Consider the following 576,716-nt stretch of genomic DNA (forward strand, 5'->3'; position numbering starts at 1 on the left):
AGAGAGGCGGAGCAGAGACATGTGACACTGACCCCCAGGCTTGCCCTCTCTCCTCCATTCCACTGTCGCTGTGTCTCATCTGCCCTCCCAGGGGGCTCTGTGACAGTATCCTGCCTGCTCCAAGGGTGACACTTCTACGGGGGGGTGTCTGTGGAAGGCCTGTAGCTGACGCGCCGGTCTTACCCCCGCTTGGGAGATTCAGACTCTAGTTCCATGAAGCCCAATTCTTTCCCCCTAAATGAGAAAAAATGTCTTGGATACGCCTTGTGCCGCAACCACTCCTAATGTGCAAACCCTGTAATTCTCCAAAAGAGAGAAGGGGAAAAAATGCCTACGCAGTCTGGCCGACTCCTGGGCCAAGATTTAGTGGCAGGAGCTGTAGCGAGGTCTCGCATTACTGAGCCTTCATTACTTTTACAAAATATGTTCCGGTGGGTTCACCCGCAGCTATAAAGTGCCGTCGTAAATAATTAAACTCTACTTGTCAAGGGGACTGAGAGGGGTTTGGTGAAAGCACAACACTGCAAGGAGCCCTGGGGGGTGATGGGGGTTCTGGGACCCGTTGGGGCTGTCTGATCCCTGTGACCTTGGGCCAGCAACTGCTCCTTGCCACGCCCCAGGTTCCCCATGTGCAAAAGAGGACGTTGGAGCCGGCGGTCTCCAAAGTCCCCACCAGGGCTGACAGCCCCCCATACTCCTCTCCAACGAGCGTGCATGTGGGGAGGACGGTTCCAGGCCTCCTGATTGTCCTTCCTTCTCTGTATTCTTCCATTTACCGAAGGTCCGAGCATTCTCTCAGACCCTTGGAACGTAGAAGGTCACAGCACAGGCGGCCTCAGCTCTAGAATCTCGCAGTCCAGTAGAGAAAACCATCCAGGAACCTGATCATGACACTAGAAAAGCCCAGAGCCCTGTGGAAGTACAGCAGAGGGCTAGGAAGGCTTCCTGGAGGAGGTGCTATTGGGCCCAGCCTGGGAGAAAGGGTCAGAGTTAGACAAATCACGGCATTAAGGCAGAGGTAGCGGCCTGTGCAAAGGTGCAGAGGAGAGGCCAGGAGTTAGAAGGCGGGCTGGTACTTCTGTCAGGAGAGAACATGACCCAGGAGGGTTGATGGGTGATAGGAGAGGACCTGGGCCTTGAGCGCCCGGCTGAGGATTGTGCCTTTATCTTGAAGTGGCAGAGCTTTCATCGTCCTATGCCTCAGGCGGGGTGTACAACCTCGGCAAAGCCGGCTTGGAGTTGAGGCCTTTGCACCCCCCGCCCTTCTTCTTTCCTCGGATTTGGCAGACTTGGTAGAGTGTCCAGGTCACCTCAGGCTTCCGTGACAAAACACACAGGCTGGGGGGCGTGGACAACAGACATTTAGTCCCTCACAGGTCTGGAGGCTGGAAGTCCAGGATCAAGGTGTCAGCGGTTGGTTTCTTCTGGGGCCTCTGCTTGGCTGGCAGGTGGCATCTTCTCTTGGTGTCCTCCTAAGGTCTTTCCTCTGCATAGGCCCGCTGGTGTCTCTCTTTGCGTCCCAGCTCCTCGTCTTATAAGGACACCTGTCTGATTAGAGTAGGGTCCCCGCCATGACATCATGTTTGTTTCATCACCCCCGCCTGCAGCTCCCTGACTGCCTCTTGGGGTTCTGCACCGGTCCTCCACTTGGGTGATGTCTCTACCTGCTTCATGCTGAGGTCTGGTGTCATTGTACCCCACTGCCCAAGCACCCAGGGGCACATATCTAGCTCTCCAAGCGGTCTTGTAGAAGACCCCCGCTCCCTGTGCTTGAGGCAAGGGCAGGCACCCCACCCTTCTCTCTTGGCAGGGGGAGCTCCCAGAACTCCAGTTTTCCCTAAAACTCCCCTCTTCATCTGCAGGCTCTTCTTGGCCTTTCTAACCGCTTCTTTTTTCTTTTTAAGATTTTTATGAAAAATATAGGTAATACATGATATTATATTAGTTTCAGGGGTACACCATAGTTATTCCACATTTATATACCTAAAGAAGTGATCACCATAAGTCCAGCAACCATCTGACAGCGTACCACGCTATCACAATATTATTGGCAATATTCCCCATGCTGTACATTACATCCCCAGGACTTATTTGCTTATTACCTGGAAATTTGGACCCCCTATTCCCCTTCCCCTTTCCTCCACTTTTTAAATTTATCAGTTACAGTTGACATTCAGTATTGTTTTATATTAATTTCAGATGTACAGCATAGTGGTTAGACATTTATATAATTCAAGAAGTGGTCCTCCTGACTAGTCTAGTACCCACCTGGCACTATACAGAGTTATTACCATATTATTGACTATATTCTCTGTACTTTACATCCCCATGACCATTTTGTAACTACCAGTTTTGTACTTTTTAATCCCCTCACCTTTTTCACCCTGCCCCAAACCTCCTCCCCTCTGGCAACACTCAAAATGTTTTCTGTATCTATGAGTTTGTCTCTGTTTTGCTTGCTAATTTTGTTCTTAGATTCCACATATAAGCGAAATTACATTGCATCTGTCTTTCTCTGTCTGACGCTGCACTTAGCACACTACCCGCCAGGTCCGTCCATGCCATTGAAGATGCCAAGAGCCCGTTCCCTTCCATGGCCGAGCAACATTTCATTGTATGTGTGAGTACCACCGCCTCTTTGTCCATTCTTCCATCGACAGACAACTGGGCTGCCTCTACATTTTGGCCGTTGTAAACAATGCTGCAATGAACATATGGATGCACACGTCCCCTTGAAGTAGCATTTTAGTTTACTTCGGATAAATACCTTGAGGTGGGATTATTGGGTCCTTCATTGTCTCTTCTCATAACCTTTGTTTTAAAGTCTATTTTATCTGGTATAAGTATTGCTACTCCAAATTTTTTGTTTGTTTGTTCTATTTTCATGAAATATATTTTTCCATCCCTTTACTTTCCACCTGTGTGTGTCTTTCAATCTGAAGTGAGTATCTTGTAGGCAGCATATATAAAGGTTGTTTTCTTATCCATTCATCTCTCCTATGTCTTTTGATTAGAGTATTTAATCCATTTACATAGAAAGTAATTATGGATAAATATGTACCTATTGCCATTTTATTATTTATAATTTTGATTTTTTTCCACTCTCCATCTTAAAGAAGTCCCTCTAAGATTCCTTGTAATACTGATTTGGTGGTGATGAACTCCTTTAGCTTTTTCTTGTCTGAGAAGCTTTTTAGCTGTCCTTCAATTTTAAATGATAGCCTTGCTGAGTAGAGTAGTCTTGTTTGAGGTCCTTGCTTTTCATCACGTTGAATATTTTGTGCCAGTCCCTTCTGGCCTGCAAAGTTTCTGTTGAGAAATCAGCTGACAGTCTTATGGGAGCTCCTTTATAAGTTACAACCCTGTTTCCCCGAAAATAAGACCTAGCCGGACAATCAGCTCTAATGCATCTTTTGGAGCAAAAATTAATATAAGACCCGATCTTATTTTACTATAAGACCTGGTCTTATATAATATAATATATTATATATATATATAATATAATATACTATAATATAAGACCAGGTCTCATATTAATTTTTGCTCCAAAAGACGCATTAGAGCTGATTGTCCGTCCAGCTAGGTCTTATTTTCGGGGAAACAGGGTTGTTGCCTTTCTCTTGCTGCCTTTAAGATTCTCTCTTTGTCTTTAACTTTTGCCATTTTAATTATAATGTGTCTAGGTATGGGCCTGTTTGTGTTCATACTGTTTGGGACTATCTGTGCTTCCTGGACTTGTACATCTATTTCCTTTGCCAGGTTAGGAAAGTTTTCTATCATTAATTCTTCAAATAATTTCTCAATCTCATGCTTCCTCTCTTCTCCTTCAGGTCCCCCTATGATGTGCATGTTGTTACACTTCATATTGTCTGAAAGGTCTCTTAAACCTCATTTTTTTGGATTCATTTTTCTTTTTGCTGATTTGTTTGGGTGTTTTATGCTACCTTGTCTTCCAAATTGCTGATTCCATCCTCTGCTTCATCTAGTCTGCTGGTGATTCCTTCTAGTGCATTCTTCATTTCAGTTATTGTATTCTTTACTTCTGACTGTTTTTTTAAATTTATGTTTCTATGTACTTTTTTATTCTTTCAGTCTCTTGTTGAACTTCACACTAAGTTCCTTGAGCATCCTTATAACCATTGTTCTGAACTCTGGTAAGTTGCTTGCTTCCATTTCATTTAGTTCTTTTTCTGGTAACTTTCTCAGCTCCCTGTATGTTTCTAAGGTCCCCGAGTCACTGTCCCTCTGCTGGAGCCCAAAATAAGTCATTGTCCCTCTGCTGGAGCCTGAGGTGAGTGCCTACGAATGAGTGAGTCTGTGTGTGTGCCGTGTAAGAGGATGTCTGGGTTTTCCGCAGCCTTCCATCCCACCTGAATGTTTGGAATCCCCACTGTTTTTTCACAGCAAGATGTGGTGGGAGCTCCTCTTCCTGGTACCAGTACTCTGGGCTGGGGAAGCCAATGTGGGGCTGGGGTCCCTTGCTCCTCTTGGGGGAACCTCCACAGTCGAGGTATCTCTCCTCATTCTCAACCACCACAGGGAGGTTTGGGGCCCATTCTGCGTCTCCGTCCCTCCTACCAGTCTCCATGTGGCTTCTTTTTTATATTTTTAGTTATAGGACTTCTGTTTGGCTAGACTTCAGATGGTTCTCCAGGTTGATTGTTTTATCATTTAGTTGTAATTTTAATGTGTTCACGGAAGGGCACAGGCACCATGTTTATCTACTCCACCATCCTGGATCTCTGCTTTGTAACCTCTTTTAAGCAGGAGGTGGGTGATAAGCTAAGAGCTGCGAGGCCAGTTCTTACCACCTTCTTTGCAAATCCTGCTTGGGTGGTCTCACACCTCATCTCAGAATACAGGTGTGGCATCTGTTGTCTTTGAGCTTTATCCGAATTTGAGACCAATGGTTCCATTTTAACATCCGATGACCCTCAAGCATTCCCACCTCAGGACCTTTGCACATGCTGCTCCATCTTCCTCTGCCTAAATACCCCAAGATCCCTGCCTGGCTGAGGCCTCATATAATGACCTCAGATATTTCACCTTGTCCTATACTTCCCCCTCCCTAGCTAGTCACAGTATCAAATCATCCTTCTCTTTTTTCCTCAAGAGAGTACTTGCCAAGACCTGAAGTGATTTGTTTGTTGGCTTGTTTATTGTCTGTCTCCACTCCCACATCCCCTTCTCCCGCTGACCTTAGCACATCAGCTCTGTGACACTTGGTCTGTTTTGTCCATTGGAATCCCAGGGTTGACAGTGGTGCCTGGTACGAAGCTGATACTCAGTGAGAATGCACTGGGTGATCTTCCCAGTCGCTCTGATCGATCAGTATAAGGGGTCCACAGTCTAGCCTGTTGCATGTGATCAAGACAGTGGGACATCTCAAAGGGCTGAGGTAATAGGGACTGCAGAGTTCTGTCCATCTGTTTGATGCGGGTGGCAAAGGTGTGTCACTGGTCAGAAAGGCGTAGCCAGCTTGTCCAGCTCCCCCTGGGTCCTCTCCTACATCGATGAATTGAGAGCTGGAACGCAGATGCTCAGACCTTTGAGGGCCAGGGGAAGTGGGTGTGAAGCCTGAAATAGGAAGAAGCAGGGAGGTGCCTCGGGCAGGGGCCAAGGAGATGCTGAGCACCTCCCTGACCAAGTGATGGCCACGCAGGGTCCCTGAGATTGCCCGGGAGTGAGAGGAGGCCCAGCTGTGAGCTGACCCGGCTGGGGGAGGGAGAAGAGGAGCTCTCGCCAGAGAAGAACCAGCAGCCACAGTAGGCTGAACTGTGAGAGAGACTGGTCAGACCAGGGCTGGTGTAGCAGGGAGGAAGGTGGTGCAGGCAGACCCCTGGGGCAGGTGGGCGATCCAGCAGAGGGAGCCAGTGTCGCCACAGGGAAGGAGTCGGAGACAGTTCTTCAGGGCCTGGTCTCTGCTTCCCTTGGCTGGCTTGGCTTCAACCCAGGTGGAGGGTTGTGACCTGGGGCACACAGTGCCCAACCTGCAGCTCACAGACATGTCCCTTTGTCCTAATCTTAATGAGATCAAGACTTGAAGTGAGACCATTTCTCCAGTGGGAAATGCGGCAGCTGTGCAGTTGTTCACGGGGCACCTACCAGGTACCCGGTGCTGCACTAGCCACCACCGTGCAGAGGTGAGGCAGGTATGGGCTCAGGTGCCTGCAGACACTCCCAGGCTTACTGTGGCCCTGCCTGAGCACAGGCCCAGCCCTTGTCAGGGATGAACTTGATGAGCCTGGGGGTCAGTGCTCCAGGAGCGACACTTAGCCAGTAAGGGTGGGGGCTAGTGGACATGCTCAGCATCTTGCCGCCCGTCTCTTGGGGGACACAGTTCTGAGCCATGTTCCACGGTCCCTCAGAGGGTCCCGATGGGGTTGGGCCCTGGTTGCTACAGTCCTAACTGCTTATTGTTCACCCTTTGCGGCCTCTCTTCCCTCCTTCTCTCACCACCCTACTCCTTGGTGTGTACGTGGTATCCTGGGATCACCTCCATCATAATTGACACAGACCCGAATCCTTGTCTTTGGGGGGAACTCAAACTAAGAAAAGTGGTCGGGAGAACAGAATATATGGGGTGTGTTGGTTTTCTCATGGAGAAACACAGGTTCAGAGGGGGTAAGCAGCTTCTCCCATGTCACCCAGTCAGGAGGGGAGGAGCCTGGCTCAGAACCCAGCTCTGATTTGGTCCACCAGGCCCAGACGGTAACGTGGGCAGAGGAAAGAGGAAAGATGGGTCTCTGGAGTAGAAGCCTTACTGGGGTCTTGTGTATAGGGCAGCAAAAGGTCTTGGCTTCCAGAAGATTCTGCAAGGAGCAGACTTTAGAAGCCCCTTTGCCAACCCCAAATCTGGGGTTGGGGACCCCACAGGGCAGAGGCCAAGGGGTTGACACCATGAATATTAACGTGAGGAGAGTCAAGGAATGAGGTGTCTAGCCACTTCGGAGGGCAGTGGGCCCAGCAGCTGTGGGGTCAGAGTAGGAGGGCCACCCAGCCAGAGCCCTGTGGGTGGGGATGTGGAATTAAAACCCCAGTTGGCGGGGAAGAGACAGTGAGCCCAGCCCAGCCCTCCCAGCACAGATGGAGCAATTAGAGGATCGGACAGAGTCTCTACAGAAGATGATGCCACTCAAGGAAAGGAAACGGTTCTGTGGGGGGTCTTTTTTCTATTTTTAAAGCAGCTGGCAGTGTATAATTCCTTCAAGTAAATTGTATATTTAAGTGCTGAGGGTGGGGATGCAGCCGCAGAACTTGCTCCTACGTGGGAATTAGGGAGATGCTCGGCCTTTCTATCCGGAGTGCCTGCTGGGGGCAGGAGGGGGGCTCATGGAAGGCAGGGCACATGGCACCCCTGTATGGTCTTCTGAGGCAGGACGGCGTCTGCCCCTTGCCCTCCCCTGAGATGGCAGTGACGGCTGCCATCCCAGCCACCCCCCACCCCCAGCAGGGGACAGTCTTCACAGGTCTCCTCAGGGCTCAGAGCTCCTCTCACTATCCCTGTGTCCCCAGGGGACAGCAGGATTGCCAAGCATTTGTGGAACCCCAAGAGGGCAGGGACCCCATCTGGCTTATTTACTATGTCTATTCTATTAATAAAGATGCTCAGTAAATATGAATTGACTGAATACAAGAGGAGAAGGGGGGTAGGAAGGCTGTGATTCGAGCTCCATCCCCTTTTTGGGGCATGCTATTTAAATGTTTGGATGCCTGGTTTGCTTCCTTCGTATGTGGAACGGAGAGTAGCACTTCCCTAGCGGATTTTTAGGCAGACTCATGGAGGCGGTACCTGCACACTGCTGAGCCCGTCCTCAGCACACAGTAGGTGTTCAGGAGATGGTAGGTCCTGTGCCCCTGAGTTTTCTCGGCCCTGGTTCGACTATGTGGCCCTGGTCAGGGCCACATTCTACACCTCCAGGACCACGACGTGGGCTCATGAGTTCTCCCTCTACGAGCCAGGTCCCTTCCCTGCACTCACATGCCGGGACCAGACTCCACCTGCAGGCGGAGGAGGCAGGAGCTCACCTGCAGAGGAGGGAGGCCTCATCCCACCTTCCCAGACCTGCTGCCTGCTTTGAAAAGGGCAGAGATGGGGGCAAGCAGCTTCCAGATTTCCCAGCCCTGGTCCCTTTCACCGGTGAAAACATGTCATTCTCTTCCAGAGCCCGGGATAGACGGGGGAGAGGATGAGTCCAGGAAGACTAGTTGTCTGGCTGCTGCCCCGAGCGCTGGGGGGGGGGGGGGAGGGGTGTGTGTGTGTGTGTGTGTGTGTGTGTCTGTCTGTCTGTCTGACGGTGCCCTTCTCTGGAGCTGTGTCTGACTCCATGTCTCTCGCTGGGTGTCTAAGGACATTTGTCCCTCTCTGCCTGGGTACCCCCTGCCCCGGTACCTGAATGTATGTTGTGCACACAGAAGGACATTTGGCTGCCTCAGGAACAAGCTCGCACCCCAGCCCCTGTCATCTTTCCTCCTCCAAGCTCCAGGCAGACCAGTCCCCGAGACAATGGCTCTGTTAGCCCTGAGTTGAGTGGGCCCCTCACCGAAATGCTCCCTCAGCCCTCTCCTGACCCCGAATGTAGGGCCTGCCCCACAGCCACCCTGGGCAGGCTGGGAGGGGCAGTGGGGTGGGGGTGGTCTACCAGGGAGATGGGGCCACCATGTGGGAGCTCTTCTACCCACTGTGGTCTCCAATGCCCAATATGGAGCAGCTCCTACCCCAGCCAGGGCACTGGCACATGTGATAAATACCCAGGGATAGACAGTGAGCTGCTCCTGACAGCTGAGGCAGCCGTCCTGGGTTGGGGGGCAGGCTTGGCGCAGGGTGCTACTCGGCCTTCTTATGGAATGTTCCAGGCTCACAGACCTCCCTCTCCCAGGGAGACTTGCAGTCTCAGATGAAATGCTGGAGGCTCCAGACTGAGGAGGTGTGGGGACATTTATGGCACTGGGAGGCCCACGTTCAAGTTCTGTCTTTGCCCCTGTGACCCTGATAAAGTCCCTTATTGGATCTGGGCCTCAGTTTCTCAATCTGTATAGTGGGTATGTTGGACCTTGTCTTCTAAGGGCTCTTCATCTCAGGTGAAGATGGATGATAGGGCTGTGTATTAATCAGGGTTCTCCAGAGAAACAGAACTAATAGGATATACAAGGTGTGATCAAAATATACGGTGAATGCTGCTGCCGAGTGCCATCCAATGGAAAGGCAGGGATCTTCAATACAGGAAGCGGCGTGTCAAACCTTAGTTAGAGTTTGCGACAAGTTTCAACTTGTTTGGTGCAGTCAGTCGGATATGAGCTATGGTAGAGAGAAGGTGTGTTTTAAAGTGTGCTGTAAATTATCCTCCATCATGACAACGCTCCATGTCACACATCACTTCTGGTATATGGCAATTTCTGTCAACTAAAAACATTACAGTGTGTCCTCATCCACCTCAGTCAACGGATCTGGCACTGTGCGACTTCTGGCTCTTTCCCAAAGTCAAAATGATTCAGGATATCGAGGCAGCCATGACAGTACAACTAAAGACAGTCGCCAAAGAAGGCTTCCAGAACTGCTTCAGAAAGTGGCAGGAATGATGGGATAACAGTGTTTGAAGCAAGGGGGAGTATTTTGAGGGGGATTAATGGCAGTATGTCTTTTTAAAATTTAAACATTCACAGTATTGTTTGATCACTCTCTCTATATATATAAAGCACTCGGTATATACTGATCACAAAAGATGAGTACACGTCACGTTTGACTTCTGCAATTACAAGAGGTGCTCACAGTGGTTCCCATCAGTGTCCAGACATTTCTGATTATGGCGAACTATGGCTTGAGCAATGTGGACCAAAGTGTCCACCTGTATACAGTTTTTTTGGCACCCCCAGTATTGTGGTGTATATATAAATTGGCTCATGATTAAGGGGACTGGCAAATCTGGAGGGTTGACAGTGCAGTCTTGAGTCCAAAGTCCACAGAGCAGGCCAAAACCTCAGGCGGGGTTTCTATTCTACATTGCATTCTTGAGGCAGAATTGCTTTTTCTTCAGTCTTTGCAATTAAGGCCTTCAACTGATGAGGTGAGCCCCACCTACATTATGGAGGGCGGTCTGCTTTACAGAGTCTACTGACTTAAATGTTAATCTCATCTCAAAAAATACCTTCACAGCAATACCTGGGCTTGTGTCGACCAAACAGCTGGACGCCATAGCCTAGCCAAGTTGACACATACAATTAACTGTCACAGACCTGTGGTCCCCAGGGGATGTGACCAGGTTGGGAGCACCTGCTGTGGGCCCCCACGGCCCCTTGGACTCACCATGCGCTACTTCTCAGGCATTACGTGGGTCATTACGATCACGGGCGATAGTTGCCCCAGGAGCACGGAAGCTGCATGAGACGGGGTGTATTGCATTCACTGCAACACAGTAGGTGCTCGATAGACTTTTGTGGCGTATGGGTTTCCACAAGGGCAAAGGGTTTTGCTTTTCTCACTGCGCTATTCACATTAGGTGCTCAACACATGTTTCTGGAATGAATGAATGACTGCTTCGGGGGTGTCTTTGGAGTTGAGATCCAGGTGGATTTCATCTGCCCTGTCTCCTCCTTTGTTTACTCCAAGAAACTGGGCTGAACCCCCGGCCTGGGTCTTCAGCATCTCTTCGGGTTGACATGAGGTGGCCTTTCCCTCCTCACCTCCTCTGCTAGCCAAGTCCAGCCAGTCCTGTGAGGTCAGCTCTTGCTCAGCTCCCTCAGGAAGCCCGCACTCCCAGGCAGCCCCACCCTCTCCCCTGGCTCCTGCCATGACTAAGGGTTGCAGTGACTGTTCCAGACTCGCCTTCCCAGGTAGGGCGACCCAGGAAGGCCAAGCTGGAAGGGACCTCGGTTATCACCTAGTCCCACCTCTTCATTTTCAGTGTAGGAGACAGGCACGGAGAGGGCTCACTTTGCATGTGAGTGAGTGTCAGAATGGGGCAGTGTCAGAATGGGGACTGGTCTTCTGACGTTCCAGCCCATCAGAAAGCCCCATCAATGGCACCTTCTGAAGACCTCTCCGTTTAGACTTCTCTCCTCCTTGGCCACCTTGCTCCTTGTTCAGGCTCCCATTGCCTTTTGCTGGAAGGCCGTGGGCGGTCCTCACTGGCCTCCTGCACCCCACCCTGGCTTCCACACAGCAATCGTATCCCCCCTCTACCTGAGTCTAAGATGCACAGCCTCTCCTAACCGTGCTCCCTGTCTGCCACCTTCCACTCTTCTCTCCACCCAGCTGCCAGAGTGATAGTTTAAAAATATAAATTAGATCATGACATTCCCCTACACAAAAGCCTTCAGGGCCTCCCACTGCAGTTAGAATAAAATCAATGCCCTGTAACAGGAGTTGGCAACCTTTTCTGTAAAGGACCAGAGAGGAAATATTTTCAGCTTTGTGGTCTCTGTTGCAACTATTCAAAGCTGCTGTTGTAGCACAAAAGTGGCCACGATTGGTAAATGAATGGACATGGCTGTGTTCCAATAAAACTTTATTTACAAGAACAGGAGGTACACTGAAGTTAGCCCCAGGGCTGTAGTTTGCTGCCACCTGACTTATAAAGTCTAGCCCCGCTCTCCCACCTCATCACCCACCATTCTCCTCCTTTCAGTCTTGCCCAGGCCAGCCAGTCATTCTGTAAGTCTCTCCGATTCTCCAGCCTTAGTCCCATCCCAGGGCCTTTGCACTTGCTGTTCCCTCTTCCTGGAATGCTCTCCCCTCAGCTCTTCATAAGACTGACTCCCTGTCATAACACAGATCTCAGGGCAAATACCACCTCCTGGAAAAGCCTTTTCTGACCAGTCTAGTTAAAAAGCAGCACCCTCACCATTCTTGCTTACCGTATCTTCTTTCATTTTCTTCAGAGCACTGGTACTTTTTGAATTTACTTATTCGATTGTTTGTCCCTCTGTCTATTCATCTGTTCATCCACTCATCTACCTGTCTGTCACTCCATCCGTCCATTATCCGTCCGTCCGTCCATCCATCCATCCACCCACCCCCCCCACCCCCCCCACCCACCCACCCATGGTGTAACTCTCCTTTCTAGAATTTAAGCTCCACCAAGGCATCATTTCGTTTGTCTTGATCGCTGACGTGGCCCCACCATCAAGAATCACGGCAGGCAACAGACGTGGCAAATGCTCAATAATGTGTGTGAACTGCCTGCCTAATTAACCTGCTTGTCCCAGGTCAGAGATGCTGTGTGGCCAGGTCAGGTTAGGCCTGCCCTGGCTTGGGGAAGTGCACAGGGTACTTCTCCAGGGATTTCTCCCACCTTTGATGCAGCAGTGCCCTGTCTTCTCGTCCCCAGTGTAAAAGCTCTTTGCCAACATTTGGGCCACCACGTTCTTTTCCATAGTAAAAGAGATTTAAAGAATGAAGAGCTTCCCCCTGAGCCCATTGCGGGTTGAGCTGAGGAAGCTTTGCTCCGAAGGCTGAAGTGACGTGGAAGCACTTGAAAGTGAAGTGTCTCCCGTACAAGTGTTTAATTATCCTATTATAGGACAGTAACTGGGCATTAGGATTTTCAATAATTATTAACAGAGTATTAAACAATGAATTGTCACGAGCAATTAAAATTAATTACATTTCTTGGAGTTAATTAAATTATTCCTTTACTAGGAAAAGTGGTGAAGCAGACTTAAAAATTAAGGACCGGTACTACAAAAGTCTGCAGGAATGAGGTGTAATGACGCGTGGTGCTTTTCCCTCTCCGGACAGGGGGAGGGGCTCAATGAACAGACGGGGGCCTTGGGAATCTCACAGTTTCCCCGAGAGGGAGAGGACGAGATGACCTGGGAGGGTCCAGACTGCCTGCTCAGAATCCTGCCTCAATTCTCGCCTATCAGGCCCAGCTCAAGGCCGATCTCTCTCCTGAATCTTCCTTTCCTTCCTTCCTCCTTCTTAGACCTTTCCTTCTCTTTTTGAGGTGGGCCACACATGTCCTAGGCACTGGTTGCACAGGGATAAAGCATTCAGAATTCTGTCTCCTCTGGAGTTCATGGTCAAGGAGAGAAACCCAGCACTGTATTAATAATGGCTAAGAGTCAGATAGCTGGGGTTCAACTTTGGACTCTACTGCTTACCAGCTGTGTGAGCTTGGGCAAATTATTTACTTTCTCTGAGCCTTGGTTCCCTAATCTGTAAAACGTACCTATCTCATGGAGCAGTTGGAGGCTCAAATGAGTTACTACATGTAAAGCTTTTAGTCCAGAGCCTAGAACATAGTAAGTGATCAATAGATGTTAATATTATTATTGCTGTTGGCCATTTAATTCCTATGACAGCGGTAAGGAAAGGAAAGATATCTGACCTGGCCTATTAAGGTCAGAGAAGCTCTTCTGGAAGTAAAATCATCTGAGTCTTCAAACATGGGTAGACCTTGGCTAGGTTGAGATGTGAGGGAAGAGCGTTCCAGGCAGAGGGAACAGCATGTGTAAAGGCACAGAGGCACTGCATGGGCACTGCCAGAGACTGTAGTAGTCCTGCATTCCAGGCGTGTTGCCTGAAAGTGTGGAATGGGGAAAGATACGGCTTGCAGGGGTGTGGGAGCCAGCCTCTAAAATGGTGTAACACCTTTACAGGGCTGGTCTGTGTGAGGGATGGAAAATGGCTGACGTGATGGCAGTCACTCCTGAGACTGGGTCCTAAAAGGCACTATGGCTTCTTCCTTGCTCTTGGATCAGTTGCTCTGGGGGAGCCAGCTGCATGTCCAGTAGCCCTATGGAGAGGCCCATGTGACGAGGACCTGGGGTGTCCTGACAACAGCCACTCGCATTGGAGGCCAGAGATGTTGCTAAACATCCTACAATGCACAGGACAGCCCTCATACCAAAGAATGCTCCATCCCTGAATTGAATAGTGCCGAGGCTGAGAAACCCTGGTGTGGAGGCCCGCAGCCTTGGGGGTGCGGAGCTGTGCTGCTCTGCATGTCCTGGAAACAACCCAGCGTCCTGAAGAGATGTGTGCTCGCCAAATCCTGCTCCTAGGACAGGCCCTGAGGACCTGTTCTGATCTGTTCTGATCTGTGGTGACAACTCAAACTTGGGAAAACACAGCCAGCCAGGAGCAGGGATGGGTGACCTGCAGCCACCCCATTTTCTCATGCCATCCCCCTTTGGCCTGGTGTTTCCAGAGCCCCCATGTGGGGCAAGAGGGAGGCTGAGTGAGTGGGGGTCTGGGGCCACTCCTCACCCAGAACCATCTTTTTAATTATTGTTTTCAAATCTGGGGGTTGTGTATAGAGTGAGCATGAATTTTCAAGCCACGTATGTACTCTGGTGTACCAAATACTAAAACTTGATTTTTCCCTCACTGAACTGAATTTCTGTCCCCAGCTCCCTTTCTGCCAGAGGGCAGAAAATGTAATCTCAGACAATTCCAGGTACACTCACTCGTTTCGGGTTTAATCTCAACTGATTTGGCCTCAGGGTGCCGGCCAAGTTCCAGGGCCATCGTAGAATCCTCCTGTCCAGTGCCTTGTTGTCAGCGTCTGTCCATATGGGTCTCCACTGCGGTGGACAGTGTCCAGCCTGCTGCTTGGCAGGGTCACTCCTCCTGGAAGCTGTCCCCTGGTGTCCACATTCTTACTGATCTCCAGGAATTGGGTTTGTGCCTAATCTCTGGTTCTCCAGGGAGAAGACGTGGAGAGGAGCTCTCCACCCCTTCCCCTCTTCCTCTTCCTCTCTTTTCTTTTCTCCCTTTCCCCACTTTCGCCTTCCTCCTTCCTTCTCCCCTTCCCTTTCTGCCTTCCCCTCCCTGGTGGAATCCAGCAAATTTCTGTGCTCCTCCATGCAGAAGCCCAGAATTTAACCCCAATTCCCCAAGGGCAGCAGTCTGCACGGTTGTGTTTGCAAAGCGCTTCGGGATTCTTCTGTCGATTTCAGACATCTCAGGTGAGCTTTGCGGGGGCAGAGCTCTGAGCTTCTGTGTAACAAGCCATGTTTACCCAAGAGCTCTGCCCTCCCTCTTGCTCATTCACCATCCAGAGGCTCCACCTAGAGCCTGCCCACGCCTCACGGGGAAGCCAGACAGCCTGGGCACCCAGCGGAGGCCAGCAGGAGGCATCTGCCGTTTCCCAGGTGGGGGGACTGGAGCTCAGAAAGCATTTGTCTACATCATTTGGCAGCCAAATGATGGAGTCTGGCTCAGCATTCCCACCGGCTGTGGAAGGCAGGAAGGGTGGGTGGCCTTTGTGGAGGGGGATGAAAGCAAAATCATCCCCCTGTCAGTCAAAGGGATCGCCTATGGAAACTGGACCACTGGCTGCAGGGACATGACTTCCTTTTCTCCCTTCCCCCTCCCACTCGAAGGAAATGAACTTACTCTGTGCTGTGATCTCATCAATCCACACAGCGATCCTACAAACAGACATTGTTATTTCCATTTTACAGATGAAGAGACTGAGGCCCATCAAAATGATATGCCCCGAAATGAGAGTTTAAAAAAATTAGTGTTGCTTTATTTTTCAAATATATGCTCATTCAGACAAGTGAAACAATACTAAAGCACATAAAATGTGATTAGACTTTCTCTCCTTTTTTTCATGTCCTGTCCCCCACATTGCCTCCCACCCGAAGTGAGCAGTACCTATAAATACATACAAATGTGTACACACATATATAGAGGCACTGGGGAAAATGCAGAGTGCTGCTATGCATGTTCCTCCCTAACTTTGTTTTTCTTTCATATGTTTTTTTCCTTAACAATGTATTTTTTTGCTTGACAATATATTCTGTACACCTCAGGTCAATAGGGCAGACACCAGTTATTGCTTTTATAGTTTTCTAGCAGCCAATAGCATGGACGGCCACAGCTCCTTCGACCAGTTCCCCTTTTGATGCATGTCCCAGCTGTTTGAAGGTTTCTGCTCCTACAGTATTACAAGGGCCACCCTGCAATGGACATCCATTGTAATGGTGCTTTTATGTCTGAGGATCGATTCTGGAAATGGGACTGCAGGTCAAGGGTTTTAAACATTTTGTTTTTATAGATACCAGAAGGAGGATTTGAATCTAAATATGTCTGCCTCCAAAGCGCAAGAGAGTCCCAGGATGAAAGATGGCAGCATGGCCCCTGGATACCATCCTGGCCTCCAAGACTCCTGCTCCAAGTGGCCCGGAGTATCCTGCCTGGGATGTAGGGATGCGGGCGTTCCAGCCTGGCAGGAGCCCCTGGCCGTGGACCACAGCCACAACCAACCCCGTCGTGGACATGGAGCCTCCGAAAGCACAGCCTGATCCATCCTCAGGAGCAGCCTGTGAGCGGCAGGGCGGGGAGGGTTGTCACCCCCATTTCACAGTAGGGGTACAGCCAAGGCTGGAACAGAGATTGTCCGGCTGAGAGCAGAGAGGAGACTTACTGAAGGCCACGCAGCTGGTGAGTTAGGTGCAGGGGGAGAGCTCCAAAGCACGGCTTTTGAAGCAGTATTTGTGGGTAGGGAGCATTTCTCTTTGTGCCTCCTTGGGTTGGGACTGCAGGCAGATGGATGCCCCTACCCTCTGCCCATGGCCTGGTCCAGGTGTGGGCTCCGCGCTGCCGTGGGAGGGAGAATGGGGCTGCACTGCTCCTCTGCCCCACCTCCCAGCCCACACACGCGTGCAGATTCCCTTCTGCTCCAGCTGTCGGAGCGACTGGGGCCGGCCATGCACGGCACCCATTAGTGAGATGATGGATGTGCTCTTAGCCGCGAAGAGAAGGAGGCACAGGAGGAGGACCCAGGGAAGGGAGAGCGCCAGGGCCCTATGCTGGGAGGGGGAGGTGGTGCCCCAGCTGCCTTCTTCAAAAAGTAACTGGCAGAGGGAGGGCAGAGGAGGGCCGGGCAGAGCAGGGGCCGGTGGGAAAGGAGAGCTGGAACCCCTAGTTTGGTGGAGGAGGCACAATTTCAGTCTCCAAGGAACTGCTGGTCTGATAGGAGAGGCACTGCTTCCACCCTCAAGGAGCTCCCAGTGGAGTGAGGCAAGTCACAGTACTGGCCCTTGGAGAAGATGATCGAAAAGTATTAGGAAGCATTGACATAGCTTCCAATCTCCGAGAACCCCGCTTAAAAACACTGAACGTGGTGCCTACGTCAAGGAGTGACATGACAGCCAGTGTGGCTCAGTGGGAAGAGCATGGGCTTTGGAGTCACATGGACTTGGTTGGAATCCCTTCCCAACAACCAACAAGCTATGTGACCTTGGGTATGTTCCTTTGCTTCTCTGAGCCTATTTTCTCGCTAAATACAGGGATGGTGTTTAAGTGAGTTAATACTCATGTAGCCCTCAATACAGTGCTGGTCTGTGAGCACCGAAATCATGGCACTCTGACTAATCTTATTTGGGCAGGTTTAAATCCTGGGGGGCTTCCTGTAGGAGGAGAGCCAGGAGGGCTGGACTTTGAGGAGTTGGCTTTCCTTCTGAGTTCCCCTGGAGGATCTCAGCCTCTGGACTATTCTCAGACATTGTCGGCCTCACTGCCGCCCCTCACAACTCTCCCGGCAGCTGAGCCAAGCAGCTCAGGAGTGATGATGCACGGAAAGCAAAAGGACGTGTTTAAAGGCTTTAATGGAAAGGTGTAACGAAGATAAAGGATGGAGACGATGGCTACTGGAGGGTGCAGCTTATAGTGTTAAAGCCATCTGGCTTTGGTACCCGCCGTGTTCCCCAGTCATGAATACTCCTCGTAATTGCCACCTCGGTCGCCCGGGTTCACCTGCCATGGCCACGTTCAGTGCGGACAAATGGGAAGCTGGAGTCAGGCCAGACTGGCAGAAGCCGGAGTGTTAAACACCACAGACAGGGGATGAGGCAACAAGCAGGAATTGGAGGCAGGCAAGGCTAGGAAGCTCCAAGGACCGGAAGGAAAGCCAGCTCCTGGGAGCTCCTTCCTTGTGGGTGGTCATCGGGCTTCAGGGCTGGGCACTGCCTCATTCACCTCCCTCAGGTGGCTTCTCTGGCCTTGACCTCCAGACCGCCTGACGGAGTGACTCAGCATTCCCTCCTGTTGATTTCAGCTCCCAGCCCCCACCCTGTGTGGCTTGGATCCCGAGGTGTTGGGTGTTGTTGATACTGGAACAGGTGGAGCCAAATGGAAACCCATGGAAGTCGGAGGGTCGGAGACCCTAAGTCTGGTGTGGCAGGAGCGAGGTTTTGAGGGTGGTTGGGGCTGGGAACCGGGAGCATCACCAAATGTACTGCTCCCTTCATTTTCACTTGCTGAGCAGTTGCTACGCCGTGACCTTTCTGTGCTAGTTATGAACATCATTGCATCCAAGCCTCCCGACCACCTGTGTGGGGGTGCGGTGGTTACCCCACTTCACAGGGGAGGAAACTGAGGTTCAAAGAGGTTAAGACTTCCCTGAGGTCACACAGCTACTCTGCGATGAAGCCAGGCTTCACATGCAAGCCTGGAAAATGCCAAAGGCGGTGAGTGTTCCAAGCAGGACAGTCCTAGAGGGAAAATCCATAGGCAGCCTGGGGCCAGACACTCCCAGGGACACCGACGACGTGTGGCAGCCAGAGCTGAGACGCCGAAAGCTGCAGTCCCCTCCTGGGACAGGGTTTGTCTGCACCTTCACCCCTTCCCTTCTGCAGACCCCAAGATACGCCTCTAGGATGGGGTTCATCGGGCTTAAAGGTGCAACTCTTCGGTCCCCAAAGTGCCCCTTCCCGGTCAGGTTCGTTCGAGTCCACCTGCCTTGGCCTTGTGACTTGCAGTCGCCAGGTAGGCCCAGCCCTGGCAGCTCACAAAGGGGAACTGAGGACACTTGGCCATAATCTCAACCACCCTCCAGCCCATCCGGGATCAGTCCTCATGAGGGTCCTCACCTTGAATTTCCTGGTTCTCGCCCTTGGACCTGACCTTGGCTTTTCCCGTAGGGTGCATAGCTCTCACCTTTGGCTGGAGACTCCCTCTCCCACCTCTACCCACTCCCGCCCCCTCAGAACGTGTATCCTGTCCAATGTGACACCAGTGTTCATACCCGGGCCCACTGGCTCCTCATGCATCCAGAGGTACCTGGTGCTTGGCGTGAAGGGGCCCTCTGCCCTGTTGGCTGACTCCATATCGATGGGAGCATTGGTGAGAAGAGTTAAGGCAAGCATGGTGCATGGGAGGAGAGAGGCAGAGAAACAACCCAGCAGGCTGCTTCATCCAAATCCCAGCTCCCCAGGACAGGGCTGCTCACAGATAAATGGGCGAAATAGCGCGGAGGTGCGTAATGACAGAGTTATTTCAAAGCGATTATCTGGGATAACAGTAATTATGTCCAAGAACAGAGAAGGTCAAAGCCGCTGGCCCCACTGCTCAACTCCAGCAAGCCTCTTGCCAAGAGAAGGCTGCTGTGTGTGGAAGGAGGCGGAGGGAGGGCGGGGAGGCTGGAAGTGGGAGGAGGAGAGGTGGAGAAAGGTAGATAGAGCCTGTCTCCTGACCAGGGAATCAGAGGGCGCTGCCAAGGGCTGAGCTCCTGCAGAAAGCTTAGCTGTCAGATCCTTGTGTCACTCAGGAAGCCTTGGCTCTGGTTAATTCTTGGATATAGTGTGAGGGTGGGTCTTTCCCCAGGGTCCTTAGGGCGTGCCTCTGCAGTGCACCTGTGCTAGGAGGAGCCCTTCCCTCTTGTCTTTCCTTCATGTCTTCTCTTTCTCTGTTCCTTCCTTCTCTCATGGTTTCCATCAGTATGCTGCCACATGGCCACACATCTGCTCATCCATCTAATAATCACTTTGCCATCTATCTACCCAAATGCTTTCCCACTCTTTCCCACCCCTACCCACCCAATCACCCACTTACCCTTTCACCCTCCGTCCACAGTCCCTTTTCTATCACCCACCTTCCTACATGTTCACTATTCCACTAGCCACATGTCCATCCATCACCCTTCCATATGCCCCTGTTAATACCCCTCCATGCAGCCAGTTCTACCTGCGCACGTTGTCGTTATCTACTTTTCTACCCATCTGCCCACCCACCCTTTACTGTCCACCCTTTCACTTATCCACCTACCTACCTACCTACCTACCAGTTCTCCCTTCACCCATCTCTCTCCTCTCTTCTGGTCTCCTCTCCTCTCCTCCCTTTCCCGCCCCTCCCCCATCCCTTCCCCTCCCCTTCTACCCATCTGTTCATCCACTCCTCCTCATATCTACCCACGACCACTCACTGTCTACCCATCCACTCATCCACCTTCACCGTTCACCCTTCCTCCCCTCTACCTATCCGTGCGTCACGTTCCTATCCACTCATCCATTCTTCCACCTATCCACCCTCCCTTCTTGCCACCTCTCTGTTTGTTCCCACATCCTTCTATCCACATTAATTCATTCCTTTCCTATATAAACCTTTAGTCTATCCAGTGTTCTCTGATGAGCCCCTTCATATCCTGCTTTCCTGAGATGGCTTATACTTTCCATCATGCCCCCCGTGTTCTCCTCCTTAACTGATTGCTGAAATCATACTCTTCAAGGTTTATTGTAGGGTATCTATTTCAGGCAAGTGTAGCATAGTAGAAAATATGTGAATCTTCCGCCAGAGAGGTTAAGTGATGTAATTCTGGCTGAGCCATTCACTAGCTGCTTGATCTTGGGAAGGGTTCTCAACTGCCCCAAGGCTTGATTTCCTCATGTGTGAAAGAGGTTGATGATACCTCCTTTGTAAAGTAGTGAAAGCGTTAAATAAGATTCTCCATAAGGTGGATAGTAACAAACATACCCAGGCGATACTCCACAGATGTTCCACTCCACTGAAGAGGAAATGCAAAACTAATGAAAGACCCTCCTAGACGCTCAAGCTGTATAAATGAGATGGCTGGCTGGGACAGACATGCTTCCTGAGGCCGACTTCTCCTGCTCTTTGTTCTCTGCTTTTCATGGTCTCCACCATATACCCATTGATATACCCACCAGAGGTGTTGAAAGCAGAGGCAAAGGGTGGGCCGTGTGGGCAGCAGGATATGGTTAAATCAACTTCTTATCCACAGGGGGCCCAGGATGAAACCGTGGGCATCATGCCAACTGCTCATTAGAGACGAGAGACTGGTTCTGACATGCATAGCAATGACTCCAGAGGGCTGGGGTTTGATATTTCCAAAGGGAGCTGGATGTCAGTGGGAAAGCCCTTTAATTGAATCCTGTGGTCATGGGGGCCGCCTGCTGAGATGATCAGGGTAGCTGGACCCCAAAGGGAATGTGGACTGAATTTTCCACCCCCCATAGGGACGCTTTCCCATAGAGGCTAAGAAGGTCCAAAGCTGGTGCTGGTGTTTTTGAAGTGAGATGTCCTTTTTGAGTGAAGATGGCTTTCTCTTCGTTATCCAGTGGTGTGTTGGAGAATCGTAAAACCCTTCTCTTTGATTTGTGACCCCATTCTAGGGTGTGACCCAGCCATGGTACACTGGCAAATGTTCTATAACAACCCCTCTGGGACATTAACAAAAACGGGCAGGTTTGCCGCATTTGCCAATTTCCGTAGTGTAAATACTCCCACCATGGCTGATTTCAAGCTCCCAATGTGACACTGAATGTAGAGTTAGGAAGAGCTGTGCAGTGGAGCATCATCGTAGAGTATTTTCATCATAGAGACACAACAGACATAAATAGCCTTACGAGCATAGATAATAGTACAATATAGTAAAATACTTATGAAGTGATGAATTTTGAGTACTTATTATCTTTGCCTTTAATGTCCTTTATGTAATGGTACGTTTATATACTTTAATTTTTTAATAACGGCTGTCTGTGTTAACAGCTGGCTCACAAAATTCCTGAAATTTTAACAATGGCTCTCATAAGCCACGGTGAGCTGGCTTCACTTATTTTAGTTCAGATGAATTTATTTTCCCCCAGCACTCTCAACTTTGAGGCGGTGGGGAGAACATCATACAAAAGTATGAGGCAGAGAAGTGAAGAAAACCACCTTGGCTTTGAACTTTTGCTGGGGTTGTCTCCAAGGTAAATAATCTACAGGGCTGACCTGGTGCCATGTTCATGAAGGAAAGAAGGGAACTGTGACTTTCAACATTATTTACTCTATAGGCAGGTGGTAGAACCAGCTTCGGCTTCCACTAGACCTGGGTTCAAATTCAGATTTTATCATATAATAGCAGTGTGACTTTGGTAAAGTTACTCAACCTCTCTGAGCCTCTTAAGTATATTACATTATTAATTCAACAAATACTTATTGAACACCTAATATATGCCAGGTACTAGAAATAAAGCAGTAAACAATCTGACAAAAATCTCTCTGTCTGTATAGTTTATATTCTTATTGGCAATTGGACAAAGTATCCAATTGTCTGCCATACAGTAGGTATGCTGACTTTATTTACTATTTATTGCTGATATTATTTAGATTTATTATTTAGATATTATTGTTTCCTCCACCCACAAATGTCGGATGAGGTGACAGTGGATGGGATTCTGGTCTTTTTCAAAACAAGGACATATTGCTACCAGAATCACAGTATTTTCTTTCATAGGGGTTTAATATTTGTAGCTTTTTAAAATAGAAATTGACTCCCTGCTCTGGTTTGCTGTCTTACCTGGATTTCACATCATCTGTTCATTAATCACCCATCCATCCATCCATCCATCCATCCAGGAGGAATGCATCTCCATCCAATTCCAATATTTCCTTCCATGTGAAGGTAGCTCAGGTAGTGTAACTCCTATCCTCTTCCCTATTCTGGTCCAGGGGAGGTAGAGTGACTTAACTGATTGGTGAATTTGGCTCATGTCTCCGAGTTCTTTCCCTCTTTTCCCTGGGGGGCAGGAATAACTCCCATATCATCAGAGACCTTCACTGTCCAATATGGCAGCCACTCACCACATGTGGCTATTAGCATTTGAAATGTGGCTAGTTTGAATTGAGGTGTTCTTACAATATAAAATACAGTTTGGAATTTAAAGTTAGTATGAAAAGAAAAGAATGTAAAATATCTCAAAAATTTTTATATTGAGAGTATGATCATATTTTGGAGATATTGAGTTGAATAAAATATATTATTAAAATTAATTTCACGTTTTATTTTTTAATATGGCAGCTAACATTTTAAAATGACATATATGGTTTGTGTGATTTTTATTGGACAGTGCTAGGCTAGACATGGGCTTTGCTCCTGTGAGGTAGGGCTGGGAGGTAGGTGGCCTGCCCTCACCCAGAGTTGTCTGTGGCAAGATGGGTTGGTCTGCTTAATTCTGGGGTTCATTGAGCAGTCCCATTTGGCTTTCACAGAGAGCTATATTCTGTTCTCCAAATTAGCCTTTATCCATACCAAAGGTGACATATTGGCCTCCATCTGCTACTCCTTTGTCTTATTTCCCAATGTGTTCAGAACTTGGGTGGAGAAGAGGAGAACTATTTTGGGTCTCGTTAAGGACCCCCTGCCATTCTTCCAAGCAGTTTGTACCAAGCATCGCTGTGTGTCATGCCCCTTGCTGGGTACTGAGCATAAACCAATCCAACAATTTAGCATCATGTGTGGCCTGAAAACTGGATTGAGACTTAAAATGATTGTCATGCTGGAAAAATTCACATGGACACATAGATTCCCAAATTTTGCTTCTGATTTCAGGGAGTTGCCTGGAGTTCTGGATAGACATCCAGGGGCCTTCTAAGTGTCCTTGAACCCTGATTAAGAACCATTGTTTAGAGCAGGATCTTTCGACCTCAGTACAATCAACATTTTGGGTTGGATAATTCTTTTTCTTTTTTTAAGATTTTTATTAAAATGTAACATACAATATTATATTACTTTCAGGTGTACACCATAGTTATTCAACATTTATATGAAAGGGCAGACAGTTAAGTTCGCAAACTTTCCACCGTGTCAGCGCCAAAAGAAGTGATCACCATGATAAGTTCAGCAACCATGTGACACCATAACACACTATTACAATATTATCGACTATATTACCTATGCTGTACATTATATCAGGTGTACAGCATGGTGGTTAGACATTTATATAATTTAAGAAGTGGTCCCCCTGACTAGTCTAGTACCCACCTGGCACTATACATAGTTATTACCATATCATTGACTATATTCCTTATTCTATACATCCACATAACTACTTTGTAACAACCTATTTGTACTTCTTAATCCCTTCCCCTACTTTCACCCACACCCCCAAACCCTTCCCATCTGGCAACACGCAAAATGTTTTCTGTATCTATGAGTTTGTCTCTGTTTTATTTGTTAATTTTGTTCTTAAATTCCACATGTAAGCGAAATCACATTGCATCCGTCTTTGTCTGTCAGACACACTCCGCTCAGCACAGCACCCTCCTGGTCCATCCAGGCTGCTGCAGACGGCGAGAACCCGTTCCCTTCCATGGCCGAGCAATATTGCATTATATCTATATATCTATTATCTATTTATCTGTCTATCTCACCTCCTTTTTATCCATTCTTCCATAGGCAGACACCCAGGCTGCCTCCACATCTTGGCCACTGTAAACAATGCTGCAATGAACATATGGATGCACACAGCCCCTCGAAGTAGTATTTTGGTTTCTTCAGACAAATACCCTGAAGTGAGATTACTGGGTCCTTCATTGTCTCTTCTTATAGTCTTGGTCTTAAAGTCTATTTTGTCTGGTATAAGTATTGCTACTGCAGCTTTTTTTGTTTTTCATTTTCATGAAATATCTTTTTCCATCACTTTACTTTCTGTCTGTGTGTGTCTTTCAACCTGAAGTGAGTCTGTTGTAGGCAGCATATGTAAAGGTTTTGTTTTCTTATCCATTCAGCCCTCATGTGTATTTTGATTGGAGCATTTAATCCATATATATTGAAAGTAATTGTGGATAGATATGTACCCATTGCCATTTTATTATTCATAATTTTGATCTTCCCCCCCTCCATCTTAAAGAAGTCCCTCTAAGATTCCTTGTAATACTGGTTTGGTGGTGATGAACTCCGTTAGCTTTTTCTTGTCTGGGAAGCTCTTTATCTGTCCTTCAATTTTAAATGATAGCCTTCTTGGATAAAGTAGTTTTAGTTGTAGGTCCTTGCTTTTCGTCATGTTGAACATTTTGTGTCAGTCCCTCTGGCCTGCAAAGTTTCTGTTGAGAAATCAGCTGACAGTCTTATGGGGGCTCCCTTATAAATTACTAGTTGCCTTTCTCTTGCTCCTTTTAGGGTTCTCTCTTTGTCTTTAACCTTTGCCATTTTAATTATAACATGTCTAGGTGTGGACCTGTTTGGGTTCACCTTGTTTGGGACTCTCTGCATTTCCTGGAATTGTATGTCTGTTTCCTTTGCCAGATTAGGAAAATTTTCAGTCATTATTTCTTCAAATAGGTTCTCAATCTTTTGCTTTCTCTCTTCTCCTTTTGGTACCCCTGTGCTGCGAATGTTGTTATGCTTGATGCTGTCCCAGAAGTCTTTTAAACTATCCTCATTTTTTTTCTTTTTTCTTTTTGCTGTTACATTCTGGTGTTTTCTGTTATTTTGTCTTCCTGTTTGCTCATGTTGGCTGCCTCTCTGTGTTTGTTTCTACGTATTAGGTAGATCTGCTATGTCTCCCAGTCTTGGGTGGACTTATGTAGTAGGTGCCCTGTGGGGCCCAGTGGCACAGTCTTCCTGGCCACCTGAGCCAGGTGCTCCAGGAATGTCCCTTGTGTGGATTGTGTGTGTCCTCCTGTTATAGTTGAGCCTTGATTGCTATCAGCACATCAATGGGTGGGATTGACCCTCAGGCTGACTGGCTGTGGGTTTGGCTACATCCATAGCTTATGGGCTGATGTGTGGGAGGCTTACCCCACTGACTGGGATTCACCCCAGTCGTTTCTGGTGCCTGTTGAGACCACCCTTTGTGTGTGTCACTTGTGGGGCTAATTGGGCGGTGCGCTGCTGTGGTCTGAAGCCAACTTCCAAGTATGTGGCTTCTGGGGCCTATTGGGAGGGATTCTGGTGCAGGCCCAGGCCAGCCACTGCCTGTGACTGGGGGCTACCTGGTAGGAACTACAAAGCAATCTGCAATTCGTTGCTGCCTGCGCTAAACCTAGTGGCATGTGGGAGAGGCGACGCTGTGAATTGAGGATGGCTGCCACCAGTATCAGGCCTGGGGTAACTCTGCAAAAAGCCAGGACACCTGGAGGTCTGCTGCCACCTGCCAGCTCCCTTAAGGTTTAGCCACTGATAGAGCTTTGAGCAACATTTAAATGAGGCAGGGTCTCAGGGAGTCACTCGAGTGGGAAGGGTTGTGGTCACCTGGTTCATGTAGACTCGGGTTTTGTGCCAGTGCTGAGCCTGGGGCGACTCAGCAAAAGTCTCAGAGCACACCGAGGCCAGTCGCCACCCACCTGGGGCCTGTGGACTCTGATAGTTTTCCAAGAAAGAGTGCAATGCGAGAAGGGCTGGCTACTCATGGAGAAAGTGCCTTCAGTGGTGCCTGACTTGGGTTGAGTGGGATACCAGGTGAGTCAGCAGGGCGGGGCAGAGCAACAGAGCTCACCAGGCCAATCAGATTCAGATTTGGCCTGGGGGGGTGGGCTTAACACAGGAAACATGGCGCCTGCCTGCTGGCTGCACAGGGAAAGGACACCTCCCCAGAAAAATGCTGACTGTCTTCCAGTCCTCCTGCTGAAGCTACATGCCTCAGTCTGCCTCCCGTATGTCTTTGAGTCCCCTCAAATCACCGTCCCTTCGCTGGAGCCCAAGGAGCCCAAGGTGAGTGCCTGCGCGCGAGTGAGTCTGTGTGCGGGCCGTTGAAGAGGACGTCTGGGTTTGCCACAGCTTCCATCCCACCTGAACGGTCGGAATCCCCACTGTTTCCCAGTCAGATGTTGTGAGGCTCCTCTTCCCAGCACCAGTACTCCGGGCTGGGGAGCCTGGTGTGGGGGGCTGGGGTCCCGCGCTCCTCCAGGGGGAACCTCCCTGGCCGAGATATCCCTCCCGGCTCTCAACCGCCACAGGAGGTTTGGGTCCTGTTCCGCGTCTCTGCCCCCCCCCCAGTCTCTACGTGGCTTCTTTGTATTTTTACTCATAGGACTTCTGTTCGGCTAGACTTCAGATGGTTGTTCAGATTCATTGTTCTGTAACTTAGTTGTAATTTTAATGTGTTCATGGAAGGACGTAGGCAAGGTGTTTATCTACTCCGCCATCTTGGATCTCTGTGTTAGGACTTTCCCTGTCTGAACCCCACTTTCTCACTTGGAAAGTGGGAATGTGGGTTGATGGTCTCTAAGTAACTTCCTGCCCTTACAGTTGAGGATTATTTGTAGTCCACATGGCTGGCATTGGCTTTTGCTTCACTTTGTCCTGGCAAATTGACTTTCTATTATGTAGGCATTGGGACAAAAATGATTCCAGCTCAGCCCTAATGTCTGTATTTCGAGGTTTTTCACTCCAGGGTTCTTCTGCCTCCTGCATCCTCTCAGTTTTAATTTCCAGGTTCAGCAAATTTCTCAGAGATGGTTGTTATTTTGTAATTGAGGATCTTCGTTCATCCTCCCGTCTCTCTATGCCTCAGTTTCCCCATCTACACAATGGATGTAATAGATAGCTCCTACCTCATAGCGTGGTAATAATCATTATTTCCTCTTTGTAGATGATGACACTGAAGCATAAAAAGGTCACATGCCTTGCCCAAGGCTACATAACAGTGAGTGGCAGTGATACCGTACTAAGTCTGGCTGCCTGCCACTTGAAAAAGCTAAAAATCGAGAGACAAGATTGGTGGAAACAAAAGCAGGTGTATTCAGAAGGTGGGCATTCTGTCCAAAGGCCATCTCCCCGTCCCTAGAACAGGCAGAAGGTTTTATATGTACATAAGAAGAACAAAGGAAAGGAGGAGTCGGTCAGGCAGGTCTGAGGGCTGACATCGCTTCCTCGGGTCTGTTTTAAGATAATGTTATCTCTGGACCAAGGCCCGTGTCACCAGTAAAAACTGCAAGCGAGTTGCAAATTGGATTCCGGTGTCCAGGCGCCTGAGGATTAAGAAATTGCTCTTTTCAGGTTAGGATTCTGCTGATTAAATGGGTTAATGAAGTATGGTAGCCTTGAGAAAGGGAACAAAACAGAGTTCTTCAGTTAATCAGTGAGGGGAGAAACAAAAAGGAAACAGCTGAATATTAGGGTGGATCAAACTGCACACTAGCTAAGTTTAACTCCAGGTGGCTAGATAGCGAGCTGTGTGGTGAGTCATACCGCACGCCAGCTAGGTGTAATCATGTACTGATTTACCGAATTTCACCCTTACAGTAGAGCTGGCATTATTCACAGGTGTGCTGGGGCCAGAGCCCAGGTTCTTAGCCATCTGGGGACATGGTCATCCAAGTCAGAACATTCTTTCCAAAGCCTCTGGGAGGAACTGATTGTGGGTTTGCACCGAGGGCACATCTGTGTACAAGCCTGCAGGTGGGTCCGCAGGTAGGTGTGTCAGTGTGCACCTGTCATGGAAGCCCGAGGGTCTGAATAGGCATGCCTGAGTTCACTCAACAATTGTCCCTTGAGCATCCAGGCCGTGTTAGGCACCATATGGGAATAAAAACACTGCCTTGTGGTGCTTACGATGTCGCAGCAGGAGACAGATTATAATCACAATAATGCACGCATTGTAAAGCGTGTGGAAAGGTGAGCGGTACGATGGTGGGGAGGTGCGAGACAGCAGAGCAAAGAATATCAGGAATGAGGGAAAGGGAAGAACAATTTTAAATAGAGAAGTCAGGGTAGGTCTAGCCAAGAGGGAAGTGTTCTAGCCAAGACTTGGAGGAGGTGGGGGAAGGAGTTGGCCATGTGGATATTTGGGAGAAGAGTGCTCTAGGCAAACGGAACAGTCAGTGCAAAGGCCCTGAGGCAGGCGTGTGCTTGGTGTGTTGAGAGAACAGCAAGGAGTTCCGGGGGGTTGGAGAGGAATAAGGGAGAAGAGCTTTAGAGGTCAGAGAAGGTCAGAGAGGTAATGGGGATGAGATTGTGGAGGGTTCTGTGGCTCAGAGTAAGAACCTGGGCCTTCGCTATGCATTGAGCTAGGAGCCACTGACGGTTCTGAGCAGAGCGAGCGTGGACGTGTGAGGCAGAGGAGCTCATCCAGGGGCCCTATCTTAGACAGAAGGAGCGCTGAGGCTTCTTCCCAATGGTCTCCTGTGGAGAGATCCAGTGCAGGGGTATGGGGGCCCCGTAGCCCCCTCTCCAGGAAGCCCCAGAAGCCTCTGGAATGCAGCACTGAAGCCCAAGGCTCTGCTAGCAGGGGTCCCGCTGCCCAGCTCCGGCTTCCTAGACACACCAGCTCCTGGAGACTGAGTTCCCCCTCCCCCTCCCCACCAGCCTGAAGCTTTTCATCTCATGCTTTGTCCCCTTGGGCAATTATTTATTATTTCCTTCTCCAAAGTGTTTCTGAGACACGGCTCTTATGAAAGATGCTACACTGAATAAAGTGGGACGGCATCATAATTCACCCTGACTCCAGCTGAAATATTTGAACGACAACACATTACTGTCCAATTTTGTTGCTCTGTGCTTGGAGGGAGAGGTAGGAACCTCCACTCAGGGCACACGGAGCTCCTTGCAGAATTAAATGAAATGGGTTTGGCAGCTGTGGTGCCTAATGGAGCACCGTCAGGACCCACAGGGTAAGGGGCAGTCACTGCACAGGGCTAAGGGGGCCTGCTCTGCTGCCCTGTCTCCCTCATCAGACTGGGAGGGAGCAAGGGTCTGCAGCGCAAGTGTCTTGACTCTTCTGCCGTCCTTCATGACACCTGGGGTGCCTGGTTCAGGATGATAAGCGAGGTGTTACGGAAGAATGCAGCTCTGGACTGAGGCTGACCTGGTTTAAATCCTTGCTCTGAGTCTTTCTAGCTGCATAATTGTGGACCAGACCCTGAGCCTCAGTGTTTGTACCTCTGTAATGGGGATACATTGCCTGTGAGGATCCCCATGAGATACTGTACGTTAGTTGTGTATGGCTGCATAACAAATGACCCCAAAATCAGTAGTTTAAAACAAAAAACATTTATTATTTCCCAGTTTCTGAGCGCAGGTGATCTGGGAGCAGCTTAGATTCTGGCTGAGGTCTCTCCTGAGGTTTCTTTCAGTCAAGACGTCAGCTGGGACTGGGGTCATCTGAAAGCTTGCCTGGGGCTGGACGACCTGCGTCTAGGGTGGCTCACTATGGTTTTCATTTGCATCCCCCAACTGATGAATTGTGGTGAATATCTTCTCACAGGCTTATTAGCCATTCATATATGTATCTTCTTTGATGAAATGTCTATTCCAATCCTTTGCCTATTGGGTTTTTTGCCTTATGGGAACTTGTAAAAGTTCTTTATATATTCTGAGTGTAGTCCATTATCAGACATATGATACGCAAAAGTTTTGTCCCAGTCTGTGGCTGGTGTTTTTATTTTCTCAGTGACGTCTTTTAAAGTGTGAAAGTTTTTAATTGTGATAAAGTCCAAATTATCAATTTGTTTCTTTGATTGGTCATGCTGTTACTATCACGTATAAGAACTCTTTGTTTAACCCGAAGTCATGAAGATTTTCTTCTGTATGTTTTTTCCTAAAAGTTTTATAGTTTCGGTTCTTGCATGTAGAGCTATGATCCATTCTGATTTAATTTTTGTGGATGGTGTAAGGTGAAAGTCCAAATTGACTTTTTAAAAATTTTGCATGTGGCTATCCAACCATCCTAACAACAATTGTTGAAAAGATTATTTTTCTCCACTGGCGTCTTAAGACTTCCGTTGAAAACCAGTCGACCTTAAATGTAAAGATTCATTTCTGGACTTAATTCTGTGCTGCTGCTTTACATGTCTCCCTGTGCCAAGGCCACACTGTCTTGTTCACTGTGGCTTTCGAGTAAGTTTTGAAATGGGTTAAGTCCTTCGATTCTCTTCTTCTTCTTCTTTTTCTTCAGAATTGCTTTGGCTCTTCTGGTTCCTTTGCATTTCCATAGAAATTTGGGGATCAGTTTGTCAATTTCTGCAACAAGGCCTGTTGGGGTCTAGGTAGGAATGACAATGTCTTTTATAGCCTACTCTTGAAAGTGTCATGCCATCCATTCTGCCATGTTCTTTGGTCACACAGACCAGCCCTGGCACAATGTGGGAGGGGACCACAGGGCGTGAATCCCTAGAGAGGAGATTATTGGGACCCATCCTGGAGCCTGACTGCCATCTAATGAATATGAAAATTCCCAGGAAATGGAAGGCGTGGGTACTCGGGAAAGACTTTACCACCGGTCCTCCAAACCACCCATCAACTTCCTCAGGTTCTTCTCTCACCTTTCCAATGCTGTGGACGTGGAAGTGGAGGTGCAGGGGGCAGTGGGGTGCACGAGAACTAGGAGATGACGGGAAGCCAGGCCATCATTTAAGTTCAGGTTTCTTGGTGGACGTGGATATTTAAAGGGGACTTTGTCCTCTCCCAGCAGACTGGGAACTCCCTGTGAGCAACTCTAAAGGGCGGTCAGGGGGAGCCTTGGTTTCAGCAGTAGTGGGGGACTCATTGGGTGTCCCAATCAGTTGGAGGTGCCATACGTAGCTTGCTACTGATAAATGCACTAGTCCCCCCTGTTCCACAGGGGATACGTTCCGAGATCCCCAGTGGATGCCTGAAACCACAGATAGTTCCAAACACTGTGTGTTCCAAACCCTATGTGTACTATGTTTTTTCCTACACACACATACCTATTATAAAGTTTAATTTATAAGTCAGGCACAATAAGAGACCAATGACAGTAGCTAATAAAATAGAATAATTATGACAATATAATGTAATAAAAGTGATGTGGGTGTGGTCTCTCTCCCTCTCCCTCCTTCTCCCTCCACCTCCGATAACTGATCTGATAACCTAGACCGCTACTAAGTGATTAATGGGTGGGTAGTGTATATAGCGTGGATACGCTGGACAAAGGGATGATCCATGTCCCTGGCCAGGATGGAGTGGGATGGCATGAGATTTCATTGCACTACTCAGAGCAGCGAGCAGTTTAAACCTTATGCATGGTTTATTTCTGGATTTTCCGTTTCGTATTTTCGGACTGCTGTTGCCTGCGTGGTAACATACCCTGATACCACTGAAAGTGCAACTGCAGATGGGGGCATGGGGGCTACTGTAATAAGGTACCAGCTATTGCTACAATGGGCTGTACAAGTCATGTAAAAAGTCGGTCAGATCACACCTACAAGTATTTCTTCTCAAGCTCGCAGGACTGCAGTTCAGCTGGTTAGAACGGGTTGGTCCAATGCCTCGGTTTCTACTTGCGGATCGGATGGGCGGGGCTCCAGTCTACAAGTTGGGCTCCGCTCTGCCCCACGTGTGTTCCTGCTGGAGCTCAGGCAAGGCCAGCAGCTGCCAGGCTGGATCACCAGAGGGCAAGGGAGCAAGTAGCAACACATGATGTGGCTGAGGCTTCATCCTGGGGCTGCCCCACTCTGGCTCCTGTCCACCACCCATCAGCCAAATCAAGTCACACGGCCACACCCAATAGCCGTGGGGGTGAAAATGCACGGGGCTCTTTCTAGTGGGTGTTTCTGCAAGAGCACATGGAGATGGCTGTGCTGGGGCAGTTTCAGGAGGGGAAGGGCATGAAGGGGTCTGAATGATGAGCAGTTCACCACAGGTACCAAGGTACGTGAATGATTGGCCTTAAAAGGTTAGAGCGGATGCCAGGTTGTCCCTGGATGGCCATGCACGGCAGTCACTCGCATTGATGGCTTTCCGGGGAGGACAGACGTGGCCCACTTATATCTAATGGACTCGGGCATCACCTGGAACCCCACGTCATCTTCCCTGAGTGCAGCTCAAAGCTGTGGAGTACACCTGTAAACATCACGTGCTCTGTGAGCCGGTATGGGATCAGGTGGAGAAGCACGATGTGATGGTCACTGCCGTAGGTGACCTAGGATGTGGCCGACACTGTGCTAAGTGACAAGCTTGATGAATCCTCACGACAACCCTAGGAAGTGGGCTGAATTATTATCCCCATTTCACAGACAAGGAAACCAAGACACAGAGGGATGAGGTTCCGTCAGCTCACCCGGCGGGGTTGGAGCACAGACCTGCAAGAACGCAAGCCTGTGCAAACCGCACACTAGACTCTCTGGGTCTCCCTTGGGAAGACAGTTCATGAAAGTTGATTTGAACTCAAGTCTAAGGATGGACTTTGTAACTAGTGGAGCCATCTGGCAATAGAATGGATGTCCTCGTGTTGATCAAGGGAAGTGAGTGCCCTACCTTTGGAGGTATTCACACAGAAATACCTCCTTTTAGGGATACTGGGGTCCCTAGGGATCCTTTTAGGAATACTGGGGAGGAGTTTAGAAGCTGACCTCTTTCATACCAAAAATTCCCTCTAGCACTGAGCTCAAGGTCACTTGGTCAGTTAGTTAATGCCAAGGTCACAATTCGAATCCAGATCTCCTGACTCCCAGATTTTATAACCATGGACGTCACCTCTAGAAGTCCCTCGGAGGTCATGTAGTCCAGCTTCCCCATGTTACAGAAATGAGGGGTAAGTGTGGGCCATTGAGGAGACTGCACAAGGACACTTCCAGACTTAGTGGCAAATCTGGACTTGAACTCTGCTCTTTGGGGCAGCCATCTGCCTCTCCTTCCAAGCCTAGGCTCTCGGTGCTCTGGGAGCCTGCTGCCCTCCCTGCCGGGGCAAGGAGGGAGTGAACAAGATAACCAGGTGGCAGCCTCATGCAGCAGCAGCGGTTCTTGTTTAGAAATGCAAATGCCTTGCGAGGCCATGCTCAGCGCTTCAGGTTTTTACGCCAGAGAAATTACTCTTTTATTCCCTCCCTCTAAGACTTGTCTGCAATTGTTTGTACTACAAAAACCGGAGGGAATTGAGCCATTTGCTGGAACAATCCTGCTAAAGCCAGCCTCTGGGACGAGGCCTGCCTCAGCAATGAGGGCCCTCACCCGTTCCCTCTTTCCTCCCACTGGCTGGGATGGAGGGCAGGCACAGGGACACAGCCTCCTGCGCTTTCTGTCTTCTTCCTCCAGAGGGCGAGAGAGGGGCTGGAGGGCAAGGCTGGCCCAACCAAGGCCCACGCAGGTGTCCTTTCCATTATACAGGTGGGAAGATGGAGGCAGGCACCTTCAGGTCCCAATTCTCTCTCGCTTTAGGAGACCAAGGGCAAATCTCAAGTTTCCAACAGGTGGCGACTTCTCCCTTTCATTCTCTAGGTCACACTGGCTTTATTTCTGTGCTGTTGCCAAGCTCCTCGATGGTCATGGACCATCGTGTATGCTCTGAGGCAGCCCTCTTGTGGTTCACAGCCATTTAGGTTATCAGCTTAATCCTCACAATGAAGGACATTACCTCTGTTTTACAGAAAAGGAAACTGAGGCTCAGAGAGCTGAAGGGTCAGGTTGAACCATATGAAGCTGTCATTTTTACATATTAAAAAGTGGTTGTATATTGGCTATTTTACGTGGTTCAACTTAATCATTCTGCCCTAGGTCAGATAATTTGCCCTTTGTCTAGTGACAAACCCATCTACCACGTTTTAGTTTGACCTTCTGACTGGTGATTTACTTTTAACTGAATCATCAGCTTCGGTTTTGATGAGGGCCGTGAATATTTATATGTCAGCCTGCATTCCCATAAGTCTTAACACGTCACAGCAGTTACCGAGGCTCCGCCCACATATGTCTGTGTGCTCTTGAATGTCCTCAAAGCAGAAAAACTTACTGTCCCCTTACTCAGCTGTATTCGTTCTCTGTTGCTGTGTAACAAGTGACCCCAAGTGACTGAGTGACGTCACTGAGTGTCCGTGGGTCAGGAATTCAGGAGCGGCTTGGCTGGGTGGTCCTGGCTCTCATGAAGTTGCAGTCAAGGTGTTGGATGGACAGGCTGTCATCGTCTCACGGCTTGGCTGAGGCTGGGGGACCTGCTTCTAAGAAGTTGCACTCAATGGCTGTTGGCAGGAGACCCCAGTTCCCCACCACATGGATCTCTTCATAGGGCTGCTTGAGTGTCCTCCTAACATGACATCTGGCTTCCCCCAGAGCAAATGATCCAGAGAGAGAAAGATGGAAACCACAATGCCTTTTAAAACCTGCCCTTGGAAAGTGCACACAGTCGTTTTTCTCCCCATTTTGTACATTAGAAGCAAGTCATTAAGTGCAGCCCCCACTCAAGAGAAGAATATTAGGCTCCACAGAAGGGAAACATTTTAAAGAATATGTGGACCTATTTTTATATCCGATCATATTTATTTGTTACTCTTAGGAATCTCATTTATTGAGTGGACTCACTTAGAGGTAGAAGCTCTCAGAAAGGACAGCCACCTTTCTTGGCCACCTGTCCCTGGCATTTTCTTTGGCCTCTTTATTCTCTTGGCCAAAAGGTTCGCATATTCTGCGGCCTCTTTGTTAGTTTTCTTAGTACGCTGTTTCTTCAGAGCACTATGGCGACGTTTGTGTTGCTGGACACTAGAGTAAGACGACGCTGAATCTTGGGTGCTTTGGTCCTCGGTTTCTGACTGTCTTTGTTTAGGGGCTTTCTCACAACATACTGGTGGACACCCTGCTTCATGGGGAAACGTTGTTTGTCGTTCCCACCACTGATTCGAACCACGTAACCCTTCCATTCTTCACCCAGAGCGTCAGCAGCAACTTCTGTGGCCACACGCTTCTCGTAAAGCGTACAAAGTTCACGTTCATCGTCCACTTCAGTGAGTTTCTGGCAGCCAGTAGCTGGGAAAGATGTTCAGCTTCATCCTGAAGCAGCCAGTCACCTCTGAGGTGCCACAGAAAAGTGCTGTGGACCTATTTTAATGCCGCCGTATTTAGCGCTGGCCTAGGTGCTGATCGCACATGATGTGGGAGAAACTTTCTGGTGTGTGTTTCTCTGGAGTGGGTCTTAAGCTGACCACCTTTTACAACTCTCCTTAGGCAACTGTTCCTTCACTGAAAACGGCTGGGGGATGAGGGCAGCGTTTGGCTCTGATCAACTGACCCTCCTGCTAGGTGTGTCCCCTACGTGGGGACACAGCAGAGAACGTGATGGACAGTGTCCGGTCTCTGCTCTCCAGGCACAACAGCCCTTTCTTCCTTGGCATGACTGTGTTGTTACCTGTGTTGTTACCTGTTCCGTGGGGCATGGGCTGGCCACGGAACCTGGGTGAGGGGAGGCTGTAAGGCATCACGGGACAGACACCGGAAGGGGAAAAGGAAGGACTGAGTTTCATTCTGAGTTACACAAATGGGCTGCAGGACTCTCTTAACTACTCAGAACTCTCTGGACCCTAATAGCAAAAAATCTAACCCAAGCTAGTTTATGCAGAAATGGGAAATTTCATAGCTTATATAAGTGAAAACCATCAGGGGCAGATCAGGCTTCAGGAGGCGCATGATAAGGAGGTGGATGTGGCTAGCTGGTCACCGAAGTTTAGCTCCTTCTTTCTTAGTGCCGACTTGTTGCTGAGAGGCTGCTCCTGGCCAGGAACTACATTTCCCAGGACACCTTGCATTCAGGTGTGGCCATGTGACCAGTTCCCACCAATAGAATAGGGTGAAAGTAGTAGTTGTTACTTCCTGACCCAGGAGTTTAAGAAACACACATACGTTTCTCTCCTCCAGCTTCTCCCAAGGTGTGAGTACAGAGAACTCTAAGACACTAGGGGAGAGTGTGGCACAAGGTAGAAAGATTCTGGATCCCGAATCACCAGAAAGATCCACATTAGACTGTCATATGAACAAGAAATAAATTTTTATTAGGCTAAGCCACTGAGATTTGGGGGTTTATTTGTTACAGCAGCTAGCATTACCCTAACTAATACAGATATCATCAGGACCTCCTCTCTCCTTTATTCTCCATTCGCTTCATTCTTAGGCTCCATGGGACAGCAGTAAGGTGCCAGTGACTCTAGACCTCTGTGTCCCAGGTTCAAGGCCAGCAGGAAAGGTTGTGTACTGTCCTCTTGATAGTCTGAACACGTCTCAGACCTTGTATCTTGTTACTTGAATTTGTGAGCTTATCCCAGAATGAATTACCATGTCCGGGGCGTTGCAGGGCTTGGATTGGTCAGCCCACTGCATGTCCATTCCTGGAGTGAACTGCATTTGGGCTGAAATTAGGGGAGGGGACTAGAGGCTAGACATTTGTCCATCACCATGAACTTGGGCAGTGCTCATAAATTCTCTGGGTTTCCGTGTCCTTTTCTATTCAGTGAGGTGAGGGTGCTGGACATGGGGGTGCGATGGAGGGATTCTCGGGATGGAAGGACCTTGGAGAACTGCCCAGTCTTGAGGTTTGTGACTTGGTGATGCTCAAGTTTCCTCTCAGTTGGAACATCATGGAATTGGCTCATTTGGGCTCTGGCTTGATTCTCCCAGCCGAGCATTTGCTATCTCCTCCATCCTTTTGTTCTTCCTCACATCCATGCGGTGCACTTTCTGGAAGGACATCAATGTCTGGGCCCAAAGCGTGTGGTTTTGAACATCACTCGCTTGGTCTCGCCCACTGCCAGCATTCCGGTTGGTTCCGCTGCCATGCCTGATCCTTTGATCAGAGCAAATTGATCAGAGCCCGTTTTTCCTCCTCAGAGGCAGCAGTTTTCAAACCTCGAGGCGGTGTTTTCATGTCCTCGCTTGCGTCGCTGGTCTAGGCTCGCCTAATGGGAACACGGGCCGTGAGGCAGATAATGAGGCGGATGGCTCTTTCAAACACCTCTTCCCAGAGGCCCTCCAGACTGCCCCAGTCCTCACAAAGCTCTCTCAAATCCTAGGCGACTTCTGCTTCACCACCCAATTGTAGTTTGTCCTTTAAGGGAACAATTTCCTCCTTTTTGGTCTTGTGTGTAAAGTCCTTCAGGACAAGAATGTATTTTCTCTGTCTGTGTTCCCCATGGGTCCTTGGGCAGAACTGAGCACGGACCCAAGGAAATGAAATTGGATTAAGATGACATTGATTTAACTTGGACTAGCTGTCAGACACCCCACTGGGCGCGTTTGCATAGGATCTCTCTCTCATTTGGTTTTCACCAACACCCTGTGAGTGGGATATTCGGATACAATTTTTACGCACAAAGAAACTCACACTTAAGACAGACTGTGTCACACATCCAAGGTCACATAAAGAGGAAGAGATGGAATGAGCGTTCCAATGCAGGGGCACTGTCATTCACTCAGCATTGGTGTCTTCTGTGTGCCATGCTGCGGGCCAGACTCCTGGGTGGGGTGGGAATAGCGAGCTAAACAGGATTTTCTGTAACTTAGTGGTGAGGGGTGGGGGTCTCTGTAGTTGGGCTTTGTGTCTTGACAACTTCTGAGCGGTGCCACCGTGGACAAGGCATGTCCTCTCTCCAGTCCCAGGTGTCTGTGTGGGAACATTGTAGGATGTCCAGGGCCTCTGATTATCCCTCTGCTCCGTATTGCTTTGTTTCCCAACCCCTTATGCAGCATTTATTTAGCACTTTCTGTATGCCTGAGACGAATTTAAGTGCTTTACAAGTATTAATGCATCTCATGCTCATACAGCCCTACTGGATAAGTACTATTATTATCATTGCTATTTTACAGATGAGGAAACCGAGGCTCAGAGCGGCTCAGTGACTGGCCCAAGCATTATAGCTGGGATTCAAACCCAGTCTGCCTGGCTTCAGTGTCCCTGCTCTTAGCTTCTGTGCTCAGTTGTCTGTTTATTTAATAAACAGTGGTGGAATTGGATTGAATTAAATCCAGTTGAGTCCAGTGTTTCCCTTGGACTCAGATTCAGGGAGTGAAGTCACGCTCCCACAAGGGAGGCCCTGACAGGGTTCCACGCAGACTGGACAGCCAGCATGGCCCCCGCAAGATGCCCTTGAGACCACCCTGGAGGCTGGGCTGCCCAGTGTGGTCCACGGGCTCTGAAGAGCAATACTCTGCTTAGGCCCAGGCTAGTGGTGCCAGGTGCTACCAAGCCTTCTGCAGTCTGGACCCCCAGAACCCCCAGCACCCCAGTCTCTCCACCTTCCCAGAATCAGCAAGGAAAATGCTCCCACCTCAAGACAGCACTCCAAGGTTTTCCCCACACACAGCGGTTTTCAGAGGAGCCTTGTTTGATCTTGTGGGTGTCTTTCCCTCTCTACTTGACTGGCAGTTATCAGATGTAGCCTCTGACAAATCTGAGGATTACTGTACAGTCCTGGTATGGCTGATGCTGGCAGCCGAGGCAGGAGGAACCCAGACTGGTTGGCTGGCAGTGTCAGGGGGACTCGGGACTCATGCAAACTTGTCTTCTTCCCTTGGGCCTGTCCTTTGTGGCTCTGGCTGTTTGCAGTTGAAATGCCCTTTGAAGATGACTCTGCTCCCAAAGGACGTTGGTGCCCGAGAGCGCAGATCCGTGCAGAACCTCACTGCCTGGCGCTTCTTTCATCACCACACCCTCTGTCTGTCTCTTTCGAGTTGAGTGTGAAATACTTCCACAGGCAGAAAGGCGCAAAGAATAATATTAACTGAGCCCTGTTTACGAATCACTGGGTTTGTATCTCCCATGTCAAAGGGGCAAGTACATGTGTGTATGCTTGGGCGTGCACATGCCTGCCCTCCCTCCACCCCAAGAAAAGCAGTGCTCATCCTGCAGCCAGACACCATTCCTACGTTTTTTCCCTACCCTCTACCAAATCGGAAGAAGGCAGGTTGGTATAAGTACCCCCATCTTACAGATGAAGAAACTGAGGCTCAGAGAGGTGGGCTGTGACCTGGCTTTAGTCACACAATCAGGAAGTGATGATACCAAGATGCAAACACGAGGCTTGTCCACGGCCTCTCCCCTCCTTGCTCCCGACCAGAAGCCAAAGCATCGGGACGGCTGTGTCACCATCGTCGTGTGTGAGTCCCTCGAGCGACAGGCTGTGTCTGCTCTGTGTCTTCAGTGCCCGGCACCCACGGGCTCTTGGTAAATACTCGTGTGACCCTAATTGTGGGAGAAGTTTCAGAAGAATCACTCTCAGATTCCATATTAGGTTCCTGGGGCTGTTACTGTGTTTCCTCGAAAATCAGACCTCACCGGACCATCAGTTCTGATGTGTCTTTTGGAGCAAAAGTTAATATAAGACCCAGTCTTATATTATATTTTTTACTATGTTATGTATTATATTTTATATTATATTATACCATACCAGTCTTATAGTAAAATAAGACTGGGTCTTATATTAAGTTTTGCTCCAAAAGATGCATTAGAGCTGATGGTTCGGCGAGGTCTTATTTTTGGGGAAACACGGTATCACAAAACACCACAAACTAGAGGGCTTAAAACAAAAGAAACTTATGAGTACTCTCTTGCAGTTCCAAAGTCTAGAAGTTCAAACTCAAGGTGCTGGCAGGGCCATGTTCCCTCTGAAGTCTCTGGGGCGGGGGATCGGGGGGGGGTGTCCTTCCTTGTCTCCCCCTAGATTCCTCCTAGGTTGCCGTCAGTCCTTGACATTCTTTGGCTTGTCAATGCATCACTCCCGTCTCTGCCTGTGTCATCCCAGGGCCGTGTTCCCCGGCAGCTCCTCTGACGCTCTGTGTCCTGCAAGTCTGCCTCTCCTCATACGGACTCGTATTGGACTTAGGGTCCCGCCCCATCCAGTATGTTCTGATCTTAACTGTACTAATTACATCTGCAAAGGTCCTATTAACAAATACGGCCTCATTCTGAGCATCTGCGTGGACGTGAGTTTGGGGAGGAGGACACCATTGAACCCTGTGAAGTTTCTAATGCATCACTTACCAGCTGTGTGTCTGTGGGAAAGCCACTTATCTTATTGGAGCCAAAGTTTCCTCATTTGCAAATCTGGGGCCAATACGGTCTACTCGTGTGGGAATTGTGAAATTAATTGCACTCCCACACCTGGCACACTGCAGACCAAACATAAGTAGCAGTGTTGTTTTTTTTTTCTCCTTAACGATTATTTCTATTATTAAATGAAATGTGAAACGAATGTAGAAGAATGGCAATGTTTAGATTTAGAAGAGGCTATATTTAGAAGGTGATGAATTCCAATAAGGGCGAACAAAATCTGCTTATTTATTTATGTGTTTATCATTACGGGCGTGTATGGGAGGACAGCAAATAATACTTTGCTCCGTGCCCAAATTTGGAACCAATTGAGAAACAGATGCCTGAGTCAGACAGAAGGTCAGATGTCATCCTGATTGCGGGTGGAACTCTCTGGAGGACATGGTTTGGGCTTCATCTGGTCTTCTGCTATGGCTCAGCCCACTGCCAGAGCAGCCCAGACTCTGGCAGTGCAAGCAGTGCTGGTCCCACGCCTTTACTTAGACCCAAAAGTACCCTCTGTTGGCAGGGTGGAGGAGACGTGTGGAGTGTATCACGCATGCTCAGTGACAGCTCTCAGGCTCACCAACAGAGGGGGCTGGCAGGGGGCAAACAGGAGGCGGGGACAGTAGAGAGGGAGGAATTAAGAGAAGACAGGAAAACAGGGAAGGACATTCCCCCAACAGGTACATGCAAGTAATCCTGGCACTGCCTCCTTCTAGCTGGGAGACCTGTAGCAAGTGACTTAGCAGCTCTGAGCCTCAGTTTTCTCACCTGTGAAATGGCGATAATGAGAGATTCTCATTCTTAGGCCTGTGTGTGAAGGAAATGACTTAATGCTTGTAGGGTACTTGGAAAGCAAGTGCCTCTCAAAGCAAGAGCTGAATTAATATCGGCTTCTACTTTTATTCTCCTCCTCATCACTACTGTGTAATGCTCAGGATCAGTGGAAGGGCAAGAGAATATAAACACTATCCCATGCTTCTGGGAAACTGTCTGATTCTGGGGGTGGGGGGCGGGTTGGGGCCTAGTGACCCTCATCCCACCCTCAAGATTCGTGAGTAAATGCACCTTGTGGAGGCTGATGGATTGCAGAGTGCCACCTGGAGTGAAGGGACTCCTGGTGTTATGTGAAGCATGAGGGCTGTTGGCAGAGCCCCGTCTCATGTTTCTGTGCTCACAGAATACCCGAGTAAAGGCTTTGGTCTGGCATTTGAGCTGGGCTGTGGGGAGGGTCATGGGAGGGCAGGCTTGTGGACATGGAGAAGACACCAGGTGATCCTGGGACACTGGGCAGGAGGATGACATCACCTGGAAAGGACTCTCCCCTTCTCTCTCCGGCTTAAAGGGTGAGGGAGAGGCAGAGAAGGAGAAAGTGCTAGCAGGCTGGCTGGGAGGTTTTCTTCTATGGGAATCCATCACACTGCCTGAGGAGCTGGCTCCTGCCTGGCCTTCCTCGGCTGAAAGCCTTGTGACACAACTGTGCAAAGCCAGCTGTGGGCCCCCTCTGAAATGGTTCTGCAGGCCAACTGGCCTGGTGCTGTCCCTGATCTTTGCGGTGAGGTGGGGTGGGAGGGGCAGATGGGAACCCAGAGCTCTGTCCCAAAAGTTTACATCCTAGGATGGGGTCTCCAGGGATATATTGGGGTCCATAGAAATTAATCACCCCCTGAGTGGTTGACCTCTCAAGACGTTCTCAAGTCAAACTCAGCTGATGTTGTATTATGAGGAATTTGGGGTTCTCCAGGCTGCAGGCTCTTTCCCTGGTCCAGAAGGGAGAAACAACTTTAAATTCAAACCCTTGGGCAAGTTACTGAATCTCTCTGAACCTCAATCTCTTCATCCATACAATGGAGAGAATGATGGAGTTTCCTCTTCTTCACTGGAGATGGTAGGATTCGCGGAGAAAATCATGTGATGACTTAGCACACTGCCTGGCACATAGTAAGTGCTTAATGAATGTTAGCTGTGACGACAGTGATGGCAGAGGTGGTGGTGGTGATGGTGGTGGCGGTAATGGTGATTATTTGCTGTATTTTTAAGGCAGTAAAAGGCAGTGCATGGAGGAGAAACTGCACGTGCTATAGCTTGGAAGCATGAAATGGCAGGGTGTTCCTGTTGCTGGAGCATGAAGCCTGGGCTGGGGCTGGCGAGGTCGGCAGGGCATTGAATACTGGGCCCAGGAGTCTGAGCTCGTTCTTGCAATGATGAGGGAGGGGGGTACAACACAGCACAGCCACATCAGCTGGGACTGGAGGTTTTCCAGAGGCACCTGATGATTTCAGCTCTTATGTGTAGTGGGGTGGGGTGGGGTTCATGGTGGTGGTGAGGGGAGCGTTCGACGGACCAGAGACCCACGAAGAATGGATGTTGTCCTGTGGTGGGTCCTTAAGGGCTGGTGGTATCAGTGCACTTGGGAGCTGGTGTAGAACCCGGGACTGGGGAAACCAAGATGGTGGCTCAGTCACCAAGTGGGTCTTCTGGTTTGTGTTCAGTCCCCTGGCCCTGATGCTTGCTACGGAAAGGCTCCCACACTCTCCCGAGACTGAGTTGTCCCTGGACACAGACAGACTGTCCCTGCACCAGGGCCCCAGCCATACAATGAACCTTGGTGAACATTCCTTCGTTGCCTGTTGACTCAGCACCAGGCACCGTTCTGTGCTCTAGGGATTATATGGTGAGCAGGACAGACAGTGTCTTGGCCATGGGGGCTTCTCATTTAGGGGGCATCTCCTGTTTGACTGTCCCCAATCCTGGCTACAGACTGACCGCCAGCCTTGGTCATAGATGAAGCTGGCAGCCTGATCCTCAGTAGAAGTCTGTCAAATGCAGATCGTTCCTGACTCTGCCTTCCACTCCATGGAAGGCAGTACTGTTACTGGCAGGTGGGCGGGAGCACATACAGGCCCTGCATGGGGGTGAGAAGGCCTGGATGCCCCAATCGAATCCGTGTGTACTGCTGAAGGACCCACCCTCCATGCATGTTTTAACAGCTTCGAGCAACAATTGAACATAATCACCTCTTAGTGATCACCTTACCCTCTGATCACCCCAGAGTGCTGAGGGGGAGGCCCTGGGTGTGTGTACATACGTGGGGTTGTCTGAATGGTGTGGGGGAGGGGAAACTCCCCAGAGACAGCAGGTCCTGAGCCAGGTTCTCTAGGCTTAGTGTCTTCCTCTCTAGAATGTACCTTCCTGGAGGGCAGGGGTTGAGTCTAACTTCTGTGTGCCCAGCGCAGGACATGGAATGTTCCAGGAGCTTTGCTGCAGTGTGTTGAATGAATGAAGGAAGGAAGGAAGGGATGAGCTAGATCAAGATTCAGGGCACACAGACTGCTTCTCCCAGTTCTTCCTCCTTGCTGGGAACCAGCATCTCGCTCTCCTGGCTGCTTACTGAAGGCCCAGGCAGCAAACCCTGTGGAAATGTAGTGTTATCTAAATGCTAAATAGCAGCCGTAACAGCCGGAATGGGCTCTATGAACAATGTGCGGGCTTATGGGCCATCTCGGGCCTCCCTCCCGCCTGCTCCCGAAGCTGTTCTGGAAGGCCTGTCGGCCTGCTTAGTGCTCACACTTTGTCAGGAGCAATGAGGCTCTCTCAGGGCCGAGGTTGCACAAATATGGGCTGTGCGGGCTGCAGTCTTTGGAGGGGCCTGGAGGCGGGCTGAGCTCACGGTGGTGTGGGGAATGAGGGGGTTCGGTTGCCAGTGTCCAGCCTCCCGATGGAGCTGCCACCAGCCCTTCTGTGACCTTGCAGAGGTCCTCGGGTTCCTCATTTGTCAATGAAAAGAATTCTGTGAATGTCACAGAAAGCCTGCTATGCAGTCGGCACCTTCCTTACTTTGTTTCAGATTCTCAGAAGAAGGCTGGAGAGTTCTCCATGTTAAGGACAGAGAAACTGGGGCTCAGAGTGGGGAGGAGACCCCCGGAGCTTGTGAGGGTTATAACTGGATGTAGCCCCAGGCCGCCTGACCGCAAACCTTTGCTGGCATCCAGAACACGAGGAGCCAGGCTGGATCAGAGGTTTGCAAAATGTTTGTAGTGGAGTGAAGCTTTGTTCAAACAAAATCTTACAGGGAGACTCTCTACGGAAAACAGATCAAAGTAGAGTGGATCTGCTTGAAGCTGGAGTGGGGGTGGGTGAGCAGGGGGTCGCAGGCCCTTCCCCAATCCCCCTGACTCCCCCTCCTTCCCACCCTGCGGCAGGCAGAGCTCCCTGGGGACTGAGCTGGGGTCAGGGCTCTCCCCTAGGATACAGTGAAGGCTACTTGGGGTCACTCAGCGTCGTGGTGACCTGAAAGTTCATGCGTCCATCCTCCCCAGCTGGAGGGGACCCAGGCCCTGAAGGTTTTCCCAGGCAGGACCTGGAGAAGGTCACACTTGAGTGTTCCCACCTGCCCCCTTCTAGTCACCTCCTCCAGAGGAGGGGGGCAGAGACAGCTTAGAGTCACTGCCTGCCCTTTGACCCGCTGGTGGTAGAAATGGGATTGTGGGAGGCTCTCCCCTCGCCCCTGGATCTCATCTGGGGGCTCACTGTGAGCTGGGAGGTGTTGGGGGCGTGGCCTGGAGGTGCAGAACTGGGTGGAAACAGGGCTGGGAAAAGTGTGTTGGAGGCAAGGCTGGGGATCTGGCCCAGGGGGAGTCAACAACGCCTAGGCCTGGGGGCTTTCAGGATGTGCATGAGGAGTCCCCCTGGGCTGTCACCGGAGTCCAGTCACTTGGTCCTGGAGATGGGGGACACATTCTAGAAAAGAGCCCAGGGGCTCAGTGAAGAGTGGTGGGGAGGGGGAATTGAATGAGGGGGTGGAGGATCAGAGGGGGGTGTTCAGTGAGCGGGTGGGGGATCAGAGAGGCCCCTCAGGTTGACAGTCCTGCAGGGGTTCAGATTGCTCTGGGAAAGGTCATCTTGGGAGATGATTGAAATCCCCCTGAAAGTGGGATTAGCATTTCTCCTTCTGGGGTTAGGTTGATGATGGGTCTCCACCCCAAATCCCCTCCTCTGATAGATGCTAGAGTCCTGAGTTTCTACTTCCCACTGTGATCTGACCCCTGTTTCTACTGCGTTTCCCTGCCCAGTGGTCTCTGGCTCATCAAAACGCCACCACCCACCCCAGACCCCACATCTGAGACCTGGGAATCCTGGATGTGAGTCCCAGAAATACCCTGCCTCAGTTTCCTCACCTGTACTTTGAGGGTATTGGAAGGGAAGGTCCCTGAGGCTGGGAAACCCCAGGAAGCTATGACACCTAGTCTGTGCCCCCCACCCCACCCCTGCCACTGCAGAGCCACCGGAATTTCTCGCTGCCTCTGCCATCAGTCACTCTGGGTGGACTCTGAAAAGTCCATTTGGTTTATTAACACAAACACTCTTGGCACGAGCCCAGGAACGGCAAATTGGATGGGAGTTCACGGAAGTCAGGGGATGTGTTTATCACCTCCTGCTCCATCACCTGTCTGTTCTGCTGGCAGCCCTGGGACTGGATGAGGCTGGCCTTGGGGTAGGGGCATGGAGGGGTGAATGAAATCACCTCCAGAAAACCACTCGTGCCTGGCTGAGGGTTGCCCTCTGCTCAGGAGACAAGGGCCTGTTCTCAGATCTCAGTTCTGCAGAAGGCTGACCATGGGTGACCGTCGGTGACCGTGGGCAAGGTCCTTCTCCCGTCTGGGCCTCGATGTGTCCATCCGTATAAATGGGGGCACAGGAACTGCAGAAACAGCCGGACTTTGGGGTTAGATCCTGATTTGCAATGACTTGTTGAGCGACCACGAACAAATCCTCCCTTCCCTGCCATAATACAGTCTCACACACTCACATGTAAAATGGGGAAATGATTCATCTCTTTTTTTCCAAAATTTTCAAAATTTTTCGATTACAGTTGACATACAATATTGTATTAGTTGCAGGTTACAACATAGTGATTAGACATTTATGTAACTTATGAAGTGATCACCCTGGTAAGTCTAGTACCCACCTGACACCATACATAGTTGTTACAATATTATTAACTATATTCCTTTTGTTGTACTTTATATCCCCAGGAATGTTTTTACAACTGGCAATTTGTACACCTTTATCCCTTCTCCTTTTACACCCATCCCCTCCACGCCCTTCCCATCTGGCAACCATCAAAATGTTCTCTGTATTGGTGAGTTTGTTTCTGTTTTGTTTGTTCATTTATATTGTTTTTTTAGACTCCACATATAAGTGAAGTCATATGGTGTTTGTCTCTCTCTGATTTATGTCACTTAGCATCATACCCTCTAGGTCCATCTGTGTTGTCACAAATGCCCAGATTTCTTTTTTGTGCCTGAGTAATATTCCATTGTATGAGGTTGCACAATTAAGTTCACGAACTTGTTGGAACAATGTTGCTAACCTTTTTTGATATCAGAGGTATTATTCATTATGAATTTGTACCAACTGGACAAACAGTGAACCAAGTTTACTATTTGGAAGTGCTGAAAAGGCTGCGTGAAAAAGTTAGACGACCTGAACTTTTCGCCAACAATTCATGGCTCTTGCATCACAACAATGCACCAGCTCACACGGCACTGTCTGTGGGGAGTTTTTAGCCAGTAAACAAATAACTGTATTGGAACATCCTCCCTACTCACCTGATCTGGCCCCTAATGCCTTCTTTATTTACCTGAAGATAAAGGAAATAGTGAAAGAAGACATTTTGATGACATTCAGGACATCAAGGGTAATACGATGACAGCTCTGATGGCCGTTCCAGAAAAAGAGTTCCAAAATTGCTTTGAAGGGTGGACTAGGCACTGGCATCGGTGCATGGCTTCCCAAGGGGAGAACTTCGAAGGTGACCGTAGTGCTATTCAGCAATGAGGGATGTAGCACTTTTTCTAGGAAAAGTTCGCGAACATACTTGTCCGACGTTGTATCTATGCACCACACCATCTGTACCCGGTCATCCATTGCTGGGCACTTGAGTTGCTTCCATATCTTGGCTATTGTAAATAATGCTGCAGTGAACACAGGGGAGCACATTATCTTTTCATGTATTTTTTGGATTTCTTTGAATAAATATCCAGAAGTAGAACTGCTGTATCATAAGGTAGTTCTATTTTTAACTTTTTGAGGAACCTCCATACTGTTTTCCATAGTGGCTGCACCATTTACAACCCCCCAACAGTGCACAAGGGTTCCCTTTTCTCCACATCCTCACCAACACTTGTTGTTTGTTGATTTACTGATGATAGTCATTCTGACAGGGGTAAGGTGATACCTCATTGTGGTTTTAATTTGCATTTCTCTGATGATTAGTGAGCATCTTTTCATGTGTTTATTGGCCATCAGTGTGTCCTCTTTGGAGAAATAATGTCTGTTCAGGTCCTCTGCCCAGCTTTTAATTGCATTGTTTGGGGTTTTTTTTTTGTTTCATTTTTTTAGTGTTAAGTTATTGAGTTCCTTATGTGTTTTAGATATTAACCTGTTATTGGATGTAGCCTTGATGAATATCTTCTCCCGTTCAGTAAGATGTCTTTTCATTTTGTTGTTGGTTTCATTTTGTTCATTTTGTTGATGGTTTCCTTCAACAGAGGTGGTTTCCTGTTGCAAAACCTTTTTAGTTTGATAGTCCCACTTGTTCTTGTTCATTGTTTTCTTCTTGCCTATGATTCATCTCGTTATTCATTAACCACGGGGATTCAAAGATAATAACAACAACAGCGATAATAATACAGTCGCTAAGTATGTGCCAGCACGTGGCATATTGTAAGCACTTTGCATATGAAGTAATTTAATTCTCACAACAACCCACTGAGATGGGTTCTGTCCATAACCCTACTTCCCAGGTGGGGAGATGGAGGTGCACTGAGGTTCCTGGGTTCACATGAGGACCATGGCACTGGTGCCATTAGACTTCGCCACTGCATGCATCTTGGACCAATAGCTGGTAGGGGCTGTGAGTTGCAAAGTGGAGAGAGGTCAGTTCCATCTGAAGGACCAGGAGAAGCTCAGGGAGAAGGCGATGGTTGTGTTTGCATCTGGAGGTAGGCGGTCCCCACTGGGACGGAGGGAGCAGGGAAAGGGCATCCCAGGCAGAGGGAACAGCGTATGCAAGCCCGTGGGGGGCTGACTAAGCCCAGCATGTCTGGGAGCGGCAGGTAGTCTGATAGGAAGGAATTTTGAGAGGAGACCTGAGCATATCTATGAACACACTAATGTCTGAGTCACAGAGCACCACGCGCTGGGGGCTTAGACACCAGGTATTCATTTCTCACAGTTGTGGAGGCTGAAATCTGACCTCAGTTCGTAGTGAGAACCCTCTGTTGCCTTGGAGACTGCCGTCTTCTCTCTGTGTGCTCGCGTGGCCTAGAGAGTGCAAGTGAGCTCTCTGGTGTCCCCAATCCCATCATGGGGGACCCACCTCATGACCTCACCTAACCCTAATCACCTCCCAAAGGCCCCATCTCCAGGTAACACACTGGGGGTTAGGGCCTCAACAAATGTATTTGGGGGGCACACAATTCAGTCCAGCTCCCACCAACTTTGGAGAATTCCTGAGAAGTTTCGGGGAGACGGTGCCGGAGTTGGAGCTCAGTGCCATTTCTTCTCTTGGCTCCCAGGACGGTGGGGCAGTCAAAAGGGTGCACACAGGATGTGGAAAAGGCACTGGAGCTCTTCGGCAGGGGTACATGGCAGGGGGGCTGTGCTCCCTGGGAGGGGCTGGGCCTTTCAGAGCCTCCTGGGCAGGTAGAGGCGTGAGCTCCGTCACCTGGGAGAGGAGGGTCTCCCATCTGGGACCCACTGCTTTAGCGAATGCCTCTTTTGGTGCATTCGTCTCTGCAGCCGTGTGTGCCGCTCCCACCCACTGGGCACCAGGAGAGGCAGTTCTCTGAGAGCCGGGTCTCGAGGGGAATTGAGGCTCGGCTGGAATGTTCTTAAAGTGCCTGGTCAGGGTCATGCAGGGGCAGTGCTGGAGCAGGGGCTGGCACCCGGGTCTCGGAGGCCTGTTCCCCTGCACCAGGAGTTCCTGTAAACCCAGCTGCTCATGAGCAGAGGCCGAGGCCGAGGGGCCTGGCCTGTGCTCGTCTCTCTTGCCGCTTCCTCTTCACCTTCTCCCCTCCCCCACTAGCACCTCTGTTTCTTTCCATGGCCTATCAACGCCTCTCGCCCAAAATCCTGGGCCAGAGGAAGGAGCAGCCCTGGCACTGAGGGCCTCGTCCCACTCAGCCTTTGTCTGCAAGAACAGGGGAGCTGAGAATGTAGGACAAGGAGATAAACTACACGGGCTGAGCTGGCCAATGAGGGGGGACTCGCCCCTGCCCATGCTGGACGTGGGTACTCTTCCAGAAGAGGCACGGGAGGGGTGCGTTTCGCTCTGAGCCTGCCTGCCGCCCCCTCGAGCACCTCCGGTATCTCTCTCCTCCTCCTCCATCTCAACAGCACTGCGTGGTTCTTGCCCACGGTGAGCCCACGACGTCCTCTTCAACGTGCTCCGCCATCCTTCTCAACGCAGTGACAGTGGTCTCTCCATCACACTATGCCTGTCCCCTGCTCCTACCTCATTGCCTCTCAGAGCTCAGGATGTGCTAGTGGCCCTGGTGATGCAGTCGCCGATGGCATTGGATGGTTTCTGGGAGGACAGCCTAGGTACTCGGTGTCTATGGCGTTCCTCCCAGCCCCTGAGGCCAGCCAGCTAAGCCCACCCAGGGAGGGGCTCTCACTGCCTCCCTCTTTCCCCTCTAAGCCTGTCCCAGCAAGTTGGCATCAGAGCCAGGTATGGGGGAAGTCGTAGGCTACAGATTGCTAGAGAAATAAGCCCGTCCTCTGGAGTCTGACAGGAAAATCACAGACCTAGAAGGTGTTTCGCCACCTGGAAACTGGACCAGAACAACCTTTCGCTGGGCTGGGAATCCCACGCTGGCTTTCTGAGAGGAGTGTCTTAGATCCCTGGCCACGTGAGTCAGCATCTCCTTTTCCCCTTCTTCGCAAGAGAAAGAAGGTCACAAAGGTCAACTCTCCTGCGGCCCTTATGTAATAAAGGGTATCATGGTCGTCCCCATTTTACAGATGGAGGAAGTGAGGCCCAGAGAGAGAAAGTGATTTGCCTGAGGTCTGTGAAGAAAATGAGCCGTAGCGTGATTTTAAAAAGTGGCAGCCAGAGCCCTCAGTTAGAGCCCTAGAGACTGGTGTGAACCCAGACTCTGTCCCTGGGCTCCGGGGCCAGTGGTTCCCCATTCTGAGTCTCAGCTTTCGCGATAGACAAGGACTGTACACACGCTGCTGTGCTTATGACTGGAACCCTGGCTGGGAACTGCAGTGGAACGACTACCCCGCGTTCATTGACCACCGACTACGTACCTTGCACCAGGCTAGATAAACAGCGTACATGCTTGCTCACCCCCACCACTCTATAAGGCTGGCAGGACTGAGCCCATTTTAGGAACGAAGAAACGGAGGCTCTGAGAGGTTAGAGGTTAGCTCATTCACTCAGAGACACAGGGCTGCTAAGGCATGGAAGCAAGGCTTGAACCCAGACCCCGCGTCTAGCCACACAGCATCCTAAGCAAAAACATGTAGTTTTCTTGCTGTCCCTGCTGTTGCTGATAAACATCACAGCTGCCATTCATGGGGCATCTATTACTTGTCAAGTATTATGGTCGGAGACTTTATATGCAGTCAAAGTGTCTGTACAGTGAAGCCCTTTTCATTTGCAAGTGAAGAAACCCAACTCAAACTGGCTTGAACAAAATGGTATTTATTGGCCTACATAGGTGGGAGGTCTGGGATGGATCCCTACACAGCCAGATTTGGGGCTAAATCCTATCCTCTGTTTCCTCCATTCCACTCCGCTCCACTCCATTCCCCTCCCTATGCAACTGCACTCTCTCCTCTAGAGTGGGGTGTTTTTTCCTGGTGGTTGTCTCTGGATTTCCATTCTTCCAGCTTAATCACCCCAGTGGACTAGAGACCATCTGTCACCCAATGCGTGTAGAGCCATTCCCGGGCAGGTCTCTGATGGGCTTTTCTCTAGAGCATAAGTCCATCCTAGGCTGGTCAGTATTTCCAGGGCAATGTGCGTGGCCAAGCACACATCCCAGGGCGTGGTAGGGACAGTCCCACTGTGCACACACAAGACTACATATACCCAGTCCAGTCCCAGGACCCCTCACACAACTCCATGAGAAAGGTACAATGACACTCGGCGTTTTATAGATGAGGACATGAAGGGTCAGAAATGATGAATAAACTGCCCATGTCACATAGCCTGGAAGTGACCATAGGCAGCTCATTTAGACTCACTCTAATGAGTAGTAAGAGAACGGAGACTCCGTTGAATTGACTTGGATAAAGTATTATTTGAGCACCTACTGTGTGCTGCAAAGAGAAGCAGGAGACCCAGCCCCTGCCACTGAGGCATCTACGTTACCTGAGGAAACCAGAGTTAAACAACAACAATGAACTTGAACAATAGGTGGAGGCAGCTGGAGAAAGGCTGTCAAGAGGCTGGAGCTGATTAATTGCTAACTGAATGGTACAGACAGTAATTGCTCGAGGAGTTCAGAGGAGAGAGCGGGAAATGTGGGCTGCAGTCAGGAAGCGTTTCTGAAAGAGAGCGAGAGACTCTGAATTTGGGCTTGAACCACAGGAGGATTTTCAGAGGCAGGAGGAAGGGCCGGGACCTCCAGCATGGATCCAAGGGCACTTCCCGGGCACTCGGGGCTCTGCAATTCTGTGGCTTAGAAAAGATCCTCAGGCCCTGTGTACAGCCTCACGAGTTCTCCCATAGTCTCCTTCAAATCCCAGCTCTGCCACTGATGAGCTGTGTGACCTTGGGCAAAGTGCTTCACCTCTCTGAACTCAGGGTTCTCACCCATAAATTGGGAGAGAGGATTCCTGCTCTGCTTATCGCACTAAATTGTTGTGAGGATGGAATGAAATGATGTGCGTGAAAGTGCCTTGGGAACCATAAAGTGCTTTGTAAATATGAGCGATTATTATAGATGGACAGCTCCATGCATTTATTCTTAGCCCGGGGGCTCCAGATAATGTGTCAAGGAAGGCTTGTGGTTTTCCCTCCCCTCTCTGGAGCCTCATGCGTTATTTTAGGATGGCATAGTATGTAAAAAGGTTTGAAGCTAACATCATCTGCTTCTAAACCCCGGCACTGCCACTTACTATTTGTCTTGCCTCAGGGGACTTACAGCGATAAACCCCGGTGTGAGGATTAAAAGAGAACATATGTGAAAAGTGCCCAGTGCAGTGCCTGGCTTGGAGTAGGTCCGTTTACCTCAGATGGTGTTTTCCTTTGAGGGGTGCCCTTCTCAAAGCACTTATTTGATGTTCAGAAGCGAACGAGGACAGGGAAAAGGGAACATGCTGATTGGCCAGACCTGGGTCACACGACCACCTGGCCCGGGAGGGAGGAGGGGGCCACGCTCAAGCCGTGAGCCCAGAGTGGGAGGGGGTGTATTACTTATCAGCCGTTGCGGGGTCGGCAGCTGCTGCTGCTCCTGAGCCATATCTGGCCCTCGGCTGGTTTCTGAGCTACCCACAAGCTAAGAATAATTTTTACATTTTAAAGGACTTAAAAAAAAAACAGAGACTGGGCTACAGAGATTTGTGTGGCCTACAAAACCTACAATATTCCTATCTGGCTTTTCACGGGAAAAGTTAGTTGACCCCTTATCCATTTTGGTGTAAATACGATGAACCAGCTTCTTCTGAAATCTAACATTTAATGAGTCTAATGAGAGGGTTCTTCATAGAGCGACGTAAGGTGGTTGCTGATTAAATAAAGGCTTTGGGAGGTGTGTCAGTCAGGTCTCAACCAGGAAAACAGAAACTGCTGCAAGTATTTAAAATGGGGCGAGGGAGTCTTCATATACGGAATTGGCGTCTACGGTGATGGAAGAGCTGAAGAAGCAGACAGGAAGGTGCCACCCCCTCCTAGCTGGAAGGAAGGGAAGGGACGAGGAGGAGGTGACACTGAAGCCCAGGGCCTAGGGTCCCAGGGCAAGTTGGAACCACAGCAGCCCTGTCCAGTAGGAGCTGGCGTCATGGAGGAGAGGCAGCCACTTCCCGGATTGCTGCCTGAGCAGGCAGTGAAGGGCGGAATTCCTTGGCTTCTCTCTCCCTCTATCTGTTTATTTTCCAACAGTGCCTCCTCTCGGCTAAACCCAGGCAGAAGCCAGTTCCCAGGGGAGGCTCTGAAACTCAGCCTGCTGTACTTGCCCCTTCTCTGCTTTCTGGACCTGAGCCTGGGCAGGCTGAGGAAATGAGGGAAGGGCAAACAGGTCAGGATGGCCCGGGAGGTATAAGCAGCTTCTGCCAAGTCAATCCCTCTGGATGACCATTGACTGACAAGGCTAAACCCCTGGGGCCATAAAAGGATGTCTATATCAGGGGATGAGAATTTGTGCAATGTCTAAGTTCACAGTCGTACCCACCTTAGTGGCCTACATCCTGTGAGAGGTGCGTTCACATTTATTGCCGCTTGTTTGTAATTTGCGTCCAGCTTCTATTTAATTAGTCCTATGTGGTAATTCAGTTCTCAATTCGATATTTCCTCTTCTTCGTGGTCACAGAGGTGGAGACAGTTTCCCAATTGCAGACATCCCCCGACCCCCTTCTCAACATTTCAAACACTCAGTGTTCCCTTCAAACCACCTTCCCGACTCTTGTCATGGCTGCATCCTGCTTGTACCACTGTTTTTCTTTTCTCCACTGTTTTTGAACACATTAATAAATCGAGTTATGAAGAAAACGTTATATCACTGCTGTAAATAGAAACTCTGGATCATATGCCATCAGTATAAATAAATACCATAAAACAAAATCAGTGTTAATTAAATTCTGGCTAGAGCTTACTGCCTTGGCAAAGGCCGGGATTATGAAGCTCTGTGTTAAAAAGGGAAAATGTTAAAAATGAAAAGGACAGGTGGAAGAGGGGCACCAAAGGGGGACTTTCTGCTTGATGCAATGAGAAGGGTTGAAATGGAATTGGAAAGGGGTTAGCTCTCACCCTGTGTGATTGGAGGCTGTCAGTGTCACTGATGTCATTTCTCTTTCCACCTGAACTCACACTAAATCTGTCACACCAGACAGCTACGCGTGACACCTTGGGGAACGCAACGCGAGGGCTTCCTTTTACGCGTGTGCTCTGTTAATCTCTCCTCTAAAGTTTTCTTAGCCATTCTCCCGTGTTTGTCTGTATTCTGATGCACAGGTCAGCCATTCTTAAACACTTCTTAAAGCTTTGAAATTGCTGATGCATAAATGAACGTACTCTACATTCCTTGATGAATGAATCCAATACCCCAGGAATGAGTGAAAGTCCTATAAATACTTCATTCATTCAATAAGGGCAGGGATAGCTTGTGTTCACTCTTCTACCTTGTGAAAGTTTGAAGTTTGTTTTTTTTTTTAAAACGTCATTTTAATGATTAAGTTATGAACAGTTACTTATAAATAGTTACATCTTACCTGTCACCTGTGTCAACGATTATGACTTAATGACATGGTTTTTATGATGGTGGCGTTGGTGGATGTTTGTCTACTTGATGGCATATTCAGCTGGGTTTTAGAGAAATATACCTAAGTCATAAATTGTATGTGTATGTGTGTGTGTGTGTGTGTGTGTGTGTGTGTAGTTATATATTGCATATTATATATATGTGATATTTCTTAACTATTTACTAAATGTTAGACTCTAAATAAAGTGCTTTACATGATCTTAATTCTCACAACAACTCCATAGACTAGTACTATCATAATGCTCAACTTTCCAGAAAGAAACTGAGGCTCAGAGAGGTCAAGTCACTTTCCCAAGGTCACAGGCTACTAAGCATCAAAACTGGGATTGTATTCAGGCTTGTCTGACCCCAAAGCCAATGACCAAAACTCCAGCACTTCATCGTTTCTCTCCTCTGGTTCCAACCCCTCTCTGGGGAGACTGAGGCCAGAGAAGGGACCAGCCTTGCTATGGTCTTATTGCCACTGCCTGAGTCTGTGGAGAAGCCAGCTCTCAGCTTCCCACTGCCTTTCCCCCGGCACTTCTGGCTACTGCAGTTCCCAAAACATGGGACCGTACCTCAGTTGTCTGCCTGGCCAACCACCCTGGCAGAACAGTCTCTGATCAATTGAAAACATTGCTGCGATTCCTTCTTATTCTCCTGCCTTTTCTTCTGAAGAGAACACAGAGCTTTTTTTCCCCCCTGCGGGTCCTAATGTGATTATTTGTGTAGCAGACAAACATACAAATGTACATGACTTTGAATTATGGGGAGTAAGTACCACTCTATTACTCACAGTTTGAGAAGACTGGACAAGCATTGTAAGCAGACTTTCTGCCGGCATTGGCTGTGGGAGTCCATTCACTGACGTTTCAGGTTGATTGTACCTTCATTCAGATTCGCCTAATAACTAGCATTTGGCCTACTAAGTGCAAGGCCCAATGCTGGGGGAGGGGGCACGAAGAGAAATAAAACTTCCAGTCTTGAGAGACCTCTTGCCTTCCTTTCATGCTCTTTCCTACTTTCCCTCCTGCCTTCCTTTCTTCCATTCTTCCTTTGTCTTCTTCCTTTCCTGCCCCCATTGCCTGCCTCCCTTATTCCAGCAGTTTTTGGGTCCCATTTTGTTCTGGGCACCCTGCTAAGGCATTCACACAAGATAAATCACGATCCTTTTCATAAAGGAGCTAACAATTTGCTAGAGTTGAAGGTGCCTAAGCTGGAAAGGTCCTTTACAATTATGCCAACATCCTGTTTTTTTATAGTTGGACGAGCAGTAACCAGAAAGGTGAGTTGACTTCCCCAGGATCACACAGCTAGAGAGCAGCCGCTCGGGGTTAGTACTCGGATTTCTATTGTTCTTTGTGTCACAGTGGGGGAAATGCCATTGGGATCTATACTGATATTGGGAATGAAAGGGATGTCATGTCCTTTGAAAAGCCCGCCATGGTGGATAGGAGACAAAAGAGGGCCACCGATGGGCCAGAAACAGAGAAACCATTGTATTCAGCCATCAGGCATCAAAATGGCATGGGAGGGGAGGATTCCAGCATTCTGTTGATAATTCTGGTGGATTCTGCTTCTTCACTTGGTCATAATGGCCACTCTGGTTTTCTGTAAAGCATCTAGCTGGACCCTCGGAGGCTCCCGCTGTGAAGTATGACACAGAACCAGGGAAGTGGCCCTGAGGGGCTCTCCACTTTGACCCTTCTGCTTGTCCCGCCGTCTCAGGTACAGGGCTCATGCGTGGCCTGTCTCCTAAGCGCAGAGCCATGGGGGTGAGCCTCGTAACGCCACGCGCATTCTAGCCTTGCTGTTGAGAACACGTGGGCTTCAACTCAGCAGTGGGGCCATGTGGCTCCTCAGCGGAGCCTCAGCACCCAGGCTGGCCCCCCTCAGAGAGGCCGCGGTCCATCTGGGCTGCATCCTAACCGGGACCGCCCGAGTGACCCACTAATCACTAACCCCCCACCTTGCTACTCCTACCAGCCCCCACCATGGTCCCCAGAGGGCTTCAGTAGTGCTCCTCCAATCCTTGACCCCTATCCCAGTGTCTCAGCCATGCACCAATGTCAGCAACAAAAGTCCAGGAAGAACTTCCATTTCATTGCAGTCGGGGAGCTGTGGGTCATGGCCGCAAGCCCAGAGAGTGCGGAAGAGGCGGCTCTGGGGCCAACCTGACCTTCAGCAAGGGACAGGTATCCTGTGCCTCAGGTGCCTTGCCTGTGAAATGGAACGATGAGAGGACTCCTCTCACAAAGCTGTCGGGAGGATGGGATGTCAGTTTGTGGGAAGTGCTGGAAGCCCTAGCATGTGGCGAGCACTAAATGCACGTGGCTGCTCTCAGTCCCTCCCTCTGGGCACGTAGGTCGCTTCTGTGCCCAAATCCAATGGCGTCTCACCATGTCCATCAGTGCATTTCTGATCCCTCAGATTCACGGAAGACACAGCCATTTATCACCCTCCCATGATGTTCAAAGCTCAGTGAGGCCCCAGGCAACATACTTAACCTCACTTTTCTCATCTGAAAACCAGGACTGTAAATATTACGTGCCTCCATGGCTGTTGGGAGGAATTCATCAACGAATGTAAAGGCACATCGTCCGTGTGCCATCATGAATGCAAAAGCTCTGAGGATTGTTGGAAGTTATTCAACTTCTCTGAGCCCCGTGTGTAACAGTGTCCTCATCTGCAACGTGAGGCCATAATATGAACGGCTCAGCAGAGTACAGCACACACAGGAAGCACTGAATGAGTGGTGGTTGCCACGATTATTGCTGCTGTTATTGCCACCGTCGCAGATGTGGATCTCTGTCTGTCGCATGGCGTTGTAGTTTGTGCCAGGACATAGGGGTCACTTGGCGTGTGTCCCCAGCCATAGAGGTTAATTTAAAGGTCAGCAACACCGACCTCACTTAAATCCTCCCTGCCCTGAGCTACCGTTACATTCTGGCCCATGAGTGTGAATGGAGTGTCTCAGGCCAAGTCAGCTGCAAGCAGGAGGCCAAAGTGGGAGGCTGGACTCCCTCCGTGTGAGACCACAGAGCTGCCAAGGCCTCCCTCTGTCCATGCTGTGAAAGGAAAGCCTGGAGGTTGGCGTAGGGTTAACGAGTCTTTCTCTCTCCTGTAATAATCTGATAAATGGCTCCTCCCTACCCTGTTCCTCTCTGAAACCTCTAGGTCCTTTCTTTGGCTGCTTCCTGCCTGGTGGAGACCTCTGAACAGGCCATTATTGCTTAATTACTGGCTAAACGGTCTCATTTGTTCTCCATTTGTCAGTGGTGAGTTGGGCCAGGGCAGCCAAGAGAACTTTGAAATCTCATCGAGCTCCGGCTTGGGGAAGTAAAAGCACCTGTGTCTCCTTTCCCTGTGTCTGGCAAGGCTGGACCCGGAGATGGAGCAGCTCCTGGAGCTGGCGTTGGCTGCCCTCCCCACCACTATCTGCACTGCTGCCTTCACTCTCCTCCTTGCTTTTCTTTCTTGTCTTTCCCTGCCTTTGTCTTGGCCTCAGCCTGGTGTGGTACAAGGCACTTGGCTCTGCAGCCATGACACCTGGATTTGAAGCCCAGTCCACCACTGGCCAACTGGGTGGCTGGATGTCCATCTCTTTACACGCAACATGGGTGTAATGGCAGCACGGCCCTCACAGTGGCACAGACAGTATGATGCAAGAGTGAATTTCCATTGTCAACTACAGTTGTGTATGTTGTACAATTACTAATTTTAATTATATTTTTGTCACATACATGATCCATCTCATACCTTTGTGTCACTTTCATAGGAACTTGCCACAAAGACAGGCGAGTTTGGCTCCAGTCACCCTCTCAAGCTGGCACTAAACTTGTGCATCTCGTCTCTCCACTCATTTCTTTTCCCCTCTGTAGAGTCTCACTTGGATGACATGGGTCCAGGAGGGAAAATCCTTGCCTGTTCAATAATGCTGTTGAAAAATCTTCTCTGTGCTCTTTTTCCTACATGAAAAATCAACTTGTTAATAAATAGCTGATCTAAAGGGCAAGTATATACATGACCAAGGGCTGGGCATCTCCATGAAGTGAAGTTGGGTGTTGAAGGCTGTGGCAGGTTGGGCTCCATGGGAAGCTGACTCCAAGACAGAGATTGATGTGCAGGATGTTTATTAGGAAGTGCTCTTGGGAACAGCACCCATGGAAAGGAGAGGAAGGAGGCAGAGCTGGGAAGAGGGAGAATTTGAGATGGAACACAGTCCCAAAATGGTCTTGGCCAGCCAGAGATGGAATGGGTCTTCAAAGTCTGCCAAGTTGAGGGCGAGGGCCTAGGCCTTTATACCCTTAAGACAGTCGCTGAGTGTGGGCTGCCTTGGAAAGGGGGCAAGACTTGGGAGAAGTGACTCTTCAGCTGAGGCCATCACTGAAGGGGTCTGACAGTCAAGATCTGTCAGGGGTTAGCCTTCCAGCCGCTGGGACCATGACCTTCATTCCTTCCTGAGGGACTGTTTGGGTGGCACATTACAGCGTTTACTACAGAAGCTCCCAGAATGTCTCCTCTAGTCTAGTCCTGATCATCCAGGCCCCACTTCCTGTTTGCTGTATCTTTTGTCCCTAGGGCCACGATTGCTCAACTTCAGAGCCAACCTGGCAAACAGATGTGGCTTCTAAGTGCTCAGGGATTTTCTGCCCTCGCGTCTGGGCTTCTCTCTGACCCCAGTGAATTCTTCTCTAAAGGAAGGATGTAAACCCCTTTCTTCATCAGCCAGCTCCTAGATTTTGCACTTATGGAAGGGAGCCATGTCACCACTCATGCAAAACAGCAGATAATACAAAATCATTTACATTTGTCCTTCAGTTGCATTATGTGATTACAAGGGGTGGGAAAGGTGCGATGGAATTAAGTGTGTGCACTCTTCAGTTTGGATTGCCGGAGTGAGTGTGCATCTCAGCTCCACCACTTACTAGCTGTATGACCTTGGGGAAGGTACTCAAACTTTCTGTGCCTCAGTTTCCTAATCTGTAAGAAGGAGGGCTTCATAATGGTACCTAGTTCGTAAAACTGTTGTCAGCATTGAATGAATCGTTACATGACAAGCCCTTAGAACAGTGCCTGGTAAATAGTAACGGCTCAATAAATGTTTGCCTCGATGGTGATGTTCGGTAAAGAGTTCTGTTAAAACCTGTTTGTTACCTAGTGTCATCCTTACTTAATTGGGGTTAACCCAGAAGAGCTGCAATGGCAGGAGAAGATGTCTTGGCATTAACGGATTGCCATGGATGTCCCACCAAGTAGACCAACTACAGGCAGTAATTACGAGACAGGGCATTGAAGAGGAGGAGTCAGCACCAGGGACAGCTCCCACCTCACCACGCGATCCTTTCCTTCCTCCAAAGGACAGGGAACCACACAAACTGGCAACTGCTCACCCCCAGACTCCCTGGCAAGCTAAGGGCCCCACGTGCTCATAGACCAGCGATTCTGGGGTTATCTGTCTTAATTCCCACGAATAGTAGAAAAAGGACGGAAGGTGGCTACTGAGAGGGAAATAAGAGTCTTGAGTCCATCTTCAATAGCTGTGCGTACTTGGGGGCGGGGACAGAGAGAGTAGGGTACTCTTCCCTGGTCTGGGACTCCCTTTTCTTACCTACAGGTAAGCAAGGGGTGACTTGCCAGGCTCTGGAAGACTTTGGGTCCTTGGTGGGCCTTTGGGAATAAAGGCCATGGATCCCAGGGGCCAGCAGATGGCAGCCTCTGTCCTGGGTCCACCCTCGAGGCAAAGGTTCCCACCCAGCACCACCATAGGACACCGCTGAGAATCTCTAAGCCCGCTGGAGCGAGTGGAGTCCTCGAACCCTGAGCATCTCTGCTCTCGCCGTCATCCCTATGTTACCCATCTCTCCAAGCCCCAGCCCCCTGGCTCCCATCATGACGGCTGGGGCTGAGGCTGTACCTTTGAGATAGAGGCTTGTGCTGCTTTTCTGTTTGAGCCCGAGTGACTGCTTGGTTCTGTGGCATTTCAGCACTCTCCTTGCGCCCCCTAGGGGTTTGGGGACTTGGGGGGCATTGGGGGGCTTGGGAGACAACCGCCCAGTCCCCTCCTCCTTTCTGCCACCCCTCCAGCCTCCCACTGTGGGATGCCCTGAGCTGGCATCCCACAGGAAACTAGGCTTGGGGTAGAAGGGGAAGTGATGCCACAGCCTGGTTTCCTGTCCTGTGGTGCTGGTTCTCTCCTGGAGGGGCTTGTGGTTGCTGGGAGCAGGGGGCGACGTTGTTTGAGTCACGAGAGATGAAGTGGAAAGAGGCCCTGAGACATGTGGGGAGGGGACAACTTCATAATTATGACTGAGCGCCTGCTCTGTGCCAAGCACGCATCTCACCTGCAGCCGGCGATGCAGGCGCCGTTGTCACAAGGAAGTCAGTGGCCAGAGAGGTGAAAGCATTTACTGAAGGTCATGTGACAAAGCAGTGGCGAAACCGGCCATCACGGTGTCTGACCTGGGAGGGGAATTAGACAGTGTGGTGTTGTGTGGAGCAGCCGGGGGCACGCATCAGCCAAAATCGGTCCTGACTTCAGCTCTGCCCTTGAACCGCAGTTATGTGACCTTGGGGAAGGAATTTCCTCTCTCCAGACCTCAGTTTCCCCATTTCAAAATGGAAAGATTTGGACTAGGATGCTCTCTAAGGATCCTCCAGCTTTAAGAGTCTCTGAACAGCCTCACCCTGGGACTAAGGCTTTTAAAAAACGGTTTGCAAGAACCCACATAGGCCCAAGCCGAGCCTTCTGTATAAATGGAGTAGGTGGCAGCCTGTATGTGTGAGCGCTGGCTGCCGGGAAGGGCCCCCGCCCAGAATATCTCAGTCGCTCATCCCGCTGCCAAAGGGCCTGGAGTTTCACCATTCTAGAGTTGTGCCTTTGTGGAATCCCTATTTCAGAATGCCAGTACCTGGGGGAGGCCAGAGATTATGTTCTTTCCTTCTGGGAGGAAGGGAGCTTTTGTTTTCATGGATATCGAAACTAGTTTGCATTTCCTAAATTCAAAATAATCCTCCTTAGGTGAGAGAAAACTTCCCAGGGCAGGCCGGGAGAGTGGGGAGGCTTCCTTCCAGTAAGTACTGGGGAGGGAACGCGAAGGGCAGTGGTGGTGGGGGGATGCTGACTGCTTTATGCAGCATCCATCCCAGGCTTTGGCTTCAGGTAGACCTGGCTGTGACCCTTTGGGATATGCTCTGCCTTCCTGCCTTCCTGAGTCAAACCTTTTACTTCTCTGGGACTCAGCATGCACAGGCTGTTGGGATGTCTTCTTCCAAGAGAGGGGGGGTCCAGCCCAGCACCAGCCCTGCCCAGTGGGTGTGTTCCCAGGAGAGGCCTGGAGGCTGGTGCCTGTGAAATGCCGCCCTTCTCTTCGGTTCTTCCTGGCAAGCCCAGGTCTGTACCCCTCCCCACCCTTTCAGCAGCCTGTCAGGGACTGATGAATGAAAAGCTGTCATCCTCTTCACCTACCCAACGTCGCCTCCATGCCCCCTACCCAGCTCCCTCTTGGCTCCAGGAAGCTGGGAAGCTATTCCTGATGAGAGGGTAAACCGAGGATTGCAAGAGCCCCTGCCCCACGTGATTCTGCTAGACATGTAGGATGCTGTGGGAGGAGCCTGGCACGTGATGGGTGCTTGACGCATGTTAGTGACACCTCAGCCCTTTCTGTCTTCATGGTCTCTGTGTTTATGAGCTAAAGAGGGACATGGGGGTTACAGCCATGATGAGCTGGTGCCATTCTCTCTTGTAACCTACCCATCCATTCAGCCCTGGAGACCTCAACACAGGGCCGCTGTCACAGAGTCACAAAATGACAAGACTAGAGACACCATATGTGACCGGCACATAGTAGGTGCTCAGCTGACTGTGCCACACTCAGAATAGCACCCAGAGGCCTTCCTGTGGCACCTCTGGTCTCGGGGGGATCTGTCTGGCCTCTGCCTCTTACTTTCCCTCTTGCTTATCCACCTTTGCTACATGGGCCTTCTTGCTCTTCTTGGCACGTAGCAGGCACGCTCCTGTTTTGGGCTTTAGCCTCTTTCTGGAACAGCTTTTCCAGATACCTGTGTGGCTCTCTCCCTTTAAATCTCTGTAAGTGTCACCTCAGCAGGGAAGCTTTCCCTGCCCACCCTGGTGAAAACAGCAGCCCGTGCCTCCATTCTTCAGTATTTACCTCTCCCTTCCACTACCTTATACATTTCTTTATCTGCTTATTGTGAGAGTCTAGTTGCTACAGTAACAGTTTTCACAACAGTCTTGTTTGCTGCTGTATCTTCTCCCCCAGTGCCTGGAACAGTGTCTGACACTCAGTAGGTGCTCAGTAAACATTTGTTGGCTGGATGACTGAATGGATTAATTAATGAATACACGTTGGGTGAGATCATTTGTTCAGATTCATTGTTTCCTAACACAAGGAAAAGTTCTCCCGATTTCTAGAGGGTGGGAAAGGCTGTCTGGAGAGTCTAGAGCTACCCTCAGCTGTTCAAAAAGACAACAGCGATCAACTGTTTACCTGGAATTAAAAGCACATTGGCTGTAACTTAATAAATAACATTCGTTCTATAATAATTCGTTGAACAAACATCTACGGAGCACTTAGGATATGCCGGGCATAGTGCCCGGCGTTGGGGTGGTGGTGCTGAGAGACACACATGTTCATGCTGTTTTGCAGCTCAGTGTCACTGGGGAGCTTACTGTCTTCACAGAGTGGGGTCCTGGGTGCCTGCACTGACCGGATCACTGAGTCATCTCTGGGTGGTCCCCTGCACTGAGCGCGAATCCGCCTCCGACAGATTTACCCCTCATCCTGTTCTGCCCCCGCTTGGGTCTTGCAAGTGAGACATCCATACAACGTCATGCTTAAGACCTTCTCCAGCTCCCTGTCCCGTGGTTTACTGCAGAGCTCAGGGAGACAGGGGTGTTGGGTGCTCTTGCTCTTGGGGGAGGTAGGACAGCTCAGCCCTGAGGCCAGATGAGGCTATTGTGAGTGCCAGGCTTGGGAGACGGGCCCTCCCTGTGGCGTAGGGACATGGTTCTTTTCCTCCATCAGCCTCCCAGCAAAGCATGCAAGGAGCTCCTTTCCCTAGAGTGGTGAAAGCCAGGCTGAGTGCCAAGTCCTTAGGAAGAGCTCCCCGGCTTCCTGGAGCCCGGAGGGAGCCGAGTGGGAGACGTGGTGATGATGTTGGGTGGGGGAGGAAGATGACAGCTGCCCTCCATCCGGGGCCGACAGGCTGCTGAAAGGGAAGGGAGGGGGCAGCGACGGGCTTGCCAGGCTGAGCTGGAGGACAGAGTGGCACTTCCCCGGCACCAGCTTCTGGGCCTCTCCTGGGAACATGCCCACACAGTGGGGCTGCTGCCGGGCTCTGGATCCCACCTCCCACATTCCACCGCCTGTGTGTGCTGAATCCAGACGTGGGGGAGAAAGCAGAGCAAAGCACAAAAGGAAGACTCTACGGGAAGGGTGCTATCTGTCTCTCTTGAGCTCCCCTCCTAAACACGCAGGAAGTGTTTCAGTCGGGTACCAAGAAGAATATCCTGACACGGTCAGGGGCCAAACAGGGAATTGCATTATCAGAGGGGTGTGGAGACCTGCGTGGAGTTGTCGTTTCTGGTTTATGAGTCATCTGTATAACATTCATTCATTCATTCATTCATTCATTCAACCTTACTTTCTCCGTGCCAGGGCTGAGACCCAGAAAGATGGAGTTGAATTAGACGAAGTCCCTGCCTTCAGGGAGTCTGGGAGTGACAAAAGACATGAAGCCAGCTACTCTAACACACTGAAGCTGGAGTTGTCATCACAGAGGGACCAATGGGAGTCACAGGAGCGAGAGATGACACTTGAGACCAGGAGTGTCCCAGAAGTGCTTCCTGTAGGAGGTGATATCTGAGCTGGGCCTTGTAGTGTCTCAAGAGACCCAGGAGGAGAGGATGGTGTGGAGAAACACCCACAGGTAGGGGAGTGAAGGTACGAGCAGAAGCAGAAGCCACCGTCTGGCTGCGGCGTGTGCTTTGGGCAGGGATGCAGAGACAGATGTGGCTGTCAGGGAAGGCTGGGTCACCTGACCCCCATCTGGCCCGGTCAGTCTCGTCCGTTCTCCTGGCTACGTGGTTGGTTCCAGAATGGCCTGTGATCCACGATGGCCTAATGAGAATCAGCTATGGGACTTTTACTGAAATCACCCCCACAGCTTCTGTTATTTATAGCCAGGGAAGTTTGTCTTACGTCAGGCTGCTCTATTAGAAGAGCATAGACTGCCCGGGTGGCTTAGACAACAGAAATGTATTTCTCACGGTTCTGGAGGCCGGGATTCCTAAATCAAGGCACCAGCATGGCTGGGTTCTGCTGACAACCCGCTCCCAGTTTGCACATGGCTGTCTTCTTTCCGTGTCCTCACACGGTGCAAAGCAAAGCAAACTGTTCCTCTATAAAGTTACACATCTCTTATGTCCATCTCTCAGGCCAACTGTTATTCTCTGCAATTTCTTGGGTCATTCTTGCCACACCTCTGTTTCCCCCCACGAATAAGACTGTCCTTATTCGTCTTATTCGTCTTATTATGTAGGGCCTTGCATCTTGAGTGGAGCCGAAACCCTCCCTGGCTCTCCCCCTCCCTGTTCCGTGGAGGCTCCGAGATGGTGGGAGGTCTGTCTGCTTGGTAGAGCCCAGCTGGAGCCCAGGACGGGAGGCTCGGGGGCTCTGTCTCCCTGGCATCCCCCCCATCTCTGTTCTCCACAAGACTGGGAAGTTCATTATTTTCCTGACTGGCTTTTCTGGTGAGACTCAAATTAATTTTCCATCTCTTCCCCTCTCCCAAGCCTCGCAATCGTTAAATGCCAGGGAAAGTTAAATAAACAGCTGATTTACAGAAGCATTTTCTTTCTTTCTTTCTTTAAAAGCAGGAACTTCTCTTAATCAGTTGTGCTGAGAGTGGTCTGATTAAGCAGTTGGCGCACCCTTCAGATGAGGGAGCGTGGGGTCAGAGGGCCTAGAGATCAGCAAGAGGTTTCTCATCAGATACTAAAAATACCCAGGCTCCTGCCCCCTCCCGCTTCTCCCCTCGGAGGTCAGGGCAGGCCTTTTCTGCATAGATGAAGCCAGGCACCTGGCCCCGACCCCCTGGGTCTCTCCACCCCTCTGAGCTGGAAGGCTGTTTACTAATAATTTCACTCAACGCTACTATTGTATAGAGACTCAGAGAGGGGAAGGGACCTTCCCGGGGTCACACAGCAAGGTCGTCACAGTGCTGGGATGAGAACCCTGAATTCCATAGTTTGGGGTGAAAGAATAAAGAGGTTTCCAGATTTGAGTGCCTTGAGTAATTTGACATAAAAGAACACATCACATCTCTGGGCACTGTCAGAGGGCCACGGACAGAATATGCGCGTATACGCTGTGGCACAGGTTCACACGCAGAGCCTCATCTGCACATGGAGCTGGCGCCTGGATTGTTTCTGTGTTTTGTCCCTGGAGGCAGAGTGATTTTTGCCGGTTCCCCGGACTGGTGGCCTTCCCACAACCTCTTCCTGGATTGTCCCGGCTGGAGGGGAGGCTTCTGCCCAGCCTCCTCGCTCCCCACTTCATCTGGTGCCCTTGAACCTTTCTGTAGCCTCGCTGTGATGCTGGCACAGCAGAGAGCTCAGTGGGCAGTGTTGACAACCCCGGGTTCCAGTCCTTCCTCTCCCCTGGATGGCTGGTGACTCTGGGCCCCTAGACTCACCAAGGGTGGCGAATCCCTCCTTCTGTAAAATGGGGACAGAAAAATCCCTCCTTCTGTAAAATGGGGACAGAAGTACCTACTTCCCAAGGTTGTGGTCGGGATTAAATGAGAGGGTTTATAAAGCACCTGCTGCTGGCGCAGGTCCCAAGGGACACTCCATCACGTGTCCTCCTGACTTAGCACATAGTAGATGCTTAGTAAATAGAACTGACTGTTACTGTCACCCTATTGAGCAATCGCCCTACGCCAGGTGCTATGCCCAGCTCAGAGGCAAATAGCTAGACGAACACGGCCTGGTGTCTCCACGGAGGAGCTCCCAGCATGGCAGGTGAGACAGACACATAAAGTTATTCCAAGTGATGGAATATAGCGTGTTCCAAAAAACGCTGTAACAGATGAAGCAATGTTACGGCAATACTTAGTGTTCACAGATCCAGGCACTGACTAGGCCCGGCGCCTGTGTTAAGTGCTTCGCCTCTTTCCTTAATAAATTCTCATCAACGCTGTGAAGTGACCACTGTTATTACTTTCATTTTATAGATGAGGAAACTGAAGCTCAGAGAGGGTTGGTAACTTGCCCAAGTTCACACAGCTGGCAGTGGAAGCACCGAGGAAGGGTTGGTACTAAAGGGGCAATCAGGGTGGGGACCATCTCTGAAAGGGAGTGCTGTGGGTGAACCTTGAATCCTTAGACCCCCATCCCTCATGTCGGAGAGACCAGGCCCACTACTTGACTCTGAAGGGGCAGTCGTGTGATCCATCTCCCCTAGCCATGGCTGATTGGACCAGGATGGGCACCTGACCAATGGGCAGGACCAATCAGACTCTTGCTCTGAGTTTCAGCATGCGTAACTGGAGAATGGGAACCAGAGGGTCTGAAGCCTAGTACCGAGGAAGGAAGGCGAACAGAGCAGATCCAGAAAGAAGCAGAGCTAAGACGCTATGGTAGTGGCTGGGGGTGGGTGGGAGAGAGTGGGCATGAACCAGACTTGGATCTGATTCTTTTCCGTTTCTGAGTTCTAGACATCTAGCTGTTCTTCCAACATCTGGGGTTCCTGGGGCACCCGTGGAGCCTCCTAATCAAATCTTCTTAAGTGATGCTAAGGTGGGCTCCAGTTTCTTGCCCCCAAACAGTGCCAGCCAAAGACAGGTGAGCAAGTGAGCCTGTGCTGGCCAGAGAAAACAGGAGTGGGACAGAGGCAAACAGGAGGGAGAGGCGCGCCTGCAAAGGCCTGGAAACCTGCCAGCTGGTAGGAAGGGGGGCCGGGGGCCGGGGTACTGAGGACAGACATCATGGAGCTTGTGGGCCTGTGGGCCTCTCTGTCTCGGAGTCTGTACCCAGATGTCGACAAGGCTGGTCCATTCGTGAGGCCGCTGGGCTCTCTGCCTTGTCATAGAGGCCCCGTAGCTCATTTTCCATCAGGCTCTGTCCCCAGCACACAAGCAGAGTTAATTAAACATAGCCTTCCCTTCAGCGAGGAATTGAAAAGCAACCTCCTCCCAGAACAATTAATATTTCCAGCCCCGCCCTCTCCCTTCCTTCCTCCCGCCTTCTCTTCATTCCTCACCTTCATCATCTCAGACTCTGCTTGCTGTCCATAAATTAGCATTAAGAAGCCAAGCAGAAAGGAGGAGGGAAGGGACAGATGGCCCGTATATTCTTCCCTGGGACAGGGGTACCCTCCACAGTGGTGGGGAGCGAGTGTGCTCAGGGGTGGAGAGCGAGGCCGCCGAGTTGCTGGGAACAGGTATCTTAACCTCTCTGTTTTGTCCATATCACGGGTCAGAGCGCCTGCTTCATGAGACTGTTGTCAGGATCAAATGAGATCTGTGCAAAGATGTGCCAAGCACACTGCCTGGCATGGAGGCATCCTACCGATGTCTCTCTTACTTCCAAGGAAGATGGGACGAGGAACCTCTAGTCTACAGTCAGTTGGGCCACAGCTTTGCTGTGTGACATCAGGCTGATTACTTGGTTTCTCTGGGCCTCTGTGGAAAGGAAGGCTATGGAGAGCTGGAGGGCAGGCAGTATGGCGCAGTGGTTTAGGTCCTGTGCTCTTGCGTCCCATCTTCCCTGGCTCTCCTGTTTCCTGGCTGTACCAACTCAAGCAAGTGGGTAGTAACTCTCTGTGCCTTGATTTCCTTGACTGTAAAATGGGGTGACACTTCCCCTCCTTGAGGGATCGGAGGCATTAACATGTCTGAAGCATTCAGAACAGTGCTTAGTGCATGACCAGCGCTTGAAAGGTGTCAGCTCTTCGTATTCTTATTGGTTTACCTGGGTCAGCTCCTGTCCTCAGACAAGACGGAAACCCAACAGGGAGCCCTGTGCTAGAGGATGAGTCTGGAGTGTCTGTCAAAAGCGACTCCAGAAAGAAGAGGCCATCGTCTTGGCCAGCTGTTCCCGTGTCTAAGGTTGTGAAGGGATGTGGGAGCTTTTGGAAGCCTCAGTTTCATCTTTCCTAAAACAGAGCTAATTAAGCTTCACAGGCAGGGCTGGCGGGAGGAATTCAGTGGGATTACAATGCCAGGTACTTGTGTGGCTCTCTCCTCCATCCGGTGCCACCCTCTCCTGACTCTCAAGCCATTGAAACCCTGATGGTCTCCAGAACTTGTTGAGCACCTGCTGCACGTGGGCATCGTGCCAGGTGCTGGGGAGGAAAACAGAAACAGACCTGGAGTTGCCTGCTCTCAGAACAGAGGTGCAAACCCAACATGCATTAAACTACATGGTGGCTTTGGGCTCTGGGATACGACGAGTCCTTCCCAGAGAGCAGTAAATCTAGAGCACAGTGGTCGGGTACAGACACAAGGGCCAGAGGGGTTGAAACACAAGAGAGGAGCTTCTGGGAGTGGGATGGCACAGCCTCTCTCACGGGTTGGCCCTGCCCCAGTCATTTTGACTGGGAAGTGCACCTTGGGGTCTAACCTGAATCCTTGCTGCTGCAAAAGCTTCTCTAATCCCATCATCCTAGTAACGGATCTTGTGAACTAGAGACCAGCTTGGCAAATGTCAGGCTAGACTGGCAGTGGATGAGATGGAGTTCCTGGGGACTCAGGCATAGCTTGGAAGGCAATTCCCCAAGCAGATACAGCTATGTTTGCAGCCCTGGCGGCCTCGAGACTTCCATGTGACTATTTGGAAGGGACAGCGTTGAGGACGGTGGGTTAGCACCACCTGGACTGGACAACTAACTTGGTGCTGAGATCAGTCTGCTCTGCACCTTGGCGATAGACTGTCATTTTAAAAAATGATTTTAAAAACGTTGAGTTTTTCTAGAGATAGGGTCTGGACATGCTATGAATGAACAGAATTGTCTTCAGTCTTAGATCTTATACCCTTTCCCCAAGCCACTAATTAGCACTAAGCTAATGAGCAATGAACTTGGCTGAGCTGTCCAAAGATGTAATGGTTGGGATAAGCTGCTCTTCAACCCAGGTTCAAAGTCAAGCCCAATTTGGGGAAAGGGTCCTTTTGGTCTTAAACAGGCTGACAAGCAGAACACCGCTTTGGGGTAGGCCACATTGAAATGCTTTTCTTGGCGTGCTCCCTTTTGGACTAAATAAGATCTTTTCTTCCTCCTCCCTTGGCCTGGCCCCAATGTCTTTGCTCCTGGATGGTAGGGAGGATTCTCCACTTCAAGGTCAGTCCTGGGACGTGCTACTCAGAAAGGTCCCCTCGTCCCGGCTCCCTGCTCCTGCCTCGAATTCTTGCCTTCACTTCTCAGCCTGCATGGCAGTTTGAGCTGCGCTTGCTGGTTGGGCATGGTGGCTAAGACGGTGAGCTCTGGAGCCCGACTCCCAGCTCTGCCTCTCACTGTCTGTGATTTTGCCTCCCCGGGCCTCAGTTTCCTCCCTGTAAAATGGGGGTAAGAAGGATGGTGCATTCAGTGAGAGATGCGTTCGAGGCATTTAGAACACGACCCAGACACACTGCACATGCTCATGAAATGGGAGCTGTTGTTTTTTCTGTCCCCATCTCAGCACTGGCTGGGAGTCCTCATCCCAGACCTAGGGGCTCTGCCAGACTCCCGCCCAGGGCTCCAGGAAGGGCCTGTTGGTGGAGTAGCTTCCCTGTGCTATGCGCCACACTAGGCCCTGTGGACAGAGAAGCCCACAAGACCCACACGGTCCAGCCCTCAGGAAGTTTATATTCTCGTAGGGAGAGGAGACACTCAGCTAGCACACAAGTTCTCCAGCCCCTGGCCCCCTGCTCTCCACCCCCAGCACGTACCATCGTTTGCCTCTGTGCAAAGCTGATTTATCTTGTGTGTTCACTGGACTGCCAGCTTCCTGCGGGCAGGGACTCCGTCTCGATCACTGCTGCATTCCCATTGCCCAGCATAGAGCCTGGCACAGAGCGGGTGCTCGATAAATGGTGGATGGGTGGACTTACGAATGAACGAAGGCAGGATGGCTTTGGCAAGTCTTTTCTGGAGGCATGGGATGGTGACATGGGGACCTGGGGCGCTCACTCTGTGGCCATCTCCAGCCTGGCACGCTGGAGACCTCCTGCCCTGGCTCGGGGATGCTCTGTCCCCCTCTCTGTAAAGTGCGAGGCTGAGCAGTCCTGGCTGCACCTGGCCTGGCTTTAACTGGGGCTGGGGGCTGGGCCTGAGCCCCCTCCCCTGGCAGGAAGTGCTTCCCCTGCCAGCCAGCCTGGCCAGGTTGATGGAGGAGAGCCAGTGGCTTCCCTGTACCCTTCCTGAGCCTGTGCAGCTCTCAGCCTCTGCCTCTGCCGTCCCATCCGGAAACCCGGAGCGGTGGACGCTGCCACTGCTTCCCAGTCTCAGTGACAAATCCTGGGCCTGATGGTCTGTCTGGAGTGTCAGTGTCTGAAGGTTTATTCTCAAAGGCAGACCTGGCTTCCGGCCGCCCACGTGGTCTTGGGCAAGTGCTTTCACCTCCCTGAGCCTGGTTGCCTTGTATGGATAGTGGGTAGTAGTCACTCCAATCCCAAAGGACTGGCATGAGATTTGACTCTGGGGACAATGTTCCATGGTGCTTCAGAGCCTCGTATGTCAGACGCGGTGTGGACACGTCCTCGCTGGGACTGGCCAAGTGACTCTATAGTAGGAAGCATCAATTTACCTGTCGATAGAATGGAAATAATGATGCAAATAATAATTGAATCTCATTACCTTGCTGCAGGGGTTCCCTGAGATAACGCATGTAAAGCACTTGGCACCGGGATGGTATATAAGCAGTTTATACCTATTGGCTCTTCTGACTATAATCCTGTGTTTTTATGAGCTGGGCACTTAGTAGGTGCCAACAAATCCATCAGTACGTATCCTCTTGCTCTCTTTAAAAGTCAAGACTTTTATTTGGTTGTTGTTGTGAGGGGGAGCACAGTGAGGATGTGAGTGCACCTGTTTCTGCTGACCCGGCAAATTTCCCCTCCTGGGTGCCGCTCTCCTTCCGGTAATTGTCAGAAGAGTGCTTCTTGCCAAATAAATATCGACTAGAGGAAAATCCTGTCAAACAGGTGCTCGGAGTCCTTCCACACCTCTTATCTCAGTGTGTCCTTCACTGTCTCCATTTGACAGGAGAGAACATCAATGCCCAGAGAGGTTCAGTGAGTTGGCTAAGATCACACAGCATGCTGATCCAACCAACGTCTTCATCCTCTGGTTAGGGGCTCAGAGTGCCAGGCCACTGTCAATCACCAACACCACCATTCTTGTCACCATCTTTACGTGAGCAGGGCTGTTGTTCTGTGATGGCTCAGCCCTGCTTCTGTGTGTCTCCCACCCCGCCACCTCTCAGTTGCCCTCCCAGCCCAACTTCGAGAGTCCTCAGCTGAGAGCGCTTGAGGGGGTGAACAGCTCTTGCAGGAGACCTCAGAAACAATTTTGTGGGCCTGAGACCCCTGAAGACCAACATGCAATGATTTTTCCTTCTCTTAAAGAGAAGAGATGAATAGCTTCCAACTATTGACTCTTGCTTTCAACCAAGTTGGACAAAAGTAACAGGCATCCCTTCCAGGAAGACAGATGATGTCTGCAACGGGACATGAGCGCCCCAAAGGCTTGCAGCTTCCCGGTAAAAGTTTCCCCTGGTTTAGAAATCACTTTGGGGGTTTTAAAAAATGGACCCATGGGAGAATGTGGCGAATCTCGTCACTGGGAGTTTCCAATGAATTAAAGGAGCTGGGATTTGGGGGGTCATGCTGGCCTCACCATTTCCCACCCCGAGGAGGGACTATATGTGATCAGACCAGCTCCTGGTACCTGGGAGGTACACTTGATCAAGTCCCCGAGGCGTGGCTACAAACCTGTGGGGAGCCCCACTTTGACGAATGGGAGCCCCGCCGGCTCTGGGGCCTGGAACCTACCAGACTCAGGAGGATTAAACGAGTGGATGCAGGTAAAGCTCTTGGAACAGTGCCCAGCACCTCGCCGACTCAAAGTAAATGTAAGCCGTTATTATTACTCTTCATAGTATTCAGATAAAGTCAGGCAGAGGGTAGGCGCCGTGTATTTATATAGCAATATTTCAGTTTGGTAGCGGGAATCAAAGAACAAAACTCTTTAGGTTTCTGTCTCTCAGTGTCTTGAAACTTGCACTTTATTGCATGAAAGTAACAACAACAACAACAACAACAGCAAAACAAAGCAGGGCCCTCCTGGCCGGAGAAGAGTCTAAGACAGCGATTCAAGGAGAAAGTGGCCCAGAAGTGGGGCCATGGCACCAACATTCATTTCACAAACCGGCTGGTGAAATGTCCTGGGCCCTCGGCACCAGGCCTGGAGCCCCCAGGGGGAGTTGCGGTGCTGGGAGCAGCATTGGGCTGTGTTTGAATATCACGGGATGTGACAGGCGTGTCACAGGGAGCGGAGGGGCTGGACTCGCTCAGGAACTGTCTCTGAGCCTGGGGCACTGGTCTGGTGTTGGCGCAGCCAGTGGTGCTGAGCCTTTCCTGTCAGCAACGTCAGTGTCTCCTCTGACTTTGAGGGGAAGTGGCTACACCATCCCTGCAGGGATCACAGCCACCTCCCTCTCTGTCCTGTTTGTGCCTTTGTCTGCTCTTGTCTCACTCAGATGGTCTGGAAGAGGCCCTGAGGAGGTGGGGGCTGCAGTGTCTACTCCAGGCTTTTGTCTTACATGGATCCCATCACTCAGCATCTGAAGGTGGGACATGCACCAGGCTGGGAGGACCTTGTTCAAAACCCCAGGGTCCTGGGCAGGAGGCTGGGCACAGAGCAGTGACAGCGTAGTCATTAGCACTATGTTCGTAAAGCATTTCTAGGTGCCAGGCACCAAAGTGCAGCATCTCCTTTAATTCTCCCAATAAGCCTATGAGGGAGGTGTGACAACTCCCATTTTACAGATGAGAATGTCAAGGCTCAGAGAGATTGTCCCCAATCATAGTCGGAAAGAAGCGAAATCAGGATCTGAACCTAGCTCTGTGGGATGCCATACTTAATTTTATAAAGCATGCATTGCCACATGCTTTATAAAATGGGAAATATTTACTTTCTTTAATAGACCCCCACTGTCCTTTTATAAAAAGAAAGGAAGGAAGGAAGGAAGGAAGGAAGGAAGGAAGGAAGGAAGGAAGGAAGGAAGAAAGGAAGGAAGAAAGAAAGAAAGTCGATTCCATAGTTTCCCCATCCACTCATTTATTTGATCCTGTGAAAAGGGCTGGGAAATTACCTTCCCATTTTAGTGATGAGGAAGCTGAGGTCCAGAGGGGTGAAGTGACTGGCCCTGAGCAGCAGCCAGGAGCCCTGGTCTCCTGCCTCCTCTCCCCAGAACACTGGCTTAGAGGGGCTGTGTGTCTGGGGTGTTCTGCCAACAGCAGGAATGATTATCATAAACTCATGTCCCAAAGTAGCAGTCCCCTCTTTTCGGAGATTGGATTCCGGTCATTAACAAGGACCACGCTTCTCATCCTTCCATCCCACCTCCAGCTTTTGAGCTCCCTCCCTTTGCTGCAATTTAACCAAGTTATTCGTTAACTGCTATCCGCCCAGAAGGTATTTATATCAACTGTGTATTTGGAAATTCAGCTGCATCTGAAGTGTGGGTAACAAGCTGACGACCTGCGTGGGGAGCAGCTAGGATCTGGGGAACCGGTTCCAGCGGGTTTCACCTTTCCATGACCTCAGATGTAAAAAACAGCAACTGGCTGACTTGAGAGTGGAAGCCTCGTGAGAGACAGGGTGTTGACAGATGCAGGTATTGTCGTTGCCTTACTCAAACCCTTTCAGTGGCCCCCACCTTCTAGCCAGCCTTCTCTTTCCTTCTGTCCTTCCTTCTATCCATTCATCTATTCCCATCATCCATCCATCCATCTGTCCGTCCGTCCGTCCATCCATCCATCCATCCATCCATCCATCCATCCATCCATCCATCCATGCATCCATCCATCTATCCATCCATGCATCCACCCATCCATGCATCCATCATCCATCCATCCATCCATCCATCCATCCATCCAGACATCCATCCATCCATCCATCCATCCATCCATCCATCCATCCATCCATCCAGACATCCATCCATCCATCCATCCATCCATCCATCCATCCATCCATCCAGACATCCATCCATCCATCCATCCATCCATCCATCCATCCATCCATCCAGACATCCATCCATCCATCCATCCATCCAGACATCCATCCATCCATCCATCCATCCATCCATCCAGACATCCATCCATCCATCCATCCATCCATCCATCCATCCAGACATCCATCCATCCATCCATCCATCATCCATCCAGACATCCATCCATCCATCCATCCATCCATCCATCCATCCATCCATCCAGACATCCATCCATCCATCCATCCATCCATCCATCCATCCAGACATCCATCCATCCATCCATCCATCATCCATCCAGACATCCATCCATCCATCCATCCATCCATCCATCCATCCATCCATCTATCCATCCATCCATTCATCCATCCATCCATCCATCCATCCATCCAGACATCCATCCATCCATCCATCCATCCATCCATCCATCCATCCATCCATCCATCTTCATTCATTCATTACTTCATTCATTGAATGACATCCTACCTTATCCTGCTCTAATTTTCCCGTTTTCCAAAGCATTTATCACCTTTTAAGATGCAAACAGTTATCTACCATCTGTCTATCTATCATCTATCATCATTATTGTTTATTGTCTTTCTCCACTACCATTGCCCCCTGCCCTGCTATAATAAAAGATCCACAAGGGCAAGAGTCCTGGTTGTATTTCCTGGTTTTCTAAGTTCCACCCAGTAGGCACTTAATAAGCATTTGTTAGGTGAGTGAATGAACATGGATTTATTATTGAACAAGATACAAATTTATAGAAATTAAGGTAAAACTGGAGACTTTAAATTACATAAAGAATTGCCATTGTCTAGGCCCCTACAGCCAGTGTTTCTTTCCGTCTGCCTGTAGTGCTTCCTTTGAGGGAAAATTTGAGGTCAGGCCGATAGAAGGAATTCAAGCCTCTTACCTAGCATTCTGAGCTCTCCATCGTCTGACCCCTGCCCTCCTCTCCTGCTTACTTTCAAGGAAGTTTTCCAGTTAGTTGGAATTACTTGCGTTTTCCAAACACACTTTGAATGATCTTTTCATACCTCAGGGCCTTTGCACATACTCTTTCCTCTGCAGGAGTCTCCTTTACCCTGTTGGCCACCTGGAAAACCTGCGTACTATCTGGGACGAGGCTCAGATGATATCTCTTTTGGGAGGTCTTTGTAGTCTTTTTGTTCTCCAATTTGGGGCAAAATTAGATTTACCTTCTGCTCCTTGTGACTCTCTCTGCTAAAGAATGTTTCAGATGTCAATCGGCTTATTTCTGTCTGTCTTCTCCATGACATGGGAGCTCTTTGGGCCAGGAACTATCGTTTCAGTACTTAGGAAAGAGTGAAACCATGTTTCCCCGAACATAAGACGGGTCTTATATTAAGTTTTGTTCCAAAAGACGCATGAGGGCTTATGTTCAGGGGATGTCATCCTGAAAAATCATGCTAGGCCTTATTTTCCGGTTAGGTCTTATTTTCGGGGAAACATGGTAGTTGGGGAATTACTATAATAACAACTATTTGTGGAATTATTATAATTACAGGGGCTACTGATTAGTGGGCACCTGCCAGTTACTACGCTAAGTGCTTTAATATTCAGTCCTCATAATGTCTCTGTAAGGCGGGAACTGCTATTTTCCCTGTTTATGTTGAGGAAACAGATGCAGAGAGATTATGGTAATTTACGCAAGATTACACCTTAATAACTGGTGGAGCCGAAAATAGAACCTGGGCACGCTGACTCTACAGCCCCTGAGCGGAGCAGCTCTCTGAGGTTGGAGAAGACTGGTGCACACCTGGGTCTCGGTTTTTCCATCTGTACGATGCATCGTTAGGGTCAGGTGATGTTTAGGACTCTTTCATTGAAGACTCTCATCGGCTCCTCTTCTATCCAGAGATGATGTCTCCATGGTCAGCAACCTCCTTGTACAGATGTGGTTGGGACACCATAGGGTTTGGGGAGACGGGTACCGGCAAGCTTTTTGTTTTAGGGCCGTGGGTCTGGAAGGATGGGTGATAGCTCGAACATATCAGAGATTCTTTCTGGGCTGTCTTAGATTGCACTGTTTTCCGTCAGTTCTGCTTTCCTTCAGTCTTGTCCTTGCCATGGCTTCCCTGTGGGAGAAACTTTCCCATTGACTTTAGACCTAGCCATGTGATTTGCTTTGACCAATAGAACATGGGTGAAAATAAGTGTGTGCTACTTTAGAGCCATGGCAAGTCGCTGCAAGAGCTTCTGTTATCCATGAGAGAGCCTCAGGCCTGAGGTCCTAGAATAAAGACACGTCGAATAGACCCGATCCCCACGAAAGCTGGAGTCCAGCTTGGCCCCACTCCACCCAGCCCAAATCAGCTGAACGATAGCTGACCAACAGACCTGTAGGTATGAAATACATATTTGGGATTGTGAGTCACTGAGAATTTGAGGATGTTTGTTATGCAGCATTAGCATAATGGAAATCTGATCAATATATAGACTAAACACCAGACCAGTGTAAGTGTAACATCCTTGTTGAATTATATTGTCCTTAATCGTACAGAGGTCCAACATTAAAGTCAAATTAGCAGGGACCCTTGAGCAAACAGAGAGCCTTCAGACTTCCTGAACCCCCCAGTCCTTGTGGGGAAACATCTTAGGGTGGACCAGAGCCACATGGTGGCTGTTCTTTGTCTTTGTTGTTACATAACTAACAAAGTTTCATTTCCTCTATTCATCAAAATGCCTCCAAATGAAGTGCCTGGTCACAGTTTCCAGGAAGAAAGGGTCTGAGTGGGCAAGGCGTGTCCCCTCTGTCATTTCTGGTATATTTAATCTAGAGCTAGGACTTTGATGGTTTGACCCAGGGTGTGGAGGAGTCTGATGTGGACTATTTGAAATATTGAGCAACGAGGGAAGATGTCTTAGAAGAAAGGTTGATGTCTCCTTTCCTTTCAACTCCCTGAATCTATCATAGGGGTGTGGGTGGTTTCAGTGGTGTGTTGAGAGGGAGATGGAAATGGTGGGAAGAAACTTTGCAAGTTTCTATAATTTTCAAGCCTACACAATCCTGTGAAAGTTTCTCTTTCTGATTCAGGCATGGTTTGGGCATTGCCACCTCCAGTGGTCTGGCATATGCCAATAAAATCTCTTAAGATCCTGCTTGTGTTCTTAGTTCTCATGACCCGACCCTAGGACCCCAGAGCCTTGGCTATAGTGATGAATGGATCCAGGTGGTCACAACACTCGGACACATTGTCTCTTTGGAACTTGCATTAGTTTCCGATTGCTGCTGTAATAAACACCCACAAACTTGGTGGCTAAAAATGACATACATTAATTCTCCTTCAGTTCTCGTGATCAGAGATCAGTCTCGCTGGGCTAAACGTAAGGTGTCAACAGAGCTGGTTCCTTCTGGAGGCTTTGAGGAGAATGAGGTTTTTTTGTTTGTGTGCTGGTTGGTTGGTTTCCTTGTTCAGCGTCTAGGAGCCGCCTGCCTTCCTTATCTCATGATCCCTTCCTGTCATCGCTCCAGCCTCTTGATTTTGTCATCACATCTCCTACTAGTGACTCCGATATTCTGCCTCCCTTGTGATTGCCTGGATAATCCAGGATAATCTTCCCATCTCAAGATCGACAAAGTCCCTTTTATCGTGTCAGGTGATATAGTCACAGGTTCCAGGGATTAGGATGTGGACGTCTTTGGGGAGAGAGCATTATTCTGCTTCCCCAAACCCTGACATTCCTTCGTGGTAGGGAACGAAAGTATTATTACCCTGTTATTCCCGTTTTGCCTTTGAGGAAACCGAGACCAGTGGGTTGCAGATCAAGGATGAGAACCCAGGCTTCGGACTCTTGCTCTTTAAGCCATTATTATTATTATAATATTTATGATTAAGTTTTATTAAAGTACAGTTGACATACAATATTATATGTTTCAGGGGTACAGCATAGTGACTTGATATTTATGTACCTTATAATGTGACCACATCAAGTCTATTAACCATCTGTCAATGTACAAAGTTATTACGATATTATTGCCTATATTCTCCATAGGGCACATTACATCCCTATGATTTATTTATTTTATAACTGGAAGTCTGTACCTCTTAATCCTTTTCCCCTTTTTTGCCCATCTTTCCACCCCCCTCCCCTCTGGCAGCCATCAGTTTGTTCTCTGTCTATGAGTCTCTTTCTATTTTTTGTTCTTTCATGTATTTTGCTTTTTAGATTCAATATTTAAATAATGGTAACGTGTACTCAGTAATGTGTACTGTGATCACTCCCATTTTATAGATGAGAAACTGAGGTGTCCGGAATTTGGGAAACTTGCCCAAGACCACAGAGCCATTGAGGAGTGGAGTTGGGATCTGAATCTGGTCCTCTAATAGGAAAACCCCTGTGCAGTAGAGACTGCTGGTGTCCCCAATACAATCCTGTACCAGACGAGCACACGCATCCCCAACCGCTGTGAGTGTTGACAGCTTACAGGTCACTGCTGTCCCCTTCCCCTGAGACTTGCCCTTGGCTTCCAGGAGCCATTTCATCAGGAAATGCGGGGAAGATTACACCCTGCCCCAGGGGTGCCCCTAAGAAATAACTGATTGATAAAGGGTACACAGTGCTCACCCCCGCCCCTCAAGGTGGGACAACTCTGCAGTGTCATTCGTGCTCCAGGGCTCCCTGTGGGGTGAGGCAGAAGCTAGACTTCAGCTGAACCCACATCTTTATTTAGCTTCTTCCCCTGTCCCCATCCTTCTTCATTTGCTCCTAAGTTTCTCCTGCGAACTCCTCTTCAATAAATCACTTTACATGGGGATTCCCATTGCAGGCTCTTCTGGTGGGGAGCCCAACCTGAGCCCGGGCTTGGTCTGGTCAAGGAAGCAGAATGAATAGGAGTGCTAGAGAACAAAGGATTTGTTGTAGGAGGAATGTGACCTTCTGCGACTGTGCAGACGGGCGAAACAGTCTGCAAAGGGTGCTGATCCAGCAGTCAGCGGGGCAGGCAGCTGGGGAAGAAAGATGGGTGTGCAGTGAGGAAAACAATGACTTCTGCAAGAACAAAACGGAACCTGCAGTGACGAACTGGAACTCAGGTGTGTCTCTCGCCATCCCCAAGCTTCCTAACTGCAGAAGCAGGTGGCACGCTTCACCTGGGATCTGCACAGCACCCAGCCTGGGACCTGGAGGTGCTGGAGGAGGGGATGGGGCAGGAACAGGGGTTGCTGCAGGCCCAGGTGCTTCCCCACCCCCAAATGGTGAGCCATGTGCAAGAGCTACAGCAGTCCCTGATCCGACACTGGCCTTCTGAATGCGAACGTGGCAGCTGCTTCACTTCATGGTCGCTTTCCAAATCCCAAGCAAATTTCTCTGTTGCCAACCAAACTCAGAGCCAGGAAGGGAAAGGGATTCTGGGAAATGCAGTCCCAGCTTAGCAGAGTTGACTCAGTACAAAACCACCATAGATAACCCATGTCATCTTGGCACACATATGCACTTCTTTTAACCGTATTGCACTTCCAAATAAAGATCATAGAAAAAGCGTGCTTCCTCCTAACGTATGCAGCTGTCCCTGGTACAAGTGAAGACACATGGGCCATCTTCCCCAAAGAGGATGGATATAAGTCCCTTTGTCCATCTATGGGTGATGTCAGACCTTTTTAGCTAACTCAAGCTCCTCCTTCGACATTCTATCACTGGATGATAAATTAGCTACTGTTAACAAATCTTATGTTGGATGGTAAGGGAATGAGAGAGGGGGGAACAAAACAATTGATTTACATATACACAAATATTTCCATACAAAATGAAGACGCAATACTCAAATCTATTATCCTCACTTCTTCAACTGGTCACGTATATGATTGTAGCTGGCATTTATATTTTCCTTTTTCTGCTACCCATTTCGTTTTCCGTTTGCGCGTAGCAAGAACCCCAGCCTGTCACAGTCCCTTGCTCCGTTCTCTAAGGGTCTGTCTAGGTCATTCGCCCTCTTACCTGTAATGGGTGGTCATGTTTTTGATTGATTGTTATCCCAGGACATGGGACCACTAAGAGATGCCTCAGGGCAGCTCGTGAATTCAGAGCTTCTTCCTGTTTACCCCATTGTATAGCAGTAACCCTCTGATATTTTTCCCTGTGAGAGTCAGGATTAATCACTCCAGCCGATATGGAGACGCATTTCTGTGCTCGTTGATTCATTGGCATGGGGGAGCCAGACAGCGATCTTAACTCAATCTTAAATGGTGTAATGGGACCATTGTTATGTCTCCGGGTGGAAGCATTCCTCCTTTGGGAGCTAAGATCTCTAGAGCAACAGAGTCTAAAGTCATGGGGACACCAAGCAAAATTTGGTTCCTAGAGGATTCCACAGGATAATAGTGAGAAGAGCCACCCCCGTTTCCATCCCTTGATACCCAGACCTAGGAATCTCAACTCTGGGAGGAATAGCATGGTACATTGGTTGCTGATTTGAGGGCCTGGACTACTTCCGAGGATATTACCCTAGCCCTGCAGGGTGTTGTCACAAGGCTGGTGCTATAACGGAGCCTTTAAAAGGCCATCGCACAATTTTTCTAGGCCAGCTGCTTTGAGATGGTAGAGATCATGATCAGACCGATGAATTCATTGAACGTGGGCCCATTGCCACACTCTACTTGCTGTCGACTATTTACGTGGTCAAAAGCAAGGCTGTGTGGAATGCTACGATGGCAAATGAGGCATCCTATAAGTCCACAGATGGTGGTTTTGGCAGAAGCAGGGTAAGGGTCTGGCTGAATGAATGAGAGCAAATCATGGTGCCAAGTTGGGGGTTCACTGCTGGACTCTGCGCTTGGTATTTGGACACTTAGCAGTGACTGTAGCCAGATCAGGCTTAATGAGCAAAAGTGCAATTTGCGGAATTCGTGCATAACCTCCATCCTTTCCACCATGGCCATTTTGTTCATGAGCCCGTTGGGTAATGATACGGAGGTCTTGGAAAAGAGTTTGACTGAAATCCACACAATGGATCATTTTGCCCATCCGATGACTAACAACTGAGGTCAGTGTTCGATGAGCATGGACACGTGGCACATATATTCACCCCATCTGTCAATTCAGAAAGTTCTAACCATTTACTTCTCCTCAAGACCTCACTTCACCAATTTTCCGATTATGTTCCAAGTGCCTGACTATCCAGCCAAACTGTTAGCCACAGCCCGTGAATCAATGTCCATTCATACCTGCGGCCATCTCTCCATCCAGGCTAAGTGACCGCCATGCCCACTGCTCAAAGTAGTGCCAGTGGGGAGATTTTCCTTCGTCACTGTCCCATAGAGAGGGGCTGTGGTGCTGAAGCTGCCCCCTTTTGGGTAGTGCCAGCGTACGGGACAGAACCATCTAGAAACCAGAACCACTTTTCTTCTTCCTCAGTTCACTTGGCGGGAACTCCATGTGAGGCCAGAGGTGTGGGCTGAGAGAGAGAAAGTAGTGGTAGCATGAGTAGGGGAGAGAGGCATTTGGAGCGTTGGCTCTGGTGAGTTGTGTTTTCCTGTGCTGCTTCAGGTGGTGGTGTATGTGTCACTTCCATTTTATGATCAAACTGCTACCGCGAATGCCCAGTTTTATGTTTCGGTTGCTCAGACGACACTCAGTTCATGATGGGCAGTTCAGAAGACATTGTAACTCGGTGGCCCATGATCAAACTTTCAGTTCCTAAAAGGTTCAATAGCAAGGTAGAAGCTATTTCTCCGAAGGAGAAAACTTATCTTTGGAGGGTGTAGCTTTTCGGCAAAATCGTAAGAGTCTGTGCTGTGATGCACCTGCGTGGTCTGCCCAAGTCTCCACACAGCATCTCTGTCTGTTGCAGACCGTCCAAGCCTCATTGGATCTTCTGGGTGGCACAGCCCAACGGACAGAGCAGCTGGCATGGCAGCCTGCACCTGCTGAGTGTGAATGAGCACGAGTAATCCACTTCAGCAATCCAGCATCCCTAAGCCTTTGGATACTTCCTCTGCAATCTACTAGGGAAGTGCTTGGCGTTAGAACTTCGTTCAGTGTAAGCCGTCTTTGTATCTAGGTTTTAGTCAATGGACCAAGCAAACTGGTAGAGCCAGTCCCAGCTGCTTGAGCTAATGCATTGAATCCAGAATCTGTTTAATGCACCCATGTCAGTGAATTTGGACTGGTCTGACACTATATTTTTTCCCACTCTGATCCATCTTCCTTAGGTTTCATTCCCAGAACTATAGCGAAAGGGATGCTGGGAAATGTAGTTCCAGTGTAACTAAGTTGACACAGTACAAAGCATTGCAAACATCATGCCTTACTGCACCACGTCGCCTCTGTCATTTTTCCAAACAAAATACTTCTTGATATCCCTGAAGGGGAATTTGTGTCTTTTTTGAACCACAAGGGTAAGTGCAATAACTTTCTGTCCCCAGTTTGAAACCCAAGGTCATTGCCACTTTCTTTTAAGCCTCAGAGTCACACTCATCGTCTCCTGAACCTCCCTGTCTCTCTGTAATAATAACAATGGCTACCCATCTCCTGCACTTGACACACATCATCTCGCATAATGCTGACAACCTTTGGGTGAAGGAATTGTTATTCCCAGTTTACAGATGTGAAAACAAGCGGAGGGGGCAAGGCTGTGCACATGGCAAGGGACGGAACTGGAATTCAAGTTCCGTTCCCTGCCTCTGAGGCCAGGGCATCCTGTAGGGAATTTTCTCCCTCTTTCTTTTTCCCGCTTGGGTTAAAATCTGTACCAGGTTATTGGTGATGGATTAGATATGGAATCCCAGAACCATCGACCTACATGGAGTCCTAAAGAACATTTTAGTATTGAGGAAATGGAAACCCCCAAAGATGAGGCAGTTTGTTCAAGGCAACCCAGTGGGTCATTCAAGGCAACCCAGTCTGGCCCCACGGGTTGGGCCAGAAGGCGATGGCCAGAGGTATCTCTAGGGGGATAAGAATGAAATGAACTTGCCGTTCTAAACATGCCGATGTTGCGATCCATGTCAGCCTTAGACCAATACGGTGCCTGTTCAGGGAATTACATACTGTTTCTTGTCATGCCCTCTGGTCCTGGTAGCCAGGTACAGCTGGCCAGCTTGGCTGTAACCAGGCTTCATCAGCTGCCCACCTCATTAATCCAGCATCCTCAGCGAGAGTCCCTTTTGGCTGATCTGAGATGCCACTTGGATTTTTTTGACCGCCTTTAGTGCAAAAGGAGTGGGCGTAGGGGTCTGTCTTCTCAGTTTGTTCCAGGATCAGGACAAGGGGACCCTTGGTGGTTGAGGACCTATTCCTTGAGGACTGGCCTGATTTGCATGCTCAAATAAAAAGACACAAACAACATGGACTTATTTGGGGCCCATCCACGTCCAACTCGTGTGAAAACTCCTGTTCAGGTGCTGTCATCTACAATTCAGTGGGGACGTTCTCTAGGGCATCCAGCAAAAGTGTGATTTCCTTGACATGCAGCCCCTTCAGCTCTCCATCTCCACTCAGAGCCTGAGGAAATAGGCACAAGACAAGGAAGGCTTAGGCTGGCTTCGTGCATCCGTTCAGCAAATATCACTGAGCACCCTCCACGGGCCGGCACTGATGAAGAGGCTGAGACACATCAGTGACAAAATAAACAACACCTTGCCCTGTGGAGTTATAGTCTCGTGAGGAAAGACAGGCAATTAAATAAACGCAATAAATAACTAGCTTATATTATGTGGTAAAGGTAATAGGCAATACGGGAAAAGGAAAAATCAGAGCAGAGTGCAAGAGAACAGAAGTGAGGGGCAAGAGGGCAAGTTACAGAAGTACAGGGGGTGGTGAGGGAGGGCCTCGTCAGGAAGGTGAGGGTTGAGCAAAGATTTGCTGGAGGTGAGCGAGTGGGTCTCGTGGATGTCTGGGGGGGAGCATGGCAGGCAGAGGGAGCGGCCAGTGCAAAGGCCCTGGGGCAGGGAGAGCTGGTGTGTTGCAGGAGTTGCGAGGAGGCCATAGTTGCTGGAGCAGAGGGAAAGGGGAGAGATGTGAAAGAGGAGGTCAGGGAGATGGGGGCGGGGTGGAGGCAGATTCTGTTGCCATTTCAGCCATGATAAGGACTTGGCTCTTATTCTCATTGCAAGGTGTTGAGCAGAAGAGGGACAGAATAACTAAATTATATCGCGCAGTAACTTGTTTGCAAGGGTGCCTGAGGCTGCTGCATGGAGAACCGACTGCAGGGGAGCAAGGAAGGGGGCTGTTGTAGGAACCAGGGGAGAGATGATGGAGGCTCAGGCAGGGACGGTTGTGGGTAGTGGGGAGTAGCCATCAGATTTGTGAAGACATTTTAAAGGTGGAGCCAACAGTTTGCTGATGGGTGAGATACGGGCTGTGACAGGAAGACAGGTCAAAGACGACACGTAGCATCTGGGCTACTGGATGGGTGGATATAAAGTAGAACTTCCTGACTGGCGTTGCCACCATGCTGGCTGGGATACCTTGGGCAAGTGAGTTACCTAACATTTCGGTGCCTCAGTTTCCTCAGCTATAAACATTAAGAGAATAATATTCTCAACTTCCTAAGGTTATTATGGATCAGACCTGGTGCATAGTGAGTACTCAATAAGTATTAGCTCTCATTATTATTTTGTTGTTGTTGTTACTGGTGTAGCATCTAGACTAGGTATAAGCTAACTACAGCCCAAGGGGCCTGTTTTGGTAAATAAAGAATGACTGGAAGGAACACAACCACGCCCATCTGTTACGTGTTGTCTGGGGCTACTTCGCTGCTACGGAGAGAAGTGGAACCATCGCCACTGATGCTGTGTGATTGCAAAACCAAACATGTTTACTCCCTGGCTCTTCACACAAAGTGTGCTGACCTCTGCTCTCGACCAAATTGGCCCTTTCTCGGCGCGTGCAACGGCAAAGCTGTCTCATGCTCTTTGTGAGGTGGAGCTTGGCACAATCCCGTGCAAGGACAGGGGTGGGAGGGCATGGATGACCTGTGTGTCCCTCCATCCCCACCACACCCACCACACCCACCACACCCACCACACCCACCACACCGAGACCGTCCTCCCCGGGCCGTGGCTCAGTCTGAGGCCAGCTGTGGGAGGGCTACCGGGGGCTGCACAGCCCTTCCTTCCCGAGCGTGGTATTTGTGGTAATCGGGTGCCCGTCACAGTGCTTGGGTGGCACGACGCTATAGAATGACACGGCTGATGGAGGGATTAGCAGCAGATGGAGTGCGTGGCCCTGAAAATCAGTCCCTGATCTCCCAGCAGCTGAGGCGCGCACCCCTCCCCCATCCCTGCCTCCCTGTCACCCTCCCAGGCTCTGCAGGGCCTTTCCAGTCATGCTGTCCATCAGCAATGGATTTGGAAAGAAGACCGACTGGCCTGAGAGGTACCTGGCTGGGGTCTGATGCAGCTGTGCCCTTCGCCGGCTGTGTGACCCCGGGCAAGGCGCCTAGCCTCTCAGAGCCTGGTTCTCTCATGTCTAAAAGACGGATGCTTTCTATGTTTGGCCCAGAGTGGAAACTCATTGTCTCAAGGACCTTGGCTGCTTTTGACCTAATCAGGCCCTAATCGCAGTGCTGGGCACATGCTAGATGCTCATGAAACATTTGATGGGTGAGTAAAGGGGTGCAAAGTGGGTGCCCAATCACCCCGGTTATTAATGGTCCTAATGATTTTGCTACGACGTGAGAGTGTAGGATTCTCTGAAGCCCAGCGTCTCTATCTTCCTTTGTACCTTCCTTTGACCCGCCTGCAGGGACCAGTACCAGTTCCAGGACACGGGCGGGGTTTTACCGGCTGTGGGAAGAAAGAAAGGCTACAGCCGTGTTTGGATTCCCACTGGAAGCGGGGAAGAGAGTGAAAGCCGTGGGCAGCTCTGACACACAAAGAAAGAGAGGTGGTAGATGAAAAGACAGAAAGATAGATTGACAGATAAGTAAATAGAAGACACAAGAAAAGGCAGACAGGCAGGTTGCCAGGCAGGCAGATAAATAGGTAGGTGAGTGATGGCTGGTGTCCCGTGAACCAGCCCCTTGTCCTCCCTCCACTGTCACCCCTAGTAAGACAACCAAGCCCAGCGTTGACTCAATGCCAGACGGGTGCTGGGGCCTAAGGGAAAATTCTGGGCGCGGCAGGGCCACCTCTGTCTGGCTTTATGGGCAGATGCTCCTCAAAGGGACTAGTCAGGACAAAGGAAGGCAGAGTGGCAGAGGCGCACATGGAGAGCCTGGTCTGCAGGAGGGAGTCTAGGGTTTGACCTCAGCTCTCCACTTTCTGACCGAGTGACCTTGAACAAGCCCCTGCGTCTCAGGTCGTCCGTCTCATTCTGCGCCCCGAGAGCCTTAGGTGCCGTGTGAGGACGTTTCTGAGATAGAGAGGTGCCCAGAAGCTGTGGCACAGCGATGATTATTCACGGGCACCCATCTGACACCCGGCTGGGGGACTGCATGACGGGATGCAAAGCTCTGAGGAAGTGAGGACTGTGAGCATATGCTCTCCCACGTGTGGGTCTGTCAGCTTGTGTCGGGTGGGAGTTTAACAATGAAACCGGGAGGGATGGGTGTCGCGGGTATGGGCTTGGCAGCCAGACTGCCAGCCTTGAGGGGGCGCGTGTGGGGACCCCGTTCCTTTGTTCCACAGCTGTGGCGGGCTGAGCCACGGGGTACACGGCCCATGCTGCTGTCCCCAAATCACAAATCGCCCCACGAGGTTGTCTTGACATCCGGAGGCAGAGTTGGCTGCATATTTTGCGGACTCCATTGCAAAATGGAAATGTAGGGTCCCGTGTTCAAAAATTATCGAATATTTCAAGACGGCAACAACAGCAGTAAACCAAGCCTCACGTGACGGCACAGGTTAGCACGCCTGCAAAGCCGGCCCTGTTTCTGGCACACGGTCCCTGACTAGTGCGGTGGGGGAGGGAATGATTAAGGACAGGTGCCGCTGGGCTGTGCCGTCCTCGGTTTGTGCCTTGGTTCACTAGGTCTGTGACTTTGGGCACTAAATCTCTCTGTGTCTCAGTTTTCTCATCCGTAAAATGGGAGTGATGCTAGCATCTATGCCTATGCTTGTTGTGTCAAGTAAATGAATGAATACACTAAAATGCTGGGCTGTGCCTGGCACAAGTACTCAACAAATACCAGCTATCGTTATCATCCTGCTGACCAGGTCACGGGCTGGTAGATAAGTAGCTCCTCCTGAGCTGGAACCAGGGCAGTCTAAACCAAAGCCTCCCCTGCACCCCTAGTCCAGAGTCAGATCGTGCAGTTGGCCTCTCCCAGGCCTTCAGGTATGAGCGAGAGTTTGCTGTGTTCCTCGAGGAGCTCGTGACACATGTGTTTAGGGGTCAGTGTGTCACCTACTGACACCGGCTGTCTGCACTCCTTGCGCCTCACTGAGCCTCTTCTGGTTTCCTCCTCCTCTTCTTTCCCCATTAAGATGCTCTTCACATTCACTCTGATGATCTCACCTGAGTCTGAAGCCTTGGGCTGAAGAGGGGAAGGCTCAGGGACAGGGGTGAGTGGAGGAGGGCTGCTCAGGATGGGGTGGGCCTGCAGCCCTCTGGGGGTTACCTAACTCTGAGACCCACCCTTGTGCTAGAGACTTTGATCCAACTTCATAGATGAGATTTAGGTATGTCAGATGACCATAGGTTTACATACCCCAGCCCCCAAATGACCAAAGGACAAACTCAAGCAGTTATTCCGTGTGTGGACATGGTGGGCAGACCAGCCTTAGGTGGGAGGTTAGCAAGGCCGTGTGGAGAGCTGGGAGAGATCAGGGAGGACTTCCTGGAGGAGCTGCTCCTTTGACAGACAGTTGGTGCCTGGCAGCTGTGTCTTCCCATACAGCCTCCCTTCATCCCGGGAGACTGTGTTGCCATGACAGCAGCAGGTACTGAATCTTGGGATCAGGCAGGTCTAGGTGCCTTCTGGTCCTTTGCATCTGGGAGCCCTAGGAGCTCGGCATGTCTGATGCGGTGGGTGGGGGACAGCTGGGTGGAGCCCGGTAGAGTGAGGTAGAGGTTGGCAGGCAGCTCGTCAGGGCCTGTCTTTGGCTTTTATTGTAAGTAATGGGAAGTCTTTGCAGAGTTTCAAGCAGGAAAAAATCACTTAATTTGATTTATGCTTTTTACTGGTTGTTGGGTGGGGAATAAAGGGTAGGGAGGCAGGGGTGGAGGCTGAGATCAGTGAGAAGATTGTCACCATTAACCAGGCGGGAGGTGGCGTGGACCAGGAGAGAAATGGAAACACTGGAGATTTATTTCAGAGAGAGATTTATCCCAAGACGTGCCCTTGGTTTTGGGGCAGGGGAAGAGGAAAGGGAAGAATCGAGTGTGATACCTGGGAGGACTGGGAACCAGTGGGGAGGAGGCTGTGGAAGGAACAGAAAGATTCCCGTTGGGGCTTGTGGAGTCTGAGATGCTGGGGAGACTTCTTGGGGGCACTAGCGGAAGAGCCGGGGCCCAGGAGTGAGGGCAGACCCCTTCTTTCGCTGCCCAGCTTCAAGTTCAAGTGTGGCCCAGGGGCTTCGTCCTTGCCAAAGGGTAAAGTCCTCAGGCGTTTGTTCTTCCCACACAACAATGTTCAGCCCCTTTTGGAGAGAGCCTACGGGTGGCATTTAGGCCGGAGTTGTGGGGCGCCGTCGGGGGTCTCTATGGAATGGGTGCTTTCTTCAGGCACCTGGGATCCTCACAGAAAGTTCCTCTGTGCGGCCTTGGAGAGCGGTAGATCCTATCTCTGCAATGAAGGACTTTATGTGGTCTGGGGAGAGGAAAGGAAGGAGGAAGAGAAGAGGGGACCAAGAGAATGAGACAGAAAGAATGAGACAGAAATTGGAGGGGATGGAATTGGAAAGACGGAGCTAGAATAATGAGGCAGAGAGATGGAGAAAGAAGGATGGAAATGGAGGTAGAGATGGGGGTCAGGAAGCAGATGCAGGTGGGAAAGAGACAGAGTCGGGAACGGAGAGAGTACCTTCAGGGCCCCAGGGGGAGACAGTGGGGACATTCAGCGCTTACTTGAAGAGAACTTAATGAAGGGACCATTTACAGAGATATGGGTGGGGTTGGAGGGAGCCAACAAAGGACAGCAGAGCATCCAGGGAGGGGCGGCAGGGAGGAGCACCCCCCTTTCCCCAGCAAGCGAAAAGCCAAGGTGAGAAGCTGGTACCAGAACCCAAAAGTGATGGAGGGACCGTGGATGGGAGCCGCAGTGGGAGGCAGAGGGAATCTGGGCCCAGCAGGAGGGAGAGGGGCTGGGGGCTGGGGATACAATCCCCCCTCCTCTGCCCTTGGATCTCCTGCCAGTGCCTCCTGGGTCAACAGAAGCCAGGGGCATGGGAGCCCTAGGGCTGCACCTAGAGGTCAGCCTCTGGGCACAGAGCCAGGCAGAGAAGGGCAGGGCAGGGGTCTGGAAGGGCAGGTGGAGAATAATACCCAGCACGGGAAAGATGGGACAGAGAGAGAAGAGCAGAACCTTGGAGAGATGGGGCTGGAAAGGGACACGAAGTTCAAAGGTAGAGACAGGAATGCAAAAGTGCTGGGCCAGGGAGAGGGAGGCGATTCAGCAAAGCAAGGGCCGTCAGCTGGTGCGGTTCCGTGTTCCTGGCCTTGCTTTCCTTACAGCCAGAGGCCTGGGGCCCTGGATAAAACCTTTTGGTTCTTGGAGACGTGGTCTAGTCACGAAATCAGAGCCTTGGGCTACTGTGGGCCCCGAGCTCTCCCCAGGTGCGTCGGTTCCCTTCCTCAAGTTGACCCATAGGGTAGTTCAAAGAAAATGGCCCTCGGTGTCCTGGCCCTGGTTTTTGGTTTTAACCTAATGAACCGTAGGCATCCTGCCTCATCTTGCCTTTCCTTCTGGAAGGCAGGGGTGCTCTGGGGATAAGCCTCCTGTCTTCTGAGCCTTCCAGGGCTCCTGGTCGCCAGCCCTCCTGCTACTCTACCTGGACTGAATTAAACCCAGAGGCCGGGCCTGCAAAGGATTCTGGGGGTCCAGAGCAGAGGCCGGTGATGTGCTTTAGGAGGGTCCAGGCTTTTGGAGGTGTTTGAAACACCCCCTACCCACCGGTGACATGATTGGAGTACAAAGCTTCTATATTCTGATGTGCTAAAAGAAACATTTCCCCCTCGGTGATGGAGCTTTGGATTCTCCGTTTGACGGCCTTGAAAAAAGACCTAGCAGATCAGTCCTGGGAAGACCTGGGCTCCTTGAGGAGACTTTGGGTTGCTGTTGGCATTTCTTTGGTACCATTGAAGCCCAGGAAGCTTCCTAGAAGCGTCTCTTCTCCTTCTGTCTCCTGCTGTAGGACTGACGACAGCCCCCGTCCCTGGACAGCTGTGCCCTAGCGTCAAGGAGGGGACTTCAGATTGGGCAAGCTCCTACAGAGCCTGTGCTGGAAACCTCACCCAAGAGGAGTGGGTACGGGTTGAATCTGAAGCCAGGTTGCTTAGGTTTCCACGCTGGCTCTGCTCTGACTAGCTGTGTTCCCCTGAGCAACTCACTTAACCTCCCTGTGGAGGTTAAGTCACTTAATTTCAAAGAGCTGTCGTAGGGATTAAATAAAGCAGAAATGTAAAGCGTTCAGAACTAGGCCTGGCGTCTTGTGAGTGCATGTATTAGCTGTTATTGTGTTCTCCGTTTTGGACTTTCCCCAAACCCCATAAGTTGGGTCCTATTAGGACCCCCGTTTGATAGGTGAAGAAAGCAAAGCTCCAAGAGGGATCTGGCTTGCCCAAAGCCATAGAGCAGAGGAAAAGGCACAGACCTGAGCCTGTCTCGTGCCCAACCGGTGCCTTTTCTGCTGCCAATACCTGCGGTTGGGTGTTGCCTCAGCAAGGCCAGTGAGAAGGAGGAGGAAGTGAAAGATATTCTGAGGCGCCCCATTAGGTTCCCTTGCTCCCCAAAGTCTGTCTTTTCTGAGGCCATCTAGTGGCATTTCCCAAACTCACATTGACAGGCGTGTCTCTTGATCTCATGTTGGGCCAGCTGGGAAGAGGAGCAGCTCTCCTCCTTTGCCAGACTGTCAAATTCACTCCCGCTCAGATGAAGGAAGCAGCTGGCACAGGGCTGCCCCGTCCATCACTTAGGGGAGTTGCTGCACTGCTTCTGTGACAGTTGCTGCACTGCTTCTGTGACAGGCTGCCCACCACCACCAGGCTCAAGGGCCAGGACGACTGGCACCCAGTTATGGTTGGCAGGACCTGAGGGCATGGCTCTGGCCAGGTAGTGGCCAGCCCAGAGACCCACAGGCAAGCTTTCTACCTTGATATCTGGATCAGCTCTGATGGCCCAACCTGACTGTCTTGGCTCTGCGATCCAATGGAATGGAATGGAACGAAACGGAACAGAACGGAATGGAATACTGTAAGAATGGAACTTACGAGTGCTGTTGTGTTAGAGTAAGGAAGGTAAAACAGGCCTGTTGAGCTAAATTCTCTTCCCTGTCCCAGGAATTACAACCACTGACTCCCTAAATCTTAGAGCTGGGAGTGCAAATTAGGGATTCCTTGGTACAATGGCTTCATTTTACAGATGGGGAAACTGAGGCTTGGAGATGGATGAGTTACTTACCCACGGTTACACAGCAAACTTTACATGACTGAACTGGACCTAGAGCCTAAATTTCTAGAGTCACAGACCAATGTGCCTTTAGAGAGCTTTCCAATCCTAGCCAGAGTTAGGTCTCTGCAGAGCCAGCTTACTCTGGCCTGCCCCCACCCAGCCCTGCCATGCTGATACCAGTAACTAACATTTATTGAGCACTTACTATATGCCAGGCACTCCTCCAAAATGCTTCACAGGTATTAACTGACGTTATCTCACCTCTTAGGAAACAGCCAATAGCATTATCCTCATTTCACACATGGGGCAATGGAGTCACAGAATAAGTTGCCCAAAGTCACCCTGCTGGGAAATGGCGGAGTCAGGATTTGAACCCAGATCATGGGCTCCAGAGTGCAAAGTGTCTCAAAGCTTAGAAAAACACAGCTTCAAGGGAGGTGGAGCCCATTGTTCTCACGTTGTCATTTACTCACAGGCCAAGTGCTTTTGTGTGCTACTGGATACCTTTCGGAGAACTTTTCTTTACTATGTCAGAAGTAGACTAGGTTTGAAGTGGTTTCATGAAATGTGATACAGGAAATTGATGTTCATCTGTCAGAAAATTCTACGGCTGAAGGGGAAAGATCAGAGCAAGGAGGCATGGCTAAGACAATTGCCTGGGACAGGAGGCAGGACAGGTGAGTTCTGTGACCCAGTGGGCTTCTCCTCCATGTGTCACCTCAGTCGCCTCCAGGATTCTGAGCTTCAGAATCCTCATCTGTAAAGGGGGAAGTTGATGCAAGGAGTGGTCTCTCTAAAGACCCTTTCAGCTCTGGTGTTTGAGGATTTGATGAGCAGCTCCTGGTAATCCCTCTGTTTCTCAGTTTCCCAACAGGTTTGCCTCAGAATGTCCCCTTTAGCGTCCCCTGTCCTTTCTACAGGTAACTGGTATCAGCTGCACCCATCCTGGAGCTGGACAATTCTTGTTGTTGGGAAGATTGTCCTTGAGTATAACTGAAGAGCCCCTTTCCCGTTCTGTCTTCCTTTTTCAAGGATCCTTTGTGTCTTTTCCTGAATGCCAGACTAACTCAGAGCATGCTCCCAGGGTCACATTTGCTATCACGCATTGGGCCTGTCCAGGCCTGGCCAAGGTGCCACTGGTGGCTTCATTATGCTTGTTGCTGAGCGAATGGAACCGTGGAGGGGAGAGAAGTGATGCTTCTGTCACCCCAGCCTGAGCCTGCAGGCATGGAGGCGGCTCTCCATTCCCTCCAGTCAGGCAGAGGCTTCACGGGGCAGGATGGGAAGGAGCAATGGCAGCCACGTGCTACAGTGCAAACCCCGCAACCCAACTCCCCCCGTGACCTGGCTGAGATGGTCAGCTCCCCCAGGGGGAATGGGGGACCAGGGTCATCCGACCTTCCTCTGAAGGCCAGTACCTGGGTGCAGCGTGAGCTGCATCTCCTCCAGGTTGTTTGCACATTCATCCGATCCGCTCACCATTCGTTCATTCATTCAGTAATTTAACATTTCCTGAGCCCTTTCGGAGTGTCCTACTCTAGGATGCTGTTTAGCCCCTCGGGATCTTATGGATTGGCAAAGAAAGGGCACCGAGTCTGGATCCAAATGGACCTGGGTTCACGCCCTGGCTCTCGCACTCACAAGCGGTAAGATCCGGGGGAATTGCTTTGCTCGTGTCCTCCCCTGTGTGCTTACCTGTAAGACAGGTATAATAACATCAAACGCCTGCAGTGCCTGTGAGGATTCTGTCCACCTGGTGCCTGGCATGGTGTTGAATAAATGTTAGTGCCCTTCTTACTACTCTCTCCAGCCCTGCCTTGACCCTCCACTGTCGTGACTTTTGCCAGTATGCCTCCCACGTACTGCCTCAGCTTGGAGACTGTTAGTGTGCTCTCCTCTCTTACACACCCCCATCTCCGCCAAAGCACGGTCTGAATTTACTTCTTCGACTGAGAGCTCCCCAAGAGAGGGCCACCTTCCCTGCCCGTCTGCTGACAGGCCTAGGCGGCTCAATCTGGCCCAGCCCACAGTCATGAAAGGAAGGGGACCTTGGGGCTGACTCGCTCTTCTCTTGCAGACCCTCTGGATCCTCCCCCTGCAAAACCGTTTCCAAGTGTGAAAAGCTCTATCAGACTCAGCTTGTAGGAGCAGGCCTAGTACACTCCACAGTGTTGACCAGATCAGGGTGACCAGTCAAACCACGGGTGCCAACTCCTCCTGCCCCCACCCGTCTGATGGTGGAGGCGGGTGGAGGATGACCTGAGTGGGAAGCTTCAAATGCATAAAAAAGACAACCTTACGACATGCTTCTGGATCCCTGATCTCTTCCAACCTGCCCTGTGTGCTGCAGCCAGACGCATCTTCTGGAGGAAGCGTTGCTATTATCTGAGAGAGAATCACAGAACAGTGAGAACGAGAACAAGCTGAACCTGGGCTAGCCTTCGTCACTTGCTTGACCAATAGAATGCTACGGAAGTGACATTCTGGGACTTCCAAAGCCAGGTCCTAAAAAGCTTTGCAACGTCTACTCAGGCTTCTTAGAGTGTTGAGCCAGGGGAAGCCATGTGAAAACTACTCTGAGCCCACCGTGCTGTGGCAGAGGACATCTGGGGGCGATAGAGGCCAGCCCCCAGCTGAGTCCCTATCCCAGGTGAGATGCCAGACATGCGCAAGAAGTAACATTGTGGACACACAGCCCCCGCGTGACTGCAGCTGTGGGAGAGACCCAAGGGAGTGCTGCTGAGCTGAACCCAGTGAACCCACAGAAATTTGGGAGATAACAAAACGCTTGTATTTTCATCCACTGAGTTGTAGGCGTGGGTTGAATAAAAGGTCATCCAGTTGAGGTCCCCTTCTGTGGGCACCCACGGGCCCTGAGCTTCTCTCATTAAGGATCCAACATGTGTTATTGTGACGACTTGTAATGGTGGAGAGGTGGGCTGTTCAGCCGAGTCTTCTGCCCTCCCAAATGCTGGTGTAGTTGTTAGGAAATGGTCACCAGTGGGCTACGTTTCTAGCTTCCAGTTCCTTTCTTTTCTTTGGCCTGATTTTAATGATTGATGTTTTTTAGGTCTCTTTCTCTCTCTCTCTCCCTCTCCCTCTCCCTCTTTTTTTCTTAGGTAGAGGAGGGTTAGGCGGGTGGCAGCTTCATTCTAGTCAGAAACTAAAAGGCTCGTTGATTTTTCTGATATCCTTTGAATGGGCCCCTTCTCCACAGATAGCTTCTCACAGCTGTTAGGACTTCAAATTCCTCACGCGTTGTGGGGAGCAGAGACAAGATATAAAAGGGTTTTTGGCTGACACAAAAGGGGGGGGAAGGCAGAATAAAAACGACAATGTGGTTAATACATAAAACGGTGAAATTTCTGGCGCTCTGTATCATTAATCTGTCTAAAGTGGCTTTGATCTCTTCTGCTTTAATTAACTTGTAATTATAACATGATGAGTTTTGCAGTGGGCAGAATCTGGGAGCTGGGCCCTGAACGCGTTCAGCCTCCGAGGGGCATCATAAGGCAGGGATTGCTGCAGCTGCCTTTCCGAGATGGGCCTCCCGCATCTGTGCTTGCACACGTGCGCATGCACACACACACATACCCCAGGCTTCCCCGTCACGTGTCGTCGTGGGATAGTAGCTATGTGTTCTTAGCACCTTCCCAGGTCCTATGTCTGAGTTGGGGGTTATCTGGGCAGGGTCTCCTCAGGGTGAAGTTGGTGCGGAAGCAGGCCTTATCATTTATGAACATCATTTCCATTCCCGTGACAACCCTGGCAGGTGGGTATAATTAGTCCCATTTTCTGGATGAGGACACTGAGGCTCAGAGAGTTTCATTCACTTGCCTGAGGCCCCCAGTTAGAAGATTGTTGTGGTAGATTGGCTTGTTGACCTTGACTCGTCACCCCACCTTCTCTGTGTACTTCTTCACTCTTGACTTTGGGTTTGGCCATGAAACTTATTTTGGTTGATGGCATGTGGGCAAAAGTGACAGAACATGCCCAGTCTCACGGTGGCCCCAGGACGAGGACTGGAGGCAGGTGGAGCGGTCACCCCAGTGGAAGTCAGCGAGATCAGCTGACGATAATAATTTTGCTGTAATGCCCTGTGTTTTCAGGCAGGAAGAGTTAACCAATATATTGGTAGGGTTGGGATCCAAAGCTGGACTCACAGGTCCCTGTGTCGTTTTCCTCAGTGCCATGTGGCACCAGAGCCGAGGGCCCTCTAGGCTGTCAGTCCAGCACTTTTCAGACTGGTGAGGGGAGGGGAGGAGAAGGAGCCGCTGGCCCCGTCACTCCTACATCAACCAGGGCTGTCCCACTTCCATCTGTCCCATATTGGCCTGCTCTGTACTAGTTCATTGAAAGAATGTGTTCTATTGCTTAAACAATGTTTTAAAACCACATATATCTATTCGAATCCCCTCATTTTACAAGTGAGAAAACAGCGGCTCTGAGAGGGGCAGTGGCTTGGCCAAGACCACAGCTGGTTAGGAGGTAGAGCCAAGGTTATAACCCAAGTTCTTCAGGCCCGTGAGTCAGAAAAGCACATGTGATGTCCACCCGTCCTGGACGTAGGAGATGGGTAAGGCAATCAAGTCCCATTAGCCTAGGCCAGTTTGAGCTGCATCTTCTATCTGGAGGTCTCTTGCTGCTTGGCTCCCTGGCAAACAAATATACATTTCTCCAGAAGAGGCCAAAATCAAATGAGAAGGCTCCAAATAACGATTTCCAGCAGCGTCTTTTGGGGGCATTTCTGGTCACATGTTTAAAATAAAGTGAATTCATGGCTGAGAGGATCCTCCTGGCCCTACCCTGCCCCCATGGCCAACTGGACATGCTCTGTTCCTACAGCTCTAAGTTGTGAATCAGATTCTGACCAAAGCTCTAGAGCTGAAATGCTGTGTGACCTTGAAGGATTCACTTACCCTCTCTGGAGTTCAGTCTTCTCACTCTAATGCTGGTTGCCTCAGAAGAGGTCTTCCAGCTCCCAGGTCCATGACTTCCAAGCCCACTGGGCTCTGTCTCACCTCCCAGGCTTTGCAGGTGGTGCTTTCTCAGCCTGGAACGCCTTTTCTTCCCAGCTGGCTCTAATCACCTTTCAAAATCCGACACAGCTCACTTCCCCTGGGAAGCCATTCTGCCCCGTCTGATTTGAATGTCCCACCTCTGGGCTCCCAGGGCTCTGTGGGTTGCTCTTGAGCTGGAGGGAGTTTTCCTCCAGGTGAAACTGGCTGGACCAGCCAGAGATGCACCTGGAGACCTTGGTCCCTTTGCCACATGCTGCTCCACCTGATGCCAGGAAAACGGGCTGCAGTTTAGAGAGGAACTTCCTCGAGTGTCCGAGTCTCGAGTGGGATGGCTCCCCACACAGGGCACACGTCACACGTGCCCCTTCTCCCAGCACCACCTCCCCTCCACTCCCTGTCTCTCCTTCTCGTACATTCCCACCTTCACTCCTTTGTTCTTGTTCTCTCTTCTGCCTGCCATCCTTTCCCTCTATCAACCCAAATAGCCTCCCAGACCCAGGACCAGGGCAAGCTCAGCTCCACGAAACCTCCCTGGGGAACCCAGCTCAGGAGGCCTGGCTCCCTGGTGGTACTGCTGTGGGACTCCAGCCGCTTTGCGCTTCTCTTTCTTTATTTCTCATGCCTTCATCATTCACCTACTCACTCAGTCTCTGTCTTATTAGTTCAATCGTTCATTCACTCTGTCATGCCTGCACTCATTCATTCAGGCTCTTCCTAAGCTCCTGGCATGCCTAGACCCCATGCTGGGCACTGAGCACAGCAGCTAAGAACTCAGCCAACATCAAGCCTAGAGGCCAAGGTAGGATTTCCAGAGGCACGATCCCAGTTGTACTGTGGGAGGAAGAGAGGGAGAGGGCCCATCCCACTAGGCCTGGACCAGCCAGGTGTTTCTCCAGGTGTGATCAGCCCAAGCATCGCTGAGCAGAAGGTGAGAGGACAGGGGCACAAAGAGCAATATTGGAAGCCTTGGAGAGTCAGGAACAAACTGTGAGCAAATGTCAGTATTTTTGGATGGACATAGTGCTATGCAAATGAGATGTAAGCCTATGCAAATCATGGACCCTCACTTTCCGTCCAAAGCTGCTGCTGAGACCAAGTCCACAGCAGGGCTGATGATGGAGGGGAGGGCGCAGCGGCAGGGCCAGCACTGCGTGTTCCTTACCTCTCAGCCCCAGTTTGGAGGGGAAGTACCGTTGTGCTGGAGCAGTTGTACTCTGCACAGTCTGGGATAGCTGTTAAAATGGGGGCTTATGGACTGGGCAGAGCGGGGTGCAAGAGGACGCAAGAGCAACCCTGACCAGGGTGAGGGGGAGAGGTTTCTGGATGGAGGTAAGATCTGAGAGGAAAACGCGAGTCTGAACATCATCCACTGGATTTGGAAGGGGCGCAGTGTGGGCCAAGACATAAGGGCGGGAGCAGAGCCAGTGGTCATGGGGGCCCAGGACTTAGGGTACATGGGTGTGAGGGCAGGGGGAGAGGACTGGAAAGGTTAAGTGGGGCCCGTCGGAAGGAGTGTGCTCTAGAGCCAAAGTGGAAAATCCGCTTGCCTCCAGGGGCCAGTATTAATGAGAGAAATGGGCTGTTGCTTGCATTTTAAATTCATGGAAATATCCATCGCTTCCACTAAGAAACAGACTCTTTTTGTTTTCCTTGAATCATGAGTTCCTCAAGGTCTATCGTTTGTTTGCTGACTTGTGACAGAGATGTGTACAGAGAAATTTCTCTAAAACGAGGAAATCAAGAGTAGGAGATAGGTGGTGACCGGCACTCGGGCTCAGCGTCGGGGAAAGAGTGAGTGGGGAGGCGTCTGTCAAAGCGGGGGGACTGCCCATGTCCCAGTCTAATGGGGCAGCTATTTCCAGGCCCAGATGGTCGGTACCAGACAGGAGGCAGGGCCCAGGATCTTCTGACTTCTCAAAAGAAGGATTTCAATGGAAGGGCTTCTGATATTTAAATGTTGGCTCACACTCTTTTTTTTTTTTTTTTAAACCCACTGTGTGAGCAAAAAGAAAAGAAAAAAAGAACAGTGGAAAAAAATACAGAAGGAAAGAAGAAAAATCTGGGGGCCATGAGCGACCTCCTGAGGTGTCTGTGGTGGAGGAGGGATTAAGGATGGAGAGAAAGCTGGAGAAGGGGAGGTCTGGTTCATGCCAACTGCAGTGTCCTAATGAGAGAGCCTTGGCAGGGCAGTGAGAATAACGAGGAGGGAACGAGTAGAAGATGTGTGTGTATTAGTTATCTACTGCCACAGCAACGCTGCGTAACAAGCAGCCACAAAACCTAGAGGGCATTCTGTGGGCGACATGTGTGGTTGCTCTGGGCGGGCTGGGTGCTTCTGCTGAAATGAGTGGGTCTGGGCAGGGCACCCTCATATGTCCGGTGAGCTGTGGGTCAGCGAGGTGGCCTTGCTGATCTTGGCTGGGCTCTCGCTCATGTCTGGAGCGTGGCTGGGACAACTGAGTTGATTGGGCTCTGCTCATTCCTCCAGCAGCTAGCCCAGGAATGTTCTTCTCAAAGATGGAAAAGCAAGGGACGGACCCCAAAACGCCTAAGACTCTGAGACATCGGCTTGAAACTGGCATATAAGCATTTCTGGTCAAACAAGTCACATGGCCAAGTCCAGCTTCAAGGGGGAAGGAAATAGGTTCTTTCTTGTGGTTCGAGCTGCACAGTCACCTCGCAAAGGGCATGGAAACAAGGATGGATGGTGAAGTGGGGCTGTTTTTGCAATTAATTTATAAGAGCGTGGCTTTGGGTAAGGCACCCACTCTGAACCCGCTTTGTCAGCTCTAAAAGGAAGAGGTTGTGGGAGGTGATCCTTCCAGGTCAGCCACCCTGAGGACCCACCTCCTCTCTGGCCTCCAGCGCCCAGCTGGATTCTAACTTGTAACCATGAGAAGAAGCGTTTTGTTTCTGTCCCTCCTCTGGGCCCAGGAGTTGCCTGCCCCAGGATCCCAGGCGTCTTTCATCAGGGATCAATAGCTCTTTGCCTTCCCTAATGGGCTCCCTGATGGTCGGTGGCTGTGCCAGAGCCATGGGGAGAGATGCATTAGCCCCCCTCATGCCCCAAGGGGCATCCATCCTAATGGAGGGAGGGGTGTGGCTGATCCAGTCTCTATTGTTTGAGATATTAATGAGGTTTTTATGGCTGGCACCTTGCTGGGAGGGTGACACAAAAGATAGGACTGTGTCACAGGCCCAGTTTCCCTGTGCTGAAACCTGCAGACACCTGCTTACAAGGAATTTATCCCATCCATCTCTCCATCCATCCATCCATCCATCCATCCATCCATCCATCCAACAGTCTTCGTAAGACCTCCTATGTGCCAGGGCAGACACAGACAGTGCAGAGATTATTAAAACACAAACTCAGCCCTCGAGGGGGGAAAGGCAAGACAAGTGAGCAGTCAGCGGACTATTCTGAGTGTGGAGTGTGGCCAAGCATGGAGGAATGACCGAAGAGGGCACTGTATCCAGGATGAACACTGAGGGAAAAAATGTGACTGGCTCTTTGCAGGCCCAAAGCACTGTCCTGATGGTGGGCCCCAAACTGCCTTCCAACCTTTGAAGGATGAAGGGTCATCCCCAGCCAGAGTGTGACGACCTGAGCCCTGCCCCTCGTGGGCCTATCTTTAAGAAGCTGACCCTCAGGAGTCTGCCTGAGAGAGCCGCATGCTGATGGGATGTGTACATCCGAGACCCATGGGGCTGAGGTCCTGACCCACTGAGGGAGGCGGGGCCAAAAAGGCCCAGATAAGGGGGAGACCCCTCTTCTTCAGGACAGAGCCCACTCAGACTCCCAGATAGATATTTAACCGCCTTCTGCAGCCACACAAGGATGTATAAGTGCTCAAAATTAGGCATATAATTTTAGGGAGACCCCCTAAAGTCCCAGGATAACAACTTCAGCTGTAGGACTTAGATTACTTTCAGCTGATTAGACTTCCAGCTCAGACCAATGAAACTTTCTAGTGTCATTAGAGAAAGCTGGTCCCCAGGCCCCGCCAAGTTGGGGAGGAGTTTTGAGACATTGCCTCAAAGTTACAACTGCGGCTCTCTGCCCTGAGATGTATCCCCGCCCAGGAAATGAAGGAGAGCGGCCATTTCCCCCGTCATCAGAACCAGGCGATTCCGGGCAAAATGCAAATTTCACATCCAGTGTGTGTCTCTTACCATGGAAAACCTCAGTATCGATTCATCACTTATTGCCTCTCCAGTTCCAAAGATGGATTGTGTAGATATGTAAAATAAGTGTAACAAATAAAGGAAATACATTTAAAATGTACAAGAATTGGCCAATTTTGCAATATTTCACCTCAATTTTATATGCTGTCAAATATACTTGAAATACATGTGCGCTAAGCATGACAAATATATAGAAACTAAAGCTCTATTATTTTGCTGTAATGGACCAGGGGAATAGCGCTGAAATAATATTCTTCTGTCTGCAATAAAGGCTTTTCTCTGAAGCTGTCTTAATGCTGTGAACAAAACCAAGCGCTTTCTCAAGGGCTTCTTCCTTTGAATGACTTCCTGTCTCTGAGGTCCTCCACCATGACGAGCTTGGCAGACACTTGGTGGGTGCAGGTGACTCAGCCTGCGATGCAGTAGGGTGAGGGGAGCGTGCGCCCCCTGCCCAGGCTGGTGAGCATGGCGAGGATGCGTGAACGTGAGAATGTACCCTGGCACCACGGTGTCTTTGTGGCAGGCGTGCCATGCCCAACGCCCGCCCGCTGGAGACATGGCACATCTCCACTCAGGCAGCAGAACTCAGGAAAATAGGAGGCACACTCCGCTTGAGCGGTTGGCTTTGAGTGACTGGCATGGCAGCACTCGGCTGGGAAGGAGTCTGAAGTCCTCGGGGGACCAGACTGCAGGCAAACAAGTTCAGAGCTGCGCTCCGCCATTTATTGGCTCTGTGCTTTGGGAAGGTGACATCACCTCTCTAAGACTCCCTTTTCTTGACTCAAAAAAGGGAGTAACAACTCTGACCTTAAAGGAGTGTTGTTGCTCCACCACACAATTCCAGGGGATGCCGCTCACGTTGTACTCTAGCTAGAGGATGCTCCCTGAAGTTGTACAGTGCACTACCTGTGCAGCTGTACATGACAGCTCTGCATGACGTAAAGATCCTGGCACATAATAGGTATGCAGCATGTAATAGCTATTACTGTCACTGTGATTCTTAGTCCTAGGCACAACTAGTTCTAGAATGTTGAACTCAGAAGGGGCCCAGCCTGGGCTGTTTTGCAGAGTGATGAAAAGAGAGGACATTGGAATCAGGCCTAGATGCAAATCCCTGCGCTCTGCCACTTCCTAGCTCAGTTATCTTGGGAAAGGTACATAGCACCTGCCTCAGTTTTGTAGTCCATAAAATGGGGATAATAATAGAGCTGACTGCAGAGGGTGCTGTGAGGTTTAAGTCTGAGCCTTTCTTGGTCAGTGTCTAGCAAGTGACAGATGTTCAAAATGCTATTAATAGTTTCCACAGGACAAGTGGAAAGACAGAGTGAGAGTATGGCCGCCATGAGGCTGACAGCAGTTAGAAGCAACACAGCAGATGTCCCCACAATAATATGGGTTGATTGCAAAAGCCAGTGCTGGATGGAAATTTCCACCTAAGTACGTTGAAAATGCACGCATGCAAAACAATATGCATTTCACAAAAAGACATACAATCAAGGATACACATAAAGTACACCCAAAGGGTTGCCTATGGGAGGGAAGAGATGGAGTGGGAATTGAGGATGAAAGGAATACACCGATAAATAAGAAGGGGTTGCGACAAAACCACCGTTCATTGTTACAAGTCTCTGGAGAGTGCTCCTTTTCAGATCCAACAAGTTAGGGATTGCCTGGGATTGAGCCCCAGGGAATTTCAGAGCTGGGAGGTGCCTCAGACACTGTCCAGCTCACCCACCTCCAAGACAAGGGGAGGCGAAAGGCGATAGAGTGGACACGTGGCTTGTGGAACACGTGGCCACCGAGAAAGGTGTCATCTTTTAATAAGAAGGGCGTCGAAAGTTCCACTTTAAGTGTGCATGGCGTGCATTAACTGTCTCTCCAACCCTGCAGAAACGGAGTCATGCCTGCTACACATAAGGCCTCGTCTAGTGGGTTTGGAGGAAATCAGAAAAATGGGACGGAGTCCCGAAGGAGGGCCAATGCAGAGATAGGAGACAAGGTGTGAGATGGAGAGTTCACCCAGGAGAGGAACTCTGAGCCAGGAGTGATCGTGAGACCCTACTCCGCGAGGAGTGCTCAGAAAACGTGGGGAGAGCGTCAGCCTTGCCACAGGATGTCGAATAAAGGGCTCGAACCAATTATATATCAGTATTAAAGGCCAGGGGTCCTTATCTTCCACCGGGTCACAAGCAGACACTAGAAGCAGAACCAACCAACGTGTCCCTGGTGGGACAGCATTTTGAGGGCACATCATCAACAGTGCAAAGGAAGCAGAACTGAAAATGCAGGACCGGGAGATTGGAGTGGCAGGGAGTGGCGGGGGTCAGACATAGAGACATTCAAGTATTCTGGCTGAAAAATCAATGACTGAACAACTGCAATACCTGCTACGTTATTTGGTAGAATTTTTCCACTAGTCAATTTGGGGATGTGTTGCTTTATTACTTTATTCAGTTGGTTACCTTGCTCTCTACCTCTTTCCCTTTCTTCTGTCTCTCGCCTCCATCTTCCCTCACCTGTGTCCCTGATCTCATTGCTCTGGCGCTTCTCTCCTTCCTCTTCTCTCCCTTCTTGGCACGGAGGTGCTGCTCTGTGGACCAGCCCCGACCCCCATGCTGGCAGAGGCTCCCCACATAGGAAAAGAAATCAAATTGCTCAAAGGGTTCCCGTGCCTCAGATGTCTACCCAGCCTCGTGCCTCCCCAGAAGGTCCAGGGCCCTTCAAGCCACCAACGAGACCAGCCAGTTTCCTGCACCGTAGGACCGGGCACTGGAGGTGTAGGTACACGTGTACGTTCTTGCATTCCTGCAGAATCAGAGGCATGAATGCGCACAGGAACACACATACATGGGCACACAAACACACCAAGGCATGCCTTAGCAGGACCATAGCACACACAAACCCAGACCCACACATGTGCCCCCAGATGCAGATGCACATGCAGATGTGTAGGCACACACAGACCCACGTGTAGAAAGGCACACATATGTGCACCTACACATAGACGCACCGATGGAGAGAAACAGACACCTGCCTGCAGCCGGGCGCACACATAGGAGAACCACCCCCCACCTTACACACAGGTATACAAGCCACGCACACACTCGGCAAGCATCACACAGGTGCCCAGGGAGGTACATAGCCAATAGCCCCCCTCCCCAGCACTCCTCCCCTCCTGGTATGTCTGCATGTCTGCAAGAGCTGCAGGAGGCTGAAGCAGAGAGACATCTTCCGGGATCCCCCAAGGAAGCGGGGCTAGATCATGTGATCTCTATTGCCTCTCCTGGGGTTGGGTCTGCAGCACCTCAAAATGAGGCAGCCGCATGCCTGCTAATTCCCCGCGCTTGTGTTGGTGGAGGAATTCCATTGAGACAGTCCCTCCCCAAGAGAGGTCTGGACGTGGGGAACACGGCTACCCGTCTCCCCTGCCCTATGCACACAGCCCAGCCCAGGTTCCCCTGGGGAGTCAGCCAGGGGCTGAGAGGCCCAAGCTTCAGAGAAAGCCTTGCAGGTTTCCAGGGCCTGAGCAGATGTGCCTCCTCTCAGTGCCTTTCTTTTCTCTGTGAGGCTTCGGGGGGGTCTGCTCAGGCGGCTGTGAGCCCGAATGGGGTGGAGGCAATGGCGGAGCATCAGCCAGGCCCTTTGCACACATGATGTCGTCTGATTGTCTCAGGGTTTCTCTCTGCTCTGGGCAGCGACAATAGCTTCCTACTTCCCTACTTGCCTCTTTGAGAGCACTCTCTGCGTGTTAGTCAGAAAGATTCTGTTAACATATAAGCCCAGTCAGGTCACTTCTCTGCTTGGACCCTTCCAGGGGCTTCTGTTTCATCAATAAGGCCAAGGCCAGCATAGCATCTGGGACACCCTTCGTCACCTGGCCCCTTGTTGCCTCCCCTCTCAGCCTCTTCTCCGCCCCACCCCCCACTCCAGCCACATCAGCTCTCTTGCTGCTGTGCCGACACACCAGGCCTGCTCCTGTCTCAGAACCAGGCTGATCCCTCCCCCAGAAATGCTTCTGCCCCGATTAGCTGCGTGGCTCACTTAACTATTAGGTTGGTGCAAAAGTAATTGTGGTTTAAAAGTTTAAAAAATTGTAAAAAACCGCAATTACTTTTGCACCAACCTAATATCACCTGCTCCGTGAAGCCTTCCTTGGATGCTTGGTCTACAATGGCATTCCACCACAGTTTCTAACGCCTTCTCCTGCCTCATCTCTGTAACACTTACTATTGACATAGTACACATTTTATTTTCTTACCTATTTTATGTCTCCCTGCTATCACGTAAGTGCCATGAGAGCAGGAATTTGACTTGCCCTGTTTAATGCCTAGGAGAATACTCAGTGTGCAGTGGGTGCTCAATATTTGCTGACTAGAAGAACAATTCTGTGAGGTAGGCATTCCCCCCCATTTTACAGATGAGAAAACTGAGGATACTAAAGGTAGAGTGATGTGTCCAAGGTCACAAGACCCTCAAGGGGCAGAGTTTGAGTCTGAACCCAGGGAGACCTGGTTCCCAAGTCAGAAGCTGTGTTTGCCCCACCTGCCACCACCTGGTCACCATGCCACTGTAGCCACGTGCCACATGCTTTCTGTGAACTCCAAACTCACAGTTGTCACAATTTGGTGCCCATCCAGATCAGTGAAGACCCTTGGGCTACACACAATCCTAATTAAGTCAAATGGGTGCTTTGTGGAATATGCTTTGAGAAACACAGCTATGTGCTATTTTCCCTAGGTACCCGAAAGACCTGTGAAGTCACTTGGCGACACCCTCCCAGCGACATGTTCCAGAAATCATTACCTTCGGCACTTTTCAAAACTTATCTGTTTAGGCGGTGGTAGGAGCAGCCCATTTTTAAGGACCTGGCTATCTAGGGTCAGTACGAAGGGAAAATAACATTGACAGCTCCTATTACATCTGAGCGCTGTTTTAGGAACGTTATCTGTGTTGAGGCAGACCAGTGTTGTAGCTGTATGCGTGGGGTCTGGACTCAGCCTGCCGGCTTTGAGGTCTGGGTCTATCACTTTTGCTAGCTGTACAGCCTTGGGCCACTTATTTAACTTCTCTGAGCTTGCATTCCCCTATGTATGGAAAGCTATGTTGCAGATGATTGTCTCCCACTTTTCTTTCTTTCTTTTTTTTTCTTTCTTTCCTCCCCTCCCCTCCCTTTCCTTTCCTTTCCTTCCTTTCTGATAGAATTTGTCAGTTTTAGCTGGGCACATGTCACCAGGTAAAAACTACATTTCCCATACTCCTATGTTGCTAGGTGTAGACATGTGATTATGCTCTAACGAATAAGAGTTAAGAGGCAGTTATGAAAACAACTTCCAGGTCATGCCTTTAAAAGAATAAGGAATATCCTTCTCTTTGCTTGCCCCACTCTGCCAGCTGGTGAGAAAGCTGGACCGCTGCACATGTGCACAACAGCAGAGTAATAAAGCTGAAGGAAGCCTTGACCCTGACATTGTGAAGCTGCCTTACAAGCCTTGGACCCACTGTCACCCAAGAGAGAAATTCCATGTTGTTTAAAGCCCTGCTCTTTTGGCTTTTGTTACAACATCTGAGTCTGTAGCTTGACGAAAACCAACTTTGGTGCCAAAGTGGGGCACTGTCATAACAAACCTTAAACAATGAAGCTTTGGCTTCGTGATCAAGCAGCCGGTGGTGAGGACGGCGGTATCTCAGAATAGAAAGGTGGCAGCCCTTGTTATGACATGGCAAACATCAGGCACTGCCGGTGAGATCTTGAGAGCGGACAATGTGCCAACAGTGTTTGTGACTCCAGCGAGTCTGTTGAAACTCTCAGAATGTAATATATGTTGGCTTCTTTCATGTTTAGCAGATCCTACGAGAGCGTTGCTCTCAGGCTAGTTATACAACAAGATTTGGAGGAGGACGTCTTAATGGGCAGGAGAGGAGACTGCAGCCCTCACCTTTTCTCAGGCCCCTCAAGCCGGACTGTAGGATGGGATGTGGCAGCAAAGGTCAGATCAGAGTGTTGCCTCCCCACCCAAGACTCCGGTCTCAGGTGGCGCCCATACGGCCTCCGGGTTGGCAGAGGCATATGGACACGACAAAGACACTGCGAAATGAAAGGCAAGAGTTCTCAAATAGAAAAAGTACACCTAGAAGAGGTCTTGGTTGTGATTACTTGTTCATGGAACTGACTGGAAGCAAATAGAAGGAAAGCCATCACAGTTCATTATATTGCCAAGTCTCTCTGGGACAAGTTGATCACCCCAGGCAAGAACCTGCTTCTGGCGCAGGGCTTAGCATACACCCGGGCACCTCTAGCCAAGCCCAGCTGTCCTTGAAATTGCAAATTTCTGCCCTGGCATGCTAGTGCTGAGCTCGGCTGGTTCACCTCCCCCGCATTTCGCAGGAGGGAAAACGGAAGACAAGAGAGGCATGGAGACCTAGCCAAAGACCACACAGATCCACAGCGGATGAATTAGGGAGCAAGCACAGGCATTACAGGATTCACCATAGGGTTTCCACTTGTTATCAGCTCCTTTCTGCTAACTTCTGGGACCAAGTATGATGAAAAGAAATGATGTTTGTGAGAATGTATATAAAAGTGAGGGATCATAAACAAAGCTGGTGGCACCTGTCACAGCTGCTGCCCCTTTCCCGACTCCCACTCACTCTGCCTCTTTCCAGGGGAAAGGTGGGGTGGGGAGGGATGCTGTGGCAAGAAACAGGAAAAATAGAACCCCGCCGTGAATACCACACTGCCTGAGTTTGAATCCTGATCATGTCACCTACTACCCATGTGACCTTGAGCAGGTCATTTACTCCTGTGGGCTCCAGTCTCTTCATCTGTAGTGGGCGTGCCTACCGCATGGGGTTGTGAGCTTTAGATAAGGAAAGAATACAAAATGCTTACAATGGGGACGGGCCCATAGTAAGTGCTCAATCAATGTCAGTTATCGTGTTGAGGGGATTAATAAGAACTGCTAACATCTTTAGCGGTTTTGTACAATTGTTTATTTCCTCCTCATTTTATTCTCTGATGGCACCTGGGTAGCCCTTCTCCATCTTCCAGCTGCATTGTCCAAAGTCTCCAAAGAAGGAAAGAAGGAGATGGAGGATGTTTCTAAGGGCCAGGCCTGGACGTAACAGACACCACCTCTGCCCCATCCCATTGGCAGACGTTGTCAATGGCACAGGCACACCGCAAGGGGGCTGCTGGGCAGTGTCATTCACCGTGTGCCCAGGGGAGGGAGTGGCATCTCAGCCACATTTGGGCTACAATACTGGTTTGGTCCCTGTGTATTGTGTGTATATTGTGTAGAGACACGTTGTTCAACCTCTCTGAGCCTCGGTTTCCTCATTGTAAAGGGAGCTAATGACACCATTTTATTATTATGAAGTTCACATAAGGAAAGGGAAGGTGCCCGATGCGTGGACGATGTTTGGACAATAGTATTTTCCTTTCTTTGCTCAACAGGCTTCCTCTTTCCCCGACTTCTATCTTCCCTCCCTTCCCACTTTTCTGTCCTCCTCTCACCTTCCTTGCTTTGCAGTGGGCAGGTGACAGCCAGCAGGCCCTTTTGTCCACAGTCACCGAGTCTTCCCATTTTCAACCAAAGAGACCAAGTTACCAAAGAAAATAGGGAGAGTGAAGGGGGTGGTGCCAAGTGGGTGGCTGAAACCTCATCCCCTGATCCCCAACGTAAATCTCTGGGAAAACCATTAGCAGGCCCCACAGCCCAGAGACAAATTACAAGGCAGGGGGATCAATGTTATTTTTTCCACAAGCTGAATTCATAACGGTTTATGGCAAAATCGATGCAAATCTTCATGAATAAAGTGATGGCAGGTGCACTTTAGAGAATAATAAGGGAGTGAGAGGGGAGGAGAAACCTTGGCCAATTGGCAGTGGAGGTGGGTCCCGGGAGGTTTGGTCTGGGGTTTGGTTCTATCTGCAGTACAGGACCCTTTCCAGACTGACCTAAGCCTGCCCGAACAACCCCGGGTAGGAAAGAGCCTGAGAGTGGGAGAGGTGAAGAAGAGATGGTGGTTTTTGAGAGGTATTCTGAGCTTCACGCTTTATGTTCTTACTAGATCCTTGAAACCACTCTCAGAGGTTGATGCCATCATAACTGCCATTTCACAGCTCAGGAAACTGAGGCTCAGAGAGGTGAAGCAACTTGCCTGGCATCACACAGTTACTAACTAGCAATGCCTGGATTTGAACCCAGGTCCTCCGTATTCCAGAGGCCCAGAGTTACTTTTTAAAATAAACGTGGCCTCTGTGTCCTGTACTTTCCTGCCTCTGAGCCTCTTCCATGCCTCTGTGCTCTCTGTCTGGAGTGCCTGGTTCCTCTTCCTCCACTTGAGAAAGAAACTCTTCCTCAGCCTTCACCACCTGGCTGCAGTTTTGCTGTGAAGTCTGGTGGCATCTGTGATGCCTTCAGCTGGCATTGTCATGCCCTCACAGTGGGACTTTGTAAGTGTGTCCATGTGGCCCCTGTGACATTGTCAAGGGAGCGTCTGTCCTCCTGGCTCCTTACCTATGCTATGAGCTACTCAGGGTTGGACTGTATCCTGTCTTACCATCTCTCTTTCAGTCTACACACCTGAATACCATCCTTCCATCTATGCAATCACTCACCCAACTATCCACCTGTCCGTCCGTCCGTCCGTCCATCCATCCATCCATCCATCCATCCACCCTTCTTTCCTTCCTTCCATCCATTTTCAGGTAGTTCCTAGGACTTGCAACACTATCAGATTTTATGGTGACAGATGCTACGACATAGATGAACCTTGAGGACATTATGCTAAGTGAAACAAGCCAGTCACAAAAGGATGGATATTGTGCAGTTACACTCAGATGACGTACTTAGAGCAGTCAAATTCATAGAGACGGAAAGCTGAATCGCGATTCCCAGGGGTTGCGGGGAGGGGAGAACAAACGTGGTGTTAGTGTTTAATGGTTACACGGTCTCGGTTTTGCAAGACGAAAAAGTTCTGGATGTGGATGGTGGTGATAGTCATACAATATTGTGAACGTACATAACGCCGTGCGACCGGTCCCTTAAAAATGGTCAAAATGGTAAATTTCATGTTGTGTATATTTTACCACAATGAAAAATAAATGAATTCATTTAGAAAATTACCAGATTTCCCAAGGAGGCTGCAGTAGCCCTCATACAGAATCCCACTCCTCCCCACCGGTTCCAATTCCAACTATGGGTCAAGCTCTCCCTTAAATCCTGCCTCCTCCCTGCAACACCGGGAGGTTTCTCCAGTCCTTTCCAGCTCTCCCATCTCCAAATTCTCCAGGTGATCACGGTTTTCACAGAATCGTGACAGTGATGTTTATCATCACAGCTGACACACGCTGAGGGTGTTCTCTCTGTGAGAGCCTCTTCCAAGTGCTTTGCGTGGCTCACTGCATACCACCCGCACCCCGGGAGTGGGGTACTATCACTAGTCCCATTCTAAAGATGGGGAAATGCAGGCCCATCTTCCCTTCCCCAAATGCAGGGAAGGGAAGTGGCTTGCCCATGCTCCCCCAGTTAGTAAGCCGCCAAGGCCAGACTCAGCACTGACGTGACAACCTGCCCCTATAGCCATTTGGTGCTGTGTCCCACAAACCACACTTGCTTATACGACAATTAAGTTCACGAACTTGTTGCAATGATGTTGCTAACCTTCTTTGATATCAGAGGGATTATTCATTATGAATTTGTACCAACTGGACAAACAGTGAACCAAGTTTACTATTTGGAAGTGCTGAAAAGGCTGCATGAAAAAGTTAGACGACCTGAACTTTCCACCAACAATTCATGGCTCTTGCGTCACGACAATGCACCAGCTCACACGGCACTGCCTGTGAGGGAGTTTTTAGCCAGTAAACAAATAACTGTATTGGAACACCCTCCCTACTCACCTGATCTGGCCCCCAATGACTCTTTCTTTACCTGAAGATATAGGAAGACATTTTGATGACATTTGGGACATGAAGGGTAATACGATGGAAAAAGAGTTCCAAAATTGCTCTGAAGGGTGGACTAGGCACTGGCGTTGGTGCATAGCTTCCCAAGGGGAGTACTTGGAAGGTGACTGTAGTGATATTCAGCAAGGAGTTATGTAGCACTTTTTCTAGGATGAGTTCACGAATTTAATTGTCCGACCTCATATACACACCCCCAGGCACCAAGTTTACGTAAGTCTTATCTCCCCAAGATCTTGTGAGCTCCCTAAAGGTGGGGGCTGGGCATTTATGCTCCGCATTCGTCACTTCTGACCCAGCGTGGACACAAAAGAAGGGCTGTGTAACTCAGGGCTGGGGCTTGAGTCAAGGGGGAGTATCCCTGGGAGCAAAATTGAAGGGGGTTCCAAAAATTGTAGGAATCAAGGTAAATCATATATGAATGCAGTATGTTACAGTATCAAATTTAATGCATAAAAATCCATGATGACAATTCTGTGATACATTATCTGTGTCTCGCACTGTGTGTTCACCACCCAGGGTCAGTTCTCGTTCCATCGCCATATGTTGGATCCCGTTTACCCTCTTCTAGAGCCCCCCCTCCCCCTTCCCCTCTGGTGGCCCCTGAACTGTTGTCTGTGTCTGTGGGTTTTGTTCTTTCAGTTGTTTGTCTTGTTCTTTTGTTGTTTTCAGTTTATATGACGCGTATCGGTGGGGTCATGTGGTTCTCTCCTTTTTCTGTCTGGCTTATTTCGCTTAGCATTGTGATCTCGGGATCCATCCATGTTGTCACAAATGTTCCTATATCATCTTTTCTTACTGCCGAATAGTAATCCATTGTGTATATATATCACAACTTCTTTATCCAATCATCTATCGAAGGACATTTTCGTTGTTTCCTTGTCTTGGCCACTGTGAATAAAGCTGCAATGAACACTGGCGGGGGGAAAAAATCCATGATGAACAAAATACCACATTTTTAACTAACGGCCAGATCTGATCCTGTAAGATCCTGCCTCACTTGTCTTACCTAATTCCTGGTCCTGCTATTATTATTATGTGTGGAGCTGTTGTTAAGATGGAGTCGTGCTCTGGCATGTTTTGGGGGGAATCACCGACCTCATGTGGTTGAATAAGTCGCCACCCCCTTTGCACTGACCCGTTTGGCAGGAACTGTGTGTTACGGGGTAGTACGACCCGAATTCTGAAGTCAGTCTTGGCTTGGCAGCCTGGGTCAGTCCTCCATCACGGTGTGACCTTGGGCAAGTTGCTTAATCTCTCTGTACCTCAATTTCCTCCCCTGGAAAGGGTGCATGTAATAATACAAACTTTATAGTGCAGCCTTGAGGATTAAATGAGATAAAGCGTGTAAAGAGCTTAGCACAGCTCCAGACCCTTGGCTAGCTCAAAAGGGCAAGCTCTGGTTAAAATCATTCAACTGATTCCTGCCTTCAGGAAAACAGAGTAACATGTGAATTTAGGTTGGCAGTCGTCAAAAAGCCATCAGCCTTTGCTTTTCCTTTTCTTGTTTCCCCATTGACATTTCTTGACCACACCTAGTACAGGGGAATTGGCAGTTGCAGAGGAAAGAGCAAAGAACAGGAAAGGGGTGGGAAGCGGGGGAGGTGGCAAAGTGGTTCACGGCTTATGGGAATCAGGCAGCGGACCGCTTCTGCTTTCCGCTCCCTGGGTCTTGCACATTTGTTCATTGACTTCAATAGGAGGTGTTCCTGGTTCTCCAGATGTGTGTTCTGTATACACTCATGCACATCTGGAGAGCAAAGTGCTGGGGAAACGAGCTGTGTTGTCCCTCCATACTGCCAGCAGTGTTCCGAGAGCCAGCGGTCCGGTGGCCACTAGTCATCACATCCGGAAGACAGGCTGGATCTTGCAACCAGGTGTGTCAAGTACTGTGTTGACTTGGGCATCTCGAGGCCTGTGGTCCTGGGGCACAGAAAAGAAATGGCCCAGCCGATCACCCGCTGCCGCTCCAAACCAAGTGAGCTGCTGTCTCCGTCTCCTTCCAGTGTTGACGTTGATGAGAGTCTCTGCTCAGCCCTGCCCCTGAGTCCCAGCCTCCTGAAGCTGAGAGCTCTAGCTGGAGTTTTCTGTCCATGAAGCCACTGGCAGGGCGTCTTTCTGAGTAGTCAAGGAAACAGAACTCAGGCCTTATAGTGGCAGCAGGAAGGAGGCAGACAGCCATGGATTGTCTCCAGGTTGGTTAGACAGGTGTTGGCCACTCAGCCATCCCATTTACGTGCCAACCCTCCAAAGAATCCTTGGAGGAAGAGAAGGGGCAGTGCATCTTCTCATATACAGATGGGGAAACTGAGGCTTGGAGAGGTTAAGGGATTGTATCGAGCCACCCAATAATATTGGGTAATGCTAGGATGTGCAGCACGGTTTGTTGAGGGTAATTTACTTCCAATATGCCAGGCTAACAGTCTAACCATGAGGGCACGACTCTGCCTTTCAGAGACCTTGACCCACTTCTCCCTTCTTCTGGATCAAAGGAAATTGGGAGAGGCGGAGGAAATGTCCACCACCCAACTATGGTGGATGGGAGAGAGAAGAGGTGAGGCTTGATTCTTCACGGCTGCCTCAAAATCGTCCTTCTGTGCAATAAATCTTAGTTAGCACCCAGAGTGTCAGGGCTGGCAGGGGCGCATTGCTTCAGTTCAGCCCCCATCCGTGTTTTCATCGGGAACACCAGGCCGGAGACAGGATGCAGCCTGCCAAGGAGAGGCAGTTGTTTCGTGGAAGAGCCAAGACTTACCACTCAGGGCTTCTTACCCCTGTGATCAGTCCCCTTAGCTCCACGTGACAGACTTCCTAGGGGAGGCCTGACTCTCCACTAGCTCAGTCTGTGACAACAGGCAGGTTCCATCTCCTCTTAGCTTTGGTTTCTCCACACGGATGAATGAGGGAATGGGTCCCAGCCCCATCTGACTCAAAGGGCATTTGGGAAGTTGGACGATAGGCATGAACATAAGGGTAAAGAGCAGGCACTTTCTGAGTTCCTACTGTGCGCCAGGCCCTGGGCCAGGCACTTCACATCTGAGGTCCCGATGACTGGAAACACAGTTCAGGGAGGTGAGGTGGCTTGCCTGCAGTCCCACCGTACATAAATGGTAGTATCAGGACAGAGTCCCAGGGCTGCCCGACTGCAAAACCTGATGCTACAGACCAGGTACCTCAGACTTCCGGGACGGGTTCAAGTGCCACTTGCTGCTGGAAGTTTCAGAGTCTGGAATGTATCTAGGATCTGGGATTAGCCAAGCAAGAGATACGCATCCAGTCTTGCTGGCTGGGCATTGGGATCCTAGAGAAAAAGGAACCTATCTGAGCGTTAGTTGTCTAATCTGCTTACCGAAAATGTTAATTCTGACTCGACTTGCTCTGTAAGGGGTGCTGTGAAAGGCAACCACAAAACCATAGGCTTTCCAAGACCTTGTGGGATATAGAGTCCAACTTCCATTCAATGCGACAGCAGGATTAGAAATCTAAAATGCTTCCGCCACCCCTTACCTTTCCTGTGTCCACCACAGACATCACTAATCAATGACAGAACTCTTTCCTGCTGAGCTCTATTTCATCTCCAAGTCCAATATGTTTTTAAATTTAACACTCAAGGTACCCACCACCAATGGATTGGCACATGAAATGAAGCCCTTTTGCGTCCAGTTCTTCGGCATTCTGGTCAGATGGCCATCTGGCCCTGCGTGCTCGCCTCATTTGACCAAGGCCTTACCACCTCCTAACCGTCTGTCATTATCATCCAGCTGCAATGCCTAAACTTTCCTGCAGGTGACAAACAAGTGCCCTGTGCGGTCAGTATTACCCTTACATACAGTTGTGTCCCCTGGCGACTCAGAGACCAAGCATCTCCTTCTAGAAAAACTTAAGTCTTTCAAACATAATGTGCCGCTAATAGGCATGGGTCTTCTTCACCTAGTGAAGCTTCTCCAGCCCCTGACATCGACACATGACTTTTTCCAGCACCGCTTTCCCTTATTTTCAGACACCTCTTGTGTGTCAGCACCTCCCTTAAAAATGTACATCTGAATTTGAAAAAAATACCCAACGTATGGCCTGATGAGAGCACAGACCGTACATACGGACCAGACAACTCATATCCGCTGGTCTCAACATCTTACTTTTATCAACATGGCCTAGAGTTTTATTAGCTCTCAAACGATCATCTTACACGTAGCTCGGTTTTTATGTGAACCGAGCGAGGTCAGATGTCCTCTTTCCTGGGGGCTTTGCAGTTGAATTTGTGAACCCAGAGCAGAGCCTGGCACTTTCTCCCTGGCTCGTTGCATCCGTCCAGCCAATGACTGCAAAGGGGCTGTATCTCCAGGCCAGCCCAGTACCTGGTGTATGCTTAGTACCTAATAGTAAAAATATTAGCCCAACACTGCTCTAAGCATATTACATGTTTTAACTGATTTAATGAGAGGTCAGTACTATTGTTTTCCCATTTTTTTGGATCAGGACATGGAACCAGAGAGGTTAAGTAAGGCTGTAAGTGCAAAGCTGGGATTTGAACCCAGCTCTGAGGCCTGTGTCTGTAGTTATTAGGTTGTATTCTTCTGTAGGGCCTGGACTATTATACACACCTGGTTTTGTCCGTAGTTTTCAGAGAAGGCTCCCTGGAAGGGGCAGGAGAGAGCTGAGAGGTGAAGGACACACGTGTTGGGCAGGCCTCGCCCCCTAACTCCAGGCCTGTTTCCACCTGTGCCAGCTGGACGAGGACCTTCCACTGGGCAAAGACAGGAAGAGATCACCAGCTGGTGACTCGCACGCTCTAATCTGTTGGTTTCTCTGCTGAAGTTCTGTGTATACTGCAGGCTGCAAGCAGGTGTGGGCAGATCAAAACTTAAAGGTAACTTTACACGTAGCCCAGCCTGTATCTGCTGGCACCTAGAGCCCCACAGCCATGCCTTTGGTTGATTCATAACTCAGAGCTCCACTCTGGAGGGGGCCCTGTGGGTTCCCTCTGAGAGAGGAACCATGCGATTGAGGATGCAAAAGGAAAGCCCAGGTTGGAGGTGAGGACTTGGGTTCACCATCAGCAAACTGCCCTCTCCCATCCTCAGGGGGTTGGGGAAGCCATCTCTTGTCCCTCTCAGGTCCTCAGGCCCTGCATTTGGGTGGGCGCATTTCAGGCACAGGACCCAGCCTGGGCCAAAGAGAGGCAGGCCGAGATCAGGATAGAACCTGTTCTTTTCTATGGACTTGAACCCAGGGGGAGATGAACCTTGAGTCTTCATAGGAAGAATCCGCCTGTCTGTCGAGAAAACAAGAGGGGAAAGCAGAGTTGAGAGGCTTTATTGAGCCCCGAAGCCAGCCACGCTGGACCACTCAGCTCTTCGAGCCTGTGAACCTCCTGGGCTCCTTAAGCTGGGGGGCTGGCTTCTCTGCCACAGACACTCCAACAAGCTCTGATAAGGAGCGGCTGTGACTCCAGCTCCAGCTGGGCCCTCTCTGGCTGCTCTGTGCCAGCCCAGAGCCAGGGACCATGAGGGGATTCGCCATCCCCATGAAATGTGAGCCCCAACATGTCAGACATGTTGGGGTACCTCGATGAATGAGACTTGGTCTTTGTCCCTGAGGAACTCATGGCCAGTTAACAATTAACTACCACATACATACAATACATTACCAATACGTTACCAATACGTTACCAATACATTACCAATACATTATCAATACATACAACTACCACATACATATACATCTAATGTCCATGGCAGGGTGTGTGTCATAGAAATGTACCCAAGATGCCCGGCCGGAAGCTCAGGGGAGGGAATGGCCACTCTTCCTGGAGGGTAGGGAGGGGACATGAAGCAGATCCCCAGAGAAAGCAATGTTTAAGCCAACTTTAGAAGGAGCACAGTGATTAATTGCTTGGGTCCTGTAACATTCCTGGGCTTAAATCATGTCCAATCCTTCGCTAGCTTTGTAACATTGGGCAAATTACTTCATGTCTGTGTATCTGTTTCCTCATCTGTAAAATGGGTTTGTTGAGAGGATGAAATGTGATAACATAGGCGTAGTGATTAGTACAGTGACTGGCCTAGAGTAAATTTTCATCTAATTATTATTATTATTAATATTATATTATTTCATTGAGGGCAGGTGCACTGCAGGTAGAGGGAAAAAAGGATTCTAAAAATTACACAGTCATAAAGGGGGTAGGTCACAGGATTCAGGTCTGTGGGGAAAAAGGGGTTTCAGTTGATGGGGCCAGTGCAGGCCCCAGTACAGCGGTGGGACAAAGCGAGGGGCAGACACACAGCACAACTCTCCGACAGCAAGGAGACTTCAGATAGGGAACAGGAAGACAGGAACTGAGCGTCTGGGCTGAGGTCAGATAGTAACGATCTAGCCCGTTACTATAAACAAAAAGCCGTGTCCTTTCTTCAGAGGGAGAATTTGCAGCCACATAACCCAGAAGTCACTAGTCGATTTGCTCAATTCATTTAAATTAATTCGGTAGAAAAAACCTGAGTTGTCCGACTGGCCGAAGCAGGCATGCACCTGGCCTGAGAAGATGCATGTTAGGAGGTGTCAACATCTGCCCGGGGCTCCCAGAGCCAGGCTCGGGGAGCAATGAGAGAAACCGCGTCAGACGCTGTCACATTTATTTTGACTCTTTATCACGTGCAAAAGAATCATGTTGACTCCTGTAAGCGACTGGAACAGTGGGACTCGGTAGTCCTGTGGGGCCAGCAGCCCCTCCCATCCTGTGCATGGCCCCTTCTCCATCATACCGTGTTTCCCCCAAAATAAGACCTACCCGGAAAATAAGCCCTAGCATGATGTTTCAGGAGGACATCCCCTGAACGTAAGCCCTCGTGCGTCTTTTGGAGCAAAAATTACTCTAAGACCCGGTCTCCTTTTCAGGGAAACACAGCACATCTAACTGTGAAGGAAAGGGCAGCTACCTGGAGGATTGGGGGTGAAGTCCAGGGCCCCGGTCAGCCCAGATTCCTGGGTGCCTTGAGGTTACATGGACTACTTTGTACGAGGGTGCCTCACACAACAGGAAAAAAAATACCCCTCTCTACTCACGTGCACAGCCACTTACCAACCCCCATTCATTCACTCATTCACTCACTGACATCCTCACTCAGTCATTTATTCACATCCTCGTTTCTATATTCACACTCTCTCATCACCTAGGCGCTGGGATGGTGACCAGGCGCGGGTGGCAGCAGTGGGGCGAGGTCACTGGGGCTCACTGTGTGGGCCACACAGGGCTTTACAACCATGGCAATGGCACAGCCGTCCCTGGGGCTGGCAGGAGGCCGAGTTGGGACCAGGCTGGGCTAGCACATGGTGGCGGGGGAGGGGCGGGGGTAAGTTTCTCAGCAATTGGGTCAGGGGCAGGGCACCCGTAAGCAATGCTGGGGGACATTGCGGGCTCCCAGCCCCTAAGCACCAGCGGTCTGGAGTTGTGGCTGCTCCAGACTCAACGGCATCGTACTCCTCTGCCCACCGTTTCTTGCTGTTTGCCCTCCGTGTCTTTGAATGCTTCTCCCATGTCCCTAGGGGTATGCGGGAGCTTATGGACATGGAGAAGCAAGACATGAAGGTGTATTTTCAGGGGATGTCTTATTTTTTCCTGTACAACAATCTACATTTATTCAAGTACAGTCATGTCATCTTCTGGAACATCGTCCTAACGTACTAAAGAGTCCGTCTGGCTGATGATCTTCACTGGGGCTTATTTTAGGGGAAACACGGTAGGAGTTAGGATGTTAACATACCTTTTTGGGGGACACATTGCAACCTATACCACCTGCTATGTGTCCCGCCAGATGATAGGCGCTGGAGGAAAATACCCGGTTGAACGGAAGACTTCACTTTTTCACCCCTCCCCCCCGGACACACTCCTATGGGGAAAGTGCCATGAAGTGCTGTCAGAGGGCTGAAAACCCAGCTTAGCTGAAAAATTCCCAGGCCCTAGGTCGGCTGGGAGCACCCACCCCACCTCTCCAGTTTCACCGGTCTGGTGGAAGCCCCCAGGGGGACATCAGCAGCTCATCTGTAACCGTACGGGGACGGTGGACAGAATAAATCTCACTCCAAAATTAATGTAGCTGAGGGAAACAAAGTACATTTACTCTTTTCAACTTCCTGTTGCAAGACTCATAAGTGAATAAATCCCAAATAAATGTAACTGGGACGAAGGGGGAAGCCACAATAAACGCAGTCCCATCGCCCTAAATGAAGACAGAGGCTCCGAGACAATATTAAATTCTATCCCCAAAGGCTCGTTTCATTTCAGACCCAGATTTCCACAAAATCGAGTTTCCCAGTGAGCCCAGCCCCCCTCCAGCTCTCATCCTCTTCTTCTCCCGCTTCTCCCCCAATGAGTCCTGCTTCCCCTTCCTTCCTGCCAGTCTCCTGGCTTTGTTCCTGTCTCTATAGGTTCCCCCGCTCTGCGTCCTCACACACCAGCTGGCCCCCCGAAATCCCAAGATGCAGCGACTTCCTCAGCTCTCAAATGGACAGCGTCTTTCACACTCTGGGGACCCGCAGCGTCTGCTTGGGCTTCCAGGGTTTGCACATCGCTACCTGCATCCTCCAGCAGGCCAGGGGCAGCGTGAGCAGGGCTGCACTCACCTGTGTGTCTCCACAGATGCTTTAGATCTGTGGGGTCCCGGGTCCAGGCTTGCGGGTGGGAGGCTGGATGGTCACTACTGAGAGGGGTCCGAGCAAACATGCTGAAGCCAGGTCTGCTGAGGCGGGAGGCAGGGCCGTGATCGGTCGTATTCCATTGCATGTCATCCAATGACGATGGATCTCACCCTTGCCCGACATTCCACAGACCTGGATACCAGGGGTGGGGCAGGTGGGGGTGGAGAATGCGGAGAAAGGAGCTGAAGGGGCTCTGTTCTCAGGAAGGTCCCCAGCTCGTGTGGGGGGACAGGCTTGCTGAACAGATTCAAACTGCCCTGGCTGACCAGTTCCCCACTCTCGATGAGCTCCCTAGTGAGGTGATCTCGGGTGGATGGTCGGGCCCGAACCCCCATCAGCTGCGCTGAGCACTTCGCTATCTTAATGTCTCGACTGGACTGACTGAGTAGGTGGTGAAAGGTTTTCAGGGAGTCCAGGGAGATCCCTGATGGGCTGATGGATGTCTGTCACTAGTGCCGACAGTTATGTCCGTGTGTCAGAATGCTGCCAACATCGAGAACTTTGGTACTGTGCCCAGCCCTTACCAGGTGGGCTGTGGGTGTTGCTCTGGCCGTTGGTGGTAGGGGCAGGTTTACTTTTAATGGTGGTAATAGCTGCCGTGATTTAGCACCTACTCTGCGCTAGCTCCTTTCCATAGGCTCATTCATTCATTCATTCATTCATTCATTCATTCAGTAAATCTCATTGGAATGCCTTGTTTGATAGCTTCTATTTAATGGTGCTAGGGATTGCTCTGGTTTCATGAAGTGTACCTTCTAGAAGGGGCAGTCTAGTCTATTTTATTCTGTTACATTCTAGTGGAAGGAGTTAATATATCATCATGTTACTATAAAATATATTTATACAGTTGACACTTGGACAACAGGGGGGTGGAGTGTTCGGGCCCCAAGCCTCCCGTGCAGTTGAAAATCCACGTAGAACTACCGTCGGCTCTCTGCGTCCTGAGTCCCAACCATGGGGTTGACCCTTGCACAGCTCGGGTTTGAACGATGGGGGTCATTTGAACTGCGGTCAATTGAATACAAAACTCCCCATGGAAGTGGACCCACACAGTTCAGACCTGCGGTGTTCAAGGGTCAACTGTATTTCATTATATAAAATTTAGATGACATTACATATATCATGTCACGTCATATCATAGATCATGATACACCATATCCCTCCCATTTAAGCCTCGTAACAGCCCTGTTAGGGCGACACTATTATCTTCGCTTCTAGCTGAAAAGACAAGCTCAGAGAGAGAAGGAAAGTGCTAAGTGCCATGGCTCGAGAGCAAGCAGGTGGTGCTGTGTGAGACCCCAGGGGAGGACGCTGGCTTTTGGGGAGGGACAGCCCTGGATCCGACTCCGAGAGGGAGACCTCATCCTTTGCAAGCCTCATTTTGTGGAGCTGGGGTAGTTGTCCTGCCAGGACGGCTGTACGACTCACCTGGGATAGTGTACGCACCGCCGCTGTCCGCTCTCAGCTCTCAGCTCACGTCTGGAGCCAGGTAGGAGCCGCCCTTCATTACAGCAGTGAGCTCTCTGAACCCGGAACCACAGAGCTGCTCCGTGCAGACCCACGCCTCTGCTCTCCTGTGCTGGAGCTGCCAAGGTTGCCTCGTGGTGCAGAGACTGAGCGAGGCTCAAACAAACCCCCGCTGCTTTCCTGCATCTGAGCCCTGGAGAGCAGGCAGCCTGTCCAGCTCATTGTCCCTCACTTGTTCCCTGAGGGGCACCAGGTGTCAGTGTTGAGAGGAGAGACTCGGGCCCAGGCTGCTAGGTTCCAATCCTGGCTGTGCCACTTCCTCGCCATGGGAACCTGGGCACCTGACTTATCTGCACCCCGAGGCTTTTACCTCCTAGGGTTGTAGGGAGCGTCAGGTATATGAAAGAGCTCAGGACGGGGCTGTCACGTGAATCGTTAGTGTGTAGGTACAAGCCAGGCCAGGCGAGATGCAGGAGGTCTCACCTGCTTGTGCCAAGCTGGGGTGGCACCTGACCTACACCAAAGGGGATCCCAAATGAGTCTTGAAAATGAAGCACAAGACAGATGGTGGCTTTCGTCATGGAAGTCAGAAGTGAGGCAAACACTTCTCCCAGCGTCTGAGGTCCTCTGCTCAGCCCTCTGGGGACAGAGAGTCCAGGAAGCCCACCCTGACCGCCCCTCACCTCCAAAGGGCCCCAGTGTCTCACACAGATGATGCAGGCGGCTACCTCTGGGGTACAGCGTCCAGGACCACCGCCCCAATCACCCATGCCAGTTCCCTGATTTAAGTAAACCTTAAATAAGGCTTACTTTTTATTTTTTAACAACTCAGTGAGTTTTAATATATTCACAAAGTTGTGAAACCATCACCGCAGTCAATTTTAGAACACTTCATCAGTCCAGAAAGAAACTGTACCATTTAGTAATCACCACCCCACCAACCCCCAGAGGCGGGCAATCATTAATCTGCTTTTTGTCTCTATAGATTTGCCTGTTCTGGACGTTGCAGCTAAATGGAATCGTACAATATGTGGTCTTTTGTGACTGGCTCCTTCGGATTTATTTATCCTAGTTGGATAGAGTGAGGAGGGAACTCCTAGATCATCTAACCCAAACCCTACCTATTTCAGATGGGAACATGAGGCCCAAAGAGGGCCGATCACTTAACTATGGTCACAGGCAGGATTCGAACTGGCGGCGCTTGATGACCTGTCTGACCCTCTCTTCCTCACCTGTCCTCCCCTCACCCCAAGAAGCCTGGGTGAGGAGCAGCTTAAAGCGATGATCCCTGAGAAAAGAATATGTTCTCTCTGTGAGGTAGTAGTTAAGCAGTTGCATCCATCCATCCATCCATCCATCCGTCCATCCATCCATCCATCCTTTCATCCATCCTTCCTTTCATCCATCCTTTCATCCATCCTTTCATTTGTCCATTCATTCACCAGCAAACATTGATTGGAGACCTATAATCGGTCAGGCTCTGGTCTAGGCAATGGAGAGATACAGGGGAAAAGACAGACAAGTCCAGCTCTTGAGGAGGCCACAGACAATTCGCCTGGGAACAGACATGCAAAAAAGGAGCGGTCAGGTTGCAACCAGTGCTGTGAATGCAGTAAAAGAAGGAAGTGGAGAGTGACTGGCCTGGGGAGAGGGGTTCCTTCAGCGTGGTGGTCAGAGAGGCTCTGGGAAGAGGGTATATTTGATGCAAAGGAGGCAGCTCCACAAAGATGTAGGGGAAGATCATTCTAAGAAGAAGGAACTGAGTTTTGGGACTGAGTCTGGAGTGGCAGGGGTGCAGAGACCAGTATGGGTGCAGCATCTTAGTACAGAGACGGTGACACAAGATAAGGTCTGCTGACCCCCTGACCTTCCCAGGGTCATGTGTTCATCATAATTCAGTTACTTGTTCATGGTGTTGTCTCCTTTGCTGCCCTGGAGAGCAGGGCCCAAATCCTAGGGACGTCTCTATGCCTGGAGCCCAGCCTGCAGCATGGTTCTCACTACGAGTTGGTTCAATGTTGTTAGAATTGATGTCGTAGCCGGAATTCCCATTATAGGCCTTTTGGAGAGCAACTGTACGTAAATGAGTGTGGAGAGGGAGGCAGGTACAGACCCCAGAGGTTGTCAAGAGGGGAGCCCCAGGGGAATGGGGCAGAACCGAGTCACCAAAGACACACTCTACCCATCAGTTCTTGCCTGCTTCCTGCCTCTTGGGTTTTTTGCTTGCCCTTGTCTCTTCTGTCATTTCTCCTTGAGAACCAAGTTGTTTGGGAAAGAGAAAACCAGTTACATAACTGTCCATTGGCAGGCGCGTTCTAATTTTAAAAAATGTGTCACTCTCCAAGCTGCACGTCCCTTAATCAGGCAATTACTTTATGATGTAGAGGGAAAGAAATTAAAAAAAAGAAAAAAAGAAAAAACCAGCCCACCAACCCTTGAAATCTTAAACAATTTTTTGCGGGGAATTAATTTGGTAAATGTTTGACTTGAGCTCAAGAATGTCTTTTGTTTCCATTGCTAAGTGACAAAAGGGACAGAAAAGAAAGGTAATAATTTGGTATTAATCTTCTTCACTACAATTAGCTCCCAAACCAAGGGCGTCATAGAAACAGCAAGTGTTGGGAGAAGGGCTTGGGGGCCTGTAAAGAGAGGGGCCTGAGGACGTCTGGGGGTGGGCAGGGTCATTGCCTGGGCATAACCCTGGAGAACACGGGATGGGACAAGGTGAATAGCGCTGGCACTGAAATTAGTAAGTGTCATGGAATGAGCACTTCCCATGTTCCAGCCCTTATTCCAAGCCTTTCAGATACCCTATCGTTTTCTACCCAGAGCAGCAAATGTAAGTATTGCTATGCCCATTTTACAGTTCAACACACTGAGCCTTGGGGAGGTTGGGAAAGAAGACCCAAAGATGCTATGGGCATATAATGAGGGGTAAATCCACACTGTGGAGTCAGTGACAGCTTCTCTGATGAAGGTGATTTCCAAGCTGAGATCTGAATGGTGCAAGTTGAGTGTTCCAGGTGACGTAAACAGCATGTGCAAAGGCCCTGAGACGGAGCACAGAGGGAAGGCATAGTATGTCTGTGACAGTTTAGATGATTGTTCAACCAATGTTCACTTCCCTCCCCCTTCCTTGTGGGTGGTATGCACTTCCCTGCCCCATTGATGTTGAACTTGGCCACGTGACTTGCTTTGGCCAGATATGATATCAACAGAGGCCTGATTTGGTTTGGTTTATTGTATTCTGGTGATCAACCAGGAGAAAACCTCCTTGGTCTCCAGAAGGAAAACAGGTGATGCAGAAATTAGCTCAACCTGCAGCCTAGAGACAAACCCTGACCACCCATAGCTTAAAATAGAATCATTAAGCTCAGCCCAGCCTATGTCAGCTAAACCCTAGCCAACCTGAAGACCCATGGATTTGAGAATAAATGCTTATTATCATAGGCCACTGAGCTTTCGGATGGTTTGTTATGCAGCACTAGTGTGGCTGTAGCTGACTGATACAAAATCTGAGCTATTGAAAGAAAACAATCCAGTGTAATTGGAATGGGGTAAATGGCGGGTAGCACGGTGCCAGATGGAGCTGCAGGGCTGACAGGGGCTCTGGAGGCCTGTTAAAGATATGGGAACTTCCCCCATTTTACACAGGGTCAGACCAAGGCCAAGACAGGTGAAATGCCAATGGCAGATGGTAGACTAGTGGCAGAGCTGGGCCCGGAGCCCAGCCCTCTTGGATCCCATCTACCCCTGCCCTCCTTTCCTCTTATCTTAATGACGACAATAGCACCATTCAATAATACCAATATGCAGTGTGATCCAGTCATACCTGCTTTATCCAGTGCTGCCTTATTTAACACAGTTAATATCTCTACTTGCACATAAGGAAACTGGGGATCAGAGAGGTTCCACATTCTCTCCAAGGTCACATTCTAGTTTGTTCAATATAGTGCCCAGGATCCTAACCACTGGGTGTCACTGCCCCTCAGCAGCCTGGTCTCTGTGCGCCCCGCTGGGCATTCCAGCTGTGCCACGCTGGACTGCTGGCTCCATGGGCAGTGGCTTCTGAGTCTGGGTCTCTTTGCAACCCTTGCTGTGACTCAGGTAGGCTGTTTACACCTCAGGTAGGACTGTTGGCTGTGGCAAAAGATAGGTTCAGATCCCATTGTGCATTCCTGGAAATTACAGGCTTCTTTGTTGTCAGGCAACCATGGGATGCCTGTGGGAAGATTTCCTTCCCAGAAGGTGGCTCATGAAGAGGGCTTAGCCTGTGTCTAATGGAAAGTGACAAGGGCAAGGGACTCTGAGGGGAGAACAGAAGGGAGGATACAGGCAACTGCTATTTTCAGGACATCCTCAGTAGAAGGAGGGAGGAAACTTCAGAAATCCAAACAGAGGTTGCCTCTTGCCCAGGCTGGGGCACTGGATAACTGGGATCGCCTTCCCAAATTGGGTTCTGCTGATCCACAGGGTCCCGTGGAATGTCGGCACATGATCTGTGGACCAGAGAACTCCTGGATGTGGGGCTCTCCCACATTTTCTAGCTCTGTGCTTCCTGGCACATGGCAGCAGTGCACTTCGTGCCCCCCTTGTCTTTGTGTGGGGCCATGTGACTCATTCCGTCCAATGAGCTGTGAGTGAAAGTGGCATGGTCACCTCTAGACTGGTGCAGATCCTCAGGGATTCTCAGCCCCAAGCTGGGGGGCACCTGTTGTGAGTGACTCCTGTGAGCAAACTAACCCTTGTCAACCTGCAGTGGACATATCCTGGGGGTGAGACATGTACCTTTGTTGTCACAAGCCAGGAACACTTCGGAGATGTTTGTTCCTGCAGGATAGCTGAATCTAGCTTCACAGATGGAAATGATCCAATGAAAAAGGGAAATACTGCAAACCAGATCCATTTTTTAGAGATTTGTAAGGCACGTTAGCAAAATGAAAGATATGAGAAATCCTGACCAAAAAAAGAAACTTGGTTGCTTTGGTTTAATACAAGGTTTTCCAAACGTATAGACTAGCAATCCTCCCCTCCATTTTAGTGGAGCCCATGAATATCCGATTGTACAAGACCCACAAGGCCAGGTGACTGCTTCAAGCTTAACATAGCTAGAGAGACAATATTCTACATTACCATAATATAATGCAATATTTTGTATTATCACAGTAAGATAAAAACACATATATAACAAAGGATGCAAAGAGCAACGTTACCTTCACTAAGCCAAGCACCTATTTCCTCATAAATCGGGAGGAAAGGCCAGTCTGGAATGTCTGGGACAGCAGGGTGGCAGCAAAAATCTTTCAGGGCACTCTCCCGGACTCAACAGTTGGCATCTGGAAGATATCTCAGAGACCTTCCTGGACAACGCTGAGGGCAGGAGCATTGGGGAGGGGTCTCAACACTCAAACAGGAAGCAGAAAATCTGCTGAGCTCTCCCACCAGCTCCCTGTCCGACGTGGAAAGGCTTCTTACTTTTCTAAACATCAGTGTCCTAGGTGTCCAGGCTGATGGGAGGATGATATGCCTCTGGAAAGTGCTTGGCACATCAGAGGTGCCTACTTGGCCCACTGCAGTTGTCCCAGATGTGCAGGCAGCTGTCTAAAGGGTGGACCACAGCCATGTAGGGAGCACAGAGCCAGGATATGTTGAACCTGCCAGAGAGAGATGGCAAGATTTGGAAAGCATGACTCTGGCAGTCTGTAGGGGGATCAGTCACAAAACAGACTCCACTAATTGCCCCTGGGACACCCCCTACCTCCCCTTTCAAGGTGTCTAGTTCCACATGAGCTTCCCGACTGAGCTTCCTGGACAAGTTTTGGAGCCAGCCCTCTCCTTGTGACCCAGGGATGTGGGGTTCTGCCTCAGGGATCCTTTGGCTGTCCCTTGCATTGGCCAGAACCCATGGAAATGTGCCCTGATCGTCCTGCCTCCATTCAGATGACTGGGAAGCCTTCAGGCTCAGCTTTCCTCGTCCCAGCCGCTGCTGTCTATCTGCGGGGTCCCACGGGGGCCCCATTTCCACATTCCCCCAAGGTCTTCCCCCTGCCTCAGCCCTAGTGAGGTTGCAAGCTCGGACACCTGCTCCTATGTCTTGTTGGGGACGAAACACATCCCGGCTGAAACTATGTGGCTCTTTCCTCTGTGTCTTAGTTCAGCGTCTGCAAAGAGGGAGTGTGGACTATGCCAGTGGTTTTCTTACGTTTTGCTTTAAGCCACGGACTCTTTCCTCTGAATGACATCTTAGATGGAAGCCCAATGTATAGAACAGGTGAAAGCACAGTGCCCCGGGCAAGGCGCAGGGGACCGCTGGCCCAGCTTCTCTCTTATCCCCCTTCTCGCCTCCACTGTCACCCACTGATGCCCCAGGCCTTCTTGGCTCAGTTTGAAAATCACTTGATTAAACTCACGTGGAGATCCTCCCGGCTCACACCATTCAGTGCATCAGACCCCTACGGCCTCGCCCCCCCAGGACACACACCCTCCCGTTCCTGATGCCCCCTCTCTGCCATGCATGGCTGCCCAGCTCAGCTTCAGTCAGACGCTGCCTCCGAGCTCTGCTCTGCAGGAATGCTAGGGAGCTCAAGACACGACTGCAGGGGCTGCTGGCCCCATCCCGGCCATGCCCGCCGACATGGCCCCCACCAACAGGGTCTGCTGTGGTTAGGTGCAGAAATCATGTCGTTTTCTTCTTGGCTACGGATCCCTGGCTTTTTACTATCTCACCTCGCCCGGACTGGGCCTGAGCTTCACCCATCCTGGAAGTGTCTGAGGGCAGGGGCTGGGCCCCCGTCTCTGCTCTGGGGACCAGTACCCCAGGCCTCTGGGCCTCCAGAAGCCCTCCTGGCACCAACCTCTTCCAACCTGATAGCTGAAGGGGAGCTCATTAGCTACAAATTAGCATTGCTATTCAACTCAAGTGCCCTGTCAGGGGCTTACACGAGGGAACCATCAGGCGCCTGGTCCGCGGGTCTGCTTATCCTTGCTTGAGATTTTAATAATTCTCCGAGGGTATTTTTTAACGCAGTAATGGTGATGATGGTGGTTTGTGGTCACAGCCGTATTCCATCCGGAGGGGCCTCAGCCACCTGACTCACGGTGCCCTGTCTGATGTCCTGAGGTGGGGACAGAGTGCAAAGATTCACACCCTAAAATAACCACAGGCCAGGGTGGTAACAGACCTGTGGATACATTTTAATGCTTTCTGCATCTAGAATCGTGCCAGCATGATTAAGGAACCCCCTGCCCAGTTTCAAATTTCTTCAGGAGCAAGAATGTATTCAAGAGCTCCATGCTAATTCCTTTTGGGGAGCTCCATGAGATACTAACTGATCCCCTCTTGTTCCTTTTGAAAGGGCTGCCTCCCATCCGGTCCTCTGAGATAGAGTAAGAGAGGGGACAACTATTCATTAAACTTAATAGAGGCCCCTGCATCAGAGAAAACTCTTTTGGGAACAAGTGACAGAAAAAAATGAATTGAAATGGGCTCAAATAACCGCCACCACAAATGATGTTTTAGGCCACAGAACATGAAAGCTTGAGGGGGAGCGTCAGGTCTCTCTGGATCCAGATGGCTCTAAAAATATTGTCGGGATACTATAAAAACTATAAACATGTTTATTTATATAAGATATAATAAGTTCCAATAAGAAAATGTTGGTTTTTGTCTCACCATTGCTTGGCCCTGTTTTCCTTTGTGTTGACTGTATTCTCAGTCATCCCGATGCCCAAGAAGCCTGCCCACAGCTCCAGGTTTCCATCCTACTCTCTTAGTACAAAGAGTCTACCAGTCCCTACTGAAGTTCAGCATTGACTCTCGTGGGCTCCCATTGGCCCAGCTTGGGTCACATACCCCTCCCTGAACCCATCATCGTGGCCAGGAGAAGGGGATGCTCTGATTGGATGGGCTTGGATCACATGCCTATCCCTGGAGCAGAAAGGACAACAACCCCACTCAAAGCCCCTAGACTGAGAGGGGAGGAGGGTTAAGTGCCCCCCGGGAAATCAGGACTCTGTCACTGGGAGTTAGGGGTCTGTACTCTGGACAGGCAAAACCTAGATGGCTATTTTTGTGTACTTACCCTTTAGATGGCACCGCTCTACCTCAGTCCCCACTACCATCAGCCTCAAGGCTTCCAAATCCAGCACTGGCCTATATTTCAGGCTCAACCCTGGGCCTGGGAAAGCTTTCATAATTAGCAAGACGGTTGCCTGTAGGGCCCGATCGTGGCAATGGTCAACTGACATGCAGGGAATCCCAGGTGTCAAGGTCACTCAGTCCAACCTTCCCCTGATGCTCCTTCTCACGACGGCCTCTGCAAAAGGTTTGTCCAGTCTGCATGGCCAGGGACTTGCCACCTCCAGGGCAGCCTGTGTCCATGAGAAGCGGAACTCCTTCAGGCTGAGGACTTTGTTTCGTTCCCTTATTTAATCCCAGGACTGAGGACAGTACCTAGCACATATTGTGGCATAAATGAATAAATTTCACATTTGGTTGGTTCTGACTTTTAAGAAAAATCTTATATATGTATATTTAACCAAAATTCCGGGTTTGTGTGTGTGTGTGTGTGTGTGTGTGTGTGTGTGTGTGTGTGTGTGATTTCTACTCTCTGGTTAGGACCACTCAGTTATCTTTTTTAAGGGACTACCTGTCAGGCATTTGAGACTGTCAACCAAGTATCTATTACCTCCACTTCATCTAGTCTCTCCTCAGGCTACATAATACTCGTTCCTTCAACTACCTTCCACATGGTAAGGTCCCAAGGCTCTCTCTAGACCTAATCCCCTTGGCCATTATATCTTGTTCAAAGTGTGCTGCCACTTTACCAGCGGTGGGAGTACGGGAGCGTAGTACTGCAAAATGGTCACGTCCCACATTCTATATACTCTACCTCTGTTAATATGGCCAATAACGTATTATTGTTTTGGTTCCTATCTTTACTGGAGACTCACAATATACTTACTATTTCCTAAAACCCTTGTGCTTTTCACATAGCTTTACCATGGCTTTCCTATCCCTTTCTTGTATGGTTGACTCTTTATTATGGTTCCTGATATCCAAGTAGGAGCTGAGGATGGGAGAAATTTACTTTTTTGGAGTACTTTCTATGTGCCAAAGACTTCATGTGCATTCAACTATTTACTTCTAGCAATGCTAGGAAGTAGGTATAATTGTCCCCAGTTTATAGATGTGGAAACTGAGGTTCAAACAAGTTCCTCATTTGCAAAAGTCACCCAACTGAAAAGGGGCAGAATCGGGATCGAACTCAGAGCAGCCTGGCCCCCAAGCCCATGCCCTTAGAGTGACACAATGAGTAATTTTCAATGGCAGGGCTCTGAACTGAAGGCAAGGCAGCCAGACCACCCCATAGAGGATTTCACTGTGCATGTCAGTTCCCCTTGTGCCCTCAGCCCTGCCCCAAACCTATCCCATTGTACCCCCTCGGACTCCCTTTTGGATACTGCTTTCAGCATATTGCAAGAACTTTCTGAACCTGGAAGTTCTCTGTGTCCATCTGCGTGCTTGGCACAGCTCCTTCTGCAGGGCATTATGAGCAGCAGATGGGGTGTGGGGGTCAGGGAGTCCGGGGCCAACAAGCCATCTTGGAAAAGGTACATGGGAGGAAAAGGGCCCATGCAGTCCGCTGCTTTCCTACCTTCTTCTATTCACTAGCCGTCGACGGGGTTCACCCATTCGGGGGCTGTTCAGGGCTTTCAAATCCCCTAATCAAACCTGCCAAAATCTTTAAAGAGGGCTTTTAAAACATTTTCTCTTCATTTATTTTATTTTTTTAAAGCATGTCAAAATGTTCAGAAAGATTCGCAAAGGATGGAGAAGCCCTTCTCCGGCTGCCCTCCTCCCTCAGTCAGTAATCAAGAACGCACCCCCTGCCCAAGATTAGCTTTCATGCCTCCCCTATTGGCAGCAGACACTGTGGACGGGAGTTCAGAAGCATCTTGTTAGCGCGTCTGCCTTGCAAGAAGCGCTTGTTAATGGGAGATGCTGGGAGGTGGTTATTTGGTAGAAAGGTGTTATTGGCAGCAGACGGCTTCTCCATCTCTCGCCTGGGCCCCGCCTGCCTCTCTTGAGTTAGTCTGGGAAACAGTCAAAGAAAAGATGGCCCTCTGGGAGTCCAGTCGGAGTGTGTGTTCTCTTAGGGAACTGTCTGGAATAAGTGGCATTTGGGAAGCTACAGTGTGACCCCCCCCCAGAGAGAACTGCCTTCCCACGATGGTGGGAGCCAGGGCCTCATGGGAAGAGGGTACAAGCCCTGGAGTCAGAAAGCCTGTCTCTGAGTTACCTGGGGCATGTGGTTTCGTCTACTGGCCTCAATTTTTACATCTGTATAGTGGAGATAATCTTGCAGGTTCGCCATGAGGGTTACCTGCCACAGTGGCAATTAGGAAGCTGACTGCCATGGATGGAGCATTTGCCAAGAGCAAGACGCTCTGCTAAGGTCCTCAAAACACCCACTTCATAGGCAAGAAAACTGAGGCTCGCAGAGGTGGAGTGATTTGACAGTAGTTACACAGGTAATAAGTGGCATGGCATTTGAAACCAGGTATGTCCGTCTCTGGAGTCCTGTATGTGCTGTTGCAGGTTCCTGTTTCAGTCAGATTCCAGATGCAACTGTGACTGTCACCACAGTTTGTGCAGAGAAGGTTCTGAACCTGCCCGACTTTGCAGAAGCGTCCATATTGGCATTCTGTGCGCTGTCAGGGTCCAGGAACAGGAGAAGCAGAAGGGACCATCACCAACTTTCGGGGTTGGGGAAACAGAGGGAAGAAGGGGAGAGGGGAAGGAGGGAGGAAGAGAGAGAGAGAAAGAGAGAGAGAGAGAGGGAGAGGGAGAGAGGCTGAAGGCCACACAGCACATCATCAGCTAATTCATGTTTGCCTTACTTAGAGGGACCATATTTCAGAGGCTGGAGGAATAGACAGGCCCAGTCGCTAGCTTGCATCAAAATGCACATTCTAATAGAATAGAAAAGCCGACACTGAATAAGTGGAAAGGTACAAATAACCAACAAAGCCTGTCCTCATTTATTCAGCAGATATTCTCTGAGTGCCTGCTATGAGCCTGCGGGTTAAATGGGGAGTTTTTTCAGACCTCTGCCTAAAGCCCTTCCGCGTTCTCCCACTGCTCAGTCCTTCCTGGGCATGATCTGACCCTGCCCCCTGACCCTGCCTCATCTCCCAGGACCCCTCCTCCCCCTCACACTTCACCATGGGCTCAGCTGCTACCCGAAATGAGCCCGCTCCTCCAGTTTCTATGATGGGCTTCTCATCCTTCAGGACTTAGATCAAATGTCCCTGCCTTCGGGTTGAGACACCCTCCCAGACTGTCTGTATCAGGAGGTTGCTTTCCTCCCTTCACAGGCTCTGTCCTCGTATCCTTTTTGTGCGCTTCCGAACTGCTAGCATCATTCGCAGTTATCTTATTACTCTTGTACTTCCTCTACCTCTTTCTCTCCAATTAGAACCGCCTTGAGCACACTAACCATGTCCGTCTTGTTCCTCATCACATCTCCAGGGTCTGACACTCAGTAGGGGCTCAGGAAGTATTGGGTGAAAGAACCATGCACAAGACATCTTACCTGCCCCTAGGAGCTTAGAAGGTGGTCATAGGTCGCCACATGGGCAAGTAGCAGAAACGAAGAGCTAATCCTGGTGGGCTTCCTGGTGGAATAATGTCTCCAACATAGGGAAAGGCCTGGGCACAGGTGGAGAGAAGGCTGAGAGCAGAGTTTGGGAGAATCGCTGTGAGGTGCAGGCATGATCCCAGAGCCCCAGAGGAGAGGGCCTGGCCCAGCTCTGGTGGCTCCAGTGACAGAACAGTAGAGGATAGTGGCCGTAAAAATTGGCCATATCATCAGCAGAGCAGGGTAAGCCCAGGGAAACCAGCCCTTCCATGGCCGGCCTGATCACAAACGCTGATCCCTGTTTCTAGCCTGCTGCTATAGCAGCTGCAACTACGCCTGTAAGCCAGGCAGAAAGAGAGGAGAAAGAAAAAAACCCCATGACTGTTCCCTGGGAACACATTTGAAAACAACATCTCATTGAACAAGGAACGCATGCAAGGCTCGGGTGGCGGGTGGCATAGGCAGGCTCGTAAGTGACCTCATTTCCGAGGCTGCCACAAGGCCCTCCTGCTGCCAGGCAAGGCAGAGCTGGCGGCCTCACGGGCCTCCCTGAGCAGGAGCTCTGCCGGGCAAGATGTTTCTCCTGGAAGGAAGCGCTGATGCCTTGCTGGACCTGCAGGGGTCTTATGAGCAAATGTTCTTTCCTGTTTCAACATCCCCCTGTCAATAGACGCTCCCTGATGACTGCTAGTTCCCCGGCTCTGAACTTCACGCTGGGAAGGCCGATGAAAAAGACACAGGCCTGCCCTTGAGAGGTTGGTCGTCTGGGAGGAGAGAGAAATATGGAAAACAGATCCTGGAAGCAGTGCGGAGGTGACGGGGGACAGAGAAGGGCCATGGGATTCTGACTGGCCCCAGCACCCCGCTCCTCCATCTGCTAATGGGGGTCTAAAGGTCAAGGGTCTGGCGATGGCATCCTAGAGGGAGGAGAAAACACCACCCCATGGTCATACTCAACTTGCCCAGTTCTTCTGACGGCCATGGTTGGGTCACTGTGTCCCACATATGAGGTCAGACAATTAAGTTTGCGAACTCATCCTAGAAAAAGTGCTACAGACCTCATTGGTGACTATCACTACGGTCACCTTCGAAGTACTCCCCTTGGGAAGCCATGCACCGATGCCAGCGCTTAATCCATCCTTCAGAGCAATTTTGGAACTCTTTTTCTGGAATGGCCATCAGAGCTGTCATCCTATTGCCCTTGATGTAATCAAAATGTCATCAAATTTGAATGTTATCAAAATGCCTTCCTTTCTATATTTCCTTTATCTTTGAGTAAAGAAAGAAGTCACTGGGGGCCAGATCAGGTGAGTAGGGAGGGTGTTCCAATACAGTTATTTGTTTACTGACTAAAAACCCCCTCACAGACAGTGCCATGTGAGCTGGTGCATTGTCGTGATCCAAGAGCCATGAATTGTTGGCCAAAAGTTCAGGTCGTCTAACTTTTTCACGCAGCCTTTTTAGCACTTCCAAATAGTAAACTTGGTTAGCTATTTGTTCAGTTGGTACAAATTCGTAATGAATAATCCCTCTGATATCAAAAAAAGATTAGCAACATTGTTGTAACAAGTTCACAAACTTACTTGTCAGAGCTTCATATGCCAGAGGATCAGCACAGATGCCATCCAGGGTTCCCTGTCTGCCCCGGCAAGGCAGAGAGATAAAATGAATAAACCTGGAGGTTTTGCGTGAGGTTGGCATGAATTATTAAATTCGGGGGTAAAAATGTGACGGGGTGATGGTTGTGAGTAGTGGATTTGGTGATGGGGATGATTTGTGACAATGGCAGTGGTCGTGACACCCAAGGAGATGATGCAGGTGTTGACAGAGATGTAGAACTGTAAGAAGAATGTGGTAATGGAATAAAGGTGGTGATGGAGCCGGTGATGGAGCCGGTGATGGAGCTGGTGATGCTGAGACAGTGTGATGACCGTGGTGACAGTGGTGGTGATGGTGCTGACTTGGGGTGATGCCCGAATCCCTCTCAAACAGGCCCATCGTCCAGACTGGAAATGCAGACAGCAGCAAACATCACTTGTCTCCATCCTCAGGCAGCCTTGTTAAAATCTCTGTGTAACAAGCTAACACTAGAGCTTTTCTTGGGAAAAACATGCTGCTAAACCAAGGTTCGGCTCTAATTGTCTCCACTGGTCTTTAGCCAACGTCTGTCACCCAGAGAGGAGAGAATTTCCAACGCCCCTAGACTTCACAGTGGTCCTCTGGCCTGGCCATCCAGGGAGGGTCCCACGAAGGGGTTCGTCCCTGGCAAGATTATCCACAGAGAGGAGAATACCTATCTGTGGAAGAGAAGGTCACTTTCCACATTGGGAGAGAGACGAGTTTGGTGGGGGAAGGCGGAGGTTGATATCAAAGGTTAGGAGAGGCTCCCAAACAACTCAACCATCAAGTTCCAGCTCCAAAGTCACCTCCTCTCAGAAGACCTCCCTGATTGCGCCCAGGCTGCGTAGGCCCGTGATGGCCTCCCCAACACTCCCATAGCACCTTCTTAGTCCCTGATTATGACACAATATTTCATAATACTTGACCATGTGTCTGTCTCCTGTATAGACCAGGCCGTCTTTAAGGGCGGGGACCAGAGCTTCTTGTTGGTAGAACCCATGGTCTGGCACACGCTCCAATACAGGGTGGAGGACAGTGAGTCAAGATTGAGGGTTATATAAAGGGAGGGATCCGGCTTGACCCATTTCCTCCCTGATTATCAGCTGGTGGCCGGCTCAGGCTGCTCTAGCAAAATTCCATAGACTGGTGGCTTAGACAACAGACATATGTTTCTCACAGTTCCGGAGACTGGAGTCTGAGATCAGGGTGCCAGCTGATTCAGCTACTGGTGAGGGCCCTCTTCACAGCTTGAAGATGGCCGGACTCCTTCTCTCTGTGTCGTCACATGGTGGGGAGGGGAAGGGGGGGAAGAGAGAGAGAGCGAGAGAGAGCCCTCTGGTTTCTCCTCCTCTTCTTATGAGGACACTAATCCCATCCTGGAGGCCCCACCCTCATGACCTCATCTAACCCTAATGATCTCCTAAAGGCCCCAACTCCAAATACCAGCACATTGGGGGTTAGGACTCCCACATATGAATTTGGGGGGGCACAAACATTCAGTCCAGACCACTGATCGTCTCTCCTCTGGGAAGCCGGACAGCAGTGGTTCAGAAAAGGCAGACAATAGGCCCAGTTTTGTGCATCCGCTGACAGAGCCGAGGCCAAAGCGGGGAGCAAAGAGATGGGCGAGAGCATCCTCTGGGCTTCTCTGCCCAGGGCTCTCTCCCTGCTCTGGGCTGCCTGTCAGCTGACCTCCTCATTAGCATGACCTTTCTGAGCCTTTAACAAGCTCCCAGCTTCTTAATTGATGGCCAGGGACAGTTCCGACTCTGGGGAAGGAGCGTCAGGTTCCAGGCAAACAGGAAGAAGGTGACCAAAGGGGACAGTCCCAAGTGATAGCCATCCTCTAGGATGCCTCACAGAATGGGCTCCCTAGAGGAATTTAGGGAAAAGCAGGGTTTGTCATCTGCTGCTGCATTGCTGGGCTCCACCTCCGGCATCTTGAGGTTGGGGGCTCCTTTCTTCCTCCCACCCTCCCTCCCTCCGTTCCTTCCACGTTCAGTTACTGCGCTTGCTGTCTGCCAGGCTCCATGGGGCACCATCATTCACTCACTCACTCACTCACCATTCATATTTCTCCAGCACCTACTATGTGCCAAGCACTGTTCTCAGGAAGAAGGACGCAGTGGTGAATAAGACAAAGACGCTGTCCTGCCTCACAGTGTAGTAGACATGCAGAGAAAATCAGACCCAGAAACTCCCTGAATGAGAGGGTGCCACAAGGCAGGAGGTGCCACAAGCATCTGAAGCACAAAGCGAAGAGAAAGGCAGGACACGTGGCACAGTGGAGAGAATGCTGGCTCTGAAGGGAGACAGATGTGGCTCCAAATCCGGCTACTTGTCCTACCTCTCTGCGTCTCAGCTTCCTCATCTGGAGAATGGAATGATGCCGGCTCATCCGGGTTTTTAGGAGAATTTTTAAAAGGCAGCTCCGAAAGCTGGAAGAGGAGTACAAAGGGAGGGGCAGAGTTCAAGCTGGAAGGCATGCCCTCCCCCAGGGGGATCATGGGAGTCTTTCTCGAGGAGGTGAGTTTCTGGTGAAACCGAGGTGATGGCTGGCAACACAAAGTGGGCTGGCTGGGAAGGGTCGGGCTTCGCAGAGTGCCTGGCAATGAACACAGGATCAATAAAGGTCCGTAAAATGGCAGCTATGTTCCATCGCACAAGACTATTGGTCTTCATGACCCGCATCTCCATTTGCAATTGTCACGTCCTCTTCTTAGCATCCGTCTCTCCTAGCTGGGTCGTCCGTCCAGCAGGGCCGCCCCTACGTTCCCCAGGCTCACAGCCGTCTGGCACAGAGTGGGCATTCGATTACTTTGTTGGACGAACGAATGAAGTTGTAAAGAATGCCATTCCGTGAAGGCCGGGGCAGCCTCAGGATGAGGTCATCGTCGACTGGCCCATTACTTTCCACACATTGAGTTGCTGGCTTTTTAGGGACATCTGACCCATTGATACTAATGTATGTTGCGCTCATGATTACAAAGGAGCAGCGCCCAAACCCCCTTCCTCTGAGGGTCTCAAAGCAGAGCTGCTTCGTGTTACTGTTTAAATTAGCTTCTCTATGATCTCATCTGTCTCAGCAAGCAGGGCCGGGGAGCGACCCCATTTCCCAGCCCAGGAAAGCCGCGGAGGCTTGGGAAGGTAAAGTACGTCTCCGGTTCCCAAGGACCGGGTAGGACAGTGTCAGTCCCCAGATCCAGGGCTCTGTCTCTGAGCCCCGCTCCCCTCCGAGATCCCGGACACTGATCAGGGGTGCCGGCCGCAGCGGGCACACATTGTTCCCACGCTCTGTCTTCCGCCGAGTGTGAATCGAGTGCTGTGGGCTGTTGTGTAAGTCATTCCTCCCCAAGCCTCAGTTTCCCCACCTGTGCGCTGTGCACGGAAGTGTCCACTTTACCTGCTTCGTGTGAGGCTAATTCCATGGGCATGTGACTGACGCAGTGTCGTGCAAACAGCAGGTGCTCATACATGCGCTGTCTCTCCCCCTTTCCTGTCTGGGCTGCGAACCTGCCAGGCCCAGGCAGCAGAGGTTGCCTGGGGGGAGCTGCTGTATAGCTGGGGGAGTGGAGGGCAGGCAGGAGACCAGGGTAGAGGGAGGAACTCAGGTCCTGGGACAGCAGGAGGGGACCCCGAGGGCAGAAGGTGAGCATGAAGGCAGTGGAAGCACTGGAGCCGAGCAAGGCCGGTCTTAAGCAGGAATGAGAACAGCACACACTTGCCGTGTCATATAAATGATAAACAATAATAATAACATTGGTTTGTGTGTAATGAGAAAGACTACAGAGACCGAATTACCTCGGTAATGGGCTGCGGATGTCAGGGAGTCATTTGTTTCATGAGGGAAGAGCTGAGGCTTGCATTCTCTCCCTCTCTCTCCCTCTCTCTGTCTCTCTCTCTCTCTCTCACACACACACACACACACACACACACACACACACACACAGATGTCACTCAAGATGGGAAAGAGGGTGATGGAGCCTTGGCAGCGAGGGAAGCAGCTGGGCTGGGGTAGGAGGTGTCTGGGGCTCAGAAAGGGATGTGATGGTCATGGTCGCTACTCGTCAAACATGTCTGTTCTCATCTTGTGGTTACAGGCAGGTGAGCATTTTCTGGCCCCCGTGTGGTAGCGGGAGCCATTGAGTTTTCAGGGGAAGGGATGTGTGTCACCTCTGGGTCGGAACCTTTAATGGCCAATGCAAGACCCTCCAGAACGGCTTTCCCTCTGCCGTAGTGATTGCCAAAGTGCACGCAGATAGGAACGTCCATCATCCTGGGTCCGGAATGAAGAGGAGGCAGCTTGAAGGTCATTGAAGGTCATTGAAGGTCATTGTTACTGCGGCATGACCCGTCCCTTCCTGGCCAACACAGGGCCCTGCTTTGGGGCCAAAGTCTAAGAACAGAAACCTCCGACCACACAGCTGTGCAGCTGTCCAGAACCACAGACCCTTAAACACAATGTCCCCGGTCAGATGGAAACTGTCCCCAAACCTCCAAGATGGAGAGATGGACCTCTCCACCTTGAATCACCTGACGGTCTGGTCCTCGCATTGCTTGGCCTGCTGGCTGTGACATTGATCCAGGAGTTACGAGCCCCTCTTCAGTTCAGGATCTAAAAATCAGATGTACTGTCCAGTATCATGGAGACAGAAGGCAATCTATTGACTGAATTTGGCTCTTTCAATTACTTTTTAGGTCGTCAGATGTCTAAGCGCTGAGGCTTTGCAGTCAGGGCCAGGCGTGTTGACTGAGTGTTCTATAGTGGCGACGGCGTGAGCTATGTTCTCATCCCAGGAGCTTCCTACGAGGTAGGAAACTGAGGCTCATGTTTTCAAGGTCACACAAGACAAATGGTGTTGTTTTAAACTTCCCTGGAGTGTCCCTAATGTTTCTTGCTGCGTTTCCCCCAGATGGGAGAACCTGATTACCTTCACGTCTTATTTAGGGAGGCATCAGGGATAAAGTGGACTTTGCAAGACAAAACATCTCACCCCTGGGTTTAAATCTTAGAGCCTAGATAATGGTGCACACCCTTCGGCCAGGTGGGTGAAAATTCAACCAGCTCTCCGCTTCCCATTTAATCATCTGGACACTCAGCAGGAGTCTCACCCCCAAAGTTTCTCACTGTACGGGGCGGGGAGTGGGTACCTGGGAATTCTCTGCAACCTCTCCACCTCGGCTCTAGTAAATAACCCACTCTCCCCGCTGCTTGCCGAGAGGTGCGAAGCTTCAGATCTTTAATCATGTCCGAACTTCATTCCTGGATCCTTTCCAGTTGCCACATCCCTCGGCATCTCGGCAAACATTGTGCTTTTACTGCTTCCCCCATCCCATATATTATACACTCACGTAGCCAACCTAATAGCCCTCACAGCCTGAAAGCATAAATCATGTTTTAAAAAGGAGCAAAGTGGTTTAGCATCTTAAGCTGGAATAATAATAACAGAAAGTAACACTGAGGGAGGCTGCCAGGGATTGTGTCTGGGATTGTCCCAGACGCTCCAGACACGTTACCTTGTTTTTCCCCTCGCAACAACCTGGAGAGGTGGTAGATTATTTTTCCCCTGAGGAAACTGAGGCACAGCATATTTCAGCAACTTGCCCCAGGTCATGCCATGGGAGGGGAAGGGATGAAGCATTGAAGACAGTATCTGAGCTTTGTAGGCTGAGTGCCGATGCTTTCCCACTCGAGCGCTGCACTACGTACTTCTCTGAAAGGAACTTTAGGGGTCCTCACATTCAGCCTTCTTTGGGGACAAGGCACAGAGGGGCAATGTGAACTTCTCTAACTCCCACAGAAAGTTAGTGCAAGATCCACTAACTGATGTGCTCCCCATCAATTATATCCCAGGCTTCCTAGGTCCTTTGGGGCAGGCTTTGATCCATGCAAAAATACGTGGCTCTCTCTTCTCTCTTCTCTGCTCCACCTACAGGCCAGGCTTCCTCCTTGTCCTCAGAGACCACCCCCCGCCCCGCCCCAGTGAGGAGAGCAGCCCACCCAACCTGTTCTGCTCCCAGGCGCGTCTAGAAGAGATTCAGAGAGGAGACAAAACGGCAAGAAAGACGCACCTGACCACTGTCCTAGGGGCAGTGGCAGCTGTGGCTGTGGAGGAAATGCTAGCAGAGGGCAGGGCTTCTCACTGGACCAGGGCCTGGCCGAGCTGGTTAAAATTCTTGGAAGGAGAACAGGACCATATTCTGCTTCGTTGCACCTGGCTTCTTGCCCTACCTAAGCCCAGACTCCAATGACTTCCTCTCTAAACACCTCTGCCTGACAAAGAGACAGAAACAGGTTCTTAAACAGAAATCTCAACTTGCCAACGAGTCCTAGAATGGAAAAAAAAGAAACGCAAAACCAATTTTCAGCCAGGAATAGGTGAACTTCAGGGGTCTTTTGGCCAACAGGTGAGAACCAGGATTAGAAAGAAAGCCCCCAGAGCTCCGAATTTACCTCCTCAATGACATATCATGGAGCATTAAAACTAATCAGCTATGTAATGATTTTATTATATAAGCCAATAAAACGGGAAAATTACATTTTTCTCTGTTCGCTGTTAGGCTGAAGTTTTTGAACCTTGTATTTTATAGCTTCATGGTTCTTGAAGAAGATTTTTTTTGTAAAAATACATTCTTTCTCATATTGAACAAAATCACTTTTAAATATTCCACATGCACACATGCAATAGATAGGATTATTGCTCCTAATTCATCACTGACCTGCGTTCCCCTTCGCCATGTCACTTTACAGTAAAGTGGCACTGGGCACATCCCTTCAGCATTGACTTTGGGCGTGGCCATGTGACTTGCTTGGGCCAATGAGGTGTGGGAGGGAGTGACGGTGAGGTCATTCTGAACTGACGTTTTAATAGGCCTTGTGTTAAGTGTCCTTTGCCAACTGTCTGCCCTCCTTCATGAACAGGGCATATCCCACTTTGCCTGGCCTTGGAATGTGGAACAGATCTGAACCCAACCTGCAGCTGGTGCCTGAAGCTTGGAAGCCAGCCCTGCTGAGCTGTCACCGGCCCATAGACCCATGAGCACAAAACAAATGCTTGTGTTTTGTTTTTTTTTTAAGCCATTGCAATTGGGGGTAGTCAGGCATCTGCATCACAACAAAAACCTGACTGATACAACACATATGTGTTTACGGACGCATAAAATCTCAGAACCTCAAATTTGGAAGAAACTCTTTTTATTATTAATCATAACGATCATCATTTATCAAGGGCTTGTTACGTGCCAGGCCCTGTGCTAGATAATTTATATGCAGCATCGTTTTAAATTGAGGAAATGGAAGCTCAGAGAAGTCAGGTAACTTGCCCAAGGTCACTTCGCTAATTAGCGGTAGGACGGGGATGTCAGTCTCAGGTCTTGCTGAGCACAAAAGCCTCCCTCGTTCACGCTGCCCTCCCCTCGTGGAGATGGTCAACCTCAACCTTCCCTGGCCCAGGCCTCCCTCACATTGACTCATTCTCCAAGATCTTTGCCAAGGTTTCCATCAGTGCGCCTTTGAGTCCTCTAATTAAATAAAAAGAAATGTATCTCCTCCCAACTGTGCACTCCATCTTTGAACATTTCTGGTTATTGGAAATTCTTCCTTAGCTTGAGCCAAAACCTTTTCCTCTCTGGTCCTGATGTTTTCCTCTTTTGGGGACTATATAGAAAGATGGAGCTCTCCCGTCCACATGCCAGTCTTTCAGTACTGTAGGAAAGATTTTATATTTACCCCACAGCTCTCCTCTCTGAACTAAACACCCCAACTTCCTTAGCTGTCCTTAAGAAAACATATATTTATTGTGAAGTATTGCATGCAAGAAAGCACATGAAATATAAATGCACAGTTGAATAAACAGTTCTAACGGATGTCCCTTACACGTCCTTCCAGTCCAAAAGCTGGACTTTTGTGATCTCCTGGAGACCCTGTCCTTCCTAACGATCCTTGACCCTCACCCAGCTGTCACCACCATCCTGACATTTATAGTAATAATTTCTTGGCTTTTCTTTGTTGTTTTATTACCTGTGTATCCATCCCTAAACAATATAGTTTAGTTTCGCCTGTCTGTGAACTTTATGGACATGAAGTCACAGAAGTACTCTTTTGTGCCTTGTTTCTTTTAATTCACGTTTTGTTTTTAAGATTCATCCATGTTGTTGCCTGTAGCTAGATTTTATTTATTTTCCGTGTTGTGTAGTATTCCACTATGTGAATACGTGATAATGTACTTATCCATTCCGTTGTCGGCGGACATTTGGGATGTGTCTAGGTTTTGGTTGTGAGACACAGTTCTGTAAATTCTCTGCTACATGGCTGATAGTTTCTCTCAAATCATTGGTATAGGTATCTTCCCTTTTATTAGATCATTCCTAGCTGCTCTCCAAAGTGATGGAAGCTAATTCATACACCCGCCAGTATTTTTGTGAATTTCGATTGCTTTTTTGTTCATTATAGTAGGTTGGGTTAGGGGTCTTCTCTTCGCTCCCTGGTCAGTCACAGGGTTACATCCACACTCTCAGGCACGTGTCTTGGCAATGCCCTCTCACTGTAGCTTGAGTGTGCTTCTTTATCTCTTCAGCTGGGGCTCAGCCCTGTGTCTTGTTTTGGCCCATGGAAAGGTTAACCGATGTGACACAAGCAGAGACTTGAAATGCGCTTGTGCATTTCCACTTGTGCTCTTTCTTTAGCTTCTACCTTTGCCACCGGCCCAGGAAGAAACGGGAGCCACGTGGAGCACGGCAGCCCCAGCTGCTCCCCACCTACATTAGCCAAAGAATTAATGAACTAATTAAATGCTGTTGTGTGCCACTGAGGTTGTGTGGTGGTTTGAAATGGAGCAATAGTTAACCAATATAACTATCATTGCCATCATTATCACCATTCGGTTAATAATAACTACCATTTGTGGCGCATTTATCACGTGCCAGGTACTGGGCTAAGAGCGTCGTGTACGGCACCGAGTGGAAATCCTCTGTTGTAGACACTCTCCATGGTGCAGTGGGAATCTGAGGCTCCGAGAGGTTAAGGGACTTGGCCAAGTGCCCAGCATTAATAAGACGAGGGAACAAACTTTATCCTTGGTTCTTGCTGGTTCATGAGTTTGTTACCAGCTTGCGAAGTGGTAGGAAGAGCCTTTTAAAACAAAATTGTAAATTAAATGACATTAGAAGACACAGTGTCACACCCACTCACATGGACCGACTGAGATAAGCAGAGGAACAGCTGAAAGGCCTGGCCTTCTTACAAGCTCACTCTCCATCCATCTGCTGAGGCTGGCTCTTGGGTTTTCTCCCTGATGTTAGAATCTAGCAACAACACCATTGCACTAAGTTCGTGGAGATGAGGTGGAACTAATCAGAGATTTGAAGCAGGGCAGAGCTGGGTGGGTGTTCTGCCTCAACTTCCCACTAGCGCTGTGACCTTGGGCAAGTCATGTAATCATCCGAAACTCCATTCCCTCATCTGTAAAGTGTGGGGATCGAAATGACCCCTCAATGCTTTGATCCAATTTGCTGGGAGGGACCATGAGACTAGAGACACGCGGAGTTTGTAAATGGCCAAACCCTCCACCGATGTCCAGGGTTGTCTTCTTTATAGTTATAATTAGTGTGGGTCCCCGTGTGACCAGGTCTCCATACCACAGGCACGGCTCTCGTGGATGACCCTAGGGAAAGAGGGAGCACAGGGAGAAGGACAAAGGTCATTCAGGCCTCAGGACTGGCCTTTCGGTTGGCTGACTCCATGAGGGGTCTCCAGAGACATCGCGTTGTTCTTGCCTTTCCGCCCCTGCTGGGAAGATTCCAATTTGGGAGGGGAACGTCCTCACTTGATTACTCAGAGAAAGGATGCTGAGCTGCAGAGACTACAGGGATGGCCAGGTGGATTTCTGAGGCTCAAAGGGGAGACAGCCCTCGCCCAGTCAATTTCCTCTCCTGGTGGCCCCAAGAACGGTAACGTTTGGTGCAGTGGCCATCTTGAATGCCCTGCATGCTGCAAAGCAGCCGGAAGGGAGGCTTCTGTCTTGACCTTCAGCTTTTATGTGCTTTAGCTTCTGCAAAAGCCTCTTTCATTTCTCCCCAGAACAGCATCTGACAGCTCTCCTCTCTCCTCTGTGTGCGATGGTTTCTTTGTTTGGTTGAATAAAGAAGCTTGTTACTAGAGAAAATGCCTTGGCAAGTGTCAGTAGAGATATCTGTTTCCTTGAAGAAATTCCCATAAAACCTTTCAAGCTGCTGCTTTTGAGTCCCAGAGCCCCTTGGATCCGAAGGCCTCTCCATTTTCCTTACTTTCTTCAGCCGTTGCTTGGTGATTTTCCAAGTCTCTCCTCTGCCACAGGAAAGATGAACCCCACTCTGGAATCTCTGGGGCACACGGCGAACTGGTCATTTTGCTTTCCTGGTGGTTGACCCCAGGCCAAGGGAGGGAATGTGAGAGAATTTGTCTCAAGAGGGGTCAGCAGGAGACAGTCACCTGTGGTCACTCCAGGGGTCGTCCCCCTCAGAAGTTTCCCAAGGCCCAAGTTTCTAGCATTAAGTTTCTAACATGTAGGCGTTGTCTGAGCTCAAGGGAAGGCAACACACAAGGTGTCTGTGCCTGTGGGCTGCGGTCCCAGCCTCTCCGTATAGAGGTTCTCAGACAACTTTGACTCTGTCTCTGGTTTCATTGTCCGCTAGTACTCCCCCAGGCCAGTGCTTCCTCCATCACACGCCTTCTGTGTAGTCCCTGGAACCCACCGCCCTCTCTCACCCTGGTGTGCCTCTCTCAAGATGCTCTTTTTCCTCTCACAGACCCAGTTCCAGCATCACCTTCCCGTGAATGCTTCTCTGACCACCCAAGGAGTCCTAGCTGCCTCTTCCTTCTGTCCCTGCTGTGTTTTTTTTTAAAAAAAAGTGTGTTTTTCCAGACCCATCAGCTCCAAGTCAAGTAGTTGTTTTAATCTAGTTGTGGAGGGCGCAGCTCACAGTGGCCCATGCAGGGATCGAACCGGCAACCTTGTTATGAAGAACACGGCGCTCTAAACAACTGAGCAAACTGGCCACCGCTGTACCCGCTTTTCTTTTAGCACTTCTCATGCACTGCTCTGTAGACATCTGTCTCCCACTGGGCAGGAGCTCCTTGGAGGTCAGGAGCTGGTCTCATGCACAGTGTGTGGTTCTCCCCAGGGGCTGTGTCATTTTTCTTTCCGAGGCTTCGAGGATGAGTCCCATCCACGTTGATGCTGACATGGGGTCAGGGGTTACTTCAAGGACAGAAAGGGCAGGGAGCCAGCCTGGCCAAGCCATCGCGCTGGATTTGAGAATTTGCTGGGCTCATGAAAAACAGAAACAAATACTCAGCAATAATCCAGAAACACGTAGGGTGATCCACCTTCTCTGGGACACCCAGCGTCTAGACCCCTACAAAAGAGAATCTGATTGTCCTGTTTGTTTCCACCTGCAATGAAGCATTGTTGTTGGGCAGGTTCCCCCAAAGTCTCCACAGAGGACATAGGCTTCTGTTACAAGTTCGGGCATTGAGCTTGGTCCCACCCGACAGGACTTGGGCTAGCAGGCTCTCCATGCTCAGAGTACAGGCCAAAGCCACTCTGCAGAAAGAATCTCTCAGTGAGTCTTTTCTCAAAGGGGACAGCAGGCAGGATGACTCTTGGGCCTCTCGCCAGTGCCACACGCCATTTATCAGGAGTGGAAGGAAGGCTCTCAGGAGGGGTCTTGCTTTGCGATGGGAAGACATCTGGCCGCACCAAGGGAAGCGAGGGAAATAAAAGTTGTGTCCCCGTGGCATTTGAAAACCTGCAGGTGGTCACTAGAACACTTCTCTTTATGTTTCAGCCCAGGGCTACCAAAGATGAGGTTTGAGTCTCCAGAGCACCCTGATCCCCCAGCAAAAAAATAACTACAAATGTACGAGGCATTTCATGTGTATTGGGTATGATTTGTTCCACTTAATCCTCCGTCTTAGCAACAGGAACCTCCACTCCATAGTTTCTTGCTGCCTAGCAGGCCTGGGACCACCCTGTTACTCACAGAGCCTTCAGGCCTCATGCAGTCCTGCTCCAGGCTCACCAGCCCTCGAGGGGCATTGGTTTCAACCCTCTTCTTTGGAGGTGTCTTTGTTCCTTCTCCAGGATCTGAACTCCGCTCACCCGACGGCCCAATGGGTTGGGTCTAATACATCCCTAGGTTCACCAGTTATCATCTGTGTAGAGTGAGTCTGGCCACCATCACCCCCAGACACTGGTGGAGGTGCTTCTTCCCTCCATGGTAGTTCTTGTTCTCTCCCTAGATAGCCCCCTAAACCCCCAAATAATGACTGCCACAAACTCCTGGGCTCTGCCCTTAGTCAAGTACTTCTGTGAGCAGAGATAATAATCCCAACCCAAGTTGCTCTTCACTGAACCAGGCAACCTGCCAGGTAAAGGCCTGATGCTTTCATGTTTCATTTCCTCCAGGCCTCACTGGGTTTCATAGACCCATTGTACAGATGAGGACACTGAGGCCCAGAGGGAGTGAATGACTCTCCTGAGGTGGCAGGGCGGACATTGCAGGCCATCCGAGAACCCAGGCTTGCTCCATCCTCTTCCAGGAGGTGAGCGGACCACCTCCTGGAAGACGGGTCAGTCGTCCCTGGCTTGGTATTCCAGGGTCGGACTAAACTGCTCTCCATTCTGGGATTTTCCCTCAGTACGTGTCCTACATCGACCAGGACCGAGAATAAAACCAGCAAGGAGTCCAGCAATAGAGTTAAGAGTGTAGGTCTGAACTGCTGCACTTTGGTGCGGCCCCAGCTCCTTGTATAGGGTAGACCAGCTGATGACAGTGTGCAGCGTAACGAAGGTGGTGGTGACAGGACAGGCCAACATGTACTGGGTACTCCTGGGTTCTTGCCGGTGTGAAGTCCTGCACACGCAGGAGGGCTACCGAGAGAGGCCTCATCCCCGAACGGTGGGGACACGTAGCCCAGCATGAAGGATCCAAGGGAGAAACCATGTCCCTGCTTTTCTCAGCAGCCTCCACATCCGATCTGTCACCAGGTCCACCTCCTGCCCAGTCCCTGCCTTCTGCCTTGCCTTTGCCAAGGGACAATTTTTGCTTTGTTACAGAAGAGGAGAAAAAGCCCACCCTCGACAACCAACAAGAAATAATTAGCATACATTGTGTCATTAAACACTAGACTTTAATTAAATCGCATAGAGATAAATACCTCTAATGACTGGAAATCTGGAGCCCGTAGACAGCAAAGCACTCAGCATAACGGAGTAATAGACTCAGCAAATCGCGTCAAGTCAGGGATTCCGACTTGATTAAGAATCTGACTAAATTGGGTTGTCACCTCGTACGCTGCACCTACTACCTGAAAATTGCTCATTATCTTCCCCATTTGATCTTCTGGGAGCTAACAAGCCTTTGCGGAAATTGGTCCAATGATCAAAGCACCCATTTATTTGGAATTCTTTCCCGCGTCGTCGGGGTCCTCATTGCTGGCGTCTCCCTCCTCCCTGTTTTTATTTGTCGTGAATCATCACCTGGCAGCAGCCAGTGGTGAGGCCAGGCTGGAGGTGACCTCTGCGATTTCTGAGATAATCGTTTCTTCTGTCACCCTGGCCACCGCTCCAGAGGCGGCATGGAGGTCGCTCCCTCTTGCCTTAGCCACCTCCCATCAGTCAGCCGCCAAGGCCAATCTTTCCTGATCGCACCTGACCGCCCCTCCTTATGTTTCCTGCTGAGGCAGCACATTCCATCTGGAGAGTGTAAGCAAGCACGTCCAGCCCCTTTCTCGTAGCCATTCCGCTCTGGCCAGAGTGACGTGTCTAACACACAGCTCTGATGAAACCTCAACAAGGGCACCCCGTTTCTGGGCTCGGCTTTCCAAGCCTTCGCCATTATGATCCCAACCTACCTCTCCAGTCCCCAAATGAGTACGTCCGTCACGTGCGTCTCCAGAAAGCCCTACAGTCCGGTCACACTGGGCTCCCCTCGTTCCCCACTCCATCTCTGCCTTTTCCTGCCTCTTAACCTCTGCCTATTCTGTTCACCCCCGTGCAATGCTATTCCTCATAGTCTCCGCCTGGCAATGCTGTATGCACTCTCCTAGGGCCTGCCTCCAATCTCCCTCAGCCGTCATGGCTCCTCTCACAGCTGAAACTCAGAGATATTGGCTTCTGGCCGACGGAGATCTGAATTCCAGCCTTGCGTTACAAGCTGGGAACCTCAGGGCACGATGCCATTCATTTAGCCATGCCTTAGAAAGGGCCTACTATGCGCTAGGCATTAGAGCAGGCTTTGCGGTTAGAACGGTGACCATCCATAGGATTGGCGCTTAGAGAGTGAGGGGTGTGTCGCCGCACGGGTTTGGGGGAATGTGGGAAATGAGGTGAACGTGGTGGGCAGGGCCTGAGCATGCAAAGCCGGGTGGGGGGCGGTGTTGAAGGGGTTTAGACTAAATGCTTTCTGCAGGGAGTCACTGAAAAGCCTCCGAGGCTCAATGTGTCCATCTGTAAAATGGAGAATGCTAGCACCAGGTGGCTGAGCCTCCGAAGACTCATCTTTGCCACAGTCACTAACTGGCCAGTTTCTTCCATGCTGGAACCTTCTGAGATGGGGCCACATTCATTTACAACCAAGGTGGCCACTGGGTCTGGGATTAACAGCAGAATTTCCCAAATTCTTAATGCAATGCTAAGGCACTCCAGGAACTGCTGGGGTACCCGCTCTGGGACAAGACATGTCACTTTCGGAGGCGCTGAGTTGTCCTCATTGAGTGTGACCAAATGTGATTCAGAGGTCACACTTCACTGGGGGCGCAGGGGAGCATATGTGGCTGTACGTGGCAGAACCGGCTCATATCAGATCAGGACTGTAAATTCTAGCAGGGCAGGACCCAAGTCTATCTATTTTACCACTGAATCCCCCAAACCAGGGACCTAACACAGGACTTGGTGCCTGGTAGGGGTTCCAATAAATAGGGGGTGCTGAATGACAGAAGTAGCTCACATTTACTGGGTCCTCCTTAGGTACCAGACAGTCTGCTCAGAACTTTACATCAGTGGTGTGCAAACTCAACAGCATACAGAACTACTTCGGGAGACTGAAAAGACACCCACATCCAAGCCCAGTTCCCCAGATATTCTGTTTTAATTGGTTTAGAGTACAACCTGGACGCTGGCTTTCTTCAAAAGCTCTCCAGATGACTCACATACAGCCGGGGGTAGAAGGGGGCGTGGCTTTCCACGCCCCATCTCATCTAACCCTTCCATGAGCTCTAGGAGGTGGTTACTAGCAGCAGGCCCACTTTGCAGATGCGAGAGCAGATTCTCAGAAAGGTTAACTAGTCTGTCCAAGGCCACATGGCGAGGAAGTGGTAGAGTCAGAATCTGAATGAAGGCGGCCTGACTCCAGCCCCTGGGCAGAGCCACAAGCCACTCAGAATGAAAGAGGGAAGAAGAGGCATCTTTAGAGTCATGGGAAAAGGAAGAGGTGCAGGCAGGGTAACGAAGCCCCTTGCAGGTGTATGGAGGCACCTGCCTTGATCACAAGCTCCTCTCAAGGGAAGTGGCTCCACCCACCGGTAGGCCCCACCCTGGACTCTTTCTAGAACAAGGATGACACCATTCTGTTCCTTGGGTCAGAAGTGCTTGGATTGGGGGCAGGTGTCCAACTGAAGGACAACCAGCTCGGAGACTACACAGCAGCACATCAGGGGCCTAAAATGAAAAACCTTCTCCTGGAGCATAATCCCAGTTTACACAAGTTAAATAAGCATTTACGAAATTAATTGCATTCATTAATTAATATTGCATTTTACAAACCAGTGATTAGATCGGTGTACTGTTCACATTTTCCTCTTTAATCCCAAATGTCCACTTTCCTTATTGCATCCCCTAATCAGCTTATGCTCAAGCCTCTGGCTGCAATGATCAGACACAAAGCAAGCCGCTCATTCATTCATTCGTTCATTCATTCATTCAGTATTTCCTCCGTGCCAGGCTGTCTTCTAGACGCGGGAGCATTTTCTTGTGGGTAACTGCGCGTCAAACAGCAATGAGAGAAGGAGAGGAATCCTGTTGATTTTCACTTGCCTTAATGTAAAACAGAATTGCCTGCATTTTAGATTTTGCTAGTTTATCTTGCATGGCCGAAGCCCCAGTTATCTCTGCTTCACTAGGTCTTGAGATTGGTTTGGAACTTGAACATATATTCTTCGAAATCATTAAAAGTGGTTTCATTGGCTGTTCAGGGATGTCCTCCACTCGACTCTCCACATGGATCATCCCTCTCCGTCTCTGCCAAGCACTGAGAGGCTGCAAGCCCTCGCCTCGGTGATCCACGCCCCTGGATTTATTTGTCTTGCTCGGGGCCCAGAAGCATCAGACTTCACACTGCAGATCCAGCCTATGTTTGAAGCCGTGCATCCTACTTCCGAGAGTCCCTGGAGCCCACATGATAAGCCATGGAGATGGAGTGATCCAAAGGAGGGTTCTAGGGAAAGATAGACGACTGCCTGGAATGACGTAAAATAACAGAAGCACAATGACCTTCGGAGTCAGATTGTCCTAATGTACTGGTCTGTCCTCAAGCTTTTATAGCGGACACAGGCTTTCCAGCTCTTAGCTGTAGGACCTTGAGCAAGTCACGTAACCTCCTTGAGCCTATCTCATTGTCTGCCTCACAGGCTTTCTGCAAAGTTAAGTGAGGCCAGAGATGTGCGTGCATGGGGCAAACTGCAAGTGGCTGGTGAGGGTTGATGTGACAGCTGCTTCAGAATACCGGTGCCTAGCCATTGGGAGCTGGGCACTCCGTCCTTATTTACTGGTATTTGTTGGAATATATCTTATCCCATCCATCCCTAAAGATCTACATGATGCATATGTATATATATTTGTATACATATACAAGTATACACACACACGATGTGTGTATAATTTACAAAGATAACGAGAGAGAGAAAGAGAGAGAGAGAGGACTCGACTGGAGAAATAGAGGTAGAGACAAACACGCATTGCTAGGTGCATTCTTGAGGTCACTTCTAGATCATGTCTAGTGCCTAGCAAAGCATTTGGTATATAATAGACCCCTAATGTGTGCTTGTTGAATGAGTTATGGCCGCTTACTCGTGGCAGAGGCTTTATCTCTGATCAGTCTCTTTATGAGCTCCTCCTAGACTAGGGAGAAGGTAATTGCATTTTCAGTGCCCTGAAAAGGTAAAGGAACAGGTTTGTTGGGCTTCCATCTGTTTAGGTTTGAGGTTTGATTCTGAGCAGGACGTTGGCCAGTGTCGCCCTGGTGCCAGGGGCTGCGTGCTGTTGGGGGAGCATTTTCCTCCCCTCCTGGGCTCGTTCAGCTCTTTCAGCCTCCCCTCATTGCCTAAGTGGACACCCCAGGTTGCCTCTGGAGGTTTAGACAGCACAAGGCTGAAAAGCCCTTGAAGGAACAGCAGGACTTGGAAAAGGCAGAGAAGGGGAGACTTATAGAAAAGATGGAGGAGCTGGGGTAGCTGGAGCACCCCCACATCCAGGGGACCCTCCCCTGAGCTTCACCTTGTCTGGAAAAGTGGGAGTCATGTCCTACCTCGCAGGGTGGGGGTGAAGATGCGTTGAGACGGTACGTGGGAAGCGTCTCCTGGCACGGTCTGTCTTTAAGCATCCTTTTGCTCACGCATCCTTTTGCTCACGCGCAGTCTCCAGGTACACATCGAGGCAGCCTCCTCCATGGCCGGCTCTTGCCACGATGGTGTTGAGGTGACACAAGGCTGAGCAGGTGCTCAGCGGCGTCTGGGACTCAGCTGATGCGAGCACGTAAGGCCCTGCCTCCAAGCCCCTTCACCTGTGACCCGTCTTGGAGACATTTCAGGGACATTTTCATATACACACCTCTGGCTGGCTGTCCATCCCTGCCCTGCAGAATCACAGGGAAGCCAGTCAGCCTAAGCTCGGCCTCCATTCTCCAAAAGTAAACTATTGCTCATCAAATGTTTTCCAGCCATCAGCCCACTGCATTCTCCAAAGAACCCTGAGTTTGGGCACCATTGTTACCTCATTTTACAGCTGAGGAAATCAAAGCTTAGAAATCTGAAAGTCACTAGCACATGCCAGGCTATTGGATTCCAGGACTGCGACTTCACTGCAAGGTCTGCAAAGAGGCTGGAGGTGGATTTCACCTCCGTTCCGTTCTTCCCTCTCTCTTTTATTCTGGGAATAGAGAGCTCCCTCCCCGCCCCCACCTCCCTGGCCCACGAATGCACCCAGGTTTGCTTTAAACCAGCTCACAGCCCCTATGGGCAGGAAGCTCCTTCTCCCTTTCCCCCCTCGCAGCCACAATCTTTTTCCTGAGTGGTTTTTTTCTTCTTTATTTCTCTCCGTGGCTCTGGCCCTCTCCCCCTGATAATACAGCTTTCTGATATTAAAAAGAAACACACAATAACTAAACACATTTTATATAGTCTTTGAAGTCTAATGGCCTCGGGCCCCAGGCTTGATAAGTATGCAGATGGAGTGGAGGCTGGAGCTGGGAAGACTGTGCTTCTGCAGGGACAGCCCCCTCCTTGGGCGACAGAGGGAGGCCGGAGGGAAGGAGACCTGGGCTGCTCCGAGGGGAGGGCGGGGTCCCCACAAGGAGAGGCGGTAGGATGGGCCCCAGGAGGAGGCGGTCCCCATGGAGGCTCTGAAAGGGGGTTGGATCTCTCAGAGGCTAGGTCTTTGGAGGTTCCCTCTCAAAACAGAGAGGGGAAAAGAGTGTTCTGTGCACCCCAAGGCTTCCGAGGACATCTGGGTACCCAGGGAAAAGGTCAGGACGGGGAGCCGTTGAGGTTTTGTGTTCACAGGTTCTCGTGGAATACAGGTACATGTATGCAGGTGGGGGTGGAGGGGGGAGCAGGAGTTGGCCTTCGTCACCCCCTTCCAATACGGCTGCTTGGAGGGGGACGTCACCCCAAGTGCAAACACTCAGCCAGCGCGCTGGGGCCACGAGGCCCTGCTGGTACAGTGCTGGATATCCGTGAGTCTGCAAGTCCAGGAGGGGCGTAGAACTCTGCCTGCAGGGAGCTCCCAGTCTGATGGAGGAGGTGAGGCCGCTGACCTCAGGGAGCTCCAGGCTGAGGAGGAAGTTCTAGTCCTCGTCCCCCGGAAGTCCCAGGTAACGCAGGACAGGAAGGACTCACATGAGCATGAAAACCACGGGCCCAGGAGACATCCTCCTCAGTCTTAACTCCCCACCTACCAAACCTGGCAATGATAACCCAGCCCGAAGCTTCCATGGAGGGGCCTCTTAGGCGAGAGAGGTGCCTGCTGTGCTTCCCGATCTCATTGCTGCCGCCTCTGAGGTGGCCTCCAGGCTTGGTCCCGCCCAATCCGTCCTCAATTCTCTGGATGCCCCGTCCTCCTGACCCCCTCTCACATCCACTGAACCCCCTACCTTCCTGTCCATCCCCATCTTTCCCTCCCTGTCTCCCCAATGGGTCCTCACCTTGCACACAGCTTCCAGGAACGGGAGGCCGTCTGTGTGCCCCTCACCTGTGTAGGGCAGGACTTCTGATTCCTCATCTTCTTCTGTCAGCACCTGCCCTAGAGCCCGGCCATGATGTTCATCTCACATTTCTTAAATGTGGGCTCCGTACCGGGCCCAGGTGTGCCGTCTCATCCATAGACGGGAGGTCAACGCTCTGAGAAGCCTGGGAACTCGCTCCCCTATTGCCTGGGTAATTCCTGCCATCTCTCGTCCCTTCCTGAGAAAGTTCTCTCTGGCTCCCTGTCCCCTGCCCCCGACATCACTTGTGAAGGCTCACGGTCTCCCCACACATCCATGGCACCACAGGGGAAGGGGACACATCTACATTGCTAACCACTCCATCCTGAATGCTCAGCATGGATGCTAGCTCAGAGAAGACCCCCAATAAATATTTACTTGAGGAGTGACAAGCGTACTGATGAGCTCTCTCTCTAAACTTCAACTGCCTCAGGTGCACATAGGTGGAAAACAGGTCCCACGGGCCAGCTCCCTGTTAAATAGATGACTTATTTTTAGGTCCTAGAAAATACTTTTCAAAAATTTCACTTTTCTTCCCCAAAGTGAAGCAATAATATCATATACCACCATACCACTCAGATTGGAAAACATGAGAAATTTGGGTAGTGATATGTGTTCACAGTAATGTGGGGAGTCCCATGTTCTGGAAGAAACCTGGCAGAATTTAGGCAAATGAAGTATCACGTGCCTCTGCCTCCACCGTCCCACTCTTGGAAGACCCCAGGAAAACCATCTCATAGGTGCCAGGGGGCAGTCTGGGTGTCCATGGTTAGGGGGACAGGTTTCTCCCTAGAAACTTCCGTAGCAGTCAGAAGCATCGAATGAGATTTACACACAGCAACGCAGGTAGATCTTAAAAACACAGCATTAAGTGAAAAACTTAAGCAACAGAATGAGATGTATAGCCCAATACCATTTATGTAAATTAAAACGCGTTTGCATGATCAACAACCCATGGATTTTACAGGAAGCATCCATATCTCAGGACATATATTAGAGGTGTTGGACTGGGCTGGTGGAGCGGCAGGTGGGAGGGGGCTGGGGCAGACTTGGGGGGATAAGAGAGAAAAATCAAAGGACGCAGAAAAAGAGGGAGGCGGTGTAAGAACATGATAACAGGCGGTGAGCTGACAGGTGTGGTGAACTCAACTCTCCTTTCACGGCAAAGGGAACAACCGACTAATCACCTGTCTTCCGCCTCCCCCTGTCCTCCTGATTCCCGTGATTCTCATGGGCTTAAAGGAGATTTGGACAAGACTCCTCAGCTGCAGTATTGTTGGCGTTTTGCTGTGGGGGCCATCCTGTGTATCACGGGAGGTTTAACAGCATCCGGCTAGATCCCCACCAGCTGCCAGGAGCTCCCACCGAGTTGTGACAACCAACATGTCTCCAGACATTGCCAGATGTCCCCTCGGGGACAAAATTGCCCCTGGTTGAGAACCACTGAGTGGGAATACAAGCCTGAAAAACGGCTGCAAATCTTCTAGGTAAGTGGCCCACACTTGCTTTACCAACACACAGACAGAGAGAGAAGGAGAGAGAGACAGAACGTCATGATCCTGAACTGGGCCGGTTGCTCCATCTTGCAAGCTGCCAGCGTCACTTGCACGTTTAAATCAAGGCTCTGTGGAGATTCCAGTTACAGCCTCGAAACCCACGTCTGCCTTGGGCTTCCTAATTTTAACTGGCAGTTGAATTTGCATAGGACATTTGCATCTGAGATTACCCATGGTTCCCTGGAACACACAGTCTATAGAAGACGATGGCAAAAAAAAAAAAAAAAACCTATATAATTCCATTCCAGCTTGGAAGGGAGGAGGGAGGAAGGAGGAGTACTTCAGGGAGGGAGGGTACTTGCAGGAAATTTCAGGGCCTTCTGCACTCGGTGAGGGGATGGGAAGGGGGTGTTTTACTGGTCACTGGGCAGAGAGGGTCGTCCATCCGGGCATGTGGTATGCGAATTAGTGAATCAAATAGTGACCAAGTTGGACCCGCTGAAGCTCCATCAGGAGGCGGCTCTGATTCTGGTGGAGGCAGGCAGAGGGGGATGGGAGAGGGGTGGGGCCATCTGCAGAGCAGCAGCAGAGGAGCCTCTGCCCCCAAGGGCCTAGCCCCCCACAGGCTCTGCCTGGGAGCCTTCTGCCTGTATTCCCCACAAGGCGCGTTTCATTGCGTGGTCCCGCCACTCTCTAGGGAGACATCACTCCCCTCATTTACAAGAGGAGGAACCAGGAGCTGCCGGGTCTCACCTTTAGTAAAGAGCAGAGCCTGAACTGGAATGAAAGTCTGCCAGACTCTCAAACCAGCCCTCTTGCCAAGCCTCTCAGGCTATCCCTGACTTGCAAAGTTAATGAACAAAGCAAGCGTATCTCAGACAGCCTCTCCCTTACACGTCGGCAACTCATGATCAGTTCAAGATTAAGCCAGGCCTGGATTCCAGAATGTGCAGACACACACCTACACGCCGTGACCTAAATGCCAGGTGAGGTGTGTGTGTCCCACGTGAGTTAAGGCCTAACTGGAAATTGCCCTGCTCTCCCGACACCCATCCCCAGGCATCCAGGATGGCCATACGCTCCATTTTGCTGCTCGCGGGCTCTGTGGTCCTCTATTACTGCATGTGATTTGTGTTTTCTATAGCTCTCTCCCGTCCCAGACCAGGAGCATCGTAGGGGCAGAGGTCATGACTGACTCATCTCTCCATCCCGTGCTCAAGAAAAATAGGTGCCATAAACTGAGCTAACTTCGGATTGGGAGCAGCAGAGCAATCAGTGCGCGTCGTTCCAGTAGAAGGCTTCCTCGTCCAGGAAGAGTTTCTTGATTTTCCCAGAAGGGAGATCTTAGATGAGATCTTCCCCTCAGCCACATAGAGCAGGAGGCATTGGGTGCCCCCAATCACATTCCGTCTTGTACACTTAGTCTCCATCAATATGCTGTCGAGTCCTCAAGGGAAGGGAACCTGTCCGATTTTTTTCTGCATTCTCAGTGCCTAGAACAGGCATATAAGAAATAGAATAAGGATGGATGGATGGATGGACGGACGGACGGATGGATGGTTAATGTACAGGTAAGAAGGTAGATGGATGTGTGGTAGGCATCTGGTTGGATGATGGTTTAATAGTTCAGTGAGTGGATAGATGGATGGCAGATTTATAGATGAGTTAGTACATGGACACGGATGGATGGATGGAACAATGACGCGTGGTTGGGTGTTTGGATGTGGGGAAGTGAAAGGATGAACGGATGGATGGGTACAAGGTTGGATGCGTGGAGTGATGGTTTGGAGGGTGAGTTTAGTGGATATGGATGGATGGTGAATAACTAGATGGATCTCCATGGGATGGAGGGTAGATGGCTGGTAGGGTACTGTTTGCATGGCTGAGTAAATTGCCTTTCCGTCTGCCAACAGCACGCGCAGCCTCCTTACGTACAATAGCCCTTTGTAGGCACTTCTCTGCCTCTCATGCTCTCTTCCATCCTCCAAGCAGTGGCTCTAAGGTGCCAGATGGAAGTCTTCCCAGGAAGTGTAGCTCTAGTCCCTGCCTCGGTGCTGAGCGTTCCATGCTATGCAGAGATTTAATACTTAACTCCAGCCTCAACCCGTGCCTTACCTGCCTGAGGAGGTAGAGGCAGCAATTTGCATATTTATTAAATATCTCTTAGCAGGATACACAGCCGCATTGCTGCATCCCGCTCCCAGGGCCGTCCTGCTGGCAGACAAGACTGTGCGCGATCAGCGCGGCATCACCACCCATTAAATAGCTGTTCCAGGGCCCAGGAGGCCAGGAGGGGAGAGAGGGCCCTGGGGTGGGTGGGTGGGAAGAGGAGGCCCTGGAGACTGGCACGCTGTCGTTTCACAGTTATTCCGCAGCAGGGGGTTTCTGTTCTCTGCCCAGGCAGAAAAGGCTGTGAGGGAATCTCTTCCAGACCCTCTGCCTCCACACACACCCCTTGGAAATCAGTCCTTCTCTTAGAAAATTCCCATGTAGGAGCATCGTTGCTTTATATTTCTCCTGCTGCCCACTTTATCTGGAAGTCCTTCCTTCTGCCTTTGCGTCATCCCATTGCTAGTGTGTTGTCTTTGGTCAAAACGAGACAAATGTCCACCGCGGTTCAGGGTACCCTCCTTCAAGCCGTCATCCCACGAGGCCCAGCGTCGATCTCAGTGTCCAGAGCCTTGGGCACCACTGCTCTCTGTTTCCTTAGGGTGGGGACTGGGTGTCCTGGGGACCAGGAGCTCCCTGCTAGAAACTGGGATGAAACTCCCCCCTCCAGACGGCGTGCCCAACTCTACTTCCTGTCTCCTGTCACAATTCCTAGATGGGGTTCAAATCTGAGAATGTGGTTTCTGGAGTCAGACTTCTCAGGTGCTGATCACTGCCTCACCTCTGACGGGCAGGGTGACCTTGGGTAAGGGGCAGAACCTCTCTGAACCTCAGTTTGCTCATCTGTCAATGGGTATGATGATAGTTCTCACCTCATGAGATTGGTGTGAGGAGCAAGTACAACCAAAGACATACAGGGCTCGGCAAAGTGTCTAGCTCTGGGTGAATATGCAGAAAACATTATCTGTTATCATTATGGAATCACAGAAAGTTATAAGTGTGAAGTGAGGCTGGACCTGTATTTCCGTATGTCTGAGGGAGAGGGAAAGAGCAGAGGGACTCAGATCTATTCTGTATTCTACCTGCCAGTCCTGTGCCAAGGAGGTCGCAACAATTTCCCAAATAGCTACTCCAAACACATCCACTTTACAAGTAAAGAAACTCCCAGAGGGAGGGAAGAAATGAATGAGACCGTGTGTGAGTGGGGGACCGACCTACATCTCTCTTGGTTTTCTCTTCCCAGACAAGTCATGAGGGATCCCTGCCCTGGGAACAGCCTTGGACCCAAGGAGGCGGATGGGGAAACCCACACACAAACAGCTCCATCTGCCCCCACCTCCCACTGCCCTGGACTGGCGGGATCCAGAAGGAACGGTCTGGGCCACAGCCTCATATACCTTCCTGAAAGCTCTCATAAACACCGGGCCTGGCTGCTGCCACAAAAAAACAAAATTTCTGATCGTAAAGTAATCCCCATAAAAAAACCCCACATAAATAAAGAGAAAAAAGAAGAAGAAACCTGTGCAGTAAAAACAACCTCTAGGAAACAAGGAAGCGGAGGCTAAACTCCTGTGACCCGTTGGGGGAAAGCAGGAGCCCCCAGCCCCAGCAGGCCCCCCCCTAAAGGCACTGCGCTGAGGGAGCCTTATGGACCCATGATGGTTCAAGCTGGTAGAGTGGGAGGGGTGGCTGGGGTGGAGATGGGAGGTTGAAGAGAGGTGATGGTTCCAATGATGATGAAGACAGCATGGACCACATCCACACCCACCCCCTTACTGGAGCCACCAGCTGTCTCAAGGTTTCCTGGGTTAGGATCCCCATTGTACAGATGCAGAAACTGAGGTCAAGGAGAGTAGGAACTCCTAGCCAGAACTCAGGCCTGCTGCCCCCTCCAGGACCCCAGACTGCTGCTCTTGTGAGCCCAAGTCCCCAGAAGAGATGGGGACCTGACTGCCCCCACACACACACACACACAAGAAGGAATGCCAAGGCTTGGGAGGTAGACACAGGTGGGGGATCCTAGGTCAGTGTCTACACATCCTCGAGTCTCTGTTTGTCATCTTTAATTGAGGGTACTTCTTATTTCACCTAGAGGATGGAATGAGACAAGAGACGTCCATGTGTAAGGGTCAGGTGCATGCTCAGGGATCTGGGAGCGACGGAAACCTGGGGTGAGGCACTCAGAATCCCTGTGAAGTGAGTTTCCCAGGCCAAGGGGGAGGATGACATTTTGGGGTGGGGGCAGATAAACTGTGTTTGCCCCTCTTCAGTGCCCACCCCACCCGCAGACAAAGCAGCTCTGCTCAGCTCCCAACCCTGGCACTCATTGTCTTTCCTTCCTTCCCCCAACCTTTTCATTCCCAGCTGTATCTCTTCCCTAAGCCTCTCTCCTTCCCTTTCCTCCCCTTCCTTCTGCTGTCATCTGCCAGCAGCTCCATCTTTCCATGGTGCTGACCATCTCCTTTGCTCTTTCTCTCCAGGTTTGGGGGACTGTTGTCCTCCTGCTATCAGAGCCAATTTTACCTTTCTCCAAGATGACACTGCACTGGCCTCTCCTAGAGCCTGTGGTGGGCCCATCTGGAACCCAGATTCTGTGCTAAGTCCTGTCTCAACCTCTTCACTTGGGGAAGCCTCACTTTGATCCCAGCTTACAGCCCTAAGGGAGGGTCAGTCATTTAGTGAGCAGGAGCTCCCCTCTCCTACACTCCTTGCCAAGTCCATCACCCCATCTCCAGGAAGCGAGGTCTGTAGGAACCCTCCCTGTCATGGCACACCCACCCAACTCATCCTCATCCGTCTTCCACTAAGACGGGGAAGGGACCATGCCCTGCTGATTTCCGTCTCCCACTCAGTGCCAGGAACTTAGGAAGAGCTCGTTCTGAGTAAATGAGCCTCCCCAGGGAACCTCCTAGGCAGAGATTGCTCCCCCTGCTCCTAAGTTCACCTCCTGCTCAGACACAAAACAAATGTAAGGAAGCCCAAAGCATTGTTCCCATAAACTCTGCTCAGAAACACTGTGGGGACAGGGAGGGTCCGAGCCCGTGTATGTGTGTGTGTGTGTGTGTGTGTGTGTGAGCTTCCAGCAGCTTTGGTCTCATCGCTTATGAAATAGGACAGTAGTCCCTACTACAGGGCTGTTGGGAGGTCTAAATAAGTGGACAAATGGGAATCGCTTTCATCATGCCTGGCAGACAGTAAGCAACAGGTGTAAGTACGTGTTTGCTGCTGCCCTTGTCCGTGGTGGTCGGACTGCCCAGGCCTTCCTTCTGCTCCAGCTTCACTACTGATCTTAGCTGCTGCCTTCCAACCCTGGCGAGGTAAAGGACTTCTAGCTTCTAGAAACGAGTCTTCGCGGGCAGGTGGCTGATTTCTTTTAAGAACAGAAATAGTCGTGCCAATATACGTTACAATAGAGACAACAGCTTCTGCGTCGTAACTGGTTCCTACATGCCTCCCCCAAATGGTCTCACATCACCATTGCCAGATCCAACGAGGCAGCCGCCGTTGTTTGCTCACGCTCCCAGACAGGCCCAAATGCGTGAAGTGACGCCCCGCAGCCGGCAGAGCGCTTTAGGGGCAGGGCACGGGTCTGATCCACAGCGGTAGCCTGAGTGCCCTAAGTTATGGGGGAGCACTGGGCAAGCCACCTCCCTGTTAAAACGGGGTGCTAATGCCTACAAGGCCTGGGGGTGATAAAGGCAGCGCTCCAGTTAAGATTTGCCAGGGAGACTGAGGGCTGCTGAGTGTGCGTTGCCTGGCGAGGGTTAAGGTGCCAGAGCCCCGAGGGCTGCCAGACTTGTCCAGGGGAGCAGGCCCTCTCCTTATAGGGTCCATTAGACACTTGGGGACCAGATATAATTGGCTCTGGCCGCTCCTCTTCGGACAGACCAAAGTTTGGCAATGCTGATGGAAGAGCACCTGGAGACCAGGTGGCATTGCTGCCATCTTGGTTCCTGGGCTGGGCCCTTGGGGCTCCTCAGGGGAGTGTGGGAGTCCGGGGACAGCAGGCCCAGGGGCTCTGAGCCCGGACTCTGCAGATAGAACGACTGAGGCCCAGAGAGAGGCAGCGCCCACTCCTGTCACCACCCCGCCCGCCCTCCTCAGTGGCTGTAGTGCCTCAAAGCCATAACGATCCTACGACTACTGATTGTTACAGGAAGTTTCCTGAGCCCCTTCTCTGTGCCGGACACTGGCTTGGAGGCTGACAGACCGCTCAGTCACCCTCACAACAGGTCATCATTCCACTTCTGGGAAGGGACCATTTTACCAGCTTCGTTGTACCAGAGGGAAAAAGGCAGACTGACATTTGCCCAGGCTCTCCCGGCTAATGGGCAGCAGGGCTGGGTTTGAAGTTGGGTCTGACTCCAAAGTCCATGCTCCTTTGAAGAAGCTAGACCACCTCGTGCTTTACCTCATATCTACCCGAGACACAGCATAAACTTGGACTCATCTCTCCAGGCCTGGGGGTTCCTTGCATTTAGCCAGGACCCATTTGCCTGTTGGGACCTTCTGCCATTCCTCTACCTGGTATCTCCTCTCTTTTCCCACCTGACTATTTTCTACTCATCCTTCCAGACGGTCCTTCAGGAAACCTTGTCTGATTCCCTAGGCTGAGTCAGACGTGCCCCCTCCCGTGTGGGGCCCCATAGTACCTTTAACATCTCTCTCTTCCTGGTAATTGCCACTCACACGTCGGTCTGGAGTACTGTGAGCTCCCCAGGGGCAGAGAGGGCGTCATAGTCGTCTTGCATCCTCAGCTCTGTGCAGCACTTGGAAGGTGCTCTGCCAAGGTGGCAAAGCGAATGAGCAAGTAAGCAGAGGAAGGACTAACTGACTGAATGACAGGCGAATCAGCAGGAGCAGCATTCCCTGGCCTGAAGTGTTTGGGGTCAGAAACAAGGATGACAGAACCCTTCTCCGTCCCCAGGTGTCCCCCAACCACACTCCTCTTCTCAGCATTGAAATTTGCCTGTTGTTCTTGCAGAGGTTGCTGCTTGGCCATGAGTCTAGAAGGTCACGACCGCAGTGACCTCTGGACTCTGCAGCCCCAGGCCAAGGGTGCAGTCTAGAGGTCACGGAGCCAGTGTGACATGACATGGGGGAGGGCGATCCCTGAGACACCCGAGACTTCCTGTGCATTTGCCTGCGTTTTCATACCACTTGGCTAGTCCCTGAGAGAAGGATACATATACCACAAGAACCTGAAATCTACATACTCAGTATCTGAGCATCTTCTCAAGATACTCTTGCCAGGCTAAGAACGGAGTTTATCGTGAATTGGCACGTACCCTTGGCCCCAGCCCAACCCCGTCCTCAGACAAGCAAAGTCTACTTCCTGGGCTTTGCCCACGAGCAAGGAGTCTTCTTGACTTCCGAATGCTGTCCTCCAGGAAGTTGGAGTTTGAACACGATCCCTTGGGGGAATGTGTCCAAAGGAGAAATTCTTGCTAAAATTCCCCACATCGTAAAATGTCAGGATGTCTGCGGTCTTTATTTATAGACAGATTGCTTTTCAACTTTTCTCACTCCAACATTTCGATGTGTTATTCCTGAAGATAAATGTACATTATGATTTCATAATAGAAATTGCATTTCTCCCTCGTGTCACCTCTAAGCATGTATATACATAAATATGGCACATTGCCTCCGACAGTAATTTAAAAGGCACTTTGGAGAACATATTGATCATGACCAGAGAGCAGGGCTGGTATGCTCTAGATTTTGTCCAAGTCCCACCTCCTCCCCACCCTGGCCCTCCCCGCTCTTCTTTGTTTGGATCCTGAAGCTTAGGAAATTCGGATTACCATTTTATCTTTGTATATTGAGATGTTTGTGTATAGGGCCACATGGGCTTAGGGGAGAAGGGAAGAAGCAAAAATTTTTAACTCCAAAGTGTAAACAAGGAATGAAAAATGCAGCCTTCCTACCAGAGGGAGTTCCCTGGAGACAGGATTCTCTTTCTCACTCCTGGAAGGAATTGAGACCGTGGGTGGTACATGCTGTCCGCAGCTGACTTGGGGCCACCTGGCTGTGCACGCTCCCTTCAGCTGGTCATCACATTCTCCTAGGGCTGAATTCTTCATCCAGCCAGACCATCCTCCTCTCTACGCGCTCGTCTGCCTCCTAGAGACCTCAGGCTCACCTCCGAACATTCACCTCCTCATGCTCCTTTGAGCCACTCTCCATCATTCCTGGAAGCTACTAGAAGCGCACCTCTTCTAGGGAGCTCCCATGACTACTCAGGCTGCACCCCGGCATCCACTCTCTCTTAAGCACCCTCCACACTCTGCCCATTTTAAAGATGATTTACCCTCATGCTTCTTTTAAGATCACATTGTCCTGGGCCAGATAGCTCAGTGTGTTGGATGAAACCAAACTGAAATGTGTTGAGTACAGCAGGCAAGCTCCTTCCGCCCATCTCATTCAGACCCCACAACTGTCTTGAAGGGTAGGGTTTTACAGAAGAGAAAGCTGAGGCTCTAAAATGGCACTCTGCGCATCCAAGGTCTGGAGCCACTAAATGGAAGAGCCTTGATTCAAACCTCCAAAGATGCCTTTCCCTCCAACATTGCATAAAACTGAAGGGCCTGGGATTCTCAAGATGCTGATGACTTTTCCGGTCAAGAAGAATAGCCCCCAGAACTGTCTGTCCACTGACAGCAGCCATGGCCTGACTAAGTGTCCTGCAGACACCCACCTCTGGCCATAGGGGGTCCAGGCCAGAGCAAGCCTCAGCTGTCCTGGCACCACAACCTCTTTACTTCTCTTACCCGCCTCCTCAGTCCCTTCCATTTTTCCTCTGCCAGCTCCTTAAACATCAAAATGACCTCCACTTTGGTCTTGGACCGCCTCTCTCCTTCGTCCTTTCGCTCTTCCTGGGCTCTCTCACCTCTCGCCCCCTCCCTGCTCGGCTCTAATGATCGTTTTCCTCTTGGCAACTTTACAGTCTCTATTCCAGCTCGGATCACTCCTGACTAGCCGTCCACTGGACGTCTCCATGGGTATATGTGTATTCTCTCCAATGTAATCTGGCAACGATTGAGCTAAACATCCCGCCGTCTCAGTGAGGGTCCCATCCCCCCCACAGGTGGCTAAAGCCAGAAACCTAGGCCATCATACTTGACTTTGTCGAAATTATCACAGCCACTCATTGCCAGTCCCCAAATCCTCCACTTCTTAACGCCCCTGGACAGTCTCCCTTCTGTCTCCTCTCTGTGTTAATTCAGGCCACCACTTGTTCAGACTTGAGGCCAGGCGGTGACACCTCCCTATGCTCACTCTTGTCCCTTCCAGTCATTTTGCATGTTCCAGCCAGAGTGAGCTTCCCGGAGGAAGAAGCTGATCACGTGATTCTCTTGTTTAAATTCCATCCTGGCGCCCGACTGATGTCCACTGGGGGCCAATCCCATTGCATCCTCTCCCCTCTGCCAGGTGCATAGTAGGCTCTCAATAAGCAGTTTCCAAAGGAATTAGCTCCCCCTTCTTCTTGGTCTGCTCCCTGAGCTCCGTGCCTGTTAGCTTTTCCTTCCGGAGCCTCCCAGGAATGATTCTGCTTCAGCATCGCCTCTCAGCTTTGCCCCGGAGCCAAGACCCTCCCGGCTGAGCTGGCCTCTGCCTCTGTCATTAGCTATCTTCCCCTCTCAGTTACATGGTAATCCCTGTTACAATTACAAATGTATTTATAGTTTTTTTCCTTTCCTTTTTTTTCCCCCCCCGGAAATTTTTACGGCTCATCAGCCGTAACAAATTCTACTTCATAAAGCAAAGGCGCGTGTTAATATTACCGTATGGAAATAGACAGTGGCAGCTGACTCCCGTCCCCAGCCTGCATGTTGTCTCCATGAATCCGTAATGGTTTCGATCAATACTCCTGTGGGATTTGTTCTACTCTTTGCCGACCACGAGAGCATCTGGACTTGGAGATGGCGTTTCTGTCTCCGCGCCAGCTGGCAGCAGGCTCTCTGCCCAGGGGCCCTGGATTTTGGTGGCTGCGCCATGAGAAGAACCACGCGGAGAAGTCCTGGTGGTCCCATTTTTGTCCAGGAATAAAGAAATCGCACTTGTATACAATATTTATTGAAAGCACCCAATAAATATTACGGTAACCATATGAATGAGGTACCGCGCTTGAACCCATCGACAGGTAAGGCAGGTGTGGCTCAGAGAGCAGACGTAGCTCTCCCAAGAGAGCAGAGAGGCTTAGGGTCTCTGAGGGGCATGCCCCTTGAGGCCCACAGAGGCGGGGAGGAGGCTCTGAGGGTGCTCTGAGCTCCCCGTCCTCCAGCAAATCTTCCTAGGTTCTCCTATGGGGACTATAAGTCATCCTCTCGTTTCATTCATTTATTCATTCAACGCAAATGTACTAGCGCTGATCGTGCGCCATGCACTGTACCAGATGCTTGCACCCTGTGAGAGTTTAGCCGTAGACGAAAGGGCTGGACATTCTCTTCTGCCCATCAGGTTACAGGGCATGTTTATTCATTGTAATGATGCTAATGATAAAAAGAAGGATGAGACTTCCGAGGTGTGAAAGATGAAGGCAAAGAGGGAGAGGAAGAAGGGCTAAGCCCAGACCTTCTGGGATGGATTCCAGCGTATGATCTCACGTTATCCTCGTAGACGCTGGGGTCAGAGGGCTTGGGAACACAGACTCCGAGTGCTTCCATCGGCCTCCCAGCCCCTCCACAAGCCGTGACCTTGGCCGGTGACTCACACTTACTGCTGCATTGATGAAATGGGGCTAACACTAATTCCTGCCTTTCGCTTAGCGCGAGGAACAAAGAAGTCATACTGTGCAGTCTTTATTAAAAGCGCCCAATAAATATTATTATTGATGGCCGCATGAAGTAAGTGCTATTTATTATCCCATTTTACAGGTGAGGAAAGTGTGGCTCAGAGCATTCGTAACTTGCCCAGGAGAACAGAGCCAGTGAGGAGCAGAGGGAGGCTTCTGGAGTCACCTCCCGGGTCTGTCCTCTCCCCCACCTTGCCAAACCTCATCAGTACCGTCATTCCACACATCTGGAATCACCTCCCCTGGACACTTCCTGACCTTTCCAGCTCAGACCATGCTGGGCACCCGTGCACGCCCCCAGGAATCTGCTCCCCTCTGCGGCTGCCCACCACCATTGTGGGTATCAAGCTTACCTGTGCCTTCAGGATGTAAAATTCCTCTTATCCTCTCTCAAGATCACTCAGTGTGTGTGGTCTTAGAGTGGCGTGAATAGAAGTGCCTGTAAAACAAAGCAACTCACATGTTAACGATTGGATTGTTTTCATAACAGAAGACATGATGTCTGGGGGAAGGTCTTCATCTGCTCCAAATAGGCACCAAACAGTGTGTCTGCCTTCCTGGAGCTTACAACGGAGGGTCAACGTGACATGATCAAGTGCTTCTCTGAAGGAGCCACAGGCCACCTTCTCCCGTCTGATTGGGTATTGGAGCCACAAGCGGTTAGAGTAGGGGCTACAAGTGAACATTGGAATTGTTACTCCATTGACTTCTCTCTGCCTCTGGCTCCAGATCTCATCATAGTTGGGAAGAAAATCTATCATCAGAGAATAAGGCATCCTACTGGTTGGGCACAGAGTTGGAAATGACTGGCAGGGTATACCTCTTTCAGCCTCACTTAAATGCCTCCAAAGACAGGGAGCTCACTACCTGAAGAGCAAGCCCATTCCTGAGAAACCTGACTCTCACATGGTTTTCCTTCGATGGAGACCAAATTGGCAAATCTGTGACTTCTACTCATAAGTTCCAGTCCACCTTTAGGAAGCCACCAGAGTGAGTCTAATCCTTTCTGTCCAATTCAGCTGCTTGGCTATTGCAGACGGAAGGTCAGAGGGGGAAGGGGCTTGTGGAGTTCACAGCACTCCTCATTGTACGATATGGCTGTGGTCACTGCAGCACCAGGCAAGTTGATTGTGCCTCACTTTCCTCGTCTGTGAGGAAGGATCCCAGCCTCCAGCCTCGCCGTTTGCTGCCTTCGGTCACCACCTCCAGCAGAAAGTAGAGGCGGCCAGGATGGGTCTCACTCCAGCCATACCCATTACCCAGTCACCGCCTGGCTTACCCTGGGACACCCTGCATAGCCCCAGCTTGACCTGTGGGAATTGTTGAGTGCTTTATTTAGACCACACTTTCTCCTCATCCGTCAAATTAACTTGGCTGGTGGAGGCAGTCCAGGGTGTTAGCTAGCTAGTAGGCTTGGGAGCCAAGGAAGTGTTGCTATTTAGTAAACATTTGTGTTTACTCCAATATGTGGGAGGGGCTTGCTGACTCCTGGGTCTCTATCAGCCCGAAGCAAGGCTGAAAGCTCTAGTGTTTTTTCCTTGGTCCTCAAAGCAAACCCTTACTGAGTCCCGGAGGTGGCCTGATGGATTGGAAATTTCGAAAAAGCAGGGACCCTGGAGACAGAACATACAAGTTCCAATTCTGGCTCATTTTCTCGCAAGCTGTGTGGCCTGATTCAAAGCTCTCCCCTTCTCCTGGTCTCAGTTTCCTCGTCTGTAAAAGAGAGATAAAAATATTCCATTCAAAAGGCTGTTGTGGGGTTTTAAACGAGAACTTCAGGAGAGCGCCTGGCATGGTGTCTGGCACACAGTTGGCTCTTGGGAGACGCTGTTCCTCCCTATCCCAGTGCTCGACACGTGCACCCACGTCCTCACCAAATCCCCCTCAGACCTCAGCACCTTTGGCTAGCACTTAGAAGATCATGGTTACCATGGCAACTCATGGGCAGCGCAGGTCCTGGTCCCTGTTTACCCCACTCAGCCACTCTCCTCTCCTGCACCCAGCCCAGCCCAGCCCAGCTCAGCTCCCGCAGCTGCCAAGGCGGTCGGATTGGCTCACGCTCAGCCGGCACTTCCTCTTGCAGCTGACCGCCTGCCATGGGGAGATTTTTAAGGGCTTTAGGACTCAGTGGGCATAATGGGCTTTTCTCAGCCAGCACAGGCTCTCCTTCTCCCCTGCCAGCAGAGACTCTGCCCTCCTGTGCCCTTACCCCCTGGAACCCACCTGGATCAGCTTTACTCTCTCATTAGAAAGCTGGACCAAGCCAGAACTGACATTTGGAGAGCGCTTCCCTGTAGCATTCACCTTCTTTCTATGCCCTGCCTCCGCTCAGCAAATCCTCTCTCCAGATCCTCTCACTTGGGCAGGCTGGATCTGGGTGAAAGGGATGTCTCATGCCTCGAGACGTGGCAGGCACTGAATTCAGAGGGATTCAGGTTCAAATCTTAGCTCTGCATTTTCAACTGTCTTAGTTTCCCAGGGCTGCCATAACAAAGGAGGCCACACTCGGGGGGCTTAGAGAGCAGACATTTGTTGTCTCACATTTCTGGAGGCTGGCAGATGAGGTTAAGGTCTTGGTTCCTCCTGAGGGACTATGGAAGACTCTGTTGCAGGCCTCTCTCCTCACTTTTGGTTGTTTGCTGGCCGTCTTTAGTGTTACGTGGCTCACAGAAGCGTCGCTCCAATCTTATCTTCATGGTGTCCTCTCTCTGTGTGTGTGCGCCTGTCTCTGTGTCCAAATTCCTCCTTTTCGTGAGGCCACATCATCATGGACTAGGGGTCCCACACTACTCCATATGACCTCATCTTAATTAATTGCATCTGCCATGGCCCTATTTCCAAGTAAAATCACATTCTGAGGTACTAGGGTTTAGAAGTTCAGCATGTGAATTTTTGAGAGACACAATCCACCCCGTAACACGAGCTGTGTAGCCTTGGACACGTCACGTCACCTCTCGGGGCCTCAGAAATGATCATCTTGAAAATGGGAGTAAACATAGCGAAGTCCTCATGCTATTGTTTTAAGGATTAAATAGGAAAATGTATTTAAGGCGGTTGGTCCTGGACTAGCAGGTACCAGACTCACTAACTGGAGCTGCTATGAGTTCCTCTTTGGGGGAGGGCCCTGACCTTCTGGGACGGCGCCCGTTGGTCCCTTTAATTCTTGATGGAGGGAGTGAAAAGATGGGCGGCAGTACTTCTCAGCTGTTGGGTCTTGTCACTACAATCCAATCTCCTAGCAACCCTGATTGGGCCACCCTTTTGACATTTCTTCATTGACTGTCAAGTTATTTGGCAAATTCTGGGTGCTTTATGCATGTTATTAATATTTCATTTCATCTTTATAAATGTATTAGTTACTTCCATTTAACAGATGAGGAACCTGAGGCTCAGAGAGGTGGTGTGGCTTGCCTAAAAGTCACACACTGAAGGAAATGGTGGGGGTTGGGCCCACCAGTTCAGGGGATGCATGTGTCTGGCTGTGGGGCATGTGCCTGAGGCCGCTTTGCCCTTCCTCTCCTGCGTGGGCCCCCAAAACCCTTCACTGACTCCCTGGAGGCACCCTCATGGGCTCCCGTGCCGTTGGCGCCCTGCACACAGCCCCCGGTTATAAGATTTTGTATTTATATATTTCCTTTGCTTGTCATCAGGCTGTTTATCAGTACACAGCGAAGCACTCCTCGTACGTGTTAAATATATATGCGTCTCCGTGTGGATGTGTGTGCCTTCCCAGTTATATTTATGCAGTTCCTCTGAGGATTAATTTAGCCAAATAACCGAAGCTATTTAGGTAGCTGACATTCACACTGTGAAGAAAATGTGGGTGCTAAGTCAGCGAGGTGCTGGCTTTGCTCCCAGGCCTCTCCAGGACTCAGTTTCCTTAACTTGGGGCCTGATGTGGCAGAAAGTGGAGAAGCTCAGCGAGTCCAGGGTTCAAATCCAAACCCGACAATGGGGAGCTGTGTGGCTTTGGAAAATAGTCCAGAGCTGAGTCTCAGTTTTCTCAGCTAACAAGAGGCCTTTTTCTCACAGAGCTGTTGCAAACTTTAATTGATGTAATGAATTTAAAGCTCTTTGTTCATAGTAGGTGCTTATTTGTTGGTAGTTACTATCATTCTCCTCTTTCTCCATTCCATACCTCCACGTGGCTCCAAAAGGTCTATAAGATAAAGTTAAAATTCCCTGGCTTGACACTTGAGATCCTCAGCTAGGTGGTCCTTGATCACCCTTCCTCCAGAAATTATCTTCTCACTGTGCCTGGAAATGTATAGTTTATTTGGGATGGCTGATGCTGTTGGTGCCCTTTCAATCTCCTTGGTGCTCACCTTTCTTGTGTGAGTCAACCCTACAGCTTACACCAGCCAGCATGTACTGGAGGGCTTTCTCTGGGTGCCAGAGCCCACTCACCTGCCACAGGGACAGGCTGGAGGTAGGAGCAGCCCTCAACAAAAAGTTGAAGGCAGGTGGTGCATAAATACCCCAGGTCCCTCATCCTTCAGGTGGAATAACTCAGAGGTCTGTCCTCTACTCTCCCTCACTCTGCCCGAGTGGGCTAGAGCCCTGATTATCCACAGCAGAAGTCTGCTTCATAACTCTCTTAGTTGGCTTCTTTCTCTTTCCTTCCCTGTCTCCCTCCCGCACGCTCCGACAAGTGTGTCCAGGATCCATTTCAAAAGTCTCTATGCACTGAAATTCCTGTCTCAGGGTCTTCTTTTTGGAAAACTCCACCTAAGACCAGATGGGGTGGTAGGCGGTAAGAGCCTGGACGTGGTGGCCTCCCGCCACCTGTTTTTGAATCCTTCTTTAAGAGGCAGTGAGCAGTTAATTATTTAAACTTTCTGGCCTCAATTTCCTCATCTGTAAAGTAAAGGTGGCAATCACAGTACCTGCCCCCTAGGGGACGAGACAACTGAGTGGATGACACCCTGTCTTTCTCTGGCCTGGCTTCAGCTTCTCCCACAGCTCTTTCCACCCTCTTCCTGGAGATTCTATTATTTATTGATTTGCGTATAGTCTTTCGTTACAGAGGCTGCTCTGCCCCATCTAGAAGATCAGCTCCATGAGGGGGGTGGTCTTCGTCACATGGCTGACTGCTGTTTTCAGCACCTTGGACAGCACCAAGCCTAGTCTACTCCCTGCGTGTTTTCACATCTGGCTTTGTTTTGCTCTCTCATTGCCTCTCACTCCCCAGAGCTTTGTTCATTCCTGCCTCTGATTTTGCTCTAGCTGTTACTGCTACCTTGGAATCCTGTTCTATCCAACTCTATGTATCCTTTACAGCCCAGAAAGCTTTCCAGGTCAATCCTGGACACTGCTTCCTCTGAGATTACCTCCTAAGGCCCATCTTTAGGGGCCCAGCCTGAGGTCTTGGGCCTTGGGCTAGCGCCTGCTCAACCCTTCGTGTCTGTCCTCTCTCATCCTCCTTCCCAGGTTCTGGTGGGACACACCCAACACAGCTGCAGCTCGCTCTTTCCTTGGCCAGCAGCAGCAGGCAGACAGTCCAGCTGAAGACCTTTTCAAGACGCTCCACTGTCACATTTGCAAGACCCCTCCACTGTGTCCTAACTTCCTGACCACTGGCAGAGTCAGGCCTGCTCCACCTCAGGCTTGTGTTCAGGCTGCCTGGTGCTGGGAGCGTCTCTGTGCAGGTTCAGCCTCAGATGTCAAGTGCAACATCATGGCCGTGCTTCTTTTTACCTCTCTCAAAATGACGGGGGCAGTTCTGGACATAGCAGGAGAGAAATCAAAGCTTGTTGAGTTGAGTGGAATTAGGAACAACATATTTGGATAAGGAGCAGTATGGTCAGAGGACTTGGGCCCAGCCAACTCGCTCCATGGCCTCAGGGAAATCCTTTCTCTCTATGAACCATGGTTTTCCCATTTGTATTCTGGGAAGTGTGGACAGGGTACCTTCACCAGAGCAGAGGGGGGTTTCTCACTGAGCATTTAGTATATGCCAGGTGTGTACGTCGACGTGATCCCATTTCATTTTGACACTGCAAAATGGATCAATTTCCGCATTTTGCAGCATAGCGTTTCTACAGCAAGAGGGGGGTGGAAGAGTTTGGAAGCCCTGGAGCTGTCTGCCCTCCAGCCTGGCCTCTGGGAGGGGCTGCCCTGCTTGGAAACAGAGGGCATGGCAGCTGAGCCTGAAGGAACTCCTTTGAGCCTTAGGAAAGAGCCCCTTCCCCACCTTATTCTGTTGTCCTCCTGGGAGCACTTGCTCTCCAAGCCTCGGCTTTCTTCTTTGCAAACAGTTATAATAATAATACCCATCCTTCTGCCTTGATATGAGGACTCAGTGAGCTAATACAAGCAAAGGACTTAGCATGGGTGCCTGGCACAGAATCAGGCTCAAGAAGAACCAGATATTATTACTAGTTAACTTACTTTTACCACCCTCTTCCTCCTCCCCGCCCCCTCAGTCAAGCGTGGGACCTCAAAGCTACAGCTTCCCCTTCTATACCTGCCCTTCAGAACCAGACACCTCCCTCACACGGATACCAGCTGCCCTCGGGGTGCCTGTCCTGCACCTGGCGCAAGTGGTTCCACGTACGTGGGGCTCTGAGCTTTGCCGCACATGGTCCCACACATGGTCATGGCTGACTTGGTCCAGGATCAAGGCCTGAAAAAGGTCCCCCACCAGCTGGTGGGAAGCCTATCAGGGGCCGGGGGTCAGGGCTCAGCCCCAAACTGGGAACACTAACAGGCTCATATTGAACAAGTCCTGCATGTCCGGCACTGTGCCGAGTACTCCCTCGTGTGACCTCTTTGACTCTCAGCCTCCTTGATCCTTTGAGGCTGGTACTGTTATTATCATGCCCGTTTCACAGATGTAGAAACAGTCGTGAAGTGTAAGCATCTTGCCCGGCATCAGGATTTGAACCAAATCTGTCAGACTCCAGAGCAGGCGCCGAGAATACCACGCTATCCTCTCCTTTGGGGTGGTGATTAGCTGAAGTACACAGACCCTCCTTTTGAACCATCTAGCTCTGAGTGCCCCTGCCTCCCACAAGTGTGTGTGTGTATGTGTGTGTGTGTGTGTGTGAGAGAGAGAGAGAGAGAGAGACAGACAGACAGACAGAGAGAGAGAGTGTGAGAGAGAGAAAGAGAGCGAGAGAAAGGTTCAGGGAATGGAGAGAAACAGACATGACCCAAAAATGTGGAGAGAAGGCTGAGATCTGAAGCCAGGAGATGACGGAAGCCTCAACTCGAGAGCAGGGATCAAGAGTGCTATGCCAGACAATGACTCCTGAACAAAGCTCCTGTGTTCCACGGCTCCTGGTCTGGCAGTAACTGGGATGGGTGCCCATCCCCTGAGGACGCCCAAGCATGTCTACACCCCTTGCAACCTGAATAAGCCAACTCAATATTACTGCCAACAACCCCACTGTCATACTCCGCCACCAACCCCACTGTCACACTCCGCCACCAACCCCACTGTCATGCTCTGCCACCAACCCCAGTGTTACGCTCCGCCACCAACCCCACTGTCACGCTCTGCCACCAACCCGTGTCACGCTCCGCCACCAACCCCACTATCACGCTCTGCCACCAACCCCAGTGTCACACTCCACCACCAACCCCACTGTCACGCTCCGCCACCAACCCCACTGTCACGCTCCGCCACCAACCCCACTGTCACGCTCCGCCACCAACCCCACTGTCACGCTCTACCACCAACCCCAGTGTCACGCTCTGCCACCAACCCCACTGTCACACTCTGCCACCAACCCCACTGTCACAGTCCGCCACCAACCCCACTGTCACACTCCACCACCAACCCCACTGTCACACTCCGCCATCAGCAGCCTCCCAGCGACTCTTCCATCCGTCCCCACCCTGGTTACATCATTTTCCCAGATGTCATTTCCGTGTCACTCACACCATGCCTGCCCTTACCACCCCACTTCCTACATCACCTCGTTCACTCGTTCACTCATTTATTCAGCAAATGTTTGCGGATCCCCTATGATGTGCTGGGTGCCCTTGTAGCTGCTGGGAATACAGCCGTGAACAAAACTCGTGTCAGCTCCCAGGGACCTCCTGTCCTCACTATTCCTCCTAGGATCTGGACGACCCCGCACTGTTGTCACAATATCCTCAGCCATCATTCAGTGAGCAGCTACCTCGTGTAGCACAGCAGGCGAGTGCTGACATGTAGAACGACACCTGTGCTTGCAGTGTAGTATTTCCTGCTTCCTACCCTATCACCTGCACGAAGGAAAACCCCTCCTTGCAGGGCCACACCTCCAGTTTTCCCCCAGATGTTACTCCCTCAAAACCTGCTTCTGGTACAAGGCTGCCTGACCTACTTGGAAATCCTTCAGTGCAAAAAGGAGCTGATGTTTCATCTCCGAGGCAGCTGCATTCTCCCAGCGCAGGGAAGGAAATAAGACAAAGACTATGGCCTTCCAAATAAAAAGAGAAAAATGCCATGAGATGCCAGATTGGGGCTGAGGAGAACAGTGGGGTTTGCAAAGGGCTCTGGCAGCCTCTGGTTACGGCAGCACCTCAGGAAGACCCTCTTAAGGAATAGCCAATAGGGCAATAAGGACACATGGTTTGGGAGCAGAGGAGCCTTAATTCTCTGGCTGCAATTGAGCGTGTCCATTCACCCCAGTGGTTCTCCCTGCCTAGAATCCCAGCTCCCTTCTAACCTGGCACTCTGTATTACAGAGGGCTCCACCAGCCCCCGGGGCTGGGATTTATTTAAATGGTGAGTAAGCCGTGTGGCTAACGTGCGCGTTTAAGCAATGTTTATTACAATCAATAAATCATGGTTCCGTATCTGATCCAGAGACAGAAATAGCTCCCCAGCCCACGCTACAGGGGAGAGTGAGGTGACTGTAGTTCCAGAGATAAGACAAAGGCCTCCCCATACTGGCTGCGAGGGGCTGGCCTGCACATTTCCACTCCTCCTCCTTGAAGGACTCCTGGGAGAGCACAGGAGGTCTGCCTTTCCTCCACAGGAGAGAAGGCTGTTCCGGGAGCAGAGGTGCTGCTTTGGGGCCAGGTGGGCACCTCACAACGAGCGGGGCACGGACGAGAAGGTGGTAGGGTCTCCCTTGGTGACTTCTTTGTGTGTTGTGGGTGGAAGTTTGGCTCCATTCCCTGCAAGTGTGGAAGGGAGGCAGGGTAGTAGATGAGGAGAGGGCTTGAAACGCCATACCTGGAAAATCTAGCGTTGAAGGAGCGGAGAGGAGCACAGAGAGGGGCATACAGTTTCAGAGTACAGCTTTGTTAGCACGAAGAGCTGGGTTCAAATTCTGGCTCCCTTGAATTTGTTTCCTAACCTCTTTGTGTATCCATTTTCTTCCGTGTAAAGTCGAGGAGATGCTATCCCCTGCCTCACAGGGGTGTTGGGGGAACGCAATGAGTTAATGTGTGTGAAAGGACTCAGCACAGGGCTACAGTGGTGAGTATTCAGCAAATGGTGCCTGTTGCGTGAAGCTGCATAATGACCCTGCGAATGTCCGTGCCCTAGTCCTCAGACCCTGCAAATGTCACTTCTATGGTAAAGGGGACTCTGCAGATGTGATGAAGTAAAGGTCGTGAGATGAGGGTATTATCCTGGATTGTCCAGGGGGCCTGAGGTAATCACGAGGGTCCCTACAAGACGGGGTTTGGGGAAGGGGAAGTGAGAAGAAGGCCATATGACGATGGAAGCTGTGGGAAACGGAGCCATAAGGGAAGATGCTACCCCACTGGCATGGAAAATGGAGGAAGGGGCCGAGAACCAAGGAATGCAAGTGGCTTCCAGAAGCTGGAAAAGGTCAAAGAAAAACAAAACAAAACAAAACAAAACAAAACAAAATGCAGATCCTCCCCTGGAGCCTCCAGAAGGAACCAGCTCGGCCAACATCTTGGTTTTAGCCCTGTAAGACTCATTTCAAACTTCTGATCTCCAGAACTGTACGGGAATAAATTTGTGTTGTCTCAAGGCACTGAATGTGCGGTCATTTGTTACAGGAGCAATAAGAAGACAAAGACGTCTCTGAACACAATGCCCTGGATGATGCTGACCAACTTCCAAGATGCCTCCCGGGGCCCCTTGGGTAGTGCAGGCAGCCACCATCAATCTTCTCGGAAGGTGAGACTCTACTTGTGCCCACTTGGCATGACCAGAACAGACCAGGAGGGAAGTTGGAGCACCACGTGGATTTCTGATGCCCACCAAGGTGACAGCCAAACCCTGGGTGGTCCCAGGCTTGTGGCTGGCATGTGGACCGTCCAACCAGCTAGCAGGGCTAATTCACAGGACATTAACCCGTCAATTAACACCTCTGTACCGGCCAGGATGGCTGCTGTTTGGAGGCTAGCGAGGGAAGGGATGGTAAGAGCAAGTTTTGGAGGAAGCCAGGTGGTATGTGGACCACTAAGAGTAAGAACTTGGCAGAACCAATTGTCAGTAAGGAAAACTGATTGGTGCCTCGGTTAGAGGGCCAAGGCAGGTGACTCCTTACTTGGTAAGAGGTCAGAGCAAACTTTCTTTGATGCAGAGACACCTGACAGTGGTCCAGGGCTCCTTCCACACCCCCTAGAATTAGGATCAGTCCCAGGCCTCAGGATCAGGGTATCCATGAGCTCCCATCACCCAGAAAGACTGAGGAACTGTTAGAAAGAGGAGCCTTGTTTTCTCATGAATCGTGTTCTCTTTGGACCAATGCATGGACCCGACTGCAGGATCTCCTCTGAGGGAGGGGTTCCTACTCCAGACTCAGACATATGAGCCAGCCTTAGAGAGTGACTCAGGCTGGTGGGAAGCCGTGGGACGCCGTTTCCTTTTCCGTAAATGGAGCTGCCAGCTCTCTGGAGGCCCCTTGCCTATCCTGTGAAGGACTATTGGGGGAGAGGAAGGTGGGTGACAGTGGAGGATAGGTGCTGGGAAGGCTCAGGATCCAGCGAGGGGTGACCTGTCACCAGCCTGGGTGAGCCCCGTCTCCATTGGTGGCTCCCAAACGCTCGTACCTGGATTAGCCATTTCAGCATCACCAGAGAGCATGTCCAAAACACAGACTGCAGGGTCTCACTCCCAGAGATTTCTACTCATGGTCTGGGGTAGGGCATTTGCATTTTTAGGGCCACCCTGTGTACAGCTGCACCCAGAGCCTGCTCACAGCGATCTCCTCTGCCCTCACCCACTCCCCCCTGCCATGTGCTCCAGACCAGCTCCTGCTCCAGTCCGGCCTCAGCTACATGTCTGGCCCTCTGAACTTGGCATTGGGAGTGGCTCTTCCCTGTATGCCTCTGCCCTGTCCCCAGGGACTTGCCTCCGACCCACCAAACTGGTTTGTTCTGCTTCAAATCATGTTCCCAAACGCGCTCATTCTTGCCCCCCTCCCCCCCCCAGCTCAGAACAGCATTGCGCATTGATCCCCAGAGTTTTTAATTTTTTGTCAGTAGTGCCTGCACTCAGGCCATTATGTGGGAACGCGGGAGCGGGGGAACTGTCTTGTCCTACTCGTTCTTATCTGGTGATCAAACTCATCTCCCACCTGGCTTCCCCAGAGTGTGGCAGGCGGGAATAGAGCCGGTGAGAAGAGGAGGAGGAAATCATGCCTTGCTTCTCTCTTTCCACCACCCCTTACGGATCACTGTCAGCACAGCGGCCAGAAACATGACTTTGAGGCGTAATTCTAAGGATTTCTCTCTATTGCAGGTTTCTCGTTGACATTTTGGACCAGGTACGTTTTTTTGCTGTTGGGATTGTCCTGTGCATTCTAGGATATTTGGCAGCATCGCTGGCCTCTACCCAATACAGTCCAGTAGCACCCACCCCAGTCCCGACGACCCCAAATATCTCCAGATATTGCCAAATGTCCTCTGGGGGGCAACCTTGCCCCCAGTTCAGAACCACTGCTGAATTACTTAAAACTTGCTTTGGCCAGTGGAACAACAGTGCAAGTGATCGTGTGTCAGTTTCAAGACCAGACTTTTAGAGATGTCACCTGTTTCTGCCTACCCTCCTGTACTTCTGCGATCGCCACAGAAGGGCGTGCCCCGAGCCGTGCATTACGGCCGGGAAGAGCATATGTACATTGGAGCAAACGTGGAACCCACCTCCGGGTGGTGGCAAGCCCAGGCTAGGCAAGGCTACCCGCAGCTGACCCGCAGACATGTGAGTGAGCACAATTGACTGTTACCTGAAGCCATTGGGTGGTTTGTTACGCAGCATTATGTGGCGATATCTGACTAATACCGCTTCCTGTTGAAACCAGGAGACACTGTAAACTCCTTATTTTAACCTACGAGGCCCTGCCTCCCTCTCTGGCCACTGCCTCACTCTCTCAAGGGTGAGCATACCAGGCAGAAGGAAGAGAAAGGAGAAAAAGACCCAGAGACAGGACCAAGTGGGGGTGTTCAAGGAGCAGAAATATGCCCAGTGTCAGGCAGGGACCAGACCATGACTGCAGGCTCCACCCTCAGAGAACCCAGGCTAAAACGTGTAGCCAGAATTAAAAACCAGCACATTCCAATTCTAGATTCTAGAGGTGCCTTTATCTCCCATACCATAGATAAAAATTATCATTATTATTATAGTTGTTGTTGTTAATTGTTATTTTTACTATTAAGCTCTTTTTCTGGACGAGGCACCAGGCTGAGTAGTTAACATATAGTATCTAATTCAGTTGTCTTACGCTATTGAAGTTTTATTGTTGTACCCATTTTGCAGATGGGGTAGTCAAGTCATGACTTGCTTGAGCTCACACAAGTAGTGGTGAATTCAAACTCAAGTCCATCTGACCCCAGAGTTCAAGCTCTCAAGCCACTGCCCTGTCCTTCCCTTGACCTGCTCTGCATACCCAGGCATTTCCAGAACAAACTTCCCTTCAGAGAGCAGGAGAGAGTTGCTTTTCTAGTGTGTGACACCTTCAGGATACAAGTGTCACTGCAGTGCCATCAAAGCCTTCAGTTACTTTCGGAGGCCTGCCACATGCTCTCCAGGTTCCCAGTGTCCCGGTCCCCTCCCTCTGCAGGGTGCAGGTGAGCAGTTTTTTATTTGGGGACAGGCCTCTGAGGACACGTTATGGGACGGACTCCAGGAGGATTTTTAAACTTTGGAGTCGGAGCTCATATCTAAAAGGCAGCACCAGCTGGAGAGGGGCAGATAGGCCAGGTGAGGTAAGAGGTTGCTTTAGTAAGAGACTGGCCAGGGTTTAGGGATCTTCAGGGGGCCCTGTGGGGTTAGGGGAGCTTTAAAGACATAAGACTGGGCTCCACCCCTACGTCTGATTTAGAGCTCAGGGCTGTAGTTTTTTAAGCTTTTTCCCCATTTCCGGTTAGTTCTGATTTGCACCCTTGTTAAAGAATTTCTGCCCTGGAGGCTGTGTTCAATGAAATGTTCTCTGCCTGTAACACCCTCCTTCCTTATAATGGCCAGGGACTTTGGACCTCCTCCTCTTCCATGATGCTTTCCTGGGTTTATCAGTCAAAGGCAGATGCCTTTCCTAGCCTCGATTTCTCCATACCTGAATATTTGACTCTTTTAGAGTGCCGCAAACTTAACATACACCAAAGGAAACTCAACTTTGTCCCTAAGTCTACTCCCCCTTTTTGGGTTTCTGTCTCAATAAATGGCATCTCCTTCCCTCCAGAAAAGGAAGGCACCACTGACTAAGAATTAAGGACCTGGGCTGTGTGGTCAGTCCCCTGAGTTTGCAGCTTGGCTCCACCACTCCTGGCTGTGTGACTATTAGCAAATTACTTAACCTCTCTGAGCCTCAGTTTCCTAACCTGTAAGGTGGGGCAACAGTACACCTGCATCGTTGGGGTGTGATTAGGAGTCTGTGAGATGATACATACAGAGTGCTTAGAAAACACTTGGCGCACAGTAGGTGCTCAACCAGTGTTCACTATTACCGTTGTCCGTGCCTCTCTCCCTCACTGCTTGTATCCAGTGCATCACTAAGCCTGTCAATTCTGTCTACTAAATATTAAATCCATCCTCTTTTAAAACCAACATCTCTATCCACGACAGCCACACCTGCCTCCTCACTGGCTGCCCTGCTTGCCCTCCTACCTGTCTCCAATCTATTCTCTATACGGCAGAAGCAGGGGTGATCGTTTATAAACACAAATGGGATCATGCCTTTTTGCTGGTTAAAACCTTGAGGCCCGCTATCACCCTCAGGGTAAAGTCTCAGGGCGCTCGTGTGCTTTTCCGTGCTGTGCCTGACCTGACTTGTCACAGTCCTGCTCCTTTCAGCTCTCTCTCTCTCTCTCTCTCTCTCTCCATCCCAACCCCAAGGCTGTCACTATGCACATCCTCTGCCTGATCCCCTCTTTTCACCCTCATCTGGTCTTTCTCTGACTCCTTCCTACTTACTCATCCTCAAAACCAAGCTGAGGTGTCACTGGTTCAAAGGAGCCTTGTTCCCAGGTCATGTCTCTGGTGCTGCGCCTCCGCACCCAACCTGTGTGTCCCTAGTACAGCTCTTTGCCTGTGCGTTATGATTATCTCCGGTCCCGTCTGCCTCCCAGGCATCATGTGCCACACGCGTCGTTGCGCGGCACAAAGTAAACGGGTGGTAGATGCTACAACTGTCTTCATCATCAACGCCACCGTCATTGTCACATTGTCACCATGTCTCTCTGGCCAACTTCCTGTCATTTTTGATAACGGATACAGAGTTTGCCAAAGGCAAGGGCAAGATAAGTCCTAGGGAAAGAAGTTCCAAGCCCTCAGGTCTTTTCAGAGTGATGGCTGCCCACTAGGAGTAAGCCAGCTTTGGCCTTCACCGTCTCTGCCACCCACTCTGCTAAACCCGGGGCCCGCTGAGTCCTGTCAGCACATGGGTACCCTGTCTCTCCTCCGTTCCCCCCAAACTGCTGAGATTGAACAGTATCTCTGAGACCCCCAGGGCAGAATCCTCTGCAGGAGTGGAGGGCTGCCCCTAAACAGCCAGGGCAACGGGATCAGGTGGAGCCCGAGTCATCACGCTGCTCCCCAAAACCCAGGGCCCAGCCGCGTCCCCAACACTTAATGCCTGCCTGCCCTGACTCAAGGCTCCCGGCACTCCCTGAAAAGACCCTCCCAAGTTTCCTAGTGAAGGCTTCTTATCTCTCACCCTGGCTTTGCCTCTCAGGACTATGCAATAAATGCTTCTCTTGCCTGTAGAGTGAACAGTGACCAGAAAACGCTCTTTCTGGCCTAACTGTGTCATCTCTTGGTTACCACCTCTGCCCCAGTCAGCATTAAGGTGGGTGCCCCTACTCATCCAAAATCCACGAGAAAACAGGAGAAGGCTTTTGAGAATTCAACACTTAACATCCTCATTCCTTTCCTTCTTTCAAAGAGAAAGATAGCAAACAAGCCACCTTTGCAAAGGATGAAATGTTGCACCTGTCTGAACCTGGTCTGGAAAATTCTGGCCAGCCGCAGCGTCAAGGTAAGAAAGAGGAAGCCACGGCTGCCGTGAAGCCACCAACATAGCTTCATTTTATTTACATCGAGTCGGCCAAGACACCAGACATCCCAAACGTTAGCCCAAAGCACATTCAAAAACCAAAGAGAACTATCTTTCCAATGTTCCTGCATATTTAAAAAAAAAAATTTCTCCTGAATATTTAAAAATTTACATTCTCAGGGAATGTGGTAAGAGCTGTCTGCTCCACGAGGGCCCCTGAGAAAAATCATTTCCCTCTCCAGGGCTGGACTGATGGCTGTTCTCCTCCAGGAAAAGGGGTAGTCTCCATCAGCCTCAGACAAGCCATAAGTCAGGCTTTCAAAAAGGTGTACGTTCCATATGACCCCTCAATTCTATTTCTAAATTTATATCCAAAAGAATTTAAAGATCTCCAAGAGATATTCGAACACCCATGTTCATAGGGCATTCTTTACGATAGCCGAAGGGGGGAAGCCACCAGTGTCCATCGACAAATGAAGAGATAAATAAAATGAGGTGTATCCATACAACGGAATAGTATTCAGCCTTAAAAAGGAAGGATATGGGGCCGGCCCGGTGGCTCAGGCGGTTGGAGCTCCATGCTCCTAACTCCGAGGGCTGCCGGTTCGATTCCCACATGGGCCAGTGGGCTCTCAACCACAGGGTTGCCAGTTTGATTCCTCAACTCCCGCAAGGGATGGTGGGCTCTGCCCCCTGCAACTAAAGATTGAACACAGCACCTTGAGCTGAGCTGCCACTGAGCTCCCAGATGGCTCAGTTGGTTGGAGTGTGTCCTCTCAACCACAAGGTTGCCGGTTTGATTCATCGAGTTCCGCAAGGGATGGTGGGCTGTGCCCCCTGCAGCTGGCAGCGGCAACTAGACCTGGAGCTGGGCTGCGCCCTCCACAACTAAGGCTGAAAGGACAACAACTTGAAGCTGAACGGCACCCTCCACCACTAAGATTGAAAGGACAGCAACTTGACTTGGAAAAAGGGCCTGGAAGTACACACTGTTCCCCAATAAAGTCCTGTTCCCCTTCCCCAATAAAATCTTAAAAAAAAAAAAAAAAAAAAAAAGGAAGGATCTGGTGCCGCATGGATGAAACTTGAGGACACTCAGCTAAGTGAACTAAGCCAGTCACCAAAAAACAAATACTGTATGATTCCAGCTATAGGGGATACTTAGAGTGGTCAAATTCATGGAGATAGAAAGTAGACGGTGATTTCCAGGGGTTAAGAGGAGAGGGAAATGGGAAGTTGTTTAATGGGTGTGGAGTTCAGTTTTGCAAGATAAAAAAGTGCTGAAGATGGGTGCACAACTAAGTGAATATACTGAACACTACTGAACTGTACACAGAAATGGTTCAAATGGTAAATTTCATTTTACGCGCTTTTTACCACAATGAAAAACAAAAAAGGATACACTATTCATGTGTTAGATTTTTTAACGCACAAAAATACAACAAGGAAAATAAAAGAGACCCTTAATTCCCATAGGTTGGACACCCATGTGTAAATATGTACAAAAATAAAAGTAATAGGCATAAATGGTTGGAATACTTAAACATTATAGAAAAGCATAATTTATACGTACTTTTAAAAATTGATACCCAAAGGATCTTTTTATACCATTCTGGCTCTTGCTTTGTTCACTAAGTAACCTTTGGAGGTCTTTCTAAACCTGCACAGCCAGGTACACCATCCTTTTCGACAGTTCCACAATCCGAGTAAGAGTGTCCATTTTTAGAGCCCTTTTTCTAGGTCAGGTATTATTCCAAATGATCATCCCGTGATAATACTTCATCTTCCCAAACCTTCTGAAGCAAGTCCAATTATCACCACCCCCGTTTTATACAGAAAGAAATGGGCCCAAAGGGGTAAAGTTACTTGCCCAGTTTCACCTAGCTGGTAAGTGATAGAGCAGGGATTGGAACCCAGAAAAGCGGGCCTGGGCACCGTGCCCTTAGTCAGTTTGCCACCCTGAACCAGGTGGCGTTTGCTTATGCAAATAAACTAGACTGTACTAACCAGCTCCCTACCAGTGGCCATTCTGATTGGCTTCACTTTTTTGCTGTTATAAATCTCTCTCTCTCTCTCTCTCCTATCTGGACTACAAATGCAAGAGGGACTCTATGGGTATTCAAATGTTGATATTATCGCCAAGTCAACCTCCAAAGAAGTGGCATTGATTTGTACTCTCGCCACTAATGGATGAGAGGACTGGCAAGCGTCTCTTTGGAAGTGCGTCCCTGAGCCGGTTATAGGATTACCTGGAGGTCTCACAGCTTTCCTCTTAAAAGCTGGCCTCTCACATTTCGGCAATAGTCTGGCCACCTTGGGTAAGCTCCTCAGGGAGATCGGGGACCTGGAACATGAATGGGGTGCCATCGCAAAACCAGGCTCTGTGCTGAGCTCAGGACATGCTGTTGCCCGGCTTTTCCGGGTGAAGACAGCAGCCGGCCTCAGGATAACCTCACCCCAAGAGTATCCTGGGGAGACACCTCCAAGGTTGCAATCAGGCTGGATGAGAGGATACCTGGGCTCAAGTCCCAGCTCTCCCCTAACTTGCTGTGGGACCTTGGTCACATGCCCCTTCCCCGAGGCCTCAGTCTACCCATCTGCAAAATGAGGTGGTACCCCAGGCTCTGCGACCCCTTTCGCCCCCACTCATTACATGATTCTGTGGTTCTCAACATAGGCAGGGATTTTCCATAAACCACTTTCAGTTTCAGTTATTTCTATGGTGAAATATGTGGGTCCTGAAGCTAAAATGCCTGGATGCAAAGCCCAGCTCAGGGTCATATTAGCTATGTATCCTCAAGCAAATTACCTAAACTCTCTGATCTCAGGTCTTTCATCTGCAGGTGGAAATAAAATAGACTTCCGGTGAGAAAAAGGATAACACCTGCAGTGTCCGGCACTTAGGAAGCACTCAACAAATCCTAGCTTTGACTACCCTACTATTTCTGCTATTATTGTTGTGTCATTTTCGTTCCATTGGCACCTGGAGCAAGGAGAATGCTGACAAGGCTCCTTCTTGGACTCCAGCTGCCTGACCGACCTTTCAACAAGGCACCCCCGTTTGCACCTCATGCCTTGAAATCCGTCTGCAAACAAAGCTTCCATGTTCCGTGACCCCGAGCGTCTCAGACAGGTGGAGGGACATGTTTGTAGTTGAAACTCAAACTACAAACCTGTTGGTAAAGGGTTTGGGGGTCCAGCGGGGAGAGGATGCCCCGAGATGTAAAGAGGCAGGCCCACCATTCTTTTCAACAATGTCTTCGGTCCACTGGGAGGCAGCTGCTGGACAAGCGGTGGAGAGGATGCTGTGAGGAGCTCTTTGCTCTGCTCTGGTGGGGAAAGCAGGATTTGGGAGACCGACAGATCTGGTGCCAAAGGCTGGGTCTGCTAGGTGTCCTTGGGCAAGTGGCCACGCTCTCTGAGTTTCAGTTTCTTCCTCTCTAAAATGGGGATGAAAGTTGCTTTTCCAGCTGTAGTAGTGACAATCCTATGAAAGGGCCTGGCACATAGTAGGTGCTCAGTAACCATTAGTGTTCCTTCCTCTTCTCAAAATTCAGGCAGCCCTGCGAGCAGAGCCTTGGCTTGGGCACCATGACGTGTCAATGGGGAACAGAAGGCGCAGCCCCTTGTTTGGGGGAGCTCCCAGTCTGAGGGGCACGCCCTTGGTGAGCTGAAAGCTTCGGCCATCAAGGTGCTATCCTTTTGTCCTTCCCGGAGAGGCACATGGGTCCCTGCTTCTCAGAGTGTGGTCCAGGGACCGGCAGCATCAGGTCCCTGCATCTCCTGGGACCTTGTTAGAGATGCAGAATCAAGCCCACCCCAGGCCTCCTGGACCAGCATCCACCCTGTAACAAGATCCCAGGGGATTTGCGTGCACATCCAAGCTTGGGAAACGCTGGTGTGGAGCACAGGTCCTTGTCGTCAGTCTCCTGACTCGGCAGTGCCGTGGGCGCTGCCCTCTCGTGGGTCAAGAAGGCAGTGATGGGAGGAGAGGGTGTGGTTGCTTTAGACCCACAGAAGAGGGAGGAGATGCTCCCAAAGGGGACCGTCATTCAGGAATGTGGGAACACCTTCTGGGATGGCAACATGCCTGCTACCTCCACCCCACCCGCCCCGGGGCCTAGGGGGCCTGCAGGGACAGGAAACTGTCACCACCCAGCAAGAATCCTCAGAGCTCAGGCCAGTGGGACAGAGCCTCTGTTCCCCCCGGCAGGTCTCCCATACGCTTCCTCCCACTTTCCTGTGTCCGAGGGTCAAGCTGTGGAGACCGAGGCAGCTGGGCCCGGCCAGCTGGTAATGAGGCTGATCCACCGAACAGCCGCCGCAGAAGGCGTATTAAAGACGCTTGATCCCACTTTAATAACTTGCCAGCCCGCGAGGCCAAACACAGCTCAGAAGTTGTGGAACAAGAGGGCCATTTCTTATTATTTTTAATAAAGAGCTTTTCATCACCAACTTCGTCGGTGCTAATAACATGCCGTGTGTTTAATAAGACTACACAGTAACGGGGGCTGTCTGGCTACTCACGTGCTGAAGAAGCGGTGGGCACATCCATGCACACACGCCAGCGTGCATACAGGTGGAGCCGTACACGCGCCTGCACGCAGCTCTCCCCAGGACACGAGCCCAGCACGCATGCAGCCTCCCCCGCAGAGGCAGGGGACGCTGGGCACACATGAGCACATAGTATTTAGGCAGGTGCGTGTTCTCACACATGCAGGCTTGTCACACACATGCCCTGAAAAGGGCACACGTGGACCTGGTCGCATGAGTTGTACAAACACGTGCACATGTGTTAAGAAAAGCGTGCATGTATGCACATGCAGAGTGTTCCAGTCCGTGGCCTTGAGGGGCACAGTTGACACGTTTCCCACAGACCCACAGGGGCTCTACAGAGCAGTGGGATTGGGGGTGGGGTGCCGGGACCCCCTCCTCCTCGGTGTATGTCAAGTAGGAGAAGGTACGTGGAGCAACCCCAAGGGGGATGTGATCAGAAAGGAGAGCAAGGCCAGCAAGGAAAGGGGAGGTCACCAGCCCCTGAAGTCTGCTGGCCAGGGGGTGGTTTTCAGAAAGTGCCAGTGGGTTAGCAAGTAACTCTGAGAGGAGAGGGTGAGGGAGATAGAGAGGAGGGGTGCGTGGGCCCCCTGGAAAGCATCATGATGGAGTCAGGAGGAGGTGAGGGGGCAGTCCTGCCTCCCTCTTTCAGAGATGCCTCTTCCACTCCCAAAGTTCAATTTGTGGATTCATCTTGAATCTGACACACACACACACACACATAAGATGAAAGCAACAGCAAGCATTTATGGTACCCCCAATGTGCCAGGCCCTTTTCTAAGTCCTGTGCAGGCTCATTCAAGCCTCTCCGTGATCTCTTCTGGGGGGGGGGGGGGTTGGAGGTTGGGGGAATCCTTGACTGTCTAGTTCTACAGTCAAGGAAAACGACAGCAGGGAAGCTGAGTAGGTGAGTAAGTGCCTTGCAGTAAGGGGTGGGGACTCTGGAACCTCAGTCGTGTGGTGTGTACCGTCCTTTCTAAAAGCAGCAGGGAAAGAGGAAGGGAGAGAGAAAGGCCGAGGACTCAGAACGGAAGGAAAGGAAACCAGGAAGAGGGAAAAGGTGCACGCATGGCATGGCGGTGGGGGTGACGTGGAGTGTGAGCTCCTGTGAATTGTACCCACTGTCACACTTGGTCATCGTGTCAACCCTGGGAGGAAGGGATCAGTGGCCTCATTCTCACAGCTGAGACCTGGGAGGTTGTGCCGTGTGCCTCTAAGTGACATTGCAGAGCCGTCGTCCCACCCAGGTCTGCGGGCTCCAGTGGACACCCACGCGGGGTCTCTACCTACTGTGTAACCACACACCTGCTGGATGCTGGCCGTTCCCCTCTCGCTCCTTTGCTGGCAGAACTGGAGAACAAAGGGTCAGCATCTCCGTACAAAGTCCCTGCGCTGGACGACAGGTAACCAGACACCTGTCAGCCTTCCCTTCCCCAGGCCTCTGTGCCAAACAGATGAGAGAAGGTCTTTGCAGAGTCGTGGTGCGCGGAAATAAAGAGGAGGAGAAGGGCAGGAAGACGGGCAGAGGTAGGACAATGAATAAAACCATCGACATTTGCAAAAGAACAGACGCAGCGTTTTTTTGCCTTCTGATCTGTAAGCCTCTGGAAATTGGGGGTCTGTGGGGGTCCCTCCTGCAGCCGTTTTAATTCTGGCCTCTCTGTTCCACGCGGCTTTCTGGAGCCATCATCGACCGAGCTCCCCAAAGGAGACATTGATGGGCCGAGAAAGACAAAACCGTGGATCCCCTGCCTTCTCTAGGGGCTGAGACGAGGCAGCAGGTGGATGGGGAGCGATCGACATTTTAATAGCTGCAGTCAGCGTGGCACTGGGCAGCTCGCTCCAAACAAAGGCCCCAGGTCCCTTGGCCCCCACCCCAGCCTCCTCCAGGCTCACTGCTTTCCTGGGCCCTGTTCAAACTTGGCCTGGACCCCGCTGGCCCTCCGAAAGGTCATAGGCTCCTGCCCAGCAGGCCGAACTTGGGCCTTGAACTTTAAAGAGACAGGGAAAGACTGTCAGGGGCTGCCTGGAGCTGATGCAGAGATGTGATTGGGTGGGGCCTGCCGTGCTGGGGGACAGTGGGAGGACCACAAGGACGGGTCCACGGAGGTGTTCTATGGCAGCACAGTACCTGGGTGTTCAACTCTGGCGTCAGGTGGCACTGTGTCAGCCCCGCAGCTTACACACTGACCTACTTTCTCAGCTCCTTGTCTCTGCACTGTTTCCCAGATGCACCCAGCAGCCCTCCTCCAGGTACTAAAGCCAGGAATGATAATGGATGTATGTTCAGTACAGCCCCAGGACCTCCCGTTATTGCCCCTGGCTCTGATAATCTGCATCTCTAACCAAGCCCAGCAGGTCTCAGACAAAGGAAAGGAATCCATGGTCAGGGACAGGTTTTGTAAACGGCAAAGGGCCCCACAAACGGGGGCTCTTTTAATGACAACCAGGTGGGAAGCCTCCGGATGCATAGTACCATCACTATGGAGACTATAACTAGTTTATGGAGTACACAGGCCAGGCCAGGCATGAGGTTCAGCAGGGTTGCATAAAAATTTGGTTTAGTCTACACAATACCCGAAAAGGTAGGCATTGTGATGTTCCTTTTACAAAAGGTTAGGTGACTGGCCCACGATCACACACAGTAAGTAGCTGAGTTTGGATTAGAGCCTCAGCTACCTGACTCTCAGTCATATACTTCTCTGTCTTCTTCAGTCATGGGGTAGGGGAGGGGGCCTAGAAAGCGTCATACGCCTCCTTACGGCCACCGCCCTCCCCGCATCCTCCCGTGCACACCCTCTCATCTGGTCAGCTTTCCCCAGACTTGCACTAGTCCTGTAAACTCCAAGTGTTCTTGGACTTATTGTCACTTGCTGTGGCACCACTTTCTCCAGAGGTTCCGAAAGGTCTCCCTGTGGAGCACTGAAAGGTGGACCACTGGCCCCAGAGAGAGTGACCTCCGGGTCTGTCTCCACAGAACATGCCAGGAGCACTGACCTTGGTTCTGTAAGCTCAGCTGGCTGCATACTGTAATGCTAGCCCAGGAGACTTCTGGGGTGAGAAAGGACAGGGCCATGCCCTGGGTGTCTGAGGCCAGCAGGAAGAAGGTCCGTCGCACAGGTACCATAAAGTGGGTGAACCCCTGCAAGCCCAGGGGCCTGATTTCTTGCTTTGCTGCCAGCCCACAGCTCGGGAGGTGGGGTGACCCTCCAGCCACCAGCCACACATAGAATCAACACCCCCCCTCATCGAAGGCTGGAGGTTGAGGGGCAACAGTGGGAGAACACCCGGAGCCCATACTCGGGACTCAGCCCCACAGGCGTCCAGCCCCTTCCTGTCACACACCAGTGGGGTGATTTTGGTGAGTCATTTTCCCGTACTGGGCCCTTTTGGGGCCTGAATTTTCCCATCTGTAAAATGGGGACGATAAGACTCGCTCCACAGATACTGCAAAGATCCAACATGCCTGGGACAGCACAGACATGAATGAAGTAAGTGGCATCACTGCTACGGGCAGAGAAATAGGCTCAAACGAGGCCCCTGCTATTGCCTCCTGGAATTTCCCATTACGTCTCTGGCAGACAGGACCAGGACCAAGGGATGGTCATTCGGAGCCATCAACCATGAGCAGTGGGCAGTCCACGGGCAGCCGCTGGCTGAGCACATGGTAGGGAGGTTCGTGGGGCTTCTTCATGGGCAGGGAAGTGAATGAGATGACTTCTGCAATCCCGCTCCATCTTCACAGCTCCGCCCTAACTGAATCGCCTCTGTTCTGCTCTCGTAGATAGACGGCAAAGCAGCCTTACAATGTCAGTGTCTGGTCAAGCTGAGAACAGGGACCACCCCGCTTAGGCTCCACGACAGTGTGTCCATAGCAGGGGCTCAGCAAAGACTGAATAGTGATGATTGATGGGGACAGATGCACCAAACAGACCGGAATGAGCTGTGAAGAACTGACAGTGCTAGGAGACAATTCTTCCAGGTCAGTGTAACAGGGATGTAGGGAGCCCCAGTGCTGGGGACCCCGAGCTGAGTACCCAGAGTCCTTGCCATGGGCCTGCAGGAGACACATTTTTGGCAGTTCAAGGTGGTAAGGCTGAGTCAAAGGTAGATAAGGGACACTATGAGAGCCAGAGGAGGGACCCGCCTGGAGGAGATGACCCCGAGATAGTCCCAATGGATAAAAAAGTTAGGGAGAATGATGGCGAGAAAAACAAGTAAGGTATTCCTTATAGAGGGAAGAAAAGTGAACGAAAATTAAAAGCATGGTCTACCACCTATGTCATTCACTGTAGTACTCTAGCATGTATCATTGTAATGCCTGGCCATTGTAGGTGCCCAACAGACATTTGCCAATTGAAAAATAAAGGTAATGCACACTGCTTGTTTTTTAATATATATATTTTTGAATGCATCACTTTTTTTTAAAGATTTTATTGGGGAAGGGGAACAGGACTTTATTGGGGAACAGTGTGTACTTCCAGGACTTTCTTCCAAGTCAAGTTGTTGTCCTTTCAGTCTTAGTTGTGGAGGGCACAGCTCAGCTCCAGGTCCAGTTGCCGTTGCTAGTTGCAGGGGGCGCTGCCCACCATCCCTTGCCTTGTGGGAGTCGAACCGGAACCCTGTGGTTGAGAGGACGTGCTCCAACCAACCAAGCCATCCAGGAGCTCAGCGGAAGCTCAGCAGCAGCTCAGCTCAAGCTCAGCTCAAGGTGCCGTGTTCAATTTTACTTGCAGGGGGCGGAGCCCACCATCCCTTGTGGGACTCGAGGAATTGAACCGGCAACCTTGTGGTTGAGAGCCCACTGGCCCATGTGGGAATCGAACCGGCAGCCTTCGGAGTTAGGAGCATGGAGCTCTAACTGCCTGAGCCACTGGGCCGGCCCCACACTGCTGGTTAATTTAACCCTTACAACAGTCCTATGAGGCAGACGTTTATATGGTCCTCATTTCACAGATGGGAAATAGAGGCACAGAGAGACTTAGTAACTTGCTCAAGGTCAAGTGACTTGAATAAGTTAGTGAGCGGCAGAGCTGGGATTCAAAGTGCAGGATCCTGGCAGTACGGCCCATACTTGGAATCACTCTGCTAGAGTGTGGTCCTACTACGCTCCCTTGCTGCTGAGCAGCATACTATGTGCAGGAATCACAAACAGGGCTATATTATAACAGTTTGCTCGAGCTACCATAAGAAATTACCACAGACTGAGTTGCTTTAACGACAGAAATTTATTGTCTCATAATCTTGTAGGCTAGAAGTTCGAGATCAAGGTGTCAGAGGGATTAGTTTCTGAGGCCTCTCTCCTTGGCTTGTATTAGGTTGGTGCAAACGTCATTGCAGTTTAAGAGGTTAAAAATAAAGGCAAAACCCGCCATTACGTTTGCACCAACCTAATAGATGGCGGTCTTCTCCCTGTGTCTTCACATGATCTTCCCGCTATGTGTGTGTGTGTGTGTCCATCTCCTCTTCCTGGAAGGACACCAGTTGTATTGGATTAGGACCCCCCAAGGATCTCATTTTAACATTATTATCTCTTTAAAGACCCTGTCTCCAAACATAGTCATATTCTGAGGCACTGGGGGTTAGGGTTTCAACCCAGAAATTTGGCAGGAGTGCAATTCTGCTCATAATAAGGGGATTGAGGGGACAGGTGGGAGACGAAGCCAGAGGGATGGGCGGGGCTCAAATCCTGCTGGGTCTTTGCATGGATGGGACACATCTGGCTTATACCTGGAGGCACAGGCGCGAACCTAAAAGGGGGACTAGGCTGTAACTGACACCCTAACACTCTTGTACATAGATGACATCAGTGGGTTAAAAGGCTCCTGTGGGTGCCCGCTTTGCAGTTGAAAAAAATGAAATTGGTGATAATATCCAAGCATCACCATCCAAGCAATTGTTTTTTTTTTTTTGCTTTGGCCAGGGCTGCATGGATGGTTCATTTTTAACTGTAACACACGCACATTGGAAAACCTAGTAGGGCTAACTGAACACTGTAAAATGAACCAAACCACCCCCAACAAACCAAATGGATAAATGGTGAAGCTAAACTGGAAGGCATTACCAACTGCAAAGCAAGGCGAGAAACCACGGAAAGCCACAGCTTACTCCAGACCGGTCTGCTGGTTCACTGATAAATAATAGGGCGCTGTTCCCACCCCGAAATGGGGGCATCGACACGCCCTGCATGGGCACATGCACGGTAGGAGCTGTGAGACGCTGTCAGGTGGGCCAGGCAGCCAGAGATCTTAAAAAGAAAGACATGTGCGCTCCGAGTTGACAGTCACTGTTAATAACTCACCGAGTAGGTTAGTAATAAATAAGACTTAGTCTGATGTCAAAACAAAAGCTCCTGGAAATCGGAGCCATTTGCCTGGAAGAATGGAAATGAAAAGACCTGCGTTCTGCATTCATTCATGGCCCATCAGGTGACCCGCATGACCTCCCAGTGAGCTACAAACAGGCCTTTGAAAATCTGTGTGGTAGAGAAATATCTCAAATCCACCACACCTGGCCGGCACCCCAGGATTAGCCAACATAATACAGGTCCTGACATAAACAGAACATATTTAACCACATGAAACACATTCTCAGCAAGAGATGTGTGCATTTTCTAAATCCATATTTAAAATCCCAAAGAAATTGAATGGCAACCTTCAATAATTCACGTGCCAGCCGAAAGGGTTCTGGACAGAAAGACAGAAGAGCCAAGTTCCATTTATCTGTCCGGATCCAGCTCAGCCACAAATCAGCTATAGCAGAGATTTATTTTACCTGTAAATGTGCTTGTTTATACAATGCCCGGCTAAGGTTCTCTAAGGTCTGTGCTCCTATGGAGTGTCCTCTGTTACGTGAATTACTCCTTTTCCTGTTGTTTCCTGTATTACTTATCTACTGCTATGAAACAAATGATCTCAAAACTTCGAGGCTTCAATCAGCACACGAGTTTCTACGAGTCAGGAATCCAGGTGCAGCTTAACTACGCCCTCTGGCTGAGGGTATCAGCTGGAGCTTTGATCTCATCTTAAGGCGCAGCTGGAAACGGATTTGTGTCTAAGCTCATGCTCATGGTCGCTGGCAGGTTTCCGTTTCTTGTGGGCTTTTGGACTGAGGGCCTTGGTTTCTCACGAGCCGTTGTCTGGGGACCTCCCTCCGTTCCTTGCCACACGGACCTCTCCATAAAGAAGCTCATCACAGGTTAGCGCCTTCAATCAGAGCAAGCAAAGGAGGAGCCAGAGAGAGTGCCTGAAAGACGGAAGTCAGTCTTTTGTAACCGAATCTCAGAAGTGACATCCTCTCATCACTTTTGCCTGTTGTACCGTTTAGAAGTGAGTCACCAGGTCCAGCTCACGCTCAAGGGGAGGTGATTGCGTGCGGGTGTGAAGGCAGGAAATGGGGATCATTGGGAACCACGTGAGAAGCAGCTTACCATCACTCACTCCTTCTCTACTTTCTCTTGGTCTCACTGGATCAGCCGAGACCACAGTTCTCCCTCCGGGACTTTTAGAAGCTGCCTCATTAAAATGGGTTTGAGAAGTGGAACATGGTGACTTGGAAGGACATGAGGCGAGGCAGCCAAGCAAACCCCGGTGGGGAGCTGCACCGGAAGAAGGATGAGAGGGGCAGTCGACAACAGATGTCGCCCCGTTACCATTAATGGGAGTTGCTTCAGCCAATTACCCTGTGGGTGCCGCTCCTTAATAAATGCAGAGAACTTGGGGGGAAAGGCAGTGTCTCAGGCACATTCGTTCGATTCCAGTCTTTCTCCTGCTCAGTGAGACCTCTGGGCCCGCGTCCTCCATTCAGCTCCACGGCTGAGGCGCGTGGAGGGCGGCATTGTATTTAAACCGTTCTCTTGAGCTGAGTGGGTATTAGCACCTTCGGGAAGAGAAAAAACAAAATGCCAAAGCCTCTTCAGGAAGGTTAATGGAGAACCGTCTCCATGACATAGGACTGTCTCTTTCTCGTTGTGGGGAGTTAAGGATAAGTTAAATGCTTTGTGAGATCTGGAAGGAAAAAAAAAAAAAGGTACACGTTGCCGTGGTCTTGCCTTGGCCAAGTGCGTGAAGGAGCTGGGAACTTGGAGAGCAGAAGACAACAGGCAGCGGAAGTACCTGAGAGACACTTGACAAATGTAAGTATTTAGGTACAAGTTGATCTCCGGCTGCACGGTTTGGCTTCATGAATGGGCTTTCACCACTGTGCAGCTCCCACTGCTGGGGCAGGGGTAGGCCAGGGCTGGGACTAGGCTGAGGCGTCTGGGGGGCACCACGTTAAGGAGACCCCCACTCTCAGGAGTGCCCGACAACCCCCGTCCCGGCCTGGGGGTAGACTAACTGGTCCTGTGGCTATTTGGTCAAATGTCAGCCTCTCCGTCTACACAGCTACCCCACGTCAGTTTTTGTTCACCACTATGTTTGCAGTGTTCCCGATGAGGTCTGGCAGTTGTTTGTGGGGTGAATAAATGAATAAGTCATTGAACCAATCAATAAACTCTCCACTGGGTGAGCTTCTGTTCATCTGTCAAGACCCAGCTCAAAGGCTGACTTGTGGAAACCTTGCCTATTGTCTGGGCCACCTCTTGGGTTCCCATCACACCCTGTCCTCACACCCACCCCAACCGCCATCACGGTGCACCTGTTGACATGCTATAGGGTGATGCTGAAGAGTTTGGGCTCCAGAGTTGCTCTGCCGGGGTTCACACCCTTGCTCCGTCTACTTAGCTGTGAGACCTTGGCCTATTTGCGTAACTTCACCATACCTCAGTTTCCTCATCTGTAAATTGGGGCCAATAACAGCTGTATTCTGAGGATTAAAGATGTTACTACATGTTAAGCACTTAGGATAATGCCGAGCACATAATAATTGCTCAATAAATGTTGGCTATTCCGTGCGTCAGCTCACTTATCACCCTGCACTGTAATTATCTACTTAACTAGATCGTGAACTGCACAAGGGCAAGGTCTTTGACTTGCTTATTTCAGCGTCCTGTCTTCTCCTGGCACACAGTAGGCTGTATATTTTGATTCGCTTAGTGGGCCATTGTGCCTAAGGGGACAGAGCAGAGCCTTGAACTCTGAGACTAGCCTTGTGGCCTTTTGTCTCCCCATTTCCATATCCCAGCGTCCCCACGTGGCATCGTCCCCTTCACCCTGGGAGACCCACAGAGGGCTCTGGGCCGCTGTACCTCCCTCCCCACCCCCTCATTCATCTTGATTAGGGAGTCCTTGCACTCGAGTTAATTTTCTTGTAGACGCCTATCAGTCATGTAGCAGGGACTCTCTCCCAAGCTAATGAGGAATCATAGTCCTGCCATGTTATTTCTTACCTAATTAGTACACAGACTTCTTTGCGGGGGTGGTGGGGGTGGCGGGAGAAGGTCAGGGTAGATAGCGAGAGAAAGTTGAGATCTCTGGGGCATTGGCGTGGGTGGATCTCACAGGAGGTGGGGTAACATTAGGTTCTGCCTTCTCCCTCCTGGGGACTGGCCCCCGGATGTCAGACTGGGGCTCAGAGGGTGTCCCTACCTTGCGAGGAACCCACACACAAACCCCACCCACCTTGTCCAGGTTGTGAGAGCCTGTGGCTTGTGGATCCAACATCCTGGTGAGAAAGGCAGAGGCCACCTGGGCAGTTCTGAGGGCCCAGGGTCACAGGAGGGCTATTGGCTGGAGGCAGGGAGGAGTGTCAAGGCCAGGCGGGGAGACCAGGCCAGGCGGGAGACCAGGAAGCCAGAGCAGAGGCAGGGCTGGTGCTGCAGCATCTGCCTACTCTAGGCTCTTTGTTCTTCTCAAGATTCAAATTCTAAAGAGGGAGCTGGGTTCCCTGCCTGCGCCTGGGCAAGTGGAAGGTGGGGCTGATGTGACAGTCCCATAGTGACATATTACAGAAGGATTGATTTCTCCAAAGGGAATGAGCCTTGCTAGGAAGCGGGGAGGTACGCTGGGCAGTCAGGGAATATGCTTTACCTACTTCATAAGCGAATTTCCTTCTTTCATTCAACAAGGATGAAGGTGTTAGGTGCACACTAGCTGCTGGCACCTCGGGCTGTACTTAAGGAATGAATGGCCTAGTGGGGAGACCGGAGAGACCCCCATGCATCTCCAGGCATGGCACACTCGGGAGGGCACACGCGTCACCAGATCCCACAAGAGCTGGAAAGAGACCTGCAGTTTGGGGCGTTGTGACATCAAGGACAATTTTAAATCACAGGACCAGGAAGGCCGCACAGCCCAGTGGGTCACCAGGTGTCGGTCACTGGCCACATGAGGAGGCAGTTCACGTCCCTGGGCCTCAGCTTCTTCATCTGTCAATGGATGGTTTAATGGTTAAACAGGACGATGTGCGTAGCGTATTACAAAGGCCAGGCCCAGAATGGCTGCCCAGGACTCGCCGGGTGGCAGGATCCAGAATTAGGCCCGAGGAGTAAATTCAAGGCTGTATTAGGAAACTGCAAAAGATCAGGTTTGAAGGAGGAAACACAACACAAGACTAGGAAGCCCCGCCCAAGACAAGATGAGGGAAGGCAGTCTGGAAAGTTCTTCAGGTTGGAAGACGGGGATGCGTTGGCTGACTTAAGGGTGGGTGCAAAGCTAGTTGGGAAAGTATCTTCCTGACTAGATGGCAGTGCCCTCCATGTGGAGAAAGTGCTTCCTCCATCAGACTAGGCCCTCTGCAGGGAACAGGTTATGCCTCACTCATCAGTGCGGTGTTTAACAGCACAGACCTGGAGCCAACTGCTTCTGTCTGAATCCTTTCTCTGCCACTTTGTAGCTGTGTGGCCTTGGGAAAGTTACTTAACCTCTCTGAGCCTCAGTTTCCATATCTGTGAAATGGGGATAATAGTGGCACCTATTCCATAAAATGTCTACATGTAAAGCTCACATGCAGTGTTTAATAAGTGTTCACTAGTGTATCAGTCGTCAATTGCTGCATAACTATTACCCCAAACATGGTAGATTGAGACAACATTTACTGTCTCAAAAGAATCAGGGATCAGGAATCTAGGCGTAGTTTAGCTGAGTCCTCTGCCTCAGGGTATCTCCCAGGTTGCAATTGGCCGAGGCTGCGGTCCTGTCAAGCTGACCGGAAGAGGAGCCTGGGACCTTGCTCCTGCAGTGGCTGGCAGGTTCCGCGCCTCAAGGGTTGTCGGGCTGCGACCTCAGCCCCTCACGAGCTACCATCCCACTGCTGTCCTCCCTCGTTCAGGTGCTCGCCACTTGGGTCTCTTCATGGAGCAGCTTGTAACATGGCTGCGGGTGTCATTGGAGTGAGCAAGGGAGGGGCCAGAGCGAGTGCCAGCGCTCCTGACGTCACAGGCTTTTGTAACCTACTCTCAGAAGTGACATCCCATCACTTTTGCCTGTTCTGTTCATTGGAAGCCAGTCACTAGGTACAGCCCACAGGGAGGGGAGATGACACAGGTGTGAACTTCCGGAGGAAGTCATCACTGGGGCTACCTGGGAAGGGGCCCACCGCCTGTAGACTGGGGGCTACGTATGGGAAAGGGCTGGAAAAGAGGGGCTTTGTCCTGTCCTTCACTACTGTACCCCCAGCACCCAGAACAATGCCTGCATGACACTTGTCCAGCATACCAGACAGGGGCCCCCGGGGGGCAGGAGCTGGGTAGGAAGGGGCCTCCTTTCCCTCTGTCCTTCTCTGAGCGTCCAGACAGGGTTTTACAGCCCAGAGCCCAGAATAATCCCCCCAGTGGAGGCTCTCCCCACCTCGAGAAGGCTCTGGTTGCATTGCAGTGTTTTGCTTTGACCTCCCACTCTGGGGGAAGGCAAATTTCATCCAGAAGAGATGTGTGGAAATTGGATTTGCTGCCAGGGTCAAACTTTGCAGTGCTTTATCCTGGCTGTCACCTGCCTTTGAAACAGAGAGTGTTTCTCCAAATGATACCTCTCATTCGTGGCCCCTCCCCTCTGGAATCAGCCTGTGAGCCTCAGCCAGTTCCCTCCTGTCCATTCTCTCACCACTGCCCTGGTCCAGGGCACCTTCGCCTCTTTCTCCGGCCCTTACTATCTTGGTATCGTCTCTCCACCAGCTCCCTCTCCTTCCCATTTTTCACACAGCAGCCAGAGAGGTCTTTCAAAAACGCAAATCAGATCACACCAGTGTCCTGCTTCGAGCCTTTCGATGGCTTCCCATCTCTCTGGAACAAAATCCCAACTCTTACCCCCGGCTGCTCTTGTAGCTCTTCTCCAACTTGCCCCAGGCACTGTCTGCCAGTTCCCGGGGCTCTGGAAGCTTCCTCCTCCTTCAGGACTTGTCTCCGTTCTTCCCTCTGCTCTCTGCAATGCCAGCTCCTTCTGATCCTTTTTATCCAGCTCAATCGCCCCCTCTTCAGAGGAGCCTTCCCTGATTGCAACATGCTGCCATTTTTACTGTCCACATCATCTTGTTTGTGCACGTCCTGGTACAGATTACAACCTATAGTCATTTTGCTTTCGTTGTTACCTTGTTTATTGTCTGTTTTGTCCATGACAGTCAGCTCCATGAGGGCTCCGTGAGGGTCTGACTGCTCACAGTGTTAGCCCCTGGTGCCAGCATGCAATGGGACAAACGAATTCCCCCTTTCCGGAGCATCCCAACCTCCCTTTCTGCCTGCAGGCTCACCTCCTCTGGTCCATGCTGTACAAGCTGCGGAGGGATCGAGGGAAAGCAGAGCTCTGAGTATGTCACTCCCATCTCATCGGCCCTAACAGTGTCAAGGACACCTGGGCTCAGGTTCAAGGCTCAGCCCAGCCCATCATTTCCTAACGTGACCTTACTTGTATTCCATCCTCTGTCCATCTGGAATATTTGCTGTTTTCGCGAGCATTCCTTGTCCTTTCCTATCTCTGCACTTAGGCTGGTGTTTCCCCCTCCACCTAGAAAACCTTTTCCTTTCCTGGCAGCGGATGTGGGGACTCAGCCAGGAGCTCGTCCCTGGCCACCACTGTTGGTAAAGAGGGACATACTTGGGGTTTGGAGTCAAGCCTGGATTCGTGTCCCTGTTCTGCCATTTGCCTGTGTGTGACCCTGGGAGAGTCCCCCTATGTGTCTGAACCTGTTCAGAGGGAGTGGTCCCAGCCGTCAGAGTTGCTGCGTGGGGTACATGATAAGAAAGGGCCTGGCCCAAACGAGATGCAAAATGGATGAGAGCGGTCTCAGCCCAGGACTCCTGGTGACTTGTGTGTCGCCCTCACACATAGTTCTCCTGCAATGCACCTGATGGTGGATGTGTTTTCCTGTCCCCACTGCTGTATGAGCCATGTCTGGGCAGGACCATACCTTCTTCCTCTCCATTCCCTTACCCTGCCGACCAAGGCACTTGTTTTGCACCAAATATCGTTCACGGAAAGAGTTTGTTAAATGTTCTTGACCTTTCTTCTTATCTGGATATTCTTCCTTTATAGAGTACAACAACATGATACAATGTTATGCTTATTGATTGATTGATTGGTTCATTCATTCATTCATTCATTCATTCATTCACTGAGCTCCCATCATGTGAGCAAGAGAGCCACGCTTCATGCCCCTGTAGAATGTGTTTTCTACAATTTTGGAACTACCACCATTCATTTGGTCAGCAAACATCTGCCTGCCACGTCGTGTGTGTACTAGTTACCCCAGTAAAGTACTTGTTAGCAGATGCCAAGGGTCCCTGGGTCCCTCTTTCCTGGAGCTCCAGGTGTTCTGGGTTTTGTTCCTCTCAGCTCTACTTCATGCCTACCATGAGGCCCAAGAGACCCAGGCCCCACGCAGGCAGAGGACGGAAATCCAACACGACCCTCTGCAGCCAGGGCGAGTGTCAGGAGTTCCCTGCCTCCCCGTCTCCTGTGTGCAACCAGGCCTCTTGGACCAGGATCAGCACCTTCAGAGGTAGCTGGGTGCCTCGCAGCTGGTCCCACAGGGCCTCCTTCCTTAAAGAGGACCTTGTGATCCAGCAATCCCACTTCTAGGTGAATAGCCAAGTGAATTGAAAGCAGAGTCTCCCAGAGATAGGTGTACACCCCTGTTCCTAGCAGCACTATTCACAATGGCCAAAAGGTGGAAGCCACCCAAGAGCCCATCAACATTGGATGGATAAACAAAATGTGGTATCTGCATACAATGGAGCACTATTCAGCCTAAGAAAGGAAGGAAATTGTGACACCTTCTACAAAACGGATGAGCCTTGAGGGTATTATGCTATGTGAAATAAGCCAGTCACCAGTAGACAAATGCTGTCTGATTCCGCTTATATGAGGTGCTTAGAGTCGTCAAATTCACCGAGAGAGAGTAGAACGGTGGTTGCCACAGGCTGTGGGAAGGGAGAAGGAGGCGTTCCTGTTCAACGGGTCTGGAGTTTCCGTTTTGCAAAGTGAAAAAAGTCTGGCGATCGATTGCACGATAATGTGAATACAGTTAATGCTACTGGAGCATACACTTAACAATTGTTAGATGGTAAATTTTATGTTATGTGTTCTTGAACATAATTTAGAGAGAGAAAGAGAGAGAAGCAGAGAAGCCCTCCTGGGAAATAACACCTGGGCAGGTAGGCATGGCCCTGTGGGATCTGACCGCGGCCTCTGAGCCCCACCTTCTCCCAAGAGTCCTCCAGCTTTCACTTACTCTCTCCAGACTCACCCGTTCTCTCTTCTTCCTCAGTGGCCACAGTGTGGACGCAAGTCCTTTCCCCTTGGCATTCCTTAACGGCTGACTGGGGCTGGTGTTTTCCAGCTTTCTCGAAAACAGAAATAAATTAGAAAGGAAATAAAGAGAGAAAAATCAAACTGGAGAGAACAGGTTTCTGATCCAATAACCACCAACCTGCTTCTCCAGATTCTGAGCTCTGCTCGATTCCACACGGGCCTCCCTCTGACAGCCTCACTTAATTCTTCGTTTACAAATCAGGATGCTTTTTCCTATCAGTAAAGCAGGCTTGGCTGTTACCAAGTTCCTTTCGTTCTCACTGCCAAGGCTCGCCTCGTTCCACAGACCACTGCCTGCCCCAGAGGCCTGCCTCTGCGTTCCCTGTTGTTCTGGGGGTTCACCCTCCTGGCACATTGGGGCTGGGGTGCTGGGTGACTTCCGTGCCCAATCCAGCCTGGTGTCTGGGCCCTGAAACTTGGCCTTTGCCCTTGTAGGTCGAGCCTTCACTGGGCCTTCAAGATACAGTTGAGGGCGGGGGCATTTCCTCATTAGCTGCTGAGCTCCCCTGCCCAGGGCCCTGGGACCAGGAGAGCCCTTTGGGGAGAGAAAGGCAGCAGGGGCCAGGCCCCTGGACCCTAGGCCTCAGGGATGACAGCCCCTGGGAAGAGCAGCCTGCTTCCATTCCTGCTCTTCATACGCTGGCTTGTGAGCTCAAGGGATGAGAGGCCAGAGCTCAGAGTCCTTTGGCCCCCCACCCTTGGCCATCAGAGAACTCTAATTGCTCTATAATCTATCTTCTACCTTCCACTAGCACATCCCCACCAAACAAAGCCTTTGGTTCCTGTCTGTCTGACTCCAGGGCCTGGGAGATGAAAGCCGTCCTCTCTCCTTCAGCCTGCACGTGAGAAAAGCTGGACCCCCATTTCAGAGGGAGGGACAGCCTCACAAGCTTCCTTTAGGACCGCTTACTCGCTCTTTAGCCAGCACCACACCTGAGCTGCTCTAGGGGACACACCACAGGACAACACCTGCCCTGGCCCACGTGCCCAGACCAGCCCTCGTGGCAGGCAGTCAACCCGAGATTGCATTCCCTACGGCCCCTCCCGCAGAAGAAGGTTTGTTAGCACTGACCTGGGCTCCGCTGCTCACTAGCCTTGGGGCGGTACCCACATTCCTTTGTCTTGCTGCGCTTCAGCTTCCTCCTCAATGAACAGCAATAACACTTCCCCACGGTGTTCCTCTCATGTTCAAATGCGATGACACATGTAAAGCACCCAGCCCTGTAGCAGGAGGTCAATGATGCTATTTCCCTTCCTCCACGCCATGACGGGCGAGGACGCCTGTAACACCTCTGGCATCCATTGCCGGTATGTCTTGTCCGTTCACTAAACTGCTCCAAATGAATGGCTGGGAGGAATAATGAAAAGCCTCTTACAGTTGTATATTACAGTTCTCAGAACCCATTTCAAATTCTTTGTCATATGTGTTCTTTAAAAAAAAAGACCTGGGAGGCTGACGGGGAAGGCATGATGAACCCCATTTTACAGAGGTAGGTGCCGAGACCAGAGAGGGAAAGGACCTTATCCAAGGTCACACAGCTGCTAAGTGGCAGAGTTAAGGTGGGAACCCAGATCTTTTTTTCAAATTTAGTTCTGGAAAGTTTGCCAAGGCACCACTCTGTTCTCAGAAGCCTAGGGAGGCAGATCCCATTCCAAGGAGACTGGGGCCCGCCATGCTGGAAGGGACAGCACCTTCGGACCCAGTAGAACCCATGCCCTGGTTGAACTATTAGGTTGGTGCACAAGTAATTGCGGTGTGTGCAATTGTTTTTAACCTTTTAAACTGCAATTACGTTTGTACCAAACTAATAATTGCCATGCTCCCTCTCACTCACAGTGACGCCTTCCAGAGAGACCCTAAAGTGCTTCTGAGCTCCTCGTACATATTTATATGCCTGCGTGTGCGATAAAAATAAAACCACTTCACCCACCGCTGAAATGCAGCCACTCGGGGTGTAGAATATGGGGCTTATCGAACAGCCGCAAGGAGCGGCTCTCAGGGAGAGGCTCCTGTCCCTGTGGCATTGCAAGGGGCAGCTGAAAGGAGGTGGAATTTAATTATCTTGATAAGTAAGTGTTGGACTTGGACACAGGAGCCAGGAAGACAGCTGGTCCCCAGGCACCCAGGATGCCCTGGAGCCTCCCTGGGGTGGAGAGCTGGTCCTGCCAGAGGAGACAGTACTGTAGAAAGGGGAGTGAGGGCCCCTCAACATACACCCCTTCACACGCACCTCTGAGCCTCACTGCCTGAGAGCCCGCCTGCAGGTATTACGGACTCCAGCCCTCTGTTCTCCTAAGCCCAGTGACCTACCGTGGACCACTTTTCCCTTTAAAGGGAGATGTCAGGAGGCTTCAGGGATCTCATATGTCTTAGAGTGAGGACGAGGATGAGCACCTTTGCTGGGGGGTCCATTCTTGGCAGCCCTAGTTCAGAAAGGTATCATTCTGGAGAAGCTGAACATCTTTTCTGGCCATTCAAACTTTCCAGTGGCATCCTGACTCTGGGTTGAGCCTTGCTATAGATTCAGACTTGTGGATCCCTCCTTCCGTCCGTCCCTCCTACCCTCCCTCCTTCCCTCTCCCTGTGCTTTGCCCAGCTTACCACCATACTCTTAACTCCCTGGGCCAGCACAAAAAAGGCATCTCACACAGACTTCCTGAACTAGTGACAGCTAAATCTGAGCCCTGGGGCATGAGTAGAAGCTAGCCAGCTTAAAGGGCATGCATAGGGAACGGGGGGCAGCGTAAGGGAGGTGGGAGTGAGGACAGTGGGAAGTTGGAGGGGGGCAGGGTGTTTCCGGCAGAGAGAACAGCATGTATAATGGCCTAGAGCCAAGGGAGCTTGATGAAGTGGGGTGTGGACAGGCAGGGCTTGTGCTTTATTTGCAAGATAAGGTTCGAGGAATTGTGCGGGTGTCAGTTCTGAGGGGACCCAACGGTCCTTCCTTTAGTGGAAGCCTGCGTGGGGTGAGGACTAGCGGCACACCAGGAGATGGGGAGCCCGGGGGGACATCTGGGAAGAAAGAACCAAGTGGAGCAGGCAGGTGGGTGTAGGACCCTGATGGCAAAGAGGCCTGGTGAACAGATGCAGGGTGAGCAGCTCTGAGGCTGCCTCTCAGGTGTCTCAACAGGCTACCAACCCCTGCCCACTGTGAGCTCCTCAAGGCACAGACTGTGTCTTTTTGTGCCTGTATCCCTAGCACCCAGCTCAGCACCTGGTGCCGAGAACAATGCACATGCTTAGGCTTACTGCCCTCCATGGAGGTGGAGACCCATTAGAACCATTTATTTACGGGCACTGGAGTAGCACCTTAGGGTGTGGGGCCCCTGTACCTGTGCCCCTTTGGGCTGTCCTGCCCGCAATGCCTGGTGGAATGCCCGGGAAGGAATCACACAAAGCCTGTGTGATTCCCATGGTCCATTAGCGTCCCTTTTGAGGGATGGATAACTTTGAGCGTTGAGGGCCTCCCCCTTTGTACCTCCCAATATCTTTCACTTCCAGGGAAATAATTCCGGCCTGATTCACTAGCTGCCTCTTTGCAGGGTCACCCTCGTGATACCCTCATCTTGAATGGAAAGGAGGACAGGAGGCAGGGCATGGGCAGCAGTGATGTGACACAGGAAGGCAGGGAGAAGGGATGGAGTCAGGTGGCTGACTAGGGGTGCAGGGTTAGCAGGATTGTTCCCACTGATCAATAGTTGGGGAGAGAAGGGGAGGAAAAGAGCAACTTCGCTGAGACGCAAAGGCTCCGATGATGATAAAGTTTCCTCTGGCGGCTAGGAAGAGACTGGTCAGTTCAGAGAAACCTAACATCCAGAGTCACAGAATCTCAAGATAGGCAGATGTGTTCAGGGCATTTTGTTCAAGGCAGGTTTGTAAAGCAGTTTTCCTTGCTGTGTCACTCTGTCTCAGCCTTCATTGCCTTCGGTGGCCTACAAAGACCCTGCCTAATCTTACAGCCACGCCTCCCTACACACCCCTGGTCCCAGACTCCCTACACCACCTGCTGCTGCCTGCATGACAACCTCTGCCGCATGTTTGTAGGGCTTTGCACATGCATGCTGCCCAAAAAACTCTTCTCTCACCCTTAGGCGTCCGTCAAAGCTTCAGGTCTCACCTCCTCCAGAAAGCCAGTCTCCCACGTCCTAGCTCAGTGTCAGGTACAGGGTATCTGCTTCATCGAGTGGCACAAGAAGGGAGAGATAAAGAGAAGGAAGGTGGAGGTAGATTCATGTCCAGGGAACACCACTTGTCAGGGTCCGTGGGGTCCTAGCCCGGCCTTTTGCCTCTTACAAATGGAAACTCTGAAGCCCAGAGGAATGAAACTGGCTCCCTATACTATAAATCAAATTGGAATTTTCTCAACTGTTTCAGGACCTAGAAACTCAAGACAGAAAACAGGCTGAGGGGGAGAGAAGGAAATTACCTATTTCTATCAGATGGCTTTTGTAATTAACTAGAGCCCTTTAGTTACAAATACCTGTATACTCCCAAATGGATGACTAGTCTAGCTAGCTGGACCTTCCTTTTTTGCTTCCAGGCCTCTCCAGAACCATGTGACCCAGGCCTGAGCAGGGTGGCATTGGAGGTGCCAAGGGGCAAAGTGAAATGGGCCCAGACCTTCCACAGCTCGCATTATGACCTGAAGAGACAAGACGCAAAAGTGAATAGACTGAAGAGGATATTACTTTGCTGTATAGTGCAGACAATATACATCTCAAACAGTGAGAACGCAGAGACAATCTTGCTTTGGGTATAACTTTCCTCATCTATAGTATTATGGACCCATCACAAAATTGTGACTAGGGAGCTTACGTATACATGTTTTATGACAGCATGCATAATTGTGAGTATACGAAAGCTTCACAAATTTCTGAAATAGGAAGCTGGTTCATTTTACGGGTTATAGGCCCTCAAACTTGAAAGGTTGTAAAAATGGGAACAAATCACATATTCGATGGCGCCACCTGTTGTCAATGGGTGGTGTTGCAGTTTAGCAAAGAATGGAGGAAAGGCGGAGGCTCCAAGGGTGACCTCAGAAGATTCCTGGTCTGACTTGACAGTCGTGGAGGCAGGAGTCCAAAGCTAGGAACAGACTGACTAACACTGTAAAATGCCACCGAGAAGAAGTGAATTACGGATCCCTTTTGGGGGAGTCTGTAACTGACCTTTTCTTTTGGTTCATGGTCACGGCAAATATGTGCCGAGTCCCTTAAGATCTTGACCCTGGAGTCTTCACCCACCGCTCTCCACTACAGAGTACAGGAAGTAAGGAAGAAAAGAAGGAACCTCAGCGTGGGGTAATTATGGCATTAGATGGCTGCCTAGTGGGTAATATTTGTTATCGCTAATATTGACTGAGTGCTGACATCATCTGAAGCATTGTCCTATTTAATCAGCACAACTCAGGGACGTCGGTGCTCTTGCCCCCATTCCCCTTTCACAGATGAGGAAATCAAAGCACAGGGAGGATAAGTAATTTTCTCAAGTTCTTAGAGCAAATCCTTCCTCCCTCCTTCCCTCCCATTCCTCCCTCCCTCCTTTCTTTCCTCCCTTCCTTCTTCCCTTTCTTTCCTTCCTCCTTCCCTTTCCTTCCTTCCTTCCTTCCTTCCTTCCTTCCTTCCTTCCTTCCTTCCTTCCATCCTTCCTTCCTTCCTTCCTTCCTTCCTTCCTTCCTTCCCTCCTACCAAATTCAGTAATACAGGAAAAAGTACAAATCTTGCTGATGCTTTCTAATCTGGATTCATCCACCCACTCTTTCATCCATGTGCTCATCCACCCATCAATACCTTCTCTAATCCATCTGTCTACACACCCACCCACATCACCCATTCACCAGCCTCCCACCCTTCTATCTTTCCATCTGTTCTTCCACCCACCCACCATCTACCCATCCATTCATCCATGTATCTTCCCAATATTTCTTACATCAGTGTATCCATTCATCCACCCATCCATCCAGTCGTTCTTTCACCTATTAATCTTTCTATTCATCAGTTTTCCTTCCTTCCAGCCATTCACTCAACACTTTGTTGAGCACCTACCACAGGGAATGAAGAGATGAATCAGCTTTGGTTCTTATCCTCGTGTGTCTTACAGTCTCAGAACTGCATAAGAGCAAAGTGACCTCTGGACCTCAGTTTTGTTGTTGTTGTTGTTGTTGTTGTTTTTGGTCTATTTGGGGGAATTAAAAACAGAACCTGCCTCATAGGATTATGGAGAGAATTCAATGAATTAGTACAAGCTAAGAACTCAGAACAGTACCCGGTACATGGTAAGCGCTCAATAAATGCCGTCCATTGACAGTGGTTGCTGTTTTTCTCATTATCCTTACTGCTACTACTGCTCTTACTATGGTAATTTAGGAAGAGATCAGACTTGTCCAGGGCTAGACCAGCATCTCCCATCCATCCTGTGATCTACAGAACTCTTGCTCATGAGATGTTATGCAAAGATAGTTCTGGGGCCAAACAAGTTTGGGTTTCAAGTAAATAAAACTGAGAAACTCTGCAGGATTTCTCATAGTCTTTGATATACTCATGCAAATAGTAAATCCCCAAGAAGTGGGGAATGGCCTAATATACGGCATTGCTCAAATATATTTAACTATGGAACCCTCTTTGCAGGAATGCTTATTACAAATTTGCAAAGCAAATGATTAGTGGGACCCAGTTTTGGAACGTTGATGTCCTATCTTGACCTTCTTCCCTCTGCCCTTGCTGGTCCCCGGGGTTTAACTTCCTGACACTGACTCCTTCACAGGGTCCAGTTCCTTTCTCTGGCCTGTAATGCTGAGGCCCATTCAGCCTCCGAGTCCCCATGGGAAACCTGCTGGGGTCCTCCTGTGGGAAGACATGCTAGAGCTGGAGCTTGGGAGTCCAGGTGGCGTTGAGGTCCATTAAGGACACAGTTTGGACTTAATTCCAAGTGACCGACTCCGTATCGATTTGGGTCACCAGTGTTATGGCGTCACTTTCAGTTGCGTTTAATTTAAGTAAACAGTGAAAGACTCGGTCCTGTCTGGGATGTGGTCTTGTGGATGTTTAATTTCCCGCACGGAGAGGCGGAGGCTGAGGTAGGAAGAAGCCTACCTCAGGACTGTGTGAGTGGGGGGGGAGGCAGGAGAGAAAGGTGGGGGGGGAGAGAGAGAGAGAGAGAGAGAGAGAGAGAGAGAGAGAGAGAGAGAGAGAGAGAAATGAAAAGAAAGAAAGAATACATGTGTGGATCTCTGGAATCCACATTCCAGCCTTCCTCTATCTTAGCCATTTTGGGCAATTCTTTTCACTTCTCCAAGACTTAGTTTACTTATCAGTAAATTGGGCATATGTAAAACTGCCACAGAGGGCTCTTAGGATTAAGTGGGATGAGAGAGGTGGATCACACTGAGCATATGAAAGATTTTTGTTGTTGTTGTCACCTCATTTCTTATGGAAATACTGGCTTCCAGGGAATGTGTACACTTGTGTGTGTGCCTGTGTGTGTGTGCCATGTCATGTGTGCATGCATGTATCTTGGCCTGGAAGAGTATTTAAGAGCGCTGGCCTCTTCCTGGGTTCAAATCTGGCTGTATCACTAACTGTGTTGTACTGGGCAAGTTGCTTAGTTTCTCTGTGCCTCAGTTTTCTCATCTGTAAAATAAGAATAACGAGAGCACCAACCTCATATGTTATTAGGAAAATTCAGTGAGTGCCTGGCATAGGAAAAGCACTTTCATAAATGCTTACGACTCAGCATCATTATCAAACTTCACGGGAGGTTCTTCCCCAGCCGAGAGAGTCCATCCTTTTGGAAGCCAGGCTGTGGGAGGTAATAATATACCTAATCCCCCCCTCCTGAAAACAAACAAACTAGAGGTCACAGAGGACCCCTTTGACCTTTGGGGGTGTTCCCTAGGGTCAGGGAGAAGAGAAATTTGCTTTGTGCTGTAGCGCCCTCTGTTGGGAGAGCCTAGCTCAGCACCATGGACAGAGGGAGGCTGGGGACGGACAGCCACACATTCGCCCCCAGGAGGTCCAAGACTCCTGCTCAGCTAGTGCCCAAAGAGGAGGCATGTCCCGCTGTGACTCATGGGTCTGAGTGCCAGGACTGCAAAGTGGAGGCCATGCTGCTGGCGGCCCATCCATTAGAAGACAGGAGCCAAGGGATGTTAAACAAATTAAAAGCGTGTGGCTGCCCTGGGTGACTTTTCCTTTGGCTAAGTCACCATGTGCCCTCTGCTGATTGTGCCTCTCAGTGCTTGGAATATGCCTTTCTTGGGGCAAAAGAAAGATTCTAGGTCTGTGTTTTATAAAACAGAACTCGAAGAGCGGGCTCCCCAAAAGGGTTCCGGAGATGGCAGAATTACTATGAATAATTACCATATGGCAATAAAGACGCACATCGCAGCCGAACCTCTTTTGGGAAACCAACTGTGCACCTGGGCAGGATGTCCTTTCCCTGAATGTGCAATCCAGGGGGGTGTTGGTTCTCTGAAGAAGTTCCTGCCACAGGATGCCTGCTAGCACCTGCCAAGTTTAGCCTCCTGCTAAGAGCTGAGGAATGGAGTGGATATAGCAAAGTGCCCTGCCCTCATTCCTCCATCCATCCATCCAACAATTACTTATTAATGGCCTACTATGAGCCAGGAACTGGCTAGGGAGACCAACAATTATAATACAGAGTGATCTTAAAAGAGAGTGAGAATGATTCGGAAGTCCTGGGGCTGAAGGAAGATTAACTGAGGTCGTCACCATCCCCCTTCTGGTCCAATTGTTGGCCCTAGGAGGCAACCTTTCCTTGGCTGGCTCTCAAACCTTTTTTCTTTCTTGCTAGATGTCATTCACAGCTGGCATGATGGAGGTGACTCTCTAGCCCCTTCCTGCTGCTCCCTGGGGATTTTTTTCCCCAGCTGGTATGGACCCATGGTGGGGGAGGGAGCTGGAATCCCACCTGACCCCTGGCTGTCCTCTATAATGCCTGGGCTGCAGTGAGTGCAGTCAGGAAGCCTCACCTATTCAGGCTTCACCTGGCAAACTGTTGCCTGTCCACCTGCCTGGCTGCACTCTGATTTGCAGTGGGGCCCACAGCAGAAATGCCCACACAGTGGTGTCTGGCATTGCCCTGAGGACTCAGACCAACCTGCCAAGATGAGGGTCTTTCAGCTTGACACTGGTCCCCAGTCAGGAAGGTCCTTCCACAGATAGCTTGGCACCTGGGATGGATTTGGGTTCTGTTGGCTTTTTCCTGGGCCAGAGGTGGTAGGAACAGGGAGGGACAGGGAGGAGGCAGTCAGGGACTGTGCCCCAGGGCATGGCCGGATCATCCCAAAAAGTGGTTGTGGGGGGAGAGGTGACCTCACGCTGACCCTCAGCAACTTGGAGAAGGGGACACCTGGGGGGCAGGAAGTGAGAGGGAGCAAAGAACAGCCAGCCAAAGGGAAAGAAAGGGCCTAAGACTCTGGCGTTCAAGGCTTCTCCAGCCCAATCAGCCTGGCAGCCAATTAGTCGGATTCAAAAAAAAACCATGTAGGGACAAACTGTAATCAAACACCTGTTTATAAGGGTTTATTATCATCATTATTATTATTTTACTGAGAAGATCCTTCTAAAGCCTGTCAGGTGAACGTTTGCTTTCAGATCTTCATAAATGCAAATCACTCCTTCTCTGGGGCTGGCGGGCCTGAGCTGCAGCGGAGCCGCCTTGGGAAGCCTGTAGTGAGGCTTGGAGAGGGCAGATGGAGGAAGCTGCTCCCTGCCATAGGGCATTTCTGCACAGGGCTCCCCAAAAGACAGCTTAGAACCACCCACTGCCGACCCTACTCCCTACATCCCCTCAAAGGGCTGCTGGAGACAGAACTGGCTATGTACCCATTGCCCATCTAGGTAAACAGAGCAACCTGACAGAGTGAGGGAACCTGGGAATTCTCCATGGAATGTTGTAGAAAGAACAGTGGGTCAAGAGCCAGAGACTGGCATTCTGATCGCAGTCCTGACCCTGGCTGGGGGGTCCTTTCTGGGCCTCAGTTTGCCAGTCTCCTGTGTTCTTGCCGTGGTGAAATTCCATGCTCTGAACTTCCCCATCTAACCTCACCCCCAGCCCACCTCAAGTGCTAGAGTGTCTCTCCCCACCTAGGTAACCTCAAGGCCCAGAGCCAAGCCTGAGGTTCAATGGTGTGTGTGTGTGTGTGTGTGTGTGTGTTGGTGGGAGGATAATGATATGATACAAGTCCCAAATCCCACTTCTCTGGCTTGGGATGGAAAAGGAATCAGGCTGGCCAAAAAGGTGAAAACATGATCTCTGCCAGGGGGAAACAACCAATTCCTTACCCATTCCGGGCTATTCTTGGAAAAAAGGACAAAACATATCCCATTTCCGTGGGTTCCTGGAGGAGGGCATCCATAATTCGGGAACTTTCAGAACACTGATGGCCCTAATCTTTCCCACTAAGGGCATTGATAGGTGGCAAGGCCAGTACTCCCGGGCCACACCCTGCCCACTTGCTCCGGGGGAGATGGCATCACTCACGGACGCTGCCTTCCTCCATCAGCCTAGGGGTGCGGGGTGGTCCCAGGGATGGGATTAGGCGAAAGGGGACCGATAGAGCGTGGCTTCTGGAGGGCGAGGGAGCTCGGTTAGCTAGCTGTTGGTTAGGAAGCTAAGGGCAGCTATCCAGTTGTGAGGTGGGGAACCTGGGGGGAGGAGAGGGGGTGGGAGACCGGTAGGAAGGGGAGGAGGACCGGGATGGGGACAGCTCTCCTTCTCCCTGCAATAAAGCGGCTTAGCAGAGGAGAACCGAACAGCCCAGAAAGGATTAAAGAAAAGTCTGTATAATACAGCGGAGAGCGCGCGAGGGAAGGGCGGGGAGGGCGGGGGGGCGGGGAGAGGGGACGGGAGGGAGGGAGGGCGCGGGGAGGGGGGCGCTCGCGCCGCCGGAGAGGCGAGCGCGAGGCAGAGAGAGCGCGATTCAGCTCCAAACTCCCGCGCTGCCGCGCATCCGACACCGGGCCGCGCTGGGTGCCGCTCGCACTCGGGGAGCCGGGGACCAGCAGCCGCGGCTCGCGGGGAGGACGCCCGGAGTGCGAGAGTCGCAGCGCCCCGCAGAGCCTGAGCCGAGTCGAGCCGGGTGCGCGGGCTGCCCGGCCGCGGCGGCATGGGGGCGCCCCCGCGGCGCCCCGCGCTGTTCTCTACGGTCTCGGCCGGTGGCCGGAGGCAGGAGCGCGCCTGAGCCCATGGCGAGGGGACCTGCAGCCGCCGCCTCCTTCACCTCCGCCGCCCCGCCACCGCCGCCAGCGCCCCGGCACCATGCGAGCCGCCCCGAGCCTCCGCCACTGCGTCTGCCTGCTGCTCGCCGCGATTCTGGACCTGGCGCGCGGTGAGTGCGCGGGCGCCGGGCTGGAGCCCGGGCGGGGGGCGGGGGACCTGCGGGGGGGGGGGCGGGCCGCCGGGGAGGGGCGCGGGCTGGGGTCGCGGCGGAGCGGGGAGGCTCCGGGTGCCAGCGTCGGTCTTGGCGTGGGGGTCTGTGGAGCTGCTCTGCTTGGCGAGGGAGGGAGGATTTCCCCTCTGGGTCTGCGATAGTGTGTGTGTGTGTGTGTGTGTGTGTGTGTGTGTATGTGTGTGTGTGTGTGTACAAGCGTGTGTCTTTGTTGCGTCTATGTGTGAGGGTGTCCGGGAAGGAGCTGGTGTGGAGAGGGTGCGGGAGTGTATTTAGAGGTGTGAGTGTGTGTGTGATGGTGTGAGTGAGCGTCTGGAGGGGTGCTTGAGTGTGTCCCTTACACGGAGGTGTGTGTGTGAGAAAGAGTGTGAGCGAGTGTTTGGGGGTGTGAGCGGGTGCCAGCTTCTCAGTGAGGGTGTGAAGTGTGTGAGCTTCAGTCATTGTGTGTGAGCGTGTTAAAGGGTGGGCATGTGAGGTGTGGCGTTTCACGCGTGTCCCAAGTGCGGGTCTCTTGAGGGGTGTGTGACAGCAGATGACTATTACTGTGGAGGCAAGCGAGCGTGCATAGGAGGTGAGAATGTGACACTTGGGCCGGAGTGTGTATCTGGGATGCGTGGAGGTGCAGGCGCACGGGGATTATGTTGCTTCGTGGGCTGAGAGTGTGTGTGCTTGCGATGGAGCGTGTGTTTCTAGTGTGGAGAGAGGTATGGATTCGTCGTGGGGGCACAGGAGGTGTGAGCAGCGGTGTGTGTGTGTGTCCCGCCTGGACTTGGTCCCGCTAGTCTGAATCGGCTGGAAGGAGGATAAGCCAAGCGGGGTCCTCAGAGCGAGCTATCCGTGGCTTCGCAGCTCCAGAGTCCCAGGTTGGCGGTCGCCTCCGTGGCTCCCGCCTGACGCCTCCGGCTGGTGGGTCTTAAATGCTGCGGGAGCCAAACCTGGCGACTCCGGCACCTTTTGGTCAGTGAACCCACATACTAGCTACGAGCCCAGCGGGAGGGAGGCAGGATCAGTGAAGAGCCTTGGGCAAGGAGACTAGAGGGTTCGCGCCCAAGATTCCGTCCCCCCCCCCAAGCCTAGTGCCAAACCTGAGTGCCTGGACTCCAGCGGGTCAGGAGTCACAGCCTGGTTCCGAGGCGTTGGAGGAAAGGGACGCGGGGTGCCAAAAAGTAGCCATTGTGACCAGTAATGTCTCAGGCCCAACCAACCCCAACTGGGTGATGGAAGTGTGTGTGGGAGGGTCAACTCTGTCCTCTGCGGTATGCCCTGCCCTAACTGGAGGTGCCTAACCAGACTCAGAAAGTGCCTGCCAGGAAGGGGTGCTCCTCCTCCCCCCGCAATAACCGCGCCCGCTTCTACCCGGAGGTCCTTGGAGAGTGCTGGGTCTGCGGATGCCAGAAGCTGCAGAATTTGATTGAGCCTGAATGGTGGTCCTGCTGGCAGAAAGCGGGGAGAGGTTGGGTAACCCAGAAGGAATGCAAGCTCTGTGCTTTGTCCCCCATCCTTGGAACAAGAGACTTTTCAAAGTGGATCAAAATCTGCCCCCAACTTTGGGGTGAGGGATCCCTCGCTCGGATGTCTCCGGAGGGTTATACGGGGAGTGGAGCTGGGGGGAGGTCCCGGGTCCAGTGCTAAGCAGAGGGCACTGGGCTTTGTTGAAAGGCATTGGAGCCCTCACCTGGACATCGCAGGGAGCGAGGGATGGGAATTAGAAGCAGGAGGGGAGCACCCCTTCCCCCCGGAATGCGTAGAACCAGGGACGCAGCAGGAGAGGGGATGGTGAAGAGGAGTGGGAAAGGCTTTGGTGGGAAACCTGCTCCGTCAGGACTCCACCCTGTGAGCTCCGGAACATGTGAGCAGTGGTCTTTGGGCTACAGAGCTGTGGAAAGCTGCTCCCTCATCCCGGCACCCCTGTTCCCCTCGCCCACCTCTGCAGGCTGTCGGAGGCGGGGTTGGGGGGGTTGGGTTCCAGGGGTGAGACTATATGGGCGGGGGTGCAGGCGTGGCCCTTGAGCTCCACTGCTTAGGATGAAGGATGAGCTCCGACGGGATCGCGGACCAGAAACTTTCTGAGCTGGGGGCGTGGGCGGGGGTCTGGTACCACCCGGGAGCAGTCTCTCCTTCGCAGAGGAGAGAAGAGTGCACGAGGGCAGGGTCCCTCCTTCCCCCTTCCAAGTCAGTGCCCACAAGGGGGCGGGGATACAAGAAGAGTTCGTGAGGGATGCAAGAGGCCAGCTTGCCGGAGGAGGGCGCCCTTCTGGGATGTGACCGAGAGCCGTGCACCTGGCAGTTGGCTCTGCCGGGACACCTGCCAGGAACTGCCTCGGAGAGCGGGGAGGGTAGAGTCTAGAGCAAGTATTCAGAAACAGGACTGCCTAGTAGGGGGTGATGGCGATTACTCCCAGGGAGGGGCCTGGCCAGTGCGCCCTGGCTTGCTCTGCCCGTTTGGGTTGCAGAGCAAAGAGACTCAACTTTGGAGAGGTGGGTCTGTGCCTTGGGAAGAAAAAAGAATTCCTTGCACACTTGACTGCCTGGGCAGGAAGGTCCTGCCCCTGTCTCTCTACTCCCCAGTATCTGACTCTACAGAAGAGAAACCCACACTTCTCTGGTCTCCCTGATAACGCAGGAGTGCCTAAATGGCGTTTTTAACGCCTCAGGCCCCAGCTTACCGGGCTTGGGCACTTCTGGGAAGGAAGTCCTACACTTGGGCCTGTACAGTGGCCCAGAAAAGAGGGAGCATCGGGGATTGGGAGTTTGGGGAGCAGGGAGAGAATGGTTCTTGGACCTGCCTCATTGGGCCCTAGTAAGTTATCTGTGAAGAGTATAGAGGGTGGGCAGGCCCAGTCAGGTGGAGCCAAAGTCCCCATCCAGAGGCCCTGCCAGTTCTCTCTTCGCAGACGCCTGTCCGCAGGTGGGTTGGATGGGGGTGGCTGGCTCGGCTGGGCTGCACATTGAGACGGCGGGAGCTGTGCTCCGGGAGCTGCTGTGACTACTTTATATATATATCCTCCCTCCCAACCCCACCCCGCTCGGGGCTGGAGAGGGCTCCAGCACCGCAGGGCTCCTTCTCAGCCCTAGACTGCTGTATTAAGGGGCCCGCTGTGTGCACGCTGCTCCGCCCCTGCTCCCCAGCCGCCCCACCCCCACCCCGACCCCACCCCAGCCACAAACTCCACCCCCTTCTCACCCCAGATGCAAGCCAGAGCCCCCCTCCTCCCCCAAAGGTTGAAGTGGGTTTTCATTTTTAAGCGCAGAGAACGTTAGAGCTGCAAGGGACTTCCAGGATCACTTACCTCAGTGGTTCTGAAACTTCTATTTTATTTTTTTAGGGATTATTATTTTATTTTTTAGGGATTACCTCCCGCCCCCAAATCCTAAGGCAAGAGGATAGGTACAAAAGGAGAGCTGCCCTAGTCCATGCAATGATGAGACCCCTGCAACAAACGATCCTGCCACACAAGTCTCTAACAAAGATTGCTCTTGTCCGATATCATAGCGGGATCTTTGTTTTTGCGATAGTCACAATTATGTGGATCAGCTGCAATGTGTCCAGCACGTGCTCCCTGCTTCACAGCCCTCATGCACGCTGCACGATGGGTTTAAGCTCCTTTCGTCACAGTTTAGGAAGTGAGGTTCAGGGTTTTAAGATTTGTTCATGACAGGACTACAGCTCCTTCCAGTCGTCACCAGGTCCAGCCCCAGGCTCCCTCTTTTCCTCCAGTGATCCCTCTGGGGAGGCAGAGAAGTCTGTGGACAGGACCTGTGGACAGGGGCGGGAAAGGTACCAGTGATGCCTTGTATTGGCCTAGCCACCCTGACTGTACAGAACATGTCTCACAGATGCTTGAACCCTACTGCAATTCAGGGGAGGGGTGGTAGGGGAAGGAGGTGGAGGAGTTGGAGTGACTTACTCAGGTTTCTGGATAAGCTGCAGTCTGTGACTTCAAAGGCAGAAGCCAAACAAAGAGCTGAACAAAGAGGAAGCTGGTTCTGTTAACTGGGTTTCCTGAGATCCATGTACATCTCTAACCTGGCTTACCACCCTGCCCACCTCTGCTACATCCCCAGGCCCCTTGAAATTCATTTATTCACACACACAACAAATGTTTCTGACTGTGTGCCAGAAACAGTGCTAAGCATGGGGAACTCAGCCCTGAACACAGCAGGGAGTCCCTGTCTTTAGGGTGGGTGTTCAAGCTTAGTGGAAAACTGATTCTTCACTTAGAGGGAGGAAGGGGCTGTATCTCTAACTCTAACTGAGCTCTCACTAGATGTCAAGCGCTGTGCCATGCGATTTGTGGTTCTTGTCTCCTTTAATCCTTACAACCACCCTGAGAGGTAAAATTAGCCTTATTTTGCAGATGAGGAAACTGAGGCGAGCAAAGATTTAGACACAAGACTGTCTGACTCCCTCTGTGTTCTACTGTCTCCTGGTGAGAACGACCGTCAGTCCCTTCCTTGGCTCCAACCACGTGGACAGCTGCAATGTATCGAATTCCCTGTCTGGATGTTTTACTCCTTCCCAAACCCTCATTGAAATAGAATTATCCAGTGTGTTCATCTGCACAGATGGGAGAGGGGGTGTGTCTGAAAGCCATCCTCATCATCAAGAGAGTGAATAGGCATCTGTTGTGGGCGCATCTGAAAAGAGAAAGACCTAAGACAGTGACCCTTATGGTGGGGGGGGGGGCGCGGTGAGAGGTTGGGCGTGGTCCTGAAGAGATGAATGACATCCAGGTGGAAATTGGCTGATACCTGCTAGATGCCAAGTGAATTGCTGTCCCCTCTAGGAAATTCCTGGGGGAAGAGTAATGACTTGGATGTTCAGGGGATGCTTCAGAGAGGAGGAAGAACTTTAGACCTTGAAGTAAAAAGAGGACATTAATAAGCCAAGGGCTGTGGGGGAAGATGTGCCAGGGAGGGAAACCCATGTGAACCTAGAGCCGGAGGCAGGACCGTGCAGGGTGGGACCAGCTGGGTGGGACCAGCTCCGCTCAAGGCTGTCTCCTTAGAGTCTAGTTGAGGCCTGGGGGAAAGAAGAGTGTGATATTACTGGAGGTACAATTTGTTGTGCACCTGTGGGATACTCTCGATGCATTAAATGCTCCCAGCTGTCCAAATGGGTGTTACATCTCCCGTGCCCACTGTCTCCCCGCCCCACGGACTCCGCCTGCCTCTGAGGTTTCTGGCCTTCCCTTTACCTCCTCCCCCATTTCTGCCCTTTCTTGGCTCAGAGAGCTGACATCTGCCCTCAGCCAGCACAGCCCCTGACTCCCCATAAACCTCCCTGCGGGTCTCAGCTCGCAGACTTCCTACCCTCCACAACTTACCCGGCCCCTGCTGACTCAGCTATCCCCCTAAGTGTTGGCAGTGGCACTTTGGGTAAGACTCTGTCAAAACAACCCTCCCCTGGGGCTGGAGAGGGTTGTGGGTTGGCCTCCTTATTGAACAGAGCTCTTGAGAGCAGAATCCCTATACCCCTGGCCCCGATGTGGGTTCTGGCTCTGAGCAGACCTTCAAGATGGGTTTATTGAATGAATGAATGAATGAATGAATGAATGAGGTCTCCCCTGAGCCGGAGGTTCAGTCCAGACACTAGGCCTGGGCCTGTTTCCTGGCCCTGCTTAGTCACCTCTGGAAGTCCCTTCTAGTGTGAGAATGTGTCGGATGTCCAGCTCTGCCACCATCATTCACAGTGGCATCCCGGCTGGCATTTGGGGGATGAGCCAACAGTAGATGGTGGTGGGTAGGCCAAAGGACTTCCTCTTCCCTCTGGGTTCTCCTTGGTGGGGGAGACGGGGGTGGTCCTCGATTAGTGACGGGTGGGGTTTGGGAAAGAAAAGAAGGTAGTCAGGAAGTTAGGAAGGAAGGGGAAGGGAAAAACATGCACTGAGCAGCTACTATGTGCCAAGCTGCGTGCCACACAGTGTCATGATAAATCCTCCCAGAAACTCCCGTTTGGGAGGCGATACTCTGCCTGCTTTACAGATGAGGAGTGAGGCTTAGGGTGATGCTGTGATTTGCCCCCACTGCTAGTGAGGGAGGGGCAGGGCTGTATTCACACCTAGGCATATTGGTTGGCATATCTCTTCCCAACTCTGAATCGATCTTCCGTGTGTCCCCGAAAATAAGACCTAGCTGGACCATCAGCTCTAATGAGTCTTTTGGAGCAAAAATTGATTTAAGACTCGGTATTATATTATATTAGACCCGGTATTACATTATATTATATTATATTATATTATACCCAGTCTTATTTTAATATAATTAATTTTATATTAATTTTTTTGCTCCAAAAGACGCATTAGAGCTGATGGTCCAGCTAGGTCTTAGTTTCGGGGAAACACGGTTGTTAGGTAGCTTGAAATCGACCAGGGCGGGAATATTTACACCCTGGATCCGCAAGGACTCCTCACCGGGACTCCTCCCACCCCAGGGCCGGTTGGTAAACATTTACCAGCACGCCACCGGGCACACCCATCCTTCCTCAATCACTGTCTCCGTGGAACAGCTGCCTGGTGTTAACGTACTTTGGTTTCCATCTGCACTGGGTTCGAATCCCGGCATGGCCTCTTCCCTGCAGGGTGTGGTCTCCTTGTCTTCTGAAAATGGAAGGGGTTGTGGGGTTAAATGAGATAATACATGAGAGCACCTGACAGGTAATTATTGAACCTGAGTCATCAGCCCTTCCCTTTGGGGTCAGCTGGCCTGGAGTGTCTCTGAGGAGGCAGGCAGTGGCCTCACACTTTCTTCTCCCTCCCCTGGAGGCCGACGTTGGAGCCAAGTCAGGGGCTCCATTCACTTTCATTACTTGAGCAGCTGTCCCAGCCTCGTTCTGGACTGGCAAAGACCTCCCTCAAGGACTTTCCAATTCTTGGCAACCCTATACAAACTCATTTGAGAACAATAAAAGGTCATGCGTAATAAATGGCCAATACAGGGATACCAAGCATAAATCCTTGGAGTTTAAAGGGAGTGGCCCAGGAAGACAGTGAGGGCATGAATCAATCATGACAGGTCCAGAGGGAGACCCTGGCTAGGGAAGGGGACAGGCAAAGGCCTGGAGGTGGCAATCAGAATGCTGTCTGGGTGGGTGTGTGAGGGTTGGGAGGCAGTGAGGTCGCTGACCTCACCTGGGCGTGAGGTATTAACGAGAAGCTGGGAAGGAGGCTGGTGTTAGTGGAGGCCGGCGTGCCAGGACCAGGGGTCTGAATTAGAGCCTGGGGTCTATGGGGAGCGGTTGAAGAGAGAGGAGTGACATTCCCACAGCAGTACTCTAGAAAGATTGATTTGCCTTTTCTGGGCCACCTGAAGCTGAAACCTCCATTGGGTTATAAATGATTGTCTGGGGTCCCCAAAGAGACAGCGGCCTCAAGGAAGAAATACCATCATTTTAAATACCTTGCCCACCTCTTCCAGGGTATCCAGACCTAGCAAAGAGGGAAAACCAGGCCCCTGCCTAAGATGGAACAACCTAGAATAGGGCTGCTCCAAGGGTGATGGGAGGAGGGGGACCACCTGGGGAGAAGCTCCCAGATGCCCAGGAGCCTGGACCCTCTGGGCTCTGGAGGCTGACCAGGGTTCAGATCCCGTCTTCACCACTTAGCCAGCATGTGAACTCAGGTAACCTCTTCATTGGTTTCAGCCTTGATTTGTCCCACTGAGTATGTGGCTGTCATGATGGTCTTGCAGGCGGGGCATGCTGGGACAGTGAGTCTCATGATACGAGGGGTTTGCATGCACCGTGTCTGACACATAGTGAGTGTATGAAAAGTGGCTGCTGCTGTTATAATGCTGGTTAGCTCCCCACCATGCGGTGGGAGCCCCCAACCATGAAGAGGAAGAAGTATTTACAAGCCCCAGTGGCCAGGAGGAGTGGGCGTGTTGTAGGTTTCCCACATGGATTCTTCAGGGTTGGGATTACAAAGCATCAGGGCCGGAGGGAGCTGAGAGATTATCTGCACTGTCGCCTTCCTCCCATTTTAAAGCTTAGAACACTGAGGCCAGAGAGAAGAATGACTGTGCATGATGTGGGGGGACATGCCTTCTCCCTTGAGGTCCTGGGCCCATCCCAGGGCTCAGTCAGGCAGACCCACCACCCTAAGAGCCTTGCATCGGGGAGCATCAGTGTCCCCCAGACTTGGGTGGCAATCTTGGCAGCACTGCAGTGGGGAGTGACCCCACCCCCAGCCTCATAAATCACAGGAGCCGCTTGGGAGTCGCCAGGGAGAGAAGCAGCTGAGCCATTGGGTTTTTTTGTTCCTTTGCCAAGCTGTTCCCTTTGCCCTTTTGTTTCTCTTTCTGCAGAGGCACTCCACGCTCCTCTGATGGGGTTGTTTGTCACCAATCGCTGGAGCCTCCATTATCTCCCCAGCACCATCTCTTCCTCTCCTCTCCCTAATGCTGCCCCAGAGGAAGGCGGCAGCCATCACCTGCAGCCCTGGCTTCGGGCTGGGCCAGGCGAAGGAGGGCGGGTGCAGGGGCTCGGATGCACTGGTAGAGTGAAGGCAGCCAGAGCGTGGGTGACATCCGCGTCTAGAGCTGGCGCTCACGGCCTGAGCTAGGTTTTGTCAAGTGGATATTCAGGTTTATACAATAATTGTCGGCGTGCATGGAATGTCCCAGACGGGCTAAGGGAGTGAGGTGGGGGTGGCAAAGGCAACCATATCACAAAGACTGCTTTGTTCCCTTGGGCAGCAGAGAAGTGGGCTGGAGCTCAGCCGGGAGGGGAAGAGGCAGCATTGGATGGCAAATTCCTAAAACCCCTCCTGACTGAGGGGCCTGGTGGGAGGAGGAAAGCAAGGCCCAGAGGGGAGGGGTACCAATTACCTAATGCGAAGGGTAGTGGTTCCCCCCGACAGTCTGAGTTGCAGAGAGAGCAATTTTTTGTTGCAGGAAGCAGTGTAATTCCTTCGTGCATTCGTGCGTTCATTCATTCATTCACTCATTTGTTCACTGACTTGTTCATTGGTGAAGCAAATATTAATTGAAAGCTTCCTGGGGGTCAGGCCCCGTGTCATTCTAGAGATCCAGAAGAGAATGAATAGGCAACCCTTGCCCTCAGGGGGCGTACAGTCTAGGCCTCTGTTGTGTAATGGTCACGTGGGAGGACTGACATTTACATTAAAACTAAACAAAGGTGGCTCAGCTTTTATTTAACGGAATTAACCCACATTTAGTTCTTCAGTCAAAGCAGCCACATTTCAAGAGCTCACTAGCCACCCGTGGCTGGGGGCTCCTGGGTTGATTGCCCAGATGTAGACGGGACATTGCTTCCATCATTGCAGAAAGTTCTGCTGCCCAGCATGGGCCTAGGGCAGTCCTCGGTTTTAGGTGGGGCCTGCCCACTGGCAATAAATAAGGAGGAATTCCAGAGAGGGAGGGCCTTTCCCTGTTTCTTGCTTCTCCCGTCCTTCTAGTTATGCCAAGGAGATAGCCCCAGGCTGGTGCTATGATGTCTTTAACACCCTCTATCACTTGTAAATCTCTTTCCCCCAAAACCCTATAGGTCTGGGGCACGTGGCTTCAGCAAGCCCGAGGGAGCAAGACTTTGAATGTCTTTTGTTTTCGTTGTAATTCTTTTTCAGTTGCCCTTTGTTTAAGGCCAGGGAGACTGGTTTGCCATTTGGGGCCGTGATTTAAATTCTCTTTTTTTAAAAATGGCTTCTGTAAGTAAAAGAAGTGGGTCGAGTTAAAAAGAAATGCTAAGTACACAGTGGGGCAGGAGCTGGAAGGAGAAATACCCCAACTTCACCCTTATTCTGCCACTGTGTCTCTTGCTGGCATCACCCATTGACCAAATCCAGTTGGAAGTCCATACAGGCTGGCATCCCAGGCACAGAGCCGGTGGAGCGGGGAGGAGAGTGAGCTGGGGAGCAGACAGCAGAGATCTCGCACCATCCTGCTCAGCCTCAGTTTCCCCATCTATAAAATGGGGATTGTGCTACGTAAGAGAGTTGTGGTAATGGTGACAGGAGGCAATGCGTGGGGCTAATAATTGGCCGCTGTTTATATTAATAACAATAGCAGTAATAAAATGCCTACCCTTGTGCCCAATCCTGTGCTAGATGCTAGATTCTCCTGAGCCAAAAAGTAAAATATGAGTATGGGGCTTTAGGAAGATGGGACTGACTTTCCAGGGGCCCCTGAATTTGGGAGAACAATGCCCTTCACAGAGAGGAAGCGCCTGCACCCTCCACTGCTGGTATGGACCCTGCCATGTGTCATCTCTGCTCTAGACCCTTCAATGTCCCTACAACTCCCCTGTCCCTTGGTCCATCTCACTGATGAGCCCACCCTAGGGAACACCTATTCGTCATTCCCCAGTCTATTTTCCACTCTATTTTCCTATGGAGAGGTTCCTTCTCCTGAGATCCAGTTAGGTCACCTTTCCTGCCATCCCCATTGGCTCTTACAGTGCACAGCTGGTCCATGTCAGCCAGTAATGGGCTGGGAACTCCCTCCTTCCACGTGGGGAGGCAGGTGCTCTCCACATCTCAGCTACTTAACCCGAGGAGGGTGCTTCCACTCTTGCAGGTGTGGGAGAAGGGGGACACCAGTGAGTAAGTTTGCCCTTTGCACCACCAGATCTTTAGCTTGCACCACGTGCAAGCTAAAACTGCACTGCCCCTTTTAGAGACACCTGGGGTCTTCTCCGTGGGGAGTATCTGGAGTTCAGGGAGTAGCTGCCTTCTACGTGGAAATAACTATTTCTTGGGAAACCTTCCACCAACAGCACCGTCAGCGCCCAGCTTCGCAGGTGGCCGAGGGGACTTTCCTTCTGCCCCTCTATTTTCCTTTGTCCGGCCCTTTTTCCCATCTACCTTGACTGTTCAAATTGACTTTCATGAGGGCTAATTTTGCCGGTTGCAATTCATGAGACACTTACACATTCTGTGCTTTGCTGAGATCGCTGTGACAAATACCAGTGGCAATTTCTTTCCTGGCTCATTCTCTAAAGTGCTCCGGGCAAGACAGAGTGCCCCTGCCCCTCGCCAGCAGGCCATCTGTCGGCAACACCACACCGTCTTCTTGCCCTGCCTGATGCAGGGAGGTCTCAGCCCTGCCCACTGGCTCAGTGGTAGTGTGACCCTTTGGGGGGTAGGGGACCGATTGCTCACTGGGGATAAATATTCCTTAGGAAAAATTCTACCAGCAGTCCCCTTGGGTCTCAGTTTCCAAGTTGGCCAAGGTGACATTCTTTTGTTCAGCCTCCTTTCCATCTACCCGACTGTTCAAATTACTTTGATGACGACTCATTTCCCAGATGAATTTGGGGCAATGCCCAAAAGGCTGGCCCTCCTAGTGTGTTGGCTTCGGGGCCTCCATCAGAGCACAGGGGTTTCACTTCTGGCTCCTTGGGCACGGCCCTGGGTCTCAGGGGTAGGTTTTGTCACTCATGACTCTCATCTGCCTGGGTGGGGGCAGGGCTGCCCTCTGGTTGGCCAGCTCTGAACCGCAGCCTGGTCTGAGCCTGGGCACACCGCACAGCGGGAACAATTTTTGTCATATCTACCTCCTATCCGAATGTTTATTGACATCATAATTTTCTTAAAATCAAGTTTAAATGGATTCCCTCTTTTTTTGTTGTTGGCTTTGTACAAGGGTATAATGTATAGGTTTTTATACTGCATGTATTTTTCTCTTAATTCATATTAAAATAAACATGTGACTATTTGAATTTTAAAAAATGCTTCTCCATCCTGTAACCTAGTGTCGTCCTGAGAGCCACAGTGGAAAACACTGGTTTGGTAGAAAGGCACCAGCCTCAGAGTTAGGAGCCCCAGGGTTGGATTTCAACTCCTCGTTAACTTACTGCCTGGTGCCTGGCTTCCTGCCCCCACCCCCCTTAGGACCATAAAACGAAGTGAGTCTGGATGGACCCATTTAAGATTCTTTGATGGATAATGGGATTGGGAAGGGGAGTCCCATCTATGTCCAAAATATTTGCTTTAAGACACATTTGATGCCCCCAGATCCCCTCCTTTGCGATGGAGCTCCAGTGGACCTTGCTAAAGAGCAGCTGTGTCAAGTGACAGGGGGACAGTCCAGGAGCCACTCATTTCCCTGGAGCACAGACATGGCCTCACTTCAGTTCCATCCGGCACCTGCTCTGGTTGGGCCCTGTGCTAGGGCTGTCCCTACAGGGATAAGTAAGACCCAGAGCCTGTCCTTAAGGAGTTCACCGTCTCCTAGGGCAGAGAGCAGGCAAACAAATAAGTTATGGTATAAAATTAGCAATTCTAAAATTGAAATAGCCACCAAGTCCTTTCAGGAAGGCAGAAGAGGAAATAACTAATCTGCCTGAGGTGTTGGGGGAAGTTATATATCACTAGAAGTGTGGACACATGACTGTGTCTTGAAAGATGCATAGCAGTGTGCCAGCTTAAGAAAGGAATAGAGGCCTTTTAGGAGCAGGTAACGGCAAAGACAAGACTCATAGGCTGGAAAGGGCCAGGGGTACCTGGGGGAGTCTGGGAGGCCGGAGTGGAGGGCGTGTGCTGCAGGAAAGAAGTGAGGCTGGAGGTGACACAGGGGCAGACCAAGTGCATTTGCTGGAGGTGAGTTAGTCTTGCAATTAGATAGATGTCCCAGGTCTGGACCCCCAGACCTACTGGCACTCACAGCAGCGGGTCCCAACCTGACAAACGAGTGGCCCTCCTTTCCCATTGTAAAGACCCCTGGAGCCGTTTGCCCCTTGCACACGGGGAAATGCTGTGGGGATGGGGGTAGGGACAGGACTTCAGGTCTGGAAGCAGAGATGAATTTTAATCCGGGTTGGTCTCTTTAAGAGATGACCCCTCCTATGAACTCAGGCCCTGTACCTGGGACAGCCACCTGGTTATAAAGTGGCTCTTCTCAGCTGCGTGGGTCCAGGGAAAGACTCCTGGACTTCAAGTCAAAGGTGTGTGACTAGGTCCAGGCTCTCTGCCTGGGCCCCGTGGGCCTCACCTACCAAGTGGTACCAACAGCAGATGTCTATTGAACACTTGTGTGTGCATAGTCACTGTGATCAGCTCCTGCTTGTATTAACTACTCATTATACCATCTTCGGGAGGTATGTGCTGCTAGTAGCCCCATTTTACAGAAGAAGAAACTGAAGCACAGAGATGTTAAGCCACTTGCTCAGGGTCACACAGTAAGTAGCTGTGCTGAGTTTTGAACCCAGGATGTCTAACATTTTAACTGCTTTTTATGGCAGAGATCCCTTCCAACTTGAGCTTTTGTGATTCTGGGGCTCTCCACACCTTCCATCTTGATCCTATGTGGCTCTCAGGGGCTCAGGGGTCCAGGAGCAGCTGGAGCCGGCCCTGCACCCCAGGGCTGAGCTGCTGCAGAAGGCCACAGGCTGAGCTTCTCCCTGCCTTGGCAGTCATTGGTGGTAACTCGGTTCTGCTTTGTTGTCTCTGGCCTTGCTATTATTATTATTTCTTTCCAGCATGCTGCTAAAAGCTTCCCGCAGAGAGCACACAACCCAGCTCTTTAAAATTTAAAGGGCTTTACTTAAACAATGTTATTTCCCTTGGAGACAGAAGAGGCATATGTGCCGGTTATATTTAGTGCAGTGTGTGGGTCTGAGCAGACGAGTGTGGGGTTCAGTGGGAGTGGAGGTGACCCGGTCTGCAGCTGGTCTCCCTCCCTCTCCTTCCCCAGAGAGTGTGGCCTCCGAGGAAACCGAATGTGCTGGGAGGAGAAAGAGGGATGCCACTGAGGGCAACCACTGGGGAGACATAAAGCGCGACGAAAAGCCCCATCCTCCTGCCAGCCGGGGCCTCACCCCCGAAGACAAGGTACTCCTAGCTGCCCCAGGCTCTTTGCACATGCTGTTCCGTCTGCTGGGACCCACCTCCTTCTTTGGACCAGGTCCTGTTCATCATTCAGGTCGCGTCTTAGACATCGCTTGATTCATTCATTCAACAAATATTTTGTTTGCATCTACTACGTTCATAGAACTAATGGGACACAGAGGCCATTTGTGACCCATCCTCATGTCCCTGTGTCTGGCACAGGTCCTGGTGCAGAGCAGGCACCCGTGTTTATGGAACTAATAAAAGCCTATGCGGGTGCTGTGGGATCTGGAAGAAGACTGAGGTTGCCATCCTTGGGGATTCATCCCAAAGACAGTGGGAACTCTGAAGTTGCTGATTTGGCGGCAGAGCCACTTCCATTCAGGGAAGGAAGGGAGAATTGCTTCCTTCCTTCTTCTGCCCGCCCATCCATCCATCATCCATCTGTCCATCCATCCATCCATCTGTTCATCCATTCATCTGACAATCTGGACACCTACTATGTTCTAGGTAGTGTGCTAGGCGCTGGAGACGCAGCAGTGAATAGAAAAAGAAAAAGATAAAGCCTGCCCTCCTGGAGCTTACCTTCTAGCATGTACGACTAGGCAGATAGTACACATGAACATATAATGGAGGACAGGAACTGCTGATAACTGCTATGAAGAATAAGGCCTGGTAAGAGTGATGGCAAAGTGTAGAGGTGCAGGCTTAGTGAGGAGCCCTATTTATTGAACATCTACTATGTCCCAGCCCCTGTGCAGGTCCTGAGCTGCAAACAAATCCAGAAGCGTAATCACTGACTACAATAAACATTAGGATAGATTAGCCAGGATATGTTTGGTAGTGACTAGGAGAGTTGCACCGTTAAGGCAGCCTCCAGTGAGGTCCTGAGACACGAGCTGGGCCTTAGAGAGAGAGTAGCTTTAGGCAGGAGCTGGCTGACTCATGGTTCTCAAACTGCGTTCCTTGGAACCCAGTTTCTTATGAAGGTACCCCCTGGCACCAGTTTGGGAGTCCAGCATGTGGGTCAAGGTGATGGCTGAGGGTGCCCTTGTCCCCAATCAAACCGAGAGCTCTGCTTTGCCTCTTTTACAGACAAGCCTTCTACTTAAGCTTTACTTTGAATGAAGGGTCTGACAGCCAAGAAAGGAATTTGGAAATTTGTGGATTGGATGATGGGGAAGATGTCAGGGCTGGAGGAGGTTCTGGAGCTTTTCTGTTTAGGTTCAACCCTCCTTTCACTCTGTGGGGAAACTGAGGTGCAGAGCGGCCAGTGTCTTGTCCCAAGTCACCCACTGGAGGGGGCCGTATCTGGGACAAGAGCCTCCGATTTCTGCCTCTTTCCAAACTGGGAGAGAACCCTGATCCTGGACAGAGGCTTGGGGGCTATGGCCCCCAACCTTGTGCCTGTCCCATCCCCAAATCAGCTGTAGGGCACCCCCTATAAACCTTTCTCCTTTGCCAGCCCCACTCCTCTGCCCCACCCTCATGGGAGCCACAAATTAGATGACATTTTATGATCCCATGCTTCGTTATGTTTTATTAAAAGCTTGCTGGCTTCACTGGCACATCTGTCAGGCCCATTCCGGGGGCTTCCTCTCCCTCTCCACCCCCACCTCCCACAGCCCGGGAGACAGACAGCGCCCCTTCACAGAGCTGGGCCCCAGCTGGGCTGTCAGGTGTAGATGAGATAAAGGGGAATCCTGCAGGTGAGGACAGATTGGGGACTTAGAATGATAATCTGATGTGTTCACACGTCCCTAACCCCGTCTGGGCCTGCAGCTACCCCTGGAGGGGCCTGGCTCAGAGAGGTGGACGGGCAGGTCCAAAGTTGCACAGCACCTTAGATGTCCTTAGTCCTGCGGTCTTGACCCTCCCCATGCGCCTGTGCAAATCCAAGCTCAGGCTGCTGTTCCTCCCCCAGCGGGTCACGTATCAGGAGTACCTGATTTTCTGTTCCACTCAGCGTAATCGCTGGGCTTCACCGGTGGCCACAGGGAATGCCTTGCTCTCAGCAGGCTGTTGGTCTCACTCTGGGAGCCAGGAGGAAAACCCCTGCCTCCAGATATTTCTGGTGGAGAAGCAGCAGCCCCTTTCCTTCTTGGTGGGAGGTGCTGTGCCATATCAGGGGGCCAGGTGGAAGGCTTAGAGTGTGACTCACTTAGGTCTGAATGGCAGCTGAGTCACCTGCTAGACGCTCTGAGCTTCAGCTTCTCATCTGTAAAATGAGAGTAACAATAGCTATCTTGGGAGCTCACATGAGGCATCTGACACCAAGTAGACATTTAATCACGGTGGTGATGGTTTTTAATGGGATCCCTTACTAACGGAGAGAGGGCATTTAATTAGATCTTCACTTGAGGGAAGAAGGAAGAGACAATCTTGCTTATTATTATTGTTATTATTATTAGCTAATACTAATGGAGAACTTGTTAGTCATCTATCAAATACTTAAGTGCCCGAGGAGATGGCGTCAAACAAGGTCGTCTAGAGCCTTGGCCTCATGGGGCTGACATTCTGGTGGATGAGACAGAATTAAACAAATGCATAAATAACCTAACTCTAAATGGTGCCATCCTGTGAGGAGAATGAAGCAATGCCAGGGGATAGTGAGGAGCTTGGGGATAGAGCAGTTTCTCTACATTGGGTGGTCAAGGAAGGCTTCTTGGAGGAGGTGACTTTGAGCTAAAAAAAGGAGAAGAAAAGAAGCAGGAAGTCAGCTTCAACTCCGACCCTGGCGTCTCCTGACCAGGCTGCGTGTTTATAGCTATCTCCTTCTCCTGATGGGGCCTCCTCTGGACCCTGCTCCTGTCACTGGGGATGGGTCACCTGCCATTCCCGACCCCAGTGCTGCAAACTCTCCTGGCCCCTGATGGCACCCTCCTCAGCCCTGAGGCAAAGGCTGGGGCAGCAGAAGGCCAGGGACTATGTTAGACATGCTCTTTCCTGTCCTCATTTAACTCCTGCAGACCTGGAGGAGCTGGGTCCTGTGGGTGTCTCCATTTTGCAGTCAAGGAGCCCGAGACTCAGAAATGAAAAATCTCACAGTTGGAGGAGGAGCTGGGATTTGAACCGACGTCTGTCTGGCTCTGTCCTTTGTGCATTAGCCACTGCCTCTTGTTCGTTCGCTGTGTGTAGCCATGTGTCTAGTGGGAGGACGAGGAGAGGGTAAAAACCCACCCTCACTCCCTCTTGTTCCACCTGGAAACCTCTGGGGGCTGGGGCTGGAACCTGGAGTGAGTGGGCTGGGTGGCAGGGTGCCCACAGAGTATTGATGGCCCTCAAAGCTGGCAGGCATCGGGAGGCAGAGAGGTATTAATTAGCAGTTAGTCCCCGGCAGTGAGGAGATGGATAGAGATTAAGGTGGCGGCCCGCGCATCCGTTTTGTAGCAGCCGAGCAGCAACAGTAAATCAGTGCTATGAATCGATGCTGTAAGAAGAGATATGTTTTAATCTTATTAGTGGTGTAGCATTACGGGAGCGAGGCGAGGCGGGAGGAGCCCTCACTTGAGGGGCCTGGGTCGGAAATGAGGGAGAGATGGGGTTTGGACCAGCTGGGAGGGCATGAGGGTGGAGAATTTTGACCCCTGTTGGGAAATGGCACAGGGATGGGAGGTGGGAGAGGAGCTGGAAGATGGGAAAAGGGTATCATGTCAGCAGAGGGGGACCCTCCAGTCTTCCCAAGGGTCTTCGCCCCACACTTCACCTACTTAGTCCTGTTGTGCACCCCTCCAGGCCCTCCCCATGAATGGGGGCTCTGGGTCGGAGTTTGGTTCAACTGCTGGGCCTGTATGGGGTTCTGGCTGAGTTCTCCGTCCCCACCCATGGGGAAGACTCAGGCTGAGAAACAGGGTGGTAGGTGGAAGGTGGGAGCCAGCACCCTGTTGGGTGTGAGGTGTGAGGAAGAGGAAGAGGACGGAGTGGGATGGTGATTGGGGAGCCATGTGGCAAGTGCCCCTCCCCCCACACATCAGGTGCTGTCACACCTCAAGCAACATGACCTTTAGTCCTAGCAGCCATCATGGGAGGTGCCTTATTGTCATGTTCGGAGGGGAACAGGTGCAGGAAGTGAAGGGACCTGCCCAGGTACAGCAGCACCAGGATTGGAGCCCATCTTTGAATTGCGAAAGCCTGCATCCTTTCCACTCTAGCACCAGACCACCTCCAGCAAAAGCCATGGGAAAACCCATGAGATCCAGCCTTTTTTTTTTTTTTAAAGATTTTATTCGGGAAGGGGAACAGGACTTTATTGGGGAACAGTGTGTACTTCCAGGCCTTTTTTCCAAATCAAGTTGTTTGTCCTTTCAATCTTAGTTGTGGAGGGTGCCCTTCAGCTTCAAGTTGTCGTCCTTTCAGTCTTAGTTGTGTTGAGTGCAGCTCAGCTCCAGGTCCAGTTGCTGTTACTAGTTGCAGGGGGCGCAGCCCACCATCCCTTGCGGGAGTCGAACCGGCAAGCTTGTGGTTGAGAGGACGCGCTCCAACCAACTGAGCCATCTGGGAGCTCAGCGGCAGCTCAGCTCAAGGTGCCGTGTTCAATCTTAGTTGCAGGGGGCAGAGCCCACCATCCCTTGTGGGACTCGAGGAGTTGAACCAGCAACCTTGTGGTTGAGAGCCCACTGGCCCAGGTGGGAATCGAACCGGCAGCCTTCGGAGTTAGGAGCATGGAGCTCCAACTGCCTGAGCCACCGGGCTGGCCCCGAGATCCAGCCTTTTGAGTGTGACACGGGGCTTAGGGATGGAACACCTCTTCTTCTACCTCTCCCCTTCCTCAGTTCCACTCTCCGCTCCATGGCGCGAAGTGCCCTGGGAAGGAGACTGGGAGGAAGAGGAAAAGGTGGAAAAAACAGCAGCTAGGATAGCTTAGGAGTACCTGATTTTCTGTTCCACTCAGCGTAAGCAGCTGACTCTCTCTGGGCTTCATTTTCCTTACCAGGTCCTTCTAGCTGGACATTCTCCAATTCTGTGTTTCTCCCTTATTAAATTATCTGTTGCCCACTGCGTCATTTAATCCTCTCCATAGCCCCGGTGATGCAAGTATTATCAACCCAATTTTACTGATAGGTAAACTGAGGGGCTCAGAGAGGGTTAGTTACTTGACCAAGGTTTCACAGCCAGTCAGCGTCAGAGCCCAGAATCAAACCTAGGTCAGTCTGCTCTCACAAGTTCAACACCTTTCATTACATAACACCACCATCTCCTTGTTTGACAGCCAGAAAATCATGGAGGAAAACATGTTCCCTGAGAAGGAACTTGACTCCAGGCCATCAGTGGAGAGCAGCAGCCTTTTTGTGGGCGTGCAGTGGGACTTCTTGCCATCTACCTGCTTCTAGGGTCTGTCCATTTCTGGCTGCCCCTTGTCAACCAACCTGCTCTGATGGCCGAGCCAGTCCTGTAAGTGGCTTTGACAGCCTGGACAGGGGACCCGGAGCACCCCTCAGCTCTGGCAACCTCAGGCCAACCAATGAAGATGTCTTGGAGGCCTGCCTGGGTTGTCAAGAACTGGGCCAGGCCTTTGAAGGGAGCTGGCTACTCCCAGGGGTGGAAACCCAGTGTCTTGACAATCTCGCTTCCTCTTGTCCTGGGAGGAGGGAAAGGGGGGTCCTATGTATAGAGAAAGCTGCTCCAGAAAGATAGAAATTGCCAGAGGAAGAGGGCCAACCTGGGGACATTCTAGTCCCTGCTTGGGGTGGATGAACTCCAGGGTCCAACTTTTTGTTTTTCTTCTCCATGTATCTTGGTAACAGAAACCACACTGGTGGCTCATGGATAAACACCCAGTCCCTGCAGCCAGAGGCAGACGAAGACATGACGCCTTCTTGTTCCATGCTGTGGTTCCCTATCTGTACCCCCAACTAAAAACCTATTGTCATATAAAGTGATTGGATGTGGGAGTCGGGTTCAAATCCTGGTCCTACCACCTACCAGTTGTGTTACCCGGGGCAAGGTACTTTACCTCTCTGAGCCTTGATTGTTTTCATCCCCAAAATGGGGGCAGCAATTAGCTGCTGCATGTAGTTGTTATAAGAATCAAATGACATGCTTTTATCCCTTCATTCACTTTATAATAGTGGAAAGAGAGTGGGTTTGCAGAATGGTGCTTTGTAAAATGTAATTACGTATATTAGGTGGGGTAGAACTTGCTGCAGTAACAAACCACTCTGAAATTTTACTGGTGCAAGCTCAATAAAAGTTTGTTTTTAGCTTACATTGCGGGTATCTTTGTAAGTGGGTGCCTTTCCTCCATGTGGAGACTGAGGGATCCAGGCTCCTTTCATCTTATGACTCTGCCATCTCTTGGGGCTTCAGAGTCCCCCTTCCCGGCCAGTGGAAGAGGAAAGAGAAAGCAGAGAAGCATCTGGGAAATGTCATCCATGGGGGAGAAGCATGGCAGTTGCCACTTAAAGACAACCGTATATTATATGGTGGGGCGGGAGTGGAGGGGTGTATGTTTTTGTGCGTGGATTTTTGGTATCCAGCTGATGCCTCTGCTTCAATAAATGTCCTATTTACTTGTTTGCCACACCTACTCTGAAAGCAATAAGGACAGTGTCCGTGTTTGTCTTATTTACCCTATCTTATTAATTTCTGTAATCTTAGCACCTAGCACTGCTCTGGGCACTGAATATATATGTATTAAATATTTGGATTGATGGATAATGGATGCATGGGTGGAGGATAGATAGTGAAGAATGGCTTTGTGGATGGATGATAGATGATGGATAGATGATGGATGGATGGATAGATGGACGGATGGATGTAGGGATGGAGGATAGATGGATGGATGGGTAAAAGATGGATGAATAATGAATAGATGATGAATGATGGATGGATGAATGGATGTTTGGAAGATGCATGGATAGATGATAGATGGATGAGTGGATGGATGGATGGATGGACAGATGGATGGATGTGTGGAAGATGGATGGATAGATGATAGATGGATAGGTGGATGGATGAAATGATAGTGAATCAAACCACTGTGACGTATGACTAGGGGAACTAATACATTTATGGTTAGCCCTGTGAACATTCCAGCCACAGGGACTGTTAGGTTTCCATCACTAGGCATGATACGTGGCAAATGGCAGGTGTTCAGTATTTGTTGAATGGAATTCTTAGAGATCCTTTGGAAAGGTCAGTATCTGAACCTGGGCTAAGCCTTGGCTGCTCCAGTCTTCAGGCAGAGGGATGGCCGAGATGACCTGGGTATGTACTAATTCCCAGAACTTAGAAATGCTGCAGACTCTTGCCTCATCAGTGGATTCTGGGCCCAGGCAACCTCTGAGGGCTGTAAGGGAAGGAGATTTCACAGATCTCTCCAGAGCATCCTTAAAAAGTCCCTTGCCCTCACTGGAGTGCCTGGTCAGGACCCCTGATGTTTCCTACTTTCTCCTCTGGCAGGGTCTGGGCCTGTGGGGCAGACATGCGGCAGACATGAGCGGGTGGAAGAGGGCAGTAGGGGGGTGCTGCTGAGACGAAGTTAAGTGCATCCCTCTTCTCTTGCCAGACCAGTGAGAATTTGGCTTTAATTTTTAACCTAAATAGAGTTATATTCATGCTCTCTCCCACTAGATGCAAAGTACTTTTTTGGAGCAATTAAGGAAAAGCATAAATCAGTCCGTTTTTAAAAGCTCAGGCTGACTTTGTGGCTGGCTAAAATTAGTGTCTTCATAAAGGAGGGGGAGGCGGTGGGGAGAGGAAACTGGATTTGGCCTCAAGATATCCATTCAGTGAGGCTGGGGGTGAAGCCAGGCCCCTTTCCAGATCTGCACCAGGTCAAGGGGAGCCAGGGACCCTCGCCCCATCTGGTCTCTGGTCAATAGAACACCCTTTCTGGTGCACCCCCATCTCAGGTCTTTCCCCATTCCCTGATACGATGGAGAGAGAGTGGGTTTGCAGAGTGACTGGGCTTGACCTCCAGCTTCACCACACAGCTACTGTGTGACCCTACGTAAGTCACTTCACCTCTCTGAGCCCCTAATTTCTATGTCAGACAAATACCACTCTCTCCTTCAGGCCTTGTCTCTACCACCTGACTACCCAGGTGCAGGCTTTGGACCCACACAGCTCAGGATACAAAATACAGCCCTTCTTCCCGTGACCCCTCCCTCGGCTCATAATTACACATCATCAGCACAGTCACTATTTGACCCCCGCTGACCCCTCCACTGGGCTGGAAGCCCCCGAGGGCCTTGTCTGCCTGCTTGTTCACTGCTGGCGCATCATACAGGCACAAACAATTTTTTTTCTTTTAAATTTATTTTAAGATCTTTATTAAAATATAGCTAACATACAATATTATATTAGTTTCAGGTGTACACCATAGTTATTCCACATGTGTATACTTAAAGGAGTGATCACCATGATAAATCCTGCAACCATCTGACACCGTACCCGCTAGCACAATATTATTGACTGTATTCCCATGCTGTACATGACATCCCCAGGACTTATTTGTGTTACGCCTGCAATTTTGGACCTCTTATTCCCCTTCACCTTTTCCCCCCTTTTAAAATTTTTCAATTATAGTTGACATTGAATATTATTTCATGTTAATTTCAGGAGTACAGCACAGTGATTAGACATTTATATAATTTAAGAAGTGATCCCCCTGACTAGTCTAGTACCCACCTGGCACTATACAGAGTTATTACCATGTTATTGACTATATTCCCTGTGCTTTACTTTACATCCCCAGGACTGTTTTGTAACTACCAGTTTGTGCTTCTTGATCCCTTCACCTTTTGCACCCTGCCCCCCAACCCCCTCCCATCTATCACCCCGACAAATCTGGTACCCATGTGACACCACACAGTTATTACAATATTATTGACTAGATTCCTTATGTTACACCCTCCATCCCCATGACTACTGTGTAACAACCACTTTGTACATCTTAATCCCTCCCCCTTTTCAAATCACCCCAAACCTCCTTCCATCTGGCAACCATCAGTATGTTCTCTGGTATCTATGAGTTTGTTTCTGTTCTGTTTGTTTATTTTGTTCCTTAGATTCCACATATAAGTGAAATCACACTGCATCTGTCTTTCTTTATCTTACACTCCGCTCAGCACAGTACCCTCCAGGTCCATCCATGCTGCTGCAGATGGCAAGAACCCTTCCGTGGCTGAGCAATATTCTATTGTATATATGTACCACCTCCTTTTTATTCATTCTTCCATTGACAGACACCCAGGCTGCCTCCACATCTTGGCCATTGTAAACAATGCTGCAATGAACATATGGATGCACATGTCCCCTCAAAGTAGCATTTGGGTTTCTTCAGATATACCCTGAAGTGGGATTATTTGGTCCTTCTTTTTCTCGTGTTTCAGCCTTTGTTTTAAAGTCCACTTTTTCTGATATAAGTATTGGTACCCCAGCTTTCTGTTGTTGTTGTTTCCATTTTCATGAAATATCTTTTTCTATCCTTTTACTTTCTGTCTCTGTGTGTCTTTCAATCTGAAGTGATTCTCTCGCATATTTAAGGGTTTTGTTTTCTTATTCATTCAGCCCTCCTAGTCTTTTGAGTGGAGGATGTAATCCATTTACATGGAAAGTTATTGTTGATAGATATGTAGCTATTGCCATTTTATTATTCATAATTTTGATCTTTTTTTTTTTTTCCTTCTTAAAGAATTCCCTCTAAGATTCCTGTAATACTGGTTTGGTGATGATGAACCCTTTAATTTTTTCTTGTCTGGCAAGCTCTTTATCTGTCTTTCCATTCTAAATGACAGTTTTTCTGGGTAGAGTAATCGTGGTTGTAGATCCTTGCTTTTCATCACGTTGAATATTTTGTGCCAATTCCTTCTGGCCTGCAAAGTTTCTGTTGAGAAATCAGCTGACAATCTTATGGGAGCTCCTTTATAAGTTACTAGTTGCCTTCCTCCTGCTGCTTTTAGGATTCTCTCCTTGTCTTTAATGTTTGTCATTCCAATTATAATGTGTCTTGGTGGGCCTGGTTGGGTTCATCTTGTTTGGGGCTCTCTGTACTTCCTGGACTTGTGCATCTATTTCCTTCAGCAGGTGGTGAAAGTTTTCAGTCACTATTTCTTCAAATAGGTTCTCAGTCCCTTGCTTTCTCTCTTCACTTTCTGGTACCCCTATGATGCGAATGCTGTTACACTTGATGTTGTCCCCGAGGTCTCTTAAACTATCCTCAATTTTGTTGGATTCTTTTTTCTTTTTGCTGCTCTGCATGGGTGTTTTCTGCTACCTTGTTTTCCAAATCACTGATTCAGCCCTCTGCTTCATCTAGTCTGCTGGTGATTCCTTCTAGTGTTCTTCATTTCAGTTATTGTATGCTTCACTTCTGACTGGTTCTTTTTTATGGTTTCTATGTCCTTTTTTATGCTTCCTATCTCTTTGTTGAAGTTCTCACGAAGTTCCTTGAGCATCCTTATAACCATTGTTTTGAACTCTGTCTGTGGTAGGTTGCTTGTCTCCAGTTAGTTTAATTCTGTTTCTGGAGTTTTCTCCTGTTCTTTCATTTGGGACGTGATTTCTTTGTTTCCTCATTTTTGGCTGCCCTTCCGTGTTTTTATGTATTGGGTAGATCTGCTGTGTCTCCCAGTCTTGGTCAGGTGACCTTAGGTAGTAACGTAGTAGGTGCCCTGTGGAGCCCTGGCACAGTCTCCCCGGTCACCTGCTTTGGTTGCTCCAGGAGTTTCCTTTGTGTGGGTTGTGCATGCCCTCCTGTTATAGTTGAGTCTTGATAGGTATTGGCACGTCAGTGTGTGGGATTAACCTTCAGGCTGATTGGCCATGTCCACAGCTTACGGACTGCTGCTCAGGGGGCTTACCCCACTTAATGGGATTCACCCCAGCGGGCTCTAGTACCTGTTGAGATCACCCTCTGTGTGTACCACTTGTGGGGATAATTGAGCGGTGCTCTGCTGTGGCCTGAAGATAACCTCCAAGTATGTTGTTTCTGGGGCCTTTTGCGAGGGGCTCCAGGTCACCCACTGCCTGTGACCAGCCAGGGACTACCAGGTAGGAGCTACAAAGTGCTCTGCAGTTGTTCGCTGCTTGTGCTAACCCAGGAGGTGTATGGGAGAGGCCACACTGCAAACTGAGAATGGCTGCCACCAATACCAGGCTTGGGGTAGCTCCACAAAAATCCAGGACACCTGAGGCCTGCTGCCACCTGCCTTAAGATTTAGCTCCTGGTAAAGCCTTGTGTGGTACACGAGTTGGGTGAAGCAAGATCTCAGGGAGTCACAGAAGGGGGAAGGATTGTGGTCAACAGGTTAATATAGACTCTGGTTTGGTGCCAGTGCTGAGCCTGAAGTGGCTCAGCAAACGTCTCAGCACACCCCAAGGCCAGTCACCACCTGCCTGGGACCCATGGACTCCAATAGTTTTCCTAGAAAGAGTGCAATGTGGGAAGGGCTGGCTGCTCGAGGAGAAATTGGCTTCAGCGGTGCCTGAGTTGGGTTGGGTGGGGTCCCAGCTGAGTGAGCAGGGCAGAGCAATGGAGCTCAATAGGCCAATCAGATTCAAATTTGGCCTGTGTGGGCAGACTCAACACAGGAAAGATGGCACCGACCTGCTGGCTGCACGGGAGAAAGACCCCATATAGGGAAAATGGCGATTGTCCTTCATGACTCATTGCAAAGCCACACCACTCAGTCTGACCCCCGTATGCCTCTGATGTCCCCCACCCCCGACTAACTGTCCCTGCGCTGGAGCCCAAGGTGAGTGCCTGGGAGTGAGAGAGTCTGTGCACGGGCCGTTTAAGAGGCCGTCTGGGTTTCCCGCAGCCTTCCATCCCACCTGGATGGTTGGAATCCCTACTGTTTTTTACAGCCAGATGTTGTGGGCACTCCTCTTCCTAGTACCAGTACTCTGGGGAAGCCACTGTGGGGCTGGGGTCTTTTAGGGGGGAACCTCAGTGGCTGAGATATCCCTCCTGGTTCTCAATCATTGCACGGAGGTTTGGGGCCAGCCTGTTTCACGTCTCCACCCCTCCTACCAGTCTCCAGGTGGCTTCTTTATACCCTTATATACGTTTGTTATAATACTTTTGTTTAGCCAGATTTCAGATGGTTCTCCAGGTTGATTGTTCTATAATTTAGTTGTAATTTTGATGTGTTCATGGAAGGAAGTAGTAAGTAGTGTTTATCTACTCTGCCATTTTGGATCTTTCTCCTATTTGTTTCTTGACTGAATATATTCCTGACAACATGCCCCAATCACTTTACTTCTCAGAGTCTCAGTTTTCTAACTGTAAAATGAGAATGAGAATGTTTCTTTTCAGGTGAGAATTAAGTGTGATAAACCCACTATTTGGGAGGTCTTTTCAAGGTCTTATGCCAGGCTCGGGGATATAGCAGGAAGCAGCATAGCAGTGGCCCATACCTTCAAGGAGCTACAAACTAGTGGGAGACAATGTATGTCTTAGCACCTTGGAGAGTGCCCTGTCAGTTACCTTAAATGCAATGATGAATGAGTGAGTGAGTGAGTGAATGAATGAATGAATGAATGAATGAAAGGAATATCACCTCCCATCTGTGAGTCCCCTTAACTCTCACCTGTAGCGTTTCCACTACATATTATCTGAAGAAGTTCACTTTTGTGCTGACAGGTTAGAGACTTGGTTCTGCTCTGATTGTGTTGCCTGGCTGGGTCCCTTGCCCTCTCTGGGCCTCAGTGTTCTCATCTGTAAGAGGGGGTGGGGCTATGATCTCACATCCCATTAGAGCAGGGAGGGACGTCCTGGTCCTTTGTAGACAGGGCCTCAGGAGCTTTGGGGATCAATATCTTGTCACCACTCATCTCCTCCCGGTCTGGTTCTTCTCTAGGTCTGGCGCTGACACCAGCTCAACTCCCAGGGAGAGGGTTAATTACTTACAGGTGTTATCGGCTCAGCTCCCCCCAGACCTCTTATCTGGGACATAAGCATTCACGCACACACATTAGGCCAAACAGGCCAGGCATGTGGGAACCAACCAGAGCCTTTTGACAAACGTCTCTGGGCTTCCCTTGGCCACGGAGGACGTTCACAGACGGAGGTTGCCCTGTGCTCCTTGATGACCCTTGCTACCCAGCCCACACCTCCAGGATGGCCGTGCAGGACCTGAAAATTCCAGGCTTCCAAATCCGGGTCCTCCACCCCAGGGACCATGTGCAGCAAGCTTGAGCTCCGGCCTGGCCGCCTCCCCCACCAGCCTGCTTAGTGAGCAGATGCACTCCGACCGGGGCCTCAGCCAATCACAGCGAGGCAGAGAAATCCTACATAGAGTTCCATGGCCATGCCTCGGAGATTAGAGGATTCTCTGTGATTTAGATTGATCAACAGATTTTTCTGGAGGAAGAGGGGGCTGTCACTGAGCATATGCTCTCTGCCAGGCCTGGACTTCAAGCGGTCACGTGCCTCAGCCTGTGCACACGCCCACCAGCCCACTGGACTGGTGTATCGGGCTCCTATTACAGGTGAGGGCCCCAAGCCCCAAAGAAGTGAAGTGACTGCCTTCCGGGAACTGGGGAGTGAAACTCATATTGACTTGGGAGTCTCGGCGGGCAGAGCCGGGGCCTAATGCTCACTTCTCTCTAAGGGATGGGCACCATTATTATCCCTGATGGGGAAACTGAGGCTCCGATGTGTGAAGTCACTTACTTGAGGTCCCATACTTCACACCTGGCTCTGGGAAACTTCAAAGTCCCTTGTCTGTGTACAGCACTGTGGCTTTACTCTGTAAAGCCATGGAGAAGCCACAGAGGGAAGCCACTTTTGGGAAATGGAGACATAAAGAGAATTCATAACTATAATATATTTGCATGGATTTCTGCCACATACAAAGGATTTTCAGATATTTATCATCCAGTAATTCCACCACAACCCTTTGAGGTAAGCAATATCGGTGTTTGCTTAACAAATATTTATGTAGTACTTACTGTGCATAGAGCATCTTCTAAGCACTTTATAAATATTAATGTGTTTAACCTGAATTAAAAACTCTATGAGGTAGGCTCTATTATTTTCCCCATTTTATAAATGAAGGAACAGAAGCACAGAGAGGTTAAGAACCCGACTCAAGGCCACACAGCTAGAGAGGAGTAACAGAGCTGGGATTCCATCTCTAGCAGTCTAGCTCCTGGCTCTTATCTCTTGCTTTGCTGCTGCCATGATCCTCCACGTCGTAGAGGAGAAAAGGTTAGGCTCAGAGCAGGGAGTGACCTTCTCCAGGATGGGCAGTGGGGAAGTGGCAGGGCTGAGCCTTGAATGGGGCCTGACTTGGGGACAGTAGATGAGGGAGCGGTTCTGGGCCCACCAAGTCCCTAGTGTGGATGGTTCTGTTGTCGCAAGGCCAAGGTTGATGAGGTTGGATCCATTTCAGAGAAGCGTTTATCTGCCCCAGGACTGGGGTTGAAGAGAACGAGGCCCTGAGTGACAAGCAGGACCGAGCGGGATTAATAGAGCTGGAGGAGACAGTCTGCGCCTGAGCCCCACACGCCGGCTACAGAATCAACGAGGTTTAAAGATCCTTATCTCACGGCGGACATATAATAATCCCTCGCAGGACATGTGGCCTCACTTTTCTTCTTCTCCTCAGCTTTGTTCAGCTGTTTATCTCCATCTGTCCTCACCTTACCACGGCCTGAGAAGCAGCAGGAACGAGGGTGGAATTGCACTGTCACTCACTTCTCAGCTATTTAGGGCTGGGGGGCGTATTTCTACTACTATTGCTCTTATTTGCTTTTGGGGTTCCCATCAAAATGAGCCTGAGACAAGGATTTGGGTGCAGAGAGTATATTTGGGAGTGACTCCAGGAAATACCAGCAGGGAGGGGTGCGGTGAGACAGGAGAAGGAAGGAACCTGGAACAAGGTAAAGCTGGGACTCCACCATCTGAGAAGTGTGGCATGTAGCTCAGAATCTCCCCCATGGGGGAGCAAGCTGGGGTATTTATCCACCAATCCGCATCCCTCATTGATGAACGTCTCTTTGCGGCGTTACTGCTCTGGCCTGCCATGTGTGGGCCAAGCATGCCATGGTGGCATCTCCTCTTAGGTGTAGAGGTGCAGACACCAGCTGGCATCTGTTCCCTCACTCCGTTACTGTGTTACTACTGCCACCACCACCGATAACCCAACACTTCCATGAGCCAGGCTCCGGTAATGGCCTTCCCTGAATTATCTCACCTAAATCCCCTTTCAATGGACATTATCGTCTTCTTCCTCCAGGTGAGGAAACTGAGACACAGAGAGGGTCGTGCCCAGAGTCTGTGGGAGAGCTGAGATTCAGACCCAGGCACTGAGTCACCAAGCACTTGATAAGCACTTGACCACGTGCTTGGTCCTGGCTAGGACTCTAAGACCCACATTCGTAACCACTGACCTCGCACTTCTCCGTGTATGAGTTCTCCTTCCTCCAGGGCGGGAGACTATATTTTCTAGATTCTCCAGGATGGTCTCATTTGCAAGTATTTTTATCCTTTTCAATAAAGACAATTTGTGACATATATAACCAAATGCACACTAACGTTTAAACCTTTGTAAGACTTTTCACATGAATAAATTTCACTCTTCCCTGCCCCCTGGGAAAGCTGTGTCTAACATGACATTCTAGATCGGGCTGGGAAAATGTGGTTACTAAACAGAGGGAAAGGCCTGATTCAGCCTCAGATCTCAGGGCTCCCTCACCGAGGTTTCCTGGGTCACATCCCAAAGAAGCTACCTGCACTTGAATTCTCTTCTGACTCTCCATCTAGGGAACCCAAACCAAGCCATTGTTGTACGTACATTTTGGGGCCGCTGTGGGGATTTCGTGAGTATGTGTGAAGCATAGAACAGAGCCTGCTTGTTCAACTGCCGTCTAAGTAACTTATTCCAGTTTATCAAACACGTCCCACTCCGTCTGGTCCCTATGCTTTTTCTCCTGCTGTTCCGTCTACCTGCTCTGCCTTTCTTTTCCTCTTCACCTGGCTCGTACCAAGATGTCCTTCTGGATTCGGCTCAGAAATCATTTCTTCTTGGAAGCCTTTCCTGACCACCTACTGTACTTGGCTAGGTCAGGTATCCCTCCTCTGTGCTTCTACAGGCTTTCTTCCTCAGTCGTGGCATGACAGAGAGATGAAAACTTCGAGCCCTGCTTTGTTTTGTTTCTGTGCATAATGCTAATGATGATTTAATAGGAGAATAGTGGGTCAAAGTTTTCCCCATCTGCCAATGATGAGAAAAGAGGATACAGGTTGCCTTTAAAGCAAGAGAAATTGTAGTCAGACACAAGAAAGAACTTCCCACTCTCTGGCTGAGCAAAGTTGGCTGTCATCAGGTTCTCAGCAGGCAGTCAGCAGAATGACAGACTCAGAGAAAAGAGAGCCTGGACCACAGAGATGCGGAGAGAGAATGAAGACCTGAGAAGTGATAGAGAGGAGAGAGGAGGGGACAGGCTGACATGCGGAGGTCAGTAGGTCTGTAGCAGCTGCTGCAGCCAGAAAGAGCACATGAGAGTGAGGGGCCTGGAGACGGAATTCCCTACTCTACTGCCAGCTTGCTGGATGACTGTAGGCAAGTTGCTTCACCTCTCTGGGCTTCAGTTTCTTTATCCATAAAATGGGGATACATCCTCAGCCAACTTCAGCAGCTATTTCCTAAGTTATTGGCAAGAAATGTGCTTTATACACAGTAAAGTTAAAACAATGAACAAAACAAGACCAACAGGGTGAGGAGAGGAGAAGCAGAAGAGAACCAAGTATATGCTTCTTATTTTTCTGCAAACCATGTCTGGTGTCAAGGGGATTCCATTGAATGAGCAGCTAATCTGTGCCTAGCCCTTCACCTGTGAGGATTCTTTTAATCCTCACAACAGCCTATGTGGGAGGAATCGTCTCCATTTTACAAAGGAGACTACTGAGGCCCAGAGAGGTCAATTAACTTATCTAGAGTCACACAGCAGCAAGGGGTAGAGTCTGGATTAGAAGTAAGGCTTCTCTAAGTCAAAGCCCTGGCTTGTTCCCCTTTGCCACCTTATCAGAGCTGGGATGGTCAGATCTCCCACACTCACAGAAGACCTGATGGCTCTTCTCCCCCAGCTCAAAATAAAAGATAAGAAAAGACATAGGGAATCTTCTCAGGTCTTTGGGCTCTCTCTGTCCCCCCCCCCCCCAGAAAGCCCTGCACAGGACCCCTGCCCTCTGGATGGGGGCACCTGGGCCAATCTGGGACTTCATCATTCACCCAACCAGGCTTCAGCTGGGAAGGAACTGGGCTCTGAGCCCAACAGATAAGATCTCAGGCATGGCAGCCAATCATGGTGGCTTGGCCAGGCAGCAGGCTATGCTAATTGCTCTGTGGACAGTGGACCTTATTTGCATATATGCAAATTGGGGGCTTATTAGCTCTTCTCCCAGATGGGTCAGTTCAGGCCTCAGCTTGACCCCTGCACTGTCTGGTTTAAAGGCTTCACTAGCTATTGGGACAAATGCCCATCCAGATGGAGGACTCAGCAGGCAGAGACGGCCTGTGGCCTTGGCAGCTGGAAGGTCCAACTGGGACCTGAGTGTGCCTATGGGGGAACTGGAGGCTGTGGTCTGATGATCCTCTGGCTCTCCCAATCTGGGGGACCACGGGATATCCCAGGGCTTGCCCTAGGCCTTCTCCTCTCAGGCTTAAGACTCATGAATTTGACCTTGACCCCACACGAGCCCAGTAACAGCAGATGCCCACTGTCCAGCTGCAAGAGCTCCCGCAGACCAACGGGCATCTGCAGAGGAGGGTCTGGGCCTGCATCCTTGAGCTCTGCCAGGCAGCTGCTCAGAGGACAGACGTCATTGAACCTCTTTGGCTCTTCTGTTAGGCCGGACTCAGAGTACTGAGCTTCAAGACTTCTGTGCAACGTCCTCCACTGCAGGGGCTGTCCCTTCGTCCCACAGCCAGGCCCTTAGGCTGATCTCCTCTTGCCTGGATGACACAACAGTCTCATCCGTGGTCTCCTGCCTCCATTTCTTCCCCCACTCTCTTCTCCCGTTGGCAGCCCAGCTGTTCTTTTCAAACTACAAATCTGATCACCCTCTCCTCTGCTTAAAACTTTCCATGGCTCTCCAATGTCCAGGCATAAAGTCCAAACTCCTAACCTGGCCTGTGTCCATTACATGGGCTTCCAGTCCCTGCTTTCCTTGTTAATGTCCGGCAACACCCCCCCCCACACACACACACACCATGAATTCCTTGAGGGCAGGGACCCAGTCTTGTTGGTTAATGTGTCCTCAGAACCTGGCAGAGCCGAGTGGGACTTTTAGAGGCCAGAGAAATCACCTTCCCAGGGACCTTCCTGGATGCTCTCCATAAGATTTTCTCTGTCCGGATTTCGAGTCCCTCAGGAACTCATCACCTACCAAGGTCTGGCAATTAAGTTTGTGAACTAGTTGCAACGATGTTGCTAACCTTTATTGATATCAGAGGGATTATTCATTATGAATTTGTACCAACTGGACAAACAGTTAACCAAGTTTACTATTTGGAAGTGCTGAAAAGGCTACGTGAAAAAGTTAGATGATCTGAACTTTTTGTCGACAATTCATGGCTCTTGCATCACGACAATGCACCAGCTCACATGGCACTGTCTGTGAGGGAGTTTTTAGCCAGTAAACAAATAACTGTATTGGAACACCCTCCCTACTCACCTGATCTGGCCCCCAGTGACTTCTTTCTTTACCCGAAGATAAAGGAAATATTCAAAGGAAGACATTTTGATGACATTCAGAACATCAAGGGTAATACAACAACAGCTCTGATGGCCATTCCATAAAGAGTTCCAAAACTGCTTTGAAGGGTGGACTAGGTGCTGGTGTCAGTGCATACCTTCCCAAGGGGAGTACTTTGAAGGTGACCGTAGTGATATTCAGCTATGAGGTATGTAGCACTTTTTCTAGGATGAGAACTTAATTGTCTGACCTCGTAATACTCATTTCTATATCTCTATTAAAGGTTCTAGGTCCCTTTTCTGGATAAGAGTCTTGTCTTCTCTGTTAGATTGGGAGTTCTCAAATTGTAGAGGGCTGTGTCTCCCCCATCAGACTTGAGAGCTCTCCTGGGGGCGGGGGTTTCCTCCATCAGACTATGGCTTCATGATGGCAGGGGCACGGTCTCCCCACATAAGATTGGGAGCCCCCTGAGGGTAGGGTCAGTGACCTCAGACACTATCACATTTCAGTCTAAGGGGAACATGAGTGCCCGTTCTGTCTCCATTTCGGTTCCATGATGTTGCTGCCGGGTCGTCTCCGGAAGACACAGGCCGAGGAAGGAGGCAGGATACAGGGAGCTCTCTGTCCCCCGTCCCCGGGCCTGGGCCACCAGCCCTCACTGGTGCAGGGCAGTCTCTCAGTAAGTGTGAATGGACTGCAAAGGACTGGGGTCCACAGGTGGCTCACAGACTCCTCCTCTGCTCCACGTGGGGAGCCCAGAGCCCGCACAGCCCCTGCACCCCGCCCAGCCAGGTACTGCCCAGAGGTGGGGCTGCTCGCCATTGGGACCCTGCCCATGTCGCTTGTGACAGAAGCAGATGATTCGGCTCCACTTCCCAACCCTGGGGGAACCTGGTCCACCTTTCGTTCCACACCCAGTTTTTGCCTCTGCTCATTCCTGACCTAGCCTAGCCTGGGTCTGGAACCTTCTGAAAGCATTTGGGTCCAGCCCCCACCCCCCACCACCCCTCCCAGTCCTGGGAAGACACCAACAGATGTTCTAAGTCTGACCAAAGAAGCCTCCAGTAAACACAACCCTCAGACCAACAAAAACAAGGACCAGGACCTTCCAAAGTGAGGGCCCCCTCACCCCATCCAAGGACAATCAGCCTTAACCTCCCAGTCCTGGGCCAGCAGGGAATCCGGATAGAGAAGGGTGAAGGCCAGGCTGGGAGCAGTGGCGTGCTGGTTCCTGTCGAGGCCCCTTTTCTGGGCGACCTTGAGTGAGACATTTAATTGCTTGGTGCCTCAGTTTCCCCATCTGTCAGGCTGGAGGATCATGGTGAGCACAAAACAAGATGGCAGCATAGAAGCTCCAGCAATGGGCTTATTATCATGGGTGAATCGCGGGTGCCTGGGAAAACATTCCTTCCTGCTGTTTTGAATTATCTGACTTTTAAAAAAATCACTTTTTTTCGATTACGAAAGTAATACCCGAGAGCCAGAGATAATTTGGAGCATTTAGAAAGGCGCAAAAAAGAAAATACCACTACTCAGAGATGACCGCTGTTAACTCTGCGGTGATTATCTGCCAGCCGTTTTTGTGCATGGAGACATAGAATTTGGGGCGGGGGGGGACAGAAAGGAATTTATGTGATTTTTTTTTTTAAAGTTATCATTGGAGGAGTTTTGTGTTGAGATGGCACCTCCTTGCTTTTGTTCCGTGACCCTTATGTGGGTGTCTGCAAGCTGCCCATTACCCTGTTTTTGCCACCAATTTCCTCAATTCATACTCTTTAGAAACCACCCTGGGGAACTTTATAGACCCACAAAAGCATTCAAAGTTAATGGCAAAACCAACCATGTGAAAACCCCGCTGTCGAATCTCCCTCCCTCCCTCCCCGGTGCCCAAGTGCCCCTGCCACTCCCGGGCCCTGTGAGGCAGCCCATTTCCTGCTGCTCCAGCTGGCACTGGGCCCTGGGACGGGGGACTGAGGGAGGGGGCCCGGGAGAGAGTCCTAGGGGTGACCTTCCCTCCGCCAGGACACAGAGCACACACACGCTCTTGCTGGCACAACACAGAAGCAATAAATATCGGGACTGTAATTTATGTAGATGTTTTGGAGTCCAAACCAAGGGGTGAGGAGAGACTAATGAGATGATATCCCTCATGTCGGCTTCTCAGGGCAGGGAACATAGCAGGTTCATAACACGTGGGACACTTGCTACCCAAGGATGGAGGTTAGATAAATCCAACCGCTGCCCTTGGGCTCCCCTACTGAGCTTCAGGCTCTGTTACAGGATGAGACCCAGGACTGGGAAGGACTTCAGCCACTCTTTTATTCATCCCTCCAATAAATATTTCCAGGCTCTGTTCCATCTCTTGCCCAAGCCCTCCCAGACAGAAAGGGACAGAAGCCCAGTTTGGTCTTTTAGGGAAGAAATGTGTGGCTTCTACTAGGGCAGTGAACAACTCATAGATTTGGCCCTGAACCTGGCTCTGCTGTGTGACCTTGGGCAAATCACTCATCCTCTCTGATCCCATTTAGATATCCATCTAGTGGAGAAAAACAAGAATATTATATGGATTGAGTGAGGAACCAGGCAGAGAGGGACACATCTTTGTGTCTTATCTTAATTGATCCTCATAGCAAACCCCATAAAAGACCAGATAACATTACCCCAGATTCATAAATGAGGGCAACAAGGCTCAGAGAAGTTAGGTGATGTATTCAAGGTCACACAGCTAGTTAATGGCAGGGTCAGAAATAAAATATATGTCTTCTAGCAGATGCCAAAAAAAAAAAAAGGAGTCATCCTTGATTCCTTTCTTTCCTTCGCTGTCTGCATCCGGTCTGAGAACAAGTTCTGGCAGCTCTTCCCCCAACACATTCCAAATCTGGCTGCTTCTCTCTGTTGCCACTGCCACCCCCAGTCCAGGCCACCGTCAGTCTGTGTCTGCCCAGCCTCCCAGCTGGTCTCAGTGACTGCCACCCTCACCCTCCCGCACTCAGCTCCTCACTGCATCCAGAGATGTTATTAAAATGTAAATCAGATCAGATTGCTTCCAGGCTTAAAACCCTGCAAGGTTTGCCTTTGTACTTGAAGTCAAATCCCACTCTTACCCTGTCTCCTCACTCTGATGGTGGCTGCCTTCTCTGACCTCACCTGGTCTGGCTATCTTCCCCGCTCACACTGCTCTAGCCACTCTGGCCTCCTTGCTTGCTTTCTTCCTTAGCATGTTAGGAGCTGTCCACCCTGCGGGCCTTGGAACTTGAAGTTTCCTCTGCTTGGATCACCCGTAGCAGGATCTTTCCATGGCTGCCACCTTCCCTTCCTCCAGGGCTCAATTTAAGTATCTAGGACTAGGAGATGTCTTCCCTGTACCCCATCAAAATGTTGTCTCCTCCCTCCATTCTGCCTCTCTAGTAACACATCTGAGCCATCCTTCAGGGCCTTCTATCATTAAGAATTTTGTTTGGTCATTTGCTTGTTCATCATGATTCCCCACTAGAATATACCGGGAGTGCCAAAAAAATGTGTACAAGTGTACGTTTTGGTCAACGATGCTCAAGCAGCAGTTTGCCTTGTAACTATTTTGAGCACCTCCTGTAATTGCAGAAGTCAAACGTGACTTGTATTCATCTTTTGTTATCAGTATGTATTGAGTATTACAATTCTAATATAATTTTCCTTTCTTAAAATGTGTATACAGTGTTTTGGTACCCTCTGTTTTATTACTATTATTATTATTATTATTATTATTATTATCATCATCATTATTACAGTTATTGAAAAATCTGTACCTCCTACATAACAGGACTATTCTAGATATATAGATATTGATATATATAGATGTATATATATAGGTATATATATGACTTATTTAAATTCACAACTCTGTGCGAGAGGTACTATTATTATATCCATTTACAGATGAGGACACTGAAGCCCAGAGAGGTTAAGTAACTTGTCCAAGGCCACACAGCTGAGTAGTGATCAAACTGGGATGTTAGCCCAGGCAACCTAGCTCCAGCATCCAGCTTCCCAACCGTAACACCAGACTATAAGCGGCACCAAGGCAGAGGCCAGATCTGTCTTATTCCCCACTGTAGCCCCAGGGCCTGGCACAAAGTCTGGCACGGAGAAGGTACTCAATAGATGTTTGTTGAGTGAAGGAGTGTGGACCACAATGAGCAAACGATCTCACGTTACAGCTTATTTCATTGCTCAGAAGACATGAGGAAATTAAGAAGTGGAAAAACCAAGCCTGTATAAAGAACGAATGTTTTATCCTTGAATGAGTGAGGTTGTTTCTATTCAAGAACAGCGGAGCCTTCCTGCCCCCATGCAAACAAATTAATGTTTTGTACGCATTAGAAAGCCAGAGCACAAACCCAACGCTTAAACTAAGTGTGCATGAGCTCTTACGGCAGCAGCAAGACATACTCAGCCGCGTTTGTCTGGCTCTGGCCCAGGGACTCGTGACGGGCTAAATGCACAGAGAGAGAGGGTGCAGGGGTCTGTGTTCTCTAAAGGATTCCTGCGGCCCCCCTCACTTGGACCAACAGCCAGGCCTGGTGTATGTCACCCACACGTGCTGGCATCTACGTGCCCGGCCCATGCCAGTCAGCACTGAGACAGGACCAGCAGCAGGGCTCAGGACCAGAGAGCCGGGAGCGGGGTGTGTGACCATAGTGGGAGTGGTGGGTGTTCAGGGGCGACTTCAGGGGCTGGGACAGTCCCCAAAGCTTCAGGGCAAGGGACAGACCTGAGCGGGCATGACAAGACAAGGATGATATGCACAGAGGGAGGGGGTAGGTATCCCGGCACGGTTCAGAGACTCAGACGCATTGCTGTGCTAATCATTAGTGTCAATACTACGAATCACGGAGCTAATGTCGCTAATAATAAGGGTGTTATATCCTGACTCCTCTGCCCTGGCTCTGTGCCCGGCCAGCCAGACCTGACTCCCCAGTGCCGCTCAGACCGTGGACTTTCCATGGCAGGCCAGCTACACAACTTTCCCCAGTTGGTCTTTGTAACATGGGCAGGTCATGGAAATCTTGGGTGTCTTTCTGAGAGTTCGGTTCCTCCAGGGAAGGACCCTGGCTTTTTACATCCATCTCTCCATCTTGGTTCCATCATTTTCCAGCTGTGTGACTTTGGGTGAGTCATTCCCGCCCCCTTCGGTTCCTCATCTATAAAATGGGTACTGCCATGCCTACCATCAAAGGTAGTTCTGAGGATTCTTGAGATAATATGAATGTATCACTGAGTAGAACACCTGGCACAGGTTGCACTATCTGCTAATTATTGTTATGGTAAGTCACGTGTTCATTTATGCAGTAGTAAGAATGTAGGCTTTGGAACCAACTTGATCTTGGGTGGAAACCCCCTGCTGTCACTCACTCTGACCCTCAGCCTCTCCGAGCCTCAGTCTCTTCATCTGGCGTAGGGGATAATAGCTACCTTATGGGAAGTCAGGAAGATTAGAGGTAGTGCGTATATAACACCTGGCACCCAATACTTCAGGTGGCTTAAAGTTAGGTTCCTACTGTGCACCAATCACTATGCCTGGCCCTCTGGGATGCTGTTTTAGCTCCCGTGTTTGAGGCTGGGCTGCCGGGGACAGGAACACTGGCCTGGAAGAATTGTTCATGGGGCTGGTGAGGAAAGGTACGTAAATACCCAGTTGGGAACGAGGATTCCAGAGGGTCTAAATCTCTTTCTCCGACCCCTCTGGGGGACTGAGATGTCTGGAGTCAGAGTGGTGTCCCCCAGGCATCCCTGTGGTCTAGCTACCCCAGCATGGCCACTGTCATCCTTTGGGGCAGCTGCCATCTTGCTGAGCTCTCACCAAGTGAGGTCACACATGCCAGTGCATTCTGGACTGTTCAAGGTGGAGGGTGTGTGGTCTGCTAGTGGGCAAAAGTGACCCTGAGCTGACAAAGCAACTCTGTGCCTAAGTCCCTCTCATGCCAATTACCACATCTGCCCCCCCCCCTTGGTGCCTTCAGGGAAAAAAGCAGGGACCGGGGCTGTCCCAGTCTGCACTAGAGAAAACAAAGTGTCAGGCAGGTTATGTGACCTGAGCAACGTGGCCAGGCAGTGAAGGACGCACCTCAGCCTCCATGAGTCACTGGGACTTCTGGCTCCCCAGGGCCTTTGCACGTGCCGTGCCCTCTGTGTATAGTTATATTCTCTCACTTCAGTTAGGTCTCTGTTCAGATGTTCCCTCCTCGGAGAGGCTGGCATTGACTGTTTGTAATAGTCAAGTAACTAGCACTAGCCGCTGTAATAAGCAACTCCAAACTCTTGGTGATAGCACAACGAAAGTGGAGTTCTTGCTCAGGCAAAGTCAAAAGCACTTATTGCTGCATTTATTCAGAAGCTCCCTTGGGTGACTCACCTCCAAGCAGTGGTTCAGGGACCCCAGCCTCTTCCGTTTTGTGTCTCTGTCGTCTCCTGGGGCCCCCTGGGACTTCCCACTGGATCCTCTGTATTCAGCCTGCTGAAGAGCAAAGAAAAAGAGTAAGAGGGTCTCGACTCAGCAGCCAAGTCCAGAGTGGCAAACATCACTTATACCCACATTCTGTTGGCCAAAGCAGGTCACCTGGGCAAGCCCAACCGCAGTGGGGAGAACAAGTGCAGTCCACGCGACAACAGATGCGGGAGAGGCGTGAGTGTTTGCTGACCAGAAATTCACACTGGCAGAGGGTTTCATGGGACGTCTGGGGCCAGGCCTGGAAGTAGCATACCACACTCACGATCTCCTTCCATAGACTATAACTCGTATCCTCCTTAACTGCAGGGTGGCTAGGAAATAGAGAGAAGTTTGTGGATGTCGGTGAAAACTAACAATTTCTGTCCTACCACCTAATCACAGACAACTTAGTAGAGTTTCCCATCACGAGGGGACGATTCTAAGGCAGCAGGAGTCACTATGATTACCCATGAACAAAAGTTTTAAACCAGGATTGCCCCAGGTCTTCCAGGGTGTGTGGTCACCCTACTCTCCGTCCCCTTGTCTCTGCATGATATTTACCACCGATGGGTGCGCTCACTCACTGCTCTATTGTCTGTCTTCTTCACTAGGATGCAGCGTCTGTGGGGCCAGGGACCTTTCTAAGTACACTGCTATCCCCTCCATGCCTAGAACTGGGGACACCTCCTGATGCTTGTTGTATGAATGAATGCATTTACTCAACCATCCCACACATATGTTTTGAGGACTAACTGTGTGTTAGCCCACAGTGGTCCTGCCCTCCCAGAGTTAAACTCGAGTGGGGACATCAGACACGAATGAGGAAGAGTCAATTTCAGGGGCTCCAAGTGGGATCAGAGCAGATCCCCTGTGGATGTGATGTTTGAGCTGAGGGTATTTAAGAAGCTGAGACCACAGACTCAGTTCTAAACAGTTGAGCTCACAGTCTTTTGGCCTTTGAGATGCTATGTAAGTCTGAGTGAGTTGCTTGACCTCTCTGAACTGTAGTTTCCATATCTGCAAAGTGAGACCAAGTGTCTGTGCCTTCTCAGGGTGGAGGTGATGTTTGAATGCCATCTTGCTGGTGAGAGCCTGGCATGTTGGTGGGGATTCAGCAAATGATATTGGTTGTCATCCTTGTTATTTCTCTTATATAGATTTTAGACTCGAGCTTCTATCACTATGCATTTTGGCCTCTGCCTGTGTAGGGAACATGGAGGTCCTGCCTTGCTCATATGCAGTCCCTTAACGGTCACCAAAGACAGCTCCCAAGTCCCTAGAACAGGAGCTCTTATCACCGGATGCTGCTTCCTGGTGTGGGGTTCCGTGCTTCAGTTTCACCTGGGTCAGTCAGTAGCTGTGTAAACTTGGACTGCTTACTCAGGCTCTCTGAACCTCAGTTTCCTGGGACTAGGGATATGCAAAGCTATCTTACAGGGCTAAGGTGAGGATTAAAAGAGCCTAGCACCGTTTCTGCCCCATAGCTATGATGTAATAGCACGGGGCTGACATTGATTGATTGCTCTCCGTGTACCAGCCAACAATGGTGACATTCCTACGTCCGGGGGGCTCCGCGTATGAGTCCCGAAGGGCACCCAGGTCCCGTCCAGCCGCAATCGCAGGGCTCTGTGGCACTGAAGGGAGAAGGGTGTCTGGAGGTTTGTTTCCAGTGTGCTCTGCTGACTTAGAACAGGTTGCCGACGGTGAGAAGGCCGCGAGCGTGATGGAGGCGGCCCCAGGCGTTGCCTCAGCTTCCGCATAAACCGTGTAACAGTTATGGATGGTTTTGTCCTCTCACGCTGTCTGTCCCATTACCGCCCGCAGACGGCCGTAATGGGCTTCGGAAAGCTTATGCCAACATCCTTGCCTTCCCTCGGCACAGGAGGACCTGCCAGAGGGGTGGCGTAGCGCTCCGAGCAGCTCAGGCAGCCACAGCCCTGCAAAAGCAAAAGGCCCCAGCCTGGGCCTGGACACACCACCCACGTGCAGCCAGCCCTGGTGCTGTGGCTAAGCAATAAGGAGGGAAGAACAAAGTACAGTGACTAACGAAACAGCAGCAGCCATGGAGCTCAGGGCGAGGGGTTGGGGGAGTAGGGTTTTCTCTGAGCCAGGTGCCAAATGGGCATCTCCTCCTGTAATCCTCACCGCCCTGTGGATTAAGTGTTACGATCCGCTGTTTACAGATGAGGTGACTGGGGGTCAGGGAAGTAAAGCAAGAATCTTGTAAGGTGGTGCGGCCGAGGATGGAGGGAGGGTGGTGGCTGGTGGAGGGGGCGAGACCCGGGACCAGTTGGTGTTGGTCTGGGGCCCAGCTTTTCCCCTTGCCCCCATGCAGCTTCTGTTGTCCATCACCATTTACCCAGGACGGTCAGTGCCTTAGCTCATTCACTGCTGGTGACAGCCCTCAGGTAGCCCACGTGGTCCACGTGGTCATTTAACAGGTAGAGGCAGCGAGGCCCAGGGCAGGGAAGGGCCTGCCGCTGTCACATAGGGAGTTAATTGTCGGTGCAGTCAGTCTCATGCCTTCCGGGTCGGCGTCTCACCACCTGTCTGTGTGTGTTACCTAATTCTCGTATCTCTGGGCGGCGCACAGTCCCCGTTTCACACCATCCCCGCCGCGCCCTGTTGCCTTCACCTGGACTGAGTCTCTTGTTCCTACCTGCTGTTTGACAGGGTCAGGTCAGCCTTTGCCTCCCTGCCTGAGCTCTCCTTAGAGGGGCTCGGCTCCACTCCGACCTCGGTGCTTATCCCCCTTCTGGTGAGCACACTGTTGTCCCTTTCAAGCCTCGCCAGCCCCAACTCCCATTTTACGCCTTTTTTCACACCTCTCTCCCACATGAAAACTGCCCCGTTCCAAGTCCCACTCCTGGAGTTTCCCCTGACTTTGGTCAGTAGTGAAGACGCTTAATGGCGAGAAGCAATCGGCCCACTCAGCCTTCTGGTCTCTGACCTTAAAGCCTGGCTCAGGAGGCTGGGGTCAGCTCTGTCACCTCCCTGCCCTGTGCTGGGTCCTACCCTGAGAGAATGCACATGTGTTCTGGCCATGATGCAACTGGTGCTGAGTGCTTAAGTCAGGGTGAGAGAGGGGTTCTGGCCCCGGGGAAGGTCAGCTGTGAGGGGCTGGGCTGGTGGAGGTCTCACTCATGTCTTTTGCAGGTTCCAGCTGAGGCTGACAGAGTCAAGAGGTTAGGACTCCTAGATTCACTCTTCCTCCAGGCAGCCTTCCAGGACTTCTCCAGATTCTAGCCAGTCTCAAGGGTCTCTAGGGAGTTCCTCCTCTAAGGAAGTGAGAGGAAAGGAGGGGACAGGAGCAGAGGGAAAGGGAGAGGAGGGGAGGACAGAGGGGGGTAAGGGGAGACAATGAAATTTCGCTACACAGGCAGCTTCGTTTTCTTTGATCTTAAATGACTTAGCTCATATTGTTCCTGCCTGGGGTATGCCGCACCCTCAACCTTCCTTATGTCCTTCAAGTTCGGGCCAAGAAGCCACTGCTCTGCCTCCCTGCTCCCCTCTGCTTCCTGAGTTCCATGGCACTTTGCATGCACCCGGATCTCATTCCTTACCTTTGTCCCTTGGAGGGCAGGGCCAGCGCAGGGTGTGGCACAAAGAGACCCTCACTTGTGCATGGAAGTTGACTGAGGAGTGATCTGCATTTCAGTCCAGCTCTGCCACTTTGAGTCCTTGTGACGTGGGACAGGCATTAGCCTCTCTGGGCCTCTGCTCCTTCATCTGTAAAATGGAGACAATAATACCCGCTTTGTGGGGTTGCTATGGAAATAGGAACCCGGCATCTGTACAGGATGAGATTTGCACTTCTTAAAGATTCATTGAACTGTAGCTACAGGGCAAAGGGGTCAGGTCGCGCATCCTCTCCAGGGCAGTTCTACTGAGCCCCCAGGGGAAGGGGTCAGGGCATACGGTGTCCAGGGTTTCCTAACAGAGCTGTGGTGCCTAACAGAGGGACCCCGTCCTCCTCCAAGTTACAGGGACAGAGAGGCCATGTTGGCAACCTGAACTCAAGAATGACTGACGGGGGGTTAGGGGCTGGGGAGGAGCCTGTGGTGCAGCGTTGAGTGGGGCAGGGAGAGGCCAGTGGGGAGCAAGCCAGTGCCCCTCTTTCAGCGCCAAAGGCCCAGACACATGGCTGAGCCTCCCCAGAGGCGGGTGGTGACCTTGGGTGATCCTTGCTCCCAGCCCCCTCCAGGGTGAAGAAAGAGAAGCTAATCATTTCAGTTGGTTGGGGAGGCTGGGAACTTCATTGATTAATGTTGATATGTGTTTTGACGGGCCCAGATGCAATGCTGCTAAAAGGTGAGGTATTAATACATAGAATATATAATTATGATGTACCACCGGCCTGGCAGCCTATGTAAATAGTTACCCAGCTGGGAACTAATCTGGGTAAGTGGGCCCCAGCAGCTTGTAGGCCCCTCTCAGACACAGCAGGCCAGCTTCCACCCTGTCGGGAGGGGCTGGGCTCCGGCTGTCCTCGTCTACCCCCAGGGGACCTGTCTGCTGGGTGGGAGGGGTCCTTCCAGGGCCTCTAGGAGCCACAGACCTTTAAGAAGCAGCAGTTAGGGAAGGAAGGAGACCAGGCTGGGCTGAGCATTGTACAGACATCATCCCACTTCATGCTCCTATTTGCATCTCGTCCTCTCCTCTTTGCAGCTGAGGAAACAAGTTCAGAGAGGTTAAGTAACTTGCCGATGTATGCACAGCAAATGGACAGCAGATCTTGGATTCAAATCCAGGGCTACCAGGCTTCAGGTCTGAGTGCTATTTCTTGGGGAAGGCAAGGTCAAGGCCACCACTCTCACCCTTTGATCCCCTATAAGAAGGGTCCTGAGTGAGGTCTGCAGCTTCCTGGGTCTTTCTCCCGAATGTAACTTAAAAGTTTAGAGGCGTGGTTTTATAAAGAGAGTTTGGGGAAGACCCCAGCAACTCTAGGTCCCCCTAACAGCCAGCTACACAGCTTTCGTTTCTGAGTGTGTGTCACCCAGGAAGTGCAGCGTGGCCCGGAGGCGACATGGATGGAAGGGGCGGAGGTTGGGAGGCTAGGAGTGGGGTGAGGTGGGAGTGAGACCTGGAGTCAAAAAAAAAATTCAGATTCAAAATAACTTCCAACCGCACTGGTTGCCCACGTACCTTCCCAGGCCCCACCCCCCAGCCCTCTGCCCTTCTCTGGCCCTCGAGGACTTTTGGGGGTACAGGGGCGGGTAGGTTCAAGCTCATTCCTGGGAGCTCTAATGCTGCTTCCCTGTCTGTCCCTGGGCCTGCGCTAGAGCAAGACCCGATCATGGTGATGCAGGTGATGTTAGATCTGCCCGCAGTTTCTGGGTGTGGGCCGAGATCGTGTCTTGTGAAGCCAAAGAATGGGAACACGACCAGGGGGAGGCAAAAAGTTTTAAAAAGAGGATATTTTATTAGAGGCAGAAGAGGTTGCAGCTCCCGAGCGGGAGGGCGTCCGGAATGGGGGTGCCCCCTGACTGAGGCAAAAGCTCTTACTTTTATACCTTCCCTTGCCTGCTTGGGGAAGGGGAGCTGTTTGAAGAAGGGAACTGGCGCCTTCTAATGAAATTCGTCTGCCAGGTTTGTTCTGCTTGTCCGTCCTGGAGGAATTAGCAAAGTAACCCACTCTTATCTATCAGATCTGCTCCCTTTGTCAGGCCAAAAGGAATTTTATGATTAACCTCAAGGCCTTGTTACATTATGACCTGGAGCGAAGGAGTGATTTCAAAACCTGAAGTTTTAGGATATGGCTGTCTTTGTTTATTCCACCAGGGACCTCCCTGTCCACCTAGGGACATGCTAACTCTCCTTTATCAATGGTGACTCACGGCATGGTGATTTCAGGCCCGTTCGTCCTTTCAGTAACCCCAGGCCCACCCCTGCAGCCTCCCCAGGCCGTGGACGCCATTGTCATGGTCCCAGCGTGTCCGCATTGGCTTGCTGCCTCCTGGCCTGGCCTGGTACACACATTAAGACTCAACTTCAGCAACCCTGCAAGGCGGCCCTTCTTCCTCTGGGCTGCAGCCCTAATGGGATGCTAAGTGCCTATTTTGCAGATGAGGAAATTGCAATTAAGAGAGGTTAAGTAATTTTCCCAGGGTCACGTATTTGGTTTGCCTATCTCCAAACACGATGATTTTTTCCACTTCATCACATTGCTTCTCTGATGGATGGATCTTCCAGAGCAGGGGCTGATTCCCCCATCAGACTCGGGGCTCCCTGAGGAAAGGGCTGGGTCTCCTCTATCAGAGTAGGCACTTGCTCAGAGTGGAAACTCTGTTTCTCCCACTTAACTGTGAACTTCCCAAGGGTGGAAGCTGTGCATCTGCCATCAGCCTGGGACCCTCCAAAGGGAGGATCTGTGTCTCCCGCAGCAGACTGGAAATACCCTGGGGTAGGGTTGCTTCTCCCTCGTCAGACTGGGATCTCCCTAAGGGCAAGCCGCGTGCCTCCCCCTTCAGTCTGGGAGCTCCCTGAGGACAGGGTGAGTCTGAAGTCCCTCAGTGTCTCTCACTTGCCTTGTACTTCACCCCACCCCAAGAGCCCCTGCCTGCAGCATCCCTGACCCTGGCAGTGTCCTGTGTGGGACTCGCCCTCGGCCAGAGCAGAAGATGCCAGCAGGCTGCAAAGCCACAGTACACCCCGGGCATTAATTAGCGTTGGCGCTGTTAAGTACTTCTTTCCATTTATGCAAATCAGCGAGGTAAGAGGCATATAATGAAGTGTTTGTGGTTTAATACTGTGCCGTAGGAAGGAAGATGAATTTTAATTACTGGCTCCTAATTGGATGGATGGCTTGTTAATGTCCTCCTGACAGGATGTCTGAGCCTGTGCTGCCCACCCACCCAGGCCCAGGTGTCCTGCTGACCCACCCACCCCAGGGCAGCCTAGGCTAACAGAGCTTCTGCACCTGTCCTTGCTCAGGGCACATGCTGAGGCTCCCTCTGCCTTTGCCTTGGAAATTCCTGGGGAGACTTCTAATCTCTCTCTCTCCTCTCTCTCTCTCTCTCTATATATATATCCCTTTTGCAGGGCCCTAGGACTCTTGTTCAAATCCCCACACTGCCACTTACTGTGTGACCCCAGGCACGTCACCTCCCCTCTCTGAGCCTCGTGTCCTTCAAGCTAAGGGCTAAAGGGTATGGGATGAGGGATGAGGGGCCATGGGAAATCGTCAGGTTTGTGCAGTTAGGAGAGGTTTTCCAGAATGGGGAGCTCCAGAGAGATACGTAGCATCAAGAGACGAAGAGAGAGTAGCCCAGGCGAAAAGCATGGAAGAGAGAGGAATGTGGGGTGTTCAGGAGAGATGGGATGGGTGCCCCTCCAGAGTTACGGGGTGCTGAGGATGATCCTCTCCCACTCATCCTTCAGGGCTCTGCTTGGGCTGCCCCTCCTCCCAGAACTTGCCCTGCCCCGGGGGTCCCTGGGTTGAGGGTCCCTGCCCGAGGTCTGATGGCCTCTCTGTGCATCCCTCTTCCTCACAGTGGCTGTCACTCGGTGCTGTCACTGTGCATTCAGCAGGCATTGTCTCCTCCCATCCTGTCCCATCAGACTGAGAGCGCCATTTGTTTGCCTGTATCCCGGCGTCCAGCGCAGCTCTGGGACCCTTTATTCATCTGAGACAAATTTGTCCAGTGCCAGCATGGTCAGTGTGTGGGGCCAGGTTCAGGCTGGATCCGTCTGCTGAAGATGCTCCAGAACAGAGTGCCGTCTAGATTCTAGCGCAGGTAGGCAATAGTGAGCCACGGAGGACGCTAGACCGGGAGTTGATGGAACGTGTGACCAATGGCATCTTTGTGAGGCCCCTCTACCCCCGTCCCACTCCCCTCACCTTTGAACATCCAAATCTCGACATGACCCCAGGTCTCCAGATGACAAATTCAGAACATGTATGGATCCTCTAGGAGGGGCACAATGGGGGCAAGAGTCAGGAAGGGCTGGGCTGCAGAGAGAGAAGAAAGTCCCCCCCCCACCCCCCGCCGCCCCCCTGACCCGCCCCCGCCCAGGAGCTTCACTGAACAGGTAGAAAAACTGCAGCCTGGGTTCCTTGTAATACAAACAGCAACTTCCTTGCAAAAACACACTGGAGTTTGAACCTAGCTTTGAGACTTAACCAGCTTTATAGTCTTTCTGTGCCTTAATAGACTGAGCTATAAAATGGGCTGACCCTACCTTACAGGTTATGTTGAGGGGAACAAATGACAAAGTATTTCAAATAGAGCACAGTGTCAAGCACACAGTAGGTGTTCAACAAATGGTAGATGTTATAGTTATTAGGTCTCCCACAATGAGAGAGAGAGAGAGAGAGAGAGAGAGAGAGAGAACAGAAACACTTAATTCGCAGGAGACTGGACTTGTTCTCCTGGGTGCAGCTTCCTGGTGAGAAGCACAGGTGGTTTTGACTTACAGCACCCCTGGCTCTGCCACGTTCTACCTGGGTGACCTTGCCTAGGTTTCCCCCTCTAAGACATAATTTCTTTATTGGAACGGGAATCGTATAGTACCTAATCACTGGGTCTAGGAGTTTTAAACGAGGAAATCCATGGGAAGGGCCTCATGGATTTCCGTGGGACAGGGAGGGGCATTCCAGAGGGAGGGGGATCCCCTTCCTCTTTCCCTCTTCCCTCCACTCCGCGCCCAGCCCCCAAGTCCCAGCTCCTGCTGCTGCATTGTAGGCACCGCCCTTGAGCCTGTCCTCGTGGTTGTAACCCACTTACGAGGGAAGTAGGCAAGTCGTTCTCCCCCTGGGAACTTCAGCTTCCGTGCTCTATGTGGGAGCACAGCCCCCGCACAGATGCCCTCCCAGAATCATGCATGGCACAACCAGCACAAGGGGTCGATGCGTCGTCTTCCGAAACGGTTAGGACTCAGCAAACGTGGGCTCTGAGGGTCCGGATAACAGAGGGCGTGGTGGGGTGGGTAAGGTTTGCAGGGCAGAGGCGGCCTTTTCTGTAAGCTGACTGAGCTGGGCCAGGTCTGAGGTGGCTGTGACCTCACGCCACCAGTGGTCACCAGGAAGGAATGGTGGGCACAGGAGACCCGCTGCAAACCCTGGGCCTGTGGTTCTCCTGGGGAATGGCCGGGGACTGGCTGGGGCGCCTCCGTGCCTGCAGCTGAGATCAGCAAACTCCTTGACCTAGGGATTGAGATAAGAAAAGGATTGTGTTCTCCCACCTCTCAGCCCTGCTGCCTTTCCCTAAAAGTCCCTACGGGGCCCTCCCAACCCCACTGGGATGAAGGGGGGAAGACAGCCTACTGGCCACCTGCTGTATCTATGGCAGGCAGTGTTAACATCCCCATGCCACAGATGAGGAAACTGAGGCCGCTTGTGGGGCTGTGGCACAGCGAGTGGACACCAGAGCTGGGATGCCAGCCCAGGCCCGTCTGAATCCAACGCCGTGCTCTGTCCTCTGGGCCTATGGACACCTGCTAGAATTCCAAAAGTGTACCCAAGCCACCGAAAGCCTTAGTTACCTTCCTCCCAGAATACTTTGTTAGGGCTTATCAGGCAGAGGCCAAGGCAGCTGTTCACATTGCAAGTGCTTGTTCCAAGTACCCTCCAGTGACAGGAGAACAAACGAGTCGGAGCCCTCAGGAATCCCCTGGCTGAAAGGCCTGCCAGAGTTTGAAAGGATAGAAAAGCTATGAAACAGGCGTTAAAACAAAAACAAAAAACAAAAACCATTTGTTTGAAAGGAAAGCAGATGCCAGACAGATGTGCTCCCAGTTCACACTGCTACCATGAAATGTGGTGGTGAAAAGAGGCTCTGTTCTTGTGTTCGGTAGCCAAATATTTATTAAGCATTTACTGCCAGAAGCAACACGGTGGGACCAAAGGCACAAGGGCTTTGGATTCAAGCATGAAGCAGGCCTGGGTTTGAATCCCAGCTCCCTCTCGGAGTGCTGTGTGACCTTGGGCATGTCACTTAACCTCTCTGAATCTCAGTTTTCTCAGCTGCGAAAGAAAATCATCATACCCACCTTTTAGGGCTTATTAATACATATGAGGAACGTAGCATAGGCCCTGGCCTATAGTGCCTACTCAACAAATGTTCATTCTCTTCCCCTAATTTATAGAGGCTTTGGCAAGCTAAGGATATAAAACTTACCAGTATTTGTCCTACAGCCCAGGCTGATGGGAGCAGGGCACTCTGTGAATAATGACAGAAAGCGAGGTCCTGAAGGCAGGAGGGCTACATCCCAGAGGAGCCTTTGGACTTGGGGAGCTCAGGGGCTTGGGGAGACTCATGCTGGTGTCCTACTGCAGGAAGAGCCTGTTACTGTGGTCACTGCGGCTGACTTGAAGTTGGCCATGCAGGATGTTGACAGGAGGAGGTTCAATTCGATCCCCGATCATTCTGGGGTGACTCTTCTGAGTTGAAGAGGTCTCCATGGGGCTTGGGGACCCTGTGGCAGAGGCTGGGTGTTGCATTCTGGGGTCAGAAGGCCTGAGCTCCAAGCTTGGTTCCTCTGGTTACTAACTGCTGACCTTGGACAAAACTGTTTCTCTTCTCTGAGGCTGTTTCCTAAACTGTAAAAGGAGGACCATAATACTTACTGTGTAGAGTCGTTGCAAAAAAAAAAAAGGAAAAGAAAAGAAAAGAAAGAAAGAAAGAAAGAAAGAAAGAAAGAAAGAAAGAAAGAAAGAAAGAAAGAAAGAAAGAAAGAAAGAAAGAAAGAAAAAAGTTAGTGTCAAGTGGGAAGTGCTCAGCAAATAGTGATTATTATTGTGTTGTTGGTGTTGCTGTCACAGGGAGACGTTAGAGGAATGGACGGGATGAGAGAGTGGAGGGAGGAGTTAGGTGTCAGGTGCATGATGGGAGATGAAGTTCCTGTGTATCTAAACCTTCATTTCCTGGGCACAGGGGAGGAGATTCTTCTATGTGGGTCATGCTCCACTTACCCAGGGCCGGGGCAGCTCTCCAAAGATCTGGATAAGCCCACACAGATACCTTTTATGCACATGGGCCTCAGTTTCCCCCATAGGAGACGAGGCTCCTGAGACAAGCCTATCCTGTCCATCCACTCGGGTTGGTGTTGAAGACCAGCACTTCACCAGCTTCCCTGAAACACCACCAGTACAGCCCGCTTTGGTGGGTAGGGAACCCCCCCTTCCACCCACTGCCCCTTTGGGGTGGGAGATGGGAAGGAACAGAAGTGCCCACCGGGGTCTTCTCTGACTTCAGAGCGTGAAGACAGCCTGGGGCACGTACTGGGTTAAGTATGGAGACTGTAACATCAACGCCCAGTATCGGGTCAGAATCTCACAAGGAGTGTCTTCCAACTCCTGAAAATGTATTTCTAGGAAAAGGGAAGTACAAAGATAGCCATGACTGATATCAAATCCAGTTTGGTTACTGATTGGGTGAATTACTTTCCTGAAAAGAAGGAAAGAACACGAACCGAAGTACAGAATCCACCAGTGTGAGACCACCCCGTGGCTGGCACAGTGAAGGATGATGACGGTAACACAATAATAGAACAATTCTAGCTCCATCTATGTAGCACTCGAGGTGGAATGTGCTATTGCTGTTCCCCTATACAGAGGAAACGGAGGCACAGAGTGGGGACGTGACTGTCCAAGATTGTACAGCTAAAAAGCGGCAGAGCTGCGATTGGAACCGAGATGTGACTGACTCCAGAGCACACATTTTTCCTTGCCTTTTCCCTTCCTCCCTCCCTCTCTCCATCCCTCCTGCCCTTCTTTTTTCCTTCCTTCTTTCTGGTGGCTATTGCCAAATCGCCCTCTACAGGGTTGCACAATTTATACTCCCAGCAGCACCGTAGGAGAGTCCTTCCCTAGTGCACCACAGTTCTTGCCAAACACGGTGTCGGCAAACCTTTGGAAATTGGTCTGTCCAATGAGTGAAAGATGCAGTTTTATCATGAAAGAAGTTGAACATCTTTCGTATGTTTATAAAGAGTCAGTTGTATTTCCTTTTTTCTGGTGAATACCTACCATATTCTTTGCCCATTTTTAATATAAGTTTTTGTTGGTCTTTTATTTATTGATTTCTAGGAACTTTTTATATATTAAGGGTATTATCTGTAATAGGAGACTGCATGAGTTTGCTCAGGCTGCCATGACAAAATACCACAGACGAGGTGGCCTTAACAATCGAAATTCATTTTCTCAAGGTGTCAGCAGGGTTGGTTTCTTCTGAAGCCTCTCTGCCTGGCTTGCAAATGGCTGTCTTCTTACTGTGTCCTGACATGGTCTTTTCCCTGTGCACACATGTCCCTGGTGTCTCTGTGCCCAAATCTCCTCTTCTTATAAGCACACTAGTCAGATTAGATTAGAGCCCACCCTAAAGGCCGAATTTTAATTTAATCACCTCTTTAAAGGTGCTGTATCCAAATAAAGCACATCTTGAGATAGCGGGGTTAGGACTTCAACATATGAATTTGGGGGGGGACACAAGTCAAGCCATAACAGAGTCCCACATATTTTTTCTCAGTTGGCCTTTTTTTTATTAACCTTACTTATATATTTTTTCTTACTGTGTCATAAAACCTCCTTCAATTCCTGAATTTGAATATGTGGAATCTGGTCTGATCCAGAAAACTGAGTGTTTCTCTTCGCTCTGTTCCCCTAACCTGTCTTCCGAGACAGCGTGGGCCAGAGGGAAGGGTGTGGCAGACTTGGGAGTCACTGCGACCTGGCCTGACGTCCTGGCACTTGCCATGGCAGCAGGGTGACCTTGGGTATGTCACGCCTCTGAGTCCCAGAGTCTTGCTTCTCTAAATAAGGACCATCATAGCTAGCTGGGAGGGTGCGCTGAGGACAAAATGAGCTGATGTCTATCAGATGTGGAGCTCCGTGTCTGGCCCATAACAGGGCCGCGGTATTTTGTAGCTATTGTGAATTTATGAATAACGGCCATGTATCAAGCATCCAGGACATACAGGGCACAAGGGGAGGGGATGCAGAGGTGAGTGTGGGCAGGTCTTTGCTTGTAGGGGCTGGCGGTCTGGGGGGATAGCGGGAACAGGTGGGCCTGGCCCTGCTGTCCTCCAAAGCGAAAATGGGAAGGGAGGCATTTGAGGATGCGCAGGCACATATCTGAGTCTCAAATGTGGAGGAGGATTTCTGCAGGTGGCAAGGAGGAGCTGCGGAGGGCATTGCTGGAGGAAGGGCCAGTCTGCTCCAGGGCAGGGAGCAGGAAAGTGGAGACCACCTTCGTGGGATGGTGTCTCCTTCCACTCGGGGAGGTATCTGGAAGGAATGGAAGTGATCGAAAGTGAGAGGCGATGTGGGAAATCTGTTGGGCAAATAGAACCCCCTTTCCTGGAAGCAGGCAGACCACACGAGTGTTTGATGGGGTTTGACCGTGACGCTGTACGTGCTCGCTGAGGGAATGGTCACGTGATCAAGCAAAAGTCCACATCAGTGTCCTCTGGGTCAACCGCAGGGTGTCCTGTCTGAGGCTGAGCTTGCAGGAAGAGAGGGCACAGCCTGGCACGGGTCGCTGGGGACCTGGGAAGGGTGTGTCCTGATCGGGCGTACGGCATGACCAAGGACGTCAGCAAGATGGTGGGGATTGGTTCCAGGGACCACACTGGGTGGAAGTGGTCCACCAAGACAATGGGAAGGAAAGAACCTCAGTGTCTGGTACTTGATCTCTTCGAAGTCTAGCTTCAGACCTGCAGTGTAGGTCTTATGGACGCCCTTACTCGAAGGAGGGAACAAGTTCAAAAAGGCAAAACAGTCACTTAAGGACGAGGTGGAGGAGCCCTGCTTAGAGTCCAAGGTGCCTACGTTGCCTCTGTGCCCCCTGTGCTGGGTGGAAGGGGTCTCTGTCCCACAGGGCTCGTGAGAGCAGGCCCCATGTCAGGGACTTTCTTAGGAAAACAGGACACCTTCCTTTTGAACTGTTGCTGGAATCTCACTTTGTACCTTCACCGTCGTGACCTGACTGGGGGAGGCGAGCATACACTGAGCCTCCCCTTTGACCCTACTCCTGCTGAAACAGAGGAGGGAGGGACTCCCCCCACCCCAGTGAACGCTCTCCCTGTTCCCCATAGCAAGAGAGGCTGGGTGGCCAGGGCACTTTCACTTTCTGTGGGGCTCTGAATTATCTCCTTTGGCTGCGGAGCCCAGGGCCAGTCTCCTCCCAGAAGGAAGTGGTCCTTCATTCTTCTCCCTGCTCCAGGTCATCCAAACACCTCATCATGTTAAAGGAACACCTGCTCTCCTTCCAAGCATCTCCTTCATGGGAGGAGACCAGCCAGCCAAGCATCATGGTCCAAACTATCTCCCAGGAGCTGGAGGACACCCTGAGGGTTCCGTGGGTGCACCCTGCTGCTTTTGGGTGGGGGTGGGGTCAAGAGACAGTGAACCCTCTGAGACTCCAGCGAGGGTCTCTGCTGCTGCTGTCAGAGTCCCCTCCACGTCCCTCTGCACGCCACGGAAGAGCATCTGGCCGGTAACTTATATATAATAATCCTTAAACACAGCCATTAAGTCACCTCTCATTCTTTTAAACTACCCAGGAAGGGACTTCAGGGTGATATATGGAGGCTTTTATGGCTGGTACTGGGCAGCTTAAGGACTTAGCAGCATGCTGAACACACACATTGGTGCATAAATAAGAATCGCTGTGATAGTGAAGCATCAGTCAGCTTGGTGTCCAGGCTTCTGCGCCACACAGAACCCCCTCCCCACATCATGAGTCACTGCCATTTGGTGAGGGGCGCCACGGACAGACGGACTGGCCCAGAGCTGGACCTCTGGATTCCCATGACGTCGCCACAGCTGGATATTCCAGGAGACCCTGTTACTCTATGTCCCCCACCCCGCCTTCCTTCTTTAGCTCAGCCTTTTCCTCCACGACCCTTCTATGTTGCGTGACGGACAGGGAATGGAACAGGAAAGGCTTTCCCACGGATCGCAATCAGCCTACGACGGGCCAGGCCCTGGACGCACATGATCGCATCAGATGCTCGATTTTACACAGTCCTAGAGGTGTTTCGCTCATTTGCGGTAATGCCCAAGGTCATGCAGCTCGTAAGTGGCGAAGCTGGGATGTGAACCTGCCCCTGCGCCTTGCATAAACGTCGTCTGTAAGCAACACAAAGCTCTGGGGTGGGAGCAGGGCCTGGCGCGAGTGGACAGGTGGACAGCTCTGAGGGAACTGAGGAGCCCCGTGGGGGGTCATAAAAACAGTGACGGGAGAGGAGGGAGGACAGGCCGTGCGTGGGAGCTTTTCTGTGTGGGTGCAGGCAAGGGTGCAGTGCTCACTCACGGGGTGCACTCACGTACAAGCAAATGGACAGTGTTCATATTTAATGAGTGATGATGGCTGTGGGGGAATTGCTGCTTACTCAGCGATTCTCTGGCTCGGCCCTCAGCAGAGGGCTCAGGACCCAGGTAGGGACCCGCTGGCACGGGCCCAGCCCCCGTCCCCGCCGAGTGAGCGCGCCATGGCAGGACTCACATTAAGGCAGGCACCCTTGGAGCAGCTTCAGGAGCCTGGGCCAGTGTTAGGTCCTGGGGCTGCGGGAAGAGCAGACAGCTGTGAAGTCACTGTGCTTGGGGAATTCCATTTGTGCCTGAGGGGCAGCTGAAGGTAAAGCCCAGATGATATTTCTCCCTTCTTCCTCTTCACTAATCCTCCTCCTCTCTTTCCAACACTGACTGAGATACCAGCTATTATGCTGGGGTCTCCAGCTCTTTCCGACTCACAAAGATAGCCTCAGGGCTCAAGAGCTGATTCGATTTTGTCCTAAGGCCTCAGGGAAATCACCTGCCTGCTTTGCCACCTCCACCAAACCTGAGGGCAGTGGCACAGGTGGTCAAGTTAGTGAGAGCCTTTGCTTGTGGCTGGAGACTGTCTCCCACCCCCACCCACCCCAAGCCCAGGGTAGGGAGTTCTCACGGGCACCTGATTAACAAAAATGAAGACCGGTTTATTGCCATGGATTATGTGCTACTTGTTTGGTGGGGAGAATGAGCTTTCAAATCTCAGAGTCCTGTGGAGGAGGAAAGGATTGTAAATGGGCTTCCTGGTGCAAAGCACTGGGGGTCCACAGTCTGGGTGCTTGGCGCTAGAGCTAAGCTGCCTCTCTCGTGGGGCGGCGGACAAGCCTGGAAATGCGTGAGCTCCGTAAGCCAGGAGTGGAGCAGGGTCTCTGCAAGTGTGGGTGGGTACGTTATTCTGCAGGACATGGGACCAGGAGGGTTTCACAGAACAGATGTGCCAGTGAGGCAGCGCAGCTAACGCTTACGGGCACAGGCCTCGAGATCGCGTAGTTCTGCATTCAAACCCAGGCTCTGTCACAACCCACAGCACACAGTAGGCCCCCAGGCACACAGTAGGCACCCAGTCAGTAGCCGTGGTGGTGTATGGTGGGAAAGGAAGGGAAGGGCATTCCAGTTAAAGGGAACAGCATGGGCAAAGGCATAACTGAACCTGGAAGCTGCATTTAGGGGGAGCTATACTGTGATTAAACTATGCAAAGGCAGGGAACAAGGATCAGAGGTGAGGTGAGAAAAGGAGGTTGGGATCTAAACGTCTAGTTGAGGAATGTGTTATGGGCCAAAGGGAGCTGATGACCATTTCTGAGCAGGGATTCTGGAATCCGGTGTGATGTAAGATCAGTACTCAAATGGCCACCCTAGAAACCTAGCACCCTGGTTGCCTGGCTACAAAAAGACCGCCCATTTGGGATGATAGACAGAGCCCAGGGCTTCACTTCTAGAGTCTGATTCAACAGGCAAAAATCCCTAATATGTATCGAGTGTATTCGACTTGATTTTATTCTATGTACTTTATTTTTTTATGACCTCATAGAGTCCTCATAACCATCCTATGTTTTTATCCCCATTTTTTCGCGTTGGGAAAGGGAAACACAGAGAGATTAAGTAACTTGCTTAAGGTTGCACAGCAGCAATTGTCAGAACGAGGATTTGAACTGAGGCTGCCTAACTCCAGAGCTCATGCTTTTAACCACACTGCTCTCCTGGCTCTTCTGCAAGCTGGGGAAATCTTACTTTACGGAACACTCCCCCTCCCCCATGATTCTCACAGGATGCAGATTTGGGACCTACTGGCATTGTTTACAAGTGCCCTTGCTCTCAGGGAAGGGACAGGTCAGAATAGGTGGCACCATCAGGAAGAGCCTCCTGGAGGAGATGGACTTGAGGGGGTCAGGTTGGGGTGGATGCAGGGAAACGGGGAGGAGGGCATTCTGGGTGAGAGGCACAGCAGGAACAAAAGCCAGGGGAGACAGACACGCAGGCCAATGGGAAAGGCTGGGTGCACAGTGTGGGCTTTGGAGGTGAGGCTGGGTGCACAGTGTGGGCTTTGGAGGTGAGGCTGGGTGCACAGTGTGGGCTTTGGAGGTGAGGCTGGGTGCACAGTGTGGACTTTGGAGGTGAGGCTGGGTGCACAGTGTGGACTTTGGAGGTGAGGCTGGGTGTACAGTGTGGGCTTTGGAGGTGAGGCTGGGTGCACAGTGTGGGCTTTGGAGGTGAGGCTGGGTGCACAGTGTGGGCTTTGGAGGTGAGGCTGGGTGCACGGTGTGGGCTTTGGAGGTGAGGCTGGGTGCACGGTGTGGGCTTTGGAGGTGAGGCTGGGTGCACGGTGTGGGCTTTGGAGGTGAGGCTGGGTGCACGGTGTGGGCTTTGGAGGTGAGGCTGGGTGCAGGGTGTGGGCTTTGGAGGTGAGGCTGGGTGCACGGTGTGGGCTTTGGAGGTGAGGCTGGGTGCACGGTGTGGGCTTTGGAGGTGAGGCTGGGTGCACGGTGTGGGCTTTGGAGGTGAGGCTGGGTGCACGGTGTGGGCTTTGGAGGTGAGGCTGGGTGCATAGTGTGGGCTTTGGAGGTGAGGCTGGGTGCACGGTGTGGGCTTTGGAGGTGAGGCTGGGTGTACAGAGTGGGCTTTGGAGGTGAGGCTGGGTGCATAGTGTGGGCTTTGGAGGTGAGGCTGGGTGCACGGTGTGGGCTTTGGAGGTGAGGCTGGGTGTACAGAGTGGGCTTTGGAGGTGAGGCTGGGTGCACAGTGTGGGCTTTGGAGATGAGGCTGGGTGCACGGTGTGGGCTTTGGAGGTGAGGCTGGGTGCACGGTGTGGGCTTTGGAGGTGAGGCTGGGTGCACGGTGTGGGCTTTGGAGGTGAGGCTGGGTGCACGGTGTGGGCTTTGGAGGTGAGGCTGGGTGCACGGTGTGGGCTTTGGAGGTGAGGCTGGGTGCACGGTGTGGGCTTTGGAGGTGAGGCTGGGTGCACGGTGTGGGCTTTGGAGGTGAGGCTGGGTATAGAGTGTGGGCTTTGGAGGTGAGGCTGGGTGTACAGAGTGGGCTTTGGAGGTGAGGCTGGGTGCATAGTGTGGGCTTTGGAGGTGAGGCTGGGTGCATGGTGTGGGCTTTGGAGGTGAGGCTGGGTGCACAGTGTGGGCTTTGGAGGTGAGGCTGGGTGCATAGTGTGGGCTTTGGAGGTGAGGCTGGGTGCACGGTGTGGGCTTTGGAGGTGAGGCTGGGTGCACAGTGTGGGCTTTGGAGGTGAGGCTGGGTATAGAGTGTGGGCTTTGGAGGTGAGGCTGGGTGTACAGAGTGGGCTTTGGAGGTGAGGCTGGGTGCATAGTGTGGGCTTTGGAGGTGAGGCTGGGTGCACGGTGTGGGCTTTGGAGGTGAGGCTGGGTGTACAGAGTGGGCTTTGGAGGTGAGGCTGGGTGTACAGAGTGGGCTTTGGAGGTGAGGCTGGGTGCATAGTGTGGGCTTTGGAGGTGAGGCTGGGTGCACGGTGTGGGCTTTGGAGGCGAGGCTGGGTGCACGGTGTGGGCTTTGGAGGTGAGGCTGGGTGCACAGTGTGGGCTTTGGAGGTGAGGCTGGGTGCATAGGGTGGGCTTTGGAGGCTCTGGAGAGATTTCTCTCACATGTAGCATAGGAAGACTCAGTGGATCGTACGCCCTGAGACCCCTTCTTTTCCAGAATTTCCCCAGGCTCAGTGAAAATCTGTCCATGGTGCAAAGACCAGCCTAGAAAGGAACCACTGGTCCCATCACTTAGAAATGACCCGATAGGACTCCCTGGGCTCCCTGGAGTCAGGGGGCTGTGTGCAGAATGTGGCCCTCAGGCTTCCATAGCAACCTGGAGGGGACATCGCTCTCCTCACTGCTCAGGACCAGGAGGCAACTGATGGGTTATGAACTCCCGGCAAGTGTAAAAATAATACTAGATGAAGGCATAGGCGTGCCAAGAAAGTGGCGGCATAGCACAGCAGTGAAGAAACCAGTCCTCAGAGATGGAAAGTTCTAGTTCTGGCTCTGCCAGTCACAAGCTGTGTGACGTGTTCAAATGACTTCCTCTCTGAGCCTCAGTTTCTTTTGCTGTAAAATGGGAATTCGTATCACCTGCTAGGGTGAGATGATGCACAGTGCTCCTCATAAGCACTCAATACACAAAAGCCATTATTATATCTTGTCACAAACTCTCTTGGTCACCTACTTGACAACCATTCTTGTTCATTTCTCCTTTCTAACAAGACTTTAGTTTTGTTTGGGAATTCACCTTCCTCCATGTGGACATAGGAGGTGGCACCACCTCCAGCCCCAAGGACTGAGTCACGATTGGTCTAAGGCTAAGCCAATCTTGGCTATCCTGTTCCCTCTGCTAGTCATTGCTGGAGTTACTGGCACCTAACACAGTTCTGGCCAATGGGAAGAAGTCTGCAAAGGGGCTTCTGGGAAAAGATCTCACTAACAAAAAGCAGCACATAGAAAGAAACGGTCCCTCTTCTTCCCAGGACAGAATTGGGTCTGCAGTGTGGCTGGAATTGCTGCAGCCTTCTCACAGCCAGGAGGGGAACTAAGCTAACAGGCTGAAGATGGCAGGAAAGGAAGATAAATGAGACGTGGGACCTCGATGAGGGCCTGGGCTACTGAATTAATCAGCCCTACAATTCCCCTCGCTCATGATTTCTTATGTGAAATAATACATTTTCAACATTGTTTCAGCCAAGTTGAAGTCTCCTATTACCTGAGCTGGAAAGTTCCTAAAACCCTGTATTAAATAATTAAAGTTTGCTAAGCACCTGTGTGTCCTGGCGCAAGGCATTTACGCACATGTCATCTCATATTATCCTCACAATAGATACAGTATATATAATAATACATGTAACGGACAACGATACAACAGAATTAGTATTCCCATCTGTCTTAGTCAGCTGGGGCTGCCATAACAAAATACCACAGACTGGGTGGCTTCCCGACAGACATTTATTTTCTCACAGTCTGGAGGCTGGAGAATCGGGGTGCCAGCCTGGTCAATTTCTGGTGAGGGCTCTCTTCCCGGCTTATAGACGGCCACCTTCTTGCTGAGTGCGCACCTGCCCTTTCCTTGTGCGTGTTCATGGAGAGAGAGACATCTCTCCTTCTTCTTATAAGGCCACCAATCCTATTGAGTTAGGACCCCAGTCTTATTACCTCATTTCACCTTAATTCCTTAATTGCCCGCTAAAAGCCCTCTCTCCAAATATAGTCACATTGGGGGACAGGGCTTCAACGTGTGATTTTGGGGGAACACAATTCAGTGAATAGCACTATGTACCTACAAGAATATTTAGGCTTGTAGAGGTAATATGACTTATCCAAGTTACATGGCTTGCAAGGGGACACAGCTGCGATTTGAATGTAAGATTTGCATGTGTTCTAAGATCTGTGCTCTCTCAACCAGCCAAGGACCTCTGGGGAGTGTGTGTGTGTGTGTGTGTGTGTGTGTGTTTCTTGATCCACAAGTCATCCCACTCTGAGATTTTACTTGATCCACAAGTCAGACCCATTCTGGGTTTATTTATGTTTCTTATTTTTTAAATCAGCTTCAGTCGAGGTGTAATTTACGTACAGAAAAGTTGCCAATTTTCACTGTCCAATTAGAGGAATTTTGGCAAATGTATGCAGTCATGCCAAGGCCACCACAATTAAGATCTAGAAGAAAACCATCACCCACCCCCCAAAGTCCCTTCATGCCCCTTTGTCCCCACCCCTGGGCCCAGGCAACCATCGATCTGCTTCCAGTCACTGTGGCTTGGCCTTTTGTAGAATTTCACATAAAGGGGACCATCGTTTGTGTCTTCTAGGTCTGTCTTCTTTAGCTCAGCATGATGCTTTTGAGATTGACCCTGTGGTTTTAGGTATCAGTACTTTGTCCTTTTTTATTGCTGAGTGGTATTCTGTTCTAAGGATATACCATTTCTGGGTTTATTCGAATATAAAAATAATCCCTGACACACCTGGGTGCTCCCGGAAGCTCAGCCCTGTTTGTCGGTGGCTTCGTGTTGCCCCCTCACCACCGCGTTTCTGCAGGACATGCCCACCGCAGGCCGCTGTGCTCAGGGCGGTGAGGGGGTCTGCGCTGCCGAGGGGCTGACTCTACACGGCTTCAGCTCCCTTGTGTTACCAGAGAGCTCCTCGGGGAAGGAATTCCACCTGTTCCTCAAGTCCCCGTAGCCCGTGTTTAAGCATCTTCACGGATGGGTGGTTCTTCTTTTATCTAGTCCCAAACCTTCAGGCTTCATTACTATCCTTCCTGCTGCTGATGAAATGGAAGTTTTGAAGTGAGGGAAATGCATGGGTCTGAAGGCACAAGGGGTACCGATAAGAGGACCCAGAAGTCCCTCTCCATGTCCCTGGTTACACAATAAGCTGTTGAATAGTGTGGCAGATGCTCTCAGGACCACTCATATATATCCCCTTGCTCTCCTCACTTCAGAGCGTGCCGCCTGACTTCCAGCTGCCAGCGCCAGCACCTCTTGGCCTAAGGGCCTGGTAGAGCCCACTTTGCCCCCCCTATGCCCCGTGGCCTTCTCCCTCGAGTGGGATGGCCCAGAAGCTCATGTGCAACACTGGTTCCCAGAGTTGTCCCAGGGGCCGAGCCTCCGTCGCCCTCAGTGGTAAGCTGCCCTGGTAACACACTCCGTCTGGCTTCTCCAGGGCGGACAGTGTTTCCTGAAATTTCCCCCCAAATAATGCAGTGGAATCCTTATCTCAGGTCTCCTTCTGGGGGACCCATCCTGAGCCAAATGGTACCATTTATTGAGCACTTATGGTCTGTGAGGCTCTGGGCTAAATGCTTTCTCCATTATTCTTATCACCACAGTCCCCTGGGGTGGGACCGATCCTATTACTGTCATTTTGCAAATGACATGACCAAGGATAGAGAGGATGAGTAACTTGTTGGAAGTCACACAGTAAATAGACAAGCCAGCTTTCAATCTTGCACTTACCCTGTCCCTGACACACACACACACACTCAAATATCTACGTGACCTTCATCTAGAGTTGGAGTAAAGCACTCTATCTTCAGAGTCCAAAATCAGAATTCGGTCCCAGCTGTGCCACATATGTACTGTGTGGCTTTAGGCCTGTCACTTGCTCTTTCTGGGCTCTGTTTCCCCATTACCGTCTGGAGGGATTGGATTGCTTGATATAAACAGGCCCGTCTATCTCTGACATTTGGTAAAATCTAAGGTTGAAGAAAGTGGTTTTAGGACAACTAATAGGCCCCTATTTCACCCAGTGGGGAATAAGTGTGTAGAGTTAACGCCAGTGAATAGTAGGGAGGGAAAAGAGAAAGAGCTATCGAGGATTCAGGGGAAGTTGACCACAGAGGAACAAGGCCACCCCTAGAGGGACATTGGGGGGTAGGGGGGGGGGTTTAGATGTCCAAGGTGAACGCCAGGGGCTCAGCCTGGTTCTGCTCCTCCAAATCCTTCTTTCTTGCCTGGAAGTGTTCTGGAGAGAACCTGGGAGAGGGCTCCCTCTGTTCTGTCCATTGCGTGGAGTCCCCAGAACAGAGGATGCTCCAGGTCCTCCTTCCCATAAGGGCTGGCTCATCGAGAGCCCGCTTCCCCCAGCGCAGAGGAGGGCGGATGAGGGAGGGAGAACTAATGAGCCAGTGTCATGTTCTGTCCACCTCTGCAAGCAAAGAGCAAGGCGGAGGGAGGGCCCGGTGAATTATGTATGCGCCTGTTAATCACGCCCTGATTAAAATGATTGTGCTAATATTAATTCTCCCAGCCCTTTTGGTGAAGAGGCACAGGGGCCCCTGGTGGAGGCCAGTGCCTGTTCCCTGCTCCTGGTGCTAGATCGTGTTCCACAGACAGGTGCAAGTGTAGGACGCTGGCTCTGCCAATCCCTGAGCACCCCGTGGGTGGGGCTCACTCCCCTGGCTGTGTGCCCCCACTCCCACTCCACCCCCGGTGGAGAAGGAAGGACTGGTGACTGGCTTGGACTTATGAACCCGCAGAATGAGGCTCAGAGACATCAAAGGTCTTAACTCTGGACACACAGCAATGAGCCTGGTTGGGAACCAGGTTTCCTGCTCCTCGGGCCATGGCTAAGTCTAGAGGGTGGAGGCAAGGAGGATTTGCCAGGCGGCATTATAGGAGTGAGCTACTTTAGAAAAGACACGACTTTGTTTTGATCAGATAACTGACAGAGGAGGCCTGGGAGGCATCCCCAGCTTACAAATATCTGTGCTGTGAACACCGGGACATCTGGGACCTTATGTTTTAGACACCTGGAGGCATCATGGCAAAGTTAAAAAAGGAGCATGGACTCTGGACCCAAACAGACTGAATTCCAGTCTGGGCTCCACCAGGCTCTGACAGCGATTTTGGGAGTAACCGACTCCACTTCTCTGAGCTTCAGAAGCCCCAGTGGGAAAAGGGGGCAGTGATGCTCCACCTCCTAGAACTGTTGTCCAGATTGAAGGATACACTGTAAGGAGGGTACCTCGTGGCACAGGATGGGTGCTCTGCAAGGGTACATTTCTGCAAGGCGAGAAGTCCTTTCTTGCTATTGCGTTGATGCGGACAGTTTACATGTCCTGGTGGTGAGGAGTATTCCCCCTCCCTGTCTTCCTCTCCTCCCCACTCTGAAGGGCTTGCCTCCTCTTCCTGGGTGACGTGGGAGGAGTTCCTGGGTCTCAAGAGAGAATTTAGAACCCAGAGCAATTCCCGAGGGAACAGTGTTTCCAATCATTGGTAGCCACAAATACAAAGAAAGCTTTTGTCAGCTACCCCTCACCCCCTCCCCCCCCACACACACACACTGAGGAGGCCTTGGGGGGCACCCTGGGGCTCTAACCATCATCAATAACGATAGCAGTGTCGCTACCTGAGCAATGCTGCCAATAGCCACACCCACGGTTTATTGAGCACTGACTGGGTTCTGGCCACTCGGCATGCGTTATGTCCTTTCATTTTTCAACCCATTTGAGGTTGGTGGATATTTTTATTACCCCCCTTTTAGAGATGAAGATGTGGAATGGTTCGATTTCTTCCTGAAGTTTGCCATTCTCAATGTCGGTGCTTTTCACCAGGACTCTATTTATTGCATCCACTGACACTGATTCTCTGGGAAGATATATTGCTTGATCCAAGAAGCTGACTTGCAAGTGAACTTTGGGGACAGATGCTTCCATAAACTAAGGGTTGCATACTCTCTGGTGGCCTGTAGGATCAAGAGCCAGTAGTTATCCAGTCAGTGGTCACTTTCTGATGGGCCCAGGTCACAGGACAGGTGTTCCGAGGCTCCAGGTTTGGCCTCTGCCCAGAAAAGTACAACAGAGCTCAGAGCACATACCCAGGTATGGCTGAGAAGAACTGTGGGCATGTGAGTGTGTGTGTAAGTGTGAGCGTGTGTGTGTATGTGTAGTGTGTGTACACACATCGGTGCACACGCTTGAATCTGCCTGTACTCTCTCCTCACGTGTGCATAAAACATAATCACGTCATTGCCCACTCACAAGCTTTCTCAGATGAAATTTGTTTCCAGCTGCATATTGCCTTGCCCCGTCCTCGTCTCTGTTCACAAACACACTTATGAATGTGGTCTGCACTTCGTTCTTTGCCTGGCTTTGCATACTGCCCGAGCGAGGACTGAATGTCTTGCTCTTCTCTGGTCATCAACACGCAAGTTGGGAATTCCCTCCCTTGAGAGCAATGATCCTGTGCAAGCCAGGACGCCTGTGTCCTAGAGATGGGACTGAGGGAGGGGGCACATGTGCTTTTAAAAGCAGTATTGAACATGCCCGTTGTCTTCCGTGTATGTTCTATAGCAAATCACGCTTCTAGGTGCGGGAAGCAGACAATGAAACTCTGAATTTGAACCTCCTTGTCGGGGGCGGGGGGCAGGATAGAGAGGCTCTGAGGTCATGAGTCTATCTAAAAGGGCAGGGGGTTATGGTGGAGAAGCCTCCCAGAGTCAGCGTGCCAGGAGCTGCAGGTTGGGATGTGAAGGCGGCAGCAGCAGCAGCGGGACAAGGCTCGTTTGTTTTGCAAGCTCTCCTTGGCCGGGGCTACAGCCATCACTTAGATTTCAATCAGCTGTAACAAACATAACCTTGAAGTGTGAGGTTGTTGAGAAAGAAGAAAGAACGTGGGGGGAGAGAGAGAGAGAGACAGAGAGAGAATGGGAGGGAGGGAGAGAGAGAAGCACACAGGCTGGAAGAAGAGCAGAGGGGAGGAGGTCACCTGAATGCCTACTATGTGTCAAGCCTCCATCCATTTCTTGATGCCCTGCTGCCGGCCAGTCCAGAGATGCACACAGTCAGGTCTTGCCCGGGTCTTCTTACCCTCTTTATTACCCTTTGCGATTAAACTGTGTTTCCTCCATTTTACACATGAGGAAGTGGACCCTTAGAGAGGTCTCTTGGCCACTAAGAGGGAGACTCAGGTTTCAGCCACGCGTCTGTCTTCCTGGGTTCACACCCCTGATCCACCTCTTACGATCATGTGATATCGGACAAGTTATTTAACTTTTTGTTGCCTCAATTTCCTCACCTGTGAAAGGGGGACAATACTACAGAACTCACTGGGGTTGTGAAAGTATTAAATGAGTTCATATATGTAAACTGCATGGAACAGTGCCGGGCGTATCTAAATTCTGTACAAGTGTTGACTATCATTCTGTTATTATTGTTTTGTGAGGGTGGTGTATTCAGCACCTCCTCGCAAATCCTTTTCTTTTCTTTCTCCCCAACACCCCTTCCTTCCAGATCCTCCTCCCTTTTAGAGTTAAGCCTGGTGTCAGCTTCTCCAGCCAACCAGCGATGTGGGTACCTCCCACCTCCCACCCTGGGGGTTTGCTCATGGAGGAGGTCTGTCCACGTTACCCAGACCCCTCGAAGCAGAGAGCAGTACACGTGGTGTGTACAGGGTTATGGATCCCCCCACCCCTTCTCTCTGAGAATCTGAGGGCATAAGTTAGATAACCGTGACACCTGTTTTAAATTAGCCTTCAGAAGCCTCCGACAGCTGAGAAATTATTTAACAGGGAAAGAATTGAGTACATGAATAAATATTAATATTAAATCACTGCTTCCCTAGATTTAAGGGGTGGAAGGGGGACTCACCAAGAAATGGAGGCAGCGGCTCTCCCAGAGACGCCACTGTGCGTGGTTCAAAAAAGTGAGACATGGGGGCGGGAATTAGGAGCAGCAGGCCATCAGTCACTCGTTCGTGTCCGAGCTGGACAGAGGCTCCATCCATCAGGGACCCGGGCAGGTGGCAGAGGTTCATGGCAGCTCAACAGGTAGCTCATTTGAGCTGCAGGCTTCTCTGGCAAGGTCTTGGAGGGCTAAGGGGCAGCCCGAGGGCAGCCAACGCAGGCCTCCCACCCCTCGGAGAGGAGCCCCACGTGACTTTCAGAGGCCTAGCACTGTTCTCCAGGGGCCCCTTCCTCCACATAAAAATATTACAATGTATGTTTTATGACCACACTGGTAGAAAAGCAAATGTAATCCAGGCTGGATTCATGGTTATGTATTCATTATTATTATATTCTTTTTTTCCCCCCTGATTGTAGAAGGAATCAAAATTAGAACATTTTCATGGGCCCTGGATACTGCGCCTGCTGGCCCAGATGGATGCGTTGGTGCCCCCTAACTGGGGTGGGGGTTGATGCTTGACCCCGGGAAGCAGGGTCTGGTGACGGGGGGGATCCCCTGTGGGTGAGGGTCCCCAGGGAAGGCAGAACCACCTACAGGTCGTGAGGATTTGGAAGCTCAGATCCCATCTTTCAGGCCTAGACGCCATTTTATATTGAGGAATAATAGCAGGTTATTATTAGTAACAAAAGTAATAGTAATAATAGTGACTCACTGTGTTGCCCTGACTTCAAGAGCCACCGAGCAGACTGTAGGCTGAGGGCCTTGGCATTTCTCTCCCTTCGCCTGGAAGCCTCATCCCCTGGAATCCTCTTGCCTTGCTCCCTCCCTCGCCTCTTGGGGGTTTCTAATGTCACTGCCTCAGTGGGGTCCTTCCTGACCTTTGTATCTAAATAGCCCCTCCCACCCCTTTCACTCTCTGTGCCCCCACCCTGCTTAATTTTCTCCATAGCATTTATCCCTTCCTGATTTCACATTATGTGACAAATATAGGCATATGGTATCATATATACCACATCGGGTAGATGTTGTAGAATTGTACCTGGTTGTGGTCCACTGGAGTATCCGCTCCATGAAGGTAGGAATGTGACTCACTCATTCCTGGACCCTTAGCATCTAGAACAGTGCCCGGCGTCCAGTGTGTGCTCAGTGAATATTTGCTGAATGAATAAATGGGGCATTCCTGGCACATGGGAGGTACAACAGTCAGGGTACCTGGCACGTTGGGTTGTGGAGTCCTCACCACTCCATAGGAAAGGGATAATATTAGCTCATTCCACCGTCGGGAATGCTGAGGTCTGGAAAGACGAACAAGCTTGCCCCCAAGTAACACGGTTAGTAGATCAGCAGTGTCCCAGGATAAAACAAAGTGTGAAAGGGTCCAAAGTGTGGGGCAAGAAGGGATCAGGAAGGTGCAGATAAGGAAGGGTGGGGCACAGGGGGCTGACTGGATTTCCCCTCCTACTCCAGGCTCCACATTTCAGTTTCTCGCTGCTCCGGAGCCTTCTAGGCTCTCTTTTGGAAGTTGGGGGTACAGAGGTGATCAGGAGTCTGGGCTGTGGTTGAAGTGTCTGCCCCGTGGAACCTGGGCGGGTCTCCTGCCCTTTGGGCCTCAGTGTCCCCGTCTGTGATTCCCACACTCCCCAGGACTCCCCTCTGCTGGCTCTTCCTCTCTTCTGCCCCCTTCTCCTGGTCCCTGCCTGATGCCTGCAGGAGCGGGTAGGCCCTCAGTCATTGGACAGATGTGTTCTGGCACCAGTCAGCCTCTGCCTGCCATTTCCCAAGGCCCATCCTTCGCGTAACAGTGAATGTGCTGTTCTGGCAACACCAAACACACGTGAGCCACAGCCCTGCTCAGCTTCTTATCTAATTATGGCTGTGACATCAATGTGACAGGGTACATGCTATCAGAGGACCACACACACTGACCCAAACACTACTTTGGCTCAGGATTTTCTGGCTTGAGCAACCCAGACTGTCTGTGATGATAACAATAATGACCTTTAGATGGTGGTGAGGATTCAATAAGATAGTGCATGGTTCTCTCAGAGACCCGCCCTCAAGTCCAAGCCACTTTCTGCTCCTGAGAGAGAGGCCCAACGACGCCATAGAAAGGTGACCCCCACCCTCTCACTCCATCCGGACAAAGTGTCAGCTTGTTGTCTCTTGAATTTGTCCTCCAGATGTCCACAGGGGTTGGTGGTGGGGAAGGCCTTCTGAAGATACTGACCTTTCCCTCCCTTCCAGGGGCATGTGTGGCCTGGCAGCATTTGGGGGGGGCACCCAAGGCAGGGTCCCTGGGTCCCGGCAGCATCCGGGACGGTGTGAGGGCCTTTAGTAAGTACACATTCCCATCTCGATGCCGCCGCTGTCCCCAAACAGACACTCAGTGGGACGGCGGCTTACATCCATCTGGGGGCTGGTGAGCTCAGCTATAAATGAGAAAAGTGCATTCAGAGAAGTTAAGAAACTTGTCCAAAGTTTCCCAGCTCGAAAGTTCCAGAGCTGGACTGTGATGCAGATCCGTGGAGGCCAGGCACTGCCATTCGCTGTCCTTGAAGCTGGGTCTGAAGCCTTCACGTACGCGGACAAGGCTCCGAGCATCTGTCTGGCAGGTCACGCTTCCTTAGCACCAGAGAGTGAAATGGCTCACTACAATTTCCAGAACGTGTCTCTGGAGAGTAACTTGTTCCTACCTTTCCGGAACCCATGCCTGGCTCCCATCTGCCTGCTGTATGCCGTCACAGAACCCCAATCTTCCCCGAGAGCAGCTGCCCAAGCTCTAATTGAGTAACTTGTGAGTCTCAGGAGAAAAAAGATGCTGTGTCTGTCTTGGTCATTATTGTTGAGTGAATGAATGCATGAATGATTGAATGAATGAAACATGAGACACATTCCTGAATTGCATCATCCCACCGAGCTGTGCCCTCGGTTACTGCCTGGGAGGGGGTGGTCCCCAAAGAGGTGGGAACCAGGCTAATGTGCTGAATGGAGTTGGAGGCTGCCCCGCCGGATGAACTTGCCTGTGGATTCCACGTCTGTGTCCATCCACTTGACCCACGCTGCGGGCCTCCATGCCCTCGCCTCTTATTCCTCTGATGAATCACACGCGTCCCGTCACTGTCCTTACCCAGCAGACACGACATCACCCTTCTTTACCCGACGCTAACAGGCGGCCCACGATTACAGGAAGCCACCCCCGCCCTCCCCAGCCTGGCTTCCCTCACCTCGGTAATATCCTTTTTCCAGTGGGGAGACCTGAATCCTATGTGCTGTTCTAGCAGCAGCCTCGCAGCTGGTAACGCTTGTGGCTGAGGCACGATCTTACCTTGCACTCCGTGTCTGAACCTGCTGGCTGGCTGAAGCGGTTTCCTCCTCGGGTGGTTTGAGGGGCGCTGTTGGGCCAGCAGACAGAGCACTAAGCTAGGAGTCAAGGTGCCCGGCTCTACCCCACACCCACTCTCTGCACTCAGTCTCCCCATTGGCAATAAAACAAAGGGGCTTCATTCTATGGCTTCATCCCACTCATTGAGGTGTTATCCGTCTCTGAGATCTGGGGGCTCTCCCTTTCCCAGGAAGTTGTAAACTCCATGAGGACAGGCCATATCTGTGAATCGGTGAATTTTATGTTATGTAAATTATACCTCTACAGAGCTGGCCGAAATGAATGCAATGGAAGAATATACGGGGCAGTCAAAAGAATATTCTAGAAACAATGAGAATCTTGTGCATCGGATACCAATGGGCATGAGGTCAGAGATGAGCTCAGAAAGCTGGCATCAGCCCTGGTCACGGGAGGCCTTGAGCAGCATCCTAATATCATGAGATATATAACAGCTATCACAGTGAAATAACCAGCGGCAGTCTCAGCGGCTGAAAGCATCCTCGTTTGTGCTCATCACCATGGAGGCGCGGTTGAGTGGGGGTCAGTGACCTGGGCTGGGCTTGTTGGGCTGTGTAATCTGTGGGTCCAGCTGGGCTTGACTCCAGGTTGCGAGGTGAGCTCAACTCTGCCCTACGTGTGTTCATTCTGGGGTCCCTGCTGAGGTACCACTGGCTCCTGAGGAAACTCTTCTCATAGAGAAGGCAGACGCACAAGAGGGTGAGTCCCTCTGTGCAAGCCCATTTCAAGCTTTTGCTGGCATCTAACGTCCCATTGGCAGGAACAAGTCACATGGCCATGCCCTAGCTTAATGGGTGGGGCCGTATGCAGGGAGAAGCGGGGGGAGTGAGTATTTGCTGTACAGCAGTTCAGGTGATCACAGGGTAACTCAGCGTTATGGGTAAGAGTCAGGCTAATATGAGTCCACGTTCTGATCCTCATCAGCCACGTGACTTCTGGCAAGGAGCATTCCCGCTCTGTGCCTCAGTTTCCCCACCGGAAAAGCAGATATCATCAGGCATAGACTATTAAATCACATAATGTCCATCAAGCTTCCTAGCCTCGGGCTTCACACAAAATGAGCCCCCATGTCAGCCATTGTTCCAAAGATGACAAGAGATATTCCAGTTTCAGCTTTGTCATCAATCGTGGTCTTCTTCCCCCTTATTTCCTTCTTCTGGGTCAAATCACCCTCCCCTCTCACTCTCCCCAGGGTCTCCACTGTCTTCAAATAATTTGGAACCATCCCTCAAAGTTCCCAATCTTGGTCATGGTTAAGCCAAGCGACACAGATTTAGTTCCTTTAATCTTTCCTTATAAATTAATCCCTCTGAACCTTTAATCATTTTCCTCGAACAAGATTCAGTGAAACACATATCTGGGCTCCCACCGTACACAGGCTGCAGTTCAGCGACAGGCTGTCATGCTGACAAGTTTCTTGTCCCGCAAGGAGGGCACCCCAGGCTGCTCCAGAGATAAGATTTGGGCGTCAGGAAGTCTAACCTCGACCAGAGGCCAGCTTGAATTGTTGTTGGTGTCCTGCCCACAAGTGGAAGGACTGCCTCTATCTGTGTTTTTTGCTGTGGGGACACATGCATGGTCCTTCACCCAGGCCCCCTGTGGCAGCTGGCCGCCATTTATCCCTTATATGGGATATGTGTCCTGTCTTGTACACAGTCTTCTATCTTAATCCTAAGACATTAGAACCTAGCTCTTTGGGCAGCTCCAAAGCCTGGGAGTGGTCCCCACTCCCTATCTCACTCTTGCAGAAAGGGAGCAAGGTGTCACCACACACTGGACAATGTGTAGGACCGACAGGCCCACCTGGGGGCTACACCCATGATCTGGGACTAGCAAAATGTCAGGTGCACGCCCAGTCCATCCTGCTGTCAATCTCTGGGATGCGGGATTAGAAGCTGGCTGCTTATTTCTATGACCTTCTAGGAAATCGTCCTCCGACCGAGCTTCAAAATGGTTTCCAAATATAAAAGTCGATGACCAAGGAGAAACACGAAACAAAGCATGTTCCAGCCCGAGTTCCTCCAGGCCACGGGATCCATGTTGATTTGGAATTCCTTATGGCATTTTGCAATCATTTAACTCGTGGGTTGTGTAGCCCACAGACAGCTGAACTATTGTTACCCGGACATTGGGCAGATCCAAGCAGAATTCCTCCTTCCTAACTGTAGGACATGTGACCCAGTGGCTGAAGATAGATTTTGGAGTGAGACTTCCTGGGTCGGGATGAAGCACTTTACTAGCTATGTGACCTTGGGCAAGCAACTTGGTGTCTCTGTGCCTCAGTTTCCCCCTCTGAAAAAATGGGGATAATAATAATAATACCTATCTCAAAGAGTTGCTGTAAGGGTGAATAAATAAACCAAAATGTCTAAAAGTATCTCTCGGAGGACCAGGCATAGCACTAAGGCTCGGTATGTGTTCGCTGCTGCTGTAGTTACCGTCACTTCACTGGGGCTGGGTAACTCATTTCCCGTCTCTGAGCCTCAGTTTCTCCATCTATAAAATAGGGATGCTGCTACTTGTCCCCCCAGGCGCTGTTGTGAGAATCAGGTGGAATAAAGTGAGTGAAAGTGCTTTGCATGTGGCAAAGCATCACGCATGTCAGAAGATTATTTGAGAGATGCCTGCATAAATGTGCTGGCAATGAGGTGAGTGATGAGCTGTGATATTTAAATGAGAATGCCTAAGCGCCCCAGAAGCCTTTATGCCACGTCCCCAAACACTTATTGTATGGGAACGCCTCGTAGCTGTCCATTCTCTACCTGGGAGTCCGGTTCACTCACAAGATTGGCTTGGGGAAGGCAAAGCTATTAAGAAGGGGCGAAGGGAGGGCGACTTGTACGTCTTCCCCCAACAGAGAGTTGCTAGATGAGTGGGGAATAGATTGTAGAATCAGTCTCCCGCCCTCCCTCTCTGTATTTTTCTCTCCCTCCCTCCCTCCCCTAGAACTGTTGAGGAATGAGATGGAGACCATCTGTCTCAGTGCCAAGTACCTGGAAGTCACTCTCCGCACTTTCCTCTCCCTCACGCTCCTGGGTCCATCACTACCATGGACTATAAAGATCCCTTTAGAAAATCACTCAGAGCTGTCCCCCTCCTCGACCACAGAGTCCAGCATTTTTATCCTGAACGCCTTCAGTAGCATCCCAGCTGGACCCCTTGCTTCCTTTCTTGTCCTCCAAGAATCCATTCTCCAAGGAGCCGTTGGCAGGGTCTTTAAAAAATGCTAATCTGATCCTTCCCCAAACGCTTTGGTAGCTTCCCTTGGTTTATAGAAAAAAGTTTCAAGTCCTCTGAAGTATGTCATGTTATGGTCCCATTTTACAGGTGAGGAAACCGAAGCCCAATCCAGTTAAGTAGGTCTGGCCCCAGAGGAGCCAGGATCTGTACCCCAGCAGCTGTGGTTTGTCCACCTCTCCAGCCTCCTCTCAAGCCACTGACTGAACAAGTTCCCTCTGACTGAACAAGTTGCATCTAACCTCAGAGGCTTTGCACATGCCTTTCCCAACACCTGGAATTCTCTTACCTCCTCTCGTTGTCACCCTAACGCCACCTAATGTTATCTGAGTGTCTCCTCCTCCTTCTTCAGGTCATCATGTCCACCACACTTGCCAAGGGAGGTCTCCCCAGCTGGGCCTGGGGTCTACACGCCCACAGCCCCTCACCCTTTCTTCAGTGCACTTTTCCTAATTGTTTCATCCTTCTGTGACGATTTGTTGCATATCTATCTCTCCTGGTAGCGCAATATCTAGATGGCGAGAGTGACGTCTCAGTCAGCTTGGGCTGCTATAACAAAATACCACAGACATTTATTTCTCACAGTTCTGGGAGCTTGGAGTTCAAGATCAAGGTGCCAGCAGATTTGGTTCCCAGTGAGAATGCTCTTCCTGGCTTGCATTCGGCCACCTTTTCACCATGTCTTCACATGGCAGGGTCTCTCTTTCTGGTCTTTCTCTTCTTATTAGGGCACGAATCCTACAATGGGGGCCCCACCCTCCTAACCCCATGTAACCCTAGTCACCTTCCTAAAGCCCCACCTCCAAATACTAGGTGGGTACAAAAGTAATTGCGGTTTTTGCAATTATTTTTAACCTTTTAAATCGCAATTACTTTTGCACCAATCTAATACAATCACATCGGGTTAGGCTTCCACAAATGAACTTTGGGGGACACAAACCTTCAGTCCATAACAGGTGGTCTGTATCTTGTTCCTCTCTGGATCACTGATTCCAAGCACAATTCTTGCCACTAAGACGGCACTCAGAACATTTGATGAATGAATGAACGAATGAATGAATGAATGAATGAACAAACGAACGAACGAATGAATGAATGAACAAATAAAGAATTGAACTACTGCTTGGACATTGAATCTGGAGGTCCCTCCTAGATTTGAGAGGAATCCTGCAAACCTACTTACGTCCCAAGAGGTTTTTGTGACACCAGAGAAGGCTGGAAGATTCAGTATTTAGGAAAGACTCTACTTTTCATTTTCAGTGACCTAACTGCTGGCAAGAGTTCTGGCTTGCCAGGATAACTTCGCTTTTCCTGAAACATAAATATAAATTAAAGAAAAAGGAAAGGAAAAAGTCATGTTGAACTGCTCTGATCTCCCAACCATGAAATATACCCCTGGGATTAGATCCCTGCTGTAAAATATTGTCCTGTGATTAGATCTCAAGCATTGAAATATAACCGTGAATTTAGATCCCCACCTTGGAAATATGGTTTGCTGATTAGATCGCCCCCATGAAATATGGCCTTTGGGTTAGTGCATGCCGGTAAAATATGGCCTTTGATTAGATCACTGCAGGGAAGGCCGAGTCGCTTGCTGGGAGTGGGGATTTTTACCACATCCTCACAAAATAGAATATAAATATATGGAGAGGAAGAGAAAGCAGAGAAGGTAAATTAATAACAGTGACATTTTGAAACTTGGACTTTCTTGGAAGTTGTCAGGGTAAGGGGAGGGGACAAGGACAGACGCAGGCATGGAGACTCATCCTGCCATGCTGGCACCCCTCTCAGCTGGGTGACACTGGTGGTGGTGATAGCTGGTATCTGGGGCCCTTTGCTGAAATCTTTATGAGGGTTGGTTCACGGTCCCTCGAGGGAAGTGACGTCATTACAGTTCTCAGTTACAGGGGGGAACTGAGGCACAGAAAAGTGAAGTCCCTTGCTCAAGGACGTAACTGGAATGTGTCAGAGCTGGGGTTTGAACCTGGGTCATCTGTCCCTAAGCACTGCCTTTGGTTGGTCAAGCTGCTGCTACCCCTGGCCGGGCCTGTGGTGTTAGGGACATATGGCCCCCACCGGCTCTCTGCTGTTGCAGGGGTGAGGGGTGGGGATCCCTGCAAGAGTCAGAGGTGGCAGGTGCTGCCCCCGGGCCTCTCTAGGTGGGATCAGCACAGAGAAGCCCAGAGTCAGAGCCCAGGAAGACACTGGCTGGGCGTGTCCCTGCATTTCACCAGAAGCAGTGGCAGAACCAGGCCTAGAAGCCAAGGTCGCCTCCCTTTGAGGCAAACATCTCCCACTTGCTCAGTAAATCTCTCTGAAAGGAGCAGAAAATGACATTTGGATCCTGAGTTTCTTTAGCAGCATGGTTTCTTGTACTAATTCAGAGGCTGGGCGGGGTCACTCAGACGTGGGTTGGACTCCCAGCTCCCCCTTGGAACGCTGTGGGCTGGCCCTGGCCTTGTGGGGGCCAAGGCCCTGCTTCCCCAGGTGCTGCTCACACCTGAGCCTCTCTTCGAGGATTGCCCCTGAAGGCCACCACCTAACCCCAGGTCGTGCCTGTGCAGAGGCAGCCCTGTCCCATAGGAACAGGAGTCCTAGCTCCTGCCTCAATTCAGGGCGGCTCTGAAGCGTCATCTCAGCTCCAGCGCCCCCAGTGGGACTGGCTGAGGCACTACAGCCCAGCTCGCCTCTGCCTGTCCCTCTTCCCACACTCCTTCGTAGGTTCTGGTCCCAAACACCCCAAAAAACCTCCTGGGCACAGCTCTCGGTCTCTGGGCCTGTTCCCCAGAGCTCAACCTACGGCAGACACTTACTTGTTCACCTCTCTATACCTTAGTTTCTTGTCTATGAAATGGGAATATGAGCACAGCTACCTCAGGGTCTGTTAGAGGCAAGCGTGATGGTGGGGGTGTGTGTGTGTGTGTGTGTGTGTGTGTGTGTGTGTGTGTGTGTGTGAGGTGCTTAGCCCGGATCCTGGAACACAGTAAGTATTCGGTAACATTGGCCAAAATCCCTACCAGGGGATCCCCAGCAATTCACTTTACGTCCTTTCATCTACAAAGTGGGGCCCATAAACGGGCCCCAGGGGTTGTTGTAGTGTCTGTCTGTGGAGGCATTGAGGAGGCCGTGGGGGTCAGAGCAGATAACAATCAGAGCTAGTTCTGGCCCCATCTGTCTCCGCCTGGCAGGGGTGCTTGGCCAGTAGGGAGAGGTGGGCGTTCCCTTACCTCACTGGAGCTGCCTACTGGCCAGGGCTTCTCAGGGATTTGTGAGATTGTAAAACAGGGCTGCTATCACGTCATCTCTCTGCGGGCAGGGTGCTCTCAGCTTAGCCTTCTCAGTGGGTGATCTTGGCCTGTGATTGAGGGGAAAGCCGGGTTATTTGGGACAGATGGCAGTCAAGATAGCTTCCAGAGAAGCTAGGGCTCATCGAGTCTGGCCTGCCAGGGGTTAAGGTGACATCAGAGTGGACAAAGCAGAATGCGTGTCCCCTTTTCCTCTTCTCTGCATAGGGATTTCAGACTTGGGGTAACCTTGAGAGGTTCTAGGAACCCTGAAGGAGAAAATTCTAGGGATAAAAAGAAGGATGGTAGCATCAACCTCAGTGCCTCCCTTTATTCATCCATTCCTTGTTAAGCACCTACTGTGTGCCAGACACCTCTCTTGGCTGCCCAGAGCGCTGGACTGACTTAAACTCAGGCTTCCAGCTCTGCCTCTCATGGTTTCTGGCTGTCTGACCTAGGCTAGTCACGTGCCCTGTCTGAGCCTCATGTGTCCAAGGGAATAATAGTACCCATCTCACCAGGTTACTAGTAGAGTCCCTTGTGGATGTGAAAGAGCTACCTTATAAACTGTGAAGTCCTGCGCCCCTAGGAAGGATGTGATCAAAGGATAACCTTGCACGTGGATTACACACCTTGAGGATTAGCAAAAAGAGGGCTGAGGAAGTCCCAGGAGCCAGAGCAGAATTCTGTGAGTGGGAACAGAGTGTGCTAAGGGTTTACTCCGGGGGTGGGGGAAGGGAGGGGGTAAAAGAAAGAGGAGAGGGCATTCCAGGCAAAGGGCATGACGTCCACAAAGACCGGCAGGGTAGGGGCACTCGGTGGAGCCCTCACAATGCTGGCTGGTGGCAGCCTTGCTGGTCAGGAAGGTCAGGCCCATCTGGCTCTGTTTTTCTCCTGTCGTTTGGATGCTTTTGTGCTGAATTCCCCGTTTGTCACTGTTTCCCTGTGATTCTCTTTTGAACTTGGCATCTGTTTGGGGCTCCATCCGGTCCCCGCCTCCTGCGTTCTGATGCTCAGATCTGTTTGCAACCTGGACACCTGGTCTTAGGCAGTAGGTGGTTCCGGCTTCCTCAGCAGGTTATGAAGATGGAACCAGGGATGGGTGGGGTGAAGGCAGAGGCCTTCGTTGGAGGGGTTGGTCCTGCTTGTCCCTGAGCATGTGGCACCTGCCTCTTCTGAGAGTTGAGCCAGCAGCTTTCCTTCCTCCCTTGCGTCCTGGGGGGCCACCATGGGCTTCCGCTTCTCCATCATGCATGTCTGTCTCTCCCTGACCAGGCTTCAGGCAGCAGAAAAGCCCGGCATTCCAAGGATTCGCTTTGGAGCCAAGCGAGCCTGGGTTTGCCCCTTGGCTCTGTCCCTCACCCGCTGTACATCCTTCATGTCTCCAGGAGCCTGTTTCCTACCTCTGTGCAACATGTCTGGCACTCTCACGAGGGTGCGATAGGACTGGGCTCCTGCAGTGCTCCTCTGCCCGAGGGCTGGCACAACTCTGGGCCAGGCCACTGGAGGCTGCATCCTGGTTCTGCCAGGGCACATTAGTGAACCTCTCTCTGCCTCAGTTTTCTCATCCACAAGATGGGAACAAGACCTGCCTCGCAGAGCTGATGGGAGCAGTCAATGAGCTTCTGTATCTGTAAAGTGCCTAGAACTGTGCCTGGTGCTTTATCGTCATCACCTCGAGCATCATTAGTGCCCTGGGCTGCCCTGGGGCTGTGGAGAGGACAGAGGTCATGGCCCCGTCAGCAGCAGGGCACACTGAGGACCAGCAAGGTTCAGCCTCTGAGCTGGGATCAAACCTCCAGTTAAGATTTGATTCTCTGTGTGTGTAGGTGTGTGCGTCGGGGGGGTGGGGGTGGAGGGGAAGGGAGGAGGTAGAATCAGAAGACCCAGGTTCAAGTCTCTCCCCTTGCTATTGTCTGGGTGGACGCTAGCTGGTTACTTCAACACCAAGACCTGTTATGAGTTCCGTTTTTGTTTTCTTTTGCCAGAAAACTGGGGTAATCTTCCTCCTGAAGCATGTGTGAGAATGAAGAAAATAAATGTAAACACTTAAAAAAGAAAAAAGCACAGTGCATTTGGACCAGTTCCATGCATTTATTCATCATGTATCTGCCGAGCTTCTGCTGAGTGGGAAGCACTGCCCTGACACTGGGGTCTGGGGTGAACAGGACAGACCGGCTCCCGCTCCCCACAGTGCCTGCACTCTAGAGGGGGTGGCAGGCAGCACAACCAGGCTGGGAATGAACTCTCCAAGTTCATGGTGCTGACAGAAGTGTTCAGCACGGGAGGGGCTGGGGGCCATGTCAGGGGGCCATCAGGGAGGGCGACGTGAGGAGGTGACATTTGCTATGATAGCTGAATGAAGTGGGGACAAGCCCACAGACATATGGGGTCAAGGAATAATGAGCAGAGGGAAGTGCAGCGTAAAGGTGGCGGCAGTGAGCCTGTTCAAGAGACAGTGGCAGTGGGTGGAGGAGTTTGCTGTGTGGCCCAGGGCCAGCTCCTGTAGGGCTTTGTGAGCCAGGCTCAGAGTCTGCAATCTATTCCAAGGGAGATGGGAGCCATGGGGGGGATTTGGACAGGGAGAGACATGGTCTGGTGGGATGTTTGTCTATTACACTCAAGTGATATACAAATATTAGTCAGCCTATGATGGGATGAGAAGAAGGAAAAGAAATTTTCCTCTGTGTGTGTGTGCGCGCGCGTGTGTGTGTGTGTGCGTGTGAGTGTGAGGTGACATGCCGTGGTTTAAAGGACATTTAGGAACCTGAAAAGGACTGGATGAATCAAGCCTCTGAGATTCCTTTTGACTCAGAGACTGTGATTTTATAAAGAAACGGTCATGTCGCTTGTTTTTCAAGTCCCCAGACCATGAGTGAATTTAGGATAATAAGAATTGAGGATGAAGCTGGGTGTGAAAGATGCTTAGTGAACAGGTCAGCAGGGGAGGCGGAGGTCTCTGCCTCTGGGGGAAGAAGGGAACGGAGACACGCATATTGAATTAATAAAAAGCAGCGAGGGCTAACGTGTTTGGAGCATTTAGTATGTGCAGGCTCCGTGCTCACCACTCTACACGAAATCCATCTTCTGGCTCTTACACCCACTGTATTAGTTTGGTAGGGCTGCCCTGACAAATTACCACAACCTGGGTGGCTAAAAACAACAGAAATTTATTCTCTTGTAGCTTGGAAGGCGAGAAGTCTGAAATCAACGTGTCGGCAGGGCCATGCTCTCTGCCAGCGCTTTAGGGAAGGATCCTTTCTTGCCTCTTACAGCTTCCGGGGGTTGTCAGCAATCCTTGGCATCCTTAGCTTGTAGACGCATCACTCCCATGTCCGCCTCTGTCATCACCATATGGTGCGCTCCCTGTGTGTCTGTCTCTGTGTCTGCTCTCCTTATAAGGACGCCAGTTGTATTGGGTTAAGGGCCCATCCAAAACCAATGACTTCATCTTAACTAATTACATCTGCAAAGACCTTACTTCCACATAAAATCACGTTCTGGTGTTCCAGGTGGATGTGAATGATGGGGGATACTGCTCAACCCGGTACACCTACTCTTTCGAAGCGGATAATAGTGTCACCCAATTTCACAGAACCTCCAGAAGGTTAAATAACCTACTCAAGCTCACGCAGCTATAAAGTGGCAAGGCTGGATTTGAACCCGAGTGTCTTTGATGAAGGTTCACTCTCGTGCCTTCCGTAGAGAGACTGACGTGTCGGTCAACAGAATGGTGCGAGGCAACTTGGGGTTCTCAGGGCTCAGAGATAGAGAGAGCAGAGTGGCTGGAGTGTGCCATGGTGGGAGACGGGCTGAAACAGAGTTGGAACGAGGATCAGAACAGGCATGGAGGGGCCCCTCCTTCTTCACCTTCGAGATCCTTCTGAACCTACCAGAGACGGCCTTCCCTCTAAAGCCTCCCAGATTCCCTTGCCCTGTCAGGCTGTGTCAGCCCTTGTTCTGAGCTGCCCCAGCCCTGGTGCTTGTTTCTCTCTAGAATGAATCCCATTCTCTCTGCACCTTAGATGCTCTGACTCAGACTCACCTTGGCGCTTTGTCTTGACCTCCTCCATGCAAGGATCTGTGCTTTATTCTTCCATGTTCCCTGTGACTAGTGCCGGCAACAACTCATAGTAAGTGTACTGTAAATTCATTCATTCATTCCACAAATAGTTATTAAGCGTGAATATGTGCTGGAAACTGAAACACAGACTGGAATGGTGGGGAGACAGACATGCAAACAGACAGGCCATGGGGGAAGTGCAGGGGATCATGGGAGCCCAGTCGGGAGCCCAGTCCAGATTAGGGAGTGAGAGAGAGGCAGAGAAGGCTTCCTGGAGGAGGTGACGTCCAGAGTGACAGGTGAGGCAGTGCAGAGATGGAGAAGGAGAGGAAAGGTCACGACAGCTGGAGTGAGCAGCAGGTGCAGAGCCCTTGCAGCAGGAGCGAGGGCTCAGAGCCTTCTGGAACTGCAGGCGGCTTGGTGAGGCCGGTGTGTGTGTCAGAGAGAAGGTGGGAAGGAGAAGGTTTGATGGAGAAGTCCCGATGAGAAGGTGAGGGCTTTCTCCCGGGATAGCTCTTCCCTTGAAATAGACATTGGGGTGAGAGGGGCCATTAGAGTTTTAAGCGGAGTATTGAATGTGGCAGAAAGCTCTTCCTGGTAATAGGGTGGAGTGAGGCTAGAGGCAGGGAGGCAGGAAGGAGTCCATCCTGTGATCCAGTAGAGAGGCCAGTGGGCTGAGTGGATTATTCAGTGGTGGACAGGGAGGGAGGGGAAAGAAGGGAGAGACTTAGATACCACTAAACACTCATTGAGCTGGATTCAATATTGACCTGCAGGACTCGATTTGACCTCAGCGCAGGGAGGAAGAGCCTTGTCTTAGACACCCCCTGAGTTCCTGCTGGGGGGTTCCTTCCTTCCGGTGGGGAGATGGAAGTTGGGTTAAGCCCGAGGAAGGCAGAAAAAGGGCCTCTGCCATACATTAGTGATGGGGCCTATCTGCCCATCCCCTATGTGGTCAGGCTCTCTGCCTTGCATGAAAGCCCCCAGAGGACAGTGGCCAGCGTGTACACTGCATGGCCCAGGACTTAACAACCAATATACTTAGATGTTAGCAAAACAGCCCAGGGTCTATCTTCCCAGACAATGCTTAGCACGGTCCCCCACGGGGTCCTGAAGGTGCCACCCTGAAAACAATCCCTGTCGGGGCTGACATTTATTGATGGCTCACTGTTCTCCAGTACCTGTTGCAAGGAAGTGCTCTATGTATTATCTCATCTGAGCCACATCACAGCCCCATGAGGTGGATACGCTTATTATACCCATTTGACAGATGAAGAAACTGAGGCTCTGAGAGGGGAAGTGACTTGCCCATCACACCCTTAGGAAGTGGCAGAGCTGGGACTTGAACACTCATCCTCATGATTTGCAAGCCCAGGCCTGCGCTCCCATCTTAGAAAGATGCCATTTTCCCAGGAGCCTACTTTCTCTGGAAGATCACCTTTACCCTGAGCCACAGAGCCCAGTGGGAAAGCCATCCCATGCCCCCTGTCCACATGAGTGACAAAAGACTGGCGGGCTGGTTTCCTCTCTTTTCCTGGCTTCCCGGTACCAAGTATATATTTTTTCTAATCGGCCCAGCTACTGATGGTTATCTGGCTTCACGAGAGAGCGAAAGAGACTTTGTGTCAAATGCTGAAAAATGACTTTTCAGGCAGCCTCTCTGTCTCCTGAAAGGAGGTGACGTGCTTGGAGCATACAAATCACTCAGCGCTCGGTGTCTCAACGCAAGGAAGGAGTGTGTTTAGATTGTTAAAACTACTCCAGTCCCTTCCCAAGGTCACTGGCAGGCATCCCAGCCTTGTCAGCACCTGGAGGACAGTGAGACCAGAGAGGAGATGTGATGTGGCCCCGGACAGCAAACCCAGGGGACTCTGGGCCCAGGAGGGGTCCTCTGGATGCAGAAGGTGTGAGAACCTAAGAGGAAGGCTGGTCTGGGATTCCAGGTCTCCGTCAGTCCACAGTAAGCTGTGTGACCTTTGACAAGATACTTAACATTTCTGGGCCTTGGGAATCTCCCTCCATATATATATATATATACATATACAGTGCTTCAAACTCTGACTTCAGCTATGCCTTTTATCTAACCAAGATATTCTAATAACTGAGTTTGTCTGACGCTGACCGACGCTCAAGGATGACCAGGCAGGGGAATTTACTGAGAGGCCACTGGCTGTAGAGGAAGAGGGTGGACTTGGAGCATCCCAGAGATGGACTTGAATCCAGTCTCTGGAATTGGGCAAACCTGGTTCTGCCACTCATGCTGTGCAACCTTAGGTTTGTGGCTTACCCACTCTGAGCCTCTGTTTCCTCATCTATTAACTAGGGACATGAGAAAACCTACATCACAGGGGGGCTGTGGTGAAAGCTAAGGGCTTAGAAGAATGCCTGGCACCTGCGTCTGTCTTCAGCAAATGTCGGTCTTGTCATGGTGACTACATCTTAGTTATGCTGACTGGGCAGGTCTCCTCATGTCATCAAGCCTTGGTTTCTTGATCTGGAAAAAGGGAATGAGGATTTAAAAAGTCAAAGTACTGAAATGCTTGGCACATAGTAGGCTCTCAATCACTCACAGACATTATTCTTGCTCTTTGCAGAAAGACATTTTTAAATAAGATTTCAGCATTTGTGTAGCTGATGTGTTACAATCATTTGCAAATTTATAGTGAAGACGTGTCTAATGGAATATATCTTCATATCAACATTGGATTGACTAGCATGTGCCATTTTTCCAGTGGCCATGATGAGGGTTTCCTGGGGGAGTCTCTTTAGCAGAGTAAGAGTCTTTTACGGTCAGGGCTCGGGGAGAATGCCCCGAGCGGGCTCCAGGAGGTAGCAGCAAATGCCCCAGTCTCAGTTGCCAGTACGTCCAGTGTCCCTGGGACAGGGGTCCTTCTTCCTGGAATGCTGGTGGACCCGGAGGGTGGCCCCCACCTGTGCAGAAAGGGGAGCAGTCTCCAGAGCAAGAACATTGAGAGAGTATGAGCCTGGCCCCCAGGCTGCCCGGGGGACGTTCATCATTTGTCTCCCCATTTTTATTTTCCTGACTATAAAACACAGACAAACAGCATAGCCAGGAATTTAAAAATACAGATGGCCTCCAGATGAGTTTGTGTGTCAGACAAGAACGGCCAGGAGCTTTCCTTGTGCTGTAGCAAAACGAATAGCCCTCCCTGGCCAGAAAAAAAATCTAAAATTAGGGAGCAGGCTGGCAGTGTAAAATGCACGGGATCAAGAGAGAGAGCAGAGAATGGAAGGAAGAGCCCCAGACTCGGCGCCAGGCAGCTCGCAGGCCTGGCTGTCACTTGACAGTGGATGGCGACCTCAGGTCCATCATCTCCCTCCTGGCCCCACTTAACTCCTGGGGTGTTGTGAGGATCTAATGAGATCGCGGAGGTAAAAGGCTTTGCTATTTACAAAGAATTAGCATAAAAAGACAGTGGGAAGACCGCTCCTTCCTCCTCTGCAGATGCCACCAAAAAAAGCAGGAGCATGTGACAGTGACACACTCCATGGGACAGAAAAGGGTGACTTGATGGGGCCCGCAGTTGGTCTGTTCTCCCCCTTCCTTCTGCCTGATCCCCTCCCCAGTGGGTCCTGGACTCAGGCTGGGACGTTGTACCCCAGGGGTGAGGCCACATGCAGGCCTGGGGGCCTGTGCAGAGGTAGCCAAGGAGGACACTCAGCCAGGAGCACTTTGGAGAGAGCAGTAGTGCCATTGCAGTGTGCGCCCCACAGGGCTGAGAAGAGAGGAGCGTTGGGCTTGAGGCAGTGGCACACAGCGCAGAGAGACTGAGACTGGCGGTCCTGGCATTGAGGAGAGGGGCCCCGCAGCAGCTTTCTCGGGGCACCTGTTGCCTCAGCTGTGAGGAGTAAGGAGACCCCAACAGAGAGTGGATGGCTGCTCCATGCCTCTCTGTGCCTGTAAATGAGGTGAATAAACAGGACCGATGTCCTTCTAAAGCAAACTTTTTTAATACACAGCTTTGTGAGGCACCCCAATTTGTCAGACAGATCAAAGGGGAGCTTCTTTGGTTAAAGAGTGCACTGGGACCCTGAGCCCCGCCTATGAGGTGCCCCCAAGTTCAAATCCTGCCCCTGCCCCTCACCAGCTGGATGATGTGTTTAAATGGTTTGACCTCTCTAAACCCATTTCATCATCTGTAAAATGGGGATAATGCTAGAATTTATCTCACACGGTGAAGATTAAACAAGACAAAAGATGTGCCTGACCCAGAGTAAAACTGCCACAAATGTCCCCATTCCAACAATGACTATTATTGGACTCCATCACGCCCCGCCACCCTCGGACTGCCCGGCTCTGCTGGGCACAGCTTGGGCACCACCCCTCGAAACGTCTCCAAGACGGCCTGTCACTTGGAGCCTCGTCTGCCTCTAAAGCTCTCAACATCCCAGCCCCCGTGACTCCACGGGTCGCTTCTTTGGCGATCCTGTCTTTGCGTGAGGGGATCTGTGCCTTGTGCCACTTTCCCTGTGGTTGTGGTAATACAGCCCAGAGGGAGCGGGCAGCAGCCCCCTTCCCCCGTCTTCTGCTCCCCAGGTCTCCCTCCTTCTCTATCTCTTACCTACAGCAGTCACAGCCTCACCGCTCCCAACCGTTATTTAATCGCCTCTATTGTCTGCTCCATGCAGGGTAATCTTGGCTTGGAACACATGTTAACAAATGGGCAAAGTTTTATCGGAGCCGGCTTCCCCTCCCTGCTTGGTCAGATAAGATGCTAACGCTTCCTGGGCTCCTGCTTGGGAATATGCTCTTTCGGGAATCCATTCCCGGGCAACGGCACTGTCTGCGGCAGGATAACAGGCAGTTGGCTAGGGGCCTATCCCAGGGGTTCTGAGCAGCCAGAGGAAGGCCCACTCATGGGTTCTGCCACTTCCCCTGCTGGCTAAGGAGGCTCTGAGACTCTGTTAGCTCTGGGGGAGGGGAAAGGGCTTGCACGGGTTCTAGGTTCAAATCCTGCCTCTGCCTCTTCCTAACTACAAGCTCCAGATAATTTCGTGTCCTAACTATGGACACGAAATTATCTGGAGCTTAGTGGGTAGACAGTTGTCCTTCTTCCCTTCCAACCTATATTAGTTTTCTCGAGCTGCCAATAACAAAGTGGCTTAAAACAGCAGACATTTATTCTCACACAGTTCTGGAGGCTAGAAGTCCAAAATCAAAGTGTTGCCAGGGCCATGCTCCCCATGAGGACTCCAGGAAGAATCCTTCCTTGCCTCTTGCAGCTTCGGGTGGTTGCCAGCCGTCCTTGGTGTTCCTTGGCTTATAGATACATCACTCCCATCTCTGCCTCCGTCCTCACATGGCGTCCTCCCTCGGCACATCTGTGTCTCTGTCTGTGTCCAGATTCCCCTCTTCTTATAAGGACACCAGTCATATTCGATTGGGCCCATCTTCATCTGAACTTGATCATGTCTGCAAAGACCCTATTTCCAAATAGGGTCACAGGTACCGGGGAGGAGAATTTTAGCATATCTTTTTTTGGGGGGGTGGGGGCAGGGGTACAATTTACCCATAATGCCACTCTTTGGCCACGCCCTCCTGACTCGGCTAGTGCCGATTTTTGTTGCCCTTGGAAGCAGCCTCTCTCGCTTAGCTCACCCTGCTCAGAGTATCACATTGTTTCATCTATCCCAGCACAGCCCCAGGGGTATGCTCTTACGGGTCCCCATTCTCTCCTCTGCCATCTCATCTTGTTCTAAGCCAGGAAGGGGTGTGTAAACACAGAATGGTGTTTACATGAAATGGGGGCCATGCCAGAGAGATGAGTATTTATGGGAGCAAAGATACAGTGTCTCTTTCATACTAAGGGGAAATGAAATTAGGAAAGCTCTTGAGGGATCCCTTGTTGCGCGCGGAAGGACGCAGAGATGAGAAGGACATTCCGGGCGGAAGAAGCAGATCAAGCAAAGGACTGGAGAAAGGTGCTCTTGACCTGTCCCGCGGTGGGTGGGCCGCCCTGGAGGTTGGGTTGAGTGTGTGCTGGGGGCAGATGGAGCTCCTTGGAGAGATGGCTCTAAGGGACAGCTGGCCCAATACCTGGAAGGACCAGGCTAAGGAGTACGGACTTGATCCTGAGGGCAGTGGGCAGCCAGTGAATGTTGTAGAGCAAGGAAATGGTGGGCTCGGAACGATGGCTCAGAGAGCTAATCCAGCAGCAAGGACTTCTTAAGGTTTTGCTGAAGGGAAGGGTTTCCCAGCTAGGGACATGATTGTCACTGGAATTTTAAAGAAGAAGTCTGGAGAAGTCTGTCAACTAGAAATTTCCCCGCGGGGTCTTCCGCCCAGCTGGGCTTACCGCTCCCACGCTGACTCAGCCTTCTGGCCCTGATTGCTTCTTCACGGTGATGATGGACACCAGATTTGGCCCAGGATATCCAGGGGCTGGCACCCAGCGGTTCTCCCTCCTCAGGGAAGTAGCAAAGGGGGCACATATCACTGGGGCCTGGCCTCCTTGGTCCCTGATAGGTCACGAATATCTGTCCTTCTTCACTGGCATCTCTCCCCCACTCCACTTCCAAGATTTTACCTTGTACATCCAAGGCTAAGCTTTCCTGGTAGAACCTCCCAGAAATCAGCAGTGATAGGGCCCCACAAGGCCCAGGCATAGATTTCTGTGCCTTGTAAGTAGAATCATTTATTCCTGCCCTCTAATCGTGATTAAACCCACCTGCAAATGAGCCAGATACGAAATCTATGACCTCACTTCTCCCTGACCCTCCATCCACTCTTTTCACCCCAAAAGTGGTCAGTTTCATCCAGGACAGCACTGAGCGATCGGAAAATGCCATCTGGGCCTGCTCAGCTCATTTCCCACCGCCGAGCACCCTGCTGCCTCCTGACAGTTTCACTTTTAACTCTATTTACATTCTGGAGAGTACATAAGATTTCTATCATGTACTTTCCTAATGTCAATTCTCCCACGATGAGAATAAGGCTGTAAACACCCATATTTTCATAAGCCTATTATAGTTCTGTATGTATTCAAAGTAGATCAGGGATACCGTCTCCCACTCCTGGGGCTGGAGGGGACAGGCTCGGAAAGTTGGCCCAGGACAAACACTAGTAGCCACCACTCGTAGGTGTTGTCTTTGTCGTGCATTGGGTGGCCACTTTCCCTATATTTTGGTGGCCCTCCTTCTTCCTTCCACGCCTAAGTCAGTGTCTCTGTTTCTGACTGGCGCCATCCAAACCTGCTAGACTACTGAGTCCAGGGAATGGACAAACAGCAAAAACTGCATGCGTAGAGCGTACGTCCCCCAAGCCCTCATCACCCCGGGAAGAGGAATCTTGGCCTGGCTTGGCCGCTGGGTTGGGCTCTGGGCGAGGGATACCACCCTGATGCTCTACAAAATTCTAGGGACCTCGGGAAGGAGCAGGATGCAGCGGGCAGCAGTGTGACGGTGGGATTTGAAGTCCCTGAGCTTCTGGGTGGGTAGGTGGGCTTTTGCCGAGGGGTGTCAGATGTCAGTTATCCAGAGAAGCTTTCTGATCAATCTAATTTTACCAGACACCTCAGGCTCCTCCCTGAAGAGTCCAGTTGTTACCAGGCTAACTGAGGGAGGCTCCAACATCCAGCAGGGAACTGCTCTGTGTCTCCCCGACTATAAACCTCATCAGTGCAGATATATGGCTGGTTCTGCCTCTGGCCCTCGATAGATAGTTGTTGAATGAATGAATGAATGAATGAGTGGTGTTTGAATACCCTCCAGCTTGGGCTAAAGGAGATACAGTCACTGGAAGGAAAGCAGCAGAGTCTATATGAAAGGGGACAAATCTGGAGTCAGAATCCTCTCTCTAGCCTTTAACCCTTTCTAAGCCTGGGGTAGGCAAACTTTTTCTATAGAGGGCCAAATGGCTTTGCAGGCCCAGAGGTAAAATCAAAGGTATTATGTGAGTACTTATATAACCATTTCAAATGTAATCATTTAAAAATATAAAAATTATTCTTAGCTGGCAGGCCTTATAGAAACAGATGGCGGGCAGGATTTGACCCCAGGGGCCATCGTTGGGTGAGCGCTGCTCTAAGCCTTGGTTCCTTCCTCTGTAAGTTGTGACCAACCCTTGTCTTATCCGTGGTTGTGGAGAATCCATACCTCAGATACAAGATGTCTGGCAGCGTTTAGTATATGATAACAACACAATCCTAAAAGCACCACAGTGTGGAGAGTTTCCCAGGTCCCAAGTGCTGCTCTGAGAATATGAATTCATGAACTCCTCCAACCCTATGAAGATCATACTATTATGAGCTCCATTTTACAGATGAGGAAACTGAGGCTCAGAGTGGTGCAGTCACTTGCCCGAGGCAGAGGTGGGATTTGAACCCAGGTAGCCGGGCTCCAGAGTCTGTGTTCTTAGCCACCATGTTCAACTGCTCTAGCAGTCTTTGTTGCTGCTGTTAATTCTCATTCTCAATGATCCAAAGGCATCTAAAGTCACCCAGGACACAGATTGTCGCCGAACAACAGGTGACACACAACTATGTGGGTATGGTGTGCATTTGTTAGTGTTGTTGGCCACCGATTTATCTCCTGAGTTACAAATGCCTGGGTCTGTTGGTTTGACATCTCTGAGCACAGGCTGGGGGATGGGAAGGAGAGGCAGGGGAGACCTTCCAGGGATGGTTCAGTTGAGTAGAAGAGTCATCCAGTTTACAAGCATGCAGACAAAACCGTCCAAGTCTGATTGACCTTGGATCAGGAAGGTTGGTTTCTCTCAATCCTGAAAAGAAGGACTCCGGCAGACCAAGAACAGGAAGTGGAGGGAAATTGTCAAAGAGTGCAATTTGCATCCAATTCATAGCCTGGCTTCAGCCTGGAGGCAGAGGAATGGACAAGTTGACCTCTCAGGGCTGCACCCCCTCCCTGCTACTTCACAGGTGCACGTGTCATCCTTACAGTTTGCTGCTCAACCCCCCGCTTTTAAATTTTGTTTATTAGCTTGATGCAAAAGTTATTGCAGTTTAAAAGGTGAAAAATAATTGCAAACACCACAATTACTTTTGCACCGACCTAATAAAATGGACTGAGGTTGGAGATCCGGGATCTGAGAGTATTTACAAATGCTCCCTATCTGTCCGCTGGTCTGGAAAAGTTTTAGGTGACTACGGTATTGGTGTTGTGGACCGAATACGTGTGGGTCCCAGCAAAATTCATATGTTGGAATCTTAACCCCCAGTGTGATGGTGTTAGGAGGTCGGGCCGTTGGGGTGTTAGGTCAGGAGGGTGGAGCCCGCATGAATGGGATCAGTGCCCTCCTACAGGAGGCTCGAGAGGGCTCCCTCACCCTTGTGAGAACACGGTGAGAAGACACCCATCCATGAGGCAGGAAGAGCGTCACCACCGCACACCAAATCTGTCAGCACCTTGATCTGGGACTTCCCAGGGAGGCAGGAAAAAAGGGAGGAATTCCTCCCTCCTCTGCCTTTTGTTCTGTGGATGGATTGGGTGGTACCCACCCACATTGGGGAGGGTGATCTCATTTACAGAGTGCACCATTTCAAAGGCTAACCGCATCCAGAAACACCCTCACAGACACACCCAGAAACTGGGCCCTCCGTGACCCACACAAGTTGACACAGAAGAGTAACCCACACAACTGGGCAGGAGAGGGTTTGTATTTGCGTATCAAGTGATACCAGTATCACAGAGTCCTGCTAAAGATTTGATGAAAAGAGAAGGGAAGGGAGGAAAAAGGAGGAGGGAGAGAGAGAGAGAGAGAGAGAGAATGGGAATTCCAAAATACTAACAATGGCTTTCTTTGTGTGGTGCTTTACAGGATGGGATTTATTTTTCTGTACAATTACTTGCATTATTTTTTTTTATTTTCTATAATAAACAAATATTAATCTTAAAATCCCCAAAGGGAAAAGTCATTACAGATAAAAATATTGATAGGAGCAGGGCTGCATCTCTTCTTCCAGAACCCAGTGTGATGTTACCTTCTCCGTGGAAAAACCATCCTTTTTGTACAGGGGATGTTTGTCATCCAGGTCTTTCCCTGACTTCCTCTTATCTTGCTGACAAAGAGAAGGATGGAGAAGGGGCCCTGAGCGAGTGAAGCCTACAGGAGCATGACTCAAGCAGCCCATCGTGACAGGAGGTAATCACAAGAAGCAGTTTGGGAAATAAAATACAATGCCAGGTCTTCTCGCCAGGGGATGCCAGCTGAGCATTTTGATTCCAAGCTCTGTGGAAACCCTAGAGTCCCATTGGAACCCAACTGACAACTGACTCAAGGTGACCTGTACGCAAGAGTCTAATCAAAATGTAGAACCAGAGTTAGGGGAAAAACTGTGAATGCCAGAGGTCAAGGATTAGTGTGAAAGCTGTTGGATCCTACCTGTGGCAGTTCTTGCTCTGTCAGATGATCTGTTTAAATGTTGAAGAATGGTCGTGTTGATTTGTCCTTTTCATTAAAGCAGTAGATGGCACTTAATGCAATGCCTAGCCCCTTGTGGGCACTATAAAATGTCAACAAGTCCCAGACGTCCTGCCTGGTGTTATAGACACTCCAGTGAACAAAACAAAGTCCATCCCCTCATGTGGCTGACATTCTAGTCAGGGCAGTAGGAGGGTATATAGAATTGATAATAAAAAAGGGGATACATTTAAAATGCAACGTCAGGCAGAGAAATGGCATTATGAAATATAAAGCACCTTTAAGGATAGAGAGAGAAGTTTGGTGGGAATTTTGGAGAATTTTACCCTGGGTGATTGGGGAAGGCTTCTGTGAGGATTTGACAGTGAACAGAGATTAAGATGAAATGAGAAGGCAAGCCATGTACGTAGCTGGGATGAGAGTGTTCCAAGGCGAAGAAAGTCAGTGCAAAGGCCCTGGGGTAGGAATGAGCGTGGGATGTTTAGGGAAGAGCAAAGAAGCCAAAGTGACTGGAATGGAGTGAGCCAGAGGGAGTGGGAAGTAGTGAGGTTGCAGTGAGAGCCGGGGCCAGACCGTGCCAGCCTTCTGGACCACGAGAAGGCTTTTCCTCTCACTGTGCAGTGAGATGGGATCTATTGAGTGCCTGGAGCAGGGGAATGGCATGAGCTGATGGATGCTTCAAAAGGGTCCCCTGGTGGCTGAGATCTCAGATAAATATGTTGTATTAGTCCACTATTGCTGTGCAACAAATTACCACAAACTCAGCAGCTCTAAAAAAACCACCCATTTTTCTAATCTCAGAGTTCTATAGGTCAGAAGTCTGAGTAGGCTAGGCTCTGTTCTCTGTTCCAGGTCTCACAAGGTCAAAACCAAGGTGTTGGCCAAGTGGGCTCTTATCTCAAGGCTCTGAGGGAGAAGCCCCTTCCAAAGTCATTCAGGTTGTGGCAGAATCCAGTTCCTTGCAGGTGTGAAGGGAAAAACAAATTTCCTCTACCCACAAGGTTCTTCTGGCTGGTCTACTAATCAAATAGACATGAGACAAATTAACCAGAGAAAGTAACCAAGTTGAACACATATGTATGTATGGGAACCCCACATACATGAGAGAGTCCAAGACCCCACAGGCAGGAGAGGTTCAGAGATAGAAAGGGTATATGAGACATCCTGAGCTAGGGCTGAGGTAAGGTGCCTTGGGGGCTGCCACGGGTCATTGTAGGACGATAAGATGAGATGCTTAGTAAATAGAAGCTTGTTCTACCCTATAGATGGGTCAAAAGAAGTTATCTCTGATAATCGCTTATAATGGTTAAAGCCCCTAATTCAAGTTCTTCCAGGTAGTCAAGGGAGGGGCAGAAGTTCCTCTCGAGCTTGAAGCTAAAATTGCCTTTAGCTCAAAATAATTTGGACACCACTGAGGCACATCTTGGGGTGGCTTGTCTGAACCCCCACATGGGAGTAGGGCTGAGGTGCGTGTTTGCTTGCTAGCTATTGATGGGGATTGCTCTCCGCTCCTGTAGGCTTCCCACATTCCTTCCTCAAAGCCAGCAAAGGGTATGTGGAGTCCTTGGACCTTGAATCTCTTTGACCTACACACGTGATGGATGGTTTAGCTCTACTTGCGGGAAAGCTATTTGGGTATGTGTGTGTCTCTCTAATGTGGACCTTGAAAATCTGGAGTGATACGGTCGACAACACCAGTCTCCGTTGCACTCTTTCAGAGCATTTATTAAGCACTTCTGTAGTCCTAAGAGTGTTGTGTATTGTGGCAGGGTTGGAAAAGAAAAACAAAACCTACAACAGAAGATTTCATCTCACTGGGAAGCTGAAACTAATGATGCAGAAAGCAGGCAGTGGATTTGGTAAAATACAAGCGCTCAGTGCTAAAGGATGCAAAGTGGGGAGGACCTGGCAGGGCCGTGCTTCTGTCTTCACATCTCCCACCAGACCCGTTCCTAGCTCTTTTCAGGTGCCTGGCCCAGCAGCTAGCAGGTGTTTCATACATATGTGTCCAGGAAGTAAATGAGGATGAGCCAGTGTGCTTCAGTTTTCCAACCTGAAAAAGGGATATTGGCCTGCCCACAGGCTTGTGGGAAGACCAGACACAGAAGAACGTGTACACTTGGCAAAAAGCAAAGCAGGTTCAAATGGCAGCATCATTTATTTTGGAGGTTGGCTTTCACATGCCCCTAGGAGAGAGATGTGGGAAGACCGTTCATATCAAAGGCTAACAAGTGGCCAGCATTCCTAAGGGATGTCCCAAGGGCCCCTAGGGGGAAGGGCAAGGGTCTCAGAGGGCAGGGTGGGCATGATGAAGGCAACCTTCACCTCCTACATACATAACCCAACACAGGGCCTCCCTGCCTGGAGCTGGCTAAGGACGAAGGTCAGTTCTGCCCTTGAAGAAAGGGGTTGACCAGTTGTCCCTTGGGTCTAGGACTAATAGTTTAACGACAACAGGCTTTATTCAGAATATCCCCAAACTACAAACCACCTAAATGTCTCTCCGTGGTAGACTGGATAAGTGAATTGTGGTATTTCATATAAGGGAATACTTCTCAGGAAACACTTTTTTTTTTAAAGCACAAACGACTGATAAATGCGGCACATGGATAAATGTCACAAACATCACATTGAGAAGAAGTGGCCAGACACCGAAAGGCACATCTTGCATGATTCTATTTATATGAGCATCAAGAGACAACAAAGATAACTTGTGATGGACAAGCCAGCAGAGGTTATCCTGGGCGCATGGGGCAGGTGGTGACTGGTGAAGAGCCCAAGGAAACTTCCTGGGATGCCAGCAACGTGTTATCTTTTGATCTCGGTGGTGGTTACAGGTGTGTGTAATCTGAAAATTCCTCAAGTTGTTCACTTGAGGTTTGTGCATTTTGCTACAAATCATACCTATAAAAAGGAGTAAAATCATTCCAGCAGTGGTACCATCAACCTTGTATTGAACGATACATTCGCACGGTAAATCTATTATCTTCAACCCTAGGAGGTAAGCTTCAGGAGTCCTCCTTCATATGTAAAAAGACTGAAGCTCCGTCTTCCAAGAGCCTAGAATGAGGTAGAAGCACGGCAAAATTTCAACCTGTTCTCATGGCCTGACCAGAAAGGCAGCCGGTCTCGGCTCAGCCTACCCAATGCTTGCCACAGAAGGCTCACCATTCTTTTCTAAGTTGAACCAGAATGATCCAATTGTGGGGAGTGTGCCTTCCTTCTTCCTGAATTTTTTGTCCCTGGGGACAACCTGGCTCTAGATGTGGTCCACGCAACGCTTGCATAGAGACACTAACACCTTTCTGTCTTCACTAGAAAGATGGAAGCCTTGGGCCCTGGAGGATGGGAATAAAATACCTCCCAGCCCACCTGCTCCCCACCTAAGCCCCCCACTCAGTAAGATGTCTACAGTGTATGCCTTGGTCTCCAGCAGGAAGAAGTGCGATGGTGAGCAAATCAGACCCGAATAGCCTTTGGGTGACAAGCAGGCATTCTGTAACAGAACAGCTGTGATGGGCTGATGTTTATCTGGCACGATGCGTGTGTTTAATAAAGTATTAATATGAAGACCAGATTGCTTCTTTTGCCAAGCAGTCTGAGTGAGATTGGCAAGGAGGGAGGCTCTGAGTGCTCTCTGGGGAGGACGGCGCCCCAAAGACTCTCCTTTATGAGCTAGGATTTCTTTGCTTTGCAGAATCAATGTATTTTGCCAGAGGTGACCATAAAAGGAGTTTCTCCTAGGATTTCAGCACGAAAGGAAAATAGGTCAGGGAGCGCGGGTACGATGCTTGGGTGGAATGCGTTGATCCATTTCAGCAGCACAGTAATCTGGGTGGAAGGCAGGTGTAGGCATAACTGGTGCTGGGGTCACGCTGAGCGAGAACTTTTCAGCGATGTGTAGTCCCAGCTTCACATGGCTGGTCCTGAGGTTTGGAGAGTCTCTCCATCTCCTGAGCCTGGGAACTCCGAGTACCCAACACACCTTCCAGAGGATTGCTTTTCTTCCTTCACTGCAGGGTTTCTCAACATCGGCACTACTGACATTTGGGGCCCAACAATTTTTGGTTGTGGGGGTCAGTCTATGCTTTGTAGGATGTTTAACAGCAAACCCTGGCCTGTACCCGAGAGTTGCCAGTAGCAGCCCCTCTCCTCCCACACCAGTTGTGACAACCAAAAATACCAAAAATACCTCCAGACATTGCCCAATGTCCCCTGGGAGGTAGGGACAAAAATCACCCGTGATTGGGACCACTCTGCTTTCTCAGACTATTTCTAACAGCTGCTAGAATGCAGATGTAGAATCTCGCTGGACCAGTGGGACGGCGACCCTGATAACTGAGCTGCCAAGCTTGACGGGTCTGAACTCAGGGGCTTCCATTCTGCGAAATGAGCCTGTTCCCTAATTCATCAGTGGGATGACTCTGTCACACGAGTTTATTTAGAACTGAGGCAGATCCAGCGCAAAGCCACACTTCCTTCTAACGGTCTCTTAAAACAATGGGTTGAAGGAAACAGAATTGTTGCTGAGAAAAGTCCCTTTGCAAATTTCCATGCCCTTTGCTACCAACCTGAGAAAACTCTAGTCTAATGGGGGTTGCCTTTTAGGGAGAGAAAAATAAAAGACCAAAAAAATTAAGGATTCCTTTATTGTGCCTTTAGCTTCTGAGCCCAGCAATTAATTCCAATATGCTAAAGGACATCTGTGTTTATAAGGCATTATTATTTCATGTAGGCCTATTTTAAATTGCAATTTTTTTCATTAAGTTGCCTCGTTTTACTGATTAAGAGCAGTTTGCAACCTAGCTTAGACTGTTCCTTGAGTAATAACGATTTTTCTTAAATATTCCTTAATAACCTATCATCCATATTTTACATTTTATTCCAAGTCAGAGAACTCTCCCTGTTGCTCATGAGTCTGTCCTCATGATTCTGAGTCATGTCAGAGGACGCAGGGCTGCCGGGCCCTCTGTGCGCTCTGCTTCAAAAATCTCCGCGAGGAAACAAAACAGCATCGAGGGCTGACTTCTCAGCCTCTGTGCTCCTGAGACTGATCTGAAACAACCAACAAAAAATGGGCCATCTGCTCCCACAGCTTTCTAGGAAACTCCTTGAAACAGCCTTGCGGGTAGAAGAGGATGGAGGGCACGGAGAAGTGGGGTGCTGAGGCAGGAGTGACGGCCAGACTCTCCAGATGGGCACTGTCACTGCGTGCCAGGCACTGCACTAAGCCCCTTGCCGGGGCCGTCTCCCTGCATCCACCCCCCACGTCCTGCCCAGCCCTAAGAAGGAAGGGCAATTATCCCCATTTGGCAGAGGTGGAAACTGAGGCTCAGAGCAGTGAAACGACTTCCTCGGGGCTGCTGTGATAAGAGTCAGAAGCTGTGCCCAGGTCTGTCTGGTTCCCAAGCCCAAGGTCATAGTTTCTTGGCACCAGTGGTCCCTGATAATGTCCCCATGCAAAGAAGGAGAGCAACTTTTCCAATCACTCGTCAGCTTTTCTGATCACTTTCCCCTCTGATCTCAGCATCACTATTGCCCTGAGAAATAAGCACCAGGAGCCCCTTCATTCAGATGAGTTGGCTGAGGCCCAGACAGGGGGAGGGACTTGCCTTCTGTGTCCTTGGTAGAACAAGGGCTACACCCAGGCCCTTGGCTTCAAGGTCTGGGCTGTGTCCTTTTCTTCCTGCTGCTATCTGTGGCTTCTCTATTGTTGGCTGCACCTGGTGGGCTTGGTCGCAGAGAGGGCACTGCAGAGACAGCCATAGCTGTCAGGGCATCTCACAGGCATCCTGCATCACTTCAGTCTCTCATCCTTTTTCCTGCCAGCAGTTCTGCCTATTCTGTGGATGCTGGACTGACCCAGGGATAAGGAAATTGTGATTCCCCCTCACCTACTCTCAAGGACACAGAGAAAGTTCCAGAGGGTCACAGCAGGCTGTCAGGTGAAAGACAGTCAAAGACAAAATGCTGGTGTGGTGGAAGGGTCACAGGACTGTGCTTCAGGGGGCTTGGGTCCTGGTATGAACATTGCCTGTTGATTGTCTCCGTGACCTTCCATTCTCTGGGCCTCAGCTTACCCATCTGTATAACAAACGGGTTTGAATTCAAGATCACGAAGGCCACTTCCCTGTGATATTCTGTGCCGGGGAGCCATGGTTTGGGGATCCAGCTCAATGGCAGTATAGCCCAACCCGTTGATTTATTTTGTTGCCTCTTCATTTATTTTTTCATTTACTTGTTTTTTCATCAAGAACCTACTGAGTACCTACTCTGTGCAATATATTAGTAGAATGTCTTAGTCAAATAACTGGTGTAACCAGGCAGTCCAGAATCTCAGTGGCGTAACACAATATTTTATTTTTCACTCATATCACTGACTGCTGGGGGCAATGGGAAGACATTGTTCCTGCCATCATCCAAGTGCCCAAGTTCTTTCCATCGTATGGCTCTGCCCTCCTCCAGGCCCGCAGAGCCCTATCTATCCAAGCAGCAGGTGGAGAAAGAGGACGTGGAGGATGGCACGGGAGGTTTCTAGGGGCCGGGCCTGGAAGCCATATGCCCCTGGCCAGGATTTAGTCACATGGTCCCACCGACTGCAAGGGGTGATGGGAAATGTAGTCGGGCTGAGTACCTGAGAGGCAAAGGTAATTGGGTTTGGGGAGCACCCAGCATTCTGTATGAGTTTGGGGAGCACCCACAGTGCAAAGCAGGCACTGGGACCAGCAGGAGAACATGAGGGTCCATCCAGATGGAGACGTGGTTGGCAGGTCGAGCGTCAGCCTCCTGCAGGAATCTATGCCATCAGCCCTGTTGTCAACCTGGGATGTGCTGCCTAATGAAGCTTTTCCCAAGTCCCGTCACCTTCCTTTGCAGACATCTCAGAGGCAAAAACACTGACTGAACAAGTCCTCCCCGCCCTGGCCTCAGTATCTCCCATCCATCAAATGGGATGAAACATGCCCCACTCTGGCTTTCCAGGGAATCGGAGGGGCAGCAGGTGTCCACAAAGGGCCATAGAACAGCCTTCTCAAGCCCTTCTTATTAACAGTATAACCACATCATTATCAATAATGAAACACAAATTAATAATAAATAAACAAACTAATGATAAATAATACATATGTCGTGAATAATACATTAACACTACAAGGCTTTTGAGGATCTATTGCCTTTGACAGGGGAATTGGATTCGCTGGCTGGAGATCACAGAGGGGGTATATTTCAGAGAGCCCGGGACGTCAGGGCCAGGGATGGACACCTGAAAGTCGCAGGCACGTCTCTCTACAAAGGCTGCCAAGTGTTTGAGGTCCCTGACGGGCCAGAGCTGAGCGGGCTGCTAGAGGTGAGAACCAGGAGTGAGCATGGGCCCTCCCCTCTAGATGTTCTTTCAGGGCCCAAATTTAAGGTGGGAAATTCATAGCACAATAAGACAAAAAACATTCAGCCCCAAGAGAATTGGATGGTATAACCAAGCGAGGCCAGCTGAAGATGTCTGTAGAATTTATTTGTTTATCCATGGGTTCGTTCGTTCATTCATTCATTCATTCATTCATTCTGCCCTGAATATGAGCCATGTGTCAGCAGGATGCTAAGCCCTGAGAATGCAGTTCCTGAGACACGCTTTGGGCCCTCCTGGAGCTCACAGTCCAGAACAGGATGTCGCCACGCAGTGTGTCAGGGCTGTGGTAGACGCTGTGAGAGGGGCACGTGGGGTGGTAGGTGACGTTGGAGTGTGTGTCAGGAGAGGCCCCTAAGGTAAATGACGTTACAGGTTTATCAGAGTGATGGGGGTCAAGTGATGGAAGCTGTCCCCAGCAGAGGATGGCAGGTGCATAGGCCCCGTAGCCAGACAAAGCCTGTCATTATCCGGGGAGCTCTAAGGAATTCAGGATGGCTGAGGCTCAGCACACAAGGCAGAGGGGCAAGAGATGAGCTGAGGAGGAGGCCGGCCCTGAGCGTGAGGGGAGGGGCTTTGGACTTCACCCAAAGGCAGCGGGAAGAAGGATGTGCGTCCGGGATGTGACATCAGGTCTCTGGGCTGTGGCATGATACACATTGTTGCAGGGCTACACGGCTCACGGAACCCTGCCACACGCAGTGTTCACGTCTGGTTCATGCACTACTTTATTCGTGCAGTACACATGCCAAGCACGATAGAGGGAAGTGGAGACGCACCCCCGGTCCCCGGCCATAAGACGCTCCCAGTCTGATGGAGGAGATACATCGAACATACCTTATACAGAGAACATACCTTATATTACAACGTAATGTGGACAGGCTATGGCTGATGTTTACTAGGGGCTGTGAGCTCGGGAGAGGGAGTATCCGACTCATATAAATCAGGCAGGAGGTGACCGTTGCACTGAACCTGGAAGGACGTGTACAGATGTCACCTGGTGCATTCAGCGGAGAAGGGCATTCCAGGAAGAGGAAAGAGCACAGGCAACAAGAAGGACCTGAGATCTGGAAGGGCTGGTGGCTGGGTGGCAAGGTAGCACAAACATGGCATGAGACTGATGGAGCTGGAGAGGCCCAGAGAGGCAAGATCATTAGGGGCCTGGCTGGCCACGCCAGAGTCTTGATCTTGACAGAACTTGATCTTGAATTGGAAGGCAATGGTGGGGCGGGGGGGGGGGGGTAAATTGAATGGCATTAACCAGAGACGTGGCAACCTCACATTTGTGTTTGAGAAATATCATTGAGACTCTAGTGTGGTGGGTGCATTGGTGGGACAAAGCTGGAGGCTAGAGACCCGCGAGCCAGCTGTGCAGCGTCCTGCGCAGGATTGTAAGGGTCCAAGGGAGGATTGGTGTGGGGCACGGATGGTTTTGAGATCGATTTGAGAGGAAGAATTGAGCATCTTCGAGACGAGCTGTTAGCTTCCCCTCTTGGCTCAGAGGCTTTCTTTTTTTGAAAGCCCCCCCTTCTCTGTGACCCACCTCTCGCCCCAGTTTCTGCTACTAAGGACATGATGGCTGGAGTACCTGCTAGGCCAGCATGGAAGGATGTATTTCACAGAACCCTCTGTATCTGCCTGCAGATATGGTTCCAGTAACTGGCTTGTTGTAATAATATTTATTATGATAGTAATTATGTGGCACAGGAAGCCCAGGGAGACTGTCATCAGGGCCATGCTATGGTATTTTTCTTCATGAGGCGGGGTGACCTTTTTCTTCATGAGTGGCAGTGCATGGGGCTCCTGTTATCCCATGGAGATCAATCCCAGACCCACAGGAGGGAAAAGGTAGCTTGAGGAATTAATGTGACTCTCACTCCCACAGTCCACCCTGGCAGGGCTTTATATCCAGCTGGTGCCATCTGTCTGCCCCAGGTCAAGTCTTGGTGTGGTCCACACTCGTTCTCCTGGGATTCCCTGCACCATCTTCTGGCACAGAAGTCCCTGCCTTCAGGGAGTCCATTCTAGTCTGACGGCAGACACAGTCCCTGCCCTCCGATAGGAAGGTGGTAGTTTGTTGCTGTTGATTCTTCTCTACTTACTTTGTATCAACAAGTGATGGCTTGGGTGACACAAGACAGACACTTCTGGGCCCAGGGCTGAGTTCACAGGACTGTATGTCAAGGATGCGATGGAAGAAATTCGCCCATCTAGCCTCAAGTCTCTCAAGGTCCTGGAAAATTCTCAGACACATCTTCCTGGCCTTCCTAGCACCCTCTACTGGCTTTGAACTTGAAAATGGATTCATCCATCAGTCATTCTACTGCCTCCTTGTGGAGGTGCTGTGTCCTGCTGGCCGAACCTGGTATCTGATCCCATTACACCCCAAGCAAGATTTCTTGTGTACTTCTGGTCACCGAAGCCCTCTGCCCACTCCTGTTTCCCGCTTCTCCATTTGAAAGCAAGGGGGCGGGGCCCCTGCAGCATGATGGAGGAGTACTGCATTCAGAATCAGTGGCCCTCCTTCCAAGCCTGACGGAGCCGCCTGCTCCAGGGCCCTGCTGCACGGTGGTTCAACAAGCTCCTACCTGGATTCTGCCGCCTCAATTCACGGCTTCTGCCGCCGATGGTCTTTGCCGTATGTTGTCTTATATCCTACCATCGCTAATGAGGCGACCACTCCCCACCCAGTGCCAATTTCCTCTGTTGAATAGTCCCCCTGACTGGCCTCCACAAGAGGCTATTGGATACTCTAAGGGGGCGCCAACACCAGTCCAAGAAGATATGGTCAGCGAGGAAGTTCAGAAGGCACCTAAGGACTGAGGGGGGGGTTGGACTGCCCAGGACAAGGCCCACAGGGACGAGGCGCTCTGAGAGGGCCTTCCCGGGAACACCGTCCACTCTAATGACGGAGCAGTCGAGGGGATGGGCAGGATTTATTTGTTCATTCAGTGCGTGCTCTGATCCAGGTCCGATTCTACGCACATGGGTGACATGGAAAGTAGAAACCATTGGTGGCATTGTGTAGCGGTGCATGTGTACTGCATGCATGCTTCCTGGAGGTTTGCGGTGCGCTAGTGCGAGGAAGGGGAGGGTGTTTGGGACAAGGATAGTCTGGGGAGTCAGGGAGAGTCTTCTTGAAGAAGTGATTTTCATTCATCCTTGAAGGATCATCAGGAATTACCCAAGCAAAGAGTGAGGGCTTGGGACGGAGGGGGCGGCCGGGACTGTGGCCCAGAGGTGAGAGAGAAGCTGCACGTGAGGAAGAGGAGAACACAGCAGGACTGGGTGGGGCGTGAGGATCTGGAGAGCTCGGCACAGCCAGAAAACCCCAGGGAGCATTTGCAACTTTTCCTACGGAGCAAAGGGAAGCGCCGAAGGCCCTAGAAGCCTAGGGGTGTGTACTGTAGAGAAATCATTGTGGCTGCTGGTGGAGGACGAGTGAAGGATGTGAATGGATAGAGGAAGAACAGACAAATCTCGATCTCACAAGTTGCTTCCTTAACCGGCACCCTCATCTATTGAACACCCAAGCACCGAAGAGGAGGTCAGCGTTTGCACTCACTTATCCTGACAGTTGGCTAAGGGAGGCATGGTTCTCCTTATTACTGAAATAGGTAAAGAGGTTTAAGTGAGTTACCCAGAGCCACCATGGCCCACGGTGTCCGGGCACAGAGCTACGGCTGCATCCTGACCAACTTGTTCTAGTTTGCCACCCTTGTCCCAGGAAACCCCTTGATCCTGGGCAGACTGAGACATCGGGTCACCCGCATATAATGTATGTCTCTTTTCACTGTACTCCTCCCACAGAAACCTTTGCCAATTCCGGTCTACCCCTGGAGCCAGACATGAGCTGGCCCTCTAGAAACATCCCCTCTGAGCTGGAAAAGGGGAGGGGAGCACTGCTGGGATATTGCAAGGCGAGTTTCCGGACAGAGGAGCTATTTGTCATCACCTCATTGGGAAGGCGCCTGGTTCCTAAATATTGCCTGCGATTTTGCTAAATGTATCTTAACGGGAGTAGTATAAATGCTGTCAGAGATAGAGAGGAGAGTGATGGTGGCATTCGGGGATAATGAACTGCTTAGTTAAGATGAATCCGTGCCACTCCTGATCCGGCGTCTTGATACCGCATGTGGGGGTGGGTGGGTTACGAACTGGGGCTGATTGGTGGCAAATTTAATGCTGAAAAAGACAGAGCTGTGTCTTTAGCTGTTGTCTGACTAATTGGCAGATTCACTTCTCAGAGAAATGGCGTTGAGTCGTACCAGGAGTGATGGCGGCAAGATTTGGGCTCAGTTAACATCTGACATAGGATTGATTGGAGCTGGAAGGCCCTAAAAATCCAGTTCACCCCTCATTTTACAGATGAGGAAATTGAGGCCCAGAGAAGGTGACAACCTGCCTGAGGTCCCAGAGCTGGTTGGCAGCATGGCTGAGCCCAGAATTCCTGTCTCTTGTGCTCTTTCGACTGTATCCACTTGCATCTCCCCCTACACCTGCCTGCTTAGCTGCACCTTCCCACTGGCCTGCAGGCTGGATGTGGGGTCCTGGCAGCCGAAGGCCATCTTGGATCACCTCTCTCTGGCATTCTGTCCTCTGTCTTGCGGGAGGGGGGATTCCACCTGGGTCTCCTGGCTCTGATCCCAGTCCAGATGGGACGTCTGGCTGAGCTGGCCATGTCTGAATCTTCCACTCCCTACCCAGTTTCCCGATGTCAGACGGCACGCTTCCCACCTCCACCCCAGACCATCTTTCCTCAACTGAACAGTGGGAAGTGGGAGAAAGTAGAGGTCTGGGGCCTGGGACGCATGGGACCGCCTCACCCTGCTCAGGGACACCCACCTGGGTGGCAGGGCTCATGATGAACACAACCCAAGGACATGCTTCACCACGTTGGACCCTGGAATTGTTCCCGTGTCCACACTTCACGTGGGGAAACTGAGTCCAGTGGGGGCCAAATCCCTTGCCCAGGACACGGCTGAGTGCTAGAGAGAAACTTGAACCAGTGAACTGACTTCAAATTTGCTGGAGGCAGGTGGGTGGGAGAAGCAAGGAAAGTGAGAGAGAGAATTTTCAGAGAAAGAAGCAATACAGAGTATTCGAAGGTGAAATAGGAGCTGGAAGAATGTCGGTTGGACCTAGAAAAGAACTTTCCTGTGTTTTCCTTTTGCCAAGAACTCCTTGGCCATGAATCCTTGCTGTCCCCTCGCCCATGTGTGTCTGTGTCTGGGAAGGTGATTTCTCACCTGTGATCCAGGTGTTGATCCACTCCTCGCCCGGTACGTCCCAGCCAGTAATCCTTCCTCCAGGCCTGAGGCTCAGAGCCCACGCGTCGTCTGAGGCTTGTCTGGCCTTGGATGGGAGAGGTGTGGGGAGCCCACAGGTCATTGTGAGGCAATGAGGTCAAGTCCTGAGGGAGTGGGGTCTCCCCTCTGCCCACCATCCCTCCCTGAGCCTGATGCCAGCCCCAGACCTCTGTGTTTGCCATCTGCCGCTCAGTGTGCAGTTCTGGGCTTGCGCTTGCGGTCTCTGCATGGGCCGTGTGCCCTATCTGAAAGCCAGACCCCTGGTGCAGATGCAGTCAGTGCAGTGGCAAATGTGGGGTGGGGGCTACCCCCAGAATTCCCTCATGACCTCAGCACATTACATAACTCAGCTTCGGGTGGTAGCAGAGGTGGTGGAAAGAAATTGGCTTCAGAGTCAAGCAGACCTGGGTTCAAATCTCGGCTTTGCCACGTACACCGCAGCAGTATTGAGGGAAGCACTTTCCGGCTCTGGACCACAGCCCTTCCTCGGTGACGGGAATCATCACAGGGTGGTGTGAGGCGCGAGACTGCGGGCACATAAGAAAGCTCAAAAAGCAGCACTTGTCCGATTCCGATGTTCCTACTCTACTGATATTAATGGAACTCGCATTCCAGAAGGAGAGACAGACGTGCAAATGGATAATGGCACTCCAGTGTGACATACGCAGTGATCGCAGCATCTTACAAAGCCTGCAGCGGTTGATGAGAACCTCGGAGCAAAAGTGCTAGGAAAACTGGAAAGTGGCATGTGCCAGGGCAGGAGGTCTCAGTCCTCATAGCAGAGGCCTTCTACCTGCCCTGGCACAGGGAGCCCGCTCCGTCAGCTCCCCCAGGGCTGAGATGACAGGGAGCTTAGCTAGGAGTGGTCCACCCTGCCCCCATCCTCTGTGGCTCCAAGTAGGGGACCTCAGGGAACAGGAAACACAGTCACTTCTGCCTGAGCCTAACGAGGTGTTTCCTAACGCTTGTTCCAGTGGACTCTCGCAGGGCCAGGGTGAGGGGGAAGCCGCGGGACTCAGGGTCCTGCAGTAGGAGTGGAGGCCTCCTTTCATTTTGCACCCTAGACACCTCGCTTGCCTCACCCTCATCCCAGCCCTGATTCTAGTCCTATAAGATGCCCAGCCAAAGATGAGCTCCAGAGGGCACAGTGTTACAAAACAATCTGCCATGGCCGAAATGTGGAGAGTCACGGTGTACTCTGAGCGCACTCCAGCTTCCGGGCCTGTGCGTGTGTGTGGTGTCCTCTGCCTGGAATGCTCCCCTCTACTTACCCACGTGGTTCACCCTCTCCTTTATTCGGGCCTCCTCAGAGAGGTCCCCTAGGCCACCCCATCCAGAGGAATCCCACCCCCATTATTCTCTGCTGCTTTACCCTGATTTGCACGTACCCTTCATTCCACTTGCACCACTTGACATGTTTCCCTTTGCTTGTTTATTTGTTTATCGTCTGCTCTGCTGGAGCATCAGCTCCGTGAGAGCAGGTTCCTGTTCTCCCCATGTGTCCCCAGGGCCTAGAACGCTGCCTGGTACTGAAAAGTTTCTCAATCAATAGTTTTTCACAAATGAAGGCAAGATAGGAAAAAGGAAGGAGGGAACGGTTTTGAGACGTCTTGAAGGAAAGGAACCTGTCTAATTTTGTTTAACCCCATGTTTTGCACACTCAGTTGCTACTAGAAATCTTTTTGCCTGAAATGTCTGTCAGAAGTTCCTTATTCTCTATTCACTCCGGGAAACGCTGTCCTAAGGCGTCAGAACCTCCGCCCTCATGCACCCACCTTCTCATTCTCTCTCCTCTCCTGGGGTCCCAAGGACTCCCTCTCTCCACTGTGCCGTGGGCTGGCTGTTCTCTGCTCTCAGCCTGGCATGCCCCTGTGAGTCCCATTGCCCCAGACATCTGCTACACCCATGGGTGCTCCTGGCACTACCACCGGTTACCAGATGTGCAACCATTCCTGAAACCCCGCCAGCCTCACACCATAACTCCCCCGTGGCTTGCCAACCGATGGTGACCCTGCAAGCTGACACCCCCATCCTGCTCCGGCTAGCCCCAAAGGCTCTTACCACTTGCCCCCACCTTGAACGGACTGGAAGATGTATGCCTCCGAGAATGTATCCTTTCAGCCTCCTGCCGGTCAGAGGGGGCCTTCTCTGGTCTTGAGCTCCTCAGCCACCTGGGCTGATGATGCTCAGCTCTTAGCTGTAGCTTCAAAGGTGAGACACCGCCCCCTCCCCAGACAAGGGCAGCACCACCGGAAAGGGGAGCCAAGAGGTCATCCTCAGGCTGGGAATGGTAGCAGATGGGATCAGGTCCTGGACTCCTGCCCTGGCCCCCCAAGTAGCCCTCCTCAGGGCTAACTATGAAATGTTTGCTGGCCCTTTTCTCACCTCTCCCATCACTAGAGAGACTGGATAGAGCGTGGTGCTCATAACAGAAGTTCTGGGTTCGAATGCCAGCTCTGCCACCCTTATAGCTGTGTGATCTTGGCAGGTTGCTTCACTTTTCCATTTCCCCATGGAAAGTGGGAATGATACCAGTTCCTCTCTCCCAGGATGGTCGTGACAATGAAATAGGTGTGTGTGTATTAAGCACTTAGCCCAGTGCCATGGAAATGTGAGCCGTTATTGCTATTTCACACTTGGGCTTAACTTGCCCCAGAGTCTTCTCTCTCACTGGAGTTCATCCTCCTGAGGGCAGCCTCCTTGTTTGTCATGCTTTGGGACCTGGCTGGACTTGAGGACTTCACTGATCGTCCAGGCTGTGCCATGTTTCCCCTCTCCCCTCCCATAAACCCCCATTTTCATCCTACCATTATACTCACCCCACTGAGTGTGAATGTGTGTCCCCACTGTGTGTTTCTGGAGGGCAGTGCAATGCTCAAGCATCCTGCTTCCTGGGTCCAGCCCTGGGCCTGCTCAGAGCAGGTGGGAGCAAACTTCGGGGCTGAATGTATGAGGCAAAGAGGAGGCAGAAGATCGGTCCTTCCAGTTGGCTCTGGTTTCTTAGACCAAACAGGCTCTGGGGCTTCCTGTGAGCCTGGCTTCCAGCCTATGTTAGAGGCTACCTGCGGGGAGCCCCACAACTTACCGCCTCACTCTGGGCATTGGGACCTGAAGTCTTGGACCATGGAGGTTGAGTCTGACTCCAGCTTCCATACCGATCATTTCCAGGTCGATTCTTGTTGTTGTTTTTTTCCTGGAGTGTTGTAACCATTAAGTTCTAAGCAGGGGTCAGGACCCTGGGCTTGATCCGCTCAGGTTGCCTGCACAATTGAAATCCCCGAGCCCATCCTGGTTAGTTTTCTCATTAAGACGATTGGACTGCATTGATCCATCAGATCAATGGCTGGACATCAGCTGGTGGGAAGCCAATCAGATGAGCCTGGATGATCAGCCCAAGAAGGAGCTTCCCCACCAAGCTGGAGTGGGCACCCAGCCATCTGGGACAGGGCTCTGGAAGGCAGGGGAGAGAGTGCGAGGTTTCACTAGGCTGGACTTGGCATGAAGGCAACGGTGTTCCCCAGGGCGTGGCAGCAGGGCAAGAGTCCCAGGGATTCCTGGGGACAGCTGGAGGCAACATTTGGTACTTGCAGAGGGTTAGAACGCCTTTCCAGGCAGTCAGCGCTTTATCACCCCCTACCACATCGCCTCTCCCATGGCGCACGGTTGGAACTGCCTCTCCCCTTGGGTGACAGGGTATATACTGGGAGATTTGGGGTTCAGGAAGTAAACAGCAGTTCCTCGGGACTCTCCTCCTTTTCACCAGGACTAATTTGGTTATGAGGCTGGGAATGGAGGGGTCTGGACACCTGGGACACTATATCCCAATTATGGGTTTCATAGAACTCTGGCTGCATAGGATGCTGATGGAGTTTTGGGGCTGGCTGACGGACCCCTGCTCAAAGCTTTGGAAACACTAGGTTAAATGCCTTTAGCATGTTCACTTCCTGTAGGGCTCAGCAGCCTACCTACCACATATCGCGACTCTCTAAAAGAGGGGATGCAGGTGTAGTGTTTGACCACACAATGGTTTCTCTGGGAAATCTTGTAGAAAGACATTGAGGCGCTTCTTTCCGTGCCAGCAGGGCCTCCTTTCGCAGGAAAATTCATCCCAAGAAGAGGTGTTTTTAGGTTTGAAGGGATCTACAGGAGCCCGGGAGGTTGCCGGAAAGAGAGAGATCCATGAGACAGGAAGAAGAGGGTGATGAGCTCCATTCTAGCCCAGGCACCGATCACGTAGACTACAATGCGAGCAGCGCCCCCTACAGTTGTGTCGGCTCTCTCCACCACCCCAAGCAGGTCAACCTAACTCTCCTGATCACCTGGTGCCCTCAACCCCCATTCTCCTTTTTTTTCCATAGGCTACTTGACTGTCAACATTGAGCCTCTCCCACCCGTGGTGGCTGGTGATGCCGTGACCTTGAAGTGTAACTTCAAGACCGATGGTCGCATGCGCGAAATCGTGTGGTACCGGGTAAGTCACCGCCACTGTCCTCTACTTGCCCACAGCCAGGGCTAAGGGTAGTGCCCCCAGACCTGCTCTGGAGACCCCCACAGTCTTAGCTATGTCCTCAGCCCCACCCCAATGCTGTGCCCTCCACCAGGTCCCGTCCTCTGCCGAAACCCTCCTACAGATCGTTTTGCCCCGTCTTCTCTTCTGCTCTTAGGCCCTGCCTGGTTCTGGTGCCGAGTGCCTAATAGGCCGCTATGCTCGGGGAACCCCGTTAGTACCCAGTATGAGTTGCTAAGAACACGGTGGGCCCTGGTTGCAGTGTAGCAGCAAAGAAATGTCAAAGGTGGAATTTCAGGCATGGGGTTTGGCGTAATGTTTTTGGCAGAGGAGAGGGAAGAAACAGGACGACTTCCTGCTTTCTCCCAAATCGAATTACAGAGCTAGTCAGTCTTCTAATCTGATGACATACCGGACTCGTCCTGGCATCTGGCACCCTCCGTTTAGGTCCGAGAAGGGATGTTGTTAGAGACGTACATTTGCCCAACTGCCCAGGGCTCAGGTGTTGGCAATGGAAGGACCAGCTCTGGGTCTTGGGCACAAGTGGTGGTGTTTTCAGGCACCGAGAGAAATGTCCCTGTGTCTGGACTGGGCATTCCAGACTGATCCCTTTGCCACCAGGATTGCCACCCCTGGCATTGATGACGTCTTGCAATGAAGGTCAGGTTTGCACAGAGCACCATCTTGAGAAGGGGTTCAGCAAACTCCCCCGTCTATGATCTAAAACAAGGGTTGGCAAAGTTTTTCAGTGAGACCCAGACAGTAAATATTTTCCTCTTTGGGGACCATATGGTCTCTGTCACAACTACTGAGCTCTGCTGATGTCGTGTGAAAACAACAGACACCGGTATCAGGGGAAGGGCATGGCTGGGTTCCAATAAAACTTTATTCATGGAGGCCAGGCTTGAATTTCATGTAATTTTCATGTGTCACAAAATGGTCTTTTTCTTTTTTATTTTTTTCAACCATGAAAAAAGGTTGAAAACCACTCTTGGCCCGAAAGCCAGACAAAAACAGGTTGTAGGCGGATATGGTCAAATTTGGGTCATAGTTTGCCAACCCCTGATCTAAAATGAACAGTTCTCTCACCTTTGTAAGCTGCATCACCCTTTTTTCAAGTGAAACCAATGAAGACACAGTCAAATGGAACTGCTCTGGATGGAGCGATGAAGCATGAAGGAGAAAGGGTTGGGGTTGGGGAGCGCAGGGGGGAGGCGCGGTGGGCACGGTTTGGTGATCAGGCATCTAAAATGGGTTCCTTCGCTCCTTCAAGCTACGTCCACATCCACTACGCAGTACGTGAAACCTGCTGGGTCACACCATTCACGGTGGTGACAAAGAATTGCTCCCGTCAATCTCCTTGCTTATGGTCCAGTCTTGCTTTGAACCATCCTGTCCTTGCTGTTCCTTTGTGCGTTTTTTGGTCTTTGATTCATCATTAGCTGGTGGTTGCTGATTTGTTGGCTGTGACCTGGGCTCCTTTTAACCAAAATCGTTGTTCTCCATCTTCACGTTGTAGCCCCTCCCACTTAGAATCTCCTCTAGGGCCCTCCACTCAAGCGTTCTCTGCAGCCTGGGCCCCACAGGTATAAACCTGACTTTTGATACCCTGCAAGACCCCCACTTTCGATGAGGCTTCCACCCTGGATAGATCAGTTAGCCTGGAGACAGTCAAGGCATATGTTAAATAGTGCCATGACCTGAATCACCAAGAGACGTGTTTACATGATATGGTTGCTGCTTGGCTGGTACACGCTGCAAGCATCTCGTGAATGCCTGGCAGAGGGACTGGGATAGGTTAACTCCAGCTCACTGCTAATGAAGGGCCCACAGCTCTCTCTCAACCATTCATAGATGGGCTTGGAGTGGGGCTATTGAAAGACCTGCCCCGCTGGCAGAGAGAAATGTGGACACCCAATGGGAACAGTAAATGGGGGTGAAGGGGGCAGGGAGCTTGGAGACAGGAAAACACTGGTGGGCACCTCACTGCTTTTCCAGCCCTTGGAGCAAGTATCCTCACCCTTGTTTGAAATTGAATGTCACTTTATCACTGTGGTAAAAATCTCTCTGCAGAGGTAGCTGCTAGGGTGGGGACAACACCAGTGCCAGGCCCAGGTGTAGGAGGCCAGGACAGACCTGCACGTGGCTCAACTCTGTGTTCTCTGAGGATGGGGGATGGGGCTAGGGCAGAAGGAAAATGTCCAACTTCCAGTTCAGACGGACGGTTTCCCTCTCCTTCTCCACTCCCCATGCTGAGAATCCTTATTTATCCCACCAACCCTGGCCCCATCTCTCTTCACCCTAGTCTGCGACCACATGGATTGCTTTAAGAATCAGTTATGTCTCTTATGGGTGTTAGGCCTGGCATACTGGGCTATGGTAGGCTGCACTAATTAATTTATTTCATTTCACATCCTTTGACTGAAGGCCTCAGGAGGGGGGTATGCAGATGTATGCAAATCACATGCAAATTGCCCACTGGAGCCAAATGCTTGGGCCCTTTTGATTCTGTAGCTGGACTGAGGTAGCGGCTCAGCTGACTTGGGACTCTCTTTGGAACCAGGAGTGCCCTGTCTGTGATGGTGAGGATGGGGGCAGAGGACAGGAGGAAATTCCAGGGAAGTGGCTCCATGCTGCCAGCTCCCTCTTTGCGCTGCCACTCTGGCCTTCCCTCGCTGATTGCTTTTTTTGCCAGAGACAGCTGAATGGAGAGAGATAAGAGCCTACCAAGATGGAGGCTTCAGGACTCAAGGCCGAGCAGGGCTGCTGGAGGAAGTGGGAGAAGCAGCAGTGGGAGCCCCAGTCTCCTTCCCCAGCCAGACCCCCATTACCACGCTTCATCCCCCATTCCCTGTCCCTGAAGCAACCCCCTCGGCCCCCCCACACACACACAACAGGGAGCTGCTGAGCCAGCGTTGTTTGTTTTCTGTACATGTGTTTGCCTCCCCAGCTTCCTTTCCTCATCCTCCATGAATGAGCTTACAGAGCCTGGCTTGGAAGGAAATGAATGGATCACACAGGCCCAATCCTTTTAGAAGGCAAAAGCAGGGACATTGTGATGAGGCCTCCACTGCTCGCTCAGCCCAGTGGGCACAAAACGGCCCAAAACATGTGTACAGCCCAGCAGCCTCCCCCCTGGTCCTAAAGACATTATCTTAGCAACGGGGTCATCCTCAGCTTTCAGAACCAGAGTGAATGGATTGGATTCTTTGGGTAAATTGGGAGAGCTGGATGAAATTGGCTGAAGCAAAAGGGATTGCCTCCTTGGGGTTAACGAGACCTCCGGCTGAACATTTGGGAAGGTCTTGCCTTGCAGACCCCTTGGGAGTGGGGTGGGCAGCCGGGAGAATAGAAGGAAGTAGCCAGTGGCTATACCTTAGACACTGCCCCAGGGGCTGTCCCGTTTGCAGAAGATGCCAAAGCTATAGAATAGACCCAAGAGAGTCCCTGGGTCTGTACACTGTGTCCAGTGTAGTAGCCACTAGTCACAGGTGGCTATTTAAATTTAAATTATACGAAATCAGATTAAATTGAAAATGTGTTTCCTCATTCAGACTTGCCACATTTCAAGAGCTCGCTAGCCACACCTCGGAGTTCTTGGTTACCATATTAGACAGAGCAGCAGGTATGGAACATTTCCATCACCACAGAAAGTTCTACTGGACAGCCTGCTGTTGGTATTTGAAAATTTTTATTCTGTGGCCTCTGGAATATACTATGTTTTCCCGTCAAAGGAATAACAGTGAATGTTCATTGAGCCAGCTTTCCAGGAAAACGCATGCTAACGTGAATTTCAGAAAAATGAATTGATTTGTTTTGTAACCTGCCATCATTAGATTGTGGGGTGTGGCAGGGTGGGATGATGGATCGTTATTCTCAGAAGACTTCTTTGAAAACAGAGATAACAAAAGAGTTGTCAGGCCCTTGAAGTTCTGGGTATTGCAGTTGCTATCAAAGCCCTGTTCAAATTAAGGATGTTTCACAGCCCTTCTCAGCATCTTCCCCATGCTTACTCCCATATTTGAGTCTCCATCTTCACAACTCACGCAAATAGTTCTCTTTTTTCCCTAGAAATATAGCGACTAATAGAGTGGAGGTGCAATTCCACAGTTGACCAGTAGGAGGCTCTCGCCTAACAACCAAACTACCCTAGCATGAACGCCAGGACTTGGTTCTAGAAAATGAATGATAAATAATATCCTTTACTTAATCATTTCTATCCATTTACACCCATAACCGGGGACTCATTTAGTAATGCTGCTGATACTAATCTGAGTAGCTAACATTACTGAGTCTTTACTGCGTGCCGGGCACTGAATCAAGTGCTTTACATACATGACTACATTTCATTTTCATGTGGGTATTGTGAGCTAGGTGCTGTGGTTAGGCCTATTTTTCAGGTGAAGAAACTGAGGCTATTCAAAGAGACTGTGTCTCAGCTCACGTTGCCATCCTTGACTTCTGCAGGAAGTTCTAGACACTGCCTCCCCCATGATTCCTCTTTGTGGTCTACACGGCAGCTCTTATCTCATCCTGTCAAAACACCTGCCTATCCACTGAGCCGAGAGCATGTCTTTTTCCCACTGTATCCCTAATGCCTAGGGGTCACCTCAGTACACATTTGTTAAGTGAACAAATGGTAGAGCTGGAAATACAAATGCACGTGTACATTTCACCGACCACGCCATGTACCCTCTTCCGTTTCAGATGGGTGTATGTGTGCAGCTGATAGTATCATCCTGTCTGGGGGTGAGTGCGAGTCTTTGAATTCTCAGGGGGCTTTGTGGAGTATCAGGAAAAACGGAACATTTCTTATTAGGAAATACTGTCTAAACTCATTTAGTTGGAAGTCACCTGCCCAGGAGGCAAAGCCAAAGGTCTGTTTATTTCATAGAAATCCATTAAACAAGCAGAGAGAATCCTGGGAATTTAACCTTTCACAGCAGTTTTTATTATCTCTGCATTGTTTTGTCTCTATCCTTCACAATTTGTTCCCAAAAGCTGCACTGGGCCCAGGTTACAAGGCCACACAGTCAAGATAGCCACAGAGCGAGATAGAGAGAAAGAGATCTACAAACAGCGATAACGCCCCCACTTTCAGGAGCCCCTTATCTTGCCTCTTTCACCTTGCAGGAAACATGTGCCTGGGTGTTTGTTTTGTGATGTAAATGTCTCTGCCATGATGCTAGCCAGCCACACAAGCTCCCGCTTTGGGGCTCTTCTGGATGCCCTTTGCAATGAGAGTGAAGGTGTATGGCTGTCCTAGACCATCAGAGAGCAGACTGAGACGGGATGCCGGGAAAGGTGAGGTAGAAAGAGAGAGGACTTAGGCATCAGAATACCTGTATCAGAGTTAGGGTGTGTGACTTTGGGCAGTGGCCTAACCTGTCTGCATTTTAGCAACCTCATCTGAAAGTAGACTCTAGAACACCTGCCTCATAGGCTTCAATGAGATAATGTCTGCAACCAAACATGCCCAGGGCTTGGCTCATTATGGCCCCTATTCATGATAGGGAGCCATTGTCCTATCACGTCTCTTCGTAGATTGAGGAACCCAGAGAGGGAAAGTATAAGAGTGGAAAGTGTTTGTGGAAGCTCGCCCAGATCAGATTCCTTGAATTCCATCCTACTACCTGTATTCCCAAGGCAGATGGACAGAGACATACTCTTTGTTCCTATGTGGTTATGCTGGTAAACCCCCTGGATTTCAATTCTTGGAAATACCATTACCTAGCGAAGACATTTCAACGGATCTTAGCTCCCTCTCTGAAACAAGGAGCTATTTCAAAATGGCTTTATTGGCATTGGCTCTCTCTTAACCTCAGTTCTTGACTCAGTCCTTTTGTTGTCTGAAACAAAATAGAAAACAATGATCAGAAGAGGACATTACAGTGCAATGATATCATTCATTAGAGCAAAAAGGCAGATACACTCTTGGTGATGAGTAGAGACCAGGACGCGAGTTCTGAAGAACCAAGCAGAGCCACCCCTTTGGCCCCCATGGCTTGGAGCCCAGCGTAGCGGCTACTCAGCCTGGCTGCTTCCTGCTACTCCCCTGGACCCATATCCTGATCCTGGACTCACAGAACTCCAAGATCTGGAGGAGGAAGGGAATAAGGAGGGCAAGAGGCCTTTTGAGAGCCAGAGCCAAGCTGGTCCAAGCTGCCTTGTCCATCCCTCCATTCCCTGCGTCTCGCCTTCCTAAGGGGCACACTCTCTCTGACGAGGCGTGTTCCGTGCCCCGTCTTACCCCACCAGTCACACAAAAGGACAGAACCCCAGAGAGTGCGCCTGCCAAAGGACAGCTGATTGTAAAAGAAATGTGAAAACACATACAGAGGAAATCAGAATAGGTTTCCAAGGCTAGTTCCATTGCCAATCTTTTATTCCACACTCACCCACGGGTCGTGTCTATCCCGGACCCGTATCACACAGCTCCTTCTGGGATGGAGTGATGAGAGAAACCTGAAGCTCCTCCTAGAGGTCAGAATGTGAATCGCAATTATTGCTGTCCCGATCCTTGGTCTTGAATGGAAGCGTGGGTGTAAAGGGGCAGGTTTTGCCCACTCTGACTGCTCCTTAGAATTTTCAGAGGGGCCTGTAAAAATATACTATTGCCTGAGCCCCATTCTGCAGGTCTTGGATCAGAAGCCCCAGGAATGGAGCCTCAGAGCATCGGTACTGTTAACCAGCTCCGTCAGGTGATTGTAAAGCACTGGGCTCAGCCGGGGACTTGTTTCTGGTGATTGGAAACTGCTCCAGGGAGCCACTCATGGATCCAGCATCAATTCAGCACATAGTTACTGAGCCAGATGGTTCTGGGCCTGGCGGGTGGGGCACCTCGAGAAATGAGACCCTGGAGTCGTGCCATTTACCTTGAGGGAGAAGTTCAAAAGCTACACAAACAAGAAAAATACCAGATAGCGATAAGGGCAGTGCGTCGAGTGAAAATAGGCTGATGGGATAGAAAGGGTTGGGTGGTCAGGGAAAGACTCTCATTTAAGCCGAGATCTCAAAGGTAACAAAGAACCTCGCGTGCCAAGGGGAGGAGATGGAGCATTCCGGTCAGCGGGAGGAGCGAATGCAAAGGCCCTGTGCTGGGAACAATCTTCGCGTGTTCACAGAACGGAAGGTGAGTCCACCAAGTGGCTGTGGCTGAGTGGCCGGAATGAAGCGAATCAGGGGGAGTTAAGAGATGAGGGGAGACAGATTGGGGGGACTGTTCCTGCCAGGCTCTGTGCTCCAGGCAACTTGGACCTGGAGTTATTCTAAGGGAAGCTTTGTGGGGCGGGGGAGAGGTTCAGCAGGAGAGTAACAGGATCTGGTTTACTTAATGAAAAAGCCCCTTCTGGGTTGTAGGGAAGGTAAGACTGGAAGCAGAGGGACCACATTACAGGTCACTGTCACAGTTCTGGCAAGAGGCTACAGTGGCTTGGGGGAGGGCAGGGATGGTGACAGTGGACATGACGGGAGGGGGAAAATCTGCTTTGATTTGCAGGTAGAGTCTGAAGGGGTTGCTAACGTGTGGAAGGGATGAGGGAAAAGGAGGGGTCAGGATGACTGCTGGCCTCCAGGTGCGAGCAGCTAGGTGTGGGGGGCTGGTACTATTCACTGAGAAACTTGGAGGAGAGGAAGGAGGGGACCGGTGGAAGGGGTTCTCTGTCAGCCATGTTAGGATGCGGCATGGAGCCGTCAGGGCAGTCGTTGAGGCTACCAACCTGGGATTCTGGGGAGAGGTCAAGATTGGAGATTTATACTTGGGGGTCGTCAGAGTAGGATGGATCTAAAGCCGTGAGCCTGGGTGAGATGACCCGGGGTAGGAGCAGGCAAGAGAGCGCACCCAGTCCTGGACCCTGGGTACGCAAGATTTAGAGACAGAAAAGTAGACCAGTGAAAAGACTGGGAGGGAGGAGTCCACAAGATATGAAGAAAGCTAGGAGAGTGGAGTGTCCCAAATCCCAAGGGGAATAGTCACCTGTGCCCAATGCTGCAGTGAAGGGACTTAAGACCAGAGAAATGACCCTGAACTTGGCAACATGGAGCTTTCTGGACCAGAGCAGCCTCCTTGGAGTTAGCAGGGCCAGAAGCTTGGCTGGAGGGGGTTGAGGGGTGCACTGAGACCAGCTGTGGCATGGCCTTGAGGTTTTGACTATTAAAAGGATTTGACCTTGAACTTCTGGACAAACCTTTGCAGGTAACATAAAGACACAATTGCTTCTGTTTGGTCTATCTCCATTTGCCTGTCGTTCATAAGCTACCTGGTACATTATCTGTTCCAAACTTCCCCAGCTTTGCAATCCGGAACTGGTGGCAGCCTCGCCCTCGTCCTCGAGAACACGAAAGTGGCTGCCCAGAGAGTTTAGGGGAATTCTAGAGTAATTAAGCAATGCATTTGGTATTCGGAAGAAAGATATCAGTTCAACCAGCCAATGAACTCTGGCCTTTGGATGCAGCCAGGCCCACAACCTTCCCGAGGCTCTGCTCTGTTCAGCAAGGTACTCGGGGCTGGAGGTACGAGGTCAGACAATTAAGTTCGCGAACTCATCTTAGAAAAAGTGCTCCATACCTCATTGCTGAATATCACTACGGTCACCTTCCAAGTACTCCCCTTGGGAAGCTATGCACCGATGCCAGTGCCTAGTCCACCCTTCAAAGCAATTTTGGAACTCTTTTTATAGAATGGCCATCAGAGCTGTCGTCGTATCACGTTTTATGTCCTGAATGTCATCAAAATGCCTTCCTTTCAATATTTCCTTTATCTTCGGGTAAAGAAAGAAGTCACTGGGGGCCAGATCAGGTGAGTAGGGAAGGTGTTCCAATTCTAACCTAGAATCAGGGTCATATTGTGACTTACAAGAAATAAATATTTGACTGGCGAAAAACTCCCTTACAGACAGTGTCGTGTGAGCTGGTGCATTGTCGTGATGCAAGAGCCATGAATTGTTGGCGAAAAGTTCAGGTCGTCTAACTTTTTCACGTAGCCTTTTCAGCACTTCCAAATAGTAAACTTGGTTAACGGTCCAGTTGGTACAAATTCATAATGAAGAATCCTTCTGATATCAAAAAAGGTTAGCGACATCCTTGCAACAAGTTCGCGAACCTAATTGGCAGACCTTGTATTAACAAGAACCAGTGGACCCACTTCCCCTGAGGGGAGAAGTTTCAGTCCAGCCGGTTGTGATTAAGTTGTAAAGATCTGTTTCCTCATCTGGCTGATGGGCTTGATCGACTTCCCCTAAGCATCTCACAGGGGTTTGTGTGAAACAAAGGAGACGCCCTGCAGACAAGGCATTTCCATCACCCAGGCACAGGGGGAATAGGCTTCGCTTACATTACTTCATCCTCTCTTTTCCACCTCGCCTCGTCTTACTAATTCTCTCCTCTGTGAAGCCTTCTGACCTTGCCCACCGAGAGGGAATTAAGAGATCCTTCTGCTATGTTCCCTCAGCATCCTGTACATGCTTTGATTAGAGACGTTACCTGGTGTTTTAGTTATCCATCTTGCCTTTGTGACTATGGCTGAGTTTTATTTATCTGCTTCTCCCATGTGTGCCTTGCTGCCAGCAGGCCCTGGGCCAGGGTCCTTATGGGAGGTCTCTGGGTCCCTAGGGGGTAGGTGGATAGGCTTCTGGGGGTGCTTGAAACCCCAGAAAGGATGCCCAATATATTATGTGCATTTGGGGGCTGGGAAAATGGGCTGAATATTCTCAAAGAGGTCTGTGACACCCCCTCCCCGAAAAGTACAAGAACGGCAGCAGCAGATGTCCAGTGTTTATGAGTATGAAATGTGTAGGGTGTTATTATCTCTACCTTTGGGTCATCACAGCCCATACTCAGGATGGATCTAGGAGACGAAGGGGCTGCAAGGCTGGATCAGAAAGCCAGCGGTCCATGAGCTTTCCGGGGACTTGGGGGGTGGTGGTGGAGGTGGTGCTGCCTCAGCCTTAGGTGGGAAGAGCACCAGGGGATTAGGCTCAGTCCAGATGCCACAGGCCAGATGCCACAGGGATGTGCCCTTGGCTGGGAAAAGAAGATGATGGCAGCACATCCCATTCTCCCTGGCACAAGGGGAGCTGTTTTCACCAGAGAAACCCATCCTCTTTGGGGAATTAAGACCAGGTTTCCGATAGCAATGAGACCATTTCTATGCCCAGGGGCTTTCATATGGGCCTGATAAGAGCTCTTGACTTCCAAACTGTTGAGAGCGTGTGACAACTGTTGGCATGGACACCCAAATAACAAGACGTTCTATTGGACTTCACCAGGAATAAAGCTCTCCCATTGGACAGTTGTGAAAGACACAGTAGATTGGCAGGTCCAAGGTGAACACATCCATGACTTAGCTCATTCTGGGGAGTTTATCTTCACTTACCAAGTGCACAGAAGAGAAAGAGCAAGGGCCTGGGGGTAAAATGTCCTGCTGTGTGACCTTGAGCAAATCACTTTCCCTCTCTGAGCCTCAGGATCTTCATCAGTAAAATACAAGAGTAAAGTGAGATGGTCTCTATAGAATGTGCTCTTCCACTTTGCAGCCAGCCTCCCTGCTTCCTTTCCGTTCCACCCTGGGCTGGGGGAAGAGGCTGGCGCTTCCCAGACAGGGCATTCCCCAGGGTGAGGTTTAGACAGATCTTCATCAGGGCTGAACATCCTGGCGTGAGTTGCTGCTGGGGCCTCTGAGCCAGTAGACTCCGGAGCTATATTAAGCCCAGAGTGTGATTTCCAGCAGACTGTGTGACTTAGCCCTGCTGGGTTTAAATGACAAGGGGGCTGACTTAACTTGTCAGGGAAGGATTTAAGGTGAATTTCCACTCCAACATGCCCATGAAATAAAATAACAAGACTGAAATGAGGGGTGTTTTGCAGAAAACCAGTTCAGGATCCTCCTCCCTCTCTCCCTACCTTTTCCGTGTTGGGTGTGTCATCCTCGTAGGAAGGGTGACTGTCCTCTCACCAGGAGACTCAGAGATGCCCATGGGTCAGTCACACGGTCTCCCCGTTGCAGACAAGGCACACCCACAGCCTGGCGTTTTTCTAAAAAATACACATCTGATTGTTCTATGACCGCACCACCCTTTATAATATCTCCCATCACCTTAGGACCAAGTTCAAGGTCACTGGCCCTGCACATACGGTCCTTCTTGAGGCAAGTTCCGTTGACTGATTTCTCCAGCCTTGCTTCCTTCCATATTCCCAAATGGGCCCCCCACTCAAAGGGCCTATTTGCAGTCCTTGGAATGTGCCAGCATCCTTTTCTGCCTCCATATTGATGCGCGTGCTGCTTCCTCTGCCTGCCATGCCCTTGCCTCTCCATCTGGGAAATGCCTACTTGCCCCCCAAGGTCAGCTACAGCGTCACCCCCAGAGACCTTTCCCGTCCCGTCCCCCTTTCATCTTCTTCCCCCTGCACCTGTCATGACCCAGACTGACGTAGATTCTCAGGGCACACGAAATACTCAGACCTCCACCCTGTGCCTTGGCACACTGGGCTCGCGTGTTCATTTACATAGCAGTTATTTCTTGAGCACGTACTATGTGCCAAGCTTTAGGAATAGAGCGCTGAATAAGAACAACGTGGCCTTGTTTTCATGGAGTTTGTAGGTAAGCAGGGGAACAGGGATTTACATGAAAAATGGTTAAATGTCGTTGTGAAATTGTGGTAACTTCGCCGGAATGTCAGGTGCCTGCTGAGCTGAGGGCTCCCAACAGGGTGACTGATTGTAATACTTGCGTGTGTCTCTCCCAGAACGAAGCCTCTCGTTGGTCCTTACCAGGTGTTCTGTTTGGTTTTGTATCTGAGCACGTAGCTTAGGGAATGAATGAGTGAGTGAATGAATGAATGAATGAATGAATGAATATCTTATGTGGTTCTCAGGGACAGAGAAGTAAACTCTTCGTTGATGACGTAAAGGAATTTCTCACAATTAGAGCTTCTGAACAATGGATGGGACGTCTTGGGGACGGCTGAGTTCCCCACCCTGGGAAGTATCTCACCCAATGTTAGCGTGACCGCCCATCAAAAATGCAATAGAAAAGATTTCTGGCTTCCTGGCCCCAGTGACCCCAGGACAGGGGTGACGCTATCCATTGCAGCTCTGGAGTTCTGTGCTCCCACAAGTCCAGCTGCCCAGCGATGACATGATAGCAGAGTACGGATGAAGCATCCAGCCAACTTGAGGCTCAGAGAAGTGAAGGAACCGGCTTCGAACCCCACAGTGAGGTGGAGGAGGATGTGTACATCAGCCTGTCTGACTTCCCCTGACACCCTGACCTTCTCAGTATCCAGGCTGGTCCATAGCACCGACGGGCCATCTGGTCCCCTTTTGGGAAGCTCTGTGGCCTCTGCCGTGGGAAGTGGAGAGGGCCAGGGGTCAGCCTGTCCTATCATCACACAACTTGTCTGCAGAGGCTGTGTTACAGATTCAGGTAGAGGCTGTCAATGTCTCAAGAAGTCCAGAGGGAAAACACAGCTTCCACCCCGCAGAGATGGCATAAGCAGCACGGTTCACCTACCCCGAGACAAACACGCACAGCAGACAGGTGGAAGGGACGGGACCCCCTCCCACGCTCCTCCCTGCACACTCTCTCACACAGGGCGGCTGCCCAAGTGCCTTTGGTGAATGATGCAAACCATTCAGGAGCTGGGTCTTCTTCCAGTCACGGCACACGGCCTTCAAGAATCTGTTCAACGAGGGAGATGGGTGGCCCGCATTAGTGGAAAGTCTGATTGGAGACTGTTCTTCAAGAAATGAAGTTTTATTATTGTTGTTGTTATTATTTTGCGAGGCGCTGGAGTAACTGAAATGAGTCTGAACAAGTGTTATCAAGTAGTGGTTCTTGGGGGACCTGCTTTAACAGTTATAATAATCATTTTAATTGGCACATTAATTATACATGAGCGGGTGCTTCCAAAATAATTGAGGGTGTTGGGAAACTGTTTATTTCCTTAAGTGGTTTAAACATTCCCCTTTAACCCTGTTTACTCGATGAATGTGAAATCACGCAGAGAAGGGAAGCCTGTCTGAATCCGTGAGCCCTGAATTAGTGAGGTCTCCAGTTCATGCCTTCATTCCTTCGCGTGCGAAGCTAACCCCTGCAGAAAACCTGTGCAGGGCTCTGGGGTACAGCACAGACATGACGCCCCTGGCTCACGCTCTGCTGGGAGAGACATGTCACAGAGGCATGTAGAAGGAGCCCCCACCCTAGTCTGGAGCTGTTCCGGGATAAGGAGGGAATGGAGGGGATAGCAAGCAGAGGCAAGAACAGGTGCAAAGGCCCAGAGGGGAGCCCATCTAAATCCCATCAGGTGAAGGAGGAGAAAAGGAGAGGGAGGAAGAGGAGGAAGGCAATTAGGGACCTAACAGAATGTGCCGCATCTGGGCTCCCATGCAAGGGAGCTTGGATTATATCCATGGGGAGAATTCGGGACTTTAAAGCAAAAGAGCGTCGTCCAATTTTACAACTCTCTAGACCCCTCCCCAGAGACGTCTGCTAAGCATGACCCCACCCAATTCCTGATGTGCAGGAGCATGTGTTTGGTGGTGTTTCAAAGAAGAGCTTCCTGCGCCCCCCAGAAGCGTGTGGATCAGTGGTGAAAAGGCTGCTTAGCAAAAGGGATGCTGGCAGCTGAAAGAGCTGAGTTCACTTCCAGGCTCCGCTTCTTCCTCCATCACCTCGCTCAGTGTCTGTAAAATGGTCTGTGCAATGCACTGACCTCATGGGAGTGCAGCGACAGTCGTGGTGCAACCCCGTTTGCCTGAACAGGCCTCACTCTGCTTGTTATCTGAGGGTCATTGTGCAAAGCGTCCCTCTTTCAGTCTCAGAAGTGTACGGGTGTGGATGACAAATCACGCCCTTGTCAATTCGGTTTTTCATATCTTAACTCTCATGATGGCGCTCTCATTCTCTGTGAACACAGGCCGTGGACAGATTCAAGGGCAGCGCTCCATCCATTGTCAACCGTCCTATGAAACTCTGAGCGATGGTGGGAAAGAGGTGGGGCTCGCCGGCTGGATTGAGAATGCGGAGTTGGACTTAACCTCCCTCTCGCTTTCCAGCGTGGACAATGTGCCATGGTCCCACCCAGCGGTCAGGCTGAGACGGCGTAGGGAAGGGATGGATCACTAGTTTGGAGGGGTTGTTGCAGGGATGCTGGGGGCCATTTCTCTGTAGCTCTGAACCCCGAACATGTGCTGAAGGGGGACCAGCTGGAGGGAAGTCCTTCAGTGGATCCCTCAAAGAAAGCCAGCTGCATTGCTGGACTGTCTGGGCCTTTCCAAATGATGCTGTGCTCTAGTGATTCATCTTCCCACAAATAGTTATCGGGCACCCACTTTGTCCCAGGCAGGGTGCTAGGCACTGCTGTAGAGGTTCTGCCCTCGTGGAATAAAAACTCGCCATGTTCACGTTTGTCGTTTATGCAGACATCTTACTGACACTTATCAGTTCTAATAGGCTTTTTTAAATTTCAATCTTTTAGGGGTTTTTGGTTATGCAATTATATTATCTGCAAATAATGTTCTCTTCTAACACCTGAGTCTCTCGTAATGTATAAAAGCACATCTCATGGGACCAGATCACTTAGATTCAAATCCTGGCTTTGCCATTTAGAAACTGTGTGACTTTGGGCCAGTTACTTAACCTCTCTGTGCCCCAGTTTTCTCATCTTACCTAAGAACTTAGGACAGTGCCTGGCACTATATATATATATATTGCTGTGATTATTCCTTATTGAACTTATGATAATTTCTTGCCTTATTCCATTGTCTAAGACCTCCAGAATCCTTGTAGTACAATGTTTCCTTGTCTTATTTCTGTTTTTCAAAGGATTGCATGTATTTCAACATTGCATATGATAGCTGCTGCTGGTTTCTGATAAATACAGGTTTTTTTTTTCATGCAAAAGAAGTTTATTTCTATTCCAATTTCACCTAGAGTTTTTATAAAGAAAAATTAATTAAATGCTTCTAAAGAATGTGTTGAAGTAATCATATGGTTTTTCTGCTTTAATTTACTAATGTAATGAATTATGTTCATGGTTATCCTCATATTGAGCCTCCATTGGGATTTTATAATTTCTTTAAACAAATACCTTGTGTCCCAAATTAAAAGAACTCTCAAGTACTTATTTTTCGTTGTTATAAATGGAATCTTTTTCATTGGCTTTTCTGTGGGTCTCTGGGATGTAAGAATGCAATGCAATTGATTTTGTGTGTGTGTGTGGCTTTATCTCGTATCCTACAAATTAGATGAATTCATTTTTTCTCTTTAATAAGCATGTGGTGGCTTTTCTTGTATTGTCTGGACATTCAGTCTCCTCAGCTGACGTTGTTATTTCTTTCTTTCCTATACCTTTTAGATAGAGCGCATTTACCAGTGAACAAGTGTATGTTGAGTGCCTACTAAATGCCAGGCACTGAGCTAGGCTCTACTCCCCGATTCCTCTTGTGGCTGTTTGGCCGGGTGAGGTGGCTGAGGTACCCTGTTCGGCTGATACACTGAGAACAGAGGCCTGTGGAATGGAAGGAATCCCTCCAGGTCTCAGAACCACTTAGATTCTGATCGGGATTCAAATACCATTAACCCTCAGGCCAGGCCACCTCCTGACTGATGAGTCTCCCCTTTCAGAAGTCATTAAGCTTGACCCCACGGGGAATCCAGAGCTCAGAAATGCACTGGTCATTTCTCGCGGTGAAAGTGAAGCTAGATGCCCTGACACTATAACTGGCCTTGAACTGTCTAGTTCTCTGTCCTCTGTTTGCTGTTGAATCTGAGACTTGGCTTGAACCGAAAAAGAGTAAATATCTCAGTCTGAGTTTTTTGTTTTTTGTTTTTTTTCAAGCAGCATCTCAGCTCTGAGGGGCTCGAGACAGAGTTGCAGTGAGCCATGGTCCCAGCTTTCTCCTCCATCCCGCCACCCCCAAGCCTGTGGATGATGCTTCCCTGCTCCCTAACTGTTGACATCTCGGTCCCCAGCAGGCTCCACTCATTGCCTGGCATGCCTCTTGCTGCCTCAGGCCCCATACTTTCCTGCCTGTCGTCTTGTTCTGGTTTTTGAGCTAATTACTCCATCTCATCATTGTTGCAGACAACCCCCTTCCCTCTTCCCAGCATCCCACAGGCCTAGGAGCCTGTATCTTGTAATCTCCCTTCACCTAACACCGGTCAGCTTAACTATCCTTGCGGAGCTTAGGATCCATCCTCCAGGCTCATTATCGCAATCACTGTCTGAGTCTCGTCCCCTCGGGCTTCCTCTGGTCTCCTGCAAAGATGGCAGCTGCAGTCTTACTGCGGCGGAGTCCCTGGAGTCATGCCCACCTGGGTGCCGACTGAGAAGGCAAAGGGGGAGTGACTCAGGCTGTGCTCTGATCACTGAGTCCCATGCTTGGGTCGCCTTCTATTAACTCAAACCAAACCGCCGTGTGGGTTTGTGGCAGCCTGTCTAGTATTTCTGGAGCTGCCGGGCCCATACAGCCAGAGGCAGCGCTGGACTCAGCCACACCCCACTTCCACCCCCACGGGCTCTCAGAGATTGTGGGAAATTCATCAGCTGCTGGGGACTCGAGGACAGAATGAATCCTTGATTGTTTATGCCCCACTAGGCATTAAGCTAAGAGGTATCCACGCACCGCCTGAAGCAGGAGCTGGGAGCAGCTCCATCGTATGGATAGGGAAACTGAGGCTCAGAGGTGAGACGTGATTTCCCAAAAGTTGCTTAGCTATAACTCCAACCCAGGTCCTTCTGATTCCAGAGCCCCACTCTAGCTCTCCTGAGACAGTCAATGGATGTGACTCTTCCATTTCACAGGGGCCACCTGCTGCCTTGATGAGCCGCGATGGAGCTAGCTCTCTCAGGCTTCCAGACATGAGACTGGTGCTCAGCCTGTGCCAGGGGTTAGAGCAGCAAGTGGTCCCCGTCTTCCCCTGGGCCATCAAAACCCTACCTGGGACATGCGATCAGCATCCTGCCCACTGCCTGTTTTTGTCATCCTGGGTGGTGGCAGGGAATGAGGGCATTGTCCTTTGAGTGTGAGCTTCCCGAGGCTTGGCAGAGAGTGGCATGGGGAGACGAGAGCAACAGGAAGTTCTCTGCAGTGGCTCCAATGCTCCAGCCAGCGAGGCCGTGGGATGTGGCAGGTCCTTGGCCTCTCAAAGCCTCCGTTCTCTCATCTGGAAAATGATGGAAATAGTGCCTCCCTATGGGGTATTGTGAGGATAAAATGAGATCATTCCAGCAAGTGCTGATGAGAGTGTCTGGCAAATAATGTCAATACAATAGTAACAGAAGCTAATGTTATCGAGCACTGACTATAGGCCAGACACTGTGTAAGCGCTTCATATACACTGGCTCATTGAATTCTCACGGCAACCCTATGGGTAGGTACTGCCATTGTTCCCATTGTATAGATGAGGAAACGGAGGCAGAGAGACAGTAACTTGCTCAATATCATACAGCTGGTGAGTTACAGAAGTGGGCTTTGAACGCTGATCATTTGGCTTCAGTGTCTACACTCCTATTTAATAAGTACTTTAGTAAGGCGTGGTAGCTCCTCCCCCATGCCTCTCCCCACCCCCACCCACCCCACCAAACACACGCACACACACACACACCAGTCTTCCCAGACAAATGGAGTCATGAGCTAAATAAAAGGAGTGAACACTCAAATGAAAAAGGCCCAGGAATAGAAGCAGCTACGCAGCATGGAGGATTGTTTCCTGGAAAGAGCGAACACCGCCAGGGGAGAGCCAACCAGCTTGTTGGGATTACAGATTTCCTGCAAGTGGAGTCTGGCTTTTTTCTCCCTCCCTCTGTCCCTTCCATGCTCCCCACATGGGACTGTGAACACAGTGGGAACCCGGACGATGCGGGCCGACTGGACTTTGAAGGGAGACATGGCGACTCATTTCAAGCTGCTGGAATTCACCCCTCTGTACATCTCAGAACTGCACAATGTGGAGGGGCTTCGGCAGACCGTTGGAGGCTGATTTCCATGATGCTGGTGAAGTTCTGCGGCGTGATTTATAGATCGCCTTTGTAGGAAAAGCAGTGCTGGGATTTTCCATTAGAATTGGGCAGCTTGCTGTTGTGACTTTCTGGGTCAGAGGGTAGGGGACTGGAAAATGCTACCAAAGCAGGCGAGGTAGCCTCCTTCTTGGGACCCTGAGAAATTCATTCAGTATGTTCGCTTTCGCCTGCCGTGGTCCTTAGGACACAGATACTGGTAAGACATGGTCCGAAGAAGCCACATGGTGAGTTGTCCGTGCAAAGTGCTCTGGGAGAAATCATTCATTGATCCAACATCTCCAAGTCATTCATTTACTTAACAAACATTTCCTGGGCAGCCCCGGGGAGCCGGGCCCTGTGCTAAATGCTGATGGTACAACACTGAGTAAGACAGGCAGGTTCTCTCTGCTCCCAAGGAGCTTACATCCTCTGCGGGACGCAGAGGGTGTAAACCAAATCCACTTGACAAATGAAGGAGAGGGTCTGTTGCATGGACCCCCCAACCCAGACTTGGCTTCCCAAGGAAGGAAATTATAAGCTAAGGTTTGAAGAATGAGGAGAACTTCGCCAAGAGCCTGTTCAGACTCCTAAAAGAGAGAAAGTGTGGCACCCTTGCAAATTAAAGGGGGCTGTTACTTGTGGGGCCCGAGACAGGGAGAGCTGAAGAAACAGCAAGTAGTGGAAGGTGAGTAGGGCCTAGGTAGTCATCTTCATAGGATGCTTGAATTTAACCCTGAGGGCAAAGGGGGGGCCTCCGTTTTACACAGAGGGGCAGGCACGGTCTATTTGATCACTGGCTGCTCTGAGGTCAATGAACTAGAATTGAGTAGAGGTTGGGGAGCCCAAGGGCAGGTTAGGGGCTCCAGGCTGGAGGCTGCTGCAGCAGTCCAGGTAACCCGAGTTAGGGAAATGGCAGTTGGGGTTGGGGGGCTGGAGGACAGGGGATGGATTAGTAGCCAGAGGCCTGCTCAGTGCCCAGGAGAGGGAGCAAAATGCTGCGTGGGGAGGAGATATGAGAAGGCTTCAGACAGGAGGTAACATCGAAGTGAGCTGGAGGTGTGGGTGCCTTCACCACGTCACCAGATGGAGACGTGAGGGGAGATGGAAAGGTGGTCCAGGCAGGGTGGCCTTATGTGGAAAGCAGCCTTCCTGAGCTCGCAGAGCTTGGCCAGCACACTTGGATTGCCTCTCTGAAACCCAAGTCCAGTTTTGCGCTAGCAGCATCTCTCCTCGGCCTGTACCCCTAAATCTCTCTGGTGGAGACCAAGAGCCACATGGCAAGAGAAGTTCCAACCGTGAAATATAAATCCTGCCAATATTTGCCTCCATGCTCGGCTTTGCCTCCCTCCCACACACTGGCCCACAGAGGAGGGTTTGGGGTAGTTGGCGCTGTGATGGAAACCCCCAGAGCAGGACTTGGGCCATCATCACCTGCACCCCAGGTCCTGGCTCACATTGTGTGTCCTCAGACTCATTTCCTGTTGCCAGGGGAAGCCTTGGCAGCATCTCTGCCAGCTCATTCGTTCGTGAGATAGTCTGCGCTCTTCCTCTCACTGGGAGGGAGGTGTGGATGCCCCAGTGCTCACAGCAGTCTCTGTCTCTTTCTCTTTCCCTCCCTCTCTCCCTCTCTCCCTCTCCTGCTTTCTCTCTCTGTCTCTCTGTTCAATTTGTACAGATCAGACTTTTTCGAGGTCTGATGAATTCGCACACGCTCTGTCCATTGGTGCGCTCTTCAATATCGCTTCGGAAATGCTCCTGTGATTCTCGCAGGATGGGATTCTGTCCACAGCCTCAGACTGTGCATTCCTTTAGGAGAAAAAGACCATGTTTCCCCGATCAGACCAGGAACCCCTGAGGGCAAGGACTGAATTGAGAGAAATTGCTGAAAACAGAGTCACTTCCCTTCTTTGTGTTGGATCATAAACCCCGTGTAATTAAAAGACCTTCGAAAGAGGCAAAAATGATAAAGTAGAAAGGATTAGCGTGGAGTTAGACAGAGCCAGGCTGAAATCTGAGCTCTGCCCTTTGCTGGTTTTGACCTCTCTGGGCCTCAGTTTCCTGTTGTGCTAAATGGGGATAGGAACTCCCACCTCACAGAGCTATAAAAGTTAATGTTCCCAGTCCACAAGCACTTACAAAGTGTCTACCAGGTGCCAGAAACTATTCTAGGCACCAGGATATATGGTGAATAAAACAAACAATATCCCTGCTCTAACGGGGGTAGGCTGGGCAGACAGACCATTAATTAATCAGCAAGAAAATACCAGACAGTGATAAGTATGGCGTAGATAATTGAGGATGTGACAGCGAGTAACTGGGCCTGCTTAGATTGGCTAGGCAGGAAAGGTGCCTTTTAGGGAGTGACATTGAAACTGAGCTCTCTGTGACAGTGAGGAGCTATGCAGATCTGAGGGAGCAGCATTCCAGGCAGGGAGGGTATCAACAGAAGAGATGCGCTTGGTCCCACTCTCCAGAGATCAGACACGGACCTGAACAGGAAGGACAGAGGGAAGAGAGAATATCAGTCGGAGAGGAGACAAGGCTATCTCACACAGGGCTTCGTCCATTTTACTCTTAGTGCAATGGGACTTGGTGAAGAGTTTTAAGGGGGGAACAACATGATCTAATTTACATTTGGAAAATAATTATCTGGCTATTGTGCAGAGACTGGACTCCAGGGGTGTGTAAGACACGGGAGAGTGTAAGTTGTGCTGCATGAACAACATGAGCCCCCAAGCCCAGTGGCTTGATGCAACCAAGGTTTGTTTCTTGTTTGCAAAAAGTTGGATGTGGGTCGTTTAGGGCGGCTCTCCTCCACGAGGGGACTCAGGGATCCAGGCTCATTGCATCTTATTGCTCTGCACCGTCAACATGCGTGGTACCCCCAAAAGGGGGCACAAAGGCAAGAGAGTCATGTGATTGCTTTTATGGGGCAGTGTGGGAGTCGCTTAGGTCATTCAGCTCCTATTCTGTTGCCCAGAAACCAACCATAATACATGGCTGCAGCTTCAAGGGAGTCTGGGAAATACAGTTTTACTGGATGTCTAGGAAAGAGATAACAAAATGAAATTTAGCAATCACCCAGCACTGTCCCTGCTTAGGACAGAAGTGGGCTAACAAAGGGTTCGGAAGTTTGCACAGTCTTGCAGATGAGGAATGATGGTGGCCAGGACGACGGAGGTGGCAATGGGGACGCAGAGAAGTGGACCGATGTTGTAACAGTCTTACAACACCTGGTCCTATGCCAGACGGGTCGGCCCCCACTAGATGATCCCTCCCATTGTAATCCCTTGTAATTAAAACATTTAAATTTCCCTTTGCAGGATGAAGTCAAATTTCCTAAATGGCATTTTCTCTGTTTCCATAAGGCGAATAGACTGGCATGTTCTCTGACCAAGGATGTTAAGAGATATGTTCATAAGACCCCGGAGCTTAGCCTTGGAGCGGCTTTTAGAGACGTCCCAGTCCAGGTGGAACGAGTGGCCCAGGGGACGCTACGCACTTTCCCCCACCATTGAGATAGTCGCTAGCTCAGCAGAGGCCATGAGAGCCAGGACCCAGGTCTGCACACCCCGCGTGCCTCTCATGCTACCACGTGACTTCTGGTTTCTCCTTCCCCAGCAAGTCCAAGAGTATAAACCCCTGGGGAAGTTCTCGGGCCAAGTTCCTCTCCTGGTCACATGTGATGAGATCTGAGTGGAAGGGGAGGGAGAGAGGACACGAGGACGAGGGCTTACTCACCCAAGCCTGCTGTTCTCTTTCCTGTCTCCATGCTGAGAAACGGTGTGGCACATGAGAAAGATCATACGTTGTAATCCCACCTGTGCCATGTTTCCCCATCTTGCGTTTAGCGACTTAACCTCTCCGAACTTTAGCCTTTTTTAAAAAAAAGAGGGCTAATGATGTTATCGTCACATGGTTGTTGGAAGGAAGGAATGAGATGGTGTAGGAAAAACATCCGAAGCTCAGAGGCTGGCACCGAGGAGGTGCTCACCGCATGGGAATGACAGGGAAGAATCCCCAAGCCGTCTTCCGCCGCCTCCCCCTCCCGCTCACCACCCGGGGCGACGCCTCTGAGTCATCCTGTCAAAGCTCCTCCAGGATCAGGACACATAAATGTGTTTAGGAACTCACTCTGCTGTAAGCAATGCGTCCTGCTTCCCCAAGCAGCAGGCGGCCTTTCCTGGCATCTTCATTCTCAGGTAGGGTCCACCCGGCCTTGTATTTTTTACCATAAGATGCAACTGTGCATCCTTGCCACCATGCAAAGGGGCCACAGCAGGCCCTAACTTTCCCGAGTCATCTGAGGGGCTGCATTATTCTCAGTACCCCTGTGTCCCTAAAAGTCGGGGGTAGGAGAGAAAACACTCACTCCCTTGAGGACAGGGATTGGGCCAGACCCCAGGCCTCTGGCTCCAGCCCACCGACCTCTTGCAGAGGCCCCTTCATCGCTCCATGGTCCTGCCCAGGGAACTTCCAGCCTGGATCCTGCCAGTCCCTGGGATCCAGCATGGGCTCTCGGAGGTAGTTCAATAAAGAGAATTTTAAAGCCTTTTAATGCTTAGCAGGGAATCTGTTCTTTGCCAAAGCACCAATTAAAGCGACAGGCCAGTTCAACTTGACTTTATTGCATTTTATCTGGAAGAGGAGGCGCAGGGGGAGGTGCAGACAAGGTAGGCTCGGGGACAGGGACCGTTGTCTACAGGAACTGGGTGCCTCCCGCCTTGAAGGCTCCAGGGAGAGGCCAAAGGAGTCCTTGACTTTGCCCCTACCCTTCGGAGCTCGCAAAGCCATGGGAAGAAAAGAGACAGTGGAGTAAGGTTGGTCAAAGAAGGCTTCTTGAAAGGGACAGACTTTAAGCTTGGCTTTGAAAGATAGGAAGAGTTAGGGGAAAGTGGAGAGAAAGGCGAGGGCATCTGGGGTGAGAGGCCCTGCAGGTACAAAGGCAGGATTAATGGTTGACAAATCAGCACCATTCTATGTCCCAGGAGCTGTGCTAAGTACCTTATACATGATCTCTAATCTTTCAAACAACTCTGTGACAGAGGTTCTCTTATTGTCACCATTTTGTAGATATAGAAACTGAGTCTGAGGTACTTTAGTCCAGTTCATGCTTCTAGTAAGTACTAGAGCCTGGACTAGCACCCAGGCACATGACCCCAGGGCCTCCACTTTTAACTTCTGGGCTGAAAAGTGGGAGAAGGGGTGTGGAGGGATCAAGAATGTAGGGACTATGAGGCTGGGAGAGTTTGTCTTCACCTGAAGCCCGCAGGTCCCCACTCCCCTCTTTCTGAGCCTCCCAAGGACATGTGGCTGTGTCTGCCCATTTATCAGCTCTAGACCTTCCACCTAAACTGACCTGGCCTAGGTCTCAGTCCCTCTTCTCAGCTGCCTTCTTTCCTTCTAGTCTAGCAGGTGCTTTCAGAAACTGTTACTCCCATAGAAGCGTCTATCAGTTGGCTTTCTCAGGGTGTGGCTGGTGGTCTTGGAATTCCTCATCAACCACCAAATAGGCTGTTGTCTGCACTACCCCCAGACATAGACTACCCAAGGATGGTGGCTCTGTTTCACTTCCGGAGACTTTCAAAGAGGTTTTGTCATGCGTAGAGCCCGTTAGAGCATAGTGATCATTCAGGTGTTTGTCCATCCATTCATCCAACCATCCATCCATCCATTTATTCATCCATCCGTCCATCCATCCATCCATCCATCCATCCATCCATCCATCCATCCATCCATCCATCCACCCATCCATCCATCCAACCACCCATCCATCCACCCATCCACCCACCCACACATCCATCCACCCACACATCCGTTCAGCACTTATTTTGAGCCAGTGGTCTTGTCCTCTTTACACCAGGCCCTCAGCACCACAGGCTGGGACTTCCTGGGAAACGGAGAGGTTAGTTCACCCAGCCCAGCTACCTTTACGCTTTGTCAAGTGATAGATGCTCTGAATCCACAAAATGAAACACACTGACCCCAAGACAAATGACAAGGCTAGTTCTATCCAGGCATGTTCTTCCAGCCTCCAGGTGCTTCCACTTTAGAGAAGTGGATGGAAAAGTGTCCCAGCACCCGTCTGACGGGGTGAGAAACTGCGGATTGGAGGAAGGGGCTGAGCCTGGCTCAGGTGCAGGGCACTAAGGAGCCAAACCCACTGTCCACTCCCTGGCTGCCTGCTCGGTGCCCACTCAATGTGGTGCCCCTGCTGGGCTTATGGGGGTTTCCTCAGCCTTTCAAGCAGAGCAGCCTTTGTTGAGCCTAATACCACCCACAGTCGTGTGCATTTCTGCCGTGGGTGACACTGACACAGCCTGACAGGACACGCAAGTGACAGAATGAAGACTTGGATTCCTCATCCTGCCCCTACCTTCTCATGGCCCACCCGTTTGCTAAGTTCCTTGCCCTCATTTCTCTGGCCCTGCCTGTTGCTGACCTAAATCCCTCCCTCTCCCTTACCTCTGGCTCCCTTTTGACTCTATCCTGTATTCCTTTCTTCCTCTCTGCTTCTTATACGAGCTCCCAGTGAGCCGCCCTTAACCCCACCTCGTTGCCCACACCCAAGCAATCTCCCTCCGTCCTGTAATTCCATTTCTTAAATCGCTCTCAAATGTGTCCACTCCCCTTCATCCCGAAGCCCCGCCTGCTAGTCCATTCCACCATCACCAAAGTCAGGATGACTGTCACCTTCTGACCTGCTCAGTGATACAGGATTGCCTGGCCTCAATCCATTCTCTATCGTGCAGCTAAAAGGAACTTTCAAGATGCAAATTTAATCATGCCGTTTCACTGCATAAAGCCCCACAGCAGCGTACTTTTGAGCTCAGGATGGACTCCAGCTCTGTTCCATGCCATCTACAGCCCTACAGGACATGGCCCCTACCTTCCTCTCCACCTCATCTTTCACCAACCCCCACGCAGACCCTCCCACCTAACGCTTCAGCCATATGATGGAGCTTCTTTCAGCTCTTCAAATAAGCCACACCCCCGTTCACCTCTGGGCCTTTGCCTATGCTGTTCCTCTCCCTGGAACATATTCACTCTCTTCTCCTGCTAAGATCATTCCTACTTATCCTTCAGTTTGGAAATCGTTTCTCCATTCCCAAATCTGGGTTAGATGCTTCTGCTCTGCGTCCCCCACAGTTCCCTCCACCTCCTCTAAATCAAAGCACTTATCAAAGTGAATCAAATTGCCTATTTCATTGTCTGCCTTCCCTGCTGGAGCCACAAGGGCATAGGGTATGATAGGCTTCCAGTTTCCCAAAAGAAAACCTAAGACTGGATCCCGAAGGCACTGTCCCAAGTCGCCAAAGGCGCGTGGTTCCCAGGGCCATTTCTGAGAGCTGACCGTGGTGCTGACGGCATCTGTTTCACTGAGAAGCGGCCTCTCTCAGAACCATCCTATGTTCCTGGATATTTCCCAAGAGGGAGGGAAAGGCCTTGGTCTGCCCTTCTGAATTTGCGATCTGCTCCACCTGGTAGATTTGGCCCTGTCTCTTTGTAAAAAGCTCAGTGGGAAAGCCTCTGATACCACACTTCGCTCTCAGCATTTGGCAAGATTTGTGGGAAGGAGGAAGGGCCAGCCCAGCAACAAATAATTTGATAGTCTCTCTGTCCACTAGCCTAGTATCCTCTCCCTCCCTCTCTGAGTATAAGGGGAATGGAGACCAGATGCCCTTTCCTACTACCTGGCTCAGGTGCCAGCGAGGGCACCCTCTCCAGGCAGGCTTTTCCTTCACATTATGCCGGGAACTGGCTCACTGTCTCCACAGCCCACCCGTCTCAGGGGCTTCCCCATTTGCTCTCAAACGCAGCCCTCTCAGTAATATTGGATTAGCCCACTTTCTTAAAAGCTGATTTCTGTTTGCGTAATCCTCCCCTCTCGGAGTGGCTAGGCCCTCGGTGATAAGCTGGCGAACTGGGGCCAGTCAAGCAAATTATACTCTTTCCTCGGAACAGTGAAAGAAGTTCTTTTTTAAAGAAGATACCCACTTTATTATATTCATTTTGAATCATAGTGCCATCCCACTTTTGGGTGCATTAGCCTATGTTTCCTGGAACACATCGATCTTTACCAAACCACAGCAGACAGGATGGAAGTTCGACCTAAGGAAGAACTTCCTAATAGTGTGAGTGGAGAGCATGTGCACGACACTCCCTTGCAATGACAATGCACGACACTTTATATATATAAAGCACACTTCCATGTGTTATCTAATTTCCCCCCCCCCCCATTAAACACTATAGGCAGCCAGGACAGGCATTTTCCCCAAGCGACAGTCAAGACTAACAAGGCTCAGAAAGATTATATGTCATGTCATGAATGGGATTGGAATTAGAGATCAGTATTCCAGTTTCTCTGAGGCCCAACACACTTTGCTCAATTCCAGTCAATTCCAAACACTTACCAACTACCCACTATGTGGCAGAGAAGCTGAGTCTATGCCAGTGAACCACTTATTGGGTGCTCACTACGCATCAGATCCACAAATTACAACCTGGGGGGATTTAGCACCGACCTCTACAGAAAAGAGAGTGGGAGAATAGTCAACAGGAAACGCGTCCTTCCCCGCAGGCCTCTTTGCCTAGTACCAGGACAGAGGGTGCCAGGACATGGGAGCCTTCTGTCCCCTCCCCAGGAACCCTTCACCTGATGTCTCCTGAGGGGCCCAGGGGTGAGGAGGCCCCACGGGTCTCCCACTCACTTAAGAGTAAATGAGCCTTCAATGAGCTGAGGCAGGGGTATTGAATTATATTTATGCAGCTAGTCATTCATCCTGTCTGGCTTTCTTGGAAAACCCAGGAACCCCTTGTCCAGGAAAATGGCAGCCTCAGTTCGTCTTTTTCAATCCCCTATGACAGTCATACTCCTTGACACCCCTCAAGCTGGCTGGTTTCCCAAGACGACCTGCACGCCAAAGAGACACAAGCGAAGATGGGCAGGGTAGAAGGGGGCAGGGCCGTCCTTCCTGGTATTGGGATTTGCCTTCTCCAAAATCTTCTTTAGGGGATGTTTGGAAATGAAAAGCGTTTCTGCCCCACCACCTTCCCCATCCCTCTGTCCAGCTGATTAAGGAACAGAGTGTCCCAGAGGCAGGAGAAGGGACTCCATGACCTCCACGAGCAAGTAGACCGTGGAGTCTTTGGGGTTCCAGGAACCCTGACGTTGGTGGTTGGTGCCTTTGGCAAAGCCAGGCAGGATAGTGCAAAGAGCACTGGACTAGGAGCCCTGAAACCTGGGTCCTAGTCTTGATTTTTGTCATAAGTACACTGTTTGAGCTTGGTCATGTCTGAGCCTCAGTTTCCCCTTATGTAAAATGAAGACCCGGTGTAAGAATGCTTAAGGGGAGAACTCTATTTTTTTTAAGTTTTATTGAGGAATATAGGGCAACAGTGTGTTTCTCCAGGGCCCGTCAGCTCAAAGTCATTGTCCTTCAATTTAGTTGTGGAGGACGCAGCTCAGCTCCAAGTCCAGTCGTGGTTTTCAATCTTTGGTTGCAGGGGGCACAGCCCACCGTCCCAGGTGGGAATTGAATGGGCAACATTGTTAAGAGCTCACGCTCTAACCAACTGAGACATCCAGCTGCCCCTCTGGAAGCTCAGAGAGGCAGCTTGTCGTTTTCAATCTAGTTGTGGAGGACGCAGCTCCTTGGCCCAGGTGGGAATCGAACCAGCAACCCTGTTGTTCAGAGCTCATGCTCTAACCAACTGAGCCATCCAGCCGCCCCAAGGAGAGGACTCTTAAGGAGAGGTATCATATAGGGAAGAGCTAAGACCTGCATTGTGGGACTCAAGTCCTGCACCTCACATTGCCAGCTTGCGACCTTGGGCAGTTTGCTTCACCCCATTGAGACTCAGTTTCCCCATCTATAATATGGGAAGATACTTCCTTCCATGAGATTTTGTGAGGATTGAATGCACGCTGACGTCAAGTTTTTGGTACAGTGCTCAGTACCTAGTAAGTGCTCAGTAGTTCCCCTCTCCCCACTTCGAGTAAATCTGGTTTCCGGAGAAGTTTTCTGCAACTGAATCCCAAGGGAACTGAGGGCTCATCTGAGTTCCACAGTGAATAAACTTCCCAGCAAAGAGCCAGACCCAGTTCCTTTCTCCCTCTCTTGTTCCCTGGCCTCTGGTGGGGTCCTTTTGAAAGCAGGTAAAACACTAATAAATATTGCAAGAAAGGAAACAGGTCTGGCTGCTGAGTCTTTGGATGTATAAATAAAACAGCAAAAGGGAAAGGATCACCCCGAAGTTGGGCATCTGCCAGATCCCCTGAGGCCGGGATACACTGCCGAGGCCGGTGTATGCGAGAAAGCTTGGTTTTCTGCAAAAAGCAGTCACTCTGGGACCAGACCGACTTTGGTTTGCATCTTGATTCTCCTTTTGGGCATCTGTCTGATGTTGCACAGGACCCCTCTGAGCCTCAGTTTCTTCACTGGTGAAATGGAGACATCCACACCCACCTCATAATGGTCAGAATTAGGGAGAAAGAGTCCGGCGACGTTCATGGCATACAGCAGGTGCTAATGCAAGGAAGTATTCCTCCCCTCTCCAAGACCACGGAACAAAAGAGGAGATTTTCGCAAATGAAGTTTTCATCCACGTTAACTCTGGAGAAGAGAGAAGAGGTCTGAAAAAGCCCCATGGGTTTGGTGCCTGTGAAATCTGCCCAGGAGCTGCCTTCCTTCCATCTTCACTTCCCTGAACCTTTCAACCTTCAGCCATGCCACCAGATAGGCACTTCTTTTTTGACATTTCATAGTAAAGAAGAGAAAGGATAAGAGAGTTCAAGGTCTATGATGGTGGTGGTGATGGTGGGGAGTGTGTGTGTGTGTGTGTGTGTGTGTGTGTGTGTGTGTGTGCACGCGCGCACACACGCTTCTGCTTAGGATGGAGGAGCTGTACACATATTTATAGGCTAGAGAGAAGCAGCTGGTGGATGGGAAGAGCGTGGAGGTGAAGTGGTGGGAAAGAAGTGAAGGGACCATGTCCCGGCACGTGTAGGAAAGGCTGTCCTCAGCATTCAAGCGCAGGAGCTCAAAAGGGAAGGAGGGCGAGTGCTTGCGGGGTTGGGCAGGATGGTGCTCTGGACGATGCATAGACCGGTGACAGACAAACCTGGTCTGTCACCAGCTCTGTCACTTGCTAGATGTGTGGCCTTGGTCAGGGCCCTTCATCTCTGAGCCTCAGTTGCCTTCTGTCTCAAATGGATATAAGCCTTCCATCGTATTGATCTGGAGGGGGTGGATTTAAGGTGAGTCTCTAGTATGGTGTTTAGCATCTGGAATGTTCTTCACAAATGTTAGCTCCCTCTCCTCTCTGGGCTGGCAGAGTGCTGAGAGGATGAGGGATGGTCCAGAAAGGGTAGGCAGGAGGGGCATTGAGGGTGCTCTGGGGAGGATAAAAGTCCAGTGTCCTCTCCCAAATGACTGTCCATGTCAAGAAGAGGAGCCCTATGCCAGTCAAGGACGAACAGGCCCAGAGATGCTGGCAGGGGCTCTGCTTCATCCTTGTAACTTTCATACAGTTGCCACAGGAATCCGTTCTAGTCTTTCCTCATGTGGCTTTGGCCACGTGGAGGTGACTGGGGTCACCTGTCGACGGGAAGGTGCTGAGGGTGAGGGTCAGCAGGTGAAGGCAAGGGGAGCAGCTTAGGGCGCTCTCCCTGCCTTCCGGCCAGAGGCAACCTGACGTCAGCTCATAGTTCTCACGTGCTGATTCAAGTGGGGGTAAGCCTGCCGGGGCACCACGCCGGGTGACCTGGGCAAGCTAACCTCAGCACGTGTCCGCGCCTCTGCATAGCAAGTGGCTAATCACTGGACCTTCTCCAGGAGGGTCTGGTAACAATTAAATGACAGGATACATGGGGAGCATTTAGCATATTGGCTGGCTCAGCAAAAAGGGCCCAGTGAGTCTCAGGTGTGAAGACACAGGAGGAGAGAGAGAAAACGTCACTCAGGGGTTTTAGACCCTGGCATTCGGGGCCGATTGGAAGGAACTGGTCCTCACAGAACTCAGCCTTAACATCAGCACCCAGAATGTTCTCCCACTTAAGCCTCTCAGATGCTGTAGAAGAAGTTGGGACTTGGGTCTGTTTTAGGCGGAGCCCCCCACCACATCCTGAGACAAAGATTTGACGACAGTAATTTATTCTGGAGGCGATGTTGTCAGCGGAGTGGGGAAATGACCCAGTGAGGGAAGGCAGCCAGGAGATTGTGCTATGGAGCAGGTGGGAAGTGAGGCTTCACCCCCGCTGTGGGCTTCGGGAGACGTGGAGCGTGGGGCGTGGGGCAGCGGAAACTTCAGAATCACCTGGAGAGGTTCTTTTGAAAGAAGATTCAGAGCCCCAGCTCCAGAGATTCTGATGCCGCAGGTCTGGGGTGGGGTCAAGAATTTGCATTTCTAACCAATTCCCAGGTGATGTCGGCAGTGCTGGCCCAGGGCCCACGCTTTGAACAGTAGTTTTGACCCCACTCAGAGCTCCCCTTCCCCACCAAGGGGTGAGCACGCTGGGGCAACTGTCCTGCCCGCCGTGGTGAGAACTGCTTCTGGGGCGTGAGCACCTTGCAGTTCTGGCAGCCAAATAAACAGCCTGGGGCAGAGGGTGGCAGGCGTGGCACCAAGTGGGCATGTACGTATAGGTGCAGAGGGGGTGGAAGGGCACCAATGGCATCTGCTGCGAGAGCAGAAGGTCTGGGTTTGAGTCCTGGCTTTGTCACCTCGGACCTGTGGGACTCAGGGCAGGTCTGTAACCCCTCTGACTCTCAGTGTCTTCATCCGGGAAATGGGGATGGTAATTCCAACATCAGTGCGTGACAGGGATTTGACGAGGTGAATCCAGTGAGAGTGCCCGGCGCACAGTAGGTGCACAGCACATGTTTATTGAATCTGTAGCAGTGCTGTTCCAGAATTGGAAGAGAGAGGTTTGGATCCTAGAGGGCTTGGATCCTAGAGGTTTTGGATCCTAGAGGGTTGAAAATGGAATCCTTGCTTCGCTCCTTATTGCCTGGAGGAATAAATCATGTATTGAGGGACGGTCTTTCCTTTCGCTAAGAACCAAGTCTTAAAAAGGCCTTAAAAAGGCCTTACTTGGACCCTGGCCCCGTGACTGCGCAGGACCCCAATGTGCTTTCCAAAGGGGCTGCTGGGGCAAGTCTGCCTCCTGCGTGGTAGTTGGCAGCTGCAACCGCACAATGAATGATGTGGGAATGGAGCAAATCAGCCTCGTTCCCCTTCCATCCCAGGCCAGCCCACAGCCCGCCCTCCACCCTCCCTGCCCTTCAGGATCTGCTGAGGTAACAGAAAAGGGAGCATCTGGACAGCTACATGATGGAGAGTGTCAACACCTGTGAGATAAAGTCCATACTTCTGGATTGGGGAGGGGAGGTAGGCAGGTCAGAGCAAATGAGCCAACACAGACCACTGCTGAGGACTAGGCAGGGACACTGGAGGGGACAAAAGAGAGGCCCTTAGGCGGGACCCCCCCCCCCCCCCCCGCCGTATCACAGTGAGGGTTTCTCTAGTTTGTGACGTGCCTGGGGTTCCAATGTCTTCTGTAGGATGTGCTCAGAAGACCCTTGGAGAATGACCCTTCATGCTGGGAGAGGTCGTGCTTTCTCAGCTTTTCTTCTGTCATGTATTAAAGGTTCTGGTGAAGTGAGCCTAAGGAGAAAGAAGGACGAGTTTGGGGGGGTTATCGTCCCGTCCCATCCCCGTTTCTACTAGGTGTCATGGGGTAATGGACCCAGTTCTGGACTGAGCAGCTGAGTCTGGATGCAATTCTGCTGCTTCCTTGCTGTGGGACCTGGGGGCTCCGGTTTCTGTCTGCACTGTGAATTTACCAGGTTCTCTCTGAGACCGTTTCCTGCTCTGACAGCTTCTGAATCTTCATTTTGGAGGAGGCTCTTGGAACTATCCGCTTCCCCAGCCAAGCAGGGTAGGAGCTGGAGCTTAGGGAGAACCTAGAGCAGCCTCCTCAAAAAAATGCAGCAACAGCAGCAGCAGTGGTAAAAGAGGTTGGTAAAATGGCAGATTCCAGAAAGGAGGAAAAATAATTAATAAATAAATACATAAATACATAAATAAATAAATGAATAAAATTTTTACGAGTGCAGATTCCTGGGTCCTGCCCGAGGTCTGCTGAGCAGACCAGGAATATACAGTCTTTCACTGCCTGCCCACCCCCGGCCATGACTCTCACACACACTGTATTTTGAGAACTCCCATCTCTTGTGTACCTGGTTAAACAAAGCCTTCCAGCCCAGCCGGGTCACCTGACGCTGGTGCATGTAATTTCTAAGTGGGAACAACAACTCATCAAATGGAGCGGTTTGCAATTGCCTGGGATAAAACTATTTTCTTTTCAATCTTCCCTGGAAAGTGACAGATAATAACCAGCGTGGAGATGGTAATATTATTAGGGCCCAAAATAAAATGCAACCCCTTAACTGCTCCCTCTTACAGAGTGCAGCCAAATCTTCTGCGACTCATTTAAATAAAGTGATTGTTTTCCTTGCTTATTATCTTAAATTCCCAGGAAGCTGCTTTATCTTCCCTCCCTCGGAATCAGGGGATCGTCCTGCTGTCCCCTCTTCTATTGTCTCCCCGCAAGTGTTTCTCCCACTTCACAAGCATCCTGTTGAAACCCACCAGCAAGAAGCCAAGCATTTGTGAAACCACTTCTAGCAAGCTTGCTTCCAGTCCAATCCCTACCACTTAAATTAAATGAGATCCTACACTTAGAGACACAGGACTAGGTCTGGAATAGAGTAAGTGCTCAACTAATGTATAGTGTCATTGTCAATAACATTATATATGGGGCGTTTGAATACTGTGATTCTTGCCATATTATAACAACATGTGCTCTCAGACAAGTCACTGTGCCCTGAGCCTGTTTCTCCAGCTGTGAAATGGCGAGAGAAGGTGTGGACAGAGCGAGCCCAGAGCAGGGATCAGTAGGCTGGCATCTCTTCCTGGGAGGACATGATGATAGAAAGCACCTGAGCAAAGCGTCAGTGATCTTTAAGGCCCCATCATGCCCTTATTCTTTATATAAATAGAAACATACAGACCGGCAGGTGCAAATTCAGCTGACCGACCGTTTAGTTTAAACTAAACCTCTCTCTTCCTAGCACTTAATTCCAGATGACTCTAAGTGTAATTTGCTTCTTTTATGCTCTTGTTTCTTCTTACCTGTTGTGGTGACTTAGGTACTCCCGTAACCTTGGCAACGCTACCTTTCCCCTTCTCTGCCAAATGGAAAAGACCATGCCCACTTTTTAGGGTCGTGGTGAATATTCCAGCTGACCTGTGAGCAGGGCCGACCACGTGGTGGATACTGCATACATGGCAGCTATTGTAGCGGTCCTTAAGCATAATGTCGTAATTCTTACTCTGTTTTCACAAGCTCACAACCCCTGACCTGGAAGCTGGAAATCCAAAGAGATCTGAAAATTGCAAGCACTTTTTTTTTTCTTTTGTATAATTTATTTGCTAGCCAAACTGGACATGACTTGAACTGGCTTGGAGGCAAAACCCAGCCTGAGCCAATGGGAGGTTATTTATGGTCTTTATTGATTTCACTTAGTGTTACTATCCAGACATTTCACTGCAGAAATATTGATGTGGGTTATTAGGAGTGATTCCTCAGCCTCCTGGGTGGGTTCTGGAATTTACTGCACACTTTCCAGAAGGACAATGAGGCATGAGTTCCAAAACACACCTAACTCCAAGGTTCTGGATGTGGATTGTGAGACCGGTGTTTCTGTCACGCACAGATTCTCTCCCCTGTGTGCCCTCTGTGTGCCTCCGGCAAGATTCCACTCTTGGAAAACCGTTTTTTATCCAGTTGCCTTCTCACTCATACATGCACATAAATCCAGCCCAAACCCACCCAGCGGGGCACACCTTCTTGCCACGAGACACACACACACACATACACACACACACACACACACACACACACTCAGCATCCCTGTACCCTTGGTCAGACCCTTCTTTGGGGTGCTGAGTCTCCATTTTAATATGCTGCCTCATCACCCGTTTGCTAGCCGATGTCTGTGCCTGCCGGGCAGCTGGAAGGAAGGCCTCCACCCTGCCTGACGTCCACATGCTTGCCTTCCCCCATGCTACGCTGTTGGCTGAATTCACAGCTCCTCACGCAGATTTTTGGCACGAGGTCCACACAGCCGGGGACCTCAAAACAGAAGTGTGCGTTTCCCAGGCAGGCCTGCTCCTTCCTTATGCTCCCAGACAGAGGACTCTTTCCAAGGTCCTGGATCTTCCACTGGCATTTTCTTCAGCAGGTTTTTCTTTTGAGCCACAGAGGTTGAGAGCTTGGAGGTGGCCACTGAGGAAAGAGTTGTCAGTGACTTAATGTAACCATGATGGATCCAGGAGTGGCAGGGGTGGGAGTTTCTTTCAATCAGAGGTGGGAATGACCCAGAAATATATCTTTTCAGGCTCTGGTTCAGCTGTGGAACAGGAAAATTAAGTTATGCTTGTTGACCACTTGCTATGCATCGAGCTGTGTTCTAAGCACCTTACAAGAACTATCTCATTTAATCCTCACAACACTCTGTGAGGTGACTTCTATTATTATTCTTACTTTATAGATGAAGAGACTGAGGGTCAGAGAGGCTAGGTAACTTGCTCCAGATCCCACATCCAGTATATGGTGAAGCCAGGCAACTGAACTCCGAGTCCAAATTCTTAACCATATGTGTATCAGTTACCTATTGCCACGGTAATGCTGTGTGACAAATGACCACAAAGTCTCAGTAGTTACAACAATAAGCACTTTTGCTCATATATCTGAAGTGATGAACTAGGCAGCTCTGTTTTCTTGGCTATGCTCACGTGTCTGGGGGTTGGCTGACTATTGGCTGGCCTAGACATTGGCCTCATAGTAATAAGCTGTCTAATGGGTGAGGTGGGGCACCCATAGGAGACAAATGTCACTGTGCACTTCGGAGAGATACAAGAAAGACCAGATCCAAGAGAGTAAACCTGGGTGGGCATCTTGGAGGAGGTGAGTCTTGCCCACAGTTAGGAAGCAAAGGAAGGTCCCAGCTGGGCACGGCTTAGAGGTGGGGGTCACAGACACAGGGGAAGAGGATGTGGGGGCTGATTTTCCAGCTATTCAGCCTTTGGTGGGGCCTCCTATCTACCTTGCCCTGGCTCAGGACCCACTCGCTGAGAATCTTCTGGATTCCGTCTTCCTCTTCCCACAGCAGCCACTGTGGGGGAAGAACAACCTTGGGCTCAAAGGGGTTTGGAGAAGGAGCCTCCGGGCCCCTTTGTGAGGATTGTAAACAGGAGAGAGAAGGGAAGAGCAGGCCCTACAGCTGGAACCTGCTGATTTTCCAAGACCCTGAGTTCTCAGAGGGCAGAGGCTCCATATTTTGGACCATGTCTGGCTCCCTCATAGAGAAGGGGAGCTACTTCTCCAGCCTGGATCCTCTAGAATAGATGGAGCTGCGGCCCAACAAGCCAAATCCGGCCCACCACCTGTTTTTGTAAATGAGTTTATTTGAACACAGCCATGCTTATTCATTTATGTATTATCTACGCTGATCAACAGTAGAGTAGAGTAGTTGCAGCGGGGAGTGTGTGACCCGTAAAGCTTTAAATAGTTGCTATGCGGCTCTTCACAGAAAGCTATTTGCTGACCCCATCGAGAAGGTGAACAACAGCAGGAGAGGGGTCTTTGTTTTGTTCACTGCTGTATCCCCAATACCCAGACTGTGCTGCACAGGCCAGGTGCCTCGTCAGTATATGCTGAATGCAGGAATGACCCCCGGCCTCGACACCTTTCCCCCACCTGCTGCCCAGGGGTGGAGGGAGGAACCCCTTTCCCACCACAGAAAAGCAACATCATTCCACATCGTCGTTTTTTGTCTCCTGGCTGAACATTTTACAGATGAGAAAACAGGACTTGAAGAGGTCAGAGCCAGCAGCGTTAGTCCTCCGGCGGAGTCAGCACTGGGACCCAGCCCCCCGACCCCACACCCCACTGCTTCCCTCCTGGCAGTCGGTTGGGTCGCCTGAGCCATCAGCTCTGAAGTTTCCTCTTTTGGTTTTGTAGGAGGTTCTTACGTGGTGTCAATACTTGGGGGCTGTGGGCAGGGGTCTTAGGGACTCCTGTGTCCCCAGGGAGCGAAGCTGAAGCAGAGATGGGCCCTGAAGACAGGCTGCCCAAGCTTCCCAGGGATCTATCCAGAAGAACACCCAGCCTGCATGCAGGAAGGAGCCTCGAGGTGCGGCTGTGTTTTGCCTTGTCCCTCCTGCAGCCCTGCTTAGGGCCGTCACTCACGTGCCTTGGGAGTAGAGGAAATTACTTGTCACCAACCTGCAAAACAAAAACCAATTAGTTCCTCCCATGGCGCTAAGCAGATGGAAGTACAGGAGGCATCAAACCTGTGGCCGGCCTCCGTCCTGGGGCCTCCAGGGGAGGAGGCAAGGGAAGCAGCTGGACAACTGTCCCACAGGTTTATCCAGGGGGAAGACGGTCATTTGTCACACACGTGCCACCCAAGGCAGGAATCCCCTTCAACCCTGTCGGCAGTGGAGTTGACAGGTTGCAACTCACACAGGTCTTTGCAGTAGCTCCTGGGTTTTCTGTGCAGTGAATCCTCCACCTGTGTCACTTCAGGGCCATCTCTTTCCTGAGCTGGTCGATTGTTCCCGATGTCCCAGCTCTTCCACCAAACCTCTTAGTCCAGGAGTAACTGGGCTGTAAACAAACATGTCAGGACGTGAGAGGAGCTGCTATTTAAGGCACAAGTGAGGCTGGAGGAGCTCTGCAGAGGGAGCGTCAGAGGCAACTGGGGCTCCTGCAGTCTCTGATGAGCTCTGATATCGTTTGCAGTGAGAGAGGCTGTGTGATTCTGATGGGCCAGACGTGGGGCATGCCTGGGGCAAGTGTGCCCTCAGGGAAGGTGTGGGCATTTGCCTGAGGCTTTGTGGTGACTGTCGGTCCCTTTCCAGAAGATGAAGAAGGGTCCAGGCAGCCTTGATCTTGTGTCATGGGATGGGATGCAAGTCTTGGCAGGACTTCCTGAAGGAGGAGGAGTGTCAGCATCCCTGAATGAATGCTAAATTCACTGGACAGAGTTCACTACAGGCTCCCCTCAGCCAAGGGAGCAGGCCTGAACAGAACATCCCCTCTCAGCCTGGCAGCTTCCCCAAACCCAGAGGCTGCACCTCTTCGTGCAGATGTCAGTCTCCCACATCAGACTGGGAGCTCCATGAGAGTCGGAGCTGTGTCTCCACCATCAGTCTGACAATTCCCCAAGTCAAGAGAGTATGTGTCATCAGACCAGCAGTTCCCGGAGGGCAGGAGCTGAATCACCCCCGTCTGAGGATATGTCTTCCCCATCCCTCTAGGGGCAAGGAGGAGCCTTCCTTGCTCTCCACTGGTGATTCCAGGCCTTCACTTCCGTGGAGAAAGAACAGAGGCTTCTGGGAAGGCAAGGACAGTCGCTGAGGTAGCAGCTATAATTTGCCAAGTGACCTTAGGCAAGTGCTCTCCGTCTCTGGATCTTAATTCCCCCTGTACATAAACCGAGAGGCTTGCCAGCATTTGGGGAGCATACTTCCGGCTCTCTGAACTCCCACCATGCACCTGCTTGCAGCACCAGCCCCCCCGCCCCCCCCCCCCACCGCCTCGTCCTCCACCCTCATGCCTCTCCCCTCCTTAAGGACTCAGCTCTGAGGGTTAGCCAGGCCCTGTCGTGCTGGCTGCTGGCAGCTTCGTTTCCGACTGGCTTTGTGCTCATAGCATTCCTGGTGGCTGAATTACCAGCCCTGCAGGAAACCAAAAATAAGAGACTCCAGACCCTCTCTGTCCCCTGTCCCCACCCCTAGGCAGTCAAATCTCAGGGAAGTGGCTCCTTTGAAGACCTCAGTTGACACAATGGAGAAAATAATTCTGAGACATCCATCCCACTCACTTAGCTTTGGTCCCTCATAACTGTTTTCTTCCCCAGCCCCAGATAGTCTAGGAAGAATGGGCAGAGGATTGCGGGGGATGGGGGGGTCACCCTAGATGACTCAAGTTCCCCACGGTTCTGCCAACATTTGGCATCAGCTTCATTCCTCCCTAGGACAGCTGGGTGCAGGAAGGGGCCTTTGTAGCGTAACTCAGATAGAGGCACGTAAGCTCAGAGCTGGCATATAGTCGGTGGTCCACAGAGACAGGCCCTTCTCCTCAAGGTTGCTCAGTGCCCAGCACTGACTAGAGAATGGATTTCTGACGATGACCATGGAGATTATACTGTCAGCTGCCCTGGAAACAGGCCAGGCTCGGAGGCAATGGCCTTCCTGCCCTCCAGGCAGACGTCACCACCAAAGCGGGTGATTGTAAAGTTCCTTCACATCAGTGTCTATCAGAGATTTCAAAAGAAGGAAAAAAACTACCCAAACCGGAGCCATTGAAGCTGTCAGTCACTGCTCCCCACTCGCAGGTCGTGTGTGTAATTTGATGCACTGGTAGCATTTCTGCAAATTACACATCATTCTCTCCACCAAAGCCGCACCTTTGACTGCTGTAATATTTACCTGACCGTGCAAGTAATTTTCAGGCCTCACTTAGCGGCCTGGTGAGGCGTGGAGGGAAGCAGGGATGGAGTCGACTCTGGACAGCAGGCCTAAGAGAAGCTAAAATGTGGTGAGAAGGGGTCCTAGAAGGCCAGCTGAGCTCAGAGAGACCACTCCTGTGCCTCCCCTCACAGGCAGGGACAGAGGATGGACTTCCAGGGGTTCTCTACCAAGCACCATCTAACTGTTGCTTGTATGCCTTTCACGATGGGGAGCTCACCACCCACTGCAGACACATAATTCTCTGAGTATCTCTGACAGTTAAAAAGTGCTGTCTTGATACTGATGTAATCTGCCCTCCCCCAGAACTTCAACCCATTAACTCCCTATCTGCTTCATGGGTGACATAGACTTAAGGTGACTTACCCAGCTTGCCCAGGACTGCCCCAATTTTAGCATGGTAAGTCCCGCATCCAAGGCCTCTAGTTGGGAAAGGCAGAGTGTGGTTTGCCTGGAACTATCCAGGTATTAAAACCAGAAGCCCTGCACCCTCGTAGCTCCGTCAGTCCCAAGCAAACGTGGGCAGGTGGTCACCCTCCATAGAAAAGACTGTCTCCATTTTCCTCATCCCTCTGACCACCTTCCCATGGCTCAAAGGCAGTGAGTGCCCCAGGCACCCAGGGAGGCAGGGAATGGTCAACCAGTCATGACAATGGTTGGTCTGGTCTCTAGCAGGTGCAGCCTGGGGGACGGACCAGCTCCATCTTTGGCTCATACCCACCTGTGCCACTTCTCAGCCAGGTGCCCTCAGCCAAAGCTGTCCATCTCTGTGAGTTATATGGAGATCGCTGTGTCTCACTCACGGATGCGGAGAGGTTTCAATGCAATCGTGTGTGGGAAACCCCAAGACCCTGGCAGCTCTGGGCAGGCCCTAGTTTAGTGAGTCACTGTGACGAGGGAGTGAGGCTGTGAGGAGAAATGGCTGTGAATGTACTCAAAGTGCCTTCGTGAGAGGTACAGCAGCCTGGCGGGGGCCCCAGCCTGGCCTCCAAGCCTGGTTCTCCACTTCCTGGCGGTGTCACCTGGGGCCAATCACTTCACTTCTGGAGGCCTCTGTTTCCTCTTTTATAAGGTGGGAATAATAAGAGTCCTACTTCATAAGGCAGTTGGGTGGATTTGGTGAGCAAATGCCCACAAGGCACTTAGCAAAGTACCTGTCACTGAGGAAGCGCTCAAGACACAGTTGTCTCTACTGTTGTCATTATTGCCATTGTGTCATTGCATTGATGCTGGCGATCCACCGCCTGTAGGACCGTGACAGCCCTTCTTGCATGTTCCAGCTTTAGAATGAGTGATTTGGGGAAAATCGGGTCTCTGATGGGTAAAGCATGTCTCCTTGGCTCTTGCCAGGGGCCTGGCTGCCCAGGAGCAGGGAGGGGCTTACCAAGGCTCTCACAGTCTTGTCCATTGGGCAAAAGAGGTATTTTAATTCCAAGTTGCCCAAAATCTGAGGGTTCTCCAGAATCTTCTCCATTTGGCCTTCAGCTATGCATTGAAACTCCTCAGATAACAGATATGCAGGAGGAAACGATGAAACAACAAAGGAATGGGTCGGGACCTAGTCTCCATCTACTTCATGCCTAGATATAAATGCCTCCATCTACTTCATGCCTAGATACAAACGCCGTCTTCCCGCAGAGTGAGCAGCCTCTGTCAGGGTCTCCCTGCTGCCACTGTGCCCTGCAATCCCTTCTCCACCAGCAACCAGAATGATCTTTTAAACATGTAAATCAGGCTAGATAACTCCCCTGCTTGAGACCTTCTAACATCTTCCCACTGCAGCAAGAATACAGTTCAACCTCCTTGCACCAGCTTTTAAGGCCTTATGTGATCTGGCCGCAGATAGCTTTCTGAATGGAGTGCCCACCACTCTCCATCCACCTTGCTCACTCCATTTCTGCCACTCCAGCTGCATTTCTCATCCCTCACATAACCAGCTGGATCCCATCTCAGAGTCTTTGCAGTTGCTCTGACCTCTGCAAGGCATTCTCTTCCTCCGGGCGTCCCCTAAGGCAGCTCCTTTTTATCGTTCAGGTTTTAGAGAAGCCGCCTCTAGCCATTAACCTAATCCCCAGGTCAATTTCTAGCCCCTCACACCCTGGTTTATTTGCCTCATAGCAGTGATCACCACTCGAAATCACCTTGTTCTTTGATTTTCTAATTTACGTGTTTGTAATTGGTATCTCAGTACGATGCATACTCCCTGAGAGCAGGGGCCATATCTCTTATAAAGGTGTTTGGCACAAAGCCATAACTATTGACTATATCATCATTTCAACTTTCTCAGAACCTTGGAAAAGGAGGCAGCAATGTGCCCATTTTACAGGCAAGATGACTGAGGATCACAGAGTTAATGAGTGATCTAAATCTCTCAGTGAATCTGTGGTCAAGCTGGGATTTGGATCCAAGATTATCTGACTCCAAAGCCCACTTTCTTCTCTTTTTCTTTTAGTAATCACCCTGCCAGTGAAATCCTTGCTCTCTGGGGACAAGGAAACAAAACACAACCAGATCTATAATGGAAAGCAAATGGGAATTTTTTGTTGTTGTAATAACACCAAGTGTCGTTCAAAGCCAGGTAAAGATTTTTTTAAATAGGCTGAGTGATTTTTATTGGACAGTTTCCTTGTAATAGGAACCAACACTAGACTCCTCCATTTTCTCTCCCCCTGAGATAATAAATGAGTCCTCTTGCTGACCCAGTGGGGCGTGGCAACATCTATACACCTTTGGTTGGGACCCGTGATACCAGCTGCCCATGTCACCTCTCCTGGCTCTGTTAGGAAACCTCTCCTGGATGTGGCTGAAAAGAGCCTGGCCTAGGGGTTTGAATCCCAACTCTGTCATTAGTCTGCTGCTATGTGTCTTAGGGCAAGTTGCTCAACCTCTCTGGTAAAGACCTCTCCCAGGTCCATTTCAGAAATGATTCAGGGGCTCAACTGGCCCCTGATTGTAGGTATGTGGCCATGCATTTTGGTATTGAACCATGCATTTTGTCACTACATTACTATGCTAGGATTCGGGATGTACCGTATTGAACAAAATGGCCCCAGCCCCGCCCTTCTGCAGTGTATAGCCTATTATTCCCACAGTATTTCCCACAAACCTCCAGGAAGGCTGCAACCATGCCTTCTTGCTCACCATGACAGCCCCTGTGCCTAGCACAAAGCTTGCCTCCTAACTGACTCAATAAATAAATATGTACAGGTGCTGGTGTAGGTAGGGATGGAAGAGGAGCCGCTGAACTCTCCCTGGAGACGTTAGGAAAAGCTTTTGAGCTGAGTCATAAAGAAATAGAGTCAGACAGGCAGACAAGGAGAGGAGGTTCTTACAACCCCGACCGAGGGTGTATACCTATGGCCCATAGGCCAAATCTGACCCACCATCTGTTTTTGCAAATAAAGTTTTATCAGAACATAGCCACGCCCGTTCATTTGGTACAGATTGTCTATGGCTGCTTTCGTGCTGTTACAGCAGTTAATTAGTTGCAAGAAAATCTGTACAGCCTGGAAATCCTAAAATATTTACTATCACAGAAAGTCTCCTGAGTCCTGATCAAGACAGTGGAATCAGGCCGAGAGAGAGCCCAGAGACCTCTTGCTTACTTGGAAATAGGATCAGCCACCTAATTTGTGTAGCCCAGCGCAAAATGAAAACATGGGGTCCTTCCTTCAAAAATGATCCATTTCAAATTTCAAGATGGCAGCAGCAAAGCATTTAACCAAGTATGGGGCCTTCTACGCACAGAGCCTCCTATGACTGGATGGCACACTGTGGAACTGGCCCTGGGCGGAGTTCGGAGCCCTTCTCATGCTCTTTCCTGGAAAACTGCCCTGGGAGCAGGGTTTTGGGGAGAAATCTTGACCCAGGGCTCTGTGTTGAGGCTTAGCATCTCCAAGCCCCAAGCCAGACTTCCCCGCAGGACCAGTCTCGAGACCTACTCCCCAGGCCAAGGGGGTGGAAGACCAGCCTTCCGTTCTCAGCTCCCCTGCACCCTCATTTCACGGAACCTGGCGCTGAGGAAGAAGCAGAGATGGGCCCAGCTCTCTTCCCTACCAGGCCCATCCTGGTGATCTGACAGGAGGCAGCCATGGGAAGAAACATGACAGTTTAATGGGAATCTGTCTCTGCTGCTGCAGCTTTCCACAAGCTTATCAGGAACTGTCTGATGAGGCGATTGGTGGGGGAGTGGACCTCGCTCCCCTCAGCTATGGGACAACCAGACGAGGAACGGCATCTAAAGGGAACTTCCCCCGGCTAGGTGGCCAGTCAAGCTCAGCCCCCTGGGTTCCTGGACTCAGTCCATGCCACCTGTTCCCATCTGAACATCTTCTCTTGACTCTCCAGACCCTCTCTCATCCTTCTACATCCTTCTTTACACCCAGAAGATGGGCCTGCACGAGTCACATCGATGAGCTTTATTGCCCTCTGCCTTCCGGTTGTATCGAGCTGTTGCCTGCAGGGAGGCACCTGCAGATAAGAGATCAGGTGAAAAGGAAATCAGGGTCTTCATTCTCTGGCTCCTCCCTGCGAGGTCCCTGTGTTCCTCTGCCCGAGCTCTTCCTGGGTGGCTCTCTCCTTCAGCTGCCGCTCTCTGGGTACGGGTAAAACTCTCAGTCCTTTGCCCCATTGTCTCTGCTCCTTAGAAAAGCAACAGCTCCCACTGGTCCCTGCCCCAGGTACCACCCATACCTTGTTGGGATCCCTCAGCCCCGTTCACACCTTTGTAAATAATCTTGATGTTGAGATCTCTTCATTTACCCTCTGTGCCTGGGCATGTCTGTTTCCTGCCGGACCTTGCCTGCCACAGCCATCTTCTCCCACCCAAATGTGGCTCCAATCAAACAGAGGCTTTCCTTATCAGATGGAGATTGCACAGGCCCTTCTTGTGAGTGAGTGTAGGTGGATGCCGACAGGGAGCTTCTCCTAGACAAGAGGTTGGACATGCAGCTCTAGTTATCACTGTGTACAAACCCTCCCAAAATGCGGCAGCTTAAAACAACAGCTATTTTATTACTGCATGATTATGTGGTCAGGAATTCAAGCAAGGTCTGGCTGGATGATTCTAATGCTTCAAATAGCATCAGCTGGGGTCAGTGGGTAGTATTCAGTTGGCAGCTGGTCCAGTCTGCAGGGCTCAAGGCGGCTTCTCACATGTGCAGGCAGGGCTGGAAGGCTGGGCTCTAAGGGCTCTACCCTTAGAGCCCTTAGAGGGGTAGAGCCGGGCTCTACCCCTCCTTCTCCACGTGGTGTCTCCAGCACCACGGTCAGAGACAGGAAGGGGTAGCTGCCCGCCTCCTAAAGCCTGGAACTGGAAGCTGGTACCCTTTTGTCACTTCTGCCTATTCCATGGGTCAAAGCAGTCACAGAACACGCGCAGTTTCAGAGTAAGGAGCATAGAGCCCCATCTCTCAGCGTGGGAGTGTCAAAGAACACGACACCATCTTTCATCCATCACACATTCCTTCCTTCAATTATCATCGTCTTCGTTTGCTTAGTGTTGGGCTTCCAAAACCACCATCTGGGGCCAAATTCACAGACTGTGTTAGTTTGATATACACTGGGGTTTTTATGTTTTAATTAAATGACTTCGGCTGTGTATAGCTTCTCCATGTCACCACTGGTCCCACCACTTACTACTGTCTGCCATAGGCACACACTCGGGCTTCTTCCTGGCTCCCGGGGCCCATAACTTCATGGTCCTGGATTAGCAGGCACAGGGGACAAGTTTAGTCTGATGGGCTCGTGCACGGGGACGCAGACACACCCAAATAATCAAGGTTTTTATATAACCCAGCTCTCCCAGTCCTATTTCTAGAAGGAAATGTTGGTCCAACAAAAGCTGAGATCTTCAGTAAAGGTCCTCAAGATGAAGCCTCTACAGTATCAGGAAAGAGCCCCACATGGGGGACACAGGCGCCTGTGTTCTTGTCACAACGCTGCCTATGTGACCTTCAACAGGTCACTGGGCTCCCTGGCATCGTGTGAGACAAAGGAAAAAGCATGATTTGGTGTCACCCTGAGTTCGAAGCCCAGCTCCGCCACTTGTCTCAGACAGGTCACTTCATCACTCCGGACTCAGTTGCCTCCTCTGAAAACTGGGGTCATAGTACCCCCTGGGCTATTGTGAGGATGAAACATGGTGACGTGCACAGAGCGTGGTCCCCAGCAGCCACCCCTGTGCCTGCTCAGAGCCTTTGATGCCCAAACCCCCAGCCCAGGCTGACTCACCACCTCAGGGTCTAGCGTAGGTCCTGACACATAGTAGGTACTCGGGAAACAGTTGTTGAGTTGAACCGACTATTTGTCAAACAAAGCAGTAGCAAGAGAAATAAAAACATACCACCATTGAAAAACCATGTACAAGAATACTCTTAGCAGCTGTGTGCATTAGGGAGCCAAACGGTCGACTGTCCAGGTGTCTGTTGAGAGAAGGGCTGAACAAACTGTGGTATCTTCCCCCACTGGAATACTACTCAGCAACAAAAAGGAATGCACTATGGGCACTCACAGCTACATGGGGGGATCCCAAAAATATTATGCTGGGAGAAAAGAGCCTTCACCGATCACTACATGTTGTATGATTCCATGTACATGAAATTCTAGAAAGGGAAAACATGGTGTGAGAAACATCAGAATGACGGTTGTCTGTAGGGGCTAAAGTTGACTGGGAAGAGGCAGAAAGAACTTTCTGGAGTAATAGTAATATTCTACATCATGAGAGGAGTTTGAGTTCGACTGGTATATGCATTTGTCAAATCTCATGGAGTAGTACGCTTGAGACTTGTGCACTCCTCTGTATGTAAATTTTACCCCCCAAAAGAGAATGGTGCATACATATTGGCATCTAATGGATGATATGTAAGCTGAAGCATCTAGGAAGAAAGTGTACTGATGTCTGCCGCTCACTTTGGAATCCATTAAAGACACGTGGGTGGGCGAGTGGACAGGGGTGTGTAGAAGGAGAGGTGTGTGACACAGCAGTCGTGGTCAAATGTCCGTGGTAGAAGCTAGGCAGTAGAAATAGGGGCGTTTGCTTTCAAATCCTTCACACTGTTCTGAACGTTTGAAAAGCTTGATATTCAAATGTTGAGGAATAAAACCTGATGCTGTCGGGCCAAGCCAGGGCCGCGGGGGGCAGGCGGGGGGCTTGTGCCAGGTCGCACAATCTTTCCCACACATTAAGACTACTTTGGGGGAAAGTGGAAGTCGGATTGCATCCACTGAGCTGCATCTGGACTGTAGGCACCTCGGCAGACCCATTCATCTCTCTGAGACTCTGTATCCCCACCTGCAAAAAGCAGAGAGCACTGCTCAGAGGGGTGTCACCAGGATTCAATGGGAAGACAAGAGCATCAAACAATCAGGACTTCATCAGGAGCTAGCAGAAAGCAACTTGATGCTTTCCAAGCAAGCCTCAGCTGCCTCCTCACTGAGATTTCAGCTTAAATGTGGGCTCCTGGACCGGGCCTCTTCTGGCCGCCTAATCTGCCGTGCCCCCCACCTCCTGCATCCATCACTCTATTTTAATTATCCTCATGACAGTTCTCCCAATCGGATACATTCCTTCCATCTTCCTTAATATGATTTATTATCTGTCTCCTCCCACTAGAATGGAGATTCCAAGAGAGGAGGGACTCTGTCTTGTTCCCTTGTATCCCCAGCACCTATAATACTCTCTGGCACATAGAGCAACATGGCGTTGAAGGAAGGAATAAATGAACAAGGCTGGACAAGCTCTAGTGTAACCAACCCTTCAAGCCCCAAATCCTGCCACCCCGAGTTTGCCTGTTGTTAACACCACTTGCACGCAATAGCAGGGAATGAATTTAGGGATTAACCATCCTTACCCACTTAACAGATGAGGAAACTGAGTCTCAGAGAGATGCAAATTTCCACTGTCAGTTAGTGGCTAAGCAGAAGTGGAGCCCAGGCCTCCTGGCTCCCAGCTCAGTGCTCTTTATCTCCAACAGGCTGCTGGTTCTTGGTAAAGTGCTCACCTCCAGGGGCAACTGCAGATGGACAGACAGACAAGCTCCACGGGGCTGAGCTGCCCACGATGTTGTGTGCTCATTTCAGCGGTCAGGATATGCCAGCCTAGCAATGTCTGCAGGTGGGCAGGCTGGCGCAGGCTGCTGATGGGCCACGTCCATGGGTCTGCTGGCGGCTGATCGTGCTGACATAGGCCCGATTGTCTGCACAGCCCGCCGAGCGTGGAGGGCCTGGCAGATTGGCACAGTGAGGTCCGTCCCCGCAGACTAGCACCCCCTCCTGACTGCATTGGCCAGCCAGATTGGCACAAGCTGGGCATCTGTTCCCACGATGAGTCATTGCAGGACACAACCTGTCTACACAGGTGTGCTCACTAACAGGCAGTCCAGGGCGTGACACCGAGACCAAGCGCTGAGTGTGGCCGCGGCGCGACACCGTGGGGGGTGTCACAGGCAGGGGATTGGGGCCAGAGCCTCGCACACAGATACACGGATACTGGGATCAGAGAGGCCTCAACTGTGCCCAACGTCTCGTCGGACCCAAAAATCAAGTTACAGCCCTGGCAGAGGGACTGGAGAAATGTGCTCTTCTCTCGTCCCTGTGGCCTCTTCCCAAGCGTGGACCCGCTTGCTTGTCCCTAGATCCTTTGCCTACACTGCGGCCAGAGATCTCTTTGACCACAGTGGAGCTGTCACTCCCCTGCTCTTGAAGTCTTCAATGGCTGCTCATCTCTCTCCCATAAAACATTAACAATAATAACATCTACTGGGCCAAGCATTTTACAGTAATAATAATAGTACATGATTCTAGTGTTTAATCTATCCCAGGCAACTTTCCAAGCACTTTACATGGAAGAACTAAATTCATCCTTCAGCCACCTACGAGGTGGTACTGCTGTTATCCCCATGTACAGGTGGGTAAACTGAGGCAGGGATCTGTGAAGGGACTTGCCCAAGATCTTGAATTAGATTTGAACCTAGGGGTTCGACTACCATTACCAAACCCAGACTTCATAGGTGTGAAGCACGACCTTTCACACTGGACCCTGCTCCCACGGCCAGGCTCTCATCCCGGCATCCCACACAGCACCCCACAGAACCCATCTTGAATGCCCAAAAACTCTTCACTCGAACCTCATCTTCTCTCGTGCCTTTGCCTGGCTGTCCTCTGTGCCTGGAGGGCCCTCCTGTCTCCCCTTGTCTGCCTTGCAGACTCTTCTCCATCCTCCAAGGCACAGCTCCATGGACCCTCTTGGGCAAGGACTGCCTTGAGCCCTTCCTGGCAGAACTCACTGCCCTCCCCTCCACACCCAGGGCCCATGGTAGGGCAAGCATGTGTTGCTGCTATTTCTCTCTGTGATCCCCCACCCCGCCCTTTCTCTGAGCTCCTGGAGGCCAGGATCGTGTCTGATGCCACCCTTTGTCCACAGACCTGGCCCCCAGAAGGTGCTGAATGAAAGAACGAACGAACGAACAAATGAATGAATGAATGAATGAAAAGCTGAGGTCACTTGGAGTAGAGGAATGAGGCTGAGGCAGGTAATGAGGAATGGCCTCAGAGAGATGTAAGTTGGGTGAAAAAGCCTTTCCTTCCTCCGCCTCCTCCTTCCCAGCTCGACTGCTCCCAGAACATGACAGGGGGCAGCTTTAGCTACACGGGCAAAGAGCCCTCCCTTTGGGGGCGGAGCCTATGTCTAGTGCTGGGATCACTGTCTGGAGACAAGAGAAGAGGCCGCAGGGAGCAGGATATGACCACCCCGACCTGAAATTGCAAACCGGGCAAGAGGGTCTGCGGTGTCTCAGCTGTGCAGCCCTCGACAGGGAACCTTGCTTTCTGGGGTCTGGATTCCACGCATCAGGGATGTGATGCAGAGGACCTGCCTCCTGGCCTGGCCACCTCCTTCCTGTGTGGCCCTGGACATGTCCCTCCCCTCTCTGGACCTTGCTTTGGCTTTCTGCAAAGTGAGAGCTCTAGATGGGACAGTTCAGGGTCTCCTGCTCTGAGAGGCAGTCGGGGATCTGGCAGCTGACAGCCTCTTGGGAAAGCTGCAGAGAGGCTCTGGTTGGGGAAAGGTCCCCAGGGGTTTAGGGCAGTGTCTCCCAGTTGTGGTCCCTGACCCCTGCACCTAACTGACCCAGTGGGGCTTGTTAAAATACACAATTGAGACTCTACCCAGGAGTCACTGAATTGGAACTTCTCGCGTGGGCTTCCAGAGAAACTGTCATTTCCAAACCCTGTTCCCACCTGGCCCAGGTGATTCTGCTGTGCACGGAAGCGTGAGTGTCCAGAAACTACCCCGGTTCTTCCTGACTCCAGGCTTCTTGCCTGTAGCTCCTGTAGCATGGGTCGGAGGGGGTGGGGGGGCAGATGCACAAGAGATGGGGAGGGAGGTCCTAGGACATCCACGGCTGTGTCTGGTGGAGTTTGGGGGGCCCAGGTGCTTGGGTTCTGACCGTGGCTTAGCATTGACTAGTGGAAACCTGCCTGAGGGCGGGAGATGGCGAGGGGGGCAGGGTTGACATCATGTTGTCTCCCAACCTGGTCGTTTCTCAGAAAATTACCCCCGCCATTCAGGCACCCCCTGGCCTGGAGTAGGGAACAGGGTGTGTATGGAGACTGGGCCTACACTGTGGGTGCAGGCATTGTGCATGCACACACATATGTACACCCACATGCACACTCACACCATAAATCCACGAACTGACACATAATCCTGACCATGCACACACAATGGGTTACACACCCCAAACCCACATGTTCTCCAAATATGTAGAACGACACCATTCTCACCATTACTTTGCTTCACACACACACACACACACACACGTGTGTGTGTGTGTGCACCTTCATATGTGGCCCAGGAGCATGCAGATTTGTACACTTGCCCCCGCTGACACACATACACACTTACACCCCCTGAACACAGGCTTTCTCGTTCACACACATGCTCACCCACGTGAATTGGCTGACGGCCACTCCTGGGGCCTGTGCTCACACCAGTTACACACACACCTCCTCACACTTGTCTAAACACCTGCCCACATGTGCAGAACCCACAAAACCAGCAGCGGCTCTCCTGTCTATCATTCTGTCTGGCCCCCGGGGCCCTGCCCACGCCCCCCCCCCCCAATCCCTGAGCTGCTGTCTGCCATCGCACGGTAAGCAGATGAGACAAGGCAATTTATGACACCAGCTGTCTCTGTCAAAACCAGATCTTCCACACACATGGGGGAAGCCAATTACCCCAAGCCCAGCCCTGCCAGAAGGTGGGACTCACAAGGGAAACAGAGGAGGGGTGATATCTGGCCACCCAGAGAGGTGGGTGGCACCTGACTCAAGGATTTCCCCCTCTATCTGTCCTTGGAAATCTGGCCTCCTTCCCCAGGCCCCAGGGGAGCCTACCCTCCCTCTCTGTGGCTGCTCCTTTGGCCCAGCTCCCAGACCCAGGGTGGAGAACAGGTGGGCGGGAGGTCTGGGGGAAGAGTGGTCCAGAGTCACCATGGCAACAAGAAGACAGGGACCCTGTGCCCCTCCTCCTACATAGCAGGCCATGGGGAGACTGCATCCCTGTCTCCTGCTTCCTCTCTACCTTCATTCCTCTCCCCTCTGGCTGAGCAGTTGGTCACATGCCCTGCACCCCTGTCCAGGTTCCCCTTCTGTGCCCTCTCCCTTCCTGGCCCCCGACCCAACAGTTAATCCAACTCTTCTGTCTGAGCCACTTCCTAGCTAGACCTCAGAATCCGACGCGCATTCAAATTTCCACCCCTCTACGTAGCAGCTGAGCAGCCTGGGCAAGTGGCAGCCCTTCTCTGGCCCCAATTTTGACACCTATAAAAGAGATGTTCATTTCTATAAAAATATGGACCAAGAGTCCCGTATGTAGCAGACTCCGCTCTCGTAGTTGGAGATACAACGTGGGCTTCAGGTCCTGATGGAGGTCTGGGAACACACACGTTGCAGAAGTTTAAGTGAGGTGATTCTGTGTCTTCACTGCCTCGTCTACGGCGTCCACAGCTGTACTCCCGGCACCAAGCACAGCTTGTGAAAGGCGCGCAATCAATAAACGGAAGCTCAAGCATGAACGGCTTGAGCCCTTGCGTTGAGGTTGATTTGATCTAAGTAAGCCCTTTATGAATGCCAGTTAATCTGGTGCCATCTTGGCACCGGGCCTTGGAGGGAGCGTCCTCGGCATAATTTCTGAGTGGTTGGATGGCGACAAGTCTGCTTCAGTCCTTTCCTTTGTTCACGGTCTCGTTTATTTACTCCAGAAACACTCCTTAAGGACATACTATGCGCCCGTCCCCATGCCTAGGCATGTAGGGTGGAGTGAGGTGGGGAAGGGACTTCTAGGAGATGGTCGCATGGCAGAAGTTTCTAGATAGGCTTTTTATCATTTACACAGTCCTAGGAGCAGAGCAGTGAATTCACGTTGTGCAAGACGCTTTCCTGTATATTTGTTCCTCTTCCAATTTCTAACAACTCTGGGGCATAGCTTCCATTAACAGCCCTCATTTACAGATGAGGAAACTGAGGCACAGGGACAACTGGTGACTTACCGGAGAGCCCAGAGCCAGGAACTGGCAGCACCCACAGCAGAACTGAGTCTCTTCATGCTTGCTGCTATGTTCTAGACGACATTGGTCACTTGCATTATCTAATTAAATGTCCTTTTAGCCCCGAAATGACAACCATATAGGACGTGCCTGAGCTGGCGTTGGAATCTGGGCTGACCTGATTCGAGAGCCCAGGCACCACCCAGTCTCCCATTTCTGATCAGTTCATTAAAATCCTCCTTACAAATCCTCCCTCTCACTGCCCAGCCACAGAAACCCCAGCTGCTCCATTTCCAGGAGAGCAAATTCCTTCCTGGCTGGAGAGGAGTTGGGATAATGTAGGCAGGCAATTTAAACAGCTCCGGCAAAATACACCAGCACTTTTCACTCTCTGCCACTATTACACTTTCTAGCCGCAGCGGGATTGGCCCCTAAGTGGGATATCAAGTTTATTACAGCTATTTCCAACCTGTAATTGGTTTTGTGGAACACAAAGAGAAGGAGGTTGGGGGTAGGGGAGGTGATTTTGTCCCCCCCTTTCTTTCTTTTTTTTTTTTTTCTCTTCTGGATGATGGCACCCGGGGACGTTGCTGGTGAGCAGGATAGAGTTGGAGACTTATTTGTTTTTCAAATGAAATACCACGGCAGGCTGGCGGGCTCTCGCCCTGGCTGGACTACGTCTGTTCACCATGCTTTGATGGCTCTACTTGAAAATCAGCCCTGCCTGGCTGAAGCCAAAATTGTGGGTGGGGGCAGCTGGGGCCCTGGCACGGGATCCCATAGCTTCCTGGCCTGGGGGCAGCTGGTTGAGCCCTGGTAGGCCAGACGAGAGCTTGAGTAGCTGTGGCCTCTAGGGCCAGCTATTCTAGAATCAGAACACGGTGGGCATTGAGGGTAGACATGGCCCTCGGAGGTCACCTTGCCCCAAATCTCCTCATTGAGCATTTAGGGAAATTGAGGCCAGAGAGGGAGCAGTGCAAAGACAACCTGTGGGACTTAGAACCCAGGTCTCCATCTCCTCAGTCCCTTCCACACGGTGTAGTGGGTCGGTCCAGGAAATCGTGGCTGAGATGCTGTCAGGGTGGGGAGGAAAAAAGCCACCCATTCATGAGCACCTACTATGTGCCCCCTGCCTTCATCAGAGTCTGACCAACTTGGGGCCTACATAAAAATCAATACAGTAGTCCCCCCTTATCTACTGGGGGGTACGTTCCCAGATCCCCAGTGGATACCTGAAACCTCGACAAGTACTGAACCCTATCTATATAGTTTTTTCCTATACATACATACCTACGATAAAATTTAATTTATAAATTAGACACAGTAAGAGATTAATGACAATAAAAAATAACAAAATAGAACGATAATAACAATATACTGTAATAAGTTATGTGAATGTGGTGTCTCTTTCTCTCTCTCTCTCTCCTCTCTCTCTCTCTCTCTCAAAATAACTTATTGTGCTTTGTGTACAACGAGGATACACTGGGCAAAGGGATGATTCACATCCCAGGTGTGACGGAGCAGGACGGTGAGAGATTTCATCACGCTGCTCAGAACATCATGCAGTTTAAAACTTATGAAGTGTTGATTTCCAGAATTTTCCATTTAATATTTTCGGGCCACGGTCAGCCATGAGTTACTGACACCGTGGGAAGTGAAACCGTGGATAAAGGGAGGTGGCTACCGTAACAGCTAATATGCGTTGGACATTTCCCCATATAATTACATGAGTTAACGTTTGCAAATAACGCCTGGCCCGTAGCAGGCACTTCATAAATACTAACCATTGTGTCTCCATCACTGTTTTTATCACCACATGCCAAGCAATCCACTAGGCAGTCTGTGTGCTAAATTCTCTCATACAAGCACCTTACAAGTAGGTGTCATGGTTCCCGTTTTACCAATGAGGAAATGGAGGCACAGAAACCTCTCCAAGGTCACATAGCTTTAAGCTAAAAGTGGCAGAGCTGGCGCTTGACTCGAGGGCTGTGTGATCCCCAAAGCTTCTGCACTGTCCACGACACCAGACGTTCCCACATCTCTAACCTCAAAATGGGTCCCCCACTCCTCTCCTTTTAACTAATCCATGCTGAGGAGTCAGCTGCTCCACGTACCAGCTCGGACAGTTCGCTTTCCTCTTTCTTGGCCTGTTTCTTTATCTGCAAAGTGGGGGCGATGACACGTCTCCCAGGACAGTTCATTTACTCAACGCCCCTTCTTTCGGCGCACACGGCATGTCAGGCACTGAGCGAGGTGCTAGGAGACGCAGCCTTGGAGCTTGCAGTCCTGGGGATCCCCAGGACATAATGGAGGGAGGGCTCACGTATGCAGTCAAGCCCATGTAGACGCCAGTGAGGACTTGACTCTTTCGCACAACCACGTGCACAGCCTCGTTTCTCCGGTCCAGATGTGGCCTTTGCATGATTTGGAGGCTACCCCATAGTAGACGGCATTAAGCTGGGATCTGTGAGAAGGAGCAACTCAGGTTTATATTGGGTCCTCTTGGAGCGTCGCCACATGGACGGTCTGGGCCAGGTCGGGGTGTGGGGGCAGCAGTCTGTCCTGGGGCAAGTCCAGCAGCACGAGTGTTTTCCCAGTTCTTATGGTACCCTCCGTGTGTGGCACATGGTAAGGACTCAACTCATTCACTCATTCATTCATTCGTTTGTTCACTCATTCGACATAATATTTATTGAGTGGGTACTATATGCCCAACTCTGGGGGCAGAGCAGTCAGTGACTAGGAAGGACAGATAAAGACCCTGCCTTCAAAAAGTTTGTATTCTAGGAATAGCTCCCATTCAAGAGCTTCTTTGAGTCAATAAAAGTCTTTTGAATGAATGAATGAATAAGCACACAAGCTCATCTCCCTCTGGGGGAGGGAAAACCCACACCCTGGGGCCTTGGCTTTCCAGGGCAGCACCCAGGTAGCCGTCCTTTGTCTGCCTTGACCTGGTGGCCCCACCCCCCTCTGGTGCTGGAGGAGAGTCTTCGAGCCCCTGGGACCAGCCTCTCTCGAGGTACTTGCTCAGCACATACTTGAGCTCCCTCTCTGGGCTGATGTACTGACTTCTAGCAGGTTCCTGCCTCTGCTGTTCCTCCCCCCAATCCCTGCACACACCCCCTCAGCCCTCCAGTCCTCCGGTTGCCCCCACTGGCTTTGGGCCCCTCCCATCTTCCCCAGGTATGGGCCCCTATCGTGCGGGGCGCCCGGCAGGGTCTCTGGTCCCACTCCCGGTACAAGAACGCAGGATATGGTGAGGCCATAAAGGAACACCCACGGAGCCATAGGTAGGGGAGTCACACCACTATACTCTCGCTGGCGGCTGGGTTGGAGACACAGGAACCAGGAGCCACACAATTCTCAACCCTCACTGTGCCACTTGCAGACTCAGCCACCATCTTCTTGCTAGCTCCCCCATTTTCTGCTAGCCTAGCCACGGCAGTTGTATTAGTGGCCAATGGCTCACTGGTTACAGCTGACGGCCAACTAGCCACAGCTGATGGCCACGCAATCACAGTTGATGGCCATTTACTACCTGAGCCAGTACCTTTCTATGTGAGGCCGAGAGCCTGGAAACTGCTTTTTGGGCCTCTGTCCCCACAACCCCCTTCTTTCGTTTACTGATGTTCTGCATCATCTGGCTTTTAAGTGAGAGATATTCTGCCCTGCACTTCCAGGTCTGGAGGGTGGGAAGGGGCACAGATAAAGAGGTGGCACAGAAAAGTGTAAGTTTGCGTAAAAATAGCCGTCTCTATTGCGTGAGTGCCACACACCAGGTGCTCTCATCTTGTCTAATCCTCGCAGAGAGGTAGGTTGCATCATCCCCAGGTTACAGATGAGGAAACTGAGACTTGGAGACGTGAAATGACTTGCTCAAGAGCACACCGTAACAGAGATTCTGAATTCGACTGAGAGTGGAGGAAGTCAGTCCTGCTTCTTGCTCAAAAGCCTCCCAGAGTCAGGGAGAGCCAGCCTGGGACTGGGCACACCCTGAAGAGGGCCTGCCTCCTCCAGGAAGCCTTCTGTGATCAGCCCTCCCTCCAAAGGAATTCTGGGCTCCTCCAAGGGCATCAGATAACACTTGTCAAATACCAGTTGTGTCAGCAGCCATGGTCTTCCTGACTCTGGTCTCTCAGTTCATCATGGACCATGTAGACCATACCTTCACTGTCTCGTCTACTGCGTCCACAGCGATACTCCCGGCATCGAGCACAGCTTGTGAAAGGAGCGCAATCAACAAACGGAAGCTCAAGCATGAACGGCTTGAGCCCTTGCATCGAGGTTGACTTCATCTCAGTAAGCCCTTTATGAACGCTGGCGTTAATCTGGCACCATCTTGGCACCGGGCCTTGGAGGGAGCGTCCTCGGCATAATTTCTGAGTGGCATAATGTCGGAGACTGAATGAGCTCGTGAGGGGCTGTGACCAAGTCTGAGATTCGTTTCTTTCTCTCCGCTGGGGCCTAGGACTGTGGCTGGATGTCTTAGGTCTGGGGAAATGTTTCCAGAATTAAAGGGAAGGTGTCTTCTAGCATCCTCTCAACCTAACACCATGCCCTCTGCCCACAGCCTGTGATAACCCCCCAATCTCCACCCAGCTTCTCTCTGGGTGAAGGGCTCTAACTGCCAGGAACTACAGAATAACCTCCTTGCAAACAGCCACTCGCGCACTGGCCTGGGACCAAGAGTGAATTCCGAGGCTGTCCCTTTGCTGTACCTTCTCTGAGTGAGTTTAAGGGAAGTCTGAGAACCACAGCAGTGACCTGCGATGCTGGATGTCACAGCTAGAATGGAATGAAGGGCTGTCTCCACTGCCCGAGACCAGTTTACCAGAAGCCGTTATTTATTCCCCAGGCTGACAGTGAGGCCCCAGACACAGCCTCAGAGAAAAAGATGTAAATAAAACCAAAGGAAAACTAGGTGCGTCCTTGAAACTCCCCTGTCCCTCGGCCTGAAACATGGATTTATGACTCAGATAATTCTTCAGTGCCTTATCTGGGGTGTGTGGGCTTGTGTGTGTACGTGTGGGGTGTGGGTGTATTTTCCTAGTAATAAAACCCTTAGTCCCAGTGAATAAATTCGAGGAGACAGTTTTACTGACAGATATTTTTTCTCCTTTGTAGGATAAAAAAAAAAAAATGGGTGAAATTTGAGATTGGGATGATAAAGGCTGCCGCATTTTAGGAGGAGATAAAAAGGCAGTACCTGAAGGGAGGCGAGGCTGCAGGTCCATCCGGCAGGATGCCTCCCCACTGTCATGGCTTAGGGAGAAAATTCCTCATACCTCACCTGGGCTTCTGGCTTCCTCCGTCTTAAGGAGCCACCACTGGGCTAGAGGGGCCAAGAGGTGGTGAGTTTTTCCATAGCCTTTTTCAGCCTAGGGTGTGGGATGTGAACCCTGGGCTGGGAGCCAGAGCTTTGCCAAGAACCCACTGTGTGGCCTCAGCTGAATCACTTTGCCTCTCCGAGCCTCAGTTTCTTCATCTGCAAAATGGGGAAATGACTGTCTATTCTACTCACTGTAAGTGATGGGCTTAAAGAAGATTTCTCATCTCAGCACTGTTGACATTTCGGGCCAGATAGTTTTTGGGGTTGGGGGTAGAGGGCGTTCTGTGCATTGTATGAGAGTTACAGCACCCCTAGCCTTAATCGCTACAGGCCAGTACCCCTCTCCCAGCTGTGACAACCAAAAATGGCTCCAGAATTGCCAAAGGTCCCCCAGTTACGGGCTCTCATTTAAAGATACTTTGCCCCTCCTCCTCCTCCCTCTTCTCCCCGTCCCCTATTTGGGAAGTGGTGCCGGTGATTCAGAGGAGACAAGTGAGAGGGTGAGAGGACATGGTACCTTGACTTCTGACCACACGCGTACACAGTCAAAAAAGCACAAAGCCCCCAAAGGGGAGCACAAGTGAAGTGCACCAGCTGTAGGGAATCGCAGAGGAGGAAAGACAGAGCTTAGCCAGCATGAGAAGAAAGAAAGTACGATGGGACCTCAGCTCCCCGTCAGGTTCCCAGAGCTTGTGAACTTGTCATCATTCTAACCCCGGCTAACCAGGGCTCCCTGGGGACCCCTGTGATGACAGAGGCCTCCTTAGTTTTGATGAGCTTGTATTCGGGGGGATGGGGACCCGACCCGTACTGATGGGGCCATGCCTGACTCACAGCTAGCCTTCAGTAAACGCTGGCCGGATTAGATTGTATCTGTGCCCCCTAAATCGATAGCAACTCCCCCTAGGTCAGACAGATGTGGTCCAAGTCACCTTGGGTCCAGATGTGCCCAGAGGAGCCCAGCTGCACCCAGGCCAGACCTCCCCAGAGGGAGACACCTCCAAGCTCAATGCCCAGCAAAGGTGGGTGGGGGGAGTGGCTTTCAGCATCCCCCCACCCCAGCCCCTTGGAGAAACCCCGGCCCCTGGCCACCACCCTCCCAGACCCCGCTCTCCAGCCTCCCAGCCACGGGGAGTTAATTCCACTGCTCCAGGCCCAGGCATGAGGCCGCCCGTCGCAGGCTGTTAGCCCGGAGCCCAGCTGAGTGGCGAGAGGCTGCAAGCTTTCCAGTCTATAATAGAGTTGCTGAGACAAGCGGAAAACTGCAGCCGAGTAAACAGATAAATAATTGAAACAGTGACAACACATACCTTGCTGCTTTGTGGAGTAACACTTTCATTAGCCGGAGGCAGCGCGGACCTGGGGATGCGGGCTTTGGGGATGCAGGCGGGCTGGCAGCTGGGAGCCCAGGACACTTGGGTCCAACTTTTAATCAGCTGTGAACAGCTGGGCCCCTGAGCAGCCGTCTTCCAGCTCAGGCTTTATGGTCACCTCCTGGGTCCCTGACTTCTCTGCGCCTCCATGTTCCCCAGTGAAACGGGGGCCTCCTGGCCTGTCCCAATGGCGGCCAGAGGAGAGTGAGTCCCTCACGTTGTCCCCTTCTCTCCGTCCCTCATGTCAGTAGATTGGGCTCTCCTCCGCCTGCCCCAGGCTACCCTGGCTCCAGACATACCCCCTTCGACCGAGCTCCGTTGCCGCCATGATCTGGCACATGGTTCACTCCCCAGCGCCTTTTCACTCCACTCCCTTTCTGCCCCAGGCACTCTGAACGGTCTACTCTCACTGCTCTTTCCTGCCCCACGGCCTCTTAGCTCCTGCTGTGCCCTCTACAAGGAAGCACTCTTATTTGCCAGGCTGTTTCCTAGTCTTCCTTCAGAAGGCAACTTAAACATCTCTTGCTCCAGGAAGCCCTCCGTGACTGCCCTATTCCCAGGATGGGGGCTGCCCCTCCTCTGGGCTCCCATGCCATTCTGGGCCCACCCTTGGCAAGATGTATCAGTAATTATTGCCATGTAGCTTGTTTGTCTCCGCATGAGATCTTTGCACGGGTAACTGCCTCTGGCCCCCTGTTCCCCTCTTCTCTTTCTGTCCAGCCTGCTCCCGCATTCTGTCTCTTCTCAGGCAGGGACGGATTTGGGATCACTCTGTGGCTGACTGCAAAACATGTCCACACTCTCTGGCTCTGTCTCCAGCTCCCCAAGCTTTGCCTGTCATTTCTGCAAGGCCAACCAGTGGGGGCGCAGAAGTGGGATTCCCCTGGTGCAATGGAAAGAGACAGAGAAGAGCCATCTCTGCTCCTTCTTAGCTGTAGGACCTCAGGAAGTCACTTCAGAGCCTCGGTTTGCACGTCAATAAAATGGGGATAACCTGGGAAGGTTCTGGTCACAGTTGTGACATCTCCCACCAGAGGTCTCTTCAGGGGCACCAGAGCAGTGGGCTTCCTGGCTTCTGCATCTCCCTAGTGTCCCGGGAGACCATTTACTGCCTGGAGGAAAGGTGTGGCCAGGCCTGGCTGAATGCTCACCTGTGACTGCCTCTGTGCTTTGTTGCAGGTGATGGATGGTGGCACCATCAAGCAGAAAATCTTTACTTTCGATGCCATGTTCTCCACCAACTACTCGCACATGGAGAACTACCGCAAGAGAGAGGACCTGGTGTACCAGTCCACAGTGAGGTAAGGGGTGGGGCGGGGGCTGGGAGGGCCACTTCTCCCGCCCTTCCACGTCCATCCTGCTGTGTTCTTAGGGCTTCTCAGGATCACCCTCCATGGGCTTGGAAGACAGGGCTAGGGGCTCTGCTGCAGAAGTGGGTCTCCTTCCTGGAGGGAAGGACAGGGTCAAGTCAGAGCTCTGACACTTGGAGCAGACCCTGACGTTGGCCTCCCCGGCCAGAGCCTCCAACAGTCCTGAGAGGTGGGTTTTCCAAACCCTGTTTCCAGGTGAGGACACGGAGGTCCAGAGAGGGGGAGAAATGTGCCTAAAGTCACACAGCCAGGATGCCAGAGCGGGATGTAAGCCAGCTCTGCCTGGCTCAGAGGCCCGGGCAACCTGTTCTCCACAGGCTCCAAAGGCATAAAGGCCCCAAGCCTGGCAAGAACAACAGACCCTAAAGGAGCAGACCCCAGGTCAGGGTGGTGAGGGACGAGTCCTTGAGGACGGAGAGATTTAATATGTCTACCCCTCCCCTTTTCTAGAAGACCTTAAGGTAGCAGATGCCATCCCAGGCCATGCCATGTCCTATGAGTATGAGGGCCCACGGCCCCCACACACTCCCTTAGCACCCCCAATCCCATTTTATTCCTCTGATCTTTGCACTCATTGGGCCCTCTTCCCAGAGGGCTTGTCTCCCTTTAATCACCTGGTAAACTCCTCATCAGCCTTCAGAACCCAACTCAAGCAGGTCCTCCCATGGAACACCTTCTTTAGACACCCCTCACCCCAACAGAACTGATCTCCCCCGAAAGTTGGTGGCCTCCACTCTTTTAGAACCCAACCCCCCCCCCCCCCGCACAAGAGGAGGTCTCACTGCATTGGTAAAGAGTAGCTTCACACAGGCACTGCACATGCACAATTTTGCACACACACACACCCTGATACACACACACACACACACACACACACACACACACACACACACACACACTTGGCGTGGAGCTTCTTTCTCCCTACACAGCCAACTGCTTTGCTTGGTGCCTCAGCAGAAAGGGCAAGCTGCTCCAAGGCTTGGGGATGACTGAGCTGCCCTGGGCATGTGGAGAGATACTGCAGGAGACACACGTTAGGGTGCACTGCGCTTCGTGGGGTACCTGTAACATTCCCACTTAGTGCCTGTGCCTGACCCTCCAGGAGGATGAGGCGTCGCTCGCCACACACAGGCCGGTCCTTCTCTCTGTGACAATGAGTATCAGAGGACGGAGCAGGTACTCCCCCTTCATCTTATACCCTCAGCTCTCAGCACAAGGCCTTGCGCACAGTAGGTGCACGACAAAATTTGCAAATCAAGTGGAGGATCCTGGGTACACTCCTCGGCCCTTTGGGCCTCAGTTTCCCCATGGGTAAAATTAGAAAATAGGACCAGAAGACCGCACTCCCAGCTGGTGGTCCTGCCCTGCCCACTTTTGTAAGAATGGAAGGCGGGTGTGCTCCCCTGGAGGACTTTTCCGGGTTCCCCTCCTTTCCGGGCTTTGTGCCAGGAGCTCAGACCCAGCCTTGCTGGGGGAATCTGGTGAGAATGTGGAGGCAAAGGAACTCTAAAGAGGTGTGTGAGTGGCTGCACAGATGCCTTCACTCCTCTATGATTACTCCTGAACCCACTTCTAAAGAGGACTTGGAGCGCCTTAAAATATTAAAGCACACCTAAGACCAGCCTGTGGCAATCAAGATGAAAACGGAGGTGAAAACTCATTTTGGAAAAGAAAAGTACTATTCTGGGAGCCACAGATGATTTTGCAGCAAATGAACATTCCAATGGCCCCCAGAAGCCTTGGGAGGAGCCTCCCCAAGGTCACACGGCAGCCCTGACTCACGGCCAGTGCTCTTCCCCGACTTTCTCCCTTGAGCCTCGGTGTCAGTAGTGGTGTCCCAGGCAGAGAGGACCAGGGAGAGTGGCCGGCCGTGAGGAGGCCACCGCGGAAGGGAAAGAAGGAGCAGAGCCTCTCAGAGTCTAATCCGATCACACCCGCGCAGCCGTGCTGGAAGGGGCTGCTTCTCCCGGCTGCAGGGCCCCGGTTGGGCTGGCGGCAGGGTGCGGGACTCCACATTTACATATAAATGAAGATATTTACAAATTAATGCATCTCAACTAGAGAGAGTCCCAGCTCCGCAGCTGTCTGAGCTGCTTCCTCTTCAGCTGGGGAAAGTGGGGAGAGAAGGAGCTGAGAAGATTACCAGGAACTGGCAGCCAGCAGCTTCCCGGCAGCCCGAGAGGAACCCCAGGGACTCCCGGAGCTTTGCTTCCCACTGGGGGGGTTCCTGGAGGGATGGGAGTCGGGTGGGGTGGCAGGGCTTCTGCCCCAGGGTGAAGGTGGTGGCGTGGCATCTCAGTTCATAACCTTGGGCAGGTTACTGCCCCTCCCAGCACCCCAGAGTCTCCATTGATTAAAGGCCTTTCTAGCTCTGAGCCTCAGAACCCAGAACTGCCAGGTTGAAATCGGCAATCATGTCTTCCTATAGGGTATTTAACCGAGCACCCCTAGGAGGCTAGCGTGATGCAAGGTGCTGGGATCCAGCAAGGGGCAAGAAAGGCAGGGCTCTACGAGCTCGTGGAGACAGACAGTAAACTAGGAAAGCAAAACATAAGTAAATATGTCATAACATGTTCCGCAGAGATGTGAATTCAAACGACCGTCGTGTAATGAGGGGGCAGGCAGGATGCAGAGCCAGGAAGGGCTGAGGGGCTGGGGTGCCATTCAGACTGTGGTCAGGCTTGGCCTCCTTGAAAACGGGTTTGGGCAGGGCCCTGCCGGGATAGGGAAGAGCCATCCATGGTAGGGGCGAGAGGGATGCAGCAGACTTTTGTAGCCAGAGTCCCAGGGAGTTGACGTCCCAGGACCAGCCTTGGCCGATGATGGGAGGTGTTGCGTGAAACCCCCCGCCCCCTCGCCCGTCCCGTGGGACAACTCAGATGCATGTTCTCCACTGTTCCCTCTCTCCCTCCGTTCCCCAGCAGGATTGAGACTCAGCAGCCTCCCCAGAATAACCTCCATGATGCACCTGTCTTGCTTCCGGGGACACCCTCCCAAATAAACCACTTGCTCCCAAATCCCTGTCTCAGGGTCTACCTCTCAAGGGCCTCCTAAGTGGGGAGGTATGATATGGGTGACGGTCCCACCAGCTGGCCGCCTGCACACCTCTGTCCTCCATACCTCCCCTCTCCAGCCCCATTCACTTGTTCCACCAGGCGGGGCACAGATACAGAAGACTGGTGGGCCCCACCACAGAAGGGATAATTGTGTGGGCAAAATGCGTTGCTCCCTGCAGAATAAGGCTGTCCTCGGATGGCGGCCGTGACCTCCTTGGTCACAGTGAGCCTTCAGCCACCCCTGCTCCCCTTCGGTCTCCCCAAGCCCTCTGCCATCCCTGTCCCATTCCATCCGCCCAGGGTGTCGTGTGGAGTGGTGGGCAAGTATCACTGGCCCTACATTGGTGATGAGAGAAATCTAGACTCGGGTTCACCTCCAGGCTCTAGAGATGAACCTGGAGAGGTTCACCCTCTCCTCGCACACCTGGCCCACCTCTCTTTGCCAAAGGACCTACTCATCCTTTTAGGTTCAGCTTAAAGGGTGCTTCCTCCAGGAAGCCAGTCCTAACGGCACCCACTGGGTCAGATACGCCAGAGTACTTCTCCTCATGCACTTACTGCCCTGACACTAGGTGTTCAAAGTCTGCCTCCCAACTCAATGGAAGTCCCATGAGGAAAAGGACAGGGTCTAATGCCTTCACCACTGTCTCCCAGCCCCCGCCCACCACCCACGTTGTGGAGGATTTGTGAATATTTGTGGGGTAGACGAGTTAGTGGCGGAAGCTCTGGTGTTCTTTCACTGCAGCAGTTCCTGCTGTTGGATGAACTAGGAAGGAGCCAGTCAGGCCGCTGAGCCGTCCCCCGACATTTGCATCATGCATTCATCACGGGGAATTGAGCAATTGCTGTGTGTCGGGGACAGTGCTGGGGTAAAATAGTGAACAAGACATAATCAGACCTGCTCTTGCGAGGTTTACGATGTAGGGGGTGAGTAGAGACAGACTATAAAACATGTTTAGAATAGTGAGGAAAAATATTTACCATTGGTGAGGAGTGGTGAAGGAAATAAGGTAACGTGATATAGAATGGTGGAAATAATGGAGGGAGGAGTGGCTGTGAGGTTTCTCATAGGAGACGAAATCTAAGCAGAGATCTATAGGATAAGAAGAAGCCAGACGGACAGGGTTGTGGGTAGGGTTGGCATTCCAGGTAGAAGGCACAGCAAGTGCAAAGGTCCTGTGGTGCGAAAGCGCTTGGCGTGATCTAGGAGCTGCCAAAGGGCCAGCGCAGCCAGAGCTCCAGAAGCAAGGAAGTAAATTGGCATTTATTTTCAGGGTCCTGGAAGCCACTGTGATGTGTTTTGTGAAGCTCACCCAGGTTGCTGAATGAAGGCTGGGTTGGAGGTGCCAGGGAGGAAGGACCAAGCGTCCTGATACTAGGTGTTCAAAGTCTGGGGCGGGGGAGAGAAGTCTCTTCACAGGCCTCAGGGCTTAGTTTCCAAATCTGAGTGAGGCTGGGAAGGGGAGCTGGACGCCCACCTGGGGCTGGCCGGGGCCAGGAGGTCAAGGTTGGGGCGGGAGAGCCACCTCTCACCGGGGTCTGATTTCCATGCCCGGGAACTTGTGAGCATGCGCCATCCCCAAAAGCTGAACGAGGTTGAGAACAGCTGGGTGGGTGGGGTGGAGCCTGGGGGCTTCGCGGAGAATGCGAGTGCACAGTTACACCTTCCTAATTCATACAGATCCGGGTAGGGAGATGTGGAAGAAAGCAAGTAAATAAAAAAAAGAGCCTGGAGGATCAAGGACTCGGAAAGGAACGCCACTTCCTTTATTACTTTGAGATACAGCCGTTCACGTATGCGCTCAACAGCGCAGATTGCGCATTTGCTGCATCCAGAGGCTCAGAGCTGGGGGCACGGTGCCCGCATGGGCTGAAGATGCAGCCCCTGCCTCCCTGCAGCTCCCACCCTATACGCTCCTCCAAAAGCTGCACTAGATCTTTTTCATCTCAGTAACCCCAGAACCGACTTGGCATTTAGAGAGGAACAATAAATATTTGCAGAATGAAAGGAGAGATAAAACTTGGAGATAAATAGCTGACAATTCAAGTAATAAAGTGATAGCTGTCATAAGAAAGATTCAGATATAATGAAAGCAGTGATGATTCAGAGATGGAGAGACTAGGGACATCCCGGAGTCGGTGGCATCTGAAGTGGCCCTAGATGCATAAGTAGGTTTTAGACAAAGAGGAACCAGAAGCAGGTACTCACTCAGTGGAGGGCAGTGTGCGTGCGCAGGTGTGGGGTAGGGAAGCGCTGGCATCCTGACGAGGCCACTCCACGCAGGCAGACAGGTTTCAAAGCGGAAGCCCTCCAGAATCTGTTCAAGCGAAAAAAAAATGTAGTTGCGTTTTAAACAGACACGTTAAATGTCTGGTCCAAAGAGCAGAGAGGTTTGTTTCCCTTTGCAAAGTTAACTGTCCCTTCTGCGTCTCATCCATGAGCGTGTAGGGCAAACTCTTTCTTCATTGTAGGAACCACAGCAAAATGCCGCCTGACCCTTGTTGATTTCAAAGTCTGAATTCCATGACGCCCTTCTCCCTCTGCATGTTGCCATGAGCCAGACATCTTTTGTCCCCCAAACTACGTGCATACATGGCACGTGCTCCTTGCACAGGAAAGGGTCATTCATTGGTCCGTTCATTCGACCACTCAGCAAACACACACAGTTGAATCCGTGCTGTGCGCTGGGCTTGTGCGAAGCACTGGGCGACAGGACAAATACAGACCCTGCCCCTGGGCACTGACTCCCAAGGTGGCGCCCAGTTCTTGACCCGCTATGAACGCATTTCTCTCTCCCCCACCCAGTAATCATCCGGGGATGCCAGTGAGCCAGAGTGACGTTATAAGGATAGCCCTGAGCCCTTTTCAGCACTTTATTCGTCACAGATTATGCCTTCGTTGCATCAGAATTGAACAGCCCAGTTCTTCCACCCCAGGTGGGAGCCCGGTCCCCGTCTCAAAACCAAGGGATACCTTAGGAGCCAGGGCTGCAGTTCTTCTCCCAGCCACTAGGTGAATTCTCCGTCTAGTGCTCCCCTCTCAGCGCGGCGAGGCTTCAAGTCAGTCACCTGAGCAGAGAGCCACCCTCGGGTGGTGTCTACACTGCAGGCGGGTCCTGAACAACCTGCATCAGGATCACCTTGGAAGTTGCTTGAAAATACCAATTCCTGGCCCCACCAAGACGGAATTCGATTCAAGTGGTCTGGAGCAGGGCCTGGAAAACCAGCCTTTTAAAAAGTCTTCCAGGTAAAGATGTTGGCAGTGAGATTTGGAAAGCTCTGCTCACACAACACCTTCCATCTGCTCCGATGTGCAGATTCGGGCCAAAGAATTCAGTGCGAAGCTGCAAGGCACAGATAAGTCTAGTTGTTACTGGCAGCCAGTGGCTGACAGATAATTGTCCTAAGACCCCTGGGGCCAGATCTGTTTGGGTTGAAGATGACAAAAGAGCTGGGCCAGCCAGTGACCTCCCAGTCCAGAGTGACCTCACAGGCAGTGACAAATCCCAGAGCCTGGGCCACCCCCGACACCAAGCTACCAGCAGTTATCAGAAGAATGATACAGTTGACCTGTGCTAAGCTTCTCAGAAAGGGAGGTCTTGACTGGGGGCGGGGACCCAGGGGCAAGACGTTCTTTCTACAACTCCCGGCCCCGGCATTTCCCCCAAAGGTGGAGTGTGCCTATGCTTTCTGAGCCAGAAGTCTAGCTGGACTCAATGCTGACCCTCCCACCCCAGAGCACCAACGAGGGAAGGCAGAGTTCCTGCCCCCACCCACACCCCCAAGTGCCCTGCAGGGACGACCAGAATCCGCTCTCAGCCTTCCTCTCTGGGTCGCGTCTGTCAGGGTGTGGACTCTCCCTTCTTCATCTCCAGGTCCTCAGAGCCTGGCACAGGGCCTGGGATGGAAGCCCAGGGCCTCAACAAAGGTTTGTTGATCAATAGGCTGACAGGTTATCCAAATGTGGAGTTGTCATTGCAGACAGTCAGCAAAACTGTTTCCCATCCATTATCTGGTTTAACCCTCACCACCATCCTGTGGAGTGCACATCTCATCGAGTCCTGTTGTATAGATGATGATGCAGAAGAACAGAGAGGTATGGTCACTTGTCTGAGGTCACACAGTGTGAGCAGGGTGAAGCCTGGCTTCACACCCAAGCTGTGGTATCCCCAGGACCACTGGGGGCAGGCTCATTGAACAGTGCCCAGCCCCTGCCAGGACCAGGGCCAGGCGCTGGAGACTCAGGTGACTTAGTGAGGGCGTGGACCTTGTGTCGCCATTCTGACATATACTTGCATGTGTGCATGCAGACACACACACACACACACACACACACACACACACACACACAGTAGACCTGTGGCCCCAGATGCTTGGTGCCTCCAGGTAGGAGGCATCTTAAAACTAGCCACGGGCTGGCAGTTCCAGGCCCCTGGTCAAGGAGACGAAGGGATGCCCAACCCTGGCTCCAGAAGTGGGAATCTAGGAGGTTCTGCCACCTCAGCTGGTGGCATCAATTCCATGGAGTTGCTGAGAAATCCGTTTAAGCTAACACGCTTCTGGGCTCTGTCCAAGTTCCCATCGAGTGGGGCGCCGTCTCCTGCTCCCCAACTCTCCACCTACCCCTGATGCCTTCTCCGTCTCCCTGCCCCTTCTGCTCCTGTGGGCTTCTCAGATTCCCACTTCCCTTTCTCCAGTGGTTGCATATCCTTCTCTGCCTTTTTGGAGCCCGGTAGTATTGCATATCCTTCTCTGCCTTTTTGGAGCCCGGTAGTATCTCCAGGTGCAGATCCAATGGCCGGCTGGCATAGCCCTCCCTGCTTGTCACCCCCCAAGAGTCAGTCATGCTCCGGAAGCACTCTTCACTGCACTTCTGCTCTTCTCCTGCTGGGTTGCAATTACCCACTCACCCCAATGCTGCCCCGACCGAGGCCATGAGCAGCCCAGGCGGACATGGCCTGATTCTTCTCCACAGCCCAAGGGCCCTGTACAGACTGGTCCTCTGCACGCTCCCGAGGGATGGATGCTGCCTCCTTCCTCCCCAGGCCCCAGTCCCCTCACGTCCCACCCATAAAGGCCAACCCTCTTCTCCTTTCGCTCCTTGGTGTTCAGTCTTTCCTTCTGCTTCTCTGGTTGTCCTTTCTTAGGGCGATGGTCTCCTTTTCTTGATTTCTCCCCTCCCGATCCCACACTCCCAACGTGGGACTTTGCCCTCCCACTCTGTGCTCACAGACATGCGCACACAAGATTTGGCTTCTCTTCTCCCTGAACGTTATTGCATCTCTTGGCTTGGAGCCCTTCTATGGCCCAGAATCTCCCCATCAGCACAGATCCCGGATCCCAAGGTCCTGAGACCCCAGAGACCCCAGGAGTATCAAGTGGGTCCCTGTTCCACATTGGGGGCTAGGGGGTCAGATGCACTTCGACACGGTTGGTCTTTGGCTCCTGGAGACCCTTGATGCAGGGGCCTGAGATGTGCTCTGTTGACTCCACGGTTGCCCCCCTAATAGCCTCCTCCACCCACCCACCCCCGTTCTCTATTTCCCCAGACCCACAGGAGCCCTCCAGGACTCCCAAAACGCACCCTTCTCTCACCAGTCTTTCTCCCCTGGGGAGGGAAGGGCTTGCAAAGCTGTCTGCTGCCCTCTGGTGATGCACTGGGGTATTGCAACTGGGGGGGTTCCCCGGCCTGTGCTCCCCAATCATCGAGGATGGGTCTTGTCCCTCAAAATCAGGGACCCTCTTTCTTCATCTCTAGGGACTCAGTGCCCAGCCCAGGGTCTCAGTAGAGACATGTTGAATTAATGAGCTGGCAGGTTATCTAAATATGGAATTATTATTTCAAACGTTCAGCAAAACTCTTTCCCATCCATCATTTGCTTAAACCTTAATGACAATTTTATGAAGTGCAGATCTCAGACCCTATTTATGGGGATCAAGCTCAGCTTAGAGAAGGGAAGTGACTAGCCCAGGCTGGGAGAGCTTCCCCAGCAGACCTTCCTTCCGCTGGGAGCCTCCCCAGCAAGTGGGCTGAGCCCCTGTCCTGATGGAATGGGGGGACCTCTGGGGTGACCCATTCTCTCCTCTGGGCAGGGGCCTTCTGGAGACAGTGTCTTCACCCAGAATCAACCCCGAGGAGCTGCAAACCCAATGTCAGACCGTGCCCCGGCGGGGTGGGGGGTGGAATTCCGTTCTGATACGTGTCCCATGTACCATGACAGGTTTCAGCCACCTCGGGTAAAGGATTGCCATAATTATCATTTGATGGTTAAGAAGTGTTTTTTGTCCATGATGGACATCAAGACACGGGGGTAGACAGGGGAGGTTAAGCCCCTTGTCGCTGTGGAGGTGACATTCCCGGGGCTATGCTGGCAACACCGGGAGAATCAGGGGAGGGGGCTCTCTGCAGCCTGGATGGCGAGATGAAGCAGCCATGCAAACACCAGGTAATGAGCATTTGGCAGAGGAGAAAGCAAGGGTCTGAGATGGGAGCAAGCTTGATGTGTCAACCAAGAGCAGACAAAAGCCCAGATGAGCTGGGAATTCAGGAGCCCAGCAAGGAGTGGAGCAGCGGAGGGGGGGTGGGGGGAGAGGTCAGCAGAGGCCAGATCTCTTGGAGCAGGCCTCCTGAGCTCAACTGTGCACAGGAGTCGCTCATCCAAATGCAGATTTTCATTCCGTGGGTGTGGGAGGGGCCCGGGCTCCTGCATGTCCAGTCGTGTCCCAGGTGAGCCTGTGCTGCTCACCAGGGTCTGCGGAGAAACAAACTCCGACGGCCCCGCCATGCCACAGCCAGTTAATCAGAACTTGGCGGCATGGTGGGGGCACAGGCATCTTTGTTCTAAAAGCCCCTGCAGTGACGCCACCATGCAGGCGAGTTGGAGAACCACCGTTGTACAGCATTCTGGATTGTTAGCGTTTGAATTATGTTCCAGGCATGAGGAGGAGCCATCGAAGTTGATCCCGTTTCTATTTGCTTCTTGTTAAAAGCCCTACCTTCGCTATTGGAGAGGACGCGGAAGTGGAGGCGTGGAGACCAGGGAGGAGAGGTGGTGACGGGCTGGCCGGGGTGGAGGCGCACGAGGAGACGTGATGGGGAACGGCTGTGGCAGCCGAGCTGGCCGGACTCACGGGTGGCCTGGAAGTGGGGGGTTATCAGAAAGAGATGAGTCGGCAGTGATGTCGAGGGCCGTGGTCGTAGCATTTAGGTGGTCGGGCGCCTTCCTGAGATGGGGAGACCAGTGAGGACCAGCGAGGGCGGGGGTGGGCCGCAGAATTCATGAGTTCTGTGTGGACCAGAACAAAATGTCTTGTAGGCACCCGAGCAAAAACGGCAAGCAGGTCAATGAGAACACAGGGCAAGGGAGAGCTTGTGGTCACCAGATACAAAGGTGGGAGCCAGCAACACACAGATGCCATGTAAAGTCACTCTCCCTCCCACAATCTGGACAGAGCAGCCCTCAGTCTGCAGGCCTCACGGAGGCCACGCCCCTCATTCTCCAGATGAGAAAACCAAGGCCCAGAGACTGGGATGAGCTCCTGAAGGTCACACAGCTAGTCAGCTTGGAACACACACTCAACTTCTAACTCCTGAAAGGGATCATTTCTACCCCACAGAGCTCCGTGCAGCTCCCCCCGAACCACAGTGCGCAGGACAGACTTGCTGAGATGGCAAATAATTTATATATCTGCAGTCAGAAAACCCGAGCTGTTAGAAATTATCTATACACACACACACACACACATACACACACACACACACACTCGTTTTCATTCTAAGTAAAAAATCAGTAACTGGCTGTCAGCTTTATTACTAATTACGCAACTACTTTATTGCTGGTATTAAAAAAAATTGAAAGCTAAAAATGTCCGGGAAAGACTTAATTTAGTAAACAGTTCAGAACAAAGTATTTGTCACTGTGGTATTTCTTCACATTAGAATTTGCTCCGGGTGATTCAAATCTCCTCTTTACTATATTATTGCAGTCTAATAAAGTTCCCAGGTTCTGGGAGAATCTTTTTCGCCTGAGAAGGTAATTGTGTTTCAGGAGGTGAGAATTGGGTGGAATTGATGGAGAATGCGGGTGGGGGAGTGTCTAGTGAGCCAAAGGATCCTGGAAAAGCATGGCTGGGAGAGGGCAGGAGACGTGAGTGCACTGCCGAACTCACAGTGAACTCTCAATAGTGGGTGGGTGGATGGATGGATGGATGGATGGATGGATGGATGGATAAACGAACAGATGAGAAGCTCCCGGCTGGATCACCACATTGTCGCAGGGCTTAGTCTAGGGAAAGGAGTCACCTAAACTTGCCACTGATAGAGACAAAGGAGAAAAGGTCAGTGGGCCTTTTGTAGCAAATAGGTATCTGTCACCTCTATTTGCCAATAGCACAGACTGCATCTAAGGTGATGAAGCCCCACCATACAGGCTGCAGGACAGGGAGGTCTTCCTCCTTTTACAAAAAGCAAAGAGACAACCAGAGAAGGTGAGTGACTTGCTACCGGTCACACAGTCCAGTAGCAACGGAGAAGCCAGGGCCCATGCTTCCTGATGTCCAGTCAAGGGCTATCTTTTTCTTCACGGCTCCCAACAGCTTATGTCCTTTCTCTGCACACTCGGGTCCCTTGACACCCGGCTTCCCTCTGGCTCTCCTCTGTGGGCCCAGCGTCCACAATAATACCAGGCACCTCCATATCAGTGGCTGACAAATATGTCTTATGTGGATGAGTGAACTCCTGGTCGGAGAATCCAACACTGAGCCAAAGCCCCTGAGGTCTGGACAGTCTGCAGTGAAGCTACAGGGTGACGTGCCCAGTCACCCAACTTCCCCAAGCCTCAGTTTCCCTTTTTACTAATGCACAATGGGAGGGGGCAATGGGTGATGAGCAGCCCCCCGGCTCTAACCCTATTTGCTCCTTCCTCGCCATCTTGTCAAGAGGAACAGGCGGTGGACCTGGTCCCCAGGGCGAATGCTCCGTGCACAGCCAGGACTGGGGCCCCAAGACACACGCCTCGAGTTCCACGACAAGCTGGGCACCGAGCGCGGCGCCAATCAGCGCTGTGGATCCACGTTTGCATTCTCAGGGGAGTGGCTCGCCCCTGCTCTGGCAATTTCCTTGTGAGCTGAGCTGACATTCCTAATTATTATTTGGAGAGGTTTGGGGAGGCTCGGCTAACTGATTACGTATTTCCTTCCTTGACAGGGCATTCGTTCAGTCGTGTCGTTTTTTTTCCCCCTCTTGCTGGGTTAATGTTCCTGGGCATGTTGAGTATTTTGTGGGGACCACGGGACTGAAGCCAGTCATAACTCTCCCCCCAGCTCACCAACCCTGCCAGGGCCTTTCGAACACTTTAATTGAATTTCCCGGCACGTCTGCTTCCTCCCCAGAATGATGACATAGGCATCTGAGATCAGAGGACGGATAATAATGCTAACGCCAGTGTTGCTCAAGCGCTTACTGTGTGCCATGCCCTGCTGCGAGCACATTATACACCTTGACTCGTAAAGCCTCACAATCCAGGTGCCATCACTGTCCCCATTAGTAGATGAAAAGAGAGCTCAGAGAGGTTCAGTGACTTGCCCAAAGCCACACAGTCGGTAAGTGGTCAAGCCGGGATTCAACCCATAAGCTATGTGAGAGGACAGAGGCAGGGCACGGACTCTCAGCCCCTGCTCTGTTAGGACTCCAGCAGGCTTGGGGTAGGGGGATATGGGACCCCATCACCCTTGGCTATGGTGCCAGCAGACGGGCAGCTACGGTTTGCCTCTGCCAGATGCTCTCCGTGGTGACACTGGGCAGGACTTCATTGGTAGGAAAAGAATAATGATTTCAGCTCCCCAGGCTGTGGTTAGGGTTGTAGGAATTCTTATCTTCAAACTGCCTACTGTCTGGCACACAGTGGTGTTAAGTAAAAGCTTGTCACAGGCACTTGTCTATAATATGCTTCTAATGTACATATTGTGTATATACATACATATATATATATATTCTTCAGTATGAGACAAATTCTATTCCATAATGCAAAATACTCTGTTTCCCCGAAAATAAGACCTAGCCCGACAATCAGCTCTAATGCGTCTTTTGGAGCAAAAATTAATATAAGACCCGGTCTTATATTGTATTATGTTAGATAAGACCGGGTCTTATATTATAGTAAAATAAGACCGGGTCTTATATTAATTTCTGCTCCAAAAGACGCATTAGAGCTGATGGTCCAGCTCGGCCTTATTTTCGGGGAAACAGTAATAACGATAACAATGATGACAGAGGGAAAAGGTGACGGACTCAGGGAGACTGTGTCCACCTGCCCCTGCCCCTGTCAGGAGCCTCTCTCACCACCCTGCCCTGGTTCCACTGACTGTCACTCCTAGAGGGAGGGCCCTGTGTGCACCCAGCCGCCCCAGCCCAGGCCCTGCCGAGCTCAGCACAGAGGCATTGCAGAGAGAACCAGAGTGAACAAAGGATCTGAATTGTTCCTACTGCTTTGTGGGGGAGCCTTGCTTGGCCCCTCCCCGGGTGACCCTCCTAAGTGCAGCTCCTCCCCCCATTCTGGCCTGGAGAGTTTCCAGGAGTGATTGGAAGAAGGAATCAACGGACATTTTGTTCATTTGTTCATTCGTGAACATCTCTGAGTGCCTCTGAGGAGCCAGACGCCGGGTAAGAGCAGGTGACACGATCACAGAAAAAAGCCGGGCCCCTTCCCCACCGGAAGAGCGTCTATTTGCTGAGCCCTTACATGGCTTTAAACATGTTACATGGATTGTCTCAGCTGAGTCCTACATCCCATGAGGTAGGCTGTACCCCGTCTCCCATTTTATAGATGAGGAAACTGAGGCCCAGACAGACATGTAAAGTGACCGAGAACAGTGTATGGAGCCCTGGGATGGGCTGAAGGGCCCAGATCATGTAGGGGGGGCCTTTCTATGCCCAAGATGCCATATGCCAGGGTTGCAGAGAGGACGTACGTGGGCAGCCTGTGTCTGGGCGCAGTTATGGGGTGTGGCGACCTGCTTTGTGAGCTCGTCCCTGGGGGGTCAGAGTGTCCATACCCAGAGTCTCCATCTGGGTGCTCACCCTGTTGCCTCCGTCACCCACCTGACAAGCCTGACCATTTGGTGCCCTGCCCACAGCCTGGGCACCCCACTTCCCCCCTACCCCGGGCGCCCTCTTCTGGGGATTCACACAAGAGGCGGGAGCCCCCTTTTCTGTCGGGACGCGAGTGTGATGGGAAGGCAGGGGACAGCCCAGATGACCCTGTGGGCCAGCAGAGCCCAACTCCGTCCCAGGACCCCAGCAGCCTGCCGGGCACACCCAGGATGTTAAGCAGGCATCAAGCGGACTTGGGCAGCTGGGCATGGCCAGAAGGATGGGCTGTAGCTGAGCTGGGTCCGGGCGTTGACTCAGAGTCCCACCCCCGCCGGGGAGAGGCGTGTCTCTGCTGAGGACCCGGAGCCGACACGCCCACCCCCCGAGCCCCGCCCTCCCCCAGCCCCGCCCTATTAGAATCACTGAAGAAGAAGAGGTGCCCACAAAAGGTCTGTCTGTGGGTCTGATGCCCTCAGAGGGCTCCCGCGCAGAAATGGGACCTTTGCCTTTCTTTGTAGCCATCTCATGGCCGACAACACTAATTATAAGAGCAAGTACCTGTCTGGGACTCAATATATGCCAAGTAGGAACTCACAACGCGGGAGGAGAGGACCCCTATTACTCCCATTTGCAGATGGGGAAAACTGAGGGGCCGGGAGTTTAAGTGCCTTGCCCCATGTTAAGCACACGGCAAGAGGCAGAGGCGAGATTTGAACCTAGGCAGCCTGTGTAGCAGTCCTTCTCCACTATTCCACACCACCTCCAATCACCTGTTTGAATGTTGCAGGTGGAAGAGGCTGGGGCGTATGGAGAAAGGGGCCGGCTCTGGGGTTTACAGACCGGAGAGAGGAGGACACATCTGCCCCTTCAGAGCTATGGGAACTTGGAGGAGATCCCTGGGCCTCTCTGAACCCCTGCACCACACTTCCCGTGATGGGGCAGGGTCCTGCCCGGTGGCCTTTCCATCCACTGCCTCTAGCAGGCTGCTGAAGGCCCACTTCCTCTTTGCCTCTCCAATGTGCCACCGGGAGAGGCTGGCGCTGAGGTCTGGGCCCCAGAGCAGTCAGCTCAGAGGTGCTGAGGTCTGACAGAGTAAATAACGAGGTGCCCTGGGAGCGACGGAACTGATGAGAACGGAGCCTGGCCCAGCAGAGCACTGATGAGGAGAGGCTGGCGGGGGAGGGAGACACAGCCCGGCTGCGTCTCTGCACCACTAGCTCTCCCTGCTCTGTGCTTCCCCGCTTGCCTAGGCTGTGATGCCAGCCTATGAGATCCAGAGTGGGGAGGGCCACGTAGAGACCCTACCAGCTGCTCTAGTGGCTGATGGGCCAAGGGGGCCCCTGAACTCATTATAAATTCTCTTTAGATGCCACTAAATGCCCCAGTCCTTCCCCGGGTGGCACACACGTCATCCTATGCTCAACATTCACCATCCCCAGCATCTGGAGGCCAAGAGAACCAACTCCAGACTTTTGGGGCTCTCCACTCGGTGTGGGGCGGTAGGTTCCGCATGCATTTATTTTCCTATTACATGAGGGTATAAGAAAGTGCTTAAACTAAAGGTTCAGCTCGGGGAATTGTTACACGTGCATACACCCTGGTCCATCCCATACCCAGCTCTGGATGTAAAACATTTCCAGTATCCCACGAGGTTTCCTTCCACCAAGAGGGAAATGTGATTCTGACTATCGAATCAACTTTGGCTCATTTTTCCTGTCCTTGCTCCGCACACAGAGTCACACTGGCCGTGTCTGGCTTTTTTCGCTCAGCTTAGCATCTGGGAGCTTTGTCTACGTGGTTGCGCGTGTCATTGGCTCATCCTTTTTCGTTGCCGTGTAGTACTCCACTGCATGGATCAGTACAGCGTATGTGTTCATTCTGCCGCGGAGGGACCGTGGGGATGCTGATACCCGTTTTGAGCAAATGAGCGTTCTTTTCTCTTGGTTGTATCCCCAGGAGTGGACCTGCTGGACCATCTTTAGTGAGGCTGCCGGCATGATTCCCCAGTGCTGCCATAACAAGATGCCACAAACTGGGTGGCTTAAAATGACAGAAATCTATTTTCTCACAATTCTAGAGGCTAGACATTTGAAATCAGGTGTTGGCAGGGCCATGCCCGCCCTGAACATTCTAGGACAGAACCCTTCCTCCCCTCTTCCCAGCATCGGCTGTTGCCGGCAGTCCTTTGGGTTCTTTGGCTTGGGCATCTGCCTCCGTCTTCATATGGCGTCCTCCTTCTCTGGGTTCGTGTCTCTGCATCCAAATTTGTAACGACACCAGACATTGGATGGGGGTAGGACCTCCTCTTAGCTTGGTGATAACTGCAAAGACCCTGTCGTGCGGGGGACCCTGCGGGAGACCCTGCTCGCTGCGCCACTTGTCATGCAGGGCGGCCTGCGGAGTCTCTGCTCCCGCTCCCCACATAAGAACGCAGGACATGGTGAGGCCAAACAGGAACACCCACAGAGCCATAGGTAGGGGAGTCATACCACTATACTCTCGCTGGCGGCTGGGTTGGAGACACAGGAAACAGGAGCCACACAATTCTCAACCCTCACTGTGCCGCTTGCAGACTCAGCCACCATCTTCTTGCTAGCTCCCCCTTTTTTGCTAGCGTAGCCATGGCAGTTATATTCATGGCTAATGGCTCACTGGTTACAGCTGACGGCCAACTAGCCACAGCTGATGGCCATTTGATCACAGTTGATGGCCATTTACTACCTGAGCCAGCACCTTTCTATGTGAGGCCAAGAGCCTGGAAACCGCTTTTTGGGGCTCTGTCCCCACAGACCCTATTTCCAAATAATGTCAGAGTCACACATATCAGGGGTTAGGACTTCAACATCTCTTTTGTAGGACACAGTCTACAGCATTGTCGAACAGTTTTCCAAGGTGCTGTTTCCCTTTTGTATCCCCACCAGCAGGGTGTGAGTCCAGGGGCTCCACATTCTGTGTGCTCCCATGCTTGGCCCAGATGTAAGGGGGACTCCCTTTCTTAACGCGCCCACCAGGCTTTTCCCACACCCTGACCTTGTAGAAGCAGCACCCACCACCTCTGCCTGTCAGAACCCTCCCCATGCTTCCAGACCAAAGTCGCTCATCTCTGCCTCCGGGCACCGACCCTGAGACCACCCTCTGGCCAGGCCGAACCCCACAGGCCCTGGCGCGGCTTCTTGTGCACGTTCCTCATTCTCGACAGACTCTCTGATTCTTTGCATGATGGAGAGTTCAAGACGGCGGGCTCAGGAGGGGCAGAGCTGGTCTCCAAACCCACGTGAGCAAGCGCCCCACTTCTCCGTGGTCAGGGTCTTTGCTTGGAACGGTTTAGATGTCTCCATGGCTCCGACCTCAGGTCCATCCAGCTCTCTGCTCAGATGTTACCTCCTAAGAGAAGCCTTCCCTGACCACCTCATACAAAACAGTATTCCCATCACCAGCTTCACCTTGACGTTTGTGTTGATTTTCATAGAATGTATCACTACCTGGCGTTATGTGGTATATGGTTACATGCTTGCTTGTTTATCGTCTCGTCCTCTAGAAATCAAGTTTCCTCTACCGTGTTTCCCCGAAAATAAGACCTACCCTGAAAATAAGCCCCCGTTAAGATCGTCAGCCAGACAGACGCATTTAGTACGTTACGACGATGTTCCAGAAGAAGATGACATGACCGTATTTGAATCAATGTAAATTGTTGTACATGGAAAAATAAGACACGCCCTGAAAATACGCCCTAATGCGTCTTTTGGAGCAAAAATTAATATAAGACCCTGTCTTATTTTCGTGGAAATACGTAGTCTCTTGCCATGGCTCTATCCCCTGCACCTGGAAGTTCACCGGATGTAGTCAATAAATACTCGTTGAATGACTGAATTAACTGACTCTGGAATGGAGATAAGAGCATCTTCCTCCTGGGGCAGGGGTAGTTCTCGGGGCATTAAATGGGATCACCCTCAGCTAGGCTTTGAGCACAGCAGGAACTAATCCTCTCGGTGTTAGCTGTTGTATTAGTTTCTTACTGTTTCTGTCACAAAGCACCATAAACCTAGTGGCTTAAAACACACACACATTTAATATCTTAGAGTTCTGGTGTTCAGACATCTGACTGGGTCTCTCTGGGCTAAACTGGGGTGTCGGCAGAGCTGACTTCTTTCTGGAAGCTCCAGGGAGGATCTGTTTCTTGGCCTTTTGGCCCTTCTCCAAAGTGCCCACATTCCTTGGCTTGTAGCCCCTGACAGCGAGGACATCACTCCAGCCTCTGCTTCTGTCGTCACAGCGTCTCTCTGACGCTGACCCTCCTGCCCACGTTTTATAAGGACCCGTGTGGTTTCACTGGGTCCAATGGACAGTTCTGGATAATCTCTTCATCCATCACACTTACATCTGCAGAGTCCTTTTTGCCAGGTACAGGTACCATCCCCTTCTTCCCTTCTGTATCTCCAGTTCCCTCTTCAGGGTCTGGTGCACTGTAGGTGCTCAGGAATTCAGCGTGGGCTCCTTGAGGGCAAGAGCCCCTGTGATTGATCCCCGTGCCCCCGCTGTCCGGGGCTGGGCTTGGGAGGCTGACGGACTTGAAGGCTTGTTGAACTGAGTGGACCCACTGGGTGCTGTGTGGGGCCAGCGAGGAGACCGCCTGAGGAGAGGAGTGAGGGCCTGGGTGGAGGCAGGGGAAGGAGAGGAAAGAGCGACCCGCTCGTGGAGAGCTTGGGCTCCTGATAAAAGGATTCGGATTTGACACCCTCACGGTGTCAGGGAACTGGACTTTTGTTATGAATAATAAAGCTAAAATGTAAGGAACGCTTAAGACAGGGTACAGTCACCCTGGAGCTTGGCTCCTGGCATCTGAATCCCAGCTCTGCCACTTACTGGCAGTGGGACCCTAGGCAGGTCACTTCCTATCTGTGCCTCAGTGTCCCCATCTCGAAAACCAGGATGATAATAATGGCACCTACTTTGTAGAGTGCCTGTGAGGCCTAAAGGAGTGAGTAAAGCTCTTGGAACTGGTACAATGTACATGAGATAGGAGGGCTGATGACTGTGTGCCAAGCACCTTCTATGGGTGTCGCTTTTGGCCACATTTATGCAACACCATTAACCAAATGCCTATGACGAGCAGGCACAGTGCTGGGCTGTCAGGAGACCGTGGTAAGCAATGTGGCCCAGGCCCCATCACATGGGGCTCATCTAGGGATGAAATATCATTGCTCCCATTTTACAGGTGAGAAAACCAAGATCTAGACAGTCTCAGTACGTGAAGCCCCACAGCTGGAGAGCAGAGGAGCTGCTGGTTAAAACCAGGCAGCCTGCATTCTGGGCCGCTGTCCTCTATTGCCTCTCTAACTCATAGCCCCAGGACCCAGAGTCCTGGAACTCTGCCCTGAGTCTTTCTGGAAACCTTGGAAACAGTTTCAAAACAGGGGTCTCTTCCCATATTACAGCCATCTCGGGAGGACCTGAAAATTTGGCTCTGATCAAATTAGGCCCATGTTGTGGTATAACTTTCTATATTCACCATAAAGCTAATAAACTAATAAATTAGACAGAATGAAAATATCATTGGGCAAGACTGCACACTAAAGCATTGCCGTAATTACTCTCCCGGCTGGGGCCAATTTCTCAAATTTTGCCTTGGCCAAGTTTCCTCAGCTCACCGTGTCCCTAATAAGGCATAACTCACTCTATAAACATTAAATTGACTTATTTATTTTAAATTACAGTGGAACTGAAAACCACGTTGATAAACCTATTCTCATGCATCTGCCTTCCTCGTGAACACAGCCCAAAGCGTTTTTTTTTTTTTAAAACAAAGATAATATCTAGTCTGTTTCAACCCTGCTCCGATAGCCCAGCCTGGCTGTTCCTCATTCTCCATAATTCCGGCTTTAGAGATTTGACTCATTCTCTGGAGGCTAGCAGAGGTCATCCTTTCTATATAAAGATGATTCATGCCTAATTAATAATAATAATAATACTGGTGCTAACATTTATGAGCATGTATGACCGATGCTGTGTGCCCGGCCCTCTGCTACAGCCTTCGTACGCGTGGATTTGCTTCATCCTCATGATAAGCCTGCAAGGGCCGTCCTTCATGAGCCCCACTTGGCAGAGGGGAAAACGGGATCAGAGAAGGGAAGGGATTTGCCTGAGGCCCCGCAGAGAATGACTGGTAGCAGAGCTGTGACCCAGCCAGGGTGGTCTGAGTCAAAGCCTTGGTCCTCACCACTGGATTAGTCTACCTCTCAGCAAACTTGCACCGACCCAAGTGATGCTTCAGGCTGGGAGAGCAGCTAGGAATCCAGGCTGTGGCCGAGACACACAGTTCTTGAGCTGCAGGAGGCACTCCCAACCTGGGATGTGTGGGGGAGGTCTGGACAAGCAGATAGTGGTGACTGGGAGCCCCCAGGAGTCCAGAGGGATCGACCCAGCCTGGCTGACACAGGTGCAAGAGAGGGAGGGGCTTGGGCGGTTATCAGAGGCCGTGGTTGGTGGGTGAGTGGGAGAGGCCCAGACAAAGAAACCGAGGGAGGCATTCCAGGGCAAGAGCACAGCAGCGGCTGAGGCCAGGCGGGGCATCCAGAGTTCTGTGGGAAGCCCTTGCCCTGGTTCAAACACCATCTCCTGCTATCCCACTGGGACCCATGGAGATGACACCACTGTCAGCTGACCGCGCTGTCTCTATGCCCACATGGAACCACCCAGAACCAAAAAGAGAGGAAAACTGGCTCTGGCCAGGAAGCTGCCTGGCCGCACTTGAATCCAGGGTTTCACGATGTTGTACTCCCTAGAGATGAGCTCAGGCCCAGCACCTGGGCGTATATGTAACCTGAGACCAGCTCTTCACGGGCCCAACGGGAGTGGGGATACCATCAAGGGGCTTTTAGCCTCAGCCCCGAGTCTCTCCAGACCCACACGCCCAGCCTCTGGTTCAGCATCTCCCTTTGAACGTCTCTCAGGTAACCTACACTCAAATCCACATGGTCCCCTCTCAGCTGCTCCAGCCACCTGCCAGCTCCCCAGCCTAGAAACTCAGGAACTATCCAGGCACCTCTCCCCCTCACTCCCCGTGTCTAGTCAGTCACTCTGTCCCATCCCCGATGCTTCCTGAATCGAATCTGAGACAGCTCATTTCTGTCTGCCCGCCCAGCTGCAGCCAGCCTCCAGCATTTCTCCTCTAACCCCATTGCAGCAGCTTTCTAGCTGGGTAGTCCATGCCCATCTTGTCTTTCCTCATCCCGTTCTTGACTCAGCAGAGCTAAGATGCAGACTAACCGTGTCGTGCCTCCACCCTCATTCCTGCTCAAGTTTCTTCCGCGATCGCCACTTTTCTCAGGAGAAAAACCAAACTGGTAAACATGACCCAGGAGGCCTGCATGAGCCGACCCCTGCCTGCCTCACCCTCTGCCTCCCGTACCACTGCCCCTCACTCCCTGAACCTTCCTTCACGTTTTCAATGACCTTTGCTTCTCCACCCTCCCAGGTGTGTCGCACATCTGTTTCCCTCTGCCTGGAACCCTCTCCACCTACCCTCCCCCACGGCCTCCCCTACCCAGTCCTGCTCCTCCTGCTGACCTCTGTTTTCATGTCTCTTCCTAGGAAAGCTTTTCCTGACTTTTCAGTGCATTTGGGTCAGGTCCTCCCAAGGTCAACACTAGTAGCACCCTGGCTGTCTCACAGAACTCATCACACTATGAAGTAAACATGTATTTAGGTGGTTAGTTCTATCCCTCTCTGCAGCACTAGAAAGTAAGCTCCATGAGGACAAGGATCATGCCGGCCTTGTTCACTTGTCCCTCTAGTAACTACCCCACGTGCCATTGAGTGGAACATGGCACTCAACGTAGAATTGGATGGATGGATGGATGGATGGATGGACGGATGGACGGATGGACGGATGGACGGATGGATGGATGATGCATGGATGGACGGACGGATGAATGGATGATGGATGGGTGGATGGATGGATGACAGATGGATGGATAGATGGATGGCTGAATGGATGATGGATGGATGGATGGATGGATGGATGGATGGATGGATGGACGGACGGATGGATGGACGGATGGATGGATGCATGGATGGATGGACGGATGAATGGATGATGGATGGGTGGATGGATGGATGGATAGATGGACGGATGAATGGATGATGGATGAATGGATGACGGATGGATGGATGGATGGATGGACGGATGAATGGATGATGGATGGGTGGATGGATGGATGACAGATGGATGGATAGATGGATGGCTGAATGGATGATGGATGAATGGATGGATGGATGGATAGATGGACGGATGAATGGATGATGGATGAATGGATGACGGATGGATGGATGGATGGATGGACGGATGAATGGATGATGGATGGGTGGATGGATGGATGACAGATGGATGGATAGATGGATGGCTGAATGGATGATGGATGAATGGATGGATGGATGGATAGATGGACGGATGAATGGATGATGGATGAATGGATGATGGATGGATGGATGGATGGATGGACGGACGGATGGATGGATGCATGGATGGACGGACGGATGAATGGATGATGGATGGGTGGATGGATGGATGACAGATGGATGGATAGATGGATGGCTGAATGGATGATGGATGGATGGATGGATGGATGGATGGATGACGGATGGATGGATGGATGGATGGATGAATGGATGATGGATGGATGGATGGATGGATGGACTGGACGGATGAATGGATGATGGATAGGTGGATGGATGGATGGATGGATGACGGATGGATGGATGGATGGATGGATGGCTGAATGGATGAAGGATGGATGGATGGATGGATGGATGGATGGACAGATGGATGGAAGCACTGAATATTTTTATGAGATATCCTATGTAGAAGCTCCCAGCATAGTCCTGGTACAGAAAAATCACTCAGTGTCTGTTAGGTTGGTAACACAAAGCTCTACCATGCACGAGCACGAGGATTTCTGCTTGCCTCTCAGACTCACTTTCTGGAATGCAGAGGCCCTGATGTGAAACCCAAACCCAGAGACAGTCCAGACAGAGGTAGGACAGAGGCCAGCTGGGGTCCTTGGCCTGTGCCAGTCACTGGGCCTGGGCTCTGCCAGGCGATGATGCAGAGCAGTGGGGGGTAGGAAGCCCTGGAGACCTTGGGCTCTGTCACAGCAGAGTTGTCATCTGTCCCCTCATTCCCAGCATGGTCACGGCCACTGCCAGGGACACAGAAAGTGAGTTCCAAAGCTGAACATTGAGGAATGAATGGAGTCCCTCCTGCCCTTGCTGGGACGTTCCCAGTGCCTTTCAGAAACCACAGCTGCCCCGTCTTTCCTGCCTCTTGTTCAGTGACTCACAGGGTCCTTTTCCTGCTCAGAACTCTGTATGCACCCATCTTTTTATCTCTTCCTCCTCTCTGACCTGAAACACTGCTGTGAGCATTCTCCAAATATCTTGTGTGCAAGCCCCTGCCCCTCCATTCCGTAAGAAGCTCTCTAATTTAACCGCTGTCCCTAAGTCCCAGCCAGGGTCCCTCCCCAGGATACCGAGTCCCCCCAGATAAGACATTGATTTGACTTGCCTCTTGTGTCGGCAGTAGCATAGCCAGTCTTGCAGTGTGATCTTGGGCATGTTACTGAACCTCTCTGTGCCTCAGTTTCCTCTGCTGTAAAACAGATGATAATAGTACATAATATAGTAGCACATAATAACCACAGGGTTGTTAGGGGGTTGACTGAGCTAATACATGTGAAGTGCTTAGAACAGTGCCCGGCACACACTGTGTGCCATTTATTATTATTCAACAACAGACACGGAACACCAATATGTGCCCAGCAAAGTTCTAGGTGCTGGGCGTACGGGTGGACAGACTGGCTCATTCAGCTAACCTTTAAGGACAGAGCCCACCCTTTGTTCCATTTTGCAGAACTGGTTCCCCTCTGTGACCTCGGGCAGGTCACATAACCTGGCTGAGCCTCAGACTTCCCATGTGCACAGTGCCCGCCCCTCTAGGGTTCAGCGAGCACCAGAGATGGAGTGGGTAGAATGCTAGGAACCCAGGCGTTCTCAGCGAGTGATGGTTAGTGCTGTTCATGCCAGTTTTCTTCAGGACCAACACTCCTGGTCTGTTAGCAGGGAAAGAATATTCCATCTTTTTCCTTACTATTATCTCACTCCTTACTGCAGTCCTGGGAGGGGGTGCATTATATTCCTTGATTTAACAGACCAGGGGCATAACACAGAGAGGTTAAGCAAACTGCCCAAGGTCACAGGGCTTGCAGGCGGCAGAGCTGAGATTGGACCCGAAGTCTGTCAGATGTCACCACCCGTGCATTTGACCCCTAAGCCATACCTCTCCCCATCGGAGCCACTGCTTGGCTCTGAAAATCAACAGCACCAGATCCAAGAGACCTGAGAGCCCGGACAAAGCCTCCAACATCCAAAACATTCGAAAAAGTGAATTCTCAGTGTGTGGTCTTGAGTGTTGCCGACGTGCCCTCTGTGTGCACCCTGGTGGCTAAATGTTCCTGGCAACTCCTGTTCCTTTGCCTTCCCCCCACCCTGTCTCTGGGCATGAATCCACATCCCTACCCAGCCCTCTCAAAGAACAGCACAGGGGCAGCAAGTGACCAGAAGATGCATAAACACCAATACAAATGATGGCGATAAAAATGAAAATGCAACTGGAGCAGGCACTGTCCTAAGTGTATTATTAATTATTATTATTATTATTATTATTATTATTATTATTACATGTATTACCTCATTTAATCCTCTCCGCAGTTTATAGGAAAGGCACTATGACTATCCCAAATTTTAAGGTGGATAAATGAAGGCAGAGAGGTAGAGTTCTTGTTCAAGGTCTACATCTAGTCAGCGGAGGAGTCGGGATTCAAAGCCAGCCTCCAGAGTCCATGCCTTTAGCACCGCCATCTTCGGCGTCCACAGTCTTCATGCAGGTTCTCCTAGTGAGTCTGGAGAATACACGGGGAATGGTAAACTGTACAATGAAACACCTTCCTCAGAGCCAGAGGGCGGGCTTCTTGACTCTCCATGGGTCGTCCCAAACCAGGACAGTCGGCCACACCACCCGCAGCGGTTGGCATGTCCCTGGGCCAGGATAACTGAAATGACAACGCTGTGGGTCTGAGGGAGAGCCCTGGCCCTCCCTCCCAAACTCACTGGTGGATGGACAGTTACTCCTCCCTCCTTCTCACCTTCCCACCACCACCACCTCCCCCCCTTATGATGGCAATTAGCAGAAGGAACAGATGACACAGGCACTGGCTGAAAGGGACACGTCCATTCACATGCACCAGCCTGCCAAGCCACTGCTCACTTCTGCGGGTCTTATCTCCACTGATAAAGAGTGTGTGTGTGTGCGCGTGTGTGTGTGTGTGCGTGTGTGTTTGGTACACAGGACTGTTTTTGTTTTGGACTTGGTGAGAATCCAAGATGCTCAGTCCAGGAGCTTGAACCCAGTGGGTCTCTGAGTGGAGACCCACCCATGCAGGGAGCTGCCACGGAAGCCTTCCGTAGCAGGATCCGCTCTGAGCACCTGAGGAGCCCCGCGCTGCCCCTCCCTTGTTTGTTCAGTTTCTCCTGTAAGTCCTTCCCCTCATGTGGCCTCACGCACAGACCGGGGGCTTACAGGCCAACGTTTGCCAGTAAACGAGTTCTGTGTAACCGACACTGAATGTTTTCTTTTTTAATTAAAAAAAAAAATAAAAGTTTTCAATTAAATGAATGGCAAACTATTGAAACTCAGATTTTACATACAAATCTTTATTTTTGACTTTTAAAAGCTGAAGATGTGGCCTTTTTATTGGTTATTACCAAGTTACAGCAATCGACTGCCCTACACAGTGGCTGGATTCAAACCAGGGAATGACCTCTCCAGTGTCTGAAGTTGTATCAGTCAGAATTAGTTTGGGCCACTTGCAACAAAAACCCCAGATAAAAGTTTCTTCTTCTTTCTTCTAAGAGTCCGTGTAGCTTCTCCCAAGGGTGTTCCATGGTGTCAGGGCCTCAGGCTCTTCCCTCTTGGTGTCCACTCTGCATAGCCTCCATTCTCCAGGTCTCCAAGTCTAATAAGGCTGCTCTAGCTCCAGCCATTAGGACAGGCCAGTCAAGAGGAAAGGTGGGAGGGGAAGGAGAAGGACTCACCCCCTCCCTTGAAGATCCTGCAGGAAGGTTTACCTAACTCCACTACTTACCTCCCATTGGCCAGAATATAGTCACATGGCCTGCTGCTGCAAGGGTGGCTGGGAAAGGTAGTCTTTATATCAGGCAGCTACCGGTACATGTCCAGCTGTGAAACGAGACTAGCTGTTGAATTGTTTAACTTCCTTACACAGACCATAAACCCATGAAGAGGAGACCTTGTTTCTGACTTTGTCTCTGAGTTTCTGTTACTTCACTGGTAATTTACGTACTGTTGTTCATCTCACAAAGTTCTAAGTCTCAAGGCGATGACGGATGCATAGCAAACGTGTGTGACATTTAATGTCAGTTCAATGATTGTCAGTCTCATACATTCTTTCCCCGGATGTCCACATGGCTCACGCACTTCCCTCCTTCAGTCTTTGCTAAATGTCCCCTCTCCTGACAACCCTTAATTTAAAATTTAAACCCCCACCTCCGCTCCCAGCACTTTCTATCCCTATTTATTTTTCTAAATACACATGTAAGCACCAACATGCTCTTTTTTAAAGTTTGTTTATTTATGGTCTGTCTCCTTCAACTACAACATCGGCTCCATGAAGACAGTGATTTTTGTCTGTGTTGTTCACAATTGTATCTCTAGCGCCCAGGACAGGCCCTGACGCATAGTAGGTGCTCAGTAAAAATACACTGAATGGATGAATGAATGAATGAATGAATGAATGAATAGATATTTCTTGACTATCTTCCACATGCTAGGTGCTGTAGTAGGTGTGAGAAACAGCAGGGAACAAGACAGCTTCCAGTTTCCATATCCCTGTGGCATCGAGCCCAAAGCCGAACACACTAAGATAAATACCTATTACCTTGGATGGCATCTCGGTGCCAGCAAGAGCCCAGGCGTTTTAATTCTGTTTTGACAAAGAGGCTGATGGGAGAAGCTGGCTGGCTCCTCGGTCTCCCATCTGCTGGCAGCCCTGGGCGCCGTGGCATGACCTTCCCTGCTCTCAGCTCCACGTAGCTCAGGACAGTAAAACATAATTGGCCTGCCCTACTTTTTAAGAGAATCCAGATTGAAAGATTGGGTTTTTTGGTGGGCTGACCTGTTTAAGATCCTTAAGAGGGAGCTGAGAGTTTCAATTTTCCACTGCCAAAGCAAGGCTGTTTTTAGCTCAGCTTTGATGAAACAGCAGGAATTGGGTTCAGCCGTGGGTCACCCATCAGCTGACCTGGTTGGGAAAGGCCTCCTGCAGCGCTCGAGGCCCAGCTGCAGATTTGTAGGGAAAGTGAAGGTTTGCTTTACTCAGCCAGGGTAATTGGTCCTGCTCTGATGCAGCCTCGGGCCATCCCAAAGGAGAGAGCGAGCTCTAGGCCACTCTCAGACGTTTCGTCCTCTTGATGGACTCCTGGAGCCAGACAGACCTGAGTTCCTGCCCCAGCTCTTCCAGGCATTAGCTGTGTGACCTTAGACAAATTGCTTGGCCTCTCTGGGCCCCAGTTTCCTAATCTGTTCAATGAGGCTCATCTTTTTTATCTCACCAGGTGGTTGTAGGTACTCAATGATAGAATGTCAGCTGGCTGCATTGCCCACCTCAGACTTTGAGGATATTTCCCCCAACTCTCTCCCTGCACGAAGCTGGGCTGATTGACAGTCACACCAGAGGGCCAGACCAGCTCAGGCTCCAGCAGACAAGGCTTCTCCGAATTGCAATGTTTTAGCATCCGCCTACTTTTTTAAGGGTCAAGAACAACCTCCTTAAGCCACTTTTCCAATCCTTTTGTTAAACTGTGGTTGAAGGGATTGGCCCCTGGGTTGCTCTGACCCCATAATAGAGACCCAGGTGATGGATTCTTGCTGGAATTTGCTTCCAGGGAAAATGTGGTCCCTGTAGTTGAAGAAATCTGCTCTTAATCACCAGAAGGCACAGCCAGGCTGTGCACCCAGGTCCCTATGCCACCTTGGCTGGCAGGAGGCCCAAAGCCAAAACCGTTGCTGACCTCAGAGCACCCACTCATCCAACTTCCCCTGTCGTGTGGGGTGTCAGGCGGGGTCTCTGGTCCCACTCCCCACATAAGAACGCAGGACATGGTGAGGCCAAAAAGGAACACCCACGAAGCCATAGGTAGGGGAGTCATACCACTATACTCTCACTGTGCCGCTTGCAGACTCAGCCACCATCTTCTTGCTAGCTCCCCCCTTTCTCTTCTGCTAGCCTAGCCTCGACAGTTATATTCATGGCTAATGGCTCACTGGTTACAGCTGACGGCCAACTAGCCACAGCTGCTGGCCATTTGATCACAGTCGATGGCCATTTACTACCTGAGCCAGCACCTTTCTATGTGAGGCTGAGAGCCTGGAAACTGCTTTTTGGGGCTCTGTCCCCACACTCCACCCCTACAGGCTCTCGCCTCACAATCTACGCGACAAGCGTCTTCCGCGAGGGGCCCTGTGCGAGGAGCCTGGAGGTGAATGCTATTTCCTGGACACAGCCAAGCTCTCTGGTCACAGCCAGGGTTTCTCAGGGCACCACCAGTACTTCTGGGCACAGCCAGACTTCCTGGACTTCTTAGGGTACCACTAGTCTCCCCGGGCACAGCCAGGGCTTCTCAGAGCACTGCCACTCTCTCTGGACATAGCCAGACTTCCTGGACACAGCCAGGGCTCCCAGCGCACTGCCACTCTCTCTGGACACAGCCAGACTTCCTGGACACAGCCAGGGCTCTCAGGGCACTGCCACTCTCTCTGGACACAGCCAGACTTCCTGGACACAGCCAGGGCTCTCAGGGCACTGCCACTCTCTCTGGACACAGCCAGACCTCCTGGACTCAGCCAGGGCTCTCAGGGCACTGCCACTCTCTCTGGACACAGCCAGACTTCCTGGACACAGCCAGGGCTCTCAGGGCACTGTGCTGGAACAACAGCGGCTCACAGTCAAGGTGCTTACATATTCTCGATGGCGGCCGGTCAAGACACAAAAGCAAACATCCACCAGTTCCACTACATTGTGGTATGTTCCCAAATAGTCAAGCTGTCCATTAAATTAGGGATGGAAGGCAATTCCCCATAGTCCATAGTCATTCGCCAGGGCTGTCCTGAGGGTGAGGGATGACCTTGACCTCACCCTCAGCTCCCACGGAGGACTCAGCAAACCATTCCTCCTGGGACTACAAGTCCTGCATCCGGGCTGCACCAGCAAGCACTTCCCAGCCCACGGGGCCACAACAACCTTCGCTTTCTCCGGCCTCTGCTGGTTGGGGAATCGTCCACGTCTTCCCACCCCTCCACGGGGTCCAGCTCTCAGGCAGCTGCTCCTCCTAGTCTTCCTGCAACTGAGTGTTCATAGGCACAAACTGCTCCACTGCCCTTCGCGGAGCTTTGGCCGACACCGTACCCTGCTCGCTGCACCATGTGTAGTGCAGGGGATCCTGCCGACTATGCCAAGTGTCGTGCGGGGTGTCAGGCGGGGTCTCTGGTCCCACTCCCCACATAAGAACGCAGGACATGGTGAGGCCAAAAAGGAACACCCACGAAGCCATAGGTAGGGGAGTCATACCACTATACTCTCACTGTGCCGCTTGCAGACTCAGCCACCATCTTCTTGCTAGCTCCCCCCTTTCTCTTCTGCTAGCCTAGCCTCGACAGTTATATCCATGGCTAATGGCTCACTGGTTACAGCTGACGGCCAACTAGCCACAGCTGCTGGCCATTTGATCACAGTCGATGGCCATTTACTACCTGAGCCAGCACCTTTCTATGTGAGGCTGAGAGCCTGGAAACTGCTTTTTGGGGCTCTGTCCCCACATCCCCGTTAGGACTCTTCCCAGTCTGCACAACTTTGTTTCCATCCTGCCGCTAACTGGTGACCTGGCAGAAGCCTGTGCCAGTCCCACCTCGAAAGGCAATGACCACGAGGGTTCAGGGCATTCAGAGCCTGACTGCCAGGATGACAGCCCCACTTCCGACATCCTCTGGCTCAGTGACAAGTTCTCAACCACACCCCATGCCTCAGTGCCTTCATCTGTGAAACTGGGATGATGATACTAATACCTACCTCATGGGGAAACTGAGGCACAGACACTCAAGAAGTTGTGCCAGGTCACTCAACCGTAGCGTATTAAAGCTGGGCGTCTTGGGTACACAGAAAGCTCCATTATTGTTGTTGTTATTGTCACTGTCATTACTCTTATTTCAGGGGGCTCATGTGAAGGTTGACAGAGATAAGGGCCTTGCCCTGGGTGTGGCATACAGTAGGTGCTCCATGAACCCCTGATTTGCAGAGATGAATGGGGCACACACTGCCCCCTAGAACCTGTTCATCCAGTGACCTAACTATGGCCTAGCACATAGTAGGGGCGCCGCTCTGTTCACTGAACAAGATCAGAGTGGTTACTGGTGCCAGGAAGTGTGGGAACCCTGGCACAGCCACCTTTGATGTCTTGCTGAAGGCAGGCTTGGTTCCAAGAGGCTCAGGTCTTCATGACGCCAACTCTCACCCATCCCCAAGGAGTGAGGTAAAGATGGAGAGGCAGAGATGCCTGTTATAAAGCACAGCACCCACAGGGATAGAAAAGAGGCAGCAGACCAAGCCATGTGCCCTCAGCTTCTCCGCCTCGCTTCTAGTTGGCTCACTACCCAGCTTCCTGGTCTGAGTCCCCTTTGGCCCACTGCCTAGTTTCTAGTTCCCCACCACCCAGTCTCTTTGTCCACGGAGCATGTGCCTCAGTCCCTGTGTGTGCTGGGCCTGGGATGGCATCGGGTGGAGATGAGGCAGAAGAAATATCCTGAACCCTTGTTCCCTCCCGCCCTTACCCACCTCCCGTCCCAGACCCTGAGTTGAGTAGGCTGACCGTGTGGGGCTAAATGGATCAATTAGGATGTGGAGGAGAAAGTGGTTTCCATGGCAGCAGCAAGAGACTGGAAAAGAGAGGCCTGGGGAGGAAAGAGATGGGGAGAAGGGAGGGAGGGGTCAGGATGGGAGGGACGGGGGAGGAGAAAGCCAGAGAGTCCAGGGAATGGGGTCAACAGAGAGCGGATGGGATGGGAGTGGGATTGGGGGCCTGAGGCTCAGGGTGGCAGCCGAACAGGGTGGGAAGTGCCAGGATGGATGACACAATGCCCACCATCTTCCACCAATCAGACAGCAAGGAGGCCAAAGCAGCAGGGGCAGGGATCCCAAATCTGTCATCATCCAGCATCTTGGTGACTAACATCCTGGGCTTGGGTGATCTATGAACCTCAGGTTAGGCTGTTTTTTTCCTCTGGGAATTCATCACTGGAAGATAAAATCTGATTTCTAAGAGTTGTTTTCCCACAGTGCCCACTGGGAAATCATGGCTGCACCCCTCTGCGCAGGAACGAGGGGGCCTCCACAGTGACCTTGTGTGAGCCTCAGAACTGAAGCCCCCTACAGCCCCGATGCAGAAGCCAAGGTCCAGGGAGGCAAGTGACCTGCCTGAGGTCACACAGTCCTCAGAGGCTGAGCTGGATTTGGATGAGCCCAGCAGGAAAGGTCTCTTCTCAGTGAAATGCCAGGACCAAGGAGAATGCAGCTCAGGGGTGGGCTGGGGGAGGCAAGTCCCTTCCCTGGGAAAGGCAATGGAAGGGCAGAATGCGGCTCACCTGTGTCCTGACCTCCTCTGTCGGTGGAATGGGGGGCTGGCCAGAGAGCTGCAGCAGCTGGGCCCTGATTACAGAGCCCTACGCTTAGGGTTGGCATTGCCAATCCACGAAGCCTGGGGTCGGGCAGGGCCTGAGATGGATCCAAGGCTCCCTGGACAGGGGAGGGGTAGACCAGGAGCAGAGAACTGGGGGCAGGGCAGGAAAGGTACTGGCATGTTCTGGAACGTCTGCTCCCCCCCCTTGCCACCCTCTCCTTATCCCTCCTTACCAGCCCTGCATTTGAATGGAAGCCACAGATGTTTTGCACCCACTGAGTGGTTTTATGATGGAAACCGGTTTCAGGTTGAAAGGAGGATAAAAATTGTTCTAATGGCTTTTTAAAGGCCATGAAAAAAAAAACAGATTTCAGGCAGTTTCTGGAAAGAAAGTGGGAAAACATACAAAAAAGAAGGTAATAAAACTCTTAGTGCTGAGGGAGGAGAGGCTGTGCTCTTAGATAAAGGGGCTTTTCTGGCTGCTCAAGCCCCCTGCCCAGAGCGCCCTCTCCTTCCTTCCCCCACCTGGTCCCTGCCCTCCCCCCCCAACTCGAGACAGCCTGTCCACCTCTAATTGGTGCTACCTAGTGTTCTCAGGTAAGCCTGCCATACTTAGACTGGCTGGACCTTGGCTGGCTCCCCCGCCAGGGGAATGGCTGGAAGATGGTGACGGCCCCAGCTGTGGGCTCCCAGGCCCATGGGGTGATTCTGGGATGTCCTTCTCCTGCTTGGCTCAGGGACCCAAACTCTCCAGCTTTGTGTTGTGAAAAGAGCACCAGATATTTCTGGCTTGTGGAGACCCAGATTCGTTGAGACTTTCGGCTGATAGCAACCACATGGCAATTCAGTAAGCACCTACGATGTGTCCCACCCTGACCCAGTGTGAGGGGCTCTGTAACCCCACCACCAACCAGTCCTGCATCCGGGGCTGTCCTTGGCTCATTTCCCAGAGTCCTCGCTGCATTACCTGACAAGGTGGCCTGGCCTCTCCGTCCTTGATCTGCTTCTGACTACCGTCTGGCCTGAGGCCAGTCACTCCTTTCTCTTTAGTTTTCTCATTTGTTAAATGTAAGGTGACCAACCATCCTGATTTGCCTGGAGCTGAAGGGTCCCTGGGACGTGAGACTCAGTGCCAACATCTGTGCTACACCAGGCTGGACTGGGCGACTGTATTAAAGGATCGCTCCTACCTTCCTCTGAATACTTCCTGTGCCCAGAGAACAGGTCCCTTAGCTCAGGGGCAGTTTCCTGCCTCCACCAGCATCTCTGCCTGGTGCAGTCCCCGTGGCTCCACACTCCCCAGGGGAAACGGCTCCGTGTAAAAGGCCTGCTGGAGGAGGAAATCCAGGGATTGGCCAAAAGGAAGCAAGGGACTCATTTCTGGGTTTCAGATTGTCCTGTCCCTGTCTTATTGGGGTTGAAACTTTTCTCTCACAGGCAGCTTCCCCAGGAATGTATGGACGAGGGGTGGCTCAGTTCTTATCATTTCCGGTGACTTTCGCCAATCTAATTCACCCCAAGCAAAACAAGACCATTTGCCCTTGAACTAAGTCTAGGGTCTGGGTCCCCTTTCTGGGGTGAGCTTGAGAGCGTAGACTCACCTTCGAGAGGCCAGGAGAGACTGAGAAAGCATCATCTCTTTCAGAAGCCGGGGGATGGGCAGCAGGTGTAGGGCAGGGCCCAGGAGGGCAGCTTCCGCATTAATTCAGTGAAGAGTGACAGTGATGGAGGCCACATTAGTGTGTGGCCGGCTTGGTGGCAGCCTCTGATGGTTCGAGGGACTTGTTCAAAGCTGCAAACTCTATTCTCAAATAATTTCCATTCAACCCTACGCACTAGGGAAGTGCTACGTGTTAAGGCCTTCCAAGCTCTACGTGCTGGCATTTGGGGTTTGGTGAAGCCAACGGAAAGGGACTACACAGTGTTTCTGGTCAGGAGAGCAAGAGTAAACAGATGGACCGACCCAGGGGGAAAGACGGCTGAGGACCTGAGATTTAGGATGAGGTCACCTCGGAGCTTGTTAGACACTGTCAGGCCTCACCCCACACGTACCAGAATCTGTATTTGAACCAGACCCCCAGGGGATTCTTGGGCACTTTCATGTGGGAGCAAAGCACCCTCTCAGGGTCTCTTATAGAGGATCCCATCCCAAGGCAAGTCTAGGTCTAGACAAGGCCCTTTCTTGCCTGTCCTCATCTGTTTTCCCTGATTTGCCAGTTGCCACAGTTGCTACACACGGTACCTAGTCCATTTCCTACTCCTGGAGGGTTCAGACAGCTACTCAGGGCCTGTGAAGGGAAAGTAGGATGAAGGGAGGGCAGCTCGCTAAGCAGGTGCACACCTGGGCCATGCGGCCAACCCAGCTGACCTGAGCCGCCCACCGGCTCCTAGCCAGGCTCTATGAACTGCACAGGCGTGAGAAGCGTGGGCAGGGACAAACATTCCCCACCCCCCTTTTTCAGAGAGCAGCAAACATTTTTCCAAGTGTCTTATTACCGATAGCAAACATTCCAATAGCACCCATGGCTGCCAGAGACTTTATGGCAATTTTTGTAAGCTCTGCTTCTTAGCGCTGCAGAGGTGGGGAGGGCTCTCTGTAAATGTGGCCCCTGCATCAAGGGGCATGACCCTGAACTTGTAGAGTGAGCAGGTGTGTGAGGGAGGGAGAAACAAGGTCCGGGCCCTCAGGGGATGTGCAGCCAATCAGGGAAGTATGGCAGATGCACAAACAGTAAAACTTCATTACTTCCCACTTGAGATCTTTCCAGCAGGGATGAGGGAGAGCAGAGCTGAGCAGACACAAGGCTAATAAGATTGCAGAGGGGTGTGTTTAACCTACTTGCAAGAATGAACTATTTCCTGCCCCTTAGAAGCTCCGTTTCCATGCAAACAATGGTTATACAAATGAAAAGGCTCTCTAGTCTCTTCATTAAAGCAGGGCCTCAAAGGACCAATAGCTACCTGAATCTCCTCCATTAGCCCAGAATGAGGTACTATGTATATAAATGAAGATGTTTGAATTACAAAAAGCTTTCTCAATAGGGTGGATTATAAAAGTTTGGTCCTGACCAGCCTTCTGAGTCCATCGCTTTATTTTGGCAAGAGATGTGAGGCCACACACCCTTCCCTCGTCTCTCCTTTCCTTTCTTTTTCCTGGGTCCCAGCCAAATCAGAGAGGCTCTTGCAGTCAGGCTGAATTTGGGTTGGACGCTCCAGGGGATGGACGCCCCGGGAAAGGAAGGTTTCAAGTTGGGAAAGGACAGGCCAGATCTTCACTGTAAGAAGATCACTCTGGCAACGGGGTGAGGAGGGGACAGACTGGAGGGGCCCAGGCCAGGAAGATGTGACAAGAATAAAGACAAAATGGAGAGGTTCTGGAAGGAGCGGAGGCAGAGGAGTGGAGGGAAGGAAATGTCCTTGTGTCACCTGCCCCACAACTTCCCGTCACCTGAAAGAGGATTAGAGGAGAAGAAGAGGGTCAGCAGCATCCCCCCCAAACCCCCCCGCCCGCTGTCATGCACACCCTCCGCGTAGACAAAGCCCATAGCCCCCTCTCAAGCCTTTTGATCCAGGTCGCACGCACAATTCCGACAGGAGTTGTTCATGGGGTTTGAAGCTCACTGAAAACGGAGAGCAGTACTTAAGTAGGAAGAAGGTGGCAGGGGAAGTGAGTGAGGGATAATGTGAAGCGAGACGCTTCTAAAGTAAGGCACCCCGAGCAGTGTGTGCAAAGACAAAAACTCATAAAAAGCCGAGGGGTCCTCGTAGAATCACTTTAGAAACAGCTGGACAGTGGCGTATAAAGTAAAACAGATACCCAGCCACTCCTCGGCGTTTCCCCGAGAGAAATGAAAGCATGTGTCCCTACGAAAACACGTGCACAGGTGCTCATAGTACCTTTGTTTGTAATCCCCCAAACTCAGCATGACCCAAAGGTCTGGCCACAGGTGAATGGAAAGACAAAAGCGGGTACATGTCTGCAAAGGGACACTACTCGGCCATAAAGAGGACAGAACTATTGATAGAAGCAGCAGCATGAATGAATTTCATAATAATGATTGACAAGTGAAGGAAACCAAATAAAATATAGTACATGCTCTGTGATTCCATTTACGTGACATCCTAGGAAACATAATCAACAGTGACAGAAAGTAGGGCAGTGCTTGCCTGGCTCTGGGAGGTGGGAGAGGTTACAGAAGGACACAAGGAAACTTCTGGGGAGTGATGGTTTCATTATCTTGAGAGTAGCAATGGTTTCAATGGTGTGTACATATGTCAAAATCTGACAAATGTATAAACTTTATGCACAGTTCATTGTTTGTCAATGATACCTCAATAAAGCTATAAACAATTATTTTTAAGGCAAGCCTCCCAGGACACATATAATGTAGGGGCAAATTAACACACTGCACTATCACTAAGACATGGCAGAATGAGGTCGGTGTTTGTTATGATGACCTTGATCCTGGGCCAACTTAATTAACGTCCAGCCAGCTTTTTCTAAGAAGGAGGGAGGCCTACATGCAGACCCGAAGGAAAAAGCGCCTTTAAGTGTTGCCGTTTAAAAGCGTTAGTCTGTCTTCTTCCCTGCTATGTACTCAGCACTGCAGACAGTGCCTGGTAAATGGCAGCGACTTAGTCATTTGTTTTAAAGTTTTCATTAATTAACGGTGTAGGTAAAAAAAAAAAAAATGTTTTTAAATAAAAAATAAAATAAAATGAATAAAAAATTTTTAAAAAGCATTAACGGTGTTGGGGTTAGACCCTGACAAGTGCCTACAGCACAGCAGGCTGTGTTCTAAGTGTGTTTACATCTGTTCGTCAATGGAGGCTTCAGTTCTCGGCACAAGTCACCTACTGGATTATCTGATTCCCCAACAGTACAGGGAAGTAACTCAAAGACCCGTCCCTGTGTCCTTCCAGCCCACCCTCTGCGCCCAAGCCCACAATCTCAATTCTCTGCGAATCTAGGACTCTTCCCAGTGGAAAGACAAAGCCAGGAAAGGAAAGTTGATCAGAGGCGGTGACGTTGTGTCAGGTGTGGCGAATGTGAACTTGCTCAGCGACCTCCCGTCATCAGAATCAAGGGACCCACCGGAAGCCAGCAGAGGAGATTTGGGAACCTAAAAGACCATCTTGTTTCTCCCAGCAGGGAGGACCCAGATGGCTTTCATTACCTGGCGAGGTGGCAAGGCTCAGCACAGAAATATGCTCAGAGCGGTGGAGGCAGATTCCAGAACCAGAGAGCTCAAATCGATTTGCTGGCAAAGGCAGATGAGGAGCGGTGATGGGGGAGGGGGAGAGGCTCCAAAGACAATTTGTGGGTTCTGGCATCCACCGGGCTTGGTTTCGAATCAAGGGACCCACCTACTTACTCTGTGACCTCAGTCATGTTACCTCGTCTCTGGGTGCCTCAGTTTCCTCATCTCTACCACAGGGATAATAATACTATTACTATTGCTACGTAGTACATCTTAGAGCATGTTTTATGATTAGCGCATTATAGCAGTGTCAAGGATCCAGTGAGAGAGGATAAAATGCTTAGCACAATGCCTCTCATTGTAAATCTCTATAAATGTCAGCGCTCCCCTCCCAAAGACTGTGATTCCACAAGGCAGGTATTATAACACCCATTTATCAGATGGAGAAAATGAAGCTCAGAAGCCAAAGGACCTTGTCCGACCTCACACAGCTAGACAGGCACAGAGCCCACAGTAGAGCCCAGGGAGCCTAACTTAGCCTAACCTGGCTTAGGCTGCTTCCATTGCTCCCTTTCACACAGTGGATATTCCATGAGCACCTACCATGTGGCTAGGGTCACCTTCAAGGAGCTCATGTGCTTCCCCAGGAGAGAAGACAAATAAGTAACAATGTAGCATGATATGGACAGGTAGGTGGGCCCAGACAGATGCAGCCCTGGGGAGGTGGAGAGGAAGTGTGTCTGTCTGCACAGGGGGCAGGTAGTCAGAGCAGCCTGCCTGGCAGAGGCAGCATCTGAATGCAGAGCCTGTGGACCACTATGTATTAGTGATTTTAGTCCACTGGATTCTCATGCCACACCAGCTCTGAGCTAAGCCCTTGAATTATCCCATGTAATCTTCTCAAATGTCTGATGAGATTGCATACTGGTTTTGAAAGATGGCTAGAGGCTTGCCACGTGCACAAGAAAGGAAGAATGATCCAAGCAGAGGTAACAGCCGGGGCAAAGGCACGGAGGCAGGAGCCAGATCCTGGGCATCTCTGTATCTACCCCCTCCGATTCCCCAAGGCTCAGCACGGGGGTAACTCACAGTAGGTCTAAATAGTTGTGCTGAAGGTTGGACAGTCCACAGTTCTGGTCCCAGGCCTGGCAGAAGACCCAATGACCAGCCCTTGCATGGCCTCACCTAAGCCACAGGGACCATGGGGACAGCCAGTGGGGCCCCCACTATCTCTCTGCCCCAGTTTTTCAACAACACAATTACTCGGCCTTGAGAGCTGCTGTCGGTGTTGGTAAACTCCAGCCACTAAACTGCATTACACTGATCTTGCCAGAAGCCTTTGCAGTTATTAATAGTTTATTGATCGCAACCAATTGCTGATGAGAGTAGGTCTCCTCACCCCAGCCCCCTCGGGGCTCTGTTATCTGCAAAGACCTTCTATTCAGCATGCAGATCAATGCCACTCAAGTCTGGGGAGAGGGGTCTCTGGGCCGCGTAATCCACTTTAGAAGGATAACACTGCAGGCAGAAGCTCAGACGAGGCACCACAAGACAGACTGGCGCAATCAAAACTGTGACCTGGAAGCCGCTGGATCTGCAGATGAGAACTAGAATCTTCCGGGGGGAAGCGGGGAGGAGGGGGCTGCACCTGGTTTCCAGCACAGAGGGAGACAGGCTTCTCCATGTTCACACCGCAGCCCTCACCCCTTCATTTAATAAATATTGATTCCTACCATGAAGGCAAGCACTGTGCCAGGCCTGGGCTGTGCTGGTAAACCAGATAGATGCAGACCCTCCTTTTGTGGTGCTTACTGTGCATGGTCAGGGGAGGAGAACATGCACAACATGTGTCACAACATACGTGATTCAATTACAATTTAGACAAACACTACTAAGGACCAGTATGAGGAGACCTGCTGTATCAGTTAGCTCTTGCTGCATAACAAGCTGTTCCAAACCTGAATGGTTTAAAACAGTAACCACGTCTTATTGCTTATGAGTCCATGAGTTAGCTAGGCTGAATGTGGCTTCTGAGTGTGGCATTGGCTGGAATGACTGCGCCCACTGGGGCCTCTCCCCACGTGCTGTCATCCTCCATCAGAGGCAGGGAGAAAGCGAGGTGGGGGTGGGGGTGTGCTTTTGAGACTTAGGCTTAGAATTTGCAGACCATCATTTCCACCACTACTGTTGGTCAAAGCAAGTCACAAGGCCAAGAATGGGGAAATAGACTCTACCCCTAGGCATGGAGGAACAGTCATGGCACATGGCAGGAGGCACAGATACAGGGAGGCTGTTCATTGGCCCATCGGTGCGATCAGGCTACCAACCCACCTAGTCCAGTGCTAAGAAAGTGACCATTCCTTTGTAACTTGAAGGATGTAGCCAGCAAAACAAAATTCGATATTCCCAGGAAAAGAGACTCTTGCCAGAGATACAGTGCTGAATCAAAACAGGAATTTAGCTAAATGCACCTGCGAGGGAGGCTGGATGGGATCCTGGAACAGAGAAAGGCCATCAGTGGGAAAACTGGTGACACACAGATACAGTCCGGAGTTGAGCTAATAGTGATGTATCGGTGTTGGTCTCAGTCTGACGACTGTACCGTGGTCATGTAAGGTGTTGAGAATGGGGGACGCTGGGTAAGGATGTCCAGGAATTCTCTACTCCCTGCGACTTCTCCGTAAATCGGAAACGATTCCAAAATCAAAAGCTTATTTCAGAGAAAGGAACCTGGCACTCAAGAGGAATGGAAAAACTGCCCTTTAGCTGGAAGAAGGGGAAGGCTGAAATATGGCTGGAGATGTGGCAGGAACCAACTGGTGCTGGGCTTTGTGGGCCGAGATAAGGATTCTGGTCTTTATCTGAAGAGCGGAGACGAGCCTTGGAAGGGCTTTAGATAGGAAGTACCAGTAATGCCATTTACATTTAAAGAAATCCGGGTTCCCCTTGAGCCTGGATCAGGAGAGAGAGGAGGAGGGGCAGAAAACCAGTGAACTGTCTGCCTCCACGTTCCAGGTGACAAAAGGTGGTGGCCGCGGAGATGGCGGGAAGTGGAGGGTTCAGGATATATTTAGGAGGCGGTCACTGACTGTGTGTGGGGAGTATAGAAATCAGGGGTGTGACTTGGACCGATGGTGGGGGCAGAACCATTTGCAGAGCGAGGAAAACCAGGAGAAGGAACATCTGAAGCCATAGAAATCGTCCTACGTGAAAAGCTGCCTTCTTCAGAAACCACCAATCCAGGTGTCCCCTGAGCTGTCTTCTTTACCACCTGTGTTGTGTCACTACACGTGTCACCTAAACATATTGCTTATGTTACTGTCACCTGAGCGTGTCATCAGTGTAGCAATTACCTAGATGTGTCACCTGTGTCGCTATCACATAAGCACATCTGCGTATCTCACCTATGTGGCGGCCACCTGAACATTTCCACCTATGTGTCAACCATGTCATTATTATCTTATTGCGTCACCTGGGTAGCTGCCAGCTACCCATGTTCCCTGAGCCTGTTTCTTTACAAAGCTGTCTCCTGAGCATGTCACCTGCACACCTGTCACCTACACAAGTCACTTCAACAGGTAACCTCTATGACTGACACCTGTGAGTGTCACCTAAACATGTCGCTCAGGGTGACTATCACTCAGCAGCAGTGCCCAGCAGAGAGGCTATATTTTCAGTTCAACTGAGTTACAGAGAAAACAGTTCCTGGAGGGAGACGCTTCCCTGCTGTTTCCACTGTCACTGTGCTCTTCTGAGAGAGGCGGTGGCGTCTTCCCCACAAAGTTTCCCTGATGAAAAGCTCCCGTTCTTTAAGTCTTTCGTGACAGTCAGTAGACCAGATGTCAACCTCTGTGTATTCTATGTAAATGAAAGTATTTGTTTATGCTAATGTGTGCTGAGTGCTGAGAGGGCGGGGCTGGCTCCACTGACGGAGACAATGGGCAACGGAAACAGAGGCTGGAGGCCCTGGTGTGGCGGTGGCGAGGGGGAGAAACGTGGGGGACAGTGAGTCCTAAGGAACTGGGAGCTGGAAGACAAAGCTGGGGGGACCAGCTAACATGAGAGAAGAAAGGCGTAAATCTGAGGTTAGACTGCTCAGCAGAAACAGATGGAAGAGAGAGGCTTCGCTGAGCAAATGTGTCTGGGGGGATGGGAATAAAGAATTGGGCCGAAAGGTTCTCCCTTCTGGAGGCAGCCGGGCTGGGACCCACACCCAGAGCCTGTGCTCTTCGTCACCACCCCCTCCAGCCCCGCAGGGTCCCTCTGATACAAGTGTTGGGCCCGTTTGGTGGGTAGGGCAGCCCGCTTGGCATTTACTAGTGGTTCCGTAAGTCGGAGCTTCATCCCCCGTTTTCTGCCACAGCATGAGAACTTCTAACCCAGACACAGTGACCCCACTTCCTCTCAGTTGTGGCCAGAATAGGTTCCCCTTTGGCTGCACGATTAGGCTCAGAGAAGGTTGGAACTTGCTGGAGGACACACAGATTTCCCTGACCCAGCAGCAACTTGGAGTTTGTTACTCCGGATGAAGGCTCTTCCCGTTCAGAATGCCAGGAGCCCACTTGCCGGGCATTCCCTCAATAGGTGGTGGTGCCTCGTCCACTTCATGCCACTTTCATGCTCACAGGAAAGAGCTGCCCTGTAGGCATTTTCCATAGGGAGAGACAACAACATACCAACTCATTTTTAGCTTGGTTTGACCCTATAGACCCCGCAGAAGGATCTAGAACATGAATCGTCAAACGACAGCCCGGGGGCCCAATCCAGCCTGGTTTTTTAACAGCCTGTGAACTAAGAATGTTTTTCACATTTAAAAAAAAAAAAAAGATTGTTAAAAAATGAAAACAGAAGATTTCATGGCACAAGAAAATATATGAAATTCAAAATTCAATGGTTATAATAACATTTTCCTGGAACACAGCCACACTGGTTTGCGTTCGCCCTGTCTGTGGCTGCTTTTGTTCTACAAGGACAGAGCTGAGTCGTTGTGACAGAAACTGTGAAAGCAACACAGCATAAAATATTTACTCTCTGGCCTTTTAGAGGAAACGTCCAGAAGAAGGTGTGAGGGGACTCTCCCATCCTCATGGGTCACCTCCTCTGAGAGGACCTCCTGATTACCTCAGGCAGAACCAGCTGCTCCCGCTCTGTGCTCCGATAAGCTCACCTTCTCTCACGTGATTTGGAGCGATGATCAGCTTCCCTGCTTCCTTGTCCACTGGGACGGGGGCTCTTTGGACACAAGAATTTTACTGTGTTCCTTCTCAAGTCCCCAGGGCTGGGCATAAAGTGACAGCAGGGCAGCATTCAAATCCCCATCCTGACTCTTATTAGCCATATCGATGGGGGGGAGGGCAATTACACTCCCTCTAGAGCCTCAGTTTCCATGTTTATGAAATGGGAAGAGTGGCCCCTATGTGGAGGGCCGCCTTCTGAAGCGCCGCGCACAGGACCCGGCATACAGTCGGTGTTCCGTACACGTGGCCCCTCATCCCCGCACCGCGCGCGCGCGGCCCTGTGGACCATCCAGGAGTGTTAGGTGAGCGAAGGCTGAGCAGTGGGCTTTGGGGGTGGTTTCCCGGAGGGCCGCGCCTTCCAGCCCCGGATCACCGGCCCTCACGCTGCTCCTCTGCCTCCCCAGGCTGCCCGAGGTCCGCGTTTCCGACAACGGTCCCTACGAGTGCCACGTGGGCATCTATGACCGCGCCACGCGAGAGAAGGTGGTCCTGGCCTCAGGCAACATCTTCCTCAACGTCATGGGTGAGTGCATGGCTCCCGGCCCCAGCGTCCCCGTGAGGAGCTGTGCGTGCGCGCCCCCGTGTGCATGCGTGCACACATGCCCAGAGGGGCTGTCCTGGGAACCACCTGCCAAAGTGCCTGTTGCACTGGCAGAGGACCCCGTCTTTCCCACCCTTGCCCTCGAGGGGCAAGGAGGCCGGCCATGTCAAGGTGTGACAAGTGTGGACTTGACACCCGAGGATTTCCTCTCAGGACCCCCTTCTCCTACCTGCACTGAGACTCTGACCTCATGAAGACAGGGTTGCACCTCACCCCGAGTCCTCATGGACCAGGGACTCTGGAGGGGCGCCGACACATTGATTGGAACGAATGAGGTGGGAGCTGAAGGAGTAGAGACTTTCCCACAGGCAGCAGGCTGTCACAGTCTTTGGACCTCAGTTTCCCCTTCTGTAAGATGGGGGTGGGGTGAATAGTGGATTATTCAGGGACCACCTAGTTCCAGGCTCTGTGACCCGGTGAGGACATATGGAGGGAGGTGTCCTCTGTGGGAGCAGCTGTGTGGACACTTGCCCAGGCGGAAACCAACGACACATTCATAGAAACCAGTAGGGAAAGTGCAGTGGGGGTGGGTGGGTACTCCACGGGGGTGGGGGGCGGGACACTCCAGGAGCCTCCCTGCGGAGGGCCTGCGACAGCATCTCAGCGGTGATGCACACGTGCCACACACGCAATGATTCTAACCCGGCTACGTGTCCCCTCCCTGGACCTCTCAAGACCTTTTTTGAGACAGTGAAGCATCAAGTGATGAGTTAGAAAGCAAGCTGGACTGGATGTCAAGACTCCTGGGTTCTGACCCTGTGCCCGTGCCTCCATTTCTACATCTGCAAAATGGGACAATAGTGCTTGTGCCTGTCTCTGGCTGCCTGTGCCCCTACCCCAGCCTCAGTTTCTCCATTTGCAAAAACAAGGGCCTTGCTTCCAAAGCCGCTTCAATGCCGACGTTCTTGTCAGGCACACTCTTGGATTCTGCTGCCAGAATTCTAAGGGACTTGGCCTCAACTCCAGGCCCCAGTGTTCTCTGATTTTCTTATCAAATGTTATTTATCAGGGAAACAAAGCTTGTATACTCGGGCAATCAATGAAAGCATAAAGACCCAGTTGAAAGCCGCTGTTTCTGGGGAAATTGAAAACCTCCAAAGGCCAGACCTCCAAAGGGACATTGATTCCTATAACGGAAGCATCTGGTATATGGTATGTTTTGACTTCCCTGGGGATGGGCCATGGGTGAGGTGGCAGTACCAGGAAACCCTCCCCTATTGCAGTGACCCACTCACTGCTCGGCTCCTATAAAACATGGACAAGGAATATTCTCAGTGCCGGCTCTGAGCAAAATTCGTTTGCAGCATCAAGGGGCTCCCAGCCCGATGAGGGATATGTACACAATCATTTATTCATCAGATGTCTATTGAGCACCTACTATGTGCCAGGTAATGGACACATACCTTCCACAGGACGTCATCTCTGTCCTTGGGGAGTTTGCGTCCAGTGCACGAGACAAGCATGACACACATGCATGGATGAATAAGTGAGATGATTGTGGATGGTGATAAATCCCGGGAAGAAAATCAAACAGGTAATGGGATAAGGAGCAACTGCAGTTGGTGGTGCCTAGTTTAGGGAGAGAAGTAAGGGAAGGCCCCGCAGAGGCTGCTGGGCTAAGTGCTCTCCATGTTACATCATTTCATCCTCACCACCAATCCGAGAGTAGGTACTAGTGTTATCATTCCCATTTTGCAGACGCAGATATGGAGGCACAGAGAAAGCAACCAACTTGCCTAAGGTCACACAGCCAGGATTACAAAAATCTTCCTATGATAATCAGGCAGCTCAGTGTTGGAACCACACTTTCAGGAAACTGGTCTAAACCTCCATGTATTCAAAACATACTAATTCTGTATTTAAATATATATCTATATCAATACATATACCAACATCTATACCCATACTCTTATCCACATACAACGTCTTTCTCCCTCTCTCACCTCACTTTACCCCAAACACAGGACAATACCCCCATTCCTTCAGCCTACAACTTGAGGACACACAGGTTTGGATCCGAATTCCAAATCATTAGCCTCCCTAGGCCTCAGTTTCCCCATCTGTAAAGGATGCCTAACTCCTTGGGTGATGGTAAGGTTTAAATTAGATAGGGTTTACCAAACACCCAGCCCAGCATGAGGCAGCCAGAAGGTTCAGTGGGTCAGACTTCACCATCTTCGTTATCGCCGTCTCGGGCCTGCCTGCCCTAGGGCATGGCTGTGGCTGCCTCGTGCCCCTGATTTCAGCCCCTGCATGAAGTCTCAGCCATGATTCATGACGCCAGTGATCTTTAAGCCATTCTGAGAAATGAATGTTTGCAGCTTTGTGCACCCTGGCTCCCTGGACAGGGGCCCAGTTCTGCCCTGTTTCTGGGAGTGGCAGGGCAGCCGGCCTCTGCCTACCCAACCTCCTGGCTTCCTCCTGCAGATCTGCCTGTCCTGGTACCAGGAACCTAAGAGAGGAGCCAGGCTGGATGCTCACTTTGATAATGACAGCAACACCCCCCACTTACCCGATTTATGCCAGTTCTAAAGTGCTTTCAATCAAGCATTTCACCTGATCCTCACAACAGCCCCTCAGGGTCAGGAGTGCTATTATCCCCAATTCACAGATGAGGACACTGAGGCTCGGGGAGAGGAAAGGATTTACTCTGGGCCCCACAGCACCATGGCTGTCCCAGTGCCCAGGCAGCGTGTCTTCTGGGGCTCACCAAGGTCCAGAATGGTGAGGGGAGGGCTGGGAGAGACACTGGGGTTGGGTATGAGAGAGTTTCCCATATAGTATTTCTCATAATCCAGCAGCCACATCAGCTGTGACGCAGGAACTGTACTCGGCCCATTGCGTAGACCCAGGCTCAGAAGAGGAAGTGACTTGGCCAGAGTCGGGAGGATTACAGGAGCTAATTCACAGAACAGAATGTTCTGAGCTCAGGCACATTCTGAATGCTCAATAAATAGTATTTCTTAGAGTATCAACAAACAGTAATCACGTCAGTTAAGAACCAGGCACAATTAGAAAGGTTAAAAATTGTGATACCCACCCCACCCCAGCCCAGCTCCATGACTCTCTCCTTTAAATATATGCCAAGACATGTTCCATCAATTAAAATCTATTCACTATTTTGCCTGTCTGTGACATTGCATTGATCCTTTTCATCAGGCACGCACACACAAAGACCCTCCCTCCAAACGAGTGGAGGTCATTGAAAGCTGGGGTGTCCTTTGTGCCAGAAGGGACCCTAAACACCGTGGCAGACAACAGTGGGCAAGATGGTTGCTGTCCAATTTGGGGATCAAAGCGACGCTTTCCAGGACAGTGGGAAGCGGGGGAGCCGGGAAGCTGAGCACAAGCCAGGGACCCATGTGTATCACAAGCACTGAGCAGGTCTGCCGGAGAGCAGGGCACCCCGTCTGTCATCACCAATTCCGCATCCAGCACATTCTAATGCGCTGTTTCCAGAGGCCTCCGGGTGGAGATCAAAATGCGAGAGCTGCTGTAATTTCACGCCTATATCATCCCCGTGATGTGGTGGGGAGAGGCATTTGGGAGCCCCGTGGGTGACACGGAGGGTTCGTGCCGCACACAGTCATTAAAATGTTTTTCCACGAGCTGCAGATAAATTGTAAGCCAATTTGAAAGTTGCATGCTGGGCCCCGGGAACGCATTATACACAGTCACGGAAGCATTGCAAAGGCTCTTCTTGGGGGTGCAGGTTATGCGGGAAAGCATGTTCCGAGTGCGATGTTACAATCAATTAAATGTTGTGAGGCCCAGACACCCCACCCTGTGCAAGCCAAAGACACTGCTCTTTTGGTTCCACCAAAAGGCCAAAGCACAGGGATTCTCTGCCACCCTCGCCGTACAGCACTGCCACCACCGAGGGGGTTCTTCCAATCCCCTAAAAATCAAGGCCACTCTCCATCACACACAGGCTGTGTGCCCGGCACTGAGTGCTGAGTGTCAACCCACGGTTAATCATGTGACCCTCCAAGGCAGGCTTTGTCATCCCCATTTTACAGATGAAGGAATGGAGGCTCCGAGAGGTTAAGGGGTTCCGCCATGTGAGTGACAGAGCTGGGGTCCCACCAGGTCTGCCCAAGACCACAGCGGATGCTCGTAACAGCCGCTCTGAACTCCCAAGGGAAGCACCGCTACCTTTGACACATAGGCTGTTAGTAACACAAACGTCAGGAAGCATGGTGGGGAGGGCGGTGCCGAGTGGAGAAAGGGGGCACCTCGGTAAGACTGAGACCTCACTAGGAGCACCTGGCTGTCCAAAACTCAGATGGTCAGGTGAGACTGTTCTCCCTTTGGGGGCCTGTAGGAGGCTAGGAGGACAAAGAACACGTCCGGGTCCCCCACTTCTCCAGTTCTGTACCCCAGTCCCCGTGGGTGCTTCTCCCATCCTCTAGTAGCCAGGGCCCCTCACTACTCACTCTGAAAGGAGCACTGGATTTGGAATCCAACAGACCTGAGGCCAAACCCAGGTCAGTGTCAATTTGTGACATGTACGGTCAGTATTGAACTTCTTTTCTAGCAAAGACAACGTCAGAATGTCTTTTCTGTTAAAGTACGTTAGAAGGTGACTTGGACGCCCCCACACACAAGCATTCTAAATTTCATTCATTCATTCATTCTTCATTTGTTCATTTATTTAACAAATATTTACTGAGCACCTAGCACATTCCAGGCATGGTTGTATGCACTGGAATTCAGTCTCAGCAATGAGACAGACCAAATTCCCGGCCCTCATGGAACCTACGGTGCAGGGAAGGAGGGAGACTGACAAGAAGAGAGCTGGAACTGGTGGTGTGTCAGAGGTGGCCAGGCAAAGCCGAGGCAGGTGCCACCAGAGGGAAGCGAGGCGATTTTAAACAGGGTGGTCAGAAGGGTCTCTCCAAGGTGACACTCAAAGAAGGTGGAGCCTAAGCCATGTAGACGTCATGCCTTCACGCAACTGATTCAATGACTACTTCACCCTCGCCTCAAGCCAAGCACAGTTCCAGATGCGGAGGACACAGTGGAGAACAAGGTCAATCTTTGCCTTGTGGAACTTCGGTCCATCCGAGGAGATAGCTTATGGACAGATGCAGACACTGAGGCTTGATAACTGTGTTCAGTCCCCAGGGCTGAACAAGCTGGGCGGCTTCAAGCAACAGACACGTCTTGCCTCACAGTTCTGGAGTTTAGAAGTCCGAAATCAAGGTGTCAGCAGAGCCGGGCTCCCTCTGAAGGCTCCAAGGAAGAGTCCTTCCTTGCTTCTTCCAGCTTCTGGTGGTTGCCGGCCGTCCTTAGCCTCCCGTGGCTTTAGATGCATCACTCCCATCTCTGCCTCCGTCCTCGCATGGCGTCCTCCGTCTGTGGGCCTGTGTCTGTGTGTCCAGATTTCTCTCTACTTACAAGGGCATCAGAATTGGGTTAGGCCCACCCTAACTCAGTACGATCCCATCTTAAGTGAGTTATATCTGCAAAGACCCTATTTCCAAATAAGGTCACGTTCATAGGCACGGGGGGCGGGGGAGGTTAGGTCTTGAACATGTAATTTTAGGGGGACACAACTCAATTCACTACAGTAACTGAGCCAGGAGGTAGCAGAGCAGGATTCACTGTCTAACTCTGAAGCTGGCACTCCCTGTCCCCAACCACACGGCTCACCCTTCATTGAGCATTTACTAATATGCCGGGCACTGGGCTAAGCCAGTCACTCATTAACTGAGGGAACAATCATAGAGACTCTGTTAGGAGGATACTACGATTTTCCTTTGACAGATGAAGTAACTGAGAGGTTATGTCACTTGCCAGGCCACCCAGCCAGCTCGTGGCAAAGCAGGGATAAACGCATCCTACCTAACTGCTGTGCTCGACAGGAAGTTCCAAAGCATTGATAAGCATTAATAAAATGTTCTATGTCAGAATCCCTCTCTCTCTTCTGGAGGCATCATCCAAGTGAGGCTGGCAGAGGAAGGTAGAATTTTTGAACCTGAAGCCACAATGGCCCCAAACCGCACCATATGCTTCCCAAACCTTGGGCCAGGGGACACGACTCCCACTCTGGAGAACAGTTGTTAATGAGCCTTGCATAATTTGTCTTTTTGTTTTGATTTTTTTCAGTATGTTTTACTGAATTTTTATTAAGTGCATCTGGTGCTTTTTCCTCCTTGTTTTGTTTTTTGGGTTTTTTTTTAAATGGTTTTATTGCGCTATAATTCACATAACATAATCCAATCATTTAGAGTGTACCACTCGGTGGTTTTTAGCATATTTAGCATATTCAGAGTCGTGCAGCCACTTTTCCTTGTGCAAGCAATTTTACAACATTTTCATTACTCCAAAAGAACCCCTGTACCTGTTAGCAATTACTCCCCACCCCCTACCTCCTCCCCCCGTCTCAGGCAAATACTCATCTACTACTTTCTACCTCTATGGATTTGCCTGGACAGTTCCTGTAAATAGCATTATACAATATGTGCTCTTTTGTGACTTGTGTGATTTCTTTCCCCTCACGTTGTAGTATGTGTCGGAATTTCCTCCTTTTTTCAGGCTGGATAATATTCCATTGTACGATAGATGACATTTTGTTTATCCAGTCACCAATTGATGGACGCTTAGGTTGTTTCCACTTTCTGCCTATTGTGAATAATGTTCCTGTAAACATTCAGGTACAAGTTTTTGTGTCAACAGACAGTTTCAATTCTCTTGGGCACTGGTATTTTGATTTGCATTTCTCTAAAGGCTAATGATGTTGCGTGTCTTTTCACGTGCTTATTGGCCATTGTGTATTTTCTTTGGAGAAATGTCTTCAGATCCTTTGCTCATTTTCAACCAGGTTAGTTATCTTTTTATCACTGAGTCGTAAGAGTTTCTTATTCCAGATACAAGGGCCTTGTCAGATATGTAATTTGCATACATTTCTCCCATTTTTAAGTTATCATTTCACTTTCTTGATGGTGTCCTTTAAAGGAAAAAAAGCTTTGCATTTTGATGAGGTACAGTTTATTCATTTCTTTCTTTTGTTGCTTGTGTTTTAAGTGTCATGTCTAAGGAGGCTTTGCCTAACTCAAGGTCATGGTTTACGCCTATGTTTTTCTTCTAAGAGTCTTTATTCTTACATTTAGGTTTACAATCTATTTTTAGTCCATTTTTGTACATGGTATGAGGGAGGGCTACCTCCATTATTTGCATGGGGATATCCAGTTGTCCCAGCACCATTTTTTAAACAGACTCTTCTTTACCTACTGAATTGTCTTGGCATCCTTGTTAAGAATCAGTTGACTGTAAACACAGGGGTGTATTTCTGGACTCTATCTATTCCCTTGATCTATGTGTCCTGATGCACCTCTGGTGCTTTTTAAAGCCATCTGGCCAGCTCCAGTCTGGCTCTGTCACTCCCCTGCTGTGTGCGTTTTAGCAATGAGCTCACAGAAGTCCTTCTATGGCCATTTCCTCCAGCTTTCCGTTTACAAGAAACTCACCCTGGGGCTGGTGAGTGCTCCCAGAGGAAGAGACTGCAGGCATGATGGAGGCTGGGCCCACATCCATGAGGCCAGGCCAGAACCTAAGATTTCTAGAGATCTAGAGCTCTGCCTTCAAAGACCAGACTCTCAAACTCGAGTCTCTGGACTCCCAGCTCAGTGCTCCTCTCTAGAAAAAGGAGCACAGTCCCAGAACCAATAATTGGAGGGTTGAAGACCTCTTTTGATTTGGGAAGGAGAAATGTCTATGGCTCACAGTGGGAAGGGGCGCTCTGAGGACTGGGGACAGACCCAGCACCCCTCAAAGGCCTACTGATGCTCTCGCAGGCCTGGGCAAAACAGGAAACACAGTCTGCCTCTCTGAAGGATGTAGAACCCCCTTTCAAGGAGCCTGCCTGAGCGCAGGACAGCTGTGGGGGGATGGGCGTCTCCCAGGCAGAACCAGCGCACTGCAGGTGTACGTGGCCATCCAGGGGGCAGGTTAGGTCCATGGAGGGAGACCACTACTCCGAGAATCCCTGGGGGTCCGCAGGCAGAGCAGCTGTGAACGGAGCTTCAGCGCCACCATGCAGCCCTCTCCAGAGCCAAAGACACCTGCTGCGTGAGAAATGATCAGCCTAGTTCCCCTGCGTGAAGCCTGAGCGTGTGAGCCTCCTGCTGGCTTGAACTAATTACATGAACTGGCCCCAGGCGACTGTCGTGGCCACAGGCTCCAGGGATTACGCGTGCTGCTGTCAGGAGGCGTGGGCGTGTTGGGATCCAGGCCAGAGCTGCAGAGGAGTCCCGGGGCGCTGAGGGACAGAGGGGCAAACCCAAACCTCCATCTCCCACCTCACAAGCCCCGGGGCCTGAGGACCAGCCCTGGGTGCTCTGGTTCCCCAAGCAAACATCTGGGCAGAACCCCGCCTCCAAGTTCTCTCCCCTCCCCCATCTCCCTTCCCCGCCACTCTGAATGACGACAGCAAGTGTCCGAGGTCTTCCTTACTGGAAACAGGAGAGGGCTGGATAGTTCCCAGTTGAAGAATTATCCCTCTATCCAAGTAGGTTGACTAGAAATAGCTTTTACTTCCTTAGAGAGTTGAGGAGTGGTTAAAAGGTATGAGCCTTGCATTCAGCCATGAATTTTAAGCCCGGTTTGCAACTACTAATAAAAGCAGCAAATGTTTATTGAACATTTAGTATCCACCAGGCACAGTTCTGTTTTGCACCTGTCGACACATTTAATTGTCATAACAGCCCTCTAAGGTAGGGTTTGCTGTTACCTTCCCAATTTACAAGTGTGAAAACGGGGAGGTTAAAATTTGGCGTGAGGGCACAACTCCAGTAATAGAGAGAACTGGGATTCGCAGACGCTAGAGCCCCTAGGCCTAACTACTATGCTGCACTGGCTGGTTGTTTAAGCTCCTTGGGCCTCAGTGTTCTCATCTGCTAAATGGGAGTCACTGTAGGATCTCCCCTGTTGGGCCATGAGATGTATAGGCCTGTGTTCCAAGGTCACAGTGAGATCATGAAAAGAGTACTTATGCTTACTTCTCACCCATTTTTCCCTAACCTTCACCCTGTCAATGCCAGTGTGGCCCAGGAAGAGAGTCAGAGCTGCAGGAAGGAACATCAGCCAGCCCAGTAGGAGCTCTCTAAGCCCTGCAGTGACAGCCTCCCACCCTGGGCCCTGGTCGAGGAGATCAGGAAAGAACAGAGCCAGCAGCCCTGAGGCCAACCCTACCTCCTCCACAGTCTTGCTGTGACTTTTCCTCTCTAAGCCTGTTTCCTCATGTGGAAACTGGGGGTAACGAAGGGTCCTTCTTGATAGGGCTGTGGGAGGAGTCAATAAAATGTTACGCAGGACGAGGGCTGAGCCTGGTTCTGCTGGCAGGTTCTGAGGGCAGAGTGGGCAGTAAGGAGGGGAGACTGATAGGAGCCGGCCCAGGGCACAAGCAGTACAGGCTGGACATGCCAGATGCTTCCAGACAGTAGCCACAGGACATGGGGACCAATTGGAAAGATGGGAGCAGATGTGGGGGACATGGCAGGACCTGGCACTGGATGGAGATGGTCCCTGAGAAGGTAATGAAACCACGTGATCTCACTCAGCAGATGATGACGACAGAACATGGGCCACTGGGTGGAGAGGCCAGGGCTACAGACCTAAGGACCTCTGCAGGCCTCCTCCCTGCCAGTCAGAGCTCTTGAGGCGGGCAGCGGGGACATGAAACAGCTGGCTGGACTTGGCTGCCAGAGGGGCTGCAGCCCAGAGGACTGAGGCCAGAATGGCCAGGGTCTTCCAACATGGACATAAGAACATCTTCAGAGGCGGGATACTGCCACCTTAAGTGCCTGAAGCTGGCCAGGGACCTGGATAAAGGATGCCCCCAGCTAGCTAAGGTCACCAGCTGAGAGCCAGTTCAGAGAGGGGCCAGACAGATGGGTGTAGGGCTCCGAGGAGCACTTTGGAGCTAACTGGGTCTTCTACCAAGGACGGTCCGTCCCAGCTTCAGCCCCAAAGGCCCGAGCCTACTGACCGCCTCCTGGACACGCTTCTAGAATCCTCCATTCCTCCCTCTCTGAACACGGCCCTGCAAAGGAGAATTGCCCTTGACTGCAACCCACTGTGTACGCAGCAACAGGCCCAGCACATTCCACTAGCACACGAGACCTCCCTCTAGTCTACCCACTCCCAGCAGACCCTGTGCTGCCGCACTGACAGGGCAAACTTCCCACTGCCCTGAGAGGTCAGGGAACATGCCCGACATCCCACAGCAGTGAGCGGGCTGGGATTTGAGCTCAGGTCTGCTGAGAGCAGAGCCCCCCAGTTCTCCCACAACACGAGGTTGCCAGGAAGATGGAGGGACATGGTTCCTCTCTGAGTGTGGGCAAAATGGCAGCCAGATGGGCCTGGACCAGAGACCAGGACTCCTCTCAACAAGCAGCGTGGAACATTTGGGCTGTCCCACCAGCCGTCTGGGAAGTCAGCAAGACCAGTGACCCCATTTAACAGAAGAGAAAACTGAGTCTGCTAATAAAGAGAAGCCCAGAGTATGGACCCAAATGTTCTCTGATTGCCACTTTCCCTCCGTAGGACCTGAGGCCCTGAGCTGAGGGTAGAGACAAGGAATCCAAAGCACATCCACAGTCTGGGCATGATTTGGAACTTCTCTGGCTCATGATTGTGGCTGGAAGGAGCAGACAGTTCAGTCAAGCAGCATGTACTGTTCTGAGCATCTTGGCCCTGGGGCCATAGAGCCGACAACATCAGCCCTTCTCTGAGGGAAATAGACCATTTGCTCATTCATTCCTCACACTTACAAGTCCTTGACTCAACCGATATTTATCAGCACCTACTGTGTGCCTGCTATGGGGAAGGACGGAGAGAGATTCATTTTACTATGGGACAGCCAGGATATACTATAATAATGGTGAATTTTGCAGTTACAGGGTGCCAAACATTGGTCCAAGCATTTCAAATGTATTAATTCATTTAATCCTTACACCTCTAGGAGGTATGTACTTTTATTATTCCCATCTTAAGAAATGAGAAAAATGAGGCCCAGAGAGGTTAAGTAACTTGCCCAAGGTTACACAGAGAATGAGTGGTACAGCTTGTTTTAAACCCAGACCACCTGGCTAAGGAGCCTCTCTACAGCCTCTCACAGAATGGCCCATCCTGAGCCGAGCTATGCAGACCCAGCTGCTCCCTGGACTTGTCTAAGCAGGTGGCCGCAGCTCCCCCAGGCTCTCACCAGCTCCCTGGACCTTCCGTGTCTCACAGACCACGGCTCGCCGCTTGTTCAGGGTTGCCTTTTCCATTCCCTCCCCACCGCTCCAGGCTCCAGCCTCCGGGCCCCACCAGAGCAGGCCTGCAGGTGCCGTCACTAAATCTTGACGACTGTTAGGTCAGTGCGATGCTTTATTCTCTCCACCACTGGGAGCTGGATTTAGTGTCTCTGGCAGAAGGTAAACTTCCCCTCCCTGGGACAGATCCCTTAATTACTAGTGATATGTAGCTGTGGAAACTGCAGTGCCTCAGGCCCAGTGATTTAAGGAGCAGGCCTGAGGCCGAGGTTACAGGTGTTAACAGAGCTGTATGGGCAGCCGGGAGAGCGGGCATAGGGCGGCGGTGGGAGGCAACGAGCCAGCCCCTGGAAGTGCCTGCTGCCAGTAGGCCCTCTTGGGGAGAGGGCAGGAATCCCACCACCTCATGTACAAAAGGGGAAACTGAGACCAAGAGCTCACTCCTGGTTGGCTCGGCTGGGGAGTCAGCAGTCCTGTCTCTGCTGTCAGCTGGCAGTGTACCCCTGGACTCAGTTTCCCCATCTGTACATGAAGAGGCAGGACTACTTCATCACTCCCTAGGAGTGATAAACTTAATGACAAATAATCTTAATAATCACGACAATCTTAACAAAAGCTGGGTCCAATCGTGGGCTCATTATGTGCCAGGCATTGCACTAAGTTTCTGGTGAGCATTCGCGTGTTTAATTCTCCTGACAGCTGGTGAGAGAGCGAGTGAGGTTATGCCCATTTTACAGAAGGGAACACTGAGGCTCATAGAAATGAAGCCACTCATCCACGTTTGCACGGCTAGTGAGTAACCAAATGGAGAGTCTCAACTCCTCTCTCTGAATGCAGAGCCTGACCTCTAGGCTCCGGGAATAACAAGAGGGGTGTAAGACCAGTGTGTGCCCTGAAGAGGTCCCTGAAAGATGGGGGAGAAAGAGAAGGGCGCAGGTTTCCAGAATTCCAGCAGAAAGAAACTAAGGATGCTCGGGAGGACTAGGGTGCAAGATGAGGGATGTGGGAGTCCCCAGGAAGAAGAGTCTCCTCCAGGAGGAAGCATCAGGAAGCCTTCACGGAGGAGGTGATCTAGAGCTGGGCCTAGTATGCTGCGGGCAGACAGGACAGGAGGCATTTCAGGCAGAAAGAGCCCCATAGGCAGCTAGCTGTGTGGGAGCACCAAACCATGGCAAGTAGGGAGCACTCTCGTGTGGCAGGACCCCAAGGCAGCATGGTTAAGGAGTAAGTAGTAAGATATGGTAACGGCAGCAATAACAACAACGGCTGACATTTATTCAGTGCTCGCCAGATGCCAGGCCAGGGTCTAAATACTTTACACAATGCTCACAAGAACCCTATCAGGTAGATATTATGATGCTCTCCGTGTTACAGAGGAGGAAACAGGCACAGAGAGGGTAAGTGACTTGCCAAGGTCACCCAGCTAACAGATGGCAGAGTCAAGATACAGCAGCATGGCTCCTGAGCACATATGAGGCCAACTGCTGTGCCCAGTCCTGGCAGGAGCAGGGGAGGTGAGGAAGGGGCCTTTGGGGAAGGCTCTTCTCTCGTGCCAGGCTGCCATGGGCCCTGCCCTCTGTCTACCAGGCTTGGCACAGGCAGATGAAAGGCAAGGCCATAGCGGGGCCCTGAATCCAATCACGTCTGTCCAGGGACACCACAGGAGCCAGCATGGGCCTAGGAAGATCCCGGGATTTGGGAGCAGGAGTGAGGGTAGAGAGGGTATTCACTGGGGAACTATGGTGCCAGCCGTGCCCTCCCAGCTGAGGCCCATCAGAAGAGAGAACCCAACTTCAGAGGCTCCCCAGCAGGGAGAGCCTGGGCGCTTCTGCACTGACCAGCCCAGCTCTCTGACAGGTCTGCCCCCTCTCTAACCTTGAACCCTCCAGCCCTCCCCCACTAAGAGCCATAGACACTTCGAACTGAAGAAGACTTTAGGAGTTCTCTAGCCCAGCCCCATCACCAGGTCACAGAGGACACTGAGGCCCTGACAGAGTGCCCACAGCAGGTGAGAAACAGGGCCCCACACTGCCCTCGGGGGTGTGAGCATGCGCTGATGGCTTCAATCAGATGTGGGTTCAAATCCCAGGCCTGTCCTTACTGGCTGAGTAGCTGTGGACCAGCGCCTTGGAAGACCTCTGTTTCTGCCTCTGTGAGAGGTAGATAATAACTCCTGCTTCCTGGGTTATGTGGGGCGCTAATGCATTGAAGCATTTAGCATGGAACGCCCCCCAGAGTGATGACCAGGGAGCAGAGAGGATGGTCCAGTGCCCTCCCCACGCCTCACCCCCACCACGCCTGCTGTGTGCCTGGGACCCAGGGGATCCCCGACTCGGGGTGCAGAGGAGCACCCTTACTGAGCAAATCCAGCCAGTCTCCCTGCAAACATCAACACAGCACACACTCGCTGCGGCGGTCTGCCCTGTGCTGCCCTGCGCTGGGCCCCGATCAGCAGAAGAAACCAGTGTCCCTAGCGTGATGAGCTGCCAGGCTAGCACCCGGAATGAGTGGCATAGTCAAAGGCCAGCCACGTGCCAGGCCCAGTGATGGAGCTTATTGTTCACAGGTGTGATGGACAATGGGTACATGGACTTATCAGAACCAGGCATCCTGCAAAGAACTTCACAAACATGAGCTCAGTTCATCCTCCAATAGCCCCTTGGGTGAGACAGGTACTGTTGGCTCCCAATTTACAGATGAGAGAACTGAGGCCGTAAGGGACATGGTGAGGGATGGTCAGAGAGGTCAGCAATGAGATAGGTGGCCACGGCCCCAGCCGTGGGACCATGGCAAGGCCAGGGGGAGAGGCCACGTGTGTTGGATCTCTGAGCCCCCACCCTCTATCCTGAAATCAAGCCCCTCTACCCTGGCCTGGAGTTGGATCCCCCTGGGAATGAAGAGTGGCTCTGCTCACCCAGGTCTTGAAAAAGACACAATCCAGTCAAGTCTAATTAAGTCACAATCCACTTAAGTCGACTTGCGACAAAGCAAGTACACTTAAACGTTCATCACAGAACCTGGGCAACGGTACATGCCTGTTCATTGTACAATTATTTGAGCTTTTAGACAGGTTTGAAAACTTTCATAGAAAACTCTGCAGAGGAACAAATGCACACTCCCCTTCCCACAAAAAGCTCCTTCTCTACGTCTCCTCCCCTCCCCCAGTTCTCCCCTGGAAACTGCTTTCTGAGAAGTAAGCAGCAAGAATGATTTACTTGCCCTCTGACTTGGAAATCAATCTTAAAATGCTGATAGGACAGGAAAGACAGCAGAGCCCCCTGGGAAATCTCCTGCTAGAAGGGAGGGCCCTGAACAGGGGGTGGGGGGTGGGGACTCTGCTGTGAGGTTGGCAGGGGAGGCCCCTGCCATCTACTTCGGTCCTCACAAGTGCCCCACATGAGACAGGCACCATTGTCACCTTCATTCTGTGGCTGAGGCTCAGGAAACGCAACTGCCTAAGGGACACACTGCCTAGGAACAGACAGGCAGTGACCTTAAGGCGAGGTGTCCCAGGCCCTGGGTAGGGAAAGTCAGGGCTAAGTCTTGCTCTGAGCCCCAGAATACCAAGGCCTGGTGCTTACGGGCCAAAGTTCTGCTGGAAGGAACAGAAGTTTTCCAGGGTCGGGGAAGATAGGGTCTACCCAGAGTTTCCGAGCTTCAGCCTACTGCTTTCGGGGTAGGGGGAACTTGATCAGGAAGAACTTGAGCTGGATGCCACTGGCCCGTTCTTGAATACGCTTCCCGATTGCCAGGACTTCCCTAGGCTTCTGCAGGCTCACAGAGGCTTCTTTCATAAAGCTATTAAGTATGGCACCTGGTAAAATCACCCATGTGTGTAATATATACCTCTGGGATACATTGAAAACATCCCTCAAATAGCCACCCTTGCTGCTATTTAAAACGGATTCATGTCACACCCCATAGATTTCATCTCTGCAGAAATGTCACCTATCATGGGCCTGAATACATTTGCTCTATCGCCATATAAACTACAACGGCGTGCAAGGGTTGAGGCAAACTCACCTGGGGGCCATAGAAAGGCTGTCTTCAGCCAGTGAACCCCAGGTGCAGGGAGGGTCTATATGGAACTGGCGGCCTAGGAGGCCAATCAGAAAACTGGGAACGTTGACAAACAGCCAATCAAGGCATGAGCAAAAAGTTGCAAAGCTTGTGGGGGCGGAGCTTTGGGGACTTGCAGTCCTTTGATCCAATCAGTGCAGAGCGTCAGAGAGTCTCCGGAGAGCTCTACCTGATGCCCTGTCGGCTGAGGCCTGGAGGAGCCACGTTGAGGTCTGTCCTCCCTGAGTCTTGCTCTCCCTCCCAGGCAGTAATAATTTTCACTGCTGTTTACTGAACACCTGCTATGGACCAAGTCCTTAGTTTACATCAGAGCACTACCCAGTGGGGCTTGCTATCCCAAATTTAGTGATGAGCACACTGCAGCTTACGGAAGTCAAGGCAGTGGTTCGTATACTGCAGTTGCATTAGAATCTGCTGGAAGACTTGTTAAACCCCAGGTAGCTAGATCCCACCCCACCCTGAGGTTTCTGATTCAGCAGGTCTGGAATGGGACTCAAGAGTTTGCATTTCTTTCTTCTTTTTTTTTTTTTTAACAGCAGAACAAGCCTTTTAATTATTTTTATTACTCAAAAAAAGCTTCATTTTTTATTTAGCTTTCTGACTCTGTGCTTGTGCCTTCAAAACTTTCACAACGATTTTCTGCTTCTCGATAAGGAAAGCCCGCTTGATCCTGTCGCAGACACATTTAGCACACATGGATCCACCATAGGCCCTGCTGACCTGTTTTTTTGTTTTAGACAACCTCATCAGAACTTTAGGTCTCACAGCACGAACTCCACGGAGTCGGCCTGGGCACACGCCACATGCAGATTTTGGTGCTTTCCCAACCTTCTTGGTATAAAGGTAAACAACTCTATTACCAGGGGTTCGGGACAGCCTAGTTTTGTTAGAAGCTCTATTGTAGGACAGCCTCCTACGGTATGTCAAACGCTGGACCATTCTGAATGCCTGTAGACACCCGTCCCTGGAAGAGCAAGAGTTTGCATTTCTAACAAGCTCCCTGGGAAGGGTTGTTGCTGCTGGTCCAGGGGGCCACACTTTGAGAACGACCAGGTTAAAAGCATAGTTTACAGAATAGCACTAAAATACCAGATCTAACACAAAACCTGCGGCCTGGCTTCTCCAGTGTCCCCTTGAGTGTGGGTGTGTGCGCGCGCGCGCACGCGCGGGGGACTTTATTTCTCCATCAGCAGTAACCTGAGTGGGATCCCACTCTCTCCAACCTCACTGAATCACCACCTCACACACTGCACCCCCCTCCAGCACCCCCCAGCCCCCCGCCCCGCTCCCCCAGAGCAGTCAGCCAGAGCCTCCAGTTGGGGTTGTTAATTTTATCTTCCACCACCATGAAAGCACAACAGCTGGCAGGGGAGGGGCAAGGCAGGTGAGCGGGTGCTGCCAGCCAGCTCCCCACGGAGTGGGAGGCGGGAGGATGGATTATGCCTGCAGCCATCGGGTTCCCTTGTGACCCCGCTCCACTCAGAGACGCCCCCATCTCCTGGCTGGGAGGGTCCCGGCTAGCAGCCACCTGCACTGGCTATGACCTGAGCCCCAGCCCCCCCACCTTAGCCATTGCGTCAGCACATGGGCTCCCACCTCTTTCATGTTGGATTGGAGCGGGTGGTGGGCTCCGCTCAGCAGCTGCCACATAAAAGAGCTCGTTGCAGCCCATATAAGTACAGACGCTGTGTTTATCTCTCCTGTCACTGATGGTGGCACCATTTGGGGGCTTTTTGTAAGTTCTTTTTTTTTCCCTTGGCTGCTGTTACTACTCAGTTCAATATTTAATTTTCCCATAAACCAAAGAGTTGTGCTTTTTCTTACTCTCTTCTTGCTGGAGTCCCCCTCCTACTGTGGGATCTGCCTCCTCTGGCTTCTGCTGTGAGGTTTGGAGCGGGACTGGAGATTTCAACCCGTTCAAATTGTACAGGGACTGGAGGGCAGGACAACTGGGTCCTTCCCCCAACTCATCCACTCATTCATTTGACAAATATTTATTGGGCAAATCCTTGTGCGTCGGGACTTAGGATGCAACCACAGACATGAAGACTTTCTGCCCTCGTGATGTTTATATTCCAGTGGGGAGTGTCAGAGAAAAAGACGAGTATGCAAACCAACACAGGAATTAATTATACATGATGGTGACCTCTATGGAGAAAGAACACAGTGCTCTGACAGACGATAAAAGGGGGACCTAGTTTAGATTGCAGGGTGACAGGTGAAAGATGAACAGGACCCAGTCATGCAAAAAGCTGAGTGAAGGGCTTCAGGCAGAGGAAACAACAGATGCAAAGGCCCTGGGGTCAGAACAACCTTAAGGTGTTCATGGATCACCCCCCAAATATCTCAGTATGTTTGGAGCCCCGTGATAGGGGGAAGCTCAAAACTAGGCTAGAGATGTGGGTAGGGCCCACAGCATCTCAGGGCCTTGTAGGATTTCTTCCACAAACAGGCTGTGTGTTTGCCTGTGCTAAGAACAATGAAGGAAGAAGGGAAACAAACAGGAAGTGAAATTGAATTCCCGTGTGGTGGGCCTGCACTAGCTCTGAGATGAGGTTGAATAAAAGCCTTCAGGAAGCCCAAGTCTAGTGGAGAAATAGACGTGGACCCAGGACAAGCACCTATGAGTATGACAAGAGCAGGACGCTCCCGGAACCCAGAGGATAAGCCCCAACTGGGTCTGGCAAAGTCTTGGAAGGCTGCCTGGAGGAGTAAACACCTAAGGCCAGCCATAAAGGATGTGGCAGAGATAACCAGCAGAAGGAATGGTATGTGCAGGGCCCAGAGGAGGTGAGCAAGGTGAGGAAGGAAACTTGGGCAGCTCGGGGTAGCTGGAGCAGAGAACACCTTCCTGGAGGAGGCACTCTTTTCAGCCGTTATCTTAAAGAAGCAGAAAGAGACTAGTAGAGCAGATAGAAAAGAAAAACTGAGAATTGGGACCAAAAAAAAGAGGAAAGGAAATGAAAATAGGGACCATGGAGGCACATTTATATTCACGGACACTTTTATATTAAAAGGGTCATTTTCTTTTTCTTTTTCTTTTTTCTTTTTTTTGAAATATAGTGTAATGACTAGGAGCTGATTGAAAAGAAAGGCAGTCAATAGAGCAGGCATGCTGAGAGGAAAAAAAAATGGATTTTTGCAAATAATATAATTTTGAACTTGTCTTTTCCCTTCCCTCCCACTCCCCTAAATCTAATTGATTACCACCCCATGATAAATCACACTCAGAGCAGAAGTGTACTAAGCACCATTATAAAGTGGTACCCAAGGAACAGGACAGATTATCCCTTCCTCCAGACAATGGCCATTCCAGGAAGGGAATGAAACTCCTCTATGCGTCTCTTGCAGCCAAGGGACGGGTGTGGGCAATCAAAGAGATAATATAAATAATCCCTTTCTGTTTGTGCAGCACTTTGCTGTCATTGTAAAAGGTTTATGCCCATTTTCTCATTTGCTTCCCCTCTCAAAAATCCTGGCAGCTGAAAGGTTGGCAGGGTATGTTTTACTGAACCCATTTTATAGATGGAAAGACTGACACAGGGTGGTCGTGAGACGTAATTGATTTGCCCAGGTTCCCATGGGAGGTTGGAAGCTAAGTCTGGGCTGGAACCTTGGTCTGTCTCTACTAGAGCCAGGACCCCAGCGGGAGATGGTGTGGACCTCCTGATGGGGAGAGAATAGAACTCGAGTAGATAGTTACAAACAAGCATGGGGCAGACGCCTCTTTCCAAGAATGCTAGTGTTTATATAAGAACAAATTTGTGTTCCCAAATGCAATGTCCATGGGATGATTTACAGAGCAGAGAGCCATCACATTATCTCCAAAGTGAGTTACGATGACCGAAACAAAGTTCTGCTTTCAAGATAAAGGCAGGCGATATTTCAGAGTTAATTTCATAAAACTGATCACCCAACCATTATCTGACTGTCGATCTTAACTATGGAGTCTAAAATAACAACTCCTGCCTCCCTTGATGGCCGTGGAACAGGCGCGACAGAGGTTAGTTGTGACGTGCAGCTGTGTCAGATACAAAGCCATGTTCCCTTTCCTGATGCTAGACAAAATCAGTTCAAGAAACTTCTAGCAGCAATTCTCGTCACTTAAGGCAAAGACAGAAATACGCTGGGAAATCCACTGGCTTGACTTGGGGATCCATGGATTCAGGGGAGTGTATGGTTGTGGCCTCTGTTTGACCATGGTGGTAGACTTGCAGAACTGGGGGGCTCTTCCTTCTGCCCAGAGCTGGTGTTACAAAGTCCAAGACTGTGTCTGGAAGTGGTTTGTAAATCCTGAAGCTCTGCCCATATCTAGTTTCTTCCTGCTGCTACAGCAACGACTATTTATCCCCTTCGGCAAGCCACACATGCCTGCTCGGTCTCTCTTCACCTGACGAGGGTCACGACTGATGCGTGGGACGCACCCCCCTGCACCCCCCCCAGGAGAGCCTTGTTCTAGCACAGGCACCTCTAAAGACACAATCTCAGGTCCACAGGAACGAGGCACTAATGTGGGTGCTTTGGACACTGTCGCACAGGAGTAGGAGATTGGTGAGCCAGGGTCTTTGTTGATGCTTTGCCAGTACATGCCACCTGGATCACAGCCAGGTGGCCCTGCTTTACACTGCTCATTGCAGAGCCCAACTTTGAACTCAGGATGATTCTGGTCCAGGAAGTCCTGTGGACTTGATGCCTGTATCTGCAGCTGGCCACCTGCCTTTGACCAGACACTGCTCGTCGGGCCATGGGATCTATCCCAGGCGTGGGTACATAAGGGGGCCGCCTGCTTTGACCTTCATCAGAGATTGTAATGGGATGGGGGTGGAGATGAGAATGGAGATGGGGTTGGAGTTAGGGAGGGGATGCAGTCGGAAATCAGGGTTGAGTTGGGGTGGGGAGCGCGATGGGGATGGGGAAGGGAATGGAAGTGGGGATAGGACTGGAAAAGGGGGTGGGTTTGGAGGTAAGAATGGAGGTGGAGAAAGAAATGGGGAAGAGATGGGATGGAGGTGAGAATGGAGGTGGGGGTTGAGGTGGGGAGGGGATGTAGTTGAGAAGACTAAGAACGAAGGAAGCCTGTAGATGACAAGCCTCCGAAGCAGTGGGCTGTGGGAGAAAGAGTGCTGTTCTCGGTGGAGGCGAGGGAAAGAGAGGAGGAAGGAGAGAGGGTGAGAGCGCTGTGTGCGGCGAAGCATCCGTGAGCAGCAGGGACTCCCAGGTGTACGCAGCTCCCCGACTGCCTTTACTCAGAGCCCCGCACCGGGTGAGATGCAGAGCGACATTTCTCTAGGACACAGTGACTGAGGATTATGTTGATGGGGAAAGTGTGAGAAGCCTGAGCTGTCCATGCTGATATTAGCAGCTCTGCTGTGTCATCGTCCGTACAACTGAAATCTGTTATTGTCTTATGAGCTTGATTAACTGTACATATTGCTAACACCTGCTCAGAAATATAACAAAGGACAGGAACACAGCTCCCAATCAGGGTCCGTGTGGGTGGTGTGCGTGACTTGTGTGCAGATCTTCAGAATGGGGATGTGTGCCCACGCAGGGGTGTGTGTGTGTGTCTGTGTGTGCGCACGCATGCATGCACCCATGCTGGCCAGAATTTGGAAGGCTTGGGTGCCAGTCCAGGCTCTGCCACCACAGTGTGACTATAGGCAAATCTCTCCCTCTCTCTGACCTCAGTTTGCTAACCTATAAAATGGCAGGTCTCGACCAGCACTGTGCAATAGAAATGTAACACAAGCCACATATGTAATTGTAAGTTTTCCAATTACCACATGGAGAAAAGTTTTTAAAAGCAAAATTAATTTTAATAATGTTTATTAAGTCCAATGTAGCCCAAATGCTATTTCCACATGTAACCAATAATAAATATTAATGATGTATTTCACAGTCTTTTAAAAATTGTCTTCAAAATTCGGTGTGTGTTTTACATTTACTGCACATTTACTGAACTCAAAAAAGCCACATTTCAAGTGCTCAGTAGCCACAAGGGGTGAGTGGTCTCCTCACAAAACTGTGAGTGCCCCAAGTGGTAGAGACCAGGTTTTATTCTCCCAGCCGGTAGCAAGGAGCCTCAAAGAAAGAATCTTTGTAAGTCAGTACTGCTAATAAAGGTAGCTAACACGTATTGGGTGCACTTTTAAAACATTTTCAGGTACTGCTTCATTGAATCCTCACAGGTACCCTATAATTTTCATTTCGCAGATGAGGAAACTGAGGTTCAGAGAGGTCAAATAACTTGCCCAAAGTCACACAGCCAGTAAGTGGTACAGCTGGTCTTTGAAGCCTGAGTCGTCGAGCTCAGAGCCCACACTCTTAACCATTGTCCTAGGCTACCTCCTTATATTAGTAATACAAATAATCTTAATTAAAATTGCTAAACTGTATTTTCAGGCTTGCTATGTGCCAGGCATCTTGTAAGCATCATCTCATGTAGTCCTCAAAGCAATTCTATAAGGAAGGTTCTAGGTGTCTATTGGTATGGTCCCTTCATCTTTGTGGCAACCAAGTTAAGTAGAGCCACCCACCGGACCAGGTTCTGAGGGGTCTGTATCCGTGGAAGTTGAGGTGTGGCAGGTGAGTGAGTGATGCCAGTGGCCAAAATGTGCACGTAAGGCTAGAGGTACCAATGACTATGAGCTCCTTCCTTCTTTCCAAAGATATAGGTACCACAGCTTCATGTCACAGTTTGGGCTCTGGAGCCAGGGCGCTTGGGTTCAAATCCTGACTCCGTGAACACAGGCAAATTGCTTCACCTCTTAAATTTCCCCATCTGTAAAATGGGAATAAATAAGCCCACGTCATAGACTAACGGGAAGATAGAGTGCATTAACACATGTGAGGATTCAGAACAGTGCCTGCCTCCTAAGTGTTAGCCACTGTTGGCTCTTGCTGTGGGACCCAGGTTTTCAGTCCAGAGCTAGAAAAGTTAGATTGCAGAATCGGCAACTTCTGGGTAATTGACTGTGTTCTGGTGTATTTTTCCCCTCTCGGAAGTCCTACCCCACTTACCATCTGTTTCATCCCATCTTACACTTAATTACAATTCTCCCTCTATTGTTCTCCCATTGTTTCCTGTTTGTCTGCTTCCCCTGATGACAGCATGTGGTGGCTGCCTGAATGAATGAATGGTTCATACCTGGCTTCCTTTCACTAGACCTTAAAATAGAGCTGCCAGGCGGCTGTAGCCCCCACCAGACCAGGAGCTTCTCATCCCTGCGTCCGCTTCATCACCCATCGCCTGCCTACCGCTAGCACCTGGCACCATGCCCTGCACCTAGTAGGTGTCAGGAAATGTTTGTCGAATTTAATTAAACTTAACTGGAGTGAAAACCCCCTGCAGGAAGGAAAGGCCCACGCTTCTTCACTTTCTCTGCTTCCCCCACTGCTCAGGACCCATGGCCAGATAAGCCAGAATTGACAGCCTTTCCCAAAGGGAAGCGCTAAGATTTCTGGCTCCTGTCCTGCTGATAACAAGGGGGCTGGCGAAATAATAATAGGGATCATGAGAATAGTCAAGTCCTGCCTTGAGCTAAGCCCTTTCATATCTAGTAGCTGGTTCTTCTTCGAATATGCCTGCCAAGGATGATTCTCGTTCCACAAATCGGGGAACTGAGGCTCACAGTTTTGGAAATTTGCCCAAGGACACGGAGGTAGTGGTGACCTAGCTGGGACTTGGCTCCACGTGGGTCCTTTCCAATACCCCGCAGTGCCTAGAAGCATGGTCTTTGGCAAACCCGTAGTGGCAGCTGGTGAGGAAAGTAGAGAAGTGAGCCGGGGGTAGGCAGGACCAGTCAAAATAAGCCAGCTTCTGGAAAAAAGGAACGCAGGAAGCCTCCTGCGTCCCAATGTCTCTCAAAGTCATCTACTTCTTTTTACTGCTCTCACGTCATCTAAGCTACCAAGCTCTCTAGCCTAAATTCACACTCTGATTCCAGTCTGTTCAAAATGCAACTCTAATCATGTCACCGCTCTTGCTTAAAACCTTCAATGGCTCCCCACTGCTCTCAGGACAAAGAAGAAAAACTCATGAACAGTGGTGAGCTGGGAAACCTGCTTCCTGGCTGCTGGGGCAGGGGAAGGAACAAATAAACAAAAAAGCCCTGATTTGTAGCCGTGGCTGATTTCCATGCTGTAAAGACGCCCACTGTGGCCCATTTCAAGCTAGCTGCAGTTTAACAACTAGTTCACAAAATTCCTGAAAATGTCACAGTCGGCTCTCGTGACCCGGTAGGAACCTGCCCCAGGGAGTGGGGACCCACCACCAGCTGCCCTGCATATCTCCCCGGACCCACTGGGCACCACTTCCTCTGGCTCCTTGAATTCCAACCACTATGGCCTGCCTCCCATCCCCCCTACCCTGGGCCAACCTGCCACCAGACCTTTGCACATGCTGTTCCTGCCACCTGCCAGCTTAGACTCTGTCATACCTCCTGGTACCTGGAGCACTTAGCATATACCTGTGTCATCTCTTGATTTATGCTGTCTTATCCACCAGGCTGTGAGCCCCATGAGGCAGGGGCCTCGTCTGAACACCCAGCAGGGACATCTTTCTCACTGTGGTTGATGCCAGTGGCACCCTCTGGAGTTGTATGACATTTGCTCCCCACACCCCCACCCCCACCCAGCACCCATCATGGGACCTGGCCGATCTCAGATTATCCGTGAACACTTCCCAAATCTTCCAGTTAAGCCTTTGTCTTCCTGTGCTTCCCTTTTGGGTAGCTCCTCCCACCTCCATCGAAGTGGTGGCCGCTGACACACCAGCCCCCTTCAGCCGCTACCAAGCCCAGAACTTCACGCTGGTCTGCATCGTGTCCGGAGGGAAACCAGCACCCATGGTGAGTACGCCCAGAGTGCCCAGTCCCTCCTCAGTCCACACTGGAGCCCTTTCCTCCGTGGCTTATCCAGCTGCAGCTGTCACCACAGTGCCCACTCTAGAGAAGGAAAGAGAGAGGGCGTGGTCTGCGTAAGTTAACTCGGCCCCACTCACCTTGGTCTGACCCCATCCACTCAGCTGACCCGCCCAGGTCTCCACAGGTCTCTCTTGCTCCCAGTCACCCAGGGCTGAGAACCCCCATTTCTGCTGGACCCTGGGATCCTAGAACTGCACAGTGGGAGTGGTCTTTAGGGGAGCCCAGCACCTAGTTCACCACTGTCCTAGTTATTGAGCAGGATGGAGACATACGAGGTCCAGAATGGGGAAGGCATGTATCCAGAGTCACCCACAGTGTTCTTGACAGAGCTGGGCCTCAAGGTCATGTCCTCCAGCTCCAAGTTCACAGTGGAGGGAGGGAGGAAGGGAGGGAAGGAGACAAGGGAAAAAGGGAGGGAGGGAGGAAGGAAGGAAGGAGGAAGAGAGGGAGGGAGGAGAGAAGGAGGGAGGGAGAAAGGAGGGAGGGAGGGAGGAGGGAAGGAGGCAAGGAAAGGAAAAAGGGAGAGAAGAAGGAGAGAGGAAGGGAGGAAGAGAGGAGGGAGGGAGGGAGGGAGAAAGGAGGGAAGGAAGGAGAGGGAATCCCTGTTTTGGCCTCCTCCTTATTAGACCCAACCTAGCTGCTCTGAGGTCTCAGTCCAGCTCCTGAGTTACTGTCCCCATGCTTCGGGGGCAGGGGAGGACGTGAGAGCACGAACAGATCTGGGCTCCCGCCAGAGCAGGAAGGAAGATCACCCGTCTGCTTCTCATTCTGTAAGGAGGTTTAGACGGTGGACAATATTAGTTTTTCAGCTTCTTAAAAAGCAGTAGGACCGTTTGGTCTGAGTGAAATACATGGAAGCCGCATGTATAAAACAACTCTGAGGTACCTTTGTGGAGCCCTGGGGGTTCCATGAACCCCTACTTATGGACGACATGCTCCCGAGGCCCTTCCAGTGTCGACATTGTGTAATACTTTAGGTCTTGACCCTGACAGTCTTTCCCATGACTAGGATTAGTGAGGGGTGGATTCCCTAGGGAGGGTTAGAGTTCAAGGTGGGGAGGCAGGGCATTCCAGACCCTGCCTGTCTCACAGGCATGGTCCACTGGTGTGACCCGGAGACCCAGGCCAGCCTCACCCCGGGACCTAGGCCCACATAGAACCAACTGCCCAGGACAGGGCAGTAAAACCTGTACAAAGAGACCCAACGCAGGGCAGAGGGTAGGTGCATGGGCACAGGTGGGACAATGGGCAGCTGTGCCGAGACACAAGTTTCGTGAGGCCCGTTCCCCTCCACCCACACCTTGTATTCCCAAGAAGACAGATAAAAAAGCAGCTTCAAAGCCAGCCATTGGTGAGAGCAGGACATGGCCCCAACATTTCCCCTTTGGAGCCCCTAAAGAGGTCTGGCCTCCCCCAAAATGGTCTTTTTCCCCGAAGAAAAACTTTTCCTGAGGGCCCAAAGAAACACTCCTCATAGCCCTGGGACTATGGGATAACCCCCCTCCCTGCCTGCCTGCTCCTGCCATTTAAGACGTGGCAATAAAACATTCCGATATAGAGACATATATTGCCGTCTCCCTACATATCAGGTATCTTACATTTGCCTGGAACTTCAGAACTTGAAAGAATTCTTTGATATAAATTACAAACCTGCTTTTGAAGGACTAGTCAAAAAAAAAAAAAAGAAAAGAAAAGAAAGAAAAAACCCAAAGCAGGCTATTATGTGCATAAGAGATTCTTCGGCGGAGCTATACACTCTGCCAGATCCTCTGCATTGCACATTTCATTTACCCCCCACCTCTCCCACCTCCCTGGCCTCAGCCCCCCTTCTCCTGCCTCTCCTCCCTCCCCCCACCTACACCAGCATCCTGAGAGCTGCTTCCTGCCCTCTCTTCTCCCTGTCTCCCATCTATTTATTTATCGGATTTATTTAGAAAAATACACCCAATCCCCACAGGCCTCTGGGCAGATGTACCAAAATAAAAAGACAGCAAATTAAATTAAGTGCCACCTCTCAAAACTTGAATTCCCCACTAGCAGAGAAAATGAGAAGACCTTCGCTTTTGCCTCATCCCCACACCTAGCTTCCTCCCACACATGCACCTGTTTTCTGCCTTGTCTGTAAAACCTCCAAAACGCACATATACACAGAGATCCTTTCTTCCTTCTTCTTCTGACATCTCATTTAATCTCTAGTGCCCCCACACACACACCCACACACCTTGTCTCTCATCCACTTGCTCGCCCCGGGTGGGCACGGACCACCCGTTGGGGCCCAGGTGACTGCCAGGCTGTGTCCAGGGCCCCTCTTTCTTCTGCACATTGTTTCTAAGCCTCCCCCAGCCCCATGAGGTAGGTGCTCTTATTCCTCTGTACAAGGAAGGAAACTGAGGCTCAGAGGCTCACCAGCTGGTAAGTGGTGGAGAGGGGCTCAGCCTCTGCCACCGTGGCTTTTGCGTGCCCATTGAACAGAGCTGACTCAGAATCTTGGGGTGCTGGAGGAAAAGGAACAAGGGGGTCTACCTGGAAGGCTACTGGGAGGAGGAGGCTCTGGAAGGACTGGCCTCCTGTGGCCACTTCCTCTGAGAGCCCATGGGGAGGTCCAGGTTATTGGCACAAAATCTTTTCCTACACTCTCCTTGCACTTTCAGGTGTATTTCAAAAGAGATGGGGAGCCCATCGATGCAGTGCCCCTGTCAGAGCCACCGGCTGCAAGCTCTGGCCCCCTCCAGGACAGCAGGCCCTTCCGCAGCCTCCTGCACCGTGACCTGGACGACACCAAGGTGCAGAGGTCACTGTCCCTGCTGGACACTGAGAACCGGGGTGGGCGGCCCTACACGGAGCGTCCCTCCCACGGCCTGACCCCAGACCCCAGCATCTTCCTCCAGCCAACCACCGAGAACATCCCCGAGACGGTGGTGAGCCGCGAGTTCCCCCGCTGGGTCCACAGCGCCGAGCCGGTCTACTTCCTGCGCCACAGCCACGCCCCGGCCAGTGACGGCACGGTGGAGGTGCGTGCCCTGCTCACCTGGACACTCAACCCGCAGATCGACAATGAGGCCCTCTTCAGCTGCGAGGTCAAGCACCCAGCGCTTTCGATGCCCATGCAGGCAGAGGTCACACTGGGTAAGACGTGGCACGTGCCCTGCTGCGGGCCGCCTGCACGGATGGGGGTGGGGAGCCCGGAATAGGGTCTCCGAGCTGCGGCCGTGGAGACGGGGAGGAGGTGGAACAAACTGGAGTCAGGGTGGGGCACAGAGGTCAGAGTCGGGGTTCTTCAGCAGGTTCGCTGAGCTACATTGAGAACATGGGACCATGCAGGGAGGCCAGGAGAGTTCACAGGGTAGGGTCAGGAAGACGAGAGGTCGTGGGAGTCTGGCCTGGGAGGATCAAGACTCTGGATCAGTATTAGACACCATGGGAGGTTTTCAAGATTGGAAATGGGACATGGAAGGCAGAGGGAGGGTTGCTGGGTGAGTGAAGAATGCAAGGCTTGGGAGTCTTCAGAGAAGGTCGCTGAGTCAGGTCAGGGGAAGGTCGAGGAAGGTTTGCTTGGTCACAGTCAGGAACATGGGAGGTGACAAGGACGTTTTCTGGGTCAAATGAGAGACCCATGAGCTCAGGGGAGAGTTCCTCGGTAAGGGTCACTGACGTGGCAGGTCGCAGGCCTGCTGGATCAGGGTTAGGAAATTTTGCCAGGTTGGGGTCGGGAACACACAGGACATGGGAGGACACCGCTCCAGAGCCAGAACCCTTGGAGTCGCCCACTTTTCCCCCTCATTTCTCATATCGCACATCCAGGCTGTCACCAAGTCCTGATGACTCAGCCTTAGAATATATCCCACGTCTGCCACTTTTCATGGTTTCCTCTTTGACCACCCAACCCAACCACCATCAGTTCACACCTGGATTATTACAGAGGGCTCAAACTGATCTTTCTTCCACATGTGCCCTCTTCTGTTTTCCACCCTCATCGATCCATTTAAAATATCCATCAGATCATGACTTCCATGCATACCCACCCAAAACTCTCTAAAGGTAGACATATAGGTTGATAGAATGGAACAGTGTCCAAAAATAGACCCTCATATAGAGACTCACTTGATTTTTGACAAAGGACCCCAGGCTGGTCCATGGGAATCGAGAAGTCATTTTTAACAAATGGCCCTGAAACAACTGGAGAAGCATAAGGAAAAAATGAACCTGGACCTTTGTTTGGCATACACACTGAATTAATTTGAGATGAATCATAGACCTAACTGTGAAACCCAGCATCATAAGGCTTCTAGAACATAGGAACATATCTTTATAACATTAGGGTAGGCAAGGATTTTTTAGAGCGATCACAAAAAGCATTAAATGAAAATTTGAAAATCAGTAAACCGGATTTAATCAAAATTCAAATCTTCTGCTCACAAGAAGACAATATTTAAAAAATGAAATGACAAACTATACTCATAGACTGAGAGAAAATAATCTAAATACACATATATGGCAAAGAACTTGTATCCAGAATATATAAACAACTACTATAGATCAATAATGACAAGGCAACTCCATTATTAAAAAAAAAGATCTATAAGTGGCCAATAGGTATATAGAAAGATGCATAATATCATTAGTCATCAGAGAAACGAAGACTAAAACCTCAGTGAGATACCATTTCACAACCACCAGAATGGCTAAAATTGAAATGATTGACAATACCAAGTGTTGGCGTAACTACAGAACCATCAGAACCCTCAGGCATTGCTGGTGGGAGTATAAAACAGCACTATTACCTGGAAAATGGGCAGTTTCTTACAAACATAAAGCCTCTATGACCCAGTAATTTCACTCCTAAGTATTTACCCAAGAGAAATGAAAACATAGATCCACAAAGACTGGGATATCGATGCTCCCAGCAGTTTTCTTCATAACGACAACGAAAACTGTGAGTAACCCAGATGTCCATAATTAGGAAAATGGATGAAAAAAACAGCGGTGTATTCAGACAATGAACTACTTCTCATCCATACAAATGAATGAACTCCTGATGCTCTCAACGTGGATGGAACTCAAAACATACTGGGCGAAAGAAGCCAACAGCATCCTGCATGATTCCATTTCTATGAACTTCTAGAACATAAAGCAAGTCTCCGAGGGTGATATACATCAAAACAATATTTACCTCTGGAGAGTGGAAATTGACTGAAAGGAAGCATAAGGGAAACTTTTGGACGGACGGGAATGTTCTAGAGTTTGATTGGGATGGTAGTTACGTAGGCATTCATCAAATTGTATACGTAAGAACTGCATTTCCCTGTGGGACTGCCATCACATTTAAAATGAAATCCAGTCGTACTCATGTATCACTCCCCTCCGCTCCATCTACGACTCCAGCCACAGGGTCCTCCTTATTCTTCCTTGAATATACCCAGCGCAGGTCCTCCTCTGTGACTTAGCACTGGCTTCCTGTCCTTTTCACCTAGAATAATCTTGCCCCAGTGTTCTCAATCCCTCCTTCATTCAGGTCTCTGCACAAATCTTCTACTCAAATCTTCTACCCTATCTCAAACAGCTTCTTCTTCCTCACCTTGCTTTGCTTTCCGGCATCGTATTCATGTCCACCGACGAGTATATTATAGATTTCCTGATGTCTTGGGTTCTTCCACTGGCAGTTAAATTGCACGTGGGCAGCATCTTTACCTGCCGTGTTTACATGGTACAGGGCTCAGAACAATCCCTAACATATTACTTAAGGAACACTTATTTACTAACAATTCATTAATACTTTTCTGGGTTGTTGTGAAGATTAAATAAGGCAGAATATACCGAGTGCTTAGCATAGGGACAGAATAAGTGCCCAGTAAATATAAGCTACTGTTATCAGTCATCACTGTATCCTCGACGTTGCCCTGCATGGTGACCAACACAGATTAGGTGTACGACAGAAAACCAGAGGAGAGCAGAATGAATGGGTTGGTGAGTGGGCTGGTAGGTTTATGGGGCGATGTGGGGATGGATGCTGGCTGGCTGGCTGAACGGGGATGATATGATGGAATGATGGACATATGGATAGAATGAGTGGATGGACGGGTGGATGGATGGATAGATGAGTGGGGGGGTGAGTCTTAATGAACACCCAGAATGCATGGGGAAAGCCTAGAGAATCTTTCCCATGAGATTTCATAAGTCGATCCTGGCAGAATGCTCCAGAAAGGTAAAGAGGGCAGCTTGTGCATTTCCCTGAGCAGATGCCCGCCACTGTACATTTCATGTTGCTGTCTCAGCTCTCTCCCCCATTGTCATTTTCAGAGCAACTCCTCAAATAGGGGTAGCGTATTCTCCCCATTTATAGATGAGAAAACTGAGGCCCAAGGAGTTTAATTGATTCATCCAAGTCACACAGCCAGAGAGTTGAAGGCTAGACCTCAATCCTGGGTCTCCAGACTCCCCTTTTTCTATACTCATATGTCCAGGGGTGGGGTGTTGTGAAAGCCTGGGGGCTGAGACCATTGCTTCAGGTACTCTCAGTGTGTGTTCTAGGAGCAGGCAAGGGGGCCAGGATTTCACTGCCAGCAGCTGCTAATGGGTTTCAGGGTGGTGGCAGAAGTGCAAAGGTGATAGCAGCTGGCCTGGCTTCTGGAAGTAACATTTTGATGCAGCAGTGAGGCTGGGAGTCAGAGGGGCCACCTGCTGCAAAGGCGCTTGTCAGTCAGTAGCTGCTGGGATCAAGCTCAGAGAAGAACGGGCAGAGCACACCCCTCGCCTGCCCGCCTCTGCCCGTCAGGGTCAGCTCCACACAGGAGCCTCCAGGAGCTGCAGCTCAGGAGGCAGGAGAGGGGGTCTGGCTGTCCTGGTGGGAGAAGACATCAGCTCTCCCTCTCCTCCATCCTAGGCTCCTGGCTTTCCTCTGAAGACCTGCGTGCCTTCAAATCCCGCTGCCACCACTTTCATGTGTGACCTCTGGCAAGCCACTGCCCTCCCTAGGGTCAGTTTTATGGCCACAAAATGGGCTTCATGGGAACATGCCTTATGAGCACGAGGATGGGTGTGACAGTCCTAAAATGGGGTTTAGTGCACGTTAGACACCTGATAAATGTCCCTCACCCCTCGGGGTCAGTATGCCCAGGCCTGAGCCTGCAGGAAGTAGTTGGGACCATTAGAAAACAAGGCAGTGAGGAATCTGACCCGGAAGGGGAAAGGGGTCTCACCTTGGCGTCCAGGGCTTCAAGCTTCTTGGGCACAGGGCTGCCCTCCCTGCTGCGCCCTCTGCTGGCTGCAGCAGGACAGTGCCGTTCCAGCAGGACAAAGGAGCAGACAAACTAACCCAGGGCCACACCGCCCTACGGAGGGCTTCCCACCTGCAAACCGACTTTCACAGAACTTAAGTGTTAATAATAAAGAAGGCAAAAAAGTGGCTTGAGCCCATCCCTTATGGGGACAACTGCAAAAGGTCAGAAGGTTAAATGCGATCATGCACAAGGTGTGGACAGCGTGTATCACCTGTCACACACCTGACACATGTTAGTCTTCATCCCTCCGCCTCCCAATATTCCTAACAACCAGGGTGGTGGGTAGGCACAGGTTGTTATCATTATTCCCATTTTGTGTTTGGGGAAAGTCGGGTGAAGCGACTCGCCCAAGGGCACAGAACAGGGCAGCACTGGCTCTCCGACTCCCAGGCCAGCACTCCGTTCTCGCTCCTGTGGCTGCAGCCATGGAAACTGCCCTCACCTTCCCTGCCATTCCCCTCTTCAGAGCAGCCCCAGCTCTTCCCACTGATGCTTCTGTCAGCCCCATGTGGCTCTTCAGATGTCTTGCTGGTGGTTTAATTGTCTTTTGGTCTCCTCTTCAGAGAGTGAACTTGGCTGTGCTTAGGACACCACCCACATCTGCCGGCTGCTCTGATTTCTGCTTAGAGAGTCTCAGGGGGAAGGAGTGGCTAGGGGAGCAGGCAAGGGCAGGTGGGGGAGGCCCCAGGGGGCTGGGGACAAGCTTTTCTCCTGCTACCACCCCTGGAAGATGTCCACAGAGAGTGGCACAGAGCATTCATGGCACTCTGAACAATACCCTAAGGCCTTCGTCCGGCCCAGGAAGCGCCACAGGGTCTGTCCCCAGCCCCCACCTTCATCCCCCCCCGGGCCTTCTGCCTCAGTGCCATGCGCTGGCTGTTCCCTCTGCCCAGAACCCTCCTCATGAGCTTCACGTCTCAGCTGAAATGTCACCTCCTTGGAAGAGACACTGACTGCCACTCACCCTGGGTCTGATTCTCTGCATAATGCTACACACTCCCTGATAGTTCCCTGTCTGTGGACTTGTTTGCGTCTCGAAGGTCTCCCCCACTAAAGTAGGAGCTCTGAGTCCTCAGGCACTTGGTCTTGTTCCACCACTGTGTCCCCAGCCCTGCCCCCGAAAGCCCGGCACATAGTGGGTTCAAGAATTACTTGTTGAAAGAATGAATGAGTGAAGGAATGAATGATTCTGGGGGAAAGAGTCCTGGCCTGAAAGGCAGGAAATGTGGGAGATTGGCTCTGTGGTGACCTTGGATAAGCCCCTTTGTTCCCCGTGGGCCCGTTTCCCAGTCTGAAACCTGATAGGATGGACACGGGGATCCCAGTGGCTCTTCCACCCTAATACTCTCTGTGCACAGGATAGCAACGCCCTGGGAATCTTGTCTCCCAAGCTCTGAGAGGTAAGGGGACTTTGAAGACGTGATACCAGGCTGTGAGCAAGGTGTAGGGAGAGCAGAGACTCAAGGAAGGAGATGGTCCCCCACACCGTGTCCACCACCTACCCATCCCCCACCTAGAGAATCAAGGAAAAAAAAGCCCACTGGGCAGGAGTCAGGAGACCTGAATTTTGGACCCAGCTCTTCCTCACCGTGTGACCTTTGGCAAGTCACTTCCCCTCTCTGGGCCTTAGTTAACTCAGCTGTACAATGAGGATAACATGGCAGAACCCCACCTCGCAAGAGTTCAGTGAAGGTGGGAGTTCGGGCTGCCACGTGCAGGCAGGGCGGCTCCCCCATTCGCAGCTGAGTCATCTCTCCGACAGCACCTCCCTTGGGCATCCCTGACTCCATCGTGCACTGGGCTTCTCTGATCTGACCTTTGTCACACTGGCTTGTGCTTGTCTTTCGTCCCCACTGAGAGTGAACCCCACAGAGCAGAGACCATATTCTGTACACTGTTGAATCCCCAGGTCTCAGACAGGGTGTGACTCATTGCAGAATCTCAGGGGACATGTGTGAATGAATGCAGGTAGAATCGAATGAATGAATGAATGAATGAATGAGCCTCCGCAGAGCTCCTACCTCAGGATGAGCCGATCCCGAGGCTGCTGACTGCCGGACTGGAACTTTCTCTTCTGTTTTTCCTGCCCTTCCTTTCCCTGCTCGGTCCCCCGTCCCCCTCACATGCATATACTTCTCTGACCTAGCCTTCCTCCGCCTACAGTTGCCCCCAAAGGACCCAAAATCATGATGACGCCCAGCAGAGCCCGGGTCGGGGACACCGTGAGGATTCTCATTCACGGATTTCAGGTTGGCCTCTCTCTCAGCACCTGGGAAGGTTGTGGGAAGTAGGAGGGGCACCAGCTGGGCACCATGTCTCTGGCAGCACGCTCCGAGACTCTTCCCTTGTGCTCCAGCTGAGCCAGCGGGCCTCAGTCTGCTAATCTGTATAATGGCAGAATTGGCTTCAAGGAGGAATGGCAAGAGGTGCCTGCGTTTCTGCTTATTCATCTAGAAGTTGGAGCAGACATAGCTCATGGACTTTGACGTTCTTTGCAGCCCTTTTCTGCCTGGTGTTCCAAGTAGCCCCTCCCATCAGATGAGAATGTGTTGCCAGCCCTGGCCAGGCCGTGCCTCTGACCCCTTCCTGCTCTGGCAGAATGGTTCTGCCTGTGACCTGACTCTCCCCTGCTCTGGCCAACAGAACGAAGTCTTCCCAGAGCCCATGTTCACGTGGACACGGGTTGGAAACCGCCTCCTGGACGGCAGCACGGAGTTCGATGGGAAGGAGCTGGTGCTAGAGCGGGTCCCCGCCGAGCTCAATGGCTCCATGTACCGCTGCACGGCCCAGAACCCACTGGGCTCCACCGACACACACACCCGGCTCATTGTGTTCGGTACGCTGCACCGACCGGGCATCAGGGGGACGGCCCAGGGATGGGCCCTGGCTGGCGCTGTCCTGAGGAGGAGGGAGCAGCAAGGGCCCAAGCTCCCTAAATTTTCCCGGACGGGGTGTGCCACAGGGAGGCACTGTAGTTCAGCCGTTAAAACCAGGGAGCTCTGGGTTCAAATTCCAGATCCACCTGTTAGCAGTTGGGCAACCTTGGGCGGACGGATTCACCTCCATCCCTCGCTTCATCTGTGCAGTGGGGCTGACTCTGCCAGCCCACAGAGGCCGAGTGGCTGCACTGAGACAGTGCCCGGGATACCACACAGCAGGCACTGGCTGGAGGGGAGCTGCTTTACTATGTTCCAAATGCCGCAGTCCACTCGCTAGCTCTCCCTCTGTTCTTTCCAACAGAAAACCCAAATATTCCAAGAGGAACAGAGGACTCCAATGGTAAGTGTCCACTCTCAGAACTTGTTGCTTAACAGTGAGTGATTTTTCAAGGCTCCAGCAAGCTCTGGCCCAGACCGCCCACTAGCCTACCCTAGCCTCTCCCTCAAGCCTCAGTCCATCGTCTTCTAGCTCGGTAGAGTCTGGGTCAGAGGTGGTTAGGAGTGGGCACTGAGACAATAAAGGGGGACAGCACCCCAAAGCAGCATCAGGGATTTCAGGGACCAAATGTGTCCCCACCACCATCCACGGTGACTCTAGTGCTCTGAGCTCAAAGAGCACAACCCTTCCCCCGACCCCGCCCCCAGATGTGTCCAGTACTGACTGTGGGATTGTGTGCCACGGCCCTGGACCACTCCACAGCGCAGTTGGGAAGAGACAGATGCCTCTGCTGGGGCCTGGGGCCCTTCCTACTGCCCTCCCTGGGCTGCCCCTTAACATGGGTAACACCCCGTGACACCCAGATACTGCTCTCAGGCCAGCCAGCTCTCCCATCCCCACACTGGGCCAATCTCACGCTTCACAGTGGAGGCCTCCAGTCGTGGTCCTCGCTGGAGGCTCAGGATGGCCACCAGGGAGACCGACCTCAGCCCAGCTGGCCCAGTGCAAAGACGGGGTTATGCACAGTTAGGTGGGACAGGTGGCAGAGCTGGGATTTACACCCAATGCATCGGATGCAAGCTATGACACAGTGGCTCTGCAAGCTCTGACCCTGTTCCCTGCTACCAACACAGGTTCCGCTTCTGGCCCTGCCGGCGTCCGGCTCACCTTGGTGCTCGTCCTGACAGTGGTCCTGGAGCTGACGTGAAGGTTGGGCCCCTGTCCCCACCACTCCATCAGGCACCGACATCTCTGCGATTGCTTTTCATTTCTTTTCTAAACTATTTCCAGTCTTGTTCTTAGTCTCTTTCTGTCTGTGTCTTGGCTTCTTCAGTCAGTTTAATTAAAACAAACAGAATGATTTTCCCCACCTGGGTCTGTGGCTCTGTAGTCTTCATTTGTTCTAGAGCAGCAACTGGGCACCCCCAGGTATCCAGCAGTGGGACAGGCACTGGGGTGGGGAGAGGGAAGATGCGGTCCTACCTGGATGGGGGGTGGTGGTGCTGCTCTGACCCAAATTCCAACAACCTGGCATGGTAAGTGGTCAGGGGCTCTCAGGAAACCCAAGGTCAGCTGTTGCCACAATAACACTGCGTAACAAGCCACCCCACACTCAGTGGCTTGCAACAATAAGCATGGATGATTATGTTCCTGCTCAGCATGACGCGGTAAAGCTGATCCAGTCTGGACGGAGTGTGCAGCTCTGCTTCAGGGGACAGGCTCACTGGGCTGGACTCCAGGCTGGGGTTGGTCTCAGGTCTCCTCCAGGGGTGTTTGTTCTGGGGCTCCGGCTAAAGGGGTAGTGGCTATTTGACAACTGATCCTCTTACGGTAGATCATCAAAGCTTGAGAAAAGAACCAAACCAAGCGAGCCCCGTCACAGCACCTGCCTGTCGTGTCCATGAACGCTCCGTTAGCCAAAGAAATCACGTGGCCAGGGCCAACCCCAGCGAGGGTGCAGCACACACACCTGTCCGTCAGGGGTAGAGGTGACAGAGCTTTCTACTCAACCACCGGGAGATTTCCCTCGCCATTCAGTTATTAGCCCAGAGGGAAGGACTGAGAGTCCCTGGGCCTCTCTGAGCTGTGGCCAAGATTTGAGAGTCACTGTCCTGCAGGGACACAGCTCCCACTCCCCGCACAAGAACACAGGACACGGTGAGGCCAAATAGGAACACCCACGGAGCCACAGAAAGGGAGTCATACTGCTATATTCTCAATGGCAGCTGGTGGAGACACAAAAGCCAACATCCGGCCAGTACCCAAACAGGGGGTCTTCCTGCACCCCAGGCTCTCTGGCAGCCGAGAGAGACACAGGAAGTAGGATCCACACGATCTGCAATCCGCCATCCATACTTGCTAACCCCACTTGCTAGCCGCCATCCACCACCCGCTTCTCTGCCAACCAACCAACCAATCCCCTAGAGTAGCCACGGCAGTTATATTAGTGGCTAATGGCTAACTGGTAATAGCTGATGGCCACCCAGCCACAGCGGATGGCCACCTGTTTACAGCTGACGGCCATCTAATAACCGAGCCAGCGGCTTTCCAGGTGAGGCCGAGAACCTGGAAACTGCTCTCCTGGCTCTGTCCCCACAGTCACCAAGGAGAGCCCATGGAAGATTGAATTAGTCTGGATGGGTAGGCTATGGTGTGGTAACACAGTAACCTCAGAGTCTTGCTGCCTTAACACAGTACAAATGTCCTTGGGGCTGTGAAAAAGCCCAAGGCAGGTTGGGCTGTCGTCCTTCATCTTGAAGCTACACCAACTGGAACATACGGCCTCCAGAGTCTCCAAGGGCTGAGGATCACTGCCGTAGACAGAATAATGGCCCCCCAGAGATGTCCACATCCTCATCCCCAGAACCCGTGAATATGTTACCTTACATGGCAAAAGGGATTTTGCTGACGTAATTAATTTAAGGATCTTAAGATGGGGAGGGTTAGCCTAGTTATCCAGGTGGGCCCAGTGTAATCACAAGGGTCCTTAAAGGGAGGCAAGAAGGCAATAAAAGGAGACGTGATGACAGAAGCAAGAAACTAGGGTGATGCAAGGAAGGAACAAGCCAAGGAAGCCACGTCTAGAAGCTGAAAAAGACCAGGACACAGGTTTTCCCCTCGAGCCTCCAGAAGGAACTGGCCTGGCCATCACTTTTAACACCATAAAACTCGTTTCAGACTTCTAACCTCTAGGAAACAAATTTGCATTAAGTCCCTAAGTTTGTGGCAATTGATTACAGCAGCAATAGGATATTCATACAATGTCACAGGATACTTTTAAAAACCAGGCCTAATTGTGGCATAGATCACCTCTGTCCACATCCCATTGGCCAGAGGTAGTCATATGGCCCCGACCTGACTGCAAGGGAGGCTGGGAAACAGTCTTCCTGTGTACCCTGGAAGAAGAAATGGAGTGGTGCACACAAAGCTGTGTCTGCCATGGAGAAGCAGAGGCCAGAGGGCTGGGATGCCCCATCACCAGAAAGCCGTCTCACCCACCTCTGCGGCATCAGAGACACCCGAGCGAGGAGAGATAAGACTGCACTGAGCCCTTTGTGTCTCTCCCAGGCCATGCAAATGTCCTGGTGAATCAGGACCCATCCCTACAAGAACTCCAAGCCTCAGACACATCGGGATAAGAATTAAGTAGTGACTCTATCCCCGTGCTGTCATCACAGTCCCTTTGCCTCTAGCCAAGTCAGGACCTAGATGACTGATTCAATCAATGTCCACCGTGACTCCCAAATCTCTGACTCCCTAACTTTTACCTAGAATTCAAGACTCAGATATCCAACCCCTATGGTTATCCCTTCCCATACTAGAGATCCAATGTGCATTTCCAACTTTATGCAGCTGAAACTCAACTTTTGATTTTTCCTCCTAAAACATGCTTCTTCCCTTTCTCAGGAAATAGTTCCACTAGCAACCCAGTTGACTGGGTCAAACATTTAGCTGTTAACTTTTTAAAAATCTCTTTCCTTCATCCTTCTGTATCCAATCCAATCACATGTTGACTTTACTCTCAAAATCCATCCTGAATTCACTCACTCACTCCTTCTCCACTGCCCCCTCCCGACACAAGGCTATCTCTTGCCTGGGAAACTGGCTAAGCCTCCTACCTGGTCTTCAGGTTGTCCTCTTGTTGCCCACCCACGGTTTGATCTCCCCACAGTTGCCAGAGGGATCCTTTTCCACGTAACTCATTCATGGCACGCTCCAACTTGGAACCCTCCAACAGTTTACCATATTGTTACGCACGGTGTCATGCGTGGTCTCTGGTCCCACTCCCCACATAAGAACGCAGGATATGGAGAGGCCAAAAAGGAACACCCACGGAGCCATAGATAGGGGAGTCATACCACTATCGTCTCACTGGAGGCTGGGTTGGAGAAACAGAAAACAGGAGTCACACGATCCGCAACCCTCACTGTGCCGCTTGCCAGCTCAGCCCCCATCTTCTTGCTAGCCCCCATTCTTTGCTAGCGTAGCCACGGCAGTTATATTAGTGCCCAATGGCTCACTGGTTACAGCTGACGGCCAACTAGCCACAGCTGATGGCCATTTACTACCTGAGCCAGCACCTTTCCATGTGAGGCCAAGAGCCTGGAAACTGCACTCCTGGCTCTGTCCCCACACATATGCTATAGACTGTACGTCTGTGTTCCCCCAAATTCATACGTTGAAACCTAATTCCCCTTGTGATGGTATTAGGAGGCGGGGCCTCTGAGAGGTGTTGGGGGACAGGCAAGTAGTTACGGCAGTGCTTCCAAAGGCGCATTAATTCACTCAACAAATATTTATTAACCAGCCTGGGTCAAGCAGTGCAATGAAAGCTGCGGGTTAAATAGACACAGTCATATGGCTCTTATACCCGTTATCTGTTGTCGCAGGGATGCTGCATAATGAACATTCCCAGAATGGATTCGCTTAAAACATCAGCTCTTTAGTATTTCTCATTAGACGACCGTCACCTGCTGATCTGGGCCCGGTTTGGCTGATGGAGGCTGGGTTCTTATGGCATCTGCAGCCAGCTGCTGAGTCAGCTGGGGGCGGGCTGCTCTACAGTGGCCTTTGCTGGGATGACTCAGCTCGGCCCATAGAGTCTCTCACCCTCCATCCGACAAGCTTGGTGAAGACAGAGGAGCAAGAGAATGAGCTGAAGCACACAAAGTCTCTTATGGCCTCAGGGAACTTGCACTCTGTGTCACTTCTGCTACAATTTTTTTAGCCAATGCAAGTCCTAAGGTCAGCCCTGGTTCAAGGAGTAGAGAAATGGATTGCACTTTTCGATGAGAATAGCTGCACAGTCACATTGCGTAATGTGTGTGTCGTGCAGGGTGGCCTGTGGGGTCTCTGGTCCCGCTCCCCACATAAGAACACAGAACATGGTGAGGCCAAAAAGGAACACCCACGGAGCCATAGATAGGGGAGTCACACCACTATATTCTCGCTGGCGGCTGGGTTGGAGACACAGGAACCAGGAGCAACACAATTCTCAACCCTCACTGTGCCGCTTGCAGACTCAGCCACCACCTTCTTGCTAGGCCCCATCTTTTTGGTAGCCTAGCCACGGCAGTTATATTAGTGCCCAATGGCTCACTGGTTACAGCTGACGGCCAACTAGCCACAGCTGATGGCCATTTGATCACAGTCGGTGGCCATTTACTACCTGAGCCAGCACCTTTCTATGTGAGGCCGAGAGACTGGAAACTGCTTTTTGGGGCGCTGTCCCCACAGTGTGGATACAGGAGGAGGCAGAATTAGGGCCATTTGTGCGATCTGACAAGAGCCCTACCTTCGGAACTGGACGTTCTAGAATCTTGGTTTCCCATCCACCACGTTACGTACGCTCATTTAAACTGGGAAGCTCAAATGATTTCCCCTAGCAATTTCTCTTTTCAAAAATAGGACAAATAAATGATCCATTCACTCAATAAATATTTGTGTGTTCACATTTTGCAAACTGAGAGCAACACTGAAGCAGATGATTGTCACGTATAGAAGCCTCTCAGATATTCATCAGTGTAAACAGCAGGCCAGATCAGCAGGCAACAACACCATCACGCCGCCTGCCTCCGCGACCTGCTTCCTTCTTCCGGCCCCATCTGCTGCCTGCCAGCCATCCTACCTAAGTCTCTGACACACGGTGCCTTTGCCTATTTTCTGGAAGGAATAAAAAAAGATTTGTTACCTCTCTTTGCCTTAATAGAGGGAAGCCCACGCAGGCACGAAATTGGAATTGCTTTGCCCCTATTAACAGTGTAGTCATTGGGCTCCACTGACCCCAAAAGCACATTAATATCTCAGCAGCAAGTGAATGAACCTCATAAAATGACAGGGGACACGCCCGGAGTGAGCCAGCCAGCATCACCGGGGATGGTGTAATCATCTGCTTTTGACTCTGCATCTGAGCACTCTGTCCTGAGCAGGCTGGAAAGCGTGGTTAAGTCAAGCTGGGACTGAAGGGTGGGAAGGAGGGATGAGTAAGACAGAGCCCAGACTGGGAGGGAGATGGCTCCTTCATTTATTCATCCACTTGCACATTCTCTCATCTGACAAACTCTGCACATCCCCCTGGCCTGGCCTTATGTCAAAGACAGGTTGGACAGATTCTGCCATGGAAGAGCCCCAAATCCATGGGGAATGACAGGCTGGAGGGGGAGGAAGAACTGAAATTCTGTGTAATAAGTATTAGAATAAAAGCAGGCGAGAGCACAGTGGGCTCACAAAAGAGGTGACTGTTTTCCTAGCAGAGGTCAGGGGAGGCTTCCAGGAGGTGGTGACATTGCAGCCAGGCCTTGAAGGATAAGAAGCGGGCATCAAAGTCAATGCTGCCCCTTTCACAGTTGGACCCCAGGTCCATCCAGGTGCCTCGGCTATGTCTTGGGCCCCAGCCCAAATGCCCCTGGGAGGGAGAAGGCCTCGAGTCCTGATTCGGTTTGCATTGTCACCGGAGGCACATCCTGTCTCCAAGAAGGAAAACCAGCCAGACACGTGGCTGCTGGTCTGGACCTGACCACCAAGTTCTGATTCTATGGAAGCGCCATCTCTGCCCCTTGCTCTGCCCAACCATGAGTGAGTCCTGGTCTCCGTCCACCATCCACAGATACCCCACCCTCCATGGGGCTTTGGCTTTGCAGAGGCCCCTTGGGACACTGTGTCATGAGGCACACTGCCCCTTGTGTCCAGCTGACCGGGTAGATGCAGCTCCCTCTGCTAGGCCTCAAGAGGACACCCCTCACCCCCAACGCATTGGCCATGGTGTCTGCCCACCTCCTTCTGCTCAGTGGAGCTCTCAGAGCTGGGCTCATCAATGAGAAGTAGCCACAGCTGACACTCAGCAGTCTTGTGCGTGGTGGCTCCAAGATGGGACCACCCTTCTCTGGCCTGGGCTCTCGAGCTGTGAATACATAGGGACCCCTCATCACTCAGGTCACAGGAAGTGGGGGAGACACACAACATTCATTCCAGGGCTGCCCTTTGGGCAGGAGGGTCAGTGCCAGCTCTGCTGGTGGTCCCTTAGCCCATGCACTTGCAAGAGAAGCAAGGTCTGGGGTAGCCATCTTCTCCTTGGCCTTGAAGCCCCATAGCACCCCCGACGGGTGTCACATGGTTCTTCTGCCCCCACTCACCTCCATGAACTGCCCTGGCTGGGCTATTGGCCAAGCAGGAGAGGGTCTGGGGACCTGCCTCCACCACAAGCAGCAGTGATGCAGCAGACATCCCTGCCCAGGGTCACGGTCACCTTGCCTGTGGGGAAACGTGGAGCAGTGAATTGTGGCTCCTACACAGGGCTCTGGTGTCTCACCTAGTCAGGGACCCTGCCCTCCTGACCCAGAATGGCTGCAGGTTTTATGAAATGCACGAGTGTACAGAGAGCTGGGAAAACAAAACCATAAACAAGATCCCCGGGCTCTGCCCCTGCAGGGCAGCTGACAGCCCCAGGAGGACCGCAAATCTGGATACACACTTGTTCATTTCCAGGACAGAGGCAGGATGGACAGGTCAGTGTCAGAAAAGGAAAGGGAGATGCAGGCAGAGGGCAGTGGTCCTGAGTGCTGAGAATGGGAGTCAGAGGGAGCGGAGGGGAGGAAGGAGTCCGGAAAAAGCAGGGAGGGGATTGAGGAGGGGCTAGCCTGGAGAAGGGGAAGGGAGGAAGAAAGGAAGGAAGAGGAAGGAGAGAGGAAGGGGCCGCCAGCTGGGGATGGCTGTGTGGGGCACTGTGGTCAGGCTCACCCTGGGACCAGACATCCTGGGAGATAGGAGACTCCTAGGGGGGATTTGAAGGTGAGGGATGGAGGGGCCAGTGAAAGGGTCACTTGGCAAAGGGATCCTGGAAGAGAACTCTCCAGTCTAGTCTGGCCCCCTCAAAATAGAAAGAGACCAAGATCGGGCCTGAATGAGGTGAAGAGAAAGTTAACTAAGCGGTGAGTGGATAGAAATGAGACAAGAGGTAGAGGAGAGAGACAGAAGGAGGGGAGAGAAAAACAGATAAAGACAGAGAGGTAGAGATACAAACAGACAGAGAAACACAGAGACAGAGAGAGACAGAAAGAAGTAGAAACAGATAGAGACAGACACAAAGAGAAAAAGAGAAGAGAGAGACTGGGAGAGAAGAGGATAGACAGACAGAAAGAGACAGAGAGAGAGAGAAAGAGAGACAGATAGAAACAGAGAGAGAAGCCAATCCAAACACAGAAGCAAAGACGGTGAGACACAGAGAGACACTATGGAGAAAAAGAGAGACAGAATGAGATGGAGCAGGAGAGACTGACCCTGAAGCCCAGCTGTGGAGGTGGAGCCACAGACCAGACCAGAGAGGGGAGTTTCCAAAAGGCACTTAAGCTCTTATGTCAGTGATTGCGCCCTTGGCCTCTTCCAGGGGACGACAGCCGTGAATGATGGGTGGAAGGAAATAGATGTGCAAAATACATGCATTTTTCCAAAATGGGCCCAATCATCAGTGACAAGCCTAAATGTCAGCACACAGAGCAGAGCTCTGGGCTGCCAGCTGCATTGGCCCTTGTGGCAGAGCTACCCTGGCAGCTTCCTGGCCTCCCCTCTTGCCTCTCCTCCTGCCCCAGGCAGCTGCCCTCCCAGCCCCAGGCTCCCATTCCCGGGGCCACAGACAAAAAAGCATTTTGGAGAAACCTTTCCTAAACTGGTGCCCCCACCTTCTCAAACTCGACCTCCCCCAGGGACCTTGCTTCAGTCACCACAGTCCTTCCTCCAGTCCCTTAAGTCCCAGGCTTGAGGGGATGAGACATCTCCTGTAAGAGGAGCCGGCTGAGCTGTCAAGGTCAAACACACAGACAGCCTGGGTCCAACGTCTGGCTCAGTCACGATCTTTGTGATTTGGTCATTTCACTTAACCTCTTTGTGCCTCTATTTACTCTTCTGTAAAATGGGTATGCCGGGGTCTATGGGGCTCATCTCAGAGAATTAAATGAATGAGGATATGGAAAGCTCATAGAACAGTGCGCGGCACGTTGTAAGTATTCACTATGTGTTAGCTGCATCCTGCCTACGCAGTAGGGAGCCAGCAACAGTTTCAGCTGAGAGCATCAGAACCACAGGAGATGACTGGAAGCAGAGTGGGCAGTTCTAGAACCTCACTACTCTAAAGTGGGGTCCCAGCATCCCCTGGGAACCTCAGAACCTTAGGAAGGCAGCACCTCGGCCCCCCACCCCTAAGATCTGCTGGATCAGTATCCACATTTTAACAAGATTCCCCGTTCATTGGCATGCCTGGTCAAGTCGGAGGAGCCGCTCTTGGCATAGGGAGGCCAGTTATGTGGCTACTGAAGTAGTTCAGGTGAGAGGTTCTGTGAAGCTCAATGGCGCTAGCTGCAGAAGAAGGCCCTGAGGTGTGCCAAGCCCTGATTATTTACCACGCATTGTGCTGGATAGTTTTGCCCTTAAAACAACCCTGCCTCTGCCCTCCTCTCACCGCTGTCCAAATGAGGAGCTACAGCTCAGAGGGGCCACGTGACTTGCCCAGGGAGAAACCCACTGCCTCTGGCAGCACCAGAACAGAAACCAGGTTTGATCACGGGGAGCAGGGCCAGCAGTGGGGCTGGAGGGGTGCAGGGTCACAGGAGCCTCCCGTCCTCAGGGAATGGCGGTCGTGTGACGTGAGGGACGGGGAGCGGTCCCTGTACAATCGGAAACCCAGGAATGAGAACACAGAGGACGGAGAGGTTTGAGGCTGGGCAAGCTGAGCTTGGGGAGGGAGGGACGTGCCAGTGGCAGTGTCCCGCAGGTCAGAAGCTCAAGAGAGACGCTGATTTGGGACCATCTGCCTCGAGAACAACCAGCACTCATTAAGCACTGACCATTTGCAGGCATTTCGTCTCAGTGGCTCTGTGAACAGATGTTCCTCGTAGACGAGCAAGTAGAGGCTCCGAGAGGTGTCGTTGGCTTACGATCGTACAGCTCACGGGCACAGCTCCGAGATCTGAGCCCACATCTGCCTGGATACCGAGGTCACAGTCTTCCCATTGCGCAATACCACGAACAATATGCTTAAAGTGGTTGAGGCCTTAATTTGGGTTCCCCCAAAAGCGGATTCTGAGGCAAAGACTGAGCATAAGTAGTTGATTGGGAGGTGGTCCAGGAAACATAGTGAGAAACAGGCAGTCAGGATGGGGAAGGGAGGAATACCCAGCCAGTGATCAGCCCAGGAACCTGGGCCTTTATTCTGATGGGATCCTCGAGATTCTGCACGTACACACCTCACACCTCAGCAGGGCCCCCGCTGAGGCAAGGCAAGGAAGCTGGTACAGCCATCCGCTCATTGCCCAACCATTAACTCCAGCACCACCAGTCTGACCCACTGAGGGCTGGGCACACCCCTGCAGAAAGACACAGGTACTGTGCAAAGAAGCCATAGGCTGGTGAATTGCAGGTGGCCCCCAGAGGGCTTTGGTGACAAGAGTGGGTCAAGGACAACATCCGCCAGACTGAGTCTTCTGGCTTGCCAGGGTCCCCATTGCCCACTCTGAGATGCCGTGGGAAGGGAGAAGGCCCCTGGGGTCGAGGGGCAGAGCTGCTGGAAACCAAAGAGTGAGGGGCAGGGAGAGAGGTGAAGAGGGAGGACACCCAGTGAGCCCTATGTCCCAAGGCTATCAGACCAGCCCGTGACCCTGGAGGCCAGCCCAAGCCCAGTCCTGGGAGGCCATTGGGAGTGCCTGCTCTGAGCTCAGGCTGGAACGTGAATGTCACTTACCCAGAAAATGGCTTCATTATGATGAAGTCACCAGGGCTGAAAGGCAGGCGGGCGGGAGTGTGTCGGAATCCTGCACGATGAAGCCACAGAGCTGCAGAGGACAGCATCTCACGCTCACCCCATCAATAGCGACAGCCAGAGCTTTGAAAGCCTTTGGGGTTGAAAGTTCTGAGGGCTCCAACTGCAGCTTTGCTGTATTCCCACTACGGATCTTGGGCCAGTTGCTTAACCTCACTGAACTCAGTTTTTCCAGCTATAAAATGGGGACAATTACACTTCATTTACAGGACGCGTGTAACAAATTAAATATCAATATTTCCATATATCAGAATTTACACGAATATCAACATCCCTATTTAGGAGTTTACCATGTACTAGACATTCTCTATGTGTCAGCGATTTGCATGCATCATCCTGTTTGATTTTTACAACCACCTTTCAGTGGAGGGGTCATTAGCTCCATTTTACAAATCAGGAAACAGACTCAGAGAGGTTATGTAACTTGCTGGAGTCACACAGCCAAGAAGTCCTGGAGCTGAGATCTGTACCCTGGTCTGATGCACCAGGTAATTTTGCCTCCACAGGTGAGCAGCCCAGCACAGTGTCAGGACAGACCCGGGACTCAGTAAATATTACATAAGTGCCTTTGTCTTTCTTCTCCCTGGAAGCTTCACTAGGACAAATGGTTCTCCTAAACACTCTAATGATCTCAAGCTGGTCAGTTTCAGAAGCAGGACCACACAGTGGTTAAGGAGGCAAGCTCTAAAGCCAAACTCTTCTGGGTTCAAATTCTGGCTTGGCTGTTGACTAGCTGTGTGACCTCAGGCCATTTATATAACCTCTCTGAGCTTAAGTGGCCTAGCTGTCTCTATAATTAGAATAATAATCATACCCCCCTCTTAGGGCTGAATGAGAAAGTACATATAAAGTACTTAGAAAATGTTCGGCATATAGTATGTGCTCAATAAATATTACGTGTCATTATCACTCACCAGATACTGACATCAATCTCATTTCCCATCCGTAGGTCACTCAATGCCCCTCCATCATCCCAGCCTAAAAGGAGGGGCATGGAAACGGACAAAAGCAAAAGGGGAGAGAAACACATTTCTTAACTTAGATTCTTTACAAGGTTGTTTCAATCCATCCACGTACCAGATGTGTAAGAGAGGGACTATTGTAAGTGAAACAAGAAGTGAACCTCAAGGGAGAGAAAGAAGGGACTTGCCCAGGATCACACAGCTATGGGTAAGCAGGGACCCAGGTGGAAACCCCATGCTCTTTATACACGTCTCCCACCTTCCTGCGTTCCCCTAAGTGGGATGACACGGCCACCCCACCACCCACACTCTGGGACACAAGCTTAAACTGCTGCCAGGAGGAGGAATGTGGGCTAAGAGCCATACTCTCCTGTGGCCAGTGGCAGCTTCAGGGGGACAGAGAGTGACCCGACAGCAAAAGGAGAGAGCATGCCCCGTGGATGCCTGGGACAGGCTTGTGCAACACCACGCCAGCCCCTCTGTGTGCTACAGAAGGTCCACCCCCTCACGCCAACACCAGGGAAAACGCCTCTTCCTTCCAGCTAAAACAGAAAGGAATGATCTCTCCACCCATCCTGCAGCTGGGAGAGCAGAGGCCCTGAACAGCTCGCCTGGAGCTACAGCAGGTTAGTGGCAAAGAGACAACCAGAACCCGGGTTGACTGACCCCTTCCCTTTTTCTGGAAATACACTCAGTTGTTTGCCTGGTCGATACAATATTAACTCAGCTGCGGGGTCTCCCTTTCACTCCTTTGGAATTTTGGAATCTGTACTGGGGAAGAATTGCAGGGCCGACAAATCTGGCGGGGAGGGAAAAGAGCTTGTGGCCAGGGCCAGCGCTCCCCAGGGATGGACTCCATGCCCTGAGTAAGAGCTAAGGCCTGAGCCTCCCGCCCGCTTGGTGCCACCTCCTGGGGATGGGAGCCGTCCACCGGAAGTGGTACCCCACCCTCACGGACAATGGCCTTGACTTTCACACAAGAAGCACCAGACTCAGCTTGAGGGCGCTCTGACTTCTGTTCTGTGTTCTAAGACCAAAGGCCGTCCCTGAGGGCTTTGGCTGAGGTCCTGCAGGATCGAGGTTTTAAATAACAACTTTGCCTTGCTGTGAGCCTGCTGCCACCTGGTTCTTTTTTCTCAATTTCTCCTAAAATATATATGTGTGTGAGTGAGTGAGTGTGTGTGTGCGTGTGTGTGTGTGTGTTAAGGTTGTTCCTAGGGGACTATTAACTAAGAATAATTTATCCAAGAAATTTGTTATGTTAGAATTACCAATTAGATATGATTATAACTTACCAAGGCTAACACTGCACTACTGTTGGAAACCTGAATCCCATTAAAACCTAATTAGCATATATTAAGTCGAAGGTGGTTTCACTGCAGTGCGCCAGCAGGTTTGCACCATGCCCGGCATATGCATGTGCCGCCCACTTCAGCCTATGCGCCATGTTGCCCATGGCAGCAAGGTGTGTGCCAGGTGGCTTCCGGGCAGCTTTTGTCTTCCTAAGCTGGGACCAGATGGTCCATGCCTATAGAGAGGGGCAGCTCCAAAAGTGGACATGACATTTGAGGCTCTGTACCCAGATGGGTGGCCAGAATCCACGGAAAGGCATCTTCCACTGGAGCTCACACACGGTGCTCTGGGGTCAGGGCTCTGGGTTAAGGGGACAGGGAGTGATTGGGGCAGCCCCTGGGGACCAGTTAGCTTGGTGGCCGAAGCCTAGCATCACAGAATTTATCCCACGCTGGGCGTACAGGATGGTGGGTCCTGATGTGAGAGCGTAGCTGCTGTATCCTCATACCCAGCAGACCCTGACACAGCCGCAAATGCTTACTGAGCTCTTACAATGGGGCGAAGCGCTCGATGGTCTTATTCTCACTTAATCCTCACAAGAACTCCAAGAGAAAAGCTCTAGTGTAACGCCCATTTTATACAGAGTGAACCTGAGGCTTTTATAAAGAGGTGAAGGAACTTTCTCAAGACCACATAGCCACTGAGTGGCAGAATCAGTCTTCAAACCCTGGTGGCTTTTCTAAAAAGCTCTTTTTTCAACTTGTTAGGGAAGCAACGAGGCCCGTTGTCCAGGTCCATGGCGGGCCTCACCATGTCCTCCTCTGCCAGCAGGGGGAGGCAGGGAGAGAATAGGCAGCCCAGGGGGAGGCAGATTGTGTTAATGGGTGTCTGCTACAAAGTCTCCAGCGGACATTCCTGGTGTGGACGAAGGTCTTAAGACGATGCTCCAAAGAGATATGCTGAAAGCAGTCATCCCAACCAGTGGTTTTGAGTTCTTTGAAGGGGACAATTTCCTTCTTTCTCGTAAAAGCATGGTAAATGCAGCAGATTAGATGGTTGTCCTGGAGGGGACCAGGACCCAGGCCTGGCTGGAGCAGGGATCAAGAGGACAGAGGAGGAACATGGTGGGAGGGGAGAGCCAGAAAGAGTGAGGAAATGAGAGGCCTGCCTCGGGACCCTCCGGAGGCCTAACCAGGGTGGCCCTGCCTCCTGAGTGGGGTCAAGGGAACATTTGAGCAACTTCCACTCCTCCAGTCTCTGTGCGAAGCTGAAACTGCCCATCAGAACACTGCCTCAACCTCCCCTGGGCTCAGTTTGCACAAGGCCTGGGGACAGGCAGAGAGGTTGTGCCCTGGAAGGAGAGAGTCCCATGTCCCGGTCATCTTTGGGCACCAGTCCAGCAGGTTACCAAACAGAGAAGATGGCCAGGGAGTAGATGTCTGAACTAGTGTGCTGGGGCTGCCGTAACAAAGCACCACCGACTGGGGGACTCAAACAACGAAAATGTACGTCCTCACAGTTCTGGAGACGGGGAGGCTAAAGCATCCACAGGACTGGTTCCTTCTGAGGCCTGCTCCTTGGCTTACAGGGGCCACCTTCTCCCTGTGTCTTCACGTGGTCTCCCCTCCAGACGTATCTATGTCCTAGTCTCTTCTTATAAGGACGCCAGTCACATGGCATTAAGGTCCGCCCTAATGACCTCGGTTTAATTTCATTGCCACTTTCAAGGTTATCTTCAAATACAGGCACATTCTGAGGTACTGGGAGTTAGGACTGCAACATATGAATCTTGGGGGACATCTCTTAGCCCATAGCGATGCTCCTCAGACTGAGAGACATCAGGCCACCAGGGTAGGGCCTCAAAGGACCTCCCTGGGGATGAGCTATGGGGACAGGGTTGGGCCCTTTACAAAACGCTCTGCCTACATGGCAGTGGGCACGAGCCAGCTACCACTACACACCACAGGGTGGACGAGCCCCAGACGAGATGGTGAGTGGAAGACGTGGACACAAAGGGACGTGTACTGTGTGACTCTGTGCACTTTAGGTCCAAAAGTGGGCCAAGTGAATCTATGCTGTTGAAAGTCAAGCCCCATTGTGGTTGTCCTGGAGGGGACACAGGCGGTGCTTCTGGGGTACCGGTTGTTCTTGTTCTTTCTCTGGGTGCTGGTTGCAGAGCTGCGTTCATTTTGTGAAAATCCATGGCGCTGTACAATTAAGATGTATGCACCTTTTAGTTTAGTTAATAATATTGTACCAATGTCAACTTTTTGGTTGTGACAATGGTTACGTAAGATGTCGTTGGGGGAAACTGGGTGAAGGGTACTTGGGAACTCTGTTCTATTTTTGCAACTTCTTGTGTCTTAAATTATTTCAAAATAACGTTTTTGATGCTATGGAAAAAAAAACACAATGAAAACAAGACATTTTAGGTTTATTTTTAGGATTTGTAACATTGTCAGCCCCAGAAGAGTTGAAATGAATTTTAGATTAAGAAACTAATAAAAAAGATTTATGCACTTTTCTGTGTGTATGTTATGCTTCAATTAAATGTTAAAAAAAAAAAAAAAAAGACTGCCAGTCTCTCTGAGCTTATCCAAACGGAGAGGAGAGAAGTGGCAGAATACCTGTTATGTGCCCTATATTTCTAGGTTCTCTCCTTCAGTACTCTGAGGGCAGGGGGAGGGGATTATGGTTGCCATTTGCAGAGGAGGAAACTGAGGCTCAGAGAGGCAATAACATACAGCTCATTCAGGGCTCAGCTGAGGTTCAGGCCCAGTGCTGTCTGCCCCAGAAACCCTGCCCTTGACCCAGAGCAGGCTTGGGCCACATGAAAGGGCACATCTCCCCACCTCTGCTGCCTCGGGCTGCCTTGCCCAGACTCAGGATGAGGCACCGAGATCCCCAATCCCCCATCCCCCCACCTACCCCCTGCTCCCACCGGCCAAGCTGCTGACGTGGGGTTTTCCAAGGAACACCCACCCAAGCTCCCTGGCTGGAGTCGATCCCCGGACCATTATAAGCAGCATCCACTGCAGTGCTGAATATGCAGCTCTCCTTCCTCAGATCCCCACGGGCCCCAGAGCACATTCCAAGTCAGTCCCACTCCCCCCAACACATGTGCACACCCTCAGCACCAAAGTCCCCAAGCCACTTGGAGCTCGGACCAAATTAACTCATTTATCCAACCAGCCCACTAGGGAGGTCTGCTGCTCACTGCCACCGGCCCTAAAATTAGCCTGGTTTATCACGTCCTCTGAATTTTAGTGCAAGCATCCATTCTGGGACTTTCAGGAATCTGGGGACAAAACAACAGCTGGAGGAAGTGGAGCGGCTGATGGCAATTCCAACCTCAAAGGTCATCTCCTAAGGTGGCCTGTGGCCAGAGGTGAAGATGGGATGGCTCTGTGTTTGGTGGATGGAACTAGGTCTCAGCTTCTCTGGGTCCTCTCGGCCTGGCAACCAGCAAGAGAATGCCATGGACCATTCTGCCCCAGGGAGGTCCGTGAGCACACAAGCTTCAGACAACCTCCTTACAGCAGGACTTCTCAGAGCCTTTGCTGTGCTATGTGCCCTGGGCGTCTCCCAGACGGCCCACCCGAGACAGTGTCTTCTACTCTTCCCTCAGAGAAATGCGGGTCTGAGGGCTTCAGCAAGGATGTGTCTCAGGGGGTAGTTCTGGAACAAGATGAAGAAGGAAAGAACCTGCAGTGGTGGAACGCTGATCGGCAGGACAACTACTGTGCCCCTTTTGCCAAGGGGTGAAACGGAGGCCCAGAGAAGGACAGACACTTCTCAAGTGGGCAGGCAAATCAGGGAGACAGCCAGCCCTAAATTTCAACAAACCGTTCTTTCCTCTGCTCGGGGCCCAGGTTAGGTTGATGGAAATCTGCTCATAGATGATTCCCTGCGATTCCACGGTGGACAAGGTATGTGTCCACATTGTACCACGTGTGGAAGGAGGAACCGGCAGAGACACGTAATTTTTTAATGTACCTGTGACGTTTACAAAGCTCTTTCAAAACTATCCATTATTCTTTTTTTTTTTAAATATGTCACTATCCTTTTTCATCTTTCCAAAACTTTCCCCAAATCTTAGGCATTAGAGCCCCATTTGAAAGAGGAGGCAACTGGGCCTCAACGGGGGGATGGATTTTCCAAGGTCTCAGGTCGCATCGATGGCAGAGCAGGGACTTTCTCCTAGTGTCCCAGGATCCTGAGCCTTGGCCACCTTTCCATCCAGGGCTCCGGCCCCTGCCCTCAAGGGCACGACCTGAGCTTGCTCGGTGCAGGGCCACCCCACTCTCACTGGAGAGCCCAACCTGTGCAGAGGGAAGCTTGGGCTCCGGGGGCAGGGTCCCAGGGGAGGGCACTAAACGGGCCATTTGGGACACAAATCCTCCTGCATCTGAGGAACTGCCACGCCCTGTTCCTTCTCTCTTCTTCCCTCACCACAATGCTGTCGAGGTCAAATTCTGCTCCAGCAGCCTAGACATGGTGGGACCACCACAGCGCAACTAAAGTCACTCACGAAAGAGGACTTCCAGAACTGCTTCAGAAAGTGGCAAGAACCATGCGATAAGCGTGTTCGAAGGGAGGGGGTGTACTTTGAGGGGGGTTAATGGCAATGTGTTTTTTACTGTAATACATGTCTTTTTTTATTTACACATTCACCATATTGTTGGATCACACCTCGTAGGGTGGACACTTCACTGAGGAAAGCGTTGCCTGGGGAGTTGGCTCCTCTGAAAACTCCTGGAGGCCATCTGTGGAAGACCTGGGGCAGGGGAAAGAACCAGAATACTTGGAGGTGTCTCTGAGGCCCCAAGTCACCAATGTTCTACTTTGTTCCCCTTCCCAAGGAGAGCCCAGAGCCTGGGCCTGAAGTTATTTTAACGCGGCCACCTCCGTGTCCGGCCTCATTTCATCAGGGCTCGCTGCAGGATTGCCTCCCTGAGAACACCCTGGAAGCTGTCAGATGAAGAGGCTCAGAGGAGAGTGGGGGTGGGAGGGACCAGGGGTCTAAGTGGCTGCCAAGGAAACAGGGCTGATGACAGGGAAACTGGGGTCTGAGATGGCACTTTCTCTTTCAGCCTCTCAGATGTAGCAGACAGGCGGAGGCCCACCGGTGTCTGGTGGCCAGAGGGGCTCCCCTCCCTGCCCAGGCAGGAGGGGCAGGAAGCAATCAAAGGTCATTCCTGGCAAAATGAACATCATTCTCAAGGTGCTAATGGCTGCTGATAGACATATACAGCCGTCCTGAGACCATGTCAGCTTTGGCTCCGGATGGCAGCTGACTTCTATGCATGCCAAAATTCTTCCCAATTCTCTAACATAATGAGCCGAACTTGTCGTCTCAGTGAGTCTTAGGCTAGTGGACACCAGCAACAATACATTTTTTTTTTCCCCAGAGCCACATTGATTCATTGAGTAATTCAGTGAATAGTCACTGAGCACCTACTACGTGCCAGGCACTATTCTGGGTTCTGGGATGCATCAGTGAGCAAAGCAGACAAACATCCCCACCCCTATGAAACTGACATTCAAGCTTTCAGGAGGCAGACAATAAACGAAGTAAGTAAAATGTATATTAAAAAAATACATTCTATGGACAAAGATAAAGCTGAGAAGGAGGATATGGAGTTTGGGGAGGTTGCCATAGTAATGGGATGATGGGGGAGGCCTCCAGTACCTCGGATCATGAGAGGGAGAACCGGGCATCCTGCATCAAGGCTTGGCCTGAGAATCAAGCCAGGGAAGACAGAAAGCCTGCAGCCCGGATCCTCAGGAGAGAGAAGGAAATATGATTATGCCAAAAGATAAACTGAGTCAGTGCCTGCAAAGGAGCTCAGCAAACAGAGGTGACAATGACAACAAATCCATGCTGCTCTGCCCCTGCCCCACCCTTTGCAAGGAGAGTCCAGGATGACCCTGGTCTGAATGGCCCACCCAGAGGCTACTGACATACAAAGTTAGGTGATTGCTAGTTCCCCATGAGCTTTAGCCCCTTGTCTTTCAAAGAGCTACAGGGAGCCAGGTAGATGGGCTGGGGGTGATGCCCTGAGCAGAGTCGCTGGCTCAGTACTTGTGGCATGGGGGATGTGAGCAGGTGGTACCCCCCACACTGAATTGGCCAGACCAGGGACCTGGTTGGAGGGGCTGGGCAGGGCACCCCAGCCCTGCAGATGGATGGAGAGTGTAGGTCTCTGATTGCCAGGTGCGAAGGCCACCCCTGCACTTTGCAAGATCCCCATGGACAATAGAATCATCACTTTGTTTATCCCAGATTCGGGAACCAAGGCCAGGAACAGGAAGGGCCTTGTCAAGACCCCCTCCCCCCCGTCGCCGCAGGACTGAAAACCAGGGCTCTGACCCTGGTTGGGTGTTCTCCCTCCTACCCACTGACACAGACAGAGGTGTTTCAAGGCTGATTGTATGTGACCCCAAAAGCTTCTCAAAACATTCCTTGCTTTGGAGCCCCCACCGCCCAGCCTCCCACCAAAGAGGGAGGTAACAGAAAGTAAGGGACACTGGTCTTCGGTGTACCACTCTCTCCAAGACCTTGGCCAGTGACTCACCTTCATTTGAGTCTCATCATCCCTGTGTCACAGATGCGGAAACGAACTCGTACCTCACAGGGTTACTGCGAGACTAAAATGAAGTCATGGATGAAATACGCCTAACGAAACGGCAGGGAGGGATGTGCTCCATAATCACAGAATTTTTTCATGGTGATGATGAGGTTTATACACTCTAGGCGTCTCATAAGGGCCTGCCAAAGCGTCCCTTCTAACTTCACAACTACCGCAATCAACTGACAAATCCGATGGGCCACCAGTCCTGGGTACAAGTGCTTGGAGTTTGCAAAGAAAAAGTGGGATTGTTCAAGGCTGCCCTTGTGGAACCACACTCTGGCTACACACAGGACACTTGTTAGGATACAACCAGGGAGCAGATCTGTGCCAAGCTGGGGGATGATGGCAAGGAGGCATGAGAGGTCAGAGGAGGGGCTGACACGGGGAAGGTGGAAGGGCATTGGGCCAGACAGAGGTTTCTAAATTGGAGGGAGCATCAGATTCTAAATTGGAGGGAGCATAACCAGAACTGCAGGTGCCTAGTCTCCACCCCAAGCCATCCTGGAGAAGGGCCCAGAAAGCTACCTTTAACAAACTGCCCAGGTGATAGATGCAGGCAGCTCTTCCGGTCCCCACCTCACACCCCCTCAGCTCCCTGCAGCGTTGATCTCACACCTCTAGGCACTTGCATTTGCAGAGTCCCCCTTCAGGGCCCTTCTCTGCCTGGCTATTTCCTGTGCACCTTTCAGGATTGGCCAAGGCAAGGCCAGTCATACCCTTCCTACCATTGCCACCACTTCTGAACACATCTGCGCCACATTTGTCACAGATGCAAACACAGGCTCAGAGGTCCGGCTGACTCCGGCCGGAACCCCTGCTCCTCGATTGACGTTGTTTGGGCAAGTAAGTGGAGTTCTCTGAGAACCAGGATCTTTGGCTATATAATGAGTGTAAAATATTCCCCTAGAATTACGGTGATGATTACAGGAAGTAATGTATATAAAGTTCTTTGCACAGGAAATGTTCAACAAATGGTGGCTAATCTATTAGAAAAATTAATAATTAGAGTAATAGCGATGCCATCTGTTGGCATGCGTCTCCCTCACACTAGACTGGAGACCCTCAGGGGACCGTATTATATTTCCTTACTACCCCTGGCTTCTAGCACTGGGCCTGACATAGAGTAGGCATTGAGCGAATGAATGAATGAATGTAAGAAAGTTGGGGGAAATCAGGGAAGGCTTCCAAAAGGAGGCAAATGCCAGTCCAGGCTGGGGAAGACTGGGCGGGTGTAGATGGCGTTCCAGTTAAGCGTGGACTCCATTAGGCTGTATACTAACAGCCAACCACCAAAGCTGCTCAGTGATATACAACAAAAAGCATTTACTAAGCTCCCTCATCTGCAGGCTGGCTGGGAGCAGTGCAGGGGGCTGGGCTCCCTGGGGTGACATGGCCAGAACTGCTCTGCTCCACGTGTGTCTCATCATCCTCATGAGGCCAGCGGACTAGCTCAGGCATATTCTTCTTGGGACGACGACAGAGGACCAAGAAGGCGAGCAGAACTATACAAGGTTTATCGAGGCCGAAGCTCAGAATTAGGTTCACGGTCACTTCCACCTCGTTCTACTGGTCGAGGCGTCCTGTCTCCTGTTTCTTAACGTCAGAGGGTGAGAACTACCCTCCACCTGTCATGGGAGACACTGCAAAGGGCGTGGATACGGGAGGGCTGGGGTGGTGGGATGAAGTCACAGCCTCCCACAGGTGGACACAGGGGAGGGGGAAGGGGGCAGTCTGTGGGCGGGAGAACAAAGGAAGGACTAGACAAAGAAGCCAGTCTAGGATGCTGGGATTGGAAGGTCCCAGAGGGGTGGATGGGTCAGGGCTTCCGGGACCATTATAGCATTATGCACTCATTCATTCATTCGTTTGTTGGTGAACAACATTTGCAGTGCACTCGCTGGGTGCTGGGGCTTGTTCTCCGTGCTCTGGATACAAGGTGAGTAAAACGAGACAAGGTCCCGACCCTCAGGATAGAGAGGCTCTGCTTCTTTTTCTGGCTCCTCCAACACTTGCTCTGTGACCTTGGGAAAATCACTTCCCCTCTCGGGGCATTGCCGCCACCACTAATAATACCTTACATTTGTAGAACACTTTTAACTTTATCAAATCGTCCTCACAGACCGTTCTCTGTGAAGCATCGGAGACCGGTTTTATTACATCCCTGATTTGACAACTGAAGCTCTAATGGATGTAAAATGCACAGTTCCTTGGAAGTGCTCTCCAGAGAGGATTCGGGGGGCCAACCCCTTATAACAAACCCTAGGATTCGCTCTACAACAAAGCAGGTCCCTGGATAACGGTGATGGTTGTCATTTCAAACAGTATTTGGGCCACACAATTCCTGTGTGACCCAAAGACTGGGACAGCTTCCTTTATCTTCTCTTTTATTTAAAAAAGCCATCGCTCTGAACATTTCAAAGATTTCCATAGAAGTTTTCCAATTTAATTAAAAAAAAAATACTGCCTCCGCCTAACTGGCTTCACAAATGAAAGAGCTGAAAATGGGACGTACGCCGGGCTGCGGACAGCAACCTAATCACTCTAGCTCCTTGTTTAATAAGGAGATGCACCACCACCTAGGAAAACCAGGCTGCGCATTTTACCGGGGAAAGAGGTGGAAGGCCCCCTTCCTTTCTGTCCCGTCAAATCTGCCTCTTCACCTAGGATTGGGGTCAAGTCTAAAGCAGGCGTCTCTTGCTGAGGATCTGCTATGCGTTACCTAACCACGATATTACCTCCCCTTAGGCCAGTCCTGTAAGGTATGTACATACCATCTTACAGGCGAAGAAACTGAGGCTCAGCCAGATGGAAAGTCACAGCTACTAAGCAGCTGAGCTGGATCCAGACTCAGACCCACTGAACCCAAATACCATGTCCTTAGACCCCTTTCACCTCTTTGCTATTGGGAATGATGGTTTAATATTGTAGGGGTCTGGGTGCCAGGTCCAGTGAATACAGAAGGAAATAAGGAAGTGAGGAAAGAAGGAAGAAAGCAGGGAGGGTGTCATGCAGGGTCTCTGGTCCTGCTCCCCGCACAAGAATGCAGGATATGGTGAGGCCAAAAAGGAACAACAACGGAGCCATAGATAGGGGAGTCATACCACTGTATTCTCGATGGTGGAGACACAAGAAGCAAACATCCACCAGTACCCCAATAAGGGGTCTTCCTGCACTGGCAGCCGGGCGAGACACAGGAAACAGGATCAACATGGTCTGCACTCCACAATCCGCTTGCTAACCGCACTTGCTAGCCGCAATCCACCGTCCGCTGCTCTGCCACCCACCCACCCAACTCCCTAGCGTAGCCAGGGCAGTTATATTACTGGCCAATGGCTAACCGGTAACAGCTGATGGACACCCAGCCACAGCAGATGGCCAACTGATTACAGTTGATGGCCATCTAATAACCGAGCCAGCACCTTTCCACGTGAGCCAAGAGCCTGGAAACTGCTCTCTGGGACTCTGTCCCCGCAGTGGGATTGGGAAATGAGAAATGGAGGAACAGAGGGAGCAAATGTTTACCGTACAGTTACCATGTGCCCAGGACTGTTAAAAGCTGACCACATAGTGGGATGCGTCATAGTTGAAGTCAGAAAAAAGCACTCTGGGGACTCAGAGGGGAGCCCCCAGTGTTACCTGGGGTGGGTTGTTGGTAAGGCCTCCCAGTGAAAACGCTACTGGAAGATGAATCAGGGAGAAGGCCAGGGGGGAGCAAAGGTGGGACTGGAAGCTCATAAGCGAACCCTTGCCGAGCTCCTGCTACTTTCATCAAGGCCTGTTGGTGCCCCCTCCTAGAGATCTCTTGGGTCTGTCTGCTTCTATTTCCAAGCACCGTCCCCTCTGCCTGGGCCATGCAACGACCTCCTCACCACTCTCCTGCCTCCTGTCTCAGCTCCTGCAGGGGCCTCTCCACAGAGCAGTCAGTGTGATCTTCCCCAAAGCAAGTCTGATGAAGCCCCCCTCTGGGGAGCCATCTTGGTCCTAAGGTCCTGCCTGGTCTCCCCAAGTCTCGCTTCCTACCAAACTCTCCACCTGGACTCCAGACACGCTGGCATGGGCAGGTGCTGCGGTCCCTGCCTGGAAATCTCCTGCTTCCCCGCCTCACCTGGTTAATTTCCACTCAGCTTCAACTCAACTTACACTTCATTCATTCATTCATTCATTCGTCCAACAAATACTGATGGAACTGCGAGGCACTGTTCCAGGAGGTGGGACTATAGGTCCCCTTCCTTGTGGAGCTGGACTCTGACGAGGCGCCTTTAGCAGCGCAGCCCCCTGGTCATTTCGCAGCCAGGTGGCTTAGCAGATGCTCTTGGTGCTCCGCCCCAACGCCTCAGCCCACCTGGAAGTGGCCGACAGCGCCAGGTAACAGTTCCCATACGCTGAGATGATGCCTTGCCTGAGACAGGAAATCGCTCTGCCTTAAGGCTTTCTCTGGCCCCTGTGGTCAGTGGGCAGGGCCAGTCCGGAGTGTCTGGGAGGGAGTGCACTCTGCCCCCCACCAAGAACCCACAACAGTGAAGGATGGAGTTGGTGGACATAGTGTCAGTGATCTATTGCTACAAAATAAACAACCCCAAACCCAGTGTGCTAAGTCAACAAGTGCTTACCCGCCAATGATTCTGCAATGGGGCTATGCTCAGCGGGAAGGTTCTTCGGCCCGTCTCACCTGGGGTCACTCATGCAGTTGCAGTCCTCCAGATGGGATAGCGCAGATGTCTGGTGGATCAGGTGCAGCTGTGGACAGGGGTGCCTCAGTTTCCCCCCACTCGCCTGTCAGGGTAGCACAGGCTTCTTATCTAATGGCAGCAGCACGGACACAGGGAAAGGAAGTTCATGGGGTCTATTAAGTAGCAATCAACCACGGTGGCTAAGTATGCCAGCTTCCTCGACCCTCAGACAATTCTAAGGAGTGCTCTCTTCAGTCTCTCGCAGTCTCCAGGGGACGTGAGCCCAATTACCCACAGCTGTAACCCACTTACTACCACGTCTTTCATGGACGTTTCTCTCTTCCCTGGCTCACTTCACTCACCCCCTCACTGAGCGTCCTGAAATCCCCTCTCAAATAATCTACATGCACCCAAGTCCTCGTTCAGGGTCAGTTTTGGAGAAGCCTGGACAGAGACCATGGCATAGTCAGGAGTTGGAATCCTAAGTAAGTGTTTGATTCTGCCGATGGGGAGAGGACAAGATGAGACGAGAACATGGTGGCAGGGGCACTGGGGCGCCACTGAAAGCTGTATGCAAAGAAGGGCATGATTGGCGGACACTCCAGCCCCTCTGAGCCTTGGCCAGGCCTCCAGATATGGCCCAGGCTGGGTCAGAGATGGGGTTCTGACCTGCCCAACGGGGACAGGAGACAAGACCCTGCAAAGACACCTCCCAGGTAGGCAAGACCCCACCCACCCACCACCCCGCCTCGGTGCATCCAGGTCCCCAGAGCTGTGCTTACAATGTGCTGGCCTGAAACCAAATCACCCCCACTTTCCTGAGTTCCATTTTTACTGATTATGCAAATCTCCCATCCCAACCTAAGCAAAGCAGGCTGGAAGTGGGGCCGCTCGACAGGATAAGATGGGCAAACGACAGATTACAGCCTCCCACTCTGGTAAACACAAGTTTAATTGCTTTTTCAGCGGGGAGAGATAGAGGGGGGCAGGCACAGAAATAAAACAAATTCCCAATCAGCTGTGTCAGGGCCCCCGAGCTGAGCTGACAGTGAGGAGCAACGCGCTGGGAGCAATGGGTTCTGCTCATGGGGGAGGGCGGAGGCAGGTGGTGGAGACGGGACCCTGGAAACATGGAGTTGCCTTCCTCAGTTTCCTCCCACTCGCCTGTCAGGGTAGCACAGGCTTCTTATCTGATGGCAGCAGCATTCCCAGAGGGTCAGCCTCATTTGCAAGTGCTTACCCAGCCTCTGCTTGCATGACATGTGCTGATGTCCCGTGGGCCAAAGCAAGTCACATGGCCCAGCCCAGTATCAATGTGGGAGGGGCCTCTGCCAGGGCACGGACACAGGGAAAGGGCGTTCATGGCGTTGTCCCTGGGGAAGGCAGAGGACGGGGCACCTGCCTTTCAGGTCAATTCCGGGCAAGTGGTACTTTGTACCACCAGCGTGGGGGAAAAGCTGATTGTCAGGGTTCTCACTTGGATCATGAACAACAATGGAAGTGATACGATCTAACATTTATTGAGTGCTGACTAGAGCCGGCCCTGGCCTCAGCGCTCTACCTGAATCAATCACGTCATTGTCACAACAACCCTGTGACTGTATCATCATCTCCACTTTACAAATGAGAAATTTGCTAAAGACACAGGGAGAAGGGTTCACTCATCCACCTAGATCCCAAGGAAGGGCCTATTTATTGGAAAAGCCCCCATTTATTGAGTCCTTGCTCTGCGTCAGCCGCTTCATGTGCAAAAGATCAGAGCAACCCTATGTAGGAGGCAGAGTTCTTTCCCTCGTTTCACACATGATAGAACTGGGCTGAAAGAAGCTGAATAAGTCGTGCAAGTTCATATAATTACTAAAGGGTAAGGCGAGGATTCAAAGTCAGGTCTGCCTGATGCCGGTGATTATGGCTTTAACTACTAAGCTGGACAACGACCCTGAATGCTACTGCACACCTCTGAGTAATAACATCTATTTGTTGAGCACTTATTCTGTGCCAGGCCTACCTGCCAGGTTAGGAATGAGACATGGTCCCTGCCCTTAAGAAGCCCGTGGTCTAGTGAGGAAGAGGAAAGAGCATAGACATAAAATATCATAGCGATAGGGCTTGAAAAGGTGAACCAGGGGCAGCTGCATGTCTCGGTTGGAGCGTGAGCTCTGAATGGCAGGGTTGCCAGTTTGATTCCCACATGGGCCGGTGAGCTGCACCCTCCACAGCCAGATTGGGCGACGGCAACTTGGAGCTAAGGGGCCCTGGAGAAACGCACTGTTCCCCAATATTCCCCAATAAAATTTATTTAAAAAAAGAAAGAAAGAAAGAAAAGGTGAACTGGATGGGGTAGGAGCATAGGCAGCTCCTAACTGCCTGCAGAGGTTAAGACAGGCTTTGCCGAGGAAGTCACCTTTGAATTGAGACTTAAGGGGGAGCGGGATATCACTGCATAGGCAGGGAGAAGGATGAGTGAGAGGGTGTAGGTCCCCGGGTGAGACAGCAGCTATCATGTTCCAGGTCAGCCAAGCAGCCTGATGTGGCCGGATTCAGGGGCCTGTGGAGGAGGAAACTCGAAGGAAACTACGGCCAGCAGGAGTCACCTCCTGATGGGCCTTCGCTGCCAGTGGAAGGCCTGCTCCTAATCCCCAGTGTCAGCCTTCCTCAAAGTGCCATCTTTCATGAGATGCTCCAGCAACAAGGCGGTTCCATGGCCAAGGAAGTTCGGGAAGCATCACACACTCGCGTGTCTTCTAGAAGCCGCCCCAGTGTCTGAGAAACCTTGCAGTAAAGAAAGCTGCTTATTTCTGCTGAGCCCGGCCGTCCCCAAACCTGTCTGACCCCAGAAGCCTCCTCTGAGCCACGAACACCCCCTGGGATCAGCGTTCCAGGAACAAAGCCTTCCAGCAACGTTTCTATGAATGCCAAACAAGGGCAGTGACAGGGAAAGGCCACTGTGTCCATTGTTCCCTCAAGTGTCTTCAATCCCTGAGAGGCTTTCAACGAGAGGATGGAAACAATAATAAGAAGAAAAAGAACCACAACAACTGCACTCACTGAGTACTTACCACGACGTGAGCTGGGTCCTGTGCTAAGTGTTCTATCTGTATGATCTCACCGGATCTTCTTACTATTATTATCCCCATGTTATATTACAGACGGGGAAACTGCGGCCTGGAGAGCAGGAACTTGCCTATGATCTCTCAGTCAGTGGGTAGAGGAGCCAGGGTCCACACTCCACTCTGCCAAACCCTGAGTGGAGGCGCTTCCAGCTGCCATGTAGCTCAGATCTGTAGTGGCAGCCCCCGTTTTACCCAGGGAAGAGGTGGGAAAGGAGTATTTCTTCCTCAATCAGGAAAAATGTCCCAGGTGTCGGCCCCTCGGGGTGGGTTCTGCCCTTTATGGGGACTGCATCGTTCTGAAATAATAAAATCAAGTCAGCCCAACGCAGCAAACGCTTCCGGATCCCTGTGGCGACAAGGGGCTGCTGCCCAGGGCAGAAGGGAGGTGTGTCAGTACCTGGCTGCCCGGAGTCCGCCCCCGCATGGAGACTGATCACAGTATTCCTGAGTGGAAAGGCCTTCGGAAATCATACAGTCCCCAAAACTCAGATTTTTAAAAAAGCCAATCAGGCAGATACACTGCGTACCTGGTAGAATGACCAAAATCCAGCTCATGGACAGCACCAAACCCTGGCGAAGACGTGGGGCAACAGAAACTCTCATTCCCGGCTGGTGGGAATGCAAAATGGTGCCGCCACTTTGCAAGGCAGTTTGGCGGTTTCTTACAAAACTGAACGTGCTCTTCCCGCAGGATCCAGCAATCGTGCTCCTTGGCAGTTTCCCGAAAGAACTGAAAACTTATATTCACACAAAAACCACACAGACATTTACATCAGCTTTTTTCAAAACTGCCAAAACTGGAAGCAAACAAGATGTCCATCAGCAGGTGGACAGATATATGGACTGTGTTACATCCAGACAATGGGCTATTACTCAGCGCTAAGAAGAAATGAGCTATCAAGCCATGAGAAGACGAGGCGGAAACTGAAATGCATATGACTAAGTGAGAGAAGCCCGTCTGAAAAGGCTGCTGACTGTGTGATTCCAACTATATGACATTCTGGAACAGACAAAACTATAAAGACGGTGAAAAGATCAGGGAGCGTGGAGGCGGAAGGGGAGGAAGAGGCAGAGCACAGAGGATTTTTAGGGCAGCGAAACTACTCTATATGATACTCTGTGGGTACATGGTGGGTACATGTCATTATACATTTGTCCAAACCCACAGAACGTAACCAAGCATGAACCCTAATGTAAACTCTTTGCACTCCAGGTGATTATGACATGTCAGTTTTAGGTTCATGAAATATTAACAAATAAATCCATCTGGTGAAGGAGGTTGATAGATAATGGGGAGACTCTGCCTGAGTCGGGCCCCAGGGTGTATGGGAACTCTCTATACCCTCACCTCTCTTCTGCAGTGAACCTAAAACCGCTCTTTAAAAAATAGTCTTAAAAAAAAAAAAGAAAGAAAGACTGAAGTCCAATCTCCACATTTAGAACAGACAGAAACAGAGCTAGCTGCTTGAGCCAAGGAACCCTGCAGCACCTCCCCTCCCAGTCCCACAGGCTCCAGGTAGGAGCTGCAGCGATTGCAACTATCATACAAATGAAATGCTATGATGTCCCAGAAGGAAATGAATTTCAACTGGGAAACCTCCTTCAAAGAGGTGGGCTTGGCCTGAGCTGGAAAATCAGGACAGGGCCGGTTCTGAGGATGGCCTGCAGGGAGAGCATTCCAGGGGCATTTAAGGAAGTATTTAAGGAGGACACGTTCTAGGAGGTGTGGGGTGGGGGCGGTGGGAGGAGAATGACAAAAGCTCCCCCTTCACTCACTGCCCGCTCTACTTCCAGCATCATCCCCCATGGCTACCTGGACCCCAAGGATGGAGCAAGCACCAGGGCCAGACTGCAGGGCTTCAGGCCTTGCTGCTTTCTCTGGCAATCATTTGAATAACTTCTCTGAAATTGGAGACTTTCCTACCCAGACTCCAGACTGACCCGGTTGTTGCTGGCAGCCTGGTATTCCAGGGGACAAAGGAAGACTAATTGCCACCTTGGAGAGGGCCCCTACTCTATCCCAAAGCCTGAGATACTGCCAGGTCAGGAATGTACGTAGGAATATACACAGAGGGTACTGACACGGCCAAATGCATGTCATGAACTCTGAGGGTAAAGCTCCCTTTGTCCAAACTCCTGGGATTTGAATCTACCTGGAGTTGGGGATAGCATTTTAGACAAGCTCCCCTAATAATTCACCATAAAATCTGAGAATCATAGTCATAAAGCAGGCCCTCAAAGGCCAATCCTTCTCAAGCTAAGGGCAGTTTGAATCTATATTGAGTACTGTTTGAAAAGCTCCTGCTGTGTGCCAAGGACCCAACATACATGATTTGGAAGCATACTCCCTATATGTGCTAGCTATGAATGGTGACACCCAGAACAGTTGAATGACGCATCCACAGCCACAGTTAATCAGGGGTACGTGAGGCTTCCAATCCAGGTCTCTCTGAAGCCACATCTCAGCCACGCTAGTCCTCTTTGCAGTATAAAGGGAAGGGAGGGCTGTGGGTGTTTCAGGTGACAGCTACTTCTGAGCAATCCCAGAGGCCTTCCTGGAAGGGGTAGGGGTGAGGGCCTATCCAGATCCATGGAGAGCACCAAACAGTCTGCCTGCCTCAAAGGCAGCCCTGGCCCAGCTGGCTGGGTGGTGAGGGAAGAGCCCTCTGCCTGAACACCCCTTGTTTGATCATTGTCTCTGCCGGATTTAAGATGCACCAACCCCCAGTGCTCCAGGGGGTTCATCTAAACATGATTAAACAACCATTAGGCCTCTGTGGTTGGGAAATGGAGATTTACAGACTTCCAAACCTCCATTTAAATGCAAATGCGGCGTTGTCGCCTGGAACCACGGATCTGAACAGCATTAAAGTCACCATGGTCCCATAGCTCCTGCTCAGCTGGGCCTTCTCCAGGCACTGATTTAATCCCTGGGGCGCTTCAGGCACCTGCTGGAGCCAGGCCTAGGGAGGCCAGGCAACAAGATCTCCATTGATGGACAGTGAGTCAATGCCCCGCCTCCCTTCATCCACAGTTGCCCCTCCTGGCCTGGGTGGGTGTACAGATGTTAACCTCCAGCCAGTGGTTGCATAACCTTGACAAGGTCATACACAGCTGGGAAATCCTGGAGCCAGGACACAATGCCTGGCCTGGCTGGCTCTGGAACCTTATGAAGGCCACCCACACTCTGTTGAGTGGTACCACCTGAGTCTTCCAGCCGAAGGCCTGGAAATCTTGAGTTGGATTGGGTCGGGGCCCAGGAAATAGTCATTGCATTGAAAGCAAGTAAGACCCTAACTCAAGTTATAAGAGCAACAGGGGCCATTTTATTGAGCATCTACTATATGCCAGGCAGAGAATGTGCCATTTCATCCTCCCAAGACCCTGTGAGGTAGGTTTTAGGATCCTCATTTTTAACAGGGGAAAGTGAGAGTCACAGAGGTGAGGAGCCTGAGGCGGTCACTTGAGGACAAGGTACCAGAGTCTGGATTTGAACCCAAGTCTGTCTGACTCCCAAATTTAAGCTCCTAACCACTTCTCCAGACTCTGCCACTCAGCTAGGTCCTGTGTGACTTTGGCAAGTGATTTTCACCTCCCAGGGCTTCTGCTTATGGATCTCAAATGGATATAATAATCACACCCACCTCGTAGGGTCTTGGATCGGGGGATTAATAAAATTAAAGTAAGTCAAAGAACTGGGAAACTTGGTGCATAGAAAGAACTTAACAAATACAGTATTAGCAACAGTTATTAATTACTTTATACTCAGAAAATACTGGGTGCCCTAAAAGAGGTAGACTACATACTGTCGGGGGGGGGGGCTCAAGGGGACTCAGATTTCATTTGGGGGGTTGAAATCAGGGATAGCTCCTTGGAAGAGGCAGCCCTTGTAATGGGCTTTGAGGGGTAGGCAGGAGAGCGGGTCAGGAAAGGGAGAGTGTGAGGCAGAAGCAGAGAGTGGGCGGTTGTCCTGCCAGGCTGACCCTGGGTGGCACCTACAGGAGAAGGGGGCAGGAGGGTGCAAAGGTCTGCTGGGGCCGGATTGTGAAGACCTTGATTTCCAAGCTGGGACATGGGGACTGTATTTTGCAGATGAGGGAAGCTCTGATGGGTTTGACAAAATTTGGCAACAGGCCATGTAGTGGGCAGGGAAGCAGAGGGCATCAGGCTCTGTTGTCATGAGAGTGACCTTGGATACGCCAGGTGTTGTGCGGAGTCAGTTACACAGGTGATCTCACTCCCTCCACAAAGCAATCTTGTTGGGTTTTATTACTATTACTCCTGTTTCAGATGAGTCCACTGTGGCTCACAGGCTTAGGGACCACTCCCAAGGTGACCAGGAGGGGGAGGGGAGCCAGCTACAAACCCCCTCCCACCCCCAGAACTGCTTCTGTCCGATGCTGAAAGCTCCAGGCTGGAAGCCTGGAAGAAAGGGGCTGCTCAGGTGACCAAGTCACCCTGGTTTTCTCAGGACAGGACTTTCCTGGTTTTAAAACAAAGTCCCATGTCCCTGGAAACTCTTTTCTTGAGCAAGCCGGGACAATGGGTCACCCTAGCGATGACCCAGAAATGAGACAAAGGGACAGGGGTGGGGTGCTGGGAACGTGATGGGTTAAGTTTTTTGACATGTTGAGTTGGCTCCTCAGGGGACAGGCCTGGCCACTGCTTCAGCACAAGGACAGGGCCGAGGCCCAGATTTGAGGCCCAGCCACAGAGAACTGGGGAACCCCTGGGACCTGTCCAATCACCTGAGCCATGCCTAGGGAAAGGGAGCCATCCTGGAGAAGGGGTCTTTCTTCCGAGAGATCACAGAGAGCACTGGACTCTGGGTTCCAGCATCCGGCTAAGTGGGGGGTCCGGAAAGACCTTCTCTCTCTGGATGACGTCTTAACTACTGGCCCTCCTGGGGTTTTGTTTCTGGAATCTGTCCAGCTGGCCAGAGGGCACAGTCCTTTCAATAGCACCAAAGAGGAGAAAGGGCAAGCTTTAGGTTCCTGTTTTGGGTCCTGTTTCTGCGCTCTTCACTTCCTTCCAGCCCACTCCATCTCTGGCCACTGTTTGCTTTTGCCCTTTGGCCTCAGAGACTCACCACAAAGCGTGACAGAAGTCAGGGCCAGTTGTGCACAGGGGGCGGTACTCCCTAGGGAAAGGCCTACAGTAATATTCCTTCTATGGGGAAGAAAATAGCAGATTTCTCTTTAGCATCTAAGTATAGACATATTATTGGGGCAGGGGTGGGGTGGCCCATCCACTCATCGGCTCTGAGGTTTGGGGGCACAGAGCACAGGTCTGGGAGACCCCAAAGAAGGTCTAGCTCTGAATGCCATCAACTTGCTCTGTGACCTTGAGTGAGGTGCTTTACCTCTTTGTGCCTTAGTTTACTTATCTGTCAAATGGGGCCCATAGCATCTCCTGGGACTTTGGCTATGGGGCCAACAGACCATGTGAAATAGTGTCACAGGAAGAAAGGAGGGGAAGCTGAAGGGCGGGGGACAGTGAGAGGCATATAGATGAAGTGGTCGGAGGCGGCGGGCCAGCTGGGCCGAGAAGGCAGACTGATGGAGAAGGCAGGTGAGAGCATGTTAAATAGGAGTGGCAGATGTGGGCTCGTCCATCAATCAGCTTTTATATCCCCTGCCCTTCCCTCCCACCCCTTCCGCGCCTCCCAGCCTCTGTGGATAATTGCAAGGACACCGATTAAGAGGACCTGGCCCCTGGGCTCCCTTGTTTAAAGCCCTCCTGGTGAATTATGCAGGAGGCTGCTGGAGAGGCAGGAGCTGGGATCAGTTCATTATTGATGAGAGATGACGGGTCCTCTGCTGACAGCCTGCCTAAGAGATATGATTAGCTTGTAAAAAATTAATCGCTGTTCTTGGGGAGGACACAGATTAAAACCCTGAGGAGTGGTGTTATCGATGTTCCCTAATTTCAGGGGACTTTGAAAAGGTTTTAGCGCAACTCAGAGGAGACAATTAAATTCAATTAGAATCACAAGTGCTTAAATGTCACTCCCTCTTGTGGGGCTGGCATGGGGGTGGTCCAGGAGGGAGGGGGCTGCAGGTGGCCATGGGGGTGGGGGGAGTAGCTGGGGGGCGGGGCTTGGCCTGACTTTAGCTCTGTTCTCTCTCCAGGTGATCTCATGCTCACCTATGGCTTCGGTCACCACCTAGACTCTGATGACACATTTATGGCTCCAGCCTGGACCTCTCCCCAGAGCTCCCCATCCATATATTCAGCTGCTTTCTCCACACCTCCTTTGGAGTGTCTCAAGGGCACCTCCAACTCAAAGTGACCTCCCACCCGTCCCTCCCCTCCCTATCTTCATACCTGGTCCTCCCTCAGGATTCTCTTTCTTAGTAAAGAGCACCACCCTCAACCAAATCCATCCCCGAGACCAGTTGATTGGACTCTTGAACATTTTTAGACTCCGCCCACTTTCCTCCATCTGCCTGGACCGCCACCCTAGTTGACACCATCTTCCTCCCTCACCTGGATGATGTCAGTAGCTGCCTCATAGGTATCAGACGCTTCCGGCCTCCAGCCTCACCCTCTCAGCCTCTCCTCTGATTTCACCCATGGTTGGAGTGGGCAGTTCTTGTGGGATCTGATTCCCTGAACTCTGGCATGGTCTGGCCTCAAGCATGCGCCCTAATTACCTTCCTGGGTGGCCCTGGGGCTCCTCCGATGTTGGGGACCTGCGCTCATGCACAACACAGAAGTTTGGGAACGTCAGCACCCTACTTAGGGTGGATGGGCCATTCCTGGAGACCTTGGGCTCAGTTTTCAGGGGATCCCACCACGATGGAGTCCCTGCTGCCTAGAGCAGATCCCAACAATCCAGACTCGTTCTCCCCAGTTCATCGCCCCTGCTCCCAGAGATCACTCCCCAATAAATTACCAGCCCCCAACTCCTTGTCTCCCCTCTGCTTTTGAGGGGGCCCAAGCTAAGACATCCTGCTTTCATTCGGCCCCCGCTACCCTGTTCTCCCCCCTGCATTAATGATCGTCACTGACACACATCTGATCACTTCATCCTCCCGCTGAACCCCTCCAAGATTTCCTGGTGCTCTCAGGATAAAGCGAAGCCCCACACGTGGCCTCCAAGAGCCCGAGTCATCCAACTCCAACCCTGTCTCCTGTCACGCACCCGCCCTCAGACCCCCGAGTCTACCCTGACGATCTCACCACGGAGTCTGCCCACACCATGCAGCCTGCAGCCCGGTATCCGTTTCCCGGCCTCCTTTGCTCTGTATTCATGTTCGTCCTTCAGACCTTGCCCACTGATCTCGTCTACTGGAAGTTCTCCCCAAGTCTCTCTTTTTTTTTATAACTTTCATTGGGGAATATTGGGGAACAGTGTGTTTCTCCAGGGACCATCAGCTCTAAGTCATTGTCCTTCAATCTAGTTGTGGAGGGCACAGCTCAGCTCCAAGTCCAGTCGCCGTTTTCAATGTAGTTGCAGGGGGCGCAGCCCACCATCCTATGCGGGAATTGAACCAGCAACCTTGTTGTTGAGAGCTCGCGCTCCAACCAACTGAGCCATCCGGCCGCCCTCCCCAACCCTCTGGATGAGGTTAGACCTCTCGTCTTATGAATTCTCACAGCAACAGACCCCTCACCTCTTACTGCTAATCAGAGTTGCATTTTCACCAGTTTCACATTTCTTTGAGGGGTTATTTGATTAGTCTGCCGAGTGAGCATTATGAAGATAGACTGTATCTGGTAACCCCAGGGCCAGCACAGGAACATTTTAGAAAAGAGGGCAGAAAGGAAAGGAAGGGTGCCAGAGAGGATGTCCACTTGAGCTGATTACAAATCTTCCTCTACTCCAAATGCCTCACGCTTCCCGCAGTATAAACAGAAAGAAATCAAAGCTTTTTAAGGCCCTCCACTAAACCCCAATATTATTCCCTTCATTCCCCCCATACACGCCCGGGCTCCAGCCAATCCAAGCTGCTGGCACTCCTCCACTTGGTCCTCGTTAGTGAGCGCACATTAGAATGTAAGTGCTGTGAACCAGTGCAGGTCATGCCCACAGCAAGTGTTCCTTGAAAGTTTGTTGACTGAATAAAGGACCTTCCACATGGACCCCCTGGCTCTGCATATCTTGTTTCTGAAAAACTGCCTGTTTTGTTTCAGGTGCTCTGGGGGACTGTTCTGGGCACTCCCCATAGACTCTTTCTATTTTACAGATGAGGAACGTTCAGGCTCAGAGATGTGCAGCCATTTGCCCAAGGTCACACAGCCTGAGAGTAGCAGAATGTGAATATTAATCCAGGCTTTTCACATGGGCCCCACTGCCCAGTGTCCCTGCCTCGCATCACTTCCAGTGTCCAAATTTGCCCCATTCCTGGAGGTCCAATTTAATACCACCTCTTCCTGGAAGCTTTCCGTGATCACCACATCCCTGGTCATAACAAATGCCTCCTCTTCTGAACGGCTGCCAGAGCCTTTGTTTATTGGTTTTGGTTTTAGTTTTATTTTAAGAGCTTTATTGAGGCATAATTTACATGCCATAAAATTCATCTGTTCTACGTGAATGAGTCAACGATGAAGTCTGTGTTTTTACACCCTAACATGACCTGTGCTGATTTCTAGCTGTGTCATTATGCACACACAATTCTCACGTCCCTGCTGAGGACAGGCCCAGGGCATTCTCATCACCGGCACCCCACTAGCAGGGCCTGCACCCTGTGGGTGCTGGGTAAGGTGAGTGAGTCATCTCCCCCTGGGGAAAAGGGACTTGAAAGAATGACAACAGGTGACATTTCGTAGCAGCTGCTGGACGCCAGATCCCATGCTAAGTTCTCTACACCCAGGATGTAGCCAAACACACAGGATCTCCAGGAGGTGGGGTGCATTACCCTCATCTTACAGATAAGGACACAGAAAAAGTCAATAACTTGCCCAAGTCACACAGCCAGGAGCAGAGCTGGGACTCAACCCCAGGGCTCTAGCTTCTGAGCTGTGCTGTTTACCAAAGCGTGCTGATATCAGAGTGATCAACTATTCCTGTCCTGTGCCGGGACACAGGACATTCAGTTTCAAAATTAGGGCAGGCCCACTGAAACTGGGACAAGTGGGTCCCCTTCATAATGTTCACATTTCTTTCTGGGTTTTTTTTTGTTTTTTTTTTTTTAAGGAGGGCGCAGCTCACAGTGGCCCATGCGGGTCTCAAACCAGCAACCTTGGTATTATTAGCACCACGCTCTCACCAGCTGAGCTAAGTGGCCACCCCAGTGTTCACATTTCTATGGGAGACTTACTAGAATGAGGATACTCCTGGGCCTGGGGCTACTCTAAGGTTGTAAGGAGCTCTGTAGATGGCTGTGTCCCCACTGTTCACTGGCCTCTGCGGTCACTGTCCCGGGCTCGCTCCTTTTCTCTGCATCAGGGAAGTCAATTAGTTTCTCTGCATCAGGGAAGTCAATTATGCCTCTCCTGGACCCCACCCGCCCAGTTAATAATTCCTGGGGTGCTGTATGTCAAGATCCTGGGGGAGAGACTGCCTGGAGTTCAGGCCCTCCTGCTGTCAGGGACCCCCGAGTTGGAGCTCGTCAGGACCAAGGAGTTAGGAAGAACAGCTCGGGTGGAGGAGGAGACTCTTTTGCTCGTTGTCAGCTTGCTGAGTGGCCTCTGCTACGAGATACCTCACCTTGCCCATCTGTTCAATGGGTGTGTCTCTGCTACCTAATCTCATCTTAGGGGGCCTGGCAGTTTGCTAAGTGAGTCTGAATTCCTTGTCTGACAGAGTTCAGCTTGAGGAGCTGGGAGATCAGGAATGATTAGCCCCATTTGATCACCAACAAGCCCAAGGCCCAGAGAGACACGGTGATTTGCCTGAATGGTGGCAGGGCTGCAGTTCCCACCGAGCATGAGACGCCACAGTCTTCACCACTCTGCTCTACGTGGAGGGCGGGCAGGCAGCAGAGGCCCTGGCCAGGCATCGGGGCCAGGCTGGGTGGAGACTGGGAATCCTGGGAAAGAATTAGTCCTGCCTGAGGTTTAAGGTGATCAAACCACTGAAGTCAGGCGTCTGGCTGCACAAATGAGGCGAGGTCCCAAGAGAAGAGAGGACCGACCCTGGTCGTATCGCTCACCAGCAGCCAATATTCAAGCTCCTAAAGGGACTGAACCCAGACTTATAGGAAAAGAGGGCCCCTCTCCTCCCGTGGGTTCCTGTGCTCTGGATTTCCAGTGCTTCTGCAGCTCCATCATAGCTTGTGTCTGGATTCTAGATCCCTGTTCCCTTTTCCCTGTGTCTCCACCGACCAGAAAGTTCCCTGCCTTCCTAAAACCCACCCGCATGCCTCCAAATAACACTAATAGACACACCTAGCATGTACAAAGCATGGATTGTGTGCCTGGCGCTGGGCTCTGAACAAGTGTTTCTCCTTCTGCTTCTCCTTCTTTATAATTCTCACAAGAACCCCATGGCAGGTGTTATACACACACACCCACACACCAATGAGGCTGAGGCTTCGGGAGTTCATTATTTGTCCATCCCCTCACTGACCAGCTCCTTTACCCCTCTGCCTGCCCAGGCCTCATCCTTCTCCTCAGCGTGAGAGAAGGCAGATTCCGTTGGTACAAACTAGGAAGCAACGATCTGCATTTTCAGCCAGCGCCCCAGCCAGCCATTGTTCTCTGCCTTTCACAGCTGGGGAAATGGAGGCTTAGAGGGGATAAGAACCTATCTGGGGTCACCCAGCTCCTCAGCTGTTGAGCTGAGACTCAGATACAAAGTCCAGGCTCCCGCATCCCTGAGTGCCAGGGACACGTGGTCCCTGCAGCCCATCACTGTCAGGAGCCCATGGTCTCCGGCCGGGAGGGTGAGGGTGGCAGTCGGTGCTGCCCAGATCCCAGCGGCAGGCTCACACCAGGGTCTGAACACTCCATCCTCCCAGAGACCAGGGAGGCCGGAGAAAAATGACTGAGGTGCTCCTCCAAGAGCAGCCAGCAAGAGGAAGCTCCATTTGCTGGAATTGGAGCGGCGCCACTCATCTGCTTGAGGAGTTGCTACTAATGTCTGGGTTTTAATGACACCAGATTAGTAGCAACCGTGGTGCCAGTCTGAGGGTGCTCCTAGAATGGAGTGCATTAGCCAGGAACGGTTCCCAGAGCATCTCTGCCTCAGGGCCGGGGCGGGGGGAGCGAGGGATGGAGGGAGAAAAGACACTGAGGCTGGGTACCAATCGGTGCACATCTGAAAGGGAATCATTGGGCTCTACGACCTTCAGGCTAAACGAAGTGGACGGATTCTGCACCCAGCACTTGACCTTGAGCCCACATCCTCCGCTGTGCAGAGTAGGGTTCTCTAACAATAACAGTAATGACAACGCTCATCATAGCTGGTATTTACTGAGCACATATCAGAGGCCAGGCCCTGCCCTAAGTGCTTTCCATATATTATTAATAACTGATTAATTTAATTCTCACAACAACTCGGTGGGTAAGTACTGGTGGCTGTTATAAAACGTGACCGCAAATTCTTTGACATTCAGTCCAGCGAGAGGCATGGTCTGTGCCCCCGGCCCCCCCACCCCCTCGAGTCTCGATGGGCTTCTAACTACAGTTGACTTTTGAACAACACGGGTTTGAATAGTGTAGGTCCACGTACAGGCATATTTTTTTCAATTGACCCGCACGGTTCAAACCCGTTTTTCAAGGGCCCACTCCACTGCTGGGTCTCCGTGTATGCGGAGGGCCCACTGTAGACACACACGGATTTTCGTGTGGGAGATTGGTGTCCCAACCTCACTTGGTTCAGGGGTCAACTGTACTTCCACTAATAGAATACAATGGACAGTGACCGCCTGGGATTTTCCGAGCTAGACCAGCAAAGGAGAGGCGGCGTCTGCCTTGTTGGTGGGAATGGTCGCTCCTGGAACCCTGAGTCTCGTGTGCATCTAACTCCTCTGAGGGTGCCACGCTGCAAGAAAAAGCCTCACGGAAGTGCTCTCTCTGGTCGGCTGTCCCACAGGAGTCCAGCCCCCAGCCAGTCACGTCTTCCCAGCTGAGGTCTTAGACATAAGCCGTCCTCTCTGTGTCCTATCCAAATTCCTGCCCTAAGAAACCCACAAGCATGATGAAATGGGGGGTGGTCTATGCCACCAAGTTTTGACAGCAGCAGATAATCAGAGCAGTATTATTATCACCTCCGTTTCCTAGTCGAGGAAACTGAGGTACCACAGGTAAGGGACAGAAATAAGATTAAGCCCAAGGCAATCTGGTCCCAGTGTCTATGTGCCAAAAACCCTCAATAAATGAGAGCGGTTATAATTGCGATGGCCCTGTCCTCTGGGTTACTTCTCTGACGTAATGTCAGAGCCACATTGACTCCAAAAACTCACATTAGCAGCCAGAGATCATGAAACGTAATTGCATTCTCTACTAATTGAGTCTCTCATAATATATTCAAGTCGACCCAAAATATAGGCCCCAGTCTGATGAACAACCCTCTTCTCCTCCGCTCTACCACGCTCACCGCCTACGCTGGCCGCGCGCGGCCTCAGCGTGGTTCCCCCAGGAAAGCTCCCTTCCGCCCTAGCCTGTGGCTTTCTCAGCAACTGCTCCACTGCACCCCTCCTCTCCCAGCAAGAAAGAATTCTCCCATGTTAGGAGAGGGGTGCAGGGGGCACCAGACTGACAGTGGTGGGGGTCTCCGCTGTGAGCAGGGGAACTGTGCACAGCCTGGACGTGCTCCCATCTCACACTTGACTCATTTTTGTCCTGTCCTGTTTTGGAAAACCCTTGGCCTTTTCGGATCATTCTGGGGACTCTGATTAATATCAAGAGACTCCGCCACTCAGCGGGTTGAAGAAGCCCCATTCTCCAGGAAGGCAGTGGCTTTTAAGAACTGACAGCTCCAACTGGGTGTTCCCACAGGCACGTCTAGTTCAAAGCCCAACAACAAAGTCCCTCCCACCTGCGAGCTGCCCCACCTCTCCCACGTCCCAGCTCAGTAAAGGTGGTGGGACCCATAGCATGCCAGCAGCCGTGAGTCACTCCGGGGCCCTCTTCTCCTCACTGCCCACATCCACACAATAGCCCTGTGGATTCTCCCCCCTATCCATCTCCCACATGCTCCCCAGTGCCCTGTGCCCCCTCCCTCAGCATCAGCTCACCTTCCCCTGGTGCCCATGCCGAGAACCTGGCATCTTTCTTCTCTCCTCCTCCATCACAACTCTGCTTGGTTCTACGCCCTTGCCATTCTTTCTCCCAGTCTCTTCTCTCCATTCTCTCTGTCCCCCCTGTCCAGGCCCTCGCTCTCTGGTGGGTCTCCCAACCGCCAGTCTCTCCTCGCTCCAGCTCACCCTCCATGGAGGGGGCAGGCGGAGGGTCTTCCTTCAAGCCACCGGAGGGTAAGCACCCTGCAGGCAGGGTCGCTACCTGTTCACTGGTGCCAATAAATGACGGAGCTATGACTGCACACAGTTCTGCTCCCCATTCTGAGCCCATTGTCATGGTGAGGTCTCAGTCCCCATCTCTGGAGCCACCGTTACCGCTCTGTGCCCAGTCTGTGGATGTAGAAGTACCTTGGCCCCAATGCGGTCCTGCCTCCTAGGTTCTAGACATTGGGATCTTTACCCAGAGCCCTCTCTGGCTGCCTGCTGGTGGCCTGACCCTTAGGAAGGCTGGCATGCACCGCCGCTGGCCCACCTCCAGCTCTTCCTGAGTCCCCTCCCCCAAACAGCCCAGCCTGGCTGCAGCTCCCTGGGCAGAATCAGAGCCCAAGTCTGGACTGGGGTGTCTTCCACACCTCCCCAGGAAGGCCTCCAAGTCTCCCTCTCCACCTGCTTAATAGTGATCCCTTGTGCTGGCAGAGAGACTGTTGTTTACAGAGTACTTTTGATCCATTGTCTGTTTTCTCAAAAGAACATTTGTTGAGACTCTCATGTGCCAGGCGCTGGGCTGACTCTTTTCTCCACCATCTCCCTTAATCTCCACTGTTGGTTCCCTGGCCAGATGGACATTCTGATCTCCATTTACTGATGAGAGCTAGGGGGCCCTGGAAGGTTCTATGTTAATAAGAAAATGAGGGGCAGGATAGACGATTGCCTAAAAAAGCACTAGAAATGCCCAATCAACACATGAAAAGGCGTCAACCCAGCATCTCAGTGCAGTATGCCCTGGGTACTTTATGAATTGGTTTAATCTTTAAACTCTGGAGACAGAGAGCCCTGGGTTCAAATCCCTGTTCCACCCTGGCTGGTCACGTATCCTTGTGCCTCGGTCTCCTCATCTGTACAATAGGGATGAGAATAATCGTACCTACCGCACGTAGACCAGTGCTTTCTTACGTAGTCAGTACTCAGTAAGAGACAGCTTTAAAAGGGCGTGTAGTTGGCATCTAAGTAAATACTCAATAACTTTGGTCATTAAACAAAGTCAGCAAAGATTTCCCTATTTTAGCTCTCAGATTTATGGGGTGAGATTAACATTGTCGAGCTTTGACAAGAGTTCAGAGGAAAGCGGCGGCCTCTTTCACTGTTGGTAGACATGGAGATTGGCACCAACTGTCTGCAGGACAGATTTGACAATGTATGTCAAAATGCCAAGTTACGGATCCTTTGCTTTGTTTATTGTCTGTTACCCTGGCCTGCTTTCTTCATGGCTGTGACTCCAGGGCCTTGTATAGTACTTGGCATGTCATAGGTGCTCAGTCTGTCTTAGATGAATGAATGAATGAATGAATGAATGAATGAATGAAGAGGCCAAATTGACTCAGGATTTCTGCTCCTAAGAATCAATGCCAAACCAGTGGGCAAAGTTGTACTGTGCAAAATATTTAACGAGCATTGTTTATAGTAGAAAAAAAATGGGAACAGCTTCACGTCTATTGACCAAAGATGGATGAAATAAACGACGAAGTGACCAAGAAGTCCTGCATTGCCATTGAATAGGATACATGCTCATGGGCACTGAATGAAAGAAGCAAGTGGCAAAACAGAGTGTTTAATTTGATTCCATCTGTGTAAAATTGTGTGTGTGTGTGTGTGGTGTGTAGACAAAGGAGGAAATCTGGAATGGTGACTTTTTTTGGGTGAAGGAACTCCAGGAAATTGTTCTTCTTTCTTAGGCCTTGTTTGGATTTTTAAAATTGAGAAACATAATCTTTGCAAACAGAGAGACTAAAAACAAAAGAGACAAGGAAAAGGAAACGGAAGGGACCAGAGAAGAGAAAGGCTACGGGCCAAGACCAAGGCCTCCAGCCCTGGGCGTGTGTGTGAAGGGCTGGACCCGTGTGCGTCCCTGGCCTGCCCTTTCTGCCGCGCTGCCGCCTGCCTCCCTCCCTCCTGTCAGAGGGTGCCATGGGGCGAGCGGGTGAGAGCTCTTCCTGCGGTGTCTCCTGCTGATGGCAAAGGCAAGGGCGTCACCCCAGCCTTTCCCCCATACGATGCTCTGCTTTCCTCTTTTTCTTTAGAGGGAAGATGGCAGTTCCCACTAGTCACCAACATCATGGCTGACTAAGGGATGGAGACCAGCCACTTCCATTGTTGTTGCCACAGCAACAATAACTGGAAAGTATAACCATGATGACAATCAAATTAGTTAATACACATTGAGTGCTTGCTCTGTGCCTAGTTGACTGTCTTACCACATTTAATTCTCACCAGACCTCTGGTCAGGTGGTGAGGTCACTGATATCAACTCAGTGATAGCCATTTGCACATTTAATAATGACAACCAAGAAAATATGTGTGCGCCTACTATGGGTTTGTCCCATAGATACATAAAACGCCTAGTATGTGTTAGCTTATGCAATCATGACAACTACCTATGAGACTGACATTGTCATTATCCCCCCTTTACAGATGTGGACATGTCAGCACAGAGAGGTTTAGCAACTTATTCAAAGTCACCCAGCTAACAAGTGGCAGAGACAAGAATTGAACCCGGGCAGTCTGGTCTAGACTCCAAAACCATGATGCAAAGCTGACCTGAATTTCAGGTTTAGGAAATATAGGTTGATGGGCAAAGTCACACCGTGAGTGGGTGGCAAAGCCCTGATGGGCCGGAAGCAGTAGCCTGCGGCTTCCTGGTGCCTCTGTTTCCCCAGCTGCCTCTGCTGGTACTGATTTCCTCCATCCCCTCCCAGGAGCACTCAGCCTAATTAATGCTTGGGAAGTGCTAAGTGCCTTGTTGGACAGGTGTTTCTAGAGCATAAACATTTTTCTTCTTGCCTTCTCAAACTCTCCAGATAAGCAAGTGCCTCCTAGTTCAGAAAATGCATTAACCAGATTTTATTACTTTCTCTAGTTTTATTATTTTCTTGATGCTTTGACATCTTGGGGGTCTTGCTGACAGGGGAGAGACAGGTCCTCCCAGGGCTAGCTGATTCCTAGAAATAGCAAATGACTGTCCTTCTTCAAGTGCACCTTTCACACGCAACCCAGAGCCTACCCCTTCATGAGCTTTCACCTGTCACCCCTGCCCTACTCAGCCCAAGGCCAGGTGCCAGGCAACCACGGGCGTTCCCTACTCCCCAGAGCCATTGAAATTATTCAAACTAGCCAGTCCTGAACCTGCTCTTCCTGCTTCACCCATTCCTTCCTGCCAAAACCACAATAAAGGTTCTCCTTCATGCGGTCCCCTTGCCCTTTCCGCCTCCTGATTGACCTTGATGCTCTGTCACGTGGTCCTGTAGGGCATGCTTCCTCCTCTGGGGAGCTGTAACTGCTGTCTTTTCCATGGCAGTGGTCTCCTGATCTGGTGGCCTCACCATACCTGCATAATAATAAAATCTACATTTAAAACAAAATGTCCCAGCTAGATTAGGGAAGGGATGGCCTAGGCAGAACAGCACCTATAGTCCCATGGATCTCTCACTAAGGACCCCCTCCCCCAACGCCTCCAAAGCCCTCTTCTGCCTGACATAACCCCTCAGACTCAGTTCTCCTTATCTCTGCCTCAGTGAGATGTTTCACACGATAGTTGCTAAGAGTGTGGGTTCAAGGCCTAGCTGTGCTAATTAATGCTTGGGCTCTGCACACCCGGGCCAGTTAATTAACCTCTCGGTGCCTTGGTTTCCCCATCTGTAAAATGGGAAAATAATTCCAACCTCCTATTTTTCTTTCATTGCTGCTGGGTCTCTCAAGAAAGGAAGAAGGAAGCAAGCCTCGGTTAGTACCTATTATAAAGACCCTGTGACATAGGCTTCAGCACCCCCATTCTGCAGAAGAGAAAAACAAAGCTCTGAGAGACACACATCTTCGCCCAGGTTGGGGGTAGAGAAACAGCAGAGCCACTGTGCATGCCTGTTTCATTGTGTCTCTCTTCTCCATTAAATGGGCCAGGACTAGGGCAAAGCAAGCAAGACATCTAGGGTGCAACACTTAGGGACACACTCACTCCCAGGTTCAGGCACTGGAGGGTGGGTGCCTGCTTAAATTTTAGGCCCTAGATGCCTCACTTGCCTCACCCTAGTCCCGCCCTGCCCGTCAAACATGCACACCAAGGCTTCCCTCCTCCCTCAACCCAATCCACCCACCAAGTTGGTCTTGGGACCTCATCTTAACCAATCCACATGTAAAGAAATGGGCTCCTGGTGACAACCTCTTAATATACATGGAAAGGTAAGGCCAGGCTTGCTTTGTGTGCATGTGTGTGGGAGGTGGGTGGGGGTTCACCATTTCCTGGACCCAGGGAGTGGTGGGGCTGGGGCAGGTGGGAAATCAGGGCCTTGCAGAATACGATGCCCCTAAGTTGTCAGCCCAGAACTCTACCCATTACCAAGCGCGGGGAAGCGCAGGCTCCAGGGAGCTTCTTTCATGCTTTTGCCCGTTTCGAGGTTGGGAAGAGCCCCTGATAATAAGTCACCACTTGCTGCTGGCTTATGTACGTAACCCTAATAAAATAGATGCCTCCATGGTCCAGTCTCACGGCAATGTCATGACCAAAGGGACCCCGCTCAGCAATCAAAAAGTAATTTCAAAACAATTCAAGTTCTCTGTCTTTCTCCATCAACAGCACACACAGAGCACAGCAGCAATTCTTCTCCCTCACCATCCTTGACCCCTGAAGGATTCCTGCTCTCTCTTACCTCCCCGTGCCTCTGAGTCCCTCCTGCTAAACTGCTGGTCCTTCACCTTCTCTCCTCTTTCTCATTCCACATCGCAAAAGCCCAGGGAGTTGATTTGGTCCTGCAGAGCCTACCTCAGAGGTGGAACTTAAAAAGACCCGAACAGGCACAGTTGGAATTCTCTGACGGACTGAAAGCAGGCAGAGGTTAACCACTTCTGCCGTGTCACACAGATCCGGCCTCGTAATGTCTTCACACCAGACCAGCTCCTTCTGCCGCCTCCCACCTCCGTGAAAGGCAATACCACCCACCCCGCTGCTCAGGCCAAAACCCCCAGGACTCCGCTGTCTCTTTTCCTACCTCCTACCAGGAAACGAGGTGCTTGCGCTTGCAAATACACGACGATTTTTTTTTTTTTTTTTTTGGTCCACCTCTTGCCTCCTCTGTGGCTGCTGTCAGTTACTGCAATAGCTCCCTGACTGGTCTCTCTGCCTCTATTATTCTATTCTCCCTGTAACAGCTGTAGTGATCTTTTGCAAATGCAATTCAGAGCATGCCATTCCTCTGTTCGAAATGTTCCAATGGCTTCTCACGTCCCCAGAATACAATCCAAACCCCGCAGGACCCCCGTCAGGTCCTTCTGGCTCCTTCTCATTCATCTTGCAGCTCGAACGTTGCTTCCTCCAAGACCCTTCTCTGATAATTCTCTCTGACAGTGACAATCCGTCTCCCCTAATGCATCTCTCAATCTTTCTTTTATCATCTTGTCTTGTGGTCTTTGTATCCCTGGTCACGAATATTTGCCTCTTTCGTTATTCATTTCCCATCTGCCTCTCCCAATGAGAGAGTAAGTTCCATTTGGGACCCCCTTTTCTCATTGAATGCTGCCTCCCTGTGCTTGGGGCATTGTCTAGTTCTTAACAGGTACTTAGAAAGGACTTATTGACTGAATACATGAAAACACAAGTGAACTACTTGGGAAGAACGCGTCTGTATCCATTTGGCTGCAATAACAGAAAATGGACTCAGCCTCGCTTAAACATGAGGACTTTTTAATCTCACATAATGGGGTCCAGAGGTTTGGTGGGATTCAGGTGTAGTATGATCAGGGCTCTGGCTCAATTTCTCTCTGTTGTCTCAGTCTAGCCGTTCTCCAAGTGTGGGATTTACCCTCAGACTGGCTTCTCTCATAGGCACCCTGTGACTGCCTATAGCAATGGATGCAAAATGCTTCCCTGTTCCCTGTCTAGTAGAAGAGAGAAGGTGAGGCTCCACCTTCACTCCCCAGTATGAGATGTTTCCTCCAGTTGCCTGGGCCATACATTGAAATGCCATGTGCTGATTGGCTGGAGCGTGAACTACTAACCAATCACTGGAAACCGTGACCTTGTCCGATGGCTGTAATGAGGATTGCCCTGGGGATAGGGTCTGCTTCGCCTCTGGAAATGGGCTGCATCAGGGACGGATGAATGTTGAACAAAACAAGAGTGTCCTTAGAAAGGAGCAGTGGGGGATGGGGTTTGGGATCCGCCTTACAAGCTCTACTGCAGCATTATTTTCCCATGTTACAGATAAGGGAGCATCTGCCCAGAGAGGTTGGCTCATGGGCCCAAGACCATAGAATTCATGTATGGGCAAACCTAGATTTGAACCCAGACCTCTCAGACGCCAGCGTCCTTAATGATTAAGCTCTAAGCCCTCCTAGCCTGCTTCGAGCCCAGGATAGGGTATGTCCAGTGTTTTTCACTCCTCAGCACACAGAGGAGTGGCAGGACCCCTCTAGTTATCCAATAGCACGAGGAGCCCTGACTCCGCCACTCCTCAGTGTGCCCCTACTTTGGGGAGAGGGGTTCACCCTCATTCTCTCAGGAGCTAGGTGCCTAAGCTCCAGGGGCATTCACAGACAGCCCGCACCTGGGGATGGGCCCCACCTCTGTGTTCTTAGGCTACAGTCCTCCCGAGGTGGGATTCATCTCTGGGACTTAGAGGACCTGAGCCCCCTGCATCTCCCAGACTGCCATGCCTTCAATGTGGAAACCGCCAGGATCTGCCTCTCGGCTCACTATACTCCTCCTTGCACCCTCTGTTCCTTCCCTGTTCCCTTCACCACCAAGATTTTGCACAAGCCGTTTCCTCTGCTTAAAGCACCATGTTCCTGCTTCTCCTCTCTCTCTCCCCAACCGTCACCTTTCCCTCAACATCAATCATTTCTTAGTTTGTGACCCTGGCAAGGTATCTCCCTCTGCGTCAGTTTTCTTGGCTGAGAAGCAAAGGTTAACAATAGAATTTGTATGGAAATCAAATGAGAAAGTTCATATAGAGACTTAGACGACTGTTTGGCACGTAATAAGTGCTCATTGGAAATTTGTTAGTAGGATTATTATCTATATCACCTTTCAGGTCTGAGTTTAAACACGACTTCCTCCAGAAAGCCCTCTCTGACTGCCTCTGCTAGATCAGAGTTACTCGCCCTGCTCTGTGTCCCCATGTTTCGTGGTTAGGGTAAGAACCCATCACTGGTAACACTGAAGTAACTATTTACTCTACCCACCCCTGAGAGCAGAGGTGTTTACTCTTGTATTGTCACTGCCTCACACATTGCCTGCCACATTGTCACAAATGAATAGACACTTGCAAGAAAGAGATGAACAACAGAACAAGCAATAACTCTTTCCACCACCTGAGTCACTGGGCCACCAGCCACTGGTTTTCTTCTGCTCTAAGAACGTCCTCCTTCCCCGCCCCTGGCCTCCCTGCCCCCTGGTGAGCACCAGCCTGGAGTTTAGCATTCACGGCCTCATTAGCACGTTCCCTTGTCCCCGGCCTGCCTTTCAGAACAGATGTCTTCTCCCTCCCAATCAGTCCTCGCTACTGCCACACCTGGAGCTTCATCAAGGGACCCTGATTTCCCTCCCACAGCCTAAACCCCTCAGACACATTTTGGCTGGCGACGGGGCTGGGGCCGGGGCCCGACCCCTCCCACTCAGCTAGCACAGCCTGGATGTCACCGCCCCCCAGTCCTTCCAGGAACCACATGCCCCACTCACACGGTTATGGATAATCCACGTGGGCCGATGGGAATCCAGGCAAAGATAATCCAAAAACCAGCAGAGGATCCAAAAGTCATTTCTATTTGGCTGTGAAGTGCATTCAATGAACTTATTTTCCCCACCACAGATTTCATTTCTTAATCCTCTTTTACTTCAGCTAATATTGAAATGAGTTGCCTGCCCTGTGCACACAGCAGGGGGACGACTCCAGGATGCATCTAAGAGTCATAAGGCACAGCTTCAGGTTTGAAGGTGACCAATGCAAAGAGCCAGGCCTGTTGGGGCCAGCGGCCCCGGGGTGCAGCAACCCCAGATACAGACCCTGAAAAGACGCACAGGCTGCTCAGGTCAGCTGGGCCCCTGCCCTGCTGTCTGCCAATAAAGCCCTCTGGGTCAGTCAGCCCTGCCTCCCGAGAAACAAAGGACAGCTCCTGCCACTACTACCACCACTGCACAAGTGTGCGCGCGCGCACACACACACACACGGGATGAGCTTTTCTCAAAAACAAACCAAAACAATCAAAATCACTTCTCATGTACCTGGAAGTACTTCTCAGAACTCTGGTTGAAGGCACAATTCCTAGCACTTCCCAAAGGAGTAGAAGCTCCCAGTAATACCTCTATCCTCCCTTCTTCCTGGCCACTGGGAACATTCTCTCCTTTTAGGTAAAGAAAAAAGTGGATTTGGAGGCAAAATCTCATCCGTTACTAGCTGGCTTACCTGGAATTGGTCACTTAACGTCTCTGAGCCTCAATGTTTATGAAAAATGGGTAAGAATACCTGGTCTTCTTTACCTCACCAGGTGGTTGTGGGGAAACCTGAGACAGTGGTGGTGAATACGAAGTTATCTGTGGCTTCCTCTTCGTTGCCCTACCACCATAATGGCAGCTAATGTTAACTGAGCACTTACTATATACCAGCCCCTATTTGCAGAGTTTTACATGCATTAACCCACTGAATCCTTAAACAACCTCCTAAAGCAAGTGTTATTTGTCTCATCCTCCTTCTACAGATGCAAACATGCAGCCTTAGAGCACTTATTGAGTAGCCCTAAGTCCCCCAGAGCAAGTACTCGAGTCTATACCAGGCCCTGGACACAGCCATTCCACAGGCCCACAATGCAGCGGGAATACGGAGACAGAGAGAGCAGGACAAGGAGCCATCACCAGTAGGAAGCCAGCCTGTCCTTTGGAAATGAAAACAGCCAGGCTGCTTAAGCCGGCCAGGTGAGGGACAGCAGGAACACAGTGACCCTGAGCACCAAGACCTTGACAGGAAGGAGGAGCCGTGCTGACTCCAGACAGGCACTGGGGATCTCTGTCTCTCCTTGGTTCCCATCTCATCTACCTTGGATATTCCTTCAGTCATTCAACAAACTTCCATTGGAGTCCCACTGCATGCCAGGTCCTAATGTAGGCCCCTGACACCGTCAGGCTCCCCTGAAAATCATCTGTGGCTCTCCCATCACTGCAATCAGAAAGCCCCCCCCCCAGGCAACCAGTACTCCCAGAGGGGCCTGTTGGACTTCTCTGACCCAGCCCCCAGGTCTGGGCAAAACTGGAGGTATGGGGGCGACTTGGGCATCAGGACCCCACGTAGGGAGCCCTTCACTGTCACCCTGCAACGTCTTCCTAGAAGAGAACATCCAGCAAATTAGAGGAATGAGACTGACCATCAGAGTGCAGCCAGAAAGGTCTCCTGGACTATAGAGGGTTCAGTGAGCAGAGCCAAGAGGAGGAAACACGTCTCCACGGAAGCCCTAGAAGTCCCTCTTCAAAGTCCTTCTTGGCAAATAAGGGACAGAGCCTCTTCTTCCAGCAGATGATTCTCCTCTCCTGATAACTTCCTGTTCTTCTTCAAATCCCTAGTCAGACAGGATAATGGAGAGTTTGTGTATTTAATACTTGAATATGCCACCTGTTCATTAGGTGTGTGACCTTGAACAAAGTCCTCTGAAGACCACAATTTCCCCTTCTGTGAAATGGGTCAGCAATGGCATACTTCTCTCATGTCGTGCCCCTGGCAGACATTGCTGAAAGATCATTCATTCATTCAACGAATGTATTTATCATTACAGGGCACCGCCTAGGTAATGTTCTAGGCACTGGAGATACAATAATTTACAAGATAGAGAAGTTCTCTGCTCTGTGGAACTTGCATTCACTTTACTCTCACTCACTGAGCCTAGGATGTGGCTCGGAATCCTTCTTAACACAGTCTTCAAGGCTGCCACTACTGATCAGATTAGCATGAGAGATGAACTCTGCATCAGTCAGGGTTCTCTGGAGAAACAGCACTGATTACAGATATAGATGGAGATATAGATACAGATATAGATGGAGATACAGATATAGATGGAGATAGATACAGATTTATTTTAAGGAATTGGCTTATGCAATTGTGGTGACTGGTGAGTACGAAATTTGTAGGGCAGGCTGGCAGGCTGAAAATGCAGACAGCGTTTGTATGTGATAATCTTGAGACAGAATTACTTCACTAAGAAATTTCAGTTTTTGCTCTTAAAGCTTCAACTGATTGGATGATGCCCAGCTACAATTACCCCATAATTGAAGGTCATCTCTTGTCCCTAAAGGTAGCTGATTGTCGCTGTCAATCACGTCTGTAAAATGCCTTCACAGTAATATCTAGACTCGTTTTTGACTGAACAACTGGGTACCGTGGCTTAGCCTCATTGACACACGAAATTAACCATCACAAACCCTGTAACCCACTCAGAAGAAAGCTCCCTAAGCAAACATTCAGCACGGACAGTTTCAGATCCAAAGCCTTTGCTTCTGTGTAGTTCTTGGGAGAACACCTTCAGCGGGCAGTGGACTGAGTAACCAGGAGTCCCCTTTGGTATCTACAAGATGTGTTAGGAAGGAGTGTTTCTGAGGGGACACTTGAGACAATCACCGGCAAAGAACCCGCTCGGGAGGTTTTGTTACAATGATCTCTTACTAACAATCAACCAAGAGCACTTTCTTTCGTTTAACCCAGAATTTGGGAATGTATAACCCTTGGGATTTGCAGAAGGCTCTGTCTCAGGGCAAAAGGGTTTTGGCAGGTCAGTGAAAGCTTTCTCCACCAGACCTGCCCTTTCTGTGCTGGCATGTGGCTATGCCCATCTGAGCCCTAAGGGACGGGACAAGGAAAAAGCATGAGCATCTGCCATAGGCCAGGCCTCATGCTAGGGGTTGTCTTAGTCAGGAATTGTCTAGGTTATGCTGCAGTGACAAATACAATCCTGGAATCTCAGGGACTCAACACAACAAAGGTTTATTTATCTCTGATGTTATATGTCTCCTGCAGGTTAACAGGGGGCCACGCTCCAGAGTCACACAGGTATGCAGGCTGATAAAGGTGGCGCCACTTTGTGATGCTGCTATCCCAACATGTGGCTTCCAAAGTCTCTGTGGTAGGATAAGAGACAGTGTGGAGAATTCACAACTGCTGTTAGATGCCCTGGCCTGGAAGTGGCACATGGCATATCTGCTCACACTCAATTGGCTAGAACAAGTCACATGACCCTGCCTAACTGCAAAGGGTGCTGGGAAATGTAGTCTCTGCATGCCCATGAAAGACAGGAGAACCAGATCAACTCAGCATTATTCCTCTCTATAACAGTGCTTTTTTCAATTTTATTTTATTTTATTTACCTATTATTATTACCTATTACCATCCTTAAACCTCACAGTAATACTCAGCAGAAGATATGCCTTTTCTACAGATTAGGAAACTGAGGGCTGCTCCTCTGATCGAAATGCAGGAACCGACTGTCGTGTAGGGATTTTTAACGGCTTTTTTTGGGCAGCTCCAAGATCCTCTATAATTTCCTGGTTCTCATCTGTGTCCTGGACCTGCTGTTCTTAACCTAGGTACTGCGACACACCAGAAGGGTTCCTCAAGCTATGGCTAGTCATAAAAAGCATGGTGTAAACATTTGCAAATTATATGCTGTGCTTAAAATACATATATATGAATTAGAGTAAGTTCAAGGTCAGCCCTAGAATGGCAACAGTCTCTGGGAGGGTGCGAACCGGAGGGGCATTAGAATAAAGGCAAACACCCATAGGAATATTTCTCCCTTGGGCATTTGAGTCTTCCTCTAGACAAAAGGCTGGGAACTATTGCTCTTAGCAGCTGAACTTTCCAGTGAAATGCCCCCTACAGAGCAGCAGAGTTTTTATGGGACGATTTGAGGGGAGAGGCAGCAGTCACGTCATTGGTTAGAACTGCTGTGGTCCTCTGGCCACGTGGGAGGGAGCAGTGTGGGCCAGAAAGAGGAGCACGGACCCAGCATTCAGAATGCTGTTCTTCAAATCCTGGATCCGCTCAGCTCTCAGATTGTGCTCTAGTCCATTCACCTCCTGATCCTCGGTTTTCCCACTGTAAAATGGGGAGAGCTGTGCCTACCTCCCAAGATTGGTGAGAAGACTGAAGGGGAACATGCCAGGGATGCTCTTGGCACATGCTTGGCTGTCTCTTCTGCCTTTCCCTCCCCTGTCTGATGGATGTGCGGCCGTCAGACAGATGTGTTGGCACGTCATTATAAACCCAGAGGGAGCTGCTACTCACCTGTCGAGGGGTGTTTAAAATGCAGCATTGACAAAAAAAAATGAAAACGAGTTAAATATCCAAGTGCAGGAGATTGGTTAAATAAACTCATTCAGATTGATGAAGATTGTGCTGCCAAATGTTTACAAGGAACGTGAAGGAGCAAAGGAAATGTTTATGATACAATTTTGAGAAGAAAACAACAGGGCACAATATGGTATATGCAAGATGGTATCAACTACGCAAACACAGGAGGAATTCTGTGGCCTAGGGAAAAATCTAGAAGGATACACCCCAAAATGGGACACGGGTCTTCAGATGAATCATTTTCCTTTCTTTGCTTTAAATTGTGGTTGAGCGTCATGTTAATTTTATGTTGCAATTTTAATTTTTCTTGCACTTAATTTCATATTTTAAAATGTAATACATTATAATGAGATAAGTATCCTTTTTTTTTTTAAATGTGAATGTGGAATTTCCATAGGTGCCAGTGCACCACTATGTCAAGGATTTGGCTGATAGACGTTGGGTGTGATCAGGACAGGCACAGAATGGGAAGGAGCAAACATGCCTGGGCAGGCAGAGCTGAACTTGACCCCTTCCGTATTCCTTTCTAGCGGTGTGACCTTGCGCAAGTCATTTAAATTCTCAGAGCTCCAGGGTGCTCCTGGGTCAAATGGAGATAAGAAGTTTAACCTCCCTGAGGACCTACGGAAGCCACCTGGCAAAATCTTTTCTAATGCTTCTTCTCTACATCCTGTGAGTATTTCTGGGGTGGGATGCTCCCCACCACCCAGATCAGGACACTGGCAACTGCTGCAGTGGCCTCTTGCATGGCATCTATTAGGATAGGATAGGGTAGGATTTTCCTCGCCCATCTTTACTTCCCATCAACATGTACCCAGTCCTTGCATGATAAACACTTCTCCCAAAACCCTTGGGCTCCTGAAACTTGATTGCAACTCTCTTTATAAGTCAGGGAGTGTGGCTGTCAACAGCTTCATCTTCAAAGGGGTGGTGAGTTAAGAAGCAGCTGCTTCCTTTGCTGAAAGCCTTTGAAGTCCAGGCCCCAGCAGGCAGGGTGATTGGATGAGATGACCTTGAAAGGTCCCTTCCACCCCGAGGGTCTGAGATTCTCTGCCACGCTTTCATCACATCCTCCCAGAGGGAAAGTGGGCTGGACTGGGCTTGTGGGGGCTCTTGCCCACGCCCCTCCTTTGCTTCTCAAACTCCTGTCTGTCCTCCGAGGCTCCTCACCAGGGTCGCCCCCTCTAGAAGACTCCCCAACCTCACCTCTCTCCTTCCTGACCGGGTTGGAGTCCTCTCCCGCAATTCTATTCTACATCCTTAGTAACATAAGTGCCCTGCAAATGACTGTCACTCTCCTAGACCCTGAGTCCCTGGAGAGCAAGGACTGGGTCTTGTTCATGTTCACACTCTGGTTCCCCATGCGGGATCTGGCACAAGGCAGGTGCTGAGAGAGGTTTGATGAATTCATGAATCCCATTTTGCCCCCCACGGAGATAAGAGCTCACCAGTACAGCCGGAGGCTTATATGTGGCTCCCTGGAAGGGACTAGAATGTATGAGAACATACCTCTGTGTCAGGCACGCGCTAAACCTTTTAGTACCCCCTTTGCATTCCCCAAAGTACCCTAAGGGGTAGGTGTTCTTGCTTCCGTATTACAGATGAGGCCGCTGAGGTCCGTCAGCTTAAACGACTTTCCAAGCAAGGGACAGAGTGGGGACTCCACCTGGGCCTGGGCCCCCAAGATTGAGCTCTCAGCATCCCTCTCTGTCACCTCCTGGGCAGAGGGCTCGAGGCTCTATCCAAGAATCGAACAATTTACCTTTGAAAACATGCTATGGGCAAAAAATATTTCTATTTTAAACAACCTTATGGACGTATAATTGACATATCATGAAATTCACCTGTTTTAAGTGTAGAATTCAATCATTTTTAGTAAATGTTACAGAGTTGTTCAAGAATCGCCACAATCTAATTTTAAAACATTTCCATCATTCTAAAAAGAAACCTGGTGCCTCTTAGTAGTCACGGCCGTTCCTACTGCCAGCCCCAGGCAACCGCTAATCCACTTTCTGTCTCTATAGATTTGCCTTTTGGGGGCATTTCATATAAATGGAATCATACAACACAGTCTTTTGCATCTGGTTTCTTTCACGTAGACAGTGGAGGTCCATCCACGCTGTAGTACGTATAGGTACTTTATTTCTTTTATGATAAACAGGATGCCATCATAGAGATATACCACACAGGAAGTGCTGGAAGGGGCTCACTCACTGTGCCCTCCCATTCCACGGGCCAGCACTTACTCCATGGCCACCCCTACCTGCAAGGAGGAAATAGAATCTTTACCCATTAAGTACTTGATGGACATTTGGGCTGTTTCCAGTTTGGGGCTATTAATGAATAACGATTCTGTCATGAATGTTCACATACCAACCTTTGAGTGAACTTCTTAAGTTTTCATTTCTCATGAAATTTCTAGGTTATCTGGTAAAGTTATGCGTGACCTTCTAGGAAACCAACCAACGATTTTCTAAAGAGGCTGCACCATTTTACATCCCGACCAGCATCGCGTGAGGGCGGCAATGCCTCCATATATCGTCTATTGTTTGTTTATTATAGCCACTGTTGTGGATGTGAAGCAGTTTCTCCTTGTGGCTTTCATTTGCCTTTCTCTAAGCACTAATGATATGGAACATCTATTCATGTGCTTATTGGCCCTTTGCATATGTCCTTCGGTAAAATACCGATGAAAACCTTTTTGCCCATTTTTAATTGGGTTATTTGTCTTGTTGAGTGTGAGAGTCTGCTTTTTTCCTACCAAAGCCACATTCTCGTAATTGCTGTGGGGAGAAGAGGAGAGACGCTTACTTGGTGGGAAAATAGATCTGAGTATAAATCTTGGCTCTGCCCCTTTCGAAAGGATCTGGGACTTCAGACAAGTACCTTCCACTCCTTCCATTTCACCCTCTTCTGTTGCAGAGCGGTGATAATTACACGCTCCTGAAGGGCTGTGGTGCACAGCAGTTGCAATAATGTAAACAAAGCCACAGCGCACAGTAGGGCCTCATCTTCTGTTTGCACAGTATTTATGGAGCCCAGCTCTATGCTGAGCCCTGTTGCTGGAGCCGGGGGTTGAGCAGGGCACAAAATAAACAGGCAAGTCCCTGGCCTCAAGGAGCTAACATTCTAGAGAGGGAAGCAGACAATAAACAAATAACAAAATCAATGTATGATATGTCAGGGGGTGACAAGCAAAAAATAAAGCAATCTGACGGGACAAAGTGTGGCCAGGAGCCTTCTCGGATATGGTGGTGATTAGTTAGAATACAGGTTTGTCGGAATGCAGCCATGGTCCAATATATCAGTGGCTTAAACAAAAGACAAGTTTCTTCTCTCTCATAAGCCCATCACCAGGGCTGGTTGGTGGCTCCGCCCCTTGCGGGCAACACAGCACCCAGACTCCTTCTACATCGTGGCTCTCTCTGCCTTCCCTAGAGCATGGCCTTCCTCCACACCATCTACAGTGGCTGACCACGCTGTCCACACTGCATGCTGCAAGAGGAGGGAGTGAGGAGAACGGGCACACGCCCTCCCTTCAGGAAATACCTGGAAGTGGCTCACGCCCCTTGCCCTCCCATTCCAAGGGCCAGCACTTAGTCACGTGGCCACACCTACCTGCAAGGAGAATGGGAAATAGAATCTTTATTCTGGTGGCCAGCCAGGTATCCAGCTAAAACTCAGGCATTCTATCTCCTCAAGTTATAACGGGGGCAGAAGGCATTGGAGGCTAGCAAACCATCTCTGCCATTCGTGGTCAGGGAAGGCTTCTCTGAGGAGGAGGCAGTTGTGAAAACGCAAGTGAAGTGATGGAGGGAGCCATGCAGGGTTCTGGGGGAAGAGCATTTCAAGGCAGAGGCAAGAGTGGTTCTGATATTCCTGAGTCAGGAGCAAGTTTGGGGTGTTAGAGAGAAAGCAGGAAGGTCACAGAATGGAAGAAGCAGGGAATAGTGTGGTGGAAACATGAGTCTGAAAAGTAGTCGGGCCAGGGAATGGTGACTCCAGGACCGACGCAAACTGGGCGGTCTCATTTTACAAAGTTCACTCAGGCAAGAGCTTGGACTTGGGTGGAAAATGAAAAGCGGTCAGCAGAGGGTGTATTTTGGAGGAACAGGCAACAGGACTTGCTGAGAAGGGCTGGGTGTGGAATATGCAGGTACAAGAGGAGTCCAGGGTGAGTCCTATTTTTTTCAACCAAGCATTTATTCTTACAGGTCTGATCGTGACCAATCACGATAATGCTACAGAATCTAAAACTCAGACCACACCTCGCTTCTGCTGCGAACCCACCCACGCTTTCCTCCTTTGTAGAACAAAACCCATGCCCTAGACGATACGCCAGCTTTCTCCCCAGATCCTCAGAACCATCCTTTCAGGTAGGTGCTGCTCTCGTGTTGTAAATGAAAGGCCAAGCTAGGAGGGGCAAAGTGATCCCAAAGTAGCGCACCCCGTGAGTGGGGGCTGCAGGATTGGGGGCTGACTCGAAAGCCCAAGTTCTAACTCATTAAGCCGAACTCCAGGGAGCCCATGTCCCCGCGGGGTTAGGCAGGGCGTTAATTGAATTACTGTACTGCTGCCTCCTCTGGCTTAGGTCTTCCCATGTCCCTGTAGCCTCTGCCTACACACAGATACACACGCCTGCACACGTATGTGCAGACATGCATTCACACGCATGTGCGTGCACAGTTACATACACACATGTATGCACACACATGCTTGCACACAAACACATACACTCCATCGCCAGCTCCTCTCCTCTGCTGCTTCTTCATCTCGCACTATAAGCCCAGCAGGAGGTTCAGCAGGTCAGACTAAAATAGCCACAACTCTATCATCTTCAAAGATATGTGGACTGTTCCATCCAGAACTGCTTTTTGCACAGTGGGAGTTTCTCCCCGAACCCTCAGCGGGGGCTACCTTGTTCCCAAGAGCCCTCTGATGGCTTTGGGGATCGCGGGGGACCCCTTCCTAAGGCGTCTTGCAGGGCTCCTTGCCACTGAAGATGTACAATAAACACAGTTGGGTGTGCCGTGAGTCTTTCCTGAACTGTCACCTTCGCCTCGTGGTCCCTTTCTGCTTAAGTGGCCCCTGTCTGCTAAGAGTGAGGGCCCTAGAATCAGACTGCCCCGGTTCAAGTCCTAGCTTGGCCGCTCGCTAGCTGCGTTCCATCGGGCAAGACGCTGAATTCCACAAGCCTCAATTTCTTCATTTGCAGACTGCTGACCATAAGAATACCTAGCACAAGGGATTCTTGAGAGAATTAAGTGTTCAGATTGGTGCTTGGCACATACAGTGAGCGCTAGATCGTATTACTGTTACACTCACGAACTCTTTGTAAGGGTGACCCTGACAAAACCACCCTCCGCCTCTGTGCAAACCAAACAAAATTCTCAGTTTGTGTTCATGTCTTCCTCTATCCTCCATCTACCTTAAAGCTTATCGAGACGTCTCCAGCCACTCTGGCTTTCCTGTCTTAAGTTACACCGCTGCCTCAGGGCTTTGCATATTCCTTCAAGGAAGAGGCCATGTTCAAGAATAGGAGGTCTTCACAAGGTAGAGCCAAGATTTGAACCCGGGCCCTCTGGCCCCAAAGACTGAACACTAAACCACTGTACTCATGTTCTCCCTCTTCTCTTCGCGAACCCTCTCAGGTGTATAAATATCTGATGAAAGTCGGTTTCCTCCTGAGTCACTGGCACCAAAGCGTGCCTTTGTGGCAATAAGCAAATCCTGGAGCGTGCAGGGGGAGAAGCCTATGCTTGAGAAGGGATTTGGAGCCAAAAGGGCAAGAGCAGGGTTCTCAGAGACACACAGCTCATCAGGGCTCCAGCCAGTGTTCTGTCCTCGTGGAGGTGCCCAGACTGACAAAGCGTTCATGCAGGATTTATTCACAGGTCCAGGTGGTAAGGGAGGAATCTAATCAGCTTCGGGGGAACCTGCCTTTTCTGCTGAATGGGGGCAGGGAAATGGGGGTGGGTGCTGCAACCAAAATGGAAACACGATTTGGCATCACCAGGCTGAGTCTCTGCTTCCCTAGAAAAACGTGAACCTGGCTCAAGGGGACAGAGCTAACCAGGAGAAACAAAACGTGAGCAGCTGAGCCTGGCACCTTCCTTGACCCTCAGACCCCACGTGACGCCCTGCCACCTTCCGTGCCAGGCCTGGAGGGGCAGCTGATCACAGGGAGGCCCGGCCCTCAGCTAGGGTTCTCACGTCCCTCCACAATTACTGTTTCTCTACCTCCTGTGTTAGTTTCCTCCTGCTGCTGTCCCAAGTTACCGAAGACAAAGCGGCTTTCAACAACACAAATTTATGATCTTCAGTCCTGAGATCAGGAATCTGACTTGGGTCTCACTGGGTTAAAGCCCAGGTGTCAGCACAGCTGTCTTCCTTTGTGCAGGCACTTAGGGGAGAACGCATTTCCTTGCATTTTTCTAGGTTTTCGAGGCCCACGTTCCTTGGCTGGGGGCCCCATCCTCTGTCTTCAGAGCCCCGAGTGGCCAGTCCAGTCTTTCTCACATCTCATCGCTGACACTGACTCCTGCCTCTCTCGCCCACTTGGAAGTGCCTTTGTGATCACATCTCTCTAATTTTAAGGTGAGCTGATCAGCAACCTTGATTCCATCTGCAGACACCCCTTTGCTGCGTAAACTAACAGTCACAAGTTCGAGGGATTAGGGTGTGGACATATTTGGGGAGTCATTACTCTATTACCACATCACTCATCCCAGATCCAGTCACTATTTGGGGGGAGCACCTCCTGTGTGCCAAGGATGTTCACACACAGTTACCTCATTCTTCCTCCCAACAATCCTGGGAAGTCAGGGATGTCACACTTCTTCCCGAGGAAGAAATCCTGGGAGAACCGGGGGCCACATATGACGTTCTGGGGCCTGGGGCACTTTTGACATCTTTCATTAAAAAAAAAAAAACTAACAAGTATGTTTTATGACTTCCTTGCTATAAACATGAATATAACCGGTGTGGATTATATTTGTTGTTTATTTCTGATTTTAACAAGAAATTAAAACGTTTCATGGGCCCCTCAAAGAGTCCTGGGTTCTCACCACTGTGACCCCTGTGCCAGGTTGATAAGTAGCCGCTAAGGACCAGTGAAGGGACCACCCAGGGTCACGCAGCCAGCAAGAGGCAGAGCCAGGGATCATACCTGGCTCCCTCGACTCTGAGACAGTGCTCACACGTCACCACCACCCCGTCACTTTCCCGTCACTTCATTACCATCCAAACAACTCTTTGCAGCATCAGACTCAGAGCCACAGAGACACTAGAGATTATTTGGCCCGAGATTCTTATTTTACAGATAGGGATCCACATTTCCAGAAGGTGGTGCAGCATTCCCAGGTTATGCCCTCGCCACGATGAGGACGTGATCTGATTGCTCCTCTGGGGCTCGGCCCCACGCCCCTCTTCCATGTACCAACCCCTCTGACCTGAGAAAGGGGCCAGCTCGTCCCCACCCTGCATACACACACCTTCACACACACCCCTCTCCCTGTCGTCATGCGTGCAACGTCAGTGTCAACCTTGGCCACTGTTGTGGCGACTCTCCTTTATGTCTGAGCTGGTTAGGATCTACCCAATGCACTCATTTTACAGATGGGAAAAGTGAGGCTGGAACAGGAAGGGCCTGACCCAAAGCCACCCAGCCGATTACCAGGGAGCCGACGCTCCAGTCCAGCCCTCCTGGACTCCCAACCCCCTTCTCTTGGCTCCCTGCCACCTTGCCAATATGTGTTCTCTGCAGTTGATCTCAGACGTCAGGTGTCAGTCTGAGGGATCTCCGTGTGCCCTCACCCCACCCCTGGAGGCAAAGAAGAATGTGGTACTAGAAGGTTCTGAAAGAGCAGTCTCCAAGTCCTCAGCGTGCAGACTTGGCACAGTGACTGCCTCCAGCTCAGACCCAGAGCAAGAAAAACCAGTTCCAGGAGGCCACCCTACGGCCACTAAGGCCACCTTCCTGCTCTGACTTTGTGCAACGGACAAGACTAAGGCCACCTTCCTGCTCTGACTTTGTGCAACGGACAAGGCCATGGTCAGATGCCCACGCTGGGGGCGTTGGGCTGAGCCTGGGGTTCAGGCCTCGCACTGCAGAGTGGCAGCCCCCCCACCCAGATATCTCTGAGCCTCAGTTTCCCCACTTAGGAACAGTGATAGGACCTATCTATCAGTGCTTTTGTTGCTCAGGATTAAATGAGGTGCTTAGCACAGTACATGGCACGTGCTAAGAGAAAAATCAATGTTACAATTTCCATTGTTATATTCCTAATGACTAGTTGTGGTACGTGAAGGAGCCGATAACGGAAGGCCAAGAAGAATTTTGGGGCTGGCAAAGGACTAGCAAAGCTTCTTAGGGGGATGGGACAGGGGCAGAAGCCAAGGCCAGAGCGGAAACAGAGGATGGGGGCCCTGACTGGAGACCCCACCGTGGCCTCCAGCACCACAGGGAGGCCTCTGATAGGAGGACCCCAGTGCCCACAGCATCTCGGATTCCGCACCTACTGTCCTCTGCAGGGTCCTACTGGTAGAACATATTTCCAAGGTCTTGCATCACAGGGACGAAATTTCCAAATCCCCACTGATTTTACAGATGGGTAAACTGAGGCACAGAGACGCAGAGTCACTTGCCCAAGAACACACATCTGACGACGCCAGGACTCGAACCCAGGCTGCCCTAACTGGTGAAGGCAATGATTAACCCCTGTACTTTGGAGATCACAAAGCTTCCTATCACTCAGCGATTCTAGCAACGGGTTTTTTATTTCTTTTCTCTTATTTCCGAGCCTTATCTGACATCTAACTCAACACAATTGACTGGTCACTGTAGTCCTGAGAATAGCTTCAAGCAAGAACGGGCTGCTGAGCCCAGAGACGGCAGCCAGCTCCACCCCCTGCATCCACTCCTGGCACCATGACGCCGTCCCCTGTGCCAGCCACCATCGCTTACCTCCTTCCCACCGAGGCTACTCGTTCCTACCTTGGAGCCTTGGGTACCTGCTCCCCCTCCCAAATGTCCTTCCTCAGAAACCTCTGCGAAGCCACATCCCCTTCTTCCAGACACAGAACCTCCAGCCCTCCCTGAAGAATCTTGGCCCGGCCCACACCAGCTCGGAAAATCAAGGTTCTACCTGTACTGCACCCATGTGCTCTTGTGAACATGGATTTGTCTGTTCTCATTTATTCATTTGTTTGTTCAACAAACGCCCCGTGGGCACAGCCTGCCCTCCACTCGCTCATCTCCTCCTGGTGGTGGGGGGGGGGGGTGGGCAGCCCCTCGGAGAGAAACCACAGAGTCACAACTATAGCTGTTAGGGGCCGAGTGTCACCGGGGGTTGAACAGCGGCCCTGCCTTTTTCTCGGGAACCTTGCCAAGGAGGAAAGGGTCTCTCCCATCTCTGCAGACACTTCTTGGTGATAACTGGAGGTTTCTGAACCATCTTGTGTCCCCTACGGGGCAGCCCCAAGGTTTGGTAGACAGTGATCTCAGCTCTGCCACCTCTGAGCTGAGGGACTTAGGCAGGGTCGCTTCCCTCTTGGGCCTCAGTTTCTCTGTTGTGAAACAACATGGGGCTTTCTAGCTTGCAGGTTTGCTGTGGGATGGAGGCAGCAGCCTACAGCAGTGGGGGTGGGGGAGTGAGGACAGCTGTAGGGTGTGGGGCCTCTGAGCTGACCTTTCAGTGCCTAAAGCAAAGGCACTGGTAGACTGCTCCCTTTATGCGGATTTGGGGCACCCCCTCGCTTTGCTCTCTACCTGTAGTGCAAGAGGGCTGGACTGTGGGGACCCACGAGGCCTCTTGAGCTCTGATTACTGGAAAAGCAAGCTTGCTGCCCAGAAACAGGAGGTGGAGGTTCTGCCCTGAAAGCCTGTACTTCATCTGTCCCCGCCCCACCACCTTCCACCCTCCCTCCCATACCCAGCTGCCAGAAAGCCATGGAAATGGAAACGCAACACCTCCGAAGATGAAGAATAAAATAAGCAGCTTTCACTGGTCGCCAGCTAGAGGGAGGTGAAACAAAGCCATTAGGCAAACAGCCCCCCCCCCTCGCATCAAGGACCCAGAGCACAGAAGTGAGATCCTTTAAATGATGGCACTTGAGAAATTAGAACTCAGGTCACAGAGCACAGAAAAGAACCGTGCTGCTGGGGCGGGAGACAGGAAGAATGGGGTCACACTGGGAGACATGGACAAGGAAACACAGGTTAGGCTCCCTCCTCCCCAAGTGGGAACCGTCACCTCTCTCGTTTGCTCCCAGTTCATGATGACTGCTGAGAGGGGAGCCCCACTCCTTGTGTTATTTGGAATATTCCAATAAAAGGAAGTCCTTCCTCCATTCTTATCTCAGTCTGTCTCGCTTTAAGTCCTGGAACTCATTTGGGCTCCATGTCTGTCCGCCACACGGTGCAGGCTCATTCTGGCCACGTCAACATCCCCTATGCTTTCTCGTGCTTAGACCCATCCAGACACATAGAGATGAATTACGGCCTCCAGCCTCGGGGCCTTTACACCCAGTGGGCCCCTCTGCTTCGATTGTCCTCTCTCTGCCTCGTCCCCCTGTCAAATCCCTCAGGACTCAGCTCTGGGAAGCCTCCCCCAAAGCCCTGGTTCTTTCCTCCTGTTTCCATGGCAGCCCATGGACCCCCCCGTCATGGATCATCATGATTTGACCTGAGGTGGTCCTGCCCCATGAGTTTCTGGAGTGCTGGGATGGGCCTCATAGGGCAGAGGCTCTGGGGCTGAGCCTTCCAGCTGGGTGAGCTGAGCTTCTTTAAACTTCAGTTTCCCCATCTGCAAAGTGGGAACAATCCCTTCTGCAAGTGAACTGCCTCGGAAACTGACGCTGGCTTCTGCAACCCGCAAACCCTGAAATCTCAGTGGCTTAACCCAATACCAGTTTATTGTTACAATCTTACGTAAGCTGCAGGGCCCTCATCGACCTGGGACATGTGACCTCTGAGGTCACCACGTGAGAGAGCGAGGGAGGCGGCAGCACACTGCTGCTTCACTGCCTCAACCCAGAAGCCACTCAGGTGACTTCTGCTCGTCCTTCCTAGGACATAACGCCATCAAATGCACGCATGCACGCACACACACACACACACACTGCAGGGGGATCTGGGAAATGGTTTCCTGAGTACCCAGAAAGAGGAAACTGAACCGGGATTTGTTTGAACACAAAGCCTTGACTCTGGCAAAGGACTGTCATGAGGATTAAATGACAAAGAATGCGGAGCTCCTAGCCCAGTGGCTGGCACATAGTAGATGCTCAAGGAAGATGCTCCTTGTCCATTGGTTTCTCCAGCCCTGGATCTGGCTCCTAGCAGAAGTCATGTGGTTGCTCAATGCAGCCCCTCCGGCCACAGGCCCCCATTTCCCTGGCTGCTCTCCCTGCAGCTTCCCCTCCCTCCTTCCTCCTCCTTCCTCCTCCCTTCTCCCTTCTCCAGCTGTCTACAGCTAGCTGGGCCCGCTTTCTCCACCTTCTGCACCTGGGCGCCTGCCTCTTTTCAGAGCGTTGATTTGCAATCGGCCAGAGCAGCGCTAATGGGCCAGTGAGGCCCCCGGCTGCGCTGAGTTAGCTCCATTTAGAGGCTCAGAGCTGTGGAACACAAACCGCCCTGCCTCTCTGGGGCCAGCACGGCTCTCCAGTCTCTGGGAGAGACGAGAATCAGGTGCGGACTCACGGCTCTGGCAGCTCCTCTCCCAGCCAGGCCCACCTTCACCCCCGCACACAGCCCCACCCTGCTGCTTTGGGGGAGCAGCTGGAAGCCACAGCCATCCCCACTAGACTCCCAGTCCCCTCTGGGGCCCCACTCTCCAGTCGGGTAGGGCAGGAGGCGGGGGTGGTCTCTTGGAAAGGGCACAAGACAGGATGGTCCTCACCTTCACGCACCTTAATTCATCCGATCACCAGGACAACTTTTATAGAAGCAGGTTTTATTGGCCCCATTTTATAAGTAAAAGAAATTGAGGTTCATTGGTCACAAAGCAGTATATTCTAAACTTAGCTGGCCAGGAAACCTTTTTTGTATGGAGTGAACCCCAGCACACACTTCAAAACATGTCACCCTCGGATAGCCACTTTCGTACCTCAAAGCCAATCTGACATATACTTCCAAAAGCTCAGTATGTACCTTCCCTTAGCTGAAGCGTTCTTAGCCAGGACTCCAAGTGTCTGGGGACTTCCAGGATTTGCATGTGAAATATTATGCGTGTGCATTTTTCCAGCAAGGGTTCATAACTTCCAGAATATCCTCAGAGGGGCCTGGGACCCGGAATGAGTGGAGAAGCACCGTCCTGGCTGAATCCCTGTAGAGAAGGCCTGGTTCTAATCTGGCGTTTTGAGAAACTACACAGAATGGCAGAGATGTGGGAAAGAGTGCCATGAGTGGGAGAAATGGCCCGTGTGACAGCAGGGACGAGGGGACAGTAAACAGACGAGCTTGGCTGGAGCAGAACGGGTGTTTGGGAACAGTGACAAATGAGGTTGGGGCATTGAAGGGACCTGGGAGACCAGGCTGAGGCATTTAGATTTGACAGGAGAGGCCAAGGGGAGCCACAGGACATCCTGGAGCTGGCAAGTGGCAGCCCAGGAAGGGGCTTTACAGAAGCTGCTAGCAAGAGAGGAGGGGACAGGTGTGCTGCTGGGATGGGGCTCCGTGGACGGCCGGATCCAGGGAGCGTGCTGTCCCTGGAAGGGCACACAGGCCCGCCACCTGCAAGAGGAGCAGGGAGCCATGACAGGAGAGACAGCTCAGCTGTGAGCAAGGTGTCATGCAGGGACTCGGCTCCCACTCCCCGCACAAGAACGCAGGATATGGTGAGGCCAAAAAGGAACACCCACGGAGCCATAGGTAGGGGAGTCATACCAATATATTCTCAATGGCGGCTGGTCGAGACACAAAAGCACACATCCGCCAGTACCCTAATGAGGGGTCTTCCTGCACCCCAGTCTCGCTGGCAGCCGGGCGAGACACAGGAAGCAGGATCCACATGATCCGCAATCTGCCATCCAGCTTGCTAACCCCACTTGCGAGCCGCAATCTGCTGTCCGCTTCTCTGCCAGCCAACCCACCCCCTAGGGTAGTCACGGCAGTTGTATTAGTGGCTAATGGCTAACTAATCACAGCTGATGGCCATCTACTACCCGAGCCAGCACCTTTCCACGTGAGGCTGAGAGCCTGGAAACTGCTCTCTGGGACTCTGTCCCCACACAAGGTCTCTAGATCTAGGGGTGACTAGTTTGAATCTCAGATCTGCCATTTCCTGGCTGTGAGGTTTTCGGCACTTCGGGGTTTCTTCTTCGTAAACAGGAATAACTGAGCCTGCTTAATACGGTTGTAAAAAGTCACTTAAGTGAGAAACTGCCTCTGAAGCCCTGAGCCCAGGGCATGGCACACCCCCAGCCCTCGACGATGGTATTTCTCCTCTGATCCATCAATTCATTCTGTAGCCACTTATCCATTTCTGTCATGTACCGGCACCAAGTGCTCTCCTAGCCATCCTAGCGTGTTTTCTCGCAATAACTTCATGGAAGGATCGCATCACGCCTATGTGAGAGATAAGGAAGCCGAGGCACAACGAACATTCGCATAACCAGAATCAGTAGCGACATCTATTGAGGTTGCTATGGGAACTCAGATGTCAGAAGGTCAATGACAAGGTCTCCCTCTCTCTGTCAGAATGTCAGAAGGTCTCCCTCTCTCTGACCAAGGGAGGGAGAAGATACATACTTTTGATGATGTTCAAGGTCACACAGTTGATTGATTCTTGGGACTATGGGTGGGTGGGGTACTAACCTAGGTACTCATAATGCTTGTCGTAGGCATCTGGTTAACATAAGGATTCTGATTTTTTGAGGCTGGGGTGGGGCCTGAGATCCTACATGCTAACAGGGTCCTAGTGAATACTTCTTTAAGTAACAAGGGTTTCTATAGAATGGCCTTAGGGAAGAAACTGAGCCTCAGTTTCCCTATCTGTAGAATGGGTCTTACCTCCCCTGCAGGGCTAGTACGAAGATTAAAGGAAATGATGCCTGCAGACTTAGCAGAGCACAGGATCTGGCATAGAGTGGGCACCTAGTAAACATCAGCTGCTGTTATTATTATTGTTGTTGTTATTGTTCCAATTATTACTACTGGCTTTGAGCCCTCTGTGAGAGTTCTCTCCCTGTGTGCAGGCAGGGGGTTGTGCCACATACTCAAACCTCAGGATTCTTCCTTTGCTTCAACTTATTCCACCCTAAGAGCAAAAAATCAGGATGCACTCTGCCATCTCAAACGGTACCCATGAATCGTTTCACATTCAATTTCCCCATCAAATTCACAGGCACGTATCGCATACCATTATTCCATTTCTTAATGGTCTATGCAGTAGAAATTGTAAGTAGGACATTTCTTCATGCCCTTGGCATTCCCAACTCTTTAAAACTCCCTTTCCAGACCAGACTCCGTCTTTGGCGGCTGCAGCATGGCTTGCCCTCTCCAAAATGCTGGCATCGCCCACCCCTGGAACTGCTTATCCCAGAACCAAAAGGAACAACAGTGACGAGTCTCCTTGAAGAGCAACACTGGCCTCTCTTGGATTTCTGCGGAGGTGAACTTTGGCAGCTGGCAGCAGGGTGAGCTGGACAGGTGCACGGTCCAAGGTCAAAAAGGAGACTTGTTTTGAGCCTCACCTGCATACCACTCACAAGCTGAGAGACTTTAGGCGAGATCACCTCGCCTCCTGGGAGCCTCAATACCCTCATCTATAAAATGGGGATGATGATGCCAAGCACACAGGGTACTATTAGGTTGGTGCAAAGGTAATTGCGGTTTTTGCAATTGTTAACCTTTTAAACTGCAATTCCTTTGGCACCACCCTAATAGAATTAGAAATACTCAGTCCGGGGCTGTGCCCATAACAACCATGACAGCTATTTGCTGAGGTCATTTGAATGGAAGGCTTGGGGGGACGCCCTGGAATGGGTGAGCTCGGCAGGTGGCATTCACAGTGGTGGGTCCACCAGGGTCCCAGTTTGGCCTCACCTTAGCAGGCTCCAAATCCCGACTGAAGTGGCACCCTCAATCCAGGAACTCCGGAGCCAGCATCACCCTGGACGAGTAGGACAGAGGCCTGGGGAAGCAGAGCTGGGGGGGAACATTAGATATTTGACCTCCTAGCCAGACGTGGCACCACCTGAGCTGAGTGGACCAGAGTTGGAGGAGCTTTGCACCACTAAGCACTGACTTTTAGTTCATACATGATGGAGAGGATGGAGAGGGGCCGGCGGAACAGGAGCTAGGCTGGTAGGATTGGGGCAGTGCCTACTACCAACCAGAATGGAAATATTTCAGCCTTTTAACAACCGGTGAGGGTGTAGCGGTGTACCCAGCTGGGGATGCAGCCCTGGGAAGCTGTGCATGATGAAGCCCAACCTACGTGTGAAGAAGAGTTTGTCCAGGAAGGGCCCCGGGTAAGCACAAAGAACCACCATCACCAGCAAATGCTGAGCCCCCGGCAGGCCCATCGGAATCTATCCTTGACCCCTTCCTCCATCCTTAGACCCAGTCAGATACCTGTCCTGTGTTCTAGTCCCAGCGAGACTGACTCTTTCTCCCTCTAGGCCTTCGTCTCCCCATTGGCCAAACCAGGCTCCATTTCTCACATGTGTTTGCACATGTGTGCACATGGGTTAGTGTGTGTGTGAGTTCGTGTGTGTGTGTGAAAGGCCACACGCCTCCCTGTCGTCCTCTCTGCCATCTCCACCCGCTCTGCACACACACCTCACCTCCGGAGGTGCCGGCACCCACCCCCTCCCCACCTCGTCCATCCACTCAGGGCCTCACCTGCCGCACACGCCTGGATGGGCCTCCACCATGAAAATCACAGACCCGGGCTGGAGGCACGAGCACCATGGAGTTCAAAGCTAATCGCTCGAAGATGGGCCTGTTTGTTTGCATGGCACGCATCTGTCTCTGACTGTTTTATCCACCCCCCGAGTCAACTGAAGACTTCTCAATTTATCCTGCCCTCACGGAGAGACGAGGTTGGCGGCACGCGCACACATTCACAGAAGCCCAATATAGACTTCCAATTATCTTTTAATTTCGCTCCTGTCTTCATTTGTTCATTTCACTTTTTCCAAACGGACTGACAAAAAAAGCTGTCATTTATGGAGTCTGAAGGCAGCTAGAGGGAATGTTGTGTTCACCTGCCGGATGGAAAGAGACCTCAGGGTCGAGTGGAAAGCTCACTTCCAGCTGCCATGCCGGGGAGAAAGCTGCCTTTGGGGGCCCCGAGGTCCCGGTCCTTCCGTCTTCTGACTCTCAGTAGTTACTATATCCTCTTAGTTTGTATTCTTGATGCTCTGGCATCTGACCGTGAATGCTGAGGGACTGCCCCTCCCGGAGTTAGCCAGTTCCTAGATAGCAAATGACTGGCCTAGGAGCACACCTTTCATATGCAAGTGGACCAATCCAAAGCCATGTCCCCAATCACCTCCTTTACCAGGTTCTCACAAGGCTCTGACACACCTGGTGCCAATATTCCCTGTCCCAATCACCCCAGGACCAGGATCAGAAAAGAAACAGCCCCAGAGGCCCCTGATTTATTCAAGCTGGCCAATCCTAAACCTGTTTACCCTGCCTCCCCTGTTCCTTCCCGGAAAAACCACAATAAAGACTCTTACTTCTACTGTCCCCTCACGCCCTCTGCTTGCCTCCTCATCCCGGGGCTTCCCCTGTGGCCCTCAGGGTAGCTGAATAACAAACTGTCTTTTCCGTAGCAGTCATCTCCTGATATGTTTGGCGTCACCATGCATACGTGAATAATAAAACCTGCCATTTAAAACAATCTCAGGTGGCTCTGTTCACTGAGAACTGGCCTGGAGGGCAAACAGTGGGAAGCCTTATTTAAGGAAGGCCTCCTCTGTGCTCAGCTGTTTCACAGGTGTTACCTCTGCCCTCAGACAAGGGAAGATCACAGGAAGTGCCAAGCCAGGAGGCAAATCAGTGCCACCTGACACACACATCCCCATACTCACGGCCTGCACCCAGCCCCGAGATCCAACGTGGAGGTCTTCATGCCCTGGCATGGCTCTCACGTCCCCCAGCTTCCCTTATACCTTGCTATTTCCCTCTTCTCGGCCTTCTCCGTACCTGCCCTGTCAAATGCCCTCTCCACCCTCTTGTCCTAGTAAGACAGGTTAGCTAGCGTGTCCCTAGGTAGACAGGGAGGTCCCTGGTGGAATAAACAAAGACAGCCATGTCCTAAAACTCCAGGTTTTGAAATCACTCCTTCACTCCAGGACATAATGTAACAAGGCTTTGAGGTTAATCATAAAATTCCTTTTGGCCTGACAAACGGAGCAGATCTGATAGATAAGAGTGGGTTACTTTGCTAACTCCTTCAGGATGGGCAAGCAGAACAAACCTGGTAGACGAATTTCATTAGAAGGTGACAGTTCCCTTCTTCAAACAAGTTCCCTTCTCCAAAGAGCTCCCCTTCCCCAAGCAGGCAAGGGAAGGTATAAAAGTAAGAGCTTTTGCCTCAGTCAGGGGGCACCCCCATTCGGGACCCCCTACCGCTCGGGAGCTCTACCCTTTGCTTTCAATAAAGTATCCTCTTTTTAAAACCCTTTGCCTCTCCTGGGTCCGTGTTTCCATTCTTCGGTCTCATGAGACACGATCCTGACCTACACTCAGAAACTGCCAGCAGATCCAATATCACCTACGTCCCGGTACATGGTAAACGTCTGGTAAATATCTGTTCAATCAATCAATCAGTCTGTGACCCCCTGCTTCCTTTACCAATACTCAGTGCTCAGTGCCTCTTTCTGGAATCCTTTCCTGACCTCTATTCTGATACCCCTTGCTCCAGGCTCCCTGGCCTCCCAATCGCCCAGTTGTACTTTGTCAATAGGCACCGGCTGACAAATCACCTCATTAATTTTTCCTTTGTGGTGCATTGTGGCTTGAGGGTAGTGCCATCTTCCAGATCAGGACCTAAGTGCCCCAGGGCTGGGACTGTCTTCTGCTCCCAGTGGTGCTCACACCTTTCCCTGTTGCCTTAGGGGGTTGGTTTGGCCGCACCCAGGTCCCACAAGCATGGTTCCAAATGGAAAGAGTGATTGCCTGACTCCAAGGATTTGAGCCAGAACCGTAGGGAGAATGCTCCCGCGCGCAGTGAAGCCTTCAGTGGGTGGAAAACTGCCCGCCAAAGGGGCCGACAACCTGCTTGCTTGGTGGCATCTGAGAAGACAATGCCAGGTCACGGCACTCCAAAGGGGTACGCCCCAAGTCTCCCCATTCTAGGGTACAGAGTCCCAAAGCTACCCCTACTGCTGGAATGACAGCTTGGCCACTGAGGGACCCACATCAGCCCCAAAGCCCTCATTCCACCTCTGGACAAATCCCATGTATTGTCCTTACACCTCATCCTCTCCTTCCCAGAGGAAGACAAATGGGCTAAGCAGCTGGAGAAAGCTGGTTATAAATCAAGACCGTACTGCTCACAACCTCTGTGACCTTGGCACATCCCTCTGCGCCTCAGTTTCCTCACCTGTGAAATAAGAGTGCTGACAACAGCATCTGCCCCAACGCCGGAGATAAAATTACATCACTTATGCAAAGTGCCCAGGACTCATCCCCCATTCCCTGCTACTCACCTTGGTGATCTGGGGAACAACTGCTCACCCCCACCTCAGGGCGAACAGGAATTCTTAGCACACTTAGTAGGAAAGCTGACTTGGTTTTCATTCCTAGACCCACTGAAATCTCCTGAGGTGATTGTTAAAAATGGGGATCCCCTGGGAACCACCCCAAAGCTGCTGAATCGGAAAGTCTGGGGGGTGGGGGTAGCACTTGGAAATCTGCATTTCTAACAAGCACCCCCAGGGACTCTGTGCCTGTGAAATTCAGAATAACTCTCTTGGCCATGATGGAAAGAAAGGGAAGCCTGCTGCTGGTCACCAGTGGGAGAGGAGAAGGAGACTTAACTCCCGGAGAAGTCCTACCTGTTGGGTGAATTCAGATCTGTAAAAGTCTGGGGGTCTGGAAACACACATAGAAATTCCCATTTACAAGCAAATTGACATAACTTTGAAGCTGCCATAAAATGGGGATGACAATTGTATTTTTCCCAACGGGACACTGAGCAGTAGGTGAGATTCATCTAGAGTGGCCACCCCCCACCCTACCTGCGGAAAGACGCATGCGTGTTGACTGTTGTCCCAATAGTGCCTGGCCCCATACAGACTTCAGGGCTCAAAGTTGACTCCTCGGGGACTTAGAATCCAACAAGAGGGCAGAATGCACTTTGACCCATGGCCCACGTGACGGAGGCTAAAAGAAGCGTGTAGAAGAACAAGAGACCCAAAGGAGAAAAAGGTGGAGGCGCCAGGGCAGAAGGCATGGGAGGCACAGCCTTTGAGCCGATTCTGAAGGGGTGGAGGGACATGGACCAGCAAAGACGAGGGAGGTCGGCCTGAGCGCCAGTCCAGAGCCAGGCACACGGGGCAGCAAGCAGGAGGTGAGGTTAGAAGGGTAAACTGACGCTAGAGCGTGGGGGCTGTGAACACAGGCATGAGTTGGGATTTTCTCCTGAAGTCAAGGCTTAAGAGCCAAACTCCGCCCAGGCACGTGTTTCCTTTGGCCCACAGCGTGGGTGTTATTCTCGTTTTTTAATTAGATGCCATCATTTAGAAATCGAGTGATCACATCACCACCTAGGCTAAGAAAATGTCTCGGAAACAGTGGGATGTAGCAATGCTGGGCCCACCCACCAGCCTGGAACCATCACCAGGTGGGTCCTTACTTTACCTACCTGGCCCCCATAGGCAGCACGGGTTTGAGACCCCTACTCTGGGGTCTTTGGGGTCCAGGACCTCGGTCTGGGGAGGGGCACAGAAAGTCGAGCTGATGACGATTAATATGAGTGATGGTGACACTGATGGCAAGAAGGAGGAAGAGGAAAAACACAGGAAGAAGAATGGCTGATATTTACTGAGCTTGTCCAAGGTGGAGCTCAGTCCTGCAGGCTTTACACACATTAACCCTCTCTTGTTCTCCTCACAACCTTAGGAGGTGTGTATGTGTTACCCCTATTTTTCAGATAAAGAAACTGAGGCACAGAGAGGTGAAGTCACTTGCCTAAGGTCACACAGCTGGTAAGTGGCAGAGCCCGGTAGCCAGGATCTGGAAACCATAGCAATGGTGAGATGGGGCTGGAGGGTGGCGCAGATGTCTCCCTCTCACTGTATGAGGTTGTCTGGTTCAGAGGGCAAGGATGTGCCCCACGTCTATCCCCAATCTGGGTACTAAAGACGTGTGTTTTCCCAAAGTCCTCTCAGGATGGCAGCCAGTTCTTAGTCAGCAGGGCATTCAAGAGCATTCAAGAGCCGGGTCAGGTGGCTTGGCAGCAGGCCCCAGCTCAGCCTCCCCTGCTCCTAACTGCAGACCCCAACCCCCACCGTGGGGACCAGCAGACCCCAACAGAAAGGAAATCGACCTGGGCGGGTCTCATACTACACCTGCCAAGGCTCCACCTGTCCCACACTCGCCACACCCAACCCTCCTAGCCCAGTGGATTTGCAAGAGAAAATAAAGCACACACACAAATACTAACCAACCCTATGCATTTCCTGGCGTCGGGAGACTGTTTGGTCAAGAGTTTCCTCCCTCTTTGCGTGCCCGTTGGACAGTCCTAACATCTTCCAGCTGCTGCCAGCTCAAGAGGCTGCTCACAAGTTCAGCCCCCGGGCAGACTCCCCGTCTCACCGCCAGGGAAAGCATCGAAGGATCCAAGGAGGCCAGCGCTGAGATCTGCCAGCTGGGGCTCCAGGGGCCGCCCTCTGCCAGCTCAAAGTCACCTTTGCTCCAACTCCTCAGCTGGCCGGCTAGAGCCAGCCCAGAACCCTCTCTGGCTCAGCTCAGCAGGAACCAGGAACGGGCCCCTATTGGGCAATCATTAATCGGATTTTTGACATTCTTGAGCCCCAGGTCGGCTTGGGAAACATGCTTCCCACAGGAGGAGGAGCAGAAGCCCAAGGCTGGCATTTGGACATGCAGCTGACAGGCAAGCTAGCGCTATCCGCTGCCGCCCTGCTCCTGCTGACCGCAGCCTACAGGCTGTACAAGTCAAGGCCTGCCCAGGCCCCGCTGTGGGGCACAAACCCCAAGGCCAAGGCTGAGGAGGAGGCAGAGGGTTCCGGGCAGCCTGCCGTCCAGGGGGCCGCTCCTGGGGCACCATACCGCGAGCTGAGACGACGGAAGGGAAGCAAGGGCTGCAGCTGGGAGAATCCAGGGGGCTCCGGAGTCCTGGCAACAGGAACCTCTTCCCGCGACTTGGAAGCTACAGAGACTCAGAAGCCCGAGAGGAAAGGTGCTGGTGAGGAGTGGGGTGAGCAGTGCCCGGACTCTGGCCAGGCACCTCCTTGCTGCAGTGGCCAGGCAGCCAGAACAACTGATGGCGGTAAGCCAGAGCGGCCCCACCGCCCCCATCTGGGCAGTGAACCCAAAAGTTCCCCAGCTGCGCTCGCTGTGGTAGACGGCAGCAGTGTGGATAGTAAGCCTGTTCCATGGCGGGATGGCAGACTCTCGGAGCAGCCAGGAGCCGGGGAGGAGTCACCCCACCAGCCCTGGATAGCTCACACAGAAGGCAAAAGTGACAGCTGGGTCTTCACCCGCATGACGGGGGTCCACAGGGAAGAGGCTGGGGCCCTCCAGGCTGCCTCAGACATGGGCCTGGCCCTGTATCAGCAGGAGGGGGCCACCAACGCCTCCTACACCTTCTCATCGATGGCCCGGATTCGAGTGGAGGAGAATTTCATACAACAGAAGGTAGAGGGGATCAGGCCCAGGCTACAGGGCAAGTTGTATGAGTACTATGTCGAATCCACCTCTCAGGCCACCTCTGGGGGCAGGCTGGCCCCCAGGATAGCAGCTCTGGCTGAGGCTCCACCTCCTGTGCCAACCCCCCTGGGAACAGGGGCAGCCTCCGGAGGCAATGCCGATGACAGAGCAGGTGGAGCTGATACAGCCGCCTCCTCCCAGCCTACGCTGCCGCCCCCCGCACCAGGCTTCAGCAGGAAGGAGAGCCTCCTTCAGATCGTGGAGAACCCCGAGCTCCAACTGCAGCTCCATGGCTTTGGGGGACCCGCTGCATCCTGCCTAGACCAGGATGCCCCACATGACTGCCCCATATCCGAGGATTCTCCCGAGTCCAGCTCAGCTGGAAGCAGTGGGGAGCCCAGCCTGCAGCTCGTGGCTGGGACCAATTTCTTCCACCTCCCTCTCACCCCAGGTTCAGTCCCAGATGTCCACCTGGATCTGGGCAATTGCTACGAGGTATTAACCTTGGCCAAGAGGCAGAACCTGGAAGCCCTGAAAGAGGCCGCCTACAAGGTGATGAGTGACAACTACCTCCAGGCCCTGCGTAGCCCAGACATCTACGGGTGCCTGAGCGGAGCAGAGCGGGAGCTGATCCTCCAGCGACGGCTCCGGGGCCAGAAGCACCTGGTGGTGGCCGACGTGTGCCCCCAGGAGGACTCCGGCCACCTTTGTTGCTATGACGCTGAGCAGGATACCTGGCACCTGCTGGCCCATCTGCCCCCCGAGGCTGTGTCCAGGGGCTGTGCCATCTGTAGTCTCTTCAATTATCTCTTTGTGGTGTCTGGTTGTCAGGGGCCGGAGTGCAGGCCCTCCAACCGAGTCTTCTGCTACAATCCGCTGACGGCGATCTGGAGCGAGGTGTGCCCGCTGAACCAAGCCCGGCCACACTGCCGGCTGGTGGCCCTGGACGGGTACCTGTACGCCATTGGGGGCGAGTGTCTGAACACGGTCGAGCGCTACGACCCTCGCCTGGACCGCTGGACCTTCGCCCCACCACTCCCCAATGATACCTTCGCCCTGGCACACACAGCCACAGCATGTGCCGGGGACATCTTCGTCACGGGAGGCACGCTACGCTACCTGCTGCTCCGCTTCTCGGCCCAGGAGCAGCGCTGGCAGGTGGGCCCCACGGTGGGTGGCAAGGACCGCACAGCCGAGATGGTGGCGGTCGGTGGCTTTCTCTACCGCTTTGACCTCAACCGCAGCCTGGGCATAGACGTGCACCGCTGCAGTGCCAGTGCCCGCCTCTGGTACCAGTGTGCCACGTACCGGACGCCCCACCCAGACACCTTCCAGTGCGCCGTGGTGGACAACCTCATCTATTGTGTGGGGCGCCGGCACATGCTCGGCTTCCTGGCCGACCACATCTCACCCAGGTTTGTGCCCACGGAGCTGCGGAGCTTTCCCGCCCCGCAGGGCACCCTCCTGCCCACCGTCCTCACCCTGCCGGGCCCCGATGTGCCCCAGACCAGTGTCTAGTCGCCCTTCTGCTGGGCTCCTCCTACAAAACTGGAGGCAGAGCGCTGTCCACTGCTCCAGGGGTTGCTTCTGGGAGGTCAGGTGGCTGGGACTTTGGCCAGGAGGAGGCTAATGCTAGTCCTACCTCCTCCGCTGGCTGGGGCTCTGACACGAGTCTCTGCTGTCCGTGGGCTGGAGGCCAGTGTGAATACACAACTTGGGACTGCTGTCCCGAGGCTGCCAGGAGCCACGTCTGCAGGGATGGCCACCAGCTTGCCTCAGATCTGAATTGGGGGGTGGTGCCAGGACCCCAGCAAAGTTCAGGGTGGCAGCCTCATCAAAACTGTGATTCGTGTGTCAGTTGTCCCCTCAAGCTGACCCTGCTAGAGATGGGCGAGCTCTCTATAAGCTACCAAAGCCCCTTCCTAAACATTGGCCCCTGAGCCCCAACTACCAATGTTCCCAGAAGCACCTGGAGCACAGAGGTGGGAAAAATAAAAGGGGGTGGTTCTGGCACGACTGGAAGGAGCCCCGGGGGAGCTCCAGGGGCCCCAGCCAGAGGGAAAGATGGTTGGAGAAGCAGAAGCACTAAACGCTGGAGGACTTTTCCCTGTGGAGTAAATGAACCCCTTTACTTTTTCTCATTACCTGGAATTCTAGTCTGAGAAACCTCCATTTTTAGCAGGCATTTGACAAGGTATGTCTTCTTGTAGGGGTCTACTAAGAACACAGTTGATTCTGTATATGAGGTCTCAGGAGAGGCAGGAGAAGATGCCATCCAAGGGCCACCCGCCGCCTGGGCCCCTGCTTGGGCTCACTGTTAATTACCCATGACTCTCTCCCCAGATCCGAGAAGCCTTCACAATACAGCTGTGCAAGCCTCCCAGCCTCACATCTGGGACTTAGGGGCAGCCACTGCCCGTCAATCCTTCGGGGACGATGAGAGGTGAGGGCATAATTTGCCCTCCAGGCTCAATGCTGTCACCTGGTCAGCCTCGTCAGACGGGAGAGGACCAGGGAGGGGTGGGCCCGTAAGGGAGCTAAGGAATTAAAAGGTTCTAGAGCTGCATCAGGAGACTGGGATCGCCTTTCCTTTCAGGTTTGGTTGGTAACTTCTCAAAGGCAGGAGACCCTTCAACCTCAAGAAGTTACTCATTCTCCTGGAGAGAAGGGGGAAAGACTGGTCCAATCTGTAAGCACGGCCCTGCTCCATGTGCGAGGGAGGTGCACATACAGACAGGAGAGCAGCCATGCTCTGGGTCCCAGCCAGAAGCCAGGGGAGCTGGGACTCCATCTATGTGACAAACAGCATGGAGGAAAGAAGTGGAGATGGTGGGGGGCACAACAGAGCAGGGCCTGCCAGGTGAGAGAGAGAAGCATGCTTTGGACACCAGCGTCCCTGTCTTGGTGGAACAACTCATGTCCTTCTCTGCGTGGGGGATCAACAAGAGTATCTGGCGAACGTTCCACACAAGATCCCGGGGGGATCCAGGCGGAAGCTTGTGTTCCCTGCAGCTGCTGGGGCTGAGCCTGAGGTTTTATTTGGAAGATGCAGGATTGGAACGAAGAATGAGAAGGAGGTTGGCACAACAATGAGAACATTTATTGAACCCCACAAGGCCTAGGGCCTGGACGGTGAGGCTGCTGAGTTCATGTCTAAATTGGCGGCTGGGAGAGGAACGTCGGCTGGGACGAGGGCTGGCCCCTGGGGAGAGTGACCCCAATCCCCCGCCAAGGTCATGCTCAAGGTCAGAGTCAATATTCAGGCATGAAGGGACCCACGGGGTGGGCTCAGTGAACATGAGTAGGACGTGGCATTAGCATTGTGTTGCCAGCCTGGGGTGGGTTTGAGAGGAGAACCCCGCTTGGGAGCTGTGGCAGGTGAAGCCAGATCCAGCTCCAGGGAAAAGCCTCCAGTGAGGAGCCAGGCAGGAGACAGGACCACAGCAAAGCTGGGTAGTGCTGGGGGGGGTCTCCAAGCCAAGAGTGAATTAGGGATCGTTCTGGAAAACCTTTCAGAAGCCCACGGAGTACATCTGGTAAGGACTAGGGAAATGATTCCAGGGCTACGAGACAGCAAAGGTTGTTCCAGAACCAATGATGGCGGGTGTGGCCTTCACCATGAGGAGAAGAAGAGCTGAGATTTGGGCCTGGGCTGACATGCCCATCCTATCTGCCTCCCTGTGGTCTCGTGGCAGACATCACTAACTGCCGTATCGTCTCCTGTTGAGACCCTGCAAGGACCTCAGCCCCGTTTCAGCACAGGCTGTCACTACCACTGGATCAGAGCTGGTGTGTTTCTCAGCCGTGGAGTTGAGTTTAAAGATGAAAATGGCCAGGGCCACCATGGTGGAGCAAGGTGGTCCAGGGGGCCTGCACAGGCCATCCGGGGCCGTGATGGTCAGCATGCATTCATAACAGGTGGAGGCCAGGTACTATTCCTGGTGCTGCAGGTGCCTGCAGCACCCCCGGAGGTCCTTGCCCTAACGAGCTCACATTCTAATGGAGAAAAATAGGCAATTTTGAAAAACAAATACACAAGTAAATAGAACCCATGTCACATAAGTGCCCTAGAGACAGGGAAGGCAGGGAAGTGGAACAGTGTGACCAAGCCTCCCTGAGAAAATGACAGTGAGCAGAGACCCGAAAGGAAACCTGGGAGACGCACAGACCCGGCACACGGCCACGGCAAAGGAAGGCAGGCTTTGCCACCTGAAGGGCTTTGTCACACCAGTGGGAGAGGGCAGGCCTGCCTCCTAGGAGCTCCATCTTGGTGTGTGGAAAGAGTAGGAGCCCAGCTATTCTGCTTTAGCCTTTCATGTACCGGAGAGAATTCTGTCCCCTTAACATTCATAAAAGAGGCTCCTTGCCTGGAGACATTCCCAAGAGAGAAGAGTTTGCATGTTTAGGGATGAGAGTCAAAACAATTCCAGGACATCACAGATGCCATACGTGGGTGTGTGGCTGGGTGTCAGCCAGCCCACATTACTCCAAGAGTGCAGGGTCTAGGATTTCTACTTGACCTTGTTTAACACCTGGTCTGTCCACCTGTAGCCCTCAGCCTCAGCGTGATCTCTGTGTCACGTGGCTTCTCCCTGGGTCATCTGTCCTGCTTTTCCAGTAAAGGTTCTTTCTTCTTTAGGGAAAAAACACACACACACACCTTAAGTTTGGGTTGCTTTCTACATTGGGTTGCATTTCTACATAAAGGCTAACCATGTCATTATAGAAGAAAGAAAAATTGGAAAATAGAGAAAAGTATAAAAAAATCTCCCCAATTAACCCCCGCTGTGGTGTGTGTCCCTCCAGTCTGTTTCTTCTGCGTGTGGCTTTGGTTGGGCTTGATGTGTGCCTACGTGTGATTATGCTGAATATACAGTTCAGTTGCTTCCTTTTTTCACTTAGCTTTTGAGAATAAGCATTTTCCTGTGTTATTACAAACCCTCAGTAAACATCATTTCAATAGTTGCACAGTATTCCATCAAGTGGCTGCACCACAGTTTATTTAACATCCCTCCCTCCTGTTGGGCCTGTAGATTTTTTTTTCCTTTCTGTTGGTTTCTTTCTCTATCATAAATAAAACGTCCCTTGTTTTCTTGTTCCTCTCTGTCTGGGGCCTCTATCAATATTTACAAGAGAAGCCCAGCCTGAGTCTTGTTTGGAATAGCAGGATTGTTAAAACAACCATAGAAGCCACAGCATTTGCCTAGGGCTGGGGCCTGGGCCCCACTGACTGTAGGGTACAGGGCTGCCCTCGGAAACGCCCAGCCAGAAAGGCAAGGCTATCTGGTGGGGCCATCCCAGGTGCCCTTCCATGTGGCTTTCCTGGAGCCAGGGTGTAAGACAGAGCCCCTGATCTGTACATCCAGGCACTGGATGAAATGCTTTCAACGTATCACCTCATTGATCCTCACAACAACCCATTTTACAGGTGAGAAAACTGAGGCTCAGAAAATTCAAGGAAAACTTAACTTGCCTTCGTGGCAAAATCCAAAGACCTTCAGCTTCCTTAAAAGTATGCTTGAACCTGGCCTGCCCACTCCCAGTGTGGTACTCTTTCCCTTCCCCTATCAGGAGGCACTGGACCAAGGAGGTGGCATCAGCCGTCTCCTAGGCTACCTCCAATCCCTTCTTTACCCACACCAATCAATTATGCTCTATCTTTCAACTCTGAACTCAAAGCAACTTTTCTTAAACTCTCTGATCCTCATTACCTGCGTCTGTAAAATGGGTTTGTCACTGCCAGCCCATATGGACATTGTAAGAACTAACAAGAAAATTAACAAGCACTCAGCCCAAGGACTGTTTCAAAGTCTGTCCAGGAAAAACTGTTGTCTTCTGCAACGGGGCTGCCCTGAACCAGCTCAGAGCAGGCTCTTCTCGTATTCCCACTCCCCTTTCTCAGTGTCCCAGCCCCAGAGAAGGAAGGTTGTCTGACATTTAAGCTGCAGGGGCCTCCTCAGGTCTGACAAGGTTTAGGGTATGCTAAGTTATTCATATTTTGGACCACCCAGGTTATGAGACTCTGAGCCTTTACTCTCCTCTTCCGGGGATGGTGGTTAAGAATGGACCGGCTGCTGATTTGCGTTTTCCAGGCTCAAAACATTAAGCACTTTCCCAGACTGTCCAACTGCACAGAGGAGCTTCCGAAGCTGCTGAGAGCCCCGCCCCACGCCAAGCCTTGACAAGGTGCAAGGTGGAGGGGATTCCTCTGTTTTACAGTTTGTAAGAGCCACTCAGAGCAGCTGGAAGATACTTAGATATTTAGAGACCTGACAGGTACCCAGCACTTCCAGCCTTTGTCATCCTTACCTGGAAGGGCCTTGTGGCCCCAGGGTACCCCAAGAGTCCCCTGAAGCTGTGGCGCCAGCCCCGCAAAGCCCCCTAGGCATCCGGAGGCTGCAGGCAGAGGAAGGGAGATGAAACACAAAGGGAGGAGGTGCCTTCAGGGAGGGAAGATGAGGAGAGAGGCAGCCCAGGAACCAGAAGAAAGGACAGCCTGGAGCAGAGTCTGCAAACAGCTCGAGATGGGTTTTTTGAAAAGCGGGATGTGAGTCAACATAAAACAAAAATGAAAAAGCGATCAAGTCTGGGTTTCCTTTTTGTGTGCGGGAGGAGGTGGAGACATGGGTCTTATACCAATAATAACTCTGGAAGTCCCCGCACTGGGCTTTTTCCCACTATTTCCACATCAAATCCTCACTGAGACTGGAAGGGATTATTCTCATCACATAGGGGAGGAAATGAAGACAAGACATTCCACAAAAATTAAAAATTACTATTTAAGACCTATTGTAACATCTACCTTTGTATTATTAAAAAAAAAGTGGAACAGAGAAATGTCACCATTGTCAATACATTTATTGAGCACTCACAATGCTAATAGGTGTTCTACATATATGGTCTCATTTTATCCTCAGAACAACCGTAGTAGATGTCACAACTGGCCAAATTCCCCATCAATTTCTCCACCCCTTGAATCTGGCTGTAGGACTTGTTTTAAGCAGCTGGAGCGCTGGGTTTACTCTCTTTTGTGGCTCCTAGAAACCCCAAGACCACCTCCACGTGCACAAGCCTGGGCTAACCTGCTGGATGTCAGACACGTGGCCCAAAGGCTCATCGCAGTACCCAACGCTTGTTGTGTTCACTCGGAATTTCAAATCTACCATCGTCCCATTTCACAGATGAAATGAGTACGGCTCAGAGAGATCTCGCAGCTGGGATGTCAACACTCATCCTTCACAGCCTTGGAAGTGTGGTCTCGGATCCTTCCCATGGAAACCCCCACCCCTCAATCAGGCACCCCACACTGCACACACGACTCCCTCACTTCTTACTCCGAAGCCTGGTCCTACAGGTGAGTCCCAGGTAGGCAGCTGGGATGTTTTGTCTGCCTCTGTCCTCGGTACCAGCTCACAGCAGCCACGCAGCACAGTTCAGAGGAAGCCACAGCGGAAGGCATGTCCTCATTTGAAATGTACCGTCAGGTACCGCAGTTGGCTGTTTGGCCGTGTCCAGCTAAGCCTGCTTTCCTGTCTCCAAGAGGGTCTGTTTCATATCTTCTACCCTTTCCTCAAACACACACCCCCACATCAGCACAAAATGTGGGGGCACAGAGAGCCCCTCCTTTCTTGCAGTGCTGAACACAACTGCTCTGATGAATCTCAACACCTGCCCTCTGCACAAGAGTCCATCCCACTTTCGATAAGGGGCAGGTTGGCACTACCTCGGGAGGTCACGCCCCCTGGAGAAGCCCAACTGGCAGGGGTTGCCCTCGTGAGACATGTTAGTTAGCATGTCGCTAGGTAGACAGTGAGGTCCCTGGTGAAATAAACAAAGACAGCCATATCCTAAAACTCCAGGTTTTGAAATCACTCCTTCGCTCCAATATAAAATGTAACAACACTATGAGGTTAATCATAAAATTCATTTTGGCCTGACAAACGGAGCAGATCTGATAGATAAAGAGTGGGGTACTTTGCTAATTCCTTCAGGATGGGCAAGCAGAACAAACCTGGCAAACGAATTTCATTAGAAGGCGCCAGTTCCCTTCTTCAAACAGCTCCCCTTCCCCAAACAGGCAAGGGAAGGTATAAAAGTAAGAGCTTTTGCCTCAGTCACTGGGCACCCTCATTCGGGACCCCCTCACGCTTGCTCGGGAGCTCTGACCTTTTGCTTTCAGTAAACTATCCTCTTTTTAAAACTCTGCCTCTCCTGGGTCCGTGTTTCCATTCTTCGGTCTCACGAGACACGATCCTGGCCCACACTCCCTCCCTCTCTCCCTCCAAGTCCCTCACGTCATCTGGGGACTCACAGAGGAAATATTCCTACTTCACTAGGTGGATAACTCTGCTCTGACTTTCCCGATAACATCCCTTTAACAAAGCCCCTCAGCCCTCCCTACCATCTTCCCACCGGGACCTCCTTCCTCAGTGAGACTGTCCAGGAGTCATGCCCTGCTTTCCCTTTGCGCCCAACCTCTCACATTCCTTAGGACTTTGCACCAGAAACAGCCCCGCTGTGGCACCAACAACCTCCCCTATCTCCTGGGGGGGTTCTAAGAGGCATTCAAACAGGCTCTGGCCTCTCCACCTTAAAAAAGCCACTTTCCCACGATTGCTGATAGCGCAATAAAGAACGACTCTGAATACACTTTAGAAGGTTTAAAACACTACACAAGTATAATGCGTCTTTATTTGTCATGAGTGTCAAAGTGATGTGGTGTCTTTGTGTTCTTGCAAACAGTTTATCCTCTGAAGATTTGTGATAGTTTCTCCTGCGATCATGTTTATACTATCACATTCAGCAATCTTGACTTTGTAGAAAATATGAGGGTTAGCTTTAACCTGGCCTCGATTTGAATCATAATAAATCCTGAGAAAACTCTTAAAAAAAAAAAAAAAAAAGCTTCCTGTTACAGATCCCGTCTGATCTGAAGGAGCCAAAAGTCTTGGAACTTACCCAGACACATTTACACCCATGCCTGGAATCTTTGGGGCACTCAGTGACCCAAGTCTCGTGTCTCTAACCTGGACTACACGGGGAGGGGCTGGGGGATGGTGGCAAATTAGGGCAATAGCGACTTGAAGAAAACCCAGGAAAGTAATCTTTCGTACAAGTTGTCTTTTCTCTTTTAAACACATTTTTTATTGTGGCAAAATACACATAACACAAAATTTACCATCACAACCACTTTAAAGTGTACAATTCAGTGGTGTTGAGTACATTCATTATGCTGTGTCTGTTTTATTTGATTACAAAAAACATAGAAACATTTATTGTCCAATATATAATTGGAAAAATACAGAAAAGCCCTAAGAAGACACTAGAAATCACTCTCACTCAGAAATAATCGGTTATTGTTTGGACTTTTTTATTTCCAGTCTCTTATTTATTATTTGTAATTTTTAAAATAAATACTGAATGGGGTCTTACTCTGAACTTGCGGTGTAGCCGACCTATCAGAATATTGTGACACTTTCAAGTTTAAAAAAATACACCGCTGGGTTTCTTTTTATTGTGGTAAAATATGCACAACACAAAATTTACTGTTTTAAGCATTTTTAAGTGCACAGTTCAAAGGCAGTAAATGCATTCAGATCGTTGTGCAACCCTCACCACCATCCAGCTCCAGAACGGATTCATCACCCCTGTTACACACGAACTTCCTGTTCCCTCTGCACCACCAGCCCCACCAGCCCCTGGTAAGTCAAAGTCGTCTTTAACTTTGGAAAGCATCCCTTCCAAGGATAAAGAAGTTCTCTTATCAGCAGAGATAATTGGGAATGTGCCTTTAGCAGAAAGACACACTGGTTTTCATTCTTTTGGAAAGTTCCACAAACAATGCAGAATCTAGCTCAGTGGGATGCTTTGGGGCAAACGAATCAATAGCTTCTTCTTTCTCAAAGACACTGCCATTCCCTCCTCATTGCCATGGGGAAAGACAAAGGGAAAAACACTTCTCTGTTCTCTGTGAACCTCCTCCCATCATCCTACTTTGGGTGCTTTAACAAAAATAGTTTGGAAACGGCGGTGGTATAAAAAGTGTTAATGACTGCATTACACTGCCGGTCCTAATTATAAGGACTTATAGGGATGTAGCACTGAGTCACCGTAATTACACAGGCACAGTCATATTCTCTGCCAAGGTGTGCACACCCAGGGCAGGGGCTGGATTTAAGCAGCCTCAAGGGATGAGCAGAAGGCTTATGAAGGGTTGAAAGACCAGGGCTTGGGGTGTAAAAGGAAGGGTTCCCCTTCCAGGAAGCTGAGCGGTAACGACAGGGGAATGACAAGGCTAGCAAGTCAGCACAATTCGTCAGACACAAGTTCCATCCAGTGTGTTACCAAATCCCACCCTCTCCAGGTACTAGGGCTGTGATAACGAACAGGCTGGGCACGTTGTCCTGGGGAAGCCAGGCGTACTCAGGGGAACGTGCCCAACCACAGGTGCAGATGGGTATAAGCTCAGGGCAGGAAATAAGTGTAGTGTGATAGAGGGTGAGAGGGACATGCTTCATAGTCCTCAAGGGGGCTTCTTGAAGGAGGTGGCATTTAAGCTGTGATATGAAAGATGAGAAGGACTTGGCCTAAAGGGAGAGAGGGAGAAAAAGAGAGAGAGTATGCACGAGAGGAAGAATATTCTGGAAGGAAGAAACAGAAGAGCAAGGGGCCTGGGTCCTTCCCCAGAGGCCAGTGCGGCCAGAGAGGTGGCGTCTGAGGCCGGGGCCAGCCGGGCCACGCAGGGCAATGCCAATTGTCACATTGTCAATTGTCGGCTACGATAAGACATTTGGATTTCATTCTCAGCCTGAGGAGAAGCCCTCAGAAGACTTTTTTTTGTTTTGTCGGTTAATGAACTTTTTCTTTTAGAAGAACTTCAGATGCACAGACAGTTCCCATATACCCCACACCCAGTTCTGCCTGCTGTTAACATGGCACATTTGTCACAGCTAAGGAACCAATGCTCGGACACTGTCATTAACTGAAGGGCATGCTTTATTCAAATTCGCTCAATTTGTACCCGATGCCCTTTTACGGTTCCAGGATGCCATCCAAAATATTACATTCCTTTTAGACGTCGCATCCTGAGGCTCCCCTGGGTGGCGATGGTTTCCCAAACTTTCCTGGTTTTTGATGACCTTGACAGTTTTGAGGAGTCCTGGCCAGGTATTTTGCACTGTTCTGCAGTTTGGTTTTGTCTGAAGTTTTCCTCATGGGTTATGGATTACTCGACTGGGATAAGGAAGGAAGATCATGGAGGTGGAGGGCCACCGTCATCACATCTTATCAAGGGTGCGTGCCATCAGCGTGACGTCACTGTTGACTTTGGCCTTGAGCACCTGGCTGAGGTAGCATTTGTCAGGCTTCTCTGCTGTCAAGTTATTCTCTTTTCTTTCTTTCCATATTTTACCCTTTAGAATGAGTCACTGCCCAGCCCACAGGAAGGGGCAGGAAGTTATGCTCCGCCTCCTGGAAGGGGGAATAGCTCCATAAATTACTTGGAATTCTTCTGTACAGGAAATTTGTCTCTTCTTCCCCATTTATTTACATATTCGATTATCTATTCCTATCAGTATAGACCCATAGACATTTACTCTGTACTTTGGGTTAGATTCCAATGCTACCGTGGCTTATTTTGTTGCCCGAATTATTCAAGCTTTGGCTACTAGGAGCTCTGTCGGTTGATTCCTACGTCCCTGTGACATACCTTCATTGTCTCGTTTCTTGAGCATTTCCTTATTTTCTGGCATTTGTTTTTCTCCTGACCACTCCTAGAGTCTGCCACTTCTCCAAAGAGCCCTACTTCATTGTTTCAGTTTGTTTGTTTGTTTGTTTGTTTTGAGAATGGTGTTAGAAACCCAGCTCCAGGCCCTGGGTCTTCAGAGCTTTTCTTAACACAAATGTGGCATTATCTGATTTTCATTTTAAATGTGTCCCTTGGGCTGCTATGGACACATATACCCCACACCCAGTTCTCCCTGCTGTTAACATATTAACATGGCACATTTGTCACAACTAAGGAACCAATGCTCATACACTGTCATTGACTGAAGTCCATACTTAATTCAAATTTCCTAAATTTGGTGGGTGGCCTGGCCAGAGACAAAATGGAGATACCAGCGAGGAGGGCATTGTGGTCATGCAGGTGAGAGCTGTGAGGACTCACCTGGACCCTCAGAGTTAATGTGAAGATCATGTTAAACTAAAGCCATGTGATATTAACAGATGCAGAAAGAAACCTTAGAGCTTCCTTTTTCTCACTAAAAGCAGAAACTTCCAGGAGTGAAACTATCATAAATTTCTGTTTCTGCAGGAGTTTTATAGCCATGAAAAAGATAGAAAAAACCACTTGCGCTTGCATAAACAAACATTATCACAAATTTTCTCATCTCCTGTTTGTTCCCTTAGAAACCCATTTGTTCTTCTCATAAAAGCCTCTTCTCTCCCCATCTCTTTCCCAAACTTCAGCCGTTTAGCTAGCCACTTCTTTTGTGGGCTCCCGTCTACGTATCCTATGAATAAATTTTGTATTTCCTCCTGTTTCTCTATCTGTTGTCAGTTTAATTTGCATGCTCCCAGGCACTGAGCCTAACAGGTTTTTCTGCCCTAACAGAGGCAATGGCCTGAAATACACAAGGACACGAAGTCAGCTAGAGATGAGTCCTTATAATGGCAATATACCCACTCCCAGATTGTTCCTCTGCCCAGCCTACCGCTATCCCCAAGCCTTTAATACATTCATTCCCTTTCTCTTCACTACCCTGAATTCATTTCTGTTGCTTACAAGCAGGAACCCTAACCAAAAGTTCAAGCAACTTCACCCTGACTTCTCCAGTGGACTTCTAGAAGACAGGCTCTGGGCCTGGTGCATTTCACTCTCCCCCAACTCTCACACAGAACCCCAGTACTTGGACCATTCTTGGGAAATGCTTGTTGAGCCAGATTTGTGCTACGTACTCCATGAACAAAACAGTTGGCTGCACGATGAAGCACCATCCATGGGCCTCCAGGAGGCACCTTGGTAGCCCATTTAAGAAAATAAACTGTTTGCAAGTTCTTTCCCCACATTCATTTGCATGGCAACAATTAGTGTGCTAATTAACGTTGAGTCTTATCTGTTCATTAAAGTGAGCCCAGCAGGACCTCCCGTTGGCAAGCTTTTGTTGGCAGAAAGTTCAAGGTTCTCTGGTAGCAGAAAAGAAGCCATTCTCCTTTCTCATCAGATGTTTAATAATTCAGGAGGCTGCGGAACTTGGCTGACCCTCTGTCAATTGGCTTGCCTGAGCAAGGTTGGCTGGCACACGTCAATAGTCATTCCTATTGCAACTAAAATGAGTGAGAATTTGTAATCCTTCTCTCCCCGCCTGGCCTGGCTGAAGTGTGCCTTACTCCAGCAAGGAAGAGTTTATTGCTCAAATGAATAGTACCAACAAGATTTCAGAGGGGAAGGTTTAACCTACTTAAGAGAACACACTGCTTTCGGGCAATGAGTATCATTTGCACACAATGAATGAGTTAATTGCAAATAAGCCTTATTTCTGCTTTGAAGAGGGATCCAGCACTTGGCAACACTCCCCCGACAGTTACTTAGTATAGTTAGAATCGCCACATGTTCTTGAGAGGAATCATGTCACAAGTCACTAAAAGCAACCCCCTAGATTCAGATTTCTAAGTCATTTTCAGTGATTCTCACCAGGCCAGAATGACGCCACCTATAAAATAGAGATAATAGCTATCTCATAGGGTTGTTGCGAGAAGTTAATGAGTGTGTGTATGCTCATAAATGGCAGTTGAATTCATGGCCTTTCTCTCTGGCCTTTCCCCGAATTTGGTCAAATGAAGAGACAGAGTGTAGGCTCAGCTGCCGAGGGGGACTACGAGACGTCCCGCTGACTGATTCAACAGCCACTGCCGTGTTTCCCCGAAAATAAAACCGGGTCTTATACCGCATGTCCCTGAAAATAAGACCGGGTCTTATATTAATTTTTGCTCCAAAAGACGCATTAGGGCATGTTGTCAGGGGATGTCTTATTTTTTCATGTACAGCAATCTACATTTATTCAAATACAGTCATGTCATCTTCTTCTGGAACATTGTCAGAACGTACTAAATGCGTCCGTCTGCCTGATGATCTTAACTGGGGCTTATTTTCGGGGAAACACAGTATATTCAGGAAATAAGAACAGCATCGGCCTTTGATCTGGGCTCTGCTGCCAACCAGCTGGGCAATCAGCTGGGCAACTCTCTCCTGTCATATGAGCTGGGTGAATTAGCTTTATGGTTTCAACTTTAAAAAATAAATTTCTTTTCTTGCTTATATTCTCTTCAGCAGGAAAAACTTTTCCTCTACCCTCTTAGGGGTATAGCAGGGAGGGCTGCAAATTAAACTAACATAATGACATTGACAGAGGAAAAGGCACAGAATTTTACGTGTGTGTGTGTGTGTGTGTGTGTGTGAAGATCACAGGAAAGAACTGAAATGCAAAGAAGCATTTAGACTCGGGACTTACACTCTTTTAACAAAGGAAAGAGGGTTTGGGCTTCAAGGGACAATAAATTGTGAAAAAGTGACTGGGAAATATATAGGGGAACTAATGGGAGGTAAGGGCTATTTTATAAGGTCTGTTTATGCAAACTCATCTTGATGTTGACACCCCATCTTTGATGATCAGAGCTGCCCATCCCTCCCTCGTAGTGGGGAGGGGCGATCGTCCTCAAAGGGAAGGTTATATCCTGCTTTAGGGCAGATAAGGGGAGGGCAGTGAACTCTCCTGCATCTGTTAATTCTCAGTTGCCTTCAATCGCTTCTCGACCTTTTGGCTAAGATCAAGTATAGCATCAATTGCTTTCAGCTCAAAATAATCTTTGTGCCAAAGTGGCATATTTGGGGATGGCATATTCTGATCCTATTCAATTGCAAGACACCACCACAGGTATGGCGCAGAGTTATTGTAAGTGGAGGAAATCCAGCCCAGAATGGCCCCCAACTGAGCTGCTTTCCACTGTGGAGTGAGACCTTGAAACCAGGGGAACCTCTGGGAACCCAGATGGACATTCCTCGTCTCCGTCATTCATTCTACAAATGGCACCCACCACATGCCAGGTACTGGTAGGCATTGTGAAAAACAAATAAATAAGCAGAGCAACGGGATGATTTCAGATGGTGAACACTGCTATGTGGCCAATAAAATAGGGTGATACGATGGAGAGGGTCGCAAATCAATGAAGGGTTTGTATGGGGCTCACCCGGTCGGAGAGCTCAGGGAGCCATACGGAGCACACCTCAGCGCCATCCCATCTGAAGGGAGAGGGCACTGGGATATTTATTCACCAATTCCCATCTGTCCTGTTTGAGGACTGATCTCGGGAAAGGGGGAGGGCGCAGAATTCCCTGACACTTCTGGCCTGCTGCGCATGGGCAGAGCACTCTGGGCCCCCGAGAAAGACTGCAGGCTGTGGAAAGTGCTGGCAGTTGGAAGTCAGACCAGCACACAGTAAAGGCAAAAACTAAGGGGCTAAAGTGTTTCCCTGAAAATAAGACCTAGCCGGACAATCAGCTCTAAGGCGTCTTTGGGAGCAAAAATTAATATAAGGCCCGGTCTTATTTTACTATAATATAAGACCAGGTCATATAATATAATATAATAAAATACTGGGTCTTATATTACTTTTTGCTCCGGAAGATGCATTAGAGCTGATTGTCCAGCTAGGTCTTATTTTCGGGGAAACACAGTATATGCACAAGACTCGTAGCATTCCGGCAGAGAGCGGGGAGAAGGTACCCACTCAGTGGTTTTTCAACCATGAATCTGATTGGAATTCTTTCTTGGTGGGGGGGGGGTGGGGTGGGGGTGGGGGGGGTGGGGGGGTTGGGGGGCGGGGGGGGAGTGAGGGTGAGCCATGATAATGTGAATACTTTCTTCTCCCTTTTTCCTTTGAAGGAACTTCAAATTTGCAGAAGAGTTGCAAGAGTAGTACCAAACATTTTTCCGTCCTGAAATCTTTTTCGAGAATTACTCGGTGACAAGATGCTTCCACACTCCCTAATTCTTTAGTATTTATTTATTCCCTGCAAACAGGGACACTCTCCCACGTAGCCACAACACAGCCATCAAAATCTGGAAATCAATGCCGATACATTAGACCACCCAACCCACAGAACCCCAGTTGTCTCAGTCGTGTCCTTTATAGCAAAGTGATCTAATCAGGACATCGCACACATCGCTGAAGCTCTTCAAGCGCTGGTCAGCCTCCTCCAATCAGGAATCGTCCCTCTGACTTTCACCACTTTGACACTTTTGACAATTTCCAGTCAGTTATGTCGTAGAATGTGGTAGAATGTCCCTCAGTTGGGGTTTGTCCAATGCGTCCTCATAATTAGATGCAAGTTCTGCACTTTGACAGGAACGTCCCAGCGGTGATGCTGTGTTCCTTTCATTGCGTCCTATCAGGTGTCACACAATTTTGGTTTGTCCCGTCATTGGTGATATGATCTGTCTTTTATTTATTTATTTATTTATTTTTTAACTGGGGCACATTAGAGAACAGTGTGCTTTTCCTGGACTCATCAGCTCCAAGTCATGTCGTCGTTGTCAATCTAGTTGTGGAGGGCGCAGCTCCCTGGCCCATGTGGGCATGAACCGGTGACCTTGGTGTCATGAGCACCACGCTCTAACCACTGAGAAAACCAGCCACCTGGGGATCTGATCTCTTTTTTTTTTTTAAATTTATTGGGGTGACAATTGTTAGTAAAATTACATAGATTTCAGGTGTACAATTCTGTATTACATCATCTATAAATCCCATTGTGTGTTCACCACCCGGAGTCAGTTCTCCTTCCATCACCATATATTCGATCCCCCTTACCCTCATCTCCCACCCCCCACCCCCCTTACCCTCTGGTAACCACTTGATTAAGGTGGTAGCTGCCAGTTTTCTCCATGTAAAGTTACTCTTTTCCTCTTTATAATTAGTAAGTATGTTGGAGTAAGGTACTTTCAGATGATGCAAATACCCTGTTCCTCATCAAACTTTCACCCGCTAGTTCTAGCATCCATTGATATTTGGGGGCAGAATTCGTTAGTACGGTGATGGTTGTCCAATGGTGATTTTCTAATTCCATGATTCCTTCCACATGTTTCAGTTGACTTTCTACTGTATGACCTTTCTCTTCTTCCCAGTTATTTATTCATTCATTCATTTATGTCCACGCAGACTCGGGGACTCCTGTATTAGTCAATGGATTATAATCTGTTACTAACCTCATTTATTTTGATGCTCAAATTGTCTGAGATCTGGCCAGGGGGAGCCCCTTCAAGCTAGCTTCTGTGTCCTTTTTGATATTTCCTCATCATACTTTGAGCATTTCTTTACTTTCGAGCACAAGAAGATGTTCTAGCTTATCTTGTATTTTCTCTGCCCCAGACTTGGAATCAGCCATTTCTCCAAGGAGTCCTTATTCTTTTCAGTGGAGACAGATATTTAGAAACCTAGATCTGGGTATTAAGGATGCTCCGAGCCCTCTTAGCAACCACATGCTCTTACTTCTATATTTATTTCTTTATCTACCTCTATAGATTGAAAACATGAGTTCCCATTAATACTCCCAATTGCAATCCAATACCACAGAGTTTATTTTCGGTTTTTTCCCTTTCCATATTTGTAACCCCTCAGACAATGAGAAACCGAGCTGGCATTATCCTCAATATATTTAATTATGGGATCAATTCCCCTGTGCATGACAGTCTCCCGTTACCACCACTGCCCGTGTGTACCCGTCACCTCTCCATCCTGCCAGAACACTGTTTCCGTATGCCAAGGCCCCCGACCACTGCCGCCCCAATGCAAACACCCTCGTCTCTCTGCTCCGGCTCCAGTACTTCCCACCAGCTGCCAGACCACAAACCCCTGCCCCCACTGCAGACATCTATCCTGTTCTTCCCACCCTGATGGCTTTGGACTACATTATTCAAGAAGGCAGACAGGAAAGAAGGAAGGCATGTCTCAAGCTGGAGTCTCTAGAAGCAGCACCTGAGAGCAGAATTCTTATGTATGTGACCTATTGAGGAAAGGCTGTAAGGAGAAATCAGTAAGGGGGTAAGAGGAGCAGTGGGAAGAAGAGAAAAAAATAACAAACACATAAGAGAAGAGAAAGCTGCAGTTTGATCAATTCACAGAAGCAGCACAGGACCTGGGGAGGAGCAACTGAGTCAGAAAAGGGATTCCAGCGGAGCTGGGTGGGGTACCAAGAGCCTCTGCTACACATCCATTTTCTCTTCTTCTAGAAAGAACAAAGATTCCCATTGTGGACACACTAGGAATGTGTGTTAAAGGTTAACAAATTTTCTCTCAGGGGCCAGATCCTACACATTTTAGGTTCTGAAGCTGGCATAGCCAATATGTAAATGTATAGGTGTGGTTGTGTCCCTATAAAACTGCATTTAGAAAAACAGGCAGAGGACCATATTTGGTGGATGGGCCATAGTTTCTGCATCCCTGCAGCCTCTCTGGCCAGGTTATGAGTCCAAACAAATCCAGGTGCTTTGTGGTAACCAATGGATAAATGCTCCCTCTAAAATACCAAGTGACCCTGTTCCAACTCTTCCCATTATTTTTCAAAGGCTAAGCAAGACCACGAGAGAGCGGCTCAGCAAAATGAGATCAAGCGCTTTAAATTTCCACTTTGGGATCTAGAACTGAACTAGGGAGCAAATTAGTCAGTCAAGGAACCAAACTCTCTAAGGGGCCTGAACACATCACTGAAAGAGTAAGATGACGGCGATCATTAAACTGAGCGGCTTAAAAAGATGACAACATCACATGCCAAGGAAGGAAGTGGACCCGTGCCTCACACCATATACAAAACTGGATTCAGAATAAATCGAAGACTTAAAGTAAGAGCTACAGTTATGAAGTCTCATGAGAAAACATACCATGTTTCCCCGAAAATAAGACCTAGCTAGACAATCAGCTCTAATGCGTCTTTTGGAGCAAAAATTAACATAAGACCCGGTATATCATGTCATATTATATTATATTAACTGGGTCTTATATTAATTTTTGCTCCAAAAGACGCATTAGAGCTGATTGTCCGGGGAAACATGGTAGGTGTGAATCTTTGGGACTTGCGTAAGCAATGCTTTCTTCTATGTGACACTTAAAACACAAGCACTCAAAGAAAAAATAGATAAATTGGACTTCATCGAAATTTAAAACTTTTGTGTGTCAAGCAACACTGTACTGGTTAATTTATATGTCAACATTGCTAGGCTATAGCGTCCAGTTATTTAAGCAAATACACTAGTCTAGACGCTGCTGTGAAGGTGTTTTGTAGATGTGTTTGACTTGAAGTTAAGGATAGTACCTTCCACGATTTGGTTGGACCTCATCGAATCAGCTGAAGGCTTTAAGAGCAAAACCTGTGGTTTCTGAGAAAAAGAGAAATTCTGCCTGAAGATTACATAAAGCCCTGAGTTTCCGGCCTGCAGGCCTTCCTGTGAAGTTCATACTTGCCTGTCCCCACATTTGCATGAGCCAATTACTTAAAATAAATCTCTTTTTATTGCTCGTATCACTTCTGTTTCTCCGGAGAACCCTAACTGAGACAGACACAATCCAGAAAGCGAAAAGACAATCCACAGAATGGGACCAGACCATATATCTGATAAAGACCTAGTATCCAGAATGCATAAGCTCTCTTATAACCTCAACAATAAAAAAGATAAGTAACTCCATTTAAAAATGGGCAAGAGGTTGGAATAGACCTTTCTCCAAAGAAGAGAAACAAATGGCCAGTAAGCCATGAAAAGAGGTTCAGCATCGTGAGTCATTAAGGAAGCGTGTATTCTTTTGGGAAAGTTCATTGAGCTTCTTGGATCTGTCGGTTTATAGTTTTCATCAAATTTGAAAGTATTTTGGCTATTATTTCTTCAATGTTTTTCCAACCTCTTCTCCTCATTCTGGGTCTCATATGTTAGATCTCTTGATATTATCCCATAAGTCTCTAATGCTCTGTTTATTTTCCTCTAGGCTTTTCTCTGTGTACTTTGTTATGGATAGCTTCAATTGCTATGTTTTCAAATTCACTGAACTTTCCTTCTGTAATATCTAATCTGCTTCTAGTCGCATTTAGTATTATTTTTCATTCCAGATATTATTGTAAGCCTCACCTCACTAATTCCCCTTCTCTCTAGGGGCAGCCATGCTGCTTTTTTCCAATATCTGAAAACCATTGCTTTATATATTTTGTCTGATTTTCTAGTTGTTTAAGGTGAGAGGGTAATTCCAGTCCCTGTTTCTCCATTACAGCCAGAAGCAGAATTCAACCACATTTTAAAACCACCACAATAAGCTATTTAAGTTGAGAGATGAAAACTCAAGAAGCGTATTCTGGCAAATGAGTTGACCAATAAAAACCTTCTAAGGGGGTCGATTCTGCGCACAGCAGGACTTTTGCTTTGTTGAATGGGGTTTGCAAATTTGAGCCCTGAGCAAACTGGTTAAAATAAAGAGTCAGGGCCACCATCAGGAATCTTCCTCTGTCGACCCCCAGAATTCAGCTTGTCTTGGAAAGAAAAGTTAAACAGATGCTGAAATAATTGCCTTTCAAGGGTCTCCAAGCTATCAGCCTAGCCAAAACTCACCATGTATCCATCGGCCCTGTTAGGAGCAATAGGATCTAGGAGGACTGGTTTCTAGATCATCAAAGATGAGAATTCTCATTGAGCAGTGCATTTCTTACATGCCAATCCAATCGTGTCACTGGTAACTCCGGCCGTTTCAGGGTATAGCCTAGGCTTCTGCACGGTCTACGGTGAAGGCCCTTTGAAACCTGACATACCTGTGGCACACTGAGCCTCCCCTGCCCTCTCACATACCACCCGTCTTGTTTCAACAAGGTCTGTTTGCATGACTTCTCCCCCATTCAATCTAAATTACCTTCTCCTTTTTATAGCTGCCCAAAGTGAAAGTAACAATGCCTACTTCCTTGTCATTAAAAAGGGAGGATAAGAGTGGGAGGGGAGGGAAATTAGAGTTAAGAAGATTCTTGTTGCAAGAGGGACTGCTGGCATTCACAAGCAGGGCATTCGGGTCAGCCGACCCGGTCGTGTGGGGCTTGCCCCCACCATTGCTTTGAGTTGGGCTTAGCTACTTGAATCCTTGACTCCAAAATCCTGCCAGAAGATAGATCAGAAGTTATGTCTCAGCCAAATGAGGATAATATGGACCTCGATCCTTCAAACACTTAACTCCTGAAATAATCAGCACGGCACAGGCTGAGTCAGAGTAACCTGGATTCAAATCGTCGCTTCCCTACTTACCAGTCTCTCTCTCTCTGTCTCTCTGCTTTAGAGATTTGCCTTGGACTTTTATGGAGATCACCTCAGCCCCCCTCAGCAGGTTGCTGTGAGATTAAATGAGATAGTGGGTGAGAGGCCCTGAGCTCAGAGTCTGGCACATGAGAAACACTTAATATAAGCTGTTGTAGAAACAGGAATGGCCAATCCACTCCGGTTACCGGGCTGATGTACCCAAGAACTTATCAGGTGGCATCTCAGCAAGACTTTCTGTCTTCAGTCTCTCTCAGCACAGTTTCTATAATCAGACAAACGAAATACAAGTTTCTCTTTGGTACCTAGCACATGAATTAATTCCTACATGGATTCCGCGACATGAGACACTTTTTACTGATTGAGTAAGGAAAGAAAACTCATCTGGCTGAGTGGTTTGTTGGCTGTTTGCTGTGAGTAACTCTACCAAAGAGAGGGGAAGCTCTATATCTGAACTGACTCCTGTATAGTGCAGCCAGCTGAGACGCTGGCCAAATTTTCTGGGCTGTAAATGAAGAAGAATTCTTTTTCCTCTTGTCTGCAGGAACCAGTCTGCCTTCAGGCCTGTATATTTCATAAGGGTCACAATTGGATCTCACACTTTGTTGGTTTGGGGGATTCTCCGTCATCATTCCAAATCTTCTTCTCAGTGCTGTTAACATTATTGTCTGTGTAAATGAAGATTTATTTTATGGTTTCTGCTGAGATGACTTTTTTTTTTTTAAGTATATGTGCTGCCGAAGCAAGCTCTGAGATGAGCGTTTTAGGTGACAGCTGCCCCTCACTACTGGCTGGTCTGGGTTCGGGTTATGTCTCCCTTTCTCCCCAAAAAGGCTGAAGAGCACGAAGGTTAATAACGTGGGGCACTGCTGGTTTCACAACGCCTGGCAAAAAAAAAAAAAAAAAAAAAAAAAAAAGCGGAATATTTGCAGTTGCTTTCTTTTTGTGGCCTTGGTCACTCTAGAACAAAAAAGGTTTTGGAAAATTAGAGATGGAAGAGTGAAAAGTTAGTATTATTCGCTCTCCCGTTGGCTGGGACAGGTCATGGATGATCCAAGGACTGGTGTACATATAAGCCTCTCTGCCCTTTCTTTGGTCAGCTGCCCACCTGGCCACTGTGTGACCGAGCTATGGATGTGCCGGGCAAAAGGCAACACCTGACCTCCTTAGATGTGTATCAGAAAGTCTAGATAACCAGGTCACACTTGTTTCTGTATATGCTGTATAGAGCTTTTATCTCATAGGAGGCCACACACCCCCCAGTGTGTACAGAATTTAGTAAGCAAGACCCCTCTCAAAACCATGAATACCCATTTAGCATGACTCCTGGGCTCAGAACTCAGTTTGAGTGCTGTGCTAAAGAACGTGCAAACATGTGTGCCCTACACAGGTCAACCAGCACCCTCCTGCCTTTGGTCCATGTCATTGGTGCAAAAATGGTGCAAATTCAATTCCACACATACTGCCTGAGGGCTTCCACATGCCGGGGCTGGATGGGTCACGTGTGTGTGCGTGCGCACAATTTGTGGGTCATGAGGTATAGGAATAATAAATAAAATACAGTGGCTGCCCTCCAAAACTGACCTCTGGCGACCACGAGGTGCCTTAAGATCCTCAAGGCTGAGACAACCAACACGTTCACAGCAGATTCCTCCCTGGCTATCCCCAGAGGGTTTAGTGCCACCTGATGGAAGCACGGGAAGCATGGAGGAGAGGACACAATTTTGGAGCCTGTTTGAGAGGTCATCCATACCCCCCGCCTCCCATCTACCACTTTCCTATGTCACCAGGGTAACCAACACATCACCCACAACCCCCACAGGTGCAGCCGCCAGGCATGCAGAAGGTCAACGCTAATGAAAGATGCTATCTGGAAAATAAATGCCAAGCCAGACTCACATAATTAGCCGTGTTTGTGGTCCTTGAGGTTTGGCAAGTGAGGATGGGGTGGGAGGAGTGTTGGGGAGGGGGGCATCCTCTTCTAAAGCTTCTGGAACAAAGAGAGCAATTTGGATGGCCTCCAGTTAGTGATAGCAACTTTCCGAGGGCCTAGCTAACGAATGCCTGCCCAGCTTCTGAGAAACGGCTGCACAGAGCCAATGAACGGGACGCTTGGCTTCCCCTTAGTCCCAGCCCATGCACTTGCAGGATGTAGATTGCTTCAGATTCAGCCTTCATTGCCACTATTCCAAAACCAGAGGGTGTTTTCCACCCCCCAAAAGATGCCATTTGCATCACAGCTTAATAACGTTGTTGACATCTCAAATGCCCCCAGAGCCACTTAAGAAGACTCATTAGTTCTCTGAGGTTGATGCGGAAACAAGAAATATGTCCATGGTAACAAACATCCTTTTTATTTGGTTTTTAACTTCTCAGTGAGCGAAGATTACTTTTGTATGATGCTGAGCAAGGAGATTCACCAGGATTTGCCTTGATTTCCTCATCTGTACAAGAGGGTTAACCAAGACAAGAAATAACAAGTGTTGGAGAGGTCATGGAGAAAAAGAAACCCTCATACACTGCTGGTGGAAATGTATATTGGTGCAGCCGCTATGGAAAACAGTATGGAAGTTCCTCAAGAAACTAAGAATAGAGTTACCATATGACCCAGCAGTCCCACTTCTGGATATCTACCCCAAAAATTTGAAAACATTTATTCATAAAGATGTATATGTGCCTATGCTCATTGCAGCTTTGTTTACGGTGGCCAAGACGTGGAAACAACCTAAGTATCTTTCAATAGATGACTGGATAAAGAAGATGTGGTTCAGGTATACAATGGAATACTACTCAGCATAAAAAAAGATGAAATACTGCCCTTTGTGACAACATGGATGGATCTTGAGGTTATCATGCTAAGAGAAATAAGTCAGACAGAAAAAGTCAAGAACCATCTGATTTCACTCATGTGGGGTATAAAAGAGAAAACAACAAACAAACAAGACCAAAAAACCCAAACAGACAAAAACTTATAGACACAGACAATAGTATGGTGGTTACCAGAGGGAAAAGGAGTGGGGAGAAGTAGAAGAAGGTAAACGGAGTCAAATATATGGTGATGGAAGGAGACTTGACTTTGGGTGGTGAACACACCATGCAATGTACAGATGATGTATTATAGAATTATACATTTGAAACCTATATAATCTTATTAACCAATGTGACTCCAATAAATTTAAATTTTTTTTAAAAAAGATGGTGAACAACATGCACATCCTGAGGTATCATTGTGAGAATCTATAACAAGGGTGTAGCTTGATAGATGCTCAAGAAATGGTACATGACAACGGTGACTGTAACGATGACGATGATGATGGTGACAATACATTTACTTCCACCTCAGCGATCTTGTTTCCCAGAGTGAGGAAAACTCAAAACTGTAAAATCTCAAAAGTGGGACTGTTGGTTGATGAGCTCATGCACTGCTGTTTGTTGTCCAATGAGACATAATAATTACTATGTTTAGAAAATATGTTTTCAAAGTCCTTTTATGGGGCTGTCTCATTTGCACTATTCCACTACTCTATAAGGAAGTTACTATTAATATCCACAGTTTACAGATTTCAGAAAATGAGCTCAAAAGATTAAGAACCTTGCCTAAGCTCTCGTAATTGGTAAGCAAAATAGCAGGTCTTGAACTGCAGCCTTGAGACCGCAAATCAGATATTCTTCCTGTGGTACAAATATTGCCTTCTAAGCATTTTGTAGAGTATAAAGAGAAGATTAGGACATTGATTGAGGTTGTGCCAGCACATGGACTTTATTAATAAAGGAGCTCGAAGGACAGAGACCTGAAACAGAAAGAGAGTGGGCCTCAACATCTAACGCTCACTGCATCCGCCTGCAGAAGAGATGGGATGTGGAGAGGAGCTCAGTGAAGAGCCAGAATTCCAAAATACATTTAAAGAAGTTGTTTTTATTAAATTTGGAGTGGCATAACAAGCCACTCCAAACTTGAGTGGCTCAAAATAACAGCCCTGTTATTTTCTCTCATGATTCTGGAAGTTGGGAGGACATAGATGGATCTTCTACTCTATCTGATGTTAATTGAGCCACAGTCATCTGGGGGGAAACTAAGCAGAAATATCCAAAATGGTTCACTTCGTGCCTGGCAGTTGATATTAGCTACTGGCTGAGATTTCAGCGGGAGGAGCTCCGTTTTCCTCCACATGGCTTGGGTTTCTCCCAGCTGGGCAACTGGGTTCTGAAAGGCAGGCAGGCTCTCAAGGACAAGCATTACAAAGAGAGAAAAGAGAAGCTTCCAGTGTTCTTAAAACTTGGACTCGAAGTCCCAGGACTTTACGTCTACTATAATCTATTGATTAGATCAGTCACAAGGCCAGCCCACATTCAGAGAGAAAGGAAATAAGCTCCATCTTTGGAGGCGAGAAGAGGTACGTGCAGATGGGGACGGAGGAATTGACGACGGCCACCTTTGAGACTAGATGCTGAGTTGTATCATTTTCAAGCATGAATTACACTGAACTTGGGTTTCCATAGCATTATCTCATTAGAGTAATAAAAACAATAATAGCTGCAACTTATGGAGTGAATGCTATGCCCAGGTGATTTACATGTGTCATTTCTAGTCTCACCACAGCTAGGGATTATGAAGATTAAGTGATTTGTCCAAAGCATCACACTCAGACACAATATTCAGAGGAAGGGAAAGGGCCATCTCTGCCTGAGTGTCCTTTCTAGAAGAGAGAAAACATTTCCTGGCAGTACCATCCCTCCCCCAGCAGATTTCCTCTCACTCTTTCTTGGCCAACATTGAATTTTATATTCATTCCTAAGCAAGTCGCTAGTGAGGGGACTGGGGTTATCATGAATGCCATAAGCAGGTGCTTCCCCACTCAAAAATTGGTATTCCCTTCTCTGGGGGTGTCCATCCTGGGGGTTTTGACAACACCACACAACACTTAACTATCTTGAGGGCTGAAGGGGTTGATCTCTCAACTTAGATCAACACTTGGGTGGTGGTGGAGAAATGGATGCTGGGGAATCCACCACAAAGACCAGTCTGGCTAGAAAGGGGCAAAACCAGGACCAAACACATAGCTCTTTCTGTTCCAAAGTCCATGTCCTTTCCATTACTCTCTACATAGTCTCAGAACAGATGTGATGAGAAAGGATGCTCCAGCTTCTTGCCTTTGCTGTCCATGATGACGACTTGCTAATTCCCACCAGGCATTTGAGTGGAATGTGTCCCCTGTGCCTTTGTCTCCAAAGCCTCCCCCCACCACGTGGGTAATTGAGAGCAACACTCAGAGCACCGACTCCCGAGGGGCTAGGAGAAAGAGCTCTCCTGCTGACATGGGCTTAGTGTGGCTTTGACTGTATACAGACAGGTGGACTCTAAGGGGCCTGAATCCCTCCATTCAGTGACCAGAATCTGGCCCATCCACGCCTTTTCTCTGCAGTATCTGACCAACGGTACATGAGTCGTGTAAAGGACATACCTCTTCTCTCCATCAAACCAAAGGCAGACCTCCAAATTGTAGCTCAAAGTCTCAGGTGTGGTCAGAGGCAGTAGATAACCAAAGAGCCCAACTGTGTGGGCTGTAACATCCAAGCTGGCTTCTTCATGCCCATGTCTGGCACATCACGCTCCTCCAGGTGACCTCTCTCTCCAGCAGGATAGTTCGACATCTTACATGGCTACTCAGGGCTCCCAAGAGCACACAATGGAAGCTTCCTGGCCTTTACTTCTGCTGCATTCCTTTGGCTAAAGTGAGTCACCTGGCTGGCCCCAATCCAACATGGGATGCGATTGTACAAGGGTGTAAATACAGGGAGTGGTGGTTCATGGCAGCCATCTTTGAAGATTGTCAACCACACACAAAAATAGGAAGAACTTCCAGCTGCTTAAGCTGATACATTGAATCCAGACTCTGTGGTAAGTTCACTCTGATAAATGAGAAATGTGATTTAAAATTACATTTTCCCTCCCTGGTTTAACACCTTCAGAGTCCACGTCCACCCATCCCCCCATTTTCTGCCAATGTGAATTAACAAAAAAATTACCATTCTTTATGTGCATGAGATGCTTGGATCTAACTTTAATCACAGCTCTAGATGTGTGACAGAGGTGGTCAGGAGGAAACATGACATCCCCCTGTAAGGTTATTCCATGATTTCCAAACAAGGCAGGATTCAGAGAGAGAGGATGCCCGGTGAATTTCAGAATTGAGGCTACATTTTTTTTTTTTTTTTTTTGCATCCATAGTAAGGAAGGCACACTAGAAGGAGGTTAGAATAGATGTTGAAAAAGCCAACCCATAGCATCCACCATATGACAAATTTCTTCAGATCTGAGTAATTCTTTTCCTAAAAGCCTCACTAAGAAATATGCTTTCAACTCACTAAGAGAAACTTTACTTCCATTTTCGTTCAGTTCCACTAAAGACTTAGCGAAAGCTTTTCAGGGCCGGCCCCAACTAAGAAGTGTAGACATGGAGATACATAAAGCCAGGCTCCTGTCCTCTAAGAGCTCATGGCCTAAAGAGGCCACAGATAAATAGAAAAGAAAAAGAATGAGACGTAGAGCAGAGGCAGTGGTAATGAATGTGATTCCATGTCCTTCCAGAACACTGAGGGAAGGTAACCAATTATAAACTCCAGTCCGAGCCCACCCCATCCTTTGAAGTCAGGCGGCCACACTGTTTTCAAACCAAACCTGGATGTGGTGGCCGTGATGAAGCAAATGAGACTGCTGCCCCATTCCTGTAGTCATTCTCTTTGTGCCTTCCATCTAGCTGGGGTGAATTTGGGATTTCATAGCAAGCTCTGTGCCATTCCCAGCCCCAAGGGACGTGTTTTAAACATTCTTCTACTAGACAACTCCCACCTCGTCTACGATCTACCCAATCCCCTTCCCTTGATAATACCCCATAAAGGGGCACTGGAAATACAATGCGCCCGACTTGGTTTTTTGAGGCCAGAATAACCCTGATGCCAAAACTCAACAAGGACATTAAAAGATAGGACATTTGAAACCAATCTCACACTTGTGACCATGGAGGCAAAAATTCTAAATAAAATCTTGGCAAATGGAATGTAGCAGTATATTTAAAATAGCAATACACCACGACTAACGGGCTTTATCCCTGGAATGTTAAAACAATAATAATAGCTGACCTTCTTCAAGGGTCCACTACGTGCCAGACACTGTTCTAAATTCCTTTTTAATACTTAGAACCGATGAGAATATACTCTTATGTTTTCCATTTTGAAAATGAGGGAAATTGAAATACAGAGAAGTTAAGCAACTTGTCATTGAACTCAGCTAGGTACTTCCACATCAGAAAAATCTATCAAGCAATTTGTCACGGTAACAGTTTAAGACGAATAATCATTTATTCATCCCCACAGACGCAGAACATCATTTGAAAAAATTTAAAATTAATTCATGAGTTTTTTTAAGAACTGTATTTCTGACTTCTGAAAACCCACAAAAGCCATGAGAACACTGGCAAAAATGATCCAAATCAACTTTTGCAGAACTATAAAGTAACTAAAGGCTAACAGTAATCCAAGGAGCATTTATTTAACAAAAAGAGATGAATCTTGGAAAGATCAGTGAGGTGTGTGGCATTTTAACTTTCTCTATTCCCATTCTTTTATTTCTAACTCCATGTCCTTGAAAATCAGCAGCCACAGAACAATAGTAGCCATGAAAACCAGTCACTGGAAGGGGCAGACTGGGTTTGGAGTTCCTCAAAAACCCCCATCCCCAGAGAAGTGTCACTATTTGACTTGTCTTGCAGCTCCCTTGAAAAGCCCTATTTGCAAGGCTTATCATTATTTGACCTGACTCAGAGCCTGCTCTGGAAAAAGCCCCAAGCCAGGACATTTATCAAAAAATGTTAGTGTTTAACATCACAGATATCTGATGTGGAGACACCAATTGGAGCAAATAAAAGCCCGGCAAAAAATTTAAAGGGAAAATCTGGGGAATGAGATGCCCTTAAGGGGTCTGGAAACCTCTAACATATTCCCGGGAATCTAGAAGACCATACACATGTGTATGGCTGTGCACATGCCAAGAAAAGAACAGAGAAGGTCCTAATCTTTAACCTCTGGATGACCTTGAGACCCTGAACAAGCAGAAAGTGAAGGCTAAAGTAGAATTGTAAACTGCCAGAGCACTAAAGGCACACAATGAGGCCTTTGGCAAAAGGTAGATTTCTTGGTTCAAGGCACTTAAGATAATCTCTATCCAATCCTTAGCTGACCACTAAGCCAAACAAGGAGAGATTTCAGTGGCTACACCTGACAGGGAACAAATTTTTACATAGTCCAAAAAAGTCACTAAACGAACAAATGAGAGGGTGAGAACAGCAACAACAGTAAACTATAGGGAGGAGAAGGAATCTGATTTCCAGAATTGCCACATTGTATTATTTTTAAATGTCTACTATTCAACAAAGAAACAGGAAAGTATGACCCATACATGGGGAAAATATAATCAATAGAAACTGTCCCTGAAGATACCTAGACATTGGACTTACTAGAAAAAGCCTTTAAATCAGCTATTATAAATATGTTCAAAGATTAAATGAAATCATGTCCAAAGAATTAAAGAAAAGTGTAAGAACAAGGTACCATGAAATATAAAATATCAAAAAAGAGATAGAAATTACAAAAAGAAAAAAATAGAAATTACGAACTTGAAAATTATAACTGAAAAGGAAAAGGTACTAGAAGTGCTCAGTAACAGATTTGTATTGACAGAAGAAAGAATCAGCAAACTTGAAAAGAAGTCAATGAAAATTATCCTGTCTGGAACAGAAATCATAAAGACTGAAGATAAATGAATAGAGTATCAGAGATCTATAGGATACCATCAAGCATAGCAACATATGAATAATGGAATCCCCAGAAAGAAAGGAGAGAGAAAGGAGCAGAAAGAATATTTAAAGCATATTTAAAGACTTAAATATTGAAAAAATATTTAAAGAAACAATGGCAGAAAACTTCCCAAATTCAATTTTTTAAAAGTTACCTACACATCTAAGAAGCTCAGAAACACTAAACAGGATAAACACAAAGAGACCCACACCTAGACATATAGTCGAACTGTCAAAAGACAAAGAGCAAATCTTGAAAGCAGTAAAAGAGAAGCAACTCATTACACACAAGGGATCCTCAATAAGATCAACAACTGATTTCTCATCAGCAACCATGGAGGCCAGAAGGCAGTGGGATGATGTAATGACGAGCGGGGCCGGGGGAGGGGAGGGAGAAGGAGGAGGGACGCAGGCTAGAATGGGGCTAATTGATTATTTATTTAGTAATATCTAATCAACTTATTTAGCAATATGCAATAGTAAAAGACAAAGGCAATTAACAGAATGTGCTAATGACAGAAAGTAAAGGTCGTTAAGACTAAACTATATACATTGATACCAATGTCACATCAAAGGAGTATACATACTTATAAGTTTAAGATATTCCAACATATGTTTACGATTGATCAAAAATCACTTGGCTAAATACACAAATAAGGAGTATCCAAATCAGTAAGGAGTATCCAAAAGCAGCTCTATAGGAGGGTAACTATTACAGTAGATGCCACAAGCTCACCAAACCGGGGTGGGGAACGGCACTGGAAAAGTCATAAAACAAAACCCTGCCAGGTCAGTAGCTGAGAGAAACTCAGGCGTCTCCCACACCCTGCTTGCTAGTTCCCAAGAATGCTGCTGTTGTTGGCATTGTTGTTGTTGTTGCTGTTGGAAGTTAGGACATCTTCTGATACTGCAAGCTGCAAGATACATACAAGTTCCCAAAGATGCTAGAATGATGACAATTCACCAACAAAAGAAGTCTCTACTGTCCATTGAGGCAAGTTCCGATCTCTTACTCTGAAACAATCCAATCCTGAAAAGCAGTCCCGAAACAGCAAATCTTCTGAATAGCAATTTCTTGAAAACAGCAATCAAATCAATCAATCCGTCTGAGCTCTGTCTTTATATATCTCTTTAGATGCACCCCAGAGCCAAGTTTTATGTTCCTGCCTCCCCCTCTGGGAATGGCCAGGCCCGGGAGGGTCCGCAGTACTGATCTGAATGCTGCCCATCCGGCCGAAGGGCCAATGCATCCGGATAAGCAACATCTACTGTTCTTGTTTGGGACTACCAGCCCAAGGTCTTCCAAAGCCTGGCAATGTCGTCCTGATATGACTTAGCTACTTCATCTGTTGATGTGGGTGAAACAGATAGAACAACGAAGGAATTCTCTCAACCCCTGATCAAGAATTTTTTTTTAACCCTAAGCTAACCATCACCTCACAGCACAGACAGAACAGCAAACATCATCTCATATCTTCCCTGCTCGGGAGAAATGAGACCAAAGGGGGAATTTACTCAACCCCTGATCACAGCACAGAAATCACCTCACATACAGGAACAGACAAAAGCTAATAGACAAAAGCTCACATCAACCAATGAAGGCAAATTTTCCTCAACATCTACCCTACAGATGACATATTCAATATGCTGCCAGAAAAAGACTGTCAACCAAGAATTCTATATTCAGAAGAACTATCCTTCAAAAATAAAGGTAAAGTTAAGACATTTCCAGACAAATTAAAACAGAGAATTTGTCACTATCAGACTAAAGAAATACTAAAGGGAACCTTTCAGGCTGAAATAAAAAGACATGAGATAGTAACTCAAATCCATATAAAGAAACAAAGAGGACTGGTAAAAGCAAAAGTAGACATAAAAGACAGTATAAATGTATTTGTGGTTCCTCTCTTCTATCTGATTTACAAATCAACTGCATAAAGCAATAGTTGTAAACTGTGTTGAAGAGATTATAATGTATAAAGATGTAATCTATATGACAATAATAACACAAAGGAAAGGGAGAGAATGGAACTATACTGGAGCCAAGTGTTTGCATACTGTCTAAATTAAGTTGGTATTAACCTGAACTATAGTGTTATAATTTAAGATGTTATTTGCAATACCCAGGGAAATTACTGAGAAAATAACTTTAAAAATATGCAGTAACAGAAAAACAAAGGATTGACAAAGGAACACGAGACAATATCTATTTAACACAAAAGAAGGCATTAATGGAGAAATAGAGGAACAAAAAGACAGAAAACATACAGAAAACAAATAGTAAAACGGGAGCTGTAAATCCTATCTTATCAGTAGTTACATTAAGCATAGGTGGATTAAACATGCTACTCAAAAGGCAATAATTGGCTAAATGACTTTTTTAAATGACCCAAATATATACTGTCTACAAGAGACACATTTTAGATTAAAAAACACAAATGAAATTACAAAAACATTCCATTTACAATAACATCAGAAATAAATGCTTAGGAATAAATGAAACAAAAGAAGTACAAGACATGTATACTGCAAAGTAGAAAGCATTGTTGATTTGAATTAAAGAAGACTTAAATCAATGGAAAGACAGCCTATGTTCATGGATTGGAAAACTTAGTATTGCTAAGATGGCAGTACTCCCCAAATTGATCTGCAATCGAGTTGTCCTGTCAAAATTCCAGCTGTCTTTTTATAGAAATTGACAGACTAATCCTAAAATACAAGGGATTTAAAATAGCCAAAACAATTTTGATAAAGAAGAACAAAAAGGGAAGACACACACTTCCAATTTCAACACTTACTACAAAGCTACAGTGATCAAGACAGGGTGGTACCTGTATAAGGATAGACATATTGATCAATGGGAAAGAATGGAGAGTCCACAAATAAACATCTGTAATCAAATTATTTCCTATGACGATGCCAAGACAATTCAATGAATGAATGTGGATTCACACCATATACAGAATTAACTCAAAATTGATCAAAGACCTAAATATAAAAGCGAAAACTATGCAACTCTTAGGAGGTAACAGGTATAAAATTTCATGACCTTGGGTTAGGCAATGGTTTCTTAGATATTACAACAAAAGCACAAGAAAAATAAATAAACTAGACTTCATCAAAACTAAAACTTTTATGCATCAAAGAATACCATTAACAAAGTGAAAAGATAACCCACAAAACAGGAGACAATATTTTTAAATCATTTCTCTGTTAAGGGACTTACATCCAGACTATATAAAGAATTGTTACTACTCAACAATATAAAGGCAAATAACCAAAATTTTAAAAACAGGCAAAGGATTTAAATACCATGTTTCCTGAAAATAAGACCTAGCTGGACCATCAGCTCTAATGCATCTTTTGGAACAAAAATTAATATAAGACCTGGTCTTATTTTCATATAATATAAGACCCTGTCAATATAATATAATATAATATAATATAATATAATATAATATAATATAATATAATATAATATAATACTGGGTCTTATATTAACTTTTGCTCCAAATGATGCATTCGAGCTGATGGTTCGGCTAGGTCTTATTTTTGGGGAAACATGGTAGACATTTCTCCAAAGAAGATATACGTGTGAACTATAAGAACATGAAAAAATCCTCAACATCAATTAGCCACTAGGGAAATGCAAATGACAGTCATGAGCTGCCTCTTCAGACCCACTGGGATAGCTATAATTAAAAGAAAACAAAAACAAAAAACAGTAACAAGTGTGAGTGAAGATACAGAGGAATTGGAACCCTCATACACTGCTGGTGGGAATGTAAAATGGTGCAACCACTTTGGCAGTTCCTCAAAACATCAACAGAGTTACCTTATGACCCAGAAATTCCACTGAGGCATATACCCAAGAGAATTGAAAACATGTTAAGCAAAAACTTGCATGCAAGTGTTTATGGCAGTATTATTCACAATAACCAAAAAGTGGAAACAACCCAAATGTCTATCAACAGGTGAACAGAAAAACAAAATGTGATATATCCATACGATGTAATATTCTCCAGAAATAAAAAGGAAAGAAGTACTGATATATGCTACAACATAAATGAAGCTTGAAAACATTCTGGTAAGAGAAAGAAGCCAGACACAAAAGACCACATATTGTATGATTCCATCGACATGAAATGTCAGGACTAGGCAACTCCATAGAGACAGAAAGTAGATTAGTGGTTGCCAGGGTTTGGAGAGAAGGGATGAATGGGATTTCTTTTAAGAGTAATGAAAATATTCTAAGATTAGATAATGGTGATGGTTGTACAACTCTGTGAATATAACAACAGTAACAACAACAAAAGAAACCCCACTGAATTGTACTCTTTAAAATGAGATATTTTAAGTATATGAATTTTATCTCAATGAAGTTATTATAAAAAATAATAAACTAGAAATAGAGGAAACTTCCTTAACTTGATAAAATGTATCTACCTATATTTTATGATGTTTAAGCTAAAGCAAACATCATATGTAATGGCAGAAGTGTAAAAATATCATAATTAAAGTCGAAAATAAAAGAAGCATGCCTGCTATAACTTTTTATACAGCCTTGTACTAGAGACCCTAGCTAGCAATATAAAACAAGAAAAAAATCAGATAAGGAATAGAAAGAAAAAACAGAGGAGAGGGAGGAAGGAGGATAGGAAGGGAAAGAAGAAAGAAGGATGGGAGGAAGGAAGGAAGGAAGGGAGGGAGGAAGAAACCGTTAGTGCATGGTATAATTGTTTACATAAAAAATCCAAGATAATCTACAACCAATTAGAACTAGAAAGATAGTCAGCAGAAATTTCCAGAGTAAAAACCCAATAGTGCTCCTATATGCCTGCAATAATCAATTAAAAATATAACTGAAAGAAAGTTCCCAGTCCTAAGAGCAAGAAAAACTATGTTACTTGAGAATAAATCTAACAAAAGATGTGAGAGACCTTTATGGAGAAAATCATAAAAAGTTACTGAAGGACATAAGAGAAGACCTGAAAAGATGGAGAAATATAACATATTCATGCATGGGAAGATTCAGTATTATACAGATATCAGTTCTCCAAAAAATTAATCTATAAATTCATCGCAATTCCAATCCAGATCCCAATGGAGCTTTTCATACAGCTGACAACTGATTCTAACAGTAATCTGAAATAGTTAGGGACAAAGAAGAGCCAAGATAAAAGAACATGGGGGAGGAACTTTCCCAACTAGATATAAAGACTGACTATAAAGCTATGTGAAATTAAAATAATGGGAGAGACATGCAGGATAGACAAATCCATCAGTGGAACAGACCGCAGAGCTCAGAAGCAGTCCATGAACGTATTTATGGGGATTTGGTATGTCAGAGGAGATGTAAGCCTCAGCCAGGAGAGAATGATTATTCAACAAATGGTGCCTGACAATTGGTACCTCCATGGGGGACATTTTTAACTGGATCCCTATCTCATACCACAGGTAAAAATAAATTCCAAATGGATCAAAAACAAAACTTTAAAATTAGTTGAGGAAATACAGTTGAATATCTTCCCTAACATGAAGTTAGGGAAAGATTTCCTAAGCAAATAGCAAAAGATAACAAATATAAGGGAAGAAAATTAATTTGACTGCATCAAATACTCACATTTCTGTATGCTAAAAGCATCACAAAACAAAGGTACAGTACAACCAACACATTTGGACAAGACAGTTCCAACAGTATAGAAATAATATTCGGAATATACAATGCTCCTATAACTCAAAAAGAAAAAGACAAATAACCTAATGTAAAAAAACTGCATAAAAGGGAATACAAAAGAAACACAAAAAGGAAATATAAAGAAAATTCAAAGGACTGGCAAATATATGTTAAGTATGCAACTTCACTACTAATCTGAGCAAAACATTAAAAAACAAAATTAATTCTACTGCATACAGATCATGTTGGTTCCCCAAAATGCAGTCCCATCACCCTTGTCCAGACATGATCTCTCATGCTGATGGGACCATGATTGAAACAATCACCCTGGAAAACAGTCTTGTAGTATCTAGTAAAGTTAAACATGTGTCTATTAAAAACAAATGAACTAGACCTGTGAGTGTTAGGCATACGTGATATTGGGTGAATAACTCAAACTGAAGAAGGTTAAATAAAACGTATCCTTTATACAAAACGTGTAAACACACAAAAGCCACTCCATATGGTTCATAAGTACGAACACACACAGCGAAAATGTAAAATCATGGACAGAAAGGACTAAAACAAATTCATGGTCATGATTGCCTGAGGAACGAGGAAGGAGAATTGGGAGTAGGAGGAGGACAAAGGAACTTCCGCTTTACTTGACATTTTTAGATTTTCTTATTTTTCAAAAGGATGCGAATCAAGTAAGACAAATGTTAACATTCAGAGAGGTAGGCAGATGGGAATCTCTTCCTTCCCTCTGTCCCTCTATCCTTTCGTCCCTCCCTTCTATCTTTTCTTTCTAATAATAAATAAATAAGACTGGCCTCCCTTTCCTCAAGGTTAGGGAGCAGACTGAAAAGCTAAAACTAATCTACTTTTTCTGAACTCCTTCTAGTCTATGTATTTCAGAATAAAGATGATGAGGCTCCAAAAAGCCTTTAATGAGGAGGTAATACATTCATGGGGTTTTGATGGATGAATAGAAGTTTCCCTCTGTGGACAAGAAAGAAAGGTGGAGGGTGGACATCCCAGGCAAGGAGAAGAGTGTGTAAAAAAGCTCAGAAGCCTAAAACAGCATGCGTATTCGGGAATGAAAAACAAAATGAGCAAGGAGGTGGGGGAAGGGAAGCAGGAGACAGGTCGTGCAGGGACTGGTGAGCCAGGCTAAGGATCTCAGACCCAATCTTGTGGGCACTGGGGACTCAGGGTTAACGAGTCCTACAAGGCAGGGCCCCTTGGCTTCTGCTTGCCATGCACCAAAGCTTAGCACAAATGCCACACGATTTAGAATGGGTAAGGTGGGTCTGCCACTCCAGTGGAGGGACCCTCCCTCTTGTCACTCTCCTAAACATGCCAGTTTGAGAAACCATATCGGTGGGGGAAGCAACAGACCACTTAGTCCCAAGTGACTGATAAAGGGGCCAACAGCTTGCAGGAGTTGTCTGGGAAAACACCAGCCGTCCAGTGATTGGGGACCTCAGTGTCCAGGGGGTAGTATAACCCCTCTACCAAGGAGGAGAAAGTCCCCAGTCCCATCGGAAGCCAAGCTTGGGTACAGACCCTTACTGGGGAGAGTGAGTAGGAGGGACTCACTCCTCTCTGCTTTACTGTCCAGCCAGCCTAGGGTCTGTTGCCATGGTCACTTTGGCTCATTCTACTCATCACACTACAAGTAGCAAAGGGACATGGCCAGGCTTGGATTTTTAAAGCCTAACATTAAGGAAAAGATGGACTGTGCGTGGGGGCAGGCACATTATGACTTTCATGGGCCTCGGGCACTCTTGCCTTCATGGGACCCTTCCTCCATTTAAAAGAAAAAATTTAGAAGTCTATTTTACCACTGTGTGGTTGGTATAAATGCAAATGTATTAATATTGCATATTAAAACATTGTTGTTGACCTATAAGTTTACTTTTATCTTCTGACTACGAAATAAATGAAATCGTCTTCATGTCCCCTAAAAGTATTGTGGGCCCTAGACACTGCCTGGTGCACCTAATGGAGAAGTCAGCTCTGGGGACGAGCCCCAGGGAGACCATGCAGGAGGCATCACAACAGTCACAGAGGTGGGTACTGACGCAGTTGCCATGGTGATGGAGAGCTGGGGCAGGTAAGACAGACGTTGGGGAGCCGGAACTGGCGTGAGCATAAACAACTGCAATAGAAGGCTGAGGATGGAGGGGCCTCTGCCTCCTCACCCTATTCCTCCCTGCCTCTGGCACCTCATGCAATATAAATAAACACAGGGAGAAGGAAGCTCACTGGAACCACTTGCAGCCTCACTGGAGCTGCTTCCACATCCCTCCAATGGGACCACCCCACTCAGGCACCGGGCCTCAAAACAGTCAGCAGTTAGGAACTTGCTCCAGTCCAAGCACATAGCCCCTAGATGAGTTCCCAGGAGGGTTCCCCCTACCAGAGTGGGGGACACAGGCATTCTGAAACTCCAGAGCCAGGCAGGGAGCAGGGAGCCAGTCTCTAACAAGGATGTTCCTTACAGCTTCATCCATCAGCGGGCAGGCTGCCCAGCTGGCATCGATGCCCCACACAGAGCCAACCCCTTAACCAGAGGGGGTATACAGTCCAGACTGCTGGCTGCTGTCAGCATGTCGCTTCTCCTCTGAGCTGAGCCAGCAGCTGGGGAAAAAGAGAAATGGATCCCAATTAGGGGCTGCCTCAAGCTGTGGCAGGATGTCAGCAGGTCTCTCCAGCTCCCTCTACACACACAAACACACACACACACACACACACACACAAACACACACACACACACACACACACACACACACAAACACACACACACACTCCTTTCTCCTATTCTTCTTAGAAAGCTGGATCAGCATTACAGTCTTGCATTCTATTCCAAAACCCTGGGCTCAGCTCCCTGTACAGCAGAAAGGACACAGGGATATGGGCTTCCTGGTCCCCATCCTACAAATTAACTTATTCCCCCCACACATGCTGGCGTGACTTCCTTAAATCTCCCTTGCTGTCCTGCCAGCAGAGGCCAGGCACTTTGCCACCGGGGCATTTGGGTGCCTATCTATTGATCACAACCCCAGCTGTTCTCAAACTTCAGGGTGTATCAGCATCACCCAAAGGGCCTGTTAAAGCACAGAGCATGGGGCCCCACCCCAGGGTTTGTGATTCAGCCAGTCTGTGATGGGGCCCAAGAACCTGCATACCTAGCCCGTCCCCAGGGGAGAGCTGCTGTTGGTTCGGGGCCCCCACTTTGAGAACCACTGCCGTTACCCATCTTCAACTTTCTCCTGTTCTGCTTCCGACCTTCTTGACTGTCCTCCAAATCCGTTCGTTTCTGCTGTTTCTTACATTTCTCCTAACTCTTATATCCCCACCCCTCCCAACACCCCATGACTGGGTTAGAAACAGCACACGGGAGCAGGTAAGGGGCTGAGCTTTTCCCTGGCTTGTTCCTTCCCTGTCAAGGAGGAAGCTCCCTCCCCCAGCAGACTTCCCCTTCCCTCTCACTGGCCAGAATTAGACAGGCAGGGAATTTCTGCTATCAAAGGAAAAAGGCCGTGATGGCTTTGGGGCAGTGTGCCACAGCCTCCTTCAGAAATAAATACCTCCTGGATTCTGGGAGCATCTGAATGACCAACACATTCAAACCTACTGGACTGGAAGACCATTGATCCACATCCTATTCCCCTTGCGATTCTGTGTCTAACACGATAAATCCGTTCCTTCAACACACATCTATTCGGTCCCAAGTGCCGGCTATGTATCATACACCGTCGCTGGCACTGAAGCGCCTGGTGGAAAGAGTGAGGGCTTTGGAGCCAGGCCAAATGGTCTTTGAACCCCACCATCTTCCAGCTGTGTGACCCCGGCCAAGTCACTTCAGCTCGCTGAGCCTCCTCGTGTTGGTCATTGCGGAGTAGTCATGAAGACTTAATAAGACAACACATAAAAGACATAGGACTATAGTCATTCAATGGTTGAGAACTGATGATAATGGAGTGAAACCGGCAGGAAGACGGTACTGAGGCGGGGGTGGCAAATGTGTCTCCATGTTCATCAGCAGCTTTCCCAGGTGGCATTGCAGCAAATGGGTCGGATCCCACTGCCGGGGAGAAAGGACCCAAGGACTCATCATCATTTAGAGCTCCGATTCCATCAAAAACTGTAGAATGATAATACTGGCTACCGTTTATTGAATGACTGCTGCGCGCCTAACACTATGCCAGAGCGTTACAAATATTAACTCTTTCATCCTCCGAGAAATCCTAGCCGACAGATACTGTTATTAACTCCATTTTTCAGTTGAAGAAACCAAAGCACAGGGAGGATACAGACTTGAACCCCAGCTCCTCGCCCCGGAGCCTGAGCTCTCAGCACTCCTCCCCAGGACTGATTAAAAGCATCTTTCCTGCTCATAGTCTCCATATGGCAACACCATTTGCTCGGTTGGAGGATATCCAGATGAAACTGGATTTGGAAATATTCCCACCAAGAGGAGCAGCAGGCAAAGCACGGTCACACCCCCGCCCTGCCACCCAGCTCCTCAGAGGAGAGAGACAGTCCATTTTGCGGCTGTTGGCAAAATGGCATGGGCCTGCCTGATGCCGGCGGTACCCTTAGCTCTTGGCAGGACTCCTTTATTGTTGTTGCCTCTTGCATCCCAGGCCATGCTGTGGGACCCGCCACCCCTTCCTAGCACCTTGCTATGCCAGGCCCTGGGCTGGGCACCAGACACACACAGAGATGTACCAGACTCAACCTTTCAGCCCCAGAAAGATCAAGGTCTAGAGGAGGATGCGGAAACAGCCAGCAAAGACAGATGTTTGCAGGTGGGCTGTGAGCGAGGCCTCTTACCCAGCCGTGGAAGAGGCTGGGGCAGGGAAGTCTTTGGGGAGATGCTCAGTGAGCCTTGGTGGCTGGGCTGAGACCAGCTGGGGGAAGCATTCCGGAGAGATGATGACAATCAGCAAACACTGTGGCCGACATTTTAAAAATATGTTAGTGAAATTAACTCACCGGGACTCAAAAACAACCCAACAGGTAGGTACACCTGTCATCCCCATTTTTACAAAGAGGAAATGGAGGCACAGAGACTGAAAATCTTGCCAAAGATCATAGAGATCATAGGTGGTAGAGCCAGCATCTGGTTCGTGCTTCTGGCTCTCCACCTCTACACCACGCTGGGGCAGGCTCCCTGCTGCAGGCAGCACGTGCAAAGGCCCAGGGCCTGACTGCAGGAGCCACCCAGGGACAACCGATGATGGTGAGGCTGGAGAGATCAGCAGAGAGAGCATTTGTTCATGGAGACAACTCTGAGCAGGGTGACAGCAGCTCAATCATGCAGCTGTCACGAAAGAGTAGTCAAGCTCTCTCCATGTCCTGGATGACTGACAGCTGGGTCCAGAGACCCAATCCCCAAAGACTTAATGATGCCAACCCCAGACTTAACCCTAGCCCCAGCCTAAAACTTTCTCCAGCTAATTAGGAGAGTGGAGACCATCCGACTCGCTAGGCTGGATTCTAGGAGACTCCTGGAATCCTAGAATCGCTCACTCCTTGCTTCTAAATACTTGAGTGAAGGTAACTTATTTTGGCTCTGACCCCTGCCTGGCCTGTTATCCATAATGCATTGCCCGATTTATATATGCCCTTTATGGGATCTTTTTAATGTCTGTTCTCAAACCACATCTGGCGGATTTGCTAAGCACTGGACCAAAAGCCAGACTCGTTCAGCAGATAAATTAAGGGACAACTGTTCCTCTTGCAAGAGGATTAACCACAAAACTCTCCACCCAACAGACTCCTCTTCAGTGCTAGTGCAGTACAGCAACATTCTATTTTTAAATCAATCCACAAAGGTTTGTTCTATTGATTTTGTTGATTTGTTTATATATACCCTGTCTTAGTCCACCAAAAAAAAAAGGGCTTGAGGCAATTTTCAAAATACATGTAACCAGGTATATAGTATTAGGTTGGTGCAAAAGTAATTGCGGTTTTTGCAATTATTTTTAACCTTTTAAACCGCAATTACTTTCACACCAACCTAATAAATAGCTAGGGAGTCAGGACAAAGGAAAAGCGAGAATAGGCAATAATAAAAAACAAAGCATTTTATTAGGTTATAAAATGCCGTGTTCTGTGCAGTTTGCTTATGTTGGTTGCTTTCTGGGTTTGAGCTTCCTCAAACCCAGAGCGAGAAGGACAAATGTATTCATTATCCAGATTCCCAGGGCTCATGAAGGAAAAACAAAACAGTTGCTTGAAGGAGGAGAAGGAGGAAGAGGAGAAAGACAAGAAAGGGAAGAATGAGGTGGAAAAGGGAGAGGAGCAGTAGCATAGTGTCTCTGGTCCTGAGATATGTTAATTAAACATGCATTAGATTTGGCTGAGGTTTGGGGGGGCCGGGCGGGCACAGGGGAGAGCCTATTCTCAATCTGATCCAGTCTAAGCCTAATCCCCATTCATGCACTCAGCTGGATAAAGACCATCCAAATGTCAGGTCCTGATGCGGCCTGAAGAGGCTGATGCAGGCTGGCCCTGCCCCCGGCCACCCTTCCTGAGTAGGCAGGACCAGTAGACAGGATGGACGGACGGACACTCATCCTCCTGAGCCCTGCAAACCCAGCCCTTGAGTGTCTCTTTTCCCCTGAGCTCCAATCAAATCACACCTGAGTCAGATGAGGGCTCAACAAAGTTCAGCTTAGTTGAGCCTCTCCCATCAGCGGGTGGTCCTCCCAGTTACCCAGAGACAGCAGGGCTGCTTGTCTCTGGGCGTGGACAGACAATGGACCCCAAGGCCCAGACAGGTCACTTCCCTGCCCAGTAATATACCTTCCTCTGGGCTCCTGGAAGTTCTCACTCTTAAGGTAAGAAGGAAGGGACTGCCCTCTTTTGAAGCCCTCCTAGGTGCCAGGCATGGTGCAAAACATTCTACATCTATCCTGCTTAATTCTCCACCTGTGGGGTTCACATCCCCAACCCCAACATCGCCTCGGAGCCCCAACACTTCCAGAGTTATTAGGTACTTGGGTGTCTGCAAGACACTTCAAACTCCGTTCTTTCAAGATGACCCTCGCAGTAGTCTCCGCCATCTCCTCATCCCTTCCTTTTCCTGTTTCCTGTCTCCAGGAATGACCCCACCATCCAATTGCTCAGGCCAGAACCGGACGAGTCACCTTCTCCCTCTCCCTGAGTCTCATGCCCATTAGGAATCCATCCCCAAGTGCTGTCCGTTCTACCTGCTCAACAGCTCCCAAAGCCCTCACTCGTCTGTACTCCGTCTTCACCTCCCTTCCTTGACTGGCCACCTCCTCTCACATGGACCACTCCAAGAACCTCCCATCTCGACGTCTCATTTACTTCCTCTAGCATGCCCTTCACTCTGCAGCCAGGACAATCTTGTCAAGACACAAAACACATCAGATTATGTCAATCCCATTTAAAACTCCTCCCTGGCTTCTTCTTGCCCTGAAGATGAAGATGCAAGTCCTCAGGTTAGAGAACAAAGCCGCCCCTGCCCACCTCCCACCTCTCAGTCTGCCCCTCGAATCCCACCCCTCTCTAGCTCCTCTCAGCTCTCCTGGGCCACCTTTCCATTCCTCCACGTGGCTGGGCTGTCCCCTTTGTCCAGGGTATTCATCACACTATTTTGCCCCTCCTGATGTCCCAGCCATCACCTCCTCCCACAAAAGATGCCAGGTGGGAGGAGGGAAGACCCGCAGGCTGGCTTCAGAGTCTACAATTGCAACCCTTTTTATACTATTTGCTGAATGTTGTTGAATGGATGGCGTATAGGCTCGTAGCAGGCTGAATAATAGCTCCCAAGGATATCAGATTTTAATTCCTAGAATTGTAAACAGTACCTTATTTTCGAAAATGATCTTTGCAGGTGTGATTAAATTAAGGGTTTGGAGATGGGCAGATCATCCTGGATTATCCCTCAGCACATTCGCATGTGTCTTTATAAGAGCGAGGCAGAGGGACATGTGACACACAGAGGAGAAGGTGACTGAGGATGGAGCAGAGGAAGATTTGGAGATGCTGGTCTTGAAGTGATGGAGTGATGGAGTGATGGGGCCACAAGCCAGGCATGCCGGCGGCCAGCAGAAGCGGGAAGATGTAAGGAACAGCTGCTCCCTCTGAGCCTCTGGAAGGATTGCAGCCCTGATGACACCTTGGTTTCAGCCCAGTGACACTGATTTTGGACTTCTGGCCTCCAAAGCTGTGAGAGAATAAATGTGCGATTTTCTAACCCATGGAGTTTGCAATAATTGGTTACAGCGGCTGCAGGGACCTAACACAAGGCTCATA

At 50.7% G+C, this 576,716-nt stretch overlaps 3 protein-coding genes across 3 annotated transcripts; 2 read left to right on the forward strand and 1 right to left on the reverse strand.

The window, feature by feature from the left end:
- The first annotated feature begins 213,001 nt into the window (after positions 1-213,001).
- On the forward strand, positions 213,002-458,402 carry IGSF21 (immunoglobin superfamily member 21). The gene is made up of 10 exons (XM_033114388.1): positions 213,002-213,458; positions 320,262-320,374; positions 379,441-379,562; positions 422,418-422,536; positions 446,689-446,804; positions 449,531-450,005; positions 456,320-456,405; positions 456,800-456,992; positions 457,397-457,435; positions 458,167-458,402. Exons 1-10 carry the CDS (start codon positions 213,389-213,391, stop codon positions 458,238-458,240), a joined length of 1,407 nt encoding a protein of 468 aa, XP_032970279.1. The 5' UTR covers positions 213,002-213,388; the 3' UTR covers positions 458,241-458,402.
- On the reverse strand, positions 438,541-438,924 carry LOC117027004 (60S ribosomal protein L34-like). The gene has a single exon (XM_033114389.1). It carries the CDS (start codon positions 438,892-438,894, stop codon positions 438,541-438,543), a length of 354 nt encoding a protein of 117 aa, XP_032970280.1. The 5' UTR covers positions 438,895-438,924.
- Positions 458,403-531,361: 72,959 nt separating the features above from the next.
- On the forward strand, positions 531,362-537,677 carry KLHDC7A (kelch domain containing 7A). The gene has a single exon (XM_033114387.1). The coding sequence runs from the start codon at positions 531,742-531,744 to the stop codon at positions 534,094-534,096; it is 2,355 nt and encodes a 784-aa protein (XP_032970278.1). The 5' UTR covers positions 531,362-531,741; the 3' UTR covers positions 534,097-537,677.
- The last annotated feature ends 39,039 nt before the right edge of the window (positions 537,678-576,716 follow it).

This window comes from Rhinolophus ferrumequinum, chromosome 9 (assembly GCF_004115265.2).
Source record: "Rhinolophus ferrumequinum isolate MPI-CBG mRhiFer1 chromosome 9, mRhiFer1_v1.p, whole genome shotgun sequence".
In the NCBI taxonomy this organism is placed as follows: Eukaryota; Metazoa; Chordata; class Mammalia; order Chiroptera; family Rhinolophidae; genus Rhinolophus; species Rhinolophus ferrumequinum.

Excerpts from the sequence above, each read along its gene's own strand:
- IGSF21 (XM_033114388.1), top strand. The coding sequence starts at position 213,389 with ATGCGAGCCGCCCCGAGCCTCCGCCACTGCGTCTGCCTGCTGCTCGCC. Across the intron at positions 450,006-456,319 it reads GCAGGCAGAGGTCACACTGG|TTGCCCCCAAAGGACCCAAA; the intron begins GTAAGACGTGGC and ends CTCCGCCTACAG. Across the intron at positions 456,993-457,396 it reads CACCCGGCTCATTGTGTTCG|AAAACCCAAATATTCCAAGA; the intron begins GTACGCTGCACC and ends TCTTTCCAACAG.
- LOC117027004 (XM_033114389.1), bottom strand. The coding sequence starts at position 438,894 with ATGGTCCAGCGTTTGACATACCGTAGGAGGCTGTCCTACAATAGAGCT.
- KLHDC7A (XM_033114387.1), top strand. The coding sequence starts at position 531,742 with ATGCTTCCCACAGGAGGAGGAGCAGAAGCCCAAGGCTGGCATTTGGAC.